Source organism: Callorhinchus milii, unplaced genomic scaffold (genome assembly GCF_018977255.1).
Source record: "Callorhinchus milii isolate IMCB2004 unplaced genomic scaffold, IMCB_Cmil_1.0 Scaffold1, whole genome shotgun sequence".
In the NCBI taxonomy this organism is placed as follows: domain Eukaryota; kingdom Metazoa; phylum Chordata; class Chondrichthyes; order Chimaeriformes; family Callorhinchidae; genus Callorhinchus; species Callorhinchus milii.
In genome coordinates this window covers 70,139,669-70,644,147 of record NW_024704742.1, presented here as the reverse complement: position 1 = coordinate 70,644,147, position 504,479 = coordinate 70,139,669, and the positions used below count along the sequence as shown (strand labels likewise).

At 46.3% G+C, this 504,479-nt stretch overlaps 6 protein-coding genes across 14 annotated transcripts; 3 read left to right on the top strand and 3 right to left on the bottom strand.

The window, feature by feature from the left end:
• Positions 1–82,209: 82,209 nt before the first annotated feature.
• LOC103191478 (BCL2/adenovirus E1B 19 kDa protein-interacting protein 3) lies at positions 82,210–96,132 on the top strand. Of its 4 annotated transcripts, none has more exons than XM_042338475.1 (6): positions 82,210–82,351; positions 93,140–93,278; positions 94,042–94,126; positions 94,716–94,819; positions 95,491–95,646; positions 95,996–96,132. In XM_042338475.1, the coding sequence occupies exons 1-6, from the start codon at positions 82,315–82,317 to the stop codon at positions 96,042–96,044; spliced, it is 570 nt and encodes a 189-aa protein (XP_042194409.1). In that variant the 5' UTR covers positions 82,210–82,314; the 3' UTR covers positions 96,045–96,132. The 4 variants fall into 4 exon arrangements, with proteins under 4 accessions (XP_042194409.1, XP_042194406.1, XP_042194405.1 ...); XM_042338472.1 differs by having other exon boundaries at positions 94,710–94,819; XM_042338471.1 differs by having other exon boundaries at positions 94,042–94,189.
• Positions 96,133–101,748: 5,616 nt separating this feature from the next.
• LOC103188103 (dedicator of cytokinesis protein 2) lies at positions 101,749–324,230 on the bottom strand. The gene is made up of 52 exons (XM_042343812.1): positions 324,098–324,230; positions 308,117–308,200; positions 302,829–302,869; positions 300,932–300,987; positions 299,192–299,288; positions 290,662–290,810; positions 289,982–290,117; positions 288,949–289,103; positions 288,114–288,195; positions 286,775–286,910; positions 280,536–280,611; positions 279,040–279,119; positions 277,820–277,945; positions 270,937–271,061; positions 264,788–264,886; positions 261,687–261,759; positions 260,516–260,619; positions 258,413–258,593; positions 257,622–257,719; positions 255,098–255,187; positions 252,072–252,172; positions 251,045–251,179; positions 250,588–250,699; positions 249,553–249,623; positions 246,215–246,321; positions 243,363–243,490; positions 237,801–237,896; positions 171,038–171,136; positions 163,056–163,150; positions 148,849–148,927; positions 148,371–148,471; positions 147,775–147,833; positions 141,226–141,374; positions 139,684–139,769; positions 137,871–138,027; positions 132,553–132,593; positions 128,916–129,006; positions 123,897–124,010; positions 122,832–122,921; positions 122,053–122,157; positions 112,273–112,414; positions 111,096–111,177; positions 109,732–109,816; positions 107,519–107,605; positions 106,533–106,709; positions 105,726–105,809; positions 105,333–105,470; positions 104,377–104,516; positions 103,679–103,841; positions 103,378–103,462; positions 102,463–102,635; positions 101,749–101,951 (listed from the first exon to the last, which is right to left on the bottom strand). Exons 1-52 carry the CDS (start codon positions 324,138–324,140, stop codon positions 101,850–101,852), a joined length of 5,505 nt encoding a protein of 1,834 aa, XP_042199746.1. The 5' UTR covers positions 324,141–324,230; the 3' UTR covers positions 101,749–101,849.
• Positions 324,231–334,658: 10,428 nt separating this feature from the next.
• On the top strand, positions 334,659–381,082 carry LOC103188104 (putative pre-mRNA-splicing factor ATP-dependent RNA helicase DHX32). Its single transcript, XM_007907954.2, has 12 exons — positions 334,659–334,958; positions 345,511–345,879; positions 346,594–346,787; positions 348,172–348,556; positions 353,637–353,882; positions 358,147–358,246; positions 363,152–363,310; positions 366,855–367,046; positions 369,560–369,685; positions 370,962–371,152; positions 372,219–372,409; positions 378,010–381,082. The coding sequence occupies exons 2-12, from the start codon at positions 345,562–345,564 to the stop codon at positions 378,200–378,202; spliced, it is 2,295 nt and encodes a 764-aa protein (XP_007906145.1). The 5' UTR covers positions 334,659–334,958; positions 345,511–345,561; the 3' UTR covers positions 378,203–381,082.
• A 48,094-nt stretch (positions 381,083–429,176) lies between these two features.
• cunh20orf27 (chromosome unknown C20orf27 homolog) lies at positions 429,177–446,552 on the bottom strand. Of its 6 annotated transcripts, none has more exons than XM_042343777.1 (6): positions 446,472–446,552; positions 439,680–439,765; positions 438,872–439,008; positions 436,608–436,746; positions 433,755–433,877; positions 429,177–429,895 (listed from the first exon to the last, which is right to left on the bottom strand). In XM_042343777.1, the coding sequence occupies exons 2-6, from the start codon at positions 439,696–439,698 to the stop codon at positions 429,795–429,797; spliced, it is 519 nt and encodes a 172-aa protein (XP_042199711.1). In that variant the 5' UTR covers positions 439,699–439,765; positions 446,472–446,552; the 3' UTR covers positions 429,177–429,794. The 6 variants fall into 6 exon arrangements, with proteins under 6 accessions (XP_042199711.1, XP_042199728.1, XP_042199717.1 ...); XM_042343794.1 differs by having other exon boundaries at positions 439,680–439,805; positions 446,472–446,542; XM_042343783.1 differs by lacking the exon at positions 446,472–446,552 and adding an exon at positions 445,145–445,431.
• Positions 446,553–457,680: 11,128 nt separating this feature from the next.
• On the bottom strand, positions 457,681–487,843 carry LOC103188107 (sperm flagellar protein 1). Its single transcript, XM_007907958.2, has 8 exons — positions 487,792–487,843; positions 482,301–482,528; positions 481,548–481,659; positions 475,098–475,257; positions 472,736–472,775; positions 471,806–471,887; positions 462,002–462,116; positions 457,681–458,784 (listed from the first exon to the last, which is right to left on the bottom strand). The coding sequence occupies exons 1-8, from the start codon at positions 487,841–487,843 to the stop codon at positions 458,683–458,685; spliced, it is 891 nt and encodes a 296-aa protein (XP_007906149.2). The 3' UTR covers positions 457,681–458,682.
• Positions 487,844–495,533: 7,690 nt separating this feature from the next.
• Positions 495,534–504,190, top strand: LOC103188110 (snake venom metalloproteinase BpirMP-like). The gene is made up of 9 exons (XM_007907962.2): positions 495,534–495,542; positions 496,034–496,087; positions 496,975–497,046; positions 498,085–498,257; positions 499,305–499,389; positions 500,968–501,104; positions 501,666–501,777; positions 502,325–502,373; positions 503,781–504,190. The coding sequence occupies exons 1-9, from the start codon at positions 495,534–495,536 to the stop codon at positions 503,900–503,902; spliced, it is 813 nt and encodes a 270-aa protein (XP_007906153.1). The 3' UTR covers positions 503,903–504,190.
• Positions 504,191–504,479: the final 289 nt, after the last annotated feature.

The window sequence follows — 504,479 nt, the reverse complement described above, 5'->3', positions numbered from 1 at the left end:
TGTATATGTGCCTGCGTGTACTTGTGTGCATTCCACTTTGGTGATCACAAGATCAGTTCAGATGAAGAAAGCCCTTTGGCCCATCTGATCTCATCCCTCCAGAACACCAACCCTACGATCCCCCCAACACAGCATCAAGCTGTTTTTTAACTGAGTCCCAGTGTCCTGGCCTCAACCCTCCTTCCTAATAACCTGTTCCAGTCGTTAAAGAAATACTTCCTGATGTCTTTCCTGAAATTACCCCTTTGATCTCAGATTGATGCCCTGAAGTTAGTGATTCACTGACCAGAGGAAGTTACTTCTCTCTCTCTGGGGTGTGTCTAACTTGGGAGAGAGGACAAAATGAGAATTGGTGGGGTTGGAGGGGCGGGTAATTGTCATTTGGGAAGGCACGGGGAATTATCTGATGGAAGCTAAGATTCTTGTATGTTATTGTTAAACAGGCTGTGGCATGTGTAACATATTAAAGGGAATGGCCTTTGCACTGACTTGATGGTTTTGCCCCATTGCTGTACGACGCAGTCAAGGACAACAGCAATAATTTGCACTGATACAGAGATTGTGTGGTGTGGCGATGTGGGTATGATGGGTGGAGGACGGGTGGAGAGGGGGCGATGACCGAAATCGCGGTTAAAGAGCACGATTGTTCAGTCGCTTTGCTGTGAGCTGTGGGTTGAGGTGCCGTCGATCCTTTGGGCATAGATTTTTGATGCTGTTTCAAATAAAATCCTAACGTTTTTTATTATTTATTTTTTTCATTTTGAAAATACGAAATTCCGTACACACACAAAAAGATTTCTGGAGAAGTTTCTACGAAGATATCTTAAAGAAGGTTCTTTTCTTAAAAAAAAGAAGAAATATTTAAAGAAGGAATATTGATTATACTGGCATACTGGAAAACATCCAATTGTGCTGGGGGGAAAAAAATTATAGTTTCAGAGAAATCCCACTTTTTATTTGCATAAGATTTTCATACAGCTCTGAAAATTCTACACATACAATGTATATACTGTGTTAATTCCCCTGCATGTCAGTACAGTCTCTATTGTAGCTCATCAATTCATAATCTGATCAATGGAGTTTGCTGTTTCCTGTGCACTGTAACGTCACCGTTGATAGGAAAACACAATTGAATATTGTTACTATAGATCTGTGTTTCTGTAGACTACAGAACATAAAATTTGGGATTAAGATGTCTACTTTAAAACAATAATAAATTGGTCATTTCAATCCACGACTGTTTGTGGGACACTGCTGTGCGCAATTCGCTGCCGCATTTCGCCCACAAATATACAGTCAATTCACTTTAGAGTATTCGGTGAAGTGCTTTGCGACTTCTAGAAGACGTGAAAAGCGCTATATCAAATGCAAGGATTATTGTTGTTATTATTATTTTTTTCCCTCTCTTCCTGATGTCTATCTGGAAATTGACTTTTACAACTCTAAACCTTTGTCCTCTTGTTAATATTAATAATAATAATTATCCTTGCATTGATATAGCATCTTATCACGTTGTTAAGCTACTAAATTACTATAAATTGTTCTTCTGTCTTAGTGCATCTGAACATAATTTTCTTGGGTTTACATTCTCATTCCCATTTAAAACCTTGTACACTTCTATAAAGTCCCCTCTGAGTTGTCTCCTGTTGTGACTGAAAAGTTCCTAGCTTATCTAATCATTGCTCACAGCTCATTCCTCCATATACAACAGAAGAAACTATCTTCTTTAATGGACATAAAAGCTCAATATAGATACGTAAAAAAAACACACATATAATATATAATACTAATCAATGCATTTGATATAATAATAATAATAATAATAATCCTTGCATTTGATATAGCGCTTTTCACGTCGGGAGGACGTCCCAAAGCGCTTCACAGAACACACTGTAAAGTGAATTGACTGTATATTTGTGGGCGAACGCGGCAGCCAATTGCGCACAGCAATGTCCCACAAACAGTCGTAGATTGAAAATGACCAATTTATTATTATTATTTTTGGTTTTGGAGGGATTATTATTAGGCTCTGTGTGGAGTAAGGAAATTTGCCCAAGGTTTCGCCCTCTGCCTGGAATTGAACTCAGGTCTCTCGCTTGCAAAGCGAGTGCTCTAACCACTGAGCTACAGGACTCCACTGCCTGGAATTGAACCCAGGTGTCTCGCTGGGACTGTAAAGAATATACTCTGAAGTGAATTAACTGTGTATTTTGCTGGCAAAACACGCAGCCAATTGCGCACAGCAGTGTCCCACAAACGGTCATGGATTGAGTGATAAGGGTAGGCATTATTAACCGTGGAAAACGATCTGCCAATCAACTAACAACAACAACTTGCATTTATATAACGCCTCATGCAGGGTAGCATCCCAGAGCACTTAACTCCCAGGTTCCTACTTGCTGTTAGGTAAACAGAGGCATGTGAAGTTAGGAAACTTGCATTAGGTTTCACCCTGCACGGGAATCGATCCGGGTCCCTTTGCTTGCGAGGCGAACACACTCACTCATCATCCTCCCGGAGTGTTACTCTGACAGACGGTTTGGAGTCTGACACTGGGGCGATGCTGGGAGAGAGGGGAATGGAACCCTGCACTCTGACCTTTCCCCTCTGGGATCCAGTGAGCTTGACATCTAGTTAGTGCCTCAGTGGAAATATGTTCTCCCTATTTACTTCATCGAAAGAAAAATCAAGCAACCTTGCATTTATACAGCGCCCGTCACACAGGGTAGAGTCTCAGAGCGCTTAAAAGAACAGTCGCCATTCTGAACATGTCTGTCAGGCCTGCTCACAGCTCCCTGTTACTGTGAAATCAGCCCTAGTTAACTCCAGTCTCCTCAGAAGCAAAGCCTCTCTTCCCTGGTCTCAATGTAGGGTGGAGTCCTGTCGTGTAGTGGTTAGTGCGCTCGCCTCATAGGTGTGAGGACCCGGCTTTGATTCCCCGGTTGGGCGAAACCTTAGGTAAATGGCTTACTCCACACACCTCTGTTTACTTAGCATAAGTAGGAACCTGGTTGTTATTCGATTGGCAGATGGCTTTGCTGGGGTAATAATAATTCTTCAAAATAAAGAAATAATAATTTGGTCACTCAATCCATGACTGTTTGTGGGACACTGTCGTGCACAATACACTGCTGCGTTTCGCCCACAAAATATACTACAGTATACTCACTACAGTATATTCTGTGAAGCTCTTGTGAGACATCTCAACGATGTGATAAGGCGCTTGTATCAAATGCAAGGATTATTATTAGAGTGTGTGCGTGTTGGGGGGTGGGGGGAAGGGGAAGGAGGTGCACGAAATGCTTTAACATGCGCTCCTGGTCTCTCTTCCCCGCTGTGTCAGAGTGGAGCGTGTGAGCCCGGCTCACTGTATTAGCAAGCCCACATTCCAGGAAAAGCTAGACAGACAAACAGACCATCACCTGTGGAGCTGAAACCATGGCAACGGTTAGCACAAGACAGAACAAATGGCTACTTTTTAAAAAAGGCCCGATTCCCTGGCTTCTCCACAAAAATAGAGATTTGCAGCTCACCGTTGAGCGACTGTGAGCAATTATTGAGGCAAAGTGGGGGATGTGCAATGCTGATGTGTGAGCTCCCTCTTGACCCTGAGCTGCTGAGATAAGATATTATCCATAAAAACGAGTTTCCAAAGGCGGTGGAGAAGATTGAGAAAGTTCAGAGTTGGTCACGGATATCGTGTCAGGCTTGGAGTCGAAATGAGTGCCTGAAATCAGTTCTGTCCAAATGAAAAGTCTCTGATTTCAGCCGGTCGTCTCATGGCTGAATAGGTGAAGGATATAATAATAATAATCCATGCATTTGATCTAGCGCCTTATCACATTGTTGAGACGTCGCAAAATGCTTCACAGGATATATTGTCAAGTGAATTGACTATGTATTTCGTGGGCGAAACACGGCCTCCAATTGCGTACAGCAGTGTCTCTCAAACAGTCGTGGATTGAGTGACCATTTTTATATATATTTATAAAACAAATTTATTTATATATTTTTGGAAGGGATTATTACCCACAGAAAAGCACCATTCGACTAACAATCGGATTCCAACTTACTGCTAGGTAAACAGAGGCGTATGGAGTAAGGAAACTTATCTAAGTTTTCGCCCTGCCTGGGAATGGAACCCGGATCCTCTCGCTTGCGAGGCGAACATGCTAACCACTACCTTACAGGACTCCACTATTCCACCGCTCCAAAATGCTGCCCTGTGTTGAAGGGCGTGAATTTGCTGTAAAAATACAATGTGTTGTTGTCGTCTTCCTCAGTCACACTAATCTATAAACGTAATGTAAAACACAGAGACATCATCTACACCACCCTCTTCACACCCATCTCCCCAAGTCCTCACTAGGCTCCACCGGCTCCCTAGCTCCAGCTTCAAGATCCTCACTCTGACATCCTCCTGTGCTAACTTTAATCTGTGTGACATATCCAAGATTTTATTCCATGTAATAGACTCTTGAGATGTTACTCTACCTGACAGGCTCTGAGATGTTACTCTGTATCCCTTGCACAGTATAAATACCAGTTGTTGTTGTTTCTACACAGCGTGTGATGGAGACAGAGTTCCCCCCACCACACCCCCAACCCAGACATAATTTTTCCTTCTTTTTGGCATGTTTAAAAAACACAATCAAATCTGAACCGAAGCAATGAAATGTCTAATGGAATTATAGATTGATTTCTGCCAAATCCTTTGACTTTATCGACTTCGTTGGAAAAGAGAAGGGAGTTTCTCTCTCCCGATGTCTTGGACGACAATACCCCAAATAAAATCAGTCACTCACTTCATGGCTGTTTGTGTAATGTTGCTGTATGCGAATTGGCTGCTGCGATCACCTACAACAAACTATCGTGAAAGTACCTCCTGACCACAAAGTGTATGAAACACAAGGATTATTATGTTTTTTAAATTAATGTCTTTATCTCTTTTTCCCTCTATCACTCTCTTGTGCTCTGCCGTCTCATTCTCTCACTCTCACCAGTTCTCCTCCTTTCTCCCTCTTTCTCTATTTTTTTCTCTCTTGCTCTCATCTTCTTTCCTTCCCTCTTTCCTTTCTTCCTTCCTTCCCTCCTACCCCAGGGTTTGGTAGCTCCAGAGGCCTGTGATTGATGATGGTTGAGGAGTGGGCTCACAGCACACACAGATCGGTGGCCGCTGTGATTAATGTAGCCATGGACACTCTCAGGAGAGACCTGCAATAACTGGGAACGTGGCAGAACTGACAGTAATGGGGGTGGAAGGTGCAGGGCTTCCTGGCAAAGGGTGACCAAGTCAGCTCCTGTTATTAGTCAGTCTTTGTCTCTTAAAGGGGCCGCATCCTCACAGAGAGACCATTCTTAAATTTTAGTCAGCCACATGCGGAAATCCATCACCATGCTTAAGAGTATCCAAACCAAACTGAGAATTCCATTCATCCCGCCTCACGTGGAAATTGCAGGGATATTAATAATAATTATTATTGTTGGATTTGATATAGTGCCTTATCACTTTGTTAAGATATCTCAAAGCGCTTCACAGGACATATTGTAAAGTGGAGTGACTGTATTGCACACAGCAGTGTACCACAAGCAGTCAAGGATTCAGTGACCAAATAATTTTTTTTGGAGGCATCATTACCCCGGAATGCAAAACGTCAATCGACTAACAACCTACTTACTGCTGGGTAAACAGAGGCGTGTGGAGTAAGGAAACCTGCTTAAGGTTTTTGCCCCATCCGGGAATCAAAACCGGGTCCACTTGCTTGCGAGGTAAGTGCACTAACCACAACACTACGGGAATCCACGATACAGCCCCAATTTCCATTACAATTGTAGTGTTGTTGGGGTGGTGGGGGATAGGCGTCAAACCAGCTCAGGCAAGTGTCCATCAGAACAATTCTCACGTTGCAGGATTGGTCACCTGGGGGCTGGCAAATTAAATCATAAAATAGTAACAAGCGAGTGTGAGTCAGTGCAGGCTCTCTCACACCTCGTAACACACCCGCAGTGAAAGTCGGCAGAAAGGACCGAGCATGAAGCAGGGTGGGGGGGGGGGGGTGTGAATGTACTAAGGTCCCATAGATTAGCACCCATACCCCATTAGTTGAGGTGTCAGTCTGACTCAGTCAGTAATGCTCTCACCTCAGGTGTCACTGTCCTTTTGTCTCTTACACCTGGAGTGAATCAACTACTCCAGCGCAGTGATGGGGGAGTGGCACATGTGATTGTGCAGTGGTGCAATCACTTCATGGCTGTTTGCAGGACATTACTTGCTCAAATTGGCTGCCGCATTTCGCCCACAAAATCACAGTCAATCTACTTTACAATATATCCTGTGAAACGCTTTGAGACATCGCAATGATAAGGTGCCATATCAAATGCAAGGATTATTATTATTAAAATCCTGTGAAGCTCTGTGAAATGTCCTCCCAGGTGTGACAGGCGCTGCATCAAATGTAAGCATCATTATGATTAAGATTATTATTACATATTATTGAGTATTTATGGAAGGGAAGGAGCTGGATTGTCATTGCTCTTTCCCCTGGCCTCAGAGTCTGTTACCACAACTAACCATGTGGTCGTTACTTGCCCTAGGGAGTAGATATATGTGTGGCCGTGTTTTAAAATGTTCATTAAATTAACAGTAAGACCTCAGCATACGCTGGTCTGTGTATATTAACGGAATCATTACCTTCATTATAGACCATGCCGAAATCACAACACTTCCCCGAGTATCAAGCCTCTTTGCCTCATTAAGCTTGACAAGAATTATTATTTATGGGTAGTGCCGTGAAACCTCTTATTAAAAGGACAGAGAGTATTGCTGAGATGAGCCCAATAACTCTCTCTCTCTCAGAGCTGCTTTGTTGTGGTTGCTTGGAGGAACTCATGACCTGAAATTCCACCCGGTCTCAGCTTTACAATGAATTACATAGACTGTTCAGGGTGTTCACAAAGTCCTGTTATCTGAATGCTTTTTTTCTACAGTGCATTGACCAACAACTAAAATATAATAATAATACTTGCATTTGATATGGTGCATTATTGCGTTGTTGAGATGTCTGGATATACTGTAAAGTGGATTGACTGTGTATTTTGTGGGTGAAATGTGGCAGCCAATTGCGCACAGCAATGTCTCAAATTATTTTTTTGAAGGGATTGTTACCCCCGGAAAGCAATCCGCCAATCAACTAACAAGCAGGTTCCTACTTACTGCTTGGTAAACAAAAGTGTGTGGAGTAAGAAAACTTACCTAAGGTTTCACCCTGCCCAGGAATTGAACCCAGGTTCTCTTGTTTACGAAGCGAGTATGCTAACCACTACACTACAGGACACTACAGAATGTAGAAGAATGATGAATTGTATTTAGAAGTACTTAATTGTATTCAGTGCAAGTGTTTAACTGTATTTAGACATCCAAAAGACTGGTGTGAGCGAGTGCCATCATTTTCTTGGCAGATAATGATCCTTTGCCATGTTCGGTACCACAGGAAATGAAAATTTATTGTATGAATAAAAACAGGGCTGGGTAACATGACTTTGTGAACACCCTGTACAGCACGGAAACACACCATTAGGTCCAAACCGATGTTTATATTCACTTGAGTCTCTCCCCGCTCCTTACTCCCTCCCATATCCTTCTATTAATCTCCTTCATGTGTATATTAAAATTAGAGCACCTTTGCAATAATAATAATATATAGTGGAGTCTCGTGGCATAGTGGTTAGAGCACTTGCCTTACAAGCAAGAGGACCTGGGTTAATTTCCCGGGTGGAGCGAAACTTTGGGCAAGTTTCCTTACTACACACGCTTCTGTTTACCTAGCAATAAGTAGGAACCCAGATGTTAATCGATTGGTGGATCGCTTTCCAGGGGTAATAATCCCTTTTTAAAAAATGTGGTCAATCAATCCATTACTGTTTGTGGGACACTGTTGTGCACAATTGGCTGCCACATGCAGCTCACGAAATACACAGTCAATCCACTTTACAGTGTATTCTGTATAATCTGATTAAGAAAAATGCAAATTACACTCCAGCTAATCACGGAAAAAAGGGAGATTGGGGTGGGGTGAGGGGGACAGAAAAGGGAATTTTATGGAGTCCTCTGGCAGAGTGGTTAGAGCACGAACCTCACAAATGAGGGGACCCATGTTCGATTCCCAGGTGAGGGGAAACCTTAGGCAAATCCCCTCGCTTCTGATTGCCTAGCAATAAGTAGGAACTTGGTTGTTAGTCAATTGGCGGATCACTTTCCGAGGATAATAAACCCTCCAAATAACAATAATAAATTGGTCACACAATCCACGACTGTTTGAGGGACACTGCTGTGCGCAATTGGCTGACAAGTTTCGCCCACAAAATGCACAGTCAAACCACTTTACAATATATATATTACATTTCGCCCGCAAAATATACATTCCATTCACTTTACATTATGTTCTGTGAAGCGCTTTGAGACATTTCGATAACGTGAAAGGCACAATATCAAATGCAAGAATTATTATTGTATTCGTTGAAGCACTTTAGGATGTCTCGAAGGCGTTATAAGGCGTTATATCAAATGCAAGGATGATTATTATTTTATTGGAGGGGGAGAAGAGAAATTCCTTCCAATTGTTCACCAGGAAGGCTACACCTAATGGTGTAAAAATGAGACAACTCTGTTATTAACTTCAAGAAGGAAAAGTTGAAAGATGGATTTTATAGACGGGCTCGTTCAACACTTGAGGGAATTGTGGGGGGAGTCCAATTATGGCTATTCGGAGAGGTTTGAAACTTCAATTTATTATAATTTTACAACATTACATGAAGGTAGTAACATTAGCAGCGAGGTTGGAGCACACACCAGGGAGCCCCGATTCAGCCAGTCTGCTCGTAGAAGTACCTCATTGTTGCATTATGGTAATGCATGAATCTTATTGTCTCTCTGTCTCTCTCTCTCGTTTGCGCGTTCTTAAAGGAACACGTAAAGGAAACATTTCCAAGAAAACACATGGGCAAATATGAATGAGACGCAGATGTCCGCCCACCTTTGGTTGATGCTGAATTTGTGTCAGCCTGGCTCTGTCGGTAGCTCAAACCCATCACCGTGCTTAAGAGTCTCCAAACCAGACTGAGAGTTCCACATACTTACACCCACCTATACATGGGAATTTTCCCTCTGATTTACTGACTGTTGTTGGAGAGGAATAAGGAATACATTTTGCACCCTGCGAGCCATTGTGAGATTTTCGGGCAGGACACTGGGAGAAACTCCCTTCTCCATTTCAGAAGCATTGTGGGGGTCGGTGGGTGGGGTCTTTAATATCTATACAATGCAATACAATTTTCATTTTCACAGCGCTTTTCACATTGGGAAGACATCCCAAGTGTTTCATATGGCTGACTGCTGACTGGATGTGTGGTTGTGGGGTGGGAGGGGTGGGAGAATGGCTGAAAGGCCACCTGCCTATGGTAGGATGGATAGGAACACAGGAACAGGAGTAGACCATTCAGCCCCTCGAGCCAATTCTGCCATTCTATTAGCTCATGGCTGATCCATACCTCAACTCCAATTATCCGCCTATGCCCCATATCCCTTGATACCGTGACCTAACCAATCTCTATCCACCTCAGTCTTCAAAATTCAACATCCACAATCTTTTGGAAGAGAGAGTTCCAGAGTTCCGCTACAGTTTGGGTGAAAGAATGCTGCCTAATTTCACTTCTAATTGCCCTGGGTCTAATCTTAAAATGATGCCCCTATTTCTGGATTTCCCCACCAGAGGAAATAGTTTCTCTGTAGTACCCTGTCGGATCCCTTTATTATTTTAAACACCTCAATTAGATCACCCCTCAACCTTCTAAACCCAAGGGAATAGAGACCAAGTTTATGCAAACTGTCCTCATAATTTAACCCTTTAAGATCTACCATCATGCTGGAGAGGGGGACATGAAACATGGTGATGAACAGGCACAGTCAGGGCCTCGGTTTAGTGTCTCATCCAAAGGATGGAAGCCACACCGGCCTCCTTCCCTCTCCCTCGCTCCTCCCTCGTCCTGCACTGTGAGCTCAAATCCCCACTGCAAGGCTCCATCCCACAACCTTCTGCTCCAGAGGCGAGAGAACTATCAACTGAGCCAGGCTGACAGACTAGCCAGAATGTGCCAGGGGCAAAGAGCATCGACTCCTTTATAATCCAACATAACTTTGTTCCATCAATAGGGGATTGACTCTGCCTCTGGCTTTCAACACCACAAATAATACATCTGGGTATAACACGGGCCTGAGCGTGAGAACTCATTACTGAGATGCTCCCAGCCTCGCTTATCCTTCAAGCAATTCACTCTTAGACCCTGTTTTATTGAGGGAGCGAGAGAGAGAGAGAAAGAGATAGAGAAGAGAAAAAATCAACAACAAATCACATTCATACAGCACCTTTCACATCGCTCTTTCACATTCAAAGGCCCTGGAAAGTTAAGGGTTTGCACCCGTGCTGGGGGTTGGATTTGGGAAGGATGGAATTCCAGAGGGTGGGGGCAAAAATAATAATAATAATAATCCTTGCATTTGATAAAGCGCCTTTCACATCGGGAGGACGTCACAAGGCGCTGGACAGTCAAGGATTTGCACCCAAGCTGGGGGTTGCATTTGGGAGGGGTGAGGGTCAAAGCGGTTGTGAGTCAGCATGGGGGAAGATGACTGAAGGTGCAGTGAAAGGGGAAGGTCTTGATACGACATTGAAGGAGGCAAGGGAGGGAGCCAGGTGGAGGGGCTCCGGGATAGAGTTCCAGAGGGTGGAGGCAGGAAGGCTGAAAGCCTGACGGCTGATGGTGGGGGTGGGGGGAGTAGATGGGGGGTGGAGAGGGGGGTGCAGGGTAGGGAACGTGAAGAAGGCCACTGAGTGCCGAGTGGAGGGAGTAGTATGTCTATAATGTACGCCAAGAAAAGGTACCTCTTAAACCAACCCTGGGATCCCCCACCTGGCTCTTGCCTCTGAGCCAGAAGGTTGTGAGTTCGAGACCCCATGTCTAGGCTGATGTTCAGGTGCAGTGCTGGGGACAAGGAAGTGACGCATTGTCTGAGGCACCGTCCTTCTGATGAGGAATTAAACTGAGCTCCCCGCCGTGTGGGACCTGTTTAGGTGGATGTTAAAAATCTCGCTGGCCTGCCTAAAAAGCAAAGGGAGTTTCTCCCTGTTGATCCATGTTTCTCCTTTGACCCACCCAATGTCTCCTACACCCCACCCCCAAAAACACCCTTTTTCTCTCACTCTTTTTTCTCTTTGTAACTAACTTCCTTCCTCCCTCCCTCCCTCCCTCCCTCCCTCCCTCCCTTCCTTCCTTCCTTCCATCCTTCCTTCCTTCCTTCCTTCCTTTCCTCCTTCTCTCTCTTCCCCCTCTCTGTCTCTCTCCCTCTTTCTTTCTCTAAACTCAGACACTAGCAGTGAACAGACGAAAGACCCCAGCCTGTGTGTCTCCAGCAGTGGGCTGGGGGAGGGAGTGGAGCTGATACGGGGACCATTGCCACATTAAACCCACTCTCGGATACTCTGACTGCAAGTGGCTCCTGTGCAGTCAGGGACCTAGAGAGTCTAACCTGAAACACAGGTCACACTGAATGCTCCTGGCCTGGGGCCATCCTCACAGCTCAGCTCCACTGGGTTTACAGAGCACAGTAATTAGCAGCTACAGCTCTGGCGTGTGAGCACTCCCCCACACTGAAGTATGTATTACTCACAAACTCTTGTCACACAACAATCCTCGCATCAGACACGTCAGAAAAATCCATCTCAGAGCACTTTGTAAGGGAATTGCCATCCAGTGTAGTGTGGTGACTGTTTATTTGTTTGTTTGTTTGTTTCGCCCACAAAACACACAGTCAATTCACTTTACAGTATATTCTGTGAAGTGCTTTGAGACATCTCAAAAACGTGATAAGGTGCTGTATCAAATGCAAGGATTACAATTATTGTTGTATGCAAATGCGGCAGCTGATTTGCGCACAGTAACGTCCCCGGAAACAGCCAGGAAGTGAGTGAGCGATTTTATCTGGGGGATTGTTGGCCAGGACACCGGGAGAGAGAAAAACATTCTTCGCTTTTCGAGTAGTGCCATGGGATCTTTAATGTCCGCCTGAACAGGACACAGACGGGGTCTCGGTTTAATGTCTCATCCGAAGGGTGGCATATCTGACAACTCACAACCTTCTGACCTGGAGGCGAGTGCACGAGTGAGCGAGAGAGCGAGCCAGGCGTAGATAATGGAAAAAACCTCACCAACTTTCCCCTTGCCACCTCAAGCTGTTGGCCTAAGGGTAATAATAATAACAATAATATAATCCTTGTATTTAATATAATGCCTTATCACGTGGTTGAGATGTCTCAAATCGCTTCACAGAATATACTATAATGTGAATTGACTGTATATTTTGTGGGTGAAACGCGGCAGCCAATTGCACACAGCAGCGTCCCACAAACAGTCGTGGATTGAGTGACAAAATTATTACTATATATTTTTTTGAAAGGATTATTACCCTCAGAAAGCGATCTGTCAATCAACCAACAACAGGGTTCCTACTTACTGGTAGATAAACAGAGGCCTATGGAGTAAGGAAATCAAACCCGGGTCCTCTTGCTTATGAGGCGAGTGTGCTTTAACCACTAAGCTACAGGACTCCACAAAGCCTAAGAGCTTAGTGTGGAGTCAAGGGATGGGCAGGGTAAAGGGAAGGCTGATCTTCACTTGCATTTGGTTTCCATTAGTGAGCTTGCTTCCACGCCCTCCCTCCCTCCCTCCCTCCTTTTCACAAGGAAAAAAAGGGGGAACAATGGGACCCAGGGATTGAGTCATTTCACTGAGCCCAGCCAGCCACAACATCCTGTTTTTCGCCTAGTTTCCCCACCCCTCTCTCTTGTCCTCTGCCCCTCCCCACCACACACACACACACACAAAACGATGATAAATGAAAACTGTAACAGGTGGAAACGTGCCGCCGGAGCTGGGAGAGACTGAGAAGCACTGCACTGCCATCAATTCCGGAGCTTGGAGAGTGGGAAGCTGTTTCTTAGCAAGAGACAGGGAACGAGCAGAGAAAGAGAAGGCATTTTCTCAGCCCAGCCACAATCGGGTGGGGCGGGGGGGCAGGGAGAGTGGGAGGAGGCAGGGTGGGAGGGGAGGGCAGGACATGGTTTGATTTTATTCACAAAATTTTTGCAAGGTTAACAACAACTACAAATTATATTTCTATAGCACCTTTCACGTCAGGAGGACGTCTCAAAATGCTGGATGCTCAGGGATTTGGACCCGAGTTGGGGGTTGGGATCAGGAGGGGTGGAGGGCAGGGAGGGTAGGGGTAGGCGGGTTGACCGAAGATGAGGTCAAAGAGGAGGGTTTTGAAATGGGCCTTGAACGAGGCAAGGGAGGAGGTGAGGCAAAGAGACTGTGGGATGGAGTTCCAAAGGGTGGGAGCAGAAAGGCTGAAGGCCCAACTGCTGTTGGTAGGGCGGGCAGAGCAGGGTGGAGCCTGTTGAGCAGATGGAGCGGACAGGTTGGTGGGGTGGGGGAGGTGAAAGTAGTGGATGTCAGCGAGTCCTATCTATCCTAAGCAGTCTGATCTTTAAATAGCTGGGAGAAGAGAAGTGGCACATCATACAGCAGAGCTCTCATCCTCCCCTTTACTCGGCAATTGGTCTCTGGAGCTTTGACTGCAACCACATCTCCGACTCATCCTAAATCTCTCTCCATAATTAGGAGAGAGCAGGATTATTGTCACAGCCAACTCTCCAGTATTACGGGCCATGCTCTATGTTTCTATTAAGGTGAGGGCAGCCAAGAGATAATAACAATAATAATAATCCTTGCATTTGATATAGCGCCTTATCACGTCATTGAGACGTCTCAATGTGCTTCACAGAATATCTGGTAAAGTGTGGTCAAAATGTATTTTGTGGACGAAATGAGGCGAAATTGCACACAGTAATTATGTATCAATGTCAGCCTGGCTTGGTCGGTCGCGCCCTTACTCTCAGGTCAGGAGGTGGTGCCTGTGATCATTGTGAAGTGTGTTGATAGGTTTTTTGGGCGCACAAACTTTGCAACCAATTTGCATACAGTGGTTCTGGCCTTCCCAGTCCTGCCGATGAGCCAGGCTGGGCGGTGGTGTCATCAGTTGTGCCTTGGAATACTGCGGACCCACCTGGCTCAGGAATCGGTGGGCTCGATTCCCACATTCTATCGTCAGGCAGGTCACCTTGAAATCAGTTCAGCCTTGAGGAGACCCCGCTTGCCTCCAACCCCCTGCAAGCTTCCTGGGCAACACAGCTCAACATGAAACGCATGAGAGCATTGCCACTATCTTCTTGTCCGCAGCTCGGGTACATTTCCATTCCCATTGAGAGATGGTCCCACCAGTTGGAGGTGTGGAGTTTGAGGAGCAGCTGTTTATATCTCTGCATTACCCCCGAGATTTGAAACTCCGTCCCGGAGACCAATTGCTGAGTAAAGGGGAGGATGAGAGCTCTACTGTATGATATGCCACCTCCCTTCTCCCAACTATTTAAAGATCAGGCTGCTCAGGATAGATGGGACTCACTGACATCCACTAGTCTCACTATTCTCACCTCCTCCCACCCCCCAATCCCACCAACCTGTCCACTCCCTCCGCTGAACAGGCTCTGGCCTCCTCCATGTCCCCCATCTTCCCCACCCCACCATCAGTGGTCAGACCTTCAGCCTCTCTGCCTCCACCCTTTGGAACTCCATCCCACAGTCCCTTTACCTCATCCCTTCCCTTGCCTCCTTCAAGGGGCATCTCAAGACCCCCTCTTTGACTGTGCCTTCAGACATCCTTCCTATCCCCACCCTCCCTTCCCTTCACACCCTCCTGATCCCAACCCCTAACTCGGGTCCAAATCCCTGACTGTCCAGTGCCTTGGGACGTCCTCCTGATGCGAAAGGCGCTAGAAAATGTAATTTGTTGTTGTTGTCCATTCTCGCCACCGGAATTTGTACATCGGAACGTCTTTCCAACATTAAAGATCCTATTTGAGAAAGAGCATGGAGTATCTCTCCCCCAATGTCTTGGCCGACAATTCCCCCAAATAAAAAATGATTTGTCTCTTTGTGGCTGTTTGCGAGACATCGCCGTGAATCAATTGGCTGTCGCGTTAGGCCTACAAAATTCATAGTCACTACACTTTACAGTATATCCCGTGAAGCGCTTTGAGATGTCTCCTAATGTGAAAGGCTCTGTATCAGTTGCAAGGATTATAATTATAATCATTGACAACTGCAGAGACTGTGCCTTGTGCAGTCCAGTGCCAGGCAATTTTACAATATTAATCCTCAAATCAGGAGGACATCTCATGGCACTTCACAGGATTCAATGTAAAGCGTAGTGACTGTATTGGCTGGCAGCCATTTTGTATCCAGTCTTCTAAACAATTGTTTAGTTCACAGGATTTTACTGTAAAATGTAGTGACTGTGTAGACTGTGGGAAAGAGAATGAGAGACTGAGCGACGTTGAGGAAGAGTAGGTGACCGCAGGACAGAGACACAGAAATGGACGGAAACGTCAGACAGTGAGAGAGAGAAAGAGAGAGAAAGAGAGACTGATCCTGAGAGAGACAGAAACAGATAAGATATAGAGGGGGAAACAAATAAAGTAACTGAGAGAGATAGTTTAACTTTTCATCTGAAGGGCAAAAGAGAGATAGAAAGAGACCACAGAGACTGAGAGAGAGAGAAATAGAGAAAGTGGCAGAGCCACACCATACAGAGATAGTAAGACAGAAACAAAGAGAAAGAGAGAGGCAGAGACAGACAGAGCCATTCAGAGACACACAGAGACAGGACACAAAGAGACAGAAAGAGACAGAGACACACATAGACACACAGAGACAAAGAGACACACACAGAGACAGAGAGAGACACACAGAGACAGACACACACTCTCTTGATTGTGAAAATGTTTTGAGTTAATGTGTTCCAGATAGCAAGAGAGCTATAACTCCGCTGCAATTATTCATTAATAAAATAAAGAGAAGGGGAGGATGGGGTGGGCTGGGCGGAAGCGGAGAAAAAAAATGTTATATTAATTTAAGATTATCAATGTTTAATTTTGCAATAACCACAAAAGTAACAGTATTACCCGAAAATTAGTCAATTCAATTAAAGAAAACACACGCAATAATTGTAATTTAAGCTCGCTCTGCTGCAGAATAGGCTAATTAAAATTATAATGTAGGCAGGCAGAGAGGAATTAAACAGCGTAAATTTTAGTCGGCGTTTGTGAGAGGGGCCGAGTGATTATTGTGTTAAATCACTTCAGAATCTAATTATTCTTGTATCTCATATATTATTAATCATCTTTATCGATTCTGAAGCCTTGGGTTCTCTAGGAATGTACAAATGAAGGTGTGTATATAGGTGCCGATGGTCACCTCCCCTCGCTCCCCGGCTTGGCCTTAAACTCTGCCAATGTTTAGCATTCCGAGATGCCACCCCACTTGAAGAGCCAAGGTCCTAAGGGGTAGGCTGGTCCTAGGTGGACAAGCAGCGGGAAAGCTTACCAGACAGGGCAATGCTCCCAATGACAAACAATGTGGTTTTAGCTGGTTAGACTCCAGCAGTTACCCCAACGCACAATCCGTGGTGCCCAAGCCTTCGCTTCTGCCAACCTGCACATAATACTTTTTGGAATAAGGTAAACAGAATGTGTTCCTCCGGGGGAGAGAGAGGGAGAGAATGCACATTCCTGACATGGAAATTTCTATTTGTAGTGACATACATATGTGGAACTCTCAGTCTGTTTTGGACACTCTTAAGCATGATGATGGGTTTCCATGAGTGTCAATCACTCAGTTGACGAAAGCAATATACCAGTCACTACACCATAGAGTAAATACACTGATGCACTATGCGATGTCTGGATGACATGATAAGATCCTGTATCAAATACAAGGATTAATTATTATCATGAAACAACATAATTTTGACATATTAAGAGGTAGGAAGGCAACAGTTTCAGCCTTGTGTTAATTAGCACATCACAAGCTGCAATATCTCACTCTCTTGAGCTGTGAAGTGGCAGAAGAAAGAAAGCTTTTGCTGGGGGCAAGAGGAGACTTAGATAGGCCTCATTTCCTCATTCCCCCCAAAATTTGATCACTCAATCCACGACTGTTCATGTCACACTGCTATTGGCTGCCACGTTTCATCAACAACAACAACAACAACAAGATTCCATTTATAGAGCGCCTTTCACGTCAGGAGGACGTCCCAAGGCGCTGCACAGTTGGGTCATGACCCGAGCAGGGGGAAATGGTCAGGGTGAGGGAGGGAAGGGAGGGAGAGAGGAGAGGGGAAATGGTCAGGGTGAAGGCAGGGAAGGGAGGGAGCGAGGAGGAGGAAGAGAGTCGAGAGGGTAGCTGAAGGCACGGTCAAAGAGAAAGGTTTTGAGACCGGCCTTGAAGGAGGAAAGGGAGGAAGCAAGGCGAAGGCACTGGGGGATGGAGTTCCAGAGCCTCGGGGCTGAGAGGCTGAAGGCCCGACCACCGATAGTAGGGCGGTTGGGGCGGGGGACGTGGAGCAGACCGGAGCCAGAGGAACGGAGGGTACGGGCAGGTAGGTAGGGGGATAGTAGGTTGGAGAGGTAGGAGGGAGCAAGGCCGTGAATGGCCTTGTAGGTGAGGATGAGGATCTTGAAATCAATCCTCTGGGGGATGGGGAGCCAGTGGAGGCGAGCGAGGGTGGAGTGATGTGGTCCCGAAGCCTGGTGCGGGACAGTACACGAGCTGCAGAGTTCTGAATGACCTGCAGCTTGTGGAGGGAGGTGGCGGGAAGGCCGGCGAGGAGAGAGTTCCCATAGTCCAGCCTTGAGGTGACAAAGCGTGAACCAGGGTTTCAGCCGCGTGAGGGGTGAGGTAGTGCCGTAATCTGGCGATATTCCGGAGGTGATGGAAGGCGGTGCCAGTTGTGGTGCGGATGTGAGGGAGAAAGGACAGCTCAGGGTCAAACAAAACGCCGAGGTTCCTGACTGGCTTTGCGAGGTGGAGAGTGCAGCCTTGGATGCTGATGGTGTCAGCGCCTGAGGTGCGGAGGCGCTGACGTGAGCCAATCAGGAGGGCCTCGGTTTTTCGCACGTTGAGCTGAAGAAAGTTGTCTCTCGTCCAGGACTCGATGTCGGACAGGCAGGCTGTCAGGACATCGGTGGTCGTGGAGTTGAGAGTAGAGGAGGAAAGGTAGAGTTGGGTGTCATCCGCATACATGTGGAAGTTAACCCCATGTTTGCGGATGATGTCACCGACAAAATACACAGCCAATTCACTTTACAGTAAATCTTGTGAAGCGCTTTGAGACATCTCATCAAAGTGATCAGGGGTTACATCAAATGCAAGGAATATTATTATTACCTTCCCCCCTCCTCCCCATCTTGGGCTCACAGCCAGCTGCGTGAAGCGCTTGGAGACATGACAGGTGCTGTGTAAATCTAAACTCTTGTTGTTGGTGAGACCCTGATCTGATGATGAACACGGGAGAAAGTGTAAAAGCAGCAAGTTGTCGGCTGGCTGGAGGTGGGGAGGAGTGGGGGGGCAGGGGAAGAAGTGACTTTAAGGGGAAAAGGGGAGAGAGGCAAAGGAGAGGAAGGGGGGAAGGGCACACCTGGAAGAGACACGCCAGAGTACGAGCCACCTCATAAACCTGGAATGAATTCCTGGGTAAGCAGCTCCAGGCATCAGGAACGCTCTGACCTCAGTGTGAACGAGCCAGCAGTGACCCTGAACGCTCTTAGACGCAGCAACTCCCAACAGACAGTCAGTGCTTTCACCAGGAGGGTAGTAAACAGAGCAGGGCCTGGGTAAGGAGTGAGTGATGGAGGCTAATGTGGCAGCTACACTGCAAACCTAGCGTATCAATTCAGAATGTCTCAGGCTGGCTCAGTCAGAAGGATAAGTGCTCTGAGATGCTATCCTGTGCGACACAGCAAGTTATCCTTGTTATGAGTTCCAGCCCCACGTCAGGACTCAGAACTCACAGTCCAGACTAATGCTGGGGGAAGCGCTGAATAGTCGGAGACGCTGTCTTTCCGTTCAGACGTTAAACCGAGCTCCCGTCGTTGTCCTGTTCAGGTGGACGTTAAAGATCCCACAGCACTACTTGAAAAGAGTTTCTCTCTCCTGGTGTCCTGGCCAACAATCCCCCTGTTAAAATTAGTCACTCACTTCATGGCTGTTTTGTGGGATGTTATCGTGCACAAATTGGCTGCCGTGTTTCCCCACAAAATACACAGTCACGACACTGTACAGTAAATCCTTTGAATGTCTTTGAGACACACATTCTCTCCTTCAAGACGATGAAATCTACTTTCACCTCACCCCAACGTCCACCTACTCCTGTTCCCCTCACCTCCCACTTCCCCCCTCCCCTCCCCTGCCATCACCCACCCAGCTCAGACTCCCACTCCGTCTCTGCAAGCGCTCCAAGATATTACCCCGTTTGAAGAGCGCTAAACAAATGCAAGTTGTTGTTGTTCCAAAGTTCTTTGAGACAATCTCCTTACACGACAGGCACAACTTTTACAGCTGAATAAGCTATGTGAATCATTCTGAAAATGAATTACCCCCCTCCCTCCACTTCCCCTCCCTAAAAAAAGAATTGAATCTTATTGCCAGATGTTGTCGATGGTTTATTTAAACGACTTCCTCCGAGGTTGGTAGGGTTTTAGGAGGTCACAGAGGTAGGGATGCACAAGACTGCGGAGCGCTTTAAAGGTGAAAAGAAGGAGGAAAGTTGCAGATAGGAAAGGAGAGAGAGAGAGTTTGGGAACTTCCCTTCACCCTAAACACTGGCATTTATCGAACGAAACAAAGGATCAGCACCTATTGGAGTAGAGGAACGCAAGTGTTTTACACAAAAGGAGGTCATTCAGCCCATAGCACTTGTGTGAGCAAGGGGGTAGGGGATTGGGGGGCATGAGTGGGGAGGGGTGGCACAGTGAGCGGGGAATGGGTGAGTGGGGGAAGCGAGGCAGAGCACAAGTGGGGAGAGGCAAGTGGGTGGAGGATATGAGCGAGTGGGGAAGTGTGGTAGGGGACAGTGAATGGCCCTCACTGTGGGAAGGTCCATGTTATTGACTTGCCACTCTGTTCCCCTGTTTAGTCACAAGCTTTATTGTTGCTCAGTGGGGGAGTGGGTGCGGGGTGGGGGCGGGGTGGTAGGGGGCAGACAGTACAGCTGTCAAAACAAGGCTGGAGACGTCCAGACTCTGGGGTTAAATATTCGGTGAAAGAAATCACTGTCGTTTCCCTTCACACCGTCTTCAAGGGCAGGTCAATAAGTGACCCACTGCAGGCCATTGTCAGCAAGAGATAGTACTTTGGTTATTAATACAGCACCTCTCACATCTCAAAGCACTTCACAGGATTTTACTGTAAAGCGTAGTGACTTTGGAATTTGGAGGCAGCCAATTTGCGCACAGCAATGTCCCCCAAATAGCCATGAATTGCGTGATCAGTTTTTATCCGGGGGATTGTCAGCCAGGACACTGGTAGGAAGAAACTCCCTTCTCTTTTCCAATAACGCAGCGGGTCTTTAACTTCCACCTCAACAGGGGAAAGACAGGGAGCTTGGATTAACATCTCATCTGAAGGACGGAACCTCCGACAATGCAGCTGCACACTCTAGCTTTGGAGCATAGGAGTTTAAAGTCCCGACGAACCCACAACCTTCTGACTCAGAGGTGAGAGCATGACCGACTGAGCCAGGCTGATTGTTACAGGTTAAAAGAGGCCACTCGATTTGAAGTTTGAAACCTGAAGTCGAAAAGTTTCCAAAATTCTTAAACTTTAAGGCAACAACCCCAGGGCCTCCCGAGCCTCAGATCCCAACCAGGAGAGAAGCAACTCGCATTGACACAGCGCCCATTATGGAGGGTAACATCTCGGAGTGCTGCACGATGGTGGGAATAGATGCTGAGTGAGGGAGAAGTGGGAGGTCACTATAACCGTGAAGTTGTATAGTGTAGTGGTTAGCGCAGGGGACCTGGGTTTGATTCCCGGGTGAAACCTTCGACAAGTTTCCTTGCTCCACACACCTCTGTTTACCTAGCAGTAAGTAGGAACCCGCTTGTTAGTCAATTGCCAGATCGCTTTCTGGGGGTAATAATCTTTCCCAAAAAAATGTAGTCACTCAATCCAAAACTGTTTGTGGGACATTGCTGTGTGAATTGGCTGCCGCATTTCAACCCCACAAAAGTACAATCAATTCACTTTACAATATATTCTGTGAAGCGCGTTGAGACGTCTCAACAACATGATAAGATGCTATAGCAAACACAAGGATTATTATTATTATTATAATCTGTAAGCAAAGAGCAGGCGATGTCCAGAGCCTCAAATTTGTCACCAGAAATTAGATCCATTGGGTTGAAGTTCGCTCTGCAGAGAAACACTCTCAGAAACACAAGGTAAAATTTATCACCTTGGAAGAGTGGATTTGGGGCCAGATACCAACCTGATTCAGAGTATAAGGAGGCACTCTTGTCTCTGAGTCAGGGTTCAAGGCCCAGTTCAGGACTGGGAACTCATATAGTCAATGCTGATGCCCCAGTTCAGTTCTGGGGGAGCCCTGCACTGTCGGCAGATAACAATATTCATTAAACCAAGATCCCGTCTGTGCCTATTCAGGTGGATATTAAAGGTCCTGCGGCACTATTGGAACAGAGAACAGGGTTTCTCTCTCCCGTGTGTTGACCAACAATCCCCCAGATAAAATAAATCGCTCACTTCACGGCTCTTTTAGGACATTCCTATACACAAACTGGCTGCCACATTTGCCCACAAAATACACAGTCACTATACATTACAGTATATCCTGTGAAGCTCTTTGAGACATCAGAATGACATGATCAGGCAATATATCTGATGCAAGGATTGTAATTATTATAGCCACACTTTAGAGAAACCTCTGTGGACCAAATATGCTGAGATGTTTTGAGATGTAATAAAGCACGATATCAAACACAGGGATTGTTCTTATTAGGAGATAATTGGCTGAAAGCTCGCTTGTTTTGAAAATGTTTAACAGTCGTCTGGCTAACCACCCCCGCACAGGAAAGTCTTACCCCTCCTCCGCCCACCCCCCCGTGTCACCTGACAACCACCCCATTCCTGAACACTTCTAGGCTCACAGGAAATGGTTTTCACAGATGTTTTATTGGAATAAAATATGTGCTTGGTCTGAGAGCTGAAAAGTCTCCCAGCTCCGCAGGAGTCAATGGAGAAAAGCCAAGAGCTGAGAAGCCAAAGATGGTTCATGCTGAGTGAATTCACATCAGTTTGCCTCCCAACAGACCCTCCTTCTCCTCCCCTTTCCCCATCCCCCCATCCCATTATTTGAGTTTAAACCTTCAATAATCCTTGCATTTGGCATAGCGCCTTTTGTGTCAAGATGTTCTCAAAGCACTTCATAAGATTCACTTTAAAGTGGAGTAACTATGTATTTTGTAGGCAATGTAGTAATCAATTTGCACACAACGTCACCCTAAGCAGCCATGGAGTGAGTATGAGATTTTATTTGAGGGATTAATGGCCAGAACACTGGGAGAGAGAAACAGCAGGATCTTTAATACCCACCTGATCAGGCACAGATGGGACCTCAGTTTAACATCTCATCCGAAGGACAGCGTGTCTGATGCTGCCTCAATTAACTGTCCTATTCATCTAAACAAAAATCTTGTTAGTCCAGTTCCTAAGCCAGGTGGGTCCACAATATTCCAGGGCACTGCTAATGTCAGCACAGCCCAGCCTGGCTCATCGGCAGGACCTGGAAGGTCAGACCAGTCACTGGGGCAGGCACTCTTTCCACTCAGCTCCCATTAACTCTTCAAGCCAAATCCCTAACGGGTAAGGTGGTCCTAGCTGAACAAGCAGCGGGAAAGCTTACCAGACTGTAATCTCAATGGCAAGATCCACAGCTTTAGATGGTTGGACTCTAGCACTGGCCTGCTCTATATCCCCTGCCCTGCCTGCTCCACCATCAGCAGTCGGGCCTTCAGCCTTTCTGCCCCCACCTTCTGGGAACCTATCCTGGAGCCCCTCCATTTCGACTCCTCCCTTGACTCCTTCAAGGCCTTCAGTCATCCTTCTATCCCCACTCTCCCTGCCCTCCACCCCTTCTGATCCCAACCCCCAGCTCGGGTGCAAACATTTCACTGTCCAGCATCTTGGGATGTCCTGCTGACATGAAAGACACGATATAATAATATTAAGAATCCTTGCATTTGATACAGCACCTTATCACGTCGTTGAGATGTCTCAAAGCGCTTATATAAATGCAATTTGTTGCTCTTGTTCTTGTTGTCTTCTCCTCCCCCTCCCTGACGGGAAACAAGAAAGATAGCGAGAGAGAGAGAGAGCAAACGAGAGAGAGAAGAGAGTAAAATGCGAACAGATCTCAGCTGCTCCTGTGAAATCCACATGTGTGGTATAAAGTGCATTCATGATGCCAACTGTTTCCCCAATCCCCTGCTCTAATTAACCAGTGTTCATTAGGAGATGGGAGGACATTTTCCTGGCAACGCGAAGAGATTAAATTATGCAGCTTTGGCCACAGAGGTATTGGGCTGGGACGCTCAGCTCATACAATTTCATGAAAAATTAATGACTTTTATGGCGCTGGAGAAAAGTTAGCGCAGCTCGAGCCGAACTGGCCAGATGTTTTGTCCTTAGCCCCGCTCCCCACAACTGCCGGCGTTTGCTATGATTAAAATTTTATTGAGGTTTTATTTTCTCTCTCGCTTTTGCCCTTACTTGCACTCTCTCTCTCTCGCTCTCTCTCTCTGTTGCTCTCTCTCTCTCTCTCACCCTCATTTACTCTCTTGCTTTCTCTCTGACTCTCTTATTTTTGCTCGCTTTCGCTCTCTCATTTTCTCTCACTCATGCTCTCTCTTTCTCTCTCTCTCTCTCTTTCTGTCTCTTTCACTCACACTCACTCTTTTGCTCTCTCTCACTCTCTCTTGTTTTCGCTCACTTTTTCTCTCTCATTTTCTCTCTCTCACTCTCTCTGTCTCTCTCCCTCTCTCTCTCGCTCTTTCTCCCTTGCTCTCTTTTGCTACTTGTGTTTATCTGCTGTGGAGAGCAATCTATCCTTTTCTCTCTCACTTGTTTTCTCTTACCCTCACTCTCTCTTGCTCACACTCACTTCCTCTCTCTTGCTCTCACTCTCTCTTGCCCACTCCCTCTCACTCAGACTCTAACAGGATTTACTCTCTCTCTCTCTCTTGTCTGGAGACTTGACACCCAGAGACCTGCTGGAACCGATAATAAAACTGACAATAATAATCATTGCATTTGACACAGTGCCTTTCACATTGGGAGGACGTCTCAAAACACCTCACAGGATTCACTGTAAAGTGTAGTGACTGTGTATTTTGTAGGCAAACCTGTTAACTAATTTGTAATGTATCACGAACAGCCACGAAGCTAATGAACGATTTATCTGGGGGATTGTCGGCCAGGACACAGTGCGAGAGAAACTCTCTTCTCTTTTCTAATAGAGCCGTGGATCTTTAATGTCCTTTATAAAAATGTTGCACTGAGGTCTAGTCTGCCTGTTCATGTGGACATTAAAGATCTCATTTCATTATTCTTTGTGTACATTATTCTTTGTGTCTATTGGTGTCTCTTTCTCGCTGTGTCAGTGAATCTCTCTCTCTCTCTTTGTCTATCTATCGGTATCTCTCCCACTCTCTGTATCTCTCTCTATATTGGTGTATCGCTATCTTTATTTATTTATTTCTCTTCGTCTTTCCCTTTTTCTTTCTTTTTATTTCATTCTCTCTATCTTTCATTTTTTCTTTCTCACCTTCCTTTACTTCCCTTTCTTTCTTTCTTTCTTTCTTTCTTTCTTTCTTTCTTTCTTTCTTTCTTTCTTTCTTTCTTTCTTTCTTTCTTTCTTTCTTTCTTTCTTTCTTTCTTTCTTTCTTTCTTTCTTTCTTTCTTTCTTTCTTTCTTTCTTTCTTTCTTTCTTTCTTTCTTTCTTTCTTTCTTTCTTTCTTTCTTTCTTTCTTTCTTTCTTTCTTTCTTTCTTTCTTTCTTTCTTTCTCTCTTTCTCTTGCCCCGCTCCCAAAGAACTGTCACATTCCACCTAGCTGTAGGAAATATGGAGGGAGGGAAGGAGGGTGGGAACTAGGAAGAAGGAAGGTGAAAACAAACCCATCTGGTCCTCATTTTCTCTTCCTGTCGGCTGGAAAAATATTTTAAAAAGACTGTTACAGGGACTGTGAAGATTTCTACTCCTTGGTCAAGGTAGAGACGTGATGGAGGGCTCAGAAGGACCAGAGGACACAACAATTTCATCATAGCTTTTAAATGGGAATTAAATGTTGGATGAAACGTTAAACCAAGGCCCGTCTGTGTCTGTTCATCTGGACATTGAAGCATAGCGTATTGAGAGGAGGCAGTGCCAATGGTGTAGTGCGTGTATGTGTGGCAGCTGTGTGGGGAGAGGTTAGGCTTCACTGTGACCTGCCAACACTCACTGACAAGGTTCACAATGGGCAATGGCTACTCATTGGGAAGGGGAGGGGTGAGATTCTGAAGGCAGCCAGAACCCCCAGACAGAGAGCAGGCCAGACCCGGTGCAGACAGGTGGATGCTGATAGAGAGAAAAAGAGCTGTTCTCTACATTACACACCCAGGGGCAAACACACACAAGTCTCATTCCCACTCTAACCCAAGTAGGTATTATCTAAAGAAATTGGCTGCGGCATTTCGTCCACAAAATACACAGTCACTCCACTTTACTGTATATCCTGTGAAGCTCTTTGAGATGCCTCAATAATGTGATGAGGTGCTGTATCCTACTGCACTGCTTCTCCTCTATCGTCCACCTTAGTGGGACTGCACTCGCTTGGTTTGAGTCATGCCTTACAAACCACTAGCACTACATTTCCGCAAAAGGTTTCTCTTCTCGCCCCGACCTGGTCACCTGCAGGCTACCCCAAGGCTCCATCCTTCGTCCCCTTCTCTTCCTCTTCTATATGCTCCCTCTCGGTGATGTCAGACATGGGATTAATTTCCACCTGTATGTGGATGACACTCGACTCTACTTCTCCAGCTGCGACCCCCAGTCCTCTGATGTTCTGACAACTTGTCTAACAGACAAGGCGTGAATGAGCTCAAACTTTTTGCAGTTAAATGTCAATAAGATGAAAGCCACATTCTTTGGCTCCCATCAACATCTTCTGTCCTGTGGTACCGAACTCTTCGACCTAGGCAATCTGTCCTTAAAACTCTCTGAACCCGTGCGCAACTTAGGCGTCAGGTTCGATCCCCAGTTACCCTTCCTCCCTCACATCCAGTCTCTGACCAGCACCGCTTTCCTCCACCACCGCCACATTACCCGTATCCGATAATACCTCATTCTGCCGAAACCCTTGTCCACGCATTCGTCATCTCTCAGCTGGACTCCTCTAACACCCTCCTTGCTGGTCTCCCCTCCTCCACTATTTACAAAATTCAGCTCATCCAAAACTCCGCCGTCCCCATTCTCACCCGCACTAAACCCTACAACCCGAATACCCCAGTTCTTGCCAAACTCCACTGACTCCCTGTCACAGAGTGAATCAACTTTAAGATCTTCACTCTAGTGTTTAAATCCTTCCACATCTTGGCTCCCCACTTTCTCTCCAACCACCTCTCTCCTCAAAGCACAACCCGCTGCCTCCCCTCTACTGGATCCGGCCTCCTCCTTTGTCTCACGAATCCTCCGCTCCACCATCGACGGCTGTGCCTTCAGCCCTATGCCCCAAACCTATGGAACTCCTTTCCTCAATCCCTTCACCGTGCCACCTCTTTCCCCATTTTCAGGTTGTGGCTGAAGATTTTCCTCTTCGATCGTGCCTATGGTCACCTTCCCCTCCCCCTGGCTCGGCATCAGGCTCCACCATTGTTAAGCGCTCTGAGACATGGCTGGGCGTAGAAGGCGCTAAATAAGTGCAAATTGTTGTTGTTGTTATATCGAATGCAAGGATTACTCACCCAGAAGTGATTAATCGAATCCCATGGCCATTACACACAACTTATTTACTATTATTACTGTGGCTAACCTGCAAAACTAACTTCCGAAAGATTTTTCAATCTGGCCAATGTTTCCCCCCCCGCCCCACCACAACCCGTCCTCCTCCTCACAACTCGCCCCCCACTCCCCCAAAAAACTTGCGCATTGTTGTGAGGAAGATGCTGCTATTGGATTTCTGCTGACCTGAAGTGTAAGTTCACCCCAGCGAGAGGCTTCTGTTGTCAATGGTTGTTAATTTGATGCAAACCTGACAGAAAATCGTTCAGCGATGAGATGGGCCCGACAGGCCCTAATATCCTCTTGTGTCCTTTTATGAGATTTTTTTCGATGAACAATGGAAGGATTAGACTTTATAACGTCAGTCGCGCTGTTCGTTCAACTTCTCATCCCTTTGTCTCATGAACTCATGAAGCTGTTTGAACCAACAAATGTTTTTATTCATTGAGACCTGCCCACACACACGTTCCAGCCTAAACACAGGCCCAGCCCACACACATAATAATAATACTTGCATTTGATACAGCGTCTTATCACCTTGTTGAGACATCTCAAAGAGCTTCACAGGGTATACTGTTTTATAAAGTGGAGTGACTGTGTATTTTAGGTGTGAAATTTAGCAGCCAATTGTACACAGCAGTGTCCCACAAACAGTCATGGATTGAGTGACCAAATTATTATTATTTACGTATTATTTACTTATTATTACCCTGGAAAGCGATCCACCAATCATCTAACAACTGGGTTCCTACTTATTGCTCGGTAAACAGAGGCATGTGGAGTAAAGAAACTTGCCTAAGGTTTCACCCTGCCCAGGAATCAAACCCGGCTCTTCTTGTTTGCGAGGCGAGTGCATTAATCACTAAACTGCGGGACCCCGTGACATAGGGCCCTTTGATTATACAAAGCCATGAGATTGATTTGGATGAAGAAGATCCTTGGCCCATTTGATTTCATCCTCCAGAACATCCACCCTATCACCTCCCATCACAGCATTTAAGTACAGGGTATCCACAAAGTCCTGTTACCCTCTGTACTGAATACAATTAAGTACCTCTAAATATGACTATCATCATTCTCCCACATGCTTCAGTTGTTGGTTAATGCACTGTAGAAAATAAAAGAGGGTAATGGGATTTTGTGGACACCCTGCACAATATATTTGAGTGAAACAGACTACGCAGACATTCAATGCTCAGGAATTTCTGCCACTGACACACCGGGCTGACCATTAAAATACCGATGTGAGTGAACTTTTGAACTTACGCCTCAGGCTCCTCAAACGTGCTCGCGATACGTGAAAAAGTCTTTTTTTCAAACAAAATTTATACATATATCTTAACAATAAAATGTCAATGACTTCACAAGAGGCCCTTTGTTTGGGTTTTACACTTTCCACATTTCTTCTGTGGGCTTTGAAGAGATATCTTATTGCACACGACACTCAACTCCTTCTCAGAGTTCTAGTTAACTCTTAGTGGTTTACAATGTGAAGGATTTCCTTCCTCCCCTTGTTCAAGTCCTGTCTCAAGATCTATAATAACAATAACAATTTGCATTTTTATCGAACCCTTCACGCAGGGCAGTGTCCCGGAGCGCTTAACCATGGCGGAGCCTGATCCTGAGCCGGGCTGAGGGAGAAGGTAACTGCAAGCACGGTCGAAGAGGAAGGTCTTCAGTCATAATCTAAAAGAGGGGGCAAGACGTAGGGACTGAGGGAGAGAGTTCCAAAGCTTTGAGATGTAGTAACTGAAAGAGCGTCTGACGACTATGGAGCGGAGGGGACAAGGGACAAGCAGGAGGCCAGTCAATTGGCGGATAGCTTTCTCGCGGATAATAATCCCTCAAAAGGAACAATAATACTTTGGTCCCTCAATCCACGACTGTTTGTAGGACACTGCTGAGTGCAATTGGCTACAGCGTTTTATCCACAAATGTACAGTCAATTGACTTTACAGTGTATTGCATGAAGCGCTTTGAGACGTCTAGAAGACGTGAAACGTGCTATATCTAATACAAGGAATATTATTGTTATTATTCCTCATTGACCATGCTTTTGTTCATCTTTCCCCTCCCCCTCAGCTCCCACCTCCAGCTCAGGTACCAAGCCTTGGGAGGTCTTCTCGATGTGAAAGGTGGTATGGTAAGTGTAAATTTGTATTGCATCATATTTCTCAGTGAAACTAAATAGTTTAGTTCTAATTATAATATTAAAATACACCAGCTAAGTTGCCTACAAAATACATAGTTACTATACTTTACAGTAAACCATGTGAAGTGTCCTCCTGAAGCGGAAGACTGTATCAAATGCAAGGATTAATATAGTTATGATAATAATTATAAAATAAATAATAGTAATCTTTCCATGTGATACACACCTTTCACATCGAGAGGATGTCTCAAAGCACATCACAGGATTTTACTGAAGTTGCATGTTAATTCTCTAAACCTATGTCCTCTTGTTCTACTGTCAGGATACATCCTAAAGTATTGATCTGGGTTTACTTTTTCAAACCCATAAAAAATATTATACACCTCTATAAAGTCCCCTCTGGGGATCATCTTTGTTGCTCTTCTCTGCACTACCTGTAGGGCCTTATGTCACCAGAACTGTAGTCGATAGCACTCTCATCTCTGAGTCAGAAGGTTGTGGTTTGAAACTCCAAAGGACTTTGAGCTCACAGTCTACCCTGACGCTCCAGTGCAATGCTGCAGCTCTGGGTAGGACGCTGCATTGTTGGAGGTGCCGTCCTTCTGATGAGACATTAAACCAAGGTCCTGTTTGTCTGTTCGGTTGGACGTTAAAGATCCCATGGCACCATTCGAAAAGAGAAGGGAGTTTTGTCTCTACCGGTGTCCTGGCCAACAATGCTCCCATAAAAAATTGGCCATTCACATCAACATCATGGCTGTTTGTGGGACATTGCTGCACCCAGATTGGCTGCTGTGTTTGCCCACAAAACACACAATCATTGCATTTCACAATAAATCATCCCGATGTGAAAGGTGCTATATCAAATGCAAGGAATATTATTATTTATATTATAACTATTGTTAAAACTATATTAATCGCTGCATTTGATACAGCCATCCGTGCCAGGAGGATACTTCAGTTATTATTATTGTTATCATAACGTCTTACAAGAAACCGGAATATAATTCAACCTTACGGGGTCTAAAATGTGGATTGGGCTAACAGTTCCTATGGGTATTAAGTTAAAACTCAAAATAATGAAGCAATGCTACTTTATGAGGTAATAGCTCCAATCACATTTGAGACATGATAAACTGAAGCACGAGGGATTAAAATGTACTTTGGGTTAATATCTCGTGGGCTTATAGCCCATTAAACTGAACTATTAGAAGATTTAACTTAACACTGACATAGGGTTTAAAATGCGCTTTGGGCTAATATCCCGTTGGGCAAGCCACAGCTTAGACCCCATAAAATGGATATGCGTTTTAACAATAGTTGTAGCTAAGAGAGAGATTTGAAAGGGGAGGTGGACTGATAGCCCATTGCAATTAGCCCAACATGCATTTTAGAATCATGTGTGCAGTTGTCCTTGCTAGTGTCCCGTAACATTGGTCGATTTTTCCCCACTCGGCACTCATGTCAACACAACTTTTTTTGGATCAACCGGGTTGTTTGACACATGCGGAAACCCATCACCATGCTTTATAGTATCCAAACCAAACTGACATTTCCATGCATCCCACCTACACATGGAAATTCCAAAGATAGATTGTTGGAATGGAATATGCGCTCTCTCTCCCTGGAGGGACTCACTCTGCTTACCTAATTCTGGAGAGTATTAGGTGAAGGGTGGCAACACAGTGAATCGAACCCAACCCCAGCTCTGTGTGAAGGGGTTAAGGTTTTGATCTCCAGTCATCAACGCAGTTTTAAATTTCTCCAGACCTGCTCAGAGTGTCACACGCAGAAAGATTGTGCTCCACACAGGAGGGCTCAGGGCAACGCCTGGGATGGTTTCCTTAGACACTCAAAATCTGCAAAAATTCAACCACAGCGCTGACTGACCCACTGTCCAAATGTCCTTGCAATTGACTGTCTGACTGACTGTGCACTTTGTGGCAGCCAATTTGTGCACAGCCATGTCTCATAAAACAGAAGTGAAGGGAAAAAAACTCCCTTTGCTTTTTGAATAGTGCCGCAGGATCTTTAACGTCTACCCGAACAGGGCACAGACGGATGTTGGTTTAATGTGTCATCCAAAGGATGGCATCTCTGACAATGCAACTTTCCCCCAGCATGTGCTATCTCAAGATTTGGAGATAGTGGAGGGAGGGGAGGGGGTAGGAGGGAGGGGAAGCCTCCATGCCCCACGCAGAGGAGATGGTGTGGACTTTGAAAAGGGTTCCCTATGGTCTTCAGGTTATAACAATAATAATACTTACATTTGATATAGCGCCTTATCACATCTTTGAGACATCTCAAAGCGCTTCACAGAATATACTGTAAAGTAAATTGACTGTATACTTTGTGAGCAAAACCCGGCAGCCAATTGCACACAAAAGTGTCCCACAAACAGTCATGGATTGAGTGACCAAACGTTTTTTTGGGGGGGATTATAACCCCCGGAAAGCGATCCGCCAATCAAGTAACAGCCGGGTCCCTGCTTACGGCTAGGTAAACAGAGGTGTGTGGAGTAAGGAAACTTGCTTAAGGTTTCGCCCCACCCGGGTCTTCTTGCTTGTGAGGCGAGCGTGCTAACCACTATGCTCAGGGATTCCGCAGTTCAGGTGTTGCCTGAACAAACAATTAACAGTGCAACCATTGCTGTCAATCTCGTCCATTACCTTCCCCTTTATAATTAGTGGGCGAGAGCTGGACGCACCCAAAGGACAAGCGTTTTCCAAAAGCAGAGCCCTGGGGTATTAATTACAGAAGGTCGAGACACAAGAAAAGGGCCAGTGTCTTTACAGCGCGGGCGTATAATGATTGTTTGTATTTTTTAGAGAACTCCAGCATGACAGTCCTTGCCTGCCCTTCCCCCGGGTCTATCTCAGGGAGCCCAGTGTAATTAGTTTCAAGTGGAAAAGGCAATGGTTGCAAGCGGCTCTCAAAAAACATTGATCTTTCGCTGTTGATTATTAGTATTTATTATTATTAATAATATCTATGGCGGGAGTGACATCAATGGCACTCCTTAGCGCTCCCTGCCACAGGAAGTGACAATTCTGGCGGCCTCTTGACCCAGATGTCGGCCATCTTTCTCGCTGTGTTATAACGCATCTGAGATATTGGACCCAGACAGCCATGTTATAATAGGGGTGCACTGTGTGATTATTGCAGCTGGAGCGCTGTGACTGGGAGAAAGTCGGTAATAATCGTTTCATTTGGGACAGCACCTTATCATGGCTCAAAGCGCTTTACTGCAAAATGTAGTGGCTATGTGTTTTGAGGGCAAAAGTCAACAGCAGAAGTCAAAGTTTCGCCCTGCCTGGGAATCGAACCCATGTACTCTCACTTGTGAGGCAAGTACTCTAACAACTACACTACAGGATTCCACAATGTGCAGGAGATTAAAGTGTAAAATGATTGGGGAGTGTTCCACAGGTGTCCTCTTGTTTGTCATGAACCTCAGTAAGGTGATGAATGAATATTTTATACCAATGGTGAGCGAGCAGTAAAAGGAGAGACTGACGATGGGAATGGAGTCTGCCTGTTCCTGGGGACTGAGCACCAGAGAAGCGTTGTCCACTCCCCCCGCCTCCACCTCACTCTCTCCTACACCTCTCTATTCCCATCTGCTACACCCCCTTATTCCCTTCTCTTACACCCCTCTATTCCCCTCTTCTACAACCCTCTATTACCCTCGCCTACACTCCTCTATTCCCCTCTCCCTCATGTGTGCATCAAGTTTCCTCTTAAATACGTCAATACTTTCTGCTTCAACCACAGCTCTGGTCAGTGAAGTCTACATTCTCACCAGCCTCTGTGTGAAGGAGTCTTCCTAAACTTCCTATGAGATGTGTTACTGATGAGCTCTTTGACCGTGCCTTCAGCTCCCCTCTCGACTCTCTACCCCCTCCTCGCTCCCTCCCTTCCCTCCCCTCACCCTGACCATTTCCCCCTTGCTCGGGTCCTGACTCAACTGTACAGTGCCTTGGGACGTCCTCCCGGCTTAAAAGGCGCTCAATAAATGGAATCTTGTTGTTGTTGTTGTTGTTGAGCTTATATTTACAGCCTCTAGTTATAGACTCACCATCAAGTGCAAACAGCCCATCAACGTTCACCTTATCAAATCCTTTCATAACCTTAAAGCTCTCGATCAGGTCCCCTATCAATCCTCTCAACTCCAGAGAGAAAAGCTCTGACTTGTCCACTCTCTCCTGATAGCTGTGTCCACTATCTGAGTTTGTTAATCTCCAGGGAAAGTGTCTTCCTTTAAATCTGTCATCTGTTGAGTTTGCCTACAAAACACACAGTCACCACACTTTGGTGAATATCCTATGAAGTGCATTGAGATGCCCTCCCGACATGAAAAGGCTGCATCAAATGCAAGGATTATTATTATTATCACTATTAATTATTATTATTTATGTGTATCCACTTCTCTTATGCTGCTAAGACAACACCCAGTAATGAAATGTGCCATAATTCATTGCCCCCCCCCCACCAAACACATACACAATCTACACTACATTCCTCTCTCCATTGAGTATTAAACACTCTATTGACTGCTTTGAATGTGACCTCTGCTAACCTCTGACCCATGTCTCCCTGAAATAATAATCCTTGCATTTACATTTGATATAGCGCCTCATTACATCATTGAGTCGTCTCAAAGAGCTTCACAGATTATATTGTTAAGTGGAGTGACTGTGTAATTTTGTGGACGAAATGCGGCACAGAGCAATATCCTACAAACGACTGAGGAGTGAGTGACCAATTTTATTTGGGGGGATTGTTGGCCAGGGGACCGGGAAAAAGTTGTGCCTTGAAGGAGGCGAGGGAGGGAGCGAGGCAAGGGGAATGTGGGATGGCGTTCCAAAGGGTGCGGGCAGAGAGGTTGAAAGCCCGGCCGTTGATGGTGGGGCAGGCCAGGCGTGGGACATGGAGCAGGCCAGAGCCTGCTAAGCGGAGGGAGGGGTCAGGTTGATAAGGGGTTAGCGGGTCAAGGCCATGGAGGGCTTTGAAGGTGAGGACGAGGACTCGATCCTCTGAGGGATGGGGAGCCATTGGAGCCGGGCAAGGGTGGGGATGATGGGGTCACGGAACCTGGTGCAGGAGAGGACACGAGCTGCAGAGTTCTGGATGACCCGCAGCTTGTGGAGAGAAGCGTTGGGAAGGCTGACAAGCACGGAGTTGGTGTAGTCGAGCCTAGATGTGATAAATGTGTGGATGAGAGTTTTGGCGGCCTCAGGAGAGCCAGGCGATGTTGCGGAAAGACAGAATAAAAAGATTGCCCCACAGCCTCAGTTCCTGTGCTGCCGAGAAGAAGCAACCACAAAAATTCTGGTGAATGGGAGGAGAAGAGGCAGGAGGGCCCGACCACAGACAATTAAAAGCTGCTTGTGTTAGTACCCGGTCACACCTGCGTACCTAGTACCGGGCTCCCAGCCAAACCCTGTCGTTCAGTGTCTAATAAATATGCCACTTATTTGTTTTCTTTTGACCGGGATATGGAGTTTATTAAGACAATTATATTACCGTCATAAATAAGCACCCCTTGGGAGAGGCTTTGCGTGTGCGATCGCTTGTGCTTTTGAGGTCCCTGGGCACTAAACAACAAAAATTCAGTGGATAGAATTTCCTCTACAACTGCACTCGCTTCTCATTCCCTCCCCCTTCCCCTCCCCCAGCCCCCGCCTTTAACCCTCTTGCTTCATCAAAAATATAATAATCCTCGCATTTGATACACTACCTTACCATGTCTCAAAGCGCTTCACAGGATTTTACTGTAAAGTGCAGTGACTGTGTGTTTTGGGGATGAATGCAGCAGCTGAGTTGAGGCCAGCGACCTCCACTCAAGCAGCCATGGTGTGAACGACTGATTTTATCGAGGTTAGTCAGCCAGGACACCAGGAGAGAGAAACACCCTTCTCTTTTAGATTAGCGCCACAGGATATTAATGTCCAATTGAACAGGGCATAGTCAGGTAATTTATTTTAACATCTCATCTGAAGGACGGCTCCTCCGACAATGTGGGATTTGAACCCACAACCTTCGGATCAGACGTCTGATTAAAAATAAACCTATTTGGCCATCATGAGGGTTAGATCCCAGGGCAACTCCCTCTCTCCCCCCTCCCACTGTCTTGAGACGGGCCTTGGATAAGGGGCGGGAGGGATTCAGTACAGGACAGCGAGAGAGAGATATACTGTAAAGTGGATTGACTGTATTTTGTGAGTGAAACGTTGCACACAGCATTGTCGAACAAACAGCCATTTAAATTATTCGGGGGATTATCAGCCAGGAAACCGGGAGAAAGAAACTCCCTTCTCTTTTCGAATAGTGCCATAGGATCTTTAACATCCACCTGAACAGGCAGATGGGACCTCAGTTTAATGTCTCATCTGAAGGACGGCACCCGATGATGCAATCCACACCCCAACACTGGATTGGAGTGTCAGCTCAGACTATGTGATTCCAAGTCCTGATCTGGGGCTTGAACCAACAACCTTCTAACTTAGAGATGAGAATGCTACCGACTGAGCCAGGAAAGAGGAGAAAGAGTTAAATTTTAAACAGGGAAAATGGGAGGGAAAGAGCATGGGTTTCTCACTCAGTCTGTAACATCCTGTAGGAACTGTAAAGTCCCATTAGACCAGAAGAGGGAACCATATGTGGGGCGAAACTTTATAAGCCCTGTTCTGAGTAGAGGAAATTTCCACTTATGTTTGATAGTTTTCCAAAGTAACAAATCTGTTCCTGTTTAACGTAAAAAAAATATCCAGCTGTACAGAACACCCTCAGTCACCTTCTAATAAATCACACTCGCGGGTGGGGGAGGGGGGAGTTAATTTTTAAAGATTTAAAATAATAATTCTGGCATTGGATGCAGGGCCTTTCATGTCAGCAGGACGTCTTCAAGCACTTTGCAGGATTTATTGTCAAGTGTAGTGACTGTGTTGCAGGCAGGTTTTATGCATTGCACAAACAGCAGTGAAGTAATCAACTGGTTTTAACTGGGGATTGTTGGCCAGGACACCGGGCGAGAGAGAGAAACTCCCTTCTCTTTTCCAACAGCGCCACAGGATCTTTAATATCTGCCTGAACAGGGCACAGATGGGAGCTCAGTTCAACATCTCATCCAAAGAATGGCACTTCCGACAATGTGGTGTTCCCGCTTAAAACAGACTCCCTCCCCCCCCATTGGACACAGGGAAATTCCTGTGTGTAGGTGGCAAATGTGGAACTTTCAGCTGGGTTTGGTGACTCTGTGAGTTTTCGTGGGTGTCAGACACCTGTCCGACCCCCCAAAAATGCCTAAATGCAACAATTGTAACTAGTAATCCAGGATTTGGGGCAATGATGTGTTATAAACCGAAGGGAATCCTTGAGGAGGGATGAGCATGACCAGATTGCCTGACACCCCTTCTCAGCACTGTCCTTCAGGACAGTGTCCAGTCTGAAGTTAGTGTCCACCACAACCCTGAGGTACTGAAAAGATTCAATAATGATGCAGTACAGAGAAATATAATAATAATCCTTGCATTTGATATAGCGCCTTGAGACGTAGTTGAGACGTCTCAAAGCGCTTCACAGAATATACTGAAAAGTGAATTGACTGTATATTTTGTGGGCGAAACATGGCAGCCAATAGCGCACAACAGCGTCCCACAAACGGTCGTGGATTGAGTGAATAATTTTTTGAAGGGGAGGGTTTATTACCCCCAGAAAGAGATCCGCCAACCAACTAACAACCAAGTTCCTACTTACTGCTAGGTAAACAGGCATTTTGAGTGAGTAAACCTGCCTATAGGTCCGCCCAGGAATTGAACCCGGGTCCTCTCGCTTGCGAGAAGAGTGCTCTAACCACTACGGTACGGGATTCCACTCCACTCCAGAAAGACATTACAGAGTTAACCAACCGAATTGTAATGGTGGGTTTGAGGGCGAGTGAAAACATCTTAAAGCACTTGTGGAAGTATAGAGCCCAGACACGCTGAGCCTTCCCAGGCTAATCACCCACACATGGTATTGCTTTTCTCTTCAGCTCGCCCTCTGCCAACAGTTTGACAAATTGTTCTTGAGAGACTACACAAATCTGTGGGCTAATAGCTTTTCCTCAGGGGTGGGGGCTGGGGGGGAGGGGGTGGGGAGGTTGTGCACGTGAGGGGGGAGGGGTATTTTATGTCCGACCAGCCTGCCTTTCTTCCCTGCCTGCCACCGCTTTACCCCCTTCATTGCTCTGCCTCTCTCCGCTTTCTATCACTTTCGAAACATCGCTCGCCTGGCTCAGTCGGGGCATTGAGCTCACAGTCTAGGCTGAGGCTCCAGTGCAGTACAACAGGGTGCACTGCATTCCCAGAGGTGACGTCCTTCAGATGAGATGTTAAAATCTACTCCGCATTTGTGCTCTGTTCAGGTGGACATTAAAGATCCCGCGGTGCTTTTGGAAGAGAGAAGGGAGTTTCTCTCTCCTGGTTTCCTGGCCAACAATCCCCCAGATAAAATTGGGCAATCACTTCATGGCTGTTTGTGGGATGTTGCTGTGCACAAACTAGTTGCCTACAACATACACTGTGACTGCCCATCTAAATAGAGCACACATGGGACCTTGGTTTTAACGTCTCATCTAAAGGACAGTGAGGCACTCCCCCAGACAACCTCCTGATCCAGACACCAAACATCACTGACAGCAAAAATGTCAGCCGCCATCACTTAATAATAATAATAATGCTTGCATTTGATATAGCGCCTTATTACATCTTTGAGACGACTCAAAGTACTTCACAGAATATACAGTAAAGTGGATTGACTGTGAATTTTATGGGCGAAATGCACCAGCCAATAGCACACAGCAGTGTCTCACAAACAGTCGTGGATTGAGTGACCACATGTTTTTTGAGGGCTTATTATCCCCGGAAAAGTGATCCGCCAATCAACTAAACAATCGGGTTCCTACTTATTGCTAGATAAACAGAGCGGTGTGGAGTAAGGAAACTTGTCTAGGGTTTTGTCCTGCCCGGAAATCGAACCTTGGCCCTCTCGCTTGCGAGGCGAGCGCACTAACCACTACACTACTGGACTCCACTGCCACTCTTTTTTGTGTCTGCCATAATTTTAAAACAGCAGCGAACAGCAGTGTCATTTTAATTATTAATTACAAAGTCCAAGCTTTGGATGCAAACATCTGTGTGATGTCAACGCACTGTCAACGCCTTGTTAGCACAATGTGAGAGTGTGGGTGCTGCCTCCACAACACAGGAGGGGGACCGTCTGCGGGATTTAGCTTGAAAATCTAACCGGAGGATATCAGCTACCACCTCCTTATCTCTCTCTCTCTCTCTCTCTCTCTCGGTTTGTTTTATGTATGGTCAGCAAGTTAATAATAACAAAATAATTGGGTCACTCAATCCATGACTGTTTGTGGGACACTGCTGTGCGCAATTGGCTGCCGTGTTTCACCTACAAAATACAAATTGAATCCACTTTACAGTATATTCTGTGAAGCGCTTTGAGACGTGTCAATGATGTGATAAGGTGATATATCAAATGCAAGGATTATTACTATTATAAAGCCCCTATAAAGCCTCACGGTCCAGGTGGACACTCCAGTATAGTGCTGGGGGAGTGCTGTATTGTCAGAGGTGCCTTTGAATGAGACATTAAACCGAGGTCCCTTCTGTCTGTTCGGGTGGGATTGAAGATCCCGCAGCTCTGTTCAAAAAGAGAAAGGAGTTTCTCTCTCCCTCTGTCCTGGATGACAATCTCCCAAATAAAAATCGGTCCTGGCTGTTGGTGGGACGTTTCTGTACGCCAATTGGCTGCCATGTTCGCCTACAAAACACACAGTTACTACCTTTTACAGTAAATCCTATGAAGCGCTTAGAGACATCCTCCCAATGAGAAAGGCACCACATCAAATGTAAGGATTATTGTTATCTTTAGTGTGAACCGATTGGCAAACTTGCCCCATGGCACCCTCTGGTGGACATAATATGTCACTACACACCATGACCTTCATTCCAAACAGCAACTTGCACTTCAATAATAGTAACCAGAATAACAATCCTTGCATTTGAATAATCCTTGTGCCTTTCATGTCAGGAGGGCGTCTCGAAGCGTTTCATAGCATTTACTTTAAACTGCAGTGACTGTGCAATTTTGTGGGCGAAGGCGGCAATCAGTTTACACACAGCTACATCCCACAAACAGCCATGAAGTGAGTGACCAGTTTTATCTGGGGCGGGATTGCCGGCCAGGACACCGGGAGAGAGAAACTCCTAACGCTTTCCCAGTAGCGCCATGGGGTCTTTAACATCCACCTGAACAGGGCACAGATGGGGATTGAAGGACGGCGACTCTGGCAATGCGGCGTTCTCTCCCCCCCCAGTGCTGGGTCAGCCTAGACTGGGAGCTCAAAGTGGGTTCAAGCCTCCCCCCACTGACATGGGGAGGCTTGAACCCACAGCCTTGTGATTCAGAGACGAGAGCGCAAGTGATTGAGCCTCGCTGCCTGTTCAACGAGTTAATTAAAACAAATTTTAATTTGAGCCTTAATGAAGCTGTAGATTCTGCTTGAGAAAGAGAGAGAGAGAGAGAGAGAGCATCAGGGTGGATCTCGGTTCTCGCTCACCACACGGTGAGACCCAGATGGCGACAGTCTTTCAAAGCTGCTTTCATAACATCTGCCCCAATTCCCCTCCCTCCCTCCTCCTCCCTCTCTCTCCCACCCCTCACTCCGTGCTCTGCCCCTCACATCCCCTCTTCTCACTACCCCCCCAATGTTTGGGTTGGGTGAGCCACCTAATTGCTGTAATGTGAAGAGGTTAATTGGTGCCTCTGTGGAGAACTGTCACCGGTGTTATTGAGAGATTAACCCCTTCACTGAAATCCACGCAGTGTCTCAGAGATTACCTCTTCACACACCTACCCTCTGTGTCTGAGATTAACCCCTTGCACGCTTGCAAACGTACTTACTCATTGGCTTTTGCTCCCTTCCTCACTCTCTCATTCCCTTACTCACTCACTCACTCACTCACTCACTCACTCACTCACTCACTCACTCGCTAACTACCTCCCCACCTCACTCACTCGCTAACTCCCTCCCTCACTCACTTGCTCATTCACTCACTCACTCACCCACTCACTCACTTGCTCGCTCGCTAACTCACTCGCTCGCTCATTCACTCACTGTGCCCCCACACTGAACTGTAAAGCTGTACCAGAGATTCTCATTATGAATGCCCCCCCCACCCACACACTCTCCCCCTCTAGTGAGTGTAGTGTGCAGCAATGTGAAGATGATTCTCAATGAAAGCATCATTCAAAACCCGAGGCAGAAATATCTGGTTTGCACCCTCAGAGACTGGATGTTTTTGAAGATAAACAGCGGGAGGGAATCAAAGAGGGACTGAAAGGGTCGCTGTTTAAAAGAGACGGCAAGGACATGATGGGCAGAAAGGCCTTCTTCTGTACTGCAAATGACTGTGGTTCTCTGTAATCATATCTTATTAAAGAACCAGAGGGGAGATGAGAAGAATTTTTTTTTACGCAGCGAGTTGTTATGGTCTGGAATAGACTGTCTGAAAGGCTGGGGAAGCCGATTCGATAGTAGCTTTCAATAGGGAATTAGAAAGGTACTTGAAAAGGAACAAATCGTAGTTTTATGGAGTAAGAGCGGGGGAGTGAGACTAGTTGGTAAGTCTTTCAAAGAGCCGCACAGGCACGATGGGCTGAATGGCCTCCTTCTGTGCTGTAGGTTTCTTTGATTCTATTGTATAAATTCTACCTAGTCTCAGCCTGGGAGACCTTCTCCCTTAAAATTCCCTTCAGATGGGCCAGAATTGTGGGTAACAACAACAACTTGCATTTATACAGCGCCGTTCACGCGGAGTAGTGTGTCGGAGCACTTAACAGTGATGGAGCCTGACACCGAGCCGAAGGGAGATGAGCTCTCTCTGTCAGTCTCTCTCTTTCTCTCTCTGTCTCTATTTCTCTCTCTGTCAGTCACTCTCTATTCTCTCTCTCTGTCTCTATTTCTCTCTCTTGCTTTGTCAATCGTTTTCTCTCTCTGTCAGTCTCTTTGTCTGTGTTAGTTTCTCTCTCTCGCTGTTTCTCTTTCTCTGTCAGTCACTCTCTACTCTCTCTCAGTCTCTGTTTCTCTCTCTTTCTCTCTGTCAGTCACTCTCTACTCTCAGTCTCTGTCTCTCTCTCTCTCTCTCTCTCTCTCTCTCTGTCAGTCTCTATGTCAGTCACTCTCTATTCTCTCTCAGTCTCTCTGTTTCTTGGCACTTTGGGACGTCCTCCCGACGTGAAAGGTGCTCTATAAATGTCATTTTGTTGTTGTTGTTGCTCTCTCTATCACTTTGTGTCAGTCTCTCTCACTGGTCCCTCTCTCTCTCTCTCTCTCTTAGGTGTGTGTGAATTATCACCATAGCTCAGGCAGCGATAACAGATCTGAGCTCCTGCTGTGGGGATACCTCGTATTTACAGGTGGGACTTCGGTTGAAGGGAGAGGGGAGGAGAGGAGAAGCGATGGGAGAGGGAGAGAGGGGAAGGGAGGAGAGGGTGAGACGGGGAGAGGGGAGGAGAGGGAAGGAGATGGAAGTGGAGAGGGGGAGAGGGGAGGAGAGGTGAAGGTAGGAGAGATGATGGAGTGTTGGAGTTCGGGATAGGATGGAGAGGTGACATGATGTTGATCACACTTCTTGTGGTGTGTTCTGACTGGGGAGAAATCCCCTGTGTGTGAAACATGTTACTATGGTTTCAGGCAGCTGAAAATGGAATAGTGAAATAGTAACAGTTTGAGGCTGGGGCAGACCATCTCTACAGCAGACAGAGATATATACCACCCAGCGTCAACTCACCTTTACTTAGCGGCTTTCACACAGGATAGTGCCTCAGAGGCTTAAGCCTGGTGTGAAGGTCGCTATATAAACTCAAGTTGTTGTTCTTCAATGCATCACTCATCAATTAAAGGTTTCAGCCTGGCTCAGTTGGACGCCCTCCCACCTCTGAGTCAGAAGCTGTAGGTTCAAGTCCCCGAGATGGGGACTTTGAGTTCACAGTCTGGGCTGATGCTCCAGCTCAGTGCTGGGGGTAGGTGCCGTCCTTTGGGTAAGACGTTAAACCTCACTCCCCGTCTCTCCACCTTTAAGGTGGACCTTAAAGATCCCGCGGTGCTATTGGAAAAGGGAAGGGAGTTTCTCTCTCCCAATGTCCTGGCTGACAATTCCCCAGATACAATCAGTCATTCACTTATGGTTGTTTGTGGGACATGTCACGAAAGGCACTATACCAAATGTCAGTGTTGTTATTATTAATAATAAGCAAAATAGTCGCATTGGTTATAAGATAGTTATGATAATAATACTCCTTGCATTTGATATAGCACCGTATCATGTCTTCGGGACATCTCAAAGCGCTTCACAGGATATACTGTAAAGTGAATTGACTGTATATTTGTGGGCAAAATGTGGCAGCCAATTGTGCATAGCAGTGTCCCACAACCAGTCATGGATTGTGTGACCAAATTATTATTGTTGTTTTTTTTTGAGGGATAATTATCCCTGGAAAAGCAATCCGACAATTGACTAACAACCGGGTTCCTACTTACTGCTAGGTAAACAGAGGCGTGTGGAGTAAGGAAACTTGCCCAACATTTTGCCCTACCGGAAATCGAACCCAGGTCTCTCGCTTACGAGGCGAGAGCTCTAATCACTGAGCTTACAGGACTCCACGAAGAGTTATAAGAAGAGCAAAAGAAAAGCTGAGACATTTTTTCGCACAAAGAGTTGCTGGGATTTGTAACGCTCTGCCAAGTAAGGTGGTGGAGGCAGAGTCCATTGCGGTTTTTAGGAGGGTAGACGGGTATATGAAGAAGAGAGATTTGAAGGGAGTGTGGGGATAGAGCAGGGCAGTTCTCTGACAGCAGGTGCAGACTCAATAGGCCGAATGGCCTCCTTTTGTGCTGTGAAAGTCTATGGATCTAGGAGACCTGATGATATGTTAGAGCCTCTAGGAGCCCAGGATTCTTGTCCTCGAGATCTGTTATTACCTTTTCTGTTTGTCCCTCTGAGGGAGATACCTGTGACTGATACCTGTGAGTGAGAGAGCAACACAGAGAGAGTGATACAGAGCAGAAGAGAGTGAAAGAGAGAGAGTAAGAGAAAGTGTGAGAGAGCAAAAGAGTACAAACAAGAGAGCACAAGAGAGAGAGTGAAAGAGGCAGATGAGAAGGCAAGAAAGCGAGAGAGAGATTGAGAGAGAACAAGAGAGACAGAGCAAAGGGGAGAGAGAAAGCAAGTGAGAGAAATTAAAAGAGAGACAGAGAGAGAAGTAAGAGAGAAGGCGAGAGAGCAAGGAGAGAGCGAGAGAAAAAAACAAGAGAGAGGGCAAGAGAGAGCGAGAAGGTGAGATAGAGCACGAGAGAGCGAGATAGTGAGATGGAGCAAGAGAGAGAGCGAGTGATCAAACAAGAGACAAGAGAGAGCAGGGGAGAGAGGAGAGAGAGTGAGAGAGAAGATAGCCTGTTCTTTCCACAGCAGATAAACTCAACCTTAATTAGTGGTCTGATGTTGGAAAATAATTGAGCAAATTACTGAGTGGGTGTTCCTGTGCAGTGTGAGGATTGGGGGCTGTGGGCTGGGAGACTGCCTCCTGCTGTGAGACTGGCCTGGTCACCGGGCAATCTCTGCCAGCTCACTGTTTCCCCTTACCAGCCGCATACCTGTGACTTTCTACGCAGAAATTGGAGTCCTGTAGTGTAGTGGTTAGCACACTCACCTCACAAGCGAGAGGACTCGGGTTCAATTCCCAGGCAGGGCGAAACCTTAGGCAAATTTCCTTACTCCACACACCTCTGTTTACCTAGCAGTAAGTAGGAACCTGGTTGTTAATCGATTGGCGGATCGCTTTCTGGAGTTAATAATCCTTCCAATAAACAACAAATACGATAATAATTTGGTCACGCAATCCACGACTGTTTTGTGGGACACTGCTGTGTGCAATTGGCCACCACATTTAGCCCATAAAATATACAGTCAATTCACTTCACAATATATTGTGAAAATTGCATCAGCCTGGCTCAATCACTCACACTTTTGCCTCGGAGTCAGAAGGTTGGGACTTTGAGCTCACGGTCTAGGCTGACGCTCCAAAGCAGTGCTGGGGGGAGTGCTGGATTGTGTGAGGTGCCGTTCTTTGGATGAGATGTTTAACTGAGTCTGTGCTTGTTCAGGTTGGCATTAAAGATCCCAAAGTGCTAATGGAAAGGAGAAGGGAGTTTCTCTCTCCAGGTATCCTGGCCGGCAATCCCCCTGTTTGTGGGACATTGCTCTGAACAAATTGTCTGCTGCGTTCCCCTACAAATGCAATCATTTTAACCGCCTCTATGCAGGTTTCTTCATATTCTCTCTCTCTTTTGCTCTCCATTGTTCTTTGATTTGCTCTCTCTCTCTCTTAGTGTTTTTCTCTTTCTCACTCTTTCTCCCTACCTCGTTCTCGCTCTCATTTCTCTCCCACCCCTCTCTTCTCCCCCTCTCTCTTTTGCTCTCACTTTTTCGTTCTTGCTCGCTTTTCCTCTCTCATCTCCGCTGAGCTTTCCTTCGTTTTAGCTCTTTCCCCGCACCCCCCCTTTCTCTCTCTAGCCTTCTCTCTCCCTCTTCTCCACTTTCCCTGTCTGTCTCTTTGCCACCCCCCCCCCCCCCCCCTTCTCCCCCACTCCCTCTCTCGGTTTCTCTCTCCCTCTCTAAACATGTGCGAGGTGTTAATGTAATTCTGCACCTGGTTGCAGCTGCTAACGATATAACACGCTGCCATCTTCTCAGCTCTAAATGGAGCTCAGAAAGCAGCACGCTGGAATAGAAATGGCACAAATATTGTTACCGCGGTAACACGTCCGGATCCAAGTGGCTGCCGTCTCCAATGGATCTGTAAATTCCAATTAAACTTTTATAGCGGGAAAAGGAAAGGTATAAATATAAATACATATGTAATAATCCCTGCGTTTGATATGGCGCCTTATCACGTCGTTGATTCGTCTCGAAGCGCTTCACAGAACATACTGTAAAGTGTAGTGACTGTGTATTCTGTGGGTGAAAGGCAATTGGCACAGCATTGTCCCACAAACAATTGTGGATTGAGTGATCAATTTTCTTTTGAGGGGATTATTACCCCCAGAAAGTGATCCGCCAATCAACTAACAACTGGGTTCCTACTTACTGGTAGGTAAACAGAGGCGTGTGGAGTAAGGAAACTTGCCTAAGGACTTGCCCTGCCTGGGAATCAAACCCAGGTTGTCAGCCAGGACACCAGGAGAGAGAAACCTCCTTTACGAATTGGGCTGCAGGACTCCCACCTGGACAGGGCACATCAACTGAAGGATGACATCTCCAACAATGTGGCGCTCCACCCAGTACTACACTGGAGCGTCCGCCTAGACTATCAGTTCAAAGTCCTGACGATAGGCTCCATCACTTTTAAGAGATCTGAGACACTACCTTGCGTGGAGAGCAGCATATAAGTGCAAGTTGTTGTTGTTGTTTATAGGCTTTGAACTCACAACCTCCTGACTCAGAGATGAGAGCGCTACCGGCTGAGGCACTGCCAGAGGTGCCATTGTTCAGGTGACCCATTACACTAAAGACTACTGGCGTTATTGGAAAAGAGAGGGGAGTCCCGTAGTGTAGTGGTTAGCGCATTCGCCTCACAAGCGAGAGGACCCAGGTTTGATTCCTGGGCAGGGCAAAACCTTAGGCAGGTTTCCTTATTCCACATGCCTCTATTTTCCTAGCAGTGTGTAGCAGGTTGTATATCGATTGACAGATCGCTTTCCAGGGGTAATAATCCCTTCAAAAAATAATTTGGTCACTCGATCCACAATTGTTTGTGCGACACTGCTGTGCACAATTCGAGTGCAGCATTTGTTAAATAATAAAAATTCACATAATATGCAATCAATCCACTTTACAGTATATCCTGTGAAGCGCTTTCAGACACCTCGATGACGTGATAAGACGCTATATCAAATGCAAGGATTATTATTAATATTTAAAAAGCGCCTTTCACACTGGGAGAACATCTCAAAGTGCTTGACAGTGCGCACATGAGATGTGAATGAGAACAAGGGCCTGGGGGCGTTGGGAGGGGGGCAATGGGGAAAGATGACCAAAGGGTGAAAATAGTAGGCCGGGGGTGGGGTTGTGGGTGGGGGGGGTGGGATAGGAGGAGAGCTCTCCAGTGGGTGAAAGCAGCACGTCATGGGCACAGGCAGGCTGAGCGCTCCCCTCCTGAGCTGTAAACATTTTATGATCCTAAATGGATGGAGGGTCCCCAAAGAAGCCAGATTGCTGGGAAATGAGATAGAAAGGAAAGGAGAGTCTCCGGAGGACAGGAGGGAGAGACAACAGCAGCGGCAAACAGCTGTGAGGGCCACGCATGTGCTGGCAGGATATCAGGGAAGGAATTGCAGAGAGATAGCAGGAACTCACTGACACAGGAGAGGAAACAAGACAAGAGACATGGAGATGGACAGGACCACTATAATAATAATAATAATGGAATAATCACCACATTGTCAATGGAACGCATATAGTCTAAACTGACATTTCAGTGCAGTGTTGGGGGAGTGCACATTGTTGGAAATGCCGCCCTTCAAATAAGATGTAAAAAAACAAAATCCCATCTGCCTGTTCATCTGGATGTTTTGCCCCAGTTTCACCCCGTCCCCACTGGTCGAGCTCCCAGTCACTGTGTGAAGGAAACACTTTGAGACGTCTTCCTGATGTGATTTTGGATGAGCATAATAACAATAATAATCCCTACATTTGATACAGCGCCTTTCACTTCAGGAGGATATCCAAAGGCATTCACAGAGTATATAGTGACTTTTGTAGGCGAATGAGGCCGCCAGTTTTCACAACATTCTGTAAACAACAATGAAGTGAATGACTGATTATATCCGCGGAAATGTTGGCCAGGACACCGGGAGAGAGAAATTCTCTTCTCTTTTCGAATAGTGAATCCCTCCACAAGCTGCAGGTCATTCAGAACTCTGCAGCTCGTGTACTGTCCTGCACCAGGCTTCGGGACCACATCACTCCCACCCTCGCTCGCCTCCACTGGCTCCCCATCCCCCAGAGGATTGATTTCAAGATCCTCATCCTCACCTACAAGGCCATTCACGGCCTCGCTCCCTCCTACCTCTCTGACCTACTATCCCCTACTTACCTGCCCGTACCCTCCGTTCCTCTGGCTCCGGTCTGCTCCACATCCCCCGCCCCAACCGCCCTACCATCGGTGGCCCGGCCTTCAGCCTCTTAGCCCCGAGACTCTGGAACTCCATCCCCAGTGCCTTCGCCGCCTCCTCCCTTTCCTCCTTCAAGGCCGGTCTCAAAACCTTTCTCTTTGACCGTGCCTTCAGCTCCCCTCTCGACTCTCTACCCCCTCCTCGCTCCCTCCCTTCCCTCCCCTCACCCTGACCATTTCCCCCTCCTCGCTCCCTCCCTTCCCTCCCCTCACCCTGACATTTCCCCCCTCCTCGCTCCCTCCCTTCCCTCCCCTCACCCTGACCATTTCCCCCCTGCTCGGGTCCTGACCCAACTGTACAGCGCCTTGGGACGTCCTCCCGACGTGAAAGGTGCTCTATAAATGGAATCTTATTGTTGTTGTTGTTGTTGTTGTAGTGTCGCGGGATATTTAACATCCGCCTAAACAGGCACAGACAAGACCTCAGTTTAACGTCTCTCCCGAAGAACAGCACCTCCGATAATGCAACACCCCCAGCACTGCACTGAGGTATCAGCCTAGACTATGCGATTCTGAGACCCGACGTGGGGCTTGAACACACAACCTTCTGACTCAGAGATGAGAGTCAGAAGCTTGTGGGCCAGGCTGACATATTTCCGAGAGTGGGTTTATGCCACATTCTTGAACATGAATTCATGACTTTTATCTTTTTACATACAGTTTTGCAAAGAAAGAGGAATAAAATGGGTGTAACATTCCTGCAGAGCAGCTGTGGATATCAAGGGTAGACCCAGGTGGCTCCCTCCAGTGGCAGACACTTGAGAGACACCCAAAAAGCAGCTTTAGGGTGACACAGACACCACAGAACAAGAGAGAGAGAAGTTGGTGGTACTCTCACCTCTGGGTCAGAAGGTTGTGAGTTCAAGACCCGCCTCGGGACTTTTGACCCATATAGGGATGATAACTGCGCACAGGACTGTCCTACAAACAGCCGTGAATTGGGTGAGCGATTATATTTGGGGGATTGTCAGCCAGGAAACCGGGAGAGAGAAGCTCCTTTCGCGGTTTGAATAGCGTTGCAAGATCTTTAACATCCAAACGGGGCACAGACGGGACCTCGGTTTAATGCGTCATCTGAAGAACGGCACCTCCAACAATGAGGCGCTTCCTCAGCACTGAACTGGGGCGTCAGCTTGAACTGAATGGTTTCTGAGTCCTAACATGGAGCTTGAGCCCACAACCACCTGAGCCAGGCTGCAGGCTGACTCGCGAGACAGTAGGAAAGAGAACAGAGAACATGATAGAGTTAATGAAAGAGGTTGCTATGAAAAAAAGACAAAGAAAAGGGTATCGAGGTGAGCAAGAGTAAGAGAGTGAGAGCAAGCAAGAGTCAGAGCATGAGTGAGAGTGTGAGAGCGAGCAAGAGTGAGAGCATGAATGAGAGTGAGAAAGAGAGTGAGAAAGAGTGAGAGAGACAGCAACAGAGAGTGAGTCTGTGGTTGAGAGCTTGAGCAAGAATGAGAGAGTGAGTGAGAGTACGAGCGAGAGAGAGAGTGAAAAAAAGAGAGTGAGAGAGAGTGTGCGGGGAGTGAGAGAGGGTGAGAGCGAGTAGGAGGGAGGAAGAGTGAGAGAGGGAGAGGGAACGAGAGAGGGAGAAAGCGAGTGAGAGTGTGAGTGAGAGAGGGAGAGATTGAGTGAGAGAGATAGGGGCTTAGCTACAGCCCATCGAATCAGCCCACCCTTTTGCTCTCCACTCTGCCTAATCCCTCCCGCTGGGGCTCTCTTCCCGTCACTCTCTGTGCTGAGGCAGAGTGGGAGTTACAATACAGTGACGTAATGAGGAATGGAAATTTGGTCATTGCCCGTCCACCAAGAGCTGGTCCTCACCCAAATTTCCATGAAATAAAATGGGTGTAACATTTCCTCAGAGTGGCTGTGGAAAATCAAGGGTAGATCCAGGTGGTGCCATGAAAGCGTGAAAGTCTGAGCATTTGGTCAATTCCCTTCCCTCTAGCAGCCACTCCATGGTCTGTGAATTCATCTGCGACTTGGCTGCAAGTGGGAAACAACAACAACAACAACAAGATTCCATTTATAGAGCGCCTTTCACGTCGGGAGGACGTCCCACTAACAAATTACATAGGGGTCCTGTAGTGTATTGGTTAGAGTAAGTAAGAGGATACATATTCGATTCCCGGACAGGAAAAAACCTCAGGTAAATTTCCTTACTCCGCACGCCTCTGTTTATCCAGCAATAATTAAGAACCCAGTTATTAGTAGATTAGCGGATCGATTTCCAGAGGTTACACCCACAAAATACACAGTCAATTCACTTTACAGTGTACCCTTTGAAGCGCTTTGAGATGCCTCAATGTCATGAAAAGGTGCTGTATCAAATACAAAGATTATTGTCATATAACTTATTATTATTAACAATTTACAACACGAACAGCGGAGATTTTCCAATGGACAAGAATCATGCATCCTTCTCTCTCCTCTCTCCATCTCTGCCCCCCCACCCCCCGCCCGTTCGCTCTGCACTATTAATGCAGTGTCTGTTTAGCCACGCTTTAGTGTGTACTCATTAAGCAGCTGGGCTCAACAGATGTGCAGAGCGTTCTCAAGACTCGAGGAGGGGGCTGTGTGTCTGTGTGTGTGTGGGTGGGTGGAGGGGGGGGAACGAATTTCCATCTGGTATCTACACGAAGGAAACACATTCTCCTGCGCAGTTAAGAGACCTGTGAGGAGAGGGTGGGGGGGGAGCGAAGAATGTGGGGGGGTGGGGTGGAGAAGGAGAGAGAGAGGCGGCAGGCAGTGATATATAATCCAATCTCGCCAGCTGGTTGCTTTTAAACACTGTAAAGGACGGTGACATTTTTTAGGCAGACGAGCTTCGTAACGAGGCGTTTTGTGGGATGCCTCGCACCCCCCTCATTAAAGCCGTGTCTGTGTTCATTTTAATTTATTTGTTTATGGATTAAGGAGCTGTTAGATGCTTATGTCAGTTTGCATTTTTATTGGCGGCATATGGATCGCATTCATCAGCATTTGTTACACTACGCTTAAATGATTTTGTTAACTTGCTTTTAATTTTGAACTCCCCCCCCCCCCCTGCATCTCTCTGGCTGTCTCTCGCTCTCTCTGGCTCTCTCGCTCACTCTTTCCTTCTCTCTTACAATTGTTTTCTCTTTCTCTCATTCTCCATCTTCCCTTGTCTGTCTGTCTGTCTGTCTCAGTCATACTTTCTGTCTCTTTGTCTGTCAGCCTTTATCTCAGTCGTTCTCTGTCTGTGAATTATGGTCCATAAGTGAACATCCCACTTGTCTCTAATAGGAACCAAGTGGTCTTTACCCAGAGGGTAAATAACGACCGGAAAAGGTTATCAGGAAGGGGGGGGTTGAGGCTAGGACACATTTAAACAGCTCTGTGCTATGATCGGGGGACGGTGGGTGTTCTGGAGGGATGTTCTACCTGGTTTCTCTCTCTCTCACAGAAACACACACTCTCTCTCCCTCTCCCTGTCTCACACTCTCTCTCTCACACACACACACACACACACACATACACACAACCCCACTGTGCTTAAGAGTCTCCAAACCAGACTGAGCGTTCCAATATATACATCACCTATACATGGAAATTTCCCTGTGTTTGGATTTTTTTGAGAGGTCAGCCAGGTGTAAACCATACTTAACAGTATCCAAACCAAGCTGAGGATTCCATGTATCCCACCAACACATGGAAATCCCAGAGATAGATGGTTGGAATGGAATGTGCGCTCTCTCCCTGGAGGGACACATCCTGCTTACCTAATTCCAGAAAATATTAGGCGCTGGTTGGTGAGAGCCAAGGCTTGGGGACCCCAGAGTGTATATTGGGGTAACTCCTGAAGTCTAACCAGCTAAAACCACATAGCTTGCCATTGAGAGCAGGACAAGCAGCTTTCCACTGGTTTTCCAGCTAGGACTACCCTATCTGTTAGGGTTCAAGCCCCACATCAGGACTTTGAGCTCACAGTCCAGGCTGATGCTCCAGTTCAATGCTGCGGGAACAATGCATTGTCGTCATTGGATGAGAAGTTAAATCGAGCCCCTTATCTGTGTCCAGGTAAATGTTAAAGATCCTGTTGGAAAAGAGAAGGGCGTTTCCCTCTCCTGTTGTCCTGATCAACAATCTCACAGATAAAATCAGGTGGCCACTTTATTGTTGTTTGTGCGACATTGCTGTGTGCAAATCGGCTGTCGCATTTGCCAACAAAATAAACAGTCACTACACTTTACAGTATTTTCTATCAAGCTCTTTGAGACATCTGAAGGCTGTGATAAGCCACTATATCAAATGCAAGAATTATTAATATTATGAAATGCTGCACATCTGCATTGACAGCTGAACCACCCACGTTGACAGTGTTAAGCGTTGGAGCCAAGGAGAGGAAGCATCTATCTTTCTCCTGATGGTGTTAGTGAATACATGCAGAGGGAGGAAGGGTGGAGTGAGGATTCTCTGGGGGGGAGGGGGGGAGAGGGCAAGACCACAAAACTTTAACTCAGAGAGATCCTTGGCTCTTTCTAGCAAAGGACGGGACGTACCTTATTGGTGTGAAGTCTACGTAGTCTTCTTGTTTTAATTACAAAATGACGCAAATTCCCCCCTAATCCTTGCATTTGATAGAGCACCTTATCACATCATCGATTTATCCCAAAGCACTTCACAGAGTACACTGTAAAGTGGATTGAATGTATTTTGTGGGCAAAACGCAGCAACCAGTTTGTGCACAGCAATGCCCCTCAAACAGCCATGGAGTGAGTGATTGATTGTATCTGGGGGATTATTGGCCACGACACCAGGAGAAACTCCCTTCTCTTTTCGAATAGCGCCATGGGATCTTTAACATCCACCCGAACAAAAAGACGGGACTCGGTTTAGCGTCTCATCTGAAGGCCGGCACCTCCGACAAGGCAACAGCCCCCCAGCACTGCATTGGAGTGTCAGCTTAGACTATGTGATTCCAAGTCCTGATGTGGAGCTTTGAATCCACAACCCTCTGAATGCGAGCTCTACCCACCGAGTCAGGCTGACACATGGGGTCTGTGCCTATTCCTTCAGCAAATCACAGTTCCTTCAAAGTTCCTTGAGCCCCTCTCAGCGGGTCTAATTACCATTTAAAACATAAATTATAAAACCACGGCCTCTCAGAACAGAACGATGGGTCTCGAATTCTGATGCCACTTAAGTGCTCGGCTGATAAATGTATAATTCAATCTCTCTCACCTACTCTTTTTTTTCTTTCAAAGAGGCTGCTTTCTTTCCCTCCCCAGCTCTCTGCTCCCCCACCCCTCACCCACCACCTCTCTGTGTAATCACCTTTAAACTTACTTCCATGACTCCACCTATGGACACCTCCCTGTTTCCTGTCTGCCCCCTCCCCCCCGCACAGATCTGTCCCACAATGAAGACACACTCCGAGTCATTATTCTAAATCTTTACACAAAGGGCTCTGTATAACTGTAAGATGCTGTTGTTCTTCCTAGAGCAACAACAACAACAACTTGAATTTATATAGCGCCCTCCACGCTGGATGGCGTCTCAGAGCGCTTCACAGTTACGGATCCCGGGGCCGAGCCAGGGGGAGGGGGAGGAAGGTGACCGAAGGCGCGGTCGAAAAGAAAGATCTTCAGCTGAGACCTGAAAGTGGGAAGAGAGGGCGAGGCAAAGGGAGTGAGGAAGGGAGTTCCAGAGCCTCAGGGCATAGTGGCTGAAGGCACGGCCGCTGAGGGTGGAGCGGAGGATTCAGGGGACGAGGAGGAGGCCAGACCCGGTGGAACGAAGGCAACGGGCACTGTTGTGAGGAGAGAGGAGGTCAGAGAGGTCGGGAGGGAAGCCTAGCTATATGTTAAGTTCCTAAACAGTTAAATTAAGCATTCAGTGGGACACTGGGCAAAGAATTATCCCACTCAGCTCCCATTAAACCTCCAAGCAAAGGCCACCTAGCTGCACAAGCTTGCCAGTGTGACGGTATGCACCTTCTCGGGTGGCCTCTGTTTACACTCACATAAAGTACTTTGATCAAAGTAAATATTTAATTTTAATATTGTCTTGTCATAACCTCAGCAATTCCACACTAACACCTTACAATACAAGACCTCACAACACTAACACCAAACACAAGCACCTTTGCTCTATACTGACCCAAGTTCTATATCAACTACAAAACTATTAGCTTATCAACCAATTCAACACCCAACATTTATCCCAATCCTCACCATACCCCACCCTCACCCCATCTCATCCTCACTTCACCTCACCCCACCCTCACCTCATTCCACCCTCACCCCACCCTTACCTCACCCCACACTTACCCCACCTTCATCACACCCTCACCCCACCCCACCTCAACCCCACCTCACCTCACCCTCACTCCATCTCACCCCATCCTCACCTCACCCACCCCACCCTCACCCCCACCTCACCCTCACTTCACCTCACCCAACCTCATCCACCCCAACCTCACCCCACACTCAACCCACCCCACCCTCACCCTCACTTCAACCCACCCTCACCTCACCCCCACCCCACCACCAACTGACTTACCACTTACAGACCAAAAAACTGTCAGAACCTCCTCCCCATCAACTGTGGGCAACTAACCAACCAATCAGACTTCCCTCACGTGACCCCTGCTCACTTTTGGCAGAAAATCAATCCCCATGTGCGGCCAGAGCGTCAAGGCCTCAGGCCTCCCTCCTCTCTCGCCTCCCGCACTCGCCAACATTACCTATGTGCGCGCCTACCATCCTCCCACCATCACCACCAATTCCGTATCCCCCACCGCATATGGATCAGGTAACAGATGATGTCTATCACACCACACAATGCTCTCCATGGCAAGCTATGTGTCTTTAGCTGGTTAGACTCTAGCAGTTACCCCAATACACACTCTGGGGTTCCCAAGCCTTGGCTCTTACCAATCTGCTCCTAATACTCTCTGGTATTAGGTCAGCAGGATGTGTCCCTCCAGGGAGAGAGGGCACATTCCATTCCAATACATGGGAATTTCCATGTGTAGGTGGTAAATATATGTGGGATTACAGGTCTGGACAAGTCAGGGCCTTCCTCCTTCGCTCTGCCAATTTCTTCTCACTCGTCAACTTCCCTGGTCTCTTTCTCTCTCTCAAACGCATGTGGGGCATGAACCCACAACCTTCTGACTCAGAGGCAAGCGTGTTACGACTGAGCCAGGCTGACACATCTCATCTCATCCAAACAGTGGCACCTCCAACAATGCAGGGCTCCCCCCACCCCTGCGCTGGAGTGTTTATTAGACAGATAACTCACTAATATGTTTAATAGTGGAGTATGGGTGATGGAGTTCGTGTGTACTGCTCTTGTATGTTGTGATCATTAGGAAAATAATCATTTTGTGGCCTGGATCCAGTCTATTAAGTCACTTTGGATGGTGATGTATCTGTAGCTTTAGTGGAATAAAAAGTTAATTTTTTTTCCCTACATTAATTTCTTATGATGAAACCATCAAATTGCAGATTCATTAAAAAGACTCATCTTGGGAAGCAGAGGCTCTCAGAGCTGATGTGGAGTTTTACAGCACTCACATTCCCAGTCCCAAGTGGCGTACAAAGGCACTCGATAGAAAACAACAGAGAGAGAGAGGAAAAGGAAGGAAGATAGAAGAGAGAGAAATAGAAAGAGAGAAATAGAAAAAGAGAGAAAGAAAGGAAGACAACAACAAGATTACATTTGTATAGAGCCTTTCACGTCGGGAGGAGACGCAAGACGCAAAGAAAGAAAGAAAAGATGGAGCAGAGAGGAAAGATGGTAGAGAAGGATAGAATGGTTGATTGTATCAAAGGCAGGAGAGAGGTCAAAGGCACAAGGACACAAGAGTGGAGAGAGAGACAGATCACAGACAAAGAGAATATTAGTAACTTTGACCAGAGCTGTGAACATGGTGGAAACCAGATTCAGGGGAGTGTTGACAGAGTAAAGAGCAAAGCTGAGAGGCGACGATTCATTCCAGGGTACAAACAAACTCGATAGATAAAGGAAAGAGAGGGGGAAAGGAATTAATTGTGGTTTAAAGGACCGTTGAGGGGCAAACAAGACCCCAAGGTTCTGGACTGGCTTAGTAAGGTGGAGTGTGTATCCATGGACGGTGATGCTGTCAGTGCCTGAGGTGTGGAGGCGCTGACGGAAGCCAATCAGGAGAGCCTCAGTCTTGTTGATGTTCAACTGTAGAAAGTTAGCTCTCATCCAGGACTTGATGTCTGAAAATATTCCATCAGGACAGCAGTGGGTGGAGTTGAGGGTGGAAACAGAGAGATAGAGTTGCGTCTCATCCACATACATGTGGCACCTCTGACAATGTGGTGCTGCCTCCCACCTCTCAACCCAGCACCTCACTGGAGCGTCAGCCTAGACTGTGAGTTCAGAGATCCTGACTGAGGGGTTTAAACTCACAAACTTCTATCTCCAGAGCAAGGAGGGCTACCAACCGAACCAGGCTGAGAGGCGAGAATAAGTGAGTTGAAATGAGAGAGAGCGAGAGGGAGAGAGAAAATACTGGAACAGGAATAGGCCATTCAGCCCCTCGAGCTTGTTCAACCATTCTATTAGATCATGACTGATCTGTACTTCAATTCCATTTACCAGTCATTGCCCCATATCCCTTGATATCCTTATCATAACAAACATGTACCCACTTCAATCTTGAAAATGTGAATGGTTCCAGCATCCTCAGCCTTATGGGGGAGAGACTTCCTGACTTCACCCTTTGGGTAAGAAACGTCCTCCTGATCTCACTCCTAAATGGCTTAGCTCTAATTTTAAGATTATGCCACTTTTTTCTGGATTCCCTCACCAGAGGAAATAGTTTCTCTATAGCTACCCTATCAAATCCTTTTATCATTTTAAACACCTCAGTCAGATCATCCCTCAACCTTCTAAACTTAAAGGAATACAAGCCATGTTTAGGCAACCTGTCCTCATAATTTAAGAGGCTTGTTGAAAAGATACAATAATAATAATTCTTGCATTGATATAACGCCTTATCATGTCATAGAGACGTCTCAATCGCTTGCCCCACCCTCCCTCTGCACATGTTCACCAACACAGAGACTTTTGCTCTCTTTGGCTCCGATGCTGAACACTGTCAATGTGGGTGGTTCAGATGTAGATCCAGATGTGCAGCATTTCATAATAAATAATAATAATCCTTGCATTTGATATAGCGCCTTATCATGTTGTTAAGATGTCTCAAAGCGTTTCACAGAATATACTGTAAAGTGAATTGACTGTATATTTTGTGGCTGAAATGTGGCAGCGAATTGTGCACAGCAGTGTCCCACAAAGGTTTTGTCCTGCCCGGGTCTTCTCGCTTGCAAGGCGAGTATTCTAACCAATATGCTATAGGACTCCACAATATGCATTGATTAAAGATTTCCGATAGATAGTAAACTCAGTTATTTATTGAGGAACTTGTTATTTGCAATGATTTATGCTCCAAGCCTTTACTCCTTTCAATTGTGTCCAACTCTGAGTCATTTGGCTGCGTTACAACTTGATTGGCCTCCAACAGGTAATGAAGTGGTGACAAGCTCTGCTCTTTCACTTGGCAAATAGATTCCAGGTGCAATGAACATCCAACCGCAGCCCTTTAATTGGCAAATGCGGACCCACTCGCCAGATAATGGGAGCTGAGGAATCTGATGCCAGCTCTGAGCTCGGGATAATATATCCCACGTGGAGCCTCTGCTTTGGTGAGTGAGGAAGCGTAGCCCATCAAGGGGAGAAGACCTGCTCGCAACATTAGGCCACTATTAGAGAGCAAGGGGGACACGTCAGATGGTGACGCCAAACGACCTGGAACCAGGCACGATTTAAAGGCAGCGAAAAGCGAATGGGGCATGAGGAAAGCGGGAACAAGGGAGGATTATTCATTACTGGATGAATATATAGGTTATCCACGTGTCAGTCTGGCTCGGTCGATAACCCGTCTCACCGCAGAGTCCAATGTGGGTTCAATCCCTCCCAAGTCGGATCTTTATAATAATATGATAATAATCCTTGCAGTTGATATAGCGCCTTATCATGTCTTGAAGATGTCTCAAAGCGTTTCACAGAATCTACTGTAAAATGAATTGACTGTATATTTGTGGGCGAAACACGGAAGCCAATTGCGCACAGGAGCGTCCCACAAACAGTTGTGGTTTGAGTGATCAAATTACTATTTTTTTTTGAACAGATTATTATCCCCAGAGAAACGATCCACCTATCAACTAACAACTGGGTTCCTATTCACTGCTAGGTAAACAGAGGCGTGTGGAGTAGGGAAACTTGCCTAATGCTTCGCCCAGCCTGGGAATCAAACCCAGGTTCTCTTGCTTGTGAGGCAAGTGCTCTGACCAATATACTACAGGAATCCACTCATCTTTGAGCTCATTGACCAGGCTGACATTCCAATGCAGTGATGAGAGGAGCGTTGCTTGTTCAAGGTGCTGTCCTTCAGATGAGACGTTAAACTGAGCTACAGGTCTGTGCCCTATTCAGGTGGACGTTAAAGATCCCGCGCTATTCAAAAGGAGAAGGGAGTGTCCTGGCCAACAATCCCTCAGATAAAATCAGCCATTCATTTCATGGCTGCTTGCGGCATTTTGTTGTGCAACAATTGGCTGCCGCGTTCACCTAGAGAACACAGGAGAAAGTCTCAAAGTACTTTTCTGTGAAGCGCTTTGAGACTTCCACTTGTAGTTAAAGGCATATCAAATGTAAATATTATTATTAATTGTATAGTCTCAAAGCTTCATAAAGATAGGTTGTATTTTTTGTGAAGGTAAATTCCATTTTGCATGCATCAAAGTCCTCGCAAACGCCAAATTTATCTGCAGTTTATTTTGATCAGGACACTGGGAGAGAAAATTCCCTTCTCTTTTTTGAATAGACACATCTTACCAACAATCAAGTTATTTTTAAAGCAGGACAGTCTTTGGGCGAAGACATTGTGAATGTATTATGTTCCTGAGAAACAACAAACATTACAGTGAGGTTACAGTTTGCTGGGTGTTGCCCTGTGACCTGTGACACTGCATGTCCACACCCTCTCCTGTGGCTAACCACCTCTCTGACCCATTCATTAACACAGCACCACGCCCGTCAGCATCTGTACACACAGACCACCTAGTGGCGCAAGTCACTGGCACAGTCTGAAAACAAGCTCACCTCACCTCCCCTCTCCTCCCCCTATACTCCAAACCAAGCTGAGGATTCCATGTATCCCACCTACACATGGAAATCCCAGAGATAGATTGTTGGAATGGAATGTGCGCTCTCTCCCTGGAGGGACACAGCCTGTTTACCTAATACCTTACAATAACATCAACAACAAGATTACATTTGTATAGCGCCTTTCACATCAGGAGGATGTCCCAAGGCGCTGGACAGTGTACAGCATTTCAGACCTGAGCAGCGATCAGGAGGAGAGAAGGGAGGGGAGGGGAAAGGGGGGTGGCTGATCGTATAGTCGAAGAGGGGGGTCTTGAGGCGGGACCTGAAGGAGGCTAAGGAGGGGGCGAGACGGAGTGATTGGAGGATGGAATTCCAGAGATTGGGGGCAGAGTGGCTGAAGGCTCCCCCGCCAATGGTGAGGCAGATGGGTCGGGGGACATGGAGCAGGCCATAGCCGGCTGAGTGGAGGGAACGGCGGGTTGGTAGGGGGTTAGGAGGTTGCAAAGGTTGGGTGGGGCGAGGCAATGGAGAGGCTTGTAGGTGAGTACTAGGATCTTGAAATCGATCCTCTGAAGGATCGGGGGCCAATGGAGTTGGGCGAGAATAGGTGAGATGGGGTCACGGAGTTTGGTGCAGGAGAGAACATGGGCTGCAGAGTTCTGGATTATCTGCAGCCTGTGGAGGGAGGAGTTGGGAAGCCCAACACGCAGGGCATTTGCATAGTCGAGCCTAGATGTGATGAAGGCATGAACAAGAGTTTCAGCGGCCTGAGGGGTGAGGTAGTGGCGGAGTCAGGCGATGTTACGGTGGTGAGGGAAGGCAGAGCGGGTCATGGCTTGGACGTGGGGAAGAAAAGACAGTTGAGGATTGAACAAGACACCGAGGTTCCTGACTGATTTGGTGAATTGAAGTGTGCAACCATGAAGATTGATGCTGCCAGAACCTGAGGTGCTGAGGTGTTGGCGTGAGCCAATCAGGAGGGCCTCAGTCTTGTTCACATTCAACTGTAGGAAATTTGTCCTCATCCAGGACTTGATGTCTGACAGACATTCTGTCAGGACAGCAATGGGCCTGGAGTTGAGAGTGGAGGCGGAAAGATAGAGTTGGGTGTCATCCACATACATATGGAAGTTGACCCCATGTCTGCGGATGATGTCACGAAGGGGGAGTATGTAGATATTAAAGAGGAGAGGGCCAAGGACAGAGTCCTGGGGGATGCCAGATGTAACAGTGCGGGGGCTGGAGGAGAAACCATTAGAGGCAACAAAGTGGAGATGGCATTAGGTGCAGGTTGGCAAAAGCCAAGGCTTGGGAACCCCATAGTGTGAGTTGAGTGTAACTGCTGGAGTCTAACCAGCTAAAACCGCATAGTTTGCAAAGCAAGGATTATTACTATGATTATTAATTAATAATTGGTGTGATTTAAGCACTGCATGTCCATTTAAATTTAGTCACCAGTAGCTAACTGGATTCCCGTGAACTCGCTTCACCTTGATGAATCGCGGTGAACTGAGATGATGGACGACAGGGGACAGCAGATGAGAATAAGTATGATGCAACGCACCAGAAGTACTTCACATTAATTCACTTAGGATGTAATTTACTTGATATTCACTTAAATCAAATGAACTGAACTCACTTAAAGGCCAATTTGGTTCAGCCTTTATTATTATGCAATGCTTCCTCATGTGTGAACCAAATCCACAGCGAGAGAGGTTACAGACTATGAGGGGGTAATGATAATAATAATCCAATACAATACAAAATTAAATTTGTAACGCGCTTTCACGTTGGGAGGATGTCCCAAGGTGCTGAACAGTCAGGAATTAAGACCCGAGTGGGGTTGGGGGAGATCAGGGAGGGTGGAGGGTAGAAAAAGTAGGAGGGTAGCCAAAGGCACAGTTGAAGAGGAGAGTCTTGAGATGTGCCTTGAAAGAGGCAAGGGAGGGAGTGAGATGAAAGGAATGTGGGATGGAATTCCAGAGGGAGGGGGCAGACAGGCTGAAGGCCCAACCGTCATTGGTGGGGTGGGCCAGGCGGGGGACATGGAGCAGGCCGGAGCCTGCTGAGCGGAGGGAGCGGACAGTTTCATAAGGAGTTAGCAGGTCAGAAAGGTAAGAGGGGGCAAGGCCATGGAGGACGATAATTTTGATTCTCTGAGGGATGGGGAGCCAGTGGAGCCAGGCAGGGTGATGGTGATGGGGGTCACAGAGCCTGTTGCGGAAGAGGACACAAGCTGCAGAGTTCTGGATGATCTGCAGCTGGTGGAGGGAAGAGTTGGAAAGGCCCACAAGCAGGGAGTTGGCATAGTGAAGCCTGGTTGTAATGAAGGCATGTATGAGGGTTTTGGTGGTCTGAGGGGAGAGGCAGTGGCGGAGTCGGGCGATGTTGCGGAGGTGGGGGAAGGCAGAGCGGGTCATGCTATGGATGTGGGGGAGAAGGGACAATTGAGGTTGAACAAGAAGCCTAGGTTCGTGAAAGGCTTTGTCTAAATGTAATGAGGTGGAGTGTGCATTCATGGATGCTGATGCTGCCAGTGCCTGAGTTGTGCAGGTACTGGCGCAAGCAATGCTTGGTATTGTAATGAAAATAATAATCCTCGCAATCGATATGTACCTTATCACTTCCTTGAAACGTCTCAAAGCTCTTCACAGGATATATGGTAACTTGTATCCTCTCTTTCAAAGATCTCCAAAGCCTTGCTCCTTCCTACCTCTGTGACCTGCTAACTCCATAACAACCTGTTCGCTCAATCCTCTCAACAGGCTCAGATCTGTTCCACACCCCCTGCCCGGCCCACCATCGGTGGTCGGGCCTTCAGCCTCTCTGCCCCCAGCCTTTGGAACTCCTTCCCACAATCTCTTTGCCTTGCCCCTTCCCTTGCCTCCTTCAAGGCCTGTCTCAATACCTTCCTCTTCGACCGCATCTTTGGTCACTCTTCTACCCCCCCACGCCCCCCTGCCCTCTACCCCTCGTGATGGCAATCCCTAGCGTGGGTCCAAATCCTTGATTATCCAGCGCCTTGGGAGCTCCTCCTGATGTGAAAGGCTTTGTCTAAATGTAATTTGTTGTTGAGTATAGGTGAATCCAGCAGCTAATTTTGTACTCCATAACATCCTGCAAGCAGCCATGAAGTGAATGATCGATTTTATCTCGGGGGAGATTGTGGGATTGTCGGCCAGGACACCTGAAAAGGATCCCCTGCTCTTTTTGAGTAGTGTCACAGGATCATTAAAGTCCAGTGGGACAGGTACAGATGGAATTTTAATTTGACCTCTCATCTGAAGGACTGCACCTCTGACAATGCAACGCTCCCTCCAGCACTGCACTGGAGTGTCAGGCTAGACTGTGAGCTCAAAGTCCCCAATGAGAGAGCTTGAACCCACAACTTGATTTGGAGATGAGCTCTACCAACTGAGCCAGGCTGTACTCCAAATAGGATTAGTCCAAGTCAAAACAAAATGGACGTGATTGGTAAAGCAAACCTGGAGTGGAGTGCCAACTGCTTGTGTTCCTAAACATTTTCCTTAAATAAACTCAGGAATATATTTAGGAATATCGCAAACTGGACAATAATAATAAAAAAATAATCCTTGCATTTGATATAACACCTTTCACTTCATTGAGACGCCTCAAAGCGCTTCACAGAATATATTGTAAAGTGAATTGACTGTGTATTTTGTGGGCGAAACATGGCAGCCAATTGCAAACAGCCATGGATTGAATGACCACATTTTTTTTTCTTTTGAGGTATTATTACCCTCAGAAAGCAATTTGCCAATCAACTAACAATCAGGTTTCTACTTACCGCTAGGTAAACAGATGTATGTAGAGTAAAGAAACTTGCCTAAGGTTTCGCTCTGCCAGGAATTGAACTTGGGTCTTCTTGCTTGTTACGGGACTCCACATTACTATTAAAATGATGATAATAATGATACTAATAATGAGATGTGGAGAAAACTGAACAGAGGCTTATTCTGTTTAATGCAGGTTTGGTGTGGCACGGTCAGAAGAGGAAGGTCTTCAGGTGCAATCTGAAGACAGGAAGGAGGGGGCAACGCAAAGGGATTGAGGCCAATAGTTCCAGAGGGTTGGGGAGTAGCGGCTGAAAGCATGGCCACCGATAGTGGAGTGGAGAGGTTGGGGGGACTTGCAGAATAAATGTTCCTCGGCTGAGTTTCGCCATGATAAAAACAGAGAAGGAAGAAAAAGGACCATAAATAAAAGCGTTTAGGTGCAATTGGGGATGCACCATGCATAAAACATTGGCTCCTTAGAATCTGCACAGGGACCACAAAGAGTGAGACTGCAGGGAGGGAACGCATGAGAGAACCACTTCTCTTTAGTCAGAAACCAGTCTCGCTTGAAAATACTCCATAAATATTTGAAGCAACTTTCAGGTTGTTTCTGTACTTATACAAAGTAGCATTTTCTAAACCCAAACCCACCGTGGGGGAATTGGTGGGTAATGGAAAATAATCCAGTGGTTCACCATTCTCTGAAGCACTGAGGGCGATTAATCATGCACTTCACTTACTCTGTGACTGAGTTTTATGGAAGAAGGTCCTCATTTGCGAAGCAAGTGCTCTAACCATTACACTATGGGAATCCACGTTGTTTATAGATTTTAAACTCTCTTTGTGCCCCCTCTCTCTTCAAATCTTCTTCTTCCACCATGCAATTAGAATGATTCTTGCCATTGACATATGGGAGTCCTGCAGTGACTAGTGACTTGCACTCATCTCGCAAGCGAGAGGACCCAGGTTCGATTCCTGGGGAGGCAAAACATTAGGCAAGTTTCCTTACTCCACACATCTCTATTTACCTAGCATTATGTAAGAACCGAGTTGTTAGTCGATTGGGGTACCGCTTTTCCAGAGGTAATAATCCCTTAAAAAAAAAATTTGATCACTCAATCCATGGCTACTTGTGGGACACTGCTGTGTGCAATTGGCTGCCGCATTTCGCCCACAAAATATACGGTCAATTCACTTTACAGTATATTCTGTGAAGCGCTTTGAGGCTCCCGAAGACGTGATAAGGAGCTGTGTCAAATGCAAGGATTATTGTAATTATCGTACCATGAAGGGAGTGACCAATTTTTGAATCTGGAGGGATTGTTGGCCAGGATACCAGGCCAGAAAAACTGCCTTGGCTCTTTACCAATGATCTTCAACGTCCACCTGAAAAGACACAGATACGACCTGGATTCAGTATCTTGTGATTTTTCTGTCACCTCCCGCCTCGACTAATCCAATGCTCTCCACACCGGTCTCCCCAGCTCCACTACCCACAAACAACAACTGATTCAGAACTCCACCACCCTTATACTCACCCACACTAAACTCCCTACCCCCATCACACCAGTCCCAGCTCCCTATCACAGAATGGATTGATTTCAAGATTCTCTCATTTATCTACAAATCCCTTCATGCCCTGGCACCTCCCTACTTTTCTCACTTACTATCTGCCCACTCCACTACCCGCTGCCTCCACTCAGCTGGCTCTGGCCCCCTGCTTGCCCCTCATCCCCTCCACACAACCATCGGCAGACACACTTTCAACCACTATGCCCTGAAGCTTTAGAACTCTCCTCCAATCCCTCCATCTTGCCCCCTCCTTTCCTCTTTTAGAACACGACTGAAGACTTCTCTTCAACCATACTTACAGTCACCTCCCCCCGGCTTGGCAATGTTAATTGCTTGGAGTCGTTGCTCCATGTGAAGAGCGCTATATACAAGTTATTATTGTTGTTGTATTATTATTGTTGTATTATTGTATTATTATTATTGTATTGTATTATTGGACATGCCTTCCGGTGGATGAGATGTTAATCGGAGGTCCTGTCTGTGCCTGTTCAAGTGGATGGTAAAGATCCCGCTGTTCTGTTGGAAATGTTTCTCTCTCCCAGTATCCTGGCCAAACAATCCCCCCAACAGGCTATTCACTTCATGGTTGGTTGTGGACATTGTGTGTGCAAATTGGATGCAGCTTTCATCTACAAGATACAGTCACTACACTTTACAGTAAAATCTTGTGAAGCAGTTTCAGACATCCTCACAAACATCCTCCATTATAAGTCATTGAGATATCTTAAAGCGCTTCACAAAATGCACAGTATAGTGGGTGAAACATGGCAGCCAATTGCACAGCAGTGTTCCACAAACAGTTGTGGATTGAGTGACAAAATTATTATTCTTTTGAAGCAATTATTACCCCTGGGAAGCGATCCAACAATCCACTAACAACTGGATTCCTACCTCCTGCTAGGTAAACTGAGGCAAGTTGAGTAAGGAAAGTTGCCTAAGGTTTCGACCCGCCTGGGAATCGAACCCAGGTCTTTTCGCTTGCGAGGCAAATTCACTAACCACAGCACTACAGGACTCCATAAGAGAGAGTGCAAGAAAAACAATGAAAGAGGGAGGGGGTGGAAAGCGAGATGGTGGGAAAGAGGGGTCCCAGCGGTTAGAAAATATACAAACATAACGCAGACACACATCGCTTGCTTGCTTGTTCCCTCGGCTGCAAACTGAAGGAATGAATAAATGACAGCTTGTCACAGAGACTTCTCTCAGCTGAAAGGGCCCAGCTTTTAATTGTTGGTGAAAGCTCACAGACTTGCTCCAGCTAATTAACAGATTGTGCTGCTAAATGATTTAAAAAGTCAGACTTAATGCAGGTACTTCCATCATCACTTATTTAAGGGAGCCGGCACTTTGTACCAGTGTTTGCCAGAGGTAAATTAATTTACACCAATTAGCGGGGCCTGTCAGCGGGAATCATGGTCAGAGGTTTTTGTTTTAATAAAAATAAAGCAGGCTGGAGCGAGCAGGGTGGGTTAAAATGCGGGATGGAATAATATCACGTGCCCTGATTTATTCCTCGTCTCAACTTATTTGTCTCATCAGGCGGATGACACCTCCCACGAAACAGCATTCTCTCCCCCTCCCACCCCCCCATCCCCCAAATAAAATTGGTCACTCAATCCAAGACTTTGTGGGATACTGCTGTACATAAATGGATGCGGTATTTCACCCACAAAACACACAGTCACTCCACTTTACAGTATATCCTGTGAAGAGCTTTGAGACTTCTCAATGATGTGATAAGGTGCTACATCAAATACAAGATTATTATTATTATTATTATTTAGTAGATCTACGCCCTGGTTTGTGGGATCAATGTACATTCCTCAGAAGCTGCACTGTGACGAGTGCTTGGGGATCCTTAAGGCTATAGGCACTTTGCTGGATAGCCTCGCATAATGGTTCTCTGACTGTCAGTTGCTCCTTATGGGAGATTGGATCATGTTAAAAACAGCTCTTCAAAGGTGGAGCAAAACCCTTCAATAGCAATGATCTCTGCTTACATGTCACCGGACTCTGTGTGAGGTTGTGACAGCGCGGACTCGATGACCAACAATGTAGCCAAGGACTTTCTTGCTTCTGCAGCTGAGGTCATAAGGAAACTGAAGCTACAGCCTGCAAGGCACTGATCCCTGGTAGCCAAGGGAAGAAAAGCGATTAGGAGAAAGCAGAGGTCATTTAAAGCAGTTTTGGAAGCTTCCTTGGAGCAAGCTAGAACTACAGCAAAGGCAACGTATAGCAGGCAGGGCACAAACCAGGGATGGTTATGAGGGAAATGAAGCAGGGTCAATGGATGACGTCACTCCAAAAGGGGGAGCAACTATACAAGAATGATCTCAAATCTTTCCTTCCGCTGGCTGAAGTCTGTTGTCGGCCATGGCCGGAGGGGCCCCTATGGGCCTGTATCAGTGTTGGACAAGTCCGGTGTCTACAACAGACCCATGAGGATAACCTTGGGGTTTGGAGGGAGCATTAGGTGGAGTTGGCGTCTGACCCAACAGGCCACAGTAGAGATCCATCTGCATGGAGGCTGGAGGAGCTGACGGGAGACATTGAAGGCCTGTAATGACCCAATCTGCTAGAAGGAGGTGGACTCCACACTCTGGCGCCAATGGCAAGGCAGCTGGTTGAACAGCATTAATACTGAGTTCCAAAAAGTTGCTGTAAGGAAGGAGATAGAGAATGATGAGGATCTTACAGGTCCAAGACAGGAACCTCTAACTCACCTTGGAGCTGCGCTCCCTAGAACTGGTCAACAGGATTCTCTCTGAGTCAGTCTTCCAGAGTGCAATTGTGGTGGCTATCCACAAGAAGGTGACCCCATTGAGACTGAGAACTACAGAGGGAGCTCGCTGATTTCAGTGGCCGCTAAAGTGGTGCTTTGGGTAGTCACTGTACATGTATCACACGCATTGGAGGCTCGCGGTTTGATCAGGAAGGAACAGGGTGGGCTCCCTTTCCATTCTCATGAGGAATGTGTGGGACAGGTTGTGGGTCAGAATGTCATCAGGCAAACCCATTTATATTGTGTTCATCAGCTTTCACAAGGCCTTTGACCCATTGCCTCATGAGGCCCTCATGATGAAACTGGAAGACCTGAGAGTACATGACCGAATCCTGGATTTTATCCGGAATGTGTACTCCCACTCCAAGATCCGTGTAAGAGTCGACAGTGGACTTACTGAGCCCATCCCTCTGGAATGGCGGGTAAGGCAAGACTGTCCATTGTCACCCACCCTGTTTGATTTGTTCGTCAATGACATGTTGGACGGCATCGAGGGGGAAGAGTTTGGTGTATCTGTTGTTCTCTGATAGGATTGTGGAGCTTCTGTTTGCAGATGATATTGTGCTGCTGGAGGCCTCACCTGGACCAACCGTTCGGACATGATGTTATTATTTTAAGACAACAAGCTTTGGGTCTCAAAAAGCTCTGGCCGTTGTGAAGGAGAAGGGGTTTGAGATGTGATAGCACTGAGGGAGAAGGGGGGAAGGAGGGGAAATAGACTAGAAACTACCCCCTAGGTTTAGCCACAGTGACAGTCATAACTGGATGAGACACCGCAAATTGATTTAATCCTTTCAATTATAAAACATCTAATTCTAAATGTCCTTTTCAATTTCCCTTTTTTTATTGCAACTTTGAAATTAGTTTCTCTTATCCGTGTAATTCTCTCCTTTGTTCTTTATCTCACACACATTGGGGGGACTTTGAGCTCAAACAGTCTAGGCTGACCCTCCACTGTAGTGCTGAGGGGGGTGGGGAGCGCAGTACTGTCGGAGGTGTCGTCCTTCAAATGAGATATTGAACTGAGATTGTAGTCCCGTAGTGAGGTGCTTAGCCCGTTCGCCTCACAAGTGAGAGGATCCGGGTTCAATTCCCGGGCGGGGAGAAAACTTAGGCAAGTTTTCTTAATCCACAGTCTTGGCGCGTAGTATTCCGTACAAAAAAATAATAATAATAATTTGGTCACTCAATCAATGACTGTTTATGGGCAATTGTCTGCCATGTCAATTCACTTTACAGTATATTCTGTGAAACGCGTCTCAATAATGTGATAAGGCGCTATATCAAATGTAAGGATTATTATTATTATTAGCTCAGTGTGCTGTGGTATGGGACTGTGGCTGTGCTGTGGGGGCAGATGGAGCGACTGAGCTTGGCTTCGCTTCTCTGATCTCCTTGGTGGTCCTGTTCCCTGGGTGTGCATAGCTCCTGCACAGCTGACCCACCCCACCTCAGCAGCACTATCTATGTATTGTCTCAAATTGAATCCATCTGCTCACTGTACTTGTCCCCAGTGAGGCTAAACGCCCACTCACAACTCTGAGCTCACACAGTCTAACCTGACACTCCGAAAAAGGTTTGTTTTCATACAGAGTCTTATCACGTCCAAACTTTTCCACGCTCTTCACTGGATTTTACTGTCAAGTGTAGTGACTGTAGTTGAACGGGACAGCCAGTTGGTGCACAGCAATGTCTCACAGACAATCATGAAGTGAATGAATTTGGGGGATTGCTGGCTGGGACACAGTTAATAAAGCGCTGTATGAAAAATAGTGATTTTTACATTCTCTGTGTCCATCTCTGTGTCTCTCTCGCTTTCTCTTTGTCTGTCTGTCTGCCTGTCTGTTTCTCAGTAGCTCTCTCTCTCTTTCCGTCTCTCCATCTGACACTCTCTCTCTCTCTCTTGCTGGTCTCTATGTGAATCATTCCCCAGGACATCTGGTAAACTCTCTCCTCCTCCCAGTTTAAGTCAACAATGTCCTCCTCCTCGTTCTCTCTCTCTCTCTCTGGCCAGCAATACTCCTCACCCCAGACCTCCTCAGAGAAACAGACAATTCTTATGTGGGTCCCAGTGTGAATGCTGCTGTCCGGAGGCAGAGACCACCATCACTAATTGTACTCAAAACAGATGGTGACGGCTGATTAGCCGAAGTCTGGCTCACTCAGCAGCTCTCTCTCTCGCCTACTCTCAATTCTAAAGAGAAGCAGTAATTCTTCCCACTCAGCTCCTGTTAACCCTCAAGCCCTAACGGGTAGGGTGGTCCTAGCTGGACAAGCAGCTGGAAAGCTTGCCAGTCAGTGCTTTCAATGGCAAGCTGTATCATTTTAATAATAATAATACTAATAATCCTTGCATTTGATACAGCGCCTTATTACGTCATTGAGACGTCTGAAAGCGCTTCACGGAACATTCTGTAAAGTGGATTGTCTGTGTGTTATGTGGGTGAAATGCGGCAGACCATTGCATACAACAGTGTCCCACAAACAGTCATAGAATGAGTGACCATTTTGTTTAAAGGATTATTACTCCCAAAAAGCAATCCACTAATCACCTAGCAACTGGGTTCCTAATTATTGCTGGCTAAACAGAGTGGTGTGGAATAAGGAAACTTGCCTTAGGTTTCGCCCTCCCCAGGAATCAAACCTGGGTCTTCTGACTTGTAAGGCGATCCTGCTAACCAATACGTTGCAGGATGTTTTAACTGGTAAGACTCCAGCAGTTTCCCCAACACGCACTGTGGGGTCCTCAAGCCTTGGCTCTCGCCATCTGCGCCTAATCCTTTTAAGAATTAGGTAAGCAGGATGAGGGTATGTGTAACTCTCAGTCTGGTTTGGACGCTCTTAAGTACAGTGATGGGATTCCACGCAGGTCAGACACTCAATGACCAAAACTAAACACACAGTCACTGTGCTTGACAGTGATGCCTAGTGAAGTGCTTGAGAAGTTTCGATTTGATAGGCGGGCTATCAATTGCCAGAATGTTTACTTTACTTTGAACCTAACCCTAACCAACTGTGTTCAGGAACTGAATAAATATATACACCTTCAGCAATCGGGGGCTCCAGTAACACAGGGCGTGTTTAATTCCCACCTGCATTGTTAAATTCCCTCTCTGCCTCTCTCTCTCTCTCCCCATCTCTTCTCTTTCTATCTCAGTCTATCTGTCTTTCTCTCTTAGGCTGCCTGTGTCTCACTCTCTCAGTCTCTGTGTGACTCTCTCTCTCTCAGTCTGTCTCCCTTAGTCTGTATGTCTCTCTTTCAGTATGTCTCAGTTTGTCTCTCAGTCTGTGTCTGTCTGTCTCTGGCTCTATCTGTTTGTCTCTTTCTCTCCCTCTTAGTCTGTTTCTCTCTCTGTCTCCTTCTCTCTTTCAGTCTCTTACTCAGTCTGTCTGTCTCTCTGTCTTCGTCTGTCTCTCTGTCTTAGTCTGTCTCTCTCTCAGTCTTCCTGTCTATCTCTCTCAGTACCTCTGTCAATCTGCTGTCTCTTTCTCTCTCTCTGTCTGTGTGTATCTTTCTCCCTTTCTCAGTCTCTTTCTCTCATTCTGTTTTGTGTGTGTGTATGTGTGTCTGTTTCTCAGTCTCTCTCTCTCTCTCTCTCTCTCAGTCTCTCTCCATCTCGTCACCTCCTGGGATCACAGCGTCTTCGAGCTGTTGTGAGGTTGACCGTCCTCCCACTCTCTGTACATTCACAACCCCAGGAGCCTCGTCAGTGTCTGGGAGCTGTTGATGGATCGGGCGGGCAGACACAAAGGAAGGAATAATGACTGTTTGACTCTGAAAGATGATCATCTGTGCACCATTATCTTTTAAAGACTGCAGCATTACATCCCAAACTCAATTTGCCTTTCAGATTTATGGGACATGGAAACACGAAGCCAACATACGTGACAAACTCATACTAAACGCAGCAGAGAGTTGTATCGTCTGACTTGTCTTCGTGTGTGGGTGTTTGGATGTTCAGCTCGACTCACATGGACTTGTGAGACCATGAAATGCTCCGAGATGCTACCTCATGTGAAGGGTGCTATACAAACACAAGTTGTTGTAGTTGTGGAGTGAGGAATAATCACCAGCACAGACTGGTTGGGCAGAATGGGCTTTTTTATGCTGTAAAGTCTACTTAGATATACATAAACAGGTGTCAGCCTGGCTCAGTTGTTGGCACACTGTCAAGATCACAAGATCAGTTGTGGAGTACTGTCATTTACTGGTTAGAGCACTTGCCTCACAAGCGAGAGGGCCTGGGTTTGATTCCGGGCAGGGAGAAACATTGGGCAAGTTTCCTTACTCCACACACTTCTGTTTACTGAGCAGTAAGTAAGAACTCGGTAGGAATAGTTAGTCGATCGGCAGATCACTTTTGCGGGGGTAATAATCCCTCAAAAAATAATAATAATAATTTGGTCTCTCAATCCACGACTGTGGGACTCTGTTGTGCGCAATTGGCTGCTGCGTTTCGCCCACAAAATATACAGTCAATTCACTTTACAGTATATTCTGTGAAGCAATTTGAGACGTCTCAACAATGTTTAATGCACTATATCAAATGCAAGAATTATTATTTTCAGTTGAAGAAGACTCTTTGGCTATCTGATCTCATCCCTCCCTCATCCCCATCTCTGCATTAAACTGCTTTCTAAATTAACCTGTGCCTAATAGGCTCTGGGTTTAGGTAAGCAGGATGCACCCTCTAAAGACAGAGACAGAGAGAGTGCACATTCCATTCCAGACACAGGTACATTTCCAGGTGTTGGTACCAAGGGTCAGGAGGATGTCTCAAAGCTCTTCACGGGATTTCACTATAAAGAGTAGTGACTGTGTAATTTGTAGGTGAACATAGAATCATAGAATTATACAGCACAGAAGGAGGTCATTCGGCCCATCTTGTCTGTGCCGGCTCTTTGAAAAGAGCTATCCAATTCAATCCCACTCCCCCGCTCTCACTTCATAGCCTGCAAAACTTGTTATCCCTAAATAATTATCTACTTCTCTCTTAAAATGTGTTACTGAATCGGCTTCCACCACCTTTTCAGGCAATGCATTCCAGATCTGAACAACTTGCTGTGTGAAACGATTTCTCCTCACCTCCCCTCTGTTTTTTTATAACAACTATTTTAAATCGGTGCCCTCGGTTTACTGATCCAACTGCCAGTGGAAATAGTTTCTCCTTGTTCTCCCTGTTGAATCTCCTCATAATTTTGAAAACTTTTATTCAGTCTCCTCTTAATCTTCTCTGCTCCAAGGAGAATAATCCCAGCTTCTCTCGCCTCTCCTGATAACTGAAGCCCCCAATTCCTGGTAGCATCCTGGTAAATCTTTGCACCCTCTCCAATGCCCTGACATCCTTCCTAAAGTGTGGTGCCCAGAACTGAACACTTACTCTCGCTGAGGCCTAACCAGTGTTTTATAAAGGTTCATAATAACTTCCTGACTTTTGTATTCTCTGCCCCTATTTATAAAGCCTAGTGTCCCATATGCTTTTTTAACAGCTTTATCTACCTGTCCTGCCACCTTCAAAAGATTTACTGATATAAACCCCCAGGTCTCTCTGTTCCTTCACCCCCTTTACGATTCTACCATTAGCTTATATTGCCTCTCCTTATTCTTCCTCCCAAAATGCATTACTTCGCATTTCTCCACATTAAACATTGTCTGCCACGTCTCTGCCCATTTTACCAGTCTGTCTCTGTCCATTTGCAGTCTGCTACTATCCTCCTCACTGTTTACTACTTTTCTTAGCTTGGGCTTCTATTTTGCTTACAAGTCTCTTATGTGGCACTTTATCAAACGCCTTTTAAAAATCCGTATACATCAACTGCGCTACCTTCATCCAGCTCTCCATTACTTCATCAAAATGACCCATCAGGTTTGTTAGACATGATTTGCCTTCAATAAATCCATGTTGTCTGTCCTTTATTAACTTATATTTTTCTAAGTGAAAATTTATTTTATCCCGCATTATAGTTTCTAGAAGTTTCCCCCCTACTGATGTTAGGCTGACTGGCCTGTAGTTTCCGGGTTTATCCTTCTGCCCCTTTTTGTACAGGGGAGTAACATTTGCAACCCTCCAGTCCTCTGGCACCATCCCAGTGTCCAAGGAGCATTAAAAGATTGTGGCCGGAGCCTCCATTATTTCCACCCTTACTTCCCTCAGTAACCTAGGATGCATCCCGTCCGGACTGGGTGACTTATCTGCCTTGAGCACCGACAACTTTTTCAGTAACTCCTCTCTGTTTATTCTTATCTTATCTAATTTCTTCACCCTCTCCTCCGATACTGTGGCATTGGCTGCATCCTCTTCTTTTGTGAAGACAGATACCCTACTTTTCCCCTTGAGTACTTTGCATCTGTTCTCCATAAAAAGATTTCCTCTTTGGTCCCTAATTGGCTCCACCCTACCTTTGACTAACCTTTTATTCTTTATATGCTTATAAAATACCTTAAGGCTCCCTTTTATGTTACCCACTAATCTTTTCTCATACAATCTCTTTGTTCTTCTTTTTTCCTTTTTCAATCTCCTCTGAACTTTCTATATTCTATTTGATTATCTTCTGTATTTTGAACCTGTAATTTATCATAAGCCTTCTTATTCTGTTTTATTTTAATCCCAATTTCCTTTTTCATCCAGGGAGGTTTGGATGCCCTACTTTTCCCCTTTATGGGAATGTATTTGTTCTGTCCCCGAACTATTTTCTTCTTGAAGGCTTCCCATCGCTTAAGGGCTCGGTCCCTTTTTAACTCACTGAAATTTGTCCTGTTCCAGTTGAGTATCTTCACCTTTGATTGCTCCTTGTCCCGTTCCATAAGTACTCTAAACTTTCCATAAGTACTCCAAATATGTCAGCCAACTTACGCACAGCAACAACCCATGAACAGCCGTGAAGTGAGTGATCATTTTTTTTATCTGTGGGGAGAGATTGTTGGGCAGGGCACTGGGAGAGGGAAACTCCCTTCCCTCTTCTAATAGCACCGTGGGATCTTTAATGTGAGCCCGAACAGGAACAGACGGGATCTCAGTTTAAGATCTCATCAAAACGACGGCACCGCCAACAACTCCCCCCCCCCCACCCTACACACGCACACCCAGTACTGCACAAGAGAGTCAGCCTGGACTGTGAGCTCAAAGTCCAGGTATGAGGCTTGAACGCACAACCTTCTGACAGAGGCGAGAGTGCTGCTAACTGAACCCGTGAAGCTCTTAGAGACGTCTCGGTGATGTAATAAATTGCTATATCAAAGGCAAGGATTATTATTATTATACGTGTGTGTTTCACTGTGTAGATAAATGCACCTATGTCACCCCCACCAACAACCGGACAGAAACATCATTTCCTTTAGCTTTAGCGCCATCTGTTGGCAGTAACGTAGTATTAAGGTCTCTAACCATTTTTTTGGTTTAACCTCTGAATTTAGAATAAATTCACACGATCGCAAGAAGAAGATCGTTCGGGCCATCTGACCTCCTCCAATGTGACGTCAATCTCAAACAGTACTTCTGTTTCCTATTCTTGGATCCTATATATACATTTGCCAGTTATCCGCCCGTGTTCACACCATATCAAACTCTCTTTGTAGGACCTGCCTCCTCTGATTCCACAATTCGCCCAAACTTGGTGCCATCTGCAAATGTAACTACATTACACTAGGTCTGAATCCAGGTCATTAATATATATGAGGAAGAGGAGGGGTTCCGAAACATTCCCTGAGGCTCCCCGCTTAATCCCTCTACCCATTGTGACCCAGCTCCCCTAAAAACACCCTCTACTTCCTTCTCTTCGGCCAGTTCTGAATCCATGTCCATGTCTTGCCTTTGATACCCACTGACCGCAGTTTGTGGAGGAGTCTTTCATGTTGTACTTTGTCAAAAGTTTTGGAAGTCTAGATACCCTACATCAAAGGGTATATGATATCAAATATGATATCAAATATGACTAATTCATAGACAATTTGTGTTGTCACCTCCTCATAAAAAAGTATATGAATTTGCTCAGACAAGACCTAGTCTTTCTGTTTGGTTAGTTGTCACTTATTAGATTACTTTTAGATAGGTAATCTTCCACTTTCTTTCTGATGATTGACTCCATCATTGAAGGAGTGTTTAAATCAGACAGCTAGACCTTCCCATGAGGGTATCAGCCTGGCTCAGTTGGCAGCACTCTCATATCTGAGGCAGAAGGTTGTGGGTTCAAGCCCCAAGTTGGGGACTCTGAGCTCACAGTCTAAACTGACACTTGAATACAGTTTGGGGGTCCATTACATTGTCGGAGACACTGCCTTTCAGGTGGCACATTAAACTGAGGACCCATTTGTCAGTTTAGGCAGACGTTAAAGTGATCCACTGGAAAAGAGAAGGGAGTTTCTTTCTCCCGGTGTCCTAACCGACAATCCCACAGATTAAATAAAATGATCATTTGCTTTGTGGCTGTTTGCGGGACATTGTTGTGTGCAAATTAAGGTAGTTCCTGTGAAGTGTCTTGAGACGTTCTGCGATAAGGTGCTGTATCAAATGTGAGGATCATGATTGAATAAATGTGTACTAACAAAGGATGGACACTTGGTGGCAGCAGAGTCATGTTTCAACCAACAAATATAAAGAGTGCAGAGACATTAGCCTCCACACACAGTCACTTAGTTACCCTGAATCCGGTGTAGACTGCTTTTAATTGTGAAAGTCACCATCATGAAAAGCACTGTATCAAATGCAAGAAGTATTATTGTTATTAATATTATTTGTATAAATAAGAAAAAGTTATACTTGTGAACGAGTTGGTAGGATTTGAGCAGGTCACAGAGGTAAGGGGTGGGGCAAAACCATGGAAGGATTTAAAATTCAGGATGAAGTTCTTGAACTCGAGGGGATGGGGAGCCAATGGAACCGGCGAGGATGGGAGTGATAGGTTCACAGAGATTATTGTGGGAGAGGCCACAAGCTGCAGAGTTCTGGATGGTCTGTAGCTTGTGGAAGGAACACTTGGGGATATCCGGCGAGCAGAGAGTTGGCGAAAACCTAACCTGGACGTGACAACTGCATGGATAACAGTCTCTGATTGTTTAATTTGCTGCCGTGTTCGCCTACAAAATACACAGTCGCTACCTTAACAGTAAATGGTGTGAAGCTCTTTGAGATGTCTTCCTGACGTGAAAGGCACTGTATCAAATACAGTGATTAACATTGATTATTCTTTTAACAAATGATAAAAATGTGCCTTGAAACTTTGTTTCTCTGAACACTCAATAGAAAGCACATCCAGTTGTGTTTATATATCAACAATAATAATAATCGTTATATTAGGTCTAATACCAGCCTTTCATATTGGGAGGATACCTAAAAGCACTTCACATGATATACTGTCAAGAATAGTGATTACGTGTTTTGTAAGCAAGCGTATTAAGTTACAATAAATATATTGAAGTCCCGTAGCATATTGTTTAGCGAGTTCGCCTTACAAGTGAGAGGACCTGGCTTCAAATCCTGGCTAGGGCAAAACCTTAGACAAGTTTCCTAGTCAATTAACGGAGCAATTTCATTGTATTTTACTGGCTATAACACTATATATTATACAATAACACAGTGTGTGTTACTGAGGGTAATAATCCCTACAAAAAAACACCTCAGTTGCTGACGGCATCATCATCCATGGTTGCACACTCCACCTCACTGAGTCAGTCCAGAACCTTGGCGTCTTGTTTGACCCTCAACTATCCTTTCTACCCCACATCCATCCATGACACGCTCTGCCTTCCCCCACCTCCACAACATCGCCCGGCTCCAACACTGCCTCACCCCTCAGACCGCCGAAACCCTCATCATGAATTTTTTACATCTAGGCTTTATTACAACTCCCTTCTTGTTGGCCTCCACAACTCCTCCCGCCACAAGCTGCAGATTATCCAGAACACTCTGCCATGACCCACTCTGGCTTCCCCCACCTCTGCAATATTGCCTGACTCCGCTACTGTCTCATACTGCAGGCAGCCTCATAATACATGCATTCATAACATCCAGGCTTGACGATGCAAACTCCCTGCTTGTCAGCCTCCCCAACTCCTCCCAACATACACTGCAGATCATCCAGAACTCTTCAGCCCATGTCCTCTCCCGCCCAGGCTTCGTGACCCTATCACCCCCATCCTCACCTGACTCCACTTGCTTTCCATCATACAGAGGATACAGTTCAAGATCCTGGTCCTCACATTCAAAGCCCTCCATTGCCTTGATCCCGTCTACCTCTGCGACGTCCTAACCCTCTTCCAACCTGCCCGCTCCCTCCACTCAGTGGGCTACGGTCTGCTTCACGTCCCCTGCCTCGCCCACCCCACTATTTGCGGGTAGGCCTTCTGTCACTCTGCCTCCACCCTCTGGAACGCCATCCCAAGGCCCTCCGCCTCACCACCTCCCTTGCCTCCTTCAAGACCCGTCTCAAAACCCTCGTCTTCGACCATGCCTTTGGTCACCCTGCTCCCGCCACTCTCCACCCTCCCCGATCCAAACCCCCAGCTTGGGTCCGAAACACTGACTGTCCAGCGACTTGGGACCTCCTCCCGATGTGAAAGGCGCTATATAAATGCAATTTTGTTGTTATTGTTGTTAACAGTAAATTTACAATATATTCTGTGAAGTGATTTGAGATGTTTCAATGACGTGATAAGGCGCTATATCAATTGCAAGGATTATTATTATTGTATATTTTCTGTGGTGCTGGCTAGAAGGCAGGGCCATGACACTGAAATGGTTAAGAGAGAACACAGTCTGTGTTCACCATCGCAGAGAATGAGGTCACCTCGCATAACCTACAACAGGGTGCGTGCTGTTCGGCATGTAGACACGATCTGCTTTAGCTGCTTATTGATGTGATACTAAGCCAGCCAGCCTGCACAAACCTGCCTCCCACATCCCGACCACCATCCTCATGGCTACTCTGCTCCCCCCTCCCCCTGCACAATCCCCCCTCCCCCTGCACAATCCCCCCTCCCCCTGCACAATCCCCCTCCCCCTGCACAATCCCCCCTCCCCCTGCACAATCCCCCTCCCCCTGCACAATCCCCCTCCCCCTGCACAATCCCCCCTCCCCCTGCACAATCCCCCCTCCCCCTCCACAATCCCCCTCCCCCTGCACAATCCCCCCTCCCCCTGCACAATCCCCCTCCCCCTGCACAATCCCCCCTCCCCTGCACAATCCCCCCTCCCCCTGCACAATCCCCCCTCCCCCTGCACAATCCCCCCTCCCCCTGCACAATCCCCCTCCTCCTGCACAATCCCCCCTCCCCCTGCACAATCCCCCCTCCCCTGCACAATCCCCCCTCCCCTGCACAATCCCCCGTCCCCCTGCACAATCCCCCCTCCCCCTGCACAATCCCCCCTCCCGTCAAGAGATCAAGAGATGCTGAAATGAGACAAGCCTTTAGATAATTATTTGGAGAGGACAAGTTTGCACGGCTATGGGGAGAGAGCGGGGAGTGGAATTGATTTAGAAGCTCTTTTCAAAGAGCCGGCACAGACACGATGGGCTGAATGGCCTCCTTCTGTGCTTCTATGGTTCTATGATTCTATGATCACCTCAATGCCAATGTCTTTCTCTCACTTATCGTCAGATCAAGCCCCAAATCAGTCAATCATAAACACATTATATAATAGTAAGAATCTTTGCATTTGATACAACCCCTATCACATCATTGAGATGTCTCAAACTCTTCACAGAATATACTGTAAAGTGAATTGACTGTATATTTGGGGGGTGAAACGCGGCAGCCAATTGTGCACAACAGTGTTCCACAAACAGTCGTGGATTGAGTGACCACATTTTATTCTGGAGCGATTATTATCCTTCTATTAATAAATTAATTCCACTTCCCAGCTCTCCCCACATCCATTCCTGCTGATTGACCAACTCACAGGATTAGTCTGGATGAAGAATACCCTTTGGGCCATCTGATCTCCTCCCTCCAGAACACTCACCCTACCATTCCCAGATTCACAGCATCCAGCTGTTTTTTAAGTGAGTCGCAGTGTCCTGGCCTCAACCATCCTTTCTGGTAACCTGTTCCAGTCATTAATTATCTGCTGGTAAACTTCCGGGTGTCTGTGCTAAAATTGGGTTAGAACTCTGCAGCCCGTGTCCTCTCCCGCACTAGGCTCCGTGACCTGATCACCCCCATCTTTGCTCAACTCCACTGGCTTCCCATCAACACAGAAGATACAGTTCAAGATCCTGGTCCTCACCTTCAGGGACCTCGATGGTCTTGCTCCCCCCGACCTCTCCGACCTCCTAACCCCCTACCACCCTGTTCGCTCCCTCCGCTCAGTGGGCTCCGACCCGCCTTGCTCGCCCCATTATCGTCGGGTGGGTCTTGAGCCATTCTGCACCCACCCTCTGGAACTCCATCCCGCAGTCCCTCCGTCTCGCCCCCTCCCTCGCCACCTTCAAGACCCACCTCAAGACCCTCCTCTTCGTGCTTTCGATCTCCCTGCTTCCCCCCCGCCCTCCTCTCTCCACCCTACTCCGACCCCCAGCTCGGGTCCGTAACTCTGTCCGTCCAGCACCTTGGGATATCCTCCCGACATGAAAGGCCTATACAAATGTAATTTGTTGTTGTTGTTAGCAACAGGGTTAAGGATGGAGTGGTGACAGAGCAAGAGAGTTTGGCTTACAGGGAATGGGAACTCTTAGGTCAGATTTGATTGGGGAAAGTTCCCTCACCACATAATGAATGTGGCCGCAAGGGAGTATCTCCAACTTGCTCATCTTGTGACAAACTGTTCAGAAATACAAGGGTCACAATCCTTACATTTCAGAGAGCCTTTCACCTTGGGAAGATGTCTCAAAAAGCTTCACAGTGAACACTGTAAATGTGCCCCTGCACTGTCCCAGAAACAGCCGTGATCTAACTCTGTGACCGTCTCTAGCCTGGTTCCTGTGCCAGGTGGATCTGTAGTATTAGAGGGCACTGCCGATCACAGCACAGCCCAGCCTGGCTCATCGGCAGGATCTGGAAGGGCAGACCAGTCACTGGGGTCAGGGAGTCATCCCACTCAGCTCCTGTTAACCCTGCAAACCAAGGCTCCAATGGGTAGGTCTGAGCTGGACACACAGTGGGAAACCTTACCAGACAGTGATATCAATGGCAATCTACGTGGTTTTAGCTAGTTAGGCTTCAACACTTACCCCAAAACACACTGAGTTCAAACCCAAAGTCGGGGACTTTGAGCTCATAGTCAGGTGACAGTTTATAACATGAAGTCCACAAGCCTTGGCTCTTGCCAACCTGCGCTCAATACTCTCTGGAATTAGCTAAGCAGGATGTGTCCTCCTAAGGAGAGATTGTGCATTCCATTCCAGACACAGTAACGTCCATGTTTGGGTGACATGCAGATGTGGAACTCCCACCAGTTTCGATACTCTTAAGCATGGTCATAGGTTTCCCCGTGCGTCAGGAACTTAGATGACCAAAAAATAACCAGCACTGTGTTGGAGCATCAGCCTGGACTGTGAGCTCAAAAATCCACATTGGAGTTTGTATGCACAGCCTTGTGACCCAGTGATGAGAGCGCAAGTGAAAGAACCATTGAAGAAGGCCATTTGGTCCATTGTGTTTGTGCCGCTCCCTCAAGAGCGATCCTTAAAGTAATTCGCTCATAGGACAAACCATTCACCCCCGGTATCATCCCAGTAAATCTCCATTGAGAGACAATCTGATTGAGCCAAGCTGACACTTCTACAGTACAGGGTGTTCACAAAGTCCTGTTATCCACCGCCCCCCCATGTTTATTTTCTACAGGGCACTGACCAATTACTGAAACATGTGGAAGAATGATGCTAACTGTATTTAGAAGCATTTCATTGTATTCAGTACAAGTTGTATTGTTGTATTCGTGGAGTCCTGTAGCTCAGTGGTTAGAGCACTCGCTTTGCAAGTGAGAGACCTGAGTTCAATTCCAGGCAGAGGGCGAAACCTTGGGCAAGTTTCCTTACTCCACACAGAGCCTAATAATAATTCCTCCAAAATCAAAAACAATAATAAATTGGTCATTTTCAATCTACGACTGTTTGTGGGACATTGCTGTGCGCAATTGGCTGCCGCGTTCGCCCACAAATATACAGTCAATTCACTTTACAGTGTGTTCTGTGAAGCGCTTTGGGACGTCCTCCCGACGTGAAAAGTGCTATATCAAATGCAAGGATTATTATTATTATTATTAAGTGTTTAACTGTATTTAGACATCCAGAGGATCATTTTCATGACAGATAATGATCCGTCAACATAGTTGGTGCGACATCGTCTGTAAGATGGACGGAGTGAGGAGGAAGTTACTGGCGTCAGACATTGTTACGCTCGACTTCATCTGCAACAGAAAATAAAAAAAACATTATATAACAGAAACACAGGGTTGGGGCGTAACAGGACTTTGTGAACAGCTTGTGAAGCGCTGGGGTGTGTCTCATGTTATTACAGATGCTGTTTCAAAGTGAAGGATTATTCCCTGCCCAAATGTAGGTCAGAGATGGATGCTGTGTCAGCTGTCAATTTGGAGACTCTCCCTTACAGTCACTTTCCCTGTGTGCTGTGTGTGGGAGGGGTGCGGGGCTGGTGCTGGGGGTGGGGGTTGTGTGGGAGTCCCCATAAGCTGGTGGGTTTAGTCTAAGCTCACATGACCACAGTGATGGGCAGTGATGGTACAGACGTGCATTTCTGCACGTTGGTTTATTGTCAATTCACTGCAAACGCACAGAGAGAGAGAGAGACACAGACACACATTGACTGAGAGAGAGAGGGATACAGACTGTGAGAGAGAGGGATACAGACACACACAGACAGAGAGAGAAAGGGATACAGACACACACAGACTGAGAGAGAGATACACACACAGACAGAGAGAGAGAGGGATACAGACACACACAGACTGAGAGAGAGAGATACACACACAGACTGAGAGAGAGATACACACACAGACTGAGAGAGAGATACACACACAGACTGAGAGAGAGATACACACACAGACTGAGAGAGAGATACACACACAGACTGAGAGAGAGATACACACACAGACTGAGAGAGAGATACACACACAGACTGAGAGAGAGATACACACACAGACTGAGAGAGAGATACACACACAGACTGAGAGAGAGATACACACACAGACTGAGAGAGAGATACACACACAGACTGAGAGATACACACACAGACTGAGAGAGATACACACACAGACTGAGAGAGAGATACACACACAGACTGAGAGATACACACACAGACTGAGAGAGAGATACACACACAGACTGAGAGATATACACACAGACTGAGAGAGAGATACACACACAGACTGAGAGAGAGATACACACACAGACAGAGAGAGATACACACACAGACAGAGAGAGATACAGACACAGACACAGACTGAGAGAGTGAGAGAGAAATTTGAAAGAAAAGGATCTGTTGCCTCCCCCAAAATAAAAGCAGATAGAGCTGAGTGTCCTCGGGATGTCAGTGGGCAGAGCTGGAGAGGACAGTCTGAACAGTAAGTCATCTCATCACCAACAACAACTTGCATTTATACAGCACCTTCACTCGGGCACTTGAGTCAACTCCCAGGACACAGATCACCAGCCCTCCTCCTCTCTTACTTGTACAGTGTTTACTCCCCCCCCCCCCCACTCCCCCCCCCCACTCCCCCCCCCCCCCACTCCCCCCCCCACTCCCCCCCCCCACTCCCCCCCCCCCCCCCACTCCCCCCCCCCACTCCCCCCCCCCCCCCCCCCCCACTCCCCCCCCCCACTCCCCCCGTCACTCCCCCCCCCACTCCCCCCCCCACTCCCCCCCCCCCCCCCCCCCCCCCCCCCCCCCCCCCCCCCCACTCCCCCCCCACTCCCCCCCCCCACTCCCCCCCCCCACTCCCCACCCCCACTCCCCCCCCCACCCACTCCCCCCCCCACTCCCCCCCCACTCCCCCCCCCACTACCCCCCCCACCCACTCCCCCATAGCAGTGATCTGGATATCCAGTACATGTTCTTGTGAAATTTTATTAATTTCTAAGAGATACAAAGTGCTGATAAATGCTGTGGGTTCCGGGTGGAGAAAGTCGCTGTGTTATTTTGTTTGTTTGGGGAGGAGAGGGGGACAAATAAATACTCGTTGCAGCTTTTCATGTGATTATTTGGAAGCAGTGAATACTTTTATCTTCAGGGAATCGTGTGTTTTACAAATAAAACTTCTTATGAGAACTGAGCTTCAGTGTATGTATATATATATCAGAGCTACAGTGTGTGTATGAGAGTGTCACAATGTGTGTGTATGAGAGTGTCACAATGTGTGTGTATTAGAGTGTCACAATGTGTGTGTATCAGAGTGTCATAATGTGTGTGTTTTAGAGTGTCACAATGTGTGTGTATTAGTGTCACAATGTGTGTGTATTAGAGTGTCACAATGTGTGTGTGTATCAGTGTCACAATGTGTGTGTACGAGTGTCACAATGTGTGTGTATTAGAGTGTCACAACGTGTGTATGAGAGTGTCACAATGTGTGTGTGTGTCAGAGTGTCACAATGTGTGTATCAGAGTGTCACAATGTGTGTGTGTATGAGAGTGTCACAATGTGTGTGTATTAGAGTGTCACAATGTGTGTGTATCAGTATCACAATGTGTGTGTATGAGAGTGTCACAATGTGTGTGTATCAGAGTGTCACAATGTGTGTGTATCAGTGTCACAATGTCTGTGTATCAGTGTCACAATGTCTGTGTATCAGTGTCAGAATGTGTGTGTGTGTGTATTAGAGTGTCACAATGTGTGTGTATTAGTGTCACAATGTGTGTGTATTAGAGTGTCACAATGTGTGTGTATTAGTGTCACAATGTCTGTGTATCAGTGTCACAATGTGTATCAGTGTCACAATGTCTGTGTATCAGTGTCACAATGTGTGTGTATCAGTGTCAGAATGTGTGTGTGTGTGTATTAGAGTGTCACAATGTGTGTGTATTAGTGTCACAATGTGTGTGTATTAGAGTGTCACAATGTGTGTGTATTAGTGTCACAATGTGTGTGTATTAGAGTGTCACAATGTGTGTGTATTAGAGTGTCACAATGTGTGTGTATTAGTGTCACAATGTGTGTGTATTAGAGTGTCACAATGTGTGTGTGTATTAGAGTGTCACAATGTGTGTGTGTATCAGAGTGTCACAATGTGTGTGTATCAGAGTGTCATAATGTGTGTGTTTTAGAGTGTCACAATGTGTGTGTATTAGTGTCACGATGTGTGTGTGTATTAGAGTGTCACGATGTGTGTGTGTATCAGTGTCACAATGTGTGTGTATGAGTGTCACAATGTGTGTGTATCAGAGTGTCACAATGTGTGTGTATTAGAGTGTCACAATGTGTGTGTATCAGAGTGTCACAATGTGTGTGTATTAGAGTGTCACAATGTGTGTGTATTAGAGTGCCACAATGTGTGTGTATCAGTGTCACAGTGTGTGTGTGTGTATTAGAGTGTCACAATGTGTGTGTATTAGAGTGTCACAATGTGTGTGTATTAGAGTGTCACAATGTGTGTGTATCAGAGTGTCATAATGTGTGTGTTTTAGAGTGTCACAATGTGTGTGTATTAGTGTCACAATGTGTGTGTATTAGAGTGTCACAATGTGTGTGTGTATCAGTGTCACAATGTGTGTGTACGAGTGTCACAATGTGTGTGTATTAGAGTGTCACAACGTGTGTATGAGAGTGTCACAATGTGTGTGTGTGTCAGAGTGTCACAATGTGTGTATCAGAGTGTCACAATGTGTGTGTGTATGAGAGTGTCACAATGTGTGTGTATTAGAGTGTCACAATGTGTGTGTATCAGTATCACAATGTGTGTGTATGAGAGTGTCACAATGTGTGTGTATCAGAGTGTCACAATGTGTGTGTATTAGAGTGTCACAATGTGTGTGTGAGAGTGTCACAATGTGTGTGTATTAGAGTCACAATGTGTGTGTGAGAGTGTCACAATGTATGTGTATTAGAGTGTCACAATGTGTGTGTATCAGTGTCACAATGTCTGTGTATCAGAGTGATACAATGTGTGTGTATGAGAGTGTCACAATGTGTGTGTATTAGAGTGTCACAATATGTGTATCAGAGTGTTGCAATGTGTGTGTGTATGAGAGTGTCACAGTGTGTGTGTATCAGAGTGTCGCAGTGTGTGTGTGTATCAGAGTGTCGCAGTGTGTGTGTGTATCAAGAGTGTCGCAGTGTGTGTGTATCAGAGTGTCGCAGTGTGTGTGTATATGAGAGTGTCACAGTGTGTGTGTATCAGAGTGTCGCAGTGTGTGTGTGTATCAGAGTGTCGCAGTGTGTGTGTGTATCAGAGTGTCGCAGTGTGTGTGTATATCAGAGTGTCACAGTGTGTGTGTATTAGAGGGTTAGAATGTGTGTATTAGTGTTACAATGTGAGTGCATTAGTGTTACAATCTGTGTGTGCATTAAAGTGTTAATAATAATAATTCTTGCATTTGATATAGTGCTTTTCATGTCTTCGAGACATCTCAAAGCACTTCACAGAATAGACTGTAAAGTGAATTGACTGTATATTTGTGGGCGAACGCGGCAGCCAATTGCACACAGCAATGTCCCACAAACAGTCGTGGATTGAAAATGACCAATTTATTATTGTTTTGTTTTGGAGGGATTATTATTAGGTGTGTGGAGTAAGGAAACTTTCCCAAGGTTTCACCCTTCCTGGAATTGAACCCAGGTGTCTTACTCAAAGCGAGTGCTCTAACCACTGAGCTACAGTGTCTGTATCAGATTGTTACAAGGTGTGTGTATCAGAGTGTTACAGTGTGTGTGTATCATAGTGTTACAATGTGTTACAATGTGTATTATTAGTGTGACAATGTGTGTGTAATAGATTGTGTTACAATGTGAGTGTGCATTAGAGTGTTGCAATATTTGTGAGTGTATCAGAGTGTTGCAGTTTGTGTGTAAGATAGGTGGTGGCAATATAAGCCGATGGTAGAATCGTAAAGGGGGTGAAGGAACAGAGAGACCTGGGGGTTCATATCAGTAAATCTTTGAAGGTGGCAGGACAGGGAGATAAAGCTGTTAAAAAAACATACGGGACACTAAGCTTTATAAATAGGGGCAGAGAATACAAAAGTCAGGAAGTTATGATGAACCTTTATATAAAACACTGGTTGGGCCTCAGCTCGAGACTGTGTTCAGTTCTGGGCACTACACTTTAGGAAGGATGTCAGGGCATTGGAGAGGGTGCAAAGGAGATTTTCCAGGATGGTACCAGGAATGAGGGACTTCAGTTATCAGGAGAGGTTAGAGAAGTTAGGATTATTCTCCTTGGAGCAGAGAAGGTTAAGAGAAGATTTAATAGAAGTTTCCAAAATTATGACGGGATTCGTTAGGGTGAACAAGGAGAAACTATTTCCACTGGCGGGTGGGTCGGTAATCCGAGGGCACCGATTTACAATAGTTGTTAAAAGAAACAGAGGGAGATGAGGAGAAATATTTTCACACAACGAGTTATTCGGATCTGGAATATATTGCTTGAAAGAGTGGTGGAAGCTGAATCAATATCAACTTTTAAGAGAGAAGTAGACAATTATTTGGGGAGGACACATTTGCAGGGCTATAGGGAGAGAGCGGGTGAATGGGATTGATTTGGATAGCTCTTTTCAAAGAGCCGGCACAGACACAATGGCCCGAATGGCCTCATTCTGTGCTTTGTGATTTTATGATTTTATGATATATGTGTGTGTGTGGCAGAGAGTTAAAATCTGTGTGTATCAGAGTGCAAAAATGTGTGTGTGGATCAGTGTTACAATGTGTGTGTGTGTCTACCAGTGTTGCAATGTGTGTGTGCGTGTGTGCACAAGTGTTCCAGTGTGTGTGTCTGCATCAGTGTTACAATGTGTGTGTGTGTGACTGTGTGCATCAGTGTTGCAATGCGTGTGTGCGCATCAGTGTTGCAATGCACGTGTGCGCATCACTGTTGCAATGCATGTGTGTGCATCAGTGTTACAATGCATGTGTTTGCATTAGTGTTGCAATGCGTGTGTGCGCATTAGTGTTACAGTGTGTGTGAGTGTGTGCGCATCAGTGTTACAATGTGTGTGTGTGCGTACGCATCAGTGTTACAATGTGTGTGTGTGCGCACGCATCAGTGTTACAATGTGTGTGTGTGCGCACGCATTAGTGTTACAATGTGTGTGTGTGCGCACGCATCAGGGTTATAATGTTTTTATGTGCGCATCAGTATTACAGTTTGTGTGTGTGCATCAGTGTTACTGTGCATGTGTGTGTGTGTGTGTGCATCAGTGTTACAATGTGTGTGCGTGCATCAGTGTTACAATGTGTGTGTGTGCATTAGTGTTACAATGTGTGTGTGTGCGCACGCGCATCAGTGTTACAATGTGTGTGTGCGCATCAGTGTTGCAATGTGTCTGTGTGTGAATCAGTCTCGCTGTGTCATATTCTCAATTATTTAACTTTGCTTTCTGTCCTGGCAAAACTATGGTCAGTGATTCATTTTTGCATGAATTAGTTTATTTTTAAATTTTCACATTAAATGGAATAAAGATATTTTTGATATGGAATTCTAACCCAGGCTGATTGGTGAGGATGATGCTGTGAGTTTGGAGATTTTCAGGTTAAGGCTGTTTTATGAATGGACTGGGACCTGGGTGAGGGGGCATGGCCTTCTTGTGTGTTTACTATGCGTATTAAAGTGAGAACTACTATTTTACATAATCCCTGCATTTGATATAGCATTTTATCACATCTTTGAGACGTCTCAAAGCGCTTCACAGAATATACTGTAAAGGGAATTAACTGTGTATTTTGTGGACAAAATAACTACTGCAAGAAAAATACACAAGTATTAGATACACCAGAGTGTAATTAGTATTGTACAATCAGGAGTGTTATACTCAGTAACACATAGTGTTTTATTATGTAATATACAGTTATAGCCAATAACACACACAGTGTTTTATTATGTAATATATAATTATAACCAGTAACACACAGTGTGTTATTACTTAATACACAGTGTTATAGCCAGAACACATGGTCTGTGGTATAATAGGTGTTATATGGTGTGAGTTTGGCTCAACTGGTTGAGTAGGCACAAGGGTCCCAGAGGCTGACACTTCAGTGCAGTGTTGGTTGCTCAGAGCGCTGCATTATCACCAGTGCCATCCTTTAGATGAGACTTTAACTGAGGTCCTGTCTGTGCCTGTTCAGGTGAATGTTAAATATTGGAAATAGAGGAAATACTTTGCTGATTTTTTTTGGCCTCCCACACACCACAAATCGTCACCCTCATTTTACATTACAGTCCTGAGCTCTTTCAGGACGACAGTGTGTGACTGGAGACAGGACCTCAGAGTGGATCAGCAATCAGCCCTTTGTCCTCCCAAATCCTCTCCCTTGTCTCTCGCAGTCTCCAGCCCCCAGGCAGGAGGTGGAATATCAGAGCCGGTCAGTGAGTGTCAGTGAGCGGCTGGACTACGTGACACAGCCCACGTTACTGAGCTAGGTCAGCTCTGCACTGGGGTCAGCTCACACAGACGTCACTGATCCACATAGCCCGGGGTGGGAGAGATTGAGAGAGAGACTGAGGGAGACTGAGGGAGAGAAACACACACACAGACACTGAGTAACAGAGAAAGAGAGAGAGGTAGAAAGACAAAAAAGAGAGAGAGTGGAAGGAACTGTGTTTGAACCTGAGAGACTGTGTGATCGAGACTGAGAGAGAGATACATACAGACTGAGAAAAAGACAGACACCGAAAAAGAGAAAGAGACTGAGAGAGAGATACTGAGAGAACGAATGAGATTTGAGGGAGAGAGAGACTAAGAGAGGGAGAGAGATTGAAAACTTAAACAGTATTTTGTGATGTGGTCAAAGTCTGGACAAAGTACTAGGCTTAAATGCTGCATTGTCAGAGATGCAATCCTTCAGACGAGATGTTAAACTGAGGTTCTGTCTGTGCTCTATTCACCTGGATGTTAAAGATCCCGTGGTGCTATTTGATAAGAGAAAGGAGCTTCTCTCCTGGTCAACACTCCCATAGAATAAATCAATCATTCACTTCAAGGCTGTTTGCGGGGAAGCTGCTGTGTGCGAATTGGCTGCTGTGTTCACTTCGTTGGTACAAAACACGCAGTCACTACACTTCACAGTGAAATCTTGTGAAGAGCTTTGTGGACTTTTTGACGTATTGAGGTGCTAGGTCAAATATAGGATCATTATGATGGCATTAACACTAATCAGTACTTTCTTATGATACAACCATCCCAAGCTCGAAACACTTCACAAGTAATTGCTACTAAGTTTAGTGACTCTAAACGCTTTGAGATGTCCTCCACATGTGAAACAACAACAACAAATTGCTTTAAATAACACCTTTCATGTCAGGAGGATGTCTCACGACACTGGACAATGAAGGGTTTGCACCCGAGCTGCGGGTTGGGATCAGAGAGGGGTAGAGGGCAAGGCAATGTATGAAGGTAAATTGTTATTGTGCTGTGTACTTGCGGCCGAAAGCAGCAGCCAGTTTGGGTATACCATGGGGCTTGATAGTACAGGCATTCTGTCAAACGCAGTGTTAGTGGTTATTTTTTCATTATGTAGTAACACGTTCATTGGTTTGGAAGCGGCAGTGACTTCCCTGGAGTGGGCTTTAATTATGCCTGTTCGTGCCTGTGCCAAGAGCTATCTGCTTAGTGTCATTCCCCTGCTTTCACACTCACACACTCTCACTCTCTCACTCACATACACTCACACACAGGGCATACGCCTTTCTATTTCACCATTCAGATAGTTTCCTATCTTGGCTGTTGCTCCAGTGCACTGTTATGTCCATCCTTCAGGTGAGATGTTAAACTTCAATCCCCTCTGTGCCTGTTCAGGTGAATGTTAAAGATCCTGTGACGCTAATCGAAAAGAGAAGGGAGTTTCTCTCTCCCAGTGTCCTGGCCGACATTCCCCCAGCTAAAATCGATCACTCACTAATGGCTATTTGTGGGACATTACTGTGCACAAATTGGCTGTGATGTTCACCTACAAAAGAGTCACTGCACTTTACAGTTCATCCTGTGAAGCACTTTGACACATGTTCCTGACGTGCTAAAGTGCAATCTCAGATACAAGAATTATTATTATTTAATTTTATTCCTTCCTAAAAGCTATTATTAATTCTGTCTCAACCAGGGTTCCAGGTCAGATGCTCCACATGCTATTAGGTCTCCGTAAAAAATAATTCTCCAAACATCCTCCCTTTGCTCTATGCATATTGCCTTAAATCTGTGCTTGCTAATTAATTCAACTATAATATTAATCTTCACGTCTCAAAAGGACCTTCAAGGGTTTCATTTAGAGCATAGTGATTGCGTGTTTTATACGCAGCAGCCAATTTGCAATATCCCACAAGCAGCCATGAAGTGAGTGACCATTTTATTTGGGGGATTGTTGGCCAGGACACAAGGAGAGAGAAACTCCCTTCTCTTTTTGAGTAGCGCTGCAAGATCTTTAACATCCACCTGAACAGGCACAGGCGCAAACCTTGGTTTAACGTCTCATCCAAAAGACGGAACTTCCCTCAAATCAGCACCCCCCACATTGTATCAGCCCTCACAGTCTGGGAGAGTGTCAGCCCAGACTATAAGGACTGTGATCTCAAATTCTGTGACATAGACGCTGGAATAAACAGCCTTCTGACTCGAAGGCAAGAATGCCAGTGACTGTGCGAGGCTAAGACCTCACTGACTGACTCATCGATTCGCTCAGTGGAAATAATTTCTTCCTGTTTCCATTATCAAAAACCTGTACAGCACAGAAGAAGGCTATTTGGCCGCTTTGGTCATCTGCTTGGCTGTTTTGAAGTGTGATCCTAAAGAGCAAAACCTCTGCATATTATTGACACTATCAATGATAATCTATATGGACTCCTGTAGTTTACATTTGCCTTGTAAGCGAAAGGAGCCAAGTTCGATTCCCTGGTAGGGCAAACCTAGTGCAAGTTTCCTTACTCCACGTGTCTCTGTTTACCTAGAAATAAGTAGGAACCCGGTTGTTAGTTGATTGGCAGATTGCTTTCCAGGGGTAGTAATCCCTCAACAAAAATGATAATTTCGTCACTCAATCCACGACTGTTTGTGGGACACTGCGGTCTGCAATTGGCTACCATGTTTCTGCTGCAAAATATACTTTCTAATATATTCTGTGAATTGCTTTGAGATATTGCAACGATGTGATAAGGTACTATATCAAATGCAAGGATCATTATTATTACGACGTCTCCAAATCCTTCTCCATTCTGGGAAGAACAGCTGTGTTATGTGGGCTGAGGGATTCCCATGAGAATTTGCTTACATTTCCAATTTAGTTGGCTGCACCTACCCTTGGAGGCTGGGTGGGTGGCAACAGGATTGATGCTCTCTGACTTGTTTATTATTCTATATCATTAACATTATCATCAGCATCATTAATCACTCAGCTCCTGTTAACCCTGCAAGCCAAAACCCTAACAGGTAGGGAGGTCCTAGCTAGACAAGCTGCGGGAAAGCTTGCTAGGCAGCGTACTCAATGGCAAGCTATGTGTTTTTTGCAGGTTAGACTCCAGCAGTTACCCCAATGTAAACTCTGTGGTCCCCAAGCCCTGCCCCTTACCAACTTGCGCCTAATACTTTCTGGAATTAGGCAAGCACGATAGTGATTGGTGATCGGTTTTCTCTGTGTGTCAGACAGGAGGACTTAGGTTTAGAGTTGATGTGGCAAAGCACTGTATCGAATGGGAGGATTATTATTATATTGTGGGTTATTCAGGTTTCCCAAGCTTCGACATGTTGTGACACATCTACAAGACATGGATACAGATTTGCAGATGAATGCTTTCACAGCTGATTTCAGGCACGGCTGGGCTCGGAGTAATTCAATGCTTAGCACTTTACCTGAAATCTTTAACGATTAGATAAGCTGGGCTCTTCAGTCTTGAGAGAATGCACCTTGGTGGGGACCTCAGAGAGGTGTATAAAAGTTTAAATGGGATTGATACGGTAAAGCTAGAATAATACTTTTAGATACGTTGAGGTAATAGAACAAGAGGACACAGGTTTAGAGTTGCAAAGGGGAAATTTATGGACAGACACGAGGAAGTGTTTCTTTACCCAGAGAGTAATTAACGACTGGAACAGGGTTACCAGGAAGGGGGGTTGAAGCCAGGATGTTGGATTCATTTAATAGCAGCTCAATGCTGTGATGGGGGCACGGCAGGGTGGGTGTTCTGGGAGATGAGATCAGATGTGTCGAAGGGTCTTCTTCATCCAAACCAAGCTGAGTATATCAGCTACATCTCATCCAGAATTCAAACCCTAGAAATGTACAGGACTGGAAAAGAATTTTATTGAGACGATCCTCGCATTTAATACAGCAGCTGTAATGTCAAAACATCTCAAAACATGCCACAAGAAATTGCTGTCAAGTGTAGTGACTTTGTATTCATGTAGGTGAACACGGCACCCAATCTGCGTACAGCAATGATCTACAAACAGCCATGAAGTGAGTGACTGATTTTATCCAGGGGATTGTCGGCCAGGACACCGGGAGAGAGAAATTCCCTTCTCTTTTCGATTAGCACCACGGGATCTTTAACATCCTCTTGAACAGGACACAGATGGACCTCAGTTTAACGGCTGACACAAAGAATGGCACCTCTGACAATGCATGCTCCCCCAGTACTGCAATAGAGTGCCAGCGTAGACTATATGTCCTATTGAGGTTGCTTGAAAACCCCAAATATCTGACTCAGAGGCGAAAGTGCTTCCAACTGAGCCAAGCTGTCGCATGATTGAAGAGGTAAGTTTTACTACTAATAATAATCCTTGCATCCTTGCATTTGATATAGCGCTTTTCACGTCTTCTAGTCGTCTCAAAGCGCTTCACAGAATAGACTGTAAAGTGAATTGACTGTATATTTGTGGGCGAAACGCGGCAGCCAATTGCGCACAGCAGTGTCCCACAAACAATTGTAGATCGACTGTTTGTGGGACACTGCCTTGCCTTGCCTAACTGGCTGCCACGTTTCGCCCACAAAACATACAGTGAATTAACTTTACAATCTACTCTGTGAAACGCTTTGAGACGTCTCAACCATGTGATAAGGCGCTGTATCAAATGCAAGGATTATTATTATTTTAATTATTGCTATTTATGATAACAAACTGCCTCCATTAAGCAGCTGCCAGTGGATAAAATGTTTCCAAGGAGAGGATGTATGTGCAGGAATTCTGTGATTGTGATCTCTTTTCCTGCTGGCAGGTTCCTGGGTGGAACTGCACTACATTCAGTGTGGCCTGGAGCACGTTCCCTCCTCATCCTCCATCCACAACGGGGACATGGAGAGAATCTTACTGGATGCTCAGCACGAGGTGGAGAGGAGTGGCTCCCAGTGCAACAGGTTAGACAACGACAACTTCCATTTGTAACAACTTGAAATCCCGTAGCATAATGGCTCCCAGCAGATCAATTTGAAGCTCCTCGCCCTGACTTATAAATCCCTTCAGATCTTGGCACCTCCCAATCTCTCTGATCTCCTCTGCCATTGCCCCGCTCCTCTCTCCACTCAGCTATATCAAGCTTGGTGCTGTTCCCTCATCTCAATGCCCACAATGACTGGGCAGACCAGTCACTAAGGGCAGGGAATCCTCCCACTCAACTTCTGTTAACCCTGCAATCCAAAGCCCTAAATGGTCCTAACTGGATAAGCAGCTGGAAAGCTTGCCAGACAGTGCTCTCAATGCAAGTTATGTTGTTTTAGCTGGTTAGACTCCAGCAGTTACCCCAACGCACAATCTGGAGTCCAAAAGCCTTGGCTCTTGCCAACCTGCACCTAATACTTTCCAGAATTAGGTAATCACGATGTGTCCCTCCAGGGAGAGAGTGCGCATTCCATTCCAACAATCTATCTGTGGGATTTCCGTGTGTAGGTGGGATGCATGGAATTCTCAATTTGGTTTGGAGACTCTCAAACACGGTGATGGGTTTCCCGATGTATCAGACACACGGCTGATGAAAAAAACAACATCCCGCATCTGTGGAAAGCTATTTGATTCTCTGTGGAGCGCTCTGTATAAATGCAAGTTGTAAGTTACAGCAACTTGTGCTGTGGAAAGGACACTTTACTGGTGAGAGTTAATGGGGAGCTTTGCTCTGTCCCACAGCCCTCTGTTACAGATGAGCCCTTCACTTCACCCGCTCCCTGCCGAACCTGAGATCCAGAGCATCGGAGACCGCAACAGCACACAGGTGTGTACTCCGGGGACAGGAAATGAAGAGGAAATGGAAGGGGAAGGGAAATGGAAAAGGAAGGTGGGGAAGGTTTTTATTATGTATTACTACTGTACATATGTTTATTATTATTATTACATGGGCTGTGGGACAGAGCAATAATAACAATAATATATTGTGGTGTATTGTTTAGAGCACTTACCTCGCAAGTGAGAGGACCAGGGTTCGATTCCCAGGCAGGGCGAAACCTTAGACAAGTTTCCTTACTCCATACGCCTCTGATTACCAAGAATAAATAAGAACCAAGTTGTTCGTCAATTGGAGGATTGCTTTCTGGTGATAATCCTCCAAAAAATAAACAATAATAATTTTGTCACTCAATCCACGACTGTTTGTGGGACACTGCTGTGTGCAATTGGCTGCCGCATTTCGCCCACAAAATATACGGTCAGTTCACTTTACAGTGTATCCTGTGAAGCTCTTTGAGACGTCTTAACGATGTGATAAGGCGCTATATCAAATGCAAGGAATATTATTAGATCTAGGCTTTGTTCTTTCATTTCTCTTGGAAATTGACCATTATTATTATTATTATTGTTAGCCACAGTCGGATGAGGAGACCCAGGAGAAGAATGGAGAGACTGAGACGCTGCAGAACAATGCTGAGTGTATGTGGTACTGGTCAAGTCGACCAGAGAACTTCCCTCCAAAGTGAGTCCATCCACAGTGTCCATCAACCTTGTCTTCAGTCATCTCTCCCCCACTCCCTTTGTCCCCCACCCCTCTTGAATCCGACCCCCAGCTTGGGTGCAAACCCCTGACTGCCCAGCACCTTGGGATGTCCTGCTGATGTGAAGGGCACTGCATAAGTGCAATTTGTTGGTGGTGGTGTATCCAGCATCTCAAATTCCCGACACCAGCACTTGTTAAAAGGCAGCCTGGCTCAGCTGATAGTGCCCTCGCTTCTGGGGTCAGAAGGTTGAGTGTTCAGGTGCTCATGTTGGGTCTTTTAGCTCAAAGCCCACACTGACTCAATGCCAGTGCAGTGCTAAGGGGAGTGCTGCGTGGTCAGAGGTGCCATCCTTTAGATGAGACGTTAAACCAACTGTCTGTACCTGTTCAGGTGGAGTGTTTAAGATCCTATTGAAAAAGAGAAGCTCATTTCTCCTGATGTCCTGGCCGACAATGTGACCTATGACCGAGGAGACTGACGTGTGACTTGTGACATGTTGTGTGATTTGTGACAGGTGACTGACTTACAGCTGATGTGATGTTGTTTGTGACATACGTTCAGTTATGTAATGTGACATGTGACTGACGTGAGATGTGACTGACGTGAGATGTGACTATTGCATTTGTGCTGTGTTCCCCCCACCTGGCAGGGAGTTTGTGTTTAAACATCCTAAGCCCCCATCCAGTCTGGGTGTAAATAAGACCAGTGTGATGAAAATGAAGAAAAACAAGATCTTCAGCTCCCCATTTGTGATGTTCTTCATTCCCTCTCTCCTGGTGACTCACCTACTGACCCTGGGAGTCGGGTATGTAAAATGGACATTATCTCAAACAGCTTCTCCCTCGTCTGTACTTTATATGTCTCTCTTAATCCCTCCATCTTACCCCTTCCTTCCCCTCGTTCAGTTCAAGACTGAAGACTTTCCTCTTTGACCATGCTTACAGTCACCTCCTGACTCAGCATCAGACTCCGCCACTGTTGTTGTTGCTATAACCACATGAAGCTTGCTACAGTTTTACATCTCGCTCGCTCTCTAACCACTCTGTGGTCCCCAAGCTGTGGCTCTCACCAGCCTGTGCCTCTGATATGTCAGCCTGACTATCTAACCTATGTTTTTCCTCTCCCTTCCTCCTCCCCCAACCCCCCACACACAGAATCTACATCGGAAAAAGACTGGCTGCATCGTCTGCGAGCGCATTGTAACAAATCGCTGCCCCCCCCCAACAAAAGAGCGAACCGGAAAGGGAATATAAATCTCATCCCAATATGTTTATCTCTCACCCTGCCCTTCCCCCCCCTTCTCCCCCTCCCGCTCCCCACCCACCAGTCACCCCCACACGATTCATGCCCGGACGGACCTCACAGGAAGATGGAAAAGGAGACTAAAGAAGGTCTGGGAGTGTGTTGGTCTACACTGAGAGCTCTGTTTACATGTCTGTCACATGATATTGCCTTTCTCCTCCCTCCCCCCGTCCCAGTGATGTTTTCTGTTCTGAAAACAGATGGGTAGTTCTGAGTCGGAAAAAATCATTCAAAGCTCAATCTTTGACCCTCCTTCCATCTCCCCCCTCCTCCCCCATCTACACCCACTTCCTCGCCCCTAAACCTCCCACAGCCTAATCCACACCCCAAATACTGGGCTTTTTCACCCCAATATTCTATGTGTTTCCACTCAAACACGCCACCTCCCCCAAACCCATACCCACACATGCCCAGAGCAGTCAGTTTTCCCAGTTATAGAGGTTAATCAGGGCCTGAAATGATGGGTGGGGGGCACGGGACAAGAAGGGAAGACGAGGTCTGTACCTTTAAGAGATCCCAATGCCACTCCCACTACTGCAATACCAGCCATCACCAGCTGGGGTCAGCCTGGCTCTCGCTCTCACTCGCGCACACCTTTGCTTCTGGCCCGAAGGTTGTGGGTTCAAGGCAACCCCCCCCCCCCCTCCCCCCCACACCCGTTGGGGACTGAGCTCACAGCTAGGCTGACGCTCCAGTGCAGCGCTGGGGGGAGTGCTGCAATGTTGCTGTCCTTCGGATGAGACATTAAAACTGAGGTCCCGTCTGTGCCCTGTTCAGGCGGATGTTAAAGATCACACATGAGGAGGGGGGAACACTATTGGAGAGAAGAAAGGAGCTTCTCCCCATTCTACTGACTAATAACCTTCCAGGTATATCCGTCACTCATTTTGCTGGGATGGGTGGGTGGGGGAGGGGTGGGGGGCGAAGTGGTCTCTGGATCTCTCTTGGGTTTTAAAAAAGACTGCAGCGTTAATTCCCCCCAAAAAGTCACTAGACTTGACAGTGATTGGTTTTTGGGATGTTAAAGAGGTGCTAAAAATGTTCTTTTTGTTGTTCAAGAATCATCAAGAACTTGTGTTTACACAGCGTCCTTCAAGCGAAATAGCGTCTCGGGGCACTCTAAGGGGGTCGGACCCCAAGTGTGGGGGAGGGGAAGGGGGAGGTGACCATACACACGGGTAAAGTCTAAGGCCTTCAAGTGAGATTTGAAGACAGGTATAGAGGAGTGAGGCAGAGGGGTAGAGGCAGGGAGCCTCCAGAGGTTGGAGTGTAGTGACTGAAGTTGGTCCTAAATGTGGTGCATAGAAGTAGGAACACGCAGTGTTAGCCAAGTTGGGGGGTTTGGGGGGCAAGCAGAGGGGTGGGGTTCATACATGCAGCACATTCTTGTTAACTGCATTGATTACTGGACCAAAAGGAAATGTGTTCTATTGGAATTCATATGGTACTATCATCTGGTCACCAAAACTAACACAAAGGCGAAATGGCCGCGGGTTTGCACTGGCTGAGTTTTTGGTGACTTGACGGTGTCTGTCAGGGCAACGTGACCCATTCAGAGACAGATTGGATGGAAAGCACAGCGAGTGGAGCACAGAGCAGTGTCAACCCCACAAAGCTCCGCCACGCCAGCAAGCCAGCTACAAGCTACAAGCAAAAATTAAGACCACCTCGGACTCTTCAGTCAGGAGAGAAGACAACTCAGAGGGGACCTTATGGAGATGTTTAACATTTTAAATTGGATTGAAAAGGTAAACCTCGATCAATACTTTCAGATGTATCAAGACAGTAGAACAAGAGGACACAGGTTTAGAGTTGCAAAGGGACAATTTCAGGACATACATCAGGAAGTTTTTCTAACAACTGGACCAGGTTGCCAGAAAGAGTAGTTGTGGCCAAGATACTGGGACTCATTAAAAAGCAGCTTGATAGGGGACGGTAGAACGGGTGTTCCGGAGAGATGGGATCGGATGATTCTTCATCTGTTACTCCCCTGTAGAAAAAGGGGCAGAAGGATAAACCTGGGAACTACAGGCCGGTCAGCCTACCGTCAGTAGTCGGGAAACTTCTAGAGACTATAATGCGGGACAAAATAAATTTTCACTTAGAAAAATATGGGTTAATAAAGGAAAGCCAACACAAGTTTTGTTAAAGGCAAATTGTGTCTGACCACCATGGTTTTTTGATGAAGTAACAGAGAGGGTGGATGAAGGTAGTGCAGTTAGTGTAGTTTATATAGATTTTCAAAAGGCGTTTGATAAAGTGCCACATAAGAGACTTGTAAGCAAAATAGAAGCCCACGGTATTAAAGGGACAGTGGCAGCATAGATACAGAACTGGCTGGGAGACAGAAAGCAGAGTGGTGGTGAGCAGTTGTTTTTTTGATTGGAGGGAAGTGTGCAGTAGTGTCCTCCAGGGGTTGGTATTGGGACCACTGCTGTTTTTGATCTATTTGTTAGGTGACTAAGGAGAAACTATTTCCACTGGTGGGTTTGTCGGTAACCTGAGGGCACCGATTTATTATAGTTGTTAAAAGAAACACAGGGTAGGCGAGGAGAAATTTTTTCGCAAAGCGAGTTTGGATCTGGAATGCATTGTCTGAAAAGGTGGTGGAAGATGATTCGATAACAGCTTTTAAGAGAGAAATAGATCCATACGTGGGGAGGACAAGTTTGCAGGGCTATGGGGAGAGAGCGGGGGAGTGGGATTGATTTGGATAGCTCTTTCTAAAGAGCCGGCACAGACACGATGGGCCGAATGGTTTCATTCTGTGCTGTATAATTCTATGATTCTATGATCTGACCCAATCTTGAGAGTTGCACAGGGCCATGTCTGGAAAAATACCAGGAAGGGATGTGGGAGAGAACTGGGAAGTGGGATCAATGTATTAAAAAAAAGTGATTTAGGAAAATGGAAGAGTGGCACACACACACACACACACACACACTAGGCTGAACTTTTAAGCTGTAACACTCCGTCTCACCATCAATATGAGAAAAGTACCAACTCTTGACTGAGAAAACATACCTTTGACTAAAGTATTTGTAGATATTTTTGCTTCAATAATAAATAATAATAAAGAGTATTGGTCACATTTTTGATCCAAGAGTCAATTTAAATGGCACCATTAGGGGACACATACACAAGTCAATGGGGGCAGGGAATCCTCTCACTCAGCTACTGTTAACCCTTTAAGCCAAAGCCCTAATGGTTAGGTTGGTCCAAGCTGGACAAGCAGCGGGAAACCTTGCCAGACAGTGCTCTTAATGGAAAGTTATGCAGTTTTAGCTGGTTAGATTCCAGCAGTTACCCCAATGCTCGCCAGGCTCATAAGGCGGTGTGTTAAACCCAAGGATTATTAGGCCAATGATAAGACTGTAAACATAATAAATAAAGATTGTGTGACCATGCAGCGGGAACAGAGAGACCCTCAGTCTGGTGTGGCGGGAGCTGTGCGGGGCTGACACTGCTCTGCGCTCCGCTCTCTGTGCTTTCTGTCCAACCTTTGTCTCTGAACGGGTCATATTGTCCAGACAGACACTGCCAAGTCACCAAAAATTCAGCCAGTGCAAACCCGCACCCATTCACCCTTTGTATTAGTCTTGGTGACCAGCCAAACCACACAAAACTCACAATAAAACAATCCGAGCATTTATACACAGCACCTTATCGCATCAAAACATCTCAAAGTGCTTCATGGTAATTACTGTAGAGTGGCCTGACTCTATTTTGTAGCTGAACACAGCAGCTAATTTGCACACAGAATTTTGTAGCTGAACACAGCAGCTAATTTTTACACAGAAACGCCCTACAAAAAAAACCTAGGAATGTGCAGAGTGGAAAAAGGTTTTGTGGAGGCAATCCTTGCATTTAATATCGCAGCTGTATAATGCCCAAACATCTTAAAGCATGTCACAGGGAATTGCTGTAACTAAAGTGTGATGGCTGTTTGTGTGGGTGAATGCGGCAACTAATTTGCACATAGCAACATCCCCACAAACAGCCATGAAGTGAGTGGAGGATTTTATCTGGGAGATTGTTGGCCACAGGTTCTTTGTTACATCTTTGCAATATGACTTTAACGTCCCCTCAGACGAGGGGATTTAAGCTTTGAGGGAGGGGGGAGGGGGGGGTGTAGGGTGAGGGGGGGGGAGGGAGCGAGGGGAGGGAGGTGGGGGGCTGAAGGAGGTAGAGAAGGTTTGAGCCGGCTGGAGGAGGGGGAGGCGGCGGGCAGGGGATGGGTGCCTGGGTGGGGCGAAGGGACGGGGGGGGGGGGGGGGGGGGGGGGGGGGGGGGGGGGGGGGGGGGGGGGGGGGGGGGGGGGGGGGGGGGGGGGGGGGGGGGGGGGGGGGGGGGGGGGGGGGGGGGGGGGGGGGGGGGGGGGGGGGGGGGGGGGGGGGGGGGGGGGGGGGGGGGGGGGGGGGGGGGGGGGGGGGGGGGGGGGGGGGGGGGGGGGGGGGGGGGGGGGGGGGGGGAGGGGGGGGGGGGGGGGGGGGGGGGGGGGGGGGGGGGGGGGGGGGGGGGGGGGGGGGGGGGGGGGGGGGGGGGGTGGGGTGCTATGGGCGTTATATCAAATGCAAGGATTATTATTATTATTGTTTGACCACTGAGCTCAGTGACCTGCAGCATTCCTGGTGGAGCCAAACTACATCCAACATTCTGAATCTCTTGTGTGGTCAACCGACCACTGCCGCCTTGTGGCTAATTCCTAACACTGCACCATTTTGTGATTAATTTGATACAGTGCCTTTTCACCCATCGGGAAGAGGTCTCAAAGCACTTCATAAAATTTACTGTAAAGTATCGCGACTGTGCATTTTGCAGGGAAATGTGGCAGCCAATTTGTGCACAGCAACATCCCCCAAACAGCCTTGAAGTGAATGAACTATTTTATCTGGGGGATTGTTGGTCAGAGACACCAGGAGAGAGAAACTCCCTTCTCTTTCCTGATAGTGCAGCAGGATGTCACCTGAACAGGCACAGATGGGACCTTGGTTTAACATCTTATTTCAAAGGTCGGCACCGCTATGAATGCAGCGCTCCTCCCACTGCATTGGAGTGACAGCTTAGGTGAAGTGACTCCCAAGTCCTAACTTGGGGGCTTGAACCCACAACCTTCTGACTCAGAGGTGAGCATATGCGCAGCAAAGCAGGAAGTGGTCGGTGGCGACCTGATGACCATTTTAGCGTGAAGTTGGCCGGCACGCAGGGAGAGAAAGAAAAACAACCAACATCTTTGTGCAAAAATGGATTCTTATTGATAAGATTGTTTTAATACAAGGTAATGGCATTAAAAAAGTATACTGCCCCTCCCATTTCTATTTTCCCCTCCCACCCTCCCTCAACGTTATCGCTGGAGAACCTGACATCACCAAACAATGTGACATCACTGGGCAATCTGATGTCATCAGGCAATGCCACATCGCCAGGCAATGCGACATCGCCAGGCAATGCCACATCGCCAGGCAATGCGACATCGCCGGGCAATGCGACATCGCCAGGCAATGCGACATCGCCGGGCAATGCCACATCGCCAGGCAATGCCACATCGCCAGGCAATGCCACATCGCCAGGCAATGCCACATCGCCAGGCAATGCCACATCGCCAGGCAATGCCACATCGCCAGGCAATGCGACATCACACCCAGTGCCTGGCTGCCGTCCTGTTCACTGTCCCACGGTGTTGTTGCTGGTGGTGAGGGGGGGCAGTCAGCTCTGTGGGGGCTGTGTCTGTCTCTTGTTCTTTGGCGGTGGACGAGGAGGGGATGACTTCCGGCCCTTGGTGGCCTCTGGGGCCCCCTGGCTGGCCACCTAGCGAAGGAAGAGAAACAGTGAGGATCCCGGAGTCATGAAGATTGGTTCGGATGAAGACTTAATTCAAGCTCATTCTTCCCAGAGATTTTTATTTTGTCAGATGGGTCATCTGACCCATTGCTTTGCTTAAGGGTCGCCAAACCAGACTGAGAGTTCCACATGAGCTTTTGACAGCTATACATGGAAATTTCCCCAAATCTGGAATGGAATGCACATTCTCTCTTTGGAGGGATGCACCCCGCTTTTATAATTCCGGAGAGTAGTAGGCACAGGATGCCTTTGGTTTGCACGGTTGACAGGAGCCAGGTGGGAAGAATCACTGCACACACACCTGTGACAGAGTAGGCTGCGGGGTTGTGAGGGGTAATTTCAGGGCAGACACAAGGACGTATTTATTTTTCTGGAGGGGAACTAACGGCTGGAATGGGGGAAGGGAGAGGTTGAGGTCAGGTCCCATTTAACGGCTGGCTCTTGTCCTGTCGTGTCAGGATCCCCCCCTGTGACTCACCGTGCTCAGTGATGAGCGTCTCCCAGAGCCCTGTCTTCCGAGCGGGCTCAAGGAATCCGCCTGCTCCTGGCTGAAGCTCTCGTACAGGATGGGGCTGATCTTCTTGGGCAGAGGAGGGGGCCGGGAGCTCCGGATCTGACCACCGAACCCGTTTATCACAGTGGCTGGCTGACCTATTAGAGCAGCAGACGGCAAAGGGTTAAAGAGCGCAACTGAACAAACCTAACAGGCAATTTTACAAACACAATTTATCCTCTTTTCCTCTATCCCCCTCCTCTTGTCCCCCCCCCCCAATTACACTGCAAGTCCTTGGAATTTTCAAGATGAAATTGGGAACCTGGAAGAAATTGGGGTGTGCGGCTGGCTCAGTCGCCTCTGAGCCAGAAGGTTGTGGGTTCAAGGCCTTATGTTGGGACTTTCAGCTCACAGTCTAGGCTGACGCTCTAGCAGTTCAGTGCAGTGCTGGGAGGGGAGCTCTGCATTGTCAGAAGCACCGTCCTTCAGTTGAGATGTAAACCCAGGCCCTGTCTGTGTTTAGATGGATGTTACATATCCCACGGCGCTACTTGAAAAGAGAAGGGAGTTTCTCTCTCCCGGTGTCCCTCAGATAAAATCGGTCACTCACTTCATAGATGTTTGTGGGATGTTGCTGTGCGCAAATTGGCTGCCACATTCACCTACAAAATACTCAATCACTACACTTCACAGTAATACCTGGTTTAACATCTAATATCTCAGCACCCGTGACAATGCAGCGACCCCTCCCCCAGCACTGCAATGGAGTCCTATATGAGTTCAAAGTCCTGAAGTTGGGGGCTTGAACCCACAAGCTTCGCCTCAGAGGCGAGAGAGAGCCAGAGAGGCATACAAAGTTCTGACACGTAAAGTTCCGTAAGGTCATGATCACGGGGTCACCTGAGCCCTGGTCCCTGGAGGATTGTTCCGTATTGTCCTCCGCTAGGTCAGCATCACTCCCAATTGCCGAGGGCTTGGATGGCTCCTGAATGAAAAACAAAACAAATAGTTAATGATTATATATAGTTTCTCTCCCGGTATCCTTGCCCCAAATGTAAGTGTGAGAATCTTGAAATCGATCCTTTCTGCAACAGAGCTTGGGAAGGAGGGGTGTTAGGGCTGAGAATACGGGTGGCAGAGTTCAGCATCAGTTGGACGCCCTTTCTCCCCTCAACCCCCCTCGAGGCAGGCAGTGACTGACCTCTGGGGAAGGGATTGAGACTGATGACTTCTTTAGGCCGAACAGCCCGCTGGTCCGGTTGCTCTTCTTCGCCGTCTTCTTATCTTCGGTGTCTCTAGGTGTCCCGTCCCCAAGCTTGTCCTGGGAGCGCAGTGAGGTCTTCTTGGGCAGTGGGGGCTCCAGGCTAGAAAATCCCGGTAACGGGAAGAAAATCAGGAACATAGGAACAGGAGGAGGCCATTCAGCCCCTTGAACCTATTCCGCCATTTTATAAGATCTGTACCTCAACTTCAATTACCCTCCTTTGCCCCATATCTCTTGATACCCTAATCTTAATATCTATCCAGATCCATCTTGAAAATCTGAATGGAATGTCAGCGCACAGATAGAGGCTCACAGGTGCCGATTAGCACATGGGAGAACACGGCAGCCAAGATGGTGCACAGAAATTTCCACAACAGATGTGAGGTGAATGACCCATTTTATCTGGGGGAATGTTAGCCAGGACATCGGGAGAGGAAAACCTCCCTTCTCTTTACCAAAAGCGCCACAGGATCTTTAACATCTCATCCAAAGGACATTGCCTTTGACAATGCAGTGCTCTCCCCTACAATGCAATGGAGTTCAGTCTAGGCTGCGAGCTCAAAATGGGGCTCAAATCCACAACCTCCTGACTCAGAGAATGATGTCCCGGGTGGGGTTGGAGAGAGGTCCCTCACCTGGCCTCTGTGCCTCGAGGGGTCTCTTTGTCAGAGCTGGTGGAGCTGAGCGAGCTGGACGAGATGATGGAGAGCGGGCGGAATGATCGGACCATGGAGCGAGGCCTTCCTCCCCCTCCTCGTTGCTCTTCAAAAATCATCTGGAAGAGAGTAAGAGCTCACACTGGTAATACTTTCACCCACATAGTTACATAGACAGCTGCACTTTGGCTTACAATAACAACGTGCATTTATGTAGCATCCATCACACAGGTTTGCATCTCAGAGCATTTAATAGTGGCAGAGCCTGATGCTGAACTAGGGAAAGAGGTTTGTAGACATAATCATAGATCTCCAGGTGTGACCTGAAGATGGTTAAGGAGGGGCCAAAATGGAGGGATTAAGGCAGGAAGTTCCACTGTTTAATGTCTCATTACAGGACGTCAATGGAAAGTTTTTTTTTGTCAGTCAGGTGTCTGACACACGGAAACCCATCACCATGCTTAAGAGTACCCAAACCAAACTGAGATTTCCACATATGTGTGTCATCTACACGTGGAAATTTCCCTGTATCTGGAATGGAATGTGCAATCTATGTCTCCCTGGAGGGACACATCCTGCTTTCCTAATTCCAGAGAGTATCAGGTGCAGGTTGGCAAGAACCAAGGCTTAGGGACCCCAGAATGTGGGTTGTGGGGTAAGTGCTGGAGTCTATCCAGCTAAAATCACATAGCTTGCCATTGGAGGGCACTGCCTGTTAAGTTTTCCCACTGCTTGTTCAGCTAGAATCACCGTTAAGACTTTGCCTTGCAGGGTTAACAGGAGCTGAGTGGGATGACTCCCTGCCCCCAGTGACTGGTCTGCCCTTCCAAGTCTACTGATCAGCCAGGCTGGGCTGTGCTGTCATCAGCAGTGCCCTGGAATACTGCGGACCTTGATCCCCTTTTTCTCACGCTTGCTTTCTGAGAGGGACTCACCAAGTCCCGCACCCCGTACTGACTTTCCACCTTAACCCGGAGCTGAGCGAAGCATTCCTCCATTCGTTCATGGAAGGGACGGAGAGTTTCCGGAACTTTCTTTCCATGGATCCTGATGCCCTCGGCCAGCAGAGGAAGCTGAAAGAGACGTAGGAACAACAACAACAAAATTACATTTGTATAGCGCCTTTCACGTTGGGAGGATTTCCCAAGGTGCTGAGAGACAGACAGACAAACCGACAGAAAGGAAGGAAGGAAGGAAGGAAGAAAGGAGGGAAGGAGGGAGGGAGGGAGGGAGGAAGACACTATATATTTTTATTATGAACAAAATGTTCTTCACTGTCCTCCAAAGCCTGTGCTGTTGGGGTGTGGAGCTGGCTGGAGGGCTCCTACCTGCCATGCTATCAGATCCTTCAGCTTGGTGATGTTGTCCATGTCCTTTGGGTGTGTGCTCATGTAGGCCTCGGTGAAGAACGCCTGGGTGTGAGGAGAACACAGTGCTTTACAAAGACCCTCTCCCAGGACTGGCAGGATGACCAATTAAGTGACAGAACTTCCTGATTTGGAATAGACTCCACATTGTTATCACCTCCGTGGCGCTATTTGAAAAAAGAAGGGAGTTTCTCTCTCCCAGTGCCTTGGCCCCCTTCTGGTCACTGTGATGGATTTCTGTGTATATCAGACACCCGGCTGATCACTGTGATCAGCTGTCTGCGTGTGTCAGACATTGGATGAATGGAATCCTCACCATGGAAATGTAAATAGCCTCGAACCAGCGCAGGATTCCTAGCAGCTGAGTTCGCCCACAAAATACTCAGTTAGTATTCTTTACAGTAAATCCTTTGAGGTGCTTTGAGATGCCCTACCAACAGAGTTTGGCGAGATAGGGAGGTGCTAGGGCAAGAAGGGATTTATAGATGAGAGCGAAGAGCTTGAAGTTGATCCATTGGGAGCCAGAGAAGCCTGGCGAGGATGGGGCTGGGGGAGGGGTGATGATGGAGACTAGTGGATGTTGAATGAGCAGAAATATGTGAATGGTGAAGCCAGTGACTGGAACAGGATTACCAGAGCTGGGATACTGGGAGGATGGTCAGGCAGGAATCTGGAAGGAAAAGATCAGATGGGCAGAAGGGTCTTTTCCCTGAATCCCTCTCCATTCCTCATGAACTGTGTCGATCATGTCCTGTGTGTGGGACTCACCGTCTCGTACTTTGCAAAGCCCCCCATCACAGCGGGGTCCACAATACCATTGAGCAGCATGGAGAGAGGGTTGATGGAGAGGCTAGGATCGGTGTGGTGCTGGTTTATCATCGCGAGTATCTTGTTGTTTGTTTTTTGCATCGTCTCAATGGCATTCTCCAGGGGGCTGATTTCACACTGTGCAAAAGAAAGACATCGATCAATTGATCATCGATCAATCAATTGACCAACCGATCAACTGAACAACCCACAAGCTGACCAACCAAGCAACCAGTCAATTGAACAATCGACAAACCGATCAAATCACCAACCGAACAGCTAGTCAACCAGATCAACAAATGAGTAATCCCAAAAAGCAATCGCTGTGTAGTGACTCAGGATATTGTAGGCAAACCCAACAGCCAATTTCACACAGCAACGTCCCACAAAAAGCCACCAAATGAATGACTGATTTTATCTGGGCGATTTCAGGGTGATATCTCGGTGTGTCAGACACCCAGCTGATCACAGTGATGTTTTTTTCTGTGTGTCAGATACCCGGCTGTTCACAGTGATGGGTTTCTGTGTGTGTCAGACATGTGGCTGATCGTGGTGATGGTTTTTTGTGTGTGTCAGACACCTGGCTGATCACAGTGATGGGTTTATAATAATAATAATAATCCTTGCATTTGACGTAGCGCTTTTCACGTCTTCTCAATGTCTCAAAGCGCTTCACAGAATGGACTGTCGAGTGAATTGACTGTATTTTTGTGGGCAAAACACGGCAGTCAATTGCAGTGTCCCACAAACAGTTGTGGATTGAAATGACCAATTTATTATTGGGTTTTTTTGAGGGATTATTATCAGGTGTGTGGAGTAAGGAAACTTGCCCAAGGTTTCGCCTGCCGGTATTTGAACCCAGGTCTCTCGCTTGCAAAGTGAGTGGTTTAACCACTGAGCTACAGGGTTTCTGTGTGTGTCAGACACCGGATGAATGGAACCCTCACCATGGACATGTGGACAGCCTCGAACCAGCGCAGGATACCTGGCAGCTTGTACCCCGTGACAAAAGTTATCCTTTCGATCCACATCGACTGCGGAGGAGGAAAAATAAAATAATTACCAGATGAACACAGTGGTTCATGTTGCCTCCCAACCCGTAAGGAGACAAGACAGCAGCTAATAATAATAATAAAAATAATCCTGGCATTCACTATAGCACTTCATCACATTAGGACTAGAGACTCACAAAGCGCTTCACAGGAATTTACTGTATAGTGTTGTGGACTGTATTTTGTAGGAAACATGGCAGCCAATTTGCACACAGCAACGTTTCTCAAACAGCCATGGAGTGAGTGACTGTTTTTATTAGGGGCATTGTCAGCCAGGACACTGGGAGAGAGAAACTCCCTTCTCTTTTCGAATAGTGCTGCAGGATCTTTAATATCCACCTAAACAGGCTCGGTTTAAACGTCGCACCTGAAGGACAACAACAACCTGAATTTATAGTGCCCTTCATGTGGGGTAGCTTCCTGGAGGACAGCACCTCCAATAATGCAGCACACCCCTCGCATGGCATGGTTTGGCAGCATAGACTATATGAGTTCCAAGGCCCGTTTGATCCCATAACTTTCTGATTCAAAGGCGAGAGTTCTACCGCCTGAGCCAGACTGACACTGACTGACAGACAAATGGCTTGTTACACACATCATATCATAACAATAATCCATGTATTTTATACAGCCTATAATGTCTAGTCAGAACTAAACCTGGCAACTTTAAACATTTATTGAGCCTGACCTCAAAAGATGGAAAAATGATGTAATCGATTATCAGATATAAAAATAATCTAAAAATTATGGTCAACATGAGTTCAGAGGGGGTTTCAGTTATTGTCTGATGATCCTCATAGACTTTTTGGAGTAGGTGAGCCACTATTCCCCGAAACGACGGATTCCCTTTCTCAATCACTCCATCTTGTGAGTGTGTCAGTGTGAGTGTGTGTCAGTGTGAGTGTGTGTCAGTGTGAGTGTGTGTCAGTGTGAGTGTGTGTCAGTGTTACCAGGTCATTGTTACAGTGTCAGTGTGAGAATCAGTGTGAGTGTGTCAGTGTGAGTGTCAGTGTGAGTGTGTCAGTGTGAGTGTGTCAGTGTGAGTGTCAGTGTGAGTGTGTCAGTGTGAGTGTCAGTGTGAGTGTGTCAGTGTGAGTGTGTCAGTGTGAGTGTCAGTGTCAGTGTATGTGTCAGTGTGAGTGTGTCAGTGTGAGTGTCAGTGTGAGTGTCAGTGTGAGTGTGTCAGTGTGAGTGTGTCAGTGTGAGTGTCAGTGTGAGTGTGTCAGTGTGAGTGTCAGTGTGAGTGTGTCAGTGTGAGTGTGTCAGTGTGAGTGTCAGTGTGAGTGTGTCAGTGTGAGTGTGTCAGTGTGAGTGTCAGTGTGAGTGTGTCAGTGTGAGTGTGTCAGTGTGAGTGTCAGTGTGAGTGTGTCAGTGTGAGTGTGTCAGTGTGAGTGTCAGTGTGAGTGTGTCAGTGTGAGTGTGTCAGTGTGAGTGTCAGTGTGAGTGTGTCAGTGTGAGTGTCAGTGTGAGTGTGTCAGTGTGAGTGTGTCAGTGTGAGTGTCAGTGTGAGTGTGTCAGTGTGAGTGTCAGTGTTGAGTGTCAGTGTGAGTGTCAGTGTGAGTGTGTCAGTGTGAGTGTCAGTGTGAGTGTGTCAGTGTGAGTGTGTCAGTGTGAGTGTGTCAGTGTGAGTGTGTCAGTGTGAGTGTGTCAGTGTGAGTGTCAGTGTTACCAGGTCATTGTTACAGTGTCAGTGTGAGTGTGTCAGTGTGAGTGTGTCAGTGTGAGTGTGTCAGTGTGAGTGTCAGTGTGAGTGTGTCAGTGTGAGTGTCAGTGTGAGTGTGTCAGTGTGAGTGTCAGTGTGAGTGTGTCAGTGTGAGTGTCAGTGTGAGTGTGTCAGTGTGAGTGTGTCAGTGTGAGTGTGACAGTGTGAGTGTGTAGTCAGTGTGTCAGTGTGAGTGTCAGTGTGTGTCAGTGTGAGTGTGTCAGTGTGAGTGTGTCAGTGTGAGTGTGTCAGTGTGAGTGTCAAGACAAGAGTATGTATGTATCAGTGTGTCAGTATGTGTCAGTGTGCGCCATTGTGTGTCAGTGAGTGTGTCGGTGAGTTGTCAGTGAGTGTGTCAGTGAGTGTGTACACACACTGTGACACTGTGACAGTTACAGTCACTCACAGCAAACTCGTTCTCTGGGTCTTTCTCTCCTTTCCTCACCGGCCGAGAGTAACTGAACTTCACCACATTGTTGGCTTTGAAAAAGCTGCGGAAACAAAGTGAGTGGGTGACAGCCCTAAACCAACCCCCCCAACACCCCCACCCCAAACCCAACCCCCCCAACACCCCCACCCCAAACCCAACCCCCCCAACACCCCCACCCCAAACCCAACCCCCCCAACACCCCACCCCAAACCCAACCCCCCAACACCCCCACCCCAAACCCAACCCCCAACCACCCACCCAACCCCCACCCACAAACCCAACTCCCAACCCCCACCCAAACCCAACTCCCCAACACCCCACCCCCAAACCAACCCCCCAACACCCCACCCAAACCCAACCCCAACACCAACCCCAAACCCAACCCCCCAACACCCCACCCCAAACCCAACCCCCCAACCCCCACCCCAAACCCAACCCCCCAACACCCCCACCCAAACCAACCCCCCAACACCCCCACCCCAAACCCAACCCCCCCCACACCCCACACCCAAACCCAACCCCCAAACCCCCCCACCCCAAACCCAACCCCCCCAACACCCCCACCCCAAACCCACCCCAAACCCCCCACCCCAAACCCAACTCCCCCAACACCCCCACCCAAACCCAACTCCCCCAACCCCCCCACCCCAAACCCAACTCCCCAACACCCCAACCCCAAACCCAACCCCACAACACCCCCACACCCCCAACCTAACCCCCCCACCCCAAACCCAACTCCCCCACACCCCCAACCCAACCCCCCACCCCAAACCCAACTCCCCCAACCCCCCACCCCAAACCCAACTCCCCCAACCACCCCACCCCAACACCCCCACCCCAAACCCAACTCCCCCACACCCCCACCCAAACCCAACTCCCCCAACACCTCCACCCCAAACCCAACTCCCCCAACCCCCACCCCAAACCCAACTCCCCAACCCCCCACCCCAAACCCAACTCCCCCAACACCCCACCCAAACCCAACTCCCCCAACCCCCCACCCCAAACCCAACTCCCCCAACCCACCCCCACCCCAAACCCAACTCCCCCAACACCCCCACCCCAAACCCAACTCCCCAACACCCCAACCCCAAACCCAACTCCCCCAACACCCCCACCCCAAACCCAACTCCCCCAACACCCCCACCCCCAACCCAACCCCCACCCATACTCTCAATACCACAAACCCCCCCACACATCCAACCCCCACATCCCCTGACATCCCCCAATTTGCATTTCCATGCAGGTCTTGTGTGCGTAGTGGTTGCCGAGCACTCTGAGACGCTACTCTGCATGGAGGGCGCTACATAAGTGCATGTTGTTGTTGTTGAGTGACCTACTTGACAATCTGTTCTGGAACATTTTTGTTGTGGAATTTGCTCGGTTCCTCCTGGACGGGCTGGACGGTGAAGCACTGAATGACTGTGAACGACAGTAAAGGTAACCAACCAGCAGGGGGCAGTGATGCTCCAGGCAGACCATTCCCCAGTGCAGAAACATGTCTCACCACCTCCTCTACCCATCCGACGGAGGTGGTGGAAGGTGAGCGCGGTCTCGGAGATGAACTGGCTCCAATGTGACATGTTTGGCCATAGAATGTCGGAATCCAGTCCATCATCTGTGTGGGTCTTTAGTGGTGGATCGGCAGTATTCCAGGGCACTGCTGATGACAGCCCAGCCCAGCCCAGCCCGGCTCATCGGCAGGTCTTGGATGGGCAGAGCAGTCACTGGGGGCAGGGAATCCTCCCACTCAGCTCCTATTAACCTTCAAGCCAAAGGGGATTTGATACAGCGAGGGAGCTCCAACAATACGAGAGCTTCCTCCCAGAGTCCCTCTGCTTCTCTACCTGCCTTCCTCCATTCAAGTTCTACCTCAAGACTGTTGTTTTGTTCATCTTTACCCTTCCCCATCCCCCCATCCCCCTCCTTATGCAGGTGAATCACTTTGAGATGCCCTTCTGATGTGAAAGGCGCTGTGTGAATGTAAATTGAATAATAATAATTCTTACATTTGATACAGGGCCTTTCATGATGGGAAGAATTTGAAAGAGCTACTCAGGGTTTTCTGTAAAGTGTAGTGCCTGCATTTTGTAGGCAAACTCAGCAGCCAATTTGCACCCAGCAACATCCCGCAAATAACCATGAAATGAGTAAATCATTTTATCTGGGGAATTCGTGGCCAGGACACTGGGAGAGTGAAGCACTGAATGACTGTGAACGACAGTAAAGGTAACCAACCAGCAGGGGGCAGTGATGCTCCAGTGCCGAGGAATAGCGCTGCGGGATCTTTAACATCCACCTGAACACGTGGACGGGACTTCTGTTTAACGTCTCTTCGGAAAGGACGGCACCTCCGCCAACAGGGCCCCCTTCCCTTTCCCACTGCATCAACCTGGACTATTTGAGTCCAAGTACTGAAGTGGGAGACTTGGAAATCATTAGTAGTGAGAGTGCTATCAACTGAGCGCGGCTGACACACAAACTATTTTATAAAAGCAAAATGGAGAGGAAGGATACATTGTCCTGGGCCACTCCTGAGATCCACCCCCGGAGGCGATGTTGTTTTCATTTTCTCAGCGTTCGGGAACTGCATCATGAGCTGCAACTCGAAGTCCTCGCGCCTCTCGTACTCTTTGCCTCGGTAAATGAAAACCTTGTTCTGTGCAACGGCAAACAATCTAGGGTTAGTTACGCGAGTGGGAGGGAGAGGGCGAGAGCAGATGGATCAGACTATCACACAATACAGTGAAAAATCATTGATCTCATCTCATCCATCTGGGCATGTTCATGCTGAGAAGGTTGAGAGGTGGTATGATAGCATTTCTTAAGTTTCTAAAGGGACTAAAGGGATAAAGTAGACCATGATAACTGTTTTATCTTGTCCAGAACCAGAGGACACGACCTGCGATTGAAGTGGGGGTAAGTTCAGAACAAATCTGCGGAAACACTACTTCAACGAGCGACCAGTAAACGTATGGAAAAGGCTCCCTAGGGGGACAGTGGAAGCAGAAAGTGTGGATTCTTTCAACAACAAATTAGATAGATTTCTTTTAGAAAATAATATCTTGGCATTCAGTATGTAGTTTGGGACGTGACATGTGCGTGCGACTGCCAGGATGGCGGAAGGCGAACTGGATGGATCCTGGTCTTTCATCGAGCAAATTCTTATGTTCCTATGTTATCCTTCTCATTCACCTGTCAAAGAGACCGGCTAATTCCCAAGCAAGACCCAGCGTCATGGCCTCAATTTCCTTTGTTGAATAATTAGCCCCTTTCACCTGTTAAGAGTCCTTCCTCTACATAATGTTATAATTGGCGTCAATACAAAGGTGTAGGGAAAAAAAAGACCTTACACGGGCATCACTTAGTCAGAGATTAATATGTGCTGGGCCCGGGAGCACAATCTTATGAATTTGAAGCAGGAAAAACAAGATTAAATTGTGTAAACCTATTGCAAAATAAATTGAACAATAATTACACAGACAATGAGGTGAACAGGGAGGTCTTGTGAAGAAATGCAAACTCATAAATTATTAAAGATTTCTATTGTGCGGCTGATATCACATGAACCTATCACCCACTTCCTCGCCCGACTCCACTATCTTTCAAGTTTCCCTTTTCAAGTCCTGGCTGAAAACTTTCCTCTTCGACCGTGCTTACGCCCACCTTCCCCCCACGACCCACCACCCCACCCCAGCTCGGAGTCAGACTCCGCCACTGTTAAGCACTCTGAGATGCAACCCTGCTTGGAAGCACTAAATAAGTGCAACTTGTTGTGGTTCTTCCCATTACACAGAGGATGCAATTCAAGATCCTGTTCCTCACCTTCAAAGCCTTGCTCTCCCCTAACTCTGCTCTCTTCGCTCAGCGGGCTCCGGCCTGCTTCACGTCCCCTGCCTCGCTCGCCCCATCATTGGCGGGTGGGCCTTCAGCCACTCTGCCCCCATGCTCTGGAACTCCATCCCGCAATCGCTATGCCTCACCCCCTCCCTTGCCTCCTTCAACACTGTCTCAAAATCTTCCTCTTCAACCGTGCCTTTGATCACCCTCCTTCCCCCACTTCCCTCCACCCTCCCCGTTCCTGACCCCCAGCTCGGGTCCGAAACACTGAATGTCCAGCGCCTTGGGACATCCTCCCGATATGAAAGGCGCTTTACAAATGTCATTTTACTGTTGTTGTTGTTGAACCGAGGTCCCATCTGTGCTCTGTTCAGGCGGATGTTAACAATCTCGTAATTCTATTGGAAAGGAAAAGGAAGTTTCTCTCTCCTGGTGTTCTCCTGAGAATTCTTGAGATATCTCCTCCTTCCCCTCCACAAATACACACAAAAACAATACATAGAAACTCCAACATAACCTCCCCACCCCAACTGAGACTCAACAACAACAAATTACATATGTATAGCGCCATTTCCACTGGGAGGATGTCCCAAGGCTCTGGACTGTCAAGGATTTGGACCTGAGCTGGATGTTGGAATCAGGAGGGTGGAGGGCAGCGAGGATAGGAGTAACAGGGTGGCCGAAGAAGAAGGTCTAGAGACATGCCTTGGAGAAAGCAAGGGAGGGAGGGAGTGAGGCAAAGGGAATGTGGGAAGGAGGCCAAAGGATGGTGGCAGAGAAGCTGAAGGCCCGACCGCTGATGGCAGGCCGGGTGGGAGACGTGGAGCAGGCCTGAGCCTGCTGAACGGAGGGAGCGGATAGGTTGATATGGGGTTAGCAGATCACAGAGCAAGGCAGTGGACGGCTTTAAAGGCAAGGGCGAGGATTTTGAACTCTCTCCTCTGGGGGATGGGGAACCAGCGGACCTGGATGAGAGTGGGGATGATGGGGTCACGGAGCCTATTGCGGGAGAGGACACGAGCTGCAGAGTTCTGGATGATCTGCAGCTTTTAGAGGAAAGAGTTGGGAAGGCTGACAAGCAGGGAGTTGGCACAGTCGAGCACGGTTTCGGCAGCCTGAGGGGTGAGGCAGTGACGGAGATGGGAGATGTTGCGGAGGTGGAGGAAGGCAGAGGGGTCATGGCATGGATGTAGGGGAAAAGGACAGATGAGGGTGAAACAAGACGCCAAGGTTCTGGACTGGCTTAGTAAGATGGAGTGTGCAACCATGGATGGTAATGCTGTCAGTGCCCGAGGTGAGGAGGCGCTGTCAGGAGCCAATCAGGAGGGTCTCAGTCTTGTAGAAAGTTAGCTCTCATCCAGGACTTGATGTCTGACAGACATTTGTCAGGACAGCAGTGGACCTGGAGTCAAGGGTGGAGGCAGAGAGATACAATCACCCGTATACATGTGGAAGTTGACCCCATGTCTGCAGATAATGTCACCAAGAGGGAGTGTATAGATATTGAAGAGGAGAGTACACAGCCCTGAGGAACGCCATACGAGAGAGTGCGGGGGCTAGAGGTGAAGCCACTCCTGAAGACAAAGTGGAGATGTAGGGTTTGAATTCACCTTCTGACTTAAAATTGCTCAATTCAGTCTTGGTCATTGTGGGTTCAAGCTCCATGTCGGGGAATTTGAGCTCATTGTCTACGCTAACACTTCGATCACCCACAACTGTCTTGTGTTTTTATTGTATATCTCGGACTATTTGGGAAGGAAAGGGGAGAAGGAATAAATATAATCTTTGCATTTGACGTTGCGACGTTATTACGCCTTCGAGACATCTCAAAGCGCTTCACAGAATATACTGTAAAGTGAATTGACTATATTTTATGGACGAAAGGAAGGAAAGAGGAAAGGAACAAAAAAAGAAGAGGAGAGAGAACAAAGAAAGAAAAAGAGAAGGACTGAGGGAGAGCGGATTGAAAGGGAACATTGAAAATAAAATGCTGCAGTTGCTGATTCCCCTGAATACAAATGAATTGCGGAGCCAGCTCCTGCTCATCTTGCTGAACATTTCTCTCCTCAGAGGAAAATGAGGAGAATATTTAAATTCAAACACTGCTAGAGAATTCTGTACAACCTTCTCTCAGGCTGCCTGACACAGAGATCGTGTCCCAACCTTCTCCTTCCCAGAGAAAACTTAGCTTTTCCATAAGGTTTATCCTTTTCTTCCAACCAACCTCCTCCTCCCCCCACGCCACACATCTCCTCCCCCCTTACCTCTCTTGCCCCCTCACCTCCCCCACACCACATATCTCCTCCCCCCTCACCTCTCCCCTCATCTCTCCTCCCCTCTCCGCTCACCTCTTCTCCCCCCTCTCCTCCCCCCTCAACTCTCCTTCCCTCCTCACCTCTCCTCACCTTTCCTTCTCCCTCCTCAGCACCATGGCCAGCTGGTGCTGTGGGAGTGAGGTGTACAGGAACGGGATGATTGGAGTGTTTGCTAATCTGCTGTTGTGTTGTAATGGAGAGGCTGATCCCTGAGAGGACGGTTTAACTGACGGGAAAATAAAGTGGTATTTAATGATAGTAGCCAGCCTCGCTATTCTTTTATCAGCACCAACAACAATACAATCACTGACTTCTGCCTCTGTTTGGTATTATCTAAGGTGCTTTTTATAAATAAATCGGCTTTGTTTAATTTACTTTTTTTGCCAGAATCAGAATCAATGAAAACCAGTCTACAGTATATGTCAGTGATTGTGTTTGTACATGATGGTGAAAGTGTCTGTATGTGTGTATATACGTCTGTGTACATATCTGTGAATCTTATGTGTGCATTTCTCTCTCTGCACGTCTGTGTGCATGTGTGCGTCTCTCTGTATATGTGAGTGGTATGTCTGTGAGTATCTGTGTGTGTGTGTGAGTGGTTTTGAGAGGGAAGTAGAGAGGAATATGAAGAGACTTGAGGGGAGGGGATGGGGATAGGGCAAGGCAACGGGATTGAACGGACAGCTTTCCCTGAGAGCTGGGGCAGACTTGATGGAGTTTGCCATGTGCTGCATTGGAGAAAAAATGCTGTACTGATGCTCTGGTGCAGTGCTGGGGGGAGCACTGCATTGTCCGAGGCGCCGTCCTTCAGATGAGATGTTAAACTGAGGTCCTGTTTGCCTATCCAGGTTAAAGGTCCTGCGGCACTATTTGGAAAGGGCAGGAAGTTTTTCTCGAGGTGCCTTGGCTTACAATCCCCCAGATAAAGTCAACGATTCACTCCATGGTTGTTTGTAGGACATGGTGGCGTGCAAATTGGCTGCCGCGTTCACCATTCACTGCAATTTGCAGTACAACCTATGAAGCGCTTTGAGACGTCCTCCTGAAGTGAAAGGCATTTCAAATGTAAGGGATACATCACTCGGGATACGATATAGGATAGGATGTTGCATAGTGGTTAGAGCACTCGCCTCGCAAGTGAGAGGATCCGGTTTGATTCCCGGGCAGGGCGAAACCTTAGGCAGGTTTCCTTACTCCATGCTTCTGTTTACCAAGCAATAAGTAGGAACCAGGTTGTCAGTCGATTGACGGATCGCATTCCAGGGATAATAATCCTTCCAAAAAAAATTAGGCCACTCAATCCACAACTGTTTGTGGGACATTGCTGTGCTCAATTGGCTACCACATTTCGCCCACAAAATACAGTTAATCCACTTTACATTATATTTTATCCAGCCCTTTGAGGTTTCTCAATGATATGATAAGGTGCCATATCAAATGCAATGATTATCAATATATATTAGCAAATCTTGTGTGAAGTATAGACGCCAACCAGATTGGATGTGCTGAATGGCATATTTCTGAGCTGCACTTGCTCTGAATCTATAAAAGGCAGGGGTTAAAGAACACTGAACGGTACAGTGCAGAAAGAGGCTTCGACTGTGAACTCAGAGTCTTCGAAGTGTTTGTGGGTTTGTAGGGGAGGGGCTTGAATCCATAACCTTCTGAGCCAGAGGTGAGAGCGCGAGCGACTGAGCCAGGCTCTGAGCATTGAGCACGGCTTCTCAGTGTTATTCAGTAGAACGGTGGCTGCTTGTCAGTCAGTGGTTGCCATTGGGAATGGATGAAGTGATGTAGTGTAAAGATGTTACTGCCCTCAGAGAAGCAGCGGCAGAAGAAAGGGGAAGGTTAGATGAATTTTTATTGTGTGGAGGTTTGTTAGAAACTGGAACACTTTACAATAAGTGACCTGTTTCCAAGAATAAGTACTTGAGGGAATAATACTTGAAGAATTCGGACAAAACAGCAGGGCCTTAGAGCAGAGAGCTCCAGTCGGATAGCCAATTTGCACACAAAAAGATCCCACAAACAACCCTGGAGGCAGTAAATTTATCTGGGGAGTGGGGAGGGGGGGAGGGGGAGGGCAGAGAGGACCCTGAGAGAAACTCCCTTCTCTTCCGAATAGCGCCGTGGGATCTTTGACATCCACCTGGAAAGGCTTACTGTCTCATCCGAAGGATGGCAAATCTTTATAGTTTCAAAATCCCAACATGGGGACCGTTTGTGGGACACTGCTGTGTGCAATTGGCTGCCAAGTTTTGTCCACAAAATATACAGACAATTCACTTTATAGTATATTCAGTGAAGCTCTTTAAGACGTCTCAACAACATGATAAGGTGCTTTATAAAATGCAAGGATTATTATTATAACTTTGACTCGGCAGTGAGACGCTTACACAGGATTTCTAATGTCAGCCTGAAGGACTGAACTGGAGGCCGGGACCCTCGCTCAGTGGTCAGCCACTGTATAGATCTCAGAGACGCTATCCTGCGTGAAGGGCGCAGTGTACACATTAAATAGTTGCTGTTGTATTGGGATGAATAAAAGACCCCTTGTCTCCCTCCAGTGTGTCACCTACTACACTACGGACTGTCGCTGCTGTATGGGGACTGGTGTTTTCTGCTTTGGCTCCCTGTCTAGTGAAGCTCTCTCTCTCTCACACACCCCAAAAAAGCATCGACTCCTCGGGCAAGACAGGCCACATCAATGCTTCCTCTCTCATCGTTTACCCTTATATCAGACCCCACCATTTTCTCCCCCCCTCCTGCTCTGGACCCTACCATTTTCTCCCCCCCACCCTCCCTCCTCTGGGCTCTATCATTTTCTCTCCCATCCCCACTTCCTCCCAGGTGCTAGATGAGCATGAGTAAAAACAATATTATGTGGTATCCTGTAATGTCGTGGTTAGTGCGCTCACCTCACAAGTGAGAGGATCCAAATTAATTTCCCGGCCAGGGTGAAACCTTAGGCAAGTTTCCTTACTCCACATGCCTGTTTACCTAGTAGTAAGCAGGAACCCGGTTGTTAGTCGATTGGCAGATCGCTTTCCGGGGACAATAATCCTCCCCAAAAAAATTTGGTCACGCAAATCATGACTGTCTGTGGGATACTGTTGTCTGTGTTCAATTGGCTGCCGCGTTTCACCCACAAAATTTACAGTCAATTTACTTTACAATATATTCTGTGAAGCGCTTTGGGACGTCTTAACATAAGATGCTATATCAAATGCAAGGTTTATGATTATTATTATAATAAAATGAGAAGTTTGATTGTAAAAAGGGATTACATTGTGGCCAAGTTCCTCCCCCGCACCCACAAACACACAAGGGAGCGAGTACGTGAGCGAGAGGCTATGCTCTTTCAGACTGATGTGAAAGGCGCTGTGTAAATGTTTAATATCAATATAAATTTGTTTCATATTGTTAACAATAATTACGGCTCAGGCTCGCTATTCTGCTGGGGTTGCACTTTCCAATATTAAATTTTGTCAAAAGGGACATTGAAGAATAGTTTTTATTCTTTAACACAGAAATTTGCTTACTGCTGGAAAGGCTCCAAACCTCTTTATTGTAAATAGCAATAATAATCCTTGCATTTGATTCAGCGGTTTTCACATCAGGACATCACAAAATGCTTCACAGGGTACACTGTAAAGTGCAATGACTGTGTGTTTGTAGCCAAATGCGCCAGCCAATTTGTGCCCAGCAACTCCGCACAAACAGCTGTGAAGTGAGCAACCAATTTCATCTGGGGAATCATCAGCCAGGACCATTGGACAATCAGGCAGCCGGCTGATCACACAGAAAAATATTTGATGTTAAAGGCGTGGTATCAAATGCAAGGATTATTATTATTGTTGCAGATAAATGTATTTATTGAAGCAGTTATCACTTAAGACAGCCTGTGTCAGGAGAGGAGTAATGGAGTCAGCATATTAGTTCCTTATTAACCCTGGGTCTGCTCCCAACCTCTGCAAACGTCACACACCAATTGGCAGTGACAGATGGCAAGTGTGTAATTCAGTTAGCTAAGGAGTCTGTCTCAGTGTGTAATCTGTAGGTGTGCCGAGTGAAGTGATGACTGTGATCCCACACAGTCAGAGGACAGGCTTCCACAATGTGGCCTGACCACCCATCACTGAAAGCAATCATGGAAACCCATCACCGTGCTTAAGATAATATTATTATTATTATTAAGAGTATCAAAACCAGACCGAGAGTCCCACATATGTATACCACCATGGAAATTTCTCTGTGCCTGAAATGCAATACACTCTCTCTCGGAAGGACACATCCTGCTTTCCTAATCCTGGAGGGCGTTAAGACACAGGTTGACAAGAGCCAAGGCTTGGGGAAACTAGAATGTCCGTTGGGTTAACTGCTGGAGTCCAACCAGCCAAAACCACATAGCTTGCCATTGGAGGGCCCTGCCTGTTAAGCTTTCCCGCTGCTTGTCCAGATAGGACCACCCTACCCGTTAGAGCTTTGGCTTGCAGGGTTAACAGGAGCTGAGTAGGATGATTCCCTGCCCCCAGTGATCAGTCTGGCCCTCCAAATCCTACGAAATATGGTGGGCGTTTTCTCCCCCACCAATCCAGCACTGCGCTGGAATATTGGCCTCGATTGAGAACTCGGAGTCAGAAGCGAGGCTTTCACCCACAATTTTCAAGACTCAAACACAAAGCGGTGGGAAAGCCTGAGTCAGTTTGACAGTGCAGGGAGCAGAGGAATATTTATTGCTTTTCTCTCTCTCTCTTTCCCTCATGATGTTTGATATGTCTCTTGTTCTTTAACCGTCTGATCAGAATGTTTCTCCCATTTGACATCAGTATCAAACCCTCATACCTCACAGCTCAATCGCTCAGACAGTGTAAACCTTTGAGTTGTTCCCCAGGCTAGTGCTTGAGTTTCTCCTGGTGTTCCTTGTGTTTCTTGTTAGATTTATCACTTGTGCAGTCAAGAAAGAAACATCACTTCATAGCAGCAGTGACGGCTTTCAGTTATACCAGTGCTATTGTACAACATATTGTTATTCTCTTGTTACACCCAACGGCATCTAATAAAATATATAGTGTTATAGCCAGTAACACACATTGTGTTATTATATATTATACGGTTATAACCAGTAACACACAATGTGTTATTATATAACATACAGCGTTATAGCCAATAACATACATGGTATAATATACAGTTATAGCCAGTAACACACAGTGTATTATTATATAATATACAGTGTTATAGCCAGTAACACAGTGTGTTATCATATAATATACAGTGTTTTAGCCAGTAACACACAGTGTGTTATTATATAATATACAGTGTTATAGCCAGTAACACAGTGTGTTATCATATAATATACAGTGTTTTAGCCAGTAACACACAGTGTGTTATTATATAATATACAGTGTTATAGCCAGTAACACAGTGTGTTATAATATAATATACAATGTTATAGCCAGTAACACAGTGTGTTATTATATAATATACAATGTTATAGCCAGTAACATACATTGTATAATATAGTTGTAGCCAGGAGCGGACAGTGTGTTATTATATAATACAGTGCTTTAATATAATATACAGTGTTATGGACAGTAACACATGGTGTGTTATTACATAATATACAGTGTTATAGCCAATAATAGATTGTTATTATATAATATGCAGTTATAGCCAGTAACATACATCGTGTTATCTATACTAATAAAGACAAAATGTCCACCTGTGTGTCTGTCCGCCAATAACGCAATAACCGATTGATGTAGAGACATGATTTATACCTCATCGGAAAGGGCTTGCATGGGGGAGTGTCATGAGCATTTTTTTTCTGAGGATCCCCAATTGTGACCTAAACAAGCTCATCACACATGTATGGACTCCAACATGGAGTCCTCCCAACATGAGTCCTCCCAAAAGGATATGTGAGCAAATATGTGAACAAGGAGTCTAATGAGTTCAATAGCACATTTTCTTAATCTTAAGGGATAAAGATGCCTAAGAACGAAGATCAAGCCTGTCAGGTCCATTTACTTTGCAAGTTGGACACTCTGATGTGTTAGAAAGTGGTTTCGACTCCCCCCACCCCAGCAGACAACACAATATGGCACCTGCTCTCCAGAGAGGAAGGAGTATTTCTTACCCTGAGGAAGGTTGGGAATCCCTGTCCGTAGTAGCCCACAGCAAAGAACTCGGGGGTCAGCCTCAGCACTTTCATGATATTTTCATAAAACTTGGCTTGTCGTTGCTGTAGGTGATGAACAATAAGCCAGATCAGCCACGCTGTCACATCTTACCCTGGCCCCCTCCCACCATGTCTCTCCCCATCCCCAGATCAGTGTCAAACCCCACCCCGAACTCCCCTCCTCCGATTCCATAATTGTTTTGTTTTTCAGATCTGGATGCAGATTAGCGAGATCCAAAGCTTCGGGACCCCAGAGTGTGCTTTTGGATAAGTGCTCGAGTCTAACCAGCTTGTCGTTGATAGCACTGTCTACAAGCATTCCCGCTGCTGTCCAGCTCGGACCACCATGCACGTTACGGCTTTGGTTTGCATGGTTAACAGGAGCTGAGTGGGAGGATTCCCTGCCCCCAGTGACGGGTCTGCCCTTCCAGGTCCTGCCAATGATCCAGGCTGGGCTGTGCTTTCATCAGCAGTGCCCTGGAATACTGCGGACCTGCCTGGCTCAGGAACTGGACTAGAGACCATCATGGAGGGCTGGCATTATTCCAACATACTGTTGCTGAACATATCCTTGGAGTCAGCTGATTTCCTACGTTCTTACTCATCCAATCCTGGGGATAATCCTGATTGCTCTCCTCCGTACAGTCTCCAGGACCTGGGCATCCCCCTCGATGTCTTGATGACCAGAAGGATTAGCAACGCTGTGACGCAATGTGAGCATGAGCAACCTTACTTACCAGGGTCTGGCTCAGGAGCTCGTAGTGAAAGATCTCTGTCTCGTACTGCACGGACAGCTCCTTGCAGAGGTGAATGGCTTCTTCCCACATCTATTTAGAGCAGTAGGCAAACAGTCACTGGGTGACACCGACCACTCTTGCATTCACAAGATCACAAGATAAGTTCGGACCTCATCCCTTCAAAATACCATCCCCCCATCACAGCATCAAGCTATTTGTAAAAGAATCCCAGTGTCCTGGCCTCAACCACTCTTCCTGGTAACCCTATTCCAGTTGTTAATTACCCTCTGGATAAATGAAAACTTCCTGGTGTATGTCCTGAAATTGCCTCTTTACATTTTTAAACCCGTCCTTTCGTTCTGTCGTCCCAGTGCATCCAAAACATATTGATCTGGGTTCACTTTTTCAAGGCCAAATAAAATCTAACACACCTCTACAAGGTCCCCTCTGAGACCTCTCCTCTCATGACTGAAGAGCCCTTGGCCACTTGTAACACTACAATGACATCTAGTCTTAGCCTGCCCAACCGTTTCATCTCCAAATTTAGGCCAAGTCCGTTTCCTTTCAGGAGGACGTCTCATAACGTTTCACAGGATTTACTGTAAAATGGAGTGGCTAAGTGTTTTTGTAGATGAACCCAGCAGCAGATTTGCACAAAGTAATTGTCCCACAAACAGGCATGAAATTTGTGACCAATGGCGGGGGTGGGGGCTTGTCAGCCAAGACAACAGGGAGAAAAGCTCTCCTCTCTTTGCCAAAAGTGATACGGAGATCATTAAATTCTGGCTGAACAAGGCATCGTGACTGTACAGCCTTTAAAAAGCTCTCCCTTTACTTCCATTCCACTGCTTTGCCCCCCCATACCCCACTCCACTTTCAACCATTCTGCCCCCTACTCTCTGGAACTGCATCCCTGAGTCCCTCTGCCTCACCCCCTCTATCCCCACATTCAAAACCTTAACTCTTTTGGTCATCTACCCACTCCATCAAACTCTTCAACTGCCTCAACCTGTGGCCCAGTGGAGGCAAAGGGCCTGAGCATCTCATTGTGTGAGCTGCCTTTACCTTGCCTTTGTCGAAATAGTCAATGATAGTGTTGTAGAGAGTCTCCTTCTGATGCCTCTGTGTCTGCGAGTTCTGCATGTCCTGCATGGTGGTGCTAAACTGAGCATCTGCCCACTGGGGGGAAAAAAACAACAATCATTAGACATAGATATATTAATAATAACAACAATACTGGGACTGTGGATAAGACTATTCAAAAATGGCTTGACAATGTTGGTAAACAAAATATCAATCTCCTGCACAAAGTAGTTATTTTATGAAGTTCAGACATACTATGAAAAGTAACATCTATTAATATGTAACGTGGCAGTGTTATTGGTCTGGCTGACCATCACTGAAAACCACTTAGACACTACCTCCACTGAGTAATTTGCACTGTAATAACAATACTAATGATGATAATAATAATATTTGCATCTTGATATAGCTAGCACCTTATCACGTCATCAAGACATCTCAAAGTGCTTTGCAGGATACATTGCAAAGTGGATTGAATGTGTACTTTATGGGCGAAATGCAGCAGCCAGTTGCACACAGCAGTGTCTCACAATCAGGCATGAAGTGAGTGACCAATTTTATTTGAGGGATTGTTGTCCAGGACACCAGGAGAGAGAAATGAATATTAATTGTGAGGAGGAGAGCAGGCAGGAGGTTACCCATACAGATTAACTCAGCCAAAGCTCTGCTTAACTCAGTTTAACCCCCCCGGGTCCCACAATCAAATAAGGCTCGAAAACATGTGACATTTATCCAGCGCCCTCCTTCACACGCTTCACAGGACCAGGGTCAGATAGGGAGACGTGGAGGGAGAGGTGACCACAGATGGCCAAAGAGATAGGTTTTTCAACAGGATTTAAAGGCAGATAGAGAGGGGGACTGAAGGAGAGATGGAGGAGTGAGAGAGAGTCCCAGAGCTTAGAGGTGTAGGCAGTGAATGCTTGGCCACTATGAAGGAGTGAGGGGACAGGAGGGGTTGAACAGAGTGAAGTTCGAGGAGATCACAGAGTTGGGGTTGTGAAGGCATTTATTGGTGAAGACTTTGAATTGGGTGCTTCAGAGACAGTGGAGTTTGGCGAGGACTAGGCTGGTGGGCACTTTAGACATAGTTACATTTTAATCTTTTTTGAGGAAAAGGATTAAGATGTCAGCTCACTAAGCCTCCTCCACGCGTTTATAAGCAATTTAACATTAATTTTCCTGCCTTTCCTCCACACTGCACTGCCGGAGGCACCGTCCGTTGGACGAGATGTTAAACCAAGCTCCCCATCAGGCGGACGTTTAAAGATTCCCATGGTGCTACTTGAAAGGAGAGGGGGGTTCCTCTCTCTACATGTTCCTGGTTGACAATCGCCCAACAGACAATAATAATAATAATAATCCTTGCATTTGATATAGCGCTTTTCACATCGGGAGGACGTCCCAAAGCGCTTCACAGAATACACTGTAAAGTGAATTGACTGTATATTTGTGTGCGAACGCGGCAGCCAATTGCGCACAGCAATGTCCCACAAACAGTCGTAGATTGAAAATGACCAATTTATTATTGTTTTTTGGGTTTGGAGGGATTATTATTAGGCTCTGTGTGGAGTAAGGAAACTTGCCCAAGGTTTCGCCCTCTGCCTGGAATTGAACTCAGGTCTCTCACTTGCAAAGCGAGTGCTCTAACCACTGAGCTACAGGACTCCACAGATAAAAATCAGCCACACATTTCAGTCCCTCGCCCCCTCTCTTGCCTCTTTCAAGGCCTCAGGATCTTCCTCTTCGACAGTGCCTTCGGTCACCATCCTACCCCCACCCTCCCTGCCCTCTACCCTCCTGATGCTAACCCCCAGCTCGGGTCCAAATCCCTGACTGTCCAGCGCCTTGGGATGTTTAATCGTTTAATTGAATCGTGACAATCCCAAAGTGAAAGACACTGTATACATGTAATTTCTTGTTATTGTTGTTGTTCGTGGCTGTTTGTGGGTCATTGCTCTGTCAAATCAGCTGCTGCGTTTGACCACAAAACACAGAGTCGCTGCACTTCACAGTTAAGATCCTGTGAAACGCTTTGCGACATCCTGATGTGAACGGCGCTGTACAAAATGCAAGGATTATTCTTATGGTGATCATTATTATTAATAATCCTCCATCAGGCCGGTTTGCCACAGCTCATTCTTAAAGCCTCATATGGATTAAGGGGTATTAACAGGGATCGTGTCGTTGAACACAGTGCAGACTCCATGGCGGAACCCTCACGGATTCCCTCTGATCTCAAAACACTGCCAAAAGCTGCTTAATTTTATCCACGTGCTCTCCAGTATTGAACCCTAATGCATATTAACAAAACCAATCATTGCAGGCCACAGAAATCTCTCTCTCTCACTCTTGCCTCACAGATGAATATAGGTGTATCAATTTAAGCAAAGTCTCTGTGATGCAGAAACCTGGGTGAGTGTAGTAAATCACTGCAGGTCTCAAACATTCAGGCATTGTCACGATTCAATTAAACGCTCCGTAAATTGGATTAGTAACGGTGTGAAGAGGGGAGTGTTGTCTGGAGAAAATAAAGGGAGATGCGAAAAAGAGAGAGAGAGAAATCAGGGTCCTCTTAATTCACAGGCTTCTGTAGCTTTTAGCTAGCTGGATTCAGTGTCTAAATTCCTTTCAACTCTCAGCCAGAGCAAGCAAGTTTTTTTTAATTTAAAACTCTTTTGAGCAATAATCAGTTTCCCTTTCCTTCCAACTTGCCTCCTCTTCCCCCTAGCCCCCTCCCGCCCCCAGGCCTGGCCACTTGCTACTTAAGTAAAATAATATTGGCATTTAATACAACTTGCATTTACATAACGCCTTTCAAGCGGTATAGCGGCTCGGAGTGCTTATCAGTGGTGAAACTTGAAGTTGAGCCAGGGAGAGGGGAGAGGTGACCATAAGCATGGTTGAAGAGGAAGGTCTTCAGGTGAAATCTGGAGGGGGTGAGGTGGAGGGATTGAGGCAGAGTTCCAGAGGTTTGGGGTGTAGTGGCTGAAAGCACTGCCGTCGATGGAGGAGCGGAGGGGCTGAGAGATTGGCAGATTCCCCAATACAGCACCTTTCTGATCGTAAGGATGTTTCACAGCGCTTCACAGGATTCACTGTAAAGTGTAGTGACCGTGTGTTTTGTGGGTAAACACGGCAGTCAGTTGTGCACAGCAATGTCCCCACAAACAGCCATGAAGTGAATGACTGATTTTATCTGAGGGATTGTCGGCCAGGGCACCAGGAGAGAGAAACTCTTATCTTTTCAATAGCGCCGCGGGATCTTTAACATCCATTTGAACAGTTGGGGAACTGGGTTTAACACTTCATCTAAAGGACAGCACCTCTGGCAATGTGGTACTCCCCCCAGCACTGCAACAATGAGAGCACCATCATGCAGGATAGACGATGTGCTGAGCAAGTGTGCTGAGCAGTGAGAGTAATTCCTTCCCCCTTTCCCCCTCCCTCCCCCAAACGCTCAGTCAATTAGCTAGTCAGTGCCCTGCAGTGCTATAGGAGGGAGTTTGGGTGGTGCGTATCAGTGGTAAAGCCTTAATCCCATTAGCAATCCGACACGCCGGGTGTAACCAACCAATTACTGTCATACAAACCGCAGGACACTGCACACAAAAGCCACTTCCATTCCAGCCAGGAAGCTGAGAGTGTGCGCAATCTTTCATCACCGAGAAAATACGTGTGCGCGTATGTTTGGATGGGGTGGGAGGAGAGATAGGGGACAAGGGTGATTGCAAAGTTTTGACATATTATTTAAAACCAAACAGGCTAATTTACACAGCAGTTGCTGAACAGGGCAGCCAGCATGTTAAATATACACTCGCAGGCAGGTGTGTTCAGCAAATGTCTTGTGACCCCCTGCGCACGCACACACACACACACACACAAACACACATACCCTGACCCAGTGCCTGTTGCATATCTGAAAAATATTGCAAATCCTTGCCTTTTGATACAGGGATTTAATTTCAGGAGGACGTCTCAAAGTGCTTCACAGGATTTCACTGTGTAAAATGTAGTTGACTGTATATTTTTGTAGGCAACCGCAGCAAACAATTTGCCTACAATTTGCAACAGCCCGCAACCAGACATGGAACGATTGATTGCTTTTATCTGGGGGATTATCGGTCAGGACGCTGTCCTCCTGAACAGGCACAGTCATGCAACCTCAGTTTAAAGTCTCATCCGAAGGACGTCACGTCTTACATTGCAACCCAACCCCAGCACTGCCTGGAGCTTCAGCCTTGTCTGTGAGCTCCAAGTTCCCCCATGTGAGGCTGGAACCCAAACCTTTTGACTCATACGATAGCGCTGAACCAGTCTGACACACTAACCAGTGATAAATGCTTAGCTTGCCATTGAGACCACTGTCTGGCAAGCTTTCCACTGCTTAAACAAAACAAAAAATACTGCAGATACTGGAAATCTGAAATAAAAACAGAAGCCGCTGGGAATACGCAGCAGGTCAGACAGCATCTATGGAGAAAGGAAAATTAGTTAACGTTTCAGGTCGATGACGTTTCGTTGGAACTCTAGGCACAGACATGAGACCTGGGTTCTAATGAAAGGTCATCGACCTGAAACATTAACTCACTTTCCCACTGCTTGTCTAGCTAGCCCAACCGTATCCCTCAGGGCTATGGCTTGTAGGATTATCAGGAGCCAAGTGGGAAGAATTTATGTCCACTCTATTTCTTGTAACTTTTCATAAGAACATAAGAATTTGCTAGGTCAAAGAAGACCAAGGTCCATCTAGTTCACCTTCCACCATCCTGGCAGTCACTTTACATGTCGTGCTCCAAACTCTATACTGTATCTTGAGATATTATTATCGTTGTAATATGGGTCATGATGTCTCAATTTCACAATGGATGTGTCCAGCAGGTTAAACAGTGAACAGCTCTTCATTTGGGCACAGGTTAGCACAGCATGTCCCCACTCAAAATCCTAGTCCGACGCAAAGCCCCCAACCCACACGCAAGCTCCCCGACACATCGCACACGTCACCTTCAGTAACTTGGCGTGCAGGAGGAGAGTGTAGGCCGCTTCCGTATAATTCTCGGAGCTCAGGTGCAAGTCTCGGAGTTTGTAGAGGTAGCTGAGGACACAGAGTAGAACACAGATTTATAACATGTTACCGACACACTAATGACATGTTACCAACGTGTTATGGACATGTTACAAACATGCTACCAACTGGTTACCAACATGTTACAGACAAGTAAGAAACACGCTACCAATGCATAACTGATACTTCACCAACACACTACCAACGCATAACCAATATTTTACTAACACTCGACCAATATGCTCCCAAAACATAGCCCAAATATTTCAAACATGTTATAATAATAATAATAATATAATAATAATCCTTGCATTTGATATAGGGCTTTTCACGTCTTCTCGATGGCTCAAAGCGTTTCACAGAAGACTGTAAAGTGAATTGACCGTATATTTGTGGGCAAAACCCAGCAGCCAATTGCACACAGCAGTGTCCCACAAACAGTTGCGGATTGAAAATGACCAATTTATTATTGTTTTGTTTTGGAGGGATTATTATTAGGCGTGTGGAGTAAGGAAAATTGCCCAAGGTTTTGCCCTGCCTGGAATTGAACCCAGGTCTCTCGCTTGCGAGGCAAATCCTCTAACCACTGAGCTACAGGACTCCAAGTTACCAACATTATTTTGAGGGGCTTCAGTTCTGGAAGATAATAATATAATAATAATCCTTGCATTCGATATGGTGCCTTATCCTGCCATCGAGACATCTCAAAACACTTCAGCAACAACAAGAGCAACAATAATTTGTGCTTATACAGCACCCTTCACACAGCATAGTGTCTCAGAGCACTGCATAGTGATGGGGTCGGATGTTGAGTGAGGGAGAGGGGAGTGGGGCACGAGAATCGCTCACGAGTACGACCATGACAAGGTGACAGATAGTTGGAACAGGAAGTGATGTTAGCAGTGACCTTGGGACCCGAAAATGGGTCTGCCCTTCCACAACTAAGCCTTCAAGCATAACCTTCTATTCCTTTCTCCCTCATGTACCTATCGAGCTTCCCTTTCAATACATCTATGCTATTTGCCTCAACAACTCCTTGTGGTAGCAAGTTCCACTTTCCCACTACTCTCTGTGTGAAGAAATTTCTTCGAACTTCCCTATTTGATCTATTTGTGACTATTTTATATTGATGGCCCCTGGTTTTGGTCTCCTCTACAAGTGAAAACATCTTCCCTACGTCTACTCTATCAAAACCTTTCATCATTTTAAAGACCTCTATCAGGTTACCCCTTACCCTCTTCTTTTCAAGAGAATGATCTTTAACATGATCTTTAACATCCAACAGAACAGGCACAAATGGGGCCTCAGTTTAACATCTCATCCAGAGGACAGCGACTCTGCTAATGCAGCTCCACCCCCAATACAGAACTGAATGTCAGGCTAGACTGTGTGGCCTGAAAATCCCCAAAGTGGGGGCTTGAACCCACAATCTTCCGTCTCTGAGCTGAGATTGCTCCCGACTGAGTCAAACTGACACTCTGAGTGAGTTTGGGAATTGTTTCATTGAACGTCAGGGTTTGTCATTAATGTTGTAGCTGTGTCACCCTGAGCCTCACTTCAAGGCTGTAATCAAACATCGGGGCTCCGGCACATTGTGAGATATCCTTGGCGAATGCCTGCAGATCCTCATTAACATCCTAATGTCAAACTGCTCATCGCTGGGTATGAATCCTGAAGTGCCCTGGCGAGGCAGTGTGGGGCAGTGATAAGGAAACTTGCTCCACTCCTTCTCACCCTACACCCAGCGCACTCGGGTGACCTTCCTTTGCTAATTGTCACTTCTGACAGCCAGTGTGACTAATCAGTCAAACTGCGTGTTAGCAGATGTTCAGTGTTCGGTCGCTTGCTTGTAATGGGAATTAACAGCGCCACAACACTCAGATTTGATGAATAGCAGGACTGTGGGAGACCGGAGGGAGACATGCTATTTAGACTGGTGTTACTTGATGGTGAGACGACACGGTAGGGAGGAAATAACTCAAAGTCATTGGACAGTTAACTGTTTCTACGGTGTCTAGAATGGAATATGCCCTCTCGCTCCTGGGATGGACACATCCTGTTTACCCAATCCCAGAGAGTGTTAGGCTCAGGTTGGCAAGAGCCAAGGCTCAGGGAGAGAGACTGTGAGGGAGTAGGAAGTTTCTCCAGGTATGCTTGGCTGACATTGCTCCAGATATGGAATCAAAATTGGCCATTCACTTCACGGGGTGTGAAAGGGGTGGAGGGGTGGGGGTGAAGAAAAAGTGGTCAACATTAAATTTATAAAGTAATCCAGACTGATGGAGTGAGTATTGAGTCAGCCATTTCAGCAGGGGATTGTTATTTGGTGACGGAATTGATTTGAGGGGGTTATAAGCGAGAAAGAGAGAGAGAGAGAGAGAGAGAGAGACGTATCAGATTATTTATTCCGCTGGCCTTGGGACCAGCTAAATGGAACGTATGTGTTTTTTTCAATCTGGTTCCTCATTTTCCTGTAGCCAATACTGAACCATATGAGGCAGCATCGCTTAGTATAACATCCCAAACCTCTCAAAACACTTGATTGGGTAAGCCCTGGCAACATCCTTCAGATCAAATGTTAAACCAAGGTCCCATCTGTTTGTTCAGGTGGATGTTAAAGATCCCATGGCAATATTCAAAAAGAAAACAGTTTTTCTCTCCTGGTGTCCTGGCCAACCATCCCCCAGATACAATTGGTCGCTTACTCCATTGATGTTTGTGGGACACTGCTATGCGCAAATCAGCGGCTGCGAATTGCCCACAAAATACACAGTCAATACAATTTCTAATATATCCTGTGAAGCACTTTGCGATGCCTCGATGATTTGATAAGACCCTATATTAAATGCAAGGATTGTTATTATTGTTAAGTTGAGTGACCTGTAATTATGCTGCACACAGCAATACCCACCAACAGCCACCAGATGAACAAACAATACATACAAGGGGGGAAGACGGTTGGCCAGGGAACCAGGAGAAAGAAACCCACTTCCTCTTTTCCAACAGCGCTGTGGATCTCTAACAGAACAGGCAAATATGGTGGCTCGGTTTAACATCTCATCCGAAGGACAGCACCTCTGGCAACTTAAGGCTCAGCCACACCCCCATGTACGCACCTCCTGCCACACCTACACCTAATACTTTCAAAGCTGAATTTCAGGAATTGGCCCAAACATTGGCTACAAGATTGTTTATTAAGGCAAAAATACTCTTTTTTTGGACCGATGGTGTCAGCCTGGCTTAGTCACTAGTACTTTCGCTTCTGAGTCAGGTGTCGTGGGTTCATGCTCCCAAAAAGGGACTTTGAGCTCCCACAATCTCCAGTGCAGTCCTGGGAGAGCATTCATTTAGAGGCAAATGTGCCAGCCAATCTACACCAGTGACGTCCCTAAGTGAAATAATATAATAATAATCCTTGCAATTGATTCAGCGTCTTTCACATTAGGAGGATGTCTCAAGGAGATTCACCATGAAGGCTAGTGATTATATACTGTGTAGGGGAACGTGGCAGACAATCAACAGGCAAAACCAGACAAGGTTGTGTGACGGGTGGAGGCATCAGTCAGTTGTACTCACCGAATGTACATCTCCTCGCGGTCTATCTCTTTGTAGAAATTCTGCAGAAAAAAATACAAAAAATAAGAAATGCTTCATAACTAATGTTCGTAAATCCATCTTGAAACAATTAAAAATATCGCCCACAAAATATACAGTCAATTCACTTTACAGTATATCCTGTGAAACTCTTTGAGACAACGATATAAGGTGCTATATTAAATGCAAGGATTATTATTATATCTTTGCATTCGATAAAGCTGTTATAACATCAAAACAACAACAACCCAACAATAACTTTAATTTATATAGCACCCTTCATGCTGGGTAGTGTCTTGGAGTGCTTCTCTAAATGTAGTGACTGTGTATTTTGAATACAAACATGGCAGTCAATTTGCACACAATGACGTCCCACTAACTGTCATGATGAGAGTGACTGATTGTATCTGAGGGATTGTCGGCCAGGACACCGGGAGAGAGAAACTCCCTTCTCTTTTTCAATAGCACCGCAGGATTTTCAACATGCACCTGAATAGGGCACAGACGGTCTAACGTCTCAACCGAAGTATAACTCCCCCAGCACTGCACAGAGTCAGCCTATGTGTTCAAAGTTCCAACCTGTGAAAGCTTGAATCAAGAACCTTCTAACTCAAAGGTGAGAGCAATACCGACTGAGCCAGTCTGGCACATCTGACTCTGATGCACCTCTGTGTCAAATATTATCTATTCCCTGTGAAGCTTTGAGACTGTGATATGTCTGCCTGAGATCCAATTAAGGCAGGGAAGGAAATCCCAGGCAAACGCCCCCCTCCACCCCCCACAAAAGGCAAGAAGCTGTTCCCGACACAGAGCGGAGAGGACAGTGGGTGAGAGTCCTGTGATTACCATTGGTGTACTTTATCAAGGGATTGAGATACAATGAGAAAGCTCTGCTTCCCAAGAAGTCAATAAACAATTCCAAGTTTATAGGTGTTCAAAACCAATGAGGAGTTGTTTACAATATTCCTGAGACCTTTCGCTCTCACCCTTTCCCTCTCCTCTCTCTCATCTTCCTCGTCCTCCCCTCTCACCTTTCGCCCCTCCACCCATTTTTCTCTTGCCCTGTCTTAAAAATAATAATACTCACATTTGATGTAACCCGCCATCATGTCGTCAGAACATCTCAAAGTGCCTTTACACTGTAAAGTGTAGTGACTGTGTATTGTTGTGGCCAAAAGGTGGATGCTAAAGATTCCGTGGCGCTATTGGAAAAGAGAAGGAAGTTTCTCTCTCCCTGTGTCCAACAATCCACCCAAATAAAATTAGTCACTCACTCGATGGCTGTTTGCAGGACATTGCTGTGTGCAAACCGGCTGCTGCATTTCTCCCACATACATAGTGAATCCACTTTAATGTTTATCCTGTGAAGTGGTTTCAGACGTCTCAACAAAATGATTAGGGGCTATATCAAATGCAAGGATTATTATCATTATTATTATTGCTGTCAAGTGCACACATGAAGTGTTATATGGTAATAATAATCCTTGTGTTTGGTTCTTTTCAAGTGGAGAAGACGTCTCAGCACTTCACAGGATTTGCAATGCAACACAATGGATAGAGATTTACACTTACACAGCGCCTTTCAAGGCAGTAGCACATCTCAAAGTGCTTCAGTGAGCTTCACAAGCTGCAGATCATCCAAAACTCTGCAGCTCGTGGTCTCTCACGCACCAGGCTCCGTGACCCCATCACTCCCACCCTCACCCGACTCCACTGGCTCTCCATCCCCCAGAGGATCGAGTTCAAGATCCTCGTCCTCACCTTTAAGTCCATTCATGGCCTTGCCCCCTCCTACCTCTCTGACCTGCTGACTCCCTACCAACCTGCGCGCTCCCTCGTTCATCGGGCTCCGGTCTGCTCCATGTCTCCCGCCCGACCCGCCCTATCCTCGTTGGCCGGGCTTTCAGCCTATCTGCCCCCACACTCTGGAACGCCATCCCACGGTCCCTTCACCTCACTTCCTCCCTTGCCTCCTTCAAGGCCGGTCTCAAGACCCTTCTCTTCGATCGTGCTTTTGGTCTCCCTCCCACCTCTCTGCCTTCCCTCAGCCCTACAACACCCCTCCCCCATGCTCGGGCCCCGACCCCTGACTGTTCAGCGCTTTGGGATGTCCTCCCAACGTGAAAGGTGCTCTATAAATGCAATTTTGTTGTTGTTGTTGTTGTCTAGGCACCTGTGCTGGGGGTGGGAGCCAAAGCGGGTGTGTGAGCCAAAGGGGGCGCGTGGTGAGTCAAAAGATGATGGAAAGCGCGGTCAAGTGACATCTTGAGACATGCTATATTACAAAGTGAAGTGACCGTGTATTTGTAGGCAAATACGGCAGCCGATTTTTACACCACTTAACACCCTACAAGCAGCTGTGAATTGAAGTGAATGAGCGATTTTATCTGGGGGACTGTTGGCCAGGACACCAGGAGAGAGAAGCTCCCTTCCCTTTTCCAATAGCGCAGTGGGATCTTTGACAACTACCTGAACAGGCACAGATGTTTGGTTTAACGTCACATCCGAAGGACGGCACCTCGACAATGCAGCGCTCCCCACCCCAGCACTGAGCTGGAGACTCAGACTGGAGTGTGAATGGGGTGGTTCAATATTGTGGGTGTTATTNAAAAAACTGTAAGTTGCTTTAGGTATGAAATCTTGCTTCAAAACATTGCCCAATTGTGAAATATTAATGACTAGCTCATTAAAGTAGATCAATACCCTTTCGGGGGTGGGTGGGGGGAGTGCAGGCAGAAATGGATTTTCCCGTTCAACTCAATTTTCACAATGCGATTGATCGCCAGTGTTTCTGTCAGCAAAGCTTCACCTTGAGTTTCTGAATGAAAGATTAAATGAAGTGCCATGGGACTAATGCTTAGATACATGCCTTCCTGACATGAAAGGAGCTACATAATAATAAATAATAATAATCCTTGCATTGATGTAGCACCTTATCATGTCATTGAGTCATCTCAAAGCGCTTCACAGGAAGCTGTGGATTGACTGCGCATTTGTGAGCGAAACTTGGCAGCCTGTTTGCGAAGCGCACCGCAATGTCCCAAGGATATACATATAAACGTAAATATGTATTGTATTTACACAGCGTCCTTCCTGCAAGATAGCATCTCAAGGCATGGCACAGTGGCGAGGTTGGACATCGAGCGAGGAAGAAGTGGGGAAGTGACCATAGGCGTGGTCGTTGTTTTTTAGGTGAGATTTAAAGATAGATAAAGAGGGGGTGAGTGGGACAGAGGGTAGAGCCAGGGAGTTTCAGAGGTTAGGGATGTGGCAGCTCAAGACACAGCCGGTGATGGTGCTGGGGAGGAGGAGGGGCACGCGCAGTCGGCCTGTACTCTGTGAGGAAGCTGGGATTTGGCATCTTGTGTAGCGTATAAACACCAGCACCAACAAAGTGTTGCTCTATAATGTAACATTGCCTATAACATCGATAAGATCTTCACCGGAATTACTGTACAGTGTAATGATTGTAATTTACGCACAGCAATGACCCACAAACAGCCAGGAAGTGTAGCTGATTTTTAACCCTTTATAATTTTTCTCTTTATGAATAGTGCCACTGGATCTTTAACGTCCACCTGAACAGGCACAGGCGGGACTTCGGTTTAATGACTCATCTGAAGGATGGCGCCTCTGATAATCCATCCAGCACTGCGCTGGGGTATCAGTCTGGACTGTGAGCTCAAAGTTTCCGATGCGTGGCTCGAACCCACAACCTTCTGACTAGGAGGAGAGAGTATTGCTGACTCTGACAGGCTGACTCCATTATAACATGAGCAGACATCAACATACAGTTGTTAGGTCCAGTCGTACATCTCTGTGGTGGTGTCACAAGATCACAAGATTGAAGATGAGGAAGACCCTTCGACTCATCTGATCTCCAGAACACCCACCCTACCATCCCCCTATTATAGCATTGAGCTGCTTTTAAATGAGTCCAAGTGTCCTGGCCTCAACTCCCATTCCTACTAACCCTGTTCCAGTCATTAATTACCCTCTGGGTAAAGAAATACTTCCTGGTGTCTGTCCTGAAATTGCCCCTTTAAATCTCTAAACCTGTGTCCTGTTGTTCTACTATTTTGGTGCATTCAAAGTACTCGCCTTGGGTAACTTTCTCAATCCTATATAAAACCACCACCACCAACAGCAACTTGCATTACCGGGGTGACCATATTTTCTAAACCAAATCCAGGTATACACATATAAAAATTTGAACTCATCAAAATTCCTGATGCTGGCAGTTACTGGGGAAGTGTGTTGGATTTATGGCAGTGTTTTTCTGGACTTTTCAAATGCCCTCCTCGCGTAACTCCCCAATTCTACCATACATAAAATATAATTAATTCAGAACTCCACCACCCGATACTCACCCCCACAAAGCTCCAGACCCAATCACACGAGTCCTTGCCAGGCTGCACTGGCTCCCAATGTCCGAATGGATCGACTTCAAGAGGCTCTCTCTCATTTTCAAATCCTTTCGTGCCCTTGCATCGCCCAACCTTTCCGACTTGCTCACCCCCTACTCCACCACCCGCTGTCTCCGCTCGGCCGGCTCCGTCCTCCTGTTCATCCTTGAACCTCCACTCCACCATCGGCGGCCGTGCCTTCAGTCACTACACCCCAAAGCTCTGAAACTCTCTCCCCCAATCCCCTCCCCACCAGTCTAAAGACCTTCCTTTCTGATCGTGCTTCTGGTCACCTCCCCACCCCCTTTCCCCCTGGCTCGGGGTCAGACTCCGCTATAGTTAAGAGCTCTGGGACACTACCCCGCGTGAAGGGCACTGCATAAATGCAAGTTGTTGTATTTGTTGTTGTTGTACGTGTATATGTTTTAGAATTTTATTGTTCTTGCTCAGTTTGTTGCTGAACTCACCGCAGGGCAAATTTGACGAGGGACACAATACCTCATCCAGGGACTGTCTCTGAAAATCAGTGACATTGTCCCACCCTTTGGAACTCCATCCCACAGTCCCTACTCCTCGCCTCCCCCTCTTGCCTCCTTCAAGGCCCATGTCATGATCCTCCTCTTCAACTGTGCCTTTGGTCACCCTCCAACCCACACCCTCCCTGCCATCCATCCTTTCTGATCCCAAACGCCAGCTCGGGTCCAAATCCTTGACTGTCCAGCACCTTGGGACGTCCTCTTGACATGAAAGGTGCTATACCCATGATAGTTTGTTGTTGTCGTTGTTGTATGGTCACCCTAATTTATACAGCTCCCTTCACAGAGAAGCATCTCTGCACACTTAACAGTGGCAGAGCTTGATGCTGAGAGAGGGGAGGTGAAAGCAGGCACGTACCAGTAAGTTGACAGTGCAGCTCATGTTGTAGGCCTGCTTCTCATCATTCATTACATTTCTGTAGTCCAGCAGCCTCTCCAGTAGGCCTGTTACCAGGGCGACAAAGCTTTCCCCTAGCTTTGCCAGGGTCGTGTATTTTCTACAGTGCTCCAGGATGCTGGCGAGAAGGAAGAGAATGAGATATACACAGATGGTACAGCAGCAACAGTAACAACTTACATTTATAAGCATCCATCATGCAGGGTAGTGTCCCAGACGCTGATACAGGCCATTTGGCCCAACTAGTCCATATCAGTGTCTATACAAGTCTGCTCCCTTCTCCTTCATGTGTATATTTCTCTTAAATACTATCTGCTTCAACCTACTGGCCTGATCTGTGCCTCTTCAAGTGGATGTTAAAAATGCAAGCCAAAGCCCTAAACAGTATGTGCTAAGTGGAAAGCTTGACAAACGATGCTCTCAACGGGCAAACTATGCAGATTTAGATGGTTAGACTTCGGTGGTTAGCGAATAATACAAATTCTGGGGTTCCCTAAGCCTTGGCTTTTGCCAACCTGCACGTAATACAACTTTTTAATACAAAAAAGCTGACATGTATAAGTTGTATCAGAATTAATGGGGATGAAATTCAGTGAATTTGCAATAAATGTAACGATGGCCACTTTTTTTAATACAATTTCTGAATCTCACAAATAATAATAATTTGGATACTCAATCCACGACTGTTTGTAGGACACTGCTGTGCGCAATTGGCTGCAGCGTTTTGTCCACAATATGTACAGTCAATTCACTTTACAGTATACTCTGTGAAGTGCTTTGAGACGTCTTGAAGATGTGATAAGGGGCTACATCAAAGGCAATGATAATTATTAATATTATTATTATTATCTCCGACTGATTCTGCTTGACAGCTTTCTCAACAACAATGCACATTTACATGGGGTAGTGTCTCGGAGTGCTTAACAGTGGTTGAGCCTGACGCCGAGCCTGGTGGAGGGAGAAGGTGACCATAGGCATGGTTGAAAAGGAATGTCTTCAGTCAAGACCTAAAAAAGGAGGAGGGAGCAAGGCGAAGGGTTGAGGGAAATAGTTCCAAAGTTTCAGGGCATGGTGGCTGAATGCGCAACTGCCGATGGTGGAGTGGAGGGTATGAGGGACGTGCAGGAGACCATAACCAGCCGAGCAAAGGCGACAGATGGTGGAGTGGGGAATAAGCAGGCCAGAAAAGTAGGGAGGTGACAGGGCATTAAGCGATTTGTAGACAAGTTGAGGAGCTTAAAGTCGATCCATTCTGGGATAATAAATAATAAACTAAATCCTTGCATTTGATATAGCGCCTTATCACATTGGTGAGACTTCTCAAAGTACTCCACAGGATTTCCTGTAAAGTGGAATGACTGTCTATTTTGTGGGCAAAATGCAGCACAGCAGTGTCCCACAAACAGCCATGGAGTGAGTGACCAATTTTATTTTGGGGATTGTTGGCCAGAACATTGGGAGAGAGAAGCTCCCTACTCTTTTTAAATAGTGCTAAGGGATCTTTAACGTCCATCTGAACAGGCAGATGGGACCTTGGTTTAACATCTCATCTAAAGGACAGCACTTTCAACAATGCAACAACCCCCAGCACTGCACTGAAGTGTTAGTTTAGACCAGGTAATGCCAAGTCCCAACGTGGGGCTTGAACCCATTGGCTCAGAGGTGTGAGTGTTACCCACTGAGCCAGGCTGTTGGGGAAACAGTGAAGTCTGGCAATGTCTGTTACGACTCTGAGATATAACAAACATGACCAAAGCCTGGAGATGAGACTCACATCTTTTCAAAGAGCATCTTGTACTGTTCATCTCCTCTACCTCCTTCCACTTCGTGGTCCAATCGTTTAATAATTTCATCTTCAAACTGCAAACAGAAAAGACAGAGAGGAAGAAATCCTGAGTGGAATTCACCAGTTTGTCTGAGGTCTACTGTGCCAAAAAAAACAATAACACAATTACAATTTACATTTACATTTACACAGCGCCTTTTACACTGACAGGACAGCGCAGACTGCTTCACAACTGTCACCCCAATTTTGTAATATGTGGATGAATGTGGCAGTCAATTTGCTCATAACAACGTCCCACAATCAGCCATGAAGTGAATGACCAATTTTCTCTGGGGGATTGTCAGCCAGGATTCCGAGAGGGAGAAACTCTCTTCTCCTTTTGAATAACGCCGCGAGATCTTCAATGTCCATCTGAACAGGCGCAGACAAGACCTTAGTTTAATGTCTCATCTGAAAGATGGCACCTCTGACGATGCACTGCATTGGATTGTCAGCCTAGACTGTGAGCTCAAAGTCCTAAGGTGGGGGCTTTGACCCATCAATTTCTGACTCAGAGTGGAGAGTGATAGCGACTGAACCAGGATAAAATGGAGGGAGGGAGAGAGGGAAAATGGGATGGATTGATGAGTGGTGGGGAGGATGGATAACGGATGGCAATTTCACCCAGTGTCCCTCAGCGTGTGGATGTGTTGCTCATCTAAAATCTGACAGGCAGCAATTAGACAGCATGAAAAACACCCCAACAAACACTAATCCCAGAAATTATATTTGCAAATGCAAATCAATAATGAATGAGAACAATTAACATTTAAATTATGCAGCAACGATCTCTCAAAGAAATGCCCATAATATTTATTCCTCTAATTGGTCGTCCAAATGACACGGAGACATGAAAGCGTTACACAGATGCAATTTGAGTTAATGGCTGCAATTGCTCCTAATAAAAGCGTAATTAAACTACTGCTCTCTTTATTGCTGCTCACATTCCTTCCATTTGGTAGGTTTTTAATCTCACGATTTCAAATTCGGCAAAACAAATCAAAAATAAACTCAGTGAGTTTATGTGATGCTACTGGAAACCATCCTCCAGGTAAAATTGGTCACTCACTTCATGGCTGTTTTATTTTTGAGACGTTGTTCTGTGCAACTTGGCTGCCCAGTTCACCTATTAAATACACAGTCCCAGCTTGGATCAGTCGGTAGCACTCTGGCTCTTAGGTCAGAGGTTGTGGGCTCAAGGCCACTTTGAGCTCACACGATCTCGGCTGGTGCTCCAGTGCAGGACTTGGGGGAGTGCTTCATTGTTGCAGGTGCTGTTATCTCGAAGCTCCGACATGTGGCTTGAAACTACAACCTTCTGACTCAGAGGCAAGAGGACAACCAACTGAGCCAGGCTGACACTTGAATTACTCCGTAGACTGTGGCATGGACAGGCAATTGATTAACATGTGGATTGTGGCATTGATGTGGGATCAATTAACAAGTAGATCATGACACACATGATGCCATTCTCTGGGTTCTCTCGCTTACCATTCTGAAGTTTCCCTGGAACTGGAACTCGCACTGCATCATGTCAAAGAAAATGGGTATGGTGGACTTGCGGAGCTCTGTCTCAGGGACCAGTGTCATCTCCAGGATGGGCCCCACCAGTGACGGGATGAAGCGGAACTTGTTCTGACCTGCAGAGGGTCCAAGCAAGCACAGCACATTAGGATCAGGCATAGACAAGAAGCTCTTGCAATGCGGTGTCAGCCTAGTCCAGTGGTGGTCAACCTTTTTGGTTGCCTAAGAAAATAAATGCTTCTTGCTTGAATATTTCTTGATTTATGTATTGATATATGTATTTATTTTATTGGCCAAACAAAACAAAAGGCTGACCACCAATCGCCTAGGCTGTGAGCTTAAAACCCCGAAGTGGGGCTTGAATAAAAATGTGCACAATAAATCATATTTATACAGTGCCTTTCATGTCGGGAAGTTGTTCCAAGGCACTGGACAGTTGAAGGTTTATACCCAAGGGGATTGGAATTGAACCCATAGGTTTGTGACTCAGAAGCGAGAGCGCTACCGAGTCATCCAGGCTGAATCCTAAGAATAATGACTGAATGTTGAACACCCTGACTGCCTCTCCAGTTCTTATCCATCTCTCATTAATTTTCCAGGTCGGAACCTTTGGTTGTACCTTTAATTAATGGAAGAGGCGATAATTGGAGTATCATTCCGAAGGATTTGGCTCGTAAATTATCTTCACTTGGTAGAGAATCAACAGGGAATTAAAGCCAATGATAACCATGAGGAACATGCCTGAATTTAACAAGCTGCAGTTAATTGAAAACAGCCACTGAACTGTCCAGTAATTTAGACAAATAATCTCCTGTCTTTCTTACCATTGAATACGATTAAACCTGCACAATTGTAGACTCCGACCAGCTGGTGCTGGCTTTGGTGTCAGCCTGGCTCAGTTGGTAACACGGTAGCCTCTTGTGGGTTCAAGCCCCACTTCAGGACTTTCAACTTGCACAGTCTCGGGGGAGTGCCGCACTGTCAGAGGTGCTGTCGCTTGAATAAGATGTCTTGATAAGAGGGCTCATCTGTGCCTGTTCACTCGATCCATGATCGTTTGTGGGGCACTGTTATCTGCAATTGGCTGCCTCGTTTTGCCCATAAAATATACAGTCAATTCACTTTACAGTATATTCTGTGAAGCACTTTGAGACATGATAAGGTGCTATGTCAAATCAAGGATTATTATCTTTAGGACCTCTGACAATGCAGTGTACCCCGAAACTCCGCATAGGAATGTCAGTTGGTACAGTGAGCTCAAAGTCCCCAAAATACGTGAAGCTAAATGGCCAATTTTACAGTGCAGAAGAAGCCCATCTTGCCCTGAACCGGCTGCAATCTATGCATCCGGTTTGACCCCCAGGTGTCATTCCTCCCCCACATCTGGTCCCTGACCAGGATCACCTTCTTCCAGCCCCACCACATTGTTGCCTCCGACTGTACCTTACCCCAAATGCAGCCGAAACCCTTGTGCATGCGCTTGTCACCTCTCACCTGGGTTACTCAAATGCACTCCTCGCTGCTCTCCCCAGCTCCACTATTCAAAAAACTCCAGCTCATTCAGAACTCTGCTGCCCGCATACTGACTTGGACTAAACTCTGTACCCACATCTCACCAGTTCTGGTCAGGCTCCACTGGCTCCCCATCACCGAACAGATCGACTTCAAGATCCTGACACTCGTGTTCAAATCCTTTCACTCCCTGGCACTTCCATACTTCTCCGACCTCCTCATTCCCCAATCCACTACCCAGTGCCTCCGCTCAACTGGCACCGGCTCCTTCTCGCCCCTCGCACCCTCTGCCCCATCATCAGAGGTCGCGCTTTCAGCCACTATACTCCAAAACTCTGGAACACTCTCCTTCAATCCCTCCGCCTTGCCCCCTCTCCCCTTTTTCAAGTCCTGCCAGAAAACCTTCCTCTTCGACTGCACTTACAGCCACCTCCCCCACCCCCCACCCGGCTCAAAGTCAGGCTCTGCCACTTTTAAGCTCTCTGAGACGCCACCCTGCGTGGAGAGCGTTATGTAAGTGCAAGTTGTTGTTGTACCCTGTAGCTTATTCCTTTTTAGCTGTGTTCTAATGTGTTCTCAAACTGCGATGAACAAGGTTTCCCAAATGTCCTGAAGGTTAATTAAGGTTGTGATGAATATCGGGAAATGTTGCAAGACTGGGCTGCAGGATCAGGGAAACAGTGGAAATTTGCAAAGCCTTCTCCATCACGAACCAAGAGAAAAGCAGCCCTGAGGCAAATCATTTATTCATCTTTTTAAAACTTTTCTCTCTCTCTCCACTGACCCTGGGGTTTACCCTTTGAATGCAAATGCTTTCACAGTAATAGGAGGCATATCTGCCCTCCGAACCACCCTCTGCCAGTTTATTGAAGCACAGTAGCTCTTTTTATGACAATAATATAACAACAATAATCCTAGAGTTTGACACGATGCCCACTTTGTGCACAGTGAAGCACTGCAAACAGCCTTGAAGTGAATGAGTCATTGTGGAGTCCTGTAGCTCAGTGGTTAGCGCACTCACCTTGCAAGTGAGAGACCTGGGTTTGATTCCCATCAGGGTGAAATATTGGGCAAGTTTCCTTACTCCACAAGACTCTGTTTACCTAGCAGTAAGTAGGAACCTGATTGTTAGTCGATTGGCGGATCGCTTTTCTGGGGGTAATAATTCCTTCAAAGAATAATAATAATAATCAACAATAAGTTGGTCACTCAATCCACAAATGTTTGTGGGACACAACTTCCACACCTTCAAGAGTGAGGTTGATAGATTTTTGATAGGTATCAAGGGATCTGGGGAGAAAGCAGGAAATTGGAATTGAAAAGGTTAGTTGAGGTACAGATCAGCCATGATCTAATTAAATGGCGGAACAGACTCCAAGGACTGAATGGCCTCTTCCTGTTCCTATGTTCCTATGAAACTGCTGTGCGCAATTGGCTGTTTCGTTTCACCCACAAAATATACAGTCAATTCACTTTACAGTATATTCTGTGAAGCGCTTTGAAACGTCTTGAAGACGTGATATCAAATGCAAGGATTATTATTGTTATATCTGTATTGACCAGGACACAAGGAAAGAGAAACTCTCTTCCCTTGTCAAGTAGCGCCGCAGGATCTTTAACGTCCACCTGAACAAGCAACAACAACAACTTGCATTTACACATCACCCTTCACGTGAGATAATGTCTCAGAGAGCTTAACAGTGATGAAGCACAATGATGAGTCGGGGGGTGGTTGACCATAAACCTTCTTGTTCCATGGTCGAAGAGGGTCTTCAGGTGTGATCTGAAAAATGGGGAAGGAGGGGGCAAGATGGAGGGTTTGAGGGAGAGAGTTCCAAAGTTTCAGAGCGTAGTGGCTGAAAGTGCGGCCACTGATAGTGGAGTGGAGGATACGATGAAAGTCTCATCCAAAGGACAGCACCTCTAACAATGCAGAACAACCCCAGCACTGCATTGGAGTGTCAGCTTAGGTGATTTGAGTTCAAAGTCCCAATGTGGAGGGAGGCTTAAATCCACAATCTTCAGTCTCAGAGGTGAGAGCACTATTGACTGAGCCAGGCTGACACTGTGCATTTTGTGGGTGGATGCAACAGCTAATTTGCACTATCTTGTCAGCCTCTCTGTTAGTCTCTTCATCACGGTTAGGCTCTGTGCTCTGAGCTTAACTTGCTGAGCATTATTATTGCAGTCTTTGACTGTAATCTTTAATGACGTGCAATTATTTTTTTTGCTCTGTACAATTTATGAAAAATGCGCTCAAATAATTTAAGGAGCAGAGAATAGGGACGGGATTGATGTGACTTGAAGTTGAATCAACTGGTTTGGTCTTGTTAGATTCACAGTGCTGGTGACATCCCAAAACGCTGCCCCCCCATCCTCCACCCTCTACCCTCGCCCGAATCTCTTTTTTGCCGTCTTCCCCTCTATCCTGGATTCCCAGCCTCTTCCACTACTACTTCCTTCCTCCCACCTTCCTTCCCCCTCCTTCTCTTCTTCGCCTTCATCTTCTCCCACTCTTCTATTCCCCTCCCCCTCTCTTTTCCTTCCTATTCCTCCGCTCGTCCCCAGTCATCCTCCCCTCCACTGCCACTGCCTTCCTTCTCCCATGCCCTGCCCTCCCTCTCCCTTCATCCTCCCTTCCTCTCCCCTCTCTTCCTCTCTCCCCTCTCTTTTCTCTCTCTCTCTGCCCTCTCTTCTTCGCCTCACTTTTCTCTCCCCTACCTTCCTACCCACTCTCTTCCTCCCCTCTCCCAGGCTGGGTTGCTCACAGTCCGAACCACACTGCAGTAAACACATTACTGCACTCTCAAGGACAATCACACTCATCAAGCAGCTAACAAATTGAAGGAGACTGGAGAACCCTAGTTTAAATTGCTAACGATTTCTTATTACAGAGCAGGATTAATCGCTCAAAGGAGAGCAAATATTTTTCTTTCTCGGACTAGGTGGAGCAATGAGAAGGAGTGACTGTTCACTGTCTCCATCCCTATTCTCAACCCCTCCTCCCCTCCCCACTCTCCCCCTGTAGCACATTTGTTTATTTTGAATTGTAGTTTCACTGATCTGACTCGACGGCACTTTCCAGATCTTAACAGGGGAATCAGTCGCTTGATCCCAGTCATGTTATAATCATCATAATCCTCACATTTGATACATAGGGACTCTCAGAGTACTTCACAGGATTTTACTGTAAAGTGTAATGACTGTGTGTTTTGGAAATGGTGAAGGTGAATATGGCAGCTAAATTGCGCATAGCAATGTCCCACAAACAGCCATGAAGTGAATCTGGGGGATTATCGACCAGGACACTGGGAGAGAGAAACTCCCTTCTCTTTTTGAATAGTGCCGTGGAATCTTTAACGCCCACCTAAATGGGCGCCTTGTTTTAATGTCTCACCTCTGACAATATCAAATGCAAGGATTATTATATTATTATTCCCCCAACATAAACTCCTGGTTCCTCCCAAGCCTTGGCCAATTTGTGCCTGATACTCTCCAGGGTTAGGTGAGTAGGGTGCATCCCTCCAGGATTGAAAACCCAGGCACATGTAGAACTCTCAGTCATTTGGGTTTGGAGACTCTTAAGTGGAAAGATTGATGTTTGGGTGGGTCAGATACAAGATCACAAGATCAGCTTGGTCCTCCCATCACATAATTATGTTACTTTTTAAATGGATCCCAGTGCCCTGGCCTCAACTCCACTTCCTGGTAACCCTGTTCCATTTATTGGTTACCATCTGGTTAATTCTTCCTGGTGTCAGTCCTGAAATTGCCCCTTAGCAACTCTAAACCTGTGTCCACTTGTTCTGCTGTCTCTGTGAAACCCAACAAATTATTCTGGGCTTACTTTTTCAATCCCATTTAAGATATTATATACCTCTATAAGGTCCCCTCTGAGCCATCATCTCTCAAGCATTGAAGAGCCACAGCCTATCTAATCATTGCTCGCAGCTCGTTCCTCTAACACTGGAAATCTGCCTTGTTGCTCTCCTCTGCACCATCTCTAAGGCCTGAGCAGTCCCTTATGTCACAGGACGAGACTGACCCAAAGTATGAGGCATTGAGAATCTATTTAGAAGTGTCTGTGTGTGGTTTATTCATTAGAAAAGAGCATTGCTCTATTGTTAGTGAAAACAATCTACATTCTGTCTGTGTAATGTGCACATGTTAACAGTCTCTACGCTCTGCAGTATGTACCTGGAGTACTTTTTAAGATTTTTTTTGACGGTCTTAAGAAACTACAACTGTGATCTATTGCTGTCTGCCTCAAGGATATAATCATCTTCACTGACTAATAAGAGTGAACATTGCTCCCTGCACAGCGCAAGGAAATTTAACTGTTTAAGTTCACACAGTCCAGGCTGACGCTCCAGTGCAGTGCTGGGAGAGTGCTGCGTTTTTGGCGCCTCCGTCCTTCAGTTCTCCGGTTCAGGTGGATGTTAAAGATCCTGCAACACTGTTAGAGATGGGAGTTTCTCTATCCTGGTGTCCTGGTCGACAATCCCCCCAGATAAAATTGTCACTCTCTCCATACAATACCATACAAAATTACATTTGTAAAGCGCCTTTCACATTGGGGGGACGTCCCAAGGTGCTTAATAGTCAAGGATTAGGACTGGCCAAATCCAGTGCTGCGTGCAAATTGGTTGCCACGTTCTATTACAAATACACTCATTACACTTTACAGTAAAAATTTGAGATGTTCTCCTGTGCACACTGGCTGTGTGACAGGAAGGATCCAGTGATTCACTCTATAGCTGACAAAATCATGCTTAGTTAGATGGGACCTCAGTTTAACATTTCATCCGAAGGATGGCAACTCCGACAATGTGGAGCTCCCTCCAGCACTGCACTGAGCATCAGCCTGGACTGCGAGCTCAAAGTCATAACGCGGGGGCTCGAACCCACAACCGTCTGACCTGGAGGCGAGAGCACTAGCTCTAGTGACTGAGCCAGCCTGACATGATAAGCGTGTAACCGATGGTGAAATGCCGGCCGGCTTACCCAGATTGTACCACATGTCACGGATTGATGCCGCAACTGTTCCTCTGATGTCACCGTATCTGACAATTGAAGACAAAAATATTTGTCAATCTGAGTGGGGGGGGCGGGGCTAACCCAACCCATCGCCGAGCTCCTTACCTGTACATCCCTATATACCCTCCCATGCACCTCCCTTGCCCCACTATCTCTGAGATCTTTCCCAACCTCACTCTTCCCTGCAACATGAAGGGCAACGCCAACTTGCATTTACACAACGCCCTTCTCACGGGATGGTGTCTCGGAGCGCATGACAGTAATGGAGCTTGATGTCGAGCTGGGGGGAGAGGGGGGGAGTCGATTGTAAGGTGCGATCTGAAAATGGGGAAGGAGGGGGTGAGGCGGAGAAATTGAGGGAAAGTTCCAAAGCTTCAAGGCGTGGTGGTTGAAAGCAGGGCAACTGATAACGCTGTATAAACATGAGTTAAGTGCTCCGAGACACTACCCTGGGTGAAGGGCAGCATTTAAACACAGGTTGCTGTCTTATTATTATTATTATTATTATTATTATTATTATTATTATTAGTTGCTCCACCAGAGCCGAACCTCAGGACGCTTACTTGAACAAAATGGCCGTGCGTTTGGCATTTGAGAAATTCTCCAGCTGAAGTGTGTCCTGTGTGAGGAAGGCCACGGCCAGGTGGAAGTAGTTGTTCCAGAGCTGAGGTAGAGAGAGAGAGAGTGAACCAAACACACACACAAATTCTACAGCAATTTACACATCACCGCGCCAGCGATCATTACTACTGAATATTATAGTCCTGACTCCAGGGCACTGCTGCTGACAGACCAGACCAGTCTGAGTGCAAATTGGCTGCCGTGTTTGTCCAAAAAACACATCGTCACTGCACTATATTGTCAGTCCTGTGTCATGCTCCAAGGCGTTACCGTACATGAAGGGAGCGATATGAAGGCACACACATGAGAACACATCACCCTGCATTATGTGTATCCAAACCAGCCTGAGTGGCCCACATGTGTATGGGATAGAAATGCGCACTCTCTCTCCTTGGAGCTGTAGCCCAGGTGTGTACGTACCTGAAGCTCAAAGCTTGAACTATTGAGGAACATTTTATTCAGAGTCTCTGCATACTGATTGATCGCCCGCAGGAATACCCTAGAGAAGAGGACACAAAACATTCATAACCAGAGATTTTTACAGCTATTTATTTTATCTGTCACTCACGGAGTGAGTGTGGTGCTTCGGATTCTTAATGTCCACCTAAACCACATGCTCAGCCTTGAGAGAGGAGACATCTGAGAGGTATTTAACATTATAAACAGGATTGATCAGTAAACCCAGCACAATATTACCAGATACACCAAGAAGGAGAACAAGAAGACACAGGTTTAGATTAGAGTTAAAAAGTGCAACGTCAGGACAGACACCAGGAAGTTTTTCTTTAATTAACCACTGGAATGGAGATACCAGGAAGAGTGGTTGAGGTCAGGACACTGGCATTTTTTGATGCTGTTGATGGGAGGATAGTAGTGGATAGGTAATGTTTCTGTCTGGATGGGATAAAATGGGCAGAGGGGTATTCTGCTACTGAAACAAACTTGTGAGATGGGACCTCATCAGAAGGATGGCATCTCCGACACTGCTGCACTTTCCCCTCTACCAATCCCAGCATTCCGTTGGAGTATCAGCCGAGACTGTGAGCTCAAAGTCCCCAACGTGGGCTTTGTTCTGACTCAGGACAGAGGGCATCTGACTGAGCTGGGCTAACACGGTGTGTGTGACTGAGCTGGGCTAACACGGTTTGTGTGACTGAGCTGGGCTAACACGGTGTGTGTGACTGAGCTGGGCTAACACGGTGTGTGACTGAGCTGGGCTAACACGGTGTGTGTGACTGAGCTGGGCTAACACGGTGTGTGTGTGACTGAGCTGGGCTAACGCGGTGTGTGTGTGACTGAGCTGGGCTAACACGGTGTGTGTGACTGAGCTGGGCTAACACGGTGTGTGACTGAGCTGGGCTAACACGGTGTGTGTGACTGAGCTGGGCTAACACGGTGTGTGTGACTGAGCTGGGCTAACACGGTGTGTGACTGAGCTGGGCTAACACGGTGTGTGTGTGACTGAGCTGGGCTAACACGGTGTGTGACTGAGCTGGGCTAACACGGTGTGTGACTGAGCTGGGCTAACACGGTGTGTGTGTGACTGAGCTGGGCTAACACGGTGTGTGTGTGACTGAGCTGGGCTAACACGGTGTGTGACTGAGCTGGGCTAACACGATGTGTGTGTGACTGAGCTGGGCTAACACGGTGTGTGACTGAGCTGGGCTAACACGGTGTGTGACTGAGCTGGGCTAACACGGTGTGTGTGTGACTGAGCTGGGCTAACACGGTGTGTGTGTGACTGAGCTGGGCTAACACGGTGTGCGGCTGAGCTGGGCTAACACGGTGTGTGACTGAGCTGGGCTAACACGGTGTGCGACTGAGCTGGGCTAACACGGTGTGTGACTGAGCTGGGCTAACACGGTGTGTGACTGAGCTGGGCTAACACGGTGTGTGTGTGACTGAGCTGGGCTAACACGGTGTGTGACTGAGCTGGGCTAACACGGTGTGTGACTGAGCTGGGCTAACACGGTGTGTGTGTGACTGAGCTGGGCTAACACGGTGTGTGACTGAGCTGGGCTAACACGGTGTGCGACTGAGCTGGGCTAACACGGACTGCACAGCCCAAACAGCAAATAAATATAACCTGATTGTCTCAGGCTCCAAGAATATTGTGGTACTTGGACCCAGAGTGGAATAAAAGGGGAAGCACCTGCTAGTATTCCTAAAAAAAACAGTTTAGGACCATGTTTAGGAACCCCGCAAATATTGGTGTTCAATGATGCATCTCCACTGCCATCCCCACATCACCTCTCCCTCATGACCCACCCCCCACCCATCCCCCCCTGTACTCCTTCAACCCTATCTCTCCCTCCTCCCTCACCGCCATTTTTTCGCAAACTCAAACCCACCGCCTGCTCCCTCAATCCTATCTCCACCTCTCTCCTCATCTCCCAGCTCCACTTTCTGGCCCCTCTCCTGTCTGACGTCATCAACCTCTCCCTGTCCACTGGTTCAGTTCCCAACCCCCTAAAAACAGCCATCATCACCCCCATCCTGAAAAAACCTTCCCTGGACCCTTCCCTCCTCTCCAGCTACCACCCCATCTCTAACCTCCCATTCCTCTCCAAGGTCCTGGAACGAGTCATCGCGTCCCAGCTCCGCTCCTTTCTTTTTCACCATTCCCTCTTTGAGCTCCTCCAATCCGACTTCCGCGCTGCCCACAGCACGGAAACAGCCCTGGTCAAGGTCACTAATGACATTTGTGATCAGGGTTCCCTCTGCCTCCTTGTCCTCCTCGACCTCTCTGCCGCCTTCGACACTGTCGACCACTCCAAACTCATACACCGCCTCTCCTCTTTACTTAATCTTCGCGGACCTGCCCTTGCCTGGTTCGATTCCTATCTCTCTCACCGTCTCCTCTAACATTTTCTCCTCCAGCCTCCGGACTGTCACGTCTGGTGTCCCCCCGGGCTCTGTCCTTGGTCCTCTCCTCTTTAATATCTACATGTTCCCCCTCTTTCTGCTTCCACCCTCAACTCCACGACTACTGCTGTCCATGGTTGCACACTTCAACTCACCGCCAGTCAGGAACCTCGGTGTCTTGTTCGACCCTCAACTGTCTTTTCTTCCCCACATCCAAGCCATGACCCGCTCTGCCTTCCCTCCCCTCCGTAACATCGCCCGACTCCGCCACTACCTCACCCCTCAGGCCGCTGAAACTCTTGTTCATGCCTTCATCACCTCCAGGCTCGACTATGCAAATGCCCTGCGTGTTGGGCTTCCCAACTCCTCCCTCCACAGGCTGCAGATAATCCAGAACTCTGCAGCCCATGTCCTCTCCCGCACCAAACTCCGTGACCCCATCTCCCCCACTCTTGCCCGACTCCACTGGCTCCCTATCCTTCAGAGGATCCAGTTCAAGATCCTGGTCCTCACCTACAAAGCCCTCCATGGCCTCGCCCCACCCTACCTCTGCGACCTCCTAACCCCCTACCAACCCGCCCGCTCCCTCCGCTCAGCCGGCTCTGGCCTACTCCACATTCCCTGACCCACCCGCCCCACCATTGGTGGGAGAGCCTTCAGCCACTCTGCCCCCAACCTCTGGATTTCCATGCCACAGTCACTCCACCTCGCCCCTTCCTTCGCCTCCTTCAAGTCCCGCCTCAAAATCCTGCTCATCGACCATGCCATCGGTCACCTCCCCTTCCCCTCCCCTCCCCCCCCAACCCCAGCTCGGGTCTGAAATGCTGTACTCTGTCCAGCGCCTTGGGACGTCCTCTCGACTTGAAAGGCGCTATACAAATGTAATCTTGTTCTTGTTGTTGTTGTTAAAAGAGATGAATTCAGCCGTGTGTTTGGAGGCTTCTTTAACTGAAGAAAGAGAGACTGCTTGCTCTTGCCTGCTTCACACTGATGCCCGCAGGCAATGACCTGGTTTCACATTGAAACAAATGATTTAATTATCAAGCCTCAGTTCCTTTAAACACTGAACCATTTGGCTATATATAAAAGCGGTGCGAGCCACTTCACAGCTATTTACTGTCCCACCCTCAGTTTCTGGGTCAAGAACCCAAGAGCTTTGCAGATTATTATTTATTCTCTTGTTTTACTCCGATTTTGTTTTGGTTTATATGTGTGCTTCCACATTAGTGCGCCCACGTGTGTGCGTGTGTGTGAGTGTGTGTACACGCCTGGGTGAGGATATGTGTGTGTGTGCGTGTGTGTCTGTGTATCTCATTGTGTGTCTTTGTGTGTGTGTGTGTGTCTATGTGTGTGCAAAGGACAATGATTTAGGAGGAATCTACATTTTCAAAATTATGAACGGTTTGATAGAGAAAGAGAGAGAGAGGGCCTGTCCCCAATTGGTCAAGTCAAGAGGATATAAATTCAGGATTGTCAGAAAAAAAATCAAGGAGACAAACATACACACAAGAACCAGCACAACACGATGGAGAGAGAGCAGGGGAATGGGATTAGAGTAGAGAGCTTCAGTGGGGGAGCGAGCACCAGCACAGACACGATGGGGAGAGAGCAGGGAATGGGATTAGAGTAGAGAGCTCCAGTGGGGAGTGAGAACCAGCACAGACACGATGGGGAGAGAGCAGGAAATGGGATTAGAGTAGAGAGCTCCAGTGGAGGAGCAAACACCAGCACAGACACAGTGAGGAAAGAGCAGGGGATTGGGATTGTAGTAGAGAGCTCCAGTGCAGATTAAAGAATTATTGACAATTCAGCACCATCCCAAATTGAAACTCCCTTCTGCTCTTTTCGAGAAACATTGCGAGATCAGGGAGCTTGGTATAACACCTCTACTGAAGGACGTCGCCTCCGACAACACAGCATTCCCCCCAGCACTGCACTGGAGTGTCAGCCTAGACCATGAGCTCAAAGTCCCCCAACATGGGGGGGGGGGGGGGGAAGACTCAAACCCACAACCTTCTAATCCAGAGGCGAGAGCAAAAGCGACCGAGCCAGGCTGACATCTGAACATTTGCCTAGGGAAACGAATATAATGTGGATCGCAGGCCAGCTGGATTTGAAGGGTTGTGATGGGAGCTTTTTTTCCTTTGCAGTGCTATTTATGGTAACTTCAATACATACAAACACAAGCGCTGGAGGTGCTGTAGTCTGCGTGGGGAATCAGCAGAAATGTATTTTGACGTTAATATCTGGCAAAGGCCACTCACTTGCAAGGACATTCCTCAGATCCTGCTGAGGCCCAGGCCTCTGGCTCCAAAAATATGATAATAATAATAATAATTGATGTGGCTATCCCAAGTGATTACAACCTAAAAAATAAGGAGCTAGAGACGATCGTGAAATATATTGAGCTACAAATCGAATGCTGACATATGCGGCAGCATGAAACAAACATAGTTCCCATAATAATCAGTAAAAACTGGGACTGTTAATAATGCTATTCAAAAATGGCTTGACAAAATACCTGGTGAACAAAATATCAACCTCCTGCAAAAAATAGCAGGTGTTGTAGGAAAGAGCAGGTGAATGGGATTACAGTAGAGAGCTTCAGTGGGGGAGCGAGCACCAGCACAGACATGATGGGGAGAGAGCAGGGAATGGGATTAGAGTAGAGAGCTCCAGTGGGGAGTGAGCACCAACACAGACACGATGGGGAGAGAGCAGGGAATGGGATTACAGTAGAGAGCTCCAGTGGGGGAGTGAGCACCAGCAGAGACACATTGGGTTAAATGTGCAGTAACAGCGTGTGACTCTGAAGCTAACACAGGATGGACAGTGGAGCAGGCAGGTAGCTAACAGAGCTTGTGTGTAACTGACAGCTCCTGGGAGCAGCCTCCCCCGAGAGTGTTCTGATCGATCAGCAGTGTGCTACTTAACAAGAAAGAACATTGAGTGTGGCAGCACCGTGTAGTCAGAACAGAGACACACCAGGGCTCCTTCATCTGCAGCAAGATAGAGGGAGATGAAGAGAAATAGTAAAACAGTGAAACGGTGTGGGAGGGGAAGGGTGTGAAGGGAGAAAGGCAGGGGAGTGGGGCTCAATGGACAGTTCGGATAGATCCTTCAGATAGCCAAAACAAGCAAGGTGATTCGAACAGCCTTCGTTTGTGTTGTAATATTTCTATAACAATAATAATCCTTGCATTTGATACAGCACCTTATCACGTCACTGAGACATCTCGCAATGCTTCCCAGGATTTACTGTAAAGTGCAGTGACTGTGTGTTTGCTGGGCGAACACGACAGCCAACTTGCTTACAGCAATGTCCCACAAACAACAACAACAACAAAATTACATTTGTAAAGCGCTTTTCAACGTCGGGAGGACATGCTGACAACTGTGGGGAAACAACTGTGAAGTGAGTGACCCATTTTATCTGGGGGGGTTGTTGGCCGTGATATCGGGATAGAAACTCCGTACTATTTTCAAGTAGTTCCACGAGGTATATAACGCCCAGACGGGAGCTCGGTTTAACATCTCCTCTGTAGGATGACATCTCTGACAATGCGGCGCTCCCCCCAGCACTGCACTGGGGCGTCAGCCTAGACTATCAGTTCAAAGTCCCGATGTGCGGCTTGAACCCACAATCTTCTGAATAGATGCTGTGCCCCCCTCCTCGCTCCCTCCCTTCCCTCCCCTCACCCTGACCATTTACCCCCTGCTCAGGTCCCAACTCAATTGTCCAGCGCCTTGGGACGTCCTCCCGACGTGAAAGGCACTCTATAAATGAAATCTTGTTGTTGTTGTTGTTAATCTACAAAACACACAGCCACTACACTTTATAATATATCCTGTCAAGCACTTTGAGACATGCTCCTGATGTCAAAGTCCTGCATCAGGCACAAGGATTAATATTGTTATTGACAAAGTCCTCTAACGCAGGGGCTTGAAACCCCAAAGGCTCTGTCGTGGAGGCGAGAGGGAGAGAGTGAATACTGAGTCAGACTCAGACCTGACACTGTGTTTGTGCCATCCCAGTGGGTTCATGGCTTCTCTGATTTTCCGCGGAGTGAGAGAGTGAAGTTCTGAGGCAAATAATAATAATAAAATTCCTTGCATTTGATACAGTGCCTTATTACATTTTCGAGACGTTTCAAAGTGCTTCACAGAATATACTGTAAAGTGAATTGACTGTATATTTTGTGGGTAAGTGAAAGGAAATGAAATGAAAGTGCAGGCCATCAATCTGACGCTCATAATTATTTAACGTTTTCTTTTCTTTCTCCTTCCACCAAGCGTGGAACTGTCGCAGTCCCAGAGGGATAATAGCCACAATGATCGGCAGTCGCCTCTGTCAATATTGCTACCAATACTCGTCCGTCTCTTTCAAACACAGATAAATGTGGATGCCTGGCTCTCAGAGCCTTTCAGAGGATATCGTTCATACATAATATGTATGTCAACCTGGCTCAGTGGTAATGCTCTCGCCTCTGAGGTTGTGAGTTCATATCTCAAGTCAGGGCATGTTGGGACTTGAAATTACAGAGTCTAAAATGACATTCCATTGCAGTGCTGGGGATGTGTGGCATTGTCAGAGGTGCTGTTCGGGGGCATCCTCCTGATGTAAAAGGCGCCTTGGGACGTCCTCCTCATGTGAAAGGCTTATACAAATGTAATTTGTGGTTGTTAAAAATCCCGTGGCGCTATTTGAAACAAATAAAATTGGTCACTCACTCCATGGCTGCGATAAGGCACGATGTCAAATGCAAGGATTATTCTTATTCTTATGTTATTATATTATTGATGCCTTCTGCTTGACTCACGGTGAGTATGGGTGTGTGACTCACACGCCAACAGAGCCAGGCTGACACGATCTGCACACAGGACAAGGCACCAGAGGCCCGGCAACCCGGAAGTCGGCCATTTTGTAGCATTTGATTTACACTGTGCTCGCTGGGTGACTTTCTTTCTTTCTTTCGTGCTTTCTTTTCCCTCTCCCCTTTTTTCTCTCTCTCTCCCACATTCTCTCGCTCTCTCCTTCCTGCTTTCTCTCTCTCCCTCTCTCTTTCTCTCCCACTCTCTATGTTATTGGGCCCTCCCCGTGGTGCAAGTTGCTCATTTGCAAGTGGCCTCCATGCATAAAAGACTGTAAACTCTTAAAAAAACAACAAAGAAAATGAAGGATGGGTGTCAGGTCTCCCGTCATTGAGAGAACCATGTCGGCAGATACAGACTCGCTGTGTCGGCACAAAACACTCCATTGCAACTCATTACCATCCCCTCACATGAGTTAACTCCAGCGCGGGCAATCATTAAAACAATAACATAATGAGATGACATTACAAAGATGCCAATTCATCCTTTTTTCCGTCAATAAGGCAACTCGCTTGAACACCAACACTCAAGGATTTCACCTTCCACCGAGATGGCCTGGTGGTAGAGGCAGAGTGCATTGCGGGGTTCGAGAGGGAAGTAGGCGGGTTTATGAAGGATAAACGCTTGAAGGGATGTGGGAATAGGGCAGCAGCAGTTTGACTCGTCTCCGAGTCAAATGGTTGTGGGTTCAAGCCCCACGTCAGGACGTGGAATCACATCGTCTAAGCTGACTCTCCAATGTGGTGCTGGGGGGTGTTGCATTGTCGGAGGTGTCGACAGGGAGTTTCTCTCTCTCTGTGTCCTGGCCAACAATCGCCCCAAATAAATTGGTCACTTAGTCCGTGGCTGTTTGTGGGACACTGCTGTGTGCAAACTGTCTGTTGCGTTTCACCCACAAAATACACAACAAGATTGCATTTATAGAGTGCCTTTCACGTCGGGAGGACGTCCCAAGGCGCTGGACAGTTGGGTCAGGACCCGAGAAGGGGGTTAAATGGTCAGGGGGAGGGAAGGGAGGGTGCGAGGAGGGGGTAGAGAGTTGAGAGGGGAGGTGAAGGTACGGTTGAAGAGGGCTCAATGGGCTGAATGGCCTCCTTCTGTGCTGTGAATGTCTACGATCCTTCCTTGTGACACTGGAGCACCTCGGCACCCACTGAGCCTGGTACATTTTCTTGCTTTTCTGTAACCATTAATAATAGCAATAATAAAATAATTTTTTTTTGATCGGCTGGGTGTCCAAAACATTGGGAAACCCATCACTCTGCTTAAGAGTTTCTGAGGCCCCGTCTGTGCCTGTTCAGATGGACGTTAAAGATCCCGTGGTGCTATTTAAAAAGAGAAGGGAGTTTCTCTCTCTCGGTGTCCTGGCCAACAATCCCCCAGATAACATTGGTCACTCACTTCATGGCTGTTTGTAGGACATTGCTGTGCACATAATTGGCTGCTGTGTTCATCTACAAAATTCACAAACCCTGCACTTTCCTGTGAAGGGCTTTCACAATGTGATAAGGCGCTGTTTCAAAGATTATTTTTATTATTATTCATAATTGGAACCCTGCAGTGAAGTATGACAGAGAACAGTTGGATATAGTTACAAGACAGATGTGTCCTTGCAAAGAGAGAGAGGGAGTGAAAAAGATAAAGTGAAAGACAATGAGACAAAGAGTGAGTGAGAGAAAAAAAGAGTGAACGTGAGAGAGAGAAAAAGAGAGAGAATAAGAGGGAGAGATAAAGTGAAAGAAAGAGAGAGAGAGACAGAGATAGAGTGAGAAAGAGAAAGATGGAGTGAAAAAGAGAGAAGGAAAAAGAGAATGAAGTAAAATTGAAGATTAAATATTTGGAAAGAGCAGACTGGAGTATTTCATGAGTGCCTCTTTGTCACAGCGATTAAATGCCGGGAATTGGAAATGAAAATGAAATTAAGGGCCGCTTTTAAACAATAAATCAATCTTTGCAGCAGAATAAAGTATGTAGCACGAAAGAGTCATGAAGGAGTTTACTGCAGTCCAGGGCCTTTGGCCTGAACCCATTTATCCCTATTAATATGTTTGCCATTACCTGGTGAAAGACTGGCAAATCTGCTTTGTAAATTGGCCCAAGGGGTAACGCAGATACAGCTCTGAATGCATATTTTATTATTTGCGTTTGATAATTTTTCACTAGATAATTATGTCTGGGAAAAGGCACAGGCTTATAAAGCTTGGTAACCTTGTCTTCATGAGCTAAAGAGACATTGCTTCCGTATGTCCTGGGCTCTGGAAGTCTCACAGCAAGATTCAGCTTAGAAAGCAGCCTCACTAATGTTTTTTTGTCTGACATACGTGGAAACCCATCACCATGATCAGCTGGGTGTCTGACACACGCAGAAACCCATTACTGTACTTGACAGTATCCAAACGAGACTGAGAGTTCCACGTAGGCATGTCCTCGCCTTCAAGACCCTCCACAGCACTTTCCTATGACATGATGACCCCATATCAACCTGTCCGCTTAATAATCCTTGCATTTGATACAGTGCTTTTCACATCTTCTAGACGTCTCAAAGCGCTTCACAGAATATGCTGTAAAGTGAATTGACTGTATATTTGTCGGCAAAACAGGGCAGTCAATTGCGCACAGCAGTGTCCCACAGCTCTGGCCTGCTCCATGACCCTAGCCCGGCCTATCCCACAATCCCACCATTGGCGGTCGAGCCTTCAGCCTCTCTGCCTCCACCCTTTGGAACTACATCCAACATTCCCTTCACCTCACTCCCTTCCTTGTCTCCTGCAAGGCATGTCTCAAGACCCTCCTCTTTGACTGCATCTTTGACCATAAGGTCAAATTGTACCCTCCCAATCCTCTACCCTCCCTGAACCCAACACCCGTCCACACACACCCCTCCCCCCTCTAGCTCGTGTCCAAATCTCTGACTGTCCAGCACCTTAGGACATTCTCTAGACGTGAAAGGCGCTGTGTAAATGTAATTTTGTTTCTTGTATTGTATCTACACATGAAAATTTTCCAGAGAGTGAGACAGGGAGCAAAAGACAGCGATTGAGTGCATGAGAACAAATGAGAGTAAGAGAATGAGAGAGAGCGAGAGAGAGAGAGAGAGTGAATTCAGGAGAGAGTGAGATAGAGAAGACAGGAGAGTTAGAAAAGAATGAGAGAAAGAGAGGGAGTGGAAAAGAGAAAAGACGAGGAAGATAATAAGCGAAGAAGAGAGCGAGAGTTAGCAGGATGAAGGTTGATTAAGAATCCTCTACATTAGAGAATTTCTCACTGTGGAGTCAGGGTGATTTCAGAATTCTCTATGGTTTTCCAGCTAGGGAGCACTTTGAACTGCCTGCAGCTGAACTGAATCACAAAGGAATACAGTCACCCATTAAATATGTCCTCATTATCTCTCTCGTATGTTAACTACTGCTAAATCTTCACCTAATTATATTTTAAATGGAATATATCACCGAGACAGTGACTCAATGTACACCACTCGCTCTTTCTCTCTTATTCTCTCCCTCACTCTCTCTCTAACAATAGTATCAATTTGATACAGCGCCTTCTATGTCAAGAGAATCTCTCCAAGTAGGATTCACTGTAAAGTGTAGTGACTGTTTATATTGCAGGAGAACCCGGCAACCAACATGTGCACAGCAATGTACCACAAACAGCCATGAAGTGAACGACTGATATTATTTGGGGGATTGTTACCCAAGACATTGGGAGAGAGGACCTCCCTTCTCTTTTCCAACAACCTCGCAGGATCTTTACCATCAAACTGAACAGGCGCAGGATCTTGGGGAGCTCGGTTTAACGTCTCATTCAAAGGACTCAATAAACATTCGATCACAGCATTTGCAGTAAAATCTTGTGAAGCACTTTCAAACACCCTCCCAATGAGGGAGGTATTAAAATAATCCTTGCATTTGATACAGCACCTTATCACGTCATTTAAACGTCTCAAAGCACGTCACAGGAAGCTACTGTAAAGTCTTGTGACCGTGTGTTTTGTAAGGGACTGCAGCAGTCAAATTGAGCATGGCAATGTCCCACAAACAGCCATGGAGTGAAGGATCAATTTGATCTACAATAATAATCATGGTATTTGATATAGCGCCTTATCACACCTTCCAGACATCTCAAAGCACTTCACAGAATACACTGAAAAGTGAATTTGACTGTAAATTTTGTGGGTGAAACAGATTATTTGGGGGATTGTCAAGCAGGAAACTGTGAGAGAGAGAGAGAGAGAGATAGAAAAACTCCCTTCTCTTTTCAAATAATGACACAGGATCTTTAACGTCCACCCGAACAGGGCAAACACGGGACCTTGTTTTAAGGTATTATCTGAAGGATGGCACTTCCAAAGATGTAGCACTGTATTGGAGCGCTAGCCTAGACTGTGAGCTCGATGTCCCAACATGGGGCTTGAACCCACAACCTTCTGACTCAGAGATAAAGATGTGCGGTAGAAAGGAAAGCTGGGGATCGAACCTGACACCTAAATTGCGCATGGGTTCGGCAAGGAAGAGCCCAGAGAGGTTGAGGAGTTCAGACCTGCAGGAGAGAAGACGTTGATGGGAGACAATAAGTATGGCTTCCGTCCTGCTGACATTCAGCTGCAGGAAATGCGCTCATCCAGGCCATGATGTCCATCAAACAAGCTGAAAGTACATCAGCGGACTGGGAGTCGCAGCTGGAGGAAAAGTAGATTTGGGTGTCATCCACATACTTGTGGAAGTTGACCCCACAACTGCGGATAACATCGCCAAGACTTTGCTGGCAGTTTGTTAAGTAAGACTCGAACCATACAATTGCGGTTCTACTAAGGTGTTTCAAATTATGAATGGCTTTGATAGGGTAGACATAAAGTAGATGTTTCCACTTGTGGGGGGACCAAAACCAGTGTCCAATATAAAATAGTCACCAATAAATCAAATAGGGAAGTTAGAAGAAACTTCTTTATTCAGAGAGTGGTGCGGATGTGGAACTTGCTATCACAAGGAGTAGTTGAAGCGAATAACATGGATGCATTTAAGGGGAAGCTAGATAAGTACATGAGGGAGAAGGGACTAGTAGGTTATGCTGATAGGCTTAGTTGAGGAAGGGCAGGAGGAGGCTCATGTGGAGCATAAACACCGGCATATACCAGATGGGCCGAATGGTCTGTTTCTGTGCTGTACATTCTATGTAATTCTATGTAAGGTGGATGGGGGAGGTGAAGCAGTGGTCGACTGTGTTGAATGGGGCAGAGAGGTCCAGCCAGACAAGGAGGCAGAGAGAGCCGAGGTCACAGAGGGAGAGGATGTCAGAGTGAGAGACAGAGAAACAAACAGAAGGAGATAGACAGAGAGAGAGAGAGAGAGAGAGAGAGACAGATATACAGGGGGCGAGACAAACAGAGAAACAGTCAGACTAACAGAGGTAGAGACAGAAGGAGAGACACAGACAGATAGAGGGAGAGACAGAGAGAGAGGCAGAGACAGAGAGAGCCAAAATCTTTTCAAATACAGAGAATTGCCCACGTCCTCCTCCGGCTACCCTCAGTGCCAGCTTGGCCTGGGGGGGAGGAGGGAGACCCCATCACTCATTCCCTTTTAACCAAATATTAGCATTTGGCTAATGCGTCATACACTGTGCCATATAATTAATAAACACAGCGTGTGGAGCGAGAAAAGAGAGAAACCCCACTGAGATTTATTGTGCCGGCACACGGTTCCCCATCACACATATAATCGCAGCACTTTGATGGGGCTGACACAATCTAGGATCTAGGATTAATACCCATTGTTGACTTGACACCTGTATATTAATATTATAATTATTTTACGCTCCCAGGCAGACTGTCTCTTGACAAGATATTGAGTGTGTTTTTTTTTCCTCATCCTTCTCTGCAGACAGTGTGCTCAAAGCCGAGCTTTCCTTGTTAAGAGACCAGAAAAGGAGAAAAACAGCGTCTCAAAGCTTTTCACCGTTTTGATTGCTCGAAGAACACGGCGGCCATTTTGCTCGCAGCAAGGGCCCGCAAACAACCATAGCGTTAGTGACAAATTCGTCATCTACTATACTTGCATTTGATATGCCTCAAACCATCTTCACGGGTTATGCTGTAAAGTGTAGTGACTGTGTATTTTGTGGGTGAGCGTGGCAGCCAGTTTGCGCACAGCAACGTCCCACAAACAGCCATGGAGTGAGTTACCAATTTTCAGGGGATTGTCAGCCAGGACAGCGAGAGAGGGAAACTGCATTCTGTTTTAGAATAGTGCCCTGGGCAGATGAGACCTTAATATCTCATCTGGTTCAACATCTCAGCCAAAGTAAGGCATTGCCGACAATACAACCCAGTCCAGCACTGGATTACACTGTCAGTGTAGACATATGGGCTCCTGGTCCCACATGGGACTCAATCCCATAACCTTGTTCTTTCATTACTATTCGAAAAGAGGAGAGATATCCTGTAAAGTGCAATGACTGTGTATTTTATGTGTAAACGTGGCAGCCATTTTGCACACAGTGATATCCCACACATAGTCTTGAAGTGAATGACCAATTTTATCTGGAGTACTGTTGGTCAGGACACTGGGAGAAAGAAACTTCTCTTTTCCGAAAGTGCCATAAGAAGTTTAACATCCACCTGAACAAACAGACAGGACCTCAGTCTAACGTCTCATGTGAAGTCTCCGACAATGCATCACACCCCCAGCACTGCACTGGAGTGTCAGCCTAGACCGTAAAGGACCAATGTGGAAGCTTGAACCAACAGCCTTCTGATTCAGGGGTGAGAAATCTACTGCCTGAGCCAGGCTGACACACAATGTAAGGATTATTTTTGTACAGTGACTGAAGGCTTGGCACCGAATAAATACAGAGAAATCAGTATGAAGGAAGGGGAGAGCTCAGTGACTGACCTGTTCTGCACCATGCTCATCACCAGCCAGTCCACAGGGTACACATTCTTCCCGATCAGATCCTTAAACATGATGAAGGTCTCCATCAGGAAGTCCTACCGGAAACAATGGGGAGGTCAGTCCGGGCAAGAAAACTGGTGGAAAACCTCAAAAGAGATGGCAGGAATTATCCGCTGAAGCCTGAAGTTCCATTGGCACCTAGCCACGAGCCCTACAAGATGACACTACAAGAAAGAGTGAGAGTGTAAGACAATGTGAGAGAATGTAAGAGAGTGAGACCAGGCCAGATGGGGTTATAATAATAATAATCCTTGCATTTGATATAGTGCCTTATCACGTCATTGAGATGTCTCAAAGCACTTCACACAAATACTGTAAAGCGAGTTGACTATATTTTGTGGGTGAAAATTAGAGAGAGAAAGAGAGGGAAAGAGACAGAGTGTGTAATAGAGTGAGAGCGGGATAGACAGAGTGAGAGAGTCAGAGAGATAAAATGTGTAAGTGAATGAGAGAGGGATAGACAGAGTGAAAGAGAGTGAGAGAGAGAGAAACACAGCAACAACAATAACTCGCAAGAGTAAGTGAGAGAGAGTGGGATAGAGTGAGAATGATTGTGTCCCATTTCTTCTCTCGCTCTTTCTCTCCCTCTCCATAAATCAACACAGAGTGTGATAGCGACTATGCCCCCATGACGTGTGTTCCACTTTACACTCCAGATAAATGAGCCCTCGTCTCGCAGTGTTTCACTGACAGGCTGAGCTTGTCCTGGTGAAACCTCTCTAGAGGTCCCCTGACCCTCGCTCTGACAAGCCTACACTGATATCCACCATCAGTCCCTGGCCATATCTGTCTCTGTCAGCCTCATTCACTATCTCTCTCTAATAACCCTTGGTCCTTGCTAGAGATCACAGCATGCAATTTGTTCCTCTCCTTCACCCATATCAACCCAGCTGTTCCCTTGTCACTGGCCTTCTCCACGCTCCCTCTCTATCTGCTGCATCTGGGCAAGCTTTCAGCCACCTGCTATCTGGAACTTCATAATAATAATAATAATAATAATCCTTGCATTTGATATAACGCCTTAGCACGTCTTTGAGATATCTCGCCTTACATGCGAGAGACATGGGTTTGTTTCCCGGGCAAGGTGAAAAGTTGGGCAAGTTTCCTTACTCCACATGCCTGTGTTTACAGTAAGTAAAAACCTGGTTGTTTAGTCAATTGGCGGATTGCTTTTCCGGGGCTAATAATTCCTTCAAAACAATTTGACAGGATTAGTTGCGGTACAGATCAGCCACGATCTAATTGAAGCGGAACAGGCTCGAAGGGCTGAATGGCCTACTCATGTTCCTATGCTCCTATGTCTCAAAGCACTTCACAGAATATACTATAAAATGAATTGACTATATTTTGTGGGCAAAACGCAAACAGCCGTGGATTGAGTGACCAAATTATTATTATTATTTTATTGAAGGGATAATTACCCCGGGAAAGAGATCCACCACTCGACCAACAACCGGGTTCCTGCTTACTGCTAGGTAAACAGAGGCGTTGGAGTAAGGAATCTTGCCCAAATTTTCACCCTGCCCGGGAATTGAACCAGGTCTCTCGCTTGCGAGGAGAGTGCTCTAACCACTTAGCTACAGGAAAAGAATGACAGGGAGAATGAGAAAGAGAGAGAGCAAAAGAGTGAGAGACAGCAATAAAAAGATGGCGAGATAGAGGTGGCAGGAGAGTGACAGAACGCGAGAAACAGTGAGAGATCGCAGGAGAGAGAAAGAACGAGAGAGAGAGCGCGAAAAAGATGGTGAGAGAGAGACAGAATGCAAGAGAGAGAGAGAGGAGAGCAATGGCAAGAGAGAGTGTGAGAGTGAGAAAGAGAAAGGAGGAGAGAGAAAGTGTTAGAAAGACGGCGAGAGAGAGACCGAATAAGAGAGAGCAAGAGAAAGAATGAAACGTAGAAAGCAAGAGAGGGGGAATGAATTAGAGAAAGAGAGCAAGAGAGAGAGGGAAAACAAAAGTCAGAGAGAGAGAAAGAGAGAGAGAGAGATGCCTTGAAGCTAATGAACAGCTTCAATAGATCAGCAAAAAAATCTGGTGCTGGTCGGGTCTTTCTATAAGTATCTACATGCTTAATAACAAAGAGAAAAATGCTGTCATTCCGATTAGCTCTAATCTTCCTTTCGTATACGGGCACAGGGCAACCTGTCAGCGTTCACAGTAGACAGGGAATACCTCCCACACTGATTAAACTGCTTCTCCCCTCCCACTCCCTACCACTCGCTCTCCCCTCCCCCACTCCCTCCCCTCCCCCCTCGCTCCCCTCCCCCGCTCGCTCCCCTCCCCCACTCGTTACCCTCCCCCGCTCGCTCCCCTCCCCCGCTCTCCTCTCCCCTCATTCCCCTGCCCCCTTCGCTCTACCCACTCCCTCATTCCCCTCTACCCTCCTCGATCCCCTACCCCCTCACTCCCTCTTGCCAGTCAAATTTTCTAGAGGTGGATTAATTTTTGTTAGGTCAGGATATCAACATCAACAAGATTACATTTGTATAGCACCTTTCACATTGGGAGGACGTCCCAAGGCGCTGGACAGTGTACAGCATTTCAGACCCGAGCTGGGGTTGGGGGGGTAAGGGAGGGGAGGGGAAGGGGGTGGCCGATGGCATGGTCGAAGAGGAGGGTCTTGAGGCAGGACTTGAAGGAGGCTAAGGAGGGGGAGAGGCGGAGTGACTGGGGGATGGAATTCCAGAGGTTGGAGGCAGAGTGGCTGAAGGCTCTCCCACCAATGGTGGGGCGGGTGGGTCGGGGGACGTGGAGCAGGCCGGAGCCGGCTGAGAGGAGCGAGCGGGCTGGTTGGTAGGGGGTTAGGAGGTCGGAGAGTTAGGGTGGGGCGAGGCCATGGAGGGCTTTGTATGTGAGGACCAGGATCTTGAACTGGATCCTCTGAAGGATAGGGAGCCAGTGGAGTTGGGGGAGAGTGGGGGAGATGGGATCACGGAGTTTGGTGCGGGAGAGGACACGGGCTGCAGAGTTCTGGATTATCTGCAGCCTGTGGATGGAGGAGTTGGGAAGCCCAACAAGCAAGGCACTTGCATAGTCGAGCCTGGAGGTGATGAAGGCATGAACAAGAGTTTCAGTGGCCTGAGGGGTGAGGTAGTGGCAGAGTCGGGGGATGTTACGGAGGTGAGGGAAGGCAGAGCAGGTCATGGCTTGAATGTGGGGGAGAAAAGACAGTTGAGGGTCGAACAAGACACCGAGGTTCCTATCCTGACTGGATATCAAGAGATATGGACCAAAGTCGACTGATTGGAGTTGAGGTACAGATCAGCCATGATCCACTAGAATGCAGAACAGGCTCAAGGGGCTGAATGGCCCACTCCTGATCCTAAGTTCCCCCCTTTGCTCCACTTCCCCTCGCTCCCCTCACTCTCACTCCCCTCTCCTCACGCCAGACAGCCAGAACACCAGGAGAGAGAAACTCTCTTCTCTTTTCGCGTGGCACTGCGAATCTTTAACATCCACCTGAACAGGCAGATGAGACTCAACCACTCTGACTGTGACCTGTTCCAGTTGTTAAGCTGCCTTTGAGTAAAGGAATGTTTTTTTGGTGTCTGTCCTGAAATTGCCCTGAACACTTGTTCTGCTGTCTCGCTGCAACTGAAAAGAATCTGGATGATGTTAGCCAGGACACCGGGAGTACACGGCTTTTAGGATGAGGAATGAAGAGCAGAGGCTGTTTCTCCAATGGGAATGGAATAGGACAGAAATAACCAGAATGCTCATCCCCTGGGAATCCCAGAGACAGTGACAACCAGACACTGCCTCTGGCTCCCACTTATCGGTGCTCTCTCTCTCTCTCTCTCTCTCCCCCACTCCTGCTCTCTCTCTTTCCCTCTTCTTTCTCCCACTCTCGCTTTCTCCCTCACTCTCCTCCCCTTCTCTCTCTTTCTCTCTCCCCCCTCTCTCTATTTGCCCCACTGTCTCTCACTTTGCCCCCCCTCCTCTCTCTCTCTCCCCTCATCTCGACCTCTCTCTCATTCCCTCTCTCTACAGTACAGTGACCGCGGCTTTTCATAAGCTAGTTCTGGCTGCCGTGGGTTTACTTTAGAAATGTCACAGTCCGCTCAAATGTAAAATGTGATTTCCCTGTGTTATCCGTTTGTCTCAACAGCTCAGTGAAATAATAATAATAATCCTTGCATTTGATATAGTGCTTTTCATGTCTTCTAGACGTCTCAAAGCGCATCACAGAATATATTGTAAAGTGAATTGACTGTATATTTGTGGGCGAAACACGGCAACCAATTGCGCACAGCAGTGTTTCACAAACAGTCGTGGATTGAGTGATCAAATTATTATTATTATTTGTTGAAGGGATTATTACCCGCAGAAAGCGATCTGTCATTTCACTAACAACCGGGTTCCCACTTACTGCTGGATAAACAGAGATGGATGTTAAAGGTCCCGCGGTGCTATGCAAAAAGAGAAGAGAGTTTCTCTCTCCCAGTGGAGTAAGGGAGTTTGCCTGAGGATTTGCCCTGCCTGGGAATTAAACTCGGGTCCTCTTGCTTGCAAGGCGATATATTTTGTGGGCAAAATGTGGCAGCCAATTGCACACAGCAGTGTCCCACAAACAGTCTTGCATTGAAGTAACAAATGTATTATTTATTTTAAGGAATTATTACCCACAGAAAAGCGATCCGCCAAACGACTAACTACCGGATTCCTACTTACTGCTGGGGAGTAATCCCTTCACACCCCAGCACCACCACAACTCTCTGACCCTGCTCGTAACCCCATCCCACGTCAACTCGGTGGCCTAGGCTTCACCCCTAACTCTGGAACTATCTGCCTCAATCACTCCACTTCAACCCAACTTTATCAATCTTCAACTCCTACCTCTTCAACTGCACCAATGGGTACCTACCCTCTCCTCCCTCGCTCAGGGCCACGGTTACGTGCTCCGAGACGCTATCCTGAGTGAGGGCCCGCCATGTAAACGCAAATTGTCGTATTTATTAGGGTAGAGAATTATTCAAGGGCAGGTCGACAGAGAAAGAGTGAATGGGTTATTTTACGTGTAATCCTTAAATTTGATACAGAACCGTTCACATCGGGTGGTCACCTCAAAGCGCTTCACAGTATTTACTGTGAAGTGTAGTGACTGTGTATTATGTAGGCAGCTGATTTGTACATAATAACGTCCCGCATCAGACATAAAGTGAGTGACCAATTTTAATCTGGTTGGAGGTGGTGGGAGATTATCTGATAGGACACCAGGGCAAGATCCATGGGATTTTTAACCCCTTGCTACTCCATCCATGGTTCCCCCCTATCCTCACACCCACACTTTAACAGGCATGGACAGGAACTTGTTTTTCAGGTCTGAATTGATGACGGAACCTTCATTGCAGTGAACCCCTTGCTCACCACCCCCAGCACATGGAGCGAATGCTGTCCACCTGTCCCGCCTATTCCCTGCCGCAGATTTGATATGTGGTAGCTTATCCTACATATTGAGTGAATCGTGTTTAAAACCTTGATTGAAATCAAATCAGCCGGCCTCAAATAATGTCGATTAGAAGGTTGGATTAAAACCATTGACATGCTCCTTCATTTGTCTTTTAGGAAGGGGCAGAGAGGAAATGAATAAATAATTAGCATCTCCTGATATGAAGAAGTCTCAGCCTCCATGTAAACTGGTGCTGGTGTGTGGGCGGCAGCGAGCGATTGCGTTACAAGGTGGAAACTTACACTGACAGTTACTGGGCTTCCTGTTGTATATACACTGAGTAATGCAGGATACTCGGTCAATTACATGCTGGTCATCCAATTGAAGGGGCAGCGTCAAGACAGACACAAGAGGAAGGGAGCCCTGGTGCTCGGCTGTTTGTGACTGTATCCAGGCATCATACTGTCTAGGAATTTGCCTCAGGTGCGAGGCACACAGCATAACAGGGAACACGGTCTGTTTGGGGTGGGCGAGAGTCCCTGACTTTCGAGAATCTGAGAGTCTGAGACATTTGAGAGTTTGAGGGAGTATGTCATGCGGCAGCCAATTAACACAGACCAATGTCCCCGCACACAGCAATGCAGTGAATAATGGACCTTATCTTGTTGGCCAAGATACTGGAAACTCTTTTCGAATAGTGTCACAGGACCTTCAGCATCCACACAAACAGGCATAGATGGGACCTCGGTTTAACATCTCATCCAAAGAACAGCGTCCCTGACAATGCAACGCTTTGAGACGTGACCATGTGTGAAAACCACTGTATAAATGTGAGTTGTTATTGTTGTTATATTGGAGAGTCAGCCTGGACTATGGGAGTTCACACAGTTTGTTCCCTCTCTGTGGACCACTTGAAATTGAGGTTACTTGTCCCCCCCACTCTCTCTTTGACCCCTCCTCTCTCTCTATTTCTCTCTCCCCCCTCGTCTCTACCTCTCTCTCACTCCCTCTTTAAGCTGTGTCTCTCGCACCAGAGGCAAATACAGGTGGAGCCCTGTAGCTCAGTAGTTAGAGCACTCGCCTCGCAAACGAAAGTCCTGGGTTCGATTCCCAGTAGGGCGAAACCTTGGGCATGTTTCCTTACTCCACTTGCCTGATAAGAATCCCTCAAGAAAATAAATAAAATAATAATTTAGTCCGTCAATCCACGACTGTGTGCGGGACACTGCTGTGCGCAATTGGCTGCCATATTTCACTTTACAGTACATTCTGTAGCTTTGAGATGTCTTGAAGACGTGATAAGGTGCTGTATCAAATGCAAGGATTATTATTATCATTGTTCTCCCAACAAGGAAATTTGCTATTAAAATCTCTGTGGAAAACACTTCACGGACTAGTTTATCTTTGCCGGGCCATTCGTCTTCAGAGATGCATTAAAAAAACATTTCCCTCCTTAATTCCAAGATGTGAACCCATTACCTTGATACATGGTGAATGGGGGTCAGCATGTCATGTAGAAAATTGCAATGTAGGGATGTTTTTATTAAATATGCTGCCCCAGCAAAAGAGATTGCTTTCACCAGGTTAACAGCCTACAGTTACTTCAGAAGATATACCCAGACAGCCAGAACCTTGGGACATCCTCCTGACATAAAAGGTGCTATACAAGTGCAATTTGTTGTTGCTGTCTCATCTCAACCCTCGTCGGGATGAGGGACTGCACCAACGGAGGAGATAGCATTGACGAGGCAAATTGGTCTTTTAATAATAATAATCTTTGCATTTGATATGGCACCTTATCATGTCGTAGAGACGTCTCAAAGCGCTTCACAAGATATACTGTAAAGTGTCACGACTGTGTATTTTGTGGGCGAAACGCAGTAGCCAATATGCCACAGCAGCGTGCCACAAAACGGCATGAAGTGAGCGACGGATTTTAATTGGGGAATTGTTGGCCAGGACACTGGGAGAGAGAAACTTCCTTCTTTTGTCCAATAGCGCCGCGGGATCTTTAACATCCATCTGAACAGGCAGACGGGACCTCAATTTAATTTCTCAGCCACAGGACGGCACCTCCAACAATGCAACACACCCCAGGGCTACATTGGAGTGTCTGCTTAGACTGTGTGATTCCAGATCACGACATGTGGCTTCAACCTTCTGGGTCAGAGGCGAGAGCTCGACACTGTGTCAGACTGGCACACTAATGCATGATCTTCCAGATTTCACTGTAAAGTGAAGTGAATGTATGTGTTGTAGGCGAATGCTGCAGCCAATTTGTGCACTGCAGCATCTCATAAACAACTATGAAGTGAATGACAAATTCAACATTTCAGTTGACCCTCCTCTGCTCTTAATAACTAAGTAACTAACCAACTAAATAGGATAGCTAGCTAGATAGGATAGTAGATGGATGGGCTGAAGGATGGATGGATGAACAATCCTTGCAACTAGAATATGAGGTTCACGTGTTGGGATGAATGGTCTGTGTCTGTGCTCTATATAGTGTGTTTGTGCAAGTGGACTGACTTACCATGAGGTCTTGTCGTGTCTGGAAGGAGTTGATATAGTTGCTGTAATGGGAGTGGTCCATCTGGCTGAGGATGGCTGTCATACAGGCCACGTAGGAGCTCTGGAGGGAAATAACAGGCAGAAAGTTAGCCCCTGTTCAACCGCCTGTCCAGGCAAGAGAGGGCAGAGCCAGAGGAGGCCACGTGATCCATTTCCCCCAAATCTTCCCCTCTCCACCCCCCCGCCCCATCACAAACGTGAACAGAAAAATCAAGTCTGCGATCGTGCGAATATGGTTATTATGGTGAATGTTATGAATTATAATAATAATCCTTGCATTTGATACAGGGCCTTGCCATGTTGACAAGACTTCTCATAGCGCTTCACAGGAGTCACTGCAAACTGGATTGACTGTGTATTTTGTGGATGAAATACGGCAGCCAATTTGCACACAGCAACGTCCCACAAACAGATGTGGAGTGAACGACCGATTTTATCAGGGGGACGGGGGGGCAGGAGGAGGGGGAGGTGTTGCGGGAGTATCTGGGGGTGATTTTATCCTCAGAAAAACTCTGAAGCGCTTTGTGATGTTTCAAAATGCAGTATCCAGTCAGGTGGCGTGGAGCTCTCAGTCGTAAGCACAGCGATGGGTCAGACACCCAGCTGATCAAAAAACAATCCTCACAGCACATTCCCACTCCCGCTGGGGATTAGCCTCACCTCTCTCTGAAAACTCAGCGTCCTTCACCGATATCAAAGATGATTTTTTTTCAACCATCTCACCTCTTTTTTGCAGAGCGCTTTGTTTCCAGTGGTGAAAATTCATGAATTAAAGAGATGCATGTCATCCCTTAATTCCCGAACGAGATGAAAGGAAAAGCTAATCCCCTTTCCATTTGCATCTGTTTCTTGCGGAGCCTCCCTACTGACTGGTTCATGCTCATCACATTCCACAAGAGGCACTGCCTTTTCAAATTCAACTTGGTCTTAGCCTCCGGCGCCCTCATTTTGTGTAACAGCCTGGCTCTGTTGCTATCACACCTGCCTCTGAGTTAGAAGGTCGTGGGTTCAAATCCACATCGGGACTTGGAACTCAAATAGTACCATGCTGACCCTCCACAGCAACAACAAGATTACATTTGTATAGCGCCTTTCACATCAAGAGGACGTCCCAAGGCACTGGTCAGTGTACAGCATTTCAGACCTGAGCTGGGGTCAGTGGGGTAGAGGGGAGGGGAAGGGGGTGACCGATCACAAGATCACAAATCGAAGAGGAGGGTTTTGAGAGGTTGGCAGTGCTGGGGGAGCAACGCATAGTCAGATTCAAACGGGGTCCTATCTGCTTGCCCAAATGGACATTAAAGATCCCGCGGGGGGATTGGAAAAGAGAAGAGAGTTTCTCTCTCCTGGGATCCTGGTCAATAATTCCCCTGATAAAAGCTGTCATTCACTTCATGGCTGTTTGTGGGACATTGCTGTGCATTAGTTGGCTGCCACAATATACACGGTCACCACACTCACTGTAAATCCAGTTTATTGTGTAGACGAGCCCTCCAGCCAATTTGCACACAATGGTTAATGCCTTGCAAGAAACCGCAAAGTGAACGACCGATCAGAATTGCTGTTCTGAAGTGCTTTTTTTTATTGTTCTGTATTTCACAGGCAAGAGCCCCTCTCAGTGTGTATTTTATGTCTGTCGCTATTATTGTTTTAGGAAGATTCTTTTGGTGGGTGGGGTGGATGGGGGAGCGGGAGAAAGCCCAGCTTCAGATCTCGGCTGAAAGACAAGTAAGGAACAGGTAAAATTTTAATTGTCTTTTCACATACACAAAATTTTTTTGTCAGCTTTCCTTCAGTCCTTTGGAAGTGAAATTATAAAGGTTACTGTCGTTTTTTTATTACAATCACAGGCCCCCTGAGGAACCTGGTGCATGTCAACACTAATCCCTTGTTTTTTATATACAGTGCCTGTAAGGGGTGAAATGTCTCAAAGCATTTCATTCACAGCTCCGTGAGTCCATTTCACACCACCTCCCCACATCCTCGCCAAACTCCCCCCACCACACTCTAGCCAGGTCCACCCCCTACACCCTCACCAGCTTGCTCTGAGAGCCAGGGCAGACTTGATGGGCCGAATAACCTTCTTCTGCACTGTAAGTTCCTATGATGTTTTATCATTATGCGAACGCTCTATGGACCTTGCTTTGTCCCCCTTTGATGCAGCAACTTTATTAAAACATCAGGTTGTATCTGTCTTACGTAAAGCCTCCCTGTGACTCACGTCCTAATTTTACCCGACTAAAAATAACAGGATTATTCGGGGATGTTGGCTGGCTGGCAGAGAGAAGGTACCAAGCTCACTCCCTGTGATGGGGGCACGGTACAGTGAGTGTTCTGGAAGACATGAGGTCAGATGAGCCGAAGCCACCTTGTGATCTAATTGACTTTTTAAAATTTTATTTGAAGGTTTCACATCTCTGACTGTGTCTATTGATCAGAAATGTAAATGTGTCTATAGGAATTTAACTGTATTGGACACTTCCTCTCTCCTTCCCCCCTTTCCCCCAACCGTTCTCAACCCCATCTCCCTCCCCACCTTCCATGAGGCTATGAGGTACCATTTCAGCCATGTTTAGTGGTCGGCCATGTGTCTGAGGCACATGGAAACCCATTGCTGTGTTTGAGAGCCTGCAGACCAGATGAGGAGACTGCAGGGAAGCTCCCATTATAACATGGCCAACTTGGTGCAAGCCCACATGAAGGGAACTGCAACAATGCAAATTGTTGTGTATTTCTAGGCAAACACAGCAGCCAATGTCCCACCTTAATGATAATAATATTAATATTAATCCTTGCATTTGATAGAGTGCTCTATCACGTCGTCAAGACATCTCCACGCGCTTCACAGGATACACTGTAAAGTATAGTGGCTGTGTAGTTTGTGAACGAAACGTGACAGCCAATTGTGCATAACAGTGTCTGTCAAACAGCTATGGAATTAGTGACTCCACACACGAGAATTTAGATTCAGACCTGGATTCTCTGCAGTATTCTCTGCCTCTGCAGAAATGTCTCCACTCTCTCTCTCTCCTCCGCCCATCCCCACCACCACATGCACACACCGCAAATGATCCTCTAGGTATCTAGCTGCAGCTTTGTTCAGAGGAACAAAGCCTGACAGGGCATAATGAGTGAAACAGGGAGGACATTTCGAATTTCTAAAGTGAAGCATACAGATTATTAAAGGATTGCCCTGAGAGTAGTTGAATACGTAATAACAATAATAATCGTTGCATATGATATAACGCCTTATCAGGTCTTCAAGACATCTCAAAGCACTTCACAGAATATACCGTAAAGTGGAGTGACTGTGTATTTTGTAGGTGAAATGTAATGTGCCATTTACATAGCAATACACCAGCATCATATTAATAACACGTGTAGTCCTGTAACGTAGTGGTTAGAGCACTCGCCTCAGAAGCGAGAGGTCCAGGGTTCGATTCCTGGGCATGGCCAAACCTTAGGCAAGTTTCCTTACTCTACACTCTGCTGTTTACCTAGCAGTAAGTAGGAACCTGGTTGTTAGTCGATTGGAGGATCGCTTTCCAGAGGTAATAATCCATTAAAAAATACGGTCATTCAATCCATGACAGTTTGTGGGACACTGCTATGCGCAATTGGTTGCTGCGTTTCCATACAACAAGGGAGGGTGAAAGGAGTTGGGGCAGAAGGGATGAAGGTGGGGGGGACAAAAAAGAGGAGGGATTGCAGCCTATTAGCTCAACAGCCCTCTCTGCCGGCATTATTGAGTGATTCTGAGTTCATGACGATTTAATGTTGTATCATCATCATGTTAAAGAAAACATCCGTCAGATTTGGTGGAATTAAAGGTGGCGGAAATCCGAGAAGTAATTAAAACGAATAGGATTGGGGATGCCCAAATCATGGATTAATTGGGATTTAACAGCGACGTGGAGCCTGTGCCTGACTTGTGAACATTGCGTCCGGCTTTGTTTAATTTACTTTAAAACGTGTTTTCAAGGAATGAGCTGAAATTAATTACTGAAGCATCTCAGCACTTCAGCTGGCATATTGCGCTGCGCAGAGGAGCTGACACAGTAAGACCAACTTCCCGAAAAGTTACAAGCTGCTCCCTGCCTGGCTGAGAACAGCGAATCTTTGCTTATTATTATTCTCTGACTTCTTTGGTTCTCCCCAGTTAGGGACTTAGAAATAACAACGATGACGACTTGCATTTAAGGAAATAAATAACCCTTGTCTTTCATACAGTGCATTACCACATTGTCTCAAAGCGTTTCACACACATGCACATACACACACAGATACACACGCACACACAGGATATACACAGAGGTTCTGATTGCATCAAGGAATAGTTCAGAGGCCATAAGTGAGGATCTCGGCAGTGGGATATGTTTAGCCTGCATAATTCCCCCACCCCCATTTCTCCCTATGTCCTCACCCCATACCTTGCTCCTCCAGACGTCCCCGATTCCCTCCAGCCCCACACACCCTCCCAGGCTCCCCCCATTGGCTCCTGTCCCTCATTCTAAGGTCAGGTCCCATTCAGGCGGATGCTGAGTTCCCATTGCGCTCCTCAAAAAGAGACAGGAGCTTCTCCCTCCCGCTGTCCTCGCCAACAACCCCCCGCATTAAATTGGTCATTCACTTTATAGCCATTTGTGGGAATTTGCTGAGCACAAATGGCTGCCACATTCTCCCACAAATCACACAATTACTACACTTTACAGTAAACCCTGTGTAGCACTTTGAGACACGATCCACAATAGGATTGCATCTTTGAGACAATATGATAAGGCAAATGCACGGTTTCTGCGAGAATTGCTTGTTTGAGAGCCTGGTGGTTGGAGGAGGGGAATAAAGACAGGGGAGGCAGGAGGCAGTTGAGCCTTCTTCCCCATGGGGCGAGCTCCACTTATTCCTCCTGACAATCCACTGCATTGTATGTAAAAGTATCAATCATTAGATGATGTTACGTTTGTTTATAACAAGGTGATTCTGAGAAGGTTACAGTGCTTTCTATGCCTAAAATTCCCTGGAGGTCATTAATACCCCCCACCCCACATGCTATTGCATTTGATATAGCTTCTTATAATGTTGTTGAAACGTCTCAAAGCGCTTCACAGACTATTCAGTAAAGTGAATTGGCTGTATATTTTATGGGCAAAACATGGCAGCCAATTGCGCACAGCAGCTCTCACAAATAGTCATTGAATGAGTGACCAAATTACTATTTTTTAAAAATAATAATTATCCCATAGAAAGTGATCTACCAATCAACTAACAACAATTTACATTTGTATAGCGCCTTTCACTAACCAACGTGTTCCTACTTACTGCTGGGTAAACAGAGGTGTGTGAAGTAAGGAAACTTGCCTCAGGATTCACCCCACCTGGGAATCAAACCCAGGTCTTCTCGCTTGTGAAGCGAGCATGCTAACCACCATGTTACAGGACTCCACGATAGGATGGCATCAAATTCAAGGCTTATTATTGTTATTAGTTCTTACTTTCTTGATCAATTGGAAAATTTGTGGGACGGAAGCTGATTCGATGGTAGCTTTCCAAAGGGAATTGAAAGGTACTTAAAAAGGAAAAAATTGCAGTGCTATGGGTAAGAATGGGGGAGTGAGACTAGTTGGTAGCTCTTTCAAAGAGCCGACACAGGCAAGATGGGCCGAATGGCCTCCTTCTGTGCTGTAAGATTCCATGTCTGCTCATGGGGGAGAGATGTGCGTGTGGGGGGATGTGTTCAATAAATTAATCCCGGAAAAGCAGAAACCGAAACAGGTTTAATAAAGGTTCAGATGCTGAATGGACAGAATTGAATGTGCGATTCCTTCTGAGTGCTGAGAACTTGCTCAGCCAAGGCTTTTTGTCAGCAGTGCTCCTGTCTATGTGCTCACTGTGCTGATGGCGCAAGAGGTTCAGCTGAGTAATGGTTTAAAAGATCGACACGGGTCACTTGTTTTGCAATACTTCATTATCCTGAGACATACCCCCTCCACTGCTGAAATGCGTCAGAGAGAAAGAGAGCAAGGAAAAAAGTGAGAGAGGGGGAGAGAGAGAAAGAGAGAAAAAAGAGAAGAGAGAAATGAGAGGGAGAAAAAAGCGAGAGGGAGAGAGAGAAAAAAAATGAGAAAGAGATAGAGGGGGGAAGAGAGAAAAAGAGAGGAAGAAAAAAGAGAGAAAGGGTTAGGAGAAAGAGAGAGAGAGGGAGGGGAAACAAGTGAGAAAGAGAGAGAGGGGTGTCAGGGAAAAAGAACAAGAAAAAATAGTGATAAAGAGTGTGTGTGAGAGACAAAAAGAGGAAGAAAAGAGAGAGAGAGAAATTTGATTTTAATATTGCTCCTTATCACATAGGGAGGATGTCTCAAAGAGCTTCACAGGATGTTCTGTGAAGTGTAGTGACTGCGTATTTTGCAGGCAAATGCGGCAGCCAATTTCACGCAATGTCCTGCAAACAGCCCGAAAGTGATCAAGACTATCTGGGGGATAGTCAGCCAGGACAGCGGGAGACAGAAACTCCCTTCTCTTTTCCAACAGGATCTTTAACGTCCGCCCGAACAGGGCAAGGACGGGAAGCTCAGTTTAAAGTCTGGTCCAAAGGGCAGTGAGGAGCTGGCACAAATCAAAACAGGAAGGACAAGGCATATCATTCTGTTATGTTTTTTAAGCTCTCCGAGAAGGAAGTCGCCCCAAGGAACAAAATGATTACCCTCCTCACTTGGTTGCTTCTTGTAATGAGAAGCTATGTTTTGTGTCTGGATTCATTAAACGCTGTGTTTGAACATGTTTATTATCATGCAAATCCAAGGCAAGCTCGAACAGCCCCCCTCTCTCTCTCTCTCCCGGCAATTAAAACCAGACGGAAATAAGCTCAGGCACTTGAAATGAGAGTCCCGGAGAGCTTGGCAAGATGTTATTTGATGATGTTTGCAAAGGCAAGACTTGTTCCTACCCTCTGGGACTCCCTGCCTTAATACCTCCTCCTCACCATTCCCCCCTTCCCCCACACCCCACCCCCCGTATCTGTCCTTACCTGGATCCTCGACTAAGATGGCTCCGGCCTCCTGCACATCCCTCGTCCGCTCCACTCCACCACCTGCGGTCGTGCTTTCAGCCACCAAGCCCCGAGACTCTGGAACTCTCTGTCTCAATCCCTTCGCCTTGCCCCCTCCTATCCCGGACTTCAGATTGTACCTGAAGACCTTCCTCTTTGACTGTGCCCACAGTCACCCCCAGGGCTCGACCTCAAGTTCCCCCACTGTTAAACGCTCCAGGACGCTACCCCACGAGAAGGCCGTATATAAATGCAAGTTGTTATTGTCTATCCCACCACATATTGTAAGAACATCCTAAAAAGGGTACTTGCCCATAAAACAGTAACACCACTTTACAGTGAATCCTGTGAAGTACTTTGAGACGTGCCCCCTCCCCATTCTCTCTTGCTCGGCGTCTGATTCCGCCACTGTATAGCGCTCTGAGTCGCTATCCTGCATGAAAGATACTGTACAGATGCAAGTTGTTGTCATTGTTGTCTGAGCAATGGCTACAGCGGTTTTCAAAACTCCTGCACATTAAACAAAAATGACCATGTATTTCAGGATGAATGAGTAATTGAGAGTCTCCCCTCTATCCCTCCGTTTTCCCCCCGTACCCACCGCAAAAGCTCACTTGAATCTCTCTCTCTGCACATATTGGAGTCCTGTAGCTTAGTGGTTAGAGCACTCGCTTTGCAAGCGAGAGACCTGAGTTCAATTCCAGGCAGAGGGCGAAACCTTGGGCAAGTTTCCTTACTCCACACAGAGCCTAATAATAATCCCTCCAAAACCAATAATAAATTGGTAATTTTCAATCTACGACTGTTTGTGGGACATTGCAGTGCGTAATTGGCTGCCGCGTTCGCCCACAAATATACAGTCAATTCACTTTACAGTGTGTTCTGTGAAGCGCTTTGGGACGTCCTCCCGACGTGAAAAGCGCTATATCAAATGCAAGGATTATTATTATTATGATATTGCTCCTTAGTCTGACAAGCCAAAGGCATGGAAGTTGCCTGGCAATACAATGCAAGCACCTCGCCTCCTGCTCTCATCAGCGTTCAAAGCGGCCCCCTTGACCCCAGCTATTGAGATACAACGGAGCGGGATTTCAGCTGCGATTGCAGCGACCAGCCTGCGACCTATTTCCCTGCGACCTGTCTCTCTCCCTGGGACCTCTCTCGCTCCTCCAAGCTCCCTCTCTCCCTGCGACCTCTCTCTCTCCCTGCGACCTCTCGCTCTCCCTGTGACCCCTCTCTCTCTCTCCCTGCGACGTCTTTCTTTGCGAGCTCTCTCTTTTCTGCGAGCTCTCTCTCTCCCTGCGACGTCTCTCCCTGCGAGCGAGCTCTCTTGAATCTGACAACTTAAATATCAAATAGAGGGCTGATTTCTACCACACCGCAGCATATTTCCCCGAGGACTTATTCTCTCGCTTTCACTCTTGTACTGTCTCTCAGTTTCTTATGCTCTCTATCTCTGTCTGTCTCTTTCTCTCTCTGTCTGTCTCTCTCACTGTCTCTCACACTCTCTATCTCTGACGTTTCTCTCTCTGTCTCTGTTGCTCTCACTCACTTTGCTTTTCTTATATTCTTCCTCTAAGTTCACTCTGCAATTCTGGGAGGAGTGCTGCACTGTACTTTGGATGTCGTTAAACCGAGGTCCTGTCTATGCATGATCAGATGGACATTAAAGTTGCCCTGGCACGACTTGAAAAGAAGAGGGAGTTTCTCTTCTGGTGTCCTGGCCGACAATGGCTGTTTGCGGGACGTTGCTGTGCGTAAATTGACTGCCAAGTTTGCCCACACAAATACCACAGTTACTGCACTGTACAGTAAATCCTTTGAAGCACTTTCAAATGTCCTAACCATAGTCTCATCTGAATGACGGTACCTCTGTCAACGTAGCCCTGGAGCGTCAGTCCTGCCTGCGAGCTCAAAGTGCCCAAAGGTGGGCTTCAACCCGCAACTTTCTGACTCAGAAGTAAGTAATCTTCTCTTTGCCAAAGCACCATGGGTCTGATTGCATTGACAGGGTCTAGGCTTCCTGTACAATCAATCGCTGTCCATCTGTCTCATTTCCCTGAAGCACTGACACACCAGCATTTGTGAATTTGGGAATTGGATCAATAAAGCAGTTGTTGAGGCTGCACTGTTTGTGTTGAGTACAAACAAATGCTCAGTTAAATTGCCCTAATTACACTGATGTTGCAAGGACAATAGGCTTCCTCTGAGTGGAATAGCAAAACTATTGCTTTGTGAAGAATTGTGTCGCTTTTTTTAAACTCTCAGCAGGTTAAAAGATAAATAAATAATCCTTGTGTTTGACACAGTGCCTTTCACATCAGGAGGATGTCTCAAAAGATTTCACAGGATTTTACTGTAAAGTGCAGTGACAGTGTGTTTTGTAGGCAAACGCCACAGCCAATTTGAGCACAGTCTTGAGATGTGCCTTGAACGAAGGGATGGGAGGGGCTGAGGCAGGGCCATGAAGGGATTTGAAGTTGAGGAGTCCTGTAGCCTAGTAGTTAGAGTATTCGCCTTGCAAGCGAGAGGACCTGGGTTTGATTCCCAGGTGGGGTGAAACCTTAGGCAAGTTTCCTTACTCCACTGTTTCCCTAGCAATAAGTAGGAACCCAGTTGTTAGTTGATTGGCAGATCGATTTCCGGGGGTAATAATCCCTTTAAAAAATTTCACTCAATCCACAACTGTTTATGCGAAGGCTGCTACCTGTTTCACAATTGGCTGCCATGTTTCCCACATTAAAATACACAGCTAAATCACTTTACAATGTATTCTGTAAAGCGCTTTGAGATGTCTCAACGACGTGATAAGGCACTACATCAAATGCAAGGATTATTATTATTATCTTGAATTTGATCCATTGGGGAATTTAAATGCAAGTTGTTATTGCTGTAGTACACTAAACAAACCTCCATTGCTTTCTTCACAAATTATTCCAAATTTTTTGACCAACTTAATCTTCCCGACTTCTATCCTGACATTGCTTTTCTGTTCATTTCCTTTCCCGTCCTCTGGATCTCTGTTCTCCTTTGACTTTGAAGTTGACATCAAGGCTCCCTCCCTTTTATCTGGGTTGGTTTGATATTTCACATGCCTGGAGGAATTGTTCCCCTCAACCACCTCCTTACCTGAAGTGATACAGTATGGAAACAGACGGTTCGGCTCAACTAGTCCAAGCTGAAGTTTATACTCTCCACAAGTCCCCACTCTCTGATTCCCCTCTCCTACACCCCTCTATTCCCCTCTCCTACACCTCTCTATTTCCCTCTCCTACACCCTCTATTCCCCTCTCCTACATCCCTCTATTCCTTCCTCCTACACCCCTCTACTTCCCCTCCTACATCCCTCTATTCCCTCCTCCTACACCCCTCTATTCCCCCTCCTACACCCCTCTATATCTGTCTTTCTTTTTCTTTTTCTCACACTCTTTCTTTCTCTACCTCTCTTTCTGTCTCTTTCTCACTCTCTCTCTTTTTCTTTCTACATCTCTCATTCTTTCTCTCTTTACCACTTGACAGTAATTATATGTGAAGCGCTTTTCACATGATAGGGTGCCTCTTTTTATTTTCTAAAAAAAAAGTTAAAATGCTTAACAACTGCTGCTATAAATTGCTTAAGACATTACAACATGATAAGGCACTGCATAAAAACAGACCTCACCACTGATACTCCAACCTCTCAGAGTAAATGGGGTGTCACCATTGCCATGCCTTACTCTGGCCTCCAAGAGTACAAATGGGGCCAACAGGCCTCACCACTGAGACCTTTCTCCAGCCTCTCAGAGTAAATGGGTACTATGGATGCAGACCTCACTGGGAATTGCTTCTAGTCCACCCTATTAAAGAGAGAATGAGAGTAAGCAAAACGCAAAGAGACAGCTCTCAGTCAGGCCTGACTGCCACTCAGCTTGGTATAAGGAGACTGAGAGTAAATGAAAGCCACAGAGACAGGACTCATTATGGACTGAGTTCAGCACAGCCTGTTATGGACTGAGAGTAAATGAGACCCAGAGAGAGACTCAGCACACATTGGCTCCCATCCAACTCATTTCTCACCACCCAGTGAGTTTCTGACATCTTTCCCACAGCGGACACAACAATGACCGTTTACATTTGTACAGGTCTTTCACAATGCCAGCTGGGCACCTGAGATGGGAGTGGGAGCCAAGAGTTGGAAGGACTCTGGGATGGAGTTTCACAGAGTGAAGAGTGAAGATCTTGAAATCAATCCATTCTGCGGGAATCGGACCCAGTGAACCTGGCAAAGACTGGGGTGAGTGGGAGTGCAGAGCATGGTATGGGTGGGTTTTGAATCATTCGAACCTCGTTAACAGTGAAACTGGAGAAACCGGCGAGGAGCACATTGGAAAAATCGAGGCTGCATTTATTTTCATGCACTTGCTAAAAAAAGAATCCCACCTACAGAGAGCTAAAAATGAACCCTCTTTGTGTGAGCTCCTGCCTCAAAAATGTACCTAGATAGAAACCTATACAAATCACAGGAAAGCTTTGTTTGAAGGGCAGCCTGGCTCAGTGGGTAGTACTCTCATCTCCGAGCGACGCAGACTTTGAGCTCACGGTCTAGGCTGACTCTCCAATCCAGTTCTGGAGGGAGTGCTGCATTGTCAAAGGTGTCGTCCTTCGACTGAGATGTTAATCTGAGGTCTCATCAGTGCCTGTTCGAGTGGATGTTAAAGATCCCACGGTGCTGTTGGAAAAGAGAAGGGAGTTTCTCTCTCCCAATGTCCTGGCAACAATCCCCAGATAAAATTGTTCACTCACTTCATAGCTGTTTGTTCGTAAGTTGCTGTGCACAAAATTGGCTATTACATTTGCCCGCAAAATGCATGGTCACTGGACTTTACAGTAATTCCTATTATGCACTTTGAGATGTCTCGATGACGTGATAAAGCGCTGAATCAAATGCAAGGATTATTATTCTTTTTTTATTCATTTTTCCACACCACTCAATTCTCCTACACCTCAAGTATCTCTCCATTTCACTTTTAAACATCCCACAAAAGACACAGTGACAATATATGTATTGCATTTAGCCACAACTTGCATTTATGTGGCTTCTTATGTATTATATCTGGAGGATTCTCACCACCATCACCAACAATAACAAATTACATTTATATAGGACCTTTCACATCGGAAGAATGTCCAAAGTCGTTGGACAATGAAGGGTTTCCACCTGAGCTGGGAGTTGGATTCTCATTCGGCCAGAACATTTGCCCAACCATCCCCCCATCAATGTATCGAGCTGCTTTTTAAATGAAGCCAACATCCTGGCCTCGACCCCCCTTCCTGATCACCATGTTCATATCATTACCCTCTGGGTAAAGAAACACTTCCTGGTGTCTGTCCTGAAATTGTCCCTTTATATCTCTAAACCTGTGTCCTCTTGTTCTACTGTTTTAGCGCATCCAAAACTATTAGGTTTACTTTTTCAATCCCCTCCAAGACATCTTGTCTCAAGACTGAAGAGCCCGAGCTTGTCTAATCGTTGCTCATAGCTCATTCTTCTAAAACCAGGAATCAGCCTCTTTGCTCTCCTCTGCACTGTCTCTAGGGCCTGGGCAGCCCCATGGTGGCAGGGATTAGGGTTAGGGAAAGGCTGGGTAGGGTAGGAAAGAAAGAGCTTGCTAGCTCCTATCAAGGGGGGCGGGTGGGGTATTGGCTTGAAATTGTGACCTTTTAACTCAGACAGGAGACTGCTAATGAGATAGCCAGGCTTACATCTGCAGTACGGTTAATGAAGGCAGCAGAGATCATGTGGAGTTCTGTTGGGCAGTGATTAGAGCACGCGCCTCACAAGCGAGAGGACCTAGGTTCGATTCCCAGAGAGGACCTCCACACATCTGCTTACCTTGTAAGTAGGAACCCGATTGTCAGTCAATTGGCAGATCACTTTCCAGTGATCCCATATTTATAAAAAAATTGGTCACTCAATCCACGACAGTCTGTGGGACACTGCTGTGCGCAATTGGCTGCCGTGTTTCACCCACAAAATATACAGTCAATTCACTGTACAGTATATGCTGTGAAGCGCTTTGAGACATGTTAAGGCGCTATATCAAATGCAAGGATTATTATTATTATCACGGGGAGCGAGGATCAAGGGATGGGCAATGGGGAGGATGGAAGAGCGAAGGCAGAGAAACTAAGTGCTTTGTCTGTTTATTTTAGTATTAATCTCACGTTGCCGCGCCGACGGTTCCCTCCAGTCTGGGGAGCCCAGCGGAGTCAGGTCCGATTAATCACACACAACTAACAGCCTTGCTCGTCCAGCCTGCCTCCCCGGTGATCTCTCCAGTTAGCGTAGGCAGCTGCAACACAACGTGATGTGGAGCCCAGGACTCACAGGCAGTGCTCCCCGGAGAATCCACACACCCTCACTACCCTCATCAATAAGAAGCCTTCTCCAGGCAAAATCAGATACTACTGCATGACGTAATAAAAGAAGGGAGTTTCTCTCCCCCACCATCCCCCACTCCCCCAATATAAAAATTGGGTCGCTGTTTGTGGGGGGTGTTGCTCTGTGCAAATTGGCTGCCCACTGCACATTACAATAAAATCCTGTGGGAAGAGTGGGAAGAGTCCCTGCCCCAGTGGTGGGTTATGTAAGGTTATTAATGTGTTGATAAGTAAATCCCATGATTGACAGCGATGTAGTAGGCTGGACTTGGCGTTTGCCCGGATGAACTCACAAGATTGATTCGGATGAAGAAGACACTTTTGGGCCTCTGATCTCACCCCTCCAGAACAGCCACTCTACCATTCCCCCCGCCCCCCATCACAGCATTGAGCTGTTTCTTTACTGAGTCCCAGTGTCCTGGCCTCACCTACCTTCCTGGTAACCCTGTTCCAGTTATTAATTCCCCTCTGGGTAAAGAAAAACTTCCTGGTGTCTGTCCTGAAATTGCCCCTTTACATCCCTAAACCTGTGTCCTCTTGTTCTTCTGTCTCAGTCCGACTCAAAGTATTGTTATGGGTTTACATTTTCAATCCCATTTAAATTGTTACATACCTCTATAAGACCTCCTCAGAGAAATCCTCTCGACCGAAGAGCACCAGCTTCTTCAATCGTTGCTCACAGCTTGTTCTTTTAACACTGTGGATCATCTTTGTTGTTCTCCCCCCTTCCACTGCACTGCACTGCACTCTGAGACAAGACTCGGAGACCAATTGTAACTGTTATCTCAGCTGAGATTAAAAAATATCTCAGAGATGTATAACATTTTAACTGGGATTGAAAATTTAACCCAGATCAATATTTTAGGAAGCAACAAGACATAAGAACAGGAGGACACAGGTTTAGAGTTGTAAAGGCCCAATTTCAGGATTGACCCCAGGAAATTTTTCTTTACTCAGAGGATAATATTACTAATAATAAACCTTGCATTTGATATAGTGCTTCATCACATCGTTGAGCTACACAGCTTCACGGGATACACTTTAAAGTGGATCAACTGTACATTTTTTGGGAAGACGGGGCATCTGATTGCACACAGCAGTGTCCCACACATGGTCATGGATTGAGTAACCACATTTTTTTTCTGGATGGAAATCAGGAAACCGGGTTCCTACTTACTGCTAGGTAAACAGAGGCATGTGCAGTAAGGAAACTTGCATAAGGTTTTGCCCTCCCCGGGAATCAAACCCGGATCCTCTCGCCTGTGAAGAAGTTGTACTAACCACTAGGCTATAGGACTCCACAATAATTCATGACAGAATACCAGGAAAGGTGGCAGAGGCAGGACATTGGGACTCATTTAAAAAGCAGTTTGATGCTGTGATGGGGCTGGTGGAGGGTAGAGTGGGTCTTCTGAAGGATGGTGAGCTGAAGAGTCTTCTTCATCTGAACCAATCTTGTTCTTCTTATTCTACATGAAGGTGCTATATAAATGTAAGTTGTTGTTGTTGTCTCTGGGGTTTGGGTATCTATCTCCCTTACATGAAAGAATGGCTCAATCACTCTACCCAGTGAAACTAAAATCAGAATATTTGATGGTGTAATCAGTTAAGAAATTCACGATGCAGTCATGGATAATATCACAGGAAGCTTATATTGAGCCATGATTCATAAAAGCAAAATCATAAAAAGGAGCAATGCTTTCCTTGCTCTGTATTAAATAATTAAATTGCTGAAATGATCTCAATCGGATTGGTTAGATTAATAATCACTGCTGGGACCCCAGGGAGGTAGGGAGCAAGAGATAATAATAATAATCCTTTCATTTGATGTAGTGACTTATCACATTGTCAAGATGTCTCAAAGCGCTTCACATAATCTACTGTAAACAAACTAACTGAATTGACTGTATTTCGTGGGCGAAACATGGCACAAAATACACAGTCACTACACTTTACATATTCTATGAAGCGCTTTGAAACGTCTCAACGATATAACGCACTACATCAAATGCAAGGATTATTTTTATTATTATTATAACATTCTGATGTAGAGGTGACAGTGCCAGGGACTGAGTCAAGCTGACACTTGAGCTCAGCTGAGCGGAGAAGGTGTAATTGGCAGGTTCCTGTTGAAGGTGAGTGGTTGGCAAGTGAATTTTGCTGATAAGTGTTAAGAAAAAAAACGTATGGAAATAGAATGTGTACTTAAGAGGATTGAGATGGGCTCCTCCATTACATTCAAATCACATTTTAATGCGAGTTCCTGTTCAGCATTTAAATTTTCATGGTTTTAGATATGTGAGTAATTGACTGTGTCTTTTCAGACATGGCCTGACTTCATTGAAATATTCATGCAGTCACACAGAGTGCTATAGCCCGGAGACAGACCATTCAGTCCGTGCCGGTGTTTATACTCCAACATGCGCCTCTTACTCTCCTCTCCTATGCCCCACTAATCCCCTCTCCTACATCCCACTATACCCCTCCCCTGCACTCCTCTATTCCCCTCTGCTACATCCCTCTATCCCCTCTCCGACACCGCTTTATTCCCTCTGTCTCATATACACATCAAGCTTCCGCCACTGCCTCACCCCTCAGGCTGCCGAAACCCTCACCCAAGCATTCGTCACATCAAGGCTCAATTACGGAAACTCCCTCCTCATCGGCCTTCCCAACTCTTCCCTTCACAAGCTGCAGATCATCCAAAACTCTGCAGCTTGTGTACTCTCACGCACCAGGCTCCGCGACTCCATCACTCCCACCCTCGCCCGACTCCAGCCTGCTCCATGTCTCCCGCCCGACCCGCCCTACCATCGGTGGCCGGGCTTTCAGCCTCTCTGTCCCCACACTCTGGAACTCCATCCCACAGTTCCTTCACCTCGCTTCCTCCCTTGCCTCCTTCAAGGCCGGTCTCAAAACCCTTCTCTTCGATCGTGCCTTTGGTCTCCCTCCCACCTCTCTGCCTTCCCTCACCCCTACATCACCTCTCCCCCATGCTCGGGCCCCGACACCTGACTGGTCAGTGCTTTGGAATGTCCTCCCGACGTGTAAGGCGCTCTATAAATGTAATTTTGTTGTTGTTGTTGTTTCTCTTAAATACGCTGATGCTTTCTTTTTCAACCACAGCTCCCGGCACATTCTCACCACCCTCTGTGTGAAGAAGTTCCTCCTAAACTCCATTGTGGATCTGTGCATGGCTAGTTTATACTTAGGTGTACTCTAATATTATGTATGGGTCTGTGTACGTGTGTGCATGGGCAAGGAGATGTATCTGTGCAAGCGCAACTCACTCATGTAAGTAACCAAGACCCCAGCACTTTTCTCGCACAACACGCATGTACATTGCCCGCAGTTCCAGGTGCAAAAAGCGCATTGCATTGACTGTATATTTATGGGCGAAACGTGGCAGCCAATTACACAAAGCAGTGTCTCACAGACAGTCATGGATTGAAGTGAGCAATTTATTATTTTTTTCTTGAGGGATTATTATCAGACGTGTGGATTAAGGAAAGTTTCCCAAGGTGTCGCCCTGCCAGGAATCGAACCTAGGTCTCTCGCTTGCGAGGTGAGTGCTCGTATTTATGGGCAAAATGCAGCAGCCAATTGCGCACAGCGGTGTCCCTCAAACAGTCGTAAATTGAGTGACCAGATTCTTCTTCTTCTTATTATTATTATCATGACATTTGATGGCGTGAAGAGCTAGCTCGGCAGATGGTGAGTGATGCGTTAAAGGTGAGTAACTGTTGGAGATGCAGTTGTGACGTACAGTAAGTATGCAGCGTTTGTCAACACAGTGATGGGGGAACCCATCATTGTACTTATAGTCTCGAAACCAGACTGAGAATTCCACATATGTATTCCACATACACGTGGAAATTTCCCTATGTCTGGAATGGAGGGACACTTTTTGCTTACCTGATTCCAGGTAGTATTAGGCACAGGTTGGAACCTTGGGGTGGTGGGGACAGAGTGGGTGTAGATAGGGAGTAACTGCTGGAGTTTAACCAGCTTAAATAACGCAGCTTTCTATTGATAGACTGTCTGGGAAGCTTCCCATTGCTTTTCCATTCAGCCAACCTGAGCTACACATGAGGTGGAGGCTTGGGGCACAGAGAGACTCTGAGAGGTTCAGAACTGCTTTCACTGCGTTGTTGACGTCTTGTTTTGTTTTGATCTTGGTCGTCTGACCAATGTTTCATTCTCCCTTTCTCTCTCTCTTGCTCTCTTGCCCCCAAAGGACCTGCTGTCTCCACGTATCCCCACAATGGAAAGATGTTTTGCTGCATTTGGCACCATCCCTGCTCTGTGGTTGCTTAACAGGAGGTGAGCTTGCTCAGGGGAGGGAATTAATTCAGCTGCTTTAACCCACAAGACCCCCCCCCACCATCTCCATCCCTTCCTCACCCTCCTTACTCAAATCCTAGGTGAAATACGAAAATAACTTAGCAGCCAAGGAACACACAACAAATCAGATTTCATTCTGATTGTGATGTGTTTGTGTCAGCCTGGCTCAGTGGGGAGAGCTCTTGCCTCTATGTCCAAAGGTTGTGGGATCAAGCATCAGGACTCTGAGTTCACATGGTCTAAGCTGACTCTCCAATGCAGTGCCAGGGTGGAGTGCTGCATTGTCAGAGGTGCCATCCTTCGGATGAGATCCAATGGAAAAGAGGAATGAGTTTCCCTTCCTTACCAAAGGACAAAATAATAATCCGTTAATTTGATATGGCACCTTATCACATCTTTGAGACATCTCAAAGCACTTACAGAATACACTGTAAAGTTAATTGACTGTATATTTTGTCGGCAGCCAATTGCTCACAGCAATGTTCCACAAACAATCAAGGATTGAGTGACCAAATTCATTCACTTCATAGCAGCTTAAGGGACATTTCGTTGGGTAAATTGGCTGCTGTGATCGCCGAAAAAATACACAAGGATTTAGTTAAAGTGACTGTTTTTTTGTCCACAAAAAATTTGCATTCGCACCACAGAAGCTGTGACCAGACTTTTAATTGGGGGAAGACAGGTTGCGAAGCGAATGATGTGATGGTGGGGAGGAGGGGAGAGATGTAGATGAGAGGGTTGTTGCCTTGAGGATTGTTATTTGTCTGAACTTGATACACTAGTCTCTTTCTCTCTCTCTCCTATTACTGTCGGAGGCTTTATATCCGTTGCTGCTCATTCCTCAAAGAATGAACAAACGATGTAGAAACAGTGACCAAATGTTTAATTTAACAGCAATCTCATGAACTGTCAAGTGTGATTAAACATTGCCTTTGGTTATAAGCTTTTTTTTGGAAAGTTGAGTTATTATTATTCCTGTTAAGAGGCCATTCAGCCCAGCAACCCTGTTCACTCAGTCAGTGCTAAGTGCAGCGACTGCGTATTTTGTGCGTAGACGCAGCAGCCAATTTGCACACAGCAAGTCCCACAAACAGCCATGAAGTGTGTGAGTGATTTAATGTAGGGTATTGTCAGCCAGGACATAGGGAGAGAGAAACTCCATTCTCTTTTCGAATAGCACCACGGGATCTTTAAAATCCACCTGAATAGGCACAGACAGGACCTTGGTTTAACGATTCATATGAGGGACAGCACTCCCCCCAGCACTGCACTGGAGCATCAGCCTAGACTGTGAGTTCAAAGCCTTGATGTAGGGGCTTGAACCCACAACCTTCTGGCTCAGAGGCAAGAGTGATAGCAACTGAGCCAGCCTGACCTCAGCCCAGTGGAATAGGGCAGACCTTTGAATCCCATTTTTCTCTCTTACTTCCCAAATACTGGTATTAATTAATTCTCATTTTCACCACACCAACCCTGTCGAAACATCTCCAAGCGAACTACCGTCACATGACGTGACCGTATTTTGTGTTGTCATCCTTCTACTCCAGGTTAATCCTGGAGGTGAAGGGCAACCCTAGGCTCCTGTTCTCCACCACTAAACGGCATCTCCGCCCTCCTCGACACGCCTCGCAGATACATTCTTTTGACTCTCACTGCGAGAAAATTCTGGACTTCCTTGAGTCCAAAATCAAGTGAATCCGCCCAGCTGCCACTGCCCTCCCAACTTCCACTCCCTCCCTACCCCCACCCCACACAATTACCCATCTGACAATTACCCATCCCTCACTCCACACCTTTGAGCCTGTCACCCCCTCCAGCATCCACAGCCTTTTGGGGAGAGATTGCCAGATTTCCACTACCCTTTGTGTGAAAAATTGTTTTCAAGCCCCACGTTATACAACAACAACAACAAGATTCCATTTATAGAGCGCCTTTCACGTCGGGAGGACGTCCCAACGTGCTGAATACTAGCGGAGTTCCAAATTCCTGACTGTCCAGCACCTTGCAACGCCCTCCTGACGTGAAAGACGCCATACAAATGTAATTTGTTGTTGTTGTCAATAGGTTAATTCACCACCCCTCCACCCAAAGTTGAAGTTGATCATTCACTTCACAGGTGCTGTCTAACCGGATGAGATGTTAAACTGAGCTCCCACCTGTGCCCTGTCCAGGTAGATATTGAAGCTCCTGTGGTGCTACTGGAAAATAGAAGGGAGTTTCACTCTCATGGTGTCCTGGCCAACAGATAGAATTCATCACTCACTTCATGGTTTGCGGAATGTCTGTGTGCAAATCGGTTGCTGCGTTCGTCTATTAAAACCACAGTCATGTATGTTAAATCCTGCAAAGTCCATTAATGGTAATAATCCTTGTATTTGATAGAGTACTGTTCACGTGGGGAGAATGCCTCAAAGCATTTTTAATCATAAACCATATTTAATCAAATGCACAATTGGCTGCTGCATTTTGCCCAAAATATACAGTCAATTCACTTTACAGAATATTCTGTAAAGCACTTTGAGGCATCTCAAAGATTTGATAAGGCGCTATATCAAATGCAAGGATTATTATTATTATAACGGGTAGCAAGGCATGAGCGATGGGGAGGATGGGAGGGTGAAGGCAGAGAAACTAAGTGCCTTGAGTTATTATAGTTGAAAAGTGCTATATACAATGCAAGTTGTTGCTGTTTTTTATTTTTTTTTGTAGGCGGCTGCAGCTGCTGATTTGTGCGCTGATTGACACGTTTTCTTGCCGTTAAAGGCGCCGGCTGCCTGAAACACCCAGAGCCTTGTTAGTATTAATACTCTGACATCCCAGTAGGGGCTGCTAGATAGCTGTGCAGGAGGCTTGCGATTCCACCTGGCCCCAGTCTCTCAGACCACTTTTGCCTTCGAAATTTAGCTTGCGAACAACTGTGGTGAGATTTTGAATGCAGTCTCAGCCTGGAAGCTGTGTTATTGCTCACTGCCTTTACACCGGCTCCGAATCGAGGCTGAAGTGCAAAAATGTTAACCGTTTTTTCGCCACTTTTAATTTTAATGGGATTTGATCTTCCAGGCTAAGACTAGGCAGAATTTGGAGTCCCCTAGGGTAGTGGTTAGAGCACTCGCCTCGCAAGTGAGAGGACTTGGGTTTGATTCCTGGGCAGGTCAAAACCTTAGGCAAGTTTCTTTACTCCACACGCCTGTTTACTGAGCAATAAGTAGGAACCTGGTTGTTAGTCGATTGGTGGATTGCCTTCTGGGGGGGAATAATCCCTTAAACTGGTTGCTGCGTTTCACCCAGAAAATACCCAGTCACTCCACTTTACAATTTGTTCTGTGAAGCGCTTTGACAAGTCTCAACAACGTGATAAGGCGCTATATCAAATCAAAGATTATTATGAGTTTCTCTCTCGCTCTGGTGTCCTGGCCAACAATACCCCTACCCCCGCAGTAAACAAAAATGGCTCATCTACTTTGTGGCTGTTAGCAGCACATCACTGTGTGCAAATTGGCTACAGCAGCCGGCTACAAACTTCACAGTCACTGCATTTGACAGTGAAGCCTGTGAAGCGCTTTGAAGGTTTCGGTGATGTATTAAGTAAGACTCTGTACAGGATGCAGGTATTATTATTATATAAACTCAAACTCCAACAAGAGAATGCAACCTTCGCTGAATTGTACAACTCAGCGGTTAGACTTGTGGAGCCCCAGAAAAGTCAAATAGCTTAGGTGGGTGGATGGAAAGGCAGTGAAGGGAGGTTGGTGGATGGGTGTGGGAGGGTGAAGGTGTGTGTGTGTGTGAAGGGGGGAGGGTGTTAAGGGGAGCTCCGTGCTGAGTCTAACTTGACTGCACTGTTCAGAGATTTCACTCTGTCTGTGAAGCAAGTTTTACCCGCACGCACACACACCTCCCCTCCCCCTCTCCCCACTGCACGGCAGTACAATTTACATTGACTTTCACATCGGGAAGACGTCTCAAAGCGCCTGACACCGCTCACTCTGGCAATCGTGTGACAGCGAACCTTGATTGTAATGCATCTCACCCCGTCACCCCCCGCTCCGAGGAGACTTTCACCGCTGGCCAACTTTGGGGTTTCTCTGCTATTTTTAAAAAAAAGATTGATTTTTTTTTAAAAAGAACAGAGGAGGTTGGGACATGCACTGTAAGACAGCACACACACACACACACACACACACAGATATATGTCATGTGCAAAGACATCCAAACAGCAGCTTGTTAAAGCAATGGGCATCCCCAACACCCTGATCTGATCAGAAGCTATGCATTTAGAAATATATATGTATATATAGCTCTTGTTTTTCTCTCTCTCTCTCTCTCTCCCCCTCTCTTTTCAGGATCACAGAACGATCTGGTCCACACAGCAGCCCTGCAGTGTGACAACACATCAGAAACATCTGGTCAATTTCAGTGCTGTGTTTGAAACACAGACAGAGAACACAGACACACACAACACACAACACACACACACACAGAGCATGGTCCTGGCAAACAGGCAGCAATACAGCAATAGCTGTGGTCACTGCACTGACAACTCGCCCTGAAACCCTACCATTTACCTGCCAGCCTTCAGGTCTCAGTGAGAGAGAGAGAGAGAGAAGGTGAGATAGGAGGAGGAGGAGGAGGAGAGAGAGAGAGAGAGAAGGTGAGATAGGAGGAGGAGGAGGAGGAGGAGAGAGAGAGACAAGGTGAGATAGGAGGATGAGGAGAGAAGAGAGAGAGGTGAGATAGGAGGAGGAGGAGGGAGAGAGAGAGAGTGAGAGAGAGGAGGGGAGAGATAAACGATTCATCTCCACCTGGACCAGTCTCCCTTTCTATCTCTCCCTCCCTCCCTCCCTCTCTCTTTGGTTTTATTTTGCTTTGCACAATGCAGCTGAGATGCTCAGTGAGACAACCAAACCCACAGCCCCTGACACACTGACTGACACTGACTGACTCTATTGCGAGAAAGATAGAGAGAGGGGGGGGATTGGGGGGAGAGAGATGGAGAGAGAGAGAGAGGGAAAGAGATAGAGAGCGGGGAGGGAAAGAGAGAGAGGGGGGAGAGATAAAGGGGGGAAAGAGAGAGAGAGAGAGAGAGGGAAAGAGATAAAGGGGGGAAAGAGAGAGAGAGGGGGGAAAGAGAGAGAGAGGGGGAAAGAGATAAAGGGGGGAAAGAGAGAGAGAGGGGGGGAAGAGAGAGAGAGAGAGAAGTGGGGGAAAGAGAGAGAGAAGGGGGAAAGAGAGAGAGGGGGGGAAAGAGAGAGAAAGAGGGAGAGAGAGAGGGGGGAAAGAGATAAAGGGGGGAGGGGAAGAGAGAGAGAGGGGGGGAGAAAGAGAGAGAGAGAGGGGGGAGGAGATAAAGGGGGGAAAGAGAGAGAGAGAGGGGGGGGAGAGATAAAGGGGAAAGAGAGAGAGAGAGAGGGGGGGAGAGATAAAGGGGGAAAGAGAGAGAGAGGGGGGGAGAGATAAAGGGGGAAAGAGAGAGAGGGGAGAGATAAAGGGGGAAAGAGAGAGAGAGAGAGGGGGAGAGATAAAGGGGGAAAGAGAGAGAGAGAGAGAGAGGGGGGGGAGAGATAAAGGGGGAAAGAAGAGAGGAGAGAGAGAGGGGAAAGAGGAGAAGAGGGGGGGGAGAGATAAAGGGGAAAGAGAGAGAGAGAGAGAGGGGGGGGAGAGATAAAGGGGGAAAGAGAGAGAGAGAGAGGGGGGAGAGATAAAGGGGGAAAGAGAGAGAGAGAGAGGGGGGAGAGATAAAGGGGGAAAGAGAGAGAGAGAGAGAGGGGGGGAGAGATAAAGGGGGAAAGAGAGAGAGAGAGAGGGGGGGAGAGATAAAGGGGGAAAGAGAGAGAGAGAGGGGGGGGGGAGAGATAAAGGGGGAAAGAGAGAGAGAGAGAGGGGGGAGAGATAAAGGGGGAAAGAGAGAGAGAGAGAGGAGGGGGGGGGAGAGATAAAGGGGAAAGAGAGAGAGAGAGAGGGGGGAAGAGATAAAGGGGGAAAGAGAGAAGAGAGAGAGAGAGGGGGGGGGGGGGGGAGATCTCTCTCTCTCTGCACCAGAAGGCGCCTGAGTTCAGAATTCACTGAGTTGTCGTGGATCAAATGTGTCTTTTTTATTGCCCTTCTGATGCCTCTGTTACTGCCGCCAAACAGCCAGCGGCTGGGATCACTGTGTGTGCTTCTGTGCACTGTGTGTGTGTTTCTCTGTACTGTGTATGTGTTTCTGTGTACTGTGTGTGTGTGCTTCTGTGTACAATGTGTGTGTGTTTCTGTGTACTGTGTGTGTGTGTTTCTGTGTACAATGTACGTGTTTCTGTGTGTGTGTTTCTGTGTGCAGTGTGTGTGTTTCTATGTGTGTGTGTTTCTGTGTACAGTGTGTGTGGTGTGTTTCTGTGTACACTGTGTGTGTTTCTACGTGTGTTTCTGTGTACAGTGTGTGTGTGTTTCTGTGTACATTGTGTGTGTTTCTGTGTACATTGTGTGTGTTTCTGTGTACATTGTGTGTGTTTCTGTGTAGTCGGTGTGCTTGTTTCTGTGTGCATGTCTGTACTTGCATATTTGTGCATGCGCGTGGTGGGTGTGTATGCGTGTGTAGTATAAGTGTGTGTGTGTAGCGTGTGTGTGTATTTGCGGGTATGGTGTGCGCGTGTGTGCACGTGGGTGTGCATAGCATGTGTGGGTGTGCGTGTGGTGTATATATGTGCATATGCGTGGTGTGCACATGCAGGCATGTGTATAATTCACACGTGCGTGTGTGTGCATGTGTTTAGCATGTACAGGTGTGCATGAAGCCCGACAAACACTCAATGTTCCTTTCGCTTGAAAAGAATCACATTTCTTTACATTGATGTTCCTTTAACCTTTTCAGACCAGCACCCAGTTTGTGCAAATCCTGATTAACACAAAAAAGGTATAAAACCAAAATATTTCTTGTGCAGAGACAACCCCCAGTAAACTAGCGAGGGAGTTCATGGATAGCCTTGCACCAAACTTCCAATATTTCCCAAGTTTCAAGCCCCACACAGGAACTCTGAGCTCACGGTATAGCCTGGCATTCCAGTTCAGTGTTGGTGGAACGCTGCATTGTCGGGAGATGCTATCTTTCAGATAACACGTTAAATCAAGGTACTATTTGTGCCGTTAAACATTCACTTACCCTAACCAACAATCCCCAGATAAAAATTGGTCACTCAGTTAATAGCTGTTTGCAGGACATTACTTCATGCAAATTGGCTGCCACATTTCACCTTCAAAAATACACAGGCACTGCACTTTACTGTGAGCTTTGAGACGTCTCGACGATATGTTGAGGCGCTGCATCAAATGCAAGGATTATTATTAATGTAAGCTTGCACTGAACGTGTGAGGCTGTCACTGATGAGGTGAGCAATGCTGTATTCTCTGCAGTTCCCTTTCCATTCTGTGCTCCTTTGTAAACCCGCTATCTGCAGTCGTCCCTCAGAATCTGGGTTAGGGCAACTGCCAGCGAATGTGTGAGAGTACGAGCGGTCCTCTCTGTGTCAATATCGGTCCATTAAACAACAGAATGTTTCTTGCAACTGATCTAGCAAGGGTCAGCCTGGCTCAGCCTGTAGCTATCTCACCTAGTGAGTCAGAAGGCTGTGGGTTCAACCCCACGTTAGGGACTTTTTGAACTCACAGTCTGAGCTGATGCTCCAGCCCATTGCGGGGGGAAGTGCCACATTGTCAGAGGTGCTGTCCTTCGGATGAGAAGCTAATTCCCGTCTGTGCCTGTTCCAAGTGGACATTAAAGATCCCGTAGAGGACGTCTCAGAGCGCTTGATGTGATTTTTGCTGTGAAACGTAGTGACTGTGCATTGTGTAAACGCTTCGTTCTATTTTGTGTTGACCTAGCAGAGCAGATTTCTCCTCTGCAAGGTGACATTCTGAGAGATGAAGGGAGGGAGAGAGAGAAAAAGACTGAATTCAATGTTCAGCACTGTGAGAGCACAGCTCGCCAGAGCCCGTGTCCCTCCTCTTCAATCCTCAGAAAAGTTTGGAGAAAATCAATGGAAATTATTAACAATAATAAAAATGTAATAATCATCCTTACATTTGATACGGCACCTTTCACCTAAGGAGGCTATCCCGATGCATCTCACAGGATTCACTGTAAAGGGTGGTGACTGTATTTGCAGGTGTAATAATACTCTTACTACTTATTATTAAGGAAACTTGCCTAATCGAACCCGGTCCTCTCACTTGCAAGGGGAGCGCACTAACACTACAGGCGTACATTAGAATGGAAACATTTATATTGATATGCTTGTTGGAGGTAATGTAAACAGTTAAGTCCCTTCCTCCCGCCACTTCCCCATCCCCATTTCTAGCCCCTCTCTCCCCCCACCCCCGTCGGGGTTTCTGAGCTTACAATCTAGTTTGGCACTCCAGTGCAGTGCCAGCGGGAGCACAGCACTGCAGGAGAGTCCGTCCTTCACATGAGATGTTAAACCGAGGTCCCGTCTGTGCCTGTCCAGGTGGACATTAAAGATCCCGCAGCTTTGCTCAAAAAGCGAAGGGAGTTTCTCTCTCCCACTGTCCTGGCCAGCAATCCCCCAGGTAAAATTGGTCGCTCACTTCATGGCTGTTTGAGGGACATCACTGTGCACAAATTGGCTCTCGTGTTCACCCACTAAACACAGTCACTACACTTTTAGTGTAGCCATTTGGAAAGTCTTTCCATTGTGAATGATGCTGTACCAAATGTAAGGATTATTACAATTAAGATATTAAATTGAGGTCTCGTCTGTGCCTGTTCAGTGGAGGAGCACTGCATTATTGGAGTCACTCTTTTCAGAACAGTATGTCAAATTAAGGAATTAATGTGCCTGTTGAGGTGGACGTCAAACATCCCATTGCAGAAGTGAAGGAAGTCTTTCCCGGTGTCTTGGGCGACAATTCTCCATTCACTTTTTGGCTGTTTGTGGGACATTGAAACCCATAAAACAGCTGCCAGAATTGGGCACAAGCAAAATCACTTTCCTCTTCACAGCAATGCTCTTTGAAAGATTTCCACATTATAAGCGACACAACAAATGTGAATACCATTATAACAATAATCCTTTGCACTTCATATAGTGTCTTATTATTTGGTGGTGACATGTCAAAGCGTTTCACAGGATACAGTGTAGAGTGTGTTTAATGCGGCAACCGATTTGCGCACAGCAACGTTCCTGCAAACAGCGAGTGACCAATTGTATCTGGGGATTGTCGGCCAGGACACCGGGAAAGAGAAACTCCCTTCTCTTTTCTGACAGCGCCACAGGATCTTGAATGTCTATCCGAACAGGCACAGAAGAGGACATCTCTTTGCCATTAAATTACTCGCTCACTCTCAGCCCTGTGGGGGTGGGTGGAATATACTGAGCTAAATCTAAAATAAAGCATGAGCTGCACTTTAATGTGGGATTAACCTCCTCACATTGACCCAATACAGGGAAATAAGAACAAAATAATCCTTGCATTTGGCATGAAATGCGCTATATCAAATCAGCCTGGCTCAGTTTATAGCACTCTTGCCTCTAAGTCAGAGGGTTGTGGGTTCGAGCCCCCACGTCAGAGATTTTGAGCCCATAGTCCAGGCTGATGCTCCAGCGCAATGCTGGGGGGAGCACTACTTTATCGGAGGCACCGTCCTTCGGATGAGACGTTAAATCGAGCTCCCCTATCTGTGCCCTGTTCAGGTGGATGCAAGAGCGCTATTGGAAATGTTTCTCTCTCCCGGTGTCCTGGCCAACAATTCTCCATCACAAGATTGACTGTAACCTGGCGCAGGATTGACATGATCCAGTGCGTAGTTTACAGGTGAATTTCTATTTCTTTTGTTGCTGAATCGATTCAGGAGGTTCACATCATCACAGCTCAATACTTATCAACAATACCAAGATTCCACACACATTCTCCAACTCTGATTCATTCCTCACTAGGATACAAAGACACTGGGCCTCTGAAATTGTACTGAACATCACACAAAACACACAAACTCACACGGTCTCTCAGATGCACACTCATACACACAATCTCTCCCAGACATATCCTCCCTTCCGCACACACACAGTGCCTTCCATGTCTGTAGGACGTCTCAAAGTGCTTCACAGGATTTACTGTAAAGTGTAGGGACTGTGTATTTGTAGGTGAATGGCCAGAATCCTGTAGCGTAGTGGTTAGCGTGCTTGCCTTGCAAGCCAGAGTTCGATTCCTGGGCACAGTGGAGTTCCCTTACTCCACACTCCTGTTTACCTAGCAGTAAGTAGGTATGTGGTTGTCAGTCACTCAATCCACATCTGTTTGAGAAACACTGACGTGGGCAATTGGCTGCTATGTTTCACCCACAAAATACAGTCAATTCACTTTACAATATATTTTGTGAAGCGTTTTGAGATGTCTCAACGATGTGGTAAGGCTCTACATCAAAAGCAAGGATTATTATTATATTAAATAACATGGCAGCCAATTTGCACACAGCAACGTCCTGCAAACAGCCATGTAGTAAATGACTAATTTATCTGGGAGATTGTTGGCCAGGACATCGGAAGAAATCCCTTCCTCTTTTAAAATAGAACCTCACGATCTATAACATTCATCAGAGGGGAATTTGGTTTTTAATGTCTCATCTGAAGGACGACACCTTCCCCAGCACTGGAGCATCAGCCTAGGTTAGGCAAGTTTAAAGTCCTCATGTGGGGCTTAGACCTACAACTTTCTGACTCAGAGATGAGAATGCTAGCAACTGAGCCAGGCTAGAATAAAGCATGATGCAGAGGTGTCCTTCATTTGGGAATGAGAGAGTATCTGTCTGGGGGAGATTTTGTGAAGTAGAGAGAATATCTGGGAGATACTGTGAGGGAGAGACAGAATCAGTCTGGGAGAAATGGTGTGTGCGTGGGTGGTAGAGAGGGATAGATTGGGGGGTACATGTGCAGAAACCCCTCAGTGGGGACATGTTGAGCTGAACGGCCAGACATTGTGTGGTGATGTTCTGCCATTTATTAATGGGACTTTGTCCGCTGGGTTGAAACGAAAGAGTAGAAATTCCATATCCCCCAAACCAGCTCATATATAAACCCACAGTCTTTGTTAATTTACTTTGAGTGGCAGTCACTGGGTGGGTGGGGCTGGGATTCTTGGAAGGGTAGAGCAGTCAATTGGGGTAGGGAACCCTGACACTCAGTTCCTGTTAACCCTGCAAGCCAAAGCCCTAACGGGTGGTCCCAGATGGACAAGAAGCGGGAAAACTTGCCAGACAGTGTTCTCAATAGCAAGCTATGTGGTTTTAGCTGGTTAGACTCCAACAGTTACCGCGACATGCACTCTGCGGTCCCCAAGCCTTGGCTCTTGCCAGCCCATGTCTAATACTCCCTAGAATTAGGTAAGCAGGATGCATCCCTCCAGGGAGAAAGAGCGCATTCCATTCAAAAACACTGGGATTTGCATGTGTGGGTGGCAGGCATGGATTTCTCAGTACGGTTTGGATACTCTTAAGCACAGAGATGGGTTTCCACCGGTGACAGACACCCGGCTGACCAAATAATAACATTTAAATTGATTGGAAAGCTGTACTCACTGAGATGAAGTGATGGAGCTGAAACACAGCGCACTGCACTGCCTCTCCAGCATTTATTTTAGACTCAGTCATAAGCTTTGCTCTTCACACTGTCAGAAGCTGTTTCTCTCTTTTATCCGTTTAATTATGAGTTCCCTGGCTCGGTTGGCAGAACTCTTGGCTCTGAGTTAGAAGGATGCCTCTGCTATCTCCTCCAATCCCCCAGCGGATTGAATTCAAGATCCTCGTCCTCAGTGTTTAAATCCCTCCACGATCTCGCTCCCACCCAACTATATGACCTGTGATGTAGTCCCTCCCTCTTAAACTTGTGAACTTTGATGTCGTTTTTTTCTGCAGATTCTAAAAGAAACTGACAGCAAAAATGAACTTCAAAATTTTGGCTGTGTTGACACATTTGCTGAATTCTGTAACACTCTGTAATAATGCTTGCATTTTGGATAGCGCCTTTCACGTTGGAGGACGTCCCAAAAGGTTTCACAAGATTTACTATGAAGTGGAGTGATTGTGGGTTTGTACATGAACGTGGCAGCACAATGGCATACAGCAATGTCCTGCAAACAGCTATGAAACAAATGACCAATTTTATTTGGGGGATTATCGGCCAGGATTATGGGAGAAACTCCCTTCTCTTTTCAAATAGTGCCATGGGTTCTTTGACGTCCATCCAGGGAGGCAGGACCTTGGTTTAATGTCTCATCCGAAGGATGGCAACACACTTCATCACTGTATTGGAGTATCACCTTAGACTATATGTATCAATTCCTGACATGGGGCTTGAATCCACCTTTCTCCCGGTGTCCTGGCAGATACAATTGGTCACTCACGTCACGGATGTTTGTGGGATAATGCTGTGTGCAAGTAGGCTGCCACCTTCGCCCATAAGATACAGAGTCACACAATTTTACAGTAAAATCATTCAAGCATTGACCCTGCCATTGTGAAGCGCTGCGAGACGATATCCTACTTGAACGCCGCTGTATAAAGGTAAGTTGTTGTTTGACAAATGTAAATTCAGGGTAATTGGAGCAGAGTATACCGCTCTCCTAATAGCCATGAAATAGGGAGGACAGGAGAGTGCAGAGTAAAGCAGAACTGCCTCTAATGTGATCGCGCTGTGTTGCTGATAAATTGCATTTGAAATGCTTTGCTGGACTCGCCATACATATTAATGCCTCTTCCTTTCTCTCTTTTAATCTCCACCTCTCTAGGTCCTGACAAAGCGTCATTTCAAGAACCATGTGTGATTAGGGTGGTTAGTTGAGTTGGTTGTTGGTTGCTTAATTTAGTTGGTTGGGATGAGGAGGGATTACCATCTCAACTGCGGCAATCCCTAAGAATTAAACTTCACACACTCCCTGATCAATAAATTCCATCTGCCCCTCTGATGTGCCCCTGAGGGTAGACGAGTGGTGGTGGTGGGAAGAGTGTGGACCAGTGGGGAGGGGCGGGGGAGTGGAGGAGGTTCGGAAGTGAAAGGGGGTGAAAATGACACAGTATTACCCACTGGATCTCCTGACACAAGATCTCTATCGATTTCACTCCCATCAGCAGCTCTGTGTCCAACACACTCACTGCGGTAATCTCTGCGCTCTTCAAAGGAGGGAAGCCTTGATTCCCAGCCCTCGGGAGGAAGTGGCGGCTTGCAGTGAAGGGGAGGGGTGTGGACAGAGGGCGAGCCAACCCAGCTTTACAGCGTGACATCTAAGCAGAGTGGATTGGGTGGTGGGTGGGCTTGGAGGGCAAGGTGGGGGCAGGGGGAGAGACACACTAAAGACTGTTGTGCAGATAATTATCCCCTCGTCGGAGGGGGAACTGTCAATGAACTCAGAATCACTCCTGAATTCTGAGCATGCTCCCAGATTAGGCGCTTGTTAGCGTTGACGCACTGGCAGGATGGAGCCTTCCTCCTGGACGGGCTGAGTTGGTGGGAGTTGGAGGTAAAGGTGACGTCTCGGTGGTCACATGATCGCCTTCAGTCAACCGGGAGCCCGGAGGTGTCTGAGGCATTCTGGAAAACGCGGTCCTGACCCAAGGCTTCCTCCTCCAGGCGGAGGGGGATAATGGTCAGCAGAGAGGACAGTCACCCAATGGCACCCAGCGTCAACTGCAACTCAGACAGAACCATGACTGTCCGATCGGTTCTGCTCAAGAGGGACTCTGGCTCCTCCTCCTCCAACGAGGCAGACAGGAGGCCGCACAGACGAAGGCAGAAAGCCCAGCAGGTGAGGTTCAAGGACTTGGCGGATGGACCTGAGGAAGACGGAGGGAGGCGGGCTCTCGAGACGCCCGATGGGCGCATCGCGGAGAGAGAGTCTGTGGGGCCACATGTCCCGCCCAGGAGCTGGCGTCGTTCCAAGCCTTGCTCCCTGACGCTACCCAACCCTAGGACGTTGTGTATGAGCACGGCCATCCAGACCTCCCCGAGCCTCCAGAAGCAGAGCCCGATGTTCCGTTACCGGAGCCAGAGCATGGGCGACTTCAGCGAAGCCAGCAACACAGCCCCGAATGGGAAGGAGGAGCCAGGAGAGCCCACTCTGACCTGCCAGGAAGCACAGAGGGCGTGCCCTGCCTCCAGTGCGTGCCGCCCCGCCGGGGGCAACCCAGCGGGCAACCCAGGGGGCAAATTGAAGGGGGCGGATGACAGGCTGCAGTGTCCTGTGAGGACCGATCCGTCAGAACATCCGAGAGGGATACCCCCCAAAACCTGCCAACCGAGTTCGCATGACCTCAAGCCCAGCCCGGCCTCAACCCAGGTCGATGACATAAGTCAAGATCAACCAAGGACCAGTTGGACGGTGAGGCTTCATTCAGCGCCATAGTTGAGCCGGGCAGTGGGAGCCGAGGGCCCATCAGGGACCATGTTTCTGACTTGTCATATTTAAGGGTGTCCAACCCAGACTTTCCAAAGTCCTGCCTAAAAACTCCGCCAACATCGCTCAATGCAAAGCTCCCTGGCCTCTCAGACCCCTCTACCCCTGAGCTCAAAGCTGAGCCAGTACCTCTGACTCCCAATGGGACTGCCCAGCAGGGAGAAAGGACTATTGACTGCAGTAAACTGGCACCTACGCCGGACTCTCCAGGCCAGCAACAAGCGGTTGCCAAAGCCCTGCCAGAGTGCCCCCGTTCACCTCGGGGTGGCGTGAAAGATCTGGCAGGCGCTGAAGGTTGCAGGCCAATTCACACCAGGCAGTATGAAATCAGCTCTCTCCAAACCAGGCTGCAGACTATGGAAGATGTCCTGCAGACCAGCCAGAAGACCATCAAGATTCTACTGGACGTCATCCAGGACCTGGAGAAGAAGGAAGCCACCAAGGACGGGTAAGTTGACGAGAAAGGTATCTGACGCACGCAAATATTATTTTAAGAAATAACAATTTACTTAATCCGTGACTGTTTGTGGGACACTGCTGTGCACAATTGGCTGCCACATTTCACCCACAAAATTCAATTTACAGTATATCCTGCAAAGCCCTTTGAGACGTCTCACTGAAGTAATAAGGCGCTTGTGGAGTCCTGTAGCTCAGTGGTTAGAGCACTTGCCTCGCAAGCGAGAGCCCTGGATTCTATTCCCGGCAGAGGGTAATGTTGGGCAACTTTCTTTACTCCACATGGCTCTATTTACCTAGCAGTAAGTAGGAACCCAGTTGTTAGTCAATTGGCAATTAATTTGGTCACTCAATCCACGATTGTTTGTGGGACGCTGCTGTGTGCAATTGGCTTCAGAGTTAGCAAGACCTGAATGGTTGATGGTTAATGAGTTGTGAAATGGCAGTGATGCCATTGCATGGCAGGGCCATTGAGGTCAGGGTATTGTGGACTTCCATCTCTGTTCACCCAGCTCCTTCATGGCCTCAGGGTAGGGAGGTGCTGATATCCGAACCTGAGAACTTAAGTGTTCCTTCAGCCCACAACGTCACCTAGTGGTAAAGAAAGAATTGGAGTATAAACCCTCCTCTCCCATTCCCCCTCCCCCAACTCGTCTCCCCACTCAGTACCAGGCCCCTGACTCTGGGGAGTGTGTGGTGGGAGGACGAAGAGGGGTGGGGGGGAGGAAAACAGTGGGGGGTGGTTTAGAGCATAACACACTTAAGACACAGCCTGGCTCAGTCGATAGCAGTTTCATCTCTGAGTCAGGTTATGGGTTCAAGCCCCACATTTGGAGTTGGAAACCATACATAGTAGTCTTGGCTGATGCTCCAGTGTAGTGTGGGGGAGCGTTGCAATGTCAAATGAGACGTTAAAGGTCCCAACTGTGCCTGTTGAGGTGGACATTAAAGATCCCTCGGCACTATTCAAAAAGAAAAGGGAGTTTCTCTCTCCTGCTATTCTGGCCAACGATATAATGGTCGCTCACTTCATGCCTGTGTGCGGGACGTTTCTGTGTGCAAATTGGCTGCACGTTCACCTACAAAATATACATTCAACTACACTCTACAGTAAATCCAGTGGACTTTGATAAGGTGCTATATCAAATGCAAGGATTGTGCATTTATTGTTTATTAATCCAATGGTCTGTAGTGCTGAGTTAACAAAATCCCTTTGGTTGGCTATAAGTGTGAACTTCTCAATTTGCAACACAATCAGCTCTAATCTATCATTACCTCCACAGATTAGTGACTGACGTCTGGGGAGGGAGGGTGGAAAGGGAGGAGGTGAGGCAGGGATGTCTCCTCGGTGCTGGGCTGGCTCCAAGATGTCGTGCTTAGCGAAAGAATGTCAGAATCAAGTCCAACCTAAGTGGTGGTCTCGGTGGTCTGGTTCCTGAGCCAGGCAGGCATCAAGCGGTATGGAGAACATGATGCAACAAAGCATTGAGGCAGGGTGGGATCGACGGGCCGAACAGACTGCCTGCCATTGGCGGCACCAAAAATACATCGCATCAATTATCATTAGGAAGGGGTTACAGAACTCCTCAAACTTGTGTTGGTAGGGCTGACAAAGTCTGAGCACAAGTTTCAGTCACTGTGACTGTGATTGAATGCTAAGTGGGAGATCATCTTTGTAATCATCATTCTCCTCACCTTGGCATCAATGCATTCTCAAAGCAACGATGGTTTAAATGGATTCTGCTAGAAGTGTTTCTGATCCGGGCTGAGCAGGGGGTAGGTTTTGGGGGTGTTCCAGCCTCTCTGAGATGCTGGAGCTCTCACTCCAGTTTGACTGCAGCACAGTCAGTGCAGCAGCACCGATGACTTGCAGATGAGGTTTGAAGGACAGCAGATTGGTAATATTATTCTTCCCTTGAACAGTTTTCTCTCTTCAATGTCAATCGCCTCTGCCACAACCACTCCTTCCTTCCCTCCCCCCGCAATCCTTCCTGCAACACACCAACTCCACGGGCTGCCGAGACCCCTCATCTACGCCACATACAGACTTGATTATGCCAATGTGTTGCTTACCCAACTCCCCAGCTGCTTCCCATATAAACCTCCAGTACTCTGAGCACAGGTCATTCCCGCAACAGACTCCATGAGCTGATCCCCACAACCCGCCAGTGGATCGATTCTAGATCCTCGTCCTCATGTTCAGATCAGTCCATTGTTTCTCCCTGCTCTATCTCTCCTGCTTACCTGCTCACACCCCACTCTATTACCTCACGCCTTCACTCAGCCTGGCTCCAGCCTCCCGCAATTCCCTCGTTCCCTCCACTCCACCATCGGCAGCCATGGGTTCAGTCGCTATACCCTGAAACTCTGGAACTCTCTCCGTCAAACCCTCCGCCTTGCCCCCTCCTTGCCAGTCTTCAGATTGTACCTGAAGACCTTCCTCTTTGACCATGCCTATAGTCATCTCTCCCTGGCTCGGCGTCAGGCTCCACCACTGTTAAGCGCACCGAGACGTGACCCTGCGAGAAGGGCGCTGTATAAATGCAAGTTGTTATGACAGGGTCACGGTTAAACACACTGTGACCACGTCGTTGGTTGGATGGAATGGAAGGAGCGACCACTTATCTGTCAGCTTGGTTTAGTCAAATGCGCTCTCGCCTCTGAGTCAGGAGGTTGAGGGTTCAAGCCCCTCTCACGTTAGAACCTGGAACACATACAGTCCAGGCTGACACTCCAATGCAGAGCTGGGGGTGGAGGCAGAGGTGCTTCCTTCCAATGAGACATTAAACTGTGGGTCCATCTGTACCTTGTTTAGGTGGATGTCAAAGAGCCCATGTTGCTATTGGAAAAGAGAACGGAGTTTCTCTCTCCGCTGTCCTGGCTGACAGTCCCCCAGATAAAATCAGTCACTCACTCTTTAGCTGTTTGTCGGGAGGTACGCAATTTCGCCCATAAAATGCACAAAGTCATTCCAGTTACAATAAAATCCCGAGAAGCGCTTTGCGATGTGTCGTCAATCTGATAAGCCGCTGCAACCAATGTGAGGATTGTTGTCACGTTAAAGGGTTACATGTTTTGGATTCCGTTTCAGGAGACAGTCCTATCGAACCGGCCAAGACATCACCAACTGTGGAACGTGTCGCGATTGTGTCTGCATTATCTACAGGTGAGTACGTTTTATTTATCACTGGGAGGTAGACCTGCATTATCGGAGGCACCGAATTTTAGACGAGACATTAAACAAGGTCCTGTTTGGGTCTGTTTAGGTGGATTTTAAAGATTCCGTGACATTACTCAAAAGAGAAGTGAACTTCTCTCTCCCGGTGTCCATGCCAAAAATTAGTCACTCACTTCATGGCTGTTTGTGGGACACTGCTGTGTGCAAATTGGCTGCCACATTCACCAACAAAATATACAGTCAATTCACTTTACAATATATTCTGTGTATTCAGAATATTCTCATAATAATAATAATTTGGTCACTCAATCCACAAATGTTTGTGGGACCACTACTGTGCCGACTTGGCTGCCGCATTTCACCCATAAATACACAGTCAATCCACTTCACAATATATTATGTTAAATACTTAGAGATGCCTCAATGACGTGATAAGGCGCTGCTGTATCAAATGCAAGCAGCATTATTATTATCTGGTCACTTTGCAGTAAAATCCTGTAAAGCGCTTTCCTTTACTGACAATTTGCCTATCAGCAGGGCTGGGATGAGAGTGGCAATATTGAGTGTGTGTGTGGATGGGTGGAGTGTATGGGGGTGTGTGTGGGGTCAGGGTGTGTGTACATGTTTGTGTGTGTAGGTGTTTTTTGTGTGGGTGTGTGTGTGTGTGGGATGGTGGTAGGTGGGTGGGGGATGAATCGAGAGACTAATACCAGACATGTTTCTCTAGAACTCTGCTACTCCCAACCTCAGCCGGGAGCCTGGACGGGAATCCCGAGTCCCCAATTACAAAACCCTTTCTGTTCCCAGGATAGTCGCAAGTTAGAACCCCTTACGTTTAATTCACAGCTGGCATTCACACAGCAGAAAGGCTCCAAGTGCCCTACACCTGTGAGTCTCGAGATCTCTTATTTCATTCTGAGTTTAATGTAGTTGTGGCTGCTCAACGCTGCAATTTATTCAGCGTTATCATTCAGAAATTAAAGCCACGGGGTGCCTCACTGTTTGAAGCGACTCAGACAAAGGGCTGCCAAGGTTGATGGAAACATTAGTAGCGCCATTCATGATCGAAAGTAGTTGCACAGATTTCGGATCCACTTTCTTCAATCGTGGAAAAAATTGCAAGTTTCTTTAACTCCATTCCTTTGTGTGAAACATAAACCATTTGTCTACAAATGCTTGCTCTCCACACTTCAAAGAATCATTGCCAAGGACTCTGATACATTATTAATGTTTCAGACGCTGTATCAGATTGCAACGATTATTGCTATTCATTATAATAATTAATATAATATTATTTATTCTAATATTATTTATGTTGCAATTCACCCACAAAATACACAAGCGTTTGTCTCAACGACATGATACAAGCGCTATATCAAATCAAAGATTATTATTATCAGCTTGCTGTCCTTTGTAGGAGATGTTAAACAGAGTTCCCCCATCTGTGCTTGTTCAGGTGGATTATTATTAAAATACCCCCATAATGTCTTCTTAATTGCTTATATCTAGACTCACACTGCAGCACAGCTCTGGGGGATGTGGAGGGGGGAGAGCATCGCATTGTCAGAGGCACCATCCTTCGGATGAGACGTTAAATCGAGGTCTCATTCATGCCTGTTCAGATGGACGTTAAAGGTCGGGATTGTAAAAGAAAAGACAGTGTCTCTCTCCCTGGTGTCCTGGCCAACAACCCCCCAAATAAAATCGGTCAATCACTTTGTGGCTGTTTGCAGGAAGTTGATCTGCGCAAATTGGCTGCCGCAATCACCTACAAAGTACAGTCACTACACTTTATAGAAAAATCCTGTGAAGCACTTTGAGATCTCTCTGACAATATATTCTGTGAAACGCTTTGAGGGATCTCAATCACATGATAAGGCCCAATATCAAATGCAATAATATTATTATCTCGATGATGTGATAAGGCGCTGTATCAAACACACAGATTATTATTATTATATAAGTTATCAATTTGAACAACAACAACTTGCAATAATGTCCTGGAGCATTGCATTGGATGCTGAGCAGAAAAAAGGATGGGAGGGAGGGAGTAGAGGATGTTCTTGGTTTGTTTGTGTCATTCGTTCACCTTCGAGAGAAACATCCCCGACGGATGGCATTTATAAGCTGCCTGTTCCACTCTGCTGCAGATTTACGGCCAAGTCTGGCATTGATCGCTGAGAATCACGTCAGTTTATTCCTTTCATTAGGAGCCTGTGATCACTTGGGCTGATTTATTTTGACAGGAGCCAGAAAAGTTGAGTAAAACTCTTTTTGGGGGTGGGGTGGTGGGGGGGAACGCTGTACACAACTTGTGAAATCAAGGGGGAAACAAACAAATATACAAACTGAGCCACGGAGAGAGGTGATAGCTTTGCCCAGCATTTAAACATGGAGTGAATGTATTTTCCCTGTTCTGGGTAGCACTCAATGCTGACCTGTTTACGGTTCACATCATAATACGATTTGACACAGCATCTCATCAATAATAGTGATAATAACGATACTAATCTTTACATTAGGAATTAGCACCTTTCATGTCAGGAGGACACTTCAAAGCACTTCACAGGATATATTGTAAAGTGCAGTGACCGTGTGTATTGTGGGCGAATACACTGGAAGATCCAGTGAAGCGCTTTGAGGTGTTTTGTCGTGAATATATTAAAAAACTGCATTTTTTTCACATGTTTGAATGCAAAAAAAAAACTACACCTGTTAGGAATGAGTTGCGAGGGAATGGATGTGAGTAGTTTTGATGTTGAGAAGCCATGCAAAACTGCAGTAAACTCCTGATAACTCAACCCTGCCTTAACTTGTCACTATCACTTAAATCATCATGCTGTCAGTATCCTGGCTGCATTTATTTATGTATTTATAGAAATGCCTATACATGTCGCCCACAAAATATACAGTCAATTCACTTTGCATTATATTCTGTGAAGCGCTTTGAGATGTCTCAAAGACGTGATAAGCTGCCGTATCAAATGCAAGATTTATTATTATGCCTAACTCACCACTCTGATAACTCGTCACTGAGCCCTTTTCCCTCGGAGTGATGAGTTATCAGTTGTTAATAATGCTTTGCATCTGACAGAGTACCTTGGGATGTCCTCTCGACATTAAAGGCGTTAATACAAATGTAATTTTGTTGTTGTTGTTAATCATGTCGGGAGGATGTCTCAAAGCCCCTTGTGGGATTCGCTTTATAGTGTAGTGACTGTTTCTTTTAGGAGAATAAACAAATAAACAGATAAATTGCAAGTTCTTCTATATTTGACGTACAGCCCGCCAGGACTGCTTACGTTCCTCTCAGCTGCTCCTCTCCTGCGCAGTTCTGATCCTGTGCTTGAGTGCCCTCGGCTGGGGCAGCCCGGGATGTCTTTAATTTGACGAGCGTGACAGGAACATGATTGCTGAGCAGGTTTTCCTTTGGTGTATTTAGCTAAAACACCACGAGTGATCAGAGCAGGGAGCCACTGCGCTGTTACGCCTGACGTCAGTGCCAGTCAACTCTTAAACGGGCGCTGCCTTTGGTGGCAAGTTCCCGGCCAAACAAAAATCATACACGCTAGCCTACATACACATACAGACATATATAGACACAAATACACACGCACATTTACATACATGAACAATACACACTTATATATATGTACACTACACACTTACACAGACCCACATACACATTTATACATGTCCTTATATACACACATGCACGCACACTCATATACACATTACATACTCTACACATATCTCAACGCCGTGATAGGTGCTATATCAAATGCAAAGATAATTATTATTATTATACACACATACGCATTCACACGTGCACACAAATGTACATACACACACATACATATGTATAAGCACACATATTCACATAATTACACATAAACATACATACACACATAGAGAGACACACACACAAATAAACGTGTATATAAATGTACATATACACACATACATATACATATTTCCCCTTTGATAGTAAGTATTTAATATAATAATCTTCACTACATCGATGTGAGGAGGGGGTTACAGTAGCGCAATATGACTGGTACCTAATCAGCAACCCAAAAGTCAAGGGTTTTGAATGACACAGAAATTAATTTTTTTTTAAAAAGGTGGTAATTTGGGTTAGGAGCCCTCATACACACCAGACCTTGACCCCACCCTCGCTCGGCTCCATTCACTCCCCATCCAATGGATTGAGTTCAGGATCCTCGCCATGCGTTCAATTGCCTCTATGATCTCACCCCTCCACCCCATCTGGTCACCCTCCTGCAACCCTACCAACCCACAAAATTACAAGCCTGCTTCTGGTAGTATTATGTTCTGTAGGCGAATGCAGCAGCCAATTTGCACACTGCAATTTCCTGCAAACCATCATGTAATAATATTAATGATTGATAATAAATCTCTCCATTTCATATCGGGAGGATGACTCAAATCACTTCATAGGATTTTACTCTAATGTGCAGTGACACTGTATTTTGTAGGCGAATGCCGGTTAGAAGGCAGCAGCCATTTTGGACACAGCAAATCCTGCAATGACCATGAAGTAAATGACCAATTTTATCTTGGGGATTGTCGGCCAGGATACCGAGAGAGAGAAACTTCCTTTTTTCCAGTAGCGCCGCGGGATCATTAATGTCCACCTGGACGGGCACAGAGGGGACCTTCGTTTAACGTCTCATCTGAAGGACATCGCCTCTGAGTGTCAGTCACAGCTCAGATTGTGAGCTGATAGTTACAATGTGGGGCTTGAACCCACAACCTTTTGACTCAGAGGCGAGAGTGTGGCTAACTGAGCCATGCTGAGACACAAAGTCCTTTTATCACTATCACGACTCAAAAGGAGAAGGGAGTTTCTCCCCGGTGGAATATTTCGCCTTTTCCCGACCATGATGGCTGTTTGATATGCTGAGCTCAACGTATGAATAGGAGCTGAACACTCCTCAGTGTAATGAAGGTGGACAGCTGAGGACTGGCAGCTCCCATTCACTGTCTGTTCCTCTGGCTTCCGCTCTGAGTTGCTGGTCAGTGACAGCCTAGGAGCAGACATTTGGTGTATGAGGCGGGACGGAAAGCTAAAGCAAGCAGCAAAATATGTGGAGTCCTGTAGTTTAGTGGTTAGAGCACTTGACTCGCGAGTGAGAGGACGTGGGTTTGATTTCAGGGCGAGGTGAAATCTTAGGCAAGCTTCTTTATTCCACACACCTCTGTTTACCTAGCAGTAAGTAGGAACCAGGTTGTAAGTCGATTGGATCACTTTCTGGTTGCGGATAATAATCCCTCCAAAATAAATAAATAATTTGGTTACTGAATCCACGACTGTTTGTGGGACACTACTGTGCGCAATTGGCTGCTGCGATTCGACCACAAGATATAGTCAATTAACTTCTGTGAAGCGTTTTGAGACACCTCTTGTGGCACCCCACGGTTCAGTGTGAATGGCTTCAGGGCCCTTTCATATTGTCTGTGGATGGACGGTGGATCTGTTTCCCATTTGAAAGGTCATGGGTTAGAATGTGGTGGGTTCAAGCCCCCCTCCCTATTCTCCACAGTCCCCCCACCCCCACGGTGGGACGTTGAGCTCACAGTTTAGGATGATGCTCCAGCCCAGTGCTGGGGGGAGGCACTCATTGTCACAGGGTCCGTCCTTCGGGTGAGACGTGAAGCCAAGCTCCCATCTGTATCTGTTCAGGTGAACGTTTAAGATCTCGAGGCGCTACTCAAAAAAAGAAGGGAGTTTCTCTCTCCCGGTATCCTGGCCAACAATTCCCCAGATAAAATCTCTCATTTCATGGCCATTTGTGGGACTTTGCTGTGTGCAAATTGGCTGCCGCATTCACCTATAAAAATATAAACGCACCAGCCTACTCAAAACATTTGAGACTTTTCCTGGAAAATCAAATTATCAAATGCAAGGATTATTATTATTATTTAAATAATCGCAGAGGCATTACAAAAATACCGGGTAAGCCCTTTCTTGGGGGATGTAGGGCAGCGCGTCTCAGTCCCCTTTAACAGCAGATTAAAGACAACGGTGGCGAGGAATCAGTGTAAGCTGCTTAACGCGTGGGAAGAGCTTACTGGAGCAGCGGGAATTAGCAGGAACAGTGAGAAATAGTAGTGAGAGTGGGAGACAGCGGGACTGCTGTAGGGCGACTGGAAGCCATTACACATGCTGGCTATCAAGCACACGAGTGCTCCATGTCTCGGACAGTAAGCCTGGTACCACCCTAGAGAGTTTAACTCTCAGCCAGCCAGGGCAGTAAGCCACAGGGAAATGGGGGGAAAAAAAGCCAGGTAAATTGGATTGAAAGGATCGCCCTTAAAAATAACCATCATGGATACAATGGGCTGAATGGTCTCTTTCAGTGCTGTAAGTTTCTGTGGTTCTACAGTTCTAAGACCATCATATCTTAAAATCACCAGATCACAAGGTCACCAGAGCATGAGATTAGATCATATGAAGAAGGTCTTTTGGCCTATTATGATCTGGTCATTCGAGAATCCCCCCCTCTCCCCACACTGTTGTCCCATCACAGCATCGAGCCGTTTCCTAAATGAGTCCCAGGGTCTTGGCCTCAATCAGCCCCGCTGGTAATCCCTCCATTTCAGTCATTAATCTATGTAGAGAAATACTTCCTGGTACCTGTCCTGAAATTGCCACTTGCAACTCCGAAACTTTTCACTGTCTGGGCACATCTAAAAGTATTATTCTGGGTTTACTTTCTCAGTTCCATTTAGAATTTTATTTTGGTCCCCTCGGAGAGACGTCTTTTAAATATTACACTGCGTCTTCCCAAAACCCGGAGAACTAGTTGAAATCCAGCCCAGACTGAAGGCAAGAAGTTGTCTTTGATTAATGTCCCTCAGGATGGCAGCCTTCCAAACCTGCCCTCAGACTTGTGTGCTGACTCCACTCTTCATCTCTTAAATTCTGGGCTGGAATCCAACTCAGATTGAATGGAAATGGTCTCCTCTCCCTCTGCTCTCTCTGAAGGAGCACAGGCCCATTCTGCCTTTGACTCACAAGGTTTCGGATAAAGAAGGCCTTTCGGCCCATCTGACCTCATCCCCCAAGAATACCTGCCTGACTATCCCCCCGTCACGGCATCAAGCTCTTTTTTAAGTGAGTCCCAGCTTCCCGGCCCCAAGCACGCTTCCCGGCAACCACCATTCCAGTTGTTCAAAAATACTTCCTGGTGTCTGTCTGGGGCTCTTTAGTCATGATGGAACATGTCTCAGAGGGGACCTCACAGAGGTGGATAAAATTTTAAATGGGATTAAAAAAATTAAATCCAGAACAACACATTACAACTCCAGCATGGAGTCCTTGAGCCCGGGGGCAGAATGGCAAGATATAATAATATATAATAATAATAATAATAATAATCCTTGCATTTGATATAGCGCTTTTCACGTCGGCCCAAAGCGCTTCACAGAACACACTGTAAAGTGAATTGACTGTATATTTGTGGGCAAACGCGGCAGCCAATTGCGCACAGCAATGTCCCACAAACAGTCGTAGATTGAAAATGACCAATTTATTACTATTTTTGGTTTTGGAGGGATTATTATTAGGCTCTGTGTGGAGTAAGGAAACTTGCCCAAGGTTTCACCCTCTGCCTGGAATTGAACCAGGTCTCTCGCTTGCAAAGCGAGTGCTCTAACCACTGAGCTACAGGACTCCACAGGACTCCATAGGAGGAATCCTTGAATTTGATATAGCGCCTTATCAAATCTTCTAGATGTCTCAAAGCGTTTCACAGAATATAATGTAAAGTGAATTGACTGTATATTTTGTGGGTGAAACGTGGCAGCCAAATTCAAACAGTCGTGGATTGAGTGACCACATTATTATTTTTTTTGTATCGATGGCAGAGATGATGATCTTAAGGCTAAGACCATGAGAAATTTCAGATCCAATGAACCACAGACTAAACCTCCTCATTAGGCACATCAATTATGCCTTTCCTCAAGGGCAAACTGAGCAGAGATTATGTTGATTAATCAAATCCAATTGATTCATTAGCTCAAAAACTGCAGTAAAAATGTGTTAATGATTCGAGCTCGTGGGCATATTTGGTCCAATGGCTCAAACAGTGAAATATTTTTACTTCACTTTAACTAACAGTCTGGCTCAGTTACCACGCTCTCCTCTGAGTCAGAAGCCTGTTCAAGCGCATGTTAAAGATCCCGCAGCGCTATTGGAAAATGAGAGAAAGGAGTTTCTCTTTCCCATTGTCCTGGCCGACAATATCCCCTCCCGCCCCCTGTAAAGATGGAAATTTGCTTCATCAATTGACTGCCTCGTTCGCTTACAGTAATATCCTGTGAAGCACTTTGAGATGTTCTCCTGAGGAGAAGGTGTTTGAATATAGTTTATTTATCCCCGTCCCTCCAGGGAGAGAGAGTGCGCATTCCATTCCAACAAACTCTGGGATTTCCATGTGTAGGTGGGATGCATGGAATTCTCAGTTTGGTTTGGATACTATTGAGAATGCTGACGGGTATCCGCATGTATCAGACACCCGGCAGAGCAAAAACAAAAATCATCTGAGAGATCTGAATTACATTCCAGGTCAATGTTCAGCTCTGTAATAAAAGAGAATCCTGTGTGACATCTCTGTTTTGTCTCGGGAATTCCCTGTCACACCTATAATAAAAATAACCCTTGCATTTGTATCGTGATTTTCACGTCGGAAGAGTGTCTCAAAGTCCATCACTGTAAAGTGAAGTGACTATTTTTGTTGGCAGCCCAATTTACATATTTTTTGGGGGTCAGACGGGTGACTTGCCATGCAGAGTCTCCAACCCAAACTGAGAATTCCATGCATCCCACCTACACATGGAGATTCCAGAGAGGTTTATTGGAATGAAATGTGCGCTCTCTCCCTGGAGGGACGTGTCCTTCTTACCTAATTCTGGATGTATTAGGTGCAGGTTGGCAAGAGCCGAGGTTCGGGGGACCCCAGAATGTGGGTTGGGGTAACTGCTGGCGTCTAATCAGCTAAAGATGCATAGCTTACCATTGAAAGCACTGCCTGACAAGCTTTCCTGCTGGTTGTCCAACTTGGATCATCCTACGGGTTAGGGCTTTGGCTTAAAGGGTTAACAGGACCTGTGGGAGCATTCTCTGCCCCCCGTGAATGATCTGCCCTTCCAGCTCTTGCCGATGAGCCAGGCTGGGCTGTGCTGTCATCAGCAGTGGCCCTGGAATACTGGGGACCCGTCTGGCTCAGGAACTGAACTGCAAGACTCCGCAGAAGGTTGGCTCAATTCTGAAATTCTTTTGCCAAACATGTCAGTATCATGTCAATATCATCTGGGGGAATTGTCGGCCAGGACAGCAGGAAAGGGAAACTCCCATTTCTTTTTTCGAATAGCTTCACCGGATCTTTAACGTCCACTTGAAGAGGGCACAGACAGGACCTCAGTTTAACATCTCATCCAAAGCTCAGCTCCTACAACTATGCAGTGCTCCCCACTCTATTGGAGGGTCAGCCTAGACTGAGCTCAAAGTCTCTAATCTGGTGACTTGAACACACAACCTTCTGACTCAGCAGTGAGGATTTACCGACTTTAATCCTTGCATTTGATGTGGAGCTTCCTCTCATGTTGGAAGGGCGTCTCAAAATACTTCACAGGATCTTACTGTAAAGTGTAGTGACTGTGAATTTTGTAGCCAATGCCACCTCCCTCCACAAGCTGCAGGTCATTCAGAACTCTGCAGCTCGTGTACTGTCCCGCACCAGGCTTCGGGACCACATCACTCCCACCCTCGCTCGCCTCCACTGGCTCCCCATCCCCCAGAGGATTGATTTCAAGATCCTCATCCTCACCTACAAGGCCATTCACGGCCTCGCTCCCTCCTACCTCTCCAACCTACTATCCCCTACCTACCTGCCCGTACCCTCCGTTCCTCCGGCTCCGGTCTGCTCCACGTCCCCCGCCCCAATCGCCCTACCATTGGTGGTCGGGCCTTCAGCCCCGAGGCTCTGGAACTCTATGCCCCAGTGCCTTCGCCGCCTCCTCCCTTTCCTCCTTCAAGGCCGGTCTCAAAACCTTTCTCTTTGACCGAGCCTTCAGCTCCCCTCTCGACTCTCTTCCCCTCCTCTCTCCCTCCCTTCCCTCCCCTCACCCTGACCATTTCCCCCCTCCTCGCTCCCTCCCTTCCCTCCCCTCACCCTGACCATTTCCCCCCTCCTCGCTCCCTCCCCTTCCCTCACCCTGACCATTTCCCCCCTGCTCGGGTCATGACCCAACTGTGCAGTGCCTTGGGACGTCCTCCTGACGTGAAAGGCGCTTTATAAATGGAATCTTGTTGTTGTTGTTGTTGTTGTTATACAGTGCGGTTTTATAGAGTGGTGGACGACAGAAAACATAGCTTCCGAATTCTAGATTTGAATTGACTAATTTTCAGTACTTATTCTTAAATTTCAAGACAAAACAGGTTCTCTGGCTAGGAAATAAGATAAGCAAATGACCTGAATTCATCATTTGCTAGATCTGTATTACGATCTGGAATGCACTGCCTGAAAGGCTAGTGGATGCAGATTCAATAGGAGCTTTCAAAAGGGAATTGGATAGGTACTTGAAAAGGAAAGATTTGCATTGCTATGGGGTAAGAGGGAGGAGTCGGCACAGGCATGATGGGCCGAATGGTCTCTGCCCTATAAGATTCGATGATTCTCCTGATTCCCCCTGGCTACACTTCTCACTCCTTCCCCTCCCGCCTCTGCCTCTCTATGTTCCTTGTGCTATAAATTCAATTAAACTCAAGTTTGCTTCTTTGAAAAGATCTCAAAAAGATGTATTAAAAATAATCTTTGTAACAAGGTTAGGTCAATTTTAACAATGAGAGAAAAGAAAGTGTGTTTCCACGTAATATTTGTATCCAGCTCGCTCAGGGGCTGTTATGATTATTTAATTTCAACTTTTATTTTACTGAGAATAATGGATTTACAGCGCAATGCTAAACAACAACCGTGAGGTTTCCAAAGGCTGGGAGCCTTGTTCAAAGTCTTTTGCTTTCTTTTTTGCAACAGAGAGATCTAATTTGCTGATTAGCGACAGACTCGGATGGGATGGGAAGATCGGCACAAACGTTACAGCCGGCTTCTATCTCCGTCATTCTACTCATTTCGACAAGCTCAGAAGAAATCAGAAAAGGGCATAAAAATAATCATAATAATAATCCTTACATTTGTGAGAGGCAGGAATTCTGCCGATTGAGAACCCTTGCCGAAGACATGGCCTCTCATATTGGGAGGACGTCTCAAAGCACTTAACAAGATTTATTATGAAGTGTAGTGACTGTGTATTTTTGTGGGCGAACACAGCAGCTAATGTGCACATAGTAACATCCCACAAACAGCCATGGAGTGACTGACCCATGTTTTTTATCTTTAATGTCCACCTGAACATGCACAGATGGGGAGCTCGGTTTATCGTCTCATCCGAAGAACGCAACTCCAACAATGCAGTGCGCTCTCCCCCCGGCGCTGCATTGGAGCATCAGCCTGGACTGTGAGCTCAGAGTCCCCGACATGGGACCTCAAACCCAATACCTTCTGCCTGAGTCGAGAATGCTACTGACTGAGCCAGACTATTCCTGAAGATCACATTGAAAGGAAATAAAATAGTAATAGGCTCAGCCATTCTATATTCCATTCCAGGCTCATTAAAATGGAAGGAAAGAGCTTCTAACCCAGAGGTGCATAAAATTTTAAATGGGTCTGAAAAAGTAAACCCAGAGCAATATGCTTCCCTAACCTCTAAATCCTTTCACGCCCTAGCACCTCCCTATCTCTCTGATCTTGTCCTAATCCATTCCTCTGCTCCCCCCCACCCCCCAACTCAGGGCCTGCTGGGAATCCCCTCCCTCTCTGTCCCAACATTAGTGACCAAGCTATCAGGTTCTATGTCCTTAACCTCTGGAAGTTCCTCCCTCTACCCCTTTGTCTCTCTCCACTGCCCAATATATCTTCAGGGGAGGAAGGCAAAGGGCAGAGGAAGGGTCATTCCATGCCATGACCCGTTTTGCCTTCCCTCACCTCCGCAACATTCACCACCTCTGTCACTGCCTCCCCCCTCAGGCCGCAGAGACCCTTATCCATGCTTTCATCACGTCCAAGGTTAACTGCACGAATTTCCTGCTCACCAGACTTCCCAACTCTTCCCTCCACAAGCTGCAGATCCTCTCCCGCTCCTTGACCCGATCACCCCCATCCTCACCCGGCTTCACTGACTTCCTGTCCCTCAGAGGATTCAGTTCAAGATCCTCGTCCTCACTTTCGAAGCCCTCCACGGACTCGCTCCTCCCTACCTCTGTGAGATACTAACACCAACCTTACTGCTGACTCTCCTCAGCAGGCTCCAGCCTGCTCCAGGTCCCCACCCTACCAATCCCACCATCAGCAGTCAGGCCTTCAGCCTTTCTGCCCCACCCACCCCTATCGAACTCCATCCCGGAGTTCCTCCACTTCGCCCCCTCCCTTGCCTCCTTCAAGGCCTGTCTCAACACCTTCCTCTTTGCGTGTGCCTTCAGTCATCCTCCAACTTCCCCCCCCAACCCCAGCCCCCACCTTCCACCCCTTGATTCCAATCCCCAGTTTGAGTGACAACTGTCCAGCGCCTTGGGACATGAAAAGCACTATATAAATCCAACTTGTTGTTGATGTTGTTGTTCACGTCCTGACTTAAACCCTACTTCTTTGATCGGGTCAATGGTCACCTTCCCTTTCCCCCTTTTTCCATCCCCTGTTGCGGGTTGAAGCCCCATTGTAAGGGACATTGAGCTCACGCTCCAATGCCTTTTTCACTACCCTGCGTGAAGGGCACTATATAAATGCAATCAATCTGCTATTAAACCAAGGTCTCGTCTGTATCTGTTCAGGTGGACGTTAAGGATCTTGTGGCCCAACTCGAAAAGAAAGGGAGTTTCTCTCTCCTGATGTCCTGGTCAACAAATGCACCCCCACCCCCCCCTCCCCAGATAAAAAAAATGGTCATTCATTTCATGGCTGTTTTGTAGGGGGATGCTTTGTGCAAATCATTCGCCTACAAAATACGCAGACACCGCACTTCACTGTAAAACCTTTTGAACCATCAACCTTCTGAAGTAGAGGCGAGAGTGCTAAAAACTCAGCCAGGCTGACACCTAGTCAGGAGTCTGTTGAAATATCGAGCTCTATTGGAGAAGTAGACACCGGGAGAAAACAGCTTCCTATTACAGACCTAATTTGAGAATCTCAGAAATCCTGGGTATCGTGTTAGGGAGAAAACAACCTTCTGCCATGACAAAGGCAGAATATTGGGACCTGGGGAGAGTGAGGTGATGACAGCATTGATGATTAATATTATTACACAGTGAGCAGTGGTGACAGACTGCCACAGGGAAGTGGAGAACGCAGATTGTGACAGTGAATTCAACACGGGATTAGACATAGCTAACGTGGCGAAGGAATCAATTGAGGCGTATGAGAGACCGACTGATGCAGGATTACATAAATAACACAATAATCTTTCCCATTTGATACAGAGCCTTTTCACAGCATTGAGAGCTCTCAGGATTTTACTATTCAATGTAGTGACTATGTATATTGTAGGCGGACGCAGAAGCCGCCTTGCGCACAGCAAATGCCCCCAAACAGCCGTGACGTGAGTGACTGATTTTACCCAGAGATTTTATCTGTCGGCCAAGACATCAGGAGAAATTCCCTTTTCTTTTCCAATAGCGCCATAGGATTTTTAATGACCTCCCGAACAGACAGGGAGCTTGGTTTAATGTCTCACTCGAAGGATGGCGCAGCATTTACTGTGAAAATGGAGTAATTGTGTATTTGTAGACAAACACGGCAGCATAATTGCACACAGTAATGTCCGATAAACAGCCATGGAGTGGGTGACCATTTTTATTTGGGGAATTGTTGGCCAGGACACCAGGAGAAACTCCTTTCTCTTTTCGAATAGTGGCATGGGATCTTTAACGTCCACCCGAACAGGCAGACGGGAGCTCAGTTTAATGTTTCATCCAAAGGACGGCACCTATGACAGTGCAGCACATCCCCAGCACTGCATTGGAGCGCGATCATGGACTATGAGTTCAAGTCCCAACTTTGGATTTGAATCCACAATCTTCTGACTCAGAGGTGAGAGTGCTAACAACTGTACCAGGCTGACAGGACACTTTCTGTCATAAATAGAAAAAAATTCTTAGCTCAGTCACAAATTCAGGGCTTTAAACCAAAAAAAACTCAGTAAAAAGCAACAATAGACGAAGATCTCACTTCAATGATTGCACCTTTAAACCTATCCACCCTTTGCAGTCAGCGCACACTTTGGGATGCTAAGTCAAAGCGCTAGTTATTTTCAATCAAAAACCTTATTTAATACCTTATTATTTGCTGACCTCACCCAATACAAACACCTTTGATTTAATTTGAATGAGTTTTCCAAATAGAGGCTTATTTTTTACTCTTTTCAGAGGCAATTCATATTGCCTAAACCCAGGCTGTCAGAGACAGCAGCACAGGCAGTCAGTGTCCTGAATGTTAAGGGAAATTGTATTCTGGACATCAGTGATGTGAATATTAAAGGGGGATTTTAGCATCAGGTGCAGAGATTGTTCAATGTGTCACCAGGGTTCAGAGCGTTAAAGAGGAAGTGTCCCTCGGGTCAGTGTTAAAAGGGATGGTGATTTTCAGAGGTCACTGTGTCTCTTCAGATGCGACATTAAACCAAGGTCCCATCTGCATGTTCAGGTGGATGTTAAAGATCCCATGGCACTGTTCGAAAAGAGAACGCAGCTTCTCCCGGTGTTCTGGCCAACAGTCCCCAAGATAAAATTGGTCACTCACTCCATTGCTGTCTCTGGAACTTGTCCCACAAACACTTTGTGCAACTGGCTGTGTTTCGCCCACAGTCAATTCACTTTACAGGATTCCCTGTGAAGAGCTTTGAGATGTCGCAATGATGTGATAAGGTCCTGTATCAAATGCAAGTTTTATTATTATTATTCACTTCATGGCTGTTTGTGAGAACATTGCTGTGTGCAAACTGGCTGCCACATTTGCCTACAAAATTCACAGTCACTGCACTTTACAGTAAAATCCTATAAAGCACTTTGAGATATCCTCTCGATGTGAAGGCTGTTGTATCAAATGTAAGGATTATTATTTATGAACCTTCCACATCATTGGGAGCATGAAACGGGCTCTCTCCCTCTCTTTCTCGCTCTCTCTTTTCTTTTTAAAAAAATTATTGGGACTTATTGGGATAATTAAATTACAGATATATTGAAGTTAAGAGCCCGTGAAATCACTTTCACTTGTGCATTTTGGTGGCGGGCAGTGAGTGGCGCATGGGGGGAAACGTGGAAGAAAAAAATCAATTTTTAATTTCTTTTAATAACATCAAACCTCGCCCGTCAGGCCTTCCAAACATTCCCTCACCTATTTTCCAGTTTATTGCACATAAAAATAAACGAAATTACACAGGGCTTGAAGTTGGCTTCCAGGCAACGCGAAAGTTGTGCGTAGGAGATTGCAAACAGCGTTTAATAAGCACTGCAGCTGATCTCCTATCCTCTCCCTGTGTCTCTCCTGTCCCAGTCTTGTTTCTATCCTATACCTGGCAAGCAAGCAAATGCCCTTACATCGCCCTCCATACAGGATTAATACCCTGAAGACCAAGATGTTGATGGGGATCATCGAGCAGGGAGGAGTGGAAAGAATTTGAGTGTACAGTGGAGCCGTGTTATAATGCGGTGGTCAGAATGCAAAACATTTTTTTTACCAATGCAGTGAAACATTATTTATGATATTTCCTATAGAACCATAGGGAGTCCTGCTCACCTAAATCAGAGACCAAAATCGTAATTTTACCATTTACTATAATTAATGTTAATCTATTCAATAAATCACCTTTTCTCTGAATTCGTTTTATAACGATACTTCACAGCTGTTTGTGGGATGTTGCTGTGCGCAGATTGGCTGATGCGTTTGCCTACAAGATGCAGTCACTAAAAATCACCTGTGAAGCATTTTGAGGCATTTCTAGATAATAATCCTTGCATTCAAGACAACCCCATATTATGTTGCCAAAACAGCTCAAAGTGTTTCCCAGGATCAACTGTGAAGTGTTGTGTATTTGTAGGTGAACTCGACAGCAGATATGCCCACAGCAACAGCCTTTACAACTCTAACCTGTGTCGTCTTGCTTTACTATTTTGGTGCATCCTAAAGTATTGTTCTGGGTTTACTTTCTCCATCCCATTTAAACTATTGTTCACCTCTATAAAATCCTCTTTGAGACATCTTCTCTCAGGACTGAAGAGCCCCCTAGCTTGTCTGTTCGTTGCTCACAGCTCATTAACAATATCAGTCCCTAATTAATCCCAGGCGTTCCCCGAGGGAGCCTGGCTGATGACATGCCAGTGAGTCTGAGCCACAGAATAAGAAATCGATGTATCCACCTCACAGTAACCTAAATCACTTTTATTATAATTAATCTTAATTAATGCTCTCCCCCGAAGGTCTCTCCATAACCCACCCTATCCTCACCAGATCCCTGATGATAAAACAACAAAGGAAAACAAAACAAACAAAAAACTTATTATTATAGATCCCTGTCTTCATCAGATCCTGTCTCTTTGACCATGTTTTTGGTCAACACCCTCGATCTTCCTCTCCCTCCCTCTCCTCCCTTCCTGGTCGCTGATCTCCCTTCCCTTCTCCGTCTCTGTGGCTCATCCAGTCATTGACCCTAGTTGAGTGCAGGTTGTTGCCATCTCTCAGCCGCAGGCCTACAGTGGTCAGGCTGGCAGATAAACAGGGGCTGATGGGATTCTCTACAAAACACCAGAGAGAGAGACGGACAATGTCAAGCGAGCTTTACTGAAACCCATTATTACATTCCACCAAAAACCCTCTCGGACAAATGGCAAGCATCTGTTTCGATTAGGCTTTACTTTATCTCATGTGTCCATCAGGCCAGGACTTAAAGACGATTAAAATCAACACCGCTACTTGCAAACAGCCCTGAGATTTCATGTCCATATCTGTAAGAGCTTTGTATTTGCCAGAAATTGTGTCTCCTGCTCTCTTCAAAAGGTTTATTCAATATAAATTTAGTCATCCCATTATTTTTTCTCCCCTTACACACACGTTGCTGTCTGCCTCTCTGCCCCTGGTCATGTTCGCCTACAAAACACACAACCACTCCACCTACAATACAATTTACATTTTAAACACCTTTTACGTCAGGAGGACTTCATATTTTACAGTAAGTCCTATGAAGTGCTTTGAGACTCCCTCCTAACATGAAAGCACCGTATCAAATACAGTATAAGAATTATATTATTATATTTTATTATCTAATGTATATCATATTATATAATTATATTATTATGGAATATTTATGGAAATGGGTTTCAGCTGACTAAAGAGGTTGACCCCCATTATGTCTCTCTCTCTATAAATTCACAGCCTCAAACTGAGTGCTTCCATATCAACCTGTCCGCTCCCTCCACTCTGCAGGCTCCAGCCTGCTCCATGGCCCCCTCCCGGCACGCTCCACCATCGGCGGTCGAGCCTTCAGCCTCCCTGCCCCCAACCTTTGGAACTCCATCCCACAGTCCCTTCGCCTCACTCCCTCCCTTGCCTCCTTCAAGATGCGTCTCAAAACCCTCCTCTTTGACCGTGCTTTTGGTCACCCCCCTGCCCACCCTGCCCTCCACCTCTCTTGATCCTAATCCTCTGCTCGGGTCCAAATCCCTGACTGTCCAGCTCCTTGAGACGTCCTCCTGACGAGAAAGCCACTGTGTAAATGTAATTTGTTGTTGTGGTTTCCCTTTTCCGTCTCCGTGCCCCACATGATAAATGGGTCAGAGCAGCCGATTTTACTGCGGTTACCACGCCCAGGTCATAAAGGGACAGAGCGGTCTGCGTGGTCAGTGTTGAGAGATTATTCTTGTTTTGTTGTCATTCTCCCTTTTCTCCCTGGCAGCGTGGAGCACGATTTCAGGCAGCAGGAAGTCAGGTTCCACAAGGTCCTGAGTGACATGGAGATGGGCGCTTGGGGTCAAAATTCGGAGCAGCCTGGCACGCCCTTGAGCAAGCAGGAAGAGAGTCCCATACCACAGCCAACGGCCAGGACAGAGCCAAAAAAGTCCAAAAGGAAATGCTTTTGGTTCTTATAAACTCCGGAACCCGTCTATATTTTTTAAGACTGAACCCCTGGGGGGAGGAAGAAGCAGGGAGGGGGAGGAACAGAAAATGGAGGCTGCTACTTCTTGTTTCTCCCCGTGACCATTTCCTCTCCGGGGATTTCAAGGAAGACATTTTGTTTCCGCCAAGTGTCCGTCTTCCGAACATCTTTTTTGTATTTTTAGAAATATCACCACAGAACAAAGAAAAATGAAAAAAAATTCTACTGATATTTACAGGATGTAATTTAAGAATGTTATATTTAAAAAAATAAGTTTAAATAGTTTAACAATTGCTACTAGATATATATATATATACACACGCGCACAGTATATACACACATACGCACACACACACACACAAACACACACACAGGGGTTGAGAAATAAAAGGAGAAATAGGTATGAAATGCAATTTGGGGGGGATCAAAATCAAGATTACTTTGATCCACTATATGTGGCTGTCACAGATGGTAAGCTCCACTGTTTTTTGTAGCTGCCTTTGTGAGTGAGTGCTGAGATGATGAAGGGCACTATCTAAATGTAAATTATAATGTGAATTGCATTGTATTTATCTTTATTTTGGTCAGCTAGGTGTCTGACAAAAGTGGGAACTCATCACAGTGCTTAAGAGTCTCCAATCCAGACTGAGAGTTCCATGTATGTACGCCATTTACACATGGAAATTTCCCTGTGTCTGGAATGAATACGCACTCACTTTCTCTCTCTCTTGCAGGAGGGATGCTCCCTGCATAATGGGCACATGCTAGTGAGAGCTAAGGCTTGGAGATACCCACAGTGTGCATTTTGGGGATAACTGTTTAACCTGTAAATATTAGTAGAATTTTTTAAAGTTTAACCAGCTACTATCGGATTACCCTGCAAGTCAAAGCCCTAATGGGTAGGGTGGTCCTAGCTGGACAAGCAGCAGGAAGCTTGTCAGACAGTGCTCTCCATGGCAAGCTATGTGTTTTTAGCTGGTTAGACTCCAGGAGTCAGCATACTCTGGGGTCCCCAAACCTTGGCTCCTGCCAACCTGCGTCTAATGCTCCCCAGAATTACGTAAACAAGATGCGTCTCTGGGGAGAGAATGCACATTTTATTCCAGACACAGAGAAATTTCCTGTGTAGGTAGGTGGAAAACATATGTAGAAGTCTCAGTCGGGATTGGATAATCTTAAGCGTATTGATGGGTTTCCACGTGTGTCAAACAATTGGCTGACCAAAAAAATGAACGAGGGCATGAATTTAAGACTTTGTCTCACAAACAACCACAAAGTGAATAATGAATTTATCTATGGGATTGTCAGCTAGGACACTGGGAGAAACCTGCTTCTTTTCCAACAGCGCCGTTGGGATCTTTAATGTCCACCTGAATTGGCATAGTCAGGACCTCAGTTTAACATCTCATTTGAAGGATGGCATCTCCGGCAATGTAGCACAACCCCAGCACTGAATTGGAATGTCAGCTCAGACTGAGAGCTCAAAGTCCCAACACTATATAAATGCAAGTTATTGTTGTTGATTCAGAGGTTATGGTTCAATCCCCGAGTGGGACTTTGAGCTCCCAGTCTAGGCTGATACTCCAATGCAATACTTCTCTAAGGCATCGTTAGATGAGACATTAAATGGAGGTTCCATCTGTGCCTGTTCAGGTGGACGAGAAAGATCCCATGTCACTATTTGGAAAAGAGAAGAGAGCTTCTCTCTCCCAGTGTTCTGGCCAACAATTCCTCCCCCCCAAAAAACGGTCACTAACAGCTTGGATGTTTGTGAGGACATTGCTGAGCGCAAACTGGCTGCCACATTTGCTCATAAAATACATAGTCACTGCGGTTGACAGTAAAGTCCTTTGAGGCATTTGGATAAGGTGGTGTATTAAAGGCAAGGATTGTTGGGATATTATTCTGTATTCTGTAATACATTGCCACGGCCGAAGCCGTTCATTTCCCCGGGAGGAAAACAATGACGTACGGGATTCAGAACGAGTGGAAAGGGATTAGGAGGATTACCCAAAAGACAACATAGTGCAACAAGATAAAAAGAAAACAAAAAGGGAGGGATTAAAAGATTATTTGATGGATAATGCGCTGACAGTTGACTGGGGATGTGTGCGGAACACAAGGCAAGGTTGCTGGCAGCGCCACTTTTCCTGTCAAGTGACTGTTTTAAACACCGCTCCTGTTTTGCACACAGTGTTGTTGCCATACAGAGGCAATCTTTGGCTGAGGAAGGGGGGATTATTCTTGGCTATGAATGTCGGGAGAAACTCCCTTCGCTTTTCCAATAGCGATTTGGGATTTGCAACGCCCACCTGACCAGACTCAGACAGGAGCTTGGTTCAGTGCCTCAGCCAAGGACGGTACCTCTGACAATGCAGTGTGTTATCAATTCAGTTCCACTGCCCCCCACACTGTGATGTGTTTCTTTTTCAGATACAACAACAGAAATGTAGGACACTCTAAGAGGCCATTCTGCCCATTTTAACATGTTGGGGTATGCTCCTGCTTTGAAGCCATCCAGTGCAATCCCAACTCCCTGCTCTTCACCTGAGTCATTGGGGACTTTGAGCTTACACTTTGGCTGATGCTCCAGTGCAGTGCTGGGGGGGAGCATTATGTTGTCTTGCGGACGAAACATTAAACCAAGGTGCCTGTGTTTGCTCTGTGCATGTGGACTTGCACTCTGTGCAGGTGGATTTGCACTCTTCGTAAAGAGAAGGGAGTTTCTCTCTCCCTGGCCGACAATCCCCCAGCTAAAATCAGTCACTCACTTCAAGGCTGTTTGTTGAAATTTGCTGTGTGCAATTTGGCTGCTATGTTCACCTACAAAATACAGTCACTGAACTCTGCAGTAAATCCAGTAAAGCACTTTAAACGTCCTTCTGATGTGAAAAGCACTGTATCAAATGTAAGGATTGTTATTTACCATGTTAGCCTGCAAATCCCACAATTACTACACTCTGTGGAAACTGTGCAAAGAGCTTGGTGACATTGCAGGCACTGTATCAAATATAAGGATTAATATAAACTATATTGGCATTTAAGTAATATTCACAAGCACGCACGCACACGACCCCCAGCTCTCAGGCTATCAATTCTATCACAAGTAGTGACACTGTTGAACCTGTAAGTACGGATTTGAATGTTGATGGGTGGGTGGAGGGGGGGCTGAGGGGAGGAGGAGGGGGAGGGAAGGAGAATGGGGGGTGGGGAGAACGACACAAAGCACATGGTTAGTCCATTAACTTGATTGACTGAGCCGATGGGAAGCTGAGATCAGGAAAGCCAGTCATGTTCCGGGATTCATCTCAAGGGCATTTGAATATAAATTGAAACAAGTGGGCTCTAAGCTGATGTGTATGATTGATGAGGTGATGCCTGGTATACTGTGTGCAACTCTGGGAGCTCTGCACTCCAGACACTGATGTATCAGACGGAGCTCGGGGCAGGGTGACAGGGTACAGTGCGTACACCTAAGTGGTCCGAGTTATGACGGAGGAGGAGAGACCATCAGAGAAAACTGTTATGCCTTTCAACCGAGAAGACACAAAGCACTCAGATACTTACAATAATCTTGGTGTTTGATAACAGCATCCTGCCACATCAAGAGGCTGTCTCAAATCGCTTCACAGTGTTTTACTGTGAATTGGAGTGACTGTATGTTTTGTGCGCTGTTTAAAAGGCATATCTAGGGTGAAAGGGAATTCAGTGGTATGGGGACAAATAAAAAGGCGAGAAAGAATAATAATACTTGCATTTGATATTTGCATACAGCAACATCCCATAAAGAGTCGTGATGTGAATTACAAATTTTATCTGAAGGATTGTCAGCCAGGACACTGGGAAAGAGAAACTCCCTTCTCTTTTCCAATAGCGCCACAGGACCTTTAACATCCATCCAAACAAGCACAGACGGGTTAATTACCCTCTGGGGAAAGAAATACTTCATGGTGTCTGTTCTGAAATTGCCTTTTACAATTTTAAACCAATATCCTTATATGTCTCTGTGCATCCGAAAGTACTGTTGAGGTGTATTCTTTCAATCACATTTTTAAATTGCCGTATTCATCTTCAAAATACAGTTACTATTTAGTAAATTGTGTGAAGCACTTTGAGATGTCCTCCCCATATGAATGTTACTGTATCATATGCAAGGATTATTGTTTTTATTGCCCTTTGATAGAGTTATAGAGTCACAGAGAGAGTGTTATTGATTCAGAGAGAGGAAGTTATAGAGTCAGAGAGAGACTGTTATAGAGACAGAGAGAGTTGTAGAGTCAGAGAGACTGTTTTAGAGACAGAGAGAGAGTTATAGAGTCAAAGAGAGACTTTTATAGAGACAGAGAGAGAGTTATAGAGTCAGGGAGAGCGAGTTATAGAGGCAGAAAGAAAGAGTTATAAAGACAGAGAAGTATAGAAGCAGAGTTATACAGGCAGAGAGAGTTTTAGAGGCAGAGAATAAAAGATGCAGAGAGAATGAGAGGCAGAGAGAATTATAATCAGAGTGAGAGAAACTGTTATAGAGCCTGAAAGAGACAGAGAAAGAGATACACAGACTCATTATCTACACCGTTTTGATTTGCACAATGTATAAGGAGAGGCTTGAGGGTGTTTGGGGATAGGACGGGGCAGTGGGACTGAACAGACAGCTTGCTCTGAGAGCCAGTTCAGACTCGATGGGCTGAATGGCCTCCTTCGGTAAATGTCTATGATTTTAATGAGGTCAGTCCCAAGCTGTGTGGATCCCAGGCTCTCTGTTGAGGATATATCTCGATTCTGTGAAGGAGTTAATTGGCACCACATCAGCACGCTTTCTCTCTGACTCCTCCACTTCACATATTGCTCTAGTTTCACTTTCAAATACACCAAAGTAGAATTTTGCATAAATCCTCTCCCTGTGTTTCTGTTTGTCTCTCTCACCCCACTCTCCCTCCATCTCTCTCTTTTTCCTTTCCTATTTCTTTACTTCCTCAATCTTTCGTTTTCTCCCCTCTCTTTTTGTATTCATTTCTTTCTTTCTTTCCCTCCCTCCCCCTCTGTCTGTCTGTCCTCTCTTTCATTCTCTCTCTAAGCTGTAGCCTTGTCAGATGAAGCAGTGTAAAGCTATCTGTTGAGTTGATAGTGGCAGAGGATGAGAGAAAATCTTTGAACTTTCAGATCTATATCCTGAGGTAGAGCCCTGATTCCTGTTTCATCTTCTCCATCGTTTCTCTTTTTTTTGACAGACAAAAAGGCAAATTGTATATTTTTTTAACACAAGCTTCTCACCAGAGGCCAAAGCTTTCAAATCTGACATTCAAAGTCCAGGGCTCATTCGCCCAACGTTTAGAAATAAAGTTTGTAATGTTTTACAAGTGTTGCTTAACAGAGAAACATAGGATACAAAATCCCCACAGAAGGACAACCCATACGGTGGGTTTTGGGTTCAAGTCTCCACATCAGGACTTTGAGCTGACAGTCTAGGCTGACACTCCATGGCAGTGCTGGGAGAAGCGCTGCATTTTTGGAGGAGCCATCCTTCGGCTGAGACGTTAAACCAGTCGTCTAACGTCTCAGCTGAAGGACGGTACATCTGATAATGTGCCTTTTCAAGTGGACGTTAAAGATCCCGTGGCACTACTTGAAAAGAGAAGGGAGTTTCTCTCTCCTGCTGTCCTAGCCAACAATCTCCCAAATGAACTCAGTCACACACTGCATGGCTGTTTGTAGAGCGTTGCTTTGAGCAAATTGGCTACCTTGTTTTATTTGTCCGTTGGGCATCTGACTCATATGGAAACCCATCACCGTGTTTGGAGAGTATCCACACCAGACCACTTACATATGGAAATTTCCCTACAATATACAATACATTTGGCTACAAAACATACCGTCACTGCACTTTACAACAAATCCTGTGAAGCACTTTGGACATCCTCCCAACGTGAAAGGCACTGTATCAAATGTAAGGATTATTTTTAAAGATAAACCTTGGCTAGCCGGACTAACGGAAAGGGAGATCCAGTCTGGCAAGCCGGAATTTCTGGCTTAAGCATATTACAATTCCGGTTTTGCAAAAAATATGCAGTGATGGAAAATGCCAGCAGTGCATATGGATTTCTACTGCTGTAAACCAAAAAACAGTAACTCACACACATGGACACTGGATGCCAGAGAAAGAATAGTGAGCTAGAAAGCTATGGGGATCATGTGGGCTTTAAGCCAGGGGTTTACTGTATTATTACATAAATTGCAATGTTTATTATCAAGTCTGTGCCTGTGTTTATCTCCACATCAGACACCTAGTGTAAACCCACTCTCTCGCTCCCACACACTCTTAAATACTCCTGCGTTTTCAAACATTCTCCTCATCCCCTCTCCATACTGATATGTCTGGCATGCTTCCTAGCTCTTATAAACAGATGTAGTGAACGTTTTGTATTAAACACAGCAGCCAATTTGCACACAAGATCACCAGATCTGTTCAGAAGGTCAACCATCTTCCCATCACAGCATAAAGCTGTTTCTTAAATGAGTCCCAGTGTGCTGGCCTCAACCCCACTTCCTGGTAACCCCGTTCCAGTTATTAATACCCTCTGGGGAAAAAAATACTTCCTGGTGTCTATCCAAAGTTGCCCCTTTACACCTCTAAACCTGTGACCTTTTTTGTTGTTTCAGTGCATCCAAAAGCATTGATCTGAGTATACTCATTCAATCCCATTAAAAATGTTATCCATAAGATCCCTCGAACACCAGGGATCATCCTCGTTGCTCTCTACATGGCCTCCATCAGACAGCCATGAAGTAAAGGACCATTTTTTATCCAGGAGGATTCTTGGTCAGGACACTGGGAGAAACTCATTTCTTTTTCCCAACAATGGGATTTTTGATATCTGCCTGAACCAACACAGATGGAACCTCCATTTTACCATCTCATCCAAAGCACGGCACCTCCAACTCTATCCTCCCCCCACCCACCAGCACTGCACTGGAGCATCAGCCTAAGACTGTGCACTCACAGTCCCTGACGTACAGACACCAAATCAATTAATGAAGGGGTGGGGCGGGTGGAACAACAATTATACAGGAGTACTGAGACAGAGACAAGTGTTTGAACGTGAGACTTCTAAACAGCTGCTGATACACAGTAGGTAATGGAATATTTGTGTCTTTTGAAACGAGGGAAGATGAAAAATCATTCTCAAAATGAATTTAGATTCACTTTAGATGAGTGAAAACATTTGAAATTTAAAACCAGCGACTTTTTGAACCCGTCAGGTTTATGTATAATACATCCCGGGCCAATATTTTATTCATTAAACATACATGTAAATTTTCCTATTAATCTGCCAGCTCTTCCCTTAGATATAACTCAGCAAGGATTTGCTGTGGATCCTAGTAAGTCACCCTGACTGCGGGGGATGTGATGTGAATATAGACGGTGAGAGCAGAGGGGATCGTGAGGTGAGGACTAGTTATGGGAGGGGAAGAGAGGCTTCACTGACCAATACTCAGGTGAGCCCATTCATTAGAGAAGGGAGTTTCTCTCCCCTCCAACCCCACAGTGTCCTGGCCAACAATCCCAATAAAATGGGTTATTCACTTCATGGCTGTTTGAGTAGCGTGGCTATGCACAAAATTGGCTACTGTGTTCACCCACAAAATACACAGTCACTACACTTTACAGTGAATCTTGTGAAGTGCTTTGTGATGGTCTCCTGATTTGAAAGGAGTTGTATCAAATGCAAGGATTCTTCTTATTGAGTCCTATGAGCGTTTTGAGACGTCTCAAGTGCAAGGATTATATTATTAGTGGTTGTAATTAGTAGGTATGTGAGGGAGGTAATGATATTAAGTCACACAGCCTCGGCTGATGCTCCAGCGCAGTGCTCGGTGGGTGGATGGGTGGGTGGGGGTGCAGTGCTTGCATTGTCGGAGGTGCCATCCTTAAGGCCAGATGTTCCAAGGTCCCGACTGTGCCATTAAAGATTCCGTGGCACTACTCGAAAAAGAGAGGAGAGTTTCTCCCAGTGGCCCTGGCCAACAATCTCTCCCCAGATATCATGCTCAGATGCCAGCGATTTTGCCTCTGAGTTGGAAGGTTGTGTGTCCAAGCCCCGCATCATGGACTTTAAACTTAAATTGTCTAGGTTGACGCTCCAGTGTGGTAGTGGGGGTGCATTGCATTGTCAGAGGTGCCGTCCTTTGCATGAGACGTTAAACCCAAGCCCCTTCTGTGCCCTGTTCTGCCTCCAACAACAACAACAAAACTATATTCGTACAGCGCCTTTCACGTCGAGAGGATGTCCCAAAACGCTGGACAATCAGTGTTTCAGACCCGAGCTGGAGGTCGGAATTGGAGAAGGTGGAGGTTAGAGGGGGAAGGAGGGTGACCGAAGGCATGGTCGAAGTGGAGGCTCTTGAGATGGGTCTTGAAGGAGGCAAGGGAGGGGCAAGGTGGAGGGACCTCGGGATGAAGTTCCAGAAGTTGGGGCAGAGTGGCAGAAGGCCCGCCCGTTAATGGTGGGGCGGGCGAGGTGGGGAAGATGAAGCAGGCTGGAGCTCTCAGACTGGTTCGGATACTCTTAAGGCAGGGTGATGGGTTGCCGAGGGTGTCAGATACCCGGCTGCCCCCCAATAAACTGTCCTGAGCTCAAAGTGCCCGATGTGGGGGTTTGAACCCACAACCTTCTGACTCGGAGGCGAGAGTGCTGCCAATTGCCTGAGCCAGACTGACGTTTGCTCTGCCTGAGAAGGAACGGTGATGTAGAAACACAGCCCAGTCAGATCACTGAGCATGTAATAGACTTGTACTCAGGTGCCTATTATTCGGCTGAGTAATACATCTTTATAAGCTGCAGTGTCGCTCGTCATTACAATGAATCCGTGTTTTTTTTATCCGGTGTCAAACATTCCTTGTTATTTAATGTTTCCTTTTTAACATCCACACCTCTTTCATCCACACAGTACGATCATCCAAAACTCTGCAGCCCACATCCTAATCTGCACCAAATTCCATACAACCATCAACCCAATCCTCACCAGGCTCCACTGGCTCGTCATTTCCCAACACACACACACACACACACGCTCACACAAACACACACACATACACACACACGCACACACACTCACACACAAACAACCACTCACACGCACATATATACGGACGCACAAACCCACACAGACACATATATGTGCGTGCACGCATGCAGGCACACATGCGCAGCTACACAGATATACACAGAGACATACAGATAGACATACACTCGCACAAACATGCACGCAGACACACATGCACACGCACATAACTGCACACAGATGCAAACACAGACACCAAAAAAACTACACTGAACTTCACCAGTTTTAAATGAACCTTTTGTTTTACAACAAAAGAAATAAGTCCAAGGGTGAAAGGGTTACCGTCTGCGGGTGGGCTGGACTGAGAGGGTTCAATCAGGAGGAATGACTGAGTCACGTAAGGCTCCTGCGACAGAGCCCAGGCACCACATGAATTCCCCCGCTCAGTTCTCGCCTCCAATTCTCATCCTCCCCTGTGCAAGCCGTTCACTTGCGTTCTCAGCAGGGAGCCTCCACCGCGCTCTGAGTGTATCACAATGGGACAAGCTCTGCTTATTGTATAACTCAGTGTAATCGTCAGCACTACATCAAGGTCAAAGTCACACAGAGAGAGGATTCTCACCTCTCATGCATTCAGTCTTTGTCCCCCGCCCATTCTACTCCCCCTGCAAAACCTTGGAAAATATAAACCCCTTCCTCCCCCCACCCCTCCCGCCGTATCTCCATTTCCACAATCCTTGCTAGGAGGAAACCCATCACCATGCTTAAGAGTATCCACAACAAACTGAGAATTACATACATCCCACCTGCACACGGAAATTCCCAAGATATTTCTTGGAATGCAATGTGCACTCACTGCCTGGACTACTCTAACGCCCTCCTCGCCGGCCTCCCATCCCCTACCATCCATAAAATCCAGATTATTCAAAACTCTGCCTCCCACATTCTCACCCGCACCAAACTCCGCTCCCCGATCACCCCAGTCCTTGCCAGACTGCACTGGCTCCCTATCCCAGAGAGGATCGACTTCAAAATTCTCACCCTTGTATTCAAGTCCCTTCACTCCTCTGCACCCCCGACCTCTCTGACCTCCTCTCTGCTCAAAACAGTACCTGTTGCCTTCATTCCTCCGGGTCTGGCCTTCTCCTCGTCCCCCGAGTCCTCCGCTCCACCCTCGGCGGCCATGCCTTCAGCCACTATGCCCCGAGGCTCTGGAACTCCCTTCGTCTCGCTCCCCCTCTTCCTATTTTCAGGTCTCAGCTGAAGATCTTTCTTTTTGACCACGCCTTTGGTCACCTTCCTCCCCCTCCCCCTGGCTCAGCCCCGGGATCCGTTACTGTGAAGCGCTTTGAGACACCGTCCGACGTGGAGGGCGCTATATAAATCCAAGTTATAAATCCATGTTGTTGTTGTTGTTGGATACAGCCTGCTTACCTAATTCTGGAGAGTATTAGTAATCCATACAGCTGATGTACACTGTAACATTGTAAAATCCCCATCTCAGGGCCTCTGTTTATCTAACCGTAAAATAACAAGGAACCTACCTTTCAGTCGATTGACGGATCACTTTCCTGGGAGTAATAAACCTTACCAAAAAAAGTAACTCAATCCACAACTGTTTGTGGGACACTGCATTGCACAATTGGCCCTGCATTTCGCCGACAAAATATACAGTCAATCCAATTTACAATATATTCTGTGAAGCGTTTTAGCACATCTCGAACACGTGAATATTATTACTATTATAGTATTAGGTGCAGGTTGGCAAGAGCTAAGGCTTGGGGACCACAGAGTGTGCGTTGGAGTAAATCCTGGAGTTTAACCAGTTGAAACTGCAAAGCTTGCCTTCGAGAGCACTGTCTGACAGGATTCCAACTGCTTGTCCAGCTAGAACCACCCTACCCATTAGGGCTTTGGTTTGCAGGGTTAGTGGGAGCTGAGCCTGAAGAGTCCCTGCCTCCAGTGACTCGTCTGCCCTTCCAAGTCCTGCCGATGAGCCAGGCTGACTGTGCTGTCATCCGTCATCACTATGGAGTCTTGTAGCTCAGTGGTTAGAGCACTCGCCTCGCAAGCGAGAGACCTGGGTACGATTCTCGGCACAGCAAAATGTTGGGCACGTTTCCTTGCTGCACACACCTCTGTTTACCAAGCAGTAAGTAGGAACCCGGTTGTTAGTCAAATGGCGGATCGCTTTTCCGGGGGTAATAATTTCCTTCAAAAAAATAACAATAATAAATTGGTCAACTGAATCCATGACTGTTTGTGGGACGCTGCTCTGCACAATTGGCTGCCGCGTTTCGCCTACAAAATATACAGTCAATTAACTTTACAGTATATTCTGTGAAACGCTTTGAGACATCTCGAAGACGTAATAAGGCAATTATTATTATTGTTGTTATCAGCAGTGCCCTTTAGTACAGCTGGCTCAGGAACCAGACAAGAGACCATCACAGAGAGCTGGCTCGATTCTGACATTTCGTTGCCAAACATGTCACCTTCAAGCCAGTTCAGCTCCAAGGTGACCCCCGCTTACCTCCCCCCTACAAACCCCACAAGGAGTACAGTCACTAGTTGGTCATTTGACATCTGACAAGCGTGAGTTTGAGCCTCCACTGGCTCTTTATTGCAGAACGAATCAAATTCAGGATCCTCACAGGGTCACCTACAAATCACTTCACACTGTGGCACCTCCCTACCTCTCCAACCTGCTCATACGCCACGCCTCTACCTGCCACCTTTGCTCAGCTGGCTCCGGCCTCCTGCACATCTCTTGTCCACTCCGCTCCACCATCAGCGGCCGTGCTTTCAGCCCCTACACCCCAAAACTCCTTGCCACAATCCCTCTGCCTTTCCCATCTTCAGATCACACCTGAAGACCTTCGCCATCGACAGTGTTTACGTCATGTCCTCCCCTCCCCGGGTCGACATCAAGCTTCGCTCTTGTTAAATGCTCCAAGACGCTACCCTGCATGAAGGTCCCTGTGTCAATGCAAGTTGTTGTTGTTGGAAAGAGAAAGGCTCTGGTTCGTGACCACATTGGAATCAGGAATTAATCCACACACCAAATACCAGTTATAAAGCATGTACTTTACCTAAGATCAAACAAGCATGAGGAGCTTCCAGTCAGACCCTTCCCTCCTCCCAATGTGCAAAAGCTCCAAACACGCTCCAAACTTCACAAAAGGTACTTCCCAGAGAGCCCCAATATCCCCACGAACATAGCGGTGACCACATGAAGGGGACTTGCCCCAGACTGTACCAATAGCCCCCTGAATGCATGGGTAACCTGCTGCACGCTGAAATGGAGTCAGGTGGCAATGAAGTACTAAATTCTATCAGAAACAAAAAAGTCAATTTCACCTCAACAGTTCTTACATTGCAATAATAAACCTTCTCCCCTTTCCCTCAGGCACCCCTTCCCGTGCATGCACACCAGCCACACCTATAATGGTATCGATGGAGCAGAGAGCGATGGAGGGAGTTGGGAAGATCTGCTCTTAGAGCGAGGTGCGGCCTACAGAGAGAATGTTTGTTTGTGGGGACAAAGCAGATGAGGTGAGGGGTACTCACGATTAGCTGGTGGTCTCTCCCGAGGATGATAACCATCCGGTTGACTGTGCGAAGCAGCTTGTCCATTATATCCTGGATGTTCTCGTATGTGTTGCCCTGACGGGACACAGGCAGAGTTAACAATGCAACAGTGCAGTACGAATTCACATTCACACATGGCGCCTTTCACCTTAGGAGCTCTTCCCAAGGCACTTAACAATCCTGGCTCGGCACCCGAGCTGGGGCTAGGAGCTGAGGTGGGTATATGGAGGGGAAAGATGATGGAAATGAGCAGTCGAAGAGGTAGGTCTTAATACAGACTTTGAAAGAGGTGAGGGAGGGGGCAAATGTTATGAGACTCCAAGAGGTTTATTATTGATGATAATAATAATACAATACAAAATAACATTTGTACAACGCCTTTCACGTTGGGAGTACGTCCCAAGGCGCTGGACAGTCAGGGATTTAGACCCAAGCTGATTCCAAATAATCACAATATCAGAATAAGAATAAACTTATTTCTCCCTCTCTCTCCTTTATTGTCCATTGGATTAAATGTTTACCGAACTCCTTCTCTGTGCCTGTCCAGTTGGATGTTAAAGATCCCGCAGCGCTATTCAAAAAGACAAGTGAATGTCTCTCTCCTAGTATCCTGGTCAACAATCCCACAGATAAAATCAGTCACTCGCTTCACGGCTGTTTGTGGAGTGTTACTGTGTCCAAATTGGTTTTCACGTTCCCCTACAAAACACAGTCACTACACTTTACAATAATTCCTGTGAAGCTCTTTAAGACTTCTCAACGACGTGCCATATCAAAAGCACAGTTTTTTTTCTATACCTTTCTCCCTTAGGGATGTATCAAATTTTTTCTTAAATACGTTGATACCTTCTGATTCAACCACAGCTTCCAAGAGTGATCCAGGGGCTCTGTCACATGCGAGCAGAAAACAGGCAGTGGAGGAGGAGGGAGCTGGGGGAGGAATGTGAGGAAGAACGGAGGAGAGAAGAGAAGAGGAAGGGGAGAAAAAGGGGTGGGGGGGGTGGGGTTCAATTTTGACATCACCGATCAGGACAGCTTCCGCGGTGCCTTGCTCTCTCGCCGCCTCAATCCCTCACTGATCCACTCCTGCACTTCCTTACTGACTCCCACTCTTCCCCTGGCTCCCCCTCTCCCCCTGGCTCCCCCTCTCCTTGGCTCCCTCATCAGGGTGAGAAATCCCGAATGGGATTGAAAAGAATGACAGATTTTTTTTAATCTCAAAAGACTTTAATAGTTTTCTCAGAAGCCGGGGGATGAAAGGTGTCCAAAGACACCCTGAGCCCAGGAATCAATAGCGTCTCATTGTCTGATAAACAGGACCTGAGGTTAAATGTAGGCTAGGAGACATCAAAAAGCCTCTGAGAAAGCACAGGGAAGAAAAGCAGAGCTGTGGCCGACAGGAGCTGTAGATCATATCATTCAGAGCAATGAGCAAAACACTCTCATCTCTTCCTTTTGCTTTCACGCTCACAAAGAAAACAGGCAAGTATTCCACAAAGGAACAGTCTGTAAGGATGTGTGTTGAGGCACAATCCATATTGGCTTTCGAAAGGGAGTTAAATAAATATCTTACAATGAGTCAGCTGCAGGGTTATGGGGTAAGGGTAGGTAAATGAGAATGAACAGATTGCTCTTACAGAAGCTGGCACAGACACAATGGGCCGACTGGCCTTCTGTGTGGTAAATTTCTATGGGTCTATTGGGGAAGGAAAGGACGCAATTTTTTTGGGGGGGGAGGGGGGGGCGACATTAGAAAGGTGTCTGTCTGATTACCATGCTTAAAACTGAGAGCGCCATGGATCCCACCCACACATGGGAATCAGCAAGTCTGGAATGGAATGCGCGCTCCCTCTCCCTAGAGGGGGAAACTGCTGGAGTTTAACCAGCTTGGAGTTTACCATTGAATGCACTATATGACAAGCTTCCCGCTGCTTGTCCAGCTAGAACCATCCTACCCATCATGGTGGAAAAGGGAGTGGGACTATACGGAGAGCACCTGCCTTTCCTATCGAGGGGACGTCTCAAAGCATACCAGGATTTACTGCAATGTGTAGTGACTGTGTATCTTGTAGGCTTCAAACGTGCCTCACAAAGTTTTCTGCAAGGTGTAGTAACTGTATTTTGTAGGCCAACACAGCAGCCAATTTCTGCACAGACACAAATTTGTGTCCCACAAACAGTCATGGAAATGAGTGACTACTGTTTTTTTTTAATCAGTGGGATTATCGGCCAGGACACTGGGAGAGAGAAACTCCCTTCTCTTTTCAAGTGGAGTCGCTCAATTATTAACATCCACCTGAATAGGGCACAGACGGGAGCTTGGTTCAACATCTCATCCTGAGGACGGCACCTCCGACAATGCAACACTGCCCCCAGCACTACACTGGAGCATCAGCCTAGACCGTGTGAACTCAAAGTTCCTAACATGGGGTCTTGAAACCACAGCCTTCTGATTTTTTTTCTATATTAGATTCTCGAGTCCTAGGTAACATCCTCTGAAAGGTTGAGATAAAGGAGTCCTCTGTTATCTTAATTTTAAGCACGAGTCACACTTGTAATTTACAAGCCGACCCACGTTAAAAATTAAATGTAATAATTTATTGAAAGGCAGGTTATTACCTTCCTATGAGTGTGGAATGCAAACAGTGCATTAATTGCCCCCCTGACTACGAATCACTCACTATTTACAACACAATTTTTTTTCACCCAAACATCTATTCCCCACATTACAAGCCATGAATTGAAACAGCTTTCTTAGTAAGTTGACTGAATAATAGTAATAGCAATCATTCCTTTTGATTTATAGCCTTTCATTCCAGTCTCAAAGCATTCTACAGGATTTTACAGTAAAATATAGTATCTGTTTAATTTGTAGGCGAACGTTGCAGCCAATTTGAGCACAGCAAAGTCCCACAAACAGCCCTGAGGTGAATTTTATCTGGGGGCTTTCTCACCAGGACACCGGGAGAGAAACTTCCTTGTCTTTTCCAATCATGGCACAGGATTTTTAACATCCACCTGAACAGGCACAGTCAGGAGCTTAGTTTAACATCTCATCTGAAGGATGGTACCTCTCACAATGCAGTGTTCCCCCCATCACTGTTTTGGAGCATCAGCCTATATTGTGAGCTCCCCACCCTTGAACCCACAATCTTCTGTCTCATTTTCTACCCTTGTGACAATTCAGCCTGGCTCAGTTAGTCCCACTCTCACTTCCGACTTAGATGGTTGTGGGTTCAAGCCACACTTTGGGGAGTTTGAGCTCGCTGTCTATGTTGGAGGGAGGAGGAGCGCTGCATCGTTAGAGCTGCTGACATAGGATGAGATGTTAAACTGAGGTTCCAATCCATGCCCTGTTTAAGTGGATGTTACCAACAACAACTTGCATTTATACACTGCCTTTATGCAGGATGACATCTTACAACGCTTAATGGTTAGTTGCGAGTTTGGAAGCCGAGCAAGGGAGAAGGGGGTGAGGGAGCTGACCAGAGAGAGGTTGTTTGGGGATTTAAAAAAAACAATAAAATAAATAATTTAAAAATAATTTAAAATAATAATCCTTGCATTTGATATCGTGCCTTATCATGTCTTCGAAATGTCTCAAAAGGCAGAATATACTGGAAAGTGAATTGACTGCATATTTTGTTGGCAAAACTAAATTGCACCCAGCAGTGTCCCACAAACAATCGTGGATCAATTGACTAAATTATTTTTTTCCTTTACAGTTTTTTTTAAGGGATTATTAACCCCGGAAAAGTGATCCGCCAATCGACTAACAACCGGGTTCCTACTTACTGGTAGGTAAACAGGCATGTGGAATAAGGAAATTTGCCCAAAGTTTCACCCTGCCCGGGAATCGAACCCAGATCCTCTCGGTGAATGCTCTAACCATAAGCTAACGGACTCCACAACGAAGGCACGAGTGGGGCGAGGGATAGAAGCAGGGAGCTCCAGAGGTTAGGGGCCTAGTGGCTGAAGGCATGGCCACCGATAGTGGGTGATTAAAAGATCCCACAGCGCTATTCGAGAAAGAGAAGGGAGTTTCTCTCTCCTGGTGTCTTGGCTGACAATCCCCCAGATAAAACTGATCACTCACACTCCATGGCTGTTTGTGGGACTTTGACACAAATTAGCTGCCCACATTCACCAAGAAATACAACTGTCACTAAAATCCGATAGAGACCTGTTTGACGTGATAAGGCGCTATGATCAAATAGTATTGCAACTCAAATCACAGTGTTTCCCCTGCATGGTTCCATTAAGCAGCACTTGTAACACCGGGTTATTTGCTACAGGGAATAAATCATTGGATTCAAGCCTCGGCTGCACAGAAACGTTAATGAAATGCGTGTGTCTACTCACAAATTACAGAGATTGATTTGTAATTACTAATACTGTCAGAGATACAAACGACGGGTGAAAACTCATACAGAAACTTAATGGCATAGATACAAATAACTGATAGAATACTGCGAACAGATAGAGATACACAGAGGGCATGGGGAAAGAGCACGCAATAGATAGGACTTAGAGGAATTGTGCCACTGAAGGAGGACTTATGGGGGTGCAGGGAGATGGGGAGACGGGGGGGGGAACAATCACCAGCACAAACATAATGGGGGAAGAGCAGGGAATTGGATTAATAATAATAATCCTTATAAAGGATATCACGTCGTTGAAACGTCTCAATATGCTTCACAGAGTGGAGAGTGGATTAACTATGTATTTTGTGAGCAAATTGCAGCAGCCAGTTGCGCATAGCAATATCCCCAAAACACCCATAGAGTGAGTGACCAATTTTATTTGGGGAATTCTTGGCCAGGACATCGGGAAAGAGAAACTCCCTTCTTTATTCTAATAGCGTCACGGGATCTTTAACATCCTCCTGAACAGGTAGACAGGATCTCGGTTTAATGTCTCACCTGAAAGACGGCACCTCCGACAATAACAACAACATCAACAACTTGTATTTATATAGTGCCCTCCACGCCGGGCGCACACTCCCCAACACCGCATTGGCGTGTCAACTTTGACTATGTGATTCTCAATTCTGACGTGGGGCTTGAACCCACAAATTTCTGACTCGAAGGCAAGAGTACCAGGCTGTCACATATTTAAATTCAACCAACATCTTTTACTTCGGGAAGCTCTTTACAACAACAAACTTGCATTCACGTTGCGCCCTTCATACCGGGTAGCTCGCACCTACTTACACCCTACTCCTTGATCCGTCCGCTTTGTTCGTTTGGCTCGGGCTTTCTGCACGTCTCTCACTCCCTCCACTCCACCCGTAGGCAACCATGCTTTACCCACTGCGCCCCAAGACACTTTCACTCCCTGCCTCTAAACCTCCTCTTTGCCTGTCTTTAGAGCGTACCCGAAGAATTTCCTCTTCGACCATGTCTACGGTCACCTCCCCTCTCCCACCCCATCCCCATGCTCAGTGTCAAGCTCCACCACTGTTAAGCGCTGCAAGTTGCTACCTGTGTGATGGGTACTGTGTAAGTGCGAGTTGATGTTATTGTTGAGCACTGAGCTTACCACGTTGGGCCGGTAAAGAACCTCCAACAGGTTACTGAGCAGCTCGATGCTGTCCTGCTCCTCCTCGCTACGCTCGATCAACTCCTTCAGCATTGTCGTCATCATGGGCAGCAGGATGGCACGGCACTCTGCAGTGGGGGAAAGTGGGAGGGGGGGGTCAGTCCACACCCTTGCTGAACATCGCTATCCCCTTCTCATTCCACGCAGCGCCTGTAACCTCAAAGTTTAGACAGGCCAGGAGGCATCTCAGAGGGGATAACAACAACAACAAATTGCACTGGTATAGTGCCGTTCATGTCCCAACTCGGGGGACAATGACCACTCTTCCTCTTAAACTAGTCACTGGGACTTATTTAAAAAAAACCTTGATTCTGTAATCGGGGTGGAAGGGGAAGGGTGGGAATTGGGGAAGTGGGGGAATGGCAGAGTGCAGTAGGTGGGTGTTCTGGAGGGATGAGATCAGATGGACTGAAGGGCCTTCTTCATTCAAACCAATCATGTCATCTCGTCACATCTCAAAACGCTGCACAGGATTTATGATAAAGCAGCGTGATTGTGTTTTGTGTAGTGAATGCGACAGCCAATTTGCACACAGCTATGTCCCACAAACAGTTGTGAATTGAATGACCGATTTTATCTGCAGGATTGTTGGGCACGACACAGGGAGAGAGAAACTCCCTCGTCCTTTCCAATGGTGTTTCTCTGCTTTGAAAGGGGATGGAAGGGCAAGTTGTTGAAGTGCCTTGAGAGGTTTTGGTGTTATGGGCGCTGTACCAAACGTGCAATATCAAATCCTTGCTTTTGATATAGAGCCTTACCACTTCTTTGAGACGTCGCAAAGTGCTTTACACAATATACAGTAAAGTGTAGTGACTGTATATTTTGTGGGCAAAACACAGCAGCCAATTTCACACAGCAATGTCCCACAAACAGTCGTGGATTGAGTAACCAGATTATTATTTTTATGATAATCCTTGCAATAATCCTTGCATTTGATTACACAACATCAATAATATCACATCATCTCAAAATGGTTCACAGATAATTGCTGGCAAGTGTAGTGATAATATTTGTAGTCAAATATACTTTACATAATTAATGTATATGCATACACTTCTGACTTTCAAGAGGATTAGGACAGCTATTGATGTTAAGGACCTCAATATGTGTGTTGTTCACATTCTCTTACAACCAATAATTATATTGTACTTGATATCCATGGAATCTTATATAATTAAAAAATTGCTCATAAATAAAATAAATGAGTAACCATCAGATTTGTTATTAGCACCAATCATTTCAGGAGGACGTCTCAAAGAGCGTTACAGGATATACTGTGAAGTGCAGTGACTGTATATTTTCTGGGCAAGCCATATACACGTAGCAATATCCCACAAACAGCCATGAAGTAAATGACTGATTACTATTATTATTAGAACACAGCCTGAGCTTGTAGAGACAGGTTGCTCTAGGGCTGATGCTGTACACAGCGGCGTGTAGAACAATCCTGTCTCTCGTGCGTCACTGGATTTCCATTAATGTCTTGTAAAATTGGTTTCAACCTCCAAAGATCGAGATTGGCAGGCAGAGTCTGCTGCCGATATCCTTAACGCTGTTCCTGTTTTCTCTGGCATTGAACAAGTGTCAGGAAATCCCCCGCGTCAGGACTTTTTACTTCACAGTCTAAGATGACACTCCAATACAAGGCTGGGGGGAGCCACGACACTGTCAGAAGTACCGTCCTTCAGATGAAAAGTTAAACCGAGCTCCCCTTCTATGCCCTGTTCAGACGGATGTTAAAGATCGCGCAGGGCTTTTGGAAAAAGAGAAAAAAAGTTTCTCTCTCCTGGTGTCCTGGCTGACAATCCGCCCAGAATAAATCAGTCATTCACTTCATGGCAACCTCGGCGTTAAGTTTGACCCCCAATTATCCTTCCTCCTCCACATCCAGCCCTCACCAGCACCACCTTCTTCCACCTCCGACACATCGCCCGTCTCTGCCAAAACCTCACTCCAAAAGCCGCTGAAACCCTAATCCATGCCTTTGTCACCTCTCGGCTGGACTATTCTAACCCCCTCCTCGCCGGCCTCCCGTCCACTACCATCCATAAAATCCAAATCATTCAAAACTCTGCCGCCCGCATTCTCACCTGCACGAAACTCCGCTCCCCGATCACCCCAGTCCTTGCCAGACTGCACTGGCTGCCTATCCCAGAGAGGATCGATTTCAAGATCCTCACCCTTGTATTCAAGTCCCTGCACTCCTCTGCATCCCTCTACCTCTCCGACCTCCTCTCTCCTCAAAACAGTAACCGTTGCCTTCATTCCTCCGGGTCTGGCCTCCTCCTCGTCCCCCGAATCCTCCGCTCCACCCTCGGCGGCCATGCCTTCAGCCACAATACCCCGAGGCTCTGGAACTCCCTTCCTCGCTCCTTTCATCACGCTCCCTCCCTTCCTATTTTCAGGTCTCTGCTGAAGACCTTTCTTTTCGACCGCGCCTTTGGTCACCTTCCTCCCCCTCCCCCTCCCCCTGGCTCGGTCCCGGGATCCATTACTGTGAAGCTCCGAGACGCCATCCGGCGTGGAAGGCGCTATATAAATCCAGGTTGTTGTTGTTTGTGAACATTGGCTGTGCGCAAATTGGCTTCCTCGTTTGCCCCAAAAACACAGTCACTGCACTTTGCGAAAGATCCTGTGAAGCGCTTTGAAACATCTCAACGAAGTGATAAGGTGCTACATCAAATGCAAAGAATATTATTATTACGGATGTTTATTTGTATTGTTTATAGATGTGTTCTTTGAACAATTGGGGAGGGAGAAGATGTCCCACTTTCACTCCACGCTCAGCCTACCTTCTCTCTCAAAGAGTTTCGTGTTGACGATTCCCATCATTGACTGTAATTTGTGTTTGACCAGACGTTCTGGGGCCACGTTCATGATGAAATCACGCAGCAAATGGCTAAAATGGGAGAGGGAGGGGGTGGGTAAAAACACAAGGAGGTATGAGTGGGAGTGGAAAGTCCCCTCCCCACACATCCCACCCAATCAACCCCCATCGGCCGGCAAACTTTCAGTCATTCTGCCCTCAGGAACTTCCTCTGCCTCGCCTCCCAACTCCTCCTTCCCACCTTCAAAACCCCCCTTAAGATCTAACATTTCAACCGTGCTTTCGGTGATCTTCTATGTTCACACACTCCCCCACCAGCTCAGGCTCCTAGTCCGCTGACCTACCTTGACACATATGCAAGGTGCTGTGTATATTGTTGTTGTTGATCATCCACTTAATTCCATTTCCCCATATCCCTTGATACCACCCCCCTTCCCCCAGGACCACCAAATATTCATCTACTCCTCCCTCTTACTTGTATCATTTTATGATCCTTATCACCCCCAGCCTTGCCTGGCTCCACTAGCTCCCATCCTCCAGAGGATCAATGTAATGATTCTTAATCCACAACGCTGCTGTATTGTAATCCTTTATTCCCTATTTCCAACTATAAACCCACACCCTGGCTCCCTTCTCAGGATGCTTTTATACTTCCTGCTTCTGGTTCATTGGCTCTTTCTTAATTGCCATTTAACTTCTTAAAGCAATATCCTATAATCGACAGGCATCCCTTCACCTTGCCCATTCACTCATCTTGTTCAAGGTCCACTTCAACACCTTCCTCATCACTTCATTAATGTGAATTTGCTCATCTTCCCCTACTTCGACCTCCTTGCCCCCACCTCCTTGACTCCCACACTCAGCTCAGTGCAAATCCTGGAAAGTCCAGTACCTTGGAATGTCCTCCCGACGTTAAAGACGCTGCGTAAATGTAAATCTGTATTATATTCTTCATTTGGCCCAGCATCTACAAGCTTTCCAGAAGATTGAATTCCACATTTGTGAAAATCTGTTTTCTTATTCACTCTATATGTGTGCCAGCCTGGCTCAGTCACTTGCACTCTCATCTCTGAGTCACAAAATTGTGGGTTCATGCCCATAGTGTCCTGGTTAATAATCCCCAAATTAAAATAGATCATGGCTGTTTGCGAGACATTGCTGTGTGTAATTTTGCTACTGCATTTGCCTACAAAATACACAGTCACTGCACTCTATAGGAAATCCAGTGAAGTCCTCCTGGCATGAAAGGCACTGTATTGAATGTAAGCATTATCATTTTATTGTAAAATAAATCATTTATAATGGGGTCCACTGTTGACTGAATTGCAAGGCTTGCAAATTGCTCGGGCTGTGCTTTGATTGTGGGCCGTGAGGGAGGAATGTCTCGCAGGGACTTTTAAATAGATCACAGAGTCAGCGGAGTTCTCTGCAAGCCTGAGTTCACAGCATAATAACAGCCATCCTTCCTATTCCCCAACAGAGGCACTAAATCACACCAATGAGGAATGGGGGAGTCATTGGAATTGATGATTAATTTTTTGCAGGGGTGGGTTATGTCATGCAGTCTCACAGACATCAAAATGGGTCTGGGTGAAGAACCCCCGTTTGCCCCATTCGATCTCATCCCTCCAGACCATCCCTCTCCCTGTCACAGCATTCAACCTTTTCATAAATGAGCCCAGCATCCTGACCTCAACCACTCTGCCTGGTAAACCCACTACACTTGTTAATTACCCTCTGGGTAAAGATAAACGTCCTGGTGTCTGTCCTGAAACTGCAACGCTAAACTTATGTTCTTTTGTTCAACTGTGCTGATGTTCGATGCGTTAATTAACTCAGATGAAGTCAGTTTGAAAATAGATAAGATTGTACGGCACAAAAACAGGCCACTCGGCCCAATTAATCCTTGCCAGTGTTTATTCTCCACACCAATCTCCACCCCTCTAGTCCCCTCGCCCAAACCCCTATACTCCTCTCCTACACCCCTCTATTCCCCTCTCCTCACCCCTCTATTCCCCCCTCCTACACCCCTCTACTCCCCTCTCCTACACCCCTCTACTCCCCTCTCCTATACCCCTCTATTCCCCTATCCTACATCCCGCTATTTACCTCTCCTACACCCCTCTATTCCCCTCTCCTACACCCCTCTATTCCGCTCCTATAGCCCTTTATTTGAGGGGTGTATTGTCGGCCATGACACTGGGAAAGTGAAATTCCCTTCTCCTTTCGAGTAGTGCCGTGGGATCTTTAACGCCTCATCTGAAGGATGGCATCTCCGACAATGCAGCGCTCTCCCCCAGCACCACACCGAAGGGTCAGCCTAGACTGTGAGCTCACAGTTGAGGGAGGAGGGGAGGAGGGCTTGAACCCACAACCTTCTGGCTCAGCGGAGAACATGCTGCTGCCAGAGTGAGGCAGACTAGCTGGTGTTATTGTTGCCGTGCTGCTATTTATCCAGCTAGAAGCTCTCAGCCACACCAGCCCGCATTTAAAAGGCTGACAGACTGTGCTGCTGCTGCTTGAGTCTTTTGTTTAGCAAGTCCAATGGGCACAGGAGCCTCATTAACAGACCACATACCCTGCTCCAACAATGTGTCACACTCTGATCTGAGGCTGGGGTTCCCCTCATTGACAGTTTAGTGGCATCAGCATCCCTGAGCTGGGAGGTTTGAGGGTGGTGGGTGGGTGGAGGGATGAGTGCTACCAACTGAGCCAGGCTTTCACATATTTGATTATATCTCTGATTATATAATTTTTTTATATCCCTGGTCTGGAATGGAATGCTTGTGCTCTCCCCACAGGGTCTCACACTGCTTAGCTGATCTTTGCAGGTTAGCAAGATGAAAGACTGTGTGTTGGGTGGGGGTTGGGGGAGATTTTAATCAGCTAAAACCACATAGGCTTTGCATTGAAATCACGGTCTGGCATGATTCCCGCTGCTTGTCCAGCTAGGACCACCCTAACCGAAAGGGCTTTGGCTTGCAGGGTTAACGGGAGCTGAGTGGGATGACTCCTTGCCCCCAGTGACTGGTCTGACTTTCCAGGTCCTGCCGATGAGCCAGGCTGGGCTGTGCTGTCATCAGCAGTACCCTGGAATACTGCAGACCCGCCTGGCTCAGGAACTAGACTAGAGACGGTCATAGAGGGTTAAACCAAATTAAACCCAAAACCAAATTGAACCAAATGAACCTCAATCTTGACAAATAACACATAGCACATCACGGTGCTGGGAGTTTAGCCTCATTATTAATAAATAAATTAATTAGTTAATTTAAAGACTAAGAGAGAAGCGGTTGAGGTTACCTCAGGATCACAGGATCAAACAGAGTCATAACGTCTTGTAATATACTCGGCAGGTATTTCAGGGAAGCCCCCTGTGGTAACAGAAGAGAACAGAGATGAGAGGTTTTACTTAAGAGGCACAATTAAAGAGAATGGGAGAGGGGAATATTAACAATAATCCTTGCGTTTGATATAGCACCTTATCACATAATCGATACGTCTCAAAGCACGTCACAGGATACACTGTAAAGGATAAGCGCTCTGGGACGCTACCCTGCATGAGGGGCGATATATAAACGCAAGTTGTTGTTGTAAAGGGCTGTGACTGTGTACTTTGTGGGTGTTTTTCTCCTTCACAACAATGGGTTTGGATGAAGTCGACCCATCAGCCCATCCGATCTCATCCCTGCAGGACACCCGCCATCCTCCTTTCACTGCAGCAAGCTGTTTTTAAATAACTCCCAGTGTCCTGTCCTCAAACCACCTTGAATAGCAACATGTTCCAGTTGGTAATTATGCGCTGGGTAAAGAAACATTTCCTGGTGGCTGCTATGAAATTGCCCTTTACATCTCTAAATCCTCTTATTCTACTGTCTCCGTGTATCCAAAACATATTGATCTGGGTTCACTTTTTCAATCCCATGTAAAATCTTATACACCTCTACAAGATCCCCTCTGAGACTTTTCCTCTTATGACTGAAGAGCCCTCAGCCACTTGTAGCACTACAATGACATCTAGTCTTAGCCTGCGCAACCGTTTCATCTCCAAATTTAGGACTTGTGTTTGATACAGTGCCTTCCCTTCTGTGACAACTCAAAGCGCTTCACAGGAAAGTGGAGCGACTGTGTTGCCAAGTAGGCGAACTTGGCAGCCAATTTTGCACAAAGAGATGTCCCACAAGCAGCATGAGTAACTGGTTTTATGCGAGACGGTTGTTAATTATTGATTCCGGTGTGCTGAACTGTCAGTTTCAGCCCAGCGTGTGTCACTGGAGCTCGCTGCTCAGCTCTCAGTGGAAACCTCTAGATCCATTGAGCCTGTTGAGGGGTGTTTACCTGCATCACCAACATGTTATTTTCCAGCCGTGATTTCATCAAAGCATTGAACATCTCAAAGAGTCTCTGCAGGGAAGCCTCAAACTCAGCCTTCTCCTTCCCCTCGTACAACCTGAAATCAGTCAGCACTTGGTTAGCTGTGTTCACTTGCCCTCTCTCACATGCTCTCGCATGCGCTCACCCTCTCTCTCTCTCTTGCACTCACACACTCTTTTTTCTCATGTTCTCTTTCCCTCTCTCTCTCTTTTCTGCTCTCTCTTGCTATCTTTCTCTCGCTTTCTCTGTCTCTCAGTCTCTGTCTCTCACTTTCTGTCTCTCTTTCTCTCTCGCGCTCTCCCTCCCTCCCTGATTATCCCACACTGTCTGGGATGCGGAGAAAAGACCCGGACAGACTGGCAGAGAGCGCGTCGGTCTCTATGCTGTGGTCCCAGATTCCATGAGACAGAGAGGAACATACTGGGAGAAGAGGCATCTGGAACGCACGATAAACTTGAAGACATATTCGAGAACTTTGAAGACTCTTTTCAGTGGTTCACACTCCAGTCCCTGGCTCGCCGTGTGCACATATCCGGTCAGCACACTCAGCAGCTTCCTGGAAACAGATCAGAGGGAAGATTTAAGCAGGACAGAGGGAGATTAATGTTTACTGGGAAGTGGGGGGGAGAAATGTATCAATGGATATGGTGAAAGAACGGAGAGATGGGATTAGTACAGCACAGTTTACATTTACACAGTGCCTTTCATATCGGGAGATGTCTCAACGCACTTCACACTGCTGGATGGGCATCCGAGCCGGGACTGGGAGCCGAGGCGAACAGGGAAAGGGAATGTTGACCAAAATCACGGTCAAAAAGGTAGGTTTTGAGAATGGACCTTGAACAAAGGAAGGGAGGGAGGAGGGAGTTTCGGATGGAGTTCCAGAGAGCAGGGGCAGATAGGCTGAAAGTAATAAGAGTAATAGTAATAATATTATTATTATTACTGTTACTCTTGATACTATTATTACTTTTAATACTGTTATTACTATTGTTCTATACTATTATTCCCATTATATTATTAAAATTACTGTTACCAAAGTATGTTATCTATTAATTATTATTACTATTATTATTACAGTAAACTCCTGATAACTCATCATCCAGGGAAAAGGGCTCAGTAATGAATTATCAGGAGCAGGAGTTAGGCATAAATACATATGTATAAATACATAAATAAATACATAAACACATAAACGCAATAAATGAATGAATGAATGAATTAATGAATTAATGAATGAATGAATGAATGAATATGTCTGGGATACTGACAGCATGATGACTTAAGTGGGAGGGACAAGTTAAACCAAGGTTGAATTATCAGGAGTTTAATGTATTATTACCACTATTAGTGTTATTACTATAACATTATTACAATTGCTACTATTCTGATTACATTATTACTCTTATTATTACTCTTATTATTACTCTTATCATATTCCTACATACTTATAAGCCAAGGTGGCGCTGAAATGCTGCTTGATGTAAGCTTCCAGGACAGCATTGAAGTGCTGGAATTTCCTGTCCGCTATCAGCCCGATCACAAAGATCTGAAATCACAGAGAGGGAGGGCATTAGTGACACATCCTGTGCACTTGGACGGGGTGTGAACAGCGAGGATTCCTCGGGCAGGACCTGATCTCTTTCCATCACTCCGCACCCTGGCTGGGCCATTGAAGGGTGGAGAAACACAGATTTTAGTCGATGTGTGATGAGGGGATCGTTGGGTGGGGTTTATAATCCTTAATAACCTTTCATCTCAGGAGAACGCCTCAAAGTTCTCTCCCACAAACAGCCGTGAAATGAATGACCAATTTTATCTGGGGGATTGTTGGCCGAGACACTGGGAAAGAGAAACTCACTTTAACGTTCACCTCAACTGGCACAGGTGGGAGATTGGTTTAACATCTCATCTAATGCATGGCACCTCTGACAATGCAGCTCTCCCCCATCACTGCACTGGAGTGTCCGTCTGGACTATGTGACTTCAAAGCCTGTACTTGGGGAATGAACCCAAGATCTTCTGACTCGGAGGTGAGTTCGCTACCGACTGAGCAGGGGTGGTGGTTGTTCGCGTCGCGTTCTTTCTTGATAAAAGAGCTTCCGCCATGTAAATAAAATGGCGCCCATGGGTTCCGGGAAACAAAACCCACACTTGACCTCCCCGGAAGGCAAAGGGAAGGAGAGGGTTAAACAAAAGCCCTGTTAGAGCCAATGTCTGTTTCTGTCTCTTTCTGTCACATGCTCGGTGTGTGTATCTCTCCATTTCTATCTCTCTATAACTCTCGGTCTCTCTTTCTCTGTCTGTCTGTCTGTCTGTCCCCCATGCCACCTCTCTATCGACTTGTCTCTCTTTCTGTTTCCCTCTTTTCGTCTCTCTCTCTCCCTCCTCTTTCTGTCTGTCTGTCTCTCTTGCCCCCTCTCCCTGTGTCTCTCTCCCCATCTCTCTGTGTCTCTCTCCCCCTCTCTATCTGTCTATCTCTCTCGCCCCCTCTCTCTGTGTCTCTCTCCCCCTCTCCCCTCTCCCCTTCTCCCCCTCTCCCCGTCTGTCTGTCTGTCTGTCTGTCTGTCTGTCTGTCTTTCTCTCCCCCTCTCTCTGTGTCTCTCTCCCCCTCTCTATCTGTCTATCTCTCTCACTCCCTCTCTCTGTGTCTCTCTCCTCCTCTCTCTGTCTGTCTGTCTGTCTGTCTGTCGTTCTCTCCCCCTCTCTCTGTGTCTCTGTCCCCCTCTCTATCTGTTTATCTCTCTCGCCCCCTCTCTCTGTGTCTCTCTCCCCCTCTCTCTGTCTGTCTGTCTCTGTCTGTCTGTCTGTCTGTCTTTCTCTCCCACTCTCTCTGTGTTTCTCTCCCCCTCTCTATCTGTCTATCTCTCTCGCCCCCTCTCTCTGTGTCTCTCTCCCCCTCTCTCTCTCTGTCTGTCTGTCTGTCTGTCTGTCTGTCTGTCGGTCTTTCTCTCCCCCTCTCTCTGAGTCTCTCTCCCCTCGCCCCCCTCCTCTCTCTCTGTCTCTCCTCCCTTGCACCCTCCCTCGTGCCCCCCACCCTCTCTTTCCCTCATTCCCTCTCTCTATCTCTGTCTCCACTGCCTCATGCCCTCCCTTGCACCCTCTCTCTCTCTCTCTCTCACTGAACACGATGTCAGATTATAATGAAAGAATTACACCAGCGGTGAGACAGAGAACCATCCATCAGTCTGCATACATTGGAGCTGGGGCACCCGAGGAGCAGATTCATTACTCACAGTGGGGCTATTTATCTTCCCCTCACCAATGCTAATGGAAAGGACCTAGAGGGAGTCAAATCCAATTTAAATACAGTCAAAACGGTGTTGTTTGTATTACAGCTTGTCAGAGGCATCGAGCCCTGAAAGGAGGGGATTAGCAGGTTAGTCTCTCTCTCTATGCAGCCAGCCAAGTGACAACGTAAAGAGGCTGCTGTCACTACGATCCTTGCTGGGACACACACTGTCAAAATCTTTCTCTTCTGATGTTTTGCCTTGCTGGGGGAGCTGGGGAGAGAGTGGGAGGGTGGTATGCTATAATAATCATCATTGCATTCAATGCAGTGCCTTATCACGTCACCAAGACGTCTCAAGGTGCTTTGCAGGACTTTACTGTGTGTTTGCAGGCAGCCACAGCAGCCGATTTGTGCACAGTGACATCCCACAAACAGCTGCAAAATGACTGATCGGGTGGGGGGAGAGGGGGGAGGGGGAGCGTTCTTGCACCATCTCTGGGTTGGACACCTAGCGAGTGAGAAGGAACGATGGACAGTTGACCGTTGGCCTAGTCTAAGAGCTAGGTTCAAATCCTTTACCGTCCAGTGCCTTGGGACATCCTCCCGACGTGAATGCACATGTAATTTGTTGTTGCTACAGGTCTTTGGAGGGATTTAAAGATAGATGAAGAGGGAGGCGGAGAGGTAGAGGGAGGCAGTTTCAGGGGTTAGGGCCGGGATAAACAACACTAGCCCTCTGTTCCGTGATAGCAACAAGAACTACATATTGCAGTTATATAGTGCCTTTCATGTTGAGAGGACATGCCAAGGTGCTGGACAGTTGAGGGTTTGCACCCGAGCTGGGGGCTGGATACGGAGAGGATCAAGGGGGGTGGGGTGGGGGAGGTAGATGACCAAAGGCATGGTCAAAAGTGTTGAGATGGAAATTGAAGAAGGCAAGGGAAGGGGCTGGGTGAATGGACTCCAGATGGGGTTCTCGAGGGTGAAGGCAGATACACTGAAAGCCCAGCGGGGGCGGGCAGGCCAAGGAACGTGAAGCAGGCTGGTGTCCGCTGAGTGGAAGAAGCGCATGGGTTGGTAGGGTTTAAGAAGGTCACAGAGGTAAGAGTGGGCAAGACCATGGAAAGTGTTAAAAGTGAGTACAAGGATCTTGACGTGGAGAATTTTCACTCCCTAGACACAGTTACAAAACAGCTTCAATTTAACATCATTCAAATAAAAATAGTTTGCTAGCTATCTTACCAGAGCATCGAAGACCAATTTATCATAAGTGTCGATATCGGAAAACTCCATCATTATACTGAACATAGCATCCAAAGTGTCTTGGAGGAACTGCAGAAAGAAAGGCAAGAGCACAGATCAGCTCTGTACAGTCAGCGACACAGGGCGCTGGCTGGGAGCAGAGACTGAGCCCCACAGAGTGAGGGAGCTGTAGGAACGTCCATAAAAATACAGAGAGAGGAAAGATTTCGGGACCAGCTTCAGTCTCAATGATTGAGCCAACAGTGGAGTCCTGTAGCTCAGTGGTTGGAGCCCTCGCAAGCAAGAGACCTGGGTTTTAACTCCCAGCAGGGCGAAACTTTGGGCAAGTTTCCTTACTCCGCACTGTTTACCTAGCAGTAAGTAGGAACCCGATTGTTAGTCAATTGACAGATCACTTTTCCGGGGGTTAATAATCCCTTCGAAAAAAATAACAATAATAATTTGGTAACCCAATCCATGACTGTTTGTGGGACACTGCTGCGTTCAATTGGCTGCTGCATTTCACCCACAAAATATACAGTCAATTCACTTTACAGTATATTCCGTGAAGCGATTTGAGACATCTCGTAGACATGATAAGGGGCTGTATCAAATGCAAGGATCATTATATATTATAACAGTGAGGGTCTCCGCAGGTTTGGGTGTGGAAGGTGTAGGTTGGGATTTATACAAGAATCAAACCTCATGCGCACCCCCAGACCCACCATGCCCACTCGTTCCCTCCAGACTGTGGCCCACAATATTTTGGAGGGTTTCAGCTCGTTGAGAAATCTTTTAAGAAATCCGCAAATTAGACCATATTAAAAACAAATGTTCAGAGACTGCTGATATGATCATAACAAGCAAAATGCCTGCCAGAGACGATTATAATGAGCATAATATAGAAATAATCTGTGCATTTGATCCAGCGCCTTTTCACGTCTTCGAGGCGTCTCAAAGCGCTTTACAGGAATTTATGTAAAATGCAGTGAGTGTGTATTTTGTAGGTGAATGGAGCAGCCAAACTGCACACAGGATCGTCCCACAAACAGCCATGAAGTGAATGACCGATTTTATCTGGGGGATTGTCGGCCAGAATACCGGGAGAGAGAAACTACTTTCTCTTCTCGAATAACATTGCAGGATCTTGCTGTGAAGGGGAGTGGGCTAGAAGAGAGAGAGAGAATGCGAGAGAGTGTGAGAGACAGACAGACAGCTAGAGAAAGAGCGACAGAGAGCAAGAGAAAGAGGTTGCAGGAGAGAGAGCGCAAGTGAGTGCAAGATCGAGAGCGCAAAAATGAGAAGGATCAAAAAAGAGAGTGCGTGAGAGAGAAAGAGAGAGCACGTGTGAGAGAGAGACAAAGGTGCAGCTTAAGGAAAATAATTGTCTACATCGTGCTCACAGCTATAATTGCTTTGGGGGCATCCGAGCCCTAAGATTTACTGAGACGGAATATCTAACACCAATAAATGAATGCACACCAGCAGCACAGGGTGTTTACAAGTGTATTAGTTTGGATTACGCCATGTGAAGTATCATCACTGAAGTATCAATTACATTGAGACATGGGCAACAGATTACAACTCTCCCTCTGCCACACTCTCTCTCTCTCCCTGGCTCTCTTTCCCCGGCTCTCTCTCCCTAGGCTCTGTCTCTCTCCCACCCCACTCTTTCTCTCTCTCCCACACTCTCTCTCTCCTCTGTTCTCCCCCACTCTTTTTCTTCCCCATTTCTCTCTCTCCCCGCGCTCTCCATCTCTGCTGTCCACTCTTCCCTACGCGCTCTCTCCTGCTCTCTCTCTCGCTGGCCCCCTCTCTCTCTCTCCGCGATATATTTATTTATTTGTTTGTTTGTTTGGTCAACTGAATGTTCAACACGCACAACTACACAAACGCAGTCACTACGCTTTGCAGTAAAATCCTATGAAGCGGTTAGAAACCCACTGCCAACGTGAAAGGCACAGTATCAAATGCAAGGATTTAAAAAATATATTATTGAATAAAATCGCCGTGGTTGAAAGTCTCCACACCAAACTACTGAGAGATTCACGTATATGCACGCCGATCATGCCAGGGAAATGACCCTGTACCTGGAATGGAATGCGCACTCTCTATCCTGGAGGGACAACAACAACAACTTGCATTTATATACATGTATGTAGGGACCGTCACAGTAATAGCATTTTAGAGCGCTTGAATCAGCAGTGTCCTGGAGTACTACAGAGTTGCCCTCTGGATGAAACATTAAACCGGATTCCCCTCTGTGCCCTGTTCAGGCGGAGCTATTAGAAAAGAGAAGGGAATTTCTCTCTCCCGGTATCCTGGCTGATAATCACACGGATAAAATCAGTCACTCATTCAATGCTTGTTTGCAGGATGTTGCTGTGTGCAAATCTGACTGCTTGGGTTCGCCTGCAAAATACAGTCAATTCCCTGTGAAGCACATTGATATATTTTAAGCCCCGCATCAAGCGCCATTCCGTGGAGACTGTGGTTAATTTTCCACAGTGACATTTGCTGTTACCTTGACAATCTCGCCTCCGTCCACCTTCATCAGTTTCCGCAGGTTCTCATTCAGGAAGCCCACGTTCGATCGCCACTTCAGCAGCCCCAGGAGGTCCACTGCTCCAGCGGGAACACAAACGCACGGGTTAGAACCATCTCCTCCTCCTCAACAACATCTCGCTGGCATTTCCCCAGTGCCCTTTATGCAGGATAGCATCTCGGAGCGCTACATTACCCCTCCGCTCTCTATCCATCTTTAAATCCTAACTCTTTAACTGCGCCTATGGTCACCATCCCCTTTCCGTCTTCCCTGTTCGGCATCCGACTCCGTTCCCGTTAAGCACTCTGGAACGATTCCCTGCAGGAAAGGTGCTGTGTAGATGCAAGCGGCTGTTGCTTTTATTAGATCACGGTGCACCTTTCAATCCCACTTTCCCCAAACCCATTACATACCCTGACGTGAAAGGCACTACACAAATGTAATTTGTTGTTCTACATAATAAAAGTATCAGCAAGTAACGGACTGCACCGAACCCATCACCCTCCCCCACCCTACCCCCACCCCATAATCATCAGCCACAATAACAGCACTCTTCAACAACAACAACAACTTGCACTTATATAGCGCCTTCACGTAGGGTAGCATCTCAGAGCCCTTAACAGTGGCGGAGCCTGACTCCAAGCTGGGGGTCAAGCATGGTCGAAGAGGAAGGTTTTATGGCGAGACTTGAAAAAGGGGAGAGAGTATGTGAGAGTGAGGATCTTGAAATCAAGCCCATTGGCGGGCTGGACTGGGCTGAGCAGACTCACCATTCTGGGTGAGTTTGGTGGAGCAGACGAGGGTGGAGATCTGGAAACTGTCCCTGGAGCAGACAAGGTGACTTCCGCTACTGCTTCGGAACGAGGCGCTCAGACTCAACTTGTGGTCCGACTGCCGACTGCATATTTGGTTCAGGTAAATGTTAGGATCTTCGAGCTTCCTACTGTCGCCCTACACACAGGGAGTGAGGATGGGTTGAGGGTACGGGGGAGGAGAGAGGAATGAGGGGGAGGAGCGGGAGGCAGGGGGAAGGGCGGGGACAAGGGGAGGGTGAAAGAGTGGGTTGGGGAAGGGTATGATTGGGAGAGGAAGAAAGGATAAATAACTAATTAATAACAAGCATTGAAACAACCCACACAAGCACCACAGGATTCTCTGTCAAGTGTGTATTTGGTAGGTGAATGCGGCAGCCAATTTGGTGTGTCAAGTATCAGGTCGACAATCCCACCCACTCCGAGAAAAAAAATTGGGCAGTTCACACCTCATTGCTTTGCCAAGTTGGCTGCCATGTTCACCAACAAAATACACAGTTACTGCACTTTACAGTAAAATTGTGTGATGCGCTTTGAGGCGTCCTCCTGACATGCAATGAGCTAATATTGACTTATTGATTATCACTGATTATCAATCTCCCGTGATTGTCATCATCATAATAATAATCCTTGCATTTGATTTTGCACCTTGTCATGTCGTTGACCCATCTCAAAGCGCTTCACAGATTATATTGTAAAGTAAAGTGACTGTATATTCTGTGGGTGAAAAAAAATGGACCATATACTGCTTAAGGCTGGGGGTTTGATCAGTGTGTGGACAGGGGAGGAAGAGTCCTTCATTGTTCGAGCTATCAACTAATTGTGAGCAATGTATATGATCTACAGACATTATATCACACTGCAAACATATTATTTCTTCATTCATTATTCTTAAGAGTTTGCTAATTTCCATAATGAATAATGCATTACCATAACATGGTTTGGAGAGAGGAAGAATGTTCCACTTACACTATATGAATATAGTGTCAGCCGGTCTCAGTCCTCAGAAGGTTGTGTGTTCAAGTCCTCCCTTTGGCTCATTCCCTACACCCTCCCTCCTCTCTCCCCATCCTCCCCTCCCTGGAACTCATATTATCTAAGTAGACACTCCAATTCAGTGTTGGGGAGCGCTGCACTGACAGATTTGCTGTCTTTCAGATGAGATGTTAAACTGAGCCTGTGCCTGCTCAGGTGGACGTCAAAGATCCCGTGGATACTTGGCAAGAGAAGAGAGTTTCTCTCTCCCAGTGTCCTGGCCAACAATCCCCCAAAATAAAAGCACCATTGGATCTTTAATCTTCGCATGAATAGGGCACAGATAGGACCTTGGTTTAAGGTCTCTTCTGAGCAATGGCACCTCCGACAATGAAATACAACCGCAACACTGCACTGATTGTCAGCCTGAAAGTCCCCCATGTGTGGGGAGAGGGGTGGGGGTGGATTTGAACCCATAACCTTTTGCCTCAGAGGCGGGAAGGTGACCGACTGAGCCGTACACTCAAATGAAAGAATCCCTGAAATAAAAAATTTAGAGACGGGCTGTAACTCTGAAAGTTATAAGAATAAGAATATTAATTAATAATAATCCTTGCATTTGGTATAGCGCCTTTCACATCAGGAAGACGTCCCAAACAGTTTCACGGGAGTTTTACTGTGAAATGGAGTGACTGTATTTTTGTAGGCAATGTTCCACAAACAGCCATGGAGTGAATGACCGATTTTATTTGGCAGATTATTATCCAGAACACCGGGGTGAGAAACTCCCTTCTCTTTTTGAATGGTGCCATGGGATCTTTTAACATCCACCTGAACGTAGCTAAATATGAACATGAACCACCCTGTGTGATAAATGCAAGTTGTTATTGAACAGACGGCATCTCCGACATTGCAACACACCCTTGCGCTGCACTGGAATGTCATCTTAGAATATGCGAGTTCAAATCCTGACGTGGGGCTTAAACCCACAAGCTTCTAACTCAGAGACAAGAGCGCTACCGCTGAGGAAGGAGGAGGAGTGCTACCACTGAGCCAGGCTGACACACAATTATTCACTCTTTGTACCTTGTATAAGATCAGATCGTGCTCCCCGTCTCGTAGCGTGGTCCCGTCTAGTTTCATTAACTTCACGTACGCCATGGCAAATATTTTCTCGCTCTTATCTTTGGCTGGGATACAAAGGGACGTTAATGGTGAACATTAGCTTTTGCAAAATGATGAATGTTTTCCATTTGGTTTGACCTTCATTGGCGAATGGCTCATAAAGAACTTTTGTTCCCCCCAGTTCCCACCACTCCTCCCAGCTCAGGTGCTCAGCCATCAGCGTCAAGCATTTGGGACATCCTCCTGATATGAAAGACGCTGTGTAAATGTAAATTGTAATTATAATGCACAGCTTTGGATGCTATGATAGGACCCCATGTCAGGGATCCTGAGCTCACAGTAATCCAGGCTGACACCCTGGCACAGTGCTCTTAGCCTCTGGAACACGCTGCATCCGCTTCTTCCCCTCTCTATCTATCTTAATATCCCACCCTAAAATCTACCTTTTGACCGTATCTATGGTCACTTTTCCTCCTTCCCCCATTGCCCTCCAGCCTCTTTGATACCGACCCCCAGCTCGGGTCCGAAACAGTGATTGTCCAGCGCCTTGGGACATCCTCCTGACGTGAAAGGCGCTATACAAATGTAATTTTGTTGTTGTTCCAAGTCCTACATCTAACCCTGCTACCATGAAGCAATCTGAGACCTTATCCTACGTGAAAGGCGCTGTATAAACACAACCTGTTGTTCAGTGCAGCACTGCAATATCAAAGGAGGGTCTTTCTGATGAGACACAATCTGCCTGTTCAGGTGGCAGTCAACACAGTTAACCATGTACAGTTACTGAAGTGAATAACCAATTTTACCTGTGTGACTGTCTGGGGGGAAACTCCTTTCTCCCTTCTAATCGTATCACATGCTTTTCAGCATCCACCTGAACTGCCAGACAGGACCTCATGTCTCATTCAAAGGACAGCACCTCCGACAGTGCAGTGCTCTCCCAGCACTGCATTGGAACATCAACCGAGACTGTAAACTCAAAAGTCCTAACGTGGGCCTTGACCCGACTCAGAGGCGAGAACGCTGCCGACTGAGCCAAACAAGTTTCTTGTTAGGGCTGAGATTATTTAACGCTTTCAAGATAACCCTTTGAATAGCGGCACACAAAATGTTAACATACAGTCGTACTTACAGTCACCAGATGACCTGTGCTTAAAAGTGAACCTGAGGTGAGTCTTGTGGACATCTTCAATGGGAATAGCAACCTGGTGGGTCACAGAGAAATATTTCAATGAGTTTCTTGGTGCAACAGAGTCAGTAACTGGAGGAACAATAATACTTGCATTTGACTCAGAGCTTTGCAGCCCTCATACAAGGGTGAGTCACTTTGAAGTGCAGTGACTTTAGTTATGCGAACTATTGTTATATTATCATAAAGCACTTTTATTCCCGATTACAGAACAATTAATTAATCTGCTTCCTGGTGAATTCTTGCAGATTAATAATCCTTGCGTGTAATACAGTGCCTTATCACACCATCAGCACATCTCAAAATATTTCACAGCAGTGCAATTTGTCAGCCATTTTGCAACGTCCCACAAATAGACTTAAACTGAGTGACCAATTTTATTTCAGGGGTTGATATCCAATGGCAGTGCTCGGGAAGTGAAGGGAGTTTCTCCCAATGCCCTGCCTGACAATTCCCCAGATTAAAAGAAACGGGCCATTCACTTCATAGCTGTTTGTGGGGATGTTGCTGTGCACAAATTGGCTGCGGGGTTCACCTAAAAAATAACGACTGCACTTTATGGTAAATTGTGTGATGCAGTTTGACATGTCCTCCCGACACTCGAAGTGGAAGTGTCTTTCATTAAAAAAATACAAGCACTTTCTCTGAGAAAGTGATGGAATTACAGTGTATTTTATTCCAATGCAAGCGAATATGTTCTGAAGACTGGTCAAAATGAGTGAAGAATGCAAGCCTCGTATAGAATTACTGTACTTGAGTTTTTAGAAAAAATTATGGACTTTTATCAAATCTTCAAACAGTGGGAGATTTGCAAAAAAAGTAATGAGGCAAAATGAATACATATTGAGAGTACTCCTGTATGAAATGAGCACAGGTCTCGGCCCATTAACCCACTGCTTTCAATCCACCAGGCTCAATTTTCACGATGATTCCAATCCATTTAACACATAATAATCCTTGAATTTGATGCAGCACTTTATCACACTGGAGGACGTCTCAAAGCGCTTCATATGCTTTTAATGTGATACTTAGTGACTGAGTATTTGTAAGTGAACGCGGCAGCCAATTTGCGACTTTCTCTTTCCTAATGTCCTTCTGGGCCAATAATCCCCCAGGTAAAACTGCTCATTCACTTCATGGCTATTTGTGGGACTTTGCTGTGTGCAAATTGTCTGCCATATTTGCCTACAGTCAGCAGATGGTACCGTGAATCTTGTGAAGCGCTTTGAGACATCCTCCTGATATGAAAGTCAATGTATGAAATGTAAAGATTATTATTATGATAGGAGTCGAGGACACTCATAGATGTTCAGAATTGTAGGCACAGGGACATTTACCACATTCACTGTTCTTGTTCTTTGAGGTTACAATGGCAAGACATGATTAGAACACAGAACTGTGAGCAGGGAAACGGGTATCTTTTTTCCTTGCCCTGCCTCCCCCTCTCTGTTAGCTCTTAAAAGCCTCTCCCTCCCAACATGCCCCAGTTCTGACGAAGGGTCGTTGACCCGAAATGTTGACTCACTTTCCTTTCTCCATAGATGCTGCCTGACCTGCTGAGTGTTCCCAGTGACTTCTGTTTTTGTTTTCAGATTTCCAACATCTGCAGTATTTTGTGTTTTATATTTATTGGGGTAATTGGAATGAACTGCTGTACCAGGAGGTATGAGGAGTGTCTTCAGAGCTGAACTGGCTCCAAGGTGACATGTTTGGCAATAGAATGTTGGAATCAAGCCAGTCCTCTGTGGTGGTCTCGAGTCCGGTTTCTGAGCCAGGTGGGTCCACAAGGCTCTACTGATAACAGCACAGCCCAGCCTGGCTCATCAGTAAGACTTTCAAGGGACAGACCAGTCACTGGGGGCAGGGATTCTTTTCACTCAGCTCCTGGTCACCCTGCAAACCAAAGCCCCAACAGGAGGATGGTGCTAGATGGACAAGCAGCGGGAAAGCTTGCCAGACAGAGCTCTTAATGACAAGCTAGTTTGTCTAGTTTGGATACTCTTAAGCACGGTGATGGGCTTCCCCGTAGGTCAGGCACCTGTCACACCAAACAATAATAATAATAATGCCATGAGACTTTCCCTCTGTTTGTCCAGCTAGGACCACTCTACATTTGCATCACATGGTAACAGCAACACCAAGTGAGAAGAATCGCTGACCCCAGCGACTGGTCATGTTTGCATCATTTCTGGGCGATCTTAAGTTTTAAGAGAAAAATTGTCTCCCAGGCTATGATTTATGAGGACAATCCTGATAATCCAGGATGGATTATCAGGGTAATACTTTAACAATTAAATCTGTGCTGATGAATTTCAGAGCTCGGATAGATGCAGAGGTCAGGAGCAAAGGGATAGCCAATTGATCTTCGCTCAATCCCGACTTGCTTATATTTTAATCACATGGCTCTTGTGTGCCATTAAAATAATTTTAACACTCGTGAGAAGTTTTGAGGTAGAACTTCTCCCATGATCTGTGAATTCACGGACCTTATAAATAACTCCTGCATTTGGTATAGCATCTTGTCACGTCATCAAGAGGTCTCAAAGCAGTTCACAGATTTTACTGTAGTCGAATGCAGCAGCAAATTTATGCACAGAAATGTCTCCACAAACGTCCATCAAGCGAGCGACCAATTTTATCTGGGGGATTGTCAGCCAGGACACCGGGAGAGAAACTCTCTTCACTTTTCCAAAAGTACCACAGGATCTTTAATGTCCACCTGAACAGGGCACAGACGGGACCTCGGTTTAACGTCTCATCCGAAGGACGGCACCTCCAACACTGCAGCGCTCCCTCCGGCACTGCATTGGAGTGTCAGGTTAGACTGTGAGCTCAAAGTCTCGATGTGGGGCTTGAACCGACAGCCTTCTGACTCAGAGGTGAGAGTGCTGCCGACCAAGCCAGGATGACCATGAGATTTTTTTCCCCTTCCATTTGAAAACAAGTTACTTTGGTCACTTTACCCTCTGAATACACGTTCCTCAGCTCGGGCTCCCAGTCAGGCAGCACCAGTGTGAAAGATGTTGTACAAACGCAAATCTCACCTTGACAGTCTCCATCCAGCGCTGTTGCCTCAGTTGGTAATATACAACCGATTGGTACCGAGTGACAGGTCTATCCCCAGCTCCTTGACAAATTGCGTTCTGAACATCACGGTGAGGCGAGGCGGGAGGAGGGAGGGTGGGGGAGAGAGAGGGGGAGGGAAGGAGGGAGGGAGGTAATGAAGCAGGAGGGATGAAAAGAGAGTGATGGATAGAGAGGGAGGGAGGAGGGAGAGGGAGAGAGGATGGGGTAGAGAGAGGGAGGGAAAGAGGGAGATGGAGAGAGAGAAAGGGAGAGAGGAGGGAAGGCGGGAGGGAGATGGATAGAGAAGGAGGGAGGGAGAGAGAAGTAGGGAGGGAAGGGGAGAGAGGGAGGGAAAAAGGGAAGGGGGGTGGTGAGAGAGGGAGGGAAATGAAAAGGAAGAGAGCGAGGGAGTTGGAATTGGGAAAGGGGAAGATATAGGGAGAATAATTAGCAATTTAAAAAAAATAAGATTCTTTATTTTATAAATGCACAACTTCAAGAGTGATGAATTGCATTTGCAATCTGGCCCAGAGATTGGCATTTTCTCTGTCTCTCTCTATTACCGGTCCATTGCCTGAGCACTTCATTAACAACACGTCTTTGGCTGGTGGGGGGAAAATTGATTACCTTTATTTTGTGTTAGTTCGGAAGCTGACGTTTGATATTCATGTGAAACCGGAATAATTACGTGACTTACATAGAGTCAGGTTGTAGCTTAATGACTACACAGTGTCCGTAGAGATAGCAGCAGTCAAACCCCACTGAGAGGTGCTGCCTCATTCTTTTGTAGATGGTCGTAAGGTAGAGTTAACATCACGGGACTAAAGGGCTCTCGTTTCTGTGGGTCCGGAACATTCCGGACATTCTCCAGAATATCGCCAGACTACGGCACTACCTCACCCCTCACGCTGCTGAAACTCTGGTCCACGCCTTTAGCACCTCAAGGCTGGACTATGGGAACTCTCTCCTCGCCGGCCTTCCCGGCACCTCCCTCCACAAGCTGCAGGTCATTCAGAACTCTGCAGCTCGTGTACTGTCCCGCGCCAGACACCGCGACCACATCACTCCCACCCTCGCTCACCTCCACTGGCTCCCCATCCCCCAGAGGATCGAATTCAAGATCCTCATTCTCACCTACAAGGCCATTCACAGCCTCGCTCCCTCCTACCTCTCCGACCTACTATCCCCCTACCTACCTGCCCGTACCCTCCGTTCCTCTGGCTCCGGTCTGCTCCACATCCCCCGCCCCAACCGCTCTACCATCGGTGGCCGAGCCTTCAGCCTCTCAGCCCCGAGACTCTGGAACTCTATCCCCCAGTGCCTTCGCTGCTTCCTCCCTTTCCTCCTTCAAGGCCGGTCTCAAGACCTTTCTCTTTGACCGTGCCTTCAGCTCCCCTCAACTCTCTACCCCCTCCTCACTCCCTCCCTTCCCTCACCCTGACCATTTCCCCCCCCCCGCTCAAGTCCCGACCCAACTGTACAGCGCCTTGGGACGTCCTCCCGACGTGAAAGGCGCTCTATAAATGGAATCTTGTTGTCGTTGTTGTTTTACTTACACTTACTCCAGGAGTTTGTTTTTCCTTCCATCCAACACTGAGTAGTTTTGACACATCATGGGGCTCTTCCACTCCCCCTCTCCCCCCATCCCCTGCCCAGGTATTTGGGTTATACCACTAAATCATCTGACTTCAGATCCCCAGACGTCACACTGGACAGGGCTCGGGTCAGGCCTCACTTTGAACACCACAGACAGTCCTGGTCACTGTGACATAAGGGGCCGCTCAGGCAGAGGAGACAGTGCAGAGGAGAGCAACGAGGCTGATCTCTAGTGTTAGAGGAATGAGCTGTGAGCAACGATCAGACAAACTCGGGCTCTTCAATCTTGAGAGAAGATGACTCAGAGGGGACCTTATGGAGGTGTTTAATATTTTAAATGGAATTGAAGAAGTAAACCTCGATCGTTACCTTGGGATGTATCAAGACAGCAGAACAAGAGGACACAGGTTTAGAGTTGCAAAGGGGCAATTTCAGGACATACACCATAGGGTAATTAATGAGGTTGCCAGGAAGTGGGGGAAGATTTTAGGTGAGAGAGCTGGGACTCACTTAAAAAGCAGCTCAATGCTGTGATGGGGGGATGGTGGGCTGGGTGTTCTGGAAGGATGAGATAATAATAATAATCCTTGCATTTGATATAGCGCTTTTCACGTCTTCTCGACATCTCAAAGCATTTCACAGAATATGCTGTAAAGTGAATTGACTGTTATTTGTGGGCGAAACGCAGCAGCCAATTGCGCACAGCAGTGTCCCATAAACAGTCGTGGATTGAAAATTACCAACTTATTATTGTTTTTGTTTTGGAGGGATTATTATTAGGCATGTGGAGTGAGGAAACTTGCCCAAGGTTTACGCCCTGCCAGGAATTGAACCCAGGTGTCTTGCTTGCAAGGCAAGTGCTCTAACCATTGAGCTACACGACTCCACAAACAAAGGCGCTTCCTTCCAGCGGATGAATTTCAAGATCCTCACCCTTACCTATAAATCCAACCACTCCCTGGCACACCCTCTGATCTTCTACCCTACTTTTCCACTCACTGGCCCTCTCCGCCCACTATAAATGGCTGAGTTTTCAGTTTCCAACCTCTGGAACTCCCTCCCTCTTCCCTCATCTCATTCACTTTTTTCTGTCTTTAAATTCCACCTCAAAACGTAGCTCTTCGACTGACCTATGGTAATAGTAGTAATCCTTGCATTTGATATAGCACCTTATCACGTTGTTGAGATGTCTCAAAGCGCTTCACAGGAATATACTGTAAAATGAATTGACTGTGTATTTTGTGGGCGAAACTCGGCAGCCAATTGTGCACAGCAGTATCCTATAAACAGTCGTGAATTGAGTGATCAAACTTTTTTTTATTGAAGCGATTATTACCCCTGGAAAATGATTCACTAACAACCAGATTCCTACTTACTGCTAGGTAAATAGAAGTGTGTGAAGTAAAGAAACTAGCCTAAGGTTTCGCCCAGCCTGGGAATCAAACCTGGATCCTCTCGCTTGCAAGGTGAGTGCTCTAACCACTACGTTACAGGACTCCAGGGTAGAGGGTGAAAGAGAGAGGGACAGAGTGAGGGGTGGGAGGGAGGGAGAGAACTGAGTAGGAGAAACTGAATAGGGGAGGGGAGTAGAGTGGGGGATATTAAGGAAAGGGAGAAGTTGAGTTATTCCAGAGACAAGCTCTGGATGCCTGATAAGGACAACATGGTAACAAGCAAAGGACTTGTGCTTCTTTTGGATTTTTATCCTCTATCCTCACATCAAACGCCAAGTGCAAAGAGGTCCTAGACTTTTTTGCCTCAAAGATTGAAAACTTCTGCTTGGCTGCTTCCCTCCAGCCCCCATGTCACCTTCCACCCCACCCAGACCATCCACACCACCTTCGCCCTCTGCCATGCCTCCTGCCACTCCCCCCTCCTCACACTCCTTTGCCCCCATTTCTCCCTCCTCTCTCTCAACCACAATCACCCGGATGAAGTTCACCACCTGCTACTTTGATCCCTTCCCCACCCAGATGCTGGTCACTCAACTCCCCCTCCTCTCCCCCCTGCTGGCCGACACGGTCAACGAGTCTCTTTCCTCGGGCTCTGTTCCACTCCCCTTGAAAACCGCTGTCATCACACCCCTCCTCAAAAAACCTACCCTTGATCCCTCTAATCTCTCACACTATCGTCCCATCTCCAACCTACCCTTCCATGCTAAAGTCCTGGTTGGTATTGTTGCAGGTCAACTTCGGTCACACCTCTCCCTCCACTCCCTCCTCGAGCCCCTGCAGTCTGGTTTTCACCCTACCCACATCACAAAGACAGCGCTTGCCAAAGTCACAGGCGACATTCTCTCTCGTCACGACTGTTTGTGGGACACTGCTGTGTTTCGCCCATATATATACAGTCAATTCACTTTACAGTATATTCTGTGTAACACTTTTAGAAGTCTAGAAGACATGAAAAGCACTATATCAAATGTAAGGATCATCCATCCACCCACCCGAACAACCCACCCACCCATCCATCCATCCATCCATCCATCTATCTATCTGTGACCAGGGCTCCCTCTGCCTCCTCGTCCTCCTGGATCTCTCTGCCATGTTTGACACAATCGACCAGGCCATCCTCCTCCACTGCCTCTCCTTCATTACCCACCTTAGTGGGACCGTACTTACATGGCTGAAGTCCTACTTAACCAACTGCCTCCACATCATCTCAGCAAATGGTTTCTCCTCCCGACCCCTCCCAGTGACATGTGGGGTACCCAGGGCTCCATCCTTGACCCTCTTCTTTTCCTTATCTATATGCTCCCTCTGGGCGATGGCCTCCACAGACACGGGGTAAACATCCACATATATGTGGATGACATACAAATCTAATTTGCCTCCTCCAGTACCATCTCCATGTCCATCGATGTTCTATCAGCTTGTCTGGCAGACATCAGGGCCTGGATGAGTGGAAACTTCCTGCAGCTGAATATGGACAAGACAGAAGCCATACTCCTTGGCTCCCATCAAATGTCTTCACTCCTGCGGATCTGAACTCCTCAACCTCCCTGGGCTCTCCCTCAAACTCACCGACCCAGTGCGCAATCTAGGCATCCAATTTGACCCCCAGCTGTCCTTCCTCCCCCACATCCGGTTCCTGATCAGGATCACCTTCCTCCACCTCTGCCACATTGCTCGCCTCCGACCGTACCTTACCCTAAATGCAGCCGAAATCCTCACGCTTACGTTTGTCACCTCCCGCCTGAATTACTCAAATCAGGTCTCCCCAGCTCCACCATTCAAAAGATCCAGCTCATTCAGAACTCTGCCGCCCGCATACTGACCCGAACTCCATACCCCCATCTCACCAGTTCTGGCCAAGCTCCACTGACTCCCCATCACTGAACAGATCGACTTCAAGATCCTCACATTTGTGTTCAAATCCATTCACTCCCTGGCACCTCCCTACCTCTCCAACCTCCTCACTCCCCAATCCACCACCCGGCGCCTCCACTCGACTGGCACCTGCCTCCTGCTCGCCCTTTGCACCCTCTGCTCCACCACTGGAGATCGCGTTTTCACCCACTAAGCCCCGAAACTCTGGAACACTCTCCCTCTATCTCCCCGCCTTGCCCCCCTCTCCCCTTTTTCAGAGTCCTGCCTGAAAACCTTTTCAACTGTGCTTACCGTCACCTGCCCCCTACCCCCGACCCCACTGTCAAGCGTTCTGAGATGCTACCCTGTATGGAGGGCACTATATAAGTGCACATTGTTGCTGTTTTTAGTTATGGGAATGTGATGAGCTGTATAAATCCTGACCTGTGCCAGCCAGCACTGAGAGAACTCCCAGATTCTCAATAAGCCTCATTGCTTAAACCAAAACATATTATTAAAAAAAACACATGCATACATGGGAGCGGGTTTATTGCTGTAATCTAATCATGGGCTCTGGATAAATGTTATAAATTGGAATTAATTTCCACTATCAATAGTATTGATAGCCCCAGTATTTTCTTAATTGGGCTTTATTATGTCTTTATAAGGAAGACGAGCCTCAATTACACACCACACTGTTCATAACGGAACATAATAAATTATTAACAAGAATCCTTTTGTTCGATTCAGTGCCTTATCACATCATCGCAATGCATTTGGTGGGGGTGCGGGAAAGATTGCTTCTAACTCAGAGAAAAGAGTGCTGGGGTATCTGAAAACAACAATAACACATACACCTACACACATACACAAGCCCCTTCCCCCCCCTCCTCCTCACTCCAAACTCCCCTCATATCTGCGTTCAAATAGATTCACCTGAGGCCACTGAGCCGTAAGCCTTTGACTCACTCACTGACCCCAGTTTTGTGCCGATCCCAGGCTTTTGGTGCCTTTCCCAGGAACGGTTTCAAAGTGGAGCTAAGCCACTCTTCCCGGAGCAGGTGATGAAACGCCCGGGCCAGCATGGAACCAGCGGTCAAAGGTGGGGCCGGCCAGGTCAACGGTAGTGGGATCAATTTTAATGACGTGGATAGGAAGGGGTAGGAGAAGGGAGTGACTGGGATGATGATAAAAACCCAGAACACCAGAAAATAAAAGCTTACCGGGATGACACTTCCATACTCGTCACACACGCACATGGTCACCTCGACGTTCTTCTGCGTGGTCTTGTTCTGTTTGTCGAACTCACCCTGCACCAGAGTCACGTAGATGTCGTTCCGCACGTCACCTGAGGTGGACAGGGAACGCAAGCACTTCGTTACTCTCGGAGAGCAACGGGGAAATCCTCCAGACTGTAATGGCCAAATCCCCTTGCCTGTAATGGGGAAATCCCCGAGCTATAATGGGGAAATCCACTGGATTGTAATGGGGAAATTCCTTGGCCTACAATGGGGAAATCCGCTAGAATGTAAGGGGGAAATCCCTTTGGCCTGTAATGAGGAAATCCCCTAGATTTGACCTACAAGGCCATTCACGGCCTCGCTCCCTCCTACCTCTCTGACCTACTATCCCCCTACCTACCTGCCCGTACCCTCCGTTCCTCTGGCTCCGGTCTGCTCCACATCCCCCGCCCCAACCGCCCTACCATCGGTGGCCGGGCCTTCAGCCTCTCAGCCCCGAGGCTCTGGAACTCTATCCCCCAGTGCCTTCGCCGCCTCCTCCCTTTCCTCCTTCAAGGCCGGTCTCAAGACCTTTCTCTTTGACCGAGCCTTCAGCTCCCCTCTCGACTCTCTACCCCCTCCTCGCTCCCTCCCTCCCTTCCCTCCCCTCACCCTGACCATTTCCCCCCTCCTCGCTCCCTCCCTTCCCTCCCCTCACCCTGACCATTCTCCCCCCGCTCGGGTCCTGACCCAACTGTACAGCGCCTTGGGACGTCCTCCCGACGTGAAAGGCGCTCTATAAATGGAATCTTGTTGTTGTTCTAGTCTGTAATGAGGAAATCCCCCTAGACTGTAATTGTAATATCCTGTATACTATAATGGAGAAATCCCCTTGATTATAACAGGGAAATCTGCCAGACAATAATGAGGAAATTCCCTCAATTGTAACGGGGAAATCTTCTCGGTAGTAATGGGCGAGAACCATCTTGAGTCAAAACAGATGGTTTCTATGTGGTGAAATATTGGTACATTTACATCTCTGGCCCACACTTCAGTCATGTGTCAACCTGGCTCAGTCGGTAGAACTCTCTGCTCTGAAGTTGTGTTCAAAATAACCCCAAAATCCTGTTCTCCACTTTCCACCACCTGCTCCACGCTCCCTCTCAAGCACCGTCAATCCTCACTTCTGATATCGAGTGCGAAGAGGTCACGGACTTCTTTATCTCTAATATAGAAAACCTGGCTGCTCCTCCTCTCCCGTCCCCCCATGTCACCTACCACCACCATCATGGCTCCTTCATCACCCTCTCCTCTTACCATGGCTCCTACAACGACCCACACCCTATACTCCTTTGCCCCCTTTCCTCCCTCCTCCCTTTCCATCACCCATCACTGCTGCTCAAACCCATCCCCACTCAACTTCTGGTCATTCAACTCCTCCTCTTCTGCCCACTCCTTGCTGACACAATTAACCAGTTCCTCTCCTCAGGCTCTGTCCACTCCCCCTCAAAACCGCTATCCTCTTCTTAAAAAAACCTACCCTCAATCCCTCCAACTTCACTCACTTCAGACCTATCTCAAACCTGCCTTTCCTGGCCAAAGTTTTAGTAACCCGTCATTGCAAATTAACTTTGCTCACACCTCTCCCTCCACTCCCTACTCGAACCCATCCAGTCCAGTATTCGCCCTGCCCACACCACAGAGACAGCGCTCATCTAAGTAACAATGACTGTGACCTGGGCTCCCTCTGCCTTCTCATTCTCCTCAACCTCTCCAGCGTGTTTGACACAGTCAATCATGCCATCCTCCTCCCTCAACCACGCGAGTGGGACCACACTCGCTTGGTTCCAGTCCTACTTAACAAACTGGCAACAATACATCTCGAAAAATGTTTTTTCTTTCTGCCCCAGCCTGGTTAACTGCGGGGTACCCCAAAGCTCCAGCTTTGTCCCCCTTCTCTTCTTCATCTACATGCTCCCTCTTGGCGACGTCACCCACAGACATTGGGTCAACTTCCACATGTAAGTGGATAATACCCAAATCTTCTTCTTCCCCAGCTGCGATTCCCAATCCGCTAATGTCCTGTCAGCTTGTTTGACAGACATCAAGTCCTGGATAAGCGCAAATTTCCTGCAGCTGTTGGCAAGACGGAAGCCATACTCTTTGGCTCCAATCAACGTTTTCTCTCCTGCGGGTCTGAGCTCCTCAACCTCCCTGGGTTCTTCCTCAGACTCACCGAACCGTGCGCAACTTTGGTGTTAGGTTCGATCCCCAGCTTTCCTTTCTACTCCACATCCGTTCCCCTGACCAGGACAGATTTTTTCCACCTCCATCACATTGCCCGCCTCCGTCCGTACCTCACAACCAATGCAGTTAAAACCCTCGTCTACGCCTTTGTCACTTACTGGCTGGACTATTCCAATGCTCCCTCGCTGGTCTCCTCAGCTCCATCATTCACAAAATTCAACTAATTCACAACTCCGCCACCCGGATAGTCACCGCACAAAACTCCATATCCCCATCACACCAAGCCTTGCCAGGCTGCTTTGACTCCCAATTATCGAACGGATCGGTTTCAAGATCCTCTCACTCGTTTTCATTTCAATTCTTATACCTTCCTACCTATCTGATCTGCTTACCCCCCACTTCCCCACCCACTGTCTCCGCCTCAGCTGGCTCCAGCCTCCTGTTTATGGCTCATACCCTCCGCTCCACCATTGGTGCTGTTGTGGGTTCAAACCCCACATCCTAATCTGGAACCCATATAGTCTAAGGTGATACTGCAGGGCTGTGGAGTAAGTGCCATCGCTCACATGACATGTTAAACTGAGCCCATCAATGCCCATTCAGATGGAAGGTGAATATCCTGTGGCGTTACTCAAAAAGAGAAAGTAGTTTCTCTCAGTGTCCTGGCCGGCAAGCCCCCAAATAAAATTGGTTGTTCACTTCATGGCTGTTTGTGGGACATTGCTGTGAGTAAACTGACTGCTGCGTTCACCAACAAAATACACAGTAAATCAAGTGAAACATTGTGAGACGTTCTCGCAACGTGAAAGACGCTCTATCAAACGTAACGATTTTTATTTTGATTATTATTTAAAGGTGGCAACCTCCAGATTCAATAAGCATTTAGCCAAAAAAAAAGAATAAGAAGAAAAATAAAAGGGAAAAGTAGGGCTTCCAAACCTCTGTGGATGACGAAGCTAATTGTATCTAAAATGAAGCCGAAGGAGGCGGCTTATGACAAATGTCGAACCCAAGATACAGAAGACAACCAAATCGAATATAGGAAGTGCAGAAGAGGTTTGAAAAAGGAAATAAGAGGGGCAAAAAGATTATACGAAAAAAGGTTAGCAGGTAACCTTAAAGGGAATTCTAAAGTATTTTACAAACATATCAAGGAAAAAAGGCTAATCAAAGGTAGGGTGGGGCCAATTAAGGACCAAGGAGGAAATCTTATTGTGGAGGCAGAGGGCATGGCTGATGTGCTGAATGAGTACTTTGCATCTGTCTTCACAAAAGAAGTGGATGCACCAAATGCCGCGGTATCGGAGGAGAGGGTAGAGGAAATGGATAGGATAAGTATAAACAAAGAGGAAGTACTGAAAAGGTTGACTGCGCTGAAGGTAAATAAGTCACCCGGTCCGGACGGGATGCAACCAAGGGTACTATGGGAGGCACGGGTACAAATAGCGGAGGCTTTGGCTACAATTTTTCAATCTTCGTTGGACACAGGAGTAGCCAATGTGACTCCCCTGTACAAAAAGGGGCAGAAGGACAAACCTGGGAACTACAGGCCAGTCAGCCTAACATCAGTAGTGGGCAAACTCCTGGAGACTATAATCCGGGACAGAATAAATCTTCACTTAGAAGAATATGGGTTAATTAGGGACAGCCAGCACGGATTTGTTAAAGGCAAATCTTGTCTAACAAATCTAATAGAATTTTTCGATGAGGTAACGGAGAGGGTGGATAAAGGTAGTGCAGTTGATGTAGTTTATATAGACTTTCAAAAGGCATTTGGCAAAGTGCCACATAAAAGACTTGTAAGAAAGATAGAAGCCCATGGCATAAAAGGGAGAGTGGCAGCATGGATCCAGAACTGGCTGGAGGACAGAAAGCAGAGAGTTGGGGTGAACGGCTGCTTTTCTGACTGGAGGGAAGTATACAGTGGCTTCCCCCAGGGATCGGCATTAGGACCACTGCTCTTCTTAATATACATAAATGATCTGGACTTGGGTATAGCAAGCACCATTTCCAAATTTGCGGACGACATAAAATTAGATAGGGTGGTAAACAGTGAGAAGAATAGGAGCCAACTGCAGGAAGACATAGACAGAATGGTAAAATGGGCAGACACATGGCAGATGAGTTTCAATGCGAAATGCGAAGTAATGCATTTTGGTAGAAAGAATGAGGGGAGGAATACAGGCTGGTAATACAATCTTAAGGGGGTAAAAGAACAGAGAGACCTGGGGGTGCAGGTAAATGAATCCTTGAAGGTGGCAGGACAGGTAGATAAGGCTGTAAAAAAGGGCAAATGGGATACTAGGCTTTATAAATAGGGGCATAGAGTACAAGAGTCAGGAGGTAATGATTAACCTATATAAAGCACTGGTTAGGCCTCAGTTAGAATACTGCGCCCAGTTCTGGGCACCACACTATAGGAAGGATGTTAAGGCATTGGAAAGGGTGCAGAGGAGATTTACAAGGATGGTACCAGGAATGAGATGCCTTGATTATGAGGAAAGGCACGAGAGGCTGGGATTATTCTCATTGGAGCAGAGAAGGTTACGAGGAGACCTAATAGAGGTCTTCAAAATCATGAGGGGATTTGATAGGTTAGAAAGGGAAAAACTGTTTCCACTGGTGGGTGTGTCGGTGACTCGAGGTCACAGATTCAAAATAGTCTCTAAAAGAAGCAGAGGAGAGGTGAGAAGAAATGTTTTCACGCAGCGAGTTGTTTTAATCTGGAACGCATTGCCTGAAAGGGTGGCCGAGGCCGATTCGATAACAACTTTTAAAAACGGGTATTTGAGGAGGACGGGTTTGCAGGGTTATGGGGAAAGGGCTGGGGAGTGGGATTGACATTAATTGCTCTATTCAAAGAGCCGGCACAGATTCGATGGGCCGAATGGCCTCTTTTTGTGCTGTACATTTCTATGATTCTATGATTTAAATGTCTTAAATGGAATGTACAGCATGGAAACAGGCCATTCGGCCCAGCTAGTCCGTGCCGGTGTTGTTTGTATTCCACTCACTCCTTACTCCTTCCCAATACATTTCAGTCCCTTCTCCCCCATGTCCGGCTTCCTCTTATAAATACTTTCCTTTTAATGAGTTCACACAGCTGCTGTTTCACAATTCGGCTTTTCAATATTTCTCTGAATTAAACCTACTGTCGTCCTCCCGTTCTCCCTCACAAGCACCACCCCCGCACACACACTCACCCGCCCCCCCCACACACACTCACCCGCCCCCCCACACACACACACACTCACCCGCCCTCCCCCCCACACACACACACTCACCCGACCCCCCCCCCCCACACACACACACTCACCCGACCCCCCCACACACACACACACTCACCCGACGCCCCCACACACACACACACTCAACCACGCCCCCTCCCCCCAACACACACACACTCACCCGACCCCCCCACACACACACACACTCACCCGACGCCCCCACACACACACACACTCAACCAGGCCCCCTCCCCCCCAACACACACACACTCACCCGCCCCCCCCCACACTCACATATTCACCGCCCCCCCCACACACTCACTCACCTGCCCCCCCCCCCCCCCCCCCACACACACACACACACGCGTGTGCCAAGGCTACAGTGTTGTGACGTCTGATGCCCTCTGGTGGCCACTCTTAGGGTTCCAGAGCATATCAATACTCAACCTAATAGAAATAGAATCTTAAAATAGTAATGGACCTTACGTTTGCTCCGGCACTTTCACGTCGGGAGCACATTTCAAAGTGCTTCCAGGATTTGCTCCTATCACTACAGTTGGTGCTGAATTTGTGTCTCTCTCACAGGAATTCATTAAATACAACAACTTGCATTTAATACATAATAATCCTGAAATCTAATACTGCGCCTTTTACATCCGGAAGACGTCTCAAAGCACTTAACAAGATTTCACTGTAAAGTGTATCTTTATAATGTGTGTGCTTTGTAGGTGAATCTGGCAGCCAATTTCCTCGCAGCAATGCAGCGCAAATAGCCCCCAGGACAGCACCTCCGCCAATGTAACATTCCCTCCCCCACCCAGAACTGCACTGGAGTGTCAGCATAGACTGTATGAGCTCAATGGCCCCCGACCCGGGGCCTTGAAGCCATAACCTTCAAGAAGTGAGTGGGAGCCAGGCCTAGACCTGAAATTTCCACATGTAGGAAATAATAATAATCCTTGCATTTGATACAGCGCCTTATTACGTTGTTGAGACTTCTCAAAGCGCTTCACAGGATATATTGTAAAGTGGATTGACAGTAAATGTTGTCGGCAAAATGCAGCAGCCAATTGCGCATAGCAATGTACCACAAACAGCCGTGGATTCAGCCGCGGAAAGCGATTCGCCAGTCGTCTAATAACCGGGTTCCTACTTACTGCTTGGTAAACAGAGAAGTAAGGACTAAGGAAACTTGCCTAACGTTTTGCCCTGCTTGGGAATCGAACCCAGGTCCTCTCGCTTGCGAGGCTAGCGAGGTAACCACTATTCTAAGGGACTCTAGAAGTGTATCGTTGTAGAACTCAAGAATCTGGTTTGAAGACTGCTAAGCACGGAGTTGGGGTTTAGCATGTGTCAGACAGCTGGCTGACAACCCTCAATCTGCCTGTCACTGGGGCACTGAGCGGCCTCACCTGGCATGATGATCTCGGGAAATCCCATCTTTCTCGCCACAACCGTGTTCCTGTCCACCAAGTGTGGATGGTCCTTCCGGATCTGTTTCAGATCCCCTGACAGGAGTTTCATGGAGACCCAAAGACCTGTGTGTGTTGTATGTGTGTGCACGTGTGTTTTGGGGGTAGTGAGGGTAGTGGTGGTTGTGGGTGGAGGTGTGAGAGTGCGGTGGGGGAGGGGAAGAAAGAACAAATTAATATAAACAATAACACTTGCATTTTGAACAAACTTTCTGCCCACACTCTCTGGAACTCCATCCTGGAATCCCTCCACCTCGCCCCTTCCCTTGCCTCCTTCAAGACCTATGACCACACTTTCGGTCATCTTCCACCTCCACCTTCCTTGCCCTCCACCTCTCTTGACTCCAACCCCCAGCTCGGGTGCAAACCCTTGACTATCCAGCACTTTGTGACATCCTCCCGATGTGAAACTTGATATATAACAGCAATTTTTTATTGATGTTGTGATCACCGCACTAAAAAATTGGTGTAGTGACTAATCTCCCCAAGAGCATCAACCCGTAGGACATCAACAACAACAACTAGAGTTTCTTCAGGCAGGATAGCGTCTTGGAGCGCTCCACTTTATGACACAGTGTACTCAAACATGCAACAGTGTTTGGGATCCTTAAAATCCTGATCCACAGTACAGTTTTCAGCAAGGCACCATCACGGTTACCGCTTCAGCTAATAGAAATAAAGGTCGATTTCCAGTCAGATGATCTCCCAACATCACTTTCTGGTTTATGCCAAAGCAAGAAGGGTCCTTGATAACGACTTGATGACACTGAAGACTTTTTTAGCATGAGAAACTCAAAGAGTCTCACAGAATTTAATATAAAGTGTAGTGACTACGTGATTTGTGGGCCGATGCGGCAGCTAATTTGTGCACAGCAATGTCCAAAAATAGCCAGAGTGACCAATGTTATCTGGGGGATTGTTGGCCAGGACACAAAGAGAGAGAGAAACTCCCTTCTCTTTCCCAATAGGACTGTGGGATGTTTAATGTCCAGGACACAGACCTGAACAAGTATAGACAGGAGCTTGGTTTAATATCTTATCTGAGGGTTTATTGTTTCATCCCATCTGATAATGCAGTGCTCCCTCCAGCCTAGACTGTGGAGCTCTGAGCTGAGGTGGGAGCTTGTAATGATCCCTGGGGGGGAATAGGAGGAGATTACCTTGTCCCTTGTGATGGACCTCCTTCGCCGCGATCGCTTTGTGGATTAAACTGTGCAGGAAGTCGTTCTCTGCCGCCACTCTGTGAAGAAGCATTTCCAAAAGAGTTAAGACCACAAGAGGGTTTGACAACTGTGTTTAGAATTCCCACGGCTGCTGTCCTCTCCCAAGCCACTGCTCAGTAACACTGCTCGTTCCCGGCCTTACCCAGCTTCCCCCCTCCACAATCTCCAGATCATACTCAACTCCCGGCATCTCTCTTGCAACCGGGCTCCGCACCCCCACCCTTACCTCTGCCAACACCCCCGCCATCAACCGAATCACCTTCCCCCAGCAGATCAACATTAACGCCCAATATCTGACCTTTAAACACCTCCACTCTATCCCACCCCTTCCCCCCACACACACACACACAAAACCTGCCTTCACTATTTCCCACTCCCACCACTCCGTCTAGGCTTGAGGATGACCCCTTCCTCTCCTCTGAATAACAATAGTGGAGTCCTGTAGCTCAGTGGTTAGAGCACTCGCTTTGCAAGCGAGAGACCTGAGTTCAATTCCAGGCAGAGGGCGAAACCTTGGGCAAGTTTCCTTACTCCACACAGAGCCTAATAATAATCCCTCCAAAACCCAAAACAATAATAAATTGGTCATTTTCAATCTACGACTGTTTGTGGGACATTGCTGTGCGCAATTGGCTGCCGCGTTCGCCTACACAATACAGTAAATTCACTTTACAGTGTGTTCTGTGAAGCGCTTTGGGACGTCCTCCCGACGTGAAAAGCGCTATATCAAATGCAAGGATTATTATTATTATAACTGTAGCAGGTCACCAGGAAGGCTGGCTGAGTTGAGTTGAGGCCAGGCTCAAACAGGACTGGCTGTCTGAGGGTTGCTTGAAGCTGTGACGAGAGCACAGTCGGGCAGATGTTCTGGAGGGATGAGATCAGAGACCCAAAGTGCCTCCTTCACCCAAACACATTGTCTAATCCTGTGTGTTGGGATCTCACTGGAGCTGAAGCAGGTGGAACTGTGAACACTGGGGAGTTTCCCCGCTGCCTCTCCAGGTAGGCCTGCACTGGGGCTTTGGCTTGTAGGGTTAGCAGGACCCAGATGGGAGGAATCCCTGTGGGGCCGGCATGATCCGAATCCCCAGATCTCTTTGATATAGACTATAGACGGCTTCTTGATTTTTCTGCCAAAGTGAATTACAGTAAATTCCTGATGACTTGTTGCTCCGAGGGATAAGGTCTCAGTGACGACTTATCAGAAGCGGTGAGTAAAGCATATGTATAAATACCTAAGTAACTGCAGCCAGGGAATTGACAGCACCATGACTAAAGTGGGATTGACAAGTTAAGCCAGGACCGAGTTATCAAGAGTATACTGTACTTAATTTGCCATCTGTCTGCCCATTTTACTACAGTGTTTAAGTGCCCGCTGCTAAGGGTTTGGGTGAAGGAGGTCCATGTTATGTTGTGGTGCAAGAGGTACTTACTGTTGAAACGGAATGAAATGATGCTTGTCTTCATCACTTTCTGCTTTGCCCTTCAATATATCCGTAATGTCCATGGCTAAAAGAAGCAAATGCAAGTTATCATTGGGTACAACTCTTGTCTCCAAGGCAGAAGGTTGTAGGTTCAAGATCCCACATTGGGGATCCTGAGCTCAGTCTAGGCTGACAATCCAGCAGTGCTGGGTGGGGAAGTGTTGCATTTGTCGGAGGAGCCATCCTTCAAGCGCTCCGAGATGCCACCCTGCGTGAATGGCGCTATATAAATGCTAGTAGATGTTGTTACACCAAGGTCTCGTCTCTGCCTGTTCGAGTGGTCGTTAAAGATCCTGGGGCGCTATAATAATAATAATCATCCTTGCATTTGATATAGCGCTTTTCACAGCTTTTAGACGTCTCAAAGCGCTTCACATAATGTACTGTAAAGTGAATTTGACTGCATATTTGTGGGCGAAACGCGGCAGCCAATTGCGCACAGCAGTGTCCCACCAACAGTCGTGGATTGAAGTGACCAATTTATTAATGTTTTTTTTTGAGGGATTATTATCAGGTGTGTGGAGTAAGGAAACTTGCCCAAGATTTTGCCCTGCCGGAAACTGAACCCAGGTCTCTCGCTTGCGAGGCAAGTGTTCTAACCACTGAGCTACAGGACTCCTGATTGGAAAAGAGAAGGGAATCTCTATCTCTCAGTGTCCTGGCCAACGATACCCCAGATAAAATCAATCAGTCACTTCACGGCTGTTTTTGAGATGTTAGCTGCCACTTTCATGCACAAAATACACAATCATTGCACTTGAAGCATTTGAAGTGTTTCAATGCTATGGGTGCCATAGCAAATGCAAGTTATTACTTACAACAACAGCATAAAATTTATATTCAGCACCATTCACATCAGGATGAAAGCGATGTTTAGGGAGGAGGGTCAAAGGGGAGAAAGATGGCCGAAGGTGTGATTAAAGAGGAAGGTCTTGAGGCTGACTTTGAAGGAGGAGAGGAAAGGGGTCATTCAGAGGGACTCCAGGATGGAGCCTAGAGTATCAGAAGATATAATCAACAGTAGAGATATTTCTCATGAGTGTAGGTTTGATCCATTTTCTCAACATTTTAAACATCGTCAAATTCTAGAGTTTTGTCCTAACTCTTAAACCGGTGTTGAGCAGTTCTTTAAGATAACTTTTAGGTCAGCAGCCTGCAAACAATAAGGCTGGTGTTAAGATACTGACCAATTCCAAATGGTCTGAAATGCCAAATAAATAGATTAAGTCTAAATTTGGGCATCATTTCTACCCCTATTTTCCTTAAAGAAAGATACGACAATGTCCATCCAGTCTCTGCTTATGTCTCGCTTTCTGTTTCTCTCTTTCTTGTGTCTCTCTCTGTTTGTTTTTCTCTCCCGGTGTCTGATGTTTCTCAGTGTGTGTCTGTTTCTGACTCTGAGTCTTTCTCTGCATCTTTTTCTGCATCTCTCTCTCTGCGTCTCTGTGTCTCTCCCTGCCAATCTATCTCTCTCCCTCTGTCCCTCTCGCTCTCACTGTGTGACTGGTGGGCTGCTATCTAGCATGAAGGGAACACAACAGTGTGAAGTGCGTGATGCAATGTCAGACTAAGGTATGTTCTAAGCCAAGAGGCTCACTGATGTGTAGCTGTATGCCTGACAGCAATTTAAGATTTGATGGTGCGTGAGACAGAAGGATATATTTGATTCAAGGTGCTTCGCTCAGCTCCACGTAGAGCCCAGTGTGCTGAATCAGGCATTCTGTGTGAGAAAAAGCTTCCCCGGACTTCACACTTTACAGGACCCTGGTCAGGCCCCACCTTGAACACTGCAGGCAGTTATGGTCACTGTGACATAAGGAGCTGCTCAGGCCCTAGAGACAGTGCAGAGGAGAGCAACGAGGCTGATCCCCAGTGTTAGAGGAATGAGCTGTGAGCAACGATTAGACAAACTCGGTCTCTTCAGTCTTGAGATAAGGTGACTCAGAAGAGACAACTTCCATTCATACAGTAGTCTTCACGTGGGGGCAGTGCTTAACAGCCTGATGCCAAGCTGGAGAAAGAGGGCACGGTTCCAATAAGATCTGAAAACAGCCAATAAGGGAGCAAGCTGGAGCGATTGAAGCATAGGGGTCTAGAGTTTTGGGGTTCAGTGCTGAAAGTACGGCCATTGATGGTGGAGCGGAGGGTACGACGGATGTATAATCCCTCCAAAACCAAAACCAATAATAAATTGGTCATTTTCAATCTACGGCTGTTTGTGGGACATTGCTGTGCGCAATTGGCTGCCGCGTTCGCCCACAAATATACAGTAAATTCACTTTACAGTGTGTTCTGTGAAGCGCTTTGGGACGTCCTCCCGACGTGAAAAGCACTATATCAAATGCAAGGATTATTATTATTATTATGTGCAGGAGGCCGGAGTCAGCCGAGCAAAGGTGACAGGTAGAAGAGTGGGGTATGAGCAGATCAGAGAAGTAGGGAGTGCGAGTGTATGATTTGTACAAGAGTGTGAGAATCTTAAAATCAATCTGTTCTGCCATAGGGAGCCAGTGGAGCCGGGCAAGGACTGGGGTGATGGGAGTCCTGTAGCTCAGTGGTTAGAGCACTCGCCTCACAAGTGAGAGACCTGGGTTCTATTCCCGGCAGGGTGAAACCTTGGGCAATCCTGATAATAATCCCTCAAAAAAACAATAATAAATTGGTCATTTCAATCCATGACTGTTTGTGGGATACTGCTGTGCGCAATTGGCTGCCGCATTTCGCCCACAAATATACAGTCAATTCACTTTACAGTCTATTCTGTGAAGCGCTCTGAGACGTCTAGAAGATGCGAAAAGTGCTACATCAAATGCAAAGATTATTATTGTTATTATGTGGAGCTAGTTACAGTGGAGGATATGGGTGGTGGAGGTTTGAATCAAATGGATTTTATGAGTGCTGGAGCTGGGGAGACAAACGAGGATGGCATTCGAATAATTGAGGTGGGAGGTGAAGAATGAGTAAATAAGCACCTTGGGATGTTCTCCTGACACTATACAAATGTAATTTTCTATTGTATAAGGGTTTTGGCTGTGTTGGGTGTGAGGTATGGTCAGAGGCAATGTGGAGAGGTGAAGGAAAGCAGTAAGTATTAGGTAAGCAAGATGTGTCCCTCCAGGGAGAGAATACGCATCCCATTCCAACAACCTATCTCTCCAAGGCTCTGACATCCTTCCTAAAGTGTGGTGCCCAGACTTGGACACAATACTCCAGCTGAGGCCTAAACAACGATTTGTAAAGGTTCAACCTAACTTCCTTGCTTGTATACGTTGTACCTCTATGTATAAAGCCAAAGATCCGATATGTTTTTTTAATAGCTTTGCCAACTTGTCCTGCCACCTTTAAAGATTTGTGTATGTGAAGCCCCAGGTTCCTGCACCCCCTTTAAAGTTGTATAATTTATCTTATGTTGCCTCTCCTCATTCACACTTTAAATTCACTTGCATTAAATTCCATCTGCCATGTGTCTGCCCATTTCACCAGTTTTGGTTTGGATATTCTTAAGCATGGTGATGGGTTTTCACATGTTTCAGACACTCTGATTAAAACAAAAAGGGGGACAAGGAGACAGATGGAGCCCTGGTCACACAGAGAGAGGATGCCAGTTGTGACTTTGTCGAGCGCCATCTCACTCCTGTGGAAATGAGACTGAAGGGGCTGGAGTAGGGAGTTTAATGAAGTTGGTTTGCAACTTTGGAAATGAAAGGCAAGTTTGGATGAGCTGTTAGTTTGTGAAAATTGAAAGATCAAGCTTGATAAGGGTGAAACCTCATAGAGATGTATAAAACCTTAAATTGGATTGAAAAAGTAAACCCAGATCAATACTTTAAGATGAAAGGAGAATAGAAATGTTCAAGAATCAATGAACGTCTGGCAATGAGGATGTCTCTTTAACTGTTGGGAAATCCTTTACGTTGTAGAGGGGGAATACATTACATTGTAATTGGAGTCCTGTAGCTCAGTGGTTAGAGCACTCGCCTCGCAAGCGAGAGACCTAGGTTTGATTCCCGGCAAGGCGAAATGTTGGGCAAGTTTCCTTAATCCACACTCCTCTGTTTACCTAGCAGTAAGTAGGAACCAGGTTGTTAGTCAATTGTCGGATCACTTTTCCAGGGATAACCGCTTCAAAAAAAATAATAATTTGGTCACTCAATCCACGACTGTTTATGGGACAATTGGCTGCCGCGTTTCGCCCACAAAATCTACAGTCAATTCACTTTTCAGTATATTCTGTGAAGCGCTCTGAAACGTCTCAAAGATGTGATAAGGCGCTAAATCAAATGCAAGGATTATTATTATTATATTATTTATTGTGGAGGAATCCTAACATTGAAATGGGGGAATTCTTTACTTTGTAATAGGAGAATCCCCGTACTGTAATATAATAATAATAATAATAATCCTTGCATTTGATATCGCGCTTTTCACGTCAGGAGGACGTCCCAAAGCGCCTCACAGAACACACTGTGAAGTGAATTGACTGTATATTTGTGGGCGAACGCGGCAGCCAATTGCGCACAGCAATGTCCCACAAACAGTCGTAGATTGAAAATGACCAATTTATTATTGTTTTTGGTTTTGGAGGGATTATTATTAGGCTCTGTGTGGAGTAAGGAAACTTGCCCAAGGTTTCGCCCTGTGCCTGGAATTGAACTCAGGTCTCTCACTTGCAAAGCGAGTGCTCTAACCACTGAGCTACAGGACTCCACTGTAATGGTGATTCCTTTGCACTGTAATGGGCCATTCCTCTATACTGTCTAATGTAATAGGGTTAAATCACCCTTTCACTGCTGTGGGGGAATGCCCTCTGCTACATTGGGAAATTTCCCTTTGCTATAATGGAGAATCCTGACATAATAATCCTTAAATTTGATGTAGCACCTTGCAACTTAGGAGAACATCTCAAAGTACTTCACCAGTGAAGCACTCCGGGATGCTGCCTGTGTGAAGGGCATTATATAAATGCAAGTTGTTGTTGTTGAGTGGGCATAAATATAAGATAGCCAGTAGCTATCTAACAGGGAATTTAAGAGGAGCACACAGAGGGTGGTGTGAACGTGGAACTCACTGCTGGGAGCTGCAGTTCAAGCAGAAAGCATCAGCTTATTTAAGAGGATACTGAGGAAGAACGTGAGGGAGAAAGGAATAGAGTGGTGTAGGAGAGGGGAATAGAGGAGTGTAGGAGAGGGTAATAAAGGGATGTAGGAGATGAGGAATAAAGGGATGTAGGAGAGGGGGAATAGAGAGATGTAAAAGAAGGGAATAGAGTGGTATAGGAGAGGGGAATAGAGGGGTGTAGGAGAGGGGAATAGAGGGATGTAGGAGAGGGGAATAGAGGGATGTAGGAGAGGGGAAAAGAGGGGTGTAGGAAAGGGGAATAGAGGGGTGTAGGAGAGGAGAATAGAGGGGTGTAGGAGAGGGAGAATATAGGGGTGTAGGAGAGGGGAATAGAGGGGTGTAGGAGAGGGAGAATATAGGGGTGTAGGAGAGGGGGAAGAGAGAGATGTAGGAGAAGGGAATAGGGAGCGGTGTAGGAGAGGGGGATAGAGAGGTGGAGTATTAACACCAGCACAGACTACATGGACTGGATGGTTAGTCTCTGTGCTATAAAGCTCTATGTTATTGTCTGTGACGGCTGGACTGATTGGCCGATACACCGTCTCTCCATAAATAAGTAAATAAGCTGCCAACACCTTAATTTGCTTAAAGATTAAAGACTTGCAAATGCTTAGTGTAGTATCTCAACTGAAATTTGGTGATTAAATCACTCATCATGCCCAGCCCCAGGAACTGGAGTCAATAAACTGGCTGCACAGGAAAGCCAAATTGTGCTGAACTAATTTAGATGCTGCCAAACTGTGTTTCTCTACTGCCTAGCGTCCACAAAATTATTCCCATTCGTAGCCTCTTACACTCCTCCGACCCAGGCGTGTTCCTTGCCTGACCCCCACCCTCTCACCAACTCCCACTCAAATTCTATACCAAACTCCACACCAGGCTCCACTGGCACCCTGGCTCCCAGCAGATCGATTTCAAGCTCCTCACCCTCCCTATCTCTCCAATTCCAGCCCTCTGTTGACACCTGACTGGCCCCCAAAAAAGCCTCTGCTCAGCTAACATAGGGTTTGTTGCGGAGGGGATACAGGGGACATTTTGAGGGTGAGATGAATGTGTTGCTCGTGGCCCACCTGATACCCCCAAAGGTCTTCTCAGTCCCTGAGTCAACTTCTTCACGTTGGCTTCTTTCAGGTCCATCCGTCCGACACGGACAATCTGACACACCAAACATATCTTCTCCCGGTTCAAGTCCTTGTTTCCTAAATCCTAAAATATTGAGTTGAATATTATTATTATTAATAATAATTATAATCATTGGTTTTGATACAGCTCCTTATCACATCATCAAAATATCTCAAATGTCTCATCTTTCACAGGATTTATTGTACAATGTAGTGACTGTGTGTATTTTGTAATGCATTGTTGGAGATGCCATTCTTTGAATGAGATGCTAATCTGAGGCCCTGTCTGCCTGTTCAGGTGGACGTTAAAGATGCTGTGGCACTATTCAAAAAGCGAAGGGAGTTTCTCCTGGTGTTCTGGCTAACAATCCCCCAAATAAAATTGATAATTTGTTTCATGGCTGTTTGTAGGACTTTGCTGTGTGCAATTGCCCTTCCACATTTCACCCTCCCCCAACTCCATGTGTTATCCTGTAGCATAGTGGTTAGAGCACTCGCCTAGCAAACGAGAGGACCCGGGTTCGATTCCCGAGCAGGGTGAAACTTTAGGCAAGTTTCCTTCCTCCACACACCTCTGTTTACCTAGCAGTAAGTAGGAACCCGTTTGTTAGTCGATTGGCGGATAGCCTTTCCGGGGGTAATAATCCCTTCAAAATAATAATAATAATTCGGTCACTCAATCCACGACTGTTTGTGGGACACTGTTGTGCGCAATTGGCTGCTGCGTTTCGCCCACAAAATACACAGTCAGTACACTTCACAATATGTTCTGTGAAGTGCTTTGAAATGTCTCAAAGATGTGATAAGACGCTATATCATATACAAGGATTATTATTATTATTGTAGTCGCTCCTTTTCTCAGTAAATCCCGTGAAGTGCTTTGAGATGTCCTTCCGACTTGATAAGGCGCTATACCAAACGCAAGGATTCTCATTTATTATTATTATAAATCACTCCACAGAGGTAGTTTCTAAGTGTTTTTCAGTGATGATCAGCATACCAATAACACTGCCACTTTACATATGAATAGGTGTTACTTTTCAACAACAACAAATTACATTTGTATAGCGCCTTTCACATCGGGAAGGCAATGGTTAGTCCGGGAATTGGACCCGAGCTAGGGGTTGGGATCAGCAAGGGTGGATGGCAGGGAGGGTTGGGGTAGGAGGGTGACCAAAGGCGCAGTTGAAGCAGAGTCTTGGGACGGGCCTCTTAGTACGTCTAAACTTTGAGGTTCGAGCAGGAGGTTGATAGTGATAAGTTGTTGTCATCATTGGGGAGTACTTACTGTGAAGACTACCTTGAGGTTGTGCAACATATCAATCTCCTTGGGCAGTCCTGTACTCGCCCAACGAAATAGGTAGTTCTCACTGAGATTACGAAAAATAGAGAATTACATTCAGTCACAACATAACAACAGGCTGATTTCCCCCACCCCAATCAGTGTGTTTATTTTTGTGGGGGGTGGGGGGGGTGTCTATAAACTCATCATCTCCCCCCACCACGTGATCAATGAAAACCTCTTCCAGTGGGGGAGGTTAGTCGCCGCAGACAGTGTGTCCAGTCCCCACACTCGTGCTCAGTATAAGCAACTGTGGAAAGATGACTGAACGCACGGTCAAAGGACACTAGAGCCGCGATGGAAAGAGTACAGTCTAGGTTCACAAGGCTGCTACCAGGGCTATTACTCTACATGACCATGCCTTGTTACAAGTGGGGGGGGGGGCTTTATAAATCCCAAACACTTGAAGGTGTAGTCAGGTCAGGCCGCTTAAAGGGACAACCAGGCGAATCTCCTAAATAGGCATCTGGTGATCTGTTAAAAAACAGATAGATCTGTTAAAGGGGCACAGGGTTGATCTCTTAAATATTAACCTGGTGAATCTCTTAAAGGGGCATCCAGAGGATCTCTTAAAGAAGCATCTGGTGGATCTCTTCCTTGGGCCCCCGGTAGATCTCTTAAAGGGGAACCAGACAGATGTTAAAGGACAGGGGATCGCTTCTAACGAAGCTCCAGAGTATCTCCCCACTGTAAATGTGGTCAGCGTAGCCAGTCAGAACCCTGGTTCCCGGGCAGTGGGACCCCAGAGACAGTGGCCAGGTTGGTGCTTGTGGTGCCTCACCTGATGATCTTCTGCTCATGTTGGTCGTACAGGGCCATGAAGAGCTCGGCCTCCTCGCCGATCTTACACACAAAGTTACGGACCCAGATGAAGAGGCTGTGGGTGGGAGCGGAGGCCAGGCGGGAAAGCCTACTGTATTCACTCTGATTCTGAAACTGAAGAGACCCGCAAGTGAGCTCCATTGAATGGAGCAGGAATGGCTTCTTAATTGGCAACAAAGACTGTACAGTACGAAAACAGGAGAACCACTGGGCCTAACCAGTCCATGCCGGTGTTTACACTCCACACGCGTCTTCACCCATTCCTACTCCCACCCATTCCCTCCTGTTCTCCTCTCCTTCATGTGAAATTCTAGCTTCCTCATGAATGTATCCACACTCTCTAATTCAACTACCGCTTCAGTCAGCAAGTTCCACAATCTCACTAGCCTCTGTGTGACAAAGCTCTTCCTAAATTCTCTATTAGATAGCGCTAGTCGCTAACTTACATTTGTATCCCATGGTTACAGACTCCCCAACCAGTGGAAACAGCCTATTTACATTAACATTATTGAAACCTTTTATAACTTCTATTAGGTTCCCCTTTAAATAGCTCTTCTCTTGCAAAAACAGGCCCAACCTATCCAGTCTATCCTTAAGATCTCTTAAAGGGGCACCTGGTGGATCAGTTATCAGGGATTTTGCCCTGGACACGGCTCTTACCATCTGGTAGGAGATGGAGGGGCAGACCAGTCACTGGGTGCAGGGATTCATCCCACTCAGCTCCTGTTGCCCAGCAAGCCTAAAACCTAATAGGGAGACATCTAACTTGATCACAGTGATGGGTTTCTGGGTGTGTCAGACACCCGGCTGATCACAGTGATGGGTTTCTGGGTGTGTCAGACACCCGGCTGATCACAGTGATGGGTTTCTGGGTGTGTCAGACACCCGGCTGATCACAGTGATGGGTTTCCATGTGTGTCAGACACCCGGCTGATCACAGTGATGGGTTTCCATGTGTGTCAGACACCCGGCTGACAATAAAACCCTCTCACCGTCTCTTCCCGTATGAGTTCAGTGATGTCGTGTGTGGCTTTTCTGTGAGCTTCAAATAGGCTGATGACGCTGGTCTTGTCCGGGTCCAGAATGTTTCCGTTCTCATCTCTCACCACAAGGCAAAGCTCCAGCATCCTACAACACAGAGCAACATCTGCTCAGACTGGGAGAACCAATACAGGGCACGCTTGCAGCACCCAGGATCAGGCAGTACTGGGGGGAGCTATCACATCTTCATACACAACCATCACCATCCACATCCATCAGGATAGCGACTTAGAGCACTGCACTACACTGAGCAAGGGAGGAAGAGGGGAACAGAAGGTGACCAAAGGCGCAAGAAATAGATCTCGAGATAAAGAGGCGGTGCAGCGGAAGGGTAGAAGCAGAGAATTCCAGAGGTTGGGTGGGTAGTCATCACCGCTCACAGTAAAATCCTGTGAAGCATTACAGGACAGTCTCCTGATGTGAAAAATGCTGAATAGAATACAATACTAATTTACATTTACACAGCGCCTTTCGCATCAGTCCCAGGGGTTTGGCAGTCCTGGCTTAACACCTGGACTGGGGGTGAGAGCTGATTTGCGGTGGGAAGGAGAAAGATGACCGAAGGCACAATTAAAAAGGTAGGTCTGGAGATAATTAATATTGTTTGATCTGATGTATCGAGACTACACACTTGTTGCCAAAGTCTATCTTCATGGTGACCTCCTGCTTAAGATCTTTGAGCTCATCGTGTGGCAGGGTTCCCGACAGCAGCTGAGATCTTCTCTCCATCAGGTCATACATCATCGAGGTCACCTGCCGAAACTTCTCAGTCTGTCCACTCTGAAACAAATCAAGCCAGCGGTGAGTGTTAGTTACCCTGCCAGCCTGGTTCCTTTGGTAGCGCTCTTACCTCAGTCATAATGTTGTCAGTTCACCCACATTTGTTGCTAATAACCTAGGCTGATGTCAGCATTAATCAATAATAATCCTTGCATTTAATATTGAGTCTTATCACATTGTTGAGGTGTCTCAAAGCTCGACAGGATATGTTGCAAAGTACAGTGACTGTGTATTTTGTGGGCAAAACACAGCAGCCATGGAGTGAGTGACCAATTTTATTTGGGGGATTGTTGGCCAGGATAATAATAACACCATAATAAACTCCCCTCTCTTTGCAAATAGTGTCATGGGATCTTTAACATCCCCCTGAACAGGCAGTTGGGACCTTGGTTTTAAAGTCTCATTTGTAGGACAGCACCTCCGACAATTCAACACCCCCCAACACTGTAGTTGGAGTGTCAGTTTAGACTATGTGAATCCAAGTCCCCCAACGTGGGGCTTGAACCCACAACCTTCTGACTTAGAGGCGAGAGAACTACCACTGAGCTAGACTGACACACAATCGTGTAGATTGAGTGCTGCCTTGACAGAGGTGCCTTCTTTGAGACCTTATGAGATGGATGAGACATTAAACTGAGATCCCGTCTGTGCCTGTTCAGTTGGACTTAAAAGACCCTGTGGCCTTATTGCAAAAGAGACGAGAATTTCTCCCGGTGTCTTGGCAAACAATCCGCCAGATAGATATATATTGGTCTTCATTTCACGGTTGTTTGTGGGACATTGCTGCGTGTGGTTTAACTGACACATTGGCCTACAAGTGCACTCGACAGTGATTACCTGTGAAGTGTGTTGATATGACAAGATGGGATTATTTATTTATGAAGCACTTTAAATGCCAACGGAGGAGTTGCAGTTTTTGAAAGAAAGCATTACCACATCGAAACATCTCATAGCGCATTTGAAGTCATGTTACAGCAGTCAAGTGTAGTGACTGTAGTTTTTAAAGGTAGAGAGATCCATTACAATGGAAAATTGCCTTAAAATCAGAACGAACAGGAAGAAACTCCACCTGGGTCTAAATTTACTCTATTTATGTAACATTTTAGAGAGCTCCGAATTTTGACATGGAGTAACTGAGAGATTACAGCTGCTCACCAGTGCAATACTGATTAGAGTGGGTATTGAGACAGGAAAAAANGGCTTAATTGGTGAAAATAGCTTAATTACTATTTTTCAACCGGTTTTGTTTTGTTAAGAGTTTCTTAGGTAAACACAGAACACATATTCCACCCCTATTTCTGTTTGCCCACAAAATACACTATCACACTTCACAGTCAATCCTGTGAAGCACTTTGAAACGTCCTCAGACGTGAGAGTCGTGAAGGTTATTAATGTTATTATATTGTTATTAATATTAATGGCTGGCTCACTAACAAGCCTCGAAGGTGCAGATTTCACCGCTCAAGCTCAGTGCAACATTAATTTCTGAGTTGAAGGAGTTGAGCAGAATTTCAGCATGGTCAAAGTTAAGTGAGGTTTTTGCTTGTAAAACTGTACATCTGCTGGTGACGAGAGACCCAATAAATCACTGTGTTTCAGTTGTTTTAATTAGGGCGCAGAGCTCCTTCCAGGCTTGCTGAGAGCCTGCAGTTTGTTAGCTGTGAGACTCCTCGCAGATACATCAGAACATTGGCTCCGTTTCAGTTTTTCTCTATGGCTTTCCCACCATTCCCTGCAAACTCCTCTGACCTTGTGTGTAGGGGGAAGGGGTCAGCCGGGTCTGCCACATGCAGAAGCTCATCGCCGGGCCCGAGAGTTTCCAAACCAGAGTGCGAGCTCCATGTGTGCCACCTACACATGGAAATTTCCCTGGATTGCACACTCTCTCTCCCGAGAGAGTCACCCCCTGCTTACCTATTTCCGGAGAGTATTAAGTGCATAATCTTGGCAGATTTCCTAATCACAATGCCCACACTTTCGCATTACCTTTATACCTTTGTTACCCAAGTTCATCTCTCTAAACATCCTTATTGTTTCGGTCTCCACATCTTTGTGGGGCAGAGCGTTTCACATCATCACAAGGAAGCGCTTCCCGACCTCAACTCTAACTCTATTTACAACGGGAACAACTTGCATTTTTTTTACATGTAGGATAATGTCTCAGAGAGCTTCCCAGTGGAAACTTGCAACCCTCTACCCCCTTATAACGGATCCCTTCACTAAAGTGTCGTCCTCTGTCTATCCTTCACATTATTTTCGATACCTCAGTTAAATCAGGTCCAACATTGCAAGGCTATGCTGCTACACCAAAGGATGGTGCTTCCGACTATGCTCCCCGGGGAGCATCAGCCTGGACTGCGAGCTCAAAACCTCGACTTGGGAGGCTCGAACCCACAACCTTCTGACTCAAAGGTGAGAGTGCTGCTGACTGAGCCAGGCTGAGAGCCTCACATGTACATAACAAACACTCTGTTCCTTTTCTCTGTTCCCTGAGTTGAGCTCAGAGTGAAGGTGTCAGAGTGAATCAGTCAGGGCTGGAGAGCAGTGAAGTCAACAGGTAATGTGCGCTGGCTGGGAACACAGTGATGGCTTGTGACAGTGAGCGCCCTCTAACTTGCTGATGGAATGTGGTGCTGACAGACGAGAGAGGGGGAGATGAGAAAACCTCTCAGCACAGCTATGCCCAGGCTTCTACCTGACACGTTCTTTTTTGCTTCAAATCAACTGTCCCCCAACACACGCACGCAGGCATTAAGTATCATTTCACACCAAGCCCCTGCCTCGTGGGCTTTGACTCACAGTCTAGGTTGATGCTCTGATACAGAGCTGGGGTGTGAGCGATGTATTACTGAAGATGTTAATGCCGTGCAACCTGTCTTTAACATCCATCTACACCGGCACAGACAGGGAGCCTCGATTTAGCTACTCATCCAAACAATAGCACCTCTGGCAATGCAGCGCTCACCTCCCTCACCCCTCCCACCTCCCCCATACTGCTTTGGAATGTCAGCGTACACTGTGAGCTCAAAGTCCCCACAACAGTCTGACCTAGACGTAAGAGCTCCGAGACTCTACCCTGCATGAAGGGCATGCTATAAATGCAAGTTGTTGTTGAGAGTACAACTGACTGAGCCAGGCTGACACCTAAATATACATCTCTGGAAATCTGCTGGCAAATTAATTCTACAGGAAGAGTTGAACATGCATTGACCTGAGACAGAACACCTCAGAATGACGCAAACACAAGTATTTCAGTGTTATTTGTTCAGACAAATAACACCTGCAGGGTTTGCAAAGGCACAAAATTCACATTCAGCCTGAATTCACATTCAGCCTGGCTCAGTGGTAATGCTCTCACCTCTGAATCAGAAGGTTGTGGGTTCAAGCCTCACGTCAGGACTTGGAATCACAGAGTCTAAGTAGACCTACAATGCAGTGCTGGGGGTGTGATGTATTAACGGACCCCTGATACTATTCAAAAAGAGAAGGGAATTTCTCTCTCCCAGTGCCTGACCAACAATCTCCCAAATAAAATTGGTCACTCACTCCATGGCTGTTTGCAGGACGTTGCTGCGTTGAAGGAAGCAAGCGAGGGGATGAGGTGGAAGGACTGCGGGATGGAGTTCCAGAGAGTGAGGGTAGAATGGCGGAGTCTGACCCAGAACCAGGGGGAGGAGTGGGGGGTGGTGACTGGAAGCATGATCAAAAAGGAAGGTCTTAAGGCGGGATTTGAAAGTGGAGGGGAGGGAGCAAGGCGGAGAGATTAGGGAAGAGAATCCCAGAGCTTCGGGGTGTAGTAGCTGAAAGTATGACTAGCGATGGTGGAGCAGAGGGGGCGAGGGACAAACAGGAGGCAGGAGCCAGCCGAGCAGAGGCAGCGGGTGGTGGGATGGGGGTAAGCAAGTTGGAAACGTAGGGAGGTGCGAGGGCATGAACAGATTTGAAAACGAGTGAGTCAATCTTGAAGTCAATCTGTTCAGAAATTTCAGGCCAGGCAAGGGGGAGGGGGAGTCGCACAGTGAAAGGAGTCAGTCTTCGGGTGACAATAATCAAACCCCTCATTCAGCCACAAAGAGCTCGGCTCAATAATATTGAGCCTCAATTCAAATGTGTTTTAGTCCTGGGTGCAGGTGTCAGCCTGGCTCACATTACGGTGACCCTCAAACGCCTCTGGGTCAGCCGATCGCGGGCTCAAGCCCCAGTTAGGTTGGGATTTGAGCTCGCATGCCAGGCTGATGTCCCAGTGGAGCACAGGGAGTTAGGAGTGCTGCATTGTCAGAGGTGCCATTGTTAATGCTTCGAGTGAGACATTAACCTGATCCCCAGCTGTGCCTGTTCAAGTGTTAAAGATCCCCGCAAACTTATTTGGAATTTATTTAATCGTTCACCTTACAGCTGTTTGTGGGACTTTGCTGAGCATAAAATGACTGTTTTGTTTGCCTACAGAAATGAATTGCTACATTTGCGAATAATTACTGCAAGCTTGCTTTGCTATTATAAATTATATCAGCCTGGCTCAGTTGACAACTCTCTCGCTTCTGAGTCAGAAAGTCGTGGGTTGAAGTCCCACGTCAGGGCTTGGAATCACATAGTCCAAGCTGACACCGTGCAGAGCTGGGGAGTGTTGTATTGTTGGAGGTGTCATCCTTTGGACGAGACGTTAAACCAAGGTCACCTGAACGTGCCTGTTCTGGTGGATGTTAAAGATCCCATGGCACGATTCGAAAAGAGAAGGAAGTTTCTCTCTCCCGGGATCCTGGCCAGCAATCCCCCAAATAAAATTGGTCACTCACTCCATGACTGTTTGCAGGACGCTGCTGTGTGCAAATGAGCTGTCGCTTTTGCCCACAAAATAAACAGTCACTGCAATTAATAGTTAATTTTGTAAAGCCCTTTGAGACGTTTTCCCAAACTGAAAGGCATTATACCAAATGTAAAATTATTACGTTACACATTGAAAAAAGTTCCTTGTTATATAACAATCCTTGCATTTGATATCATTCAGAAGGATATCTCAAACTGCTTCAGAGTTTTACTGTGAAGTGAAGGCACTGTAACGTGAGCAGTGACTGCACTTTGCAGGCGAACACGGAAACCAATTTGTGCATTGCAACATCCCACAAACAGCCATGAAATGAGTGGCCGATTTTATCTGAGGGATTGTCGGCTAGGACTCCGGGAGAGAGAAACTCCCTTCTCTTTTCAAAAAGTGCGTTGTGGGATCTTTAATGTCCACCTGAACATGGCTGTTTATGGGATGTTGCTGTGCATAAAAATTGGCTGTTGCATTCATGTAAAAATGCAATCACTCCACTTTGCAGTAAGTTTCTTAAGTGCGTTGAACTGCTACAGGTGCTAAATCATGTGGAATGATTATTGTTATTTATTAAATTCGCAGTGCAAATGGAAGTTTAGTTTCATTTTAATTAAACCCTAAGGATGTTTTCCCTGTTTATAAATAAGTAACAGCCTCAGTCTTATCACTCAGCTTGTTAATTGTATTGAAAATGTCAGCAGACGTCCGACCGATACAGTCCCCCACCTAGTCAGCATTGTTGTGCCTCCGGCTCACACATTGTTTGCATTTGAAACAGCGTCTTTCACATCAGGGGATGTCTCAATGCACTGAATAATAATAATCCTTGCATTTGATATAGTGCCGTATCACATCGTTGAGATGTCTCAAAGCAAGGAGAAACCCGCTTCTCTTTTCAAACAGTGCCATGGGATCTTTAACATCCACCTGAACAGGCAGAACAGTACCACAGTTTAACGTCTCATTCGAAGGACGGCACCTCCAACAATACAACACACCCCAGGACTGCATTGGGGTGTCAACTTAGACTATGTGAGTTCAAGTCCTAAAGTCCAGTGTCTGTGTGATTTTTTTTTAGGCAAACTCAGCAGCCAATATCCACATAGCAATGTCCCGAAACACCGTGGGATTGTTGACCGGGACACAGGTAGCGACAAAACTCCTTTCTCTGTTTTCAAATAGTGTCCTGGGATCTTTGAAGTTCCACCTGTACAGGCGCAGACGGGATCTTGATTTGCAGTCTCATCTATAGAATGGTACCCCTGACAATGCAGTGGTCCTCCCAGCAACACATGGGAGTGTCAGCCTGGACTGTGCCGCTCTCTTTCTCTGTCTATCTTTTTCTCTCTATCTCTCTTTCCCTTACGGCTGGTTACATCCAGCTCGGGTTCCCCAGAAACCGATGCACAGCGCCACCTGGCGGGAGCCCCGAGCTGGTTACTTACAATTATCATTGGGGTGGGGGAGGGTCAATCCACTTTACATTAACACAGCACCTTTCACGTTGGAAGAACGTCTCAAGGCACCTAGCTTTGCTTTGCTCAGTACTTTGAGACATCCTCACGACATGAGGGACTCCAGGATGGAGTTCCAGAGAGCAAGGCAGATTGGCTGAAAGTCCGCCCACTGACGGTGGGGAGGGCCAGACAGGGGGACATGAGCAGCCAGGTCACTGGAGGTCACAGAGATAGGGAGGGGGAGACTGTGGAGGGGTTTGAGCGCGAGGGAGAGGATTGAACTCTCAAGGCATTGGGAGCTGAGAGAGGATGAGGGGGAAGTAGGGGGTTGCTCGGGGAGCCTGGTGCAGGATTTAATGCACCAAAGTGTGTCCACCTTGTAATAACCCAACAAAACACGACAGGAGGACAACAGCTTTAGCTCCTCGTCTGCCCCCCTAGCTCAGGCTGCCCGGCCACAGTTTACATTTACACAGCGCTTTTCGCATCAGGAGGATATCTCAAAATGCTTAGCTAAGCGTGTGTACATGTCCCTCTCTCTTTCTCTCTCTATCCTTCTCTGTCTCTCTCTCATTTTCTCCCTCTGCCCTCTCTCACACTTCTTTCTTTCTTTCTTTCTTTCTTTCTTTCTTTCTTTCTTTCTTTCTTTCTTTCTTTCTTTCTTTCTTTCTTTCTTTCTTTCTTTCTTTCTTTCTTTCTTTCTTTCTTTCTTTCTTTCTTTCTTTCTTTCTTTCTTTCTTTCTTTCTTTCTTTCTTTCTTTCTTTCTTTCTTTCTTTCTTTCTTTCTTTCTTTGTATGTGTCTCTCTCCGTCCCCCCCACCTCTCTGCCCCTTTCTCTCTGATCCCCTTTCTGCCCCCCACTCTTCCCCTCTTTTTCTGATCCCCTTCTCTCTCTGCACCCACCCCCGTCTCTCTGCCCCCCCCCCCACCCCTCTCTCTTTCCCCTCGAGCTGGTTAGATCCTCTGATTCCCTGGGAACACGGGCAGAGTGAGGTGTTCGTGGGAGTGAGGAATAATCAGTGTGGATGGCTGTGCGAGGCAGTGCCATTGCTCTGCTTATTTCATTCCTCGTGGAACACTTGAAACAGAGTTGGTTTACGAGATGTTATTATCTGGTCTGGGGTCCCCTATGGGCGTGAGCGCACCAATACATGTTCGCAATTGGATGGGGAAGGGGGCAGGCTTAACGGTTCTGGGAGCCTATCACCCCTGCCCCCTCACAGGACTTTGATAGTGTCTTATCTTGTTGTGAAAACTTCTCAAAGTAACTTCACAAGTATAGTGACTGTGTATTTTGTATAGGCAAACGTGGCAGCCAATTTGCTCACAGGAACGTCCCACAAACAGACAAAAAGAAACAAATTTTATTTGGGGTGGTTGTTGGCCATAACACTGGAAAATAGAAACTCCCTTCTCTTTTCGAATAGCCGGTGGGATCTTTAACGTCTACTTGAAGAGGTTCAGAAGGGGCCACTGACAATGCAGCGCTCCGCCAGGCACTGCACTGAAGCGTCAATCTTAGACTGTGAGCTCAGAGTCTCCGAATGTGGGTCTTCAACCCACAATTTTCTGGCCCAGAGACTGCTGCCTGAGCCAGGCTGACACTGGCATGTAATAAGATGGAGTAAGGATGTTGAGGGAACATTTTCACTTCAACATCATCATTTTATTGCAGAAAAAGGGGCCAATTTAAACCCCTATTGACTTGTAACAACAAATTCCACCTAGTCTTAGCCTGCAAGACAGCATTGTCTTACAATAATAACAGAAAAATAAGTCTGATAATTGACATTATAATTTCATGTTGAGAGGACGTCTCAAAGTGCTTCACAGGAAATGACAGTAAAAGTGTAGTGACTATGCATGCGGCAGCCAATTTGCACACAGTGACATCCCACAACCAGTCAATGAAAATGAATGATGGATGGGGAAAGAACTGAGGATGGTATGTGAATCCAGCCATAAATCAGAGGCTGTTTCCCCCCACACTTTTTACAGAGAAACTGGCTTCTAAATTCATTTTCAATTGGAGATTTTTGCCAAAACTTGGCAGTGGTATCTCAGGCAAAGGCCAGGTGGAATTCCCAGCCCGTGGTTCACTTGCTTACCGCGTACAGCTGTTTCCAGATGTTGAACCATTCCCGCAAGGTGGTTGTAATCTCCTGGACCAGAGGCATCTCCAAAGAGACAATGGTCTCCTGGTTCCTTTGGAAAGAATGAAAACCAGTGTCAATGTAATCCAACCCAGGATGTTCCCAGTGGATAGTTTGAGGGAGATCTTTACTCTTATCTCAGAGAGAACCAGTGGATAAGGTTTTACACATGATTGAGAACGTAAACCCAGAATGATAGTTTCAGATACGCCAAAGCAGCAGGATGAGGGACTACAGTATCAGGGTAACAAAAGGCCATTTCAGTACAGACACCAAGAAGGTAATTAAAGACTGGAATATGAGTTACCAGGAAGGGTGGCTGGGGCCCGGACGCTGAGATTCATTTAAGAAACAGCTTGATTCTGTGATGCAGAACCATTGAATGAGTATTCTCTCAGGATGAGATTAAACAGGCTGAAGGGCCTTCTTCATCCAAATATCTCTTGTGATCCGATTCCCTGCTCTTTCCCCATCGTGTCTGTATTGGTGCTCACTCCCCCACTGGAGCTCTCTACTCTAATCCCATTCTCTGCTATTTCCCTATTCTGTCTGTGTTGGTGCTCACTCCTTGACTGTTCCAAGTTTCATTGGTGACATGATTGCAGTGTGACCTTACAGGCAAATTTTTTAAAAAACATTTTTAGATTAACTATTTGTCTGATAGCCATACAAAGTTACAAACATGCTGAAAACTCTCAGAGTGATTTCATTTCCACAGACTGCACCTCATGACAACAAATACCCTTTCACTGGTTTGTGTTACTCAGAAATCAACTCATGAGGAATTCCTGGTTCCTGATAACGAGAGCTCAATGCTGGGATAAGAATCATAGAACCACAGAAATTCACAGCACAGAAGAAACCCATTCGGTCCATGGTGTCTGTGCCGCCTCTTTCATAAAGCAATTCTTTCAGTCCCATTTCACTGCCCTTTCTCATTAACCCTGTAGTTGTCTTCTTTTTAGATATCTAATTCCCCATTGAAAACGAATATAAATTCTGCCTCAACCATCGTTCCCAGAACAGAATTCCATATCCTAACCACTCTGTACGTGACAAACATTCTCCTAACCTTCACATGTGCTTGTTTGATAACTATCTTACATTGATGCCCTCTTGTCATGACTCACCGACCAGTGGAAATAATTTCGCTCAATTGACTCTATCAAACCCTTTCATCATTTAAAGACCTGTCTGGTTACCCTCCACCTTCTTTGTTCCAATGGAGCACCTTCCAATTCCGTTCATAAACTAAACCATCATCTCTGGTATAATTTTGGTAAATCTCCTCTCCCCTCCCATCTTTGCTAATGACCAATTGGTCTGATAACTATCCTCTTTGAAGGCAGGGAATTGGGGGAGGTTAGCAACTTCTCCTTGGGAAGACTCAGCCTGGAGACTTGCCACCCTGCCTGCAATAATAATAATCCTTGCGTTTGATAGAGCGCCTTATCATGTCATCGAGACATCCCAAGGCACGGGATCGCGGGATCTTTAACATCCACCTGAACAGACACAGACTGGATCTCGGTTTAATGTCTCATCCAAAGGACAGCGCATTTGATAATGGGACACTAGTGCACATACATAGACTATTGCAGCAACTGTTGCAGCAACTGACCTGAGTATCTCTCAAGTGCAGCACATCCTATAAGGACATGACTCAACGCATGGTGACTGCCCATGAGCACTTACCCTCTGATCTCAACAGCTGCATGTTTGACATGGATGACTGATGCCGGAAATATGCCCTGCAGAACGAACGAGAGAGAGAGAAGATACAATTATTCTCCTTGTGTAAGGTTAATTACCTGAAGGAAAAGACTGACAAGCATTAACTAACACACATTTGCTGAGCTGGTGCTAAACGGACTCCAGAACCCACATGTCCATGTGATTTTATTGATCCTTGCCTGTGTGTTTGTCTCTGAGCTGGTTAACACGATGGCTTGGCTCAACTAGTGTTTACTCTCCCCTCCGGGTCAGACACCCTCAAATTTGATTGACACACCACCTTATCTCGCTCTAAAGCACTTCATAGAGTGAAGTGTAGTGACTGTATTTTCTAAACAAATTCAACAGGCAGTTTGTGCACAGCGACGTCGCCACAAAAAGCCATGATGCGAACAACCGGTTTTATTTGGGGGATTGTTGGCTAGGAAACCCTCTCTCAAATACCACCACAGAACCTTTCACGTCCACTTGAACAGACAGACAGTGACTTTGGTATAGCATTTCATCCAAAGATAGTATCTCTGACTATGTGCCCCCTCTGCCCCAGCACTACTTTGGAGTGACAGGCTAGATTGTCAGTTCAAAGGCCTGATGTGTGGCTTGAACCCACAGCCTTCTGAATCATAGGTGAGAGCACCATCAACTGAGCCATATGAATCTCTGCATGAATAAGGAGAGACCAATCATATTCAGGCCATCGGACCGAGCCTCAAAGCTCACATCCTTGAATGCCATTGCCCGTGGAAGCTCGGTCATGCCATCAATCACAGGAAATGAAACAGTGAGCTGAGTTTCGATGGATTTACGGTTGATGCTCTTTTGCAGACTCATTCGCCTCCGTGGCCAAGGAGGAACCATATTCATAGTTATCAGTTGCCGGTTCGACTGCCTTTCACTTGCACAATCATAACCACTTCCTGCTAAGGAAGAGACTAAAGAATGCTTGTTCACGCAACCTGCGTTTGGGTGAACCCTCCCCCCTTCCCCCTGCCAGTCCCCCAGTAAATACTAAATCTTTAGTGGTCAACAAAACATTTAGTATTGACACTTCAGTGCACCAGAATAATACTAATCTTTGCATTCAATATAGACCTCTTGACATTGGAAGAAAGGATATACTGTGGCGTGTGGTGGCTGTATATGTGGGACATTGCTGTGCGCAATTGGCTGCCGCGTTCGCCCACAAATATACAGTCAATTCACTTTACAGTGTGTTCTGTGAAGCGCTTTGGGACGTCCTCCCGACGTGAAAAGCGCTATATAAAATGCAAGGATTATTATTATTATTATTATTATTTTGTTGGTGAACGCGGCAGCCAAATTTGAGTAGCAATGTCCCGCAATCAGCCTTGAATGAACGATTTTCTCAGAGGGATTGTCGGCCAGGACACCGGGAGAGAGAAACTACCTTCTCTTTTTTGATTAACGTCCCTTTAACATCCACCTGAACAGGCACAGACAGGACCTTGATTTAACATCTCAACCGAAGCACGGCGCCTCTGACAATGCAACGCATTGCAATGTTTCAAAGTGAACCATAGTAATTTACAGCACAGAAGAAGGCCATTTGATCCATCGTGTCCATGCCAGCTCTTTTAAAGAGCAATCCTTTCAGTCCCATTCACCGACCCTTTCCCATAGTCCCCAGACTTTTTTTAGGCATTGATCTCATCCCCTTTCAAAAACCAATATGGATTCTGCCTCAACCACTGCTCCAGGCAGGGCATTCCATATCCTAACCTCCCAATTTGTTCATTTACTAAGCACTTTGTGAAGTATATCAGGGCCATTATGGCTTGTAACAAAAGAACTAGGACTGCCCCCAACTGAGCCAAACATACAAAGAAAACAGACTTACCTTGACTGATTTGTTTCTCAGGGAATAGCCTCTGAACCAACCTGAAATTGAAGAAAATATGAATAATATGGCAATTGGTAGTCTGTCACTGGTTTCTGTATTCTAAAGAGTTTTCTTTGTATGAAAAATGCGGCACATGATGTGCTGTTTATCACCAGTGAGATCACAGCAAAGTGTTGAGGACAGCCCCTCCTCGTCTGAGAAACAACCTTCAGATGAGATGCTAAACCCAGGCCCAATCATGCCCATTCAGAGAGGCTTTGAAGATCCTTCCAAGGGGCGGTCCTGATGGTAGTGTATACAGTTGCAGATTACTGGACCAGAATCTCCATGGATCGAATCCCATTCCGTGCTGAGTTTGTTGGTGTCAACCAGGGCTAAATCAGCCCCCAGCCTTCCCAGGTTAAGGGGAGGGGTAAATCAGACAGGAATCCTGCTCCTGATCGCTCTGTAGCACCCCCTACTGGTTGTGTGTGGGTGTGTGTTGGAGCTGGGTGAGAAGCAGTCAGGCAGGGCTAAGGGTTTGTGGGCCAGGATACTTGGAGAAACTCCATTCTCTTTTCAAGTAGTGTCAGGGGATATTTAGCATCCACCTGAACAGGCACAGATGGGGCCTCGGTTTCACATCTCATCTGAAACACGGCACCCCCAACAATATGGTACCTTATTGGAATAATTATGCGGTTCCCCTTTGTGAAGGATTCCATTGATGAATCTTCATGAGCGTCTTGTGGGGATGGATTATCCAAATTCTTAACAATATATAGGTTTATATCAAAGTTGTTTTCTATACTGCATTTATATTCACAACAAAATGACTGAAAAGGCTTCACACGACTGTCTGGGGGAGGGGAAATATACTCAAAAGTGCAGTCAAAGGTAATAACAATAATAAAGTAAATTTACTATATTTTGTGGGCGAAACATGGCAGCCATTTGTGCACGGTATGTCCCAAAAACAGTCGACCAAATTATTATTATTTTTTTGAAGAATATTACCCCCAGAAAGCCAATAGACTTAACATCCAGGTTCCTACTTAATACCAGGTAAACAGAGGCAAGAATAATTATTATTCTCAAAGAGGTACAGTCAAAGAGGTAATAATAATAATCTTTGCATTTGATGTAGCACCTTGTTGAAACATCTCAAAGCACTTCACAGGATAAACTGTAAAGTGGATTGACTGTGTATTTTGTGGGTAAAACGTGGCATCCAATTGCGCACAGCAGTGTCCCATAAACAGTGGTGGAGTGATTGACCATTTTTTTAATTTGGGGAATTGTTGGCCAGATTAGCCTTGAGACGGGTTTAAAAGATGGGAATGGAGGGGACGATTTGGAGGGATGGAGTTCCAGAGAGCAGGGTAAGAGAGCTGCCGATGGTGGTGTGGGTCTGGCAGTGGACGTGAAGCAGGCTATTGATCGTTGAGCAGAGGGAGTGGCCGGGTCAATAGGGTTGCAGGAGGTTGCAGAGGTAGGGTATGGGCAAGACTGAGGGAATATTTGCTTCGGTCTTATTCCCTTAGCTAAGATCTATGCAAATACAACTCTCAGCCAGACTCTTTGTAGCTCTCTTTGCAATGAGAGTCAACCGGTATGGTCAGATCAATAAAAACTGTTTTGCATTCCAAGATTTACTGTAATTAAACAAAATTAACCTTTTTTTAGCTGAATCTGTACATCAAATGATTAATTTAGTGATTTTAATTATGTTCTGTCTGTAATTCCCTAATTGCACAGCATCGTAATTCTGAAAGCTGTGGTGACTTTGACAAAGGTAAAATTTTAATGCCTTCGAAATTCAATCCAATGTAATTATTTTGAGACACAGGTATCTCCTATTCCATTAAAACCATCTGAATAGAGAAGGGATGAGATCCTGTCTACCCAGTGTGCCTGCCAATGTTGCTTGCTTATTTTATATAGTGATGTTGTTATATAGGATGGGATCGGATGGGTATAATGATTGGATGGGAAGGGAAAGGAAGGGATGGGATGGAAAGGGAAGAGTGCGATGATGATAATAATAAATAATAATAATAATGAACAAAATATCAACCTTCTGCAAAAAGTAGCTATTTAGTTACTAAGAAAAGTAACATCCAATCATATGTAAAGTGGCAGTGTTATTGGTCTGGCTGACTATAATAATAATAATCCTTGTATTTGATACAGTGCCTGATCACATTTTCGAGACATTTCAAAGCGTTTCACAGAACATAGTGTAAAGCGAATTGACTGTATATTTTGTGGGCGAAATGTGGCAGCCAATTGCACACAGCAGTCCCCACAAACAGTCGTGCATTGAAGTGACCAATTTATTATTATTATTTTTATTTAGCTAAATAATTTTGTACACATGGTACAAAAGTGAACAGAGTTCAACAAATGGCTGTTTGTTGAATGACGGAGCTCAATCATCACTGAAAAACAATTAGAAACTGTAATAACATCGTCATGTAAACTGTAATAACATCATAATAATAATAATAACAAAAACAAATCTTGCCTTTCATAATGTTGTCAAGATGTCTCAATGCGCTTCACAGGATATATTGTATAGTGATATGGCTGTTTGGATTTTGTGAGCTTCCTCCCTTCCTTTCCCTTCCCAGCACATCCCATCATATCCCTTCCCAAAACTTCCTATCCTATCCCATTCAATCACATCCAATTATGTCGGCAAAGGATGGCAAGGGATGGTATGGGAAACAGGGACAAGATCATTTTCGGTAGAACCCATGTAAATATTTCTCAGTGATATATCAGCAGCTTTTCTGTAACAGAATAAATGAACTGTCATTCTATTGTCTTCAGTCCTGAACAAGTCTTGGTTTTCCCTGGTTTTAAGGACACTTCATAATAATAATAATAATAATAATCATTGCTTTTGATATAGCGCTTTTCACGTCTTCTAGACGTCTCAAAGTGCTTCACACAATATACTGTAAAGTGAATTGACTGTATACTTTTGGGCGAAACGCAGCAGTCAATTGTGCACAGCAGTGTCCCACAAACAATTGTGGATTGAAAATGACCAATTTATTATTGGTTTTTTTCTTGAGGGATTTTTATCAGGCGTGTGGAGTAAGGAAACCTGCCCAAGGTTTCGACCTGCTGGGAATTGAAACCAGGTCTCTCGCGTGCGAGGCGAGTTCTCTAACCACTGAGCTACAGGACTCCAAAGACACTTCATGGAGCTGAAGTGTAAGGTAGCCTATATGTGTCCACTTGCGTCAGTAGCTGCTGGGGCTGATGGTTCTGGGTTCAAGCCCCACAAATGTTGATCTGACAGTTAAGGCTGATGCTCCAGTGGTATCCTGGGGGGAGCATTACATTGTTGGAGGTGCTGCCCTTTGGGTTAGATGTTAAAATGAGATTTGTCTGTTCTTCAGATAAATGTTTTATATGACATGGCATTATTGGAAAAGAGAAGGAAGTTTTTCCCAATGTCCTGACCAACAACCATTGAGACAGTTGCCAATTCACCTCATGGCTTATTGGTGGGACCTTGCTATGCATAAAATGCGTGCCATGCTTGCCGACAATGACAACATTTGACAATAACAAAAATTGCATTTATATAGTGCCTTTCATGACAGGAGAACATCCCAAGGCATTGGACAGTTGAGGATTTGCACCCGAGCTGGGGATTGGATGGAGGTGGGGGTGAGTGGGTGAAGATGACTGACAGTGTAGTCAGAGGAAGGTTTTGAGTTGGAGCTTGAAGGAGGCGATGGAAGGTGTGAGGTGAAGGGACTCTAGGATGGAGTTCCAGAGGGTGGGGGCAGAAAGTCTGGAAGCCCGCCCATGTTGAGGTCGGCTGGGGGGCCACTGACTGCTGAGTGAGGGAACAGGCAGGTTGGTAGGGTATAAAAAGGCCATAGAGGTATGGTGGAGCAAGACCGTGGAGGGCTTTAAAACTGAGGACAAGGATTTTGAACTGAATCCTCCGGGGGATGGGGATCCAGTGGTGCCGAGTGAGGGTGGGGGTGATAGGGTCACGGAATTTAGTGTGTGAGAGAAGACAGGCTGCAGAGTTCTGAAGTATCTACAGCTTTTGGAGGGAGGAGTTGGGCAATCCAATGAGCAACAATTCCTGCAAAGCTCGTTGAGGCATTTTGTGATAAGATGTAACAATACACAGTTACTACACTTTACAACAATCCGTGCGAAGCTCCTTAAGACGTTACAATGTGATTTTGCTGTGCCCAATTGGCTGTCAAATTTCATCCACAAAATACCCACTGTCAATTCACTTTACAATATATTCTGTGAAGCGCTTTGAGTCATGTCAATGATGTTATACAGTGCTATATGAAATGCAAGGGTTATTATTATAACCAGATGCTATAAGAAGTTCTTCCTCCATCCATTACTAAGTCCCTGTTTCTTGCTGACTTGCTAGTGTTTTTCCTCTAAAGGCTGGCTGTTTCGTGACCTCCAACTGTGACAACTGTCATCTGGTTCAGCCTGCTATGGATTGAGGTCCTCACCTTAGTATCAGCCACCAAACAACTCAATTTCATCCAATCCATTCCACTTTGTAATTACACGGTTCAATTTGTCTGTCAGAGTGATTGCATTGACTGGTAAGCATCAAAGAGCCCATTTAATTAACCTCTCCCCCATTAGTTACCCCACAGACTGGATGAGCTCAAAAGTCCCGAAGTGGGACTCAGTCGAGAGTACTATCGACTGAGTCAGACTGAGACAAGTAGTGCGTATAATATCAAAATTTGCTGTCAAGTGTAGTGACTGTGTATTTGTGGGCAGTTCCCTATGAAGCGTTTGAAGACATTTCTATGTTATACCAAGTATGTTGTATCAAATTATTATTATTATTATAGTGCAATAAACCTCTTCAGGTCTCAGCCTGGTTCGGTTGATAGCTCTCTCGTCTCTGAGTCAGAAGGTTGTGGGTTCAAGGCCCCATGTTAAATCAAGGACCCGTCTGTACCTGTACAGGTGGACATCAAAGATCCTATGGCACTGTTGGAAAAGAGAAGCCAGTTTCTTTCTCCCGGTGTCCTGGCCAACAATCCCCCAGATAAAATTGGACACTCAATAAAATTGTGGGACAACAATAACTTGCATTTATATAGTACCCTTCGAATGTGGCAGTGCCTCAGAGTTCTTTGGAGTGGATGTTGCAGTGCGCAAATTGATTGCTGAGAGAAATACGGTCACTGCACTTCGTAATATCGTAGGAAGCTCTGTGAGATGCCTTGATGTTGTGATAAGGCGCTAGGTGAAATGCAAGGATTATTATTATTAATGTCACTCACCTTCACAGGCGTGCTGGATGTGTACTGTGTCTCCGATCAGAAGAGAGAGGTGATTCTCGTTTGTAGCCACAAAATTCCACACAGCTGAGAAGAGAATAGAAGAAGAATATTAAATGTCTCTCCCTAGCCTAAGAAAAACAAAATCTGCCTCGTTGATTGGCATTTGAATCAAGTTGCAAATTTGTTATTGTGTGTGTATGGGGGGGGGAGATCAAAAGAGTAATCAATTTATAATACAATTGACACTTAAACAGAGCGTTTCAAGTGGGGAGGATGTCTCAAAGCGCTTGGCACTCCTGACTGGCGCCCAAGTAACCAGGGGCCGAAAGGGAATAATAATAATCCTATAAATAGTAATTTGATATAACAGCTTATCGCATCATTGAGATGTCTTAAAGCGCTTCACAGAATATATTTTTAGGTGAATTGACTGTATATTTTGTGGGCGAAATGCGGCAGCCAATCGCATACAGCAGTGTCCCACAAACAGTCATGGATTGAGTGACCACATTTTTTGATCATTTTTTGGAGGATTATTATCCCCAGAAAGCGATCCGCCAATCTATTAACAACTGGGTTCCTACTTACTGCTAGGTAAACAGAGGTGTGTGGAGTAAGGAAACTTGCCTGGGAATCAAATCCGTCTCCTCTCACTTGGGAGGTGGGCACATTAACCACTACACTACAGAACTCCCTGTACCTGTGACTGATGGGATGGAGTTGGATAAGAGACCAAGGGTATTTATATCGATTGGATTTTTAGAACATAACAACAACAACAAATTGCATCTATACAGTGCCTTCCACATCGAAAAACATCCCAAGGCAGTGAAGGATTTGCACCCAAGCTGGGGGTTGGAGTCAAGAGGGGTGGAGGGCAAGGGGGTTTGAAGATGGGAAGATGACTGAAGGTGCAGTCAAAGAGAAAAGTCTTAAGACAGGCCTTGAAGGAGGCAAGGTCGAGGTGGAGCTCTTGGATGGAGTTCCAGAGGGTGGAGGAGCAAGATCTGAAGTTACGACTGCCGATGGTGGAGCCGGCAGGGTGGGGGACATGGAGCAGATCAGTGCCCACCTAGCAGAGGGAGCCAACAGGTTTTAAAGTTTTAGTCGGTCGCATAATTCTGACTGAAGTCAGTTATTTACTGGCCAGAGCAGGAAGTCTCAGGCTGGGCTCCAAACCAGAGGGCTTACTATGCTCACTAACCTTACTGTAGCTTCCCCATCCTGAGAAGGAAGGGGCCACTATTTCTGGTGAGTATTTAGAGCATAATGTGAGGTGGAGAAGACTATAGGGAGGCCCAACAGGAGGGGAGGAAGGACAAGGCTAAGAAGCAGGCTAGATAAGGAGACAGTAAGCAAGTCTGAGGTGGTGGGGCTGGGGGGCAGTTTTGGTGGGAAGTGTTTCGAAGGTCCTTGAGGTGAAGACTCGACAAAGACTAGGCCACCCTTCCCATCCGGAGTGTAAGAGGCGCTGGTTGGCATGAGTCAAGGCTTGGGGTCCCCGGAGTATGTGTTGGGGTAACTGCTGGAGTTTAACCAGCTAAAACTGCACAGCTTGCCATAGATAGCACTGTCTGGCAAGCTGTCCCCCTGCTTGTCCATCCTACTCATTAGGGCTTTGACTTTCAGGGTTAACAAGAGCTAAGTGGGAGGATTCCGTGCCCCAAGTGACTGTTCTATCCTTCCAAGTCCTAATGATGAGCCAGGCTGGCTGTGCAATGCCCTGGGATACTGCGGACGCAGGAACCGGAATAGAGACCATCACAGAGGGCTGATTCGATTCCGACATTCCATTGCCAAACGTGTAACCTTGGAGCCCCACCAACTCAAAGATGCTGGAAGTTCAGGGATGTAATTTAAAATTACAAACAAAATAAAGCAGAGAAGTATTAGAAAGAGAGTGAAACAATAATTCACTCCTATCACTGTGGTTGGCGCTGAGTAAGTGTCTCTCTCACAGGAATTGATTAAATAACTAAGAAGAAGAATCTTTGCATTTGATTACGTCATTGAGGACAACAACAACAACAAACATCAGCAACAAAATTACATTTGTATAGCTCCTTTCACGTCGGGAGCATGGCCCAAGCCGCTGGACGTCTCAGAGGGCTTCACAGAATATATACACAGCATCTTTCACGTCAGCAAGACGTCTCAAAGTGCATTATAATATTTCACAGCAATGTCCCATAAACTGCCATCGAGTGACTGATCAATTTTAGTCTGGGGGATTGTCAGCCAAGACATCGAGAGAGAGAAACTCCTCTTTTCAAGTAGCGCCGCGGGATCTTTAACATCCACCTGAACAAGCTCAGACGTGGACCTGGATTTAACGTCTCATCGGAAGGATGGCACCTCCGACAATGCAGCACACATCAAACATTGCATTAAAGTGTCTGCCTAGACTGAAAATCCTGACATGGGGCGAGAACCCATAACCCTTTGACTCAGAGGCGAGAGCACTACCAATTGAGTCAGGCTGACAAATGGGAAATACACAGTCACTATACTTTATAGTAAATCCCATGAAGTGTATATCCTTTGAGATGTCCTCCCAATATGAAAGGCACTGTATAAAATCCAAAGATTATTATTATTAATATTAATTGTAGAGACTGTACAGTATGGAAACAGGCCATTTGCCCAACTAGTCTGTGCCAATATTTATAGTCCCACACAAGCCTCCTATTCCCCTCTCCTACACCCTTCTTCCTTATGTATGCATCAGATTTCCTCTTAAATATTTTGAATGAACACGGCAGCCAAAAGTCACATTCATCCTGGAAAATAAGAATCTAAATGGGGTAGAGGAGCAAAGGGATCTAGGAGTACACATACACAATTCACTAAAAGTAGCAATGCTGGTTAATAAGGCCATAAAAAAGGCAAACCAGACATTGGGAGGGACAGAAATGAAAAGCAGGGAAGTTATGGTAAACTTCTTTCGAACCTTGGTTAGAACCCACTTAGAATACTGTGTGCAGTTATGGTCCCCACATTATAGAAGGGATGTGGAGGCACTGGAGAGGGTGCAAAGGAGATTCACAAGGATGATCCCAGAACTGAGAAGTTATACCTATCAGGAAAGGCTGAACAAGCTTGAACTCTTTTCTCTTGAAAAGAGGAGAGTAAGGGATGACCTGATAGAGGTCTTTACAATTATGAAAGGTTTTGATAGGGTAGACATAAAGAAGATGTTTCCACTTGTGGGAGAGACCAAAACCAGGGGCCATCAATGTAAAATAGTACAAATAGATCAACAACAACAACAGGATTACATTTGTATAGCGCCTTTCATGTCGGGAGGATGTCCCAAGGCGCTGGACAGCGAACAGCATTTCAGAGCTGAGCTGGGGTCAGGGGGGAGAAAGGAAGGGAGGGGAAGGGGGTTGGCCGATGGCATGGTCGAAAAGGAGGATCTTGAGGCGGGACTTGAAGGAGGCTAAGGAGAGGGCGAGGCAGAGTGATTGGGGGATGGAGTTCCAGAGGTTGGGGGCAGAGTGGCTGAAGGCTCTCCCGGCAATGGTGGGGCGAGTGGGTTGGGGGACGTGGAGCAGGCCAGAGCCGGCTGAGCAGAGGGAGCAGGCAGGTTGGTAGGGGGTTAGGAGGTCACATAGGGTGGGGCGAGACCATTGAGGGCTTTGTAGGTGAGGACCAGCATTTTGAACTGGATCCTCTGAAGGATAGGGAGCCAATGGAGTCGAGCGAGATGGGGTCACGGAGTTTGATGCGGGAGAGGACACGGGCTGCAGAGTTCTGGATTATCTGCAGCCTGTGGAGGGAGGCGTTGGGAAGGCCGACAAGCAGGACGTTTGCATAGTCGAGCCTGGAGGTGATGAAGGCATGAACAAGAGTTTCAGCGGCCTGAGGGGTGAGGTATTGGCGGAGTCGGGCGATATTACAGAGGTGAGGGAAGGCAGAGCGGGTCATGGCTTGGATGTGGGGAAGAAAAGACAGTTGAGGGTCGAACAAGACACCTTAGGTTCCTGACTGGCTTGATGAGTTGAAGTGTGCAACCATGGAGGTTGATGTTGCCTGATCAAATGGGGAAGTTAGAAGAAATTTCTTCACACAAGGAATGTGGAACTTGCTACCACAAGGAGTTGTTGAGGCAAATAGCATAGATGTATTGAAGGGGAAGCTCGATAGGTACATGCAGGAGAAAGGAATAGAAGGTTATGCTTGAAGTCTTAGTTGAGGAAGGGCAGAAGGAGGCTCACGTGGAGCATAAACACGGGCATAGACCAGTTGGGCTGAATGGCCTGTCTCTCTGCTGTATATTCTAATGTATTTTTCTGCTTCAACCACAGCTTCCCGCAGTCAGTTCCACATTCTCACCACCCCCTGTGTAAAGAAGTTCCTCCTAAACTACCAATGAGATCTGTTACTCACCATCTTGTATTACGCCCTCTAGTTATAGCCTCACCAACAACCCATCAATGTTCACCTCATCAACCCTTTTGGCATTTCAAATAAATCAAAATACAATAAATAGCATTAAATTATAATAGTTTCATGATTTGAAATCCCAATTTCCTTCCTTCTCTCAGGGAAGGATTGTTGGTCATGTGCTGTGCTGTCTTATCTTCTAGCAGGCTATAATTCCCAGAAGTTTCCAAGAATCACTGAAATGGAAATGGAAAAGGAAGTCCATCGGTCTTTCCCTGAAAGTTAGTCTAAGCACAAAAACTGATTTGCAAGTGGGCAACTCCACCCTCAACAGGCTGCAGATTATCCAAAACTCTGCAGCCCGTGTCTTCTCCTGTACCAGGCATTGTGACCCCATCACCCCCACCCTCACCCAACTCCACTGGCTCTCCATCGCTCAGGGGATACAGTTCAAGATCCTGGTCCTCACCTTTAAAGCCCACCACGGCTTTGCTTCTCCCTACCTCTGTCTTAATCCCCTACCAACCTGTCCGATCCCTGCGCTCAGTGAGCTCCGGCCTGCTTCACGTCCCTCACCATGCCCGCCCCACGATTGGCAGGAGGGCCTTCAGCCTTTCTGCCCCCACCCTCTGGCAATTCCATCACACAGTTGCTCCAGCTAACTCCCTCCTTTGCCTCCTTCAAGACCCGTCTCAAGATCCTCCTCTGTGATCGCGCCTTCGATCACCCTCCTACTCATACCTTCCCTGCCCTCCACCTCTCCTGATCCCAACCACCAGCTTTGGTGCAGATCCCTGACTGTTCAGTGCCTTGGGATGTCCTCTTGACATACGCTATACAAATGTAATTGTTGCTGTTGTTCACATAGCGCAAATTGACTGCCGTGCTCATTTACAAATGCGCAGTCATGTAAAAAGTAATCCTTGCATTTAACCCAGCAACGTTCGTGCCAGGAGGATGTCTCAAAGCGCTCCACAGAATTTATTTATTAGAAAGTTTGTGACTGTGTTTTGTAGGTGAACACATCAGTTGATTTGCATACAGCAATGTCACCACAAACGTCATGAAGAGGTGAGAGTGCTACCGACTGATCCAGGCTGATATAATCATTACACTCTATGGCGTACAGTATACAAAATGCAATATGCACGAAAGATATAATCCTGCTATTGGCTGTTTAATAACGATAAAAATCCCCAAATCAGAATTTATGGGCCATCCAACAAACAGAAACCTGTACTTGTATATTCTGGGCTGACGCACCAGTGCAATGCTAGATGGAGCATTGTATTGTCAGAGATGCTCAAAACAGTAGTGTCCTATAATAGATCCTCTTCTATAACAGTAGTAACTACTTAGTTTCAGCCACAGAAGCGAAACTAAGACCAGACCATGTTCAGTAAGAACTTGCTGCAGCCCAGAATTCCACCACATTCATCCATAAAGTACAGCATCAAACTACTTTTTATCAGCCACCTGTCTTGATTTCCCCCAATCCAGTTGTTAGTTACCCCCTTGGGTGAAGAAATACTTCCTGGTGTCGGTCCTGAAATTGCCTTTTTGCAACTTTATTGCCTTTTGCAACTCTGTTGGGGGGTTCGGGGGAGAGTAAAGGGGACGAGCAGGGGAGTGGGACTAAATGGAGAGTTTGTTCAAAGAACCACTACAATACAAATTGATATATATATATAGCATCTTTCAAATCAGGAGGATGTCTCAAGGCACTGGACAATCAAAGGTTTACACCTGAGCTCAGGGTGATGGCTGAAGAAATGGGGGGCAGGTGGGGGGAGCAAAGATAGCCGAAAGCCAGATCGAAGAGGAAGCTCTTGAGGAGAACCTTTGAAGGAGGTGAGGGTAGGGTCGAGCATAGATGCGATGGGCTGAATGGCCTCCTTCTGCCCTGAAAAACTCTATGTCTAATCTTTTCAGGGTTGTTGGAGCAGATTTCAAGCCAACACATACAGAGATTATTTCTCTGTAGGAGAATTTTATCAAGGAAAGGCACGTAACAGTGCATTGTATGTCTAGCAGGCAATTATTTCAATCAGCCCACATTCTTTCTAAATATACTTAGCAACATTTGTTCTGAAGCAATAAATAAATCATTGCAGTGTCAGCGTGGCTCTGGGTTAGAAGGTTGTGGGTTCAAACCGCACACCAAGGCTTTGAATTCACGTTACAGTGCAGTGCTGGAGGGGAGCGCTCCATTATCAAAAGTCAGTCCTGTGCATGAGATGCTAGACCGAGGTCCCTTCTGAGCCTGCTCACACAGATGTTAAAAATAAGGGAGTTTTCTCTCCCTTTCTCCTGGCTAACAAATCCACAGGTAAAGTTGGTCACTCACTTCATAGCTGTTTGTGGCACACTGCTATTGCCAAATTGTCTGCCGCATTCACCTACAAAATACACAATCACTGTACTTTACAGTAATTGCCTATTCATGCCAAGAAGCACTTTGAGACATCCTCCTGACATGAGGTGCTATATAAATAAATTTCATTGTATTGTCTGGGAAGTGCTTTGAGATTTTGTAAAATTATAAGTCCTATTTCAAAAGCAATAATAATAATCTGTGCAAATTAATAATAATAATAATAATAATCCTTGCATTTGATATAGCGCTTTTCACGTCGGGAGGACGTCCCAAAGCGCTTCACAGAACACACTGTAAAGTGAATTGACTGTATATTTGTGGGCGAACGCGGCAGCCAATTGCGCACAGCAATGTCCCACAAACAGTCGTAGATTGAAAATGACCAATTTTTTTTTTATTATTGTTTTTTGGTTTTTTTGGAGGGATTATTATTATCTTGTTGATACTCGTCAACAAGGTGATGTCTCACCACTGTAATCATAGACAGACTGCAGACATGGTTGGGAAGAGAGACTGCAGACATGGATGCAGTGGGCATGGAGAGAAGGAATAACATGACCAAATCCAGTGGCAGCCGGTTTCATAGCCAAGACCAATAATTTATATTTTGAAATAGACTGAGAACAGGAGAACTGTCTGCAATTGTTGTAGGCCTATTAATTAAGACTTAATTAAAAGATTCTGCATGATTTTAAATTTTAAAACAAAATTTACTAATAATAATTTAAAAAAATTCTTACATATGATACACCGCCTTTCAAGTCAGGAGGGTGTCCCAGCGTTTACTGTGAAGTGTAGTGACTGTGTGTTTTGCAGGCAAAAAAAAATTCTCCTAAATTCTCATTTCACTTTCTTATAACTATGGCCCTTAGTTACTGACTTCCCTACTTGTGGAAGTAATTTCTCCCTATTTATATAGTAGTTTCTCTATATTTCTCCCTATTCCCTGTCAAAACCTCTTATGTGTTCATTAGCGTATTGGTTAGATCCCTCGCCTCGCAAATGAGAGGACCTGGGTTTGATTCCTGGGCAGTGCGAAATCTTAGGCAAGTTTACTTTCTCCACAATCCTCTGTTTACCTAGCAGTAAGTAGGAACACGGTTGTTAGTCGATTTGTTTTTTGGGGGTAATAATCCCTTCAAAAAAAAATAAAAATAATAATTGGTCACTCAATCCACCACTGTTTGTGGGAAACAGCTGTGTGCAGTTGGCTGCTGCGTTCACCCACAAAATATTCAGTCAATTAACTTTACAATATATCCTGTGAAGCGCTTTGTGACGTCTCAAATATGTGATAAAGCGCTATATCAAATGCAAGGATTATTATTATTATCATCGTATCATTTTGTACACCTTTAGCAACTGCCCTCTGAACCTTCTGTTTCTCCAATCTCTCTTCGTAGCGATAACAATAATCATTCTTGCATTTGATACAGCACCTTTCATGTAGGGGGTGACGTCTCAAAGTGCTTCACAAGAGGTACCACAAGGTGTAATCACTGTGTGTTTTGTAGGCGAGTTACAATAATTTGGTCTGGATTTAAGCGAGGCCAGTCACACACATGCATGAACACACACTCTGCTCTGAAGAATACATACAAGCAAAGCAACCACAAGCTGAGCTTCCTCACACTCACTGAACCACGTGCATCCTGTCTGTCTGTTATGCCAGCCCCCATCCCAAAAATAAACTCTCTCATTCCTCTGCTCTATGTTTGCATTGAATCTTTGCATTGCTTTGAAAGTGCAACCAGACTTCCCGGCTTGCAAATGTAGAGTCTAAGCTGGTTACATCTTCGTACAAACCAGAGGAAACAGGGCTGTTCTCTTCAAAACAGAGAAAGGTTCAGAAGCAACTGATTAAGTTCCTTGAATTTGATGCAGTTCCTTTCATGTCGTAAGCACATTTCAGAGCCCTTCACAGGGTTTATTACTATTAATAATCATAATGCCTGCATTTGATATAACAACAGCAACAACAACAACAAATTACATGTGTATAGCACCTTTCACATCGGAAAAATGTGAAACTTCCTTCTCTTTTCAAGTAACGCTGTAGGATCTTTAACGTCTACCTGAACAGGGCACAGACAGGTAGCTGGGTTTAGCTTCTCATGGTTTATCTCCCACAATGCAGCCCCCACCCCCAGCAATGTATTGGAGTGTCAGCCTAGACTGTGAGCTCAAAGTCCTGATATGAGGCTTCCCACAACCCTCTGAACTAAAGTCGACTGAGATAAGACTGACTCACAGAAAAGCCCTCACAATATCACAAGATTAGTTCAGATGAAGAAGGCCCGTCAGCCTTTTGACCTCATCTCTCCAGAACACCCACTCCACCGTCCCCCAATCACAGCATCAAACTGCTTTTTAAATGAGTCCTAGTGTCTTGGCCTCAGCCACCCTTCTGGCAAAGATATTTGTCCTTGTCTGTTTCCCATTTGAAACTCTGTACTGCTTATTCTGACAATGTGGTCAGATCTTCCTCATATATGAAAGGCGCTATACAAGTGTAATTTTGTTGCTCTTGTTGTTGTACTAACAAGGTTTCACTCAGTTAGAAGCTGTAAACCATGGAAATTTATAGCACAGAACGAGGCTATTCGGCCCATTGAGCCAGTGCTGGTTTGTTGAAAGAGCTCTCTGTTTAGTTGTCTTCTCCTGCCATGCTTTCTGTCCCCATCACCAACGCGCTTATATATAAATCCCCTCACACACAGCAACTCCACGTCTGCCTGATCTGCTTGTATCACACTCAGCTATTACAGGCCTGCTGTGTGTTATCCCAGGTCTCTAACCTCAGCCATTACGCCCCAAACAACTATCCCTCCACCTCATCTCCTCTCTATCTATCCGACCTTAAAACATACCTCTTCAACCACACCTATGGGCACCTCCCCTTCCTCCTAACTAGGGTCCAAACCTGCCCCTATGACATTCTCTGAGACATTACCGTATGTGAAAGGCACTGTATAAACACAAGGTGTTGTTATATTTATTAATAATAATTTGTGCATTTGATGCAGCGCCTTATCATGTCCTTGAGACGTCTCAAAAAGCTTCACAAGATTTAATGTGCTACAAATTACACATCCCTCCACTTTACGTTATAATAATAATATAATAATCCTTGCATATCAAAATGCAAGGATTGTTTTATTATTATATTATTATTATAATGTAAAGTGGAGTGATTGTGTAATTTGTAGTAAAACGCGGCAGCCGGTTTGCAAACAACAATGTCCCACAAACAGCCATGGAGTTAGTGAACAATTGTATCTGGGAGATTGTCAGCCAGGACACTAGGAGAGAGCAACTCCCTTAGCTTTTTAAATAGTGCCTCGAGATCTTTAACATCCACCTGAACAGCACAGACAGGACCTCGGCTTAATGTTTCACCCAAAGGACAGTGTCTCTGAGAATACCGCACTCTCCCCAGCACTGCTCTGGAGTGTCAGTTTAGACTTTGAGCTCAAGTCCCAACATGATGCTTGAACCAACAATCTGAATTCTGTCAGGGAGAGTGTTACGAAGACAACAAATTAACAAAATTGAAAGAGGAAGGAGCCTCTTCAGGCCATCAAACTCATGATAATAACAATAATCATAAAGATCCTCGTGTTTGACACAGCGCCTTTAATGTCAAAACATCTCAAAGTGCTTCACAGATTATTACTGTCAAGTATGTATTTAAGTAGTTTGAAGGCGGGCACACCAGCCAATTTGCACTAAGTAAATCCCATAAACGGCCTCAGAGTGATTTTATCTGGGGGATTGTTGGCCAGGACACCGGGAGAGAGAAATTTCTTTCTCTTTCCAAGTAGCAGTGAGATCTTTAACGTCCCCTGAATAGGTACAAACGGGACCACAGTTTAACGTCTCATCCGAAGGACAGTGTCTCCGACAATGCAGAACACACACCCCCACCACCACACACACACACACCACATTGCACTGCAGTTGACCATGTGCAATAAACCCATTCATTTGCCCCCATGTAATATCCTGCAGGAAAGCTCTGTATTAAATAATTCCTCAACAATGAAGCTTGCCAGCTAATAATCTGCACATCCATACATAATATTCGTTGCATTGGATACAGAGCATTTCACGTTAGGATGCCTCAAAGTGCCTCACAGGATTTTCCTGTAAACTGAAGTCGCTGTATGTTTTGTGGGTAAATGTGGAAACTAATTAGTGCACAGCAACACACCACAAACAGCCATGCATTGAATGATTGATTTTATCTTGGGGAATGTTGATCAGGACACTTTAGCGTCCAGGGCACAGATGGGACCTCAGTTTAATATCTCATCCAAAAGTGCCTCCAACAATGCAACAATCTCCCCCCACCCGTACCTCCCGAGCACCCTCCGAGCACTGTGTTGGAGCGTCAGCCCAGACTGTGAGCTCAAAGTCCCAAAGTGGCGGCTTGAACCCACAACCTGCTGCTTCAGATATGAGATTACTACTGACTGAGCCAGGCTGACCGATATCAACCCTAGCTACAGATGGGTCTAGTCATGGAGATACGAGGCTATCACTGTCCACACTTATCCCTCTATCCTTCCATGCTGTTCCCAACCAGATACATCCAGCTCTCTTTCTGAAGGAGTTAATCTACACAATATGAACTTTTGTTGCAATTCAGCCTGCACGAGGTGTAATCCTGGCTCGATGGTAGAAGGTTGCCTCTGGGTCAGAAGGTTATGGGATCAAACCCGCACATTCTCTAATTCATAGCTCACAGTCTTGGCTACTGGCCTGCGTTCCACTATCGGTGGCCGCATTTTCAGCCACTAGGACTGGGAATTCTCTCTCAATCGCTCCACCTTGCCCCCTCCTTCCCCATCTTCAGATTGCGCCTGACGACCTTCCTCTTCAACTGTGCCTACAGTCACCTCCCCCCAGTTTGGCGCTATGCTCCGCCACTGCCAAGTGTTCTGGGATGCTACCCAGTGTGAGGGGGCGCTACGTAAAAGCAAGTTGTTGTTGTTTGAATGTTGTTGTTGATGCTTCAGTGCAGTGCATGGGGTGGGGGGCTGGGGGGGTGGGGGATTGAGGGGAGCACTGCTTTGTTGGAGGTGCCATCCTTCAGGTGAGATGTTGAATCTGCCTGTTTAGATGGATGTTAAAGATCTAATGGCCTACAGTATTCGAAAAGAGAAGGGAGTTTCTCTGTCCCGATGTCCTGGCCAACAATCCCGCAAATAAAAAATGTGGTCATTCACTCCAAGGCTGTTTGTGGAACACTGCTGTGTACAAACTGGCTGCCGTGTTTTGCCCACAAAATACAGTCAAAACCATTTTATCGTATATCCTGTGAAGCGCTTTGAGACATCTCGAAGACTTGATAAGGTTCTGTGTCAAATGCAAGCATTATTATTATTATTAAATTCTGTGAAGTGCTTTGAGATGTCTTCCTGACATGAAAGCCGCTGAACTAAATGCAATTATCATTTATTTTTGTTATTATTTTCTCCTCTGTTTGGAATGAAATTCTCTCTCTCTATCTCTCTCTACCCAGGGGGGTCAGCCTTTGTTTACAACAACAACAACAACAAATTACCTTTGTATAGCACCTTTCACATTGGTGGAATGCTACCTAATCCTGGAGGGCATTAGACACAGGTTGTCAAGAGACAAGATTTGGGGACCCCTGAGTGTGCGTTGGGGTAATTGCTGGAGTCTAACCAACTAAAACCACATAGCTTGCCATTGATATCAATGTCTGGCAAGCTTCCCTGCTGCTTGTCCATTTAGGACAATAATAAATAATAATAATCCTTGCATTTGATATAATACCTTATCACATCTTTGAGACGTCTCAAAGTTCTTCACAAAATATACTGTGAAGTGAATTGACTGTATATTTTGTGGATGAAACACAGCAGCCAATTGCGCACAGCAGTGTCCCACGAACAGTTGTGGATTGAGTGACCAAATTATTATTTTTTTGGAAGGAATTATCATACCCTTTAGACCTTTGGCTTGCAGGGTTAACAGGAGCTGAGTGGGAAGAGTTCTTCCCCCAGTTTTGAGTTACTGTAAAAAGCAAGTTATCTTTCACTTTTCTGAGTGATTGGTTAACATAAGTCCAGCTTCCTTTTAATAATTACAGTAGTTCCCTTTATTCCAAAGTCCGGGAAATCCCTCTCACTGACTCGTGCTCTGTCTCTCTCTCTCACACACATTGACTCTTTCAGTGTCTCTCTCTCCCGCACTAACTCTTTCTGTCTCACTGACTCTTTCAGTCGCTTTGTCTCCCTCTGACTCTTTATCTTGCGCTTTCCGTCTCTCTTTCTCTCAGCCTCTCGGTCTCTTGCTCTCCCTCTGTCTATTTATCTCAGTCTCTTTTTCTTAGTCTATCTCTCTCTGCCTCTCTCTCTCAATGACTCTTTCAGTCCCTTTATCTCTTTGTCTCTTTATCTCTCTCTGCCTCTTTATCTCTCTCTCTCTCTCTCTTTCTCTCTCCTTCTCAATCTCTTTTTTTCTGTCTCTGGATCCCTTTCTTTCCTTGAATCTCTCTCTCTTTCTCTCAGTCTCTGCCTCTCTCTCTCTATCTACAGCTCTGTGTCTCTGTCTCTTTCTCTCAATCTCTCTCTCTCAATCTCAATCTCGCTCTCTCTGGTTGAGTCTCTCACAAGAATTTTCTGTCTTGTGCAGTAAAGTTGCTTATGACGATTTTTCATATGAGGCACTTTGATGTGAGAGAGTGTGTGTGGGACCTGTGGCTTGTTGTGTCTGGCCTGGCCTGCACTGCACATCTGGCTGGGCTATTTATTCTCACCCAGTGGCTTGAGGACTTCTGTAGAGCACGGAGCGCTCAGACTCGCTCGGTCTACGTGCACTCGAGGAGTTAAAAGTATCTGGAAATCATAGAATCTTACACCATTCGGCCCTTTGTGATTGTGCCGGCTCTTTGAAAGAGCTGTCCAACTAGTCCCACTGCCTCGCTCTAACCCCATAGCCCTGCAAATGTTTCCTTTTCAAGTACCTATCCAAATCCGTTTTGAAAGCTACTATTGAATCTAGTACATATCTGCACTGATAAATACACAGGTTAAAACTGCAAACACAGCTGCTGTGAGATGCGTTAACTCCATCACATCCATCTCCTTGGATGAGATGTTAAACCTGAGGTCCCATCTGTGCCAGTTCAGGTGGACGTTAAAGATCCCACGTAGTAATCCAAAAGAAAAGTGAGTTTCTCTCTCCCTTGGTATCCTGGCTGACAATCCCTCAAATAAAATCGATCATTCCCTTCCTGGCTGTTTGTGGGTACCTTTCTGTGTGTAATTTGGCTGCCCCAAATACCGACTGAGCCAGGCTGACACCCTACACTAATAAAAATAACTTGCATTTACATAGTGCCCTTCACACAGGGCAGCGTCTCAAAGAGCTTAACAGTGGCTGAACCTGACGCTGAGCTGGGCGGAAAGCGGGGAGGTGACTGTACGAACGATTGAGGAGGAAGCTCTCCAGGTTTGATCTGAAGATCGGGAAGGAGGGGGCAAGGGACTGAGGGAGAGAGTTCCGGAGTCTCTGGGTGTAGTGGCTGAAAGCACGGCTGCTGATAGGGGAGCAGAAGCACATCCAGGAGGTCAGAACCAGCCGAGTGGAGAGGGCAGATAAGAGTGTGAGATGTAAACAGGTTGTAGAAGTGGGGAAGTGCGGAGTGAGCACAGAGTGAGCTCTCACCCCCCCCCACCCCCCACAGCCCTCTGTACCAAACAACTAACTTCTCTAAATTTCTGACTCTCTGTTCACCTCAGGCTCCCTCCCCTCTCTCATCTGCTGTAAAGACAAGGATGCCGGGGTGGAGGGGGTGGGGTGTGGTCCTGGAAGAGAAACACCTCTGTTTACCTAGCAGTAAGTAGGAACCTGGTTGTAAGTTGATTGGTGGATCACTTTCTGGGAGTCTTAATCCTTCAAAAAAGTTGGTCACTAAATCAACGACTGTTTGTGGGCACTGATGTGCGCAACTGGCTGTTGCATTTTGCCCACAGTCAATCCACTTTACAATATATTCTGTGAAGCACTTTAAGACATCTCAACGACATGATAAGGTGCTGTATCAAATGCAAGGATTATTATTATATATTATTATTATTTACTCAGTTGCACAGTGCCCAACATTCATGGCATCACAGGTGTAGCACCCCACCACACTGCCCCCCCGACCCCTCACCCCACTTGCTCACACACACTCATACTCATACATATTCACTCACACTCACTCACATATACACAGTTTTGCAAACTGACACACACGTACAATCATCCACACACACACAAACACACACACCATCACACACACATGCACAAAACCGCATAAACCCAACACTGCACATAATGTGGAGTCTCACTTCTTATATTGCTAGTAGTGACTTTTCCATTTTCATTTTTCACCGTTCCTATTTTCAACAACCTGTGTGTATGTGTGTGTCTCGCTCACTCACTGTGTGTGTGTGGTTGTGTATGTCTCGTGCGTGGATGTATACTTGTATGTATTTGTGTGTTTGTGAATGTGTGTAGCCGTGTATGTGTTTATAATAATAATCCTTGCATTTGATATAGTGCCTTATCTCGTCTCCGAGACGTCTCAAAACTCTTCACAGAATATACTGTGAAGTGAATTGGCTGTATATATTGTGGGCGAAACGCAGCAGCCAATTGCACACAGCAGTGTCCACAATCAGTAGTGGATTGAGTGACCAAATTATTATTATTTTTTTGAAGAAATGATTCTCTCCAAAAAGTGATCTGACAATTGACTAACAACCGGGTTACTACTTACTGCTAGGTGAACACAGGCATGTGGAGTAATGAAAATTACCCAATGTTTTGCGCTGCCCAGGAATCGAACCCAGGTTCTCTCGCTTGCGAGGTGAGTGATCTAACCACTTAAACTACACAACTGTTTGTGTATTTATGTGTGAGTGTAATATTGCAGTTGTGTGTATGTGAGTGCAATTGTGTCAGTGTATGTTTGTGAGCGAGCATGCGTGTGAGCGCGCGCGCGGTGTGTGTGTGTGTGTGTGTGTGCAAGCGTCTGTGGCTGTGTCAACTCGTCAAATGGCTGAGCAGGAAATTGCACTCAGTGGCAGTGAACACAGCAGCAGCAGAGAGGAACACGACAATGCCAGGACCTTGTGAAAGCCTTGCACTTATCTGTAAGACACAGTTGACAGGAAAGCACCGGCCGCACTCACCCACTCCGTACTTGGCGTCCACGGTGGGGGCCCAGGCGGTCATGGCGGGCCCGAGCCTCGGCGTGAGGAGCCCGGTGTGTGCAAGTCTGGGACTAACGACTGCTACAGCCTGACACAGTCGCTCAGGGTCACATGCTGAGCCACGTCGCACCAATAAAGGAAGAGTATTTATAAGAACGTGCAGTCCTCTGACTCATTCATTGACTTTCGGGCTGAGAGGATGGGGTTGGAGAGTAGTGAGGGGTGTTTGGATTGTGTGCATGTTTGTGTGTGGGGGACAAGCGTGTGTGCGTGTGGTGGGGGGGGGGGCGGTGTTGTGTGTGGGTGGGGTGTGTGGGGGGCGTGTCTGCGTGTGTATGTGTGGAGGGGTTGTGTGTGGTGTGGGTGGGAGGGGTTGTGTGTGGGTGTGGGTGGGAGGGGTTGTGTGTGTGTGTGGGTGGGGGGATTGTGTGTGTAGGGGGGGAGGTTGTGTATGTGTGTGAGGGGCGTGTGTGGGGTGAGTTGTGTTTATGTGGGTGGGGGGGGTTTGTGTGTGGGGGGTGCTGTGTGTGTAGGGATGTGTGTCGGGTGGGTTGTGTGTGTGTGGGTGTGGTTGTGGGGGGATTGTATGTGTGGTGTGTCACACACTATCACACTGTGTCACTCACTGATACTCACTGACACAGTCACACTGTCACATCCCAACACACACTGACACTGAAGAGAAATAATTTAGCTGAAAGCGCTCATAGTGAGATGTAGGGGCTTGAACTTCTGACTCAAGGAGGGGTAAAGGCCTGTCTGATAAGCCTTGATCAAGAGGAAGCCTTTGATAAGGTATCTCACAGCTACATGGATGAGCTACTCTCCAAAATGAGCTTTGGGGAGGGAATACAAAAGTGGATCCAACTGCTCCACACAGACATCTGAAGCGCAGTCACAGTAAACGGGTACAAGACTGAGCCATTCCCCATCAGGTTTGGAGTTAGGGCTGTCCCCTATCCCCCACCCTGTTTGTCTGCTGCATCGAACCCTTTGCACAGGCCATCGGGAGGGACAAGAGCATCAGAGGTGTCACTATCCCGGGCAGCCACGACTCACAAGTCAAGGCCTCCCTATATATGGATGAGGTCACCGTCTTTTGCATAGACCAAAAATTGGTCTTGAGTCTGCTAGGCATTTGTGACCAGTTTGAACAAGCCTCGGGACCCAAGGTTCGCCCACAAATATACAGTCAATTCACTTTACAGTGTGTTCTGTGAAGCGCTTTGGGACGTCCTCCTGACGTGAAAAGCGCTATATCAAATGCAAGGATTATTATTAAGGTTAACTGTCAGAAAAGCCAGGTGATGTATTTTGGAGACTGGAAAGAACGCAATGACATACCTTTTGCGATGAAGCCAGACTACATCAAAATCCTCGGTATCTGGTTCGGGGCTGCTGGGGTGCACCAAAAAAGCTGGGAGGTGTGTCAGGCACAGTGAGGAAGAAACTGGTGATGTGGCACCAGTGCTCGCTGCCCATCATCGGGAAAAACCTGGTGATAAAATGTGAGGCCCTCTCGATGTTACTGTATGTGGCCCAGGTCTGGCCTTTGACCTAGAACATCACTGCAGTCACCAGGGAAGTCTTCCACCTGATCTGGGGGTCCAAGATGGATCGTGTCTACAGGGACACAATGCATAAAACCACGGAAAAGTGGGGGAAAGAGGTCCCCAATGTAGCCCTGATCCGTATGGCCACCTTTGTGTGTAGCTGCCTGAGGCTGTGCGTGGAGCCCTGCTCCACCGGCAACAAATGCCACTACCTGCTGGGCTTCTACCTGTACCCGGTGCTAAGAATCGTGGGTCTGGCAGAACTGCCTCGAAATGTTCCTCACAGTTGGAGCTGAAACACCTATCCTATGTTGAGAAATTCCTGAAGAACAACATCTCAGACCCCCACGTAATAACCGAGTGGTCCACGCGGCAGGTTGTCGAAACAGTTTGAAAGGGGGAGAGGGCAGACCCAGTCAGGAGGTACCCTGCGGCGACAGCCAGCTACGTCTGGCAAAACATCTCGTCACCGTCCTGACCAACAACCATCAGGACATGGCCTGGCTGCCGATAAAAGAGTCTCTCCCCCTCAGGGCTTTCATGTACGGTCGAGGTCTGGGCCAGTCGGCACGTTGCCCTCGGGCCGGCTGCAGAGGCCAGGAGACTGGACCACCTCTTCCTGGAGTGTTGTTCCGCAAAGGTGGTTTGGAAAAAGATGGAATGGATTCTCTCGCGGTTTGTCCCTGGGGATCTGCTGTCACGGCTCTCGGGGCTTTACGGCCTGTTCCCGGGCACTCACAGCAAAACCCACATCGAGTGCCTGGAGGATCATAAACTCGGTAGGAGGCCCTTTGCCACTCCTGAAACCAGGTGTTCTTCGGGCAGAACGAGGGTACGGTGAGGGCCTGCCACAGGCTCGCGCACACGAGGATCAAGGACTATATACTGAGGGACAAGCTGAAGATCGGCTCAACCACGGCAAAGGCCAGATGGGGCCTGACCCTGGTAGGAGCCGCTCTGGCACAACCCGCTCAGGGCGCACCCACCGAGTAGCCCACAAGTGCACCCAAAACTGATTAAATTAAGAGTACAGAAGGACACTCGAATTGTAACCAAACAGCGTCCCACAAATGTACGTACAGTAAACATGTGCGCGTACGATGCACATCGGGGCGCCTTCCGAAAGTGACAAGTGCGTGCGGGTGCGCACATGGATGTGGTGTACACAGGGACGACTGCCGACTGCGTTAAAGGGAGTGTCCCAAAAAACGTGTGCACAACCTTTGTGCGATGAAGGAATGTACCGTAAACAACGGAATTTGGGGGGGATCGGGAGAAAAGGGAAACATTGTAACAGAAGATGTTGCATTTGTTTGGGATTTCTGGTGTACTAAATATTATATTTATAAATAAATATATATTTTCAAAAAAAAAGTAACTGTGTATTCTGCAGGCCAAGTCAGCAGCCAATTGATGCATAGCAACATCCCAACACGGTCCCAAGTGAATGATTGATTTTACTTGAGGGATTGTTGGCCAGGACACTGGGAGAGAAACCCTCTTCTCTTTTCGAGTAGGGCAACAGGATCTTTAACATCCACCTGAACAGGAATAGACAGTAACTCGGTTTAAAGTCTCACCCAAAAGACAGCACTTCTGACAATACGGAGCTCCCCCAATGCTGCACAGAAGTGTCAGCCTGGACTGTGAGCTCAAGATCCCAAATGTTTTCTGATCTCCCTTCTAGCTGGCCCAATACAATACAACTTAAATTTATACAGAGCCTTTCATGTCGGGAAAACGTCTCAAAGCACTTGTTGTAACTGATCTGAAGGACGGCAACACTGACAGTGCAATGCTTTCCCCGGCAACTGCACTGCAGTGTTAGCCCAGACTACAAGCTCAAGGTCTCAGTTTACAAACAACAACAACAACAAGATTACATTTGTATAGCGCCTTTCACAACATCTTGAGGACGTCCCAAAGCGCTGACAGTGCAGCATTTCAGACACAAGCTGGGTCAGGGAGAGAGAAGGGAGGGGAGGGGAAGGGGGGTGACCAGTGACATGGTCGAAGAGGAGGGTTTAGAGGTGGGACTTGAAGGAGGCTAAGGAGGGGGAGAGGCGGAGTGATTGAGGGATGGAATTCCAGAGGTTGGGGGCAGAGTGGCTGAAGGCTCTCCCACCAATGGTGGTGCGGGTGGATTGGGGGATGTGAGCAGGCCGGAGCCGGCTCAGCGGAGGGAGCGGGCGGCTTGGTAGGGGGTTAGGAGGTCCCAGAGGTAGGGTGGGGCAAGGCAGTGGAGAGCTTTGTAGGTGAGGACCAGGATCTTGAACCAAGAATGCATAGCATAGGAACGGGATGCTCAGCCCAACCAGTCTGTGCGGTGTTTATACTCCACACAAGTATTCACCCATTCTTTACTCCCTCCCACACCTTCTGTTCCCCTCTTCCTCATCTGAAGGTTGAGCTTCCTTTTGAATGTATCTACACTATTAGCTGGAGTTAGATTAGAAGATCAGCCATGATTGAATGGCGGGCAGGCTCGAAGGGCCGAATGGCTTACTCCTGCTCCTACATGTTATGTTATGTTATGTTATGTTATGTTATGTTATGTTATGTTATGTTATGTTATGTTATGTTACTATGTGCTTCAACCTCCGCTTCGGCCAGCAAGTTCCACAATCTCACTACTCTCTGCACTTGGGATGTCTTCCTGAAGGCGCTATATAAATGTAATTTGTTGTTGTTGTTGTTGCATGTAATAGTTCCTCCTAAATTCTCTTTTGATCCCTTAGTCGCTATCTTATACTGATATCCCATGTTACAGACTATCCAACCAGTAGGAACAGCCTTTTTGTGTTAACCTTACAAAACCTTTTATAATTTTAAACACATAATAATAATAATAATAATAATAATAATAATAATAATTTAATAATAATAATAATCCTTGCATTTGATATAGCACCTTAACACATTGTTGAGATGTCTCAAAGCGTTTCAGAGAATATACTGTAAAGCGGATTCGTTGTATTTTATGGGCAAAACGCGGCAGCCAATTGCACACAGCAGTGTCCCACAAACAGTCATGGATTGAGTGACCAAATTATTATTTTTTGGAGAGAGGGATTATTACCCCTGGAAAACAACCCAGCAATTGACTAACAACCAGGTTCCTGCTTACTGCTAGGTAAACAGGCGTGTGGAATAAGGAAACTTGCCTAAGGTTTTGCCCTGCTCGGGAATCAAACCCAGGTCCTCTTGCTTGCCGTGCGAGCACACTAACCACAACGCTACGGGACTGTGTAAGATCAGTTGTCAGTTTTGTGTGACTGGAAGCTGCGGACAGATGCTCTAAGTCAGTTGATGCAAACACAAGGAGCCGAGAGGAGGTTGGAGAAGGCAATTTGTTGAGATACAGTGAGATTAGACTCAGGAGGATGAGGCCAGGTTTAAAGAGGAAGTATAAGTAACCAAGAGTACTTTGTTGGCCAACGTTCTTCCACTATGAATGGAAACAACCAATGTCCTCACCAAATAACTGGAAGTGAAACTTTCTCTGATGAAGTTGCTCTCTGAGTTCACCTGGTAAGATCCAAACCCATGTTATTCTCATTGAAGAGATCTGTGGAAACACTACTTCAGTGTTTAAATGTATAGAACAGGCTCCCTAGGGAGATGGTGGAAGCAGAAAATGTTGATTCTTTCAACAACAAATTAGATAAATTTCTGTTAGGAAAAATATCTTGAGATACAATATATAGTTTGAGACATGACATGTGCTTGCGACTGCCAGGATGGTGGAAGGCAAACTGGATGGACCTTGGTCTTCTTTTGCCTAGCAAATTCTTATGTTCTTACGAGATTGTATGTCTAGCAGAGTGGGGGTGAGGAACATAATACTGTAGAAATACTCGCATTTGATAGAGGGGCTTTCACTGTTTCATATCAAGAGAACATCTCAAAACTCTTCATTGGATTTTACTGTAAAGTGTAGTGACTGTGTGTATTTCATAGGCGAACATGGCAGTGAATTTGTACACAATGACGTGCCACAAAACAGCTGTGAGCTAATGACCAATTTTTATTTTGGGTAATTGTTGGCAGGGACACCAGGAGAGCGCAATTCCCTTCTCAGGGCATACCAAGTCTTAAAGGGTTAAATTATGAGGACAGGTTGCATAAATTTGGTCTCTATTCACTTAAGTTTAGCAGGTTGAGGGATGATCTGATTGAGGTGTTTAAAATAATAAAGGGAAACTATTTCCTCTGGTGGGGATTCCAGAACAATGGGCATCATTTTAAATTAGAGCTAAGCCATTTAGGAGTGAAATCAGGAGGCATCATTTCATGCAAAGGGTAGCGGAAGTCTGGAACTCTCTCACTCAAAAGGCTGTGAGTGTTGGATCCATTTACATTTTCAAGACTGAGGTAGATAGATGTTTGTTAGTTCAGGGTATCAAGGGATATGGGGCAAGGTTGGGGAATTGGAGTTGAGGTACATATCAGCCGTGATATAATAAAATGGCGGAACAGGCTCAAGGGGCTGAATGGCCGACACCTGTTCCTTTGTTCTCTTTATCAAACAGTGACACGGGATCGTTAACGTTCGGCTGAACAGGAACAGATGGGAAACTCGGTTAAACATCTCATCTAGAGGATGGCATCTCCGACATGCGTCGAGACAACAACAAATTACAACAAACTACTTTTGTATAGCGCCTTTCACGTCAGGAAGACATCCCATGTGTGTACTCAAAGTCCTGAGGTTGGGGCTTAAACTCACAACCTTGTGACTCTGAGATGAGAGTGCCTCTGACTGAGCCAGGCTGAGACCGAGCAGGCACTATTCCAGACAGCGGTGTTTCAAAACCTTTTCACGTGATCAAGTGCTACATAAACAGAAACTTTTTTTGTTTAATTTCTCAACAAGTCACTAAACCTGAGTCTTGTGACATTAAAGAGAGACGCCTCTCCCCCAACATGTGGAGTCCTGTAGAGTATTGGTTAGAGAACTCTCCTCATAGGTGAGAGGACTAGGGTTTGATTCCTGGGTGGGGCAGAACCTGAGACAAGTTTCCTTACTCCACACTCCTCTATTTACCTAGCAGTAAGTAGGAAGCAGGCTATTCGATTGCCGGATCACTTTCTGGGGGTAATTGAATGGGCGAATCACTCAATCCACAACTGTTTGTGAGACACTGCTGTGCGCAATTGTCTACTGCGTTTGTTTAAAACTACAGTCAATTCACTTTGCAGAACATGCTATGAAGCACTTTGAGATATCTCAACAACATGATAAGGTGTTATATCAAATGCAAGGATTATTATTATAAATATTAACGGGGCCGAGAGGGTGAGTGAAGGGAGGTAAGATGACTGAAAGCGTGGCCACTATAATGTGCAAAGCAAGTGGGGGGAATTTTTCTCTCACTTTGTTCTGGCTAATATGCCTCGCTCATGTAAATTCATTCACCTTGCCCCACCACAAAAAGAAATTGTATGAATTTGATATTATGTAAAACGGAAGTATCAATAGGACAAAAAAGCAATTATAATAAATAATCCTTGCATGTGACATGCTTCAATGTATCAAATAAATAAGTGATATTACAGATGATATATTGAGGTATAAGAATTGTATTTAATAACCCTCAATGTATAAAATATATGAGTAAGCTTGCCAGGCAGGGCACTCAGGTGAGACATCAAACGGCAAGCTATGTGATTTTAGCTGGTTAGACTCCAACACACATTCTGAGATCCCCCAAGCCTTGGCTCTTGACAATTTGCACCTAATACTCTCTGGGATTAGATAAGCAGGATGTGTCCATCTGGGGAGAGAGAGAGTGCATTCCATTCCAGACACTGGGAAATTTCCAGGTGTGTGTGGCATACATACTTGGAACTCCAATCTAGTTTGGAGATTCTTAAGAATGGCGATGTGTTTTGGCGTGTGACAGACACCTGGCTGATCAAAACCCGATATATGAGGGCTGAATGTCAGCTCTAATAATAACAACAACTGGCGCCTCTCACGCAGAGTAACGTCTGGGCCCCAGGCTGGCTCTTCAAAGCCCAGCATGGAGGTGAGTTACAAATACTCTGGTGCAATATTTAGTGTCAATACTGCTCTTCCTCCCTGCGAGATTGCAGTGTTGAAATCACCTCCCCGCTTCAAGCATTCGTCACAACCAGCGTAATGGTCACTCAGTCCACGGCTGTTGGTGGGACACTGCTGTGCACAACTAGCTGTGTTTCGCCCACAAACTACACAGTCACTCCACTCCACTCCACCACGTTTTGCTACAAATTACACAATCATTCCACTTTACATTAGATCCTGTGAAGCGCTTTGAGATGTCTCGATGATGTGATAAGGTGCTATATTAAGCGCAAGGGTTATTATTATTAATGTGGGGAGGCTGTGCAGCAGTCACAGAGTGAAGCATGCAGACAGTGCTGTTTGTAATCATCTCTCCTGAGGCTCCGTCACAGATAATAACAATCCTTGCATTTTATACAGCACTTTATCACGTCAGCAGGACGTCTCAAACCGTTTTACAGGATGTACTGTTGTATGCAGTGACTGTGTATTTATAGGACAACGCAGAAGCCAATCTGCACACAGCAATGTCCTACAATCAGCCATGACCCTATGTGAAAGGCGCTGTATAAATACAAGGTGTTGTTATATTTATTAATAACAATTTGTGCATTTGATGCAGCGCCTTATCATATTGTTGAGACATCTCAAAGCGCTTCACAAGATCTAATGTAAAGTGGAATGATTGTGTAATTTGTAGCAAAATGCGGCAGCCGGTTTGCAAACAGTAATGTCCCACAAATAGCCATGGAGTTAGTGATCAATTGTATCTGGGGGATTGTCAACCAGGACAGGGGGAGAGAAACTCTCTTCTCTTTTCGAGTAGTGCCACAGGATATTTAATGTGAATAGACTTACGGGACCTTGGTTTGATGTCTCACCTGAAGGACAGCACCTTTGCCAACGCAGTGCTCCCCACAGCACTGCACTGGAACATCAGTCTAGACTGTGAGCTCAAAGTCCTGACGTAAGGGCAGGGCTTGAACCCACAAGTTCCTGACTCAGAAGTGAAAGTGCTACTGACTGAGCCAGGCTGACAATGATGTGGGATGTTGCTGTGCGCAAATAGGCTGTTGCGTTCAACAACAAAATACACAGTAAGTACACACCCTAGTGAATTGCTTTGTGACTTCTTCCCAACATGAGAAAGGCACTGTATCATATGGTGCATTATTATAATTCGCCCACACACAGTCAATTCACTTTACAGTATATTATGTGAAGCGTTCTGAGACGTCGAAGATGTGATAAGGCGCTACATCAACTGCAAGGCTTATCATTATAATAGAACAGGACACAATTGAAGTGTTTCTGGTGTCCTGTTATGTCGGAGCTCACTCTGCTGGGGGGGGTGTGTATAGCAGCTAAAACCTGAAGGACAAAAATGGTAATATTGGGAACCCGTCTCAACGGGTTTGGTGACCTGTTTACCAAAGCATCAAACTCCGTCTCTTGTTCTGTCAATGGTGTGTCAGTGGGGACTCTCTGGGTAGCGCTCGCACATGAGTTAGAAGATTGTGGGTTCCAGCCCCAGGTTGGGACTTGGCCCTCACAGTCCAGGCTGACACTCGAGCGCAGTGATGCGCTGTCAGAGGTGTTGTCCTTCAGATGAGATGTTAAAGCGAGGTCTCCCTCCTCCCGCGGGGCAGGGTCTCTGCCGACACTGAATCGGGGCGTACACGTCCCCTTTAATGAGAAGGTGGCGGCCGCTGGTTTTGTGCATGAAAAGGGGATTTTAGGCCATGTCTAATTATATTATTGTTAAACTTAAACCGTTTGTTCCCACCCACCCCTGGAAGACCCTTTTTTACACACAGTTTGCACATAAGCACTGATGAGCAATAGTCTTGGGCTCGTTTGGCGCTTGTGTTGGGCTACAATGTGACGCTCCTTGGAGGCGACGTATGAGATTGGGCTACTTTGGGCTATAACAACACGCGCGCGAGGATGACGTAACACAGGGCGCTAATTTGGGCTACGTTTCGGGCTCGTTGTTTGGGTTCTACATGTCGCGTCGAGAGGCGGTGACGTAGACCATTGGGCTATATTTGGGCGATAAAGTGACGCGCCTACGAGACGACGTCGGCCGTTGGGCTGTTTTTGGGGCTCGTGTTCGGTGGACTTTGGGCTACAGAGTACAGTTGAGCGTGTGGCCGCCCCGGAGCCGCGACAGAGAGAGAGAGAGAGGCACAGCCCAGAGCACAGCACAGAGCACAGCACAGCCAGGCAGCGGGGTCTGGGCACAGAGAGAGAGAGAGAGAGAGCCTGGACTGGGGGTCAGAGCTGGGAGAGGCCGGGGATCGAGGCCTAGAGAGAGAGACAGAGAGAGAGAGCCTGGACTGGGGGGGTCAGACCTGGGAGAGGCCGGGGATCGAGGCCTAGAGAGAGAGAGAGAGAGAGAGCAGTGTTTTTTTACCCCCCCCTCCCCCCCCCCTGTGTTTGGTCGGGGATAGATATTCATGTGGTGTTGGTTGACTATCTCTCGTTTCAAAATCTGTGATTTTTTTTTCTATGTCATTTCTGTTGAGTATTTTGTTGGGGCCACCGATGGCTTAGAGCGAAGAAAGGAGAGAGAGAGAGGGAGAGGGAGAGGGAGGGAGAGCGCTCCGAGACGTGACCCCCCCCCGGGGGTGAAGGACACGACCTGAAGACAAGTTGTTGCTCAGAGCCCAAAGACGGAGAGAGAAAGAGAGAGACTCCGGGACCGAGGACCGGGGAGAGACGAGAGAGAGAGTTCGGGGGCAGGAGACTGGAGCGCGGGGGGAAAAGAGAGAGACCGCGCTCCAAGGCGCGACCCTGCAGGAAGGGCTCTGTATAAATGCATGTTGTTGTTGTTGTTGTTGTTTAGAGCCGAGAGAGAGAGAGAGAGGAGCCTGGGGACCGAGGACTGGAGAGGGAGCGAGAGAGAGCAGAGGGGCAAGAGCCAAGAACGAGAGGGCGGGAGAGAGACCAGGAACGGGTTTAGAGAGCGAGAGAGACACCGGGGGAGAGTGTGGCTACGGGTGGCTGGTGGCCATCTCCTGTTAGTTATTACTTCTCTTTCTGTCTGTCTGTCTGTCTGTGCTAGTGTTTGGTGTATAATGTGGGGTGGGGCAGAGGGAGGCAGCCTCTGGTTCAGGCGGGCAGGAGAAACAGCTTTTATTGTGTTTTTTATACATAATGTAATGTGATTATAATGTGATGTGAAAACACAGAGGATTCAGAGACCCCACAACCATCATCCAGCCACCAACAGCAGGTCAGTGACTGACACAGAATCTGTACACAGAGTGATCTATATGTTTTTTTTTGGTCGGCCGGGTGTCTGACACATGAAAACCCATCTCTATGCTTAAGAGTATCCAAATCAAGCTGAGAATTCCATGCATCCGACCGACACATGGAAATCCCAGAGATAGGTTGTTGGATTGGAACGACTGTTTACCTAATTTCGGAAGGTATGAGGCACCGTTGGCAGGAGCCAAGGCTTGGGGTCCCCAGAGTGTGCGTTGGGGTAACTGCTGGAGTCTAACCAGCTAAAACTGCATGGCTAGCCATTGATATAGCTATACTTATACAGCTTCTCTGCATGGAGGGCACTATATAAATGCAAGTTGTTGTTGTTGTTGATATTGCTTTCTGACTAGCTTTCCCGTTGCTTGTCCAGTTACTACCACCCATTTGGGCTTTGGTTTGTAGGGTTAACAAGAGCTGAGTTTATATCTCCAGTGTCTGTGCAGAGTGATATGTTAGGATAACAGCCTGTAGAAGTGTCACGCACAGTGCCAGTCTGTACACACAGAGCCTGATAAAGAATAACAACAACAAATTACGTTTGTATAGAGCCTTTCATGTCAGGAATACGTCCCAAGGTGCTGGACAGTTAGGGATCCACACTCAAGCTGGTGGTTGGTATCAGGAGGGGTGGAAGGCGGGGAGGGTAGGAGTAGGAGGGTGCCCTAAGGCACGGTCGAACAGGATGGTCTTGAGATGGGTTTTGAAGGAGGCAAGGGAGGGGGCGAGGCGGAGGGACTGTGGGATGGAGTTCCAGAGTGTGGGGGCAGAGAGGCTGAATACCCCGCCAATAGTGGGGCAAGCGAGGTGGGGGACGTGAAACAGGCTGGAGCTCACTGAGGGGACGCAGCGGACAGGTTGGTAGAAGGTTAGGAGGTCACAGAGGTAGGGGGGGGACCAAGGCCATGGAAGGCTTTGAAGGTGAGGACCAGGATCTTGAACTGTAGCCTCTTGTGTGATGAGAAGCCAGTGGAGCCGGACGAGGATGGAGGTGATAGGGTCACAGAGCTTGATGCAGGAGAGGACATGGACTGCAGAGTTCTGGATGATCTGCAGCCTGTGGAGGGAGGAGTTGGGGAGGCCGACAAGCAGGGAGTTTGCATAGTCAAGCCTGGATTTAATGAATGTGTGGATGAGGGTCTCTGTGGCCTGCAGTGGCGGAGCTTGGCAATGTTGCAGAAGTGGGGTAAGGCGGAGTGGATCATGGCACAGATGTGGGGATGAAGTACAGTTGAGGGCCGCACAGAATGCCGAGGTTCTGCATTGGCTCCGTGAGGTGTAGAGTGCATCCATGGAGGGAGATACCGTCAGCACTCGAGGTATAACAGTGTCTGTACACAGAGATCGTGCATAGAGTGACTAACCATCACAGAGTACACACAGTCTGTACAGAGTGACCCACATAATGCTCCTTTCTGGTACAGAGCGAGGTCACCTATTTATATACAACTTTTTTATATATACACAACACATATTTACTGTCTATACATGCACACACAATACAATATGTGTAGATGTGTGCATACTATGTATGAACTATGCGCACTATATACTCTATATATGCACACATGCAAAGGATTATTTTATGTATCCTTATCTACGCACTATATAAATGCAAGCTACTTTACATACATATTTGTAAAGGGATGTTATGTGAGCTTATGTGCATGTGACAAATGCAATTAGTGTATTTTGTATGCATTGAGGAAGAGAAATAGGTGATTGATTGTGTGTGTGTATATATATACACACTAAGTACTACATTTATATGCAAGTATGTATATATGTGGAGTCTCTGCTCATTTATATCTGTTGTATGTATAGTGTGTATATGGTGTGTAAGGCTTATTTTACACTAATTATATATGCATATACAGTATTGTGCGATTGGCTGGTTTACATATCTAGGGTAGGAGGGATTTGAATTTATTTATATATGGGGAACTTTCTTTCAATCTCCCCACATGTCTTTTCATAACTTTATTAATAACTCGTGTTCAGTTCCTTCTGAATGATTCCATTGATTCAGCCTCAATAGCCACTTGTGTGTGATGAATTCCACACCCCAGCAACCCCCTGAATGAAGGAAGCCCTATTTTTCACCAGTTTTCCAACGAAAGGAAATAGTTTTTCTCTATTTGCTTGGTCATGTTGTTGTAAGTCATAAACTTACAGTCAATTCACTTCACAGGATATTCTGTGGAGTACTTTGAGACGTCTCAAAGACGTGATGAGGCGCTATATCAAATGCAAGGATTATTATTGTTATTATGAAGTCAACAAGTGACATACGTATTGACATACATGCCTGGAATGTTAAACCTGCATTGAGCAAAGCTATGGATCCACTGCATGTGAGCTAGAGGGAATTTTATAGACTCCATGGACTGTGTTTAATTTGGGTGTCCATTTGGCTCAGTTCTTGCCTCTGTTCCTCCAGCTGCATACCATTGCAGCCAGTCTAGTCTTGCCACCCGTCACTCACACCTCGTTCCCTCAGGCCATGGTTTAGAGCTCGAGCTCTTCATTGGACATTGGAAATTCCAGTGGAAAATGGCCATCCTCTTGTGTGTACGGCCCATTTTGGAATCCTGTAGAGTATTGATTAGAGCACTCGCACTGAATATGAAAGGACTTGAGTCCGATGTATTGCTTTTCCGGGGGTAATAATCCCTTCAAAAAAAATAATGATTTGGTCACTCAATCTAAGACTGTTTGTAGCCCCACTGCTGTGTGCAATTGGCTGCCGGGTTTCGCCCACAAAATATACAGTCAATTCACTTTACGGTATATTCTGTTAAGCACTTGTGATGTCTCAACGACACGATGAGGTGCTATATCAAAGGCAAACATTATTATTGTTATTTTCTGTACTTTCCATAATTTGAATGTTGTGCCGCTGGCTCCCAGTTTCTCCCAGATCAACGCCAATCAAATCCCTTCACAATCTTACTCACCCCACTGCTGCCATGTCCTGCGGCCCTATTCTCCTGCCCGTGCCCTCTATTCCTCTGACTCTGATCAACTCATTTCTCCTTCCCTCTATGGCTTAACCTTCAGTTACTACACTTCAGAGTTCTGAAACGCAGTACTGGAATTCCTTTTATCTCTGCCTTCAAACCCTCATTAAGATGTTATCTCTGGGTGTCTTTGGTCAACACTCAAGCTATCAAACTTCCCTCTCTGTTTGGAGATGTCTTTGTAAAGTGCTTTGAGGTGCTGATCCTTGTCATCAGGTACATATCGCTGCATGGCGCTGTCCCACTAGACCTCTGCAACTTCCTGCAGTACTTAGAAAACACCGGCATGCCTCATGTCCTCCCTCCGGCTCATGTGCTTTCAGCCATCCTGCCGCCATCCTCAGGAAAACCAACTTGGAGCCCCTCTGACTTACTCCCCACTTTGGAACCCACTTCAAGATGCACATCTTTGACTGCGCTTTCTTCCCACCCCCAGCCTTGAGTGCTCAGCCAGCTGGGTACAATAATAAAAATAATATTCCTTGCATTTGACATAGCGCCTGATCATTTCGTTGAGACATTTCAAAGCTCTTCACAGAATATACTGTAAATTGAATTGACTGTATATATTGTGGGTGATCCGACAATCGACTAACAACCGGGTTTCCTACTCGCTGCTTGGTAAACAGAGGTGTGTAGAGCCAGGAAACTTGCCTAAGGTTTCACCCTGCCCGGGAATCGAACACAGGGCCGCTCGCTTGTGAGGCGAGCAAAAACAGTATGGGATGTCCTACCGCCATAAAAGGTTGTATTTAAATCTAAATTGTAATGTACAAGAAAGAGGCTATTCACGTGAAGTTGTTTTGTAGTACAGTATTAGGATTTTAGAAATGCACAGATGCGCTCGATTAACAATACACTGACTGCGGCTGTTGGTTGGAAAGCACTAAAATTCTGCTGTCGATCAGCTGTTGAATGTGTGTCCTGGATTGGTAATCGTCACAAGATAAGATTTGCTGAGTTGCTATGTTACAGTGTTGCAGTGTTGCTTTAATTATTGCTACAAGTGGGTAAAGTCTATTTATATGATCACTGTTAGGAAACTTCCTGGATTGTAAGAAAGGCATCAGAGCCAAGGAGCATCGTATGTACAGTGTAGGTTCCCCAGGGTTTGGGGAAGGAGGTTACAATAATAATCCTTGCATTTGATACAGCTCCTTTCATGTCAGGAGGCTGTCTCAAAACGCTTCACTGGATTCGCCATAAAGTGTGTATTTTGTAGGTGATCGTGGCAGTCGATTTGCACACAGCAACATCCCACAACAGCCATTGGCCAATATTGTCTGGGAGATTGGCGGCCAGGACACTGGGAGAGAGAAACTTCCTTTTCTTTTCGAGTAGTGCGGGAAGATTTTTAACATCCACCTGAACAGGTGGAGACAAGAACGCAGAGAAATGGTATTTAAAAGATCTGCTGTGATTTGTTAAAATTGTGGAACTGGCTCGAAGGCCTGAATGGCCTCCTCCTGCTCCAAATCTCTATATTTGCGTTCCCTCTTCACCATCACTGAAGAAAAATATTTGAAGAGCGAAGGCACATGTCCACAACTGAAGGGTGGCACTTTAATGAATCCAAATAGCTAGCGGGCTGATGTCTAAAGTGGGAGTGCAATGTTGACACACTATCACTGTAAACACACTGCCTCTGTCTTCGCTGCTCAGTGGTGCTGAAAGAAGCTATGTAAAAAGCCTGCAAGGCACGTCTCCGCCCCTGTCCTGGGTGTGTCAGAAAACTGATCTGTTTTTAGCTCCAACCTCCTGATGGTATGTTAATGACAATCCCATAGTTGTACCATGTGTTGGTATTTAAGTGTGATGCCAGTGTTTTCATTGGGCTCATTTCCAGCAACCACTGCAATGATTTGGTGGCTGTCGTTGACAAATCAACATCAAATACATTTTTAAAAATTTACTTCATCCGCTGTCGAGACTACAATTTACACATTTTATGATATATATATATATATACACACATACATCAATCCACGACTGTGTGTGGGACACTGCTGTGCCAATTGGGAGCCACATTTCACCCACAAACAATACAGTCAATTCACTTGACAGTATATTCTGTGAAGCCCTTTGAGACATCTCAAAGACGTGATAAGGTGCTATATCAAATGCAACTATTATTATAAGTTTAATATGTTTCCAGATTTTCACCCCATTTTTGGATTGTTTCTGTCAGCTTTATAAACCAAGGTCCCATCCATTCGGGTGCATGTTAGAGATAATAATAATAATCCTTGCATTTGATACAGAGCTTTTCACGTCTTCGAGATGTCTCAAAGCGTTTCACAGAATATACTGTAAAGTGAATTGACTGTATATTTCTGGGTGAAACGCAGCAGCCAATTGCACACAGCAGTGTCCCGCAAACAGTCGTGGATTGAGTGTTATTGCTTTTTTTTCTTGAGGGATTATTATCAGGCGTGTGGAGTAAGGACATCCTGCAGTGCTATTAAAAAAAGAGAAGAGTGTTTCTCTTTCCCGGTGTCCTGGCCAACAATCCCCCCAGTAAAATTGGTCGCTCTCATTCATGGCTGTTTGTGGGATATTGCTGTGTGCAAATTAGTTCCAGCATTCACCCACAAAAACAGTCGCTGCACCTTACAGTAGTATATCCTGTGAAGCGATTTGAGATATTCTCTCAATGTGGAAGATGCTGTACCAAATGTAAGGAGTGTTATTACATTGAGGTGGATATAAAAGGACAGCTCCACCGCTGCTGTTTCAAAAAAGCTCTAGTTTTTTTTCTCCTGCCTTATCCTGGCTTATTTTTCTTTCTTCCTTATCCAAATTCACCACATAAATTCAAATGCATTCGCTGCTCGTCTTAATGATAATATATAATAATGCTCGCATTTGATATACACTTCATCAAGTTGGTGAGACATCTCTGAGCGCTTCAACAGAATATACTATAAAGTCAATTGACTATATTTGTGGGCGAAAGAAGCAGCCAATTGCGCACAGCAGTGTCCCACAAACAGTCGTGGATTGAGTGACCAAATTATTATTATATTTTTTTGAAGTTATTATGTGCCCCGGAAAGGAATCTGCCCCATTGACTAACAGCCGGGTTCCTATTTACAGAGGTGTGTGGAGTAAGGAAACTTGACTAAGGTTTTGACCCGCCTATGAATCGAACCCGGATCCTCTCGCTTGCGAGGCAAGTGCTCTAACCACTATGCTGGACTCTTATTGTTGTTTGTGGGATGTTCGCATTTGCCTATGTAACAAAATTCACTTTGTTTCTGATCAATTGTACTTTGTAAAGTTCTTTAACTAGAATTTCCATGCATAGCTAGAATTTGTGGAACTCTTATTTGGTTTGGATACTCACTAAGCATAGTGTCAGACACCTGGCTGACCAAAAAAAACACACTGTGAGACATTTATTTCATGAATGGTGCTTTATAAGTGCAAGTTAAAATGCTGAAATGAAGCAAAACCGGAGTATCAAAAAGGCCTTAAAATTACTCAAACAATGATTTTCTCTTTATTTTATAACAATAATAATATTATAATAATCCTTGCATTTGATGTAGCACCTTATAAACGTGAAAGGCGCTATACAAATGTAATTTTGTTGTTGTTATCACATCATGGAGAATATACTGTAATGTGGATCGACTGTGTATTTGTATGGAAACGTGCCAGCCATTTGCGCAGAGCAGTGTCCCAGAAACAGTCTTGGATTGAATGACCAATTTTTTTTTTGAGGGATCATTACCCCCCCGGAAAGCGATCTGCCAAGTGACAACCTGGTTCCTATTTACTGCGAGGTAAACAGAGGCATGTGTAGTAAGTAAGGAAACTTGTCTAAGGTTTCACCAATCCTGCGAATCAAATCCACGTCCTCTGGCTTGGGAGGCGACTGTGTTAACCACTATCTTATGGGACTCCACATTTTATTTTTGGATTCAGCTTTCTCACTCCTTGTTCCTACTCCTTTCCTCATCTATATGCTCCCTCTGGGCGATGTCATCCACAAACACGGGGTAAACTTCCTCACGCATGCAGATGACACATAAATCTAAGCTGACTCCTCCAGCATCAACTCCAGGTCCGCCAATGTTCTATCAGCTTGTCTGGCAGACATCAAGGCCTGGATGAGTGTAAACTTTCTGCAGCTGAATGTGGACAAGACGGAAGCCGTACTTTTTGGCTCCATCAACGTCTTCACTCCTGCGGATCTGAACTCCTCAACCTCCCTGGGCTCTCCCTCAGACTTACTGAACCAGTGCGCAATCTAGGCGTCCGGTTCGACCCCCAGCTGTCCTTCCTCCCCCACATCCGGTCCCTGACCAGGATCACCTTCCTCCAATTCCACCATATTGCCCTCCTCCAACCGAACCTTACACCAAATGCAGCCGAACCTCTTGTGCATGCGGTTGTCACCTTCTGCCTGGATTATTCAAACGCACTCCTCGCCGGTCTCCCCATCTCCACTATTCAAAAGTTCCAGCTCATTCAGAACTCTACTGCCCACATAATGACCCGGATCAACCTACGTACCCCCATCTCACCGGTTCTGGTCAGGCTCCACTGGCTCCCCATCACCAAATGGATCAACTTCCAAGATCCTCACACTCATGTTCAAATCTATTCACTCTCTGGCACCTCCCTACCTCTCCAACCTCCTCACTCTCCAATTCACCACCCGGTGCCTTTGCTCGACTGGCACCGGCCTCTTACTCGTTCCTCGTACCCTCTGCTGTACCTTTGGAGGTCGCGCTTTCAGCCACTACACCCTCAAACTCTGGAACACTCCCTCAATCCCCCCGCCTTGCCCCCTCTCTCTCCTTTTTCAAGTCCCGTCTGAAAACCTTCCCTTTCGACAGTGCTTACGTTCACCTTCCCACCCCCACTGGCTCGGAGTCAGGCTCCGCCACTGTTAAGTGCTCTGAGACGCTACCCTGCATGGAGGGCGCTATATAAGTGTAAGTTGTTGTTGCGACGTGCCTGCCTGTGTGGCTCACTCCATCTTTTTTTACCAAAGAAAGATAAAAGATAGACTTGTCACAGTGACTCTCTAAATCCAGGGATTTAAATTTGTGATAGTAAGTAAGCAGCAGACAGAAGCTGTTCTAAAGGACAAGACGAGAAGTGGTTCTTCTGTATTTGTCAATCCATTCAATTAATAATAATCCTTGTATTTAAGGGCCTTTTCTTTGTAGCTCTGAAGGCTGAGAAGGGATAATAATAATCCTCACATTTGATATAGTGCTTTTATCATGTCGTCGAGACATTTCGAAGCACTTCATGGGCTATACTGTAAAGTGGATTGACTATAGTTTGTGGGTGAAATTGTGACAGAGGTATATAAAATAATGGGAAGTTTCATAAATAATAATCTGTGCATTTGATATAGCGCCTTATCATGTCGTTGAGAAGTTTCAAAGCGCTCCACAGAATATCCTATAAAGTGAATTGACTGTATATTTTGTAAGCAATTGTGCACAGCAGTGTCCCACAAACAGTCGTGGATTGAGTGTCCAAATTAAGATTATTACTCCCAGAAAAGCGATCTGCCAATCGATTTAACAACTGTGTTCCAACGTACTGCTCGTTAAACAGAGGGGTGTGGATTAAGGAAACTTGTCTAAGGTTTCATCCTGCCCGAGAATTGAACCCAGGTCCTCTCGCTTGCGAGGCGAGTGCTCTAACCAATATGCCACAGGACTCCATTCAGGAGTGAGAATGCTACCGACTCCACAAGACTGATGGCATTTTTACGAGCAATGATAAGGCTCAAATACCAGGGGACACGAGTTTAGACTTGGGACCAGAGGTGGAACTCCTGTATTTTTTCACTCACGGGATAATAAACTTGTGAAATGAGTTATCGGATCACACATTGGAGCAAGCAATTTAATGGGTTCAAGAGGCAGATGGATGACTTTCTGTAGAGAGTGAAAGGGGACTTCTGGATGTGGCAAGTCGATGAAATCAGTGAACAAGGGAGGGGGGACGGTCGGATTGGGTCTCCTAGCTTTGTCTCGATGATCCAAGATTTTATGTGATTAATTACTGATCGTAACACTACTTAGTGTTAGGTAAACTGCTGCTAAGTGCTCTGAGATGCCTGTGTGGTGGGTGCTATTGGTATATAAGTGCAAGTTGTTGTTGTAAACAGAAGCATATGGAGTAGGGAAACTTGCCTAAGATTTCACCCTGCCCTCTCGCTTGCAGGTGAATGCTCTTGACCAATATGCTACAGGACTCCACGTCTGCGTACTACTGGTGTGTCAGTCTTGCTCACTCTCGTCTCTTGAGTGGGAAGTTGGCGATTCAAGCTCCATGTTGGGACGTGTAACTAGTATAGCATATCGTTACATTCCAGTGTAATTCTGGGGAAGAACAGCTTTCAACCTGCTTTCCATCTGCTTGTTGTTTTGGTGGATATAATAACAATCCTTGCATTTGACACGGCACCTTTCAGGTCTGGAGGACATCTCAAAGCGGGCACAGGATATACTGTAAAGTGTAGTGACAATATTTTTAGGTGAACCCATTAGCAAATCTGCACACACAGCAAGTCCCACAAACAGCCATTGAGTGAATGCCCTGCCTGGGAAATCGAACCCAGGTCCCCTTGCTTGCGAGGCGGATAATCTAAGCGATATTTCTATGATCGCACGACAATATTTCATGACAATTTCAGTAGACGTGATTTTCTCCTGGTGTCCTGGTCAACAGGCCCCCAGATCAAGGAACCCTGTAGAATAGTGGTTCGCGTGCTCGCCGCACAAGCAAGAGCACCCGGTTTTGATTCCTGGGCAGGACTAAACCTTAAGCAAGTTTCCTTACTCCACACGCCTTTGTTTACCTGGCAGTAAGTAGTATCCCAGTTGCTAGTAAATTGGAGGAGCGCTTTCCGGGCATAATAATACCTTCCAAAAATAAATGAATTAATAATAATTTAGTCACTCAATCCATGACTCTTTGTGGGACACTGGTGTGCGCAATTGGCTGCTGCGTTCGACCACATAATACAGCCAATCCACTTTACAGTATATTTTGTGAAATGCTTTGAGACGTCTCAATGATGTGATAAGGCGCTATATCAAATTTAATGGTCATTCTTATTAATAGTAATCCTTACATTTGAACACTAGATTGGACAGTAATGTCTGATTGAGCTGTTTTGACCCGATAAAGCTCCCAAAAAATCAGTGGAAGCGTCTCACAAGTGCTTCACTGGCAATTGCCGTTAAGTGCAGTGATTGTGTATTTGTAGGAAAGAAAAGAGAAGGGAGTTTCTCTCTCCCAGTGTCCTGGCCAACAATCCACCAAAGAAAATATTGGTCATTCATTCCATGGCTGTTTGTGGGACATTGCTGTGTGCAACTGGCTGCTGGATTTTCGCCCACAAAAATACACAATCACTGCGCTTTTCAATATGTCCTGTGAAGCACTTTCTCAACAATGGGATAAGCTGCTATATCAAAATGTAATGACTATTATTATATTTTCTCATTTTCTTTGCAGGAAGCAGCTTCAAGCATAAAGCGTGAATCGTGAAAAAGACGCGACTGTACAATGGAGAGTAGGAGGACGGATCCTGAGGTCAGTGAAAATAGGCCGTCTGCAGACTCCGTCTCGGTCTCCTCCCTGAAGCTGAATGGCTGCAGCTCCGAGTTCGGGTCGGACGATGAAGATGAGGTGCTGGACTGTGACGGGGGAGACCTGGAATTAAATCCCTTCGATGGGCTGCCTTTTTCATCGCGTTACTACCAACTGCTAAAACAGAGAAAGGAGCTGTCTGTCTGGGGCATCAAGTCCAGGTTCATGGAAAATCTGGTGAACAACAATGTGGTGCTGGTGTCTGGCCAGCTGGGATGTGGCAAAAGCACTCAGGTCCGTGTCGGAGTGATCTTTTCACTATCGCTAAACGTCCTGCGTAGCGCTCCTGAGCGGCGGCTCGCACTGCTTCAAGCCGCACATCGGGACTCACACAGTCTAAGTGGACAGAATGCTGCGTTATCAGAGGCACTGTCCTTCAGATCAGACGTTAAACTGTCTGCGCCTATTCAGCAGACGTTAATGGTCTCATGGCGCTTTTCGAAAGGAGAAGGGAGTTTCTCTCTCCCAGTGTCCTGGCTCACAATCCCCCGGATGTAATAATAATAATCCTTGTATTTGATATAGTGCTTTTCATGTCTTCTAGACATCTCAAAGCACTTCACAAAATATGCTGTAAAGTGAATTGACTATATCTGTGGGCAAAACGCAGCAGCCAATTGCGCACAGCAGTGTCCCACAAACAGTTGTGGATTGAAAATGATCAATTTATTATTGTTTTTGTTTTTTGGAGGGATTATTATTAGGTGTGTGGAGTAAGGAAACTTGCCCAATTGGGCATTCACTTCATGGCTGTGCGTGAGACAATGCCTTGGGTCATTCCTGTTGTGTTTGCCCACAGTCACTACTTTATAGTAAAGTAATCCGGGAAGTGCTTTTAGATGTCTTGATGACGTAACAAGGGGCTATGCCAAACAAAGATTCCAAATGTATCACAGATATCAACTGAGTGACATTGATTTATATGACTTTGTTGTGTTTCCTGGTTAGATATCGCAGTGGTGTGCTGAGTATGCCCTGTCAGTACAGTACCAGCACGGCAATGTGGTCTGCACCCAGCCACACAGTCTGGCTGCCATCTGCCTGGCTCAACGAGTAGCCGATGAACTGGACTTAAACTTGGGTCACGAGATTGGATACCGGGTCCCTTACGAAGAGTGTTGCACATCAGAAACTATTCTCAGGTCAGTTGCACATGCGTGGGTATGGGTGTGTGTTAATAATAAGTTCACAAAATACAGTCATTTCAATTTACAGTATATTCTTTGAAGTGCTTTTGAGACGTCCCAACGACGTGATAAGGCGCTATATCGAATGTAAGGATTATTATTACAGTAAACTCCTGATAACTCATCACTCCAGGGAAAGGGCGCAATGATAAGTTATCAGGAGCGGAAAATTAGGCATATGTATAAATACATGAATAAATGCGGTCGGGATATTGACAGCACAATGACTTAGTGGTAGTAACAAGTTAACCCAGTTTAATTGATTGGTGGATTGTTTTCCGGAGGTAATACTCCCTTCCCCCACCCAAAAAAATTAATAATTATTTGGACACCAAATCCATGACCGTTTGTGGGACAATGCTGGGTGCAATTGGCTGCTGCATTTCACCCAAAAACTATGCAGTCATTACACTTTACAATATATTCTGTGAAGCGCTTTGAGACATCTCAATGATGTGATAAGGCGCTGTTTCAAATGCAAGGATTATTATTGTTATTATTATAAACTGCTCTGGTTTCCTTGCATTGTATTCAATAGTGAAGAGTTTAGTGTTCCAGCCCTCTGTCCTTGTACCCAATATGTGTAGGGAAAGCTGTGCAGTTGGTACAGTGTGTCCCTGAACACACCTTTGATCCAATTCCAAGTGACTGCGCTTTCCTTTGGTAAAAATAAAAGAATGAATTGGCGATGCAAGTTTCTGGTTTATGATGTGATGTGGTCAGGACGCACCTAAAGTATTGTGTATGCTTTTGGTCACCGTGACATAAAGGAGCCAAGCCCTGGAGGCAGTGTAGAGGAGAGCGACCAGGAAGATCCCTGGTTTTAGGGGAATGAGCTATGAGCAACTATTAGACAAGCTTGGGCTCTTCAGTCTTGAGAGTAGATGTCTCAGACAGGACCTTATAGAGGTGTACAAGATTTCAATTAGGACTGAGAAAGTAAACCCTGAACATTACTTTCAGAATTACCATATCAACAGAACAAGAAGACACGGGTTCAGAGTTGCAAAGGGCATTTTTAGGGCATTTTGGGTATTTCTTTACCCAAAGGGTAATTAACGACTGGAATAGGGTTATCAGGAAGGCTGGTTGAGGCCAGAACACTGGGACTCATTTATAAAACAGGTTGATGCTGTGTTGGGGGGATGGTAGGGTGGGTGTTCTGGAGGGATGAGATCAGATGGGCCGAGGGGCCTGTCCAAACCAATCTCGTGAGGTCTCCTCTCACCATTCTTCTCTGTTTCAATGAAAATAGAACCCATTCCACCCAGTGATCCGCAGATGATGCACTGTTGTCTAAGCGCTATTTGATTAACATGAGCTTGGAATCTTTGTTCAGGTACTGCACAGATGACATGTTGCTGTACGAGATGATGTCCGACCCCTTGTTGCACCAGTACGGAGTTATTGTCCTCGACGATGCCCATGGGCGGACGGTAGCGACCGACGTTCTCCTGGGTTTGTTGAAAGACCTGCCCAGGCAGCGCCAGGACCTAAGGGTGGTGGTGCTGACGGTACCTTACCTGGCGGGCAGGCTGCACAGTTACTACTCTGACGTGCCTTTTGTGCAAGTGGAAGAGCCTGTGGACCTTTTGTTTCCCGTGGAAACCGTATACCGAGATGGACAGTTTAAGGACCGGGTTTCAGCCGCTGCTCAGACTGTCCTGGACATCCATAGGAAGGGAGAAGAGGGGAATATTATCGCCTTCCTGGCCAGTGAGGAGGTGGGTAAAACCTGCAGGAAGCAACTTCTTTAACTGGAATTTGAATCCAGTTGATATTTGTATGTATTATTTATAAATGATCCTCTCGTGCGGTAATAATAATAAGTCTTGCATTTGATACGCCTTATCACATCGTTCACACTTCTCGAAGCGCTTCACAGAATATATTGTAAAGTAGATTAACTATATTTTATTACCAAAAGCGAGAGGCCCCGGGTTCGATTCCTGGGTGGGGCGTGTGATTAGGCACTGTATCAAATGCAAAGATTAATATTATAACCAGAAGAATGGTTGAGGCCAGGAAGCTGGGATTCCTTATGAAACAGCTCAAGGCTACAATGAGGCGATGGCAAGATGGGTGTTCTGGAAGGATGAGTTGTACAGAGGAAACAAAATCCATTATACAAATACAGTTACTCCACACGCCTCTGTTTAGACAGCAGTAAGTAGGAACCTATTTGTCGGATCGGTTTTCTGGGTTTAATAATCCCTCAAAAAAAGTGGTCACTCAACCCACGACCATTTGTGGGACACCGTATACGTAATTGGCTGCTGTATTTCACCCACAAAATGCACCATTAATCCAGTTTACAATATATTCTGTGAAGCGCTTTGAGACGTCTCAAAGACGTGATAAAACGCCATATCAAATGCAAAGATTATTATTATAAAAATGGGGACTCAGCCATCTCCAGTGTAAAAGGAATAACACCATGCTATGTTAAATACTGTGTTTAAGCACCACAATATTCATCTGAACCGTGCTGCTGTACTGTTTAATGAACGGTGTGTTCAGCTGGAATACAGCTGTGTTACATACAATACAAATGTACATTTTCATAGCGTGTTCCATATTAGGTTGATGTCCGAAAGCGCTCAACACTGCTGGCTGGGCACCTGAGTTAAGGGAGGTGGAAAGGGCTAAAGAGGGTGGGGGTGTAGGAGATGACTAAAAGTATGGTTAGAGTGGTATTGTTTTGAGATGGACCTTCAACTCTGTTTAGGCAGCGCCATGTTCAGCTGAAATCCTGCTGTGCCATATACTGTGTTTAACCATTGCTATCATCAACAACAACTTGCATTTATATAGAGCTTCACACCAGGTAGCGTCCCAGAGCACTTAACAGTGTCGGAGTCTGACCCTGAGCCAGGGGGGGAGGAAGAGGAGAGGGAAATAATAAGTTATTATCAGTGTTTGCAGTTGTGTCTAATAGACTCCAGTATTTGGTGTATCTGCCCCCACCCTCTGGAACTCCATCCCACATTCCCTTCGCCATGTTCCCTCCCTTGCCTCCTTCAGGGCACGCCTCAAGTCCCTATTCTTTGACTGTGCCTTCAGCCACGCTCTCTGCCCTCCACCGTTACTGATCCCAATGCCCCCCCACCTGTTCGGGGCCCTAATCCCTGACTGTTCAGTGCCTTGGGATGTCCTTGTGATGCTTTACAAATGTAATTTTGTATTGTATTGATGGTGGATTTTGTTTCCTCTGTGCACCACCAGCCCAATTCATCTCGTGCTTTCAAAACACCCATCCTGTCGTCTCCTCATTATAGCATCGAGCTGTTTCATAAGGAATCCCAGCTTCCCAGAATGAGATTCAATGTGATATTGTATCAAAATGCCTTTTGTTTTTGGTCAGCCTGACACATGTGGAAAACCATCACCTTGTCCAGCTATGAACTCCCTACCCGTTAAGGCTTTGGTTTGAGGATTCTCTGCCCCCAGTGACTGATCTGCCCTTCCAAGTCCTGCCGATGAGCCAGGCTGGATTATGCTGCCATCAGCAGTGCTCTGAAATACTTTACTGCGGACCCGCCTGGCTCAGGAACCGGACCAGAGACTGTCACAGACAGCTGTCTCAATTCTGACATTCTGTTGCCAAACATGTCACTTTGGAGTGAATTCAGCTCCAAGGAGCCCCCACTTACCTCCCCCACAAAGAGGAGAGTCCGATTTCACTGTGGAAATCCATGTTACTTATGTAGCCATGTAGATTCCACGTGTAATAACTAAACTAGTCTGCATATTTGAACAAGGGATGTCAATATTTACACATTATATTGCCGTGTGAACTGCTCTAGTTGGAGCGCAGTGCGATGGGTTATGACATCATCTTGGTGTTAACCCTGTCCATCTATGTTCCTGCCTTGTGATGTGCTGTTCAGACTAAATCAACTCAAGTTTGTTTTTAATTTTAATATATTCTCCGCATTCTAAGGGGGTGGGGGCTTTCAGCCATTCTGCCCCTGCTCTCTGGATCCCCAGAGATTTGCACCTTCCCATCTCTTGTTTCAGGCCAACCTCAAAACGTACTTCTTTGACTGAGCTTTCGGGTTATCTTTCCCCTCCCCTCAGCTCCCACTGCCAGCTCAGGTGCCCATCCAGCGCTTTTAGACGTCCTCTCGATTTGAAAGGCGTGTATCATCATCGACTCGCAAGCGAGTGGACCTGGGTTTGATTCCCGGCAGGTCGAAACATTGGGCAAGTTTCCTCACTCCACGTGCCTCTGTTTATCTATCAGTAAGTAGGAACCCGGTTGTTAATCGATTGGCAGATCGCTTTTCCGGGGGTAATAATCCCTTCAAAAAAAATAATAATAATAATTTGATCACTCAATCCACGACTGTATGTGGGACACTGCTGTGCACAATTGGCTGCTACGTTTCACCCACAAAATATACAGTCAATCCACTTTTCAGTATATTCTGTGAAGCACTTTGAGAAGTCTTGAAGATGTGATAAGGGCTATATCATATCCAAGGATTATTATTATCATCCTTATACATTTGTATAACGTCTTTCACATTGGGAGGATGTTCCGAGATGCTGGACAGTCAGGGATTTGGACCCGAGCTGGGGGTTGGAATCAGGAGGGAGGGAGGGTAGGGGTAGGAGGGTGACTGACGGCACAGTTGAAGAGGGAGACCTTGACATGGGCCTTGAAGGAGGCAAGGGAGGGAGCAAGGCAAAGGGACTGTGGGATATAACAGTATTTTATCTGACGCTTGTCTCTGTTTCCTGATCTCCAGCCTCTTAGTGCCAAGGTGTGGTTCTACGGACGCTGGTTGCTCTCCGGGAACCTGTACAAGTGAACTTGGTTCATTGTTGCATGTATGAGCCTTGGCAGTGAGTGTGGGAAAGTCACTCGACTGTAGAGGCCCTCTGCTCAACCTGCTTGCCATTTACGGGCATGACCAATAGAGAGTGCTAAAATGGAGCCAGGAGCAGGATTCTGGGTGGTATTCTCCTCCCTAACCATGGGGCCAATTTAATTTCCTATTCTCCCCTGGCAGACCAGCAAACGCAATACCTTCTTTTGCTTATTAACTGGTTGTTTAATTGAAGTAAAAGCCATACGTTTGACAACATAGAAACGACTGCACTGAAATAAGCCATTCAGCCCAACTAGTCCATACGTTTTTTGGGGTCAGCCAGGTACCTTGGCACATGCGGAAACCCATCCCCATGCTCAAGAGTATCCAAACCAAACTGAGATTTCCATGTATCCGACCTACACACGGAAATCCCAGAGAGAGATTGTTGGAATGGAATGCGCACTCTCTCCCTGGAGGGACACATCCTGATTACCTAATTCCAGAGAGTATTAGGCGCAGGTTGGCAGGAGCCAAGGCTTGGGGACCCCAGAGTGTGCGTTGGGGTAACTGCTGGAGTCTAACCAGTTAAAACCACATAGCTTGTCTTTGATATTGCTGTCTGGGAAGGTTTCCTGCTACTTATCCAGCTAAGACCACCCTACCTGTTAGGACTTTGGCTTCCAGGGCTAACAGGAGCTGAGTGGGATGACTCCCTCCCCCCCAGTTACTGGTCTGCCCTTCCAGGTCCTGCTGTTGAGCCAGCCTGGGCTGTGCTGTCATCAGTGCCCTGATATACTGCAGATCCGCCCGGCTCAGGAGCTGGACTACCGACACCACCACAGGGGGCTGGCTTGATTCCGACATGCTATTGCCAAACATGTCACCATGGAACCAGTTCAGCTCCAAGGAAATCCCGATTACCTTCCCCCCAAGAAGGATAGTCCATACCAGTGTTTAAATTCACAATGTCTCCCTCCCTAGCTTCTCCCCTCACCTACATTTTCCCCTCTCTTCCCATGTATATGTTGCATCTCCCTCATGTATACAATATTACAGTCACTACACTTTACAGTAAGCATCTTGAGAAGTTTGGCAAGATAAATTGCTGTATCGAATATACAAATTATTATGATGCATTGCTTGCAGTTTCTGAGAGAATTTTTAAAAACAAAAAGTAACAAAGGGCAATGTACAGAACATAAGAAATGATAGACAAAAAAAAAGAACAAGGTCCAGCTAATTTACCTTCCACCCTCCTGGAAGTCACGTGCACATATGTCCTGAACTACCTATGTACTGTATCTCATAATGTTATTTCCTAAAAGAAAACTATCTAATCTGTGCTTGAAAGAATCAAGACTTCCTGCTTCAATTGACTCCCTATGGAGCCTGTTCCACAGGTTCACTATTTGCTCACTGAAATAGTGTTTGCGTAGATTTGTTCTGAATTTTCTCCCCTTCAAATCGCAGGCCGTGTCCTCTGGTTTTACTATTCTGGACAAGTTGAAACAGCCTGTCATGATCTGTATAGTCTTGCCCCTTTAGAATCTTAAAGACAGCAATCATGTTGCCTCTCAATCTCCTTTCCAGCGTGAACATGCCTAATTTACTTAGTTGCTCCTCATCGTCCAGTCCTTCCATTCCCTCAGTCATTTTGGTTGCCCTTTTCCATATCCTCTCCATTTCTCCAATATCCTTTCTGTACTGCAGTGACCAGAACTGTATACAGTACTCTTTAAGTATGGTCTCACCAATGATTTATACAGTGGCAGGATTACCCCACTATTTCAGCTTGCTATTGATCTTTTGATACATTCCAACATCTGGTTCGCTTTACTCACTGCCACAGAGCGTTGTTGGAAGAGCTTCAATTTATTGTCAATCAGGACTCGAGGTCCTTTTCATTTTCCATACATATTATTTTCCTTCCGTTCAAATAATAGAATATGTGTTTCAACAAATCCCTCGTCTGCTTCTATTTCAGGAGATAATGCACTGCTGTGACGCCATACGGACAGAAGGGGGCACCATAGGCTCTCAGTTGGGCGAGGTTGTTCCTATCCCATTGCATTCGGGGGTAGGAGGGGCCTTCCATAGAGTGTACGAAAACTACGACGAGAGAGCAAAGGGCTACAGGAGAAAAGTCATCATCACAGACTCGCTGGCTGATTCCTCCTTCCCTGTTGACGAGATCGCTTTCGTAATAGACACCGGAATGGAACAGAAAAATGTAAGTGCTGATAATAATAATAATAATCCTTGCATTTGATATAGTGCCTTATCACGTCCTCATGGTCTGAAAGTGCTGCACACAATATACTATAAAGTATATTTGTGGGCAAAATACAGCAGGCAATTCCGCACAACAGTGTCCCAAAAGCAGTCGTGGATTGAGTGACCAAATTATTTATTATTTAATCTCAAGATCTCCTAAATTCAACGGTTTTCCTCCAGCCCACCCCCGCCCCGTAGAGCCAATTTCAGTTTGAGGCTTACAATGCCTCGGTCAGTAAATTCATCCCGTGGTGCAGCACAGCACCAAACTGTGAGCTGGTCTTAACTGGGGTTATCAATAGAATCATTTGAAAAAAATACTGGATAACAACAACTTTCGCTCTAGTAGGGTAGGAGAATGTCTCAAATCGCTTTACAAAAACGAATGGGCAGAGGAAGGGGAATAGGGGGGGGAAGTGGCCAAAGGCGCAGTCGGAGAGATTGGTTCTTAGATGAGTTTTGAAGGAGAGGGAGGAAGTTCATTCCAAAAGAGTGCTGGCAAATTAGCTAAAGGATTGCCTGCCGATGGTGAGCAGAGGGGACCGGGGACATAGAAACAGGGGTAGGCCATTAAGCACCTTGAGTCTATTCCGCCTTTCTATTAGATCATGGCTAATCTGTACCTCAACTCCAATTACCCGCCTTTGCCCCATTTCCATTGATTTCCTTACCTAACAACAATCTACTCAACTCAGTCTTGACAATTTAAATGGATGCAGCATCCACAACCTTTTGGGTCGCGAAGCACAGCAGAGTTGGTGGCACGGAGGGGCTGGGAAAGGGACCAGGAGATCGCAAGATGATGGAGCAAGGAATAAAGTCCTATAGTGTAGTGGTTAGAGCACTCGCCTTGCAAGCAAGAGGACCTGGGTTCGAGTCCTGGCAGGGCAAGATATTGGCAAGTTTCCTAACTCCACATGCCTCTGTTTAATGAGCAGTAAGTAGGAACCAGTTGTTAGTCAATTAGCATATCATTTTCTGGGGGCAATATTCCCTTTTAAAAAGAATAATACTTTGGTCACTCAATCCATGACTGTTTGTGAAACACTGCTGTGTGAAATTGCCTCACCCACAAAATATCCAGTCAACTTCTGTCAAGAGGATTATAATTATTATAAAGATTTTGGGTTGCAGGTTAGGAGCTGGAATTATTAATAATAAGAGTGAAAATATAATTTACATTAATATAATGCCTTTCAAGTCAGGAGGACGTCTTAAATTGCTTACACAACTGACTGGGCACCCAAGCCAGGGAGTGAAGGGGAAGTGAGGAGGGTGGGGTCTGGTCGGATGACTGAGAGTGCAGTAAGTCAAGGAAAAAGGTCTTAAAATTGACCTATCATTGCACTGCAATTGGGTCGGGTTTCCCCAAGCGAAGTAGGGGGGGAATTTAGGAAGTTCCAGGATATTTTCTGCTCTCCCACCCCCAAACTCCAGACACATCTCCTGACATGCTCGTTCCCCTGCTAGAACAGTCCCTCAAATCCTAGGCTCGGGCACCTGAATGGAGGTTCCATAAAAACAGCCTCACAGTCTATTGGGAAATGATCACTTTTCCCTGTGCTTATCAGTCCCACATCTATCAAGACCAGGGACAACTCTGAAGCTATTCCTTTCCACCACTAATTACATCAAGTCCAATCCATCCTCTCCACCGGCTCATGAACTTTCTCGTGAGCAGAAAGGATAAATTCCTCCTGCCCACATCTTCCCCGCGTCCTTCTCACTGCCCCATTTTGCACATTTTCACTCTTGTTTCTCCTCCGTCACTCTCCCATCTTCCCTTCATTTCACACTCACCACTCATGTGCTGATTGGGGAGGACACAGGTTCGATTCTCTGGGCAGGGAGAACCTTTAAGCTAGTTTCCTTACTCCACACGTCTCTGTTTATCTAGCAGTAAGCAGGAACCCAGTTGTTAGTCGATTGGCGGATCGCTTTCCGGGGGTATTAATCCCTCAAAAAAAATTTGGCATTCAATCCGCAACTGATTGTGGGATACTGCTGTGCTCAATTGGCTGCATGTTTTGCTAACAAAATACAGTCAATCCACTTTACAGTATATTCTGTGAAGCGCTTTGAGATGCCTCAAAGACATGATAAGGCGCTATATCAAATGCAAGGATTATTATTATATTATCATTGTTCCCTGAACTTCCTTCCCCCACCCCCCTGAGCTTCTGACGCCACCCATTGCCCCTCCTCTGCTTCTAAATTGAATTAACTAATTTTTAAGAACTTGGGTTTAAATGGCACCTCTCACATAAAATAAATACCCCAAAGCACTTGACAAGAATTTTACAAATTGCGATAATAATACGTATATATGATGCAACCATTTTAATGCAAAAGCCTCAATATGTTTTACTGTCACAACTGTGCTATGACCTGTTCTGCCTTCCCCCCCATCTCCGCAACTTTGCTCGCCTCCATCAATAACTCTCCCCTCAAGACTCTCATTCATGCTTGCATCACATGCTTGACTACGCTAACTCTCTGCTTGACAGACTTCCCAACTCTTCTCTCCACAAGCTGCAGATTATTCAGAACCCTGAAGCTCATGCCCTCTCCTGCACTGAGCTCCTTGACCCGATCACTCCCATTGTTGCCTGACTCCATTGGCTCCCCATCCCCCAGAGGATCGAGATTAAAGTCCTCGTCTTTGCTTTTAAAGCTCTGCATTGTCTTGCCCCTCCCTACCTCCATGGCCTACTAAAATCTTACCAACCTGTCCGCTCCCTCCGTTCAGCAGGTATTGGCCTGCTCCATTTCCCCCTCGCGGCCTGCCCCACCATCGGCAGTCGGGCCTTCAGCTTTTCTGGCCCCACCCTCTGGAACTCCATCCTGGAACCCCTCTACTTGACTTTCTCCCTTTCCTCCTTCAAGGACCTTCTCATCTTCCTGTTTGACCTTCAGTCATCCTCCCACCTCTATTCCTTTGCCCCTTTTGATTCCAACCCTAACTCAAAGGCAAACCCTTGACTGTCCAGTGCCTTGGAAAGTCCTCCCGATGTGAACAGCACTATATAAATGCAATTTCTTAGTGTTGTCATCAGGTGACTGTATTTCCAAGCAAATATGCCAATTAGTACATAGCAATGTCCCACGCACAGCCTTGAGGTAAATGACCAGTTTATCTGTAGGATTGCTGACCAGGCCACTGGGAAAATCTGTTTAAAATAGTCAGAGGGTCTTTTGCATCCACCTGAACACAGAGATTGGTTTAAGGTCTCATTCAAAAACTGGCACCTTCAGCGACGCAGTGCATTTCCTTGTACTGTGGTGGACTTTGACTTTAATAATAATAATCCTTGCATTTGATATAGCGCTTTTCACGTTGGGAGGACGTCCCAAAGCGCTTCACAGAACACACTGTAAAGTGAATTGACTGTATATTTGTGGGCGAACGCGGCAGCCAATTGCGCACAGCAATGTCCCACAAACAGTCGTAGATTGAAAATGAACAATTTTTATTATTATTTTTTTTGGTTTTGGAGGGATTATTATTAGGAGTGTGGAGTAAGGAAACTTGCCCAAGGTTTCGCTTTGCCTGGAATTGAACTCAGGTCACACACTTGCAAAGTGAGTGCTCTAACCACTGAGCTACAGGACTCCACAAAGTCCTGGCATTAGCTTGAACTCACAACTTACTGACTCATTGATGAGATCGTGGCCAACTTGAGTGTCAGGATTTGAGCTCATAAATGTGTCAGTTCAATTTAGAATATGTGAATTCCAAGTTGACTCACAGTCAGCGAAGAATCAGCGAAACTTTAACCCACAACCCAGAGTCGAGAGTGTTGCCAACTGAGCTTGTAAACTGCAATAGGAGTAGGGGTAGAGCGCAAGATGACTTTGGTGTCCATGTTAGGTTCAGTTTTTACAATGGCAACTTTAACAAGTAGATATAAAATAATAATAATCCTTGCATTTGTTATCGCACCTTATCATGTCATTGAAACGTCTCAAATTACTTCACAAAATATAATGTAAGGTGAATTGACACTGACAGTGTCCCACAAACAGCCGTGGATCGAGTAACAAAATTTAAATTATTTTGGGAGGGAAGCGGTCTAGGAAAGTGATCCGCCATTCGACTAACAACTAAGTTCCAACGTACTGCTAGATAAACAAGCCTAAGGTTTCGTCCTGCCTGGGGATTGTACCCGGGTCTTCTTCTTGCGAGGTGAGCCCACTAACCACTATACTTCCTCTCCCAGGTGTACAATCCTCGAATACGGGCTGACTCCCAGGTGGTGCGACCAATAAGCAAAAGCCAGGCTGAGCTGAGGCGCAAGAGGTTAGGCTACACCTGCCCAGGTAAGAGGGAATGTTACCAGGTGTGCAATGCAGGATATTGATTCTAGTGGTTAAGTAGTGGCCCACCACTACTTAACAGTTCTTTACTGGAAACATTTTGGAGTGGAATTGTGACCTATGATGTGTTCACATATTGTTGAAAATTCTGCCCTATTGATAACTGAAGACGACAACTTGTCTAAGGACATAATCTCCTCCCTCGCACCCCCCATTCTCCAGACTCTGTTTACAATGGTTAGGCCTGAAGCAGTGTGTGTTAAAGCCCCACTTGGGGACTTTGAGCTCACAGTCTATGCTGATGTTCCAGTGTAGTGCTGGGGGAGTGCTGAGTTACTATACTAATAATAGTGCTATTCAAAATGCGAAGGACGACTCTCCCGGTTTACTGGCCAACAATCCTCCATATCGATCTGTCCGCTTCCTCCATTCAGGAAGCTCTGGCCCGCTCAGCGTTCCCCTCCCGGCCTGCCCCATCTTCGACGGTCGGTCCTTCAGCCTCTCTGCCCCCCCACCTTTGCAACTGGAACTTTGCTTTGCTCCCTCCCTTGTGTCCTTCAAGGCCCGTTTTAAGACCCTCCTCTTTGACGGCGCCTTCAGCCACTCTCCTATCCCTGCCCTCCACCCCTCCTGATTCCAAACCCCTGCTTGGGTCCAATACCTGCGCCTTGCGACGTCCTCCTAAAAGGCGATATACAAATGTAATTTCTTGTTCTTGTTATTAATTGGTCAGTGATTCCGGACCGTTTATGAGTCATTGTTGATGACAAATTGGCTGCCACATTTGCCTACAACTGCACATCATCACTTTATAACATTTATTGCTTTGAGATGTCTCAACATTATATGTTGTAGTTGAATATTATTAATTATCACTAATGTCTGTGTGTTGACGTGTCTGTATGTGCGTGTTGACGTATGTCTGTGTATCTGCCCGCATATGAGTGTGCTCGTGTGTGCGCATGTGTTGTTGCCGTTGTATGTGTGTGTGAGTACGCACATGTACGTGTTAACATTGTGTTTGTGTTTCTGTGCTCCAGAGGGGTTCATGAATGGAGTCCCACAACACAGAAACAGCCCTGGTCAAAGTGACAAATGACATTCTGTCCATCTGCGTCCAGTTCTCCCTCTGCCTTCTAGTCCTCCTTGACCTCTCTGCTGCCTTCGACACCGTTGACCACTTTATCCTCATCCATCGCCTCTCCTCTCACCTCAACCTTCACGGCTCTGTCCTTGACTGGTTCAGATCGTACCTCTCACACTGCCCCCACTTCATCTCCACAAACAGTTTCTCCTCTAGCCCCCGCACCGTCTCGTACAGAGTTCCTCAGGCTCTGTCCTTCATCCCCTCCTCTTCAATATCTATCTGCTCCCTCTTGGGGACATCATCTGGAGACATGGGGACAATTTCCACATGTATGTGGATGACACCCAACTCTATTTTTCTTCCTCCAGCCTTGACTCCAGGACCACTGCTGTCCTGACAGAATGTCTGTCAGACATCAAGTCCTGGATGAGAGCGAACTTTCTTCAGTTGAGCGTCAACAAGACCGAGGCTCTCCTGATTGGCTCCCGTCAGCGCCTCCTCACCTCAGACACTGACAGCATCACCATCCATGGTTGTAAACTCCACCTTGCTAAGCCAGTCCGGAACCTTGGCCTCTTGTTTGACCTCAACTATCCTTTCTATCCCACATCCGTGCCATGACCCGCTCTGCCTTCCCCCACCTCCGCAACATCGCCCGGCTCCGACATTGTCTCCGTTCGCAGGCCACCAAAATCCTCATACACGCATTCGTAACATCGAGGCTTGACTATGCAAACTCCCTGCTTGTCGACCTCCCCAACTCCTCCCTCCATAGGCTGCAGATCATCCAAAACTCTGCAGCCCATATGCTCTCCCGCACTAGGCTATCACTCCCATCCTCGCCCGACTCCACTGGCTTCCCCCACCGCCGTTGGTGTTGTGCGCTTGTGCTCATCCCTCCCATATCTACTGCGATCGTGGCACTGCGGGCAAAGTGAATTTCTTCTTTGAGTTTGCAGAAAAAACACTTCTGCTTCCACATTTCCCAATCCAGCCACAAGCTTAATATGCGGTTCATCTGCCTTTCAACCCAACAAAAACCCATTCAGAATTTGAAGACATTGATCTGGGCCGTGGCTGACATGCAGTCATCGGACTGAAACCAGAGTGGAAGGAGGGGTTTCTGAGGCATACAAGGGGCTGATAAATGAGCCATTGGATTGCTAATAAAGCAATAAATAAATTAGCTGTAGATGTGATAAGGCACTATATTAAATGCATGGACTATAGTTCGTCTGTCAGAGACGCATTCATATTTTCAGCATGTTCCCTCACAAATATATAGTGATTGCCCTGTGAGTGCTTTGTCGTTTGGATGGCGTGATAAACTGCTATATCTAATTTTTTTGATCAGCTGGGAGTCTGACTCACATGGAAACCCATCACTCTTGCTTAAGAGTATCCAAAGCAAACTGAGAATTCCATGCATCCCACCTACACATGGAAATTCTCAGTTTGTATTATATATTTATATATTATATGCAATGATATACTATATAATATTTATTATAATTATATATAATTCTATAAATATTTAATTATAGCATTTAAATAATACAAATATGCCGTATTGTATAATTAAATGCCATGCATTTGTATTATTTATATGTAGAATTCCTTTCTATTGGAATGGAATGCTCACTCTCCCTGGAGGGACACATCCTGTTTACCTAATTCTGGAAAGTGTAAGGTGCAGGTTGGCAAGAGCCAAGGTTTGAGGACCCCCAGGGTGTGCAATGGGGTAACTGCTGGAGTCTAACCAGTTGAAACTGCATAGCTTGTCATTGAACGTACAACTAAACCCTGGCTAGCCAGAGTAATGGGGGAGAGGAAGGAATCTGGTCCCGCAAGCCACAATTTCCAGCTAAGTGTAATTACAATCCCAGTAGCAGCGTTGTAATTGTTTGAATCCTGTAAGCAGAAGATAACGAATAGGCTACCTGCTGATCGCGGGATTCAAACTATCTGAGTTAATGTCGATCTCCTTGATCACTGTGAGGGTGCTCAGTGCACTGTTGGCTCGGAGAGCGAGCTGGTGGGAGTCCACACATTCGTAGAAATGTTTTTAAACTATTAGGTTTTGGGCCCTGTCCGGCTACGTATGATTTCCGGATAATGAATTTCTGGTAAGCTGGGGTTTTATTGTGCTGCAAGCTTTATTGTTGCTTTTGCAGCTAGGACCATCCTACCAGTTAGGGCTTTGACTTGCTGGGGCTGAGTGGGAGAAATAATAATAATTATATATAATAATATATAATAATCCTTGCATTTGATATAGTACCTTATCACGTTGTTGGGAGTCTCAAAGCGCTTCACAGAATATAGTGTAAAATTAATTGACTGTATATTTTGTGGGCGAAAAGCAGCAGCCAATTGAGCACAACAGTGTCCCACAAACACGTGGATTGAGTGACCAAATTATTATTATTCATTTATTTTGAAGGGATTATTACCCTAGGAAAAGTGATCCGCCAATTGACTAACAATCGTGTTCCTACTTATTGCTTGGTAAACGAGCGTGTGGAGTAAGGAAACTTGCCCAATGTTTTGCCCTGCCCAGGAATCAAATCCCTGTCCTGCCCCCAGTGACTGGTCTGGCCTACCAGATCCTGCCGATGAGCCAGCAATGCCCTGGAACAATTGCAATGCACTGTGGACCCGCCTGGCTCAGGAACCAGACTGGAGACCGTCATAGAGGGCTGGCTCAATTCTGACATTTCGTTGCCAGGAACATCACCTTGGAGAATGATCAGCTCCAAGAAGACCCACCTTACCTCCCCCTCCCTAGCCCTCCAGAAGGGTAATCACTGGTTGGTCATTTGACATATAACACGCGTGGGTTTGAGCATGCTTTATCAAAAGCAAGGATTGTAATAATCCTTGCGTTTGATATAGCGGAATATCATTTGAGAGTCTCAAAGCACTTCACAGAATATACTATAAAGTGAATTGACTGTATATTTTGTGGGTGAAAGGATTATTGTCATTTGACAATTTTATTAATCCCTCTTTCCACAATATCCCTCATTTGTATCTGTTTTTCTACAAACATAGACCTAGGTTGGAGGTGTGGATGACTATTTTGTAAATCGCCCTGTGTGTGACATTGAACTGCCCTGATTGGGGCTGAGACTAGTTCCTTTAACAAATGAAGTGAGTTCAGAAATAAGACAAGCCGAGCAGGAGGAAAAGAAGGCACAGGTTCAGGATTCTGGTGAACAAGGCTCATAACAGGCAAATAGTTGTTTGCAGATAGGGGAATTAGTGACTAGAACGAGGGTTACCTGGAAAGGCGGTTGGAGATGGGTCTCATTTAAAAAGCAATAGACTGCTATGTTTTCAGATGACTCAACAATAAGCCGCTATATCAAATGCAAGGTGCTTATTCTAGTTAAGGACCAGAGTTCTCCTCATCCAAAAGCGGTCAGATACATCCCTCCAGGGAGAGAGTGCACTCTCCATTCCAGGCACGGGTAAATTCCCATGCATGTGCTGGTTTCTGTTAGGTTTGGATACTCTTAAGCAGGGTGACAGATTTGCATGCATGTCAGACCCAGCTGAACAGATAGAAAATACTTTCCTCTACCTCTTTGAACGACCTGCCTCTTCCTTCTCTCGCTTGCTCGGTGTCCCAACTTCCATCTCAGTGAAGTGATCCGAGATATTATCCTATGTGAAGGGTGCTATATAAATGAAAGTTTTTACTTTCTCTGTTTCTCTCTCTATCCTTTCTCTCCCTGTTTTTCTCTCTCTGGCACTTTTAGTGACGTTACCTCATTTCCAGAGGAGTTTGTGACTGTGTGTTGTTCACTGTGTTTCAGGAAAGTGTTTCCGCTTGTACTCGGAAGCGTTCCACGACGAGGAGATGCCAGAGATCCCTCCACCTCGCGTGTCGGAAGAGAACCTCAGCCACCTGGTTCTGCTGCTAAAACGCCTGGACATCGCGGATATGGGGCAGTGTGACTTTTTGGACAGACCAGGTACTGACAGTCACCATGTCCAACCTCCTAACAAGTAAAAGACTTTGAGCACACAGTTTAGGCTGAGATAAGGATGTCTGTGATGTGCTCACAAAACCTGGTGGAGAATGTCGGAAGAGTCTTAACAGGTATCTTGTCTCCAATTCATGAAGGTTGTGGGTTCAAGCCCCTGTATCAACCTGTTCGCTCCCTCCGCTCAGAGGGTTCTGGCCTCACCCACCCCACCATTGGCGGGCGGACTTTCTGCCACTCTGCCACCACCCTCTGTAACTCCATCCTGCAGTCCCTCCACCTCGCCCCCTCCCTTGCCTCCTTCAAGACCCATCTCAAGATCCTCTTCTTCGACCGTGCCTTAGCCCTTCCCCCCCCCCCGTCCTCCATCCTCTCCGATCCCGACTCCCAGCTCAGGTCCGAAACACTGATTGTCCAGTGCTTTGGGATGTCCTCCTGTCGTGAAAGGCACGATACAAATGTAATTTTGTTGTTGTTGTCATTGCATCAGGACTTTGAGCTCACAGTCTAGGCTGAATCTCCAGTGCAGAGCTTGGGGCAGCGCTGGGTTATCGGAGGCGCGGTCCTTCAGTCGAAATGTTAAACCAATGGGTTTGTGCTCATTCAGGTGGACATTAAAGATTACGCTGCACCTGAAAAAGAGGAGATTCTGAAAAAACCTTCCCTGGACTCATCCCTGCTTTCTGACTACCGGCCCATCTCCAACCTCCCTTTTCTTTCCAAGGTCCTTGAAAGAGTCGTTGCTTTCCAGCTTCGCTCTTTCCTCTCCTACCACTCCCTTCACGAGCCCCTCCAATCGGGTTTCTGTGCTGCTCACAGCACGGAAACTGCTCTGGTTAAGGTGACAAACGACATCCTGTCCATTTGTGGCCAGGGCTCCCTCTGCCTCCTCATCCTACTCGATCTCTTTGCTGCCTTTGATACAGTGGACCACTCCATTCTCCACTGCCTCTCTTCTCACTTCAACCTTCAAGGTTCTGTCCTTGAATGGTTCAGGTCTTGTCTCTCACACCGCCTCCAATTCGCCTCTGCCAACGGTTTCTCTTCCAGCCCCCGCACAGTCTCGTGCGGTGTTCCTCAGGGCTCTGTGCTTGTCTCCTCCTCTTCAACCTCACATGCTCCCTCTTGGTGACATCATTCCCAGACATGGGGCAACTTCCACATGTATGCGTATGACACCCAACTCTATCTCTCTGCTTCCACCCTCGATTCCAGGACCACTGCTGTCCTGACAGAATGTCTGTCAGACATCAAGTCCTGGAAGAGAGCTAACTTTCTGCAGTTGAATGTCAGCAAGATCGAGGCCCTCCTGATTGGCTTGCATCAGTGCCTCCACACCCAGGCACTGGCAGCATCAGCATCCACGGATGCACAATCCACCTCACCAAGCCAGTCAGGAATCTGGGTGTCTTGTTCGATCCTCAACTGTCCGTTCTGTCCGATATCCATGCCATGAACTGCTCTGCCTTCCCGAACCTCCGCAACATTGCCCGACTCCACCACTGTCTCACCCTTCAGGCTGCCGAAACCCTCATACACGCATCCGTCACCTCAAAGCTCAACTGCGGAAACTCTCTCCTTGTCGGCCTCCCCAACTCTTCCCTCCACAAGCTGCAGATCATTCAGAACTCTACAGCTTGTGTCCTCTCCCGCACCAGGCTCTGTGACCCTATCACCTCCACCCTCACCTAGCTCCACTGGTTTCCCATCCCTCAGAGGATAGAGTTCAAAATCCTCGTCCTCACTTTCAAGGCCCTTCACGGCCTTGCCCCTCCTACCTTTCTGACCTGCTGACCCCCTATCAAACTGTCCGCTTCCTCTGCTCTGCAGGCTCTGGCCTGCTCCATGTCTCCCGCCCAACCCAGCCTACCATCGGGGGCTGGGATCTCAGCTTCTCTGCCCCCACACTCTGGAACTCCATCACAAAATCCCTTCGCCTTGTTCCCTCGCCTGCTTACTTCAAGGCACGATTCAAGACCCTTCTCTTCAACCGTGCCTTCAGCCTCCCTCCTACCTCTCTGGCTTCCCTCATCCCAAACCTGCCCCTACACTCTCGAGTCCTGATGCATGACTGTTCAGCTTTGGGACGTCGTGCCGACGTAAAAGGCACTTTACAAATGTAATTTTGTTGTTGTTGAAGCTCTTTGAGGGCTCATGCCCTCCTGGTATGAAGGGCGCTGTATCAAATACAAGGAAATTGTTGTCATCAAGCTACCGGCCCATCTCCAACCTCCCTTTCCTGTCCAAGGTCCTGGAACGAGTTGTCTACTCCCAGCTGCGCTCTTTCCTCTCCACCCATTCATTATTCGAACCCCTTCAGTCGGGTTTCCGTGCTGCCCATAGCACAGAAACTGCCCTGGTCAAGGTCACCAATGACATCCTGACTATCTGCGACCAGGGCTCCCTCTGCCTCCTCGTCCGCCTCGACCTATCGGCAGCATTCGATACGGTCGACCACTCTATCCTCCTCCACTACCATCGGTGGCCGGGCCTTCAGCCTCTCAGCCCCGAGGCTCTGGAACTCTATCCCCCAGTGCCTTCGCCGCTTCCTCCCTTTCCTCCTTCAAGGCCGGTCTCAAGACCTTTCTCTGACCGTGCCTTCAGCTCCCCTCTCGACTCTCTACCCCCTCCTCGTTCCCTCCCTTCCCTCCCCTCACCCTGACCATTTCCCCCCTCCTCGGGTCCTGACCCAACTGTCCAGCGCCTTGGGACGTCCTCCCGACGTGAAAGGCGCTCTATAAATGGAATCTTGTTGTTGTTGTCATATAATTTTTATTTTCCCACTTATAATTTTCAGCAAAAAAAGCCTACTAATGTATAATAATATTATTAATAATCCTTGCATTTGATATAGCTCTCTATCACGTCATTGAGACGTCTCTAAAAGCGCTTCACAGAATATATTGTAGAGTGAATTGACTATATATTACGTGGGCGCAATGTGGCAGCCAATTGCGCACAACAGTTTCCCACAAAAAGTTATGGATTGGGTGACCAAATTATTATTATTTATTTTTGAGGGATTATTTCAACAATCAACTAACAACTGGGTTCCTACTTACTGTGTACGTTCTTGTGTAGTCCTTAGAATGAGACAGCAAACCAAGGTCCTGTTTATCTGTTCGGGTAGACATTAAAGATCCCATGGCACTATTCAAAATGAGAAGGGTGTTTCTCTTTCCTGGTGTCCAGGCCAACAATCCAAATAAAATTCACCACTCAATCCACGACTGTTTATGCGACACTTCTGTGCCTAAACTGGCTGCACCCAAAATATGCAGTCAATCCACTTTACAGTATATTCTGTGAAGCTCTTTGAGATGTCTCAACGACTTGATAAGGCATTATATCAAATGCAGGGATTATTTTTAATTATTACTACTGGGTAAACCGAAGCAATTGTATTTTCTCCCTCACTCTATCCCCTCTCTGTATCCCTCTCTCTCTGTATCACTCTCTATCTTTATCCCTCTCTTTTTGCTCTCTCTCTCTTTATCCCTCTAACCCTCTCTTTATCTCTCTTGCTTCTCAGCCCCAGAGGCACTGATGCAGGCTCTGGAGGACCTGGATTACCTCGCTGCTCTGGATGACGACGGAAACCTGTCAGAGGTTGGAATCATTATGTCCGAGTTCCCTCTGGACCCACAGCTTGCAAAAGCTCTTCTGGCATCCTGTGAATTCGACTGTGTGAATGAGATGTTAACTATTGCCGCGATGGTAACAGGTAAGAAGGAGTCCTGTAGTGTAGTGGTTAGAGCAATAGCCTCACAAGCAAGAGGGTCAGGGTTCAATTCCCAGGCAGGGCAAAACCTTTGGCAAGTTTCTTTACTCCACACCTCTCTGTTTAACTAACAGTAAATAGGAATCTGGTTGTTAGTCGATTGGCGGATTGCTTTCCAGTGTTAATAATCCCTCAAATTGAGTGACCAAATACTTTGGTCACTCAATCCACTACTGTTTGTGGGACACAAACAATTGTCTGCCGTGTTTCACCCACAAAATATACAGTTCACTTTACAGTATATCCTGTGAAGTGCTTTGAGACAGCTCAATGACGTGATAAGGTATAATATCAAATGCAACGGTTATTTATTATTATAAGGAGTTTAAATAATTGCTTACGTCTCCTTCCCTCCGCCCTCCCCATGTTTGGACCATGGCTCATTTAAAACTGCCTGAACACATTCTGATTTTTCTACATGTACGCACTGAGGTGTCGGCTTGGCTCAGTTGCTAGTACTCTGTGGTCGGTTTGAGCCCTAAATCAGGACTTTTAACTCACAGGATTCCACATTATACACTCTGAATAGGCTGCATCAGCCTTATGTCAATGTGCACAGCATTTAATAATAATCCTTATATTTAATATAGCACCTTTCACGTCAGGGGGACTTTTCAAAGCCCTTCACAGGATTTACTTTAAAATGTTATGGCTCTCCCAATATAGTGCTGCATTGTTGGAGGTTATATCTTTCGTTGAGATGTAAGACCAAGCCTGTGCCTCTGCAGGCAGACAATAAAGATCCCCTATGGGATCTTGGTCAGCAATCCACCATTGCTATGTGCAAATTGGCTGCCGCGTTCGCCTACAAAATACACAGTCAAAGCACTTTACAGTAAATCCTGCGAAGTGCTTTGAAACGTCCTCCTGATGTGAAAGGTGCTATATTAAATGATTATTATTAATAAATGCTGTGCACATTGACATGAGGCTGAATCAGTCTATTCAGAGAGTATAATGGTTCTAGACCGGACTTGTGTCAGTTCATCTGTAGTGTAAGGTCACATTGCAGGGGAATATTTTACATTGAGGATAAATGACCTCTGGAACAGGTTATAATATAATAATCCTTGCGTTCGATTTATGCCTTATGTCATTGAGACATCTTAAAACGCTTTACAGAATATGCTGTTAAGTGGATTGACTGTGTATTTTGTGGGCGAAACGTGACAGTCAATTGCGCACAGCAGTGTCCCACTGAGTGATCAGATTTATTTTTTGAAGGGTTTATTACCCCCAGAAAGCAATCTGCCAATTGCCTAAAAAACGGGTTCCTACTTACTGCTAGGTAAACAGAAGCGTGTGGAGTAAGGGTTAGTAAGGGTTACCAGGAAAGACGGTGGAAGCATTTCAAGAATAGCCTGGTTATAGACTGTCAGAAGCTCAGTTCAAATGAAAGTTGTTTGGAGGATAAGGGTTAGACACGAAACCTGTATTGGTGTGGAACCACAGTCACTCAGTCTCTCATGAAGCATTATTCAGTTTTACCTGGAAACTTCCTTTATTTCATGAAATGTAATGTTTTGCAAACGGTAGTGGGGGGGTAGAGAATCTACCCTGCTTCCATTCACCATTAACTCTGCAAGATGGAGCTGTGGTCATTGGACACTTCATTATGTGGTTATCTGGTGACCAACATATCCTATTGTTGATGGTTCTCTTAATCTTTGGAGTTTCCTACTAAGTGGGTGCGTGGTTTTTCACAACACTTGTCCACAAAGAATCCTGTACAGTCCATGATTCGGGGTGAGTTCCACACGTGGTTACCCAGCACCCTATTTAAAAGTATCCAAAGCAAACTGAGAATTCCACCGATGTACGCCACCTACATGTGGAAATTTCCCTGTGTCTGGAATGGAATGTGCATATCTAATTCTGGAGAGTGTTCGGCGCAGGTTGGTGAGAGCCAAGGCTTGGGGACCCCAGAGTGTTCATGTGTTGCTGGAATCTAACCAGCTGAAATCGCACAAGCCTGTTATGTGAAAGCAATGTCTGTGAAGCTTTCCCGCTGCTTTCCAGCTAGGACCACCCTACCCACTGGTTCATTGACTTGCAGGCTTGACAGGAGCTGAGTGGGATGATTCCCTGCCCCCAGTGACTGGTTAGCCCTTCCACGTCCTGCAGATGAGCCAGGCTGGGCTGTGCTGTTACCAGCAGTGTCCTGGAAAACTGCAGACCCGCCTGACTCAGAAACTGGACTAGAGACCAGGACAGAATGGGTTCGATTCCGACATTTTTTTGCCAAACATGTCTTACCTTGGAGTCAGCTCAGCTCCAAAGAGACCCTGCTTAGCTTCCTTCCCCCGCCCCCAAGGAAGATGGTATTGCTGGAGGGATAAAATAACATTGCAACTATCAACGCTGCCAGAACCTGTCGTTGAGTCCTGATCTGAGCTGCTCTAACTTTGTGCCTTGAACGTTTAGCTGCTCATAACCACTGTTGTCCTTGTCCCTAGCGTCGCCATGTTTTGTGACGCTCTCCAAACATCAGGAGGAGGCAGCTGCTGTGCACAGGAGAATTCTGCTTCATGCCGAGGGCGACCATTTTACTCTCATCAACGTGTTCAATGCATTCAAACAGCGTGAGTGCTGAAAGTCTCAACTTTGGGTCTGCTGTGCGAGCCCCCCCACCTTCTCCGAACCACCATCAATGGCCAAGCCCACTACTCGACTAACCTCTGGAACTCCCTTCCTCTTCTCTTCTGTCTCATGCCCTCTCTATCTGACTAACGATTCCCGGGCAGGGTGAAACCTTAGGCAGGTTTACTTACTCCATGGGTCTTTGTTTGCCTAGCAGTAAGTGGGAACCCGGTTATTAGTCGCTTGGCGGATCTCTTTCTGGGGATAATAATCCCTCAAAAAAATGTGGTCACTCAATCCATGATTGTTTGTGGAACTCTGCTGTGTTGTAATTGGTTGCCATGTTTCGCCTACAAAATATACAGTCAATTCAGACTACAATATATTCTGTGAAACACATGTCAATGATATGATAAGGCGCTATATCAAATGCAAGGATTATTATTTTAGTTTCGTGAAATTCCTCACTGGCTTAAAAATCCCAATACTGCATTGGCACTGTGTTCAGAATCCCATGTGGGGCTTGAACCCAAAACCTTTTGACGAAGAGGGGCAACTGGGATAGGTACGGAACCGGGGTGTGTATGTGGAACAGAACTGGAGGGGGAGTGGGGGGGAAGCAGAACCGATGTGAGGTAGATTGGAACCAGTATACCGGGGGGAAATTCATTCAGAACTCTGCAGCTCGTGTACTGTCCCGCACCAGGCTTCGCGACCACATCACTCCCACCCTCGCTCGCCTCCACTGGCTCCCCATCTCCCAGAGGATCGATTTCAAGATCCTCATCCTCACCTACAAGGCCATTCACGGCCTTCCTCCCTCCTACCTCTCCGACCTACTATCCCCCTACCTACCTGCCCGTACCCTCCGTTCCTCTGGCTCCGGTCTGCTCCACATCCCCCGCCCCAACCGCCCTACCATCGGTGGCCGGGCCTTCAGCCTCTCAGCCCCGAGGCTCTGGAACTCCATCCCCCAGTGCCTTCGCCGCCTCCTCCCTTTCCTCCTTCAAGGCCGGTCTCAAGACCTTTCTCTTTGACCGTACCTTCAGCTCCCCTCTCGACTCTCTACCCCCTCCTCGCTCCCTCCCTTCCCTCCCCTCACCCTGACCATTTCCCCCCTGCTCGGGTCCTGACCCAACTGTACAGCGCCTTGGGACGTCCTCCCGATGTGAATGGCGCTCTATAAATGGAATCTTGTTGTTGTTGTTGAAATGGTGTGTTGCTGGGAGGGAGGAAGAAACTGAACCGGCATGTGATTGCTGTGCGACGTGCTTTCAGATCACGAAGATGAAAACTGGTGTGTGAAGAATTACCTGAGTTACTCAGCCCTGACACTGGCAGAGATTGTGCGTTGTGAACTGCTGGAAATAATGCAGCGGATCGAGCTTCCTGTCTCCCCAGCGAACTTCGGGCTAGAGCACAATGTGCTCAATGTGAAGCGAGCTCTGATCTCTGGATATTTTCTCAAGGTTCGTGACCACATAGCCATGTGGGATACCAGAGATGAGGGAGAGACTAGAGAAACTGGGATTATTCTCCTTAGAGCAGAGAAGGTTGAGTGGAGATTTGAGAGAGGTATTCAAAATTATGAGGGGTTTTGATAGAGTAGATAGAGAGAAACTGTTTCCTCTGGTGGGTGGGTCAGTAACCAGAGGACATAGATTTAAGATAATTCACAAAAAAAACAGTGGGGATACCAGATTTTTTTTACCCAGAAAGTTATTATGATCTTGGATATGGATAGCTCTTTTAAGGAACTAGCACAGGCACGAGGGGCCGAATGGCCTCCTTCTGTGCTGTGAAGATTCTATAAAGCACTCCCTCGGTTCACCTCTGGACCATAAAGCGCGCTGACCCCAGTATTTCTTACGGAACCTAAAGAGGAAGGAATATCCTTGGTGACTGCTTCTTGGTTACGGTCAACTCCTGTGGGACGAGACATTAAACTGAGGTCCGGTCTGGCTGTTCAGGTGGATGTTAAAAGATCCCGCGACACCACTCGAGAAGCAAATGGAGTTTCTCCTGGTGTATGCGCCTATGATAATGCAGCCCTCCCCTTCCTCCCCTGCATTGGGGTTTCCCTACAATCCACCATTGTTTGTGGGACACTGCTGAGTGCAATTGGCTGCTGCGTTTCGCCTACAAAATATACAGTCAATCCATTTTACAGAATGTTCTATCACAATGTTCTCAACATCGTGTTAAGGAACTACATCAAATGCAAGGATTATTATTAATCTTTAGACTGTCAGCCAGGATTGGGATTTAAAAGTTCCTGACATGGGAACTTGACCCAGAAGGTTCTGGCTCAGAGGCAAGAATGCTATTGACTGAGCCGGGCTGACATCTGCACTGTGAACCCCCTTCCACCCCACCCTCGATGCCTACATTATAAATGTTGTGTGTGAAAGTGTCGCTTCGCTTGCAAACTCATTCTGATGTGCTTGTGACCAGCCAGTCTTTGACAGTGAGGGCGTCCACAATCTGGTTTGCTCTTTCTTTCTCTCTCTCGTTTGCTGCCCCGCTGGGATCTAGGTGGCGAGAGACGTGGATGGCTCCGGTAACTACCTGATGCTGAACCACAGGCACGTGGCTCACCTGCACCCGTTCTCCTGTTACCTGACCAAGAAGCCTCTGCCCCGGCCCCCCTCTTGGGTCCTGTATCACGAGTTCACCGTCTCCCAGGACAACTGCATCAGCGTGGTCTCCGAGATTCACCCCGAAATGTAAGGCTGCCTCGGAACACTTCAGGTTATCAGCATCACTGTGTCCTTTCTCTCATTCTCTTCTTTCTCATTTCTTTTCTCCCTACTCTCAAATGCTGTACAATTCAGGGGTGCTCAAGACCAACAACAACTTACATTTGTATAGCGCCCCACAGACATAGTAGTGTCTCAGAGCGCTTGTCAGAGGTGGATTGACTAAGAAATTTGGAAGGGGCGAGGTGGAGGGATTGAAGAAAATTGTTCCAGAGTTTCGGGGTATAATAATAATTTTTGCATTTGATATAACGCTTTTCACGTCCTTTAGATGTCACAAAGCGCTGCACAGAATATACTGTAAAGTGAATTGACTGTATATTTTGTGGGCGAAACTTGGCAGCCAATTGGGCACAGTAGTGTCCCACAAACAGTCGTGGATTGAGTGACCAAATTATTATTTTTATTTTTTCTTGAGGGAAGTGTAGTGGCTGAAAGTGCAGCTGCCGATGGTGGAATGGAGGGCCCAAGGTACAAGCAGGTGTCTGGAGCCTGTCGATCGGGAGCTGACAGTTAGTGGAATGGGGAATTAGCAGGTCAGAGAAGTAGGTGCCAGGGAGTGTAGGGATTTGTAGACAAGTGAGAGGATCTCGAAATCTGTGATAGGGAACCATTGGAGCCTGGCGAAGATTGGTGTGATGGGGCTATGGAGTTCAGTGTGAGGTTAAAAAATTTTACATCCTTTCCGTCTCCCTGCCCACCCTCCGGTTGTGGGCTCTGCAAAAGTTTCTCAAAAACGTTAGTACTGAAAGCAAACCCGATGTGCAAATGTTCCCATGCTTCATTCCCCAGGGGAAAATTAGTCATAAAACAGCAATACATTTGCACAAACAAACATTTCTCTGTAGAAAATACCTAGCGGGGAATTTTCCAGTGTAATTTTTGTCAATTTACGTACACTCGCCAGAGAGGTGTGGATGAAGACGGCCTTTTGCCCCTTGTCCTGATGTGAAGCGCTCTGAAACACTACCCAGCATGAAGAGCGCTATATAAATGCACGTTGTTGTTGCGGAATCCCCACCCTATCTGCTTCCAACAAAAACTTCCAATTACACACAAAAAAATTTGGTCACTTAGTGCACCACCATCTGTGGGACACTGCTGTGGACTGCAATTGGCTGCCGTGGTTCACCCACAAAATGCTCAGTCAATCCCCTTTGTTGTATATTCTGTGAAGCACTTAGAGGCATCTCAGTGATGTTAAAAATGATTTAAAAAAAATAGCAACAACAACAGTGGCCTGGCAGCCCCTGTCACTGCCATCGCAGCCATGACCACACAGCCTGCGGGCTGATGCTGTCCTGCTGATCGCTCACTCCCGGTCTCTGGTGCGCGTTTTGGCTATCGCCCCGACCCGAGCCTCCCCCTCCACTCTAAATTTTTCTCCTCCCGCCCACCTCTATCTGCTATTCTCCCTCTGTCCTTCATTCCCATCGCCCTCCCCGCCTTCTCTCTCTCCTGGACCCCATCACCACTTCCCTCTGCTCCAGCCTGGGCATCCTCTGCTGGGCCCATCATGGCTCCAGGCACTGACTGTCCCAGAACAGCAACCCCACGTGTCCCATCATTCACTCTCTCCACACAAACCGCCTCCTTAAGGCAAACACAACTTTCCCTTCCCTCATACGTACCCTCCCCAGGTCTCCACTCCCCCCGCACTCCACAGCCATCTTTCCTGTACACACAAAAATCCTCTCCGCATCACTCTCTCCTCCCTCTCCTCCCTCCAGCAAACCCACCTGCATTTCCCTCCAAAATGTCCGTACCCTCTCAAACAAAGCCCTCACCATCCATGACCTCATTCTGGACGAGCACCTTGACATTCTTGGGCGCACAGAAACCTGGCTCTCCCCCACTGTCCCCATCCCCTAGTTGAAGCCTCCGCTGCAGGCTACTCCTTCCACCACAACCCCCGTCCAAACCAACATGGCAGTGGGGTGGCCCTCATCTCCAAAGCCTCCCTTGGTCTTGCCCCCTACTCCTCTGGCTGCTTCCCCTCCTTCGAGCACCTCACCCTCTTCCATCCCTCTTTCCCACTGAAAATCCTCCTGGTTTACCGCCCCCCCAAAGCCCCATAGCTCCTTCCACACAGACATCTCTACTCTTCTCTCCTCCCTTTCCCTCTGCTCCTAAACGCCGGCTCATAATGGCCGATTTCAACCTCCACCTAAGCTCCCCTTGCACCACCTCTTCTGACTTCACTGCCCTCCTCTCCTCCCTAAACCTCACCTTTCACATAAATTCACCGACCCACAACCATGGCCATGCCCTCGACCTCATTATCACCCACGGCCTTGACATTTCCGACCTCAGCATAGTGGACAAGGCCATCTCGGATCACTTCCTCATCTCCTTCTCCTCTCAAATCGCCCTCCCTCCTCCACCAAGCCCTCAACTATTCTCTACCGCCCATGGAAAAGGCTACCCCCTGAGACCCTCACAAAGGCCCTCACATCATCAAATATCCTATCCCTCTGGCTTTCCACCCACGGAGATCCTGATGATCGCCTCTCCTCCACCTTCAACTCCCTCGTCCCCCTGAAATTCAGGACAATCTCCAAACCCACCCGATCCCCCTGGTACAACAACCATCTCCACTACCTAAAAACTCAAACCCGGCTGCTCGAGCGCAGATGGCAGAAAACTTGCCTGACAGTTCACCGCCAACTGTGGCTCGAGCATCTCCACAGCTATCACCATTCTTTGACACGAGCAAAAACTGCCTTCTACTCCAACATCATCTTGGAGTCTAAAAACAATCCTAAAATCCTTTTTTTCCATCACCTCATCTGTGCCCACCCTCAGACCTCCTCAATCGTCATATCAAATGCCAAGTGCAAGGAGGTCATGGACTTCTTTTCATCCAAAATACACAATATCCGCCAGGCAGCCTCATCCTCCTGCCTCTTGTCACCCGCCACCACCCCCTCTCCATCCCCCTCATCCTCCCCATCATCAGCTCCTACCTCGACCCCCATCCTATATTCCTTCCTCCCCATCTCTCCTTCCTCCTTCTCACCCACCATCACCTCTATGAAACCCACCACCTGCCGCCTCGACCCCCTCCCCACCAACTTGCTGGTCACCCAGCTCCCCCTCCTCTGCCCACTACTGGCTGATGTCATCAACCAGTCCCTCTCCTCTGGATCAGTCACTGCCCCCCCTCAAAACTGCTGTCATCACCCCCCTCCTCAAACCTTCCCTAGATACCTCAAACCCAACCACTACCGCCCTATCTCTAAACCTGCCCTTCCTCGCAAAGGTCCTAGAGCATGTTGTTGCAAATCAATGCGCACACATCTCCCCCCACTCCGTCTTCGAACCCCTCCAATCCGGTTTCCGCTCTGCCCACAATACAGAGACTGCGCCTGTGAAAGTCACAAACGACATCCTCTCTATCTGTGACCAGGGCTCCCTCTGCCTCCTTGTCCTCCTGGACCTTTCCACTGCATTCGACACAGTCGATCACGCCATCCTCCTCCACCGCCTTTCCTCCATCATCCACCTCAGTGGGACCGCACTCGCCTGGTTCGAGTCCTACCTCACAAACCGCCAGCAGTACATCTCACAAACGGCTTTTCCTCCCGCTCTCACCCGGTCACTTGCGGGGTACCCCAAGGATCCATCCTTGGCCCCCTCCTCTTTCTGATCTATATGCTCCCTCTTGGGGATGTCATCCGCAGACATGGGGTAACACTTCCACATGTACGCGGACGACACCCAACTCTATTTTTCTGCCTCTCTTTGCGACCCCCAGTCCCCTGATGTTCTGTCAGCCTGCCTGTCAGACCTCAAGAGCTGGATGAGCGCAAATTTCCTTCAGCTGAACGTTGATAAGACGGAAGCCATACTCTTCGGCTCTCGTCAACGTCTAAAATCTCATGGTTCTCACCTCCTCCACCTACCCGACCTCCCCCTAAAACTCTCCGAACCCGTACGCAACCTGGGCGTCAGGTTCGACCCCCAATTATCCTTCCTTTCCCACATCCGGTCCCTCACCAGCACCGCTTTCTTCCACCTCCAATGGATCACTAAAACCCTGGTCCATGCTTTTGCCACCTCTCGGCTGGACTATTCAAACTCCCTCCTCGCCAGCCTTCCCTCCAATATCATCCATAAAATCCAGATTATACAAAACTCTGCCGGCCGCGTTCTTACCCGCACGAAACTCTGCTCCCCGATTACCCCAATCCTTGCCAGACTGAATTGACTTCAAGATCCTCACCCTTGTCTTCAAATCCCTCCATTCCTCTGTACCACCCTACCTCTCTGACCTCCTCTCTCCTCAAAACAGTGCCCGTTGCCTTCGTTCCACCGGGTCTGGCCACTTCCTCGTCCCCCGAGTCCTCCGCTCCACCCTCGGCGGCCGTGCCTTCAGCCACTATGCCCCGAGACTCTGGAACTCCCTTCACCTCGACCCCTCTCTTCCTATTTTCAGGTCTCGGCTGAAGACCTTTCTTTTCGACTGCGCCTTTGGTCACCTTCCTCCCCCTCCCCCTGGCTTGGCCCCGGGATCCGTTACTGTGAAGCGCTCTGAGGCGCCGTCCGGCGTGGATGGTGCTATATAAATCCAAGTTGTTGTTGTTGATGTGTGGGATGTGACACAGGCCCTTAGGCATCTGTGTGAAGCATTTTGAGGCATTCTCTTGTAAGGCATGTATTAACATGAGTCAGTTGCTAACACTGGATGCTTTAGCATTAACAGCCACAAGATCTCATTTGGGAATCACACGCCATGTGGTACAAGGCCCTCCTTTGCCTCCTTCAAAGCATCAGCATCCAAGGCTGCACTTTCCACCTCTCAAAGCCGGTCAGGAACCTCTGTGTTCTGTTCGACCCTGAGCTGTCCTTTCTTCCTCATATCCGCGCCACAACTGGCACCGCCTTCCATCACCTCCGAAACATCGCCAGACTACGGCACTACCTCACCCCTCACGCTGCTGAAACTCTGATCCACGCCTTTATCACCTCAAGGCTGGACTATGGGAACTCTCTCCTCGCCGGCCTTCCCGGCACCTCCCTCCACACTGCAGGTCATTCAGAACTCTGCAGCTCGTATACTGTCCCGCACCAGACACCGCGACCACATCACTCCCACCCTCGCTCCCCTCCACTGGCTCCCCATCCCCAGAGGATCGAATTCAAGATCCTCACCCTCACCTACAAGGCCATTCACGGCCTCACTCCCTTCTACCTCTCCGACCTACTATCCCCCTACCTACCTGCCCGTACCCTCCGTTCCTCTGGCTCCGGTCTGCTCCACATCCCCCGCCCCAACCGCCCTACCATCGGTGGCCGGGCCTTCAGCCTCTCAGCCCCTAGGCTCTGGAACTCTATCCCCCAGTGCCTTCGCCGCCTCCTCCCTTTCCTCTTCAAGGCCGGTCTCAAGACCTTTCTCTTCGATCGTGCCTTCAGTTCCCCTCTCGGCTCTCTACCCCCTCCTCGCTCCCTCCCTTCCCTCCCCTCACCCTGACCATTTCCCCCCTGCTCGGGTCCTGACCGACCCAACTGTCCAGCTGCGTTAATCCCTTGTTAACTTGTGCCTTTGCGTTTGTGGCATCTCCCAGGCTGATCGAGTTTGCGCCGCAGTACTACCTGAGCAACCTGCCAGCCAGCGAGAGCCGAGACCTACTGGCGGAGCTTCGAGACAGAGTGACGGGTGGGGAAAGGCCAGCGGAGAGTGAGGCAGAGGAAAGAGCGAAGGAAGAGGAAGAAAACACAGAGGAGGGTGAAAATGAGGAGCTATGTCTGCTTCAGTGAGAGAGAGGATGGGAGAGAAGTGCAGACAGACTTCTGGCTCCTCACACCTATCCTATACATATGACATTATATATTAATTACATGTTCGTGATGGCAATTCACTCCATCGTATCCTGAAGAGCTCAGCCCTATGGGGAAATAGGCATAAAAACCAAATTGGGCTTTAATCCAGTTTAACCCTCCACTTAACCCTCCGCCTGTCTTTGCCTGTGATTTAGTTTCAGAAAATGGCCCCAGGAAAGACATGGGAAGTTGTGTGGGGAGGAGGAGGAAGGCTGGTGGAAGTTGACTGTGTGATGTGAGTTAATGTGCTGTTTTCTGTTCACCATTCACCTTTCGGAGTGGGTTTGGATGTTTGGGCTGGTAGGACGGGGACGGGAGCCGCTGATTGTGATGTGAAATGAAGGGAAGCAGTAATCCACAGCATCTGACACCACAGGGCAATGGTGCGGGAGCTGGTGCAACCTGGATGCTCTTGAAAGGTGACCAGGAATCATTGAGATGAAGCAGTCAATGCCACCACCCCCGCAGTCCCACCACCCACCCAGGAGTTAAGAGATTTTGGTACAAACCATGGAGTGCAACATCTCAGAACTTTCCAATGTGTGTCTGAAAGTACGTCTGCCGAATAGCAGGGGAAATCTGAGAGTGAGGTGTTCATTCAATCCCACTGCCCTATCCCCACATCCCTTCAAGTTGTTATGCTTCATGTACCTGTCTACTTCCCTATTGAAACCCACAATGAACTCTGCCTCTACCACCTTCATAGAATCAAAGTCAACTCCAAGGGAAACCTCTCAACTCTGTGTGTCTGTGTGTGTGGGTGGGGGGGAAGACGTCTTAAATCCAATCTCAAATTCTAAACAAAACCCCCACCATAATCTCCCAGTGAATCTACACTGCACTTTTTTTGCTAATTGAGCAAAGTTGATTCCTGGAATGCAGCCCATCAGGATAAGATTGTGTTTACACTACTGACTGCAGTTTATGACAATGTTTTTCCCCTCTTCTCTCTTTCTCTCCTCTCTCTTCTCTCTTTATCTTTTCTCTCTCTCTCTCTCTGATTGAGAATGTTGTGGCTACCGTGGGGTGGTTTTACTTTGCGTGTTGTATACTTTGACGAGTATAGGCAACGCTGAATGGGTGAACCGCCCACCCCCCACACGTTTCATTCAAGTTTCAATCCACAACGCCTTCAGCGTTACAATGAGACATCGGAACTCCTGCAATGCCTCCTACCACTTGTTGAAAGGAATTTCCGAACATTTTATTACAACAATTTGAATAAGGGATATTTTAAAAGAACATAACATTATTCCTTGCTCAGAGTCTCAACACGAAGAGCACTGTCTACACATGTGTAAATTGTTCTGCATAGTGCGTGTCCTCTCCAGCATCAGGCTCTGACCTATCACCCCCATCCTTGCCCGTCACCACTGGCTCCCTATCCCCCAGAGGATAGTTCAAAATCCTCATCCTCGCTTTCAAAGCCCTCCATGGCCTTGCTCCTTCCACCCCGTCTTGTAGAATTGCAGAACTTTTAATTTATGTGCCAACTTTTGATCTAATATTTTGCATTTTTTTTCCTTAAGCAAAGAAAAAATTGCAGCGTAATAGCTTGAAGGGATTGAATCATGAAGATACTTCATAAAGGCAAAAGATTGCACTATTGTTTGCCCGCTTGCCACTTTCTGTGCGCTTCACAAAGGAAGTGACATTGGGGGCACTCCAAGGAAGTGACGTCAGAGACAAATCCTGAAGTCAACCATTTTTTCCGCACGTTTCGATGAGAAATTTCCCCCAGTAAAAACTGTGCTGCCCTGTGACAAGGTCAGTTAGTAGATTAGCCCCGGATTTGGAGGGGGAAAGACCTTGAAAAAAAATGGCCTGAAATAGTGAGCTGGTTTCATGACTTAGGTGCCAACTTGAGGTGAGGATCAACCATAGCTTTTAATTTTACAATCAAACTTGACACTTTTCAAAGAGGGGGAGGGGGGGAAAGACGGGTTTCCTGGACATTACAGATCCCATTCTTGACAGCATTTTTTTTTTAATTCTGTGCACTCAAAATTGCCTATTGGTGACCTGCGCTCGTCACTTCCTGTGCGCTTCACAAAGGAAGTGACGTCAGGAGGACGCCTTGCGCACAATGCGCAATAAGTGACATCAGTGACTACCTTGAAGTCAGACCCCCCCCCCCACGTTATGTTCCAATATTGCACAGCCTATTTTGCCTGCCTTCCTCATGGGGAGTCTTGTTTTAGTTAACTGCCCGGACATGCACTCCGGCCAAAAATACTTTCTCATTTGATTGAGACGTGGGAACATCTCGCAAGTGAAAGCGAATAATTTTACTTAACGGGAAGGAGTGTTGTGTGGAAGGAGAAAGGAGGGGGAGAGAGAAGAGAGAAGGGAGGAAGCTCCAACATTGCACAGTTGCTTTGCACACACTATTAACTTTTTTTTAAAAGAATGGGTATTTCCTCCTTTTGTGATCATGCACCAGTACAAATTGTACAAACTGTAAAACTTGTGATTTTTGTGGGTATAATAGAAATTAGGGTGTTGCTGCTATATTTATTGATTTTATTCTTTGTGAGGGGGAATTTTTGTGTCACTCCTTTTCCCCTATAATAATAATTATGAATAATAATTTAAAATCCTGGATGAAATTATTCTTGTAAGTACAGGTACAGATCGAATAAGTTTGTAATGACAGAANTTTTTTTCTAAAAAAAAACAAATAAGAAAACTTGGTGCGAGACTGGAATAAAATTATTATTATTGTTGTCAATAGGACACTGACTGTTATTTAACATCAGGAAGCCGCTGTGGCAGAAATTCTGCTGGTGTTGATTTTAAATATATTTGCAAAGTATTCCCAAGATTTTAGGTTGCTTTATTCATTCGTGTGTTGGTGTGTTCATGGAGGGGTTGGGTGTATGTGGTGCAGCGACAACCAAATAAATGCCTGTTGATGTTGTGGCTGCACAAGGGAGCCCGCTCGTAATAATAGTAATCATTGCATTTGATATAGTGCCTTTTCACGTCGTTGAGACATCTCAAGGCGCTTCACAGAATATACTGTAAAGTGAATTGACTGAATATTTTGTGGGAGAAACGCGGCAGCCTATCAAACCCAGGTCCTCCACTACGCTACGATACTGCACGATAGGCCCGTCCTGCCCAGGAAGGCTGATGAACTGTGACTGGTGAGCAATGAACCCTGATATGCGAGGGTTATGTTTCTGTGATTAACACAAGCTCTAATCAATCTGAACTCCACTCCCACTGGAGCGACACGGTCTGAGCTGAAAACAATAATCAGCATATGTCTTGCCCTTGTTATATAATAATAATTCTTGCATTTGATACAGCGCCTTTTCACATTTTCGAAACGTCTCAAAGCACTTCACAGAATATGTTGAAAAGTGAATTGACTATATTTTGTGGGCGCAATGCGGCAGCCAATTGCAGAGCAGTGTCCCACAAACAGTTGTGGATTGAGTGACCAAATAATTTTTTTTAGAGGGATTATGACCCCCGGAAAGCAATTCAATATAACACCTAGAAAAGTGTCAAGGCTGTACAGAGTGTTCATAAAGTCCTGTTACCCCCATATTTACTACAGGGCACTGACCAACAACTGAAATATGGAAGAATGATGATAATTGTATTCAGAAGCACTTCATTGTATTCAGTACAAGTGTTTAGCTGTATTTAGACGTCCAGAGGGTTGGTGTGTGTGAGCCCTATTATTTTTATGACAGATAATGATCTGTTGCCATGTTCAGTGCAACATCTGTAACATGGAGAGAGTGAGGAGGAAGTTACTGGTGGTAAATTGTTACACCTGACTTCATCTGCAACAGAAAATAATTCATATTTTTAAAAAAAGCAAAATGGTTTACAGGACTTTGTGAACACCTTGTAGAACAAGAAGACACAGGTTTAGAGTTATAAAAGGCAATTTTAGGACAGACGTGAGGACGCTTTTTCTTTACTCAGGGTAATTGAAGACTGGAACAGGATTATCAGGAAGGGTGGTTGAGGCCAGGACATTGGGATTCATTTAAAACGCAGCTTGATGCTGCTGTGATGGGGGATGAGAGCAGATTAGTGGATGATGCGTGCAAATATCAATCATAATGATAAATCATTGTAGTTGATATAGCGACTTATAATATTGTCTAGTGCTCTGACACACTGCTGCAAGGTGTCTCAAAGCGCTTCACAGGATTTACTGTAAAGTGTGGCAGTGTGTTTTGAACACTGCAATCTGCAACTTGTGCATATCAATATCCTGTAAATGCCATGAAGTGAGTGACCAATTTTATTTGGGGAAATGTCAACCAGGTTTTTTCAAATAGTTCCATGGAAGCTTTAATGAACTGCCCTGAACAGGCAGACAAGACCTTGGTTTAATATCTTCTCCGAAGGACGACACCTCCAACAATACAGCCATTATTTTGTTAGGGCGTCAGCATGGACATTTTCGGATTGGCAGGATGTGACTAGTGGAGTGCCACAAGGATCAGTCCTTGGGCCTCAGCTATTTACCACCTACATCAACGATCCAGATGAGAACATCGAAGTTAATATATCTAAATTCACGGATGACACAAAACTAGGAGGAAGTGTCAACACAGAGGACGACATTAAAAAAATGCAGCGAGAGATAGATAGGTTAGGTGATTGGGCAGGTAGGTGGCAGATGAAGTATAATGTAGGAAAGTGTGAAGCCATCCACCTACGGTAGCAAAAACAGTAGAGCGGGTTATTTTTTAGAAGGGGAGAGATTGGAATGTGTTAGCGTCCAGAGGGACTCGGATGTCCTTGTACACCAATCACAGAGAGTTAGTCTGCGGGTGCAGCAGCAATTAGGAAGGCGAACGGTATGTTAGCATTCATTATGAAAGGATTAGAGTATAAGAGTAGGGAAGTCTTGCTGCAACTGTATAGGGCCCTGGTGAGACCACACCTGGAATACTGTGTGCAGTTTTGGTCTCCTTATTTAAGGAAGGATGTACTTGCCTTGGAGGGGCTGCAGCGTAGATTTACTTGGTTAGTGCCAGGGATGAAGGGGATGAGTTACGAGGATAGGCTGACCAATTTGGGCCTATATTCTCTAGAATTAGAGGGGATCTTGTAGAAATCTATAAGATCATCAACGGGCATGATAGAGTAGATAGTGGGAGATTGTTTCCCCTGGTTGGAGAAACTAAAACCAGGGGTTACAACCTTAAAATCAGAGGCAGCCCTTTCGCACTGAGTTGAGGAAGAACTTCTTCACTCAAAGGGTGGTGAGTGTATGGAACTCACTACCCCAAAGGGCTGTTGACGCTCAGTCCTTGAACATATTCAAGACTGAGATACATAAGATTTAAGAGATATGGGGATAAGGCAGGGTCAGGTTATTAGCTGGAGTTAGATTAGAAGATCAGCCATCATTGAATGGCGGGGCAGGGTCGAAGGGCCAAATGGTCTACTCCTGCTCCTACATGTTATGGTATGACTATATATAATGTAATCCTGGTGTTTTCTGTGAAGCGCTTTGGGACGTCCTCCTGACGTGAAAAGCGCTATATCAAATGCAAGGATTATTATTATTATTATTATTATTGATATATTGTCTTAACAGGTTATTGAGACATCTCAAAGCATTTCACAGAATATACTGTAAAGTGAATTCACTGTGTATTTTGTGGGCGAATTGAATTCAATTGAATTCAATGTGGGGACTCGAATCCACAACCTTCTGATTCACAGTCGAGGCAGAGAGCTAAATGCCTGAGCCAGGCTGACACTTTAATGTCTCCAGGGAAAAAGGAGATGCTTAAGGCGGAGTAGGAAGCTAGATAGATTCATTCCAGAGTGGGCAGGATGTGGTAAGATGCTTAAAGAGGAGATGAAGGATTGATGTCAGGAAGGAAGCAGAGACAGAGTGAAGCAAGAAGTAACACGTAGGAAATAACACGTAGGAAATCCGAAACATCGCCAGACTACGGCACTACCTCACCCCTCACGCGGTTGAAACTCTGGTCCACGCCTTTATCACCTCAAGGCTGGACTATGGGAACTCTCTCCTCGCCGGCCTTCCCGTCACCTCCCTCCACACTGCAGGTCATTCAGAACTCTGCAGCTCGTGTACTGTCCCGCACCAGGCTTCGGGACCACATCACTCCCACCCTCGCTCGCCTCCACTGGCTCCCCATCTCCCAGAGGATCGAATTCAAGATCCTCACCTACAAGGCCATTCACGGCCTACTCCCTCCTACCTCTCTGACCTACTATCCCCCTACTTACCTGCCCGTACCCCCGTTCCTCTGGCTCCGGTCTGCTCCACATCCCCCGCCCCAACCGCCCTACCATCGGTGGCCGAGCCTTCAGCCTCTCAGCCCCGAGGCTCTGGAACTCTATCCCCAGTGCCTTCGCTGCTTCCTCCCTCTCCTCCTTCAAGGCCGGTCTCAAGACCTTTCTCTTTGACCGAGCCTTCAGCTCCCCTCTCGACTCTCTACCCCCTCCTCGCTCCCTCCCTTCCCTCCCCTCACCCTGACCATTTCCCCCTCCCCGCTCCCTCCGCTCACCCTGACCATTTTNCCCCCAAGGCTCGGGTCCTGACCCAACTGTAGAGTGCCTTGGGACGTCCTCCCAACGTGAAAGGCGCTCTATAAATGGAATCTTGTTGTTGTTGTTAAGTTCTTTTTAGTTCTTTTGTTAAACAGATGTGATAACTCACGTGTCAAGACATCATCAAAATGACATTTGCAATACTTTCGAGAGCTAAACGCAGAGCTTGGCTCATCCTTGTCCTCTCGCTTCTCACTGCACCAACAGCAGCTTCCTCTTTCACCTTCCGCAGAGAGATTCCACGCTGCTCAAGCACACAGAAAGCCCCCAGTTCCTGTCACGTTGCTCTGCATTGTATCAAAGCACTTGATACAAATGTCATTTTGTTGTTGCTGTTGATACTGCTGGCTGGGCACCTGAACTAGGGGTAGGGGAGGGAAACAATAATAATAATCTTAGATTTGATTTAGCACCTCATCCCGTCGCTGAGACGTCCCAAAGCGCTTCACACAATATACCGTAAAGTGGATTGACTGTATTTTGTGGACAAAACACCACAAACAGTCATGGATTGAGTGACCAAATTATAGTTATTTTTTAAAGAATTGTTACCCCTGGAAAGCGACCACCAATCGACTAACAACCGGGTTTCTACTTACTGTTAGGTAAACAGAGGCGAGTGGAGTAAGAAAACTTGCCTAAGGTTTCAGCCTGCCCGGGAATCACACCCAGGTCCTCTTGCATGGGGAAGAAGATCACCCAATGTGCGGTCAAAGAGTTAGACCTTGAACGAGTGAGTCGAAAGGTTTCTGGGACAGAGTTCCAGAGAGCTGGATAAGAAAGGCTGAAAACCTAATGGTGGGGTGGGACAGGTGGGGGGCAATAAGCAGGTCAGTGCTCGCTGAGTGAAGGGAGCAGGTGGGTCGGGACGGTTGAAGGAGATCGCAGAGATAGGATGGTGCAAGAACGTGGAGGGATTTGAAGGTGAGAACCAGGATCCTTCTTCACGAGCATATCTTTTGGTCAGCCAGATGTCTAACGCATGTGGAAACCCATCACCATGCTTAAGAGTATCCAAACCACATTGAGAATTTCATGCATCCCACCTACACATTTATTTATTATTATTAATTATTATACACACCAGCATGTCAATTTATTATTTAATATTATATGTTGACATGGAGTAGCAATTCCCAGCAAAGCGCTGTGAGATATTTTAACGTCACAGGTGTTAAATCAAATGGCAAGATTATCATTAAATTAATTATTCAATAATAAATCCACACGGCACGAAAATGAGCTGTTCAAAAAGAGAAGGGAGTTTCTCTCTCCCGTTGTCCTGGTTGACAATCCCCCACTTCACGGCTGTTTGCGGGACGTTGTGTGAAAATTGGCTGCCGCATTCACCACAAAACATACAGTTTTGAACAGATACGGTCTTGGTTAAGGTCTCATTATTACGATTTTACTTAATAATCTGCGATTATTATGATTCCCATAAAATCGAAGCATTGTGTTGTGATTCATATCCAGGTCAACTGCATTTCTATTAAATAAATTATTGACTAACTGCAGTGGTGATGCAAACCTTCATTTCTTGCCAGGTCTACGACAGCATTACTGAACCTTACAGGGCAGCATGATATCTATAATAATAGTCCTTGCATTTGATATAGCGCCTTATCACATCATTGTGACGGCTGAAAGCGCTTCACAGAATATGCTGTAAACTGAATTGATTGTATATTTTATGGGCGAAGCACGGCAGCCAATTGCGACAGCAGTGTCCCACAAACAGTCATCGATTGAGTGACCACATTATTATTTTTGTTTTAAGGGATTTTTACCCCCATGAAGCGATCCGCCAATCGACTAACAAGCCAGTTCCTACTTACTGCTAGGTAAACAGAGGCGTGTGTAGTGCTAACCACACTATACTACACTAGAGGATACCACAGGATGATTCCTCACAGTGTTAACAGGAACGCTGTATCAGTCTGTGGCTCAGTCAGCAGCACTCTCACCCGAATCAGAAGACTGTAGGTTCCAAGCCACCTTTCCCCTCCAGCCAGGACTTGAGCTTTGACATTCTAGGCTGAAGCTCCAGTGCAGTGCCAAGGTCGCCCCTCATTGTCACAAGATGAGACATTAACCATATTTGTGCCTATTCAGGTAGATGTTAAAGATCCCACAGCGCTAATCGACTAGAGAAGGCAGTTTCTCTCCCCTGCTGACAATCTCCCAGATAAAATCGGTCACTCACTTCATAGCTGTTTTTGGGACATTGCTGTATGCAATTGGCTGCTGTGTTTCGCCCACAAAATACACAGTCAATTCACTTTACAGTAAATTCTGTGAAGCTCTTTGAGACGTCTCAACAGTGTGATAAGACATTATATCAAATGCAAGGATTATTATTATATTATAGGTGAGGAACCTAAAACTGAAAATTCAACACTGTGTAGGCCACTGGGATTAAAATGATACTGCTCTTGTCTTTGACTGAGATCCAAAGGGAATGGTTTTGAGAAGCAAAACTAGGTGAATGCAGAAGTTTGGGTCAGGTGACGTCAAGATTGGGTTTTTAACAACCTTTAAATTATACTAGGAAAGGAAGGCTGGGGGTAGGAATTTCACAGTCTGGGTCTGTGTGACCCATTTCCCACTTAGCTGGGGCCTCCACTGAAAACGATTACTTGATTTATAATAATATAATAATCCTTGCATTTGATATACCATCTTATTACTATATCGAGTCCTGTGGCTTAGTGGTTAGAGCACTTGCCTTGCAAATGAGAGGATCTGGGTTTGATTCCCGGCAGGGCAAAACATTGGGCAAGTTTCCTTACTCCACACGCCTCTGTTTACCTAGCAGTAAGTAGGAACCCGGTTGTTAGTTGATTGGCGGATTGCTTGTCCGGGATTAATAATCCCTTCAAAAAAAATAATAATTTGGTCACTCAATCCACGACTGTTTGTGGGACACTGCTGTACGCATTTGGCTGCCGAGTTTTGCCCACAAAATGTACAGTCAATTCAATTTACAATATATTCTGTCGTGACAGAAAAAGCAATCCACCAATTGACAACCGGGTTCTTACTTACTGCTAGTTAAATAGAGGAAGGAAGCTTGCCTAACGTTTCGCCCTGCTCTAACCACTAAGGTCCAGGATTTGCCATTGTCAGCCTGGCTCAGTGGGGAGTGCTCTCGCCTCTGAGCCAGAAGGTTGTGGGTTCAATCCCCCACACGACGGGACATTAAGCTCACAGTCTAGGCTGATGCTCCGGTGCAGTCCTGGGGGAGGAACGCCACATTGTCGGCAGCGCTGTCTTTCGGATGAGAAGTTAAACTGAGCTCCCCGCCTGTGCCCCGCACAGGTAGAGGTTACAGATCACATGGCGCTACTTTAAAAGAGTAGGTAGTTTCTCTCTCCCGCTGTCCCGGCGAACACTCCTCCAGATAAAAATCAGTTACTCACTTCATAGCTGGTTGTGGGATGTTCCTGTGTCTGCTGTATTGACCGACAAAGTACACGGTCATTGAATTATACGTTATATTCCTGTGAAGCTCTTTGAGATGACTGAGAGGTGATAAAGCGCTGTATCAGATGCAAGGATTATAATTATGAATTGCGTGACTCTAATCTTAACTAGACAGGCTGATTGTAGATGCGGTAATGAATCAGCAAAGATCATGAGTTTAAATCCCATGAGGGAGTTTGTGTTAATTTTAATTATTAAAAATTAAGTGCCATGGGAGGTGGAGGGAGCATTGATGCATCTAGACAACGAACCAACAAGAGAAAGGTTCAGGGGTCTAAAGGGAAATTTTGGGATAGACATGAATAAATATATTTGTTTTGGTCAGTTGGGTGTCCAAGCATGGTGATGGGTTTCCCCATGTTTCACAGTATCCAAACCAAAGTAAGCGTTCAACTTCCACATGTATGCGGAAGACACCCAACTCTACCTCTCTGCCTCCACCCTCGACTCCAGGACCACTGCTGTCCTGACAGAATATCTGTCAGACATCAAGTCCTGGATGAGAGCGAACTTCCTGCAGTTGAACATCAACAAGACCGAGGCTCTCCTGATCGGCTCCCGTCAGCGCCTCCACACCTCAGGCACTGACAGCATCACCGTCCATGAATACACATGACTCCTGATTAAGCCAGTCCGGAAGCTTGACATCTTGTTTGACCCTCAACTATTCTTTCTACCTCACATCCGTGCCATGACCCGCTCTGCCTTCCCCCACCTCCGCAACATCGCCCAGCTCCGTCACTGTCTCTGGAACTCCATCCCCAGTCCCTCCACCTCACCGCCTGCTTTTGCCTCCTTCAAAACCCATCTCAACACCCTCCTCTTTGACCGAGCTTTCGATCACCCTGCTTACCCCTCTGCCGTCCACCCTCCCCAATTCCGACCCCCAACTCAGGTCCGAAACTCTGACTGTCCAGTGCCTCGGGATGTCCTCCCAACGTGAAAGGCGCTTTACAAATGTAATTTTTGTGGTTGCTGTTGTTACTTAATTCTGGTGAGTATGAGGCACAGGTTGGCAAGAGCCAAGGCTTGGGGACCCCAGAGTGTGCATTAGGATAACTGCTGGAGTCTAACCAGCTAAACCCGCATAGCTTGCCATTGATATCGCGGTCTGGCAAAGTTTCCCCCTGCTTGTCCAGCTAGGACCACCCTACCTATTAGGGCTTTGGCTTGCAGGGTTTACAGGAGCTGAGTGGAAGGATTCCTTGCCCCCACTGACTGATCTGCCCTCTCATTTCCTGCCCATGAGCCAGGCTGGGCTGTGCTGTCATCAGCAGTACCTTGGAGTACTGTGGATCCACCACCTGGACAATCTCCAAAGCTGCTATATATATCCTAAGACTGGATGCCCACCACAGAACACGCACAGGAACTGGACTAGACTAATGTCAATTCTGACATTCTGTTGCCAAATATGTTACCTTGGAACTTCCCCCACTAGTTGTTAATTGACATCGACAAACGTGGGCTTGGGTCCTTACTAGGTGGGTAGTAGGCACCAGGAACTCTCTGCGAGCTAATCTACTCATTCAACAACAACAAATTGCATTTATACAGCAGCTTTCACGCGGGGTAGCATCTCAGAGCGCTTCACAGTAGAGGAGTCTGACATTCATCACGTCCAGGCTCGATTATGCTAACTTCCTACTTGTCGGCCTCCCCAACTCTTCCCTCCACAGGACGCAGATCACCCAGAACTCTGCAGCTCATGCCCTCCAGTGTACTAGGCTCCCTATCAACCCCACTCTCGCCCGACTCCACTGGCTCCAAATCCCCCAGAGGATAGAGTTCAAAATCCTCATCTTTGGTTTCAAAACTTTCCACGACCTTCCTCCTCCCTACCTGTGTGATCTACTAACCCATATCAACCTGTCCGCTCCGGCCTGCTTCATGGCCCCAAACCTGGAGTCCTGGAGTCCTGTAGCTCAGTGGTTAGAGCACTCACTTTGCAAGCGAGAGACCCGAGTTCAATTCCAGGCAGGTCAGGGCGAAACCTTGGGCAAGTTTCCTTACTCCACACAGAGCCTAATAATAATCCCTCCAAAACTAAAAATAATAATAAATTGGGTCATTTTCAATCTATGACTGTTTGTGGGACATTGCTGTGCGCAATTGGCTGCCGCGTTCGCCCACATATATACAGTCAATTCACTTTACAGTGTGTTCTGTGAAGCGCTTTGGGACGTCCTCCCGACGTGAAAAGCGCTACATCAAATGCAAGGATTATTATTATTATTATAAACCTCCCCTTGTCCACCCCACCATTGGCGGTCGTGCCATCAACCTCTCTGCCCCCACCCTGTGGAATTCCATCCCACAATCCTTTTCACCTTGCCCCTCCACCTCGTACCATCTTCGAGGGCCATCTCAAAACCTTCCTGTTCAACCATGCCTTTGGTCACCCTCCTACCCCCACACTTCCTGGCCTCCACCCCTCCTGATAACAATTCCCAGCTTAGGTGCACATCCTTGACTGTCCTAACGCTTTGGAATGTCTTCCCGACGTGAAAGCCGCTATACACATGTAATTTGTTGTTGTTTTCCTGGTGGGCAACACAACTCAGCATTAAATGCGTGAGAGCATTGACACCATCTTCCTGTCCGCAGCTCAGACACACGCCCCTTCCCATTCAGTGATGGTTCACCAGTTGGAGGTGAAGAGTTTAATTGCGTGATGAAAGCAGGAATTTCAAAACCCTCTTGGATTCCTCGAAGCGAAACAGACCTACTTCCCCCAGTGTCACAGATTTAATTTTGGTTTCTTTAGGCAATCAATAGAAGCGATGACCTAACAGAATTCTAAGTAACAGATTTCAAGGATATTCATGGGGAGCAAAGCATGGCTCTACTCAAAGGCAACTCGATGCAACCACCACCCACCCAGAAAAAATTCCAATTGCAAGCTAAGGGGCCTGAAATTCCGCCTGGTCTCAGCCTGTGAGAATGTTCATTTTATGGAGTCCGGTAACGTAGTGGTTTACGTAGTGGTGAGAGTGAGGTGAGGGTGAAGTGAGATTGAGGTGAGGTGAGGTGAGGGTGAAGTGAGGTGGGAGCTGAAGGGCAATTGCAGGACAGACACTTCAGGAAGTGTTTCCATACCCAGTCACTACTCTTCACACTAAAGTCCTATGTGGTGCTTTTGAGACACCCTCCCAACTTGAAGGGCGCTATATCAGTTGTAACAATTGTCACTGTTACCCAGAGGGGAATAACAACCGGAACCAGGGTAACCAGGAAGGGGGGTGGGTTGCCTCTTGTCCTCATCCAGCACCCGGCTGCCCGAAGTGAGTAACAAATTTTATCTGGGGGATTATTGCCCAGGACACTGGAAGAGAGAGACTCTGTTCTCTCTTCCAATGGCACCGTTACAACCTCAGTTTGATGTCTCATCCAAAGGACACGTTTCCAACAATTCAATGCTATACCCAGCACTGAACTGGAGCATCAGCCTTGACTGTGAGCTCAAAGGCCCTGACATGGAGTGGAGTCCTGTAGCTCAGTGGTTAGAGCACTCGCTTTGCAAGTGAGAGACCTGAGTTCAATTCCAGGCAGAGCGAAACCTTGGGCAAGTTTCCTTACTCCACACAGAGCCTAATAATAATCCCTCCAAAAAAACAAAACAATAATAAATTGGTCATTTTCAATCCATGACTGTTTGTGGGACATTGCTGTGCGCAATTGGCTGCCGCGTTCGCCCACAAATATACAGTCAATTCACTTTACAGTGTGTTCTGTGAAGCGCTTTGGGATGTCCTCCTGACATGAAAAGCGCTATATCAAATGCAAGGATTATTATTATTATTATTATGGGGGCTTGAACCCACAATTTTCTGACCAAGAGATGAGAGTGCTACCGACTGAGCCAGGCTGTAGGCTGGTGTGGTAAATTGGGAGCCCAAAACTTGGGAACTTGAAACTCTATGATATTCACACTACACACCATTCACAAGCCTTATACTTCACTTACAAAACACACAGTCACTACATTTAACCACAAGAAGAGCGAAAGGAGAACTCTGAAGAATAGGTTTCACACAGAATAGGTTTCTGTGAAGAAAGGGGGTGAAGGCAGAGTTTATTGTCAGTTTCAAGAGGGAAGTAGATAGGTCTGTGAAAGTTGGAAGCTTGAAGGGATGCAGGGATAAGGCTCTGAGTGCCAGTGCAGACTCCATAAGCTGAATGGCCTCCTTCTGCCCTATAAATGGCAAAAAAAAATTTTGGTCAGCAGGGTGTCTGACACATGCAGAAACCCATCACCATGCTTAAGACTATCCAAACCAAACTGAGATTTCCATGCATCCCACCTAAACAGAGAAATCCCAGAGATAGATTTTTGGAATGGAATGTGCGCTCTCTCCCAGAAGGGACACATCCTGTTTACCTAATTCCGGAAAGTATTAGGCAGCAACCAAGGCTTGGGGACCCCAGAGTGTGTGTTGGGGTAACTGCTGGAGTCTAACCAGCTAATACCGCATAGATTTCCATTGAGACCAGTTCCAAGGAGACTCTAGGATTCTGTGATTCACAGAAAAATCCTGTGAAGTGCTTTGAGATGTCCCGACGATGCGATAAAGCACTATCTCAAATCCAAGGCTTGTTATTATATACACAGCAAAGTGATTCTCTTCTCAGTTAATTTGTCACCTACTAAACTCATCACAATCAAATCAAGTCACATAATAAAAATCTATCTCTTTGACTGCTCAATTTTGTCATCAACCTACTCCATCCTCCTTACCTCCCCTCTTCCTTATCCTCCCCATAGGTCCACTCAGGCTCCACTCCATCTCAGCAATCAAATGTAATCAACTACATTTAGGTCAGCCTGAGACACCCATCACTGTGCTAAAGAGTATCCAGATCAAACAGAGTTTCACACATCTCTGCCACCAACACTGGAAATTTTCCTGTGTCTGGAATTGAATGCGGACTCTCTCCCTTCCTAAAGGGATGCACCCTGCTTACCTAATTCCTGAGAATATTAGATTGGCAAGAGCCAAGACTTGGGGACCCCAGAGTGTGTCTTAGGGTAACTGCTGGAATCTAACCAGCTAAAACTACATAGCTTGCTATTGAGAGCACTATCTGGCAAGCTTTCCAGCTAACTATGCAGCTAGGACCATCCTACCCATCAGGGCTTTGGCTTGCAGAATTAACGGGAGTTGAGTGGGAGGATTCCTTGACCCATTGACAGGTCTTCCCTTCCAGGTTCTGCCAATGAGCCAGGCTGGGCTGTGCTGTTATCAGCAGTGCCATGGAATACTGTGGGCCTGCCTGGCTCAGGAACTGACCTAGAGACTGTCACAGAGGCTTGATTCCGACATTACTTTACCAAGCTTGTCACCTTGAAGTTAGGTCAGCCCCGAGGAGACCCCGCTTACCTCCGCGATCCTCCTCCCAACATGACTGAATGTTTCACCACTTGAAAGATGCCATGAAAATGCAAGCTTTTGTTGAGACTGGTTGCTGCATTCGACAACAAAACACACAGTCACTACACTGTGCATTAAAATGTGTGGAGCCCATAGTATAATGGTTAGTGTGTTCACCTTGCAAGCAATGTGAAAACAAGAAGGATTCAGAGATGCCCCCCCCAACCACAACCATCACTGGGTCAACCACCACCATCACTGTGTCACCCACCACCATCACCAGGCCCCTCACCACCATCACCAGGACACCCACCACCACCACCACCAAGCCACCCACCCACCACCACCACCAAGCCACCCACCACCATCACCAGGCCACCCATCACCATCACCAGGACACCCACCACCATCACCAGGCCACCTACCACCATCACCAGACCACCCACCACCATCACCAGGCCACCCACCACCATCACCGGGCTGGCCATCAGCAGCAGGTCAGGGATTCACACAGAGTGATGCAGGTTGATAACAGTATGTGTACAAAGAGTGATGACAGTGTATCTGAGTATAGGAATCCTGTGGTACAATGGTTAGTGCGCTTGCCTCGCAAGCAATAGAACCGAGTTTGATTCCTGGGCAGGCCAAAACCTTAGGCAAGTTTCCTTACTCCACATGCCTCCCTACCTCTCTGACCTCCTCACCAATCCACCACCCGGCACCTCCACTCAACTGACACCAGCTTCCTGCTCGTCCCTCACACCCTTCGCTCAACCATTGGAGTTCACGCTTTTAGCTACTACATCCCGAAACTCTGGAATACTCTCCCTCAATCCCTCCGCCTTGCGTCCTCTCTCCCCTTTTTTCAAGACCCGCCTGAAAACTTTCCTTTTCAATCATGCTTAGGTTCACCTCCCACCTTCCCCCCAGCATGGAGTCAGGCTCTGCCACTGTTAAGTGCTCCGAGACACTACCCAGCATGGATGCGCTATATAAATGCAAGTTGTTGTTGTTTACCTAGCAGTAAGTAGGAACCCGGTTGTTAGTCGATTGGCTGATCACTTACCAAAGGTAATAATCCCTCAAAAAAATGTGACCACTCAATCCACAACTGTTTGTGGGACACTGCTGGCTGCCTCGTTTCGCCCACAGAAGTACACAGTCACTCCACTTCACAGTATATCTTGTGAAGTGTTTTGATATGTCTCAACGACCTGATAAAGCATTGTATCAAATGCAAGGATGATTATTATTAAAATCCTGTGAAGCGAGTTGGAGGCATCGCGATGATGTCATTGATGATGTGATATGGATTGATTGAAAGGATTATTTATTGTTACTGATAAGATTCAACAATTCTGCCAGTTCAGACCTGCTGTGGAATCTGAGGGAGGTTGAATTTCTCCCAGCTCCTGACGAGTCTATTGAGATACGAGCGACAACAGTAGGGCTAGCCGATTGGGGTTTCCTTTAGTCAGTCAGTAGGCAGGCACATGGGCCGTTTTTCTAAAAACTACAGTAAGTCACAAGATTTCTACCCCTATCTACTCTTGCATGTTTCCTAACTGCAGTCTGGCACACACAGATTGAGCTGACAAGATCGGGTCTACTCTGGGGCCAGGAATCACCTGATTTTTCTGGGTGACTGTGTTGCATAACAAGCAATTATCTGTGTCCAGCTCTTGGTTTGTGGTTTTTGCTATGAAACTCGAATCCTGGAACTCCGCACACATCCGCAGAATGCAACTCTGCTGTTATTAAATGAATAATCTATTTGATATAATAATACAGCCTTATCACGTTGTTGAGATGTCTCAGAGCGCTTCACCAGATATACCGCATACTATGAATTGACTGTTTACATTGTTTAGCCCAGAAAATATAGTTGATTCACTTTCCAGTATATTCTGTGAAGCACTTTGAGACGTGATAAGGCACTTATACCAAATGCAAGGATTATTATTATTATACTGAAAGTGTATTGACTGTGTATTTTGTAGGTCCTCCCTACCTGTTAGGGCTTTGGCTTGCAGTGTTAACAAGAGCTTAATGGGAGGATTCTCTGCCCCCAGTGACTGCTCTGCATTTCCAGGTCCTATCAATGAGCCAGGCTGAGTTGTGTTGTCATCAGCAGTGCCCTAGAATATTGTGGACCTACCTAGCTCATGAACCAAGTCTGGACTCCATCACAGAGGGCTGGCTTAACAACTTTTGTTTTATTATAATAATCCTTGCACTTGATAGTGTGCCTAATTGCGTCGTTGAGACTTGCAAAGTGCTTCACAGAATATACTGTAGTTTGGATTGACAGTATATTTTGTGGGCGAAACCCGACAAACAAATTGCGCACAGCAATGTGTCCCACAAACAGTTATGAATTGAGTGACCAATTTATTATTATTATTAATTTTAAAGGGATTATTACTGTCGGAAAGTGATCCGCCAATCAACTAATGATTGGGTTCCTACTTACTGGTATGTAAGTAGAAGCTTGTGGAGTAAACAAACTTGTGTAAGGTTTCGCCCGGCTCAGGAATCAAACCCGGGTCCTATCTCTTGCAAGGTGAGCTCGCTAACCACTACGCTACAGGACTCCATTTTACTGAGGGACGATCCATCCAATGCACCATATTGGAGGGTCAACTTGGGCTATATTGTTGGGTACATCACTGTGTCAGCAATAATTATGCTGAGAAGCAAGAGTGAGATTTGAACACGTTTCCCCCTCACACACACACGCACACACACAGATCCTCCCCAACAAGGGAATCTTTAATAAATCACTGCCTTATACTGAGAAATGGCCTCAGCAGCGCAGGGAAAGGAAGGAAAAATAAAAAGCGACACAAAATGAGGGAATGGATTTTTTTGTGAAAGCACACAGCATCGCAGCAATGTTATTTCCTTCCAAGTAGTAAAGTCATTCTTACAGGTAAATACGATTAAAAATGACTTTTACTGCGGTAAGGGCTTTCCATCTTTGTGCCATGAAAAAATGACAGAAGGAACTATCTCAACTACTCTACCAAAGTGATGGGAGAGTCCCTTGTTTACACAGAATCCTTCCAACAGATTTATGAGTCTCAGCCTGGCTCAGTGGGTAATAATAATAATCCTTGTACTTGATATTGCGCTTTTTATGTCATCTAGACGTCTCAAAGGGCTTCACAGAATATACTGGAAAGTGAACTGACCATATATTTGTGGGCGAAACGTGGCAGCCAATTGCACACAGTAGCGTCCCACAGTCGTGGATTGAGTGACCAAATTATTATTGTTTTTTTTTGAGGGATTACTATCCCTAGAAAGCGATCTGACAATTGACTAACAACTGGGTTCCTACTTACTGCCAGGTAAACAGAAGTGTGTGGAGTAAGGAGACTTGCCCAACATTTCTCCCTGCCGGGAATAGAACCCAGGTTACTCACTTGCAACGGGAGTGCTCTAACCACTGAGCTACAGGACTCCACAGATCCAAAGATCCCGTAGCTCTGAGTTAGAAGGTCGTGAGTTCAAGCCCCCAAGTCAGGACTTTGAACTCACACAATCTAAGCTGACACTTCAATACCCAGTGCAGTGCTGGGAGGAGTGCTGCATTGTCGGAGGCACTGTCCTTCAGGTGAGACGTTAAACCGAGCTCCCCATTCGTGCCCTGTTTCAGATGGACGTTAAAGAGCCCGAGGCACTATTCGAAAAATAATACAGAGTTTCTCTCTCCCGGTGCCCTGGCCAACAATTCCCCCAAATAAAATAGGTCATCAGTTTCATGGAAGTTGCAGAATGGTGCTGTGCACAAACTGCCTGCCATGTTTACCTACAAAATACACAGTCACTGAACTTTACAGTAAAATCCTGTGAAGAACTTTGAGACATCCTCCTGACATGAAATGTACATATATCAAATAATAATAATAATAATCCTTGCATTTGATATAGCGCTTTTCACGTCGGGAGGACGTCCCAAAGCGCTTCACAGAACACACTGTAAAGTGAATTGACTGTATATTTGTGGGTGAACGCGGCAGCCAATTGCGCACAGCAATGTCCCACAAACGGTCGTGGTTTGAAAATGATCAATTTATTATTGTTTTTGGTTTTGGAGGGATTATTATTAGGCTCTGTGTGGAGTAAGGAAACTTGCCCAAGGTTTCGCTCTGCCTGGAATTGAACTCAGGTGTCTCGCTTGCAAAGCGAGTGCTCTAACCACTGAGCTACAGGACTCCAAGTATAATAATATTAATAATGCTTGATTTTGATGTAATGCCTTATCACATCGTTGAGACGTCTCAAAGAGCTTTACAGATCATGATAACAGTCAGAGGGGAGACGAGGAGAACATTTTTTCACGTAGAGAGTTGTTACAATCTGGAATGCACTGTCTGAAAGGCTGATAATAACTTTTGAACGGGAATTGGATAGGCACTTGAAAAGAAAACATTTGCTAGGGAAGTAGGACTGGTTGGATAGTTCTTTCAATGAGCCAGCACAGGCATGATGGGCCAAATGGCTTCCTGTGTTGAAAGATTCTGTATGATTCTATGAATATATTGTAAAGTGGATTGACTTTGTAATATGTGGGCGAAAAATGGAAGTATTATTCATTATTAACTGGGTTAGAAGCAGAAGCGCTACCATCTGAGTGATACTGATTCAGCGACTAGGGAGAAGGAAACCTTTTCTGATTTCTAACCTGGGGGAGGCAGTAATAATATAATAATAATCCTTGCATTCAATATAGCGCCTTGTACATTGTTGAGACGTCTCAAAGCGCTTCACAGAATATACTGTAAAGTGAATTGAATGTATAGTTGGTGGACAAAGGGCAGCAGCCAATTGTGCACAGCAGTGTCCCACAAACAGTCATGGATTAGGTGACCACATTTTTTTTGAAGGGATTATTAGCCCTGGAAAAACAGAAGAATAATCCCTTCACATGACTCTATACACACACGCACACAACCACGTAGACAGACAATCAGCCCGGCATTGCCTGAGATTAGATAACGCGGGGAAATTGGAATCTGCCGTCTTTTCCCACAGTGGATGTCTCAACGACTGGCTGAGAGAAGCTTGCTGACTCTGCGCTGGCTTCCCTGAAGAGGTTAATCCCCCTCTTAGTCTGTGCTAAGATCATGTTCAAAAACTTGTGAGGTTTCTGTGATGATGTGTTAAAGGTCAAGGAGACAAGATGCTCATAGTCTGGAATTTCTGAAGGTCTTACACAGGACCACAAAGCTGGCTCGGGTGATGACAGGCCTTCAACCCAACTAATCTCCCCTTCCAGAACAACCACCCTACTGTCCTCCATCCCAGCTCCGAGATGTTCCATAAATGAGTCACAAATCACAGTCACAAGATTGTAAAGTCCTGTAGTGTATTGGTTAGAGTGAGAGGTCGCAATTTCGATTCCCGGCAGGGTGAAACCTTAGGCAAGTTTCCTTACCCTAAATGCCTCCGTTTACCAAGCAGTTAGTAGGAATCTGGTTGTTAGTCGATTGACAGATCGCTTTCTGGGATAATAATACCTTAAAAAAAGGAATTTGGTCACTCAATCCCTGATTATTTGTTGGACATTGCTGTGTGCAATTGGCTGCCACGTTTCACCCACACAATATACAATTAATTTACTGTATATTCTGTGAAGTGCTTTGAGATGTTTCGAAGATGTGGTAAGGCGCTATGTCGAATTTTGTGGGCATAATATGGCAGCCAATTTGCACACAGCAGTATCCCACAAATAGCCATGGAGTGAATGATCAATTTTATCTGGGGGATTGTCACTGGGAGAAAGTGTCCATAGTATATTATATTTTTCTGGATGAAGAATGCCCTTCTGATTTCATCCCTCCAGTACATCGCCCCCATCACTTATTTTTATAATAATAAATAATAATTTGGTCCCTCAAGCTACAACTGTTTGTGGGACACTGCTGTGCGCAATTGGCTGCCGAGTTTCACCCACAAATATTCGGTCAATTTACTTTACAGTATATTCTGTGAAGCGCTTTGAGTTGTCTAGAAGACGTGAAAAGCTCTATATCAAAGGCAAGGATTATTTATTATTTTATTTATTACAGTTTCGAGCTGCTTTTTAGATGGCTTCCAGTGTCCTGCTCTCAGCCTCCCTTTGTGACAAACTTGTCCAGTTATTAATTATCCTCTGGGTAAAGAAAAACTTCCTGCCATCTGGTCTGAAATTGCCCCTTTACAACTCTAAACACGTGTCCTCTTGTTCTACTGTCTTACTTAAAGTAATGATCTAGGTTTACTTTTTCAATTGCATTTAAAATTTTATACACCTCTATGAGGTCCCCTCTGCTCCGCCAGTGTCAAGCACTCTGGGACGCTACCCTGTGTGAGGGGCGCTATATAAATGCAAGTTGTTGTTGTTATTGAGTTGTCTTCTCTCAAGACTGAAGAGCCTTAGCTTGTCTAATCGGTGCTCATAGCTTAACCCAGTGTTCTGGCCTCAACCAACTGGTAACGTCTTTGGTAAAAGTGGGGTCGGCTTACTGCCTGAGCGAATGAATTCCATCTCTACCTGTCATTCGCATTCGTTGTGGAGTCCTGTAACGTAGTGGTTAGAGCACTCGCCTTGCAAGCAAAAGGATCCAGGTTCAATTCTCCGGCAGGGGGAACATTGGGCAAGTTTCTTTAGTCCACACGCCTCAGTTCACCTAGCAGTAAGTAGGAACCCGATTGTTAGTTGATTAGTGGATTGCTTTCTGGGGACAATAATCTCTCAAAAAAAAATGTGGTCACTCATGCAGTCAATCCATGACTGATTGTGGGACAGTACTGTGTGCAATTAGCTGCCACGTTCCACCCACAAAACACACAGTCAATTCACTTTGCAGTATATTCTGTGAAGTGCTCAAAGACATGATAAGGCACTCTATCAAATGCCAGAATTATTATTATTATTTAGCCTAGCTGTGGTAACACTCTGCTCCTGAGTCAGAAGGTTGTGTGTTCAAGCTCCACAATGGGAATTGGAATCATATAGTGTAATCTGATGCTCCAATGCAGTGCTGGGGTTGCGTTGTATTGTTGGACATGCCATTCTTCAGATGAGATGTTAACCTGAGGCCCCTTCTGTACCTGTTCTACTGGACATTTAAGATCCCATGGCGCTATTCGAAAGGTGAATGGAGTTTCTCTCTCCCAACGTTCTGGCCAACAATTCTCCATATAAAAATGGTCAGTCACTCCATAGCTGTTTGTGGGACATGGCTGTGTACAAATTGGCTGCCGCGTTTCTCCCACAAAAACATTCAACCAGTTTACAGTAGACCCTGGGAAACGCTTTGAAATGTCTCAATGACGTAAAAGTCTCTGTATCAAATACAAGGATTGTTATTTATTTTGAATTCAGATTGCTGAATTTTCTACTCAGTGAGAGAGTTAAACGTGAAATACTCTTGCCGCTGGGCGGGGCTTGAGCAAAGTGGGGCATGAGTTCACAAAGGTGGGTTGGGGAGAAACAGGAGAGGCTCAGAGAAACTTTTTCTCTAGAGGGTTGTCAGGGTGGAGAATGATTTGCCTGGGATAGCTGTGGGACCAGAGTTGATTGTGGACATATAAGAGAGAATTAGACAATAATAATAATCCTTGCATTTGATGAAGTGCCTTATCATATCATTGAGGTATCTCAAAGCTCTTCATATGATTTACTGTATAGTGGTGAGATTGTGCTATTTTGTGGGATTGGAGGGTATGGGGAGAGAATAGGGGTTGGCAATAAAATGGAAAGCTTCCATGGAGGAGCAAAAACTGACATAGAAAAATGGGGCAATTAACCCCCTATCGTGACCCACTGGATCTTTAATGTCCACTCGAACAGGCACAGACAGGATACCAGAGTTGAACATGGAGTGTCATGTAATGTCATGGGTAGAGCAATAAGTAGGAACCCGGTTGTTATTCGATTGGCGGTTCACTTTCTGAGGGTAATAACAACAACAACAACTTGCATTTATATCACGCCACTCACACAGGGTATCGTCCCAGAGCGCTTTATAATCCCTTCCAAATTTTTTTTATGTAGTTGTCACTCAATCCACGACTGTTTGTGGGACACTGCTGTGCGTGATTGGCTGCCACGTTTCGCCTGCAAAAAACAGAGTCAATTCACTTTGCAGTATATTCTGCGAAGTGCTTTGAGATTCACGTCTTGACAACATGATAAGGCGTTATATCAAACGCAAGGATTATTATTATGACAATTTTTGCTTTTGATATCATTCCTATAATTTCAAAAAGGTCACCCAGAACTTTGCAAGGAACAGACAACCTGTGTTAAACTAACAATTACCCACAAACTGACGATAATAAACAATCATCCAAGTATTTGACACAGCTCCTTTCATGGCCCGAGCACATCTCAATGCGCTTTCACAGGATTTACTATAAAGTGTAGTGAATGTGTATTTCGTGGGCGAATGCAGAAGCCAATTTGCACACAGCGATGTCCCATAAACAGCTGTGAAATGAGTGACTAATTTTACCTGGGGAATTGTTGACCAGGACAGAGAAATTCCGGGAGAGAGAAACTCTGTTCTTTTTTCCAATAATGCCATGTAATCTTTAAAGACACTGGAACAGGCAAAGACCGGCCCTCAGTTTAACGTCTCATCCGAAGGACGCCAACTTCGACAATGCAGTGCTGAACTAAAGCATCAGCCTAGATTGTGAATTCAAAGTCCCAATGTAGGGCTTGAACCCACAACCCTCTAACCTAGAGGCTGGAGTGCTCCTACTGAACCAGATTTTAGTGCCAAATGTGATTCGATGAGTGATAAGACACAATCTGGTTGTGAAAGCTTCTGACTGAGCCCAGCTGAGGTGACTAGGAGCGGGGTTTGGGTAGAGGGACAAGACAGAAAGAAACCGTAGTGTTAGGGTGGATCAAGGTCACAGAGGTATTTGAAAGTGAGGGTCGTACTTTAGATCCCTGAGGGATAACAAGCGGTAATCCACCAATCCACCAATCCACCAATTGGTGGTAAGGATGTCAGTGATGGGCTCACAGAATACGACTTAGTTTCTAACAGGAGTCTCAGCCTGGCTCAGTGAGTTAGCGATCTCGCCTTCAATTCATAAAGGCTGTGGGTTCAAGTCTCCACATCAGGTCTTTGAGCTCACAGTCCAGGCTGACAATCCAATGCAGTGCTGTGGAGAGCGTTGTATTGTCGGAAGTGCCGTCCTTCGGATGAGACTTTAAACAGATGCCTGTTCAGGTCGACATTAAAGATTCCGGCCATAGCAAAACGTTGGTCAAGTTTCCTTATTCCACATACCTGTGTTTACCTAGGAAGTTGGAACCCGGTTGTTAGTTGATTGTCAGATTGCTTTCCCAGTGGTAATAATTCCTTCAGAGAAAAATAAATTGCTCACTCAATCCACAATTGTTTGTGGGACACTGCTGTGCGCAATTGGCCGTCGTGTTTCACCCACAAAATATACAGTCAATTCACTTTACGTAGACTTAGTCTGTGAAGCACTTTGATACGTCTTGAAAACTTGATGAGGCACTATATGAAATGCAAGGATTGCAAACCCAATCAGCACAGACATTGGGACATGAAATCTCTCTGAAGCCTTTATATTCTATGAAAACTGAGTCAGATTGAGAAACCTTCGTAAGCTTTCCTCTAGATGTTTGCTCCATCAGGAGGATGTGAATGCAATAGGTCTGGGGCTTTCTGGAGACCTGGTCGCTTATTGAACTGTAATATAATGTAAGGCATTATGCAATTTTCTGAGTTAATTACTCACTTTCTGTCATTCAACTGGCGATAGCTGATTTCACATTGTCAGGTGTCTGATACAGGAAACCCATTGCCCTGGGGTACTGAAGACCCACCTAATTCAGGAACCAGGCACGAGATCACCACAGAGGGTGGCCTGGATTCCGACAGTTGGATACCAAGCATCTCACCCTGGGAACCAGTTCAGCTGTAACAAAATCCCTGCTTTCTTTCCAACCACCACCCCACCCCAAGAATAAGAGTCAAATCTCCACTGACCACCAGAAGCCTATCATCTCTGAGATAATAATAATCCAAAAAAAAATAAGGTTTGCATTTGATATAGCACCTTATCACGTCTTCTAGACTTCTCAAAGCGCTTCACAGAATATACTGTAAAGTGAATTGACTATATATATTGTGGGCCAAATGCGGCAGCCAATTGCACACAGCAATGTCCCACAAACAGGCGTGGATTGAGTGACCAATTTATTATTTTTTAAATAATGTTTTGAAGGGATTATTACCTCCGAAAAAGCGATTCGACAATTGACTGACAAGCGGGTTCCTACTTACTGCTAGGTAAACAGAGGTGTGTGGAGTGAGGAAATTGCCTCAGGTTTCGTCCCATCTGGGAATTGAACCCGGGTCCTCTCACTTGCGAGGTGAGCGCTTAACCACTACACTACAGGGCTCCATGATATGGAGGGGGAGTGTCCCTTGGACACACACTGATCCAGACCCACCAGCTGGGAGTTCCATCTTCCCCACATTACCTCTGTCAGAAACTTTACAAACCTGTCACACCACCCCAGCTTCTTAGTTAAATAGCTTCTTGTTTTAGAGATGGGAATCACGCAGGCCAGCCAGTTAAAGGAACCAAGATTAAAAAAGGAAAGTTCTTTTTCCTATTCGTTGTTTGTGAAGTTGACGTTTTTTTCTTCTCCCTCACTTAGCTCTCTCTGAGACAGAGGGTGGTGGGTTCAAGCCCCGGGTCTGGATTTTAAGCTCACACAGTCACAGTCTAGGCTGACCCCCCCAGCGCAGTGCTGTAGAGTGCTGTTGTTGGAGGTGTCGTGCTTTGGGTGATACATTAAACTGAGGCCTCGTCTGCTTATAAGGGACCTTATTATCATATCAAATGCAAAGATTTATATCATTATCGCATTTCATATAGTGCCATATCACGCTGTTGAGACATCTCAAGGCACTTCTCAGAATACACTGTAAAGTGAATTTACTGTATACTTTGTGGGTGAAACGCGGCAGCCAATTGCACACAGCAGTGTCCCACAAACATCTATGGATTGAGTGACCAAATTATTATTGTTTTATTTTATTTGAAGGGATTATTACCCCAGGAAAATGCTCTGCCAATTGACTAACAACTGGGTTTTAACTTACTGCTAGGTAAACAGAGGCATGTGGAGTAAGAAAATTTGCCCAAAGTTTTGCCCCACCTGGGAATCAAACCCAGGTCCTCTCGCTTGCGAGTCAAGTGCTCTGACCACTACACTACAGGACTCCACAGTGTTAAGACACTATCTGGTCTTACCACTGGCTCCTCTCTGTGGCCATCAGTATTTTCCCCAGCACCCACTGAACCAAAGCATTGTTTCAAAAAGCTCACTCCCCTCTTCCTCTACTGCCCTCTCACTAACCATTAGCAGGGCAGAAGTCAATCTGGATCCTAGTGAGTTTGGTATTGAGCTATGCCAATCGGGAATTGCTATGTTATCCCAATCAGAGAATTGCTGACTCAGCTGATCTCCTCTGGGGTGGAGGACAGGACGCAGGGGCGTAGGAGGGAGTAAGGGGAGAACATTATAAAACGTGCCATAGCTTGTTCCCATTCTGAATTTGCGGAGTCTCATAGCACAAGCGAGAGGACGCGGGTTCAATTCCCAGGCAAGTTTCCTTTCTCCATATGCCTCTATGTATCTAGCAGTAAGTAGAAACTCAGTTGTTAATTGATTGGCGGATCACTTTCCAGGGGTAATAATTACCTAAAAAAATTGATCACTCAATCCATGACTGTTTGTTGCTTCTGCTGTGTGCAATTGACTGTAGTGTTTCATACACAAAATACTCAGTCAATCCATTTTACAGTATATTCTGTGAAATGCTTTGAGACGTCTACATGACTTGATAAGGCGCTATATCAAATGCAAGGGTTATTATTATGAGTAGCAGTAGTATTATTATCTACACAGAGGACATGCCACCTAATTTGTTTCGCCCCCAGCACCCAAAAAAATCACAGGAAGGAGCTTAGAAAGGTCAATGGAGTAAATTAAACTTCCACTGAAATTAAAATCTATTGTGAAGATTTTAGATCAGATATCAAAAGGAGGAATCCTAAACTGTCTGTAGATGCCGAAGGATAGGGAAAACGAAAGTGGATTAAGGCGATGGATGAAACATGATCAAAATGTGTAATTTGATAAATTTTAGACTGAAACTCAGTTGTGGTTTCATATCATGACAAACTGGTAAGACTTCTCATCTCTGAGTCACAAGATTATGGGTTCAAGTCCCCAATGACATTGAATTCACATGGTCCAGGCAGATGCTCTATTACAATGCTCGGGAGAGCGTATCATTGTCAGAGGTACTGTCCTTCAGATGAGGCCACAAAATACATAGTCACTACACGTTAAAGTGAATATGTGAAATACTTTGAGACTTCCTGCCAATATGAAAGACAATACAAAGATTATTATTATTATGGGCTGGGGTTTTTTGGGGGGCGAGGAATTGGATAATACTTTAAAATACGAAATCCCAAATTTTCACTTGGGCTCAGCCTTTGAGATATTTGTGGTACGTGCTGTTAAATCCAGTCTCAATTTGGAAGCTGTGTGTTTATTTCTGCTGTTCTTAAAAAAACAGGAGATTTCGGCTTCCAAACCAGAATGAGCCACCTTGAATTTCAAGAAAAAAAATCACTATCCTTGCTTTTCTACAGCGCCTTATAAATTGGGAGCACGTCTCAGAGAGCAATACAAGATTTTAGTGTAAAGTGCAATGACTGTATTTTGTGGCAAACGCAGTAGCCAATTTGCGCACAGTAATGTCCCACAATAATAATAATCCTTGCATTTGCTCCTTATCACATCGTTAAGATATCTCAAAGAGCTTCACAGAATATATTGCAATGTGTATTGACTGTGCATTTTATGGGCAAAACTCAGGAGCCAATTGCACAAAGCAGTGTCTGTCCACAAACAGTTGTGGATTGAGTGACCACATTTTTTTTTATTTCCGCCAGAAAACAATCTGTCAATCGACCAACAACTGGGTTCCTACTTACTGCTAGGTAAACAGAGGCGTGTGGAGTAAGGAAACGTGCTTAAGGTTTCGCTTGCCGGGATTCGAACCTAGGTCCCCTTGCTTGCGAGGCCAATGCTCTAACCACTGAGCTACAACATCTCATACAAACGTCCCTAACCCCTAACCAGCCCCCCACGCTCCCCAACCCCCCACGACACTGGTTGAAATGTGAAATTTTGGGGGAAAAGTCTGGAATTCAGCTTTAATTCCCAACCAGTTTCCTCGAAGTGGCCTGAGATCAAATCGCATGAAATCATTTTCCAAATCAAGACTCAATTTAAGGAGCACATGGAATTTTGGGGAAAAAAAATAGTCCTTCACTCAGAATCTGGAAGGTGGTTTTCATGGGCACGTTTCGGGCACTCCTCAATATTGTTTCCAAATTACCACAAAATTTAAGTTTTTATTCTCCCCACCCTTCAAAAAGAACCCTGCACCATCTTAAATTTAAGGCAATGGTTTTCAGCCTAAGAACATAATAATAATTCTTACATTTAATATAACGCTTTATCCCGTCATTAAGGCGTCTCAAAGCGCTTCATAGAATATATTGTAAAGTGAATTGACTGTATATTTTATGGGCAAAACGTGGCAGCCAATTGCACATAGCAGTGTCCCACAAACAGTGGTGGATTGAGTGACCCAATTTTTTTTAAGGGATTATTACCCCCGGAAAGCGATCCCCCAATCAACTAACAACTGGGTTACTAATTAATGCTAGGTAAACAAAGGCATGTGGAGTAAGGAAACTTACTTATGATTTTGCCCTGCCCGGGAATCGAACCCAGGTCCTTTTGCTTGTGAGGCGAGTGCTTTAACTACTATGCTACAGGACAACACGGGAATTTGGGAATCGTGGTATTAAAGCGAATATAATGGCTGAGACAGTGACAGGGAGCTGACATTTACAATTTACATTTATACAGCGCTTTCCTTGTCAGGAGGATGTCTCAAACTGCCTCACATTGCTGACCAGGAACCCGAGCTGGGAGCTGAGGGGGAAGGGGACTGGGTAGGGGGAGGAGAAAGATGACCAACAGCACGGTCAAAGAGGTAGGTCTTGACACAGACCTTGAACGAAGGAATCTTGGATGGAGTTCCAGAGAACTGGGGCTGACCGGCTGAAAGCTCACCTGACAATGTTGGGGCGGGCAGGGGGGACGTGAAGCAGGCTGGTGCCCCCTGAGTGGAGGGAGTGGCCAGGCCATTACAGCTTGAGGAGATCACAGAGCTAGTGTGGAGGTGAGACCATGGAGGGATTTAGGGACATAGCATCTTATAATGCCATTGAGACATCTCAAAGTGCTTCAGAGGAATTGGTGGAGTGTAGTGACTGTATATTTTGTCAGGCAATTGGTGCATAGCAGTGTCCCACAAAGAGGCATGGATTGAAGTGACCAATTTATTATTTTTTTTGAAGGAATTATTACCTCCACAAAAGTGATCCTCCAATCGACTAACAACAGAATTCCTACTTACTTCGAGGTAAACAGAGGCGTGAGGAGTAAGGAAACTTACCCATCGTTTTGCCCTGCTGGGAATCAAACCCGGGTCTCTCGCTCGCGAGGCGAGTGCTCCAATCCTCTCATCTGAAGGACAGCACCTCCGACAATGCAGGGGTCTCCCCGCAGCACTGCACTGCTGTGTCAGCTGTGAGTAAAAAAATCCCAACCTTAAATTTTGAATTCTCAATTTTCTGACTCAGAGGCGAGAGTAAATTAAAAGCACTTTTCCAGTCTAATCTGTGGTATGACATAACCAGATTCCTTTAAAATGAATCCCTGGTATGCAAAAAAGTACGTGTGGGCAAAAGCAAGAGAAACTCCATTTGTTAACCAAATGTTCACTCACAGGCAATCCTGCAGCATATCGCTTAGTGTGCTTGTCTTACAAGTGAGAGGACCAGGATACGATTCCTGCGCAGGGTGATACCTTAGGCAAGTTCCCTTATTCCACACACCTCTGTTGATCGAGCTGTAAGTAGGAACTTGGTTGTTAGTTGATTGACGGATCACTTTTCTGAGGGTAGCAATCCCTTCAAAAATGAATAAATAAACAAACAACTAACCAACCAACCAACCAACCAACCAACCAACCAACCAACCAACCAACCAACCAACCAACCAACCAACTAACTAACTAACTAACTAACTAACTAACTAACTAACTAACTAACTAACTAACTAACTAACTAACTAACTAACTAACTAACTCAATCCACGACTGTTTGTGGGACACTGCCGTGTGCAATTGGCTGCTGCGATTCACCCACAAATATACAGTCAATTGTGGTTCGAAGCGTCTTGAAGACATGATAAGGCGCTATATCAAATGCAGGGATTATTATTACTACAAAAAGCTGCATCAAATTTAAAAATTGTTGTCATCATTATTCTGATTATAATTCAGAGTGACCCAAGGGAACTCCCATCTGTCACTGTAATAAAATCCCACGGCGCGATTGGAAGAGAGATTTTCCTGGTATCCTGACCAACAATTCCTTTTGAAAACTTCACCATTCACTTCATGGCGGTTTGTAAATTGGCTTCCGTCTTTGCCTCCAAATCAAGGGCGACCTCCGTTTATCAAACATTTCACTGGAGCAGGAGTTTTCTTATAACCAGAGTCTCCTGTGGAATCTGGTTGTGTGTGTGGCTCCCAGTGCGGACAGGTTGACAACCCGCACTCCCCAAATAAAACGGGCAACGTCCTGCTTTGTGATGTGACTTCCTGCGTGCTGCTCAGCTCGCGCGTTGTGAAGGAAGCGACATTGGCGGTGCTTCCTGTGCGTGTGCGCAGGAAGTTACACCGAGGGCTATTCCTGCGCAATATGCAGGAAGTGACATCAGCAGTGAGCTAACGACCTGGAAGTTTGGCATTCCGTTATAACGGTGAGGGATGGCTGGGAGAGGGACAGGTCAGCTCCCTCTCTCCCCATTTTCAGGACGCACTTGAAGACCTTTTCCTTCGACCGTGCTTACCGCGCCATCTCCCCCCTCCCCCTGGCTCGGCATTGGGCACTATTAAGCGCCCAAATTGCCATCCAGCATGAAGGATGCTATATAAGTGCAAGTTGTTGTTGTTGGGAAGGTGAGTCTGAGCAGATAGCAGGGATGGAAACAACATCAACAAATTTACATTTATATTGCTGCTTTCATGTTGGGAGGACATCCCAAGGCACTGAAAAGGGTATGGCCAACCCAGATACCAGGTTAAAAAGTCACTGCACTTGTAAGTGGTGTAGTGTGAAGCACTTCCATATAATAATATATAACAATAATTCTTGCATTTGATATAGCGCCTTATCACATGTTTGAGACGTCTCAAAGGGCTTCACAGAATATATTGTAAAGTGAATTGACTGTATATTTTGTGGGCGAAATGCGGCAGCCAATTGCGCACAGCAGTGTCCAACAAAGTAGTGGATTTAGCAACCAAACTTTTTTGGGAGGGATTATTATCCCCAGAAAGCGATCCGTCAATCAGCTAACAACCGGTTTCATACTTATTGCTTGGTAAACCGAGGCGTGTAGAGTAAGGAAACTTGCCCAAAATTTCGCAGTGCCCAGAAATTGAACCCAAGTCCTCTCGCTGACAAAAACTGAAAAAGTACAGTTTACTGTTCCATCTTGATGATACACAACGACAATTTGTATTTGTCTAGTGCCTTTCCTCAGAGTGGTGGTGTGGGCAGGAGGCCATCTCGGAGCGCTTTGACATGCTCCACGGATTGCCAGCGAGGGTCTTACGGATAGTTCTACATCGAGTCATGACTCCATCCATCCATCCATCCAACGTCTAATAACCTGAGGGGAGTTTCTGTTTTTTTTTCGGGGCTTTGAAAGTTCTTGGAAATCAATGTGTTCTGGTGTCATCACTGAACCTACAGGATCTGAGATTGGCTACTACTGGCTGAGACTTAGTTTTGCAAGGGCGAGCAGGTTTGTATAAAAAAGGGTCGCTCTCCTTCGACAAGGCATTCACTGGCTTTCTCTCTCTCTCACACACTCGGACAACTCCCCTGACAACTTCAGCCAGAACTACCCGAGAGACACCCCCCACAGAAACAAAGGTGAGGAACAACTGACTTCTAAAAAATATAGGTTTTCATAACAGAAACCAGAGGGGTTCGAAGCCTTTTGAGACGTCTCAACGACGTGTTAAGGCGCTGTATCAAATACAAGGATTATTATTATGTAAGAATGTGAATGCAATGTTTCCTAACTGATTTAATGAGATATATTATGTTTTATCACATTGGGTCTGTTAGGAAATATCACATTTTATACCGTTGTGTATTTATTGTGTAAGTTAAATGGAATTATCAATCTATGTTTAAGATAGAAGGGACTTCAGAACAGAGAACTTTATCAATATTGATGAATTTTCACCCAGCTTTTTGTATTCTATATTTTATTATTAATGCTATATTTGTTGCAAGTCTTTAACTAACTATTGGCAGGTGGGCTTTCAACCTATCTATGAAATCTTGCAGTTTAGTGGTTAGAGCACTCGCCTCCCAAGCGAGAGGACCTGGGTTCGATTCCCGGGCAGAGCAAAACGTTAGGCAAGTTTCCTTACTTCACACACCTCTGTTTATCTAGCAGAAGTAGGAACCTGGTTGTTAGTTGATTGGTGGATCGCTTTTCCAGTGGTGATAATCCCTTCAAATAAATAAATAAATAAATAAATAATTTGGTCATTTAATCCACGACTGTTTGTGGGACACTGCTGTGTGCAATTGGCTACCGCATTTTGTCCACGAAATATACAGTCAATTCACTTTACAGTATATTCAGTGAAGCGCTTTGAGACGTCTTGAAGACGCGATAAGGCGCTATATCAAATGGAAGGATTATTATTTTTTATTTTCTGTGTCCCCTCTCTGGAACTCCATCTCCGGAGTCCCTCTGAATCTCTCCCTCGCTCCCTGACTCAAGATCTACCTCTTTGAACGCGCTTTCTGTCATCTTTCCCCTCTTCACCCTCCTTTGGTCCCACCTCCAGCTCAGTTACCCAGCCATCTCTGTTAACCTCCTTGGGCTCCTCCTGACGTGCAAATGAAAATTTGTTTAGAATAGTTGTGCTGTATGTTTGTTTGACTTTCTATGTCATGGTATGTAAGGCATCAAAAAAATGTGGTGGGGATGGGAGAAAATAGAGGTGAAAAAATACAATATTTCCAAATAGATTCACTGTGATAATTAACACATGGTATGTGTTAGGAAACATTGCAATTTTGCACCAGTGACTCTGCCAAATTTTGGGGGAAAAACAGACAACGTCTTAATTTTTTCTCACATTCGCTAATCATACCCTTGTGCACTTTCAATTCTTATTTAAATTTTTTAATAAATTGTTATTTTTAGGCCAATTTATTTAACAGTATATTCTGTGAAGCACTTTGAGACGTCATCATAAGGCGCTATATCAAATGCAAGAATTATTATTGTTATTAATTGTTATAATGCACAGATTTATAGGGTGCCATTTGTGTGTGTGCAAACGGTCACTCACTTTCACAGCTGTCAATGTGCTCAAACTTGCTGCAGCGTTCGTCCACAAGTACACAGGGACCTCACTTTACAGTAAAATCCTGCAAAGCGCTGTGAGACATCTTCTCAAGATGAAAGGTGCCATATCAATGGCTTATTATTAATAATAATATTAATTAACAATATATTATTATTAATAATAATTTTCTCCTGGAACGCTGTTCCTGTAAAACAAAACCAACACAAGAATGATTTAATTGATTCTGTCAAAACAAATAGTTAAAATATAAATCAAATACATTATCATAGTGCAGTGGTTCTCTAAAAATAACTGACAGAGCAAATTAGTTGACTTTTTGGTAAAATAGTCAATTCAAAACCTAAACCAGGAACACAACAAACGATTTCTAACAAATCAGGAATTATAAATTATAGATTATAAAAAAATTGATCAGTGAAAGACCCAATAGAAGCATTAATCCCAAGTTTAACCATTTTCTCTTTTGGCTGTTAAATAATTCAGATTACAAGTACAATATTCAATTAATTCACTTCTTTGAAAGTTTACCTAAATTTTTTTGCTTTTAAAATGTATTTTGGGGTAGGGAGGAGTAACCCAGTAACAGTGAACAGAGAGAACTAACTTGAAAGTCAAATTTCAAAGAATTTCAAAAACAGTTTTAAAAATTTTAAACTTTATAAGTTCTGAATTTCCCACTTTAAGTTTTTTGACTTCACTCTGTTTCCTTTTTGACTCTTGCAATTTGTCCTTTTCTCTCTCCCTCTCTTTTATGTGTATCTTCCCTTGCTTTTCAAAGTGATTTCTCTCTTTTTTGTGTTATTTCTATTATTTTTCTCTGTCTTTCCCTTTTTAAAGTGAATGCTATTCATTTTTCTCTGAGAGAAAGATTCGAACTCATGATTGGCAAGAGAACCTATACTTACCCTTCATGTGAAATCTTAGCTAGGAGTTTAGAATAGGGATAGCACTCTCTCTGTGTGTGAGGAGCAGAAACTGTGTGAAAAGGAGAGGCAGCAGTGCTCTCACCAAAGGCGTGGGGTAGATCAAGGGAACCTACTGTGGGAATCTCTCAGGCTCTGTGAGTGGGTGTTCTCTGTCTATCTTTACTGGAATAATCGTTGGTAAATGAGAATATGGGTGTGTATGAGTAACTGAGCAGACTTTTCAGAACCTCTCTAAGCAATTTCTGCTGCTTATCTCACTCAAATAATTCCAACAATTCCTCTTGCAAACTTGAAGGCGCTTTGAGACATGACAAGGCATTATATCAAATGCAAGGATTATTATTATTATTGTACAAACCCCATCTCACTCTATAATTCACAGTTCTAATATAATATATAATACAAGGTGACATGTTCGGCAACGGAATGTTGGAATGGAGCCAGACCTCTTGGTCTCTAGTCCAGTTCCTGAGCCAGACAGGTCTGCAGTATTCCAGGGCACTGCTGGTGACAGCACAGCCCAGCCCAGCCTGGCTCATCTATCAATTTCTAATAATCTATAAAATCAATCTCTGGAATCTCCATGTGTAGGTGGGATGCATGCAATTTGTGGAGTCCTGTAGCATAGTGGTTAGAGCACTCGCTTCGCAAACGAGTATTCCTAGGTTTGATTCCCGGAGCAGGGCGAAACGTTAGGTAAGTTTCCTTACTGCACACGCCTCTGTTTGCCGAGCAGTAAGTAGAAATCCAGTCATTAGTCGATTGGCGGATTGCTTTACCTGAGGTAATAAACCCTTCAAAAATAATAATAGATGAATAATACTCAATCCATGATTATTTGCATTTTGCCAACCAAATACAGTCAATTCACTGTGAAGCTCTTTGAGACATTTCAAAGACGTGATAAGGCGTAATATTAAATGCAAGGATTATTATTATTAATTCTCAGCTTGATTTGGATACTCTTAAGCGTGGTGATGGGTTTTGCATGTGTCAGACACCCAACTGTGCCAAAAAAACTCTAACTCACTCCACAAAACACATTATATCTGACTGTATAACAAACAACTTTGTCTGACTGTAATACCAGCTTAAATACACCACTAGATACCCTTCGTCCAGGTTTTTCCCATTGTTGACTTCCGCTTTAACAAGTGAATAGCTGTGGTGGGGGTTATTTTGTGTTGATTACTTACTTGGCATCTTATCTCTGTATAAGGGGACAGTGCATAGAAAAAGAGAAGCATTAAACCTACGCCAGGCTGCACTGGACACATTAGTGCTCTCGCTGCATTGTTGGAGGTGCAGTCCTTCAGATGAGACGTTAAAACCTGAAACTAAGTGGAGACAAAGGCAGGTGTATTCAAGTTAAAGAGAATTAACGGTTACAATTAGCACCATAAGGTAAATGAGAAGCTTTAAATATGATAATTACAATAATAATAATTCTTGTATTTGATACAACATTGGGACGTCTCAAAGCGTTTCACAGCATTTACTGTGAAGCGTAATGACTATGTACTTCGTGGGCATTGTGTGTCAGCCTGGCTCAATGGTAGCGCTCTCACCTCTGAGCCAGAGATTGTGGGTTCAAATACCACGCCGGGACTTGCAGTGTTGGGCTTGTGCTGCCTTGTCGGAATCGCCATCCTTTGGATGAGATGCTAAACCGAGATCCTGTTGGTGCCTGTTAAGGTGGGTGTTAAACATTCCATGGCACTATTCGAAAAGAGAAGGGAGTTTCTCTCTCCCTGTGTCCTGGCCAACAATCCCCCAAAATACAAATAATGATCACTCACTCCATGGCTGTTTGTGGGACATTGCTGTGCGTACACTGCCTGCCGTAATTCACTCGCAAAATACAGTCAGTACACTTTACAGTATAACCTGTGAGATGCTTTGAGATGTCTTGATGATGTGTTAAGGTGCTGTATCAAATGTAAGGATATTTATTGTTATTATTCTAGATTGTAGAGAATTTGTCAAATTGTTGAATTCAGTATAAGACTTTAAAAAAACTTACAAAAAAACCCTGGCTTTAAAATTAAAGACTGCATTTAAGAATTTAACACTTTTATTATGATTAATAATAATAACCCTTGAATTTGATATAGAGCCTTATCACATTGTCGAGTCATTTTCAGAGGATATAATGTAAACTATAAAGTGCAGTGACTATGTGTTTTGTAGGTGAACATGCAAGCCAACTTGCAAACAGCAACATCCTGCAAAGAGTCAGAGAGTTAATGCCTGATTTTGGACTCTCTCAAATGCCACGTTAATGCCATGTAAATCTGGAATTTTACCCTAGATATTAATAATTGAATGTGGTAGTCAATGTACACGCAGCAATGTGTCAATGAACGTTGTTGCAAAACAGCCTATTTTGACTGGGGGATTATTGGTCAGGACACAAAGAGAAACTCCCTTCTTGTTATGAACAGTGTGGTTGGATCTAAAATAGGCACAAGTGAGACCTCAGTTTAATGTGATTTATATTACCGTAAAGTGTAATGACTGTGTTTTTGTAGGCAATGCAGCACCTCAATTTGCGCATAGCAACATCCCACAAACAGCCGTGGAATGAGTGACTAGTATTATTAGGGGGATTGTTGGCCAGGACATGGGGAGAAAGAAACTCCCTTTTCCCTTGGGGGGACAGGGTAAGGGATGCTAAACCGGGAGCCCTCGGGGCTGAGCTGGCTACATGGTGAAGTGTCCGACAATGGAATGTGGTGGTCTCTAGTCTGGTTCCTGAGCCAGGCGAGCCCGCACTATTCCAGGAGACTGCCCCGATGACAGCCCAGCCAAGCCGGGCTCATTGGCAGGACAGATCAGTCACTGGGGGCAGGGAGTCATCCCACTCAGCTCTTGTTAACTCTGCAAGCCAAAGCCCTAACGGATAGGATGGTCCAAGCTGGACAAGCAGTGAGAAAGCTTGCCAGACAGTTATACCAATGGCAAGTTGTGTGGTTTTAGCGAGTTACATTCCAGAAGCTACCGCCCCACCCAACACACACTCCAGGGTTCCCCTAGCCTTGGCTAGTGCCAGCCTATGTCTAATACTCTCCTGCAATTAGTAAAGCAGGATGTATCTCTCCAGGGCAAAAGAGAGTGCGCATTCCACTCCAGACGCAACAATTTCCAAGTATAGGTGACATACATGGAATTCTTGGTCTGGTTTGAATATTGTAAAGCGCGGAGATGGGTTTCTGCATGTCAGACACCCAGCTGACCCAAAATTATTTAACTGCTTACAAGGATATTTACAGGGACTTAAAGGCTGACATTTCCTTGCTGTGCTGGGATGGAGGGGACAGGGGGTGTACACTGTATTGTCAGAGGTTCCGTACAATTGGCTGCCAAGTTACACTCGCAAAACCACTTTACAGTTTAAAAAAAATAATAATAAATTGGTCACTCACTCCACAACTGTTTGTGGGACACTGCTGTGTACAATTGGCTGTTGCGTTTCACCCACAAAATATTATTTTTTTAAATTATTATTTTAAGCAATTATTACTGCTGGAAAGGGATTGTAAATGTTGCACCAATCGACTTACAACTGGGCTCCTACTTACTGCTAGCTACTTAATGGAATAAGGAAACTTGCCCAACGTTTCACCCTGGCTGGGAATCAAACCCAGGTCTTCTCGCTTGTGAAGTGAGTTCTCTAACTACTAAGCTACAGGATTCCAATTATTCAAATAGAGAAGGGAATTTCTCCCGGTGTCCTGGCCAGCAATCCCCCAGATTCACTTCAAGTGAGCTTAATGATGCAAATGTTTTTTCCCACAAAATAAAGTTGCTCCACGGGTTAGTGATTATCTGTGAAATGCACTGAGGCATTTCAAAAAAATACAGTGCTAAAAAAAAATGGAATATTAATTATAATGATAGAGTATTATTAGACTGGGAGAGCATTGAAATCCCATCAAAGTTTGCGTTTATGCTAGATGTCAGCACATGGCTCAGTCGGTAACACTCTCGCCCCTAAGTCAGAAAGTTGTGAGATTTCACTCCATCTACAATATTTTCACTGCTCAGGGGCGGAAATTCAGAACAAATCTGCAGAATCACTAGTGAGCGAGTAGTAAAGTTATGGAACAGGCTCACTGGGGAGACAGTGAAAGCAGAGAATGTTGTTTGTTTCAAGAACAAAGTAGATAGATTTCTGTTAGAAAATAATATCTTGGGATACAGTATATAGTTTGGGACATGATATGTCAAGTGACTGCCAGGATGGTGGAAGGCAAACTAGATGGACCTTCCAGCAAATGCTTAAGTTCTTATGTTCTTAAGCTGATGCTCCAATGCAGTGCTGGAGGTGCATTGCATTGTCGGAGGTGCCGTCCTTTGGATGAAACATTAAACTGTGGTCCCGTCCATTCCCTGTTCAGGACGTTAAAGATCCCATGATGAAAGAGAAGGACGTTTCTCTCTCCCTGTGTCCTCGAGATCCACTCATCTTCCCAATCCCCCAGATAAAATTGTTCACTCACTTCACTCACATTTGCCCACAAAACACACTTACACTTAAGAGTAAACCCCCTGAAGCGCTTTGAGACGTCCTCAAGTTCTGAAATGCAAGGAGTATTTCTCTGTTAATAATATAAATATATTTAAGTACACAGTATTAATGTGTTTCTTTCCTTCTCTCTCCAGATGTGGCCTTTCTCAATTTACCTGCTCCTTTCTCTCTCTACTGGTGACTGTCTGTTTATGTTTCCAAAGAATTGTAAGTAATCCTGTCTTGTACCTACTCACTGAATAACAACTTCAACAAATTGCATTTTTACAGTGTCTTTCACATCTTAAGATGCTGGACATTTGAGAGTTTGCCCTTGAGCTGGGGGGGTTCAATTCAGAGGCAATGGGAGCCAAGGGGTGGGGGTGGGAAGATGACAATATCACAGGACCTGATCCTTTACAGTAAAATCCTGGGAAGCGCTTTGCTTTGAAATGTCCTCCTGACAGGAAAGGTGCTTTTTGTGATTTATTATCATTTTGCCCAATGTTAATATGGAGAGGATGCCTCCAAACATATAAATCTTATCCTGAAACACACCACAGTGATATGGTGGTCAGCTTGGCCACTGGTTACATGGGTCTAGGAGTCATAACCACAAACACAATAACAACAACTTGCACTTATACAGCACCCTCCACGCAGGGTAGCATCTTAGAGTGCTTAACAGTGGTGGAGCCTGACTCTGAGCCAGGGGTGTGGGGGGAAAGTGGCCGTAAGAATGATTGAAGAGGAAGGTTTTCAGGTGGCACTTGAAATGGGAAGAGAGGGGCAAGGCAGAGAGACTGAGGAATACACTACACACAGCATGACATGTGCCATCAAATCCCTCCCCTCCAAAAATAATAATAACTTGGTTACTCAATCCACGACTGTTTGTGGGACACTGCTGTGCGCAATTGGCTGCCACATTTCACCAACAAAATACACACTTTACAATATACAAAATTACATTTGTATAGCGCCTTCCCCATCAGCAGGACATCCCAAGGCGCTGGATGTATTCTGTGAAGCGCTTTGAGATGTCTCAATGAAGCAATAAGGTGCAATATTGAATGCAAGAATTATTGTTATTAATATTATTATTAGGGGAGTATTGACTGTAAAGTGTGCTTTTTTTGGCCAATGCTTTCGAATAGAATTTGCTGAAAGTTGCAGAGTGTTTTGTGTTCAAGGAACTGAACCAGGCTGATGAAAAGCGGAAATCAGCCAGTTTCATAATGCAGGCAATTTATCCAAAGATAACAGTGGCAGAATGTTTAGAATGAGACTAATTTCTCTTATGACCTTTACCAGCCGAGAGACACTCACAGTATTTCCGAAGACACGCACAGCCCACTTTAATGTTACCGACAGTTTGCATTTGGTGAACTTCCAACTCATTTTCAGCTCACCCATTATTATTACCATCAGGAGCTCTGAGCTCGCACTGTCCTGTCTGATATTCCACAGAAGGGCTGGCGTTAGTATTACTATAGTTCAGTGGTTAGGGCACTCGCCTCGCAAGCAAGAGGACCTGGGTTCGATTCCCAGGCAGGGCGAAACCTTAAGCACGTTTCCTTACTCCACACACCTCTGTTTATCTAGCAGCAAGCAGGAACTTGGTTGTTAATCAATTGGCATATCACTTTCTAGGGGTAATAATCCCTTCCATAAATTAATAATAATTTGGTCACTCAATCCACGACTGTTTGTGGAAAATTGCTGTATGCAACTGGCTGCCACAATTCGCCCACAAAATATGCAGTCAATCCACTTTACAGTATATTTTGTGAAGCGGTTTGAGGCGTCTCAACGACAAATGCAAGGATTATTATTATTAAGTCTCAAAAACGTAACTCCTCCACCACACACACTTTTGGTCATTTTGTTTTGGTTAGCCAGCTATCTGACACATGCAGACACACTCATCGCCATGCTTAAATTGAGACTCTAACTCATGTGAAGGATGCTATGTAAATGCAAGTTCTTGTAGTTGCAAAAAAAAATTGGTCCCTTCAATCTATGATCGTTTGTGGGAGTTTGCTTTGTGCAATTGGCTGCCGTCTTTCGCCCACAAAATAAATATCCAGTCAATTTACTGTACAGTATATTTTATGAGGTGCTTTGAGACGTCTCAATGACTTGATAAGGCCCTATATCAAATGCAATTATTATAGTTGTTAATGTTGACCATAGTGCATTTTTTTATTTTGCGTGTGGAGGGCCAGCCATGTGTCTGACACATGTGGAAACCCATCACCATGCTTAAGAGTATCCAAACCAAACTGAGAATTTGATGCCTCCCACCTATACATGGAAATCCCAGCGATAGATTGCTGGAATGGAATGTGCGCTCTCTCCCTGGAGGGACACATCCTGATTACCTAATTCTGGGAAGTATTAGGCGCAGGTTGGCAAGAGCCAAGGCTTGGGGACCCCAGAGTGTGAGTTGGGGATAACTGCTGACGTCTAACCAGCTAAAACAGCATAGCTTGCTATTGATATTGCTGTCTGGCAAGCTTTCCCGCTGCTTGTCCAGCTAGAATCACTCTACCCGTTAGGACTTTGATTTGCAGGGTTAACAGGAGCTGAATGGGAGGATTCCCCGCCCCCAGTGACTATAGTGACCACACTCTCTCCCATCTATTTGTGCCCCATCTAGTGGCCAAGAGAAGAATGACAAGACATGTGTGTTTTTCCTGAAGTTTGTTGTTTGACTCGTACTCGAGTCTGGTTCTGTGCCCACTGACACGTTGCGGTAATACGTAGGTGGTTATGTTTGAGTGAGCAACAGAATGCTTGACCGTAAACCCAACACATCCTGACCTCATTGCTGTCCTATGTTGCCTGGAATGAGGAAGTACAGTTACAGGGAAAGGCTTCATACACTGGGGCTTTTTTTTGAGCTCTGAGGGGATATGATAGAGATATGTAAAATAATGGGTTGGGGGGGGGGGGGGGGGGGGGGGGGGTGGGGGGTGGGGTAGATAGGATGCACAGTTGTTGTTGTTTTTGATGTTGGTGTTGTTGCTCATATCTTTGTAGATATTAATGGTGTTGATGTTGTTGATGTTAACGTTGATGTTGTTTCCCATTTCTGTCCTATCTGATTGCAGTCAGGACAGTGGAGAGGAACATGGTCGCCAACTTGAGCTGCGACAACCTGAGTGAGGAGGTCATATGGTTGCGAGACGGGGAGGCAGTCCAGGGAGGAACAGTCGGAGCCTCTGGCCAGCTGATCATCAATAATGCTGACCAGCCGGACGCAGGCAATTACACATGCATGAGGAATGGGGTGGTGGTCGCCCACACGTACCTTTTCATCACTGAAGAAGACAAACCGCCCATCTTCGAGAGCGACGGAGGTGAGAAGCCTCCCCTCCACTCACTCAGTTCACCTTGAGTGTGCTACTCACTCATTCAGTTATTTTTTGGGGGTCAGCCTGGTGTCTGACACATGTGGAAACCTATCACCATACTTAAGAGTCTCCAAACCAAACTGAGAATTCCATGCATCCCACCTACACATGGAAATCCCAGAGATGGATTATTGGAATGGAATGTGCGCTCTCTCCCTGGAGGGAAGCATCCTGCTTACCTAATTTCGGAAAGTAATAAGCACAGGTTGCATGAGCCAAGGCTTGGGACTCCAGAGTGTGCGTTGGGGTAACTGCTGGAGTCTAATCAGCTAAACTTGCACAGCTTGCCATTGATAGAGAACTTTATAAGCAACTGGGAGATAACCACCGAGTGAGGGCTCAAACCTGAACTGGTTGGATGTCTAATGACCAACCAGTGACTGTCCTCCTTGGGTAGGAGGTTAGAGGGGTTTCCTTGGAGCTGAACTGGCTCAAGGTGACAACATATTTGGCAACGGAATGTTGGAATCGAGCCCGCCCTCTGTGACGGTCTCTAATCTGATTCCTGAGCCAGGCGAGTCTACAGTATTCCAGGGCACTGCTAATGACAACATAGCCCAGCCTGGCTCATCGGCAGGACTCATTGAAGAAAACGTTGATGCTGCGATGGGAGTGTGGGAAGGGTGGAGATTTTGGAAGGACAGGACAAGATCAGATGGGACAAAAGGGTTTCTTCATTGATCTTGTGAGGAGAGAAAGGGGCAACCAGGAGAGAGACACAGAGGTAATGCTTGGTTTCTTATCTGCTTTCAGTGAAGTGCATCTCCAGGAACTTCAATGGAATGGTCACCTGCTCATGGAAAACCAAATCCAACAATTCCTTGTTTCGGGTGAAGTACTGCAGAAGGTAACGCCTAAAATAATAATAGCAAGATAATAATAATCCTTCTACTTGATTTAAAACCTTATCACATCGTTGAGACTTCTCAAATCTCTTCACAGAATATATTGTAAAGTGATTGACTGTAATTTGTGCATTGACTAACCAAATTAATTGAAAGTGAGAGCACCCAAGTTTGATTCCCTGGCAGGGCGAAACCATAGTCAAGTTTCCTTACTCCATGTGCCTCTGTTTACCTCACAATAAGTAGAAACCTGATTGTTAATCACTTGGCAGATCACTTTCCAGGAGTAATATGCCCTCAAAAGAAATGTAGTCACTCAATCCATGGCTGTTTGTTGGATATTATTGTTCGCAATTAGCTGCCGTGTTTTGCCCATAAAATATGCAGTCAATTTACTTTACAGTATATTCTGTAAAGCACTTTGAGATGTCTTAATAGCGTGATAAGGCGCTATATCAAATGCAAGAATTATTATTTCCTACTGCTTGTCCAGCTAGGACTTGGATGCACAGTAAACGTAAGTGAATTTAATGTCCATTAATTGGAGATCTTGCCTCTCTCTTCCTCCCTCCCTTTCTTACTCTCCTTCAGGAACTCTACACTGAAGTCGGAGTGTGAGCCGAATCAGGTGAATTACTCCAGTTCAGGCCTTGACTACAAGGCCAGCTTTGTTGATTCCAGCTTCTCATCTTACGCAGAGGAATACAAACCCATTGATTTCACCTGGAGGCCATCAACCGAGTCTCCTACCAGAGCATCAGAGTTCCCTTCTACATCCGTGACATCAGTGAGTGTCACACATTCCAAGCCTTGGGCGACAGACTGGGGGGAGGAAAGTGGAGGGGATTTGGGACAAATATAGAATTGTAGAAATTTACAGGGCAGAAGGAAGTCATTTGACCTATTGTGTCAGTACTGGAGATCCCGTCAGTGCAACAACAACAAATTACCCAAGGCGCTGGACAGTAAAGGTGTTTAATATAATAATCCTCGCACTTGATATAGCGCTTTTCACGTCGGGAGGATGTCCCAAAGCACTTCACAGAACACAGTGTAAAGTGAATTGACTATATATTTGTGGGCGAACGCGGCAACCAATTGCGCACAGCAATGTCCCACAAACAGTCGTAGATTGAAAATGACCAATTTATTATTGTTTTGGGTTTTGGAGGGATTATTATTAGGCGTGTGGAGTAAGGAAACTTGCCCAAGGTTTCGCCCTCTGCCTGGAATTGAACTCAGGTCTCTCGCTTGCAAAGTGAGTGCTCTAACCACTGAGCTACAGGTCTCAACCTTTATTGTTTGCACCCGAGTTAGGGGTTGGAGTTAAGAGGGGTGAAGGGCAACGGGAATGTGTGATGGGAGGATGTCTGAAGGTGTGGTCGAAAAGGAAGGTTTTGAGGAGGGGAAAGGAGAGGGAGAGAAGCTCTGGGATGGAGGTCCAGCCGGGATTGGGGGGGGCGGTGGCGGTGTGTGTAGGTAGCATTACCTGCGATGGTGAGGTCAGGGGGACATGCAAGGGAGAAGGGTAAAGTTTGCTTATACATATGGAGCTCTCCACACTATGCCAGTCTGGCTCAATGGTAGCACTCTCACCTCTGAGTCAGAAAGTTGTGAGTTGAAGCCCCACGATGGGACTTGGAATCACATAGCCCAAGCGGATGCTCCAATGCAGCGCTAGGGGTGTGCAACATTCTCGGTGGTGCCGTCCTTCGGATGATACATTAAACTGAGTTCCCATCTGTGCCTGCTCAGGTAGGCGTTAAAGATCCCTCGGCGCTATTCTAAAAGAGAAGGGAGTTTCTCCCCCGGTGTCCTGGCTGACAATCCCCCAAATTAAATTGATCCATATTGCAACAGGGAGCCAGGGGATCTGACAAGGACTGGGGTGAGAGGGTACGGAGTTCGGTACAGGTGGACACGTTCCTCCCCCCACCTTGTGCTGCTGCTATGTGCTCCTACGTACAATTGGAAAATGTTTGAACAAGTACTTATTCTCTCTTCTCTTTCCTTCTCTATGACACAGTCAAGCCAGACCCACCCCAGGCGATAAAGTGCACAATAACGAACTGCAAGCTGAACGCGAGGTGGGAATATCCGGCCGAATGGCCCAAGCCACATTCCTACTTTCCCCTGACCTTCCAGATCTCTTACAGTCCAATAAGGAACTCCTCGAAGAACAAAACGGTAAGTGAAGCCTGAAGGAGATATGAAAGTTCAGCGATAGGTGGAGGTTGGGATTCCTGGGTTATTTCTTAATAGATTTCTAAGCTTATTTTCCTGTGTGGATAATGGAATGTGCACTCTTCCTCTCACTTCCTGGAGGGATGTACTCTGCTTACCTAATTCCAGAGAGTATTGGGCACAGGTTGGCAAGAGTCAAGGCTTGGGGACCCCAGAGTGTGCGTTGGGGTAACTGCTAACCAGCTAAACCCGCATAGCTTGCCATTGGTATCGGTGTCTGCCAAGCTTTCCTGCTGCTTATACAGCCAGAACCACCCTACCCGTTAGGGCTTTGGCTTGCAGGGTTAACAGGAGCTAATAGGGAAGAGTCCCTGTTCACTGACGTGTGAAAGGAGAGTGAAATGGGCAGGGAATTGGAGTGTGAGTTGATGTTCTTGTCATGATGATGATTTTATTTTTAATTACATGTGGGGAAAACAGAAGATACAAGAGGGCATCAGTATGGAGGGTGTTCAGGTGCACAAGTGTAAGGCTGTGAAGATTTGCATCCGAGCCAAGGACAGTTTCCTGAACTCCCCCTGGAGCGAATGGAGCATCTACCAAACATGCAATGTACGACATTGAGAAGCTCAGTCACAGCACAGAGCAAACAGACACAAACTCACACACACTCAGGTACACACACACACACAGTCACTCACACAGTCACCTACACACACACAGTCACCCACACACACACAGTCACCCACACACACACAGTCACACACACACAGTCACACAGACAAAAATCACTCACACACACGCACAGTCACACACGCACAATCACTCGGACACACACAATCACTCGGACGCACACAATCACTCGGACGCACACAATCACTCGGACGCACACAATCACTCGGACACAAACAATCACTCGGACACACACAATCACTCGGACACACACAATCACTCGGACACAAACACAATCACTCGGACACACACACAATCACTCACCCACACACAGTCAGTTTAGTCACAGCACAGAGCGAACAGAAAAACACTTGCTCACACTCACACACACATACTCACTCAATCAATCATTCCCACACACATACACACACAGTCAGCTCGGTCACAGCAGTGTGAACAGAAACAAACACACACACACTCAGCTCGGTCACAACAGAGTATAACCCACTCCTTCACACTTATTCATTCACAATCAACTCAGTCACAGCAAACAATGAACAGAAAAATATTCACTCTTTCATACTCAGACACACATTTACTCACTCACACACATTCACACCCCATGCACAAATATAAATACACAAGATACAAGTGCGTAAAATGCAGGTTGGGCTAATAGCTGATGAACTCAGCCCCTCGTGCATTTTAGACCGATCAATGTCCGAACTCATTCCAACAAGGCAGATCCACAAACCAGACAGAACATACCGACAGATATTTACATTTTATTTTAACTATAAACTTCTTTATCAACACACAATTGATAGACACAGTTCAGTTAAGCTTTCTTGTTCAGAATAGTCACTAATTAATTTGTTGAGATCATATAGTCAAAACTCAATCGAATTCTATTTATTATGCAGTAATTTGCTTGCAACAGAATAATAATGTATTTAATATTTATTCTTTTATTTATCGAGTGTTTTGTTTAGAACCTGGCATGATCAGTTAAGCTATAACAATCCTTGACGCCGTGACATATCGTGTCTCAAAGCCCTTCACGGGATTTTATTGTGAAGTGTAGTGACTGTGTATTCCATAAATGGATTGGCTCCCACATTATCCCAGTTTCCTTGTTAAAGGCAGCATTTCCAAAGAGTTTGCCAGATAGTGCTCTCAATGGCAAGCTATGTGGTTTTAGCTGGTTAAACTCCAGCAGTTAACCCCTCCTCCAGGCATACTCTGGGATTCCCTCCCCCCCACCCCCAAGAGCCTTGGCTCTCATGGCTCATATTCACCAGAATTAGGTAAGCAGAGTGGTTCCCTCTGGAGAGAGAGTGCACATACCATTCCAAGATGCAGGAATTTCTATGTGAAGGTGGGATGCATGGAATTCTCTGTGCCTGGTTTGGATAAATGTTAAGCACGGTGATGGCTTTCCACATGTGGACACCTGACTGACTAATAATAATTGGGTAAGCAAAATTGCTGCCATGCTTGCCTATAAACGCAGTCACTACACCAACAATAAATGCCGGCAATGCACTTTGAGAGCTTTCGGCAAGATTAAAAATTCAAGTTATATTTTTCTACTTATCCAGTTAATTTATTTAACCAAGTTGGTGGTATTTTGATCAGTTTGACGTCAAATTACCTGTCGATTAAACAAAAAAACATTAACTTATTGCGGATTAATCTAGGACTTAAAAGGAATCAACTACAGGGGTATGGGAAATGGCAGGTAGATGGGACTGAAAGGATTTCTCTTTAAAAGATTCAACACAGATGCAATGGGCTGAATAGTCTTCTTCTGTGTTGTAAATTTCTATGACCAGCTTAGAAAACATGCTTACCTGTAAATTAGTTAAGCAGGATGTTTCCCTCCAGGGAGAGAGTGCGCATTCCATTCCAACAATCTATCTCTGGGATTTCCATGTGTAGGTGGGATATATGGAAATCTCAGTTTGGTTTGGATACTGTTAAGCATGGGGATGGGTTTCCACATGTGTATTTTACCAAGTTTTCGTAGCTGGTTAGAATCTGAGCATGGGTTGTCTCTCTTCCTCCCCTATTCCCCACACAGCTGATTGTTCAGAGGGAGAAGACAGGGTTACCATCGATTCACATTTTCAGGATTGAGGTGGATAGATGTTTGTTAGGTCAGGGTATCAAGGGATATGTAGCAAAGGAGGTACAGATCAGCCACAATCTCATAGAATGGCGGAACAGGCTCGAGCATCTGAATGGTCTCTTCCCATTCCTATGTTCCTCCTGTGAACAAAATATTGAGGCATTTTATTTATTTATTTATTTATCTATCTATTTTACACCCCGCTCTCTTTCGTTTGCTTTTTTTATAGAAAAAATGCAAAAAGTCAAACTGTGGGCGACACAACCATAACCGCAACAGGCGACTTTTAATCTAGGATTTAAAAGGCATCAACTACAGGGGTATGGGAAAGGGCAGGTAAATGGGACTGAAAGGATTCTCTAAAAATCCAACACAGATACAATGGGCCGAAATGGCGCAACGGGCTCCATTTACTCTTTAAAGATGTAAAGGTATTTATTTATGTATTTATTTATTGTTTTGGCTGAGCTTGTGACGTACAGAGTGACAGAGACTCTCTCAAAGGTGCTTTCCTCATCCCAAATGATATTGTGATCCTTTTGCTCACCGATTTTGTTTAGCAATTCTTTTGTTCTTATCCGCTCGCTTAGTTCCAATGCTCTTGGTTCTGGCTGGCTCAGAAAGTTGTGGGTTCAAGCCTCCACGTCAGGCTCACAGTCTAGGCTGGTGCTCCAGTGCTGGGTTGGAGGGGTACGGTGGGAGGAGGTGAGAGAGAGCTGCATTTCCGAGATGCGTCCCTGAGCTCCCTGACCTTGTCTGTTCGAGTAGACATTAAAGATACTGTGGTGCTATCTGAAGAAAGAAGGGAGTTCCTCTCATATCATGATTGGGATGCTTATATTGAAAAATAATTCCAAACATAAGTTATTATTAAAACAAAAACAGAAGTCTCCGGGAACACTCAGGAGGTCAGGCAGCATCTACGGAGAAAGGAAAGTGAGTCAATGTTTCGGGTCCACGACCCTTCGTCAGAACTGGGGCATGTTGGCACCTCTATTCACCTGCTTTGTTGCAATCCCCCCCCACCTTTGTTTTGCATCATTAACACCTCTTTAACCCATTATCCACTGTCCTCTACCCCATTTTCTCCTTTATCTTCCTTGCCCTGCCTCCCCCCTCTCTGTTAGCCCTTAAAAGCCTCTCCCTGCCAACATGCCCCAGTTTCAGATTTCCAGCATCTACAGTATTTTGCGTTTAATTATTATTAAATGTCTGATTTCTGGTCTGCAACTGACAAAAGGTGCAAATGGAGTAAGAGATTATTTGAGGCCATGATATGGCTTGCGGTATTTCCCACCAATGTTGTGAGCAAGCTGTGCTTGCGGAAGGAAATGACTACTGTATGGCTCTAGCCCTGTGATTCCACATTAAAATAAAAATGAAATTAAAGATACTAATTGTTGAGTTTCCATCCCGCGGTGCGATCTCCCCAGCTCTCCTTTCTTCCTCACGCCCATTCATTCCAACAGTTTTTTCTCGATCTCTCCGATGATCTCTACCCCACTCCTCCGCTCAGCTGACTTGCATTTGCTGTGCATCCTCCCATCCTCCTGACTGGCTATGTTAATGTAATTTGTTGTTGTCCACTCTGTCACCATCAGTGGCTGAACCCTCAGCTCCTGTGGCCTTAGTCTCTGTAAACTCCCTTCCACCCTCTACCACTCAGTCCCTACCCTGTTTCCCTCTACCATTCTGTCTCTTTGCCCACTCCACTGTCTTTAAATGCCATCTTGGAGTCCTATAGTTTAGTGGTTAGAGCACTTGCCTTGCAAGTGAGAGGGCCTAGGTTCGATTCCCACCAGGGTGAAATGTTGGGCAACTTTCCTTAAGCCCACATACCTCTGTTTACCTAGCAGCAAGTAGTTGGTTGTTAGTTGATTGGCAGATCGGTTTTTCAGAGGATAATAATCCCTTCAAAAAATGTAATCACTCACTGTTTCACTGTTTGTGGGACACTACTGTGCGCAATTGGCTGCTGTGTTTCACCCACAAAATATAGTCAATTCACCTTATAGTACACACTGTGAAAGAGGTGATAAGGCGCTGTATCAAATGCAAGGATTATTATTATCTTAAAACCTACTTCTTCGATCACACCAATCGTCAACTGACCCTTCTTGACAGGGAGTGAAGTGATTTGCACACGAGTGTGAGAAACTTGAAATTGATCCATTCAGCGATAGGGAGTCCAAAAGGTGGATTTATTTTCTGCTATGATATGATTTAATAAAGACATTCCACGCTGGCCCCACACAACATTCTGAGCCTAACGTGTAGCACATACTCACTGGCTGACAGAGCCCCACCGTCATCACACATAGATAGGCACAGCAGTCAACTTAACGCTATTTCTTAACAGGATTTCTTAATTAAGAAAGTACTGGGGTTTTTTTGGGGGGGGAGGGGAGGTTGGGAGAGAGGTGAAGGGCACCTTCCTTATAACCATCGGGAATGTCACTCCAACAGGCGGGAAACTCAGGAGTCCAGAGCAGCGTTTCAAAATTCCGGATTAAGAAACGTGCTAAGAAAAAACACAAAATCGAGTGATTTCTCTCTGTGCCCCCTCCTTCCTGCCACCACCAAACAGTCATTATTTGCCCCTAGTTTATTTTTGCTTTGTTTAAAAAAAATTTCAAAAGAAATTGTAAGAGGTAATACTGTATCTCAGAAGAACAAAAACGAGGAAAAAAAAATGTCTTCAACCGAACTCGAGTTCAATCAGATCTGCGCCAGGGTCCCTTCCCTCGATGGTTGAGCTGCTCAGAGTCACTCGCAGCTTAGCTGGACTGTGCAGTGCTGTCTAGTCAAATCCCTGCCAGTCGCTTTGCTCCGAGTCGTATTCAGGTTCTGTGCCAACGCACTTGACGCCCTCCAACAACATGGGGGTCCCATGTAACCGGTCTGAAACCAGAGCAGAGGAGGTGAGTCAAAAACCGGTAGAGCAGTCTCTCTCCCCACCCCCAATATAATAATCATCCTCACATTTAATAATCCTTACATTTAATATAGCGCCTTATCACATCATTGAGACGTCTCAAAACGCTTCACAAAATATACTGTCAAGTGGATTGACTGTGATTTTATGAGCAAAACACAGGAGTTAGTTGTGCATAGCAATGTGAAAGTGCCACCCCGGCTCCACTGGCTCCCTATCCCTCAGAGGATCGAGTTCAAAATCCTAGTCCTCACTTTCAAATCCCTCCATGGCCTTACCCCCTCCTACCTCTCCAACCTGCTAACCTCTTATCAACCTGTCATGGCAGGCTCTGGGCTACTCCATGTCCCCCACCCGGTCCAGCCCACCATGAGCAGTCGGACTTCAGCCTCTCTTTGCCCCCACCCTCTAGAACTCCATCCCACATTCCCTTCGCCTCGCTCCGTCCCTTGCCTCCTTCAAGGCATGTCTCAAGACCCTCCATCGGCCACCCTCCACCCTCCGTGATCCCACCCCTCTCGGGTCCTAATCCCTGACTGTTCAGCGCCTTGGGATGTCCTCCCGAGATGAAAGATGCTTTACAGATGTCATTTTGTATTGTATACATAGATGTGCACTTGTAACAGGAGGGCAGCACTTCACCATCTCTGCCAACAGGTGGCAGCAAAGGCAACAAAAGAAATCCCAGAGGTCCTTATAGAACAAGAGCTTGTTTACATGGCAATGAGAGGATTGGAGACCGAGCCAAGGAGAAGGGGGAGGCGACCATACGTGGGGTTACAGAATTAGTTCTTCAGGTGAGATTTGAAGATAGAGGGGCAAGTGGGACGAGCGCCAGAGGCTGGGAGTGCCAGAGGCTGGGTTGCAATGGCTGAAGGCTCAGCCGCTTAGGAGTGGTGCAGAGGGAGAGGTCGAGGGAGGTGTTGGATGAGCGGAGGGGAACAGGCAGAAGAACGGGGTATGAGCAAGTCCGTGAGGTAGGAGGGTGCTTGGGCGTGAGGGCGAAGAACTTGAATTGGTTGGGAGACACGGAGCCAGTGGAGGACTGGGGTGATGGGCATGCGACACACTCGCTCTGGTGACAAAGCACAATGATGTGAGCGGCCACCAGTAACCATAGAGTGTCCTGTGTCACCCTGGACGTGGCTGGCTACACAAGACAACAAATTACATGTGTAGCGCCTTTCACGTCAGGACGATGTCCCAAGGAGCTGGTCCCAAGGATTACACCCCGAGCTGGTGGTTGGGATTATAGGGGATGGAGGACAGGGAGGGTGACCAAAGACACGGTCGAATAGGAGGGTCTTGAGACATACCTTGAAGGAGGAAAGCAAGGGAGCGAGACAAAGGGACTGTGGGAAGGAGTTCCAAAGGGTGCAGGCAAAGAAGCTGGAGGCCCAACCACCAGTGGGGGTATGGTTGGGAGGGGCAGGGGGGGGGGGGGTGAAGAGCACTGGATGAGGGACGTGGAGCAGGCTGGAGCCTACTGAGCGGTGGGAAAGGACAGGTCTAACCGTCTGTTACCTGGGGCTCTGTCGTACTCCTTTCTACCGCTGTCTGTTACATCTCAAACCCAGGACAAAACCAGAGAGGTCGTGCTTTCACCACCTCATGCAACAAGGGACTCTCCTTTCCATTACCCACCCACCCACCGGGCAATCTCCCATTAAACCAACACCACTCCCACTGTTTTCGCAAGTCAAATACCAGCTTGGCTCCATTGGTAGCTCTCTCGCCACCAAGTAAGAAAGCTGTGGGTTCAAGTCCTGACGTCAGGACTTTGAACCAATACACTCCAATATAACGCTGCTCACTCACTTCATGGCTGCGTGAGGGGAGATGCCCTGCGTGAGGGGCGATATATTTGCAAGTTGTTGCTGTTGGACAGAAGCCCAAATCCTAAGAAGTGCTTTAGGACGTCTTCCTGGTGCTTTCAAATGCAAGGATTTATATTATTTATTATTAATAAGGATCTTCCCATCATTTTCATCTATTAAATCTATTTCATCCCTTTTCCCATTAAACTTCTCTCCCCCCCAATGACAGGGTTTATAAATTACATGAGTCCTCCTAATTTCTTTTGCTTCTTATCAATCATTCAGAGTCCTTCTGCCTTGCCCCCTCCCCTTGTCTCCCTCAAGGTCCATCTCAAGACATCTTCTTTGAACAAACCTTCAGTCGTCTTTCTCCACCACCTCCCAACAACCCCCCCACCATCACCCAACCCCCAGCTTAGGTTCAAACATTTGACATCCTTGGGACGTCCCCCTGATGTGAAAGACGCTGTATATATGTACTGTAAACTTCTGATAACTTGTGATGAGTTATCAGAGTTATCACCCCTATATGGCAAGTTAGCCATTGTGCAATTGGCTGCCGTCTTTCGCCCACAAAATATACAGTCAATTCACTTTACAGTGCATTCTATGAGGCGCTTTGAGACATCTCAATGATTTGATAAGGCATTATATCAAATGCAAGGATTATTATTACTACTATTATTAGGCATATGTATAAATACATAAATAAATGCGGTTGGGATTTTGACAGTGATGTTTTTAGTGGCTGTGACAAGTTAAACCAGGGTGGAGTTTAATAAATTGTTTTCCTGCTGTCAGAAAGTCTTTCAAGTGAACAAAGCAATCTCCTTCTCACACACAATGCTGACAACTGGCTGGGAGCCAGCCGTATTCATATACAGCATTGTACCCAGCCTTTAACTGCACCAGCTCTGCTACTTAGCATTCGATTGAAGACAGTCCTGCGGCCCATTTGATCTCCTCTTTCCACACTGATATAGCGCCTTATCATGTTGTTGAGACGTCTCAAAGCATTTCACAGAATATATTTTAAATTGGAGTGTATTTTGTGGGCGAAACAGCAGCCAATTGCACACAGCAGTGCTCTACAAATGGCTAACCACTACATTACAGGACTCCGACGTCTTGAGACGGACTTGGAATGAGGTGAGGGGGTTTTAGCAAGTAAGCGGACATCGAGGATGGAGTTCCAGAGAGCAGGGGGCGGAATGGATGAAAATCCGACTGGCCTCATTTTCGTGGTGTCTTTGCTGCTGCTCACTACTCTAATCCATTCTCCCGTCCGGCCCAGTGGAGCCTCTTAAGCACAGCAATGGGCTTCATGCATCAGGTACCATAAATAAATCTCTGGGATGTCTCTCGCAGGCCTGAACACATGTACAAGTCCTGCTATCCTGAAGTATTTGAATGCATCTCAATCCCAATCAGAGACTTGTCAACTTCAACAAGGTCCCAGGTCTGCACCAGGTGAGATCGCAGTATTCCAGGGCATTGCTGAAGACAGCACACCCCAGCCTAGCTCATCGGCTGGACCTGGAAGGTCAGACCAGTCATTGGGGGTAGGAAGTCATCCTGCTCAGCTCCTGTTAACCCTGCAAGCCAAAGCCCTAATGGGTAGGATGGTCCTAGCAGGGACAAGCAGTGGGAAAGCTTGCCGAACAGTGCTATCAATAGCAAGCTGCGTTTTTAGCTGGTTAGACTCCAGCAGTTACCCCAACATACACTCTGCGGTCCCCAAGCCTTGGCTCTTGCCAACCTGCACCTAATACTTTCTGGAATTAGGTAAACAGGCTGTGTCCCTCCAGGGAGAGTCGCATTCTATTCCAACAATCTATCTCTGGGATTTCCATGTGTAGGTGGGATGGATTGAATTCTCAGTTTGATTTGAATACTCTTAAGCATGGTGATGGGTTTCCATTTGCATCAGACACCCTGCTGTCCAAAAACTCAAGCAGAAGCCCTTTTTAAGGTTGACTATGTGGTTGCCCTCGGAGCGCTCACGTACCCAGGACACGAGCTTGTATCACCACCTTCACACAGGGGTTGTCAGACATCTCGCTGGTCAACTTCAGGTCTTCCTTGACCACCCCTTCCTTGTGGGCCAGGTACTCACACTTGACCTTGTGACCTGCAGGCAACAAGAGGTGAACATGGCTTAGCCACCGCCCCGACAGCAAGCAATTCAGCACTTGTATAATACAGTTCACACTTAAACGCCTTTCAAGTTGGGAGGACGTCTCGAAGCACTGCACGACTTTTGACCAGGAACGCGAGTCGGGGCGGGGAGCCGAGAGGAGGGGAAAGACGACCGAAAGAGGTGGGTCTCAAGACGGGACATGTTGGGCGTCCGTGACGGACGAGCCGGAGAAGAGTGCCGCTTGCTGCTCCTCCCTCAGGGACAAATCTGCTGGCACCCTGCAGGGAATCCTCATCACTCGCAGCAAAGGAGGAAATCAGCAGTCACAAGCAAGCTATGTAATAGCAATAATGATCCTTACATTTGATATAGCGCCTTATAACGTCGTTGTGATGTCTCAAAAGTGCTTTGAAGATATACTGCAAAGTGGACTGATCGTGAACTTAAATCCATGAGGGAACAGAATTGAGGAAGTTTAAGGCACAGAAGGAGGCCATTCAGCTCCGGCTCTCAGAGCAAACTGTCCATTCAATCTACTGCCCCATCCCCAAACCCCCCCCTCAAGCCTCTATCCTTCATATGCCCATCTACTTCCCCAGCAAAACTCACAATACATCACCTCTGCCACCTTACTTATAATAATAATCCTTGCATTTGACATAGCACCTTATCACGTCATTGAGACATCTCAAAGCACTTTACAGAATATACTGTAAAGAGGTGGATAGATATTTATTAGGTAAGGGTATCAAGGGATATGGGCAAAAGCAGGTAATTGGAGTTGAGGTACAGATCAGCCATTATCTTATAGAATGGTGGACCAGGCTCGAGGGGCTGAATGGCCTCGTCCTGTTCCTATGTATTGACTGTATATTTGGTGGATGAAAGCCCAGGAGGTCTTTTAAGAGGAGGAGTGGCAGGGACAGGGTTGAATGAGAGAAAGATTTAAACAAGTATACAGTAATCTGGGCTCTCCACCACACGTCTCAGAAGTACATTTCTTCAGTGTGCCAATCCATAAAATGTCTGTTGCCTAGTAACATTCTCCTTTTGAGAAGCTATTACCTTGCCGCGGAAAGATAAATCTGGACACAGAGCCCCTGACTTGCAGATGAGAGCGTGACCACCTGTGCCAGGCTGTCACCTGCAGTGCAGTGTGATAGTGGAGCAATTTAAGACTAGGACAAGGATGTTAAAGTGTTAGCCTGGCTCAGTCAGTAGCACTCTCACCTCAGAGTCAGAAGGCTATGGGTTCAAGCCCCCCATGTCAGGACTTTGAACTCACATAGTCCAGGCTGGCCTCCAGGGCAGTGATAGGGAGTGCAAGGGGGAGCTAAAACTATCCTTGCATTTTTTATTTTAAATTTTGTGCCTCATCACATCATTGAGATGTTTCAAAGCATTTCATAGGATGAAGGTGGAATTATCTTTATATTTTGTGGGTGAAATACAGCAACCAAATTGCACCCAGCAGCGTGCTATAAACAGCCATGGAGTGAGTGACTAATTTTATTTTGGGGGATTGTTGGCCAGGACACTGGGAAACTCCCTTCTCTTCATTTAAATAGTGCCGTGGGATCTTTAACATCCACCTGGATAGGCAGATGGGACCTCAGTTTAGTCCCACACTCTTATGACTCAGAGGCGAGAGTGCTATCAACCAAGTTACTGACACACAAAGTTCCATCCTTCGCATGAGACATTAAACCCAGGCCTCGTCTTTGCCTGTGCAGATCATCCAGAACGCTGCAGCCTGCGTCATCTCCCGCACCAGGCTCTGTGACCTTATCACCTCTATCTTTGGCCGACTCCACTGGCTTCCCATCACACAGAGGATACAGTTTAAGATCCTAGTCCTCACCTTCAAAGCTCTCCATGGCCTTGCTCCCCCCTACCTCAGCAACCTCCTAACCCCCTACCATCCTGCTCGCACCCTCCGCTCAGCGGGCTCCAGCCTGCTTCACATCCCCTGCCTCGCTCGTCCCACTATTGGCAGGTGGACCTACCATTCTGCCTCCACCCTCTGGAACTCCATCCCACAGTCTCTCTGCCTCGCCCCCTCCCTTGCCACTTTCAGGACCTATCTCAAGACCCTCCTCTTCGACCGTGCTTTCGATCTCCCCACTTCCCCCTCTGCCCTACACCCTCCCCAACCCCAAGCTCGGGTCCGAAACTCTGACTTTCCAGCATCTTGGGACATCCTCCCCACATGAAAGGTGTTTTACAAATGTAATTTTGGTGTTGTGTTCAGGTGTACGTTAAAGATCCTGCTGTGCTATGTGCAAAAGAGAAGGGAGTTTCTCCTGGATAAAACTAGTGTTTTGGGAAACGGCGCAGGTGAGGGGGATCATTATTGTGCTGTGTGCAAAGCAGCTGCCACAATTCTCTTTACAGTGTGTTCTGTGAAGCGCTTTGGGACGACGGCTGATGTGAAAAGCGCTATATCAAATGCAAGGATTATTATTATTATCCTGTGAGGTACTTTGACGTGCCAGGATAAAATGTTGTGATTCGCTGAGCTACTGCCGCCAATGGAGTATGGTAAGGATGGGGGAGGGCAGGAGTTGTGATAGGTGAAGGGGGGGGGGTGGGTGGAATGGTGATGGTAGGTGTGCATGGGAGGGGATGAGGGGGATAGGTAGAGGCAGTGATGGGAGGAAGGGGCGGTGATGGGAGGAAGGGGCGGTGATGGGGCTTGGGTGGGACAGACTGTGAACTGACCATCAGTGCCAGGGGAGATATCCACCACTTTCAAGTGAAGATGTGGGATGGGGGCGGCACACAGCTCCCGGCCCAAGCTGCGGACGGCTGGCAAAGTGAAGCTGATCTCGTACTTGTGGCTAATCTTCAGGAAGCCGACCTGCAAGAGCATGGAAACAAGCAAGCGAGGGTGCAGTCAGCACTCAGTGCAGATAAGGTGATGCTCCAGCGCAGCACTGGAGGAAGTGTTGCTTTGGCTTGGGCGCCATCATTCTGAAGAGACTGCGAGTTTTGTGGTCAATCGCCCATACGATACAGTTACTCCACTTTACAGTGATAATCCTTGCATTTGATATAGCACCTCATCACGTCTTTGAGACGTCTCAAAGCGCTTCACAGAATATACTGTAAAGTGAATTGACTGTATATTTTTGTGGGCGAAACATGGCAGCCAATTGTGCACAGCAGCAGCCCACAAACAGTCGCGGATTGAAGTGACCAAATTATTATTATTATTATTTTTTGAAGGAATTATTACCCCCGGAAAGCAATCCACCAATCGACTAACAACCAGGTTCCTACTTACTGCTAAGTAAACAGTCATGTAGAATAAAGAAGCTTGCCTATGGTTTCATTCTGTCTGCGAATCAAACCCTGGTCCTCTTGCTTGTGAGGCTTTCAACTTTGCCTACTTCTGAGTCGCTGAGAACACACAGCTAATCAAGTCGTTGACAAGGAAAATTGTTACCTTGTCAAAAGACTCTGCCAAAGCTGTCTCCTGGAATTAACCGATGCTTAATGTGGGCGGACACGGGGTGGGGGGGCTTTGTTCACTAGAACAGTGCGATTTTCTTTGTTCACAAATAGTGGGGGTTTCACGACACTCACAGACAGGGTACCTTTCAAAAGATTAACAAAGACTTTACAGCAGGGAAACAGGCCACAAGATCCAACCTGTCTGCGCTGGCGTTTATACTCCACCCGAGTCTTTAAAAAAATATATTATTTGGAGAGTGANGGGTGGTCAGCCGGGTGTCTGACACATAGGAAACCCATCCCCATGCTTAAGAGTATCCAAGCCAAACTGAGAATTCTATGCATCCCACCTACACATGGAAATCCCAGAGTAAGATTGTTGGAATGTGCGCTCTCTCCCTGGAGGGACACATCCTGATTATCTAACTCTGGGAAATATTAGGCACAGGTTGGCAAGAGCCAAGGCTTGGGGACCCCAGAGTGTGCGTTGGGGTAATTGCTGCAGTTTAACCAGCTAAAACAGCATAGATTGCCCATTCCTCACTATCTCCCATACCCATCTATTCCACTCTCCCTCATTTGAAGCTACGCAAGACAAATGTCTCAAAGCACCTAACAGATAATAATTATTGATACAGCAGCTTAACACATCGTAGCAAAGTCTCAAAATGCTTCACTGTAAAGTGCAGTGACTGTATTTCATAAGTAAACCTGGCAATCAATTTGTACCCAGCAATGTCCCTCAAACAGCCATGAATTGAGTGACTAATTTTATCTGGAGAATGTGTGGGCCAGGACACTGGGAGAGAGAAACTACTGACTGAGCCAGGTTGGCATTGCTGTGAGCAACCAACCCTTGCTGGTTCACTACACGGCTGTTAAGCGCAAGGAATATTGTAGTTTCAGACAGACCACTGCAATGCGGAAGGCTGCATCAGAAGGCGTTCTTCGGAATTGTGATAAAAGAGCAGTGCAGACACATGCATAATTTACATCGCAATAAAAAAAACAAAATTTGCATTTTTATAACCCAAAGTGTTATCACACCAAAATGTCTTGAAGCGCTCTCAAAGATCACTCCCAAGACTCCGTGTTTTTTAATGTGTGGTCAAAAGCAGCAGCCAACTGACGCATATCAAGTTCCCCACAAACAGCCGTAAAGGAAACAGGCAATTAATCGTTAGGATTGCTGGTCACGCCTTGGACTATAAATATCCCTGTGGGATCTTTAACATCCGACCTTTGGATGAGACGTTAAACCGAGGTCTCGTCTGTGCCCTATTCAGATGGACAACAACAACAAATTGCATTTGGAACCAGAGGGATGGAGAGCAAGAGTTGGGGGGCATGGAGGATGACCCTGAGCTGTAAGTGGGGTCTCCTCGGAGCTGAGTCAGCTCCAAGGTGACATGGCACGCTTAGCGACAGAATGTCGGAATGGTGTCCACCCTCCGTACGGAGACGGGAGGGACAGAGGAAAAAGCAAACAAATGACAGGATGCCATCCATGCATCGACCAAATCTCTGACCTTGACTAGAAAGCTGCCATCTTCCTCTTGGGTCACCATCACCACAGAGTCGTGCAACTTCTCTTCAAAATGGACGTGATTGGCCACTCCCTCCTCCGCCCCAAAGCGAACACCCCCGTGACATTTGACCTTTGAACCTGAAAAATGGGTTTTTAACAACCGACCACATTTATAACATACAATAACAATCCTTATACAATAAGAATCCTTGCATAAGATACAGCACCTTATCATGTCATTGAGACATCTCAAAGTGCTTCACAGAACATGTTGTAAAGTGAATTGACTGTATATTTTGTTGGTGAAACGCGGCAGCCAATTGCACACAGCAATATCCCACAAACAGTCGTGGATTGAGTGACCAAATTATTTTGAGGGATTATTACCCCTGGAAATCGCAAGCTTCTCGCTCGAGAGGCGACGTGCGAGACTGAGCCTGGCTGGTAGCTAAATCGAGGCTACAAGTCAAACCTTAAACAGGCCTCCGATCTGATATAGTAACATTTCCTGTCAGAGAGCAGCTGGTTACTGAATATTCCACAGATCCTAAACAGAGAGTGGCAATATTACACACACACACAATATTACACACACACGCACACACTATTACACACACGCGCACACTATTACACACACGCGGACACTATTGCGCACACACGCGCGAGCACTATTACACGCACACACTCTCTCTCACTCACACACACTACACAATATTACACGCACAACACTGCAGGCGCACACAATGTTCCACAGGGGCGCACGCACACATGCAATATTAAGAGCAGACACATTAAGACCTCACACTCACCTTTTTTGGTGAAATCCATCTCTCCCCGCACGGCTGTGAGTCTGTGTGTGTGGGATCAATACAGGGCCATCCCGCCTCCCAAGAAGCTGTGGGGCGACAACATAAGTAAAGGGGGTGGACCCGGAGCTGGAACAACAAATTGCATTTATATAACGTCTTTCACATCAGTAGGACGTCCCAAGAAATCAGGCAGAAATATCTTCTCCACCCCCACATACCCCTTCCCACACTCAGCCAGGCTTCAAGATACTAATATCGGTCCTGTCTCAAGGGCAGCACAGGGGTTTAGACAGTAACCTTCTGCACAGAAAGAAGGGAGAGGGAGGGAGGGAGAGGAAGGGAGAGAAGGAGAGAGAGATGGAAGGGAATGGACGGGAAAAGGGCGGAAGGGAGGAATGGGGGGGGGGGGCGGAGGAGGAGAGAGGAGGGTTGGAGGGGGGTGCGGGAGATTCAATAATAAATAACGCCAGTTTTGCGCCTTTTCACGTTTCAAAGCGCTTTACAGATTTTACTGTAAAGTGCAGTGAACTGTGTATTTTGTAGATGAATGTGATAATTGAAAGTCAAAGTTAGAACCAAAGACAGTTTGTTAAGATTAGGTCAAAGACAAATTTGTTGCACAAACAGCAACATGAAGTGAGTAAGCGATGTTATCCAGGGGTGAAACTCCAACTCCCTTCTCTTTTCCAATAACGTCGTGGGATCTTTAATGTCCCCCCGAACAGGCACAGATGGGGGGTGAGGTTTAACATCTCATCTGAAGGACAGTCCTTCTGACAATGCGACTCTCCCCCCAGCACTTACTGGAGAGTCAGCCTGGACTTTGAGCTCAAATTCCCTGATGTGGGATCGAACCCACATCCTTCTGATTCAGAGGTGAGAGCGCTGGAGTCAGAAGGTTGAGCCAGGCTAACAGTGAGCATCCAAAGTCTCCAAACTATTCACACCGGAGGCTGCCAGCATAGAGCCCACGAAACGAGACTGTAATCTGATCCAGAGACCCACGTAATGGTGTCAAGCACAGGAGAGGCACGAGCGTGGAGAAAGGTCACTACACACACACGCGGGGAGTTTAAGGTCACAGCCTGACACCCTCCCTGCTATCTGTTAGCACAGTGCATGCTAAAAGTGTCCATTCCAGAACCTTCCAGCGACCTCGGAGGCAATCAATGCACATCGATAGTTGCAACATTGCTGCAGGCCACACGCATGCCCACACATACACTTTCTAGAAACTTCCAGAGGAAAGATCAACCAATGCCAATCTTCGTTTTGGTCAGTCAAGTATGTGTCTGACTCACCCTGAAACCATGCTCGAGTTTCCAAAACAACCGAGGTTCCCGTACACAGGCTTTCTGTTTATGTGGCGTGTGGTGTCCCTCTCTCGCTCTCTCCCTGAAGGATACACACATCCTACTTACCTAAAACCCTAGAGTTTAGGCACACGCTGGCAACGGTCAAGCCTCAGAGATCCCCACTGTAGGAGTTACAGGCATAACTGCTGGATTTTTTAAGCGTCTTTTTTGGTCAGCCAGGGGTCTGACACACAGAAACCTATCACTGTGGTTCAGGGTATCTAAACCAGACAGAGTTCTATGCATCCCACTCACACGCGTCTGGAATGGAATGTGCTCTTCCTCCCTCGCTCCGAGCGGCACACTCTGCTTACCTAATTCTGGAGAATATTAGGCGCAGGTTGGTGAGAGCTAAGTGCTTTTTGGTGACTGCTGGAGTCGAACCACCTAAAATGGCATTGTTTGCCATTGATATCGCTGTCTGGTAAGCTTTCCCCCTGATTGTCCCACTAGGACAATCCTACGCTAACCATTACGGATTTGGTTTGCAGGGTTAACAGGAGCTGAGTGGGAGAATTCCCTGCCCCCAGGGACTGGTCTGCTCTTCCAGGTCCTGCTGATAATAATAATAATAATAATCCTTGCATTTGATATAGCGCTTTTCATGTTGGGAGGACGTCCCAAAGCGCTTCACAGAGCACACTGTAAAGTGAATTGACTGTATATTTGTGGGCAAACGCGGCAGCCAATTGCGCACAGCAATGTCCCACAAACAGTCGTAGATTGAAAATGACCAATTTATTATTGTTTTGGGTTTTGGAGGGATTATTATTAGGCTCTGTGTGGAGTAAGGAAACTTGCCCAAGGTTTCGCCCTCTGCCTGGAATTGAACTCAGGTCTCTCACTTGCAAAGCGAGTGCTCTAACCACTGAGCTACAGGACTCCACAATGATGAGCCAGGCTGGGCTGGGCTATCATCAGCAGTGCTCTGAAACACTGCAGACCCACCTGGCTCAGGAACCGGACTAGAGACCATCACAGAGGACTGACTCAAGTATGACATTCTGTTGCCAAACATGTTGTGTTGAAGCCAGCTCAGATCCAAGGAGAACCCACTTACCTTCGCTGCCCCCCCCCTCCCCTCTGGAGGATAGTCACTAGTTGATCATTTGACAACCAACAAGCACGGGTTTGAGCTCTCACTAGGTGGATGGTCGGTAGCAGAAACTCCCTGCGACACGTTGGGCAACACATCTCAGCACAAAATGTTTGAGAGCATTAATAATAATAATCCTTGCATTTGATATAGCGCTTTTCACATCTTCTAGACGTCTCAAAGCGCTTCACAGAATAGACTGTAAAGTGAATTGACTGTATATTTGTGGGTGCACACAGCAGGCAATTGTGCACAGCAATGTCCCACAAACAGTCGTGGATTGAAAATGACCAATTTATTATTGTTTTGGAGGGATTATTATTAGGTGTGTGGAGTAAGGAAACTTGCCCAAGGTTTCACCCTCTGCCTGGAATTGAACCCAGGTGTCTCGCTTGCAAAGCGAGTGCTCTAACCACTGAGCTACAGGACTCCATTGCCATCATCTTCCTGTCTGAAGCTCGGGCACACATCCCTTCCCATTGAGCAATGGTTCAACCAATTGGAGGTGTGGAGTTTAAGCAGCAGCTGCTTTACTCTCTGCCGACCGATCAAGGTGGATTCCAGGTGCTGGATATATGACCACAGGTAACACTTTCTGGCAGTTAATCTCTGCCCCCAACGGCCATTGACAATAATGGGTAATGTACAACACCTGCATTGTATTGTGTTCCCCCCCCCCACCCTCTTTCCTGATCCCAACCTCCAGTTCGGGTGCAAATCCTTGACTGTGCAGCACCTTGGGACAACCTCCCAATGTGAAATGCACTATTTAAATGTAATTTGTTGTTATCAGAAACCTTTCTGAGGCTCCAATGACAATTACATTTAATTAACACCTTTCACTTAGGTTGAATGTCTCTATAAACACTTAACCATACAACGCCATGATATACACACAGGCATGTGCAAAAGAGGCAGAGAAATATACAGTCTGAGAGGTACAGAGAGAGACACACACACACACACACGTGCACGCAGGTAGACCGAGGTAGAGAGATAGACTGAGACACACACACACACACTACAGAGAGAGAAACACACATAACATTACATTTGTATAATACAGGTAGACAGAGGTAGCGGCAGCGACGCACACACAGCAGACAGAGAGGCACAGGCAGGTATTGGTGGATAGAGAAGAGACACACACATACAAAGTGGTGCAGAGAGGGAAACGTACAACCACAGACAGTGTAAGGAAGGTAAGCTACGTGAGCAGGTGAACAGAGACAGTGCCCTGTAATAGGCAGGTTGAGAAATGACAGGCAGATCTCAGATCTGGATCAGAAAGCGTTAATGTTGCACACAAGTTTGTCATCGTCTTTCAAAGAGCTGTCGCGGGTACGATGGACCTCCCCTCCTTCTGTGCGGTAAGATTCTATGATCGAGCGCTGCAGTCCACACCTGACAAACCACTCACACAGGAGAATCCTGTTAAATCCTCTCAGCCGCCACCCAGCCGCAACAGCAAAGACCAAACAAGCCTTGTTCAAGACAACAGCGGACGCGATCACCATGGCAACCAACATTAATTCCTCCGCATTTATTTGAATTTGTAAGAAGTCTATCGATATCTGTAGCAATTGGTGTCAAACGGTCCCCATGTCGCGGATTTGAGCTCAGTCTCAGCTGACACTCCAGTGAAGTGCTGGGGGTGCGCTGAATTGTCGGAAGTGCCGTCCTTCGGATGAGACATTGAAGATCCCACAGCACAATCCGAACAGAGAAGGGAGTTTTTCTCTCCCGGTGTCCCGGCAAACCATGCCGACAAATAAAATTGGTCACTCATTCCATCACTGTTTGTGGGATGCTGCTATGTGCAATCGGCTGCTGCATTTCACCCACAAAATACAGTCACTCCACGTTACAGTATATCCTGTGAAGCATTTTGAGATGTCTCGACAACATGATAAGGGACTATATCAAATGCAAGGATTATTATTATTATGAACAACAATTTGCATTTACATGGCGCCCTTCATGCAGGATAGCGTCTTGGAGCGCTTTAAAACCGAGGTAAAAGATCTTTCGCAAAAGGGAAAGGAGTTTCTCTGAGTTACCATCCGTCTTTTCTGTCTCTCTCTCTCTTCCCTTACCCCATCCCCCACCCTCTCACTTTCCCTTCCTCCTTTCTTTCCCTCCATGCAGAAAACTAAACAGCTTGCAAACTCCACAATCAGTGGCCCAGATAAAATTTGTCACTCGCTCACTTCATGACTGTCTGCGGAGACGTTGCAATGTGCAAACTGGCTGCAGTGTTCACCTGCAAAACACACTCTTTGCAGAAATTACCTATGAAGCGTTTTGACGTGGTGGGCACTGTGTCAAGTGTGAAAGATCGTTGTAACACGATTAAGGCAGTGGGATGGTGAATGAGAGCAACATCATACAACTGGGGGTTTGTACAGGACAGAGCGCGGGAGACAGAGCGATATTGGGAGGACTAAATACATCACTGTAATAACATACCGGCTGAATACATCACTGAATAGCAAGATTAAATCCTACATATATAAAAAACAGATTAACATCCGGCTTTTCTGACTCTCTTTCCTAACCCTATCCCCCACCCTCTCACTTTCCCTTCCTCCTTTCTCTCTCGCCGTACAGAAAACTAAACCACTTGCAAACTCTTTTTCTCCAAACACTGAGCCTGCTCTTTTCAAAAGTACAGCGACAGAGGATTCACAAGCGATGATGCTCAGTACCTCTCTGCGCACAAAAAGTTTGGCAAATTTTAATACCCCCCCACCACCCCACCTAAAAAAAAATACAACTTTTAGCGGTAGCTTTTAAAAAAAAGATTCTCATGCAACTTCCCCCGATAAAATTGGTCATTCACTTCATGGCTCAAGGGTAGTGAGAGTGGATTTTATAGGGGAAAGATTTGCAATGCCTCGGCAGTCACATACATACCACAAGCACAACGCCAGCTAAACTAAGGTTCTGTGTCTGCTACTTTGCTATGCTCACTATTTATCCTCAAATGCCTTCACACCCTGGCACCGCCCTACCTCTCAGACCTGATTATTCCCCACGCCAACACCCTCGGCCTCCTCTCGTCTGGCTCTGGTTTCTTCCTTATTCCTCGTGTCCTCCTCTCCACTATCAGTGGCCGCACTTTAAACAATTACGTCCGAAACTCTTGAACACTCTTGCTCAAACCCTCCGCATTGCCCCTTCCTTCCTATTTTCAGATCACGCCTCAAGACCTTCCTCTTTGACTATAACTATGGTCACCGCCCCGTGGCTCGGCAGGCTCCATCACTGTTCATTGCTCTGAGACGCTACCCCGCACGAAGGTCGCTGTGTAAATGCACATTGTTGTTGTTGCTATATACTATGCTGGGTTAAATTGCACTAGGTACACACACACACACACGTACACTCTCTCTCTCTCTAATTTGCTGCTTTGCATCGGTTAGTCTCCCATCTACTGTATTACACTAGCTAGAGACAGTCTTACCAGCTGTATTGCACTAGTTACACAGTATCTTACTAGCTGTATTACACTAATTACAGCAACCTCTTACTTACTGCATGAGTTACAGTCTTTTATCAGCTGTGTTGCACTCATTACCGAGCCTCTGACCTGGTATAATGCACTAGTTACCGAGCTCTGACCTGGTATAATGCACTAGTTACCGAGCTCTGACCTGGTATAACGCACTAGTTACCGAGCTCTGACCTGGTATAACGCACTAGTTACCGAGCTCTGACCTGGTATAACGTACTAGTTACCAAGCTCTGACCTGGTATAATGCACTAGTTACCGAGCCTCTGACCTGGTATAGTGCAGTAGTGACACGGCCTCTTACCTGGTATAGTGCAGTAGTGACACGGCCTCTTACCTGGTATAGTGCAGTAGTGACACAGCCCCTTACCTGGTATATTGAAGTAATGACACAGCCTCTTACCTGGTATACTGCAGTAGTTGCACAGCCTCTTACCTGTTGTAGTGCAGTAGTTGCACAGCCTCTTACCTGGTGTAGTGCAGTAGTTGCACAGCCTCTTACCGGGTGTAGTGCAGTAGTTACACAGTGTCTTACCTGGTGTAGTGCAGTAGTTGCACAGCCTCTTACCTGGTGTAGTGCAGTAGTTACACAGTGTCTTACCTGGTGTAGTGCAGTAGTTGCACAGCCTGTTACCTGGTATAGTGCAGAAGTTGCACAGCCTCTTCCCTGGTGTAGTGCAGTTGCACAGCCTGTTACCTGGTGTAGTGCAGTAGTTGCACAGCCTCTTACCTGGTGTAGTGCAGTAGTTACAGTGTCTTACCTGGTGTAGTGCAGTAGTTGCACAGCCTGTTACCTGGTGTAGTGCAGTAGTTACACAGTGCCTTACCTGCTGTGTTACACCAGCCTCAGCCTCTCCTCCTCTGCACTTCCTCAGCGGACAGACACAGACTGACTGACGCATCACGCGCTGCCCGGCTTCAGCCGTGCGTGGGGACGCACGCGCAGTGATTGACAGCCCGCGGAGCTCCGCCCCCCCCCGCCTGTCTGTGGGGAGCCACGCCCCCCGCCCTGCCTGTCTGTGGGGAGCCACGCCCCCCCGCCCTGCCAGTCTGTGGGGAGCCACGCCCCCCCCCGCCCCGCCTGTCTGTGGGGAGCCACGCCCCCCCCGCCCTGCCTGTCGGGAGCCACGCCCCCCACCCTGCCTGTCTGTGGGGAGCCACGCCCCCCAGCCCTGCCTGTCTGTGGGGAGCCACGCCCCCCCGCCCTGCCTGTCTGTGGGGAGCCACGCCCCCCCGCCCTGCCAGTCTGTGGGGAGCCACGCCCCCCGCCCTGCCAGTCTGTGGGGAGCCACGCCCCCCCGGCCTGCCAGTCTGTGGGGAGCCACGCCCTCCGCCCTGCCAGTCTGTGGGGAGCCACGCCCCTCAGCTCAGCCTGTGGCTCACACTGTGGTCAGACTCCCTCTCACACAGCACTGGTTTCACTTGTGGTCAGCCAGGCCCAGTCGGGGGCTGCACCAGTTGTTGTTGTTGTTGTTTAAGCCCTGAGTCAGGACTTGGAATTGATATTGTGTAAACCAGGGTTGGGCCCATTATTTTGTCTGGCGGCCACTTCACGAGTTTTGGTAGCGGCCCACACACTTGCTATAGATGCAAATGCTTAATAATAGCTCAAAATCACGTCTTACACTTGTACATACACAAAATAAAGTATATACAATTGATATTCATTAAAATTATTTTTTCACATTTTGATGAGAATGTGAGAAGCTCATTTCATGGGATGAATGAGAGCGCTGATGTGGGTTAACCAGACAACTGAAGTCAAGCATTGTCTCCGTTGTTGCAATGCAGAGTACTGCTGCAAGGTGGTCATCAGTCATCACAGATCTGGATTTTGAATTATTGAATTTCATCACAGAAAATGTCTCCTTCCATATGCATTTTGATCCAAACAGCACAAGTACCTTCCGGGCATGAGCCTTTATTTTTGGAAAGGTATATTCATTAAGAGGCGTAAAAACTGGGAAGCGGCACTGATTTGAATTGCTCCGCAAGCAATGGATCACATTGCAGGTCAATAGGCTCGAGTTGGAGATCAAATGGGGTTTTGTCAACATCATATGAGAATGGTGAAGAGACCAAAGACACGTCATTTTCGGTCAAAATGAAATTCTGGAATCAGCGAAAAAATTTGTCATGTAAGTCAAGGCATGTAACCCGAGGCTCTGGAACTCCCTTCCTCACTCCCTTCGCCTCGTCCCCTCTCTTCCTATTTTCAGGTCTCTTCTGAAGACCTTTCTCTTGACTGTGCCTTTGGTCACCTTCCTCCACCCTCCCCCTGGCTCGGCACCGGGGGTAGGGTGGGGGAAGGTTAAGCGTTCTGAGACGCCATCCAGCGTGGAGGGCGCTATATAAATCCAAGTTGTTGTTGCTGTTGAGAAGACCCAGGTTCGATTCCCGGGGGGCGAAACCTTAGGCAAGATTCCTTACACCACACATCTCAGTTTACCCAGCAGTAAGTAGGAACCTGGTTGTTAATCGATTGGCGGAGACATTGCTGTGCGCAATTGGCTGCCGCATTTCGCCCACAAAATACAGTCAATTGATTTTACAATATATTCCGTGAAGCTTTGAGACGTCTCAATAATGTGATAAAGCACTATATCAAATACAAGGATTATTTTTATTATTATTATACCTTCTTACCTTGCTGTCCGAGCCAAGCTGTGAGGAGCACCGACAGTGAAGCCTCAACCAGCACCGTACGCGCGAGAACACATCAAATGCTGCAAGGTCAGACAGCGAATATTTGATTAGCAAATTGACCTAGAAAGAAAAGTTGGGCTGAGTCCCCTGGCTGAGCCTGCATTTTAATGGCAATCTTCAAATAAGCCCACCAGGGAGATATTAATTCAAGGCTGTGTGCTCACATGTGGTATCGAGAGATAGATAGTGTATGTATGTAATCTCTCAGAACCAGACAGTATAGTAGCTTCCTATAACTATTCTCCCCCTCCAACCCCCCACCATCCACTCCCTCAGGCCTAAATACTCCATGCTCTAAACCTTAATATCACCATCTTCAAATTTCAGCAGCATGCAGGTAGGATATTGGAAGCTTCTTAAATCCAGTCTTAGTTTTGGTGTGTGTGTGTGTGTTGGGTGGGGGAGGGTGCAGACTGCTTATTTTCCTTCCCTCCTTCTCCAACTCCCCCCTCCTCCTCCTCCTCAATCCCCTCTCCTCATCCTCTTACCCGCCCCTCCCTATTTTTCCATCTACCTACTCTCCTACTCCTCCCTCCCTCTCTCTTCTTTCCTCCTCCCGTCTTTCCCCCTTCCCCCTCTCTCCCTCCCCCCCTCCTCTCCCTCACTTTCCTCTCCCTCACTCTCCTTTCCTCACTCTCCTCTCACTCACTCTCCTCTTTCCCCCTTCCTCCCCCCATCTCCTCCTCCCTCTCTCCTCGCCCTCTCTCCCTTCTTCCCTCTCTCCCGTCATGCGCAGGTTCAGGTCTGAGTATCCTTTATGTGACCCCCGACCTGGAATGCCTTACACATTGCCTGTTGTTGCCTGTTACACTCAGCAATGCACCGACAACATAGCCTGTTGAGCGTGAGAAGTATAAAAATTACCATTCATATATACTGCGGGGAAAGTCACAGGAGGGGCTCACTCACACCCCCTGCCCTCTTCCCCACCCACTCACACCTTCCGCGCTCTTCCTCACTCACACACTTACAGACCCTCCACTCTCCTCCTTCGCTTGAATTCATTCCATCCACTACCACACACATATTTCACGCTCTCCCACACACACGCAATGTTCATGAACACAGACCTAATTAATGTTGATTATTTATTAGAATCAAAATCAACAAAGATTGAACAAGTCAACAGCGAGAGATTATTTTGTGACTAAGTGACTGGAGGGCATCAATGTGAGATAGTTAGTAAACGAGCAAATGGGGAGGTTAGGAGAGATTTTTTTACCCATGGAGTGGTTAGGATATGGAATGTCGTGTCAGGAGCGGTGATTAAGACAGAATGTATGTTAGTTTTCAAGCCAGAACTAGATAAATAGCTTAAAATGAGGAGTGTGCAGAACAGTGTAGGTCAATGGGACTGAAAGGATTGCTCTTGAAGGAGCGGCACAGACATGATGGACTGAATGACCTTTTTCTATGCTATAAATTTCAATGGTTTTATGGAAAGCTTGATAGTTTATGTATGTGGACTGCTAACTGGCAAATAATAATAATCTTTACATTTGGTACAGCGCCTTTCACGCCAGGAGGATGTCTCAAAGCGCTTCACAGGATTCCCTGTAGTGTAGTGACTGTGTGTTCTTAGATGAACACAGCAGACAATTTGCACACATCAACAACCTGCAAATAGGCATGAAGTGAGTGACTGAATTTATCTGGGAGATAAATGGCCAGGACATCAGGAGAGAAAAACTCCCTTTTTTCGTGTAGTGCTTTTGTATCTTTACTATCCACCTGAACAGACACAGACGGGGAGCTCAGTTTAACATTTCATCCAAAGGACGATGTGTCTGATAGTCCGGTGCTCCCATCCAGCATTGCTGGCTGGCGTGCCAGCCCAGAATAGACTGTGAGGTCAAAGTCCCAATGTGAGGACTTGAACCCACAGCCTTCTGACTCAGAGGCTGACTACCAATTGAGCCAGGCATTAAGCCATCACAACATTACAACTGCTGCTTGTAAACCTGCTTCCAGGCATGTGGCTCAGCACAAATTATTATACTGGCTTAGCATCAAAGAACATCAATGCCTCCTGACTCCTTGTGGTGCTTTCTCCTGGTGATTTTCAAGTAGCTGCAAAAAGAAATTAATCAGGAGGCCTCGGTCCTTCATGCTCTGCTGTGGAAACCCACCTACAAACCTGTCTTTGAATTTGCCTTTCACCTCTCCCTTTTCCTCCCCCCACACACACACATTTGTCTCAAAACCTACCTCTTTGACCGCACTGTTGGTCATCTTTCTCCTCCCCACCACAAGTGCACAGACAGTATTCTTAAGCGCCTCAAGATGTCCTCCTGATGTGAAAGGTGCTGTGTAAATATAAATTTGTAAATATAGCATTTGTGTGGGAGGCCAGTATCGTAGTAGATAGAGCCCTCACCTCGGAAGCACGAGGATCTGGGTTCGATTCTCAGGCAGAGCGAAAGCTTAGGCAAGTTTCCTTACTCCATGCCTCTGTTTACCAAGCAATAAGTAAGAACCCAGTTGTTAGTCAATTGGTGGATTGTTTACTGGGGATAAAAATCCCTCCAAAACAAAATACAGTCAATCCACTTTGCAGTATATTCTGTGAAGTGCTTTGAGACATCTCATCAATGTGATAAGTTGCTGGATCAAATGCAAGTATTATTACAAAACAAAATTACATTTGTATAGCACCTGTCACGTGTGGAGGGTGTCCCAAGCTGCTACAGTGGTCCTTGAGTCGAGCGTGGACGCTGAGAGACAGAATTGGGTGTCATCCGATTTCATGTGGAAGTTGACCTTCCTATCCTCCCTGCCATCCACCCTCCCGATCCCAACCCCCAGCTCGGGTCCAAATCCCTGACTGTCCATCCAGCGCCTCGGGATGTCCTCCCGACGTGAAAGGCGCTATACAAATATTATTTTGTATTGTATTGATGCATTCTCCTATGTGAAAAGGTGCTGCATTACTAATATTAATACAATAACATATTAACAATTATAATCCTTCATTGAGTAATAATAAATAATTGATAATAATATATCACCTATAATGTACACTTCAGTTATTAATAATTATAATAATCCTTATATTTGATACAGCGCTTTTCACGATGGGAGAATGTCTCAATGCGCTTTGTCAAGCTTGTCAAGTGTTCTGGAATGCTACCCTGCGTGAGGAGCACTATATAAATGCAAGTTGTTGTTGTTCACAGGATTTACTGTTAAGTGTATTTTTGTAACTGTGCATTTCGTTGGCCAACATGGCAGCCAATTTGTGCAAAGCATTGTCCCACTTGGAGTCAGTGACCAATTTTATCTGGAGGATTGCTCGACAAGACACTGGGAGAGAGAAACTCCCTTTCTTTTCGAATAATGCCATCCTAATAACATCCACCTGAACAGGCAAACAGGACCTCGATTCAAAAGATGGCACCTCCGACAATGCAATCACCCGCAGCTCTACATTGTGGTATCAGCTTACTTAGACTATGTGATTTCAAGTCCCGATGTGGGGCTTGAACCCACAACCTTCAGACTCAGAGGCAAGAGTATTACTAACTGAGCCAGGCTCACTATTGTTGTCTGGCTGCTACTTGTCATGTGCAAAAAACTAGGAATTTAAGCTATTTTTCTCATGTCTCAATCAGTCCAGCCACTGCACCAAACTCATAGCAACTTTCGTGAATCAGTCGCCATCTGGTGATAAGGATGCTATGGTGCACCATTAATCTTTTTTTGGTCAGACTGCTGACTAAAAAAAGGCAAGGATTATTATTAAAAAATGACAAAACCTATGTTAATCTCATCACCCTCGGTAAACTGACATAATGTAATCTCCAAAAATAGAGTCCACCTTGTGGTTATCATTTCTTAATTAAGGAACTCCGTTTAGAACCCTTTTTCGGCACATGCACGATGGACCGAATGGCCTCCTGTGCTGTAAGGTTCTAAGAAATATTGCATACTTAACGGGGGAGCGAGGGGGAGGGGAAGGTGACCGTAGACACGGTTGAAGAGGAAGGTCTTCAGGCGCAACCTGAAAATAGGGAAAGAGGGGACGAGACGAAGGGATTGAGGGAGGGATTTCCATAGCTTCGGGGTGTAGTGGCTGAAGGCACGGCCGCCGATGGTGAAGCAGAGGATTCGAGGGACAAGGAGGAGGCCGGAGCAAGTAAAGCGGAGGCAGTGAGGAGAGAGGAGGTTGGAGAGATAGCAGGGAGCCAAAGTGTGGAAGGATTTAAACACGAGAGAGAAGTTGATCCGCTCTGTGACAGGGAGCCAGTGGAGTTTGGCAAGGGCTGGGGTAATCGGGATGTGGAGGTTAATGCGGTTGAGAATAGGGGCGGCGGAGTTTTGGATGAGCTGAATTTTGTGAATAATGGAGGAGGAGAGACCAGCGAGGAGAGTGTTAGAGTAGTGCAAGCGAGAGGTGATAAAGGCATGGACAAGGGTTTCAGCAGCTTATGGAGTGAGGTATTGTCGGAGACGGGCAATGTGGCAGAGGAAAACGGGGAGATAAGAGGAGAGAGAGGGAGAGAAACACACACACACGGGGAGAGGCACAGACACACAGACGGGGAGAGAGAGAGAGACATACATACAGACAGTCAGAAGTGGGGAGAGAGACACACACACACAGACAGGGGGAGAGAGAGAGAGTGAGACATCAACAACAACAACAACAAAATTACATTTATAGAGCGCCTTTCACGTTGTGAGGACGTCCCAAAGCATATACACACAGACAGACAGAAAGGGAGAGAGAGACACACAGACAGAAAGTCGGAAAGAGACACAAACAGACAGACAGACGGGGAGAGGGACACACACACACACACTGACGGGCAGAAAGACACACACACATAGAAACACCCATAGACAAGGGGAGAGACACACACACACATATGGAAGAGAGAGACACACACAGGCTCACAGGGAGAGAGACACATACACACAGAAACAGGTGGAGAGAGACACACACACAGACCGGGAAGAGAGAAAATGAGACACACACACACAGGGGGAGAGAGAGACACAATCAGGGGGGAGAGAGAAAGACACACACATAGGGGGATAGAGAGAGAGAGAGACACGCACACACAAAAAGGTTGGGGGAAAGAGACACACACACCTTGGGAGAGAGAAAAATATACACTACACCGGGAGAGAGACATACACGGATAGGGGGAGAGAGAGAGAGACACACACACACACAGACGGGCAGAGAGAGAGATACACAAACACACAGACATTGACAGGGGCAGAGAGAGACATACATACATGGGGGAAAGACAGAAACATTGTGGAGTCCTGTAGCTCAGTGGTTAGAGCACTCGCTTTGCAAGTGAGAGACCTGAGTTCAATTCCAGGCAGAGGGCGAAACCTTGGGCAAGTTTCCTTACTCCACACAGAGCCTAATAATAATCCCTCCAAAACCAAAATAAATTGGTCAATTTCAATGGGACATTGCTGTGCGCAATTGGCTGCCGCGTTCGCCCACAACTATACAGTCAATTCACTTTACAGTGTGTTCTGTGAAGCGCTTTGGGACGTCCTCCCGACGTGAAAAGCGCATAGCAAATGCAAGGATTATTATTATTATATACACAAATACACAGACAGAGGGAGAGAGAGAGGCATACGCACACAAGGTGAGAGAGACATACATACATACACACACACACAGATAGGGGGAGAGAGAGACACACACAACACATGCACACAGGGGGAGAGAGAGAGAGACATACATACATAGACAGACAGGGGAGACAGTGAGAGACATACATAGGGAGAGACATACATATACACACACAGATAGGGAGAAAGAGAGAGACACATACATACACGGGGGGGTGGGGCGAGGAGAGAGACATACACACACGGGGAGAAAGAGACATACATACATACATACATACACACACACACACACACGGGAGAGAGACACACCCATACACACACAGACAGGGGAGGGGAGAGAGAGAGGCACACACACACAGACATACACAGACGGGAGGGGAGAGAGAGACACACACAGACAGAGGGAGAGACACACACAACAACAACTTGCACTTATATAGCGCCCTCCACATCTTGGCATCTCAGGGCGTTTTATAGTGGCGGAGCCTGACTCTGAGCCTGGGGGGGAGGGAAGGTGACCATAGGCACGGTTAGATTTTAAGGCAGGGCTTGAAAAAGGGGAGAGAGGGGGCAAGGCGGAGGGGTTGAGGGAGTGTTCCACAGTTTAGGGTGTAGTGGCTGAGCGAGAGACACACGTACATATCCAGACGGGAGGGGAGAGAGAGACACACATACAATATACAGACAGATGGGGAGACACACACACTCACACGGCGAGAGGCAAGGGGAGACATACACACACACTGACAGACAGGAGGAGAGAGACACACTCGCACAAAGATATAAAGAGACAGATGCAGAGATGCATATAGACAGAGAGAGAGATACACACAGACAGACGGAGACACACAAACACACACAATGTCAGAGACACACAGAGATAGAGAGATAGATACAGAGACACATAAAGAGATACACACACACCGACTGAACAGGGAGATAGAGACGCACACACAGACAGAGGAAGAGAGACACATACACACACAGACGGGGGTGGGGGGGGTGGGGAGTGAGACATACACAGACAGATAGACGGGGAGAGAGAGAGAGAGAGAGAGAAATACACACACACACAAACACGTGAAGAGAGAGAGACACATACACACACACAGACGGGGAGAGAAACACGCATACAAACACAGACGGGGAGACATACACTCACACACACTGACAGCCAGAGGGAGAGAGACACCACACAGAGATATAGAGAGACAGATACAGAGACACACATAGACAGAGAGAGATACACACAGACAGGCAGACAGACAGACAGGCAGACACAGACAGATAGAGGAGAGACACCCACACAGAGTCGGAGAGACACACACACAGAGACATAGAAAGATACAGAGATACACACAGAGAAAGATACACACACAGGGTCAGAGAGACACACAGAAAGATACAGAGACACATACACAGACAGATACAGAGACACACACACACACAGATAGAGACCTCAGCGCTGTCTGTATTATTCTTTAAAAAATTGTATGTATATTTAGATTGCCTATTTAAAACATTTGCATTGTATCTAAAATATAGCAAAATTAATTAATACAATTTAAAACAGAATTCCTGTATGATTCTTATGTTTCTGGAAGGGAAACACAAAAATATTGCTTAGGCAGGCCATAGCAGTTTCTCAAATCTGGCATCCGGTTCTCCTCAGCCCTAAAGTTTGACCATCCTGGTCAATGCTGACACTCCAATGCAGTGCTGGGGGGTGTTGCAGTGTCGGAGGAGCCGTCCTTTGGATGAGACGTGAATCCAAGGTCCCATCTGCCTGTTCAGGTGAACGTTAAAGATCTCATGGCAATGTTCAAAGAGAACCTGTAGCTGTGGAAGTCCTGCAGTTCAGCGGTTAGAGAACTCGCTTTGCAAGCGAGAGATCTGGATTCGATTCCCGGCAGGATGAAATCTTGGGTAAATTTCCTTACTCCACAAGACTGATAACAATCCCTCAAAAAAAACCAATAATAAATTAGTCACTTCAAACCCCGACTGTTTGTGGGACACTGCTGTGCGCAATTGGCTGCCGCAATTCGCCCACAAAAATAGTCAATTCACTTTACAGCATATTCTGTGAAGCTCTTTGAGACGTCTAGAAGACATGAAAAGAGCTATATCAAATGCAAGGATTATTATTATTATTATAGAAGTTGTCCTGGCTAACAAATACCCCAAATAAAATTGATCATTCAGTTCATGGCTGTTTGTGGGAAATTGCTCTGTGCAAATTGGCTGCATATTTAATCCACAAAATATACAGTCAATGCACTTTACAGTATATTCTGTGAAGCGCTTTGATAAGTCTTAACGATGTGTTAAAGTGCTATATCAAACACTAGGATTATTATTAATAATTTGCCGGGCTACAGGAGAAAGGTCAGTTCAATGGGACTGATTGGATAGCTCTTTGAAAGAACCAACACAGACACAATGGAATGAATTTTTTTTTGTAGGAGCAGGAGTAGGCCATTTGTCCCTTCGAGCCTGTCCCGCCATTCAATCATGGCTGATCTTCTAATCTAACTCCAGCTAATAACCTGACACTGCCATCCCCATATCCCTTAATATGTTTTGCAATAAGAATAGCCTTCTGCAATCTAGTAAATTGTCTATAGTTCTAATTCTGGAGATTACCGCTTTGATCTGCCTCTGGGATCTTATTACAGTATTCTTAGTTAGTCTATCTGATTCTCAGAAATAAGCCCTAACAATGTTTAGATAAACCAGAGCTAGATCCTTACATGACAACATCAAACTCCTGGATGCTTTTGTCTTATTGCAAGATTTACAGCCATAAAGTGAAAGATCAAACAGTTAACGCCTTATTATGTAGTGCGTGGAGCCCTGTAGCTCAGTGGTCATAGCATTCGCTTTGCAAGCGAGAGACCTGAGTTCAATTCCAGGCAGAGGGCGAAACCTTGGGCAAGTTTCCTTACTCCACACACCTAATAATAATCCCTCCAAAACCAAAAACAATAATAAATTGGTCAATTTCAATCTACGACTGTTTGTGGGACATTGCTGTGCGCAATTGGCTGCCGCGTTCGCCCACAAATATACAGTCAATTCACTTTACAGTGTGTTCTGTGAAGCGCTTTGGGACGTCCTCTTGACGTGAAAAGCACTATATCAAATGCAAGGATTATTATTATTATTATTATTCGAGCACCCACCACATAAAACACAATACAATTAACAATAATGCAGCACCTTTCACATCAAATTGATATTTCAAAGCACTTGACGCACAGATGCACATGTTTGTATGGACACACACACATACACACATGTGCATGCATGGGCAAATATACGCACACTATTCTGACACATCAACGCGCATATGAACATATATGCAAGCACATTTTCATTCAGTGTGAGCACAGAAATAAATTAACGACAAACTGAAAAGCTTAATCCATCTCATGATTTAAAGAAACACAGATTCCTTTTTTATAGAAAATAAAAGCACTTTACTAAAATAGCAGTTCCATACAATCCTTTTTCACGTCAAGTTCTGTAACATACAAGTCTTAGACAGGTCCAAGGTATAAAAGCGAAATACATTGGTGACACACTTTATTGTGCGTATGAAAATGTACCATCCACTTCATATAGCCAGACAGATTGCTGGTTGGTGCAAGCAAAACTCTTCACTGAATGTTTCCTCAGTTGAAATATTGCTTAAATTATTGAGTGACTGGGGTGGGGGGGGGGGGGGGTGGGTGGGAGTGGAGGAGAAGGAAAAAAGATAGCAAAACCTTGTTGTCCAAGCACTCTGAGAAACTACCCTGTGTGAAGGAAGCTATATAAATGCTATAAAATTATTGTTGTTGTAAGGTGTTGAAACCAACTGCCGATTGATCGTGAAGGTGAAACTCCTTTAGTCGGATTCCTGCCCTTTGATATCACCTGACATTTGTGAGTGTGTGCGTGCATATATATATATACACATACATATACTGTATATACATATCTATAAAAGAGCATGAGAGTAGCACAGAAACAAAGGCTGAAAGGCTCAGTTTCTATGATCTTGGTGGGCTAGTGCACACCAGCTTGTCAGACATCACCAGTGTCAGCTCTCTCTTTGCCCCATTACCTCCCCACCCCGCCTCCCAATTCTAACCTCGCTCGGTCAAAAGTAGCAGACGGGAAGACTCACCACGGTCAGCTCATGGTTTTGGAAGAGCAAACTGTGGACAGACACCAGGAAGTATCTCCTCACATTCACACAGGTGGATGACCAACTGCCAGAAGAGGTCACTGCACTGGGAAAAGGCGGCAGAGGCTGGGAAGCTGGCTGAATTCATATCGGCGAGACGGTTGGGTAGGTATTTGGCAAGGATGTAATCGAATGGCCAAATAACCATCTTCACCAAAAATTCTCTTGTGAAGGAAAGGATGGTTTGATCTGCTGTTTTGCATTCGGATCACTAGGCATTGGATTACTTTTCATATTACGACTATTAATGCTGTGGCATGTTTGTTCCAACAACTTAGTTGTCTCTCACCCACAGGGATTCCATGTCAATGCCTTCAGGTTAAACCTGTTTCTCGGTGTCAGGCCGCCCTGGCAGAGCCTGCAGGCTGTTCCTTTTTTGGCCAAGTCATTAGTTAATGCACACTGCCGTTTCCATATGTTTTTGAAACATTTTCGGGGAAAGGCGTGACAGCAGACATCAGGAGCCAACCCAATGCTCTGAGCGCTCCCCTCCCCCTCTATCTCTGCTCGCGCTGTTGCATGCGTCGTGTCAGGTCATTGATCCTCACATCTTTCAGGTACAGCAGGTGCTCGAGACGGCGTACTTTGACCTGCAGTATCTGAAACGGGACATGTAAGTTTATACAAATGAGGGAGCGCTTCACAGGATTTCACTATAAAACAACAACAACAAGATTACAATTGGAGTCCTGTAGCTCAGTGGTTAGAGCACTCGCTTTGCAAGCGAGAGACCCGAGTTCAATTCCAGGCAGGTCAGGGCGAAACCATGGGCAAGTTTCCTTACTCCACACACCTAATAATAATCCCTCCAAAACAAAAAAAAACAATTAGTCATTTTTAATCTACGACTGTTTGTGGGACATTGCTGTGCACAATTGGCTGCCGCGTTCGCCCACAAATATACAGTCAATTCACTTTACAGTATATTCTGTGAAGCGCTTTGAGACGTCTAGAAGACGTGAAAAGCGCTATATCAAATGCAAGGATTATTATTAATATTATTATTTGTATAGCGCCTTTCACGTCGGGAGGACATCCCAAGGCGCTGGACAGTGTACAGCATTTCAGACCTGAGCTGGGGTTGGGGGGGTTAAGGGAGGGGAGGGGAAGGGGGGTGGCCGAAGAGGAGGGTCTTGAGGCGGGACGTGAAGGAGGCTAAGGAGTGGGTAAGGCAGAGTGACTGGGGGATGGAATTCCAGAGGTTGGGGGCAGAGTGGCTGAAGGCTCTCCCACCAATGGTGGGGGCGGGTAGGTCGGGGGACAGGCCGGAGCCCGCTGAGCTGAGGGAACGGTCGGGTTGGTAGGGGGTTAGGAGTTCGCAGAGGTAGGGTGGGGTGAGGCCATGGAGGGCTTTGTACGTGAGGACCAAGATTTTGAACTGGATCCTCTAAAGGATAGGGAGCCAGTGGAGTCGGGCAAGAATGGGTGAGATGGGGTCACTGAGTTTGGTGCAAGAGAGGACACGGGCTGCAGAGTTCTGGATTATTTACAGCCTGTGGAGGGAGGAGTTGGGAAGGCCGACAAGCAGGGCATTTGCATAGTTGAGCCTGGAGGTGATGAAGACATGAACAAAAGTGTCGTGACTGGACTCCTCTCACACTGGAGGAAATCGTTTCTCTGTAGCTACCTTATCAAATCCCTTTATCATTTTATAACCCTCAACCAGATTATCCCTTAACCTTCTACAAGGGAAAACAGACCAAGCTTATGCAACCTGTTCTCATAATTTAACCGTTTAAGCCCTGGGATCAATCTGGGGAATCTGAATTGCACCCCCTGCAGTCAATATATCCTTCCTGAGGTGTGATGCCCAAACCTGAATGCAGTTCTCCAGATGGGTCTGACCAAGGCTCTGTATAGTTGAAACATCATTTCCTCTCCTTTATATGCCAGACCCCTTGAGATAAAGGCCAACGTCTCATTAGCCTTTTTGATAACTTTTTGTAATTGTAAACTAGTTTTTAGTGATTTGTGCACGTGGACACCCAAATCCCATTGCTTCTTCAGTTCTTAGTTTCTCCCCTTTAAGAAAATATTCTGCTTTGAATTCCATCTGCCAGTTTTGCGCATTTGTTTAATCTATCTAACAACAACAACTTATATTTGTATAGCGTCTTTCATGTTAGGAGGACGTCCCAAGGCGCTGAACAGTCAGTGTTTCGGACCCGAGCTAGTGGTTGGGATCAGGAGGGGTGGAGGCTGGGAAGGGTAGGAGAGTGACCGAAGCCATGGTTGAAGAGGAAAGTCTTGAGACAGTTTTTGAGGCTGAAAGTACGCCCTCCGGAGGCAAGGTGGGAGATGTGAAGCAGGCCAGAGCTCGTTGACCGGAGGTAGCGGACAGGTTGGTAGAGGTTTAGGAGGTCACAGAGGTAGTGAGGAGCAAGACCGTGGAGGGCTTTGAAGAGGATCAGGATCTTGATTTGTATTGAGTGAAGGGGAGCTAGTGGAGTCGGGCGGGGATAGGGGTGATAAGATGGAGGCTGGTGCGGGAGATTACTTGGGCTACAGAGTTCTGGATGATCTGCAGCCTGTGGAGGGAGAAGTTGGGGAGGCCGACATGCAGGGATTTTGTGTAATCGAGCCTAGATGTGATGAATGCATGGTTGAGGGGCTTGGCGGCGTGCAATGTGAGACAGTGGCAGAGCCGGCCATTGTTGCGGAGGTGGGGAAAGTCGGAGCAGATCATGGCACGGATGTGGGGGAATGAAGGACATTTGAGTGTTGAACAGGACGCCGAGGTTCTTAAAAGTCCCTTTGTTACTTCCTGCTCCCATCCACACAACTTACTGTGCCTCCTAACTTTGTGTTATCTGTAAATCTGGAAATAAAACTCCCTATTCCTCCATCCAAGTCTTTCATATGTATATGGTGAAAAGCTGAGGCCCCAGTACAGAAACCTGGGGAACACTATTTATCACAACCCGCCAATCAAAGAACGCTCCATTTATCCCTATTCTCGGTTTTCTGCTTCCCAACCAATTACCAAGCCATGTCACAAGGTTACCTCCGACTCCATTCGCTTTTATTTTTGCAAATAACCTCTTATAAGGTGCGGAACCTTATCAAATGCCTTCTGAAAGTCCATATAGATGACATCCATTTCGCCCACACACAAAAAGTCAATTCACTTTATAGTATATTCTGTGAAGCGCTTTGAGATGTCTAGAAGACGCGAAAAGCGCTATATCAAATGCGAGGATTATTATTATCTGTTTTAAAATTTATACTAAATCCTTATTAAAGTACTTTGCTTTAACCGTCAGATTGTTAACTAATTCTGGTTCATTAATCATCACCAAATCTAGTATGACAAGTTCCCTTATCAGTTCTAAAACATATTTTTCCAGAAAACTGTCTTGACTACATTTTAGATTTGTTGCCTTTACTGCTTGAGCTGTTCTGCTTCTCCCAATCTACGTGAAAACTAACCCATTAATCCCATTATAACCACATTGCTTCCCATTATAGTTATAATCCCATTATAACTACATGCTTCCCTGATCTCTGTATTTATACATCCTCCCACTCCATCACTACTATTTGGACATCTGAAGACAACTCCCACCAGAGTCTTGCCTCCTTTGCTGTTCCTTAATTCTATCCATTGTGTTTCCATTGCTGGCTCACTTTTATGAAAGGTGGGGGGGGCAGAGTGGAGGGAGGCGAAATGGACACAGAGGGCTGGTGCCCGCTGATGGGACGGAAACAAAGCTACACATTTCTAAACCCTGTATGGGACATCCTTCTGATGTGAAAGGCGCTATAAGTGCAATATGTTGTTGTTGTCCGTATTGGTTAATGTTGCACCCCCTGTACCTGAATGGTCTCTTGCGATGCCAGCAGCTCCTGCTGTTTCTCTGCTAGTAAGATTTGCACTTCAGGGGACAGCTGCTGGCTTGGCGGGCAATTTGCAGGCCAAGGGTTCATTGGACTAAAAAAAAGAATAGATCATTAAAAAAAAGCATTGTGATAACTTTATGGTTGTTTTTCTGACTGGAGGGAAGTGTGCAGTTATGTCCCCCAGGGCAGTATTGGGACCATTGCTGTTTTTGATCTAAATAAATGACCTGGACTTGGGTATAGGGAGTACAACATCCAAGATCATACTAAGCTAGGAAAAGTAGTGAAAAGTGAGGAGGATAGTAGCAGACTGCAAGGGGACATAGACAGACTGGTAAAATGGGCAGAGACGTGGCAGACAATGTTTAATGTGGAGAAATGCGAAGTAATGCATTTTGGGAGGAAGAATAAGGAGAGGCAATATAAGCTAATGGTAGAATCGTAAAGGGGGTGAAGGAACAGAGAGACCTGGGGGTTCATATCAGTAAATCTTTGAAGGTGGCAGGACAGGGAGATAAAGCTGTTAAAAAAGCATACTGTTGAAATATACCGACTATCACCTTGGTATATTTCAAACAGCAATCGAATGTTCCAGAAGGTTTGATTGTTAAATGGTTAAAAGTAGCTTTGCTTGACGGGCTGAGGTGAGCTTCTGATTACATTTAATATTTTCCTGGGAAGGTGTTCACTCCTCTGAGATAATGAGCAATCGGGTCCTTCAGTATACGACCTGATTGTTCATTGCCTCAGCAATAATGAGATAATTATTATCTCATTGATAATGGAGTAGTGGGTAATATGTTTTCGGTTCTGTCTGCTCGGCACAGAAGTAACAACAGTAGTAGTGGTTTGTCCATTTGAAACACAGAAGTCAGGTTAGACAGTACGAGTGAGGTGCTGGGCTCAGAGCTGATTGCTTCTGTTGGGTTTCCTGGAGCCACTCTCCATGATTCTGTGTGATAGCTCTGTGACCTCTCCACTATATGTCAAGTTGTGATCCCAGGTTTACTGTTTAGTCTGGAGTACAAAACAGTCCCTGGATACGTGTTGTCATCCCTGTATCGTCAGTACGATGCTGTACTTCCTTGAATCCAAAGTCGAGGGAATCCACTCAGCTGCCTCTGCCACTGCAACTGCTACCCCCTCCCTACCTCCTCCTCCCACCTCAGCCCCTAACCACCCCTTCCTCCACACCTTTCAACCTGTCTCCCCCTCTTCTCTCATCACCACCATAACCTGTAGGAAACCCACCACCTGCTCCCTCGACCCCATCCCTATCCCCTCCTTACCTCCCAGCTCCACCTCCTTGCCCCCCCTAATCACTGACATTGTTAATCTTTCCCTGTACTCTGGTACTGTTCCCACCCCTTTAAAAAACGCTGTCATCACTCCTATCCTTAAAAAAAACCTCCCTGGACCCTTTTCTACTCCCTAACTACCATCCCATCTCCAATCACTCCTTCCTCTCCAAGGTCGAGTTGTTGCTTCTCAGCTTCATTCCTGTAGAGTCCTGTGGAGTCCTGTAGCTCAGTGGTTAGAGCACTCGCTTTGCAAGCGAGAGACCTGAGTTCAATTCCAGGCAGAGGGCGAAACCTTGGGCAAGTTTCCTTACTCCACACAGAGCCTAATAATAATCCCTCCAAAACCAAAAACAATAATAAATTAGTCATTTTCAATCTACGACTGTTTGTGGGACATTGCTGTGCGCAATTGGCTGCCGCGTTCGCCCACAAATATACAGTCAATTCACTTTACAGTGTGTTCTGTGAAGCGCTTTGGGATGTCCTCCTGACATGAAAAGCGCTATATCAAATGCAAGGATTATTATTATTATTATTATTATTCTCCCGCCACTCCCTTCTCGAACCCCTCCAATGAGGTTTCCGTGCCGCCCACAGAAACCACCCTCGTCAAAGTGACAAATTATATTCTGTCCATCTGCGACCAGGGGTCCCTCTGCCACCTTGACTTATCTGCTGCTTCTGAAACGTCGATCACTTATCCACCACCTCTCCTCCAACCTCAAACTCCGTAGCGCTGTTCTTGATTGGTTCAGATCGTAATTCACTTTAATTAATTTAATTTAACTGTAGTTCACTTTCAGTGTATTCTGTGAAGCGCTTTGAGACGGCAAGAAGACGTGAAAAGCGCTCTATCAAATACAAGGATTATTATTATCATACCTCTCACCCGCCTGCACTTCATTTCCTCAAACAGCTTCTCCTCTGGCCCCCGGACCATCTTGTGCAGTGTTCCTCAGGGCTCTGTCCTTGGTTCCCTCCTCTTCAATATCTATATGCTCCCTCTTGGTGACATCATCTGCAGACATGGAGTCAACATCCACATGTATGCAGATGACACCCAACTCTATCTCTCTGCCTCCACCCTTGACTCCAGGACCACTTATCCTCACCTTCAAAGCCCTCCATGGTCTTGCTGCCCCCTACCATCCTGTTCACTTTCTCCACTCAACAGGCTCTGGCCTGGTTCACGTCCCCCGCCTTGCTCACTCCACTATTAGCGGGCGGACCTTCCGCCACTCTGCACCCACCCTCTGGAACTCCATCCCACAGTCCCTCCGTCTTGCCCCCTTCGAGACAACAAAAACAACAACAACAAGATTCCATTTATAAAGCGCCTTTCACGTCAGGAGGACGTCCCAAGGCGCTGCACAGTTAGGTCAGGACCCGAGCAGGGGGAAATGGTCAGGGTGAGGGGAGGGAAGGGAGGGGGGAAATGGTCAGGGTGAGGGGAGGGAAAGGAGGGAGCGAGGAGGGGGAAGAGAGTCGAGAGGGGAGCTGAAGGCACGGTCAAAGAGAAAGGTTTTGAGACCGGCCTTGAAGGAGAAGAGGGAGAAGCGGCGAAGGCACTGGGGGATGGAGTTCCAGAGCCTCGGGGCTGAGAGGCTGAAGGCCCGACCACCGATGGTAGGGCGGTTGGGGCGGGGGACGTGGAGCAGACCGGAGCCAGAGGAACGGAGTGTACGGGCAGGTAGGTAGGGGGATAGTAGGTCTGAGAGGTAGGAGGGAGCAAGGCCGTGAATGGCCTTGTAGGTGAGGATGAGGATCTTGAATTCGATCCTCTGGGGGATGGGGAGCCAGTGGAGGCGAGCGAGGGTGGGAGTGATGTGGTCGCGAAGCCTGGTGCGGGACAGTACACGAGCTGCAGAGTTCTGAATGACCTGCAGCTTGTGGAGGGAGGTGGCGGGAAGGCCGGCGAGGAGAGAGTTCCCATAGTCCAGCCTTGAGGTGACAAAGGCGTGGACCAGAGCTTCAGCCGCGTGAGGGGTGAGGTAGTGCCGTAGTCTGGCGATGTTCCGGAGGTGATGGAAGGCGGTGCCAGTTGTGGTGCGGATTTGAGGGAGAAAGGACAGCTCAGGTCGAACAAACCCCGAGGTTCCTGATGGCTTTGAGAGGTGGAGAGTGCAGCCTTGGATGCTGATGCTGTCAGCGCCTGAGGTGCGGAGGCGCTGACGTGAGCCAATCAGGAGGGCCTCGGTTTTTCGCACGTTGAGCTGAAGAAAGTTGTCTCTTGTCCAAGACTCGATGTCGGACAGGCGGCTGTCAGGACATCGGGGTCGTGGAGTTGAGAGTAGAGGAGGAAAGGTAGAGTTGGGTGTCATCCCACCTCAAGACCCTCCTCTTCGACCGTGCTTTCGATCTCCCTGCTTACCCACCACCCTCCCCACTCCCGCACCCTGACCCTCAGCTAAGGTCCGAAACTCTGTCTGTCCAGCGCCTTGGGACGTCCTCCCGATGTGAAAGACGCTTTACAAATGTCATTTTGTTGTTGTTGTTGTGCTAAGGGCTGCAAGGTACTGTGAGGATCAGCTTTATCTGAAGGGTGATTCCAGAAGCTGAACTCTGTACCGGTGCCGGTTAAAAGACAGTCCTGGGAATTGTCTGTCTTCTGAAGTTTTGTGTTGCAGAATAAGTTGTCCCTGAGGGTTTTCCAGGTGCTGATCTCTGCTGTGTATTTTGGGGTGTGTTGTTTGTCTGGAGTACTGAGCAACCTGTGTTCATGCTGTGTGGTAAATGTTTGCTCACATGGATGTGTTGTATTGTTATTGTGTTGTTATATGTAGTATAATTTGATTACAGATTTAAAACCTTATTTTTCATCTTGTGCAACAAACTCTATACTCTTACCACCACCTGTCGAATTATGAACAATACGGGATACTTGACTTTATAAATAGGGGCATAGAATACAAAAGTCAGGAAGTTATGAATCTTTATAGAACACCTGTTAGGCCTCAGCGAGAGTAATGTGTTCAGTTCTGGGCACCACACTTCAGGAAGGATGTCAAGGCATTGGAGAGGGTGCAAATCATTCATTGCCTCCGCACAAACTGCCTCAAGGCAAATCTAACTTCCCCCTGCCTCATACGTACCCTCCCCAACTCTCCACTCCCACCATTCTCCACAACCAACTCTTCTGTATATCCTAAAATCCTCTCCGTATCACTCTCTCCTCCCTTTCCTCCCACCAGCAAAACCACCCGCATTTCCTCCAAAATGTCTGTTCCCTCTCAAACAAAGCCTTTACCATCCACGACCTCATCCTGGATGAGCACCTTGACATTTCTTGGGTTCACAGAAACCTGGTTCTCTCCCAATGACCCCGTCCCCCTAGTTGAAGGCTCCCCTCCAGGCTACTCCTTCCACCACACCCCCCCGTCCAAACCAAAGTGATGGCGGGGTGGTCCTCATCTCCAAAGCCTCCCTTGGTCTTTCCCCCTACTCCTCTGGCTGCTTCCCCTCCTTTGAGCATCTCACCCTCTTCCACCCCTCTCTCCCACTGAAAATCCTCCAGGTCTACCGCCCCCCTAAGCCCCCTGGCTCCTTCCACACAGACATCTCTACTCTCCTCTGTTCCCTGTCGCTCTGCTCCGAACATCTGCTCATAATGGGCGATTTCAACCTCCACCTAAGCTCCCCTTGCACCATCTCTTCTGACTTCACTGTCTCCTCTCCTCCCTAAACCTCACCCTTCACATAAATTCACCGACCCACAACCATGGCCATGCCCTCGACCTCGTTATCACCCATGACCTTGACATTTCCGACCTTAGCATAGTGGACAAGGCCATCTCGGATCACTTCCTCATCTCCTGCTCCTCTCACAGCCCTCTCTCCTCCACCAAGCCCTCAACTATTCTCTACCGCCCATGGATAAGGCTACCCCCTAAGACCCTGACAAAGGCCCTCACATCCTCACATATCCTAACCCTCTGGCCTTCCACCCACGGAGATCCTGAAGCAGCCATCCAGCTGTTCCACGATCGCCTCTCCTCCACCTTCAACTTCCTCGTCTCCCTGAAATCCAGGACCATCTCCAAACCCACCCGATCCCCCTGGTACAACAATCATCTCCACTGCCTAAAAACCCAAACCCGGCTGCTCGAGCACAGATGGCAGAAAACTGTCCTGACAGTTCACCGCCAACTGTGGCTCGAGCATCTCCACAGCTACCGTTTTTTGGATATGCGCGAAAATGGCCTTCTACTCCAACATCATCTTGGGAGTCTAAAAACAATCCTAAAATCCTTTTTTCCACCACCCACTACCTCCTCCGTGCCCCCCCCTCGGGCTTCCTCAATCTTCACATCCAATGCCAAGCGCGAGGAGGTCATGGACTACTTTTCATCCAAAATACACAATATCCGCCAGGCAGCCTCATCCTCCTGCCTCTTGTCACCCACCACCACCCACTCTCCGTCCCTCTCCCCCTCATCAGCTCCTACTACGACCCCTATCCTACATTCCTTCCTCCCCATCTCTCCTTCCTCCCTTTCACCCACCATCACCTGCTGCCTCGACCCCATCCCCACAAACTTGCTCCCCCTCCTCTGCCCACTACTGGCTGATGTCATCAACCAGTCCCTCTTCTCTGGATCAGTCCCTGCCCCCCTCAAAATGGCTGTCATCAACCCCCTCCTCAAAAAACCCTCCCTAGATCCCTCAAACCCCGGCCATTACCGCCCTATCTCTAACCTGCACTTCCTCGCAAAAATTCTAGAACGCATTGTTGCCAATCAACTCCGCGCACACCTCTCCCCCCACTCCCTGTTCGAACCCCTCCAGTCCAGTTTCCGCCCTACCCACAGTACAGAGACTGCGCTTGTGAAAGTTTCAAATGACGTCCTCTCTATCTGTGACCAGGGCTCCCTCTGCCTCCTTGTCCTCCTGGACCTCTCTGCTGCTTTCGACACAGTTGTTCACGCCATCCTCCTCCACCGCCTTTCCTCCGTCATCCACCTTAGTGGGACCGCACTCGTCTGGTTCGAGTCCTACCTCACGAACCACCAGCAATACATTTGCACAAACAGCTTTACCTCCCGCTCTCACCCGGTTACCTGTGGGGTACCCCAAGGATCCATCCTTGGCCCCCTCCCCTTTCTGATCTATATGCTCCCTCTTGGGGGTAACACTTCCACATGTATGCGGACGACACCCAACTCTATTTTTCCATCTCACTTTGCAACCCCCAGTCCCCTGATGTTCTGTCAGTCTGCCTGTCAGACCTCAGGGGCTGGACGAGTGCGAATTTCCTTCAGCTGAACGTTGACAGACGGAAGCTATACTCTTTGGCTCTCGTCAACGTCTAAAATTACACGGTTCTCATCTCCTCCAATTACCCGATCTCCCCCTAAAACTCTTCAAACCCATACGCAACCTCGGCGTCAGGTTCGACCCCCAATTATCCTTCCTCCCCCACATCCGGTCCCTCACCAGCACCGTTTTGTTCCATCTCCGACGCATCGCCCGTCTCTGCCAATACCTCTCCCCAAAAGCCGCTGAAACCCTGGTCCATGCCTTTGTCACCTCTCGGATGGACTATTCAAATGCCCTCCTCGCCGGTCTCCCCTCCACTGTGGAGTCCTGTAGCTCAGTGGTTAGAGCACTCGTCTTGCAAGCGAGACACCTGGGTTCAATTCCAGGCAGGGCGAAACCTTGGGCAAGTTTCCTTACTTCACACGCCAAGTAATAATCCTTCCAAAACAAAACAATAATAAATTGGTCATTTTCAATCCACGACTGTTTGTGGGACACTGCTGTGTGCAATTGGCTGCCACGTTTCACCCACAAATATGCGGTCAATTCACTTTAGTCTATTCTGTGAAGCGCTTTGAGACGTCGAGAAAACGTGGAAAGCGCGATATCAGATGCAAGGATTATTTATTTATTCATAAAATCCATGTCATCCAAAACTCTGCCACCCGCATTTTCACCCGCACCAAACTCTACTCCTCGACAGTCCCGGCCAGACTGCACTGGCTGCCTGTCCCAGAGAGGATCGACTTCAAGATCCTCACCCTTGTCTTCAAATCCCTCCACTCCTCTGCACTCCCCTACCTCTCTGACCTCCCCTCTCCTCACAACAGTGCCAGGTGCCTTCGCTCCACCGGGCCTGGCCTCATCCTTGTCCCCCAAGTCCTCCGCTCTACCATCGGCGACCGTGCCTTCAGCCACTATGCCCCGAGTCTCTGGAACTTCCTTCCTCACTCCCTTTGCCTCGCCCCCTCTCTTCCCACTTTCAGGTCTTGGCTGAAGACCTTACTTTTCGACCATGCCTTTGGTCACCTTCCTCCCCCTCCCCCTGGCTCGGCCCCCGGGATCCGTTACTGTGAAGCGCTCTGAGACGGCGTTCCGCCATGGAGGTCGCTATATAAATCCAAGTTGTTGTTGGATATTCTGAAGTGACGTATTTTTTGAAGGGATTATTACCCCTGGAAATCCGATCATCATTTGACTAACAACCAGGTTCTTACTCACTGCTAGGTAAACAGAAGTGTGTGAAGTAAGGAAACTTGCAGCTTGACGAAGCATGAGAGCTTGTTTTTGGAAAAAATCTCAACAATAAAGTTGCAGTAACAAAGATAAATGGTTGTCCTTTAGCTATGGTGCCATTCAGTCTCACTTTATATTGCTAAATCAAGATAACATCAATCAGATAAGCTTCCAAGAATTACTTACCTTCCACATGTTGCGCAAGAGAACTACTAATCATCTAATAATAGTTTTCGCATTTGATACAGTGCTTTATCACACAAAAGCGCTTCACAGGAATTTTACTGTGAAAAGAAGTGAATACAAAACAATACAAAGTTACATTTGTATAGTGCCTTTCATGTCGGGATGATGTCCCAAGGCGCTGGACAGTCAGAAATTTGGACCTGAGCTGGGGGGTTTGGGATCAGGGAGTGTGGAGGACACCATCTGTTTACCTAGCAGTGAGTAGGAACCTGGTTATTAGTCAATTGATGGATCACTTTCCAGGGGTAAAAATTCCTAAAAAAAAATTAGTCATTCAATCCACGACTGCTTGTGGGACACTGCTGCGCACAATTGGCTGACGAGTTTCGCTCACAAAATACACAGTCAATTCACTTTACAATATATTATGTGAAGAGCTTTGAGTCGTCTCAACAACTTGACCAAAAGACGCTATATATAATGCAAGGATTATTAAATGGAAGGCATTATATAATAATATGATTACAATGAGAAAACTGCAGGGGTGGGTGATATTCTAGAGGGACAAGATCGAAAAACGCAAGGGATTTTCTTTATCCCCCAGAGGATTGATTTCAAGATCCTCATCCTCACCTACAAGGCCATTCACGGCCTCGCTCCCTCCTACCTCTCCAAACTACTATCCCCCTACCTACCTGCCCGTACCCTCCGTTCCTCTGGCTCCGGTCTGCTCCACGTCCCCCGCCCCAACCGCCCTACCATTGGTGGTCGGGCCTTCAGCCTCTCAGCCCCGAGGCTCTGGAACTCTATCCCCCAGTGCCTTCGCCGCCTCCTCCCTTTCCTCCTTCAAGGCCCGTCTCAAAACCTTTCTCTTTGACCGAGCCTTCAGCTCCTCTCTCGACTCTCTACCCCCTCCTCGCTCCCTCCCTTCCCTCCCCTCACCCTGACCATTTCCCCCCTCCTCGCTCCCTCCCTTTCCCTTCCCTCACCCTGACCATTTCCCCCCTGCTCGGGTCATGACCCAACTGTGCAGCGCCTTGGGACGTCCTCCTGACGTGAAAGGCGCTTTATAAATGGAATCTTGTTGTTGTTGTTGTTGTTTATCTGAACCCTCCTAGTAATCTTACAGGATATGCATTGATTTGATGAGCAGGACAGACCTGTGTCATTTCTGGAGGGAGAAAGGTGCGTGTTAAGTGGCTTATTCTTAATTGTTAAGGATTACTTGGATAGAAATTCCACCTGGATCTCGATTTACTCTGTTAACGTAACATTTCAAAGCATTCAAGAAAGGGTCAAATTCTTAGCTCAGTTGAAGCTGTCTTTCTCTGTAGGTTTTGTTTAAGAACTGCAGGAAATAGGCTTCAAAATTAAAGGCTAAGTTTCCCAGATTCTGCCCACTCTGAAACACTGCGCTAACAGAACAGATAATAATAATAATAATAATCCTTGCATTTGATATAGCGCTTTTCACGTCGGGAGGACGTCCCAAAGCGCTTCACAGAACACATTGTAAAGTGAATTGACTGTATATTTGTGGGCGAACGCGGCAGCCAATTGCGCACAGCAATGTCCCACAAACAGTCGTAGATTGAAAATGACCAATTTATTATTGTTGTTTTGTTTTGGAGGGATTATTATTAGGCTCTGTGTGGAGTAAGGAAACTTGCCCAAGGTTTCGCCCTCTGCCTGGAATTGAACTCAGGTCTTTCACTTGCAAAGCGAGTGCTCTAACCACTGAGCTACAGGACTCCAAAGATTACTGCAGATCTGAGTGGAGTTTAACCCAATAGTATCTTACTTTGAAAGCTTGGCTCCATGTTGAACTTGCTGTCCATCCCCAGTGGAGTAAGTCTTTGGCCTTGGTGACACAGAAGAATAACCTGAGACGTGAAGGAAGAACAAAACTTCAGTATCACCTTGTCTGCCGCAGCTTCCAAATTTGTGTTGACTCTCGTTACACAGAAGCAAAGAAGCATGGAAAGCTCCTGACTCAATCGCACTCCATTTGACCCATTACATTAGAGGCTTGAAGAGATGTAGGGATAGGGCAGGGCAGTGATATTGAATGGACAGCGAGACTGAATGGACAGCTTGCTCTGAGAGCTGGTGCTGAATGGGCAGAATCTGATGTGTAAATTTCTTTGATTCTATTAGTTTTGACAGACTTTGCAAGGTTCTGCAAGATGCAGAAAACAAATTTAATGATAATTATGCTTGCATTTGATGTAGCGTGCTTTCACAGGACCTCTCAAAGCACTTCACAGGATGTTATAACAATAATAATCTTTGCATTTATAGAACAGGAGGACATAGGTTTAGATTTGCAAAGTGGCAATTTCTGGACAGACACCAGGATGTTTTTCTTTACTCGGAGGGTAATTAACGTGTGGCACAAGTTGCCAGGAAGGTAAGTGAGGCCAGGACACTGGGACTGATTTTAAAGAAAATTGATGGGGAATGGTAGGGTGGGTATTCTGGAGATCAGATGGGCTGAAGGATCTTCTTCATTCAAACCGATCTTGTGACCACTTAATCTTTTGGTGGTCTTGGCAGCTGAGCTCCAAGGCGCTCAACTCCATTTCACACCAGGAATTATTTTTATGTTGAAAAAAGGTATAACACCTTGTGATAGCAAACAAACCTTCACTGCTTGATCAAGTGACAGTGAGATCACTCAAAAGGTTTTCTTGACCACACATTTCCCTCTAACATTTTAATTGTCTCTTACCCAAAGTTTGCTCCATCGTTGTGCTGTAATATTCTAAGTCCTGGAGAAAACAAAACAAAACATACAAGAGATTACCATAAGTGGTTGTGACTTTCAAGAATCTTTAACTTCGACCACATGCATCCGGCATTATGGCTTTCAATCCATCTTAGTTGAAGATGCATGTGAGCAGAATAGACGGGTGCAATCGTGAGTGCACTCGCCTCGTAAACCGGAGGACCCGGATTAAGTTCCTGGGCGGTGCAATATCTTAGGCAAGTTTCCTTGTTCCACACACCTCTGTTTACCTAACTGTAAGTAGGAACCTGGTTGTTAGTCCATTGGTAGAGTTTGTGGATCTGTAGAGGGATTTAAAGGAGAGAACAAGGATCTTGATTTGAAATAATAATACTTGCATTTGATATAATGATTTATTATGTCGATTGTCTCAAGGCGCTTCACGAAACAAGCAGCCAATTGTGCACAGCAGTGTCCGACAGGATTATTACCCCTCCCCCCAAAAAGATGGATTTCTAAGAGATGAGCAGTGAATGAATACTACAGGGATTAATAATAATTATTAATTATAATGAATATATAGCAATTAATGATGACTTTACAGTTAACTAGTGTCAAGTTTAGTAAGTATGTTAAGTGGAGTCCATCTCAAACCGGAGTCCTGTAGCTCAGTGGTTAGAGCACTCGCTTTGCAAGTGAGACACCTGGGTTCAATTCCAGGCAGAGGGCGAAACCTTGGGCAAGTTTCCTTACTCCACACACCTAATAATAATTCCTCCAAAAAAACAAAACAATAATAAATTGGTCATTTTCAATCCACGATTGTTTGTGGGACACTGCTGTGCACAATTGGCTGCCGCATTTCGCTCATAAATATACGGTCAATTCACTTTACAGCATATTCTGTGAAGCGCTTTGAGACGCCTAGAAGACGTGAAAAGCGCTATATCAAATGCAAGGAGTATTATTATTAAGTATATCTATATAGGTAGGAGGGAGCAAGGCCATTCACGGCCTTGCTCCCTCCTACCTCTCTGACCTACTATCTATCCCCCTACCTACCTGCCCTTACCCTCCGTTCCTCCGGCTCCGGTCTGCTCCACATCCCCCGCCCCAACCGCCCTACCATCGGTGGCCGGGCCTTCAGCCTCTCAGCCCCGAGGCTCTGGAACTCTATCCCCAGTGCCTTCACCGCCTCCTCCCTTTCCTCCTTCAAGGCCGGTCTCAAGACCTTTCTCTTCGACCGTGCCTTCAGCTCCCTCTCAACTCTCTACCCCCTCCTCGCTCCCTCCCTTCCCTCCCCTCACCCTGACCATTTCCCCCCTGCTCGGGTCCTGACCCAACTGTACAGCGCCTTGGGACGTCCTCCCGACGTGAAAGGCGCTCTATAAATGCAATCTTGTTGTTGTTGTATCTATATATATAGTAAGTTTTGCAAGTATATCAAATGCAAGGATTATATTATTATTATAAGATGTGAAAAGCGCTATATTAAATGCAAGGATTATTATTATTATATTATGTTAAACCATGGTCCCGTCCACAGATTCAGATGGATGCTAAATATCACGCTGCACTACCTGAAAAGAGAAGGGAGTTTCTTTCACTTCCTGTCTGCCAAATCTCCCACATAAAATTGGTCATTCACTTCATGGCCATTTGTGGAATGTTGCTGTGTGTAATTTGGCTGCTACATTCACCTACAAAATATACAGTCACTGCACTTTACACTAAATCCCGTGAAGCTCTTTGATATGTCCACCTCACCTCACAAGCGCGACGTCCTGGGTTTGATTCCTGCGCAGGGCAAAACCTTAGGAACGTTTCCTTACTCCACACCCCGCTATTTACCTAGCAGTAAGTAGGAACCCCATTATTAGTCGATTGGCAGATCACATTCCAGTGGTAGTAATCCCTCAAAAAAAAAGAAAAAATTTGGTCACTCAATCCACGATTTTTTGTGGGACACTGCTGTGCACAATTCGCTGCCAGGTTTCACCCACAAATACAGTCAATTCAGCCACTCTGCCCCAACCCTCTGGAACTCCATCCCGCAGTCCCTCCACCTCACCCCCTCCCTTGCCACCTTCAAGACCCGTCTCAAGGACCTCCTCTTCAACCATGCCTTCGATCACTCTCCTCCCACCTCTGCCCTCCATCCTCCCCGATCTCGACTCCCAGCTCGGGTACGAAACATTGATTGTCCAGTGCCTTGGAACATCCTCCTGATGTGAAAGGCACTATACAAATATAATTTTGTTGTTGTTATCGTGATAAGGCTCTGTTTTAAAAAAAATCATAACTGTGTGCCAAAACAAGTAAAAATCTTTTCTTTGTCAAATACCCGTCCTATACGTCTGTTCACCTGCGATGAAGAATTCCTCTTGCTTCCTTTCTGCTTCAGTTTCTCCTGGATTTTCTGCTTCAACGTACTCAACACAAGCTCCACGACCCCAGGGCAGCACTGGGCAATTTTAGTGATCACATCATTCGGGACGTAAAAGTTGAGTCTGTGGAAGACCTTCCTGAATCAACAATTGGGAAAAAGCCAGAAAACATAAATAACAGTCAATTCGATGTACAATTATAACAACAATTTGTATTTATATAGTGCCTTTGTGCTGTGTAATGTCTCAGAGTAATGTCTCAATGGAGCGTGACATCATTATTTTTAAAAGTGAATTGGATAGTAATAATATATAATAATTGTTATATTTAGTGGAGTGCCTATCATGTCACTTTACAGGATTTTACTGTAAAGTATAATCACTGCGTATTTGTAGGTGAAAGCAGAGGCTAATTTACACACAGCAATGTCCAAATCCCCCAGATTAAATTGGTCATTCACTTCATGGCTGTTTATGGGACATTGCTGCGCGCAAATTGGATGCCGCATTCACCTATGCATATTCAGTCACTCCACTTCACAGTTGCCAGGACACTGGGAGAAACTGTCTATCCCATTATCAACCTCATATGCATGCACAAATCATTGTTTATCCTGCAGCAGGAGCGCTACATTCAGTTTTGGGCAATTTACATAAGGAAAGATGTTAAGGTCTTGAAGAGGTGCAGAAAAGATTTACGAGAATGGTACCATGGATAAATACTTTAGCTGTGAAGAGAGATTATAATAATAATAATCCTTGCATTTGATATAGCACTTTTCACGTCTCCTGGATGCCTCAAAGCGCTTCACGGAATATGCTGTAAAGTGAAAATGGCTGTATATTTGTGGGCGAAACACAGCAGCCAATTGCGCACAGCAGCGTCCCACAAACAGTCGTGGATTGAAAATGACCAATTTATTATTGTTTTGTCTTTTGGAGGGATTATTATTAGGTGTGTGGAGTAAGGAAACTTGCCCAAGGTTTCGCCCTGCCTGGAATTTGAACCCAGATATCTCGCTTGCAAAGCGAGTGCTTTATCCACTGAGCTACAGGACTCCACGAAGGGGTAAACAGAATTTTTGACAGGATAAACAGGGATACGTTATTTCCATTAATAGAGGAGTCAGTGACTATGAGGCATAGTTAGAAGATAGTCACAAGGTGCAAAAGTAGATCTTAGGTGATTTTTTTCACTCAAGAGCATTATTGGGATATGGAATGCCCTGCCGAGTGAGGTGGTAGTGACAGAGTCCATTGTGGGTTTCAAGTTTCAAATGGGAAGTAAACAGGTCCGTGAAGGATAGAGGCTGGAAGGAGTGTGGGATAGGGTGGGCCGGTGATTGAAGAAACACATTGCTCTGAGAGCTGGTGCAGACTCAATTGGCCGAATGGCCTTCTTCTGTGCTGTAAATTTCTAATGATATCAATACCTCTTTAAGGCCCACTCTGAGTCATCTCTTTGTAAAGCTCTAGCTGATTCTTCATTTTTTTTAACACTGGGATCAGCTTCATTGCTATCCGCTGAACTAATTGACAAGGGCCGGGATAGTGCCCTTATGGTGTGATCAGAACTGTATGCATTAACAACAACAACTTGCATTGATATAACACCCTTCACATGGAGCAGCATCTTGTAGCGCTTAATAGTGGGGGAGCCTGACTCCGAGCCGATGGGAGGGAGAAGGTGACTGTAAGCATGTTCGAAGAGGAGGTTTTCAGTCATGATCTAAAAGAGGGTAAGGAGGGGGCAAGGCAGAGGATTTGAGAAAGAGAATCATCTAACTACCCTACTATCATCCCACTGAAGTTACAACATCGAGTTTTCCTGATATTCTGTTCCACTGTCAGCCTGAGCAGAACAACTGGGGATCCGCAGTCAGCTGATAGCTATTGCAGCCCTAGATCCAGTTTATCTGGTTTATTTGTTCCTTCACGCCACTCGGGCAGTGCATCCCATTCTTTTTTTGTTCATTTACTTCCCAAGAAAAATACTTTGCATTTCTAATAAAGAAGGCATTTCACGTGCTGCTGAGACAACAAAGATGTTATTAGTGGGAAGCAAGTGAGAATGGATGGCTATCGTGAGATTGGCTATTCTGAGACTATCTTCAGGGATCAGGAAGAGATGTTTGTTTGCAGAAAACCCATTGATTAAACTAATTCTGGTGGAATCATGGCTCAATGGGAAGGGATGTGTGCCTGAGCTGCGGACAGGAAGTTGGTGGCAATGCTCTCACACATTTCATCCTGAGTTGCGTCGCCCAACAGGAAGCTCACAGGGAGTTCCTGGTACTTGCTATCCACCTAATGAGGGCTCAAATGAGGTTGTTGGATGTCAAATGACCAACTAGTGACTCTCCTGCTTGGGGAAGGAGATAAGCGGGGTCTCCTTAGAGCTGAAAGAATATGCAAACCCAATTTCACTGCAGGCCCGGCTTGCTGCGGTGTTGCACAGAGACGCTGTCTGGTTCCTGTGCTAAAAGAAGAAAATGGTTGACTTGTGAGTGCATCGGGAACTGCAACATCACTGCTCATCTTTTGCACATGCGCAAAGTGGGAAGTGAGTTTGGCGGAAACATGGTGACCAGTCATCAGCCATTGTTTTCAAGCTGGAAGCTAACTGTAGAAGTGGTACAAAATCCGATTTAATCAATTATCTACACTGTACACACATAATTTAATGAAGTGGTAAGCGCACTTGCAGTAATTTGTCATTGCAGCTGGTAAGTGCGCATTCAGTGATGGATTAAAAACTATATTTCTCCGCGATTCAATACGTCTTGATGCTTCACCACATGTGCATTTACTGGAAACATTGGATCGCAGTGGATTGCAGAAAATTAAGTTCTTCTGCGCATGAGTCGATAGTTGAAGGCTACGTTTCCCGCGATTCTATGCAGCTGGCTGGTAATTGCGCATGCGTTGACGGGTCAGGATGTCATTTCCCTTGATTTAAGTCCTCTGGTAAGTGCAAGAGTAATTGAAGGTAGGGGAACGCCATTATCAGTTAGGTGAGGAATATGAATTGTGTAAAGAAATCTAATAAAGGAAACTGAATGGGAATCAGGTGAATGTACAGCTTAAATATTTTTATGGTTTATAAAGATAAGCTGTGAGTTTTATTGTGTTTATAACTGCCGATCCGAGATCTCACATTATTGTTACTCAGTAATCTTTGTTTTGCAAACTCATAATTCAATGACAACTGAAGTGACCAATAATAAATTGGTCACTTCAATTGAATTACTGTCATGAACACCTTATTATTTGTGACCATTTATCTGCTTTCCTTTACATTGTTGTGCCTTTTGTATGTGTGGTTGTGTTGGTTGAAAGCTCCAGTAAGCCTGTGAGCTATTGCAAGCTTGATGTAATGCACTGTTAGAAAGCTCTGCACATGCGTGGTAACGCAAGGTAAGATGCGTGGCTTAAGGAGCATTTTCAGTCCGAGGAGGGTATTTAATTGTAAAGGTAAATACTTCTCTTGTGTCATCAAGTCTGCAAATAAAACCAGTTGGGCAGTAAAACAGGATCATTAGTACCAGGGCGTGGGGCTTTGGGATGTCCTCCTGATGTGAAAGGTGTTACACAAATGTAATTGATTGTTGTTGTTGCGTTTCGCCAACAAAATATACATCAATTCACTTTACAGTATATTCTGTGAGGCGCTTTGAGATGTCTCGAAGACGTGATAAGGCACGATATCAAATGCAGGTTATTATTAATATTATTATTATTGGAACAATGTTGTTTTGGTGGGAAAAAAGGCTTTTAGCCGCACAGTGGGCATGACCACTGTAATATAATTCAGCAGAGAGAAAATATTTCTGGAGTCCTGTACAACAAGATTCATTTATAGAGCGCCTTTCACGTCGGGAGGACGTCCCAAGGCGCTGTACAGTTGGGTCAGGACCCGAGCAGGGGGGAAATGGTCAGGGTGAGGGAAGGGAGGGAGCGAGGAGCGGGTAGAGAGTCGAGAGGGGAGCTGAAGGCACAGTCGAAGAGAAAGGTCTTGAGACCGGCCTTGAAGGAGGAGAGGGAGGAGGCGGTGAAGGCACTGGGGGATAGAGTTCCAGAGCCTGGGGCTGAGAGGCTGAAGGCCCGGCCACCGATGGTAGGGCGGTTGGGGCGGGGGATGTGGAGCAGACCAGAGCCAGAGGAACGGAGGGTACGGGCAGGTAGGTAGGGGGACAGTAGGTCTGAGAGGTAGGAGGGAGCGAGGCCGTGAATGGCCTTGTAGGTGAGGATGAGGATCTTGAATTCGATCCTCTGGGGGATGGGGAGCCAGTGGAGGCGAGCGAGGGTGGGAGTGATGTGGTCGCGGTGTCTGGTGTGGGACAGTACATGAGCTGCAGAGTTCTGAATGACCTGCAGCTTGTGGAGGGAGGTGCGGGAAGGCCGGCGAGGAGAGAGTTCCCATAGTCCAGCCTTGAGGTGATAAAGGCGTGGACCAGAGTTTCAGCAGCGTGAGGGGTGAGGTAGTGCCGTAGTCTGGCGATGTTTCAGAGGTGATGGAAGGCGGTGCCAGTTGTGGCGCAGATATGAGGGAGAAAGGACAACTCAGGGTCGAACAGAACACCGAGGTTCCTGACTGACTTTGAGAGGTGGAGAGTGCAGCCTTGGATGCTGATGCTGTAGCTCAGTGGTTAGAGCACTCGATTTGCAAGCGAGAGACCTGAGTTCAATTCCAGGCAGAGGGCAATACCTTGGGCAAGTTTCCTTACTCCACACACCTAATAATAATCCCTCCAAAACAAAACAATAATAAATTGGTCATTTTCAATCCACGACTGTTTGTGGGACATTGCTGTGTGCAATTGGCTGCCGCGTTTCGCCCACAAATATAGTCAATTCACTTACAGTCTATTCTGTGAAGCGCTTTGAGACGTATAGAAGACGTGAAAAGCGCTATATCAAATGCAAGGATTATATTTATTATTATATGATTGGAGACTCCCTAAACCGAGGATGGGCTCATTGGTCTTAAAGGGAGCCTGTTCATCTCATGGTTGCTTCTTCGAGTTGTTTCAACATCAAAGAGGTACGTGCCTGACTCAGAGTGGAGTCCTCTGGTCACAATTGGTTTCTTGTGTTTTATACTAATTGGATGCTAACTTTTGTAGTTTGTATGTGTTTAGATTTTAGTATTCTCATTGGTCGTTTTTATCCTATTTGTCAGGAAGTACAAGTTAGGCACAGGGCTGTGAGAAAGTCCAATAAAATACTGTTGAGTTTTCTTAATTGTGCCTTTCGAGTCTGTATAAATCAGGAGGGATGGGGTATTTTCATGAGCCTACGTCACAGTACTTTAGTGCGCAAGACTCTGGCAGAAGCTTCCCTCTATCCACGGTACGGATGACATCCAACTGTACCGTGGAGTCCTGTAGCTCAGTGGTTAGAGCGCTCGTCTTGCAAGCGAGACACCTGGGTTCAATTCCAGGCAGAGCGAAACCATGGGCAAGTTTCCTTACACCACACACCTAACAATAATCCCTCCAAAACAAAACAATAATAAAAAATTGGTCATTTTCAATCCACGACTGTTTGTGGGACACTGCTGTGCCCAAGTGGCTGCCGTGTTTCGCCCACAAATATAAGCATTATTGTTGTGTTGACTCTCATTAGTGAAGTTACACTTAGAATAGGGAACTTACACTCAAGAGAGGAAGATCAAACACAGAGGCCACCTAGGTCACGGCACGGGAGACATTTCACAGGTTTCCATTAGGGTCAAGAACCGCAGCAGTACATTGAAATAAAATTAAAATAAGAAAAGTAAAACTGATACTCTGTCAAAGTTTTTAAAAAATGTAAACGAAATAAACATTCAAATAATAAAATATTTTCCTCCACAAACAGCCATGGAGTTAGTGACTAATTTTACTTGGGGTGATTGTTGGCCAGGACACTGGGACAGAGTGAAACTCACTTCTCTTTTCGAATAGTGCCACAGGATCTTTAATATCCACCTGAATAGGCAGATGGGACCTCGGTTTAACAGCTCATTCGAAGAACGGCACCTCCTGCAATGCAACAAACCCCCAGCGCTGCATTGGAGTGTCACCTAACGCTTTGCAAATCAAAGTCCCAACATGGAGCTTGCCATATCCTTTTCACTCAAGAAATGAAAGTCCTAACACTGAACCAGACTGACACACATCCATCCATACAATCCTGTATTTGCATGTAGGTGGATGAAACACCATCTACATAATAATACTTGAAAAGCCTCTTCTTATTCATTTTTTCACATAGACACATGCCAACTAAAGTTTTTCAAAAACATTAAATGTTGGCTCTTAAACAGATACTGAGATTCTTTAGTATTCAGTGTCCGACATCGCCAAACAGACTTTTCCCCCACAGGTAGGTTAACTGGACAAGTTTAAACCTTCACTTTTCCCCTAATTCTTTCAAGCCATTACCTGTTCAGTTGGCCCCAATTGCTAAGTTTCTGCTGTGTTGAGCTAGCTGGAACATAGTCATTCATTTCAACCAGTTGAGGAAAATAAGTCTTCACCACTTTAGCCAATAGAACTGCAAAAAGAGGATATTGATTATCAGTGCGCATCCCTACATAGTGAAATAACAATAACAATCCTTGCATTGGTTGTGAGGGGCGAATGGGGGGGTTGTGAGGGGGGAATCATAGCATCATAGAATTATACAGCACAGAAGGAGGCCATTCGGCCCATCGTGCCTGTGCCGGCTCTTTGAAAAGAGCTACCAATTCAATCCCAGTCCCCCGCTCTCTCCCCATAGCCCTGCAAATGTGTCCTCCCCGAATAATTATCTACTAATCATAATAATGATAAGCATTGTATTTGATACAGCGCCTCATCACGTCGGTGAGACATCTCAAAGCGCTTCACAGGATATACTGTAAAGTGAATTGACTGTACTGTGGGTGAAACACAACGCGGCGGCGGCGGCTGATTGAGCCCAAACAGCCATCCACCGAGTGACCAAACGGCAAGACCGAGAGCTGCTTCAACCTTTAACGGTGAAACCAGTTACACGGAATCAATAACTGACTTAATTGTCCAATCAATAATGAAATGAAATGGCAACGATGATCCAATTCAATCCGATTAATGACTACATTAGTTTGATGATAATTATTAAATGGTCGTTGGTGATGTGATGAGGGCTGTGAGGGGGGCCTATGAGGATCTCACCTCCGTCGCTGAAGTCCCTGGTGAGGCTCCGCTTGGCTCTGGCCAGCGGGATGGAGTCCAGCCAGGAATGAAGCTCCTCCAGCGCCTCCTGGTCCATCGCCGCGGCCTTCAAAACACCGCCGCCGCCATTGCTCCGTCTCTGTGGCAACCGCACACTTCCGGCCAGCAGCACAGCATGCCGGGAGCTGGAGTCTCCCCCCGCCCCCACCCGGCGTGCGCGCCGCAGGACTACAACTCCCAGAAGGCTGTGCGCGGAGCTCCTCCCTCCCCCTCTGCCCTTGAGCTGATGGATTGTGCTTTGGTGGGTTGGATGGTGGTTTGTTTTGGTTGGTCAGACAGTTGTTTGATCCAGAAATAATAACAGTCATCCTTGCAATTGATGTAGAGCCTCATCTCGTCGTTCAGGCATCTCAAAGCGCTTCGCGGAAAATGCTGCAAAGTGATTTGACTGCGTATTTTGTGGGAAATCGCCACAGACGGTTATGCGCACAAACAGTCGTGAATCGGGTGCCCAAATTATTACCCTCGGGGGTTAGTTGATCCACCAATCGACTAACAACCGGGTTCCTCCTTACTGCCAGGTAAACAGAGATGTACGGAGCAAGGAAACTGGCCCAAGGTTTGCCTCCCACACCCCCACCGGAAATCGAACCTGGGTCCTCTCGTTTGCAAAACTCTTTGGTTAAGTAGATGTTTCGTTAGTTGGTTTGTTTGGTTCAGTTGGCTCTTTCCTCCCACCTCTGCCACATCTCCCGCCTCATCCCAAATGCTCCTGCAACCCTTGTATATGCCTTTATTGCCTGCTGCCTTGATTTCTTGAACACTCCTCATCTCACTCGTCTCCCTGGTACCACCATCCACAAGGTCCAACTCATCCAAAACTCTGCTAACTTTTTTTTAAATACATTTGGAGGGATTATTACCCCCGGAAAGTGATCCACCAATCAACAAACAACTTACTTACTGCCAGGTAAACGGAGACGTGTGGAGTAAGGAAACTTGCCCAAAGTTAAACTTGACAAAACTGATTATAATTATCTTCAACATCAACATACACTCATCACACCAATCGCCAGGTTACGCTGATTCCTCGCCACTGAACAGATCAATTTCAAGTTCCTCAACATCACATACAAGTCCCTTCATGTTGTAACACTTCCCTACATCTCTGACCTCCTCGTATCCCACTCCTTGGCCTGCCCTTAACACTCTGCTAACACATCTCAGCCTTCTGTTGATCCTCCACTCTCTCCGCAGGAGCATCGGTAGCTTGGCTTTCAGCCACTTAGCCCCTATCCTCTAGAACTTCCTCCCTCAATCCCTCCACCTCGTCTCTCTTTATTTTTAAAACTCTACGTTTTCAACCTATATTCACCTCCCCTCCCTCATGACCCTTGCTTGAAGTCTAACCCTGCCACTGTGCAGTGCTCCGAGACACAATCTCACGTGAAGGTTGCTATATAAATGCAAGTTCTTGTGACTTTTTTTCATAGGTAGTAATAACTATCAGCTGGACTCAGTCGTTACCACTTTTATCTCTCAGTCAGAAGGTTATGGGATCAAGGTCCACGTCAGGATTTGGAGCCAGTATAGTTCCTGAGGATCTCAAATTCAAATGTAATGACTGTATCTGTAGGCAAGCATGGCAGTAAATTATTTACTGGAGTCCAAAGCATATTGGTTTGAGCACTCACGGTGGGGTCCTGTAGTATATTGATTCTCGCCTTGCAAATGAGAGGATGCGGGTTTAATTCCCGGTGGGGGGGAAACCTTAGGCAAGTTTCCTAACTCCACATGCCTCTGTTTACGTAAGTAGAAACCTGTTTCTTAGTCGATTGGCAGAGTGCTTTCTGGGGCTAATAATCCCTTAAAAAAACCTAATAATAAAAATTTGGTCACTTAATCCATGGCTGTTTGTGGAACCCTGCTGTGTGCAATTGGCTACCGCGTTTCATCCACAAAATATACAGTAAATTAACTTTACTATGTGTTCTGTGATTCGCTTTGAGATTTCACAACAATGTGATAAGGCAAGGTTTATTATTGCACAACCAGTTCCAACAAACATCCAGGACGTGAATGATTGATTTATGATGATAACATAATGAGAGCAACATTATGTAGTACTTTATGTAGCCCCCTTTTTCATGAAGGATCATGGACCCGAAACTTTGACTCACTTTCCTTTCTCTATAGATACTGTCTGACCTACTGAGTCTTCCCAGCGATTTCTGATTATGCAGCATTTACATTTTATCAGACTAATTTGAACTTTGCACAACAATTTGTATTTATATAGCATCTTTTTTTTAATAAATTAAATTTAAATCTTGAATTTGATATACCACCTTATCGCATTGTCAAGATGTCTCAAATCCCTTTACAGGATATACAGTAAAGTGAATTAACTGTATTTTGTAGCCGAAATGCGGGAGACAGTTTGCGTACAGCAATGTCCTACAAACAGCTATGGAATGAGTGACCAATTTTGTTTGAGGGATTTGTTGGCCAGAATGTCACCTCCAACAATGCAACACTCTCCCAATTAATGTAGTACTGTACTTACACTTTTGTTGCACTTTGCATAACAATGTGCACTTATATAGCATCTTTTTCTTACTGTGTCACTGCACCTTGGTACCAGGATACCATGAGAAACTCCTTCCTCTTTAGGTATATCCTGATATGTAACCACAAAAGATTACACATAATAATCCTCACAAGCAGATTTGATTCCTGGATGGGGTGAAACCTTAGGCAAGTTTCTTTACTCCACATATCTCTATTTACCTAGTAATAAGTAGGAATCCAGTTGTTAGTTGATTGGTGGATTACTTTCCAGGGGTAATAATCCTTTCAAAAAAATAAATTTTAAAAATATAGTTTGGTCACTCAATCCACAACTGCATGTGGACACTGTTGTGCACAATTGACTGCTGCGTTTCGCCCACAAAATAGACAGTCAATTAACTTTACAGTATATTCTGTGAAGCACTTTGAGACATCTCGACAAAGTGACAAGGCGCTATATCAAATCCAATGATTATCACCATAACCATTATTATTATTATTATTATTCCCATTCAGCTGCACTGGCTTCCCATCCCCTCAATGAATCGAGTCAAGATCATTCTGTAGTCCTGTAGCTCAGTGGTTAGAGCACTCGCTTTACAAGGGAGAGACCTGGGTTTGATTCCCAGGCAGGGTGAAACCTTGGGCAAGTTTCATTACTCCACACAGCTGATAATAATCCCTCAAGAAAAAAAAGCAATAATAAATTGGTCACTTCATTCCATGACTGTTTGTGGGATACTGCTGTGCGCAATTCAGGCGTTTCGCTCACAAATATATACAGTCAATTCACATTACAGTCTATTCTGTGAAGCAGTCTATTCTATAAGATGTGAAAAATGTTATATCAAATCCAAGGTTTATTATTATTATTGTCCTCTTCACGTTCAAATTCCTGCAGGGTCTCGCCACACTCTACCTTTGCAACCTCCTCAAATCACACAACCTGGCCTATAAACACAGCAATGTCCCACAGACAGTTACACCGGGAGAGAGAAATTCCCTTCTCTTTTCCAATAGTGCCATGTGATCTTCAAGGTCCACCTGAATAGGCACAGATGGGACCTTGGTTTAACATCTCATCCGAACGAAGGCACCTATGACAATGCAACACATCCCCAGCACTGCACTGGAGTGTCAGCTTAGACTATGTAATTCCAAGTTCCAATGTGGGGCTTGAACCCCACATTGCTACCAACTGAGCCAGACTTAAACACAACCTATGTGTTGCACTCACCATTTTGAACACAGGGTTACTCAGTAGACATGATGGTATGTGTCCCCTCATGCAGGATTAAGGCTCTGAATGGCTCAACAGGTGGAAGATAGAAGGAACATTAGTCCCAATTGTTGATCTTATCAGTATCTGGGGGTCATGGTGGGTTTCAGCTTGTGCTTCAACACTATCCTGAGGGATTGAGGTGAAGGGGCATCCTGGTTAATAATAATAATAATCCTTGTATTTGATATAGCGTTTTATCACATCTTCAAGATGTCTCGAAGTGCTTCACAGAATATACTGTAAAGTGAATTGACTGTATATTTTGTACATGAAATGTGACAACCAATTATGCATAGTATTGTCCCATGAACAGTCGTGGATTGAGTGACCAAATTATTATTTTCAGGACACCAGAAGAGAGAAACTCCCTTCTCTTTTCAAATAGTGCCATGGGGTATTTTTATGCTGAAAGCAGATGTCCGCCAGATAGCTGATGAGGAAACTCTGAGGCTTGTCAAGACAGCTGCTGGTTGGCGTTAACTGGAGTCCGAGTTTGTGAACACACGCTCATAACAATAGCAAAAACTTGCATTTATATAGTGCCCCTCATGAAGGGTGGAGTCCTAGAGTGCTTGACAGTGGCGGAGCACAATGCTGAGCCAGGTGTTGGGGGGGGGGGGGGGGGCTGGTAGCGAGGTGCCCGTAGGCACGATTGAATAGGAAGGTCTTCAGGCGCGACTTGAAGATGGGGAAGGAAGGGACAAGGGAGAAGGATAGAGACAGCATGTTCCAGAGTTTCAGGGCGTAATAGCTGAAAGCACGGAGGGAATGGAGGGCACGAGGGCCGGGCAGAATGTCGGAGGTAGCGGGTTGGGGGTTGGGGGTAAGCAGGTCAGAGAGGTAGGGAGGTGGCAGGATATGAAGGGATTTGAAAACAAATGTAAATATCTTGAAATCGATCTGTTTGGCAATAGGGAGCCAGTGGAGCCTGGCTAGATCGGGTGTGATGGGGATACAGAGTTTAATACAGGTGAGTATGCGGGCGGCGGAGTTTTGGACCAGTTGGATCCTGTGCATGGTGGAGCTGGGGAGACTGGCAAAGAGGGCATTTGAGAAGTTGAATTGGGAGGTGACGAACGATTGGATAAGTGTTTCGACTGCATCTGGGGTTAGATGTGTGGAGTCCTGTAGCTCAGTGGTTAGAGCCCTCGCTTTGCAAGCGAGAGACCTGAGTTCAATTTCAGGCAGAGGGCAAAACCTTGGGCAAGTTTCCTTACTCCACACACCTAATAATAATCCCTCCAAAAAACAAAACAATAATAAATTGGTCATTTTCAATCCATGACTGTTTGTGGGACATTGCTGTGCGCAATTGGCTGCCACGTTCGCCCACAAATATACAGTCAATTCACTTTACAGTATATTCTGTGAAGCGCTTTGGGACGTCTAGAAGACGTGAAAAGCGCTATATCAAATGCAAGAATTATTATTATTATTATTAAAGATGCGGTTGGAGGTGGGTAATGTGGTGGAGGGGGAGGAAGGTGGTCCTGGCCAGGTTCAGGATGTGGGGAAGGAAAGATATCTATGGGTTGAACCTGACGCCAAGATTGCGCACCGGTTCAGTAAACCTGAGAGTTAGACTGGGGAGGTTTAGGAGGTCAGAGCCGTAGGATAGAAGACGTTGATGGTAGCTACTGAGTATGACTTCCATCTTGTCGACATTGAGTTGCAGGAACTTTTTGCTCATACAGGCCCTGATGTCTACCAGACAAGCCGAGAGAACATTGATGTACCTGGAGTCACAGCTGGAGGAGGAAAGTAGATTTGTGTGTCATCCACATACAATTGGAAGTTTACCCCTTGTCTGCAGATGACATCAGCAAGAAGGAGCACATAGATGAGGAAGAAGAGGAGTCAAGGATGGAGCCCTGAAAAATAAGATAACATTTACGGGTTATGGAGGCAGCGGATGAGCCAGATGAAATGGACGGAGGGGGGGGCCTGATGCGGACCACGGGCTGCCAGTTTGGACCTGCCTGTTGTCCCTAGCATAGCACTGATCCAGACAGATTTGGTTTCCATGAGGAGTGTCAATCCCAGTGTCGAGGGTGCAAACAGTCCATTTCCCATTTAGAGTTCCGCGGAACTCACCACCTTAACAACATAACTTCGATGTTATCTCTTTGCTGATAGCTGGAGGTGGATGAATCACATGGTCACAATTGATAGCAAATTGCTTTGGGATGATGCCAAGTGTGAATTTGCTATGGTCTAAGTGACGTTGTAACAGTTCCTCGGAAAATCGATACCTCAAAATGTGGGTTGGAACGGACATCATAGGCAGCTTCAGGCTTTGAAAGGAAAAGGTATGATCTTCCACAGAAAGGTAGGGAGGTTTGAAAGGGGGTGTGTGTTAACCAGACAATCAAATAAATAGAGCAGCTTGATCATAGAGAACCAAATGTAGTCAAACGCACAAGCTTGAGGAACAAGTGGTTGGATTGAGACTTACCATAATGCTGTGGATCATCCCTGTCCTGGTGCTCTGTACTTCTCCTGAAGGTAGCTTCAAAGCTGAAACTTGCAAGTTGTGTGTGTTTGTGTGTGTGTGTGTTTGTGTGCGCGGGGTGGGGGTTGGGTGTTTGGGGTGTGCCAAGCGGTCATGGGGATGGGGGGGCTGTCAGGGGCATGAGCTGGGAAAAATTCCCCATGGGTGACAAGGGGTCTTTAACCTCCAACAGTCCAAACGCAGATGGAACCTCGACTTAATGCTACATCTGTACCGCTGTACAGAGGGATAATATTAATAATAATTATTAGTAAGTGATTACAGTGTCGGAAACAATGAACTCTATCTTGTGAGATTTAAACTTGAATAACAATTATAATAATAATGATAGCATTTGATATAGAGCCGTAAATAATAACAATTAACAATAATAATCATTAACTCCTCTCTTAACTCCCTCAACTCCCCACTGCCTCCAAACCTACCACCATCTTCTACCGCCCATGGAAGAAGATCTCCCCACAATTTCTCTCCGCTGCTCTGGAGTCCTCTGAACTCCTTCCCCTCTAGCCCACCTCCCACATCAACCCATCCTCTGTGTTTACTCTCCTCCACAGCATCCTCTCCACCACACTCAACGCCCTTACCCCCCTCACCTCCCGAACTGCCTCCTATTCCTGATCCTCACCCTGATTCACCAGCCACCTCCGCTCGCCTCAAGAGCCGGGTGCGGCTGCCTCATGCATTTGGCTCAAATCCGACCTAACCGTCCACCGGCACATCTGGCTGGACCACATCAACTTACTGCTCCGCTCTCACCTCGGCCAAATCGTCCTTTTACTCCAGGTTAATCCTGGAGGTGAGGGGCAACCCCAGGCTCCTGTTCTCCACCACCAACCGGCTCCTCCGCCCTCCCCAACTCGCCTCACAGATACTTTCCTCCGACTCCCACTGTGAGGAAATGCTGGGCTTCCTCGAGTCCACAATCGAGGTTATCTGCTCAGCTGCCACTGCCCTCCCAACTTCCACCCCCTCCCTAACACCCCCCACCACACTCCAAACACTACCCATCCATCCTTCCACACCTTTAAATCTGTCACCCCCTCCTCTGTCATCACCACTATATCCTCCATGAAGCCCACCACCTGCTCCCTGGACCCCATCCCCACCCCTCCTTAAATCGCAGCTCCACCTACTTGCCCCACTATTCGCCGACATCATCAACGTCTTCCTGTCATCTGGCACTGTTCCTTCCCCCCTCAAAACAGCCAATATCACCCTCACCTTGAAGAAACCTTCCCTCGACCTATCACAGCTATCCAGCCACTGGCCCATCTCCCACCTCCCTTTTCCGTACAAGGTCCTTGAGAGAACTGTTGCCTCCCAGCTCCACTCTTTCCTCTCCTCCCATTCCCTCCATTAACCCCTCCAATCGGGTTTCAGTGCTGCCCACAGCACGGAAACTGCTCTGGTCAAGGTCACAAATAACATCCTGACCATGTGTGACCTCTGCCTCCTCGTCCTCCTCGACCTCTCCGCCGCCTTTGATACTGTGGACCACTCAATTCTCCTCCACCGGCTCTACTCCCACCTCAACCTTCAAGGTTCTGTCCTTGACTGGTTCAGGTCCTACCTTTCACACCACCTTCACTTAGTTTCAGCAAACAGCTTCTCCTCCAGCCCCCGCACCGTCTTGTGCGGTGTTCCTCAGGGCTCTGTCCTCGTTCCCCTCCTCTTCACCCTCTACATGCTCCCCCTTGGTGACATTATCCGCAGACATGGGGTAAACTTCCACATGTATGTGGATGACACCCAACTCTACCCCTCTGCCTCCACCCTGAACTCCAGGACTACTGGCGTCCTGACCGACTGCCTGTCTGACATCAAGTCCTGGACGAGGGACAACTTTCTCCAACTCAACGTCAGCAAGGCCTCCACACCTCAGGCGCTGGCAGCATCAACCTCCACGGCTGCACACTCAATCTCACTAATCCAGTCAGGAACCTGGGTGTCTTATTTGACCCTGAACTGTCCTTTCTCCCCCACATCCGCGCCATGACCGGCACTGCCTACTACCACCTCCGCAATATTGCTAGACTCCGCCATTGCCTCACCCCTCAGGCTGCCGAAACCCTCACCCACGCATTTGTCACATCAAAGCTCGATTATGGAAATTCCCTCCTCATCGGCTTTCCCAACTCTTCCCTTCACAAGCTGCAGATCATCCAAAACTCTGCAGTTTGTGTACACCCGTGCACCAGGCTCCGTGACTCCATCACTCCCACTCTCGCCTAACTCCACTGGCTCCCCATCCCCCAGAGGATCGAATTCAAGATCATTGTCCTTATTTTCAAGGCCAGCCATACTATCGACTCGCCCAACCCACCCTACCATCGGTGGCCAGGCTTTCAGTCTTCAGTCTCCCTTCCACCTCTCTGCCTTCCCTCACCCCTACCCCACCCCTCCCCCATGCTCTGGTCCTGACCCCTGACTATCCAGCGCCTTGGGACGTCCTCTCGATGTAAAAGGCAATCTATAAATGTAATTTTGTTGTTGTTGTAGTATTATCATTGAGACATATCAAAGTGATTCACTGAATACACTGTAAACGTAAATTGACTATATTTTATGGCTGAAATGTGGCAGATAATTACGCACAGCAATGTCCCACAAGCAGTTGTAATAATGAATAATAATAATGAATAATAATAATTAACAATAATAATTACTTTGATATAGCACCACGTCTCAAAGTGTTTTGCAGGATTTACAATAACAACAACTTGATTTATGCAGCGCCTTTCAAATAAGGGGATGGGGTTGACACTGAGCAAGGGGGAAGAAGTGGTGAGTAGGGGAGTTCTTAGCCATAAAACCATTTTGTCTCAGAGTTCTGGATTGATTAAGAATTGAATAAATTCTTCAATTCAGTCCCTGGGCACAAATTGGCTGCCATGTCCTCCTACATATACATAGGTCACTGCAACATACAATGAAGGTGTTTTGACCAAGTGATCAAACACAAGGATTATTGTTATTATTGATGTGGAATTTAGAATCCGTTTTTCCACAGGGTCTATTTAAGCAAACTCTGGCAACATGGACCTTTGTATCTTTCACTCTGCACCGGCTCCTGCTGTGTCTCTGCCAAGTTCTTTGAGACGTGAGAGGCGTGATGTTAACTATTATGCTCTGTTTGTAGTTGATTGTTCATCTCACAGCGCTTACCTCCAAAAAAATAGCCACTACACTTGACAAAAATATCTCTCAAGGTGAAAAAAGATGCTTAGAATATATTCTGTGAAGCGCTTTGAGATAGCTCAACGATGTAATGAGGCATTATATCTAATGCAAGAATTATTATGATCATCATCTTTTTATAATCCTGGTTCGATGATATCTTCCAGCGCTGTGCCACCAACTGTATCAAAACGTGCACTCGGATCCATCTCAACCCTACGAAATAATAGTGCCAGAAAAGCTCAACAGAATGGCAGACCCATCAGACAGGAACAGCACAGAGGTGAGTTTAAAACTATGCTTCACCCTTGTGCGCGTTAGCCTGTAGTTTAGTGGTTAGAGCGACCAAGGGGACCTGGGCTCGATTCCCAGGCAGGGGGAAACCCTTAAGCAAGTTTCCTTACGCCACACGTCCCTGTTTACCCAGCAGAAAGTAGGAACCCGGTTGTTAGTCGATTGGTGGATCGCTTTTCCGGGTGTAATAATGCCTTAAAAAAAATAAAAATTATTTGGTCACTCATTCCACTTCTGTTTGTGGGACACTGCTGTGCATAATTGGCTGCTGTGTTTCACCCACAAAATATATAATGAATTCACTTTACAGTATATCCTGCAAAGCACTTTGAGACATCTCAAAGACATGATAAGGCATTAAATCAAATGCAATGATTATTATTATTATCCTGGCTCAGTCAGTAGCACTCTCAACTCTGTCAGAAGTTTGTGGGTTCAAGCCCCACTTTGGGACTTGGAACTCACATAGTTGAGGCTGACACTCCAATTGGAAGTAGGGGTTTCATCATCGTCGGAGGCTTCTTTCTCTGGATGAGATGCTGAACCAAGGTCCCGTCTGCCTATTCAGGTGGACGTTAAAGATCCTGAGGCATTGTTCGGAGAGAGTACGGACTTTCTCTCTCCCAGTGTCCTGACCAACAATAAAATTATCTCCCAATAAAATTAATCATTCACTTCATGGCTGTTTGTGGGATATTTCTGTGCACAAATTGGCTGCAGTGATGACTCAACAAGGCTGCTTATCATTTGTTTCTGGTTTACATTCACCTACTTCAATGTAGATTGCAGACAACAGCCGACTCCAGTACTCGGTGAGGTTTGGAGGCAGAACACATGTACTACACCTGGTCAAAGCACAGTATGTACCGCCCCTGTGTGTTTAAAGCACTGTATGATGTGTGCTTAAAGTGAGGCAGTAGAGAGCAGTAACAGTGAAAGACACTACTGTGTGTGTCTGCGCGTGTGCGCGTGTGTGCATGTGTATCCTTGTGTATGTGTATATGAATGTCTATATTTTGTCTCAAAATGAAACCATAAGTCTCATGGCCAACACTGGCATCAGTGCCAGGTATAGGGGTAAGGAACACTGCCCCTAGTTGAAGGGGAGAATATCGAGGGGGATTTATCATCTACTTTCATTCCCTCAGGGAGTTCCTGGCAGACACATACAGTGAGTCCCATTACCTGGCAGACGGCTGGTTGGTAACAGAAGCCCGCAATAACCAGGTAGGTATTCTCCTCCACACCTCCCCCTCCCACCCCGCTCTCTCTCACTCACGTTTACTCACCTCACAAGCAAGAGGACCCGGGTTCGATTCCTGGGCCAGGTGAAACCTTAGGCAAATTTCCTTCCTCCACATGCCTCTGTTTATCTAGCAGTAAGGATGATCCCGGTTATTAGTCGATTGGTGGATCGCTTTCTGGGGGTAATAATCCCTGCAAAAAAAATTTGGTCACTCAATCCACGACTGTTTGTGGGACAATTGATTGCTGCATTTTGCCAAAAAAATTACCAGGTGGGTGCTCCCTAATAATAATGAAAATTGCTTTTGATATAGCATTTTATCAAGTTATTGAGATGTCTCAAAGCGCTTCACAGGATATGCAATAAAATGGATTGACTGTGTATTTTGTGAAATGCAGCAGCCAATTGATAAATATTTTTTCAAACAATTGTTCTTGATAAATTGATTAGCTTCTTCCCCCACCCGGGGGTAACACTGAATATGGGAAATGGAAAATGGTTCTGAAGGATGGGAGGATGAGTGAATTCTTGTTTGATTTGAAGATTTGACACTTTGCTTTTCAGAATCACTGCTGTTACACAGGGGTGGTTGAGGGAGTGGAGGATTCCTCAGTGTCACTCTGTGTGTGCCATGGCCTCAGGTGAGGAGACTGGTGTGTGTGTGTGTGTGTGTGTATGATAGGGAGTATAAGAGTGTGTGAGTGTGCATATGTGTGTACGTGTGTGCGTATGTGTGTGTGACAGTGTGAGTATTATAACAGGTGAGTGTGCGCGTGTGTCTGTGTGTAAATATATGTGAGTATAAGAGCGAGTGAGTGTGGTGTCTGCATATGTGTGTGAAAATGTCTGTGTGCATGAGCTTACAAGCAAATGAGTGTGTGTGTGTAAGTGTGTACAGCAGTCTAAGTATAAGAATGAGTGAGTATGCGTGTGTAAGTATGTGTATGAGACAGTCTGAGTATAAGAGCAATTGAGTGTTAGCTTGTGTTTTTGTGCGTAAGTGTGAACATGTGTGTGGGACTGTGTGTGACAGTGAGCGTGTAACTGAATCAATGTGAAAACTATAACGGTCTCCTGCTTGTCCTTGTGCCCTCCGTTCCACCATTGGCGGTCACACTTTAAGCCACTTTAAGCCCAAAGCTCTGGAACTCTTTCTCTCAGTCCCTTCACCTTGTCCCTTCCTTCCACATCTTCAGATCATGCCTGAAGACCTTCCTCTTTGACCATGTTTATGGTCACTTCACCCCTGGCACAGTGTGGTGCTCTGGCACTGTCAAGCGCTTTGGGCGTTATATAACTACAAGTTGTTGTTGTTCAGTATGAGAGCGAATAAGAGTGTGTGTCTGCCCATGTGTGTGAGTGTGAACATGTGTGGGACTTTGTGTGACAGTGAATGAGTGTGAAGACTAATGATCTTACTCTGGGCGGGCGGGCGAGCGAATGAGAGAATGAGCGAGTAAAAGTATTTTGAGGACGTGTCTTATGATTACAGTGGATACGTGTCCATTGGGGATAAAGCATTCACCATCGACCCTGTGACTGACAACAGCCAGGAGCACAAAGTTACCAGGTCTGAGCACCTTCGTTTCAAAAGACACGTACCTCATCTTCCCAGCAACAGAATGGTGAGGGCACAGCAACACTACCCTACCCCGGGAGTATTTTTTAAGGAACTTTCGCTGGTGGAGACTGCATAATAATAATAAACCTTGCATTTGATACAGCACCTTATCACATCATCGAAACGTCTCAAGTGCTTGACAGAATGTACTATGAAATGAATTGACAATATATTTTGTGGGTCAAATCTGGCAGCCAACTGCGTACAGTAGTGTCCCACAAACAGTCGTGGATTGAGTGACCAAATTATTATCATTATTTTGAGGGGGAAGGGATTATTACCTCCAGAAAATGACCCTCCAATTGACTAACAACCAGTTTCCTACTTATTGCTAGATAAACAAGCACGTGTGGAATAAGAACATTCCATGTTCTCCACACATGCTTCTGTTCACCTAGCAGTAAGCAAAAGATTTTGCCCTGCCTGGGAATGAAGATAAAGGGGCACTTTTATCCCACATCCAGAAATACTCAAAATACATTTCTACAGATGAAGCAATGCTTCATGTATTTGTTTCAAAGCTTAGAATGATTAAAGTAATATGAAAGCAGGAATCTAATAAGTAATAATCATACAATGCAGCTCTGCCAATGCAGTGCGCCCCCCAGCACTGCGCTGGAGGCTCAGCTGAGATTGGGAGCTCCAAGTCCCCAACGTGAGGGGCTTGAACCCACAAACCTTGTGACTCAGAGGTAAGAGCACAACAGACAGAACCAGGCCGGCACTTAGAGAGTAGCAGGTTCAGGGGTCCAAAGGCAATTTCAGACGTTTAATTAATAACTGGAACAGGGTTACCAGAATGGGTGGGTGAGGACAGGACAGGACATTCATTTAAGAAACAGCTCGATGCTGTGATGGGAGAAAGATAGGGTGGGTGTTCTGGTCTCCAACAAGCTTCTGAATTTTGAAGACTGTCATTTTGTGAAAATAATATGTAAAAATAAGTGATAAACCGGAAAACAGATCCAACTATGCAGAATTCCATCCTGTTATAAACATCACAATTTTTTTGTGCACTCCTTTCTAGGGTCACAAGAATGAACTTGGCATTGAGCTGTTTCTGGTGGCTGACAGACAAGAGGTAAAACACTGAGGAGATATGACATGCTCATATCTCATTGCTCATATCTTCACCCCTTGTATCTCGCCTCTCATATCTCCCCACTCATGAGTTACCGCTTATATCTTCACTGTGGAGTCCCGTGGCGCAGTGTGTTCGGATCTGGAATGCATGGCCTGAAGCCAATTCGATTACAACTTTCAAGAGAGAAGTAATAATAATAATAATCCTTGCATTTGATATAGCGCTTTTCACGTCGGGAGGACGTCCCAAAGTGCTTCACAGAACACACTGTAAAGTGAATTGACTGTATATTTGTGGGCGAACGCGGCAGCCAATTGCGCACAGCAATGTCCCACAAACAGTCGTAGATTGAAAATGACCAATTTATTATTGTTTTTTGTTTTGGAGGGATTATTATTAGGCTCTGTGTGGAGTAAGGAAACTTGCCCAAGGTTTCGCCCTCTGCCTGGAATTGAACTCAGGTCTCTCGCTTGCAAAGCGAGTGCTCTAACCACTGAGCTACAGGACTCCACTAGATAAGTAGATAGATATTTGGGGAGGACAAGTTTGCAGGGCTATGGGGAGAGGGGAGTGGGATTGAATTGGATAGCTCTTTTCAAAGAGCCGTCACAGACATGAAGAACCGAATGGCCTCCTTCTGTGCAGTATAATTCTATGATTCTATGAATCCACGACTGTTTGTGGGACACTGCTGTGTGTAATTGGCTGCCGCGTTTCACCCACAAATTACAAAATCAATCCACTTGGTATGGATTCTGTGAAGCAATTTGAGATATCTCGATGATGTAATAAGGCGCTATATCAAATGGAAGGATTATTATTATTATTATTCACCGCTCATATCTCCATTGCACCTACTCATGCCTTGTAATGTCTTTTCACAGTTCTTGAAACACAACGAGGACCTCAAGAAAACCCAGCAGTACTTAATCAGCTTGGCCTACCACTTGCACCAGGTAATACACTGTGATGCTCGACTCAAGCTTTAAACTGAGCAGGCAGCAAACACTGGATATCTCGAACACTCACACGATCACAAGATCAGTTCAGATAGAGAAGGCCCATCAACCCACCTGATCTCATGCCTCCAGAACACCCGCCCAACCATCCTTGTTCCAGTTATAATTACCCCCTGGATAAAGAGATATTTCCTGGTGTCTGCCCTGAAATTCCCCTTAGCAATTCCCACAGTGGTTCCTTCAAGCATCACACAATTCTAAATTTTCCCAGCAGCATTGGTCTTGCTTTCACTTACTCATTTCCACCACTCGAGGTCGTCAGAGACCATTATTCCCTCACCCTCCATCGTCCCGGGGTCCTCTCTCAGGCCAAGGGGCAAACTCAAGACAAATGAAATGGGGAACTCTCAACCAGCCTCACTTTCTCTTCAAAAAAAATCTTTTTTCACTGGGGTGAAAATTTGTGATGCGTGATGTGCTGATCTCAACACTGGACTTGGGGCTTGAGAGATACAACAACAACTTGCATTTATATAGCACCCGTCATGCAGGTTAGCGTCTCAGAGCGCTTGCAATGATTTGATGTGAAATTTAAAATAAAAATTGAAATACCCTTTCTTTCTCTCTCTCTCTTTCGTTTTCTCTCTTGCTTGTGTCCTCTCTCTTCTCTCTCTCTGGATTCCTTCTTTCCTCTTTGTTTTTTGTTTATTTATTTGTTTCTTTCTTTCTGTCTTTCTTAATAATAATCCTTGCATTTGATATAACGTCTTATCACGTGGTTGAGACGTCTCAAAGAGCTTCACCGAATATAACTTGAAGTGAATTGATTATATTTTGCGGGTGAAAATGTTCCTTCTGTGTTTCTCTCTTTCTCTCTCTCTCTCTCTGTTTCTCTTTCTTTCTGTATCTCTCTGTCTTTCTCTCTCTGCCTTTCTGTCTCTATCTCTGTCCATCTCTGTCTTCCATGCTTGCTTCCTCCTTCCCTCCCTCCTTCCCTCGCTCCCTCCAGTAATGGAGGCTCTCCGTCTTTTTCAGATCTACTATTCACAGCTGAATATTAAAATCTTCCTGGTCGGGATTGAGATCTGGAACAAGGAAAACAAAGTGCCCATCAGCTATAATTCCTCCATAGCTCTTCGTGACTTCATGAGATGGAGTAGCACTGAACTGTTGCCACGGAAACACTACGACTATGCTCAGCTCATCAGGTAACTCAACAACAACTTGCAGTTATACAGCGCCCTTCACGCAGGGCAGCGTCTCGGGGCCTGACGCTGAGCCGGGAAGAGAGAGGAGATGACTGTAAGCACGGTCGAAGAGGAAGGTCCAGTTGAAAGAGGAAGCGGAGGGAAAGGCGGAGGGATTGTGAGGAAAGTGTTCCAAAGCTTCAGGATGTAATGGCTGACAGCATGGATGCCGATGGTGGATTGGAGGGGATCAGGGGCAAGCAGGAGGCCAGGGCCGGCCAAGTGGAGGCAGCGGGTGGTGGAGTGGAGTGAACGCAGGTCAGAAAGGTTCGGGAGGTGCCAGGACGTGAAAGGATTTGTAGACGAGTGAGAGGATCTTGAAATCCATCCGTTCTGTAATAGGGAGCCAGTGGAGCCTGGAGAGGACTGTTGTGATGGGGGTATGGAGTTCAGTGTGGGTGAGAATCTGGGTGGCAGGATTCTGAATCCGTTGTAGTTTATGGGTAGTGGAGCTGTGGAGACCGGCGAGGAGGGCAGTCGTGCCTGTGGGGGTGAGGGGGGGGGGGGAAAGGATGTGCTTTAAAGGGATGGGGAAATGTGGTTTAAAGAGGCAGGTAGGGATGTGTAATTTGAAGGGGTGGGGAGTGAATGCGTGGTTTAAAGGGGTAGTAAATATATAAGAACAAGAGTAGGCCATTCAGCCACCTGAGCCTGTTCCACCATTCTATAAGATCATGGCTGATCTGTACCTCAACTCCAATTACCCGCCTTTGCCCCGTATCCCTTGATACCCTGACCTAACAACAATCTATGTACCTCAGTCTTGAAAATGTGAATGGATCCAGTATCACAGCCTTTTGGGGGAGAGAGATCCAGATTCCCACTACCTTTTGTGTGAAAAATGCTTTGTGATTTCATCCCTAAAAGCCTAGCTCTAATTTTAGATTAAAATTTTTAAATTAAAAATTCAGATGTTATTTAAAGTGACGGAAGTGAAAGGGGGAGACGAGAGGGGGAGGTGCTGAGTATCCGCACACACTGAGTGCTTTTGTGGTTTGTTTCCTGCAGTGGGGTGTCGTTCAGTGAATACTCACTCGGCGAGACTTACCTGGCAAAGATGTGTACGGGGGACATGAGCGGAGGAGTGGTGAAGGTACAGCCTCCTGACATTTGTTACAAAACTGTATCTTCGTGGTTAGAGCACTCGCCTTGCAAATGAGAGGATCCGGGTTCAATTCCTGGGCAAGGCAAAACGTTATGGCGCACGCCTCTGTTTACCTAGCAGTAAGTAGGAACGCAGTTGTTAGTCGATTGGCAGATCACTTTTCCGTGGGTAATAATCCCTCCAAAAAAGTTAATAAAAAAATAGTTTGGTCACTCAATCAATGACTATTAGTAGATAATTATTTGGGTAGGACAAGTTTGCAGGGCTATGGGGAGAGAGCGGGGAGTGAGATTGATTTGGATAGCTCTTTTCAAAGAGCTGGCACAGACACGATGGACCGAATGGCCTCCTTCCATGCTGTGTAATTCTATGGTTCTATGATTCCACTTGTGGAACACTGTTATGTGCAATTGGCACTTTACAGTATATTCTGTAAAGCACTTTGAGAAGTCCCAACGTAGTGATAAGGCACTATATCAAATGCAAAGATTATTATTATTACAACAACAACGATGACGACTTGCGTTTATATAGCACCATTCATGCAAGATAGTGTCATGGAGCACTTACTCACAGTTGCTTGAGATCCTTGTTCTCACCTTTGAAATGCCCAACCTAAAACTGTGACATCCTCAAACCCTACCACCCAGCCCTTTCGCTCAGGGGCTCCAGTTTACTTACAATAATAATAATAATAATAATAATAATCCTTGCATTTTGATATAGTGCCTTATCACACCTTCGCGACACTGGGAGAGAACCTCCTTTCACTTTTCGATCAGCACCAAGGGGTCTTTAACGTCTGTCTGCACAGAGCACAGACGGAGAGCTCGGTTTAACATCTCATCAGAAGGACGGAACCTCTGGCAATACAAAGCTCCCAGTTCCTATACTGCACTAGGACATCAGGCTAGACTGTGAGCTCAAAATCCCAATGTGGGATTTGACTCCCCAAAATACTGACTCAGAGGCAAGAGTCAGACGCTATATCTAGGGCAAGGATTATTTGTTATTTATTATAACTCAAAGAGATTATAGACTCATAGAATCTTACAGCACAGAAGGAGGCCATTCGGCCCATTGTGCCTCTTGCCAGCTCTTTAAAGGAGCTATCCAACTCGTCCCACTCCCCCGCTCTTACCTCATAGCCTGGCAAATTTGCCCTTTTTAAATTCATATCCAATTCCATTTTGAAAGCTACTATCGAATCTACTTCCACCACCCTTTCAGACAGTGCATTCCAGACCACAACAACTCTGAGAAAAAAAATGTCTCCTCGTCTCCCCTCTGGTTCTTTTGCCAGTTATCTTAAATTTGTGTCCTCTGGTTACCGACCCACCCACCAGACGAAACAGTTTCTTCCTATTCACTCTATCAAAGCAACTCATAATTTTGAACACCTTTGAACACAGATTAATAATAATAATAATGCTTGCATTTGATATGGAGCCTTATCACATTGTCAAGCGCTTCACAAGATATACTGTAAAGCGGATTGACTGTATTTCTGGGCAATTAGTGAGTACAGTGAGGCCAGGGGACTGACTAAATCCTGTTGGTTTACAGGACACGAAACTCGGTAGCAGGAAAGTGGCCAACTATGTCACGCATGAAATCGGTCACAACCTGGGAATGCCTCATGACGATAAGCACTCCCATTGTCCAGCTGGCCAGGGCACTTGCTTAATGTCCAGATACAGCAGGTAAGAATGACCAGCAACGCACCCTCAATGCGATCTGATCAGATCATACTCAAGCCATAGAGTAGGCATGTAGTTACTATTTATGTAGTTACATAGAGTTACATTAGAGTTGCATAGAGTTACATACAGTTAGAGTTATATATAGGCAGGGTATCCTTGGAGCTGAACATGCTCCAAAGTGACATGGTTGGCAACGGATGGTTGGAATCGAATCAGCCCTCCGTGACGGTCTCTAATCTGGTTCCTGAACCAGGCAGGTCCATAGTATTCCAGGGCACAGCACAGCCAGCCTGGCTCATCGGCAGTACTTGGAAGGTAGACAAGTCACTGGGGCCAGGGAGTCATCCCACTCAGCAAGCCAAAGCCCTAACAGGTAGGGTGGTCCTAGCTGGACAAGCAGTGGGAAAGCTTGCCATACAATGATCTCAATGGCAAGCTATGCAGGTTTAGCTGGTTAGACTCCAGCAGTTACTTCAACACTTTGGGACCCCCAAACCTCTTGCCAACCTCTTGAATGAAGTCAGTGATAACGAGAATATTTTGCCTTTGTTTTCCTTGCAGATTGTGGGAGATCCCAATGTTCAGTGACTCCAGTAAAAACCATCTGAACAGGTTTCTGACTGACAAGAACAAGGACATCAGCTGCTTATTGGATCAACCAGACAATTGGATAGTGAGTCCAAAGTCCTCCTATTGTGAAAGGCGCTAATGTATATAACTGTAAATTTGTATTTGTATTGTCTTGTGAAGTCCCATTAGGTTTAGCACAAATGGTAATTCCTGTGAAGTCCTGTAGCATTGGTTAGAGCACTCGCTTTGCAAGTGAGCGGAACCCGGGTTCAATTCCCATTCCCAGTCTGAAACCTTAGACAAGTTTCCTTATGCCACATACCTCTGTTTACCGAGCAGTAAGTAGTAGGAACCCAATTGTTAGTCGATTGGTGGATCACTTTACAATATATTCTGTGAAGGCTTTGAGACATCTCAACGATGTGATAAGGCGCTACATCAAATGCAAGGATCATTATTATTAGTGGTAGAGGTAATTAATATTAATAGATCTGGACAGATCTTTTCATCCCATTTCCCTGCCTTTTGCAATTTGTTGTTGTTCTCTCCACATCCCTTTAAAGCCTCAATCCACAAACTAGCATTCTAATCCTCACCCTAGGGCAGTGATGATCTCGGACTAACTGACTGCCATGTTTTCTTCTCTTTAGTATTTGGGAAGAGCGTTGGAAAATGATTCAATCCTAAACTACAGAATTGGTAAATATAATTTACAATTCTCTTCATTCGCTTTTCTTTTATGACCTGCTCGCTCCCCAATCTTCTCCCTGCTAACTCTGCTCAACTAGCTCTGGCCTCCTGCATGTCCCTCATCCCTCTGTTCCATCATTGGTGACTATGCTTTCAGCCACTACGCCCTGAAACTCTGGAATACTCTTCCTCTATCACTCCACCTTGCCTCCTCCTTCCCCATCTTCAGCTCGTGGCTGAAGACCTTTTTTTTCGATCGTGTCCATGGTCATCTCCCCCTCCCCCTGGCTCGGCGTCACGCTCTACCACTGTCAAGCGCTCAGGGATGCTACTCTGCATGAGGGGCGCTTTATAAATGCAAGTTATTGTTGCTGTTCTTGTTGTTGCCCGGTGGACAATTTGAATCTTAGAGTATAAAAAGTTGCTCACAAAAATATTATGATAACACAACAATGTCAAATGTAAGGATTATTATTATTTATTACTCGTAGTAATAACAGTGTCAAATATAAGGATTAATACGATTTATTACTCATAATAATACTGACGATAATAAGCACAAAAATAATACTCACAACAATAATACTCAAAATATTAGTATTAAAAATAATCCTGATAATACTTTAATAATGCTCAAAATAAACACAATCCATAATAATCCCACATTAACCATACTCATTATGATTACACCCTTTGTAATAATACTCTCAATAACATAATAAGTGCGCTAAGACACTGTCCCTCATGAACAATTCTGAATAAAAGTTGTAATACTGCTACCAAAACTCATATTAATTCTAATGATACTAGCAATGTAGAGCCAACAACGTTAAAAAAGGCTTAATGCTGTGAAGTGTAGTGACTTGGTATTTGTAAACGTGGCAGCCATTTTGTGGCCGGCAAGATTCCCACAAACAAACGGCAGGTGAAATAATCGATTTTATCCGGAGGATTGTTGGCCAGCAGGTAACCGGGGGAAACTCTACAAATCCCTGGCTCAGTTGGTAGCACTCTCGTTTCTAACTCAAAAGGTTGTGAGTTCAAGTCAAATATCAATTCCTGGAACCCCTACAGTCTCAGCTGACACTCCAATGCAGGGTTGGAGGTGTGCTGCATTGCTTGAGATGCTGTCCTTCAGATGAGATGTTAAACCGATGTCCCATCTGTGCCTATTCAGATGAATATGTTGTTATTTGAAAAGAGAAGGTGTCCTGGCCGACAATCTCCCAGATAAAACTGGTCATTCACTCTGCAACTGTTTGTGAGAATCGGCTACTGCATTTCACCCACAAAATACAGTTAATTCACTTTACAATATATTCTGTGAAGCACTTTTCGATGTCTCAAGAAAGTGATAAGCCCGTATATCAAATGCAAGGATTATTATTAATTTTCTGTCCTTCCCTCGCTCACTAGGCATGTTGTTGTTGGGATTTCTGCTGCTGTTGATTTCTGCTGGACTGATAGTGCTGATAGCCTTTCACAAGAGTGAGCTCGAGAACAAGACAAGACCCAAGATGGTGGGATGTAATGTCTAAATCAGCCCCAGTGGGTCAGGACCACTGAGTCTGTGTGTGTTTGAGGAGCATCCTCCTTTTGCAAGAAAAAAAGGGAGCAACGAGTGCGAGGCAAGGAACCTACCTTCCGAAACCTTTCAGAAGCCTTCTTCCCTGCATCCGAGTCTACCTCTGTGCGGAACGGGAGAGATGTGAGCAAGGGTAGGGTCAGGGCACTACAGAGCACCTTTCACTATCTCCCCACAGGACTCTCCAAGCAGAACACAGGACGTTCTTTTTTTTACTCTTTTTTTCCCCCCAACCACTATGCAGGACACTGGGAGACACTCCCAACACAGTTACTACACATTACCTGCACCGTCACTACACATGGTGCTTTCGAAGCACTAGTGACTCCGCATACGGATAGGGTCTCGGCCTGGCTCGGTTGGTAGTACACTCACCTCTGAGTGAGAAGGTTAGGATTCGTGCCTCACGTCGGGACTTTGAACTCATCTAGACTGACGCTCTGGGGGGAGAGCTACATTGTTGGAGGTGCTATCTTTCAGATGAGACGTTAAACCCTGTTCCCATCTATGTCTGTTCAGATGAACAGTAA

Bases quoted from the DNA above. Each gene is read 5' to 3' on its own strand.
- LOC103188107 (XM_007907958.2), bottom strand. From the start codon at position 487,843: ATGAGCAAAAAGTTCCTGCAACTCAATGTCGACAAGATGGAAGTCATA. The intron at 482,529-487,791 runs GTAGCTACCATC...TGGGAGTTGTAG, and splicing joins CAAGATGGAAGTCATACTCA to TCCTGCGGCGCGCACGCCGG. The intron at 471,888-472,735 runs GTAAGAGACAAT...TTCACGTCTCAG, and splicing joins AACGATGGAGCAAACTTTGG to GTTATTCTTCTGTGTCACCA.
- LOC103188110 (XM_007907962.2), top strand. The intron at 498,258-499,304 runs GTAACTCAACAA...TGTTTCCTGCAG, and splicing joins GACTATGCTCAGCTCATCAG to TGGGGTGTCGTTCAGTGAAT. The intron at 501,105-501,665 runs GTAAGAATGACC...TTTTCCTTGCAG, and splicing joins TTAATGTCCAGATACAGCAG to ATTGTGGGAGATCCCAATGT.
- LOC103188104 (XM_007907954.2), top strand. From the start codon at position 345,562: ATGGAGAGTAGGAGGACGGATCCTGAGGTCAGTGAAAATAGGCCGTCT. The intron at 371,153-372,218 runs GTTCGTGACCAC...GCTGGGATCTAG, and splicing joins TCTCTGGATATTTTCTCAAG to GTGGCGAGAGACGTGGATGG. The intron at 372,410-378,009 runs GTAAGGCTGCCT...GGCATCTCCCAG, and splicing joins TCCGAGATTCACCCCGAAAT to GCTGATCGAGTTTGCGCCGC.
- LOC103191478 (XM_042338465.1), top strand. From the start codon at position 82,315: ATGTCAGTGGGCAGAGCTGGAGAGGACAGTCTGAACA. The intron at 94,190-94,709 runs GTGGGGAAGGTT...TATTATTGTTAG, and splicing joins AAGGGAAATGGAAAAGGAAG to CCACAGTCGGATGAGGAGAC. The intron at 94,820-95,490 runs GTGAGTCCATCC...CCCACCTGGCAG, and splicing joins CCAGAGAACTTCCCTCCAAA to GGAGTTTGTGTTTAAACATC.
- cunh20orf27 (XM_042343777.1), bottom strand. The intron at 436,747-438,871 runs GTCAGAGATTTG...ATGCTCTTGCAG, and splicing joins ATGGCAGCTTTCTAGTCAAG to GTCGGCTTCCTGAAGATTAG. The intron at 433,878-436,607 runs GTCAGTTCACAG...TGTTGCCTGCAG, and splicing joins TATCTCCCCTGGCACTGATG to GTCACAAGGTCAAGTGTGAG.
- LOC103188103 (XM_042343812.1), bottom strand. From the start codon at position 324,140: ATGACCGCCTGGGCCCCCACCGTGGACGCCAAGTACGGAGTGG. The intron at 147,834-148,370 runs GTAAGCGTCCTG...TTCAATTGTCAG, and splicing joins CGCACGGCCATTTTGTTCAA to ATACGGTGACATCAGAGGAA. The intron at 102,636-103,377 runs GTGACCCCGTGA...CTGCTCTAATAG, and splicing joins CTCCAGGGACCAGGGCTCAG to GTCAGCCAGCCACTGTGATA.